The 576716-nt window shown below is 46.3% G+C and overlaps 3 protein-coding genes, 3 long non-coding RNA genes and 2 pseudogenes across 22 annotated transcripts; 4 read left to right on the top strand and 4 right to left on the bottom strand.

Annotated features, from left to right (window-relative positions):
- The first annotated feature begins 34959 nt into the window (after nucleotides 1-34959).
- Nucleotides 34960-157953, top strand: Mtcl1 (microtubule crosslinking factor 1). Of its 7 annotated transcripts, XM_087902437.1 has the most exons (17): nucleotides 34960-36056; nucleotides 45833-46057; nucleotides 48012-48170; nucleotides 102570-102629; nucleotides 103978-104055; nucleotides 108444-109748; nucleotides 110813-110968; nucleotides 118065-118187; nucleotides 121208-121438; nucleotides 122972-123169; nucleotides 131315-131482; nucleotides 134636-134890; nucleotides 144884-145162; nucleotides 147044-147075; nucleotides 149654-151193; nucleotides 154239-154295; nucleotides 156800-156937. In XM_087902437.1, the coding sequence occupies exons 1-16, from the start codon at nucleotides 35025-35027 to the stop codon at nucleotides 154275-154277; spliced, it is 5880 nt and encodes a 1959-aa protein (XP_087758563.1). In that variant the 5' UTR covers nucleotides 34960-35024; the 3' UTR covers nucleotides 154278-154295; nucleotides 156800-156937. The 7 variants fall into 7 exon arrangements, with proteins under 7 accessions (XP_087758563.1, XP_087758561.1, XP_087758560.1 ...); XM_087902435.1 differs by lacking the exon at nucleotides 154239-154295 and having other exon boundaries at nucleotides 103981-104055; nucleotides 156800-157953; XM_087902434.1 differs by lacking the exon at nucleotides 154239-154295 and having other exon boundaries at nucleotides 156800-157953.
- Nucleotides 59068-60418, bottom strand: LOC125401134 (ornithine decarboxylase pseudogene; annotated as a pseudogene).
- A 1094-nt stretch (nucleotides 157954-159047) lies between the features above and the next one.
- Nucleotides 159048-164754, bottom strand: LOC125401148 (uncharacterized). The gene is made up of 4 exons (XR_007232229.3): nucleotides 164693-164754; nucleotides 162577-162617; nucleotides 161324-161487; nucleotides 159048-159399 (listed from the first exon to the last, which is right to left on the bottom strand). It is a non-coding gene; the product is annotated as an uncharacterized LOC125401148 (long non-coding RNA).
- Nucleotides 164755-187693: 22939 nt separating this feature from the next.
- Nucleotides 187694-188002, top strand: LOC125401797 (small ribosomal subunit protein eS21 pseudogene; annotated as a pseudogene).
- An 81307-nt stretch (nucleotides 188003-269309) lies between these two features.
- Nucleotides 269310-282724, top strand: LOC148117617 (putative sperm motility kinase W). Its single transcript, XM_087902453.1, has 10 exons — nucleotides 269310-270802; nucleotides 270901-273047; nucleotides 273782-274105; nucleotides 276093-276219; nucleotides 276493-277332; nucleotides 277445-277584; nucleotides 279364-279459; nucleotides 280401-280516; nucleotides 280867-281036; nucleotides 282177-282724. The coding sequence occupies exon 1, from the start codon at nucleotides 269332-269334 to the stop codon at nucleotides 270736-270738; it is 1407 nt and encodes a 468-aa protein (XP_087758579.1). The 5' UTR covers nucleotides 269310-269331; the 3' UTR covers nucleotides 270739-270802; nucleotides 270901-273047; nucleotides 273782-274105; nucleotides 276093-276219; nucleotides 276493-277332; nucleotides 277445-277584; nucleotides 279364-279459; nucleotides 280401-280516; nucleotides 280867-281036; nucleotides 282177-282724.
- Nucleotides 270272-320041, bottom strand: LOC125401237 (uncharacterized). 7 transcript variants are annotated; one of them, XR_015736867.1, is made up of 7 exons: nucleotides 319805-320041; nucleotides 307941-308089; nucleotides 301951-302118; nucleotides 298709-299312; nucleotides 287368-288855; nucleotides 272827-273039; nucleotides 270272-270372 (listed from the first exon to the last, which is right to left on the bottom strand). It is a non-coding gene; the product is annotated as an uncharacterized LOC125401237 (long non-coding RNA). The 7 variants fall into 7 exon arrangements; XR_015736868.1 differs by lacking the exons at nucleotides 270272-270372; nucleotides 272827-273039 and adding an exon at nucleotides 283237-283448; XR_015736869.1 differs by lacking the exons at nucleotides 270272-270372; nucleotides 272827-273039; nucleotides 287368-288855 and adding an exon at nucleotides 289925-290309.
- A 28-nt stretch (nucleotides 320042-320069) lies between these two features.
- On the top strand, nucleotides 320070-325287 carry LOC125401230 (uncharacterized). Its single transcript, XR_007232275.3, has 3 exons — nucleotides 320070-320295; nucleotides 323468-323632; nucleotides 323816-325287. It is a non-coding gene; the product is annotated as an uncharacterized LOC125401230 (long non-coding RNA).
- An 8453-nt stretch (nucleotides 325288-333740) lies between these two features.
- Nucleotides 333741-506653, bottom strand: Arhgap28 (Rho GTPase activating protein 28). 5 transcript variants are annotated; one of them, XM_087902274.1, is made up of 18 exons: nucleotides 506434-506653; nucleotides 401754-401962; nucleotides 394921-395138; nucleotides 382110-382199; nucleotides 376066-376155; nucleotides 370858-370942; nucleotides 368526-368668; nucleotides 367536-367701; nucleotides 367338-367429; nucleotides 363508-363585; nucleotides 359032-359191; nucleotides 355276-355358; nucleotides 352182-352379; nucleotides 351022-351135; nucleotides 347399-347452; nucleotides 345135-345259; nucleotides 339619-339683; nucleotides 333741-336818 (listed from the first exon to the last, which is right to left on the bottom strand). In XM_087902274.1, the coding sequence occupies exons 1-18, from the start codon at nucleotides 506553-506555 to the stop codon at nucleotides 336724-336726; spliced, it is 2187 nt and encodes a 728-aa protein (XP_087758400.1). In that variant the 5' UTR covers nucleotides 506556-506653; the 3' UTR covers nucleotides 333741-336723. The 5 variants fall into 5 exon arrangements, with proteins under 5 accessions (XP_087758400.1, XP_087758399.1, XP_087758401.1 ...); XM_087902273.1 differs by having other exon boundaries at nucleotides 359032-359194; nucleotides 506434-506652; XM_087902275.1 differs by lacking the exon at nucleotides 506434-506653 and adding an exon at nucleotides 450794-450967 and having other exon boundaries at nucleotides 359032-359194.
- Between the last annotated feature and the right edge of the window lie 70063 nt (nucleotides 506654-576716).

The raw sequence follows: 576716 nt of genomic DNA, 5'->3' as shown, positions 1-576716 counted from the left end.
ATTTTTCTGTTTTATTTATCAGTTAAAAATTAACTCAGGGAGGCTGGCGATGGCTCACTGAGATGGCTCAGTGGTTAAGAGCACTGCTGCTCTCCCAGAGGTCCTGGGTTCAATTCCCAGCATCCGCATATCCACTTACAACTGTCTGTAACTCCTGTTCCAAGGGTTCTAACACCATCTCCATTGACTTTATAATCTTCCACCACCTGAACAAGCCCTGCCATCTGCCTGGTGCCTTTTAAACATACGGAGCCTTCTTAATCATCTGCACAGCATGCCCACACTCTGGGCTCCTGCTGTGTGAACACAAGCTTCAAAATGCGATGCTCAACTTTATCAAAAATACACATAGTGCAAAGCCTTTCTCAGCTTCTCCCCCACATAGCTGGGCCCCTGGCATTCTTTGCTGTGCTCTAGCACTAAGGCTTCACCTGATGTGACACAACCAAGTTCTCCTCTAATCTAACATAACCCAGGAGAAGGGATAGTGTGGGATGCACCTTGAACCATGCTGCAGTATTGCAACGGTTCCACTGGGTGGCAGCACAGCACCCATAATTGTATTGCAAGCTTGCTTTGGTGAACTCGTTTCTAAATTAGAATCTTGAATGTTTTGCACTGTATGTAAAGTGAATGCATAATTGAAATTCATTGTTGAGCGTTACATATAATCAATACGAAGAACGTGGGTTTTTCTGTTGTACCCTATATGTTAGCATTAATTTTTCTTAATAAATTCCATTTGAATGTAGGGAAGATTTCCTAATATAGGACAGATTTTTAGATACAAAAAAATTCTGTTTGAGGTCAGCCTGGGCGACACAGCAAGTTACAGGACAGCCAGGACTACATGGAGAAATCCTGTCTCAAGAGGAAAGGAAGAAATCCTACAAGTAAACTGTGTACAATAATCTTAAAGGTGATTCTTCGAGCAAGGTGTATTTTTTCCCCTAAGTACTGTTTAAGGAAGACAATTGTTTTTGTATGGTGTGAGTGTGTGTGTGTGTGTGTGTGTGTGTGTGTGTGTGTGTGTGTGTGTATGTGTGGTGTTTGCTTGTCTGTTTCCATGCAGGGTCTGGCTCCACACAACCCAGAATGGCTCAAACTTAGCTGCTCTTGCCTCAGCCTCCCAAGGGCAGGTAGACAAGTTTGCGTTGGACAGCACCCGGGTCAAACTGTATATTATTACTGAATGAACCTGGCATTTGCTTTTTCTTTCCTTCCTTTTCTATTTTCATATATATGTGTGATGCGTGTGCGGATGTGAAGTCATGGGGGATGCGCGCGCAGGTCGATGTGGGTGAATAAATGTTTGTGAAGGCTCAAGACTTATGTGGGGACCATTCTCGGCTCTTCCACCTTATTTAATGAGGCGGCGTCTCTCAACCAAACTCAAAACTCACCTAGAGTGCTGGCCTTGCTAGAGGACCCCACCCCCACCCCCCACCCCACCCCCGCCGTCTCTGCCTTTTGAGGCTGGAATTATAAGCCATGCCCCTCGACCGTCTACATAACTACCAGGGACCCCAGCTCAGTTCTCAGGCTTGCATTAAATGTTAAGGATCACACTTAGAGGTGACCGGCGACCAGAACAGACATCTCAGGAGCAGGGAAGGAAAAGATGAGCCAGCAACCAGTGTGATGGGCGGAAGGCTGACCCCAGAGGTCCATTCTACACAGCGGCAGCGGCGTGGGTTGTATTCCAGCATGTTCCTGAGAGGGAGAGAAAGGAGTGCGCGGGCATAGGAAACGGTGCCATCAGGTTCCATACGCGGAGGGAAGGGGGTGGGAATGGGAAAACTGAGAGATCGGATATGTCCTGTGAATTCTGGAAACGTGAAACCCGACCCAGAGCACTGAGGTAGGTAGAGTTAGGGTTCTGCTGACGTCAGCTAGCTGCAGAGAGTACTCTGGGGGCAAAGAAGAGAGTCTAAATTTGTCTCAGTTTCTCTTCTGGGAACTTGGAGTTAGGCAGAAAAAGGGCTAGGAGAAGCCCCAAGTTGGAGTGGGGGGCAAGCAGGAAGCAGGCACAATACAGGAGCTGGGCACACTAGCAGAGAGTTTCCTTGCCTCAGCCAACTGCTGTCTCCTGAGGCTCGGGCGGCCCTGGAAGTTCTCTGGTAATCTGTTCTGTTTGGGGAACTGACGGCGGAATCAGGCCCATTGTTTGTTTTTAAAGAGGACATAAACTATGAGTTATATAGCTTTTTTTTTTTCCTCAGTGACTATCTCTGAGCCCTCAAGAAGCAGACAGACCTCAGAGGTTGCCCCTTCAGCCTCTCCCAGACGAGTTCACTGGCTCTGCTCTTCACGCGGGTGAAACTTAACGTCTGTCAGGTTGCCGAAGCCACAGACCGTGTCCACTGTGCCAATAAGCCAGAGCCTCCCCTGCGCCACAGCAGAGGCGTACAGAGTTGATGTTCTGCTTCTTTCTGTGATGGCAGTGGGTTTGCCACAAAACTGACACGCGTTTCCCAGAACACAGTATATGAGTATACTGCCCATTCTGTATTTAAGTAGATTGTATGTAATGTTATTGAAATAATTATTCTGTAGCAAAAATAATGATCAACTAGATTAATAATTCGGTTATCTGAATATTTAAATTGGATCTCATAATATGATTTATTATGTAAATTAAAACAACTGTTTGATAATGAAATTAATATAATTATGAATTATATAGAATAATTTGTCAATTTGAAGCTGCTTCTCCTTTTAATTTTTCCCCATTCTGATCATCAGACAGTGGCATTTCACTGTGTTTTTTGTTGTTGCTGTTGTTTTTTGTGATCCTGGAACTTCGTGTAGGTTAAGCAAACCCTTTACTACTGAGCTATAACTCCCAGCCCTCACTGTGATGTTAACGTAGTTTTTCTATTTCTCTATTAGGTCCTTTGCTTTGCCTTGTTGATTTGTAGCAGCTCTTTACATATACGAGGTACTCTCCTGAAGTGTTTCTACTGAGCTATGAATGTCAGCGTGTGATTTGGGACGTGATGTCTCTCAGTAGATAGCGCCTTGAAGAAGATGAACCCGTACTTGGTGGCAGCTGGCAGTGACCTCGAGAGAGTAGCAGAGGTCAGCCTCATTGCTAAGGTCAATGTCAGGTAACCTGGGCATAAATTAACTCCATCCGAAAGATCTCAGACTCTCTATTTCACTGGACATTTGTGGCATCGTCCAAAAACATGTGGGAGAACGAATTACATTTCCTCAGATTTTGATCCTCATGGTTGATGGTCCTGAAAGAAATAAGTAAGTAAGTAAGTAAATAAATAAATCTCCTGTATGGTTGAGGACTTGCTGAAAACGAACTTCACCAGGGGGCTGGAGAGATGGCTCGGAGGTTAAGAGCATTGCCTGCTTTTCCAAAGGTCCTGAGTTCAATTCCCAGCAACCACATGGTGGCTCACAACCATCTGTAATGAGGCCTGGTGCCTCTTTCTGGACTGAAGAAAGAATACTGTATACATAATAAGCAAATAAATAAATATTTAAAAAAAAAAAAGAACTTCACCAGCAACTTGACTTTGTGTGGCTGTTTGGTCTTCATACTCATATGGATTTATAGAGAAAGGACTCTGAAGTAGGACTTTAAGCGTAGCCTGAGTGAAGTCGCTTTGTGAGGAGCGTTTCCCTGACTCACGCCTGTGTGTGCAGCCCCTGGGCAGCCATCCCAGAACTCCTCTCGTACAGGGAGAGCCAAGGACGGGGCAGTTTCTCCCTGAGAAGGGAGTTTCTCCCTCGAAGGCCCCTCTCCAGGTGGAGGGGAGAAGAGGTGAAAAGCAATGTCCTGGGTCCCACCGCGCCTTTGCAGCGCCCCAAACTAGCAGCTGCCGGCTCCAGAGAGAGTCAAACGATTCTCCGCATCCCTATCTGGCATCATCTGTGATGGCTCATTGCACCTGCCATTAAACCCGTGCTCACATTCCAGGAAAGGTCTGGTTTCATAGGGCAAACGCTCAGTGGAAAGAGCACAGAACCCCCAAGCACCCGGCAGACCTAGATATGAGACTATCAGGTGTCCTGCCTGCCCGGAGCAGCAGGCTGGGACTTCTCCCTTCTAACACAAGCCTGGCTTTGTTGAAGTCACTCCTTGCACTGCCGCAGACTTCCGGCAGAGGGCGCCCCCTGAGTCACCTTCCCTTCCTTTCTCTTCTTTGGCTCAAAGGAGCCAAGTGAGCAGAGCCTGTCTTAGACATAGCCTTTTAAAGTCACCGCGGTGTCATTGCCTCACCATCCTACAGCCTCGGTTTTAAGGTCCAGGAGCTGGTCCCCTTCGGGTGTTTGGAGTTGCTTTTCCTTATCTGTCACAGGAATGCCACTCAGACACAATTTAAACCTCACTCAGGTATTTGGGTCCTAGGTATAATCCTGAGTGTCCAGAGGATAGAGTTTCCTTTGTTGTTGTTTGTTTTTATTTGGTTTGGTTTTTTTTTTCAAGACAGGATTTCACTATGTAGCTCTGGCTGTCCTGGAACTCACTCTGTAGACCACACTGGCCTTGACTGGGAGATCTGCCTGCCTCTGCCTCTCGAGTGTTGGAATTAAAGGTGTGCATCATCGCTGCCAGAGAGAGGACGGAGATTTTTTTTTTAAGGTAAAAATTACATTCTGGCCGGGCGGTGGTGGTGCGCGCCTTTAATCCGAGCACTCGGGAGGCAGTGGCAGGTGGATCTCCGTGAGTTCGAGGCCTGCCTGGTCTACAAGTGCTAGTTCCAGGACAGGCACCAAAAACTACAGAGAAACCCTGTCTCGAAAATAAAAAAAATATAAAGTAAATAAATAAAAAACCTATATTCTGGCATCTCCCTGGACAGCTGCGGGTGGCTTCTCAGAACCAATCTTATCAGAAGATTAGTTAGTTGGGGCACCTGGAAGAGAGGTGGGAATATTCCACAGACTTCTCCATCAAGGAGATCAAATCCTAGTTAAACCGGAAACGGCCTCAGCAACAGCACAAGATGGAGGCGCCTCTGCGCTGCCTTGTCCTGCCCCGGTCATCATCACACTTGATGAGTTCACAATGTTTTCTTCATCATTTATTTATTTGTTTTTTGTTTGGTTTTTGTTGTTGTTGTTGTTGTTGTGATTTTTTTTTTGTTTTTCGTTTGGCTTTTTCAAGACAGGGTTTCTCTGTGTAGCCCTGGCTGTCCTGGAACTCACTCTGTAGACCAGGCTGGCCACAAACTCAGAGATCTGCCTGTCTTTGCCTCCCAAATGCTGGGATTAAAGGCAAGCACCACCAACCCCTGGCTTTCCTCCATTATTTAAAAAAATAAAAAATAAAAAAAAAAAGTTGCATAAGTCTTTCCTCTACCTCAAACTGCCTTCTGGCCTCCTGGTCTTTCTGCCTATCTCCTATCAGGTACCCATTCTATCTGCCCTAGAGCCTTAGCAAGTAGCGACCTGCCAGGTCAAGGCAATTCAGACAGTGCTGAGGAGCCTTGGGCAACGGTCCAGACAGCTGCCTCCCTTAGCCTCTCACAAACTTGGTCCTGGAAGGAGCCCAGCAGCCATCTCGTGCTCTCTCTGTTCTCATTTGTAACCAGCTGGGGGTTGATAAAGCGTCACAGCGTCTTTTCCCATTGGGGAACACAATCACTCTGTCCCCACAGTAGCTAAAATCAAGATTGGACATCTTCAAGAGAAAGGACTGTCTTCACTTAATCTTGGGGGTCTTCAAAGTAACTGGCTGTAGCAAGGGGAGAAGCACTCAAGAACTTCAAAGGGGGGGGGGCTGGAGAGATGGCTCAGCAGTTAAGAGCACTGCCTGCTCTTCCAAAGGTCCTGAGTTCAATTCCCAGCAACCACATGGTGGCTCACAACCATCTGTAATGAGGTATGGTGTCCTCTTCTGGCCTGCAGGCATACACGCAGACAGAATATTATATACATAATAAATAAATTAATTAATAAAAAAAGAATTTGGGGCTGGACTGACAGCCTGTGACTTTGTTGGATTGACACTAGAGTGTTGTCCACACCCTGAGTTCCCTAGAGAACAGCCTCACAGCCCTGGACGCGCATCTCCCAGCTTTACGCTAGGGGATCCTGACAAGGGCCACCAGGTGCTCCTGAGAGCCCTGGGTGGAGCTGTCACCAGTCCTGTGCCACAGAGGAGATAACAGAAGTTGACCACGGCTTGCCTGCCCAAGGCCACTTGGTAAGCTGCTCAGCTCCTGTTGCTAAAAACTGGCACAGGCCTTTAGGTGCAAGTTCACAAAATCTACAGTGCTTTTCCCCTCATTCATTCGTTCGTTCATTCATTCATTCATTCCCTTTCCTCATTGGTTTATTTGCAATGCTTGGCACTGAGCATAGAGCCTCACACACTCTGGAGCTTTCCTTATTTTACATCTTAGACTGAATTTAGATCTTTAAATCAGTAAGAAAAGACACTTGCTACCAATCCCAGCTACCTGAGTTCAGTCCTGGAACCCACTTGCTGAAGGAAGAGAATTAACTCCCATGGTTTGGTGTCTGGCCTCCCTGTGGAAGCTGTGTTAGCAGTGGGACCACACACACATGCAAATAAATAAACAAATAAATGTCAAATAGCGTTCAGTATTTCCTGCCCTTCACTTGGCTTAACTTAAGTCTGCAATTTCATCACGTTCTTAGCATTCTGTCTTGTTTAGCTATTTTCTGTGCTAGGGGATACAGCGCAGGGCCTCACGCTCACTAGGTAAGCACACTAAAGTAAGGTATACCTTCAGTCCTTTCAATGTCGGCTTTAAATAGGGCTCAGCTACCCTCCTGAGAGGCCACGGCCTCCCGCTTCCTCTACCACAAACTAGTTTTGCAGGTTTTTGTTTGGTTTTTTAAATAGCATGCAAACGGCTTGCCAGGCTTCCTACAGGGCTCCGGAACAGACGTCCTGTGGCTCTGCTGATGCGGCCTGCTCAGAGCCTAACCTTCTTGTAGACATTAATCAATACCAATATCTGGAGAAAAAAAAAGAAATAAGAATGGGACTGGAGAGATGGCTCAGTGGTTAAGAGCACTTATTGTTCTCTCAGAGGTCCTGAGTTCAATTCCCAGCCACCACATGGTGGCTCACAACCATCTGTAATGAGATCTGGCGCCCTCGGGCATACATGAAGTCAGAATGTTGTATACCTAATAAATAAATAAATATTTTTTTAAAAAATTTAAAAATGCTGGGCGGTGGTGGCATGCCCCTTTACTCCCAGCACTTGGGAGGGCAGAGACAGGCAAATCTATGTGAGTTCAAGGTAAGAGCGAGGACAGGCTCTAAAGCTACACAGAGAAACCCTGTCTCGGGAAATAAATAAATAAATAAATAAATAAGCTGCATTTGCAGCCGAGCATTGTGTAAGAACCGGGATCTGCCTAGGAGTGTCTTGTTCTTTAGTGGGGACTGTGGCACATTCAGGTTGGTGTCCTTGGCCCTGGCTTCTGTTTCTATATGGCTTCATAGATGATTCTCTTGAATATTGAAAATTCAGACCAGTGAAATTTACTAATCCTGGTTATTATAAAATATACTCTCCTTTGCTTTGCAACATAACTCATTATCGAGTTATAAAAATAACAACAGTGAACTGTATTTTATAATGTGTGGTGTGGTTGAATTGAACCAATTTCAGAGACATATTCGTGCCCATATCAAGGCATACTTTGTGTTTGAGTGGAAGCTTCACCTCAGCCCCTGGCATCCAGATATCCAGAGTCTGGGATGTTTGGGTGGAAGGTCCATCCCAAGCTCCCTCCCCTCGGAGTTGCCTCAGTCCTGACTCCGCCTCCGACGAGAAAGTCGGTCAAATGGTGACCCCTCCCCCAGAGATGCTCAAGACCACTCCCACAGGGTACCCCAGAGAACAAACACGTGTTTTCCGATCTTCCCTCCCTGGATCCTCTCTGGGGGCTGGAAAGCCATCCAGGTACATTGGTATCCATTAGACCTGGACTTTTCTAATTTGATTTGATTCGGATTATTGCGTCAGCAAAGGGGCTTATCCGGCTGCAGAAACTTTTTGCTTAGTTGGACCATAACTATGTATGAGAATTCATCTGTTTACTTATTTCTTTGTTTTGTTTGTTTGTTTTGAGACAGAGTCTCACTAGGTAGCTGGCCTAGAACTCCCAAGTTTCTCCTGCCTTTGCCTCCTGAGTATTGTACTTGTTCTTTCATTTAACAGTCCTGATTCAGCCCAAGAGAAGAAAGGCCTTTGTGAGCCAGGCTGTGTGGGCAGAGGTGGGACAGGAGTATTCCCATTAACGGGATTCCCCAGCCCCCTCAGTCTGGTGATTGGTGTGTGTCGCAATTGCCTCTTGGGCAGTCTCCCTAGTAGGTCAGGATGTGGTGGAAGGCAGGTGTGTTCTGAGGGTGCAAATGAGTGTCTGAGAGGGTGTTGACAGATGATCATGACCGCCAAGGAAGGGGGCAGGGACTTTGTTATAAGATAGCAACGCTGATTTTATCAGTGATGTCACCAAATGGGTACGTGGGTGAATACGGGGCCGTGGTTCAATCAACGACTTATTCCGTCTCTTTGGGAAACGCTGCTTTGCCGTAATTCAAAGAGAGAGAAAGCTAACTATTCACATATGCAAGCTTCAGTATCGTACTGTAACGAGCCTTTAACGTGAATTGCTCTACAGAAGCACGTTGCTCACATATGAAAAGACAAATTGCACAGTTGCCTTTTTACCTGTTAATACAAATTAAATAATAACGCAGTGACATTCAAACTCAGGGCGAATGTTTGGCACTGACTGGAAAGACTAGGAAACGGGAGGCTGGTCCCAGTAGCTGTGGATTATGATGGAAGGCCAGCCTGGACCAGTTCCACAGGGGACCTCGAGGCTGGGACACTCGTTAAAAATTTATCCTCTGGTTCCTGTGAATTTCACCAAGGAAAACAGCCCCCACCGTCACCCAGGAGACTGGCAGGCGGGGACTGGAAACCACGCCCTTTCTCATTGCACTTGGCAGCTGGGCGCTTGACCTCCCAGGACTGCAAGCTAATCGGATCTCATGATAAAGAGGGTGCTGGGGCCCTGGGACCATCAGCTATGCAATTACTGAACTCCCCAGGCCTCTACTGAGGCCTCTGCCTCTGGGAGGAGCCTGTTTAAGTCTTGAGGCACCCCCACCCTTTCTCCAGGAAAGAAGTGGAAAGTGCTTTTGTTTTGAAAGTCGTATGAAGAAGTCTTCCCCGAGGGGCCCTTAGGTTCGTGAAATGACAACCTCTGATTTTGATCACTTTCTTTTGTTCATATTCCCATAGGTCCTGCAGGTTAGCATGGAATTTGAGACAGACTTAAATGAAGACAAAGGCTTGGTCTCCCAGTTCAGCTTTGTTAACTAAAATTTAAAACAAGACTAGCGTGCAGCGGCAGAACAATAGGGGTCCCGGCCATTTGTGCTGGGCTAAATCTTTATTCTGAGGCTCCGGCAACAGCCGCGCCTTTGCCTTTCTTCGTCCCACTGAGCGCCAGTTGGCTCAGCGACTTCAGAGGGAGGGCTCCAGCTGTATGCAAAGTGGGGAGTCCTTGGGGGAGGCTGCCGGGAGTGGGTTTGGGAGGTGAGTGGGGGTGAGGGATGTGTGTATGCTGTGTGCAGCAGTGGATTTCCATATCAATGGCATCTACTCTTTTCCCTCCCCACTCAGGTTGGCCTCCACGCCCTAGCTATGGCTGACCTTGAACCTCCAACCTCCACCTCCCAAATGCTGAGATTAAAGGCTCCCGTCACCACTCCCCATTTTGGATGACCTTAAAAGGAATTTGTAAGAATGGCAGATCTGTTCTAGTGCTGTCTGAAGGAGGGACACCCTTGTCTAAGACATGGCTGCTGAAAAGCAGAGGGGGGGCGCTTCAGAGACTCCCATACAATGTTGGCATGGTTGGCACCCATACCCGCAGCCTGGTGCGAGCCCTGAGCAGGGAGAGAGCTGCTCTCAGACCGCGTGTCCACAGGCTGGCTAGATTGGCCTTCCTCTGCTCTTCAGTGGCTACTAAGCTCTCCTTTGTCATCTGCCCTCCAGCAGTAGGGGTCAGAGAGCTGATCCACCTTCCTTACCCTTTAGTCCTTGTCAGAGAAGTGAGGGTCATCCTATCCTGCATCCCCTGATGAAGGGCCAGTAGATAAGGAGGAGAAAGGCACAGAGAGGAGGACAGTGGCACCTAGGAGCCCCGAGGGCTGAAGTCTCTTTACCCCACAACCACTACCACAATTTAAAGACAAATTTGAAGTAAACTTTAAATAAATACTGGCCAGGTTGATGGATTCTGGCCAGGTCCATCCGTGCGTTCTCAGAACACCTTGCAGAGGCTTATTAAAGGCAAATCCATAAGGCCACCATATTTCCCATCAGAGCCAATCAGGGGCAAGCGTACATCTGATGTATTTCCTGCCCACATACCTCCCACCCACATGTGTAACAGCCCTAGCTGTCCTAGAACTAGCTCCAGTAGACCAGGCTGGCCTTGAACTCACAGAGATTCACCTGCCTCTGCCTCCCAAGTGCTGGGATTAAAGGTGTGAACCACCACTGCCCACTAGGAATGCATTTTTAACTGTCTTAATAGCAAACAGAACTCTTAACCTGCAAGGGGGTATTTCACCTGTTTCAGTCTCACAAGGGAGAGGAGCTTCCTCTGGAGAAGACTAACAAAGCGAGTTCTAGGACAGCCGGGGCTGTTGGTACACACAGAGAAACCCTATCTTGAAACAAACAAACAACAACAACAAAATAATGACACCCTCCCCAAGGGCTCATGTGTCTCAATGCGTGGTCCTCAGTTGGTGGAACTGTTTGGAAAGGATCAGGAGGTGTGGTTTTTGTTGAAGAAGGTCTATCACTGCGTACTCTCACTGCGGATGGGCTTTGAGGTTTCAAAAGACATGGCTGGCTTTCTCTGTGCCTCAGGATTGTGGATCAGTTTAAGTTCTTGGCTACTGTTCCAGGGCCGTGTCTGCCTGTCTGCTGCCTGTTCCCCAGCACCTCACCAGACATCGATGGTCAGGGATTCCAACTCCCTGGAACTGTGAAACCTCAGATTAAATTCTTTTTTATTTTATTTTATTTTATTTATCTATCTTAGTTTGGGTTTTTAATGCTGTAAAGAGACACCATGGCCATGACAACTCTTATAAAACACAACTTTAATTGAGGGGCTGGCTTACAGTTTCAGAGGTTCAGTCCCTTATCACCATGATGGGGAGCATGACAGACAGTGTGCGGGCAGACATGGTGCTGGAGCTGAGAGTGCTACGGCTTGCAGGAAACAGGAAGTTGACTAATACACCGGGTGATATTCTGAGCATAGGAAACTTCAAAGCCCGCCCCCACGGCGACACACTTCCTCCAACAATGCCACACCTCCTAACACTGCTGCTCCCTATGAGATTATGGGGGCCAATTGCATTCTAACTACCACATTATCTTCAATTGTTTGTTTGATTATTGGGTTTTTTTTCTTTATGGGACAGGGTTTCTCTGCGTAGCCCTGACTGTCCTGGAACTTGCTCTGGAGACCAGGATGGCCTCAAACTCAGAGATCCACCTGCCTCTGTCTCCCAAGTGCTAGGACTAAAGGTGTGTGCCTCCACTGCCCGGCTTCTTCTACTCTTTCTTTTGGTTGTGATGTTTTGTCACAGCTGTAGAAAAGTAACCGAAACAGGTGGTAAGCTGGACATTGGTGACAGTGCCAAGCCAGATCGAAAGGGGAAGATCAGAGGTTCCAGGTTCAAGGTCCCCATCCCCCACCCCGCCCCACCCCCATACACAGAGTTCAAAGCCAATCTGACAGACCTGAGACCCTGTCTCAAATAAACAACAAAAGTGACCTCTGGGCTGGAGAGGTGGCTCAGTGGGTAAGAACACTGGCTGCTCTTCCAGAGGATCTGGGTTCAACTTCCGGCAACCGTATGCAACTCCAATCCTAGTGGTCCTGGCACTTGCCCCTAGCACACATATGGTAAGCAGGCAAGCATGCAGGTAAAACACTCACATACAGTCTTTAAAAAGATGGCCTCTGCTCTCTGACAATCTTAGAAATACTGACAAGATTTATATGCAAGCAAGGATAAAGGGGAAGGAGAAAACGGTTTTGGGGGAAGAGAGGAGAGAAATCAAGGGAGCATGCTCAGACAAAGGCCAAGTTGAATGCGACTTCTGGACACCTCAAGTCGTTGTCTCTGCTGGGATTACAAACCTTTCTTTGTTCACAATTTGACATAAAACACATGTACTCGGGCATTTAGATTCCAGCCAGTGATGTGGGTTAGGCCCTTGGGATCAAGGTACAATCTCACATATCCACGATTTTTCTGTCACCTCTTTTGTAAAAAGAAAATCTTTAATGGAATGGTCACCCTTGTGCACAGTGTGAAGAACATGTGCTCTTCCCGGGTATCCTGCACCTCAGATCTGTGATGCCACCCGTTCTGTGAGGCAGAGGTGAGGCAGTAGCCGGGCAGCCTGGCACAATGTCACTCGCTCTGTGAGGTGAGGCAGAGGTGAGACAGTAGCCATACAGCCTGGTGTGATGCCACCCATTCTGTAAGGCAAAGGTGAGGCAGTAGCCAGGCAGCCTGGGAATACTCAGAGGCTGTCTAAATTCCAGCTGTGGATTCAGCCCCCAGGATCCAACCCCTCCCCCTTCAGACCTCAGTAGGGACCTAACCTCCAACCCTTGAGCCTCTTAAGCACTTGAGCAGAAAAGGAACAGATGCAGCAATAACAATGCAAGGAATGCAACACTGTTTCAGAGTGGCAACGGTGGAGCAGAAGTGTCTGGTGGCAGGAGGCAGGAGCAGCAGGTGAGATTGCACATCATCTTGAGCCTTAGGCAGGAGGCAGAGTGCATTGAGGATGGCAGGAGGCTTGAAGCCTGAAAGCCCTCCCCTCCCACCCTATGACACGCCTCCTCCCATAAGGCCATGCCCTCGAATCCTTCCCAATTAGTTCCAGCAACTGAGAACCAAGTATTCAAATACATGAGCGTATAGAGGCCATTCTCATTCAAACTACCACACATGTCTAAACCATAGCCCCATCAACCCGATGCTTCTTTCTGGTGGTTTTCCATCTGCTGACCACGCCCCCTATGCCTTTTGTCTTTCCCCACTTGCCCAGGCTGTATGTGGAGTGGAACCAAACCTCTCTCGCCACTGCTGGTCTATCACCATGGTTACCAATGAGGTCTTCCTTCTTGTGATTTAATATGAGTCACTGAATACTTTCTGTCTTTAACAGTCCCTCTTGTTAATCCCACTGGTCAAGAATAAGACCACTACCATAGTTTAAAGCCAAATTTGAAGCAAGCTTTAGTTAAATACTGGCCAGGCGGATGGGCTCTGACCAGGTCCATACCCAGGTTCCTGGAAAATGGCAAGGGCTTAAGAAGGAAACCCCGTTTCCCAGCAGGTCCAATCAGGGGCAAGCTTACATCCTGACTGTTTCCTACCTCCCTCCCACCCACACCTGCAGATAGGTCAAACAAACTTGTCTAGGGGAGCAAAAACGTGTGGCTTGTTATTTCCCATAAACAAACACCTCCAGCCTTTCAGGAACTATCAGCCTTGGGCAAGGGGCTTGCAGATCTGAGGAGTTTTTGTTTCATGGATCTCTAAGTCATAGGAATTAAAACTAAAAATATAACTTTGGCTCTCACACTCTGTGTCAGGAATCCACCATGTGATTTGTAATGTCCTCAGAGTCTTACACGTGTGGTCCCGTGCAAAGACCAAGGCAGAGTGACATATGACTGTCGCTGCCTCCCTTCCAGATGCTTCTCTAAGGAGGCTGGGCTGTCCATGGGCTCCTACTTCTTCCCCTTGGTTGAGCAGAGACAGACAATTGACCCAAGCTGGATCCATCGATTTTCCTGTCCTAAGAGTGTTGTAAAAGGAGCGGCGCTAGTTTACCCAAAATAATCACACGGAAACTATATTAATTTAAACACTGCCTGACCCATTGTCTCCAACCCCTTATTGGCTAACTCTCATATATTGATTCAACCCATTTCTAATAATCTGTATGTCACCTCGAGACTGCGGCTTACCGGGAGGAGTCTAACCTACGTCCATCTTGGAGAGTAGAGCCATGGTGTCTGCCTGACTCTGCTTTCTTTCTCCCAGCATTCTGTTCAATCTACTTCGCCTATCTAAGCTGCTGTCCTATCAAAAGGCCAAGGCAGTTTCTTTATTTGACCAATGAAAGTAACACATAGACAGAAGACCCTCCTATACCACTAAGAGTTTTGGGACATAGGGACTGGGAAAAGGAACCAGTGAGAGCTGCAATGTCCTATGTGTTTGTAGCTCAGACCTTTACTAAAGGTGGCCAAAGCCACTAACAGAAATGATAAAAAGCAAAGTCGGTGTGCAGACACTGTTTTCAGGGAGAAGTAGAGGCAATGGAGACACAAGATGGTCTGATTCCCAGTACAGGAGACCAGAAATATCTTCACCTCACAGAAGCCAGAGAACTCTTTATCCTCAGAACAACCATCTTTCAAATAATAGAAACTCAAGAGACCTTGTGTTCTGGTGTAAAAGATAATGTGACCTAAATCTAATCTGGTACAGAATGTAATTTAGTGAGATAGGAGTCCTACTGTTCTTCTGGGAAGAATTTAACTTCTTTTTGTTTCAGCCAGGGTCTCCTGTAGCAGGCCAAGGCCTCTAACTCCCTAGGCAGGGGAGGATGACCTTGAACTTCTGGTCTTTGCCTCCACCCTCCAAGTGCCACAATCACAGACCCGTGCTACCACACCCAGCCAAGCTGAGCAAGGTTGATGCGTAGCAAACCTGCTTCTCGGATTGCATCTGGCCTGTCACCTAATGACTGCTTTCTTTTCCTGTATAATGTCCTGTTAAGGGTAAACGCCATTGCTCTTCCAGACGCCTTTCTCTTCGGATGAAGAGTCAATTAAATCTCATGTTGAGATAGTCTGCAGTGGGCTGGAGAGATGGCTCCGTGGTTGCCTGCTCTTCCAAAGGTCCTGAGTTCAATTCCCGGCAACCACATGGTAGCTCACAATCATCTGAAATGAGGTCTGGTGCCCTCTTCTGGTCTGCAGACATACACACAGACAGAATATTGTATACATAATAAATAAATAAATATTTAAAAAAAAAGAAAAGAAAAAAGAAATGGTCTGCAGTAACGGCTTCAGCGAGCATGATGCTGTGAGGTTGCTGCACTGTGGGCTTCAGCAGCATACATCCCCCTTCCTAGAAGTGCACAGCCTTGTAGTTTACCCAGTCTCGCTGATTAGGAAGTGCACTGCTGCAGCAGTCTGGGTACCAGGTGATGCTGGCACGGGCAACGTAAGGATGCCTGTTTAGAGGATGCAGGAACTCACAAAGTATCTGATAAGAATAAGAACAGCTCCGCCGGCGCAAGAAGTCCAATTATCTCAAATCAAACCAAATCAAAATGCCCATCGTCTTATTAAGGATGACGTTCTCGGGAAGCCAAGCGCATGGCGGGAAACAGGTCAGCAGGGAGCCCGTGCAGACTCGAAAACCACGTGTTCCTCCTCTAGAAAGCCCCTTAAATACCCTGTGGGGTTTGCATTCTGGGATTTGGAGTCCACAGCAAAGCAACTCCCAGGCCAGGAGCTGGGGCTATGCCCCCAACTTAACAGTATCACTGAAGGGCTGTTGGAAGTCCAGGGGACACGTCTTGTCCACAATTTTCTTGCTTCAAAGTGGCATCGTTCTAATAAATTATCACGATGACCAGTTTAGACAGTGACCCGAAGAAAAGTTCATTTGTTTATTGTTTCCACACCAAACTGTAGAGTCTGGTTCAGAGAGCACAAACAGTCGCTGCTTACCCTGTATCCACCATAACCCCAGCTACTGACCAGCCCCAGCCTTCCCATTCCGGAAGAAGCTAATGGGGGCACTGATGAGAGTTTTCTTCAGAGGCGACATGTTCAAGCAAGTCAGCAAAATTTTGATTTGCTTGTGGTTTTCAACCATACAGGTCTCCCACCGTCAGAGTAAGCTAGAGACAAAGGCATGTTCCCAAAAGGAGATCTCAAGACTTGGAGAGATAGTAGGAGCTATTAGCGTCTTAGAGTGAGGAGCGGAAAGAAGTAATGGTCGCAGGGACACAACCGAGGAAAAGCCAGAACGGGTTGTCAGATGTTGAGCTCGGTCCTCGCTAGCCTTTCCTTTCCTGATCGAGAGAACACTAACTTCTGTCTCCCTTGCATTCAGAGCAGCGACCATCTTCCCTGATGTAATATTATAGCGATCCTTGCTTAGGATGGGCTCCTAACTGAGGTCCAGGGCTATGACTAGTCATCTTGGTATTTTCTGTTTGACAGAATTCATTTGCTAAAGACTTAGCACTCTGTGCGTGGCTGGGCGGTTACGTGGGAACTGACCAGCAGATAGATGTTCGTCACTGGTCACTGCAGATCCCTGTTACACACACACACACACACACACGCACACACCTTGATGGTGATTTTGTTACCAGGAATTTTTTTGTTTGGGGTTGGGGTTGGGGCTCCCATCTGGGTAAAGAGACATGTATCAGGGAAATGGGGGTTCCCTCTTGGGATTATTAGTCTCATTAATAAAATAATTTAAGAATGGTCCCAAATGGAAGCTCACAGACAATTTATTACAGTTTAGAAAAAAACACCCAGGGTTTACAAGCTGTAAATCTCTGCAGCTTCTCAGAGGAGGAGAATGGAGGAGAAATGAAAAAAAAAATGCAGAATTATGCCGTTGGCACCACTGGCATGGAAAGTCTGCTGCATCTCAGTGGGCAACCACTGGCAAGGAGAGGACTTTAGAGGAAGGGGAAGGAAGCCCATGTGTCAGAGAGAGGTTCTGGTCAGCGGCTGAAAGAAACAGAGTAAAAGAAAAAGAAAGAAAGAAAGATGCTGACAAACCTCATTGCAAACTTAGGGCAGCTTGCAGGAACTGTGTTAGGGGTAGGAATTCTGGAACAAGCACAGTGTCTCATTAAAGGGATAATTACCCTGCTTAACTCTTCAGCTTGGCTTAAGGTGAGCCAGCCTCCTTCCTGAGGGGTGGGGCCTTGGCCTGGGGACTGACCCACACAACTGGAAATGTTAGTTCCGTCTCCACCAGGGCTGGAGACTATCCTGTGGATGAGGAGTTTTCCTTTAATAGGCCCTTATGGCTGCTCTAATTTCAGGTAAATTAAATCCCTTTTAGTTTAGGAGTGTGATTCAGGGGCAGAGCACAGAACACATGCAGATCCACTCACCATGACAGGCACATACACACACACACACACACACACACACACACACACACACACACACACAACTCTTTCCATCTAAAAAGCTATGGTATCTATTTGGGGCAGTCGGTTCCACTAGGAATAGGCTCCCACAGCCTCCCCCGTTTAGGGTACCCCTTTTCCAGGAAGGTCACCTCATACTCACACGTGGGGTCACTTCTGAGCTCACTGATGGCAAAGAAAAATCTTGAACATCCAAACCGGTTTGTTGGTTCTCTTTAAGGCGGTTTGTGTGCGTTTTGGTTCTCCGTGAACGGTTTGCAGAGGCAATGGGAAAAGTCAACAGGAGGGAGGCGCAGTTTTCTTAAAGATGAGGCCGTCTGGGCTTAGGGACCCAGATCTGCATATAAACTGGGTGATTCCAAGAATAGCTGAGCTGCAGAACTGAAGTGCTATTTGGGAGCCTCTGTAATCTTTCTAGGCTGTTGGGAAGGAGAAAACTGAAACCCAGGGAGGTTCAGTGAGCTGCCCAAAGGGGTCACATGACCACCAGAAACTTGCTCTGGTTTTGAAAGTGCAAAGGATTTTCTATGCAATATCTCAGTTATTTGGTGGAGTTTTTGTTTTGAGACAGGGTCTCACTATGTAGCCCTGGCTAGCCTGGAGCTCACTGTGTAGATGAGAGTTCCTCCCCAGCATCTACCACCCAAGTGCTGGGGTTAAAGGGTGTGCACCATCATTCCTGGCACAACATCCCTTAATTCTCTCAAATAGCTTCGGGGAATTTCATTATCACTAAATTACTTATGAGAAGGAAAACTACCTAACCACACAGAGAAATTAAGTCCCAACTTGCCCTGATGTTAGTGACTGGCTTAGTCAGCTGAAGCAGTTTGAGAGTTGAGGTCACCCTGGTTCCAAGGGACATTAGAAGGTCTTGGCTCAGCCAGGCAGTGGTGGGGTGGTGACTCAGGCCTTTACCCAGCACTCCGGAGGCAGAGGCAGGCGGATTTCTTTGACTTTGAGGCCAATCTGGTCTACAGGAGCTAGTTCCAGGACAGGCTCCAAAGCTACAGAGAGACCTGGTCTCAAAAGATAAAACAAAAACAAAAACAAACAAACAAACAAACAAAAAAGAGCAGGTCTAGGCTCACAAGGTGATTTCTCCCACTCTTTTTCTCTCTCTCCCCCTTCTTCTCCCCTTTCTTTCTCCCTTCATAGCTCACTAAATAAACCCTATACCCCGGCTCTCTCTACATGGCTTATCTGTCTATCTCTCACACGCCGCAGTCTCCCATCCGCCAAGGGGACCCGCCACTGCCTCTCTTGGGGCCCCTGCTCCTTGTGGCACCAGGCTCAGGTCCCACATCTTTATCTATGATAACACGAGGTATGAATTCCCTCCTGAGGAATTCAGGTCCAATCCAAAAGTGGCTGGTTACCTCATGGCCTCCTTGCCATGGCTTTCCGTGTCTCATTGTGCCTCGGTTGTCCTATGCAGGGCTCACTACTGGGTAAAACCACTGGTGGCTCTTCTCTCCCCGTGGCCTGCACAGCACATTTCAGCAGAAACTAGCCAGCAGCGGGTGGTTTTCAGGTCAGGTTCCAGCTCAATATCTCAGTTCTGCAAACAAAGGATGCTGTGTCTTCCACAGCAGGGTCCTACTGCCTACCTATGGTGGGCAACCAAGAGCATGCTCACCTTTCTACGTGAGTATTGGGCATTCAAACTCATGGTCCTCATGCTTGTCCAGCAAGTGATCTGATTCCCTGAGCCATCTCCCCAGATCCACCATCCTTTCGAAGTGCTGGGATGGATCCTAAGAACTCACGAGTTGTAAGAAAGTGCCCTGCCACTGAGTGCGTTCCCAGCCTTGTATGTTCTCATTTTTAAATTGGCAAAGAACAGCTGCTGTGTGGTTCCCATTAGTAAACACTGATTTATTAATAAAGGCTAAAAAGGCTGTATTTCTTTTCCTTTTTAGACAGGATCTCCCTGTGTAGCCTTGGCTGGCCCTGAACTTGCTATGTAGACCAGGCTGGCCTCAGACTCACAGAGATCCTCCTGCCTCTGCCTTCAGAGTACTGGAATTAGAGGCATTTGCCACCACTGCCCTTAGAGGCTACATTTCTTAAACCAGAAAAAAAAATAGACATTGTATAAATTGTAATTAGCATTCTAGGTAGATACTGATCAGATAAACTATTATCAAAGTACTTGTATTGCATTCCCCATACACGCTGTCTAAATAGCAGTAAAAATGGTACTAATATTATGAGTTAAGAGTTTAAAAACGTACTAATGTCTTTTTTTCTCATTTTTTTTCATTTGAAATTTGTAGTGTGTGTAATAGTGATTGTTGTTGTATAGTTTGTCCTTAAAATTTTTTAAATGTGCACATTCAGGTGACATATCTGGAGGGGGTGGTTTTATTCTCACATGGCAAAATTATGTGTTTTTGTCCTTTATTTGAAAAAATTCTCACCCGGCAGTGGTGGCGCACACCTTAAATCCCAGCACTCAGGAGGCAGAGAGAGGCAGGCAGATCTCTGTGAGTTCGGGGCCAGCCTGGTCTACAATAGCTCTAGCTCCAGGATAGGATCCAAAGCTACAGAGAAACCCTGTCTCGACAAAAACTAAGAAAGAAAGAAAGAAAGAAAGAAAGAAAGAAAGAAAGAAAGAAAGAAAGAAAGAAAGAAAGAAAAAAAGAAAGAAGGGAGGGAGGAAGGGAGGGAGGGAGGGAAGGAGGGAAAGAAAGAAAGAAAGAAAGAAAGGAAGGAAGGAAGGAAGGAAGGAAGAAAGGAAGAAAGACAAACTTCTCAGCAACTGGCAATGCCGTTTCCAGATTTATCCTGAAGTTTGTATAGCCTTGCCTAAATTGTTTGGGCAGAATAAATACAGAAACTTGCACCGGCCTCACGAATCTTGGTGAGCCATTCGGTCTCAGAGCTTCTGGCTGATGACAGGAAAGTCGGTGTGGGTGGCCACCCAGAGCCTTCCAGAGAGCTTACCTAGAAGGACAAGGTGGATCGCAGTGGGGAGAATGGTCACGAGATCCTCGCTACTGTATGTCTGTGGCACATGGTGGACACTCAACGAAAGAAGGACAAGGATGACCCTTTGGAGGCTGGTGGCGAGTTGTAGGAAGGAAAGAACAGCATAGAGACAGGCCCTTTCTCCCCCACTCTGCAACAGGATCTCATGTGTAGCCCTGGTTGGACTGCAACTTCCTATGTAGACCAGGTTGTCTCAAACTCACAGAGATTCACCTGCTTCTGTCTCCCAAATGCTGGGATTGAAGGCAAGATCAGCCACGCCCAGCTGGGGCTTCTCCTGTGAAGCCTCGTTCTACTCTGCCCTCTGGATATGTCTTCCCCATAGAAATCACAGGATCCACCTGAGTTTAACCACCCATGTTCTTCCTGCAGTTAAGACACACGGAAACACCCAGGATGTTGTGACTATGTCCTGTCAGAAACCCAGATGAGCACACTTGTCAAAATTTATTTACTAGCAACAAGTTCACAAGCTGAAACTTACCAAGGAGTCGTCCCCTCGCTAACATTGTTGTTGGCCTCTGTCGCTTCGTTCTAATCACAGCTGACCCTCAGGTCACACATGCGTGTATTTATTTATAAAACGGAACGGCTGCAAGTGTTAAAGCGGCCGCCGAGTTCAAAGAGGACTCACTGGCGGCAGGAAGGTACTACCCCTGCAAAAGAGAGCCATCCAGGCAATCAGATATGACTGAGCCCAGCTGGAGCACTGCTGGAGGGCTCCACGGCACAGGACTGGGTACAGAGTAAGGGACAAGTGGATGGCGTGGTGACTGTTCCTGGGAGTTCCCTTGGCTGTAACCGGAATGAACTATAATCCGGAAATGGAGATCCAGATTTTGAGACTGGAAGACACATGCCTTTAATACAGACTCTGAGTCTAGAAGGCACACCTTTAATCTGGGCCACACCTTCTGTTGAAAGCCTTTATAAGGAAGGACAAGGAAAGAAGGAAGGCTTTGTTCTTTGCCTGCTTGCCCCTCTTAGTCAGCAGATCCATTCCTTCTCTGGGATCCAGCAGACCAGACACCCAGCCTTGTGGGACTGAGCAGCTACTAGATTCTTGGACTTTCCATTCATGTCTAGTCATTGTTAGATTGCAGCCTGTAAGTCATTCCAATAAATTCAAAATATATATAATATATTTTATATCCCATATAAATTTCCATACACACACACATTTCATAGATTCTATGACTCTAGAGAACTCTGATTATACAGATGGTGTCTTAGGATTTTCTATTGCTGTAATAAAACACCACAAGCCAGGCAGTGGTGGCCCAAGCCTTTAATCCCAGCAGGTGGATCTCTGTGAGTTCAAGGCCAGCCTGGTCTACAAAAGCTAGTTCCAGGACAGGCTCCAAAGCTACAGAGAAACCCTAGCTCAGAAAAACAAACAAAAACAAACAAACAACAAGATAAAACACCACGATCAAAAGCAATTTGGAGAGGAAAGGATTTATTTATATTACAACTCTCAGGTCACATTCATCATCAGTAGAGGAATTCAAGGCAGGAACCCAGAGGCAGGAGTTGAAAGCAGGAACCGTGGAGGAGTGCTGCTTACTGTCTTGCTCTCCATGGCTTGCTCATCCTGCTTTCTTACAGTGCCCAGGACCGCCTGTCCAGAGATGACACGCCCTCAGATATCTGGGCCCTTGAACACCAATCATTGATGAAGAGAATGCCCTAAGACTTGCCTCTAGCTATCTGACAGAGGGATTTCTCAACTGAGGTTTGTCTTTCCAGACGATTGGGCCTTGTATCAAACTGATGAAAAAAAAAAAAAGAAAAGAAAAAGAAAAGTCAACCAGGACAGATGATGCACCAAGCAATAGGGACAAAGTCAAGCAGAGGCGAACTGGGAGCTCCTGGCCTGTCATCCCTCGGTGCAGAGTCATACGGGGGATGGGCTGCAGTCACCACAGTATCCTTGTTTTGTTTTGTTTTGTTTTGGTTTTCAGGACAGGGTTTCTCTGTGTAACAGCCTTGGCTGTCCTAGAACTTGCTCTGTAGACTAGGCTGGCCTTGAACTCACAGAGCTCCGCCTGTTTCTGCCTCCTGAGTGCTGGGATTAAAAGCATGAGCCCCCACCACCCTGCATATATCCTCCTTTTTTATGAAGGTGTTTTATCCCTCACTGGTCTGGTGTGTTTGGACAGTTCACAGACTCAGCTTTCTGATATGGTTTTAATATGATTCATGTACTGGCCTGTTTCCAGAGTTCACTTGCGGTTATTTTTAATTACATGAATATGCTAGCGGTGTGTGCCTCACAGTCTGTGCTGGACAAGTGGTGTCTATATGTAAATAAGAGAGTCAGTTCTGCCTTCATATTTGTACTCAGAAGGGAGTCATGCAGGGCAAAGTTCAGCCAGCAAGCTGAACATGATATGGAGTAACATACAGGGCATAATTTACAACAGGCCACTGCAGTACAGCACAAGACAGTAACTTAAAACCAGTTACCGGGGAGACCTCAATCCCATCCAAACACAAACAGGAATGGGACATAGCTCGGTGATGGAACATATCCCGGCATGCACCAAACCTTGGATTTGATCCTTAGCACTATAAGACAAAATAGAACAAAGATAGGGCTGTGGCAACTCTCTTTGCTCATTAATGTGGGAGACTATCACAGCGGGTGGGGGGATATAGGGACCAAAAGGGCTTAAATATGTGAACTAAGCTATCGTACACACGCCCATCAAAGACATCATGAGCCCTGTGATGTGATTTTTGCATCTCTGATGTCATCACCACACACAGGGACTTTCCTAAGGTATCTCATTAAACTAGCATTTGATGGAATGACCCTGTCTCCACCAAGATCCAAGCTTTAGAAGGTGTGGGTCAAGTTGCACTTCTTGCCCACCCAAGGTTGTGTTCACACCACCCAAGGTTGCTCTCAGCGAGCTAGCCCCTGTCCGTCAAGGTTCTCCTCAAGGGCACAAAGGAACACTGGTGAAGCACAGAAGCACGGTTGGATGGAAGCTGGGAACTCACAGTGGTATTCTCGTCTCTCCTCGTGGTTTTGTTTCCCCAGGGTATCAGAACCCAACTGTCTTCCCCTTCCTGAGCCTCTTAAATGCCATTCTCTCAGGACCGAAGGGCCTGGAGAAAGCCGTTTCCAACATCTCGTGAGCAGCCTTTTGTGGACCACGTGTGGATGCTGCAACTCCGTACCCCACACTCCTATTCAGTTGTTTACGTTAGAAAATGGCTTCCATGCTTTTTCAACTTTTAATTCATATAGAACTCATCCTTCTTAAGTGACCACCCCCCCCTCCCGTACTCCTGGAAGGCCCAGAATATTTTTGGTTTTTTGGGGGGGTTGTTTTGTTTTGAGACAGAGTTTCTCTGTGTTCCCTGAATGTTCTGGAACTTTTTTCTACAAAGACCAGACTGGCTTCAAACTCACAGAGGTCTGCGTGCCTCTGCCTGCAGAGTGGAATTAAAGGCACGCACCACCATGCCTGGCTAAGACCCAGAATCTTGATCGACACACAGCCTCCTTTTCTAAGGTGTATTAATTCTAGAACCGCTCCTGGTTCCAGAGTTTAGCGCTAACCTTCCCACAAAGAAGCAAGACATCTCTGGGCGTCATCTGTCTGATACCCATCAGCTTCTCCCTCCAGTTGCCTGGTCAGCATCTGTCTCCTCTGTCACCTTGTGAAGCTGGCTCGCTACACCCGAGCAGAGACCTGTGGCAGTTCTGAGAGCTGGCTGCCGGAGAGCCTCGTGGGCAGGGATGAACCGTACCTGCGGGAAGACAGAGCAGAGCTGGGGAGAGTGCGGGGATACCTACACACTTCCGAGTTCACAGCCTGGCTCTGCCGCCTAATCACAGCCCCAAGTTGGTTTTCTACGGTCTTCTTGGTTCAAAATGACCTCGTTCTGAATTCATAAACAGTCCTGATGTCAGGGTCACAGACAGTGACCCAGAGAAGACTCATCTACGTGTAGATAGACTGACGAGCTCCGTTCAGGAAATGTGAACAATGGCTGCTTCCCCTGGGCTCGCGATAATTCAATTCTGTTGGAAGAGTAGCTATCTCTTCAGAAATATTTTTAAACTGCAGTCATGGACATTTGTGTGTGTGTGTGTGTGTGTGTGCACCTGGAAGTCAATCCTCTCCTTCCACCTTGTGAGTCCTGGGGATCAAATCAGGGTTGTCGGGATCCGGGAAAGTGCTGTTACCCACTGACTCATCTCCCCATCCCTAAAGTATCATTTTCCTTGTGCTGTGGCTTCTTCATCTGTGAAACTTAGAAAATAACACCCGCAAAGCCCAGGATTCCCTTTCCCTCCCGTAGACTCAATTGCTGCTTCTACCATAACAGCCGCTAAACCCAGTTACCTGCAGACTTGTTTTTTTTTTTTTTTCAACTTGCTAATCAAAATACCTTCCTTTTCCTGCTCAATGGGAAATGAAACCCTCAAACATCTTCTTTGCCTATACACATGTTCATACGGGAAGCTGATTTATTGGCAGGCGTTACTCAGAGAATCCGGTAGTGGGAACTCAGTGGGAACTACACAGCCTTCTCCACTGTCAAGAGATGATATTCGTTCATACCAGATGTTAATATGATTCTAAATGTTTATATATATATATATTAGAAGTCATGCAATAATCTTGAATTGGATATCAGTATCATTTTTTAAGCAAGAAAGTGGAGACACAGAGACCCTTATCCAATGATGCAGTAGGTGATGCTGGGGTCTACCCTGAGCCCCAACTTTCAGACGTGGTCTGTGTCAGAAGAACCTGTCGTGTGGGTTTCGTACTGCTTTAGCCACGAGGATATACAGACTGCTGTTTTCCCAAGTGTTTAGCCCACGATGCCCCATAGGATTCCTTTCTAAGCATAAAACCCATAGAATTTATGTTTAAAAAGGCTTATTTTTGCTGAATGTGGTGGCACACACCTTTAACCTCAACACTTGGAAGGCAGAAACAGGTGGGTATATAAGTCTGAGGCCAGCCTGAACTACGGAAGGAGTGTTCTGGGTCATTCAGGGCTACATAGAGAAACCATGTCTAAAACACACACACGCACACTCACACACACACACACACACACGCACACTCACAAAGGTAACTTTTATTAACAACTGCAGCTTGGGAGTCATTTTAGGGTTTACAGGAGACTTGATTATATATGGGATCCCAGGTCCAAGGAGAGATCCCCAGATTGTTCTCTGGACAGAGGAGAGGGTGCCTGAACCGGCCTTAGCCCATAACCATACTGATGAATAGTTTGCTTATCACCATAGAACCTTCATCTGGCGATGGATGGCGATACAGACGGAGACCCACATTGGAGCACTGGACTGAGCCCCCCAAGGTCCAAATGAGGAGCAGAAGGACGAAGAAAATGACGAAGGACTGCGAGAGATGCTATCACCCACTGATACAAGGGGACTGATCTAATGAGAGTTTACCAAGGCCAGTTGGACTGCGACTGAACGAGCACGTGATCCAACCAGATTCTCTGAATGTGGCTGGCCCGGGGTCTTTCTGAAAAGCCATTGACAATGACACTGGGACTTCTTTCCTCTGCATATACTGGATTTTGGGGATCCAGTCTGTTTGGATGCTCACCTTCCTGGACCTGGAGGGAGGGGGGAGGAACTTGAACTTCCCACAGGCAGGACACCCTGACTGCTCTTGGGACTGGAGAGGGGGGAGTAGGAGGGTATTGGGAGGAGGGGAGGAACTTGGACTTCCCATGGGGCAGGAAACCCTGACCGCCTTAGGGACGAAGAGGGAGGAGGAGATGGAGTGGGGGGAGTGGGAGGGTGTTGGGAAGAGGGGTGTAAATGGAAACTTTTATAATTTAATAAAATTACTTTCAAAAAAACCAAAGAACTGCAGCTTGTTTGGCACGAGTCAAAGGTGGATTGTAAGCAGGAATGACATGACAAGCGCGCCACTGTGACTCTCAATGGCTTCTTATAAAGTCACTATGCCACCCCCTAATCCTAACCACCACCCCTAGGAAACATTACCGTGAATCTGAGCAGCAAGCCTCCAACGCGAACTCTGGGGAGCTACAGTCACATTATACGTTGAGTTAGTTTACTGTCTTACTGTTACATGGGATTTGAAATTCGTAGCGCGCTCATCTCTGAACTTGTGATTTTTCTCAGTGCAGTCCTGAGGGACAACAGAACACGTGGGTAAGCTGAGCACGATGCAGCACCCAGGATCCATGTCCGTTGTTCTTGTGGCTTATTTTCACGCTGTGTGCATGGGACCCCCCGAGCACAGCCCTGCAGGAGACCCATGAGGCCGAGAGTTAGGAGAGAAGGATCAGTTGAATCTGTGAGTTGGGAAAGGCACTGGAAACTCTTACCCTGAAACAAGAAACTGCCTGACCACACTGATGAGAGTATGGTCACAAACCTTGCTACCTGGGCTGGAGAGATGGCTCAGTGGTTAAGAGCATTGCCTGCTCTTCCAAAGGTCCTGAGTTCAATTCCCAGCAACCGCGTGGTGGCTCACAACCAACTGTAATGGGGTCTGGTGCTCTCTTCTGGACTACAGGCATACACACAGACAGAATATTGTATACATAATAAATAAATAAATATTTAAAAAAAAAAACAAACCTTGCTACCTGCATTGCTACTCTGCATTACTTGCATTGCTACCTGTATCCTTATGGTGCAAATACTGGCGTGTAGGGAGAGATGGGGCCTCCCCATCCCGAGGTCCTCCTCCTTTCACCCCACGAAGCTGACAAGTGTCAGCAGGGCATGAGACTATCACAAAGCAAAATACAAACAGTTGAGTCGGCTTGGCCACTGTTCTGGCAACAACACACAGGGAAATGTAGAAAATTCAAAATGCAAACTGTAGTATCTATGGCTGACACATGAGCTCAATGTCTGCGCTTGTGTATTTAAAAATGAGTAACGTTCTTTTTTATATATATAATTTATTTAACTTTATTTCATGTGCATTGGTGTGAAGGTGCCAGATTCCCTGGGACTGGAGTTACAGACAGTCGTGAGCTGCCATGTGGGTGCTGGGAATTGAACCTGAATCCTCTGAAATAGGGACCAGTGCTCTTAACCTCTGAGCCATCTCTCTAGCCCCAATGAGTAACATTCTTACTCGCTGCTTAATGCCTTTTGATTCTCCCTTAAAGACAGAATAAACAAAATTTTAAAGCCAGGAAAAAAATGAATAACATTGTATGACATAAGATTCAAGATCTTGTTTAGTTCCTTGATCCAGCATGGTCCCAGAGTGGCCCTCTGTGATACTGAGACTCTGACATAGCTTACATTAGATGAAACATGGGGCCTAAAGAGCCAGGCAGGTTCCTGCCATCATGAAGGCCTGGATGCTGGTGGAGACCAGCTCTGGATGCAGGTGGAGACCAGCTCTGATTGCCAGTGGAGACAACCATCTCCGGATGCCAGTGGAGGCCAGCTCTGGATGCTGGTGGAGGCCAGTTCTGGATGCCGGTGGAGGCCAGTTCTGGATGCCGGTGGAGGCCAGCTCTGGATGCCGGTGGAGACAACCACCTCCGGATGCCCCAAAAGCAGATCCCAAGCTTTATGTTCTCCAGCCCCGCGACTCTTAATGTCTACATGAAATTTAGCGTCTTAGGCATTTGATAAACAATCTTCCAACGAAAGCGTGTACAAGCGAATGAGTGACTGACTAGCTTTTTCATGCCTTCCAGCCCAGGTCTATTGGAAAGAGTTAAAATGGAAAGTGATCATGTCTTCTCGGTGTGGGTGGACGTAAAGATGGGTCATCTTGAGACATTCTTACCTCGAGGAATGTGCGCTAATCATACGGGGACCACACAGCCTGAGCTGCCCAGGCCAGCCCTGGTTCTTGCCTGTTATCCCTGTAATTAAGGAATCATAAATGTCCCATGGTCTGGATGATAAATTGCATCACAGGGAAAACTGCTTCCATGCACTAACTGAAAAATGCCAGATATGGGATCCCCGAAACACAGGGGAACATGTCAGGACCGTAAACACTCTTTTTTAAAATATTTATTTATTTATTTATTATGTATACAATAGTCTGTCTTTGTGTGTGTCTGCAGGCCAGAAGAGGGCACAAGATCCCATTACAGATGGTTGTGAGCCACCATGTGGTTGCCGGGAATTGAACTCAGGACCTTTGGAAGAGCAGGCAATGCTCTAAATCACTGAGCCATCTCTCCAGCCCCGTAAACACTCTTTAAAATCCCTTTCTGGGGGGCTGGAGAGATGGCTCTTCCAAAGGTCCTGAGTTCAATTCCCGGCAACCACATGGTGGCTCACAACCATGTGTAATGGGATCTGGTACCCTCTTTGGCCTGCAGGCATACACACAGGCAGAATATTGTATACATAATAAACAAATAAATATTTTTAAAAAATCCCTTTCTGCTCCCCCATTCTAGGGAATGATATTTAAATGTGAGTTTATTCTAAAGTTATAGCTGAGTGTGTCAGCATAAAACTGTAATCTCAGCACTAAGGTGGCTGAGGCAGGAGGATAGTGATTATAAGGCCAGCCTGGATCCATAATGAGATTCTATCTCAACTGTCCACCCTACCCCCACAAGGAAAATTACATAAAACATGCTTAGCTCCCAATATACACATTCCATCGTATTAATTTTCTTCACTATATTGTCATCCATTACAATGTATTGATCACCTTATTTTTTATTTTTATTTACATATATGCATACGTGTCTTGTGCCTGTGTGTATGCCATGTGTCTAAGAAAGTTGGAAGAAGGAAACAGATCCCCAGAGTTGGAATCACAGGTGGTTATAAGCCTCTGGACCGAATTCAGGGGGTGGAACGCAGACGTGCAACTCCAGCCTCAGGTCGCTGTCTCCCGGTCTGATTTGTCTGGGAATGAACGGAAGTGACCTACAACTTACCATGGATAATTCTATATTGATAATTAGCACTTGCAAGCGCATCTCAACCTTTAGATCCACAAATACGGGAGGTATAAATTATTAAAGGTCAGTGTTTTAATTGCATAGGTGGAGTCTCTAACAGATAGGAAGACTCAGTTATTTTGTGAACAATTTTTCCACACCTAGAACTCATACCACCTTAATTTTTTTTAAAGATTTATTTATTATGTATACGGTGTTCTGTCTGCATGTGTGCCTACAGACCAGAAGAGGGCGCCAGATCTCATTATAGATGGTTGTGAGCCACCGTGTGGTTGTTGGGAATTGAACTCAGGACCTCTGGAAGAATAGTCAGTGCTCTTAACCTCTGAGCCATCTCTACAGCCCCCGCCTTAATTTTTTAATAGCAAAACTTGCCAGACAGTAATTTTATGTAGAAATAATAGTTAAAATGTATTTTTGTATGTGACCTCACAGTGCCTAATTTCCTGGCTCATCTGGAAGCTGATTACGTAGTATGATCTGCTCTGGGACTTTCTATTCATGTGTTTTTCTAATTTAGTTTTTTCATTTTTTTTCTTTTTTTTAAAAAATTTATGATTTATTTATCTTTTTATTTTATGTACATTGGTGTGAAGGTGTCAGGTTCCCTGGAACCGGATTTTCAGACAGTTGTGAGCTGCTATGTGGGTGCTGGGAATTGAACCCAGGTCCTCTGGAAGAGCAGTTAGTGCTCTTAACTGCTGAGCCATATCTCCAGCCCCCTAGTTTTTTTCATTTTTATATGTAAAAATAAGCAGGAAAGTGCGCCAGAGTGCGCGAAATGGTTACAGGAGTCTAGAGGGATGGCTCAGTGGTTAGACATGCTCACTGCTCTAGCAGAGAACCTCTGTTGGGTTCCAGCACCTACGCAAGGCAGCTTACAACTGCCTGTAACTTTTTCAGTTCCACGGGACTTGGTGCTCTCTGACCTCTGCATGTTCCTGTGTGCACGCGGTGACATAAACTCACGCAGGTGCACAAACATACACGTAATTTTTTTTTTTTTTTGAGACAGGCTTCTCTGTGTAGCCCTGGCTGTCGGAAAACTCACTCTGTAGACCAGGCTGGCCACAAACTCAGGGATCAGCCTGTCTCTGTCTCCAAAGTGCTGGACTTAAAAGCGTGTATCATGGTGGCCAGCTGTAACAATAAATCTTTTAAGACAAATAAATGAAAAAAAATGGTTGCTGGTATCTTCTTCATTTTTCTATTCTTGTGGTACTGGAGCTCAGGACCCCACGTGTGCTAGGCTACCCTAGCAAGTTACCCTTGAGTTGCATCCCCAATCCTCACACCTCTGTCTCCATTTTGAAGAGCTTGTAGCTCTGTAGAATTAGAAATAAGGACTGGCGAATTGCAACAAAAGCAGGCAAAAGGCAGCCTGTGGAACGTAGTGAAAACTGCAACATTCTAAATCAAGACTTGCAAGACAGCTCCACACAGCACTGACCAGGGAAGGAAGAGAGTTTCCATTACTTTTCCTTATTTAACAACGTGTTTTCTCTGTGTATCAAGTTTAGTGGCCCAGAACAGCGTTTAAATATAATTTTAAAAAATTTAGCACTTAGACTGCCAGAGGAAAGGCGTCCAAATTTTTAATTCCAACGTTGGCAAACATGCCGAAGTTTGTCTAAGGGAGTTCTTCAGCCTTTGATGAGAAGAAGCCTCTTAGGATCCCTTGGAAACTATTCTAAATTACACAGGGTTCCCTACTCCCAACCCCACCTAATTTCACTCCACTCCATCCCACCCCCACGTATTCACCTCGGGAAGAGGATGTCATCCCAACAACGACCACCGGGGGCGCCCCCCAACTGGGTTCAGTTGAAAAGAGGCTGCAGTTTTCAATCCTTTGCCCCAGGGTGTTTTTTTCTTCCTTACATGAAATGAAGATTATGTAAGTGTATTACTAGACATATATTTTTTAATACGATTTTTTCTTGTTTTTTTTTTTTTGTTTGTTTGTTTTTTTGTTTTTTGTTTTTTTTTGAGACAGGGTTTCTCTGTAGCTTTGGAGCCTGTCCTGGAACTAGCTCTTGTAGACCAGGCTGACCTCGAACTCACAGAGATCCGCCTGCCTCTGCCTCCCGAATGCTGGAATTAAAGTTGTGCGCCACCACCGCCCGGTTTTAATACATTTTTTTATTGATATTTATTGAGTTCTACATTTTTCTCTGCTCCCCTCCCTGCCTCTGGCTTCCCCCCTTCAGTCCTCCCCCAAGGTCCCCATGCTGCCTATTTACTCAGGAGATCTTGTCTTTTCATACTTTCTACTTCCCACGTAGATCTGTGTAAGTCTCTCTTAGTGTTCACATTGTTGTCTAACTTCTCTGGGATTGTGGTTTGTAGGCTGGGTTTCTTTTCTTTATGTTTAAAAACTATCTATGAGTGAGTACATGTGATAATTGTCTTTCTGTGTCTGAGTTGCCTCACTCAAAATAATGTTTTCTAGCTCCATCCATTTTCCTGCAAAATTCAAGATGTCGTTATTTTTTTCTGCTGTGTAGTACTCCACTGTGTAAATGTACCACATTTTCCTTATCCATTCTTCAATAGAGGGGCATTTGAGTTGTTTCCAGGTTCTGGCTATGACCAAAAATGCTGCTATGAACATAGTTGAGCACATGTCCTTGTGGCACGATTGAGCATCCTTTGGATATATACATACACACCCAAAAGTGGTATTACTGGGTCTTGAGGAAGGTTGTTTCCTAATTTTCTGAGAAATCTCCACACTGACATCCAAAGGGGTTGTACCAGCTTGCATTCCCACTAGCAATGCAGAAGTGTTCCCTTTCCCCCACAACCTCTGCCATAAGACGACCTTTAAGACTAAGGCGGAGGCAGGCTGGTCCAGCACTTTCTGGTAAGAGCTGAGTAAACGTAAACGTCTACATCCGAGGGCAGAGGAACCAAGCAGGCCCAGGCACATCCTGTTTTGTTGTTGTTCTACAGAATAGAGAGTTTAAGTTTCATTTAAATTACAAACTATTAATCTTTAGACTAATTTGATAACAGAAAACAAATTCTCACATTACAGTTGACTTGAAACATTTTGCCCACAGGCAGCAGAACCGCACGTGCTCATGTGCGTGCATGCGTGCGTGTGTGTTCAAGTACCCGCATACACTTCCCTGCGTGTGGGTGCGTGTATAGTGTGTATCCCAGAGTGTACTCATACAGTGGTCGTCTCTCTTTCTCTCTCTCCTTCACTCTCTCGAGACCCCAGAGCATATTTGTTTCTGCTAGACTGGTTGACCATTGAGCTTCCGGGATCTACTGGATCCATTCCTGCCAGTGCGCAGGTCACAAAAAGACGCTCTGCTCTTTACCTGGGGTGTGGTTGGAACTCCAGTCCACCTGCTTTCACCGAGCCATGCCATGCCCGCCAGCCATGTCACCAGCCCAACGACCACCGTTTTCTTTAAAGTCATTAACTCCCAGGAAGCAGTACAACAAAGCATTACCTAATACCCAGGCCGAGTGCAGTAGCATCACCATCACCCTAAGAAAGAGGAACTTTATCCTCTTTAAAGGAAAAGGAAGTTGGGTACCAGTCTCGTGGATGTTTTTGAAAGACAACTTTGTGAAACGCTTTTGGGTGGAATTTGCGTGACTGTGTATAGATTGAAGAGGTGACATGCTGTGCTTAGAGTCCTGGACATAATTCTTCAGGACTGTGAGGGTGTGGGAGTTCTAAGCCACCTGCAGGGGATTGGAGTCGCCGCTTTGGTTCTGAAGGGGGGCACTGGAGCGCCCTCTAGTGGACATGGTTAATCAAGCGTGGCTGCCGGCCTCTATTCTCTTTCCTTGCGTTCTTTCCCACTCCAAGCACTTCAAGGGACACGACTCGAAGGCTACTCAGGATGGATTATCTTTGGTGTATCTCACTTTCAAAAGATCTCCAGAAAAGCGATTCGCAAAGTCCAGGTCTATTAGTGCAAGTAGAGTGGAGGAGGTTTGGAGGAGGTTTCAATTGGGTCCGAATTTTAGTTTCAACAAGACACGGCATCTTCCAGGAGCATGACTTTCCGGATTTATACTTTATTTTTTTTTTTAAAAAAAGTCAGTTTTTCCTGCATCTTCGGACAGTTCCGGCTAAGTAAGGCTATTCTGTCGTTAAGATAAAAGATTTTGGGGTACAGTTTTTCTTTAACATTTCCAAGTCTGCCCTCTCCTCTCTACCGGATGCTTTATGCTGCAGCTTCTCCCACTACTCACCTCCCTCTGCCTCATCCTGCTGCTGGGGATCTTTCTCAGCAAAGATGACTCAGGCTCAGAGTCCTTCCCTCTGCCCTCCACAGACTTAGCTCTAAGCCCTGCCCTCCTTTCATTGGGCTGTGAACTAGCCTCTGCCCAAAGACCAGCACATCTTTCAGGAAAATAGAGTTCCCTTTGCTTCCCAACCGCCAAGGCTAGACAAAGGACAACTTAAGCTCCACTTCGGCGCATTTATTGCCCATCCAAAGCCTGGGTCATAAACCAGGCTCACTATCTGTCAAAAGCACTTTCCAGGTGATGGTGCGTCTTCCTATTTCCTCGTTTAATCAGAATACATTCAGAGTCGGTATTCTCTGAGTCCACAGGTGAGGAAGGAATCTGAGACTCGCAAGGCCAAGCGTCTTGCCCTCGGGGCTGAGACCGGACTCAGGCTCCCATTTGGCCGGGACTCCCGCGGACCTAGGTTTGAATCCCGGCTCAGCTACGGAGTTCAGACTTCACCTCCTCGCACCGCTGTCTCATTCTGAAGACAGCGTTTCCAATTCGGGACTGTTACTAGGACTTTAAAGCGTGCACCGGCAGCGCCTGACTCAAGACTGCAGGAACTATAAATGTGAGCTCCCTTTCAGACTCCAAGCTTGGCGAACTGCTTCTCCTATTTCTACAGCGGCTCCTCCCTCTCGGAGCTGCCCAGGCCACTGGGGGGTGCCAACTGTGGAGCGCTATGTTGGTCCTGACGCTGCATCCAGTACCAGTGATCCTTAAAGAAGCTCTGGGGTGAACGGTGGAGAGCGTACAGAAGAGGGGAGGTACGAGGGGGATAGAGGGGACTGGGCCAAAGGAGAGGAAGCTGGCACCCACTTCAGAGGGGCCCTCCATACCGCCCGCACCTTCAGTGTCCCCAAGTGGCCGATGCCCGTTCTCTTCCCTCCCTTCACCCCAGCGTTTTCTCTCCCTAGCCAGCTCAGGGTGGTGCCCCCAGTACATCCGAAGGCAAAGAGTGGTCCTTGGAGGAGAGGACCGCATGGGCGCGTGGGCACTCGGACTCCGCGTCCCCAGGAGCTCCGGCCCCGCCCTCCAGCCCGTCCCGCCCCTTCTTTCCCCTCCCCCTCCCCGGCAGGCTGGCAGGAGGCGGGGCGTGCGCGCCGGGTTCGGGGCGGAGGGGAGCGCGCGTGCAGCTTCTCTCCGCCGGAGCCGCCGGGCAGAAGCAGAAGCCGTGGCTGCCAGCCGGTCCCCGCGGACTAGCAGTGGGCGGGGAGCGGAACGCAGGAGCCAGGCGCGCGCCGCCAGACAAGTGTTTTTGTGCGAGGCCGCGGCTGCCTCCGAGCTCTGAACGCACGGTGCTGGGGATGCGAACGACCGCGGCGGCTGTGCCACGAGAACCCAAGCGCCGTTGACCTGAGCGAGGGGAGAAACTCCCCCGGGTGTGCCCAGAGAGGGGGGGGGGGGACGGCGGGAGCGCGGGGCGCACGCCGGGCGGGGCAGGGGGTCAGTGATGACCGGGCGCGCGGGGAGGCTGCACGCCGCCGCCACCGCCGCCCGGAGCATCTGCCGCCTGAGCTGCGGATCGCGGCCGCCGCCCGGGCCATGGAGACACTGAACGGCCCCGCGGGCGGCGGCGCCCCGGACACCAAGCCGCAACCAGCCGGCCAGCATCACCGCCACCACCACCTGCACCCGCTGGCCGAGAGGAGGCGGCTGCACCGCGTACCCTCGCCCGCCAGACCTTTCCTCAAGGATCTGCACACGCGACCCGCCACGGCCACCACCTCCTCTGCGGGCCGTGCCCCGACTCCTGCCGCTCCCCGCTCGCCCAGCCTCACTGGGAAGGCGCCGCCGTCGCCCGGGCCCCCGGCCGCACCCGGCCGCCTCTCCCGACGCAGCGGCGTAGTCCCCGGTGCGAAGGACAAGCCGCCGCCGGGCTCCGGAGCCAGGTCGGCTGGTGGCGCCAAGGCCGCCCCGGGAACCAGGAGGGCGGCGCGCTCGGGGCCGGCGGAACCATTGCCCCGGGTCGGGAGGCCAGCTGGGGCTGAGCCGCCGCCTGCCGTCGCGAAGGGCCGCAAAGTCAAGCGCAGCCCCGGGACGCCTCCCGCTCGCGCCGTCGGGCCCCCGGCTCCCGCCGCCCGGGTTCCCGCCGTGACCCTCTCGGTGACCTCGGTGGCCGGCTCGCGTATCAGCCACACGGACAGCAGCTCGGATCTCTCCGACTGCGCCTCCGAACCCTTGTCTGATGAGCAGCGCCTGCTCCCTGCCGCCAGCAGCGACGCCGAGTCGGGCACCGGCTCCAGTGACCGGGAACCCCTGCGCGGAGCACCCACCCAGAGCTCTGGAGCCCGCGGGCCGCCGCCGGGCAGCCCCGAGCCCCCCGCCCTGCTCACGGCGCCCCCTGTCGCCGGTGCCAGTTTCGGGGGCCGAAGCAGCCCAGGCGGGGTCCCCTCAGGGTCCCCGGGACCCGGTTCGCTGGAGGATGTTGGGGGCCGAACGCTACCGGAGCGGACGATTCTCGGGACCCCCAAGGAGCCTAACTTGGGCGAACAGCCCCGGCTCCTGGTGGTGGCCGAGGAGGAAGAGCTGCTGAGGGAGATGGAGGAACTGCGTTCGGAAAATGACTACCTCAAGGTGAGCGACCTCTGGGGTGGCAGGTGTTTCAGAGGCCGACCCCGGGTCCTCTGGCTGCCTGCGAACCCTGTTTCCTGGGGGAGCCTCATTACTCCTTACCTCTTCTGTTTTGCACCTCACTGCTCTCCAAATCTACTAGGTTCTAGTAACTGAACCCCCAAACTTGTGACCCGTAGGTCTGTTTTTCAGTCCTGTGCTCTCACTGTTTTTAGAAGTCTTGCGTGTTTTCGCCGATACCTTTTGGGAGGCTGTAAATCTTTTTGAATACATGGACACCCCCCCCCCCAGTGTCACCTGTTGCGGGTTATCTAAATGCCCAGCCGTGACCCTCCACGAGCACTTGTGTGCAGTATGGTTTCCAGGTGCCGGACTTGCCCGCAGGTCCTCCTGAGGGTTTAGAAAGCTGGGCCCGCATTCGGTCTCCTCCAAGCCTTTGTGGGTGTAGCAGAGGGGGCTGGTCCTTTTAGTCACAAACAAATGTGAAATTCAGAAGAAGCGCCTTGAACTTGCGGCCCGTGTTCAGGGACAGCAGTATTTGTGGGAGCAGCCCAGTGTAAGTGACCACAAGTAGGTTTTCAGAATCTGTGTCAGGGAAGGACTCTTTCGAAGGAACCGCAGCCTCCCACACTCTGAGTATTACCCAGTGGGGCCTGCCAGCCATGGTCTTGTCTCGTTAGCCCCGGGATGGATAATCGGACTCCATCTTCTTCTCTTTGGGGCTGGCCTGCAGAGCAGAGGGTTTAAACAATGTTGGGCGTTGAGTTAAACATTTGGGTTATACAGAGAAAACAGCGGGGGGTCTGGAGGGGGGTGGAGAGTTAGTGGCAGTTTGATAGGAGAAAACGGGGCACTTCGGGTGTGTGTGTGTGTGAAAGTGATCTAATTTTTGTAACCCTCAGGTTAGTAAATAACACCAGGAATGTAAATCTCTTCACACCTCTGTTTCCGTCCTGTTGAATGTCCTCCACAGAGCCAGGTTGCCCATGCTTTTCCCAGGGGATTGTGTGGTTTGTTTTGTTAGCAGGTGTTGGACCTGCCTGATTGAGGCCCTGTGCTGAGGCTGGGATGGAGCGGGGGTGGGGGTCAGGTCTTTAAGGTGATTGGTGAGCAATTCCAGCTGGAATGAAACACACTCTACTGTGGGTCCTCCGAACCCAAATCGTTTACCAGAAGTTACTCTTGAGTCCAGTAGTGAAGCAAGGCAGACGGAAGCGAGAACTGAACACTTCAGGAGGCTGCTGATAATGTATGTGCCTTTGCTGCTCGGTCTTATGTAATAGACAGCAGGGTACTTTTCAACGGTGTGGACAGAGAAGGCAGCTATGCTGTCTGTGTGTGGGTCTAATGAAAGTAACACTAGCGAACACAGCGTCCTGCGGGGTGAGAAAGGAAACCATGCGTTTGCAGCCCCATGGCCTGCAGTAGTCCTGATCAAATCCCAGGCCTCCAGATCCAAACTGCTGGGCAGCAGCAAATGGAGTTTTCTTTAAAGAAACTGTCACAGCATCCTCGATCTGAGAGCAGGCCGCCTAGACACCCTTTCTAAGCTATTTTTTGGATAACCGCTGTATTTGCCTTGCCTTCCTCTATTTTAAACCTTTGATTAACCCCCAGTGGATGGAAGCAGCTGTCTGACCTTGGAGTCTTATTTTGCCTATTTGACCTCTCATTGGACCTTTCCAATATGGTTTGGGATTTGCCTGCATCCTTCGCACTCCAGCATGGTAGGTGTAGGACCCAGGGCCGAGCACGCTAAGCAAGATCTGTGCTACCGGCCCTCACCTTCCAGACCCTGCTGCTGTTACGCCCATCCTAACTCTGATTCCTCAGACACTGGCATCTTGCTCAGAAGTGGTGCTCCCTTCCATTTGCCCTCTGCAGAGCCTCCTCCCAGGCTGCGCTCTGCCTGCCAGCCAGGCTGCCGTACTCCACCACACAATGCTTCAAGCTCTCTCTTGCTTTCCTAGGGGACCTGTTTTCTTCTCAGGTGAAAGGCCCATAATGAGTATGTCTCACTGACCTGTGAAAGGCTACAGAAATCCCACTGGTAGGGTTTGATTTGCCAGAAATGTTCAGTTGCTGCTTCCCGGGGACAAAGTGTCCTGGCTGTCTGTTTGCTGAGCCCTGGAGCCCATCCGTCAGCCTTTCCTTGGACAGCTGGAGAAAGAATTGGTTAGAAGGGGTCTGAAGGAGGAGCAGGAAGCCAGAATAATTGCCTCGTACATGTATGCCTTGTGTCTGCTGGGTCCTTCAGAAGCTCCTTATATATAGTAGTTCAGTTTTCAGAAGAACAAGGATCCTAACAGACTCTCCTACAGGTCAACGAGCCTGCCCTGACCTCATGAGGTGTGGGCCGTAGTCATCCCTTTTTTGCTTGTGGTAGCTAGAATGTGTAAGTTATAAACTTCATTTTGCCTTTTGCTTATTGATGCTGCACTGGGGTATCTTGCCCCCTCCCCCCCTTGGTAGAGGGATGCATGCTTCTTGTACAGAGCTCCTGAGATAACAGCATCTGCCTGCACCGGTGTTCTCTAAGAAGAGATTTTTGTCCAGAGGTTTTACGCTTACAGGTTCTGGATGTTGTGATTTCGCGAAGCATCATATTATTTTCTGAGAGAGAACTGTTACCATGGCCGTTCAGAACTTTCTGGTTTGACCAAAGCATCTGGAATAAGAAAATGAGGTCTGGGAGGATGTCTCACTGGTAAGGAAATTTAAAGGGCATCTTTTGGGTTCGTACACTTTCTCTTCTGTGAGGAGCATGTTGGGTCATCGCTAATTGTCCGTTCTTTCACCAAAGGGCACTAGATGATTAGATGAAAAGGGCAGAATGCTTCCGTTCCGATGGCTTGCCTCTGCTCGAAAGGACAAGTAGAAACACACTTGGAGTGTCCTTTGACCTCTGATGAACTCACAGAGAATACTCAGAAATTAAGGTATCCAGCGTAGGTATCCCATGCCTTTGGGTCTGTTCTAGACAAACCCAGACAAGTTTCTTATTGCTGAGGACCGAATTCACCAACCGCTCGCCTGGTTCCTCCCTGCCCGGCATTCTCGCTTGAGCGCCCTGGGACAATCGGACAAGTGGGGCTGCCCTCCGTTTCTGCGGGCTTTCTTCCGAGGTCAGCACTGAGTTCACTGGCAGGTTTCGAAAATGTCTTAGCAGTCTTTCACTCTTTACTGTGACGTGCTCACAGCGTGCCCCTGGACAGTGGACACCATCCGGATGTCCTGCGTGGTGGCCCAGTGCTAGGCTAGCAAGGGCTGTTTCTTTCTGCTCCGCCTTCTCGGTTATTTTCTAAGAATCACTTTTACTTAAAAAAAAAAAAAATGAGGCGGGAACATTGGCTTCTTGGGAGGAGTGATTTCTTAATCATTGAGCTTTTGTGGGAGGTCACGTGGATTGAACCCCATCGTCTGGATACTAAGCACAGACTTGGCACCCAGAACATCCTGAGGTTTTGAGGAGAGTTTTAGTTTTGGGCGAACAGGGTTTGTTCCATTTGGCTCACTGAAGGGCAGGTGCACAGCGTGGCCCGAGGGTGGGTGTTAGTACGGGACAAGCATTAGCATCTCAGCCTCTGGAGGGTCAGTTCCTCCCTCCTCCCCTCCCCCTTCCTTCGCCTTCCTTTTTCTTTGCGGGGGCGGGGAGGGGATGTTAACATGGATATTCTTTATTCTTCCCCGACATTCTGCTTCGCATAGGCATTCTTTATTTGGCCATGAAAGCACCAATATGCCAATCTTAGGTGGCAAGATGTTGTGGCCTGGGACAGTCGCCACTCAATGCTGGCTGGACTGTGACTTGGTAAACAATAGTAGCCATCCCTGGGCCTGCCCAGCTACAGCTGGTCCTCTGCACAGAGCATTTCCATTGTCCCAAAGGAAATGAGGCGGATTATTCCTATATGACAAAAGACAGTATTTTCTGCGGTAAACTCCCGGAGGAGGAGACTATTGCAACAGTAACCAAAGGACTGTCAGTGTTCCCGCTGGGTCTGTTTGCAAAGAATCATTAATATAGGAATAGTTACTGATCTTTTTTAACATTCAGGCACCAAGTGATGGATGGATTTTATTACGGCATTGTCACCCATATGTGCCGTTAATCTTTGGTGAAGAGAAATGACATTTGAATATCATCATTAGTGTGATCTAGAGTTTGGGTAGTTATACCAAGAAACCCTGGATTTTGTTTTTATGGATAGAATGTTGTTTTACTCTCCCGCACAGGTGGCACCCAACACCCTTCTGATTTGATGTCTGTTAAAAGGCTTGGTTCGTTATCTGTAGCAAAGGGGAGTCATTGGACAGCCTCACGCGACCTTAAGAATCCATTTTACATAAAATATCTTAAAAATGCAGTTAATGTGCAGGGAGGTGGCTTAGTGGGTAATCAAAGTTGTTGCCAAACCTGGGTTTGATGCCTGCCACATACCTGGTGGGAGGAGACAGAGCCAATTTCTGAAAGTTAATTCTCTTGGCTTCCTTAAGCATGTGGTGTGTAACCCCTCCCCCCAAGAATAAACACAATGTAATTTTTTTACAGATAAAAATATATCATAAATATGTAGTTTTTGAATGAGATAATGACCTAATATTTAAAATTATCCAAGCAGTCTAATGCTCAAAAGCACTATTGATTAAGGATAGTGCTTTTTTCCCCCTTATAAATTCTGCATTAAAAGGGCGTCGGAGCTGGAGAGATGGCTCAGCAGTTGAGGGCATTTGCTGCTCTTGCAGAGGACCTGGGTTCCGTTCCAGCACCCACCTGGAAGCTCACCACAGCTCTTAAGGATCCCATGCCTTCTGGCCTCAGAGGGCAACTGCCCACACACGGTTCACATAAATCCATGCAGGCACATACACGTAAATAAAAAAGTAATACTACATCTTAAAAAGAAAAGAAAGAAATTATATGTGTGTGGGGTGGAGACATCAGCATTTTCAGAAAAGAAAGAAATTATATGTGTGTGGGGTGGAGACATCAGCATTTTCTTTGACTTTATTTACTGTATCAAAATTCTATCTGCCAGAAACAATGCGTGTTCTGCTTTGTTTGATAGTCTTAAAAAATGACAAAAATGGCAGACGTCTCTCATGTTCAGGAACACACTGTCTTCTGAAATGTCGCATGTCCTCAGAAAGAACCATCACAATCCACCCTGACCCCTGTCCCAGTCATAGCGCCTTTTCGGGTTTCAAGTGGCTACTGCCGTCTTACATGGTCAATAATTAGCCTCTGGGGTAATCTAAAGACCACAATTTTCCAGGCCATAGAAAGAGTTGAAACGCCAGCCTCAGTTTACCTTTGAAACAGGCCTGCTGTGTCAGGAGAACATTTGAACTCTCAGGTTCCTGGCTTTTAAAATGAGAATCCTTGTCTCTTCCCCGTCTGCTGCAGTGATTTCTTGGGTACCAGTTGCTCTAACAGATGTGGATGTGTGCCATCCACTCTCAGTCTCTAAATGCCAGGCAACTTTCCTTAGCTTACATGGATGTTGGGCTTTTAAAAAGTACAATTGCAGGTTTGTTACTGTCTCGTCTGCCCTGCCTGTAACAGGCAATTTGTTGTATTTACTCGCGGCTGTAGTGTGGTAGCAGAGACAGCCGTGTTTGCAGTCAACTTTCCTTTCTTAGCTCTGAGACCTAGATTACAGGGTCTGGCCACTGTTTGGTTTCTTTGTCCCTGAAAATGGAGATTTATTTTAGGGTTAGTTCCGAGGTTAAAGTACATGATACAGGGTACTCTCTGTTTCAGAAATGGATGTAAAATACGAGGTTATGGAAACAGTGATTGACATGAAAATAATTCGGATCTTTTTCTAGCATCCAGTTCTACCAATGTGGGTGGCTATTTGTACCCAGAATAAAATTATCTGTCTACATATGGCCTGTTCAGTGGTTTGGGGGTGTCAGCAGAAAAATCACGGCTCTCATCTTAAAGAGAATAAGAAGTACTTTGTTCTGGAGCCATCTTGAGTGACCATGGCCCAGGAGCTCCGATTTAGGTTACTCCCAATTCCGACGTGAAAGCGGTTTCACAGGGCTTTTGTGGTTTTACGGAACAAAGAGAGCTATATATGTAAAGCAACCTAAAACACATTGGGGGTGGTGTAGCAGAGAGGTGGCTACAGCAACGGGGGAATTATAGGCCCAGGGTGCTTGGCTCTTGGCTTGGTGGGAGCTGTCGCTGTGTCAAGGGGAGACTTTGTTACCATGAGGTGTTTGTTCAGATCCAGAGTGGGACCAGGCGTGGCTGCTCCAAAAGGCTAACGCTCGCCTAAGATAAAGTAATTAGCTTCAGAGCCCACAAAATTCTAATCTTCCCACAGTACTGAAATTCCAGCCGGTCCCCAGTCTCCGCAGACACGGACTCCTTCAAGGGAGTCGGTTACAGCCAGACACTGCTTCTTTCCAGGGATATTTATTCACAGAGGTGAAGGTGCATCGGAAACTGCTTTTAGCTGCTAATAGCTGTTTAACTCATTGCTCAGGCACAGTCAGCAGTAGGGTGGACGAGCTTCCTCTATTGTAATGTGTGGAAACTAAGGAAAACAGAACAGATAATTCTAAGCATTAATACCTTGGCTTTTTTTTTTTTTTTTTGAGATTGGATCTCACTAGGTAGGCTAATGAGTGGTTGCCAGCCTTGCTGCGACCCCTTAATACAGTTCCTCATGTTGTGGTAACTCCAACCATACCATCATTTTTATTGCTACTTCTCAGTTGTCATTTTGCTCCGGTTATGAATCATAACTAAACATCTCTGTTTTCCGATGGCTTTAGGCAACCCCAAAGGGGTCATGACCTACAGGTTGAAAACCCCTGAGAGAAACTATGGCTCATCCACCTACCCGTGCTTTCCAGAGTGCTGCGATTAAAGGTGTGTGCACCACACCCAGAATAGATTTATTTTAGTCATATTTTCAATGTTAGCATAAAATATTCTATAAGAGGGTGAGGGTTTTTTTGAGCATTAGCGGGTGATGGTTTGTGTGTGTGTGTGTGTGTGTGTGTGTGTGTATACACGTGTGTGTACGCGTGCGCACACATGCGTCTATGCAAGCATACACGTGTATGTGTGCTCCTCTGGATGCCGGGAGTTGACAGTTGATCTTCATTTTATTATTAGTGTTTTGACAGAGTGTCCTATTGAATCCAGATCTCACCTATCGGGTTGGATTAGCTGGCCAGCAGCCCACAGGGATTCTGTTGATCAGGATAGTGGGCAGCTAGGAGGAAGCTACAAGCTGGGGTTGGGGGGATGGGCTCCCAGTTTGTGTTCTAGAATATTCTGTATAGCTGAGGTTAACTGGAGAGCATCTTCCTCCAGGCATGCCCACCAGGATTTCCACCTGTTTCTTTCACTTCACCTTTACCCAAGATAATCTCCCTTTCAGGACATTTCTTTCCGTTCGGGGTCTTGTCAGGCTGAGGCCCAGATGTTGGGAGCCAAGTCCTTTATTGTAAGTCAGCCCCCAGCTTTAAGAACAAATCAGGATTGGGGAGGGTGGTGAGAACCCTGAGAACCCTGGAACAAACCACATAGGAGGGCCAAAAAGGCTATTGAGGGCGTTCAAGTGTGGGTGAGAGTTTCTTCTTTTTCTAGGGCCTCAGTATTAATTGAACAAAATTAATAGGAATAATTGAGGCCTCTTATTCTGTAGGCATTTGTATCACCAAATATTAAACAAGTTTCGGAAATTCCTAGAGTGCTTTCCTTTAGTGTTTTTCCCTAGTTTCTTTTCCTTGAAATATTTTGAAATATTTCCTATTCAGCAGAATATATATTCATTCAGTATACGGCTCTACATTTGCAGGTTTGGGGGTTTCTTTACCAGTCCTCAAGACAGCAGCAAAGCAATGTTGCAGTTAAGTTTGAGTTCCATTGTCCTGATGATTTGGTCTTTTCTACGTGTTGATGTTTCTTGTTTTTGAGAGCCTGCTGTGAGCCTTATGCCACTCTGGGTAAGGGCCAGGGGACAAGGTCTCCAGCCTTCAGAGCTCACTTTTGAGTAGGTTGAGAAACTGGGGAAAAAAGAAAAAAACCAAAACACTTATATTACTAATTGGCGATAAGAGATGGGAAAAAAGAGGGAGACAGACAAACACCCTGGGACTGGTCAGAGGGCCTTAACCCATGTGCTTTACACATTATGAGAGGGTATTGGCCCCGGGGATCTAGGCAGAAACATTTCTTTGAGGGAAGAAAGGTAGCAGAGGGCTCCAGGCCCTGAGGAGCCCCAAGGCCCAGTGTGATGGGGAGGGGTGTTGGGCAGGAATTTGAGTAAGAAAAGAAATCCTGAATGCTTTGGTTTGTGGGCGGAGTCATAGAATTTACATACCAAAGGTTAACTCCACTGCCGTAGAGTAGACTCCCAAGGATCTGGAGGCCTGCTGGGAAGCTTGGAGCCTTCGAAGGGTTTCTTTATGTTTGGGATTGAGGCTCGAAACCTGAATTAGGATTGGAATTTGGGAGCCTGGGAGGAGAGTCACCCACTGAGAAAATAACACTTCCAGGAGTCTGGGCTGTAGGGTAGGAGGGAAGCCAGGGGGCTAAGCCTCAGGTAAGGAAACGGTTTTGTTGGCAATTCTGGAATCAAGCTCATCTGTTCCTTTGAATCCAGAGTTCCTTGGGCTACTGTTGATTTTCTAGGCAGACTGAAGACAGCAGAAGCAAACAGCAGGCTGGGTGCTTCACAGTGACCCTGCCTGTAAGGCAGGACCAGGGAGACGGGAACCAGAGGAACCAGAGGAAAAGAGCGTTCTTCTCGGGTTACCGCAGGTTACTCTGCTCCCGATGAAAGTACCAGGGAGTGTGTTACCATGGCATTGAGACTGGCCTGCTTGGGACATCCTGATTTTTCAGAAGGTCACATAACAACACAGTTTTGTTTGGTGGCATGGGAAACAGTATGGTTTTATTTTGACTGATCTGGGCAGAGACCTAAGGCCAGAGCTCAGTGCGGAGGAGTGGACTGTATCATTTTGTGCAATGTTTTTGCGTCCAGAGTGCCCGTCTTTATAGTAAAAATGGGAGGTTTGAGAAATGCAGGATAGATTGAAAAACAAAGCAAAACTAAACTCAGCGTGTATTTGAAGTAGTAGAAAATGTTTCTCATCAGAATCATTGAATGTTGACATTTGTATCTTAGAATAAAATTTTAGAAATGTCTTTGCAGGCTTTTCGTAATTCCACGGCAGTCAGCAGTTAGTATCCTGCTAAATTTTATATCCATTGAAGGTGGAAGGTCTGTCTGGTTCATCTTAGTGCGTAACTGGTGCCTTTGGCTCGCCTCTGAAGGCTTGGTTATTTGTAGAGGTGATTTCTCTTCTGGATATGTAAGGAGTCATGGGGACTGTTTTAGATCTTCAGTTCAGAAGAATACTTGGAGACTGGAGAGATGGCTCAGTGATTAAGAGCATTGCCTGCTCTTCCAAAGGTGCTGAGTTCAATACCGGCAACCATATGGTGGCTCATAACCATCTGTAATGAGGTCTGGTGCCCTTTTCTAGCCTGCAGACAAACATACAGACAAAATACTGTATACATAATAAATAAATAATTTAAAAGAAGAAGAAGAAGAAGAATACTTGGTGAGTTTACCGTCTCTTATGAGAATTTCCAGTGGTCCCTTGGTATGGCTACAAGCTGTTGGGTATGTGTGGGCATTCGACATTGGGTGTATTGGGTGGAGTGGGGTGGGCTCCCGGATGGAGAGAGGCTGCCTTCCTGCTAGGGCCTGGCTCACCCTTGGCGTCTGGCTCCCTAGGATGAACTCGATGAACTCCGCGCAGAGATGGAGGAGATGAGAGACAGCTACCTGGAAGAGGACGGCTACCAGCTGCAGGAGCTCCGGAGAGAGCTGGACCGCGCCAACAAGAACTGCAGGATCCTGCAGTACCGACTCAGGAAGGCTGAGCAGAAAAGCCTGAAGGTGGCAGAAACGGGGCAGGTGGACGGGGAGCTCATCAGAAGCCTGGAGCAGGATTTGAAGGTGAGTGCGCGCACGCGGCATCCAGCGGCTAGGATGCACCTACCTACCCACTCAATATGGATTCGATTCCCAGCATCCACATGGTATTTGCAAACATTTCCCATAATATAGATGTGCTCTTCCGGTCTCAGTAGGTACTAGGGATGCACGTGACATACAGACATGTAGGCAAATACCTTTACACATAAAATAAAATTTAAGGTTTTTTTTTTTTTTGGAGAGACAAGGTTTTTTCTGTCACTTTGGAAGTAGCGCTTGTAGACCAGGGTGGTCTCGAACTCACAGAGATCCGCCTGCCTCTGCCTCCCGGGTGCTGGGATTAAAGGCGTACGCCACCACCGCCCGACTGAAATTAAGTATCTTAAAGAGATGAGGAACGAATGAAAATCACTGGTTGAAAGTCAGACGGCAAAGCCGATGACCTCATCATCCAGTCATGGATCTGGATGTGGATTCTCCAGACTGCCTCAGGTTCTGAGACCGAAACCGCATCCGGCTTTCCCTAATAAGCCAGGAATAATCTTGGCTCCTATTGGTCCTCAGTCACTCATGCAGCGCCAGTCAGTGTGAGAAACGGTGATTTCTGGTTGTCTCGCTGTCGGACAGTAAAGGAGCTTTGGGCTGGAGAGAAGGCTCAGTGGTTAAGACCACTGGCTGCTCTGGCAAAGGACCTGGGCTCCATTCCCAGCGACCACATAGTGGCTCACAACCATCTACAACTCCAGTTCTGGGGGATCTACCACTATCTCCTAGCCTCCATGGGCACGGCATGCAAAACATGCAGGCAAAAACGCTCATGCACATGAAATAAATAAAATTAAAAAAGAAAGTAAAAGAGTTTAATTGCTTTGAGCACTGCAAGGTTTTAACCACAAAGAGCCGCAGAAAATGTCTTGAAAAACTTGACTCTGTGGATCATCTACGGCATACAGAATTTTTATTTTTTATTGCTTTTAGGGTTTTTTTTTTTCTTCTTTCAAGAAATGGTTTCTCTATGTAGCTTTGGAGCCTGTCCTGGCACTCACTCTGTAACCCAGGGTGACCTTGACCTCACAGAGATCAGCCTGCCTCTGCCTCCGAGTCCTAGGATTAAAGGTGTGCACCACCACTGTCTGGCTGTGCGCAACTACCAGCAAGCAGTTTTAGGTTTAGCATTGATTTGTTTGTCAGGAAGCATATGAGTGTGAGGAGAATTGGCATCAATGCTGATATTCCGTGAGAAGACAATCCTATCCAGGGCGGCTTAGTCGTTTTGAAAACCATTTTCTCCTTTACAATAGAGTTTCATATCTTAAATTAGACACCGAGTATCTGGGGTGCATAGTTTGCTGTCTACCCGACACGAGCTAGGCACATCTGAGAAGAGGGACTCTCGGCTGAGAAAATGCCTCCATAAGCCTGGCCTATAGGCAGCTCTGTAGGACCTTTTCTTAATTGATGATTGATGGGTGAGGGCCCAGCTCATTGCAGGTAGTGCCGTCCGTGGGCTGGTGGTTCTGGATGGTATAAGAAAACAGACTGAGCGAGCCATGGGGAACAAGCCAGTGAGCAGCTCCCCTCCATGCCCTCTACTTCAGCTCCTGCCACTACACCACCCCTGCCTTGAGGTTCTGCGCTGGATTGTGTGGGAGTGTAAGTGGAATAAACCCTTTCCTCCCCGAGTTGCTTTAGGTCACGGTGTTTTATCACAGCAATAGAAACAGTAAGTCTGTATTCGGTATTCAAAGAGCTTGTGTCTAAAGGGGTTCAGATCTTAGAGCATTTTAGAGGTTCGATTCCTGGATCAGGGATGCTCAGCATGCAGTACTTTCTTCGTTAAATGTAAGCCTGGCGCGTATTTCCCAAGTTCTTGCTATGACTAAGCTAATGGTTCTTCCTCTGAGGCTGTCCGAATGTTCCCTTAGCATCCACGCCCCACCCCCCTGGACTTCATATCCCTGTGTGTCAAATGCAGGTAGCCAAAGATGTGTCCGTCAGATTGCACCACGAGCTGGAGACTGTGGAGGAGAAGCGTGCTAAAGCTGAGGATGACAATGAGACTCTCCGGCAGCAGGTGATTGAGGTGGAGATATCCCGACAGGCCCTCCAGAACGAGCTGGAGAGATTTAAGGAGGTAAGGCGCACGCACGGCACAGGAGTTAGGGGCTCCTCACATCTCACTGTTATGCTGGATGGCAGGAGTCAAGAAGTAGTGCAAGGCTATTTGGCTCAGGAGAAAAGATATATATTATTTTTTTCATTGTAGATGAAAAATAAGTCACAGACACGCAGATGCTAAGGAAATTTTGCAACAAAGACTGTAGGTTGCTTACAAAGCCAAAAATACTTGCTATCTGCCCTTTTTACATAAAAGGCTTTGAAACTCTAGTTAAATTTATTTTCTATCATTTCTGTTCAAGTGAGCTGACCATTAATCCCTTCAGTGTGTCTAAGTGCAGTGTGTTATTACAGAATTAACCAGTAGCTCCCCCCACACTGCATTTTTTTTTCTTTTCATGTGAGCTGTGAGTAAATTATATTTGTCCATGAAAACTCTGTTATCAGCCAGTGGCTTACGCCTTTTAAGCCTTGCAGTTGGGAGGCTGAGGCAGGCAGAAATCAATGCGTTCAAGGCCAGCCTGATCTCCGTAGCCAGCTCCGGGCCATCCAAGGCTACATAGTAAGACCCTGTAACTATGCAACAACAAAGCTCTCTGTAAATAGATTCGTGCTGCACACATGTCTATGTATTATTCAGCCGATAGGATCCAACACAGACATCTATATCTAGGTACAGATATTCCCGAATGTTTCAGAGTGATTATTCTGACAAAGTAGTCTAGAAAAGCACTTCATTTGCATATGGCAATGTAAATCCTGACGGCATTCTTTTTGACTTTGTTACAAGACTGTAGCTGCGTGTTTTCTTGGAAAACACCCTGCATACCGATGAAGTAGGCAGCGCTGGGGGAGGCTGGTTCAAGCGGGCGCGTGACCTGCTGGTAGCCTCAGTAGCAGTTCACGTCTTCTGGGTCCATTTGTTTCATTTAGTCGTTCCCACCCAAATGCGCAGCACCCCACCTTATGCAGGCGGGGTCCCGAGTTCTGGGGCTGAAGACATGGAAGTACACTGTATAGTCCTTCAGGGTACCCAGGGATATTTGCAAAGCACAAACCACAGCAAAGCAATGCTGCCGCCACGTCTTGTGTCACCCCACGGCCTTTGCTTATGGTTTCTTGTTCTCTCATCTGTCCAGCTAATGCCCCGTATAATGTGAACTCCGTTGGAAGGGGCAGGGGCTTGTCTGTCTGGTTCACCGTGGAATCCTTGAGCCTGAATGTGGGCCTGAACACATGCCGGGTGAGGGAGTGAGCACAGATGGCCATCACGGCTTGCTAGGGGTGCTGCAAGGGGTGCGATGCTGCAAGGCTGGCTTCCATCATGAGTGCAGCGCAGCCCCTAATTGCTGCCTGGTTCATCCACAGGCTGGAGGAGTTTGCCCTCTACTCACGGATTTTTTTTTTCTTTTTTCGCCTCACTCACTATCACTGGTACCTTTTATTGTCTGCTTTTCCTTTGGTCTTGGTTTTCGGAAACTGTGTTGTTTTACAGGTCAATCCCTACCTGTGTGCACAGAAAATAATTCAGTAGTATATTTTATAAGATTGGTTTGGATAGGTGTTTTGGTATTAAAATTAACTACACACATACATACATACATACACACATATGTATTATGTATATAGTGTTACCAGGACCCCCGCAGATACTGAAGTCCAGAGATGTTCGAGTCTCTTACATAAACTGATAAGCCTTTCGATAGAACTTGAGCCCATCTGCATACTTTATTTATTTCTGTGCTATTTATTATGTCTAATACAATATCGTCACTTTATAAAGACTTGTTTTGTTAATGTCGTTTCGACGTGAATCCTAAAAATCAAGGCTACGAAATCAGGTTGGCCGCAATATTTTGGTGGACTGTTTTATACCCCTGGTTGGTTGAATTTATCTGTGTGGAGCACATGGATGCTGAAGACTGACTGCATAGATATTTTAAGCAAGGGAAGAGTCTGCATATGTTTAAGTGGATTTCGTGAGACTTGGGATTCCTTGGGAGGAAGAGATGCCTGCTGTTGTTTTCTACATGAGAAGTAAAGCAGGGTCATCTCGGAGCCCCATGCTGGCTCAGGTCGACGGGAGGAGGAGATCAGCCCCTCCCTGTGGGTTCAGTGATCCAGTGGGATAAAATGGCTCAGGAGAGGTGGGGTAAGTTTCACCACCGGAGTTGCCGTCAGCCCGGTGGGATGATATTTTTATACCAAACCGCTAAAGGATTGCATAACATACAGGAGTCTCAGGAGAGTTAGACGCTGGCCGAGGATGCTGGGTGAAGAGAATGATGGAGCCAGGGATGCAGGGTCCCAAGGTGGTGGAAGAGGGGTTGCTGGGAAACGCCAGCTGGGTCTCCATAGATGGACTGTTTTCACTAAAATTACGCAGATGAGTTTGGCCCTGATGAGCTTTGTTCTTCGTGGTTGACTTCTGACGTTTTGTAAAGTGATGCATAGTGACCTAAAAATGCACGGGTTTTTCTTGTTTCCCAATAACAGAGCCCTTCTTGCATGTAGGCGCCTGGTCTCAGAGGACCTGAGCAGCCCTGCTGTGGTCCTTCCGCCTCTCCTAGGGTCCTGTAGTCGCTAGGGCTCTTGGTGGTAACAGTCACTACCCTTCGCACCCATCTGCAGTGTTTGCCACCAGCTCTGGACTCTGTTCTGCTTTTTCAGTGATAATTGCCTTTGCAAAAATTTTTGTAATCAGGTGGCTTCCAGTAGTTATGGAATTGTAGCTATTATGGGTTTGGAATTGCCTTGGAAGTGATGCGTGTGTTTCAGGACCAAGCAGACAAGGTGGTGGTTTTATACCCCATATAAGTGTGCCAAGTGCTGTTGATTTATACCCTTGAAATGGTTGGTTTTGTTGCGTGAGTTTTTAACCTCTCTCTTTTTTTAAAATTATTTATTTGTATTTTATGTGTGTTGGTGTTCTGCCTGCATGTATGCCTGTGTGAGGCTGTCAGGTTTTGGAGTTACAGACAGTTGTGAGCTGCCATGTGGGTGCTGGGAATTGAACCCGGGTCCTCTGGAAGAGCAGTCAGTGCCCTTAACCACTGAGCCATCTCTCCAGCTCCCTTAAAATGATTTTCTTCTATCATACTTGAAGATGTGGGGTGATAGTGTGCATGGTGCCAAGTCCTTTTTCTCCTCTCCATCCTTCTGACAGTGCCCTTCGGTCTTCAACAGACTTGCTGAAGACTTGTCTGACTTCTGAACATGACACAGGGGACCATTACTCACTACTTTGCCTTCACTCTGTCTCCCTGCCCTCCTTCCCCCACCCAGGATGCAAACTGGAGCAGGGATAGGGCTGTCAAAGGGTGACAAAGGGCTTTCCTCTCCGGTCCTCTTTAAAGGTAAACAGGCGTGTCATGGGAAACTCACTTTCTCTGTTGATAGATGTGAAGGCAAGAGGGCTGACCTACTTGGCCGGGTCTCCTGGTCGCTCTCTGTGCTTGATTACTCACGGTCCCTGCGTCCAGGAACCAGGTCCTTGGCCCTCCCGCAGAGTTCAAGCCGTTTTGGTCCTGGACTGTTGTGTTGTTTCTTCACAGATCTCCCACAGAATCTCAGAAAGGGAGAGTGGGTGAGCTAGCTTAGCTTTCACTTTTTTTTTCTTTTTTTTTCTTTTTGAGACAGGGTTTCTCTGTGTAGCTTTAGAACCTGTCCTGGAACCTGCCCTGTAGACCAGGCTGGCCTCAAACTCACAGAGATCGCCTGCCTCTGCCTTTCGAGTGCTGGGATTAAAGGCGTGCGCCACCTGGCCTGGTTAGCTTTCACTTTTCAAAGATGGTCCCCCTTATGTTCTTTTACTCTACAATAACACCCTCCCCCAGCTTTTAAGCCAGTCATAAACTAGACACAAATAATAAGAAGCCAGATTAGTTGGCAGTTTCTAACAACAGAGATAACGCCACCCCAATGAATCAGTACCGTGGAAAGGAGTGTGCTGATATCAGATCCCATTGGTTGGTAGTTGTGATTTTGAGATTTAGGATGATTTCCATTTCATAAAATAGAATGAGACACCCCCCCACCCCCCGCACACTGGACCAGTGGTAGTGCAGTAGGTTTTGTGGCGTAGGAACAGGGAAAGAGAAGTCTGGTGGGTGGCGCTCAGGTTACTGTCCTGCGAGCGGTCACTCAGAGGGCACTGTCACATCAGTAGGGATGACTTGCTCGTGTTATTTGACTGTTCGGTCTCTCCTGGTCTCTGTCAGGCAGGCACGCCGTTGGAGTGAGGTGTGTGGAATTTAAGCCAGAGAATTTTATTGGGGTTCCCTTTGCTTCTCTAAACCTGTTACAGGAGCTCCTTTCAAACAAATGGGCTCGTATATTTTATCGGGGTTCCTTCTGGTTCTCTGAACCGGCTGTAGGAGCTCGGTTCAAACGGCCTCGTTTTCTTTAATAGGAACCGCAGGAGCCACCAGAAACCGGAGGCTTTTTGCGGGTCATCTTTTCCAGACCCTGGATGTGATGTCATTGTGCTTAATAACCAAGTAGCTGATGTTATGCGTCTGTGTGTACCAGAGACTTTGGCTGCTCCTAGTCTGGGTGGAGATTTTCATGTAATTCCATCAGAGCGAAGCTTTAAAGTTTCAGCAGTAACCCATGGCAGGGAGCATATTGTCTGTGTTCAGTGTACAGATGTGAAGGTTTGAGGAAGTCATATTCCTCTGTCTGTGGAGTCGTCTATATTTTCACTCTTCTTCCATTTGGTTTTAATTGATTTACAGCTCATTCCTTGTACTGCAGTTTGTAAAAGTGCATTCAATTCATTAATATGTTGTTCGAGTTTTCTGTGTACTTTATAATTTGGTCTTACTGTAATTCGGGCTGTGTCAAACCCTTGCTTTATGTATTTTGAAGCTATATTTTAAAATCCAAGTAGATTTCGAAGCTTTGGGGTAAATTATCCTAATCAGTTGGCAGTGACGTCTGTTCTACCGGCACTTGCCTGGGATAGCTTTTCTGTGGTTCCTTTAGCGTCTGATTTTCTTTTTCTTTTTTTTTTTAATTTATTTTTTATTATGTATACAGTGTTCTGTCTGTCTGGATGCCTGCAGGCCAGAAAGAGGGCACCAGACCTCATTACACATGGTTGTGAGCCACCATGTGGTTGCTGGGAATTGAACTCAGGACCTTTGGAAGTGCAGGCAATGCTCTTAACCTCTGAGCCATCTCTCCAGCCCCTAGGTTATTATTTTTTATGAACCAAAATTATCTATATTTTTTGAAATGATGTTTGAGAAGGACTTTTGAACCAATGGATTTAATTCATTTATGCCATCGTGGCTATTAATAAATATGTTGCTCTATTTTGATCATAGTATTTTATATTTCATATTTTCCATGCATTTTTTGATTGTTTTCTTAAATGTTGCCTTTTCTTTGTTTTTTTTTTTTGTTTTTTTTTTAATTCTCATGGTTTCTTTGTCATCTGGGACGCTGTACATTCCACAGTGTATTCTGCTGTTAATTTGACTCATTTCACATGCATGTTTGATGTGAAATTTAAAATTATTATACCTGCTTCTTGCCTGAGTAGTGCGCACAGCTTTAAAGAGCTAATCAACTCTGTTTCTTCCGGTTATCATTATTTATTGTTTCATCATTTAAAAATCTCCCCTTGGTTGATACATCTAATAGCAATGCTTATTTTCTTTGATTGACATGTTTGTCAGCTTGTTCCTTTTCTTTCTCTTTGTCTTATGTGTGTGTGCATAAGTGTGCATGTTTGTGTATGGATAGCCACATCTACATGTGTGCACACTAGCATGTGGAGGCCAGAAGCCGATGAGGGATGTCTTCTTCTCTCTCTTTCTACCTGATTTTCTGAGACAGGTTCTCTCACTGAGCCTGCTGTGGCTTTCAACCCCTTACTCATTTATGACACTGGAGACGTTTTAGCTTTTCTTCTTCCCCAAGTTCAACTAAGTAGAAATTTTTTATTTGTTGTGTTTTACTGAGTAGTTTGGCTGTATGTTGGGAAGGGTCACAGTAGCTTGACACACTGTGTTGCCTAAATTGAGTGTGGCCATGGGGTTCAGTGGGCTTTCTCGGAGCAGCAGCTTCCGAGCTTTGAGTGGCATTCTTGTGTCTCTGCTCACCACTTGGCTGTGGTCTGCATCCCCCCCTTCCCCATGGGTCTGCATCCCCCCCTTCCCCGTGGGTCTGCATCCCCCCTTCCCCGTGGTCTGCATCCCCCCCCTTCCCCGTGGGTCTGCATCCCTCCTTCCCCGTGGGTCTGCATCCTCCCTTCCCCGTGGGTCTGCATCCCCCCTTCCCTGTGGGTCTGCATCCTCCCTTTCCCGTGGGTCTGCATTCCCCCTTCCCCGTGGGTCTGCATCCTCCCTTCCCCTTCCCCTTCCCCATTGGTCTGCCTCCTCCTTCCCCATGGGTTTGCATCCCCCCCCTTCCCTGTTGGTCTGCATCCCCCTTCCCCTTCCCTGTGGTCTGCATCCCCCCTTCCCCGTGGTCTGCATCCTCCTTCCCCATGGGTCTGCATCCCTCCTTCCCCGTGGTCTGCATCCCTCTTTCCCCGTGGGTCTGCATCCCTCCTTCCCTTGATCTGCATCCCCCCTTCCCCGTGGGTCTGCATCCCTCCTTCCCTTGGTCTGCATCCCTCCTTCCCCGTGGGTCTGCATCCCTCCTTCCCTTGGTCTGCATCCCTCCTTCCCCGTGGGTCTGCATCCCCCCTTCCCCGTGGGTCTGCATCTTCCCTAGGACTTGTTTATATACTATTATATTCAGACTGTCTGACAGCCAGGGAGTCTGCAAGTGTAGATGCATAAAAACAATAAATAGCCATTGTCCTTCTACTACAGCACAGTAAAATATCATCACTGGTGTTTTCAGACTTTATGGTTCCCCTGGTAAGCAAGGATTTGCTTAGGGAAGGTGGTGAAATTCTCTGTAGGCAGATCTTACAGGGGGCGTGAGTACTCCTTAGGACACTGGTTGTGTTTTCGGTCAGAGCATCGTCTCCGGCTCAAAACCTGGCAAGTCCCAGTGCACCCATTGCGGACCAGTGAAGGAACCAAGCGGTCTCTGGTTTCACTCGCTAGCCATGGTATGCCTTCATGTGAGGCTGAGTGTGGCAGCGGGTGGTGGGAGACTCCAGCTGAGGTATAGGAAGGGTAAGAAATCTGGTGACTTAAGTGATAGCCCAGTTGTGTGCTCTGCTAAGTTAATAATGGAGTGGAATGGGATGGGGGAGGGGGAGAAGAATTAATGGTGTCTGGTTAAGTCTTTTGCCTAATACTGGAAGAGGCGGCCCATGGTGTCTGTCTGTCTCTGTGTCGCTGGCTCTGTGTGTGTGTGTGTGTGTGTGTGTGTGTGTGTCTGTCTGTCTGTCTGTCCGTCTGTGTGTCTGTCTGTCTCTCTCTTTGTCACTGCCTCTGTGTGTATGTGTGTCTGTGTCTGTCTGTGTCTTCTGTGTGTTTGTCTGTCTGTCTGTCTGTCTGTGTCTTCTGTGTGTATTTGTCTGTCTGTATCCTCTCTCTCTCTCTCTCTCTCTCTCTCTCTCTCTCTCTCTCTCTGTGTGTCTGTCTGTCTGTCTGTCTGTCTCTGTGTGTGTACTGTGTGGGTGGACAGTGTCTGAGGCCTGCAGGGAAGCCACCTTCATTCCCTCTGCTCCTGGGATCCACTTCTATCTTTTATCCATACAACAGCAGGTCAGGTGTCCCCAGCTGGGAAGTGCAGAGTCAGAGCCTCACAGAGAATTTTAACAGGCACCAGGCACAGAAAGACAAGTATAAATATTTTTGAATGCTTAAGCCGTAGCTGGCTGGCTGGAAGAGAGGGTGCCCTCAGTTCAGGAGCTGTAAATACACTAGTGGCTAATCACCACTGTGGAGGCTGAGAGTGGAGCACAGGTCACTGGGAAATGTTTCTTCTCTAAATCAAGACAAACTTGTATCAAAGTATTAAAGTTTCTGAGGCCAGGGAATGGCTTGCTTCTCCTCCTCAGTACTCTCCTGGGCTCCTCCCAGCACCCTTTCTCCTCCCCAGCACCCTCCCTCCTCCCCAGCACCCTCCCTCCTCCCCAACACCCTCCTTCCTCCCCACCACTCCCCTCCTCCCCAGCACTCTCCCTCTTCTCAGTACCATCCCTCCTCCCCAGCATCTCCCTCCTCCCCAACACCCTCCCTCCTCTCCAGCACCCCTCTCCTCCCCCAACACCCTCTCTCTTCTCAGTACCTTCCTTCCTCCCCAGCACCCTCTTCCTCCCCAGCACCCCCTTCCTCCCCAGTTCTCTCCTGGGTTCCTTCCAGCACCCTCCCACCTCCCTAGCACCCCCCTCCTCCCCAGCACCCTCCCTTCTCTCAGTACCATCTCTCCTACCCAGCATCCTTCCTCCTCTCAGTACCCTCCCTCCTCCCCAGTACCCTCCCTCCTTCCCATCATTCTCCCTCCTCCCCAGCACCCTCCATTCTCCCCATCACCCTCCCTCCTCCCCAGTACCCTCTCTTCTCCCCAGCACCCTCCCAGGCTTCTGCTGAGCCCTGTGCTGGGTGAGTTTATTTGCTTTTTCACAGGAACTATGTCAGAGATTCGCGAGGAAAGGTGACTGACCTGTTCAAGCATCTGGAATATTCTGGTTTCTTAGTTTATGTTTGTTCATTAAGCTTGGTTGTTAGAGATTGTACCCACACCGTGTTTGGTTTTCGTTATGATAGAGAAAGGACATGGTGGTGAGGAGAACGGGGGAAGTCAGAGGTGAGTGCAGACTGTGTGCTCGCTCTTGAAGGCTTGAGCTGTGTGTCTCATGTGTGTCTCATCTGTGTGCTGTGGCCTAAGGGATGGATCAGCTTCCTGTAACCCAATAAAACAAAACCAAACAAAACAAAAAAACAAAACCAACCAAACAAAAAAACCTTGAGATAATTGACGTATAAGAAGAAAGATTTCTCTTGGTTCGTGGATTCAGAGATTCATCCCATGGTCCTTGGAGGCCTATGATCAAGTGATGTAGAGGCGTGCAGGGCTGCCCCAGAGCTGTTTAGTCTACACTCTCTGCTGGCCTCTTCAAGGGCACACTCCGGTGACCTGAAGGCCCACCATTTGGCAGGAGCAGCACAGGCTCCCAAACACATCTTAAGCATGTTGGCTTTTACAGGGCTCTTGCAGTGTTGGGTCTGTTGAGGTCCTAGCCCCAAGGATCCCTAAGGAGTTGGGCCCACTCTCCCAGGGCAAAGCAGAAAAGCCTGGGGCTAGGCCTTCTGAATGGTCTCCAGGCATGCTGCAGCAAGGTGGAGGGACTCCCCTGAATCAGCCCTTCTCCTCTTCCTCCATATCTCCCTTGAGCATCTTCATTGTAGCCGGAAGAGGCTGGAGATGAGGTCAGGACCCCAGGAGAGGGCTCTGGAGCAGAGGCAGTGTCAAGGCAGGGAGAACAGTAGGAAGGCAGCTCGGGTCTGTCTTCAGGTAGTTGGAGAAAGGTACCTGTGCCTTCCTTTGACCCACTGATGCATCTCTGTGTAATTAATTTTTTTTAGAAGTGCTGAGTGTCATTTCATCTAATGAGAACACTGCAGGAGGAGGAAGGGAAGGTTCTCCTTCCTAGGGAGGGAGTGAATGTGGCCCCTACCCGCCTCAACGTCTTGCTCCACCCAGGGCCTTGGCGGCTTGTGCTCCTCTCTGACCATCCCTCTACCAGTCTTGTATGTTCTTTAAGATTCTCCCAGGAAGGCCAGCTCTCACAGACGCTGTCTGTGACATTCCAAACTCTGAACAGACGTTTCCGGGTGATGAAACCGCGACACGGTTATTGTGGAGAACGTGAGGAGTGAAGGAAGCTCTTTGCCTGGAACCGGAAATCTTGTATAGTTCTGTAGGGAATGAATAGAGGTGTATAGTTCTGTTAGGAATTGGGTAGTGTCATTTCACAAATCACGTGGTTTATCGTCATTCAAGAAGTGTTCCTCGGGCTGGAGAGATGGCTCAGTGGTTAAGAGCATTGCTTGCTCTTCCAAAGGTCCTGAGTTCAATTCCCGGCAACCACATGGTGGCTCACAACCATCTGTAATGAGGTCTGGTGCCCTCTTCTGGCCTGAAGGCATACACGCAAACAGAATATTGTATACATAATAAGTAAATAAATAAATAAATAAATTAAAAAAAAACAAACAAAAAAAAGAAGTGTTCCTTGTCCTTTGGCTTCCCAATAAAGAGGAGGAGACTAGGTAAACAAATCCCGTAGGGTGTGTGTTGGGGGGTCCACTGGAAAGATAGGGTACGTAAGCATCATGCTGAGTGTGTTCCAGAAGTGTCAAGGTCTCCTCAGTGAGGGCTTTTGAAAGTACAGTTGCTCATCCTGCCTTATCTGTGGCTCCACTTTCCATGTTTCCACTGTCATAGGCCAGCTGTGAAAGAAAATACAGAAGATGGAAACTCCAAAAATAGATAATGCCAGTGTTTTTATTCCAGCGTGTTGCCTCTTATTATTTTGTTAATCTCTTGCTGTGATTTATTTGTAAATCAAACTGTAATAGGTGTGATGTAGTCACATAGAATCTGAAGGAGATTTCTGAACGATCTGTTCTTAGCCTGTGCACATACATAGATACATCAGGTATCTTTTTTTTTTTTTTAATTTCAAGACAGTTTATTTCCAAAATGGGTCACAACATTAGCTTTTGATCCACTCCGCTACAAATGCTTGCTTAGCAGCTGAGGGGCACACGTTACTATCATGTCTGAAAAGTGATAAAAATCCATATCAAACAAATATTCCAAGTTTCCATAGGAACACAGGTAAGTGTGACCCATCTCCTAGCCTTCCACACTGCATCCGTGCCAACCCTGTTCTTACAAAGACATTCCAAAACTAGCAATAATTAAGTTAAGTGGGTCCCCCCAAATCCCTTAATTCAAGCTAAACTTGCAGCTAAGAGCTACAAGAATGGCATCTACACATTGATACTAGCGGAAACACAGGCTGCTGGGTGACGGTCCATCCCGCTCTCCTGGGCACAAGACATGAACTTCTGGTGGGAAGCCATGGCTCTGGATCCGCTTCATGAGTTGCCATACTGGCCTCGACATTACATAATAGATAGAAGGCCTCTGGAACCCGTTGAAAGTAGACACAGCAGCAACAGTGAATGCACCCCTGTTCTCAAAGAGCATCCTATCACCCACGTGCATGTCAGGCAGGTTACAGCGCTCTCGACATGTTGGTCCCCAGATGCTGGACTAGGAATACTTCTCGTCTTGGGTCTCTTCGGCAGCAGGGCCTCCACATGTGCGTAATCATAAAGAATGCAGTTAAATGATCCGTACACTCCGTCATTCACATAATATGTGAAGGCTTGCTCCTTTGACTCATCTTCATCATCCGAGCAGGTCTGTTCCTTCCATACCATTTTTTTTTTTTGGCAATGATATTGACTGCCAGGGTGAAAGCTGACGCAACATAGTATCTGCCTGGCTCGGCTATGATTCTCTCCCCAGAGTCTGGTGGGAAGTACTTGTCCAGAACTGGGTTGATCACACTGGTGATCTCTTCAGATTTAAGCTTGGAATCCTCAGATCCAGGAAAGCCACTACCAATATCAAGCAGATACATGCTGAATCCAACTTCTGTTCCCACCTCAGAGACACAGCAGGCATCCGACAGGGCCTGCATGAAGGTCTCAGGGTCAGCACATCCACTCCCCCATGGAAGCTGACACCAAGGACATCAATAATTAGCTCTTTTGCCTGTTCTGAGAGAAGTCTGCTGGTTTTGAGTGTGGCGCCAAACCTAACACTGAGGCGACAGACTGCCTTGGGATCATCGACGGCAATCCACAAAATCGACTCTGCCTGTGGATGTGCTCTGGTGACCTTCATCAGCTCAACCTCCCTGTCGAATGTCATCATCTGGACTCCATTGCTGGCAGCATCCTTGATCTGAGACACTTGTTTACAAGGGTTTGCATAGATAATTCTCTCTGGAGGCCCCTCCCCCTGAGCCCCTGCACCAACTGGATTTCAGTCTCGCTTTCACAGTCAAAACCTGTCCCAACAGGCAGCTAGGGTGTTCACTCTGGCTCCGCTGTCGTTACTATTGACAGCATGCATACAAGGGAGTGACGTGGGGAAGAGCATTTAGCCATCCTAGATGGTTCTTCAGAATGTCCCTAGGTCCACGACATAGAAAGCATCCTTGTCGTCAGAGGAAGAGACTTCATTAATATTTTGGTCCAGAATGTCCTTGGCTGTAAGGCCTTCGCCGGAAATATGGCAGTCAAACTCCTCCTTCGTAAAGCTGTTCATGGGGTCTCGATGTGCCTACCCAAAAGTACTAGAGATGGAATTAAATTATTGCTAGGTCCCCACCAGGCAAGCTATCCAGGAACTCTGAACTCTGTCTCCTTAGAGCGGGGGAAGCAGTCTCACAGCGCATGGACAGGGACTGACATCATCGGGCATATTTGCACAGACTAAGATGATGATGATGTTGTCATCATCATCCCTCCCTTGGGATCCAGTCGGTGACGGACCACATGCATACGGCTGTGCTCGCTTTCTTTGCACACTCCTTCCTAGTTCATCTTAATCTCAAGCCTGGAGACTCTCCCGTGGGTCGAGGGTGCTCGTGAGAGGACAGGACAGATGTTTGGGGTCCTCTGCGTGGTCTCAAGGCCATTGGCGAAGGAGACTGTAGGTCCTCTATTTTGGGGGAGCAAAGGCAAGGAAAGAGCTAAGGGTGTGGCCGTATGGAAAGCCTGCTTATCATGCAGGGCTCTCTTCCATTCTGATTTTGGAAGAAAAAGACAAGGTAAGCAAAGGTCAAGTTATCATCGATCGCCAATGTTATTACCAGCCATGCTTTTGCAGCAAAGCCTTCTGTGACTCCGAAAGCAGAGAGAGTGTGAGGCCACAGCAAGCTCCAAGTCCCCATACCCTCCCTGCTCCAGGCAGCTTTCCTAGCTGGTCATGCTTGATTTGCCTCTTTTTATAAAATGGTTAAAACACCAGTGAAATTATCCGTTTGTGATAGTAGCAAATGATTGGTGAGAATTTCGTATTTGAGCCAAGTTGGGCAGATGCTGTATGTAGGTAGCCTGGGACCTGACTTTCTCAGCTGGCATCTGAGGGTCAGGAAGTCTTACAGAGCTCAGAGGTCTCCGTCTGATGCTTTCTAGCTCAAGCATCAGCATTGAATTTATTATAGCACTCCTGCCTGGCCCCGCCTAGCCCCGCCTGACCCTGCCTGGCCCCGCCTGGCCCTGCCTGGTCTTGGATAATGGATCACGATCACTGTGAGAACACCTCACCCATTTGTCTTAGAAGTGGTCTACTTTGAGTTTGCATCCCAGGGCAAGGAAGGCAGCTGTGTCTTCCGTAGAGTTGGGTGCTAGTGTCTGTGGAAACATGAGGTTTTATTTCCCGGGGATAAACACCCGAGGTAACAAACGATTCCTGGGTCGTGTAGGAGTTGCATGTTGAACTGTGAAGAAAGTCCTCAGGGTGGCTGTCCCCACGCGGATGCTCGGGCATTCCAAGGTCTCCACACCCTCGACAATCATAGGCAACACCGTTTTTTGTTTTGGTTCGAGACTGTTTCACCTCGTAGCTCTGGCTGTCCTGGAACTCACTGTGTAGACCAGGCAGGCCTTGAACTCCCAGAGATCCTCCTGTCTCTGTCTCCCAAGTGCTGGGACTAAAGGACCCAGCAGGCATGGTTTTCAATAGTTCTGCTAGATGGTCAATGACGCCAGACATCTTTTCACATGCCGTTTCCCATCTGTATCTCGTTTGGAAAACTCTCTCCGTGTGTTTCTCTCATTGGATTTTGCAGTTAGATTCCCTATTTATTTTACTTTTGCGTTTTGAGAGTGCTCCTCCTGTTCCCGACACTGTCCTTTGGCAGACACACAATTCACAAACAGAGACTCCGTCTCTAGTTTGTCCTACCCTCTCCACGGGTCTTACTCAGCTCTTCATTTCGTTTCTGATGGAGACTCGTTTATAGATGTCCCCTTTTATGGTCACAGTTTTAAGAGCTTTAAGAGCTGAAGACCTAGCTTTAGACGGAATGTTTTCGGTGTCCCTCCTTCCCCCACTTTAAGATTTTATAGTTTCAGCAACTGAAGAAATGGCTCACTGGCTAGCTAAGGGCACTGGTTAAGGGCACTCACTGGCTGCTCTTCCAGAGGTCCCGAGTTCAATTCCCGGCAACCGCATGGTAACTCACAACTGTCAGTAACGGGATCTGATTTCCCCTTCTGCTATGTGTAAAGATGGAGCATTTTTATACATAAAATAAGTTAATATTAAAAACTCTTTTCAGTTTCACATTTAGGTCCACAATTCAGTTGGAGTTAACATTTTGTATGAGAGATGGATTAGATCTGGGCTTTGTCTATTTGCTTTGTTTTATACGTACCAGTGACGGGCCAGCCCCAGCACCACACTTGGGAATGATACCTTCTCTCCATTTGGATTTTTTTTTTTGTACTCTTGTAAAAATTAGTTGACATGGTTGTGGCACACACCTTTAATCCTAGCGCTCAGGTGGCAGAGGCAGGCAGAACCCTGTGAGTTGAAAGTTAGCCTCGTCTATATAGTGAGTTCCAGGCCAGCTAGAGCTACATAGTGAGCCTTTCTCAAAAAAACAAAACAAAACCACCCACCAAAAATTCGCTGGGCATATTTGTGTGGCTCTGTTTCCTCATTTTCTACGAAACTGCACAGGCTTGATTCTCCAACAGTGATGCTGATGCTGTCTGAGCTAGCCAGTGATGTGCTTATTTGTGCCCTCACAGGACTTTTGGGCTGTCAATCACATCTTCTTTTTGTGGTACATATGCTTGTAGCTCGCCCCTGCCTGTTGGGCACTCATTAAAAATTTGTTACTTTTGAGCTGGGCGGTGGTGGCGCACACTTTTAATCCCAGCACTCAGGAAGCAGAGGCAGGCGGATCCTTGTGAGCTTGAGGCCAGCCTGGTCTACAAGAATGAGTTCCAGGACAGCCAGAGGTACACAGAGAGACAACAACAACAACAAAAATTCTTTCTCTTGCTCAAGAAAGAGCCAGGTCATTGTTCAAAAATCTCTTCCTACGGGATTTCTGATTCTGAAAGTGATGACCTCAAGACAGTCAGTTAATGCGAGCCAGTAATTGTACTGTAGGTTAAGTTTGCTCTTTTGACAGTGGCTCTGAGTCACGAAAGCTTCATGTTTGTCCTGTGGTAAGCGGGGCTGCCCTTGACTGTAAGGTTCCTGAACATCCAGCCTCGCTCCACTCTGCTCATGCAGTGCCAAGTTGGCCCTGTGAGCCGGTAGCATCGGCTCACCCGCAGCATCGCGGTGCCCTGGAGGCCTCTCAAGGCAATGGCTGTGCCCTGTGGATTGGCTGCGTCAAAGCATCATGAGGTTTATACACCTTCCCCGGGATTTAGGTTCCAACCACTTCTTCCTTCCCAGCCCTCCAGCCCCCGTTGAATGAGAATCTCTGATTGCAGAAGGCAACATTTCAGCGTGTTACCTATTGATCCTTGAGCATCGGGATGGAACTTGAGGATTGTAGCAAAATAGACACGTTCCAGGTACTTTTAAAAAAGAGTGACTGAAGAAAGCTAGGGGTGTTCCTGTACACACTTAATCCCAGCTTTGGGGAGGCAGAAGCTGTGGGATTTTATGAATTCGAAGACAGTCTGTTCTATATATAAGAGTTTGAGGCTAGCCAGAGCTACACAGCGAGAACCTGTCTCAATATATTGACTTCTGACCTAGAGGTGGGCTTTGGGGAGAGGACAGCACGCTTCCTCCTCCTTAGTTTATACAGCTTGGTTAATTGTGTTAATGGAGGAATTCCATGGGGGCATGGGGACTCTTGGTTGTACTTACTGTGACCCACAGTGGTTTCATCAGGCTCAGAGAACATGGGAAGTATGAGGTGCCCATCAGATGCTTGGAAATCAGTATGCGGATACTTGGTATTCATCTCTGGGTGCTGGTGTGAGCGGGTTGTCGAGGCAAAACAATGTTGTTATTGAGCAGCTATTTCTGTTCAATTCAGTGTATCAAGGATACTCTGGGGTTTCTTGCCCATGGCATTTGGCCTCATCTCTCTTCCAATGGGAGGAGGGGAAGAGAGTGGACTAGAAAGGGCAACCAGGGTGTTTGGAGGAGCTTTGGGGGTGGGTGCTGCAACCTCGGTTGTGGAGACCAGGCTCTGGGAGATTTCCCTGTGCATGTGTGTAAGTTTGTGCTTATTTACACAAATGCCATCGCTGTTGTTTTCTCCTGCCTGAGAGGAACATGAACTAATTGCTGAAAAAGTCTTTCATGGATTAATCGTTTTAAAATATAAGAAGCATGAAAATTTAAAGGTGCAGCTGTATGCGGCAGGACCCTGTGACTTGGAGTGATGAAGAACACAGCCTCCCACCAACATCCCCGTGGGAGGAGAGTTGGAGGGATCCTTCTCCCCAGTGAGCCTGAATCATCACGGGGTGTGTGTGTGTGTGTGTGTGTGTGTGTGTGTGTGTCACCAGGGCTCTTTGCTTTTAGTTTTGAAGGCATGCCAAGCATTTCCTGTCTGTTTTCAGGGGTTTGAATGTAAACATTTTTGGGTCAAGGTTATTGGGCTTATTTGTAAACAAATGCTGTCTGTGTGATCGCTGAAACATTGAGGCCCACACATCACGGGAGCCCCCACGGAAACATGAGGGGGTGGTTGTAGGAGGAATTCATTCCCAGTATCTGCTCAGAACAGGCTTGCTCAGCCTCTGAGCGCGTGACATATTGGATGGGTAATTTCCTGTGGTAGGAGCTGTCCCCACGGGATGTCAAGACGCCCAACAGCATCTCTAGTCCTTCCCACTAGATGCTATCAGCGCTGCCACGGCTCCAAGCTTGGGACCGTCAAAAAGGTCCGCAGATACTTCTCAGTGTCTTAGGGCAGGGGTGGATCTTGGCTTGCCCTCTGTTGAGAACCGCTGACCTAGATGAGTGTGTGGGAAAGCCAAGTTGTCCAAGTGTGTTTGCCGTCCACAGGGGCTGCCGGTTCCTTCCTCTCGAAGGGCTTGATGGACATGATTGAGGTGGCGGAGCAGGGCTCTGTTTTGCGTTACAGAAGCATGTTCTTACTTTCAGGCTTCCATCTGGTCTCACATCTTGTTCCTCAGCTCTCCTGTGGAATCTGAAGTGTAGTCATTGTGCGTTTTCTCAGGGGTGGGCTGGCCTGTGTGCTTTCTTTTTGTTGTCGTTGTTTGTTTTGTTTTGTTTTGAATCAGCTAGATGAACAGCAGGTAGCAGCCACTTTTTCCTCTGCTCTCCCCTCTTGCAAAGCTTTGTAAGATGCCTGCGAAGTAACTGAGGTGATTCTTGGAGCTCTGTCTCTAGGGAGATCCTGAACAAGTTGCTTCTTTGTAGCAGGGGTTTCTGGGGTGGGGAAAGAGTGTCTATGACGATTGAGTCTTGGGCCCCATGCTGTTTGGCTCTGATTACACTACAGAGCCCCCAGGTATCTCTGAAGACTCTTGATACCCACACCACACCCAGGCCTAATTTAGGGTTCTTCGAGGTGGGACCAGGCTTCTGTGGTTGTCGCAACTCCTAGGTCAGTTGAGTTTAACAACGGTGTACAACTCCACAGTCGTATTGCTCCTTCTTTGTAGTTTTAAGTGTGTTTCACCCGAGGGGAAGTGCAGGGTTAGAGTCAAGAAGGGTAAAATACGTGTTGCCCCAAACCGGTGCTTTATGCGGTTGAGATTTTGTTTGGAGTGGCTTGTTTAGGCAAATGACCTCTTTGCATCAAAGTGGAGGCCCAGACAGACATCATAGCTACCGTGGGTAATTACTGTAGTTAGTTAGTAAAGTGCAGTCATGGGTTTTATATTTTTATGACTTCTGAAGTTGTAAAAGGACAATAACGCCATCTGTTTCCTTTCCATTAATTAGAAACCAGAGGCCATAATTCTAGTGTACAAGAAGAAGGTGACCTGTGTCAGAAGTTCATTGGAAAGCAACACTCATCATACTTGATTCTACCCCTCTCTGCCATTTTCTTGGCTTCTCCTTTTCTGTCCTTCCCCCTGGAGTCCTTCCTCCACTCTTCCTGGTTGCATGTGGTCCTGTCATTCCAAGTGCAATGTGACAGTACTGGAACCCATTACAAAGTAGCCAATCAGGTGCTGTTACCTCTGCCTTCTTCCTTTTCAACATCTCATCAGGTCAGACATGGTGCATGCCTTTAATACCAGCATTTGGGAGGCAGAGGCAGGCAGATCTCTGTAAGTTCTAGGTTAACCTGGTCTACAAAGTAAGTTGCAGGACAGCCAGGGCTATGTAGAAAGACCCCCACCTTTTCTTTTTTTCCCCCAAGACATGGTTTCTTTGTGTGTTCCTGGCTGTCCTAGAACTCACCGAAAGCCACCTGTCTCTTCCTTCCTAGTCCTGGGGTTAAAGAAGACTACTTCTGCCTAACCTGAGAGACTTGCTCTTTAAAAAAAAAAAAAAAAAAAAGAAAGCCTTAGGATCAGGGCAACAGGATGCATTTTGCCTTAGGAAGGGTTAAGAATGATTGACCAGCTTAGGTGGTCTAACTCTGCACATTTCTATGAACTCCAGTGGCCATGGGAGGGGCCAGACTTTCACCACCAGCTGCAACTTCCCGAGCTGGTAGGGTGTGGCTCTCTGTGACCTAAGTGCCGTCTTTTCCTTCTCAGCACAACCCAGTGATTTGGATGGGGCATGCTCACCCAACTTGGTGAGAAAGTTGAACCCCAGGGCAAGGAGGATCTAACTCCCTGGGCAGACAGTGTCAGTGGCAGGGTGGTCTATGCACAGCGAATAGCAGTGAGTCTAGGGGTCCGAGACACTTTCAAAAATCAGAATGTCTTCTCTCTTCCAGAGAGAAACCCGTAGAGAATGGGGATGTTACGTTTGAAGTGTGTACATGTGTCTACTGGCCTGTGTAAGACTGCGTGAATGCAAAATAAATAGAGAAAGATGAAGAATCCTACAATCCTGTTGGCTTGTTTTAAAAGTCCACGTCACAAGCAGCCTGGGAATGGCTACTGTCTGGAGACAAACTGGTTTTCACTGACTTGGCCAGAGATTAGAAGGTCTGTCATTAAAGTCAAGCCTGCAGCTAGTGAAACCATGCCAAGCCATTGGCCGTGACCTGATTTTAGAGATGTTCACATGTGAGCGTGCGCCTTGTGATGCCTGTATTGTGTGTGTGCTGCATGTATGCATGTATTATGGTTCCTTTGTATAGACAAACCCAGATATTTCCTGCGTTAGCAACTTGAAGGCATGAATGGCACCAAACATTCCCAGGACCCATGCTTGCTCCTTGTTCTCTTTGAAGAGACTGTAGCGTCCTGGAGCAGGACGTTCACATACATACATACATACATACATGCATACATACATACATAGGCATTTGACAAAGCAGACGGTAAAGCAACTAGTGTGCACTAAATGAGTTCATGCTCCATTTGAACATTTAGTAAAGGGCACGGGCAGAGGAACTGAAGGTTGTGTTGGGGTGGGTTTAGAGAAAGCAACAAGGCATTTCCCATAGGAGTGTCACCTCACACGTATATTCATTCAAGCTTTTGTTTTTTATTTATTTGAGACAGGGTCTTCCTTTTTAGGCCCGACTGTCCTGGAACTATATAGATCAGGCTGCCTTTGAACCCACGGAGACCTGTCCACTGTTTCTGCCTCCTGAGGGCTGGGATTAAAGGGGTGGGTCCTGCATCCAGCTTGTTCTGCTTTATTTTTCTGAATGTCTTTGTGCGCCCAGTTTACAAATTGAACTCGATCCTATGTGTATATAGGAGACAAGCATGTCTGTGAGTCCTCCTGGGAGTTCAGGCATCCGTGGGATACATAGCCCGGGATGACCTGAATGTGTCTCCTGAGGATTGTGGCTCAAGAGCTCTCAAGGTCAGGGGAACAAAAAGCCTTCTGGAGCCTGTTTGCAGCCTGGGACCCAGAAGGGAATCTGTGTGTTGTCTGTACAAAGGGCCACCATAAGATCGCTGTGGGGAAGATCGGAGTCACACTTCTTTGTCAGGGCAGTTAAAATACCACCGTTTTCTTGCTAAACAGTCACTGTCCCCTCCTGCCCATTCTGCAGGAGACAAGCCCTCTACTTCTAAAGAAGTAGCTGAAGGGCTGGAGAGCTGCTTCCTGGCTGAGGGTGCTTGCTGCTCTTCCATAGGAGCCAAATTTGGTTTCCAGCACCCATATCATGTGGCTCCCAAATGCCTGCAACTCCAACTCCAGGGGCTCTGATACCCTCTTCTGACCTCCTTTGGCTTGTATGCACATGTACACCTGCATACACAAGCACACACACACACACACGCACACCACATGCACGCACGCGCAAACACACACACACACACACACACACTAAAAATGAATCATAAAAATGAAATAGCTGTCTGTGTATTGTGCTTTAAACTCACATTTGTATGTTTTGGGTCCTTACTAAAATCAGTGTTTTGGTTTGTTCTTTTGTTTGTTTCCAGTCAGGGTCTCACTATTTAGCTCTGGCTGTTCTGGAACTCAACTGAGATGGGTTAGGCTCTGCCTCCCAAGTGCTGGAACTAAAGGTGTGTGCCCCCTTGCCCGCCTTTTTTTTTTGTTTTGTTTTTTAAGATAAGGCTTCTCTGTGCAGCCCTGAGTGTCCTGGAATTCTCTCTGTAGGAAGGACTAAGCTGGCTCCAAACTCTGAGATCCTCCTGCCTCTGCCTCCCCACCCCAACTGGCATGCACCACCATACCTGGCTCCAGTCTTTTTTTTTTCTTTTTTTAAAAACAAAGCAATATTTATTATTTAAATAATAATCATTTTTAAGCTTTGAGATCTCTATGCTTCTTATCTTGTATTCTTTTTTAAATTGGCATAATGTTTGCACATATTTATGGAGTGTAGTCTTAATGCATTTCATCAATGGGACAATTAGCATTTTCCTCTTTTTTTTAATTTTTTTGAGACAGGGTTTCTCTGTAACTTTGGAGCTTGTCCTGGAACTAGCTCTAATAGACCAGGCTGGCCTTGAACTCACGATCCGCCTGCCTCTGTCTCCCAAGTGCTGGGATTAAAGGCCTGCACCTCCACCAGCCTGCCCCATTTTTCTCTTCTTAAAAGCTGTCATTTCCCTGTGCTGGGAACTTTAAATGCTATTTGTATCTCTTTCAAAGCATTCAGCTCTTGAGAATCTGCTTAAGCTTGGAGAACTCCTTGAGAATGGGATAATGGCCCAGCATTGGCTTTATTTGCACTTAACAGCCCTGGGAGGCAGGCTGGCTGCTGATTGATTATTTTATTGCCATTATCAGGCAGATACCCCCAGGCCTGGGGAGATTAAGAGCTGGAATCTTGGGTAATTGATTTAGGAAGTGGGAGAACAGATTTCCTCAGGGCAGGCACTGTGGGCCTAGTCTGCCCTTATCTCCTCTTCATTGAATTCAAAGGGAACTGTAAACCAGATTTTTTTTCTTTTTGCCTCTTAGGGTTTCTCACCACGGATTTAAGTATTTCCAGAAACAACCCTAAACTCTTGTACAGAATTCTTCTTAACAAAATTAGTTAGCAGGCCCAAGATTTTCTAGCTAGAAAATTTTCTAGCTAGAGGAGAGTGTCCAGGGTCCGACACAGTGCAATGCTTGCAAAGATGGAGTTGTAGTAGACATTTTGAAGTGGGTGAGAGTAGGAGTTTGGAGTTGTCTGATGAAGTCAGAAGTGTGGTCTATGGGACCCTGGCTAATTACAGTGGTGTTAATTAACCCATAGTAATTGTGTCTGGCTGTTCCCTTCCCAACCTTCCAGGAAGAATTAATGAGGACACTGGGTTTAGTCATTCATCAGTGTCCTTTGTTTTGGCTTCTGCCTTTCCTGACTTCAAATAAATCGCTTAGAATAGCAAGTACCTTTGACTCCCATTGTTAGCACTCCAGATGTTTAAAAGATGGCTTTTTTTTTTTTTGGTTGGATTCATTAATAGAGGAGTTGGATGCTTCTCCAGGACAAAAATTATATGGATGGCAACAGCAAGCTGCAAGTAGGTAAAAGATTGTTGGATGGGGGAAAATAAATGGAAGAACAGCTGAAGAAAAACTACAACTGAGCGCCAGGCAACGCAGCACACAAGGCAGGGAGGATGAGAGGGAAAGACAACACCGAGAGTGACTTGCTTTGCTGCCAAAGCCATGGAGGCGCACGGACCAGTAATGGCTATGGTTAAATTATGATGTGCTTGCTGTTTGGGACTTTATTTCTCAGTGCACTTGGTGGCCGTCCAGGAACTCATCAAATCAAGTTAATGGAGAGTTAAATGGCTTTGGAAACAAGCTGGCTTGGGGCAGCCGGAAGCCAGGGCTGTGTGTTCTTGGCTTGGTGGAGCTCTGGCTTGGGCGTGCCCTGCAGGTGAGCTGTTCAGAGGAGAAGGCACAGTCGCAGGGAAGTTGCTGGGGTCTTCAGGGCAGTCCTGCTTCCCTTGACGTCTTCAGTTTGCCTGGGTTATTTGGGAATTCTGAAGTGCAGTGAAGAAATCCCTGCTACTGGGACCGAGTCGGCTTGTCCCCAGGGGCTGACCCCAGTGAAACAGGACCCACCTTCCCAGTTAATGGTTAGGGAGGTAGAAGTCTTTACACAAGTGGCAGCTCATTGGACTTCATTTTCTTTTATCGTAATCATAGACAATTATATGTATGTATAGCACTGGGGAGAACAGTACAATGAATCTGCAAGGACCTCCAGCCCAGTTGGTCATTATCTACAGTGATGTTCTTATCTCTTTCCTTTATCATTCTTCCTCCCTGTGTTTTGTTTTTTTTTTTTTTTTTGATTTTTGAGACAGGGTTTCTCTGTAGTTTTTGGTGCCTGTCCTGGAACTAGCTCTTGTAGACCAGGCTGGCCTCGAACTCACAGAGATCCGCCTGCCTCTGCCTCCCAAATGCTGGGATTAAAGGCGTGCACCACCACCGCCCGGCCCTCCCTGTGTTTTGACTTTCAGAAAGCAAATGCCGAATAGCCACACAAATGATAATTAGGACATTTGAATTCTTTATTTTTTTCCAACAGAAAAGGTGGAACATAAAAGAGCAAGCTGAAGGAGTCCAGAATAATGGAAGCGGTTTTCCCTAATGCAGCTCACATGTGTTTCCCTTTTGAGACTGCAAAGCCCTGGAGACACAGTGCAGCTATGTTTTATAGTAGACTTAGGGAGCCTTGTTGTATTTGGAAATGCGTGGGATTGAACCTTTACGTGTACTGGAGGCAAGGCAAGCGCTCCACTTGGGAGTTTATTGGTTTACTTCACTTGACATAACGTCCTCCATGTTCTGTCCACATGGCAGTATCAGAATAACGTCCTCCATGTTCTGTCCACATGGTAGTATCAGAATTATCATTCTTTCAGGAACTGCATAATGACCCATTGTGTGGTTCAGCCACATATTTGTGTCTCTGTCTGTTGACGGGCATGGGAATCACTCCTGTGTTTGTACTGATGTACAAGGAAGTCTGTCTAGAGATGGAATTGCTGGATTCTATGGTAGCTTTACTTTTATTTTTTTTTTTTTGAAGGAAATGTGATGTTTTCCACAGTGGCCGTGCTGTTTTACATTGTGACTACTGATGCACCAAGGTACTAATTTGCTCCAGAGCCCTGCCTAAACTTTATTCTATTTTAGTATTTTTGAGACAGGTCTCACTCCGTAACCCTTGTTGGATTGGAGCTCCACGTGCAGACCAGGCTGGCCTTGAATTTAGAGATGCTTCCTAAATTCTAGGATTAAAGCCTACGCTGCCTCCCCTCCCCCACATCGCCTCCCGCATCCGTGTCGTGTGTCGTCCCGTCCCCCCCCCTCCCCCCCCCGGGCTTACAGTTCTCTCATTTGATGATAGCCATCAATGTGACTGAATGTCTCTTGGTGGCTTTGCCTCACATCCTTGATGTCTAGTGATGTTTGCTTATTGACCATTTACTCATCTTTGAGGAAACGTCCATTTGGATTCTTTACGTGCGCTGTTTCCTTGGGTCATGACAAATGCTTTTCCACACTGATTGTAACAGTTGATTTTTATTTTGTGCATGTTTCAAGTCTTGAATGGTTAGACTTAACTTTGGCCTTCTGCCTAATACCACAGTGTATGCTTATGGCTTCAGTTTGCATTCTCCTGTTGGCGTCTGAAGTCAGAGAGCATCTTATGGTGTATGTGACATTACCTGGCGCGAGTGAGAAGGAGACGCGAAATACGCAACGTTAAACCCCCTTAGGAGTTTATTAGAGGAGGCATGTACAGGCCTGGGGAAGTCAGTGTGCAGAAAGAGAGGGCTGAAGATGGCGTGTCCAGTTTTTTTTGGTTTTTTTTGGTTTTTTTTTCGAGACAGGGTTTCTCTGTGTAGCTTTAGAGCCTGTCCTGGGACTAGCTCTTGCAGACCAGGCTGGCCTCGAACTCACAGAGATCCGCCTGCCTCTGTCTCCCGAGTGCTGAGATTAAAGACATGTGCCACCATTGCCTGGTGTGTGTCCAGCTTTTAAAGGCTGCATAGCGCATGCGCACAGGGGGATGACGTAGTTACGTCGTGCGCAGATGACGGAGCTCATGCATGTGCGCAAGGGCTGACGTAGCTACATCATATGTAGGTGGTGCAACCATGTAGCATGTGGGTTATGCAGGACCTTTTAAGGTCCCTGGGTGGCTAGGTATTTTCGTATGAAGGCTTGTCCGCACATGCGTGGCCCTGGAGTCTGGAAGCGCTAGCCAAAATCATAATAGTATGTGGCTTTTATTTATTGTGCTCTTGCTTGGTGGTTGTATTTGAGGCTGGGTCCCACTGTATAGCCTTGGCTGGCCCGAAACTTGATTATGTAGATCAGGCTGACTTCAGAATCACAGAGATTCTGCAGGAGTAAGGGCGCATGCCACCTCATCCAACTCTTATTTAATTTTGCCTAGTTGGGGTATCTTTATGAATATGGCCAAGGCATCCCTTGTATCAGTTACATATTCTTCCAGATTGGCCTCTTTTCGTCATTCGGTGCCTATTTTAAGAATAGAGATTTTTATTGTATTGTGCTTAAATTTATGAGCTTCATCCTTGTACTGTACGCTCTAAGCTTAAGAACCTATTCTAACGTAATTGAATGTTTGACTCACACAATTAAGTTCTTGAGTGAAATTGGATTTAGCTTCATGGTCAGTATGAACAGAGGGCCTGTCCTGTTTCTCTTATGTGGATGATCAGTTTTCTATGCTGTTTGCTAATTGTGTCTTATAGGAGTGTGCTGGGTCCTAGAGTTTTCAGAATATTTCTGCAGCATTACCTCACTGTGTCTAAGGGTGGGGATGAATTCACCACCCTTAGATGCATATAAGCATTGGGATTTTTTTTTTTTTAAGTAAGGTTGACCTCTCCAGGTTTCCTCTAGGAAAACTCTGACCTTTGGTGACTTTTAATGTAGTTTAGTGTAAATGCAAAAGCAATGGCTAGGTAGCGTGTGGAGTGGGTATTCTGTTCTTAGAGAAGAGACAGCAGCTAAATAAGGATCCTGGTCCCGCGGGGATCAGCTGCAACCTGCTCCAGAGTGGTCTCCTTAATGAAGGTCTTTAGGGGCCCCATTTCTGCGGGGAACAGGACAGTCAGTTGAAGACCAAGCCTGAGAACCGTGCTGACCAGTTCCTCTCTCCTCTTGCTGGTCTCTGTTGCCGGGGCCTGCTTTGGGCCATAGCAATCATTCTTCTGTAGTGTCCCATAGTGGCCCGGCCATCCTGATGGAAATCTGAGAGGACGGTCAGCCGTTGGACAGGCAGGTCGACGCCTTCCCTAGTTGGCTCTGTAGTCCTGGCTCTGTGACTTTCCTCAGGCTACTGGGACAACAGATTATAAGCTGGCGACTATAAACTCGACACTTATTATTTCATAGTTTGGGGTCTAGGGGCCCGAAATTGAGGTGGCGCTGACCCATACTCACTGAAGGCTCTCCTGACGAGGCTCTGCCCTTTGCTTCTGCTGGTGCCAGCCATCCTGGATGTCCTGTCATGGCCGCATCACTTTAGTGCCCCCCTCAGCTGAAACTTAGATTTCTCTGCATGTGTGTGTGTCATCCCATAGCTTCTCCGAGTGTGTGTTTCCATGTGTGTGTCCATGTCCTCCCATAGCCTTCTCCGAGTGTGTGTTTCTATGTGTGTCTGTGTTTTCCCATAGCCTTCTCTTTGTGTGTTTCCGTGTGTGTCCGTGTCATCGCATGCATAGCCTTCCCGAGTGTGTGTTTCTGTGTGTGTGTCCGTGTCACCGCATGCATAGCCTTGTCTGTGTGTTTCCGTGTCATCGCATGCATAACCTTCTCCGAGTGTGTGTTTCTGTGTGTGACCATGTCATTGCATGCATAGCCTTCCCGAGTGTGTCTTCTCTTCCCTCTACCATTGAGAATCTTAACAGCAGTGAATCAAACTCACTGTCTTCCTCCAGGTGCCCTCATTACAACTTGATCCATTGCCGAAACTTTTTCTGAATAACATTATCCTCGCTACTGTCAGAGCCAGGACTTGAGTATATCTTTGGGGTCAGCTCACAATGCTGAGGTAGGCAGATAAATTCAATTGTGCACCAGCCCTTATCCTCATGGGACCTGATATGGCACATAGCCCACGAGCACAGCATCAGAGTAGAGATCTGTGCTGTCCCTTTCTTTTTGACTTCTCTTGGTGCAAATTCATTTGCAGTGATTTCTACCCCCACCAACAATGACCTGAGCAGCGTGCTAGGTTCTCTGTTATTCCTGCCTTTTCATGTGCACTCTGTGCTGGAGGCCCCCCACCCCCGACCCCAGTGTGTTTGGAGGAGCTGAGCCATCTCGTTCGTCACAGCTGAGTTGTGCTGTCAGTGCTATTATTGGTTCTTCGACTCTAGATCTAGATCTTCAGGCCTAACCGTGGCCCCCTCTCCTTGGAGGATAACCCAGCCAGTCAGCCACTATACCGCGGTCATGTTTGTCTCTCTCTTCTCTCGGCCTCCATGAAGCTGAGGCTCCCAGGACTTCACTTCATGGTAGTCCCATGGCAGACCTCGGCCTCCGTGCCTCCCCTCCAGTAAGTCCTGCGCAAAGCTACATGTGAGCCTTCCGCAACCGTCCTCTCCTTCACCCCCTCCCCCCACCTCCCAGGTTCATGGGTAGGCTCAGTGACCTCTGGGAACTTACTTTCTTTCCTTTCCACCATTGTCCCTGCTGCTCCTAAGTACCCAGTGACTCACTTGGGTACTTGCTAGGGTACCCATGCTTTGCTGGGGTGTATCCCCCACATTGTTTGATTCATATGGTGTGTCTTCTTCCTTGTAGCCTCCTTAATTAAGCTCCCAGTCTCTTGAGGAACACAGCTGGGGGGCTCTCTTGTGGAAGCTCTTTTTGTTCTTATCTGAGTAGCAGCCCTGACCTCCCTCCTAGGTAGACACAGCTCTGCGCAGGGCAGAAGGCACTGTCTCGTTTTCCTCTCCGGTACAGTGACTTCTGATTTTAACTCCAGTAGAAATGTAGAAAGCATTTGCCGAGTGCGTGGACGCGTGCACGCGTGAATGAATGAGTGGCTGGATCGACTCATGCACTGAACAAGTGAATGACTGCCCGCATGGAAGCTAAGGAGCCGAATCCAGCCGTGAGGACACGGGCAGCATCTCCGAGCCAGCGAGCCAGGCTTTCTCCGCACAGCTCTGAAAGTAGGGCATTCACAGCATCGCCTGTGACTCGCTGTTGTGTCTGTCCCAGGAAGTGGGCCAAGGAGCCTTCTTTAGAATAGTAAACATTTCTACTTCAGTTTAGGAAAAAAAAAATCTCCCTTGATTTCTGCTTGATTTTTGTTGACAGTGAGGTATTTTATGAATCCCTAATTGTATAAAAATATTAAACAAAAGTCCCAACAGACTTAAAGCAAGCAACAGTTATTACTAAAAACACAAGAATAGTTAATGGAAATAGATTTATAAATAAGGATCACCAGGAAAAACAGGGCTGTAGCACGAATAATAAAAACTCAGAGACGGATGTTGGGGTTCAAGCTGAAGATCAGAAAAGCAAGGCAGCCAGCCACAAGAGAGTTCTCACCTCTACCGAGGCTCAGACAAAGGGCAATCCTGTCCTCAGCGCGAGGGCAGACTGCAGTACTCTCCACTAAACCTCAGGCTGAAGGCTGAGACTACACTGAACTCTCTCTAGTACTGGCTCTGTTTCTTTTTTAGACTGGTCCCCTCTTGTGTATTCCAGAGTGGCCTTGAGTCCCAGAATTAAAGGTGTATGCCTGGTCTGTAAGTCTGACCAGTGAAGTTGTTTTACTTTCTGATCTTCAGACAAGCTTTATTTATTAAAACACAAGTAAAATATCACTATATTTCCCCTTTTTGTCTAAAATAAAAAAGAAGGCTATAACTAATATAAGAAAAGTTACATATAATAAGTATAATAACTATATAATATATACAGGCCATAAGTATGTCAGCAGTGTCTAGTCTCTTTGCACTTGACAAATTCAGAGAAAATACTCCATTATCTATCCTGTCTTGGTGAGTCCAAAGTCTTGTACCTAATTTACTTTCTATCATAGCTTTCATTACCATCTCAAACTATCTTTTAATATTTCTCAACATTGTACACTTTACACTTCTTTAGTGAGTTTCCTTTTTGAGTCTCATAAAAAAGGAAAACTATAACTATCTAGTCTTCAACAACTCAGAGACCTGAGAAGGAAATCATATTAACTGAGTAAGCAGGAAGTGCAAACAAGAGACTTCCAAATAATGTGAGAAATGACAGAACCAACTGGCTGCCTAGACAGTTATCCAAAGTTCCTATGCAACATTGGGGGGAGGGGCTAGAATGTTCAACAGGCTTTTCTATGAAGCATGATTTCTAAAGGACTGTTCTGCCTTGTCTTGATAAGGTTTGGCAGTCACTCTCTTTTGTCCTGCTTGTCCAGTTAGGACAGCATACTGTCAGCTGAGGCAAGGACACTTTCTTGCCCAGTGGCTTACTTTTGCCACAAAGAAAACAAACTCCATGTGAAGTGTCTTTCATACCCATTATCTTCTCGGAAGTGGATTGGTGCTGCCAGGAGTAGACATGTCGCATTGTCACACACACAAAAAGAACCTATGTTATTAAAACATCTTAAAAGCCATATTCTGTAGATCACTGAAGTGTTTGTAGATGATCTGTCTACCTAAAAATAGATCTTTGTTTGACCTTGAGAACATACCTGATATGACTACAAGTTTAATTGTAATAGGTGATTAATTACTAACCTGCATTTTTTTTAGTATCCTAACCAGTTGGTAATAATAATTTTCAAGAACTAGAAATTTACATTACATTGTTAAATGAGCTGTATAGGTTCAATACCTTGAATAAAATTTCAAACGTACAGTATGTCTTAACAAAATTAATCTCAAGCTTGTATCACTATATAAAATTTGTATACATTATACTAAAGTCCAGTCCAGTGTAAGATACTCGAAACTGGTAGTTGCTTTTTAAAAGTAGATTCAATAATCTACCTTCTTATTTTATCATCTATATCGTTTTTTCTTTTCAGAGTATATTCAGTAATCTACCCCTTTCTCCTGTCATATTTGTATCCCCCATTTTTCTTTTCAGAACAAGAACTCTGAATCTAATCTCTTGTTCAACTTTCTTCCTGACCCTGACAACTTGTACCAACCCCCCACCCCCCAAACAATGACAGATACCCATAAAGAACTCTCTAGTGGCTTGGCTGCTTTACTTTTCTGATCTTGGTACACAGGACCATCACATTTAAAAATATTTTTTTATTTGTTTATGTAGTGTATGTGTCATGGTGCAGGTGTGGAGGTCAGAGGACAGGAGTCATGGGAGACGTTTCCCTCCTCTCCCACGTGGATCCTGGGCCTTGAACCCAGGTAGTCAGGCCCAGCAGTGAGCACTTTATCCACTAAGCCACCTCCCCAAAGCCTCTGATAGCAGAGAAGGAACAAGATGGCTGCGTGTGTCTGTGGGCAGTCCAGTGCAGGAGAGGGGCTATTGGTATGTTTCTGTATTCTGTCTTTTGCGTTGTTGGTGGGTCAAGGTGAGGATTCAGGGAAGGGAGCCTCTTGGTTAGTGAAATGATTGGCAGGGCATTCTTCTATCTTCTCACCAAGAGGTCGCAGCTGCACCTTCACTGTCATCCAAGAGTTAAATCTCTTCCGAGCAGTTTCTCTCATTTAAGGACAAATGCGGTCTTTTGATGGCATCAGCAGCTCGTGGTGACACGCACATCGTGTCCACCTTTACTTCTGTTATATAGAGACTCGGGACCTGTCCCAGAGGCCCTCGAGATGCATTTGGCTACTTACTGTATGCGTTTAGCAACTTTCGGCTACTCAGCGTCTTCAGCCCCTGGGGTGGTGGTCTTTGAGAAGCCTCTCCTCACTCATAGAGGATGACGTGGATGAGCAGACAAAATCAGGTGCACCTTAGCACACCTGGATCGCCTGGCTGCCTAGGGTCTCAGTAATACTGTTACAGGTCTGGAGAGACCTGCAGTCAGAAGGTAGGAAAGCCTCTGCTTTGGAGCTGTTAAAAACCATGTTCACTACAGCAAGGGATGCAGGATGCAGAAGAGTCAGAGGTGAGCCTGAGGGAGGCTTGCAGGCGAAGGGCAAGTCCTGTGGGCCTCATGTCCTGCTCGGGCTGTTGGATGCGTGTGAAAGGAATTGTAGAAGAGCATAGCACAGTCCTAGTGTCGTTTGGAGGAGAGTGGGCACTGGGACAGAACGCAGAGTGAGGTGTTTAGGAGGCTAGAGCGAAGATCTATGTAGGGAGAAAAAGCTTGAGGATAACAGGCTTCCACGGTCAGGAGAGAGTGTGGAGGGTGTGGTATTCCGTGGTCAGGAGAGAGTGTGGAGGGCGTGGCCTTTCGTGGTCAGGAAATAGATAGTGTGGAGGGCGTGGCCTTCTGTGGTCAGGAGATAGTGTGGAGGGCATGGTCTTCTGTGGTCAGGAGAAAGTGTGGAGGGCATGACCTTCTGTGGTCAGGAGATAGATAGTGTGGAGGGCATGGCCTTCCCTGGTCAGGAGATAGATAGTGTGGAGGGTGTGACCTTCCTTGGTCAGGAGATAGATAGTATGGAGGGTGTGGCCTTCCGTGGTCAGGAGATAGTGTGGAGGACATGGCCTTCTGTGGTCAGGAGATAGTGTGAAGGGCGTGGCCTTCCGTGGTCAGGAGATAGTATGGAGGGTGTGGCCTTCCGTGGTCAGGAGATAGTGTGGAGGACATGGCCTTTTGTGGTCAGGAGATACTGTGAAGGGCGTGGCCTTCCGTGGTCAGGATATAGATAGTGTGGAGGGCATGGCTGCCTGTTGGACACCTGAGTGGCCCCTTCCATTCAGATTGGTGCTGTGTCACAGTGAGCAGTGACCAGAAGGAGCATGAGCCCTGTGTTATTTGGACGTAAGTTCTGGTCTGCCGTTTAGCCGCGAGGTGTCTGTGGACAAGTAACTTGATGACCTGAACTTAGACATCTGCAGCTGCAGAGTAGGGATGCCAGCATCCCTTTCTGGGATGGTAAACTCTGTCTTGGTGGGCTTGAGCTTTGTTCTGAGTGATGCGACTGTACCAAGACAACCTAAGGTGGTACACGGAACTCGCTTCTCTGACTCCGTGGAAAGAGGGGTAAAGCCAGTGTTAGTTTGGTGACAGTGACATTTTATGACAGACATTTATTGGCTGCTAGAGCAAGGGTCCTGGAAAGAACCCAGCCCCAAGCCCACCTTATAAGGGTACACACATTCTTTTCTCTATGTCCCCAGCTTCTCAAAGAGAACTGGGTACCAAGGCAGTAGCTGTTTGTCAACTGGCTGGCTGAATGTGCAAAAGCAAGAAGAGTCGGCCTTTATATCAGATGGGGGCAGGGAGGAGGGATTGGCAACTGCGTACTCTTCCTCAAGGTTACCTACTCTGACCTTGAGAGCCTACCCCCAGAAGAAATGGGTCTTGAGGACGTTTTTTCTGGACCTGCAAGATTATTAGCATACTTTTAAGGCACTTAGTGACTCACCAGACTTCAGGGGGCTTGTCTTAGGAGAACCCCAATGAAAGAACAAGTTCCCCTCGGTAGTGACTGGAGGAGCCCCCTGGCTTTGCCGGAGCCTTGTTCCTCTTTGTTTATGTGTTGATGTAGTTGCTAGTGAACAGTGGAGCTCTGGGGTGGGGCAGACTCTATTACAGCTGCAGGCTGCCTGTGGCCAGGTCACTGTGCCAGGGTCACCGCTTCCTGCCCTCATGTGCCCTGAAGATGAAGAGGACTGGGTTGGCAGATGCCCTGGGCACAGGCTTGTGACCACACCTCTTCACCATCCTGGGACTGTTTCCATCAGTGCCGGATTCATGCCTGTCTGGATTTGGAGGAGAAGAAATTTATGCAGAAAAAGTAAGGTTCGGACTGTCGCTGACTCTACACTTTTTGCTTAAATGTTTAAATAGACTTTTGACGTGTTTGGACATAGCTCGTGTGTGCTCAGTCATAAAAGGCCCCAGAAGGGAATTGTGCCAAGTTACGGGTTCCATATTTTAAATTTTATAGGCATAGATAGAGGTCAAACATGCCTCTCCAGTGACCACCCAGGAGCATAACATGATATTTTTTATACATGCTTCTGGGGGGTGTAGCTAACGCTGCTACTGCTGTTCTGACCTATGCCCGAGAGTGGCCGTGTGTATTTTTCCCAAACGAATTCTCTGCTATGATTTTTGATTGGTATACTGTGTTTGGCATCCGTTTCCCGTATGCCTGTACCCTGAGAATAATTGCTGTATTCCTGGGGTCTCTAGCCTTATGCCTTCCTACCATAGAGGAAGCCTGAGGTGAACTCTGGCCAAACTGGAATCCCAGCGACCCAGTGCAGAACCAGACTTGTGGACAAATTGCACGATGTGATTGAAGTACGTTTGGCACAGTGTACGACGCCGAGGGCTTAAGTGTGCATCTCGGCGAAGTCATTTGTTGTCATTCATCACCGTCTAGATTAAAATAGAAATGCAAGTACCCAGAGTTGGACAGGCAGAGCCCACGTGGCCCCTTGTGAATGTATCTCACTAACTTGGGCATAGGGCTTAAGATCCACTTAGTCTCGAGAGTGGAGCAGAAGCCAGCACGATGGCATCCTGTAGGGAGTCTGTTCCTGGGTGTGTGAGCTGAAGGGAAGGGGAGCGGACTGTGGGACAGACAGACCTGCTGCTCTGCGGTGTCCTGAGAGCAGAGGCCAAGGGCATCAGTATGGGGAGAAGAGGTCTGGTGGCGTGCCACACTAAATATGAGGTAAGGTTAAACACTGTCGCAGTGCTGAGTAAGAGGATTCAACAGTTGATTGTTGAGTGAGATGCGTAAATATTGTGACTACCTATAAAAATCACCTTATACTAGAGGAGGCGTTTTGAGAAGTTTGTTAAAATCTTGTTTATTTAACATTTTTTCCCCACATACTGGTTGCGTGTAGACTTTGTTTTTGGTGCAAAGTCCAAGTAGAACTTTTTGCTGGTTTTGTTTAGCAGTTGTGAGTTGTTTCCATGTCTGATTTGAGGGAAAGCTTCAGAAAGGACTGGACTACCTCTGACTCAGAGGGAAGGCACTTGACAAAGGAATCTTATGAAGAGTAAAAATGTTGCCAGCCTTGGGGGCTGCAGAGATGTTTCAGTAGTTAAGAGCACTTAAGAGACCTGGGCTTCCAGCACCTATGTGGCAACTTCTAACTAACTGCCTCAAACTCCAGTTCCAAAGGCTTCAAAGCCCGCTTCCGGCCTCCATGGGGACCAGGCTCACATCACACGCACACGCTGCACATCTGTACACACAGGGAAAAGGTATTGCACGCATTAAAGAAGTAGTAATAGTTATTTTACAGTCACAGGTTCTTAGGGTAGCTATTCAGTAAAATTTCCTTGCTACCATCTCAACTGTTAACCCCAGCAGAAAGCTGCTGGAAATACGGACACAGATAAGAACCAGAAGGGATGTCGACTAAGATCCACCACTGGGATATTGGTACCCTACGCTGGGTGTGCAGCCTGCTCTGAAAACATGGAGAGGCTGAGTTTCGTGTAGCCGCAGATGCTGTAGGGAGGGCAGAAGTACAGTGCAGTGCCGTGGACAGCAGCGAGAAGGCAGCCGATGAGGTGGGCAAGCAGCCTGATCAGCCTTTCTAACGTCGCTCCCCAGAGCTTCTAGGGAAACTAAAATCGGGCCGATCTTTACTCCCAGTCCCAACTTTTACTGCTGACTGCAACAGAAGCCCAGGAACACTCTAGAGTGGATGAGAGTGGAATGAGTGAGCCAAACGTCTAGGCGGGCAGCGGGGATGCCTGGCTGGCTGGGCATGCTTTAGACAGAAGTCGTTCTGCACCCTTGTAACTGGGCATCAAGGGCACCACATGGGAAAGATGGGTTTCATAAAATGACAGTGCTTTTTAAAACGTCAGCTGCTGGATAGATCCTATTTAAAAGCATGTGGTTTTTTTGTTTTTGTTTTCGTTTCTGTTTTTTTTTGTTTTGTTTTGTTTTTTGAGACAGGATTTCTCTGTAGTTTTGGAGGCTGTCCTGGAAACTAGCTCTTGTACACCAGGCTGGCCTCGAACTCACAGAGGCCTGCCTCTGCCTCCCGAGTGCTGGGATTAAAGGCGTGCGCCACCGCCGCCCGGCAAGCATGTGGTTTTTAAATTTTGTTTTGTTTTTATAATCCAGTTGTTTTTTTTTAGATTCAATTGTAATGGCTAACTTTTATTTCAAAGATTTGTTTTCACTATTTTTATATACATATATATGTCTGTGTGTATGTGTGCATGCGTATGTATATGTGTGTGTGAATGTATGCCATATATGCACATGCCTATGGAGGCCAGAACACTGTCAGATCCCCTACAGCTGGAATTAGAAGCACTTGTAAGTGCTGGGGATTGGACCAAATCCTGTCCTCTGGGCGAGAGTGTGCACGCTCAACTGCTGAACCGTCTCTTCAACCCCCAAAGCCATTTTTAAAATTAGAATAAATCATTATTTAGAATCAAGTATTGGCATTTGGAATTAGATTTTAGGTTACTTGCAGCCTTAAAAGTGGGCTTGCTTCTTCTCTCTGGTTGCAGAAGTAGGTGTGAGACTTCTGAGTGAAGACAAAGGATTTTATCCCTCAGGATATACCAGGCAGCTCCCCTTCTATCTGGCCCAGGTGGACGCTGTCTGCAGTGGGTTGGTATCTCAGCTGGGAAGACTATTTTCTGCCAAGGGATGCTGCCTCATCCTTTGGGCTCATGCAAACCCTCCTGAGCAATGGTCCAAGTGAAGCCTGGTCCTAGCCTTGGGTTGTTCATGGCATGCACAGCAGAGTGTGTGAGCTGTACCGTACAGTGTAAAAGCATCTGGGAGTGTGTCATGAATTCGTGAATTGGGGCGAATACAAGGCCACCTCCCAGCACAGTATCTGGTTATCGTTTTTAAGTTTCTAACGTATGTTCATTTTTGTTCACGCTTTTACCTTTCCTGATGCTTACCTGTAGACTCTGGGACCTGCATCCAGCCCTTTCTCTCCCCACCTCTTCACGCTCCCTTAGTCAGTTGTCCTTATAAATCATACAGTGTATATAGTATATAGGCCTATGTATATACTCATAGCTGTTGTGAATATGGAAGGCACAAATGATTTGGTCCTTGACATTGGCTTTGTAACCTGAGGACAGTGAAACAGCCCAAGTGCCTTCTGATGAAACACCGGTGATGTCAGGGAGCAAAAAGGAACCCGATCTTCTCTTAGGGTTTCTATGGAGAATAGTTGCTCGCCTTTTCATATTTTTTGTATTTCTGTAACCACCCCCACCCGGGTTTCCAGGAGCCACAGTCCGCTCAGTGGTAACCTTCCGTATCTCTCTGTGTTGTGTTCTTTCCCGTTGTCTATTTCCTTGTCGGCTCAGTCTCTTTGAGGCTGGAAGGAAGTGGTTTGGAGGTGGACTACCCTCTAACCTCCGCTCTTACTCTTTGATGCATTCTGCAGGGCAGTATCAAAGAGGCCCCCTGGTGTGAGCAGGCTGCTCTCCTCTAGCTACTGGTGGGACGGTGGTGGGGGGGCTTAGTCACCACACACATTGCTTTGGAATCCCTGGGAAACCCGTTTGTGAAGATGGCCACATTAACTATAGAGCGTGATGTGGTATGGCCTTCCAAATGCTACCATACTGTGGATGCTCCTCAGCCCTCCGGAGTTAGGTGGCAGCTTTTCCATAAATCCTCTGATTTCACCAAAGGACCTGTTTGAAGTCACACAGGTGACACAGGGAGGTTCCAGAACCCAGCTTGCACTTGCTCTTTTGGACTTGCTCACTGCTGTTACTTTTGAGGAGAAAATAGCCACACAAGTACGGAACACTGGCATTTGCTCTTTGATCCCGCTCCTCTGTGGTGAGGAGGGCCTGGGAGGCCTCCTGACATTTGCTACTCTTTACGAAAGACAAATAGTATGGGCAGCTGTCCCTTCCTTCTGCCGAGAACACTTCAAGGACCATCACTTCCTTCTCTGCTCACTTTCCCTGGAACCGACCTTGCCCCAGAAAACCCTCGCGAGCCAGCATAGCTCTGAGCCTCTGGAACATCTCTCGGGGGCTCCAGGTTAACCCGACCCATTTTGTGACAGATACGACTATTTTTAATGTCTAAACCACCTTTTAAAGCCAACCCTCACCCTCCTTGAGAGTACACGGTCCTGCACCGAGCAGCCGTGCTTCTGGATGCTGTGAGGCGAGTTGTGACACATAGCTCTTACGTGACTGTCGTCATACATTCGTTAGGTTAGCGTGCAGAGTGAGAATTATCATACATGCAGTGGGACAGTGACTGTCTCCCACACAGCAGGCACCTGTGCTTTAGCACAGAATACTTGGGTGTTACCATTCATAACACGGGTCGACCTGAGGCCGGTCCCAGAAGTTGCCAGCGGCCGATGGTGTGAAGCCACATGGGAGCGCCCTGCAGAGAGAGCTTGGGTATAGAGTTTATTTAATGCGTGAGGGGATTATGGAGGAATGAGGTAAACAGAGGTGGGAGGAGGCAGTAGTTACTTCTTCAGAAGGGGGCTGGAGAGAAGTTGGGAGATTGGGACTGGGCAGGGCTTGTCTTTTAAAGGGGCAGGGTATCTAGGTGACAGGCCAGGCTAACAGATTACAGCACTGGGTCACTGGGGTCTCTTGGGGCAGGGTTGGCATTCATGGAGGGTGTAGTGGGGTAGTGGGATAGCCCTTCCCTCCTCCCATGTTTCTACTGCAGAACAGGTTGAGAACTTAATCTTAGGCATGAACAAAGAATGTTATTTATCAAAGGCAAGAGATTAAAATTTGTATGCAGGTATATTTTCAGCAACATTGAAGTATAGTAGCAAACTTTTTTGGGGAGAAAGGAAATATTTTGAGCCTTTGCAAGGGAGTAATAGAAACGAAAATTGAGAGTGTGTCTTGGCACATGAGATGGTGATAATTCTGCTTGTCCAGCATCCAGCTGTTGTCAGCTTCTAGCATCTGTGATGCAGTCTGAAATTCTGAGTATTTAAAAAAAAACCTTAATTCTGAAGAGCCACATATAGAATCCTAAGACATGTGAGGTGTATTCATACCTCAGAGACCTCCTTCTACATGAAGGTGCTTTTACCTGTTCCTAATGGCCGTGGTTGTCTAGTGCCCTGTCCTCTAACGACTTGAAGTTAACAGGGCACAAGGGAGGCACCTCTGACTCCCTGATAATGAGTCAGGGAGGAGAGTTAACACCATGGGAAAGTCAATCAGCAGCCCCCACAGTAGGGCCCTTGGGGACTGCCTTGGGGAGCCTCGGATACAAGGAAAAGGCAACCAATAGCCTATCAGTTCCACTAAAGATATGGAAAAAGAAAGAAGGAAAACAAAAGCAAATATCTGTGGTTTTTCTGGAAGAGTAGGTGGGTGTTAGAAATACGGGTTGAGCATTCATAATCCAAAAGTCAAACATGCACCATAATTCAAGGCTTTTTAAGTATCACAAAGGAAAAATTCCATACCCAAAACTATATTGTGTTCAAAATTATTTTAAAATAACGTGGAAATTTACCTTCCACAGATGTGTGTAATGTATACATGTATTTTGTATTTAGGTTTTGGTCCTTCAAGATATTTCATTTTATATGTGCTAAAATTCTAATATCTGGTGGTGGTGGTGGTGGTGGTGGGCCTTGAAATTTGAATACTGGTGATTCCAAGCATTTTGGGAAAAGTATTCTAGCTGCCTTGGTCCTGCCATGGGGCAACACAGACGACCTCAGCATACTTCCTCTCCCTGCCCGCGACTTCCAGGAGTCTAGAATGCCACATCCTTCTAGACCGGATGCGGTGGACTTTGTTTTCTATTGTTTTACATCTTAGTGTTTACAAAGGCAAGTTTAATGTCTCTCTCTTGAGGGTGCTGGGTCCGCGAATGATCCCAGTGGTCACCGACCCTGGCTTTGTAGTGATGACTGTCTTCTCATAAGAAAGGTCCCATGGAGAGGGTAGAAAGGGAGGAAAGAGGAAGGGAGGGGAGTGGAGAAAAATGTATAGCTCAATAAAAACAATAAAAAAAATAGAAAGGTCCCATAATGCAGAGTGCAGATCAGAAGCAAAAGTAGAGGTGGCTGGAGGCAAGAGGGCTGTGGAGGGCCAGAGAGAGACTGTTTTCTGCCGGTTGACCCTGGGTCAGAAGCCTTGAGGAAGCCGGGCTGCCGCAGAGAGGACTTTGAACAGGAAGGAGGTGTTATGTCTCTGCCTGACCTGGGTCCCTTTGCAGAAACACATCTGCCGCGTACTTCAGAAGCACAAACACGGAAGAGGCCACTTGCGGCATTTCTGAGGGATTTTTGTTTGCTTAGGAAGTGTCTCTTCTGATGGGATGGTCTGATAAAGATTCCTACATCTTGAGATGCAGTAGCATTTTGCGGTGGTAATAAAATATGCTCGTTGCTTTGAAGAAGATGAATCTTCTTCCTGTAACTGGCTTCCGAACCGTGGATGTGGATAAGGGGTTTTAAAAGCCAGCTTATTCGCTTTTTATGTGCAGGAGATAAAAGCTGTCGAGCTGCCCTTTGGGGAGAGTTTGTGGCAATGCCTGGCGAAGCTTCTCATTGGCTCCCCTCTCAGCACTGCGATGGTGGCCAGTGTACCACTGCGAGGTTTTTCCCGCTCACCCAACTGGCGTGGCTCACCTCATATTTCCTTAGAAAAATAATCTTAAATTTTCCGGTTCTGTAGATAATTTATAGATTGTTCCTTCAAGCCCAGAATTTGAGGTGATTGAAGACAATGGATTAAGCCTTTCAGATTGATCATGCTTCCGCGTTGATATTTTAAGTCATATGGCTTGTTAAATCTGTAAAGGGGTGGCTGAGCCCAGAGCTATGGCCTTTGGTGTTGCTGAGGCTTCCTGAAACTTGTCCATGCTTAGGCATATTGAGGTCATTGGGTGTTTGTGCTAGACAGTACATAATGGTAGTTGTTGGGAGCAGGGGGTTTGTATATTTTGCTGATACCCACAGAGCCAGACAACAGGTGTTCAAAGTGGAGTTGAGGAGCACAGATTATACCAGCCTTGTAAAAACCCCTCCCTTTCTCCTTCCAGGTTTACAGTCTGGGGCCAAGGAACAGAAAGGGAAAAGGGGAAAGGAGATGGGGGTTGGGATGTAGGGGAAAGTAGTGACCAGTTTTTAGGTTGTGAATCGAGACGATTTATAGGCGTCTGAGGCTTAGGGTCCACAAGTTAATGCTTGCTCTTCTCTACGCAGCATTGTCAAACATCTTTCCTGAGAGGCTTGGTCCATTCTGTGTTGATCCCTCAGCAGGTTTTTAGCCATATGGCACAGTCTGATTAAGGAGGCCTACGTGAAAACTCTGCTGATTGCAGATTAGGCCGGAACGCTGGCTCTTTGCGGTTGAGGAGTTGGTTTTCTCAGCTTCCTATGCCCGGGACCATATACACTTCAGCCTTTCTCTCCATCATTAATTCAGGGTGAGGGCACTTCTCCAAAGGGTACTCTGAGACTCCGCCTGTCGGGAAATCGAAGAGGCTCTCATTCGTTATCAGTAGAATGAAAACAGGCTCCGGAGAAGAAGACATTTCAAAAGGCAGAGTACCATAATGAGGCCCTTATTTAAGGGCAAGCTGCCTGCCTGCACGAGCAGGGGACCTTTGGAAAGGCATGTAATTGGCACACATTTTTAGAGAAAGTGTAATGGTCGTGAGTGGCTGATTGTTGTGAAAACAGGCTTCCTGTTTCTACCAGTGTCTCGGGAAACATTAGACCTTGGCAGGTGGCTGCTAGAACTGGGAGAAGGTGGGACACAGGAATGACTGACGGGAAGGTCACGAGCTTATGGATTCTAGGTCTCCTAAGGGGACTGACACGGCCCTGGGACCTTTATGGTGGAGCGGGTGGGGTGTTGAACCCGGGGTCCTTTCTTCCATCCTAGAACCCAGGTGACATGGGGCATCTCTGGTTGTATACGGAGTGCATAGATCCCAGCTCACCCTCTTCGGAGCCCCCCAAATGACCAAGTCACAGCATCATGCACTCATCGTCTCTGGAATCTGGGCAGACCTCAGTTGTTCATCCAGATCCTGAGTGCTGTCAGCACAGAGGTAGCCATCCCTTCAAGGTCTCGGGTTTGTCTTCCCCTAGAGTCCTCAGCTATGAGAGGCCGTGTGGGGATGTGGGGAGACTTGCGCTTCCAAGGCCTCAAAATCTGGCTGTGGGGCAGCAAGCTTCTTTCTGTACGTTGACATGAGAGTAATATCTACCTCCTGGATGTCAGGAGATACCTCAACTCTAAAAGAAGAAGTGACAGAATGGAAGCCACGTGTGTACCAACTTTCCTGCCATTCTGCGTGACAGTCCTTTGGTGTAAGTGCTGTCTGCTCTGCGGTTCCAACATTCTCGGTTAGTTTAGGGGGGCTAGTTAGTGGGGGACACACATGCTAGAACTGGGCCAAGAGGCGAAGATGAGACTCAGACCTTTTCCTGATTTAGGCCCCCGTTTTCTTACCCCCAATCTTTGCAGCTTCTTCTGGGCCTGCCGGTTTTCTCCCATATTTCCAGGAGACAGTGTTGTGTTTGCAAGCGTGTGTGCGTGCACATGTGAGTGTCTACATGTAAAACACCTGTAGGAGACACTGTGGTAGTTATTGTCTTTAATATAAAACATGTCTTTCCAATAGATCTTAAGATTTAATAACTCTGTGAAGGATCAAAATTTCTCCCACTAGTTTTTTTTTTTTTAAGTAAATTTTAGAAATCCCTTTTCATGACTGAGGGAGAAATTATTTACTTAGCAAGGAAGCGTCCTACAGTAGTGTATTAGAACAGACAGCCCTGAAGTATCAGTAGAGGAGGTGGAAGAAAATACAAATTATAAGAAGCATATTAACATTAAAAAAAGAAAGCCATTGGAGAAAACTCTTGCCGAAGCTTTGGTGTGTTTAAAAGCTGCCGTCACTACGTTTATAAACAGTGCGGGCCCGTTCCAGCGTGGGTTTTACAGATTGAAAACAGAGCTGGCTAATCTTAGCTGTGAGGCCATAAAAGGAGAGAAAAGGGACATATAACTTTGTGCAGGGGGCAAGCGCAGTACATCACGAGGGTCCACAGTGACACCGTGCGAGAATGGTGGGTGTGCCTCTCAAACTCTCACAGCAGACTAATCTGGCTCTAATTATATTTTTTACTATAGTAGATATACACAACGTATAAGTTACCATTTTAACTCTGAGTCAGCATGTAATTGAGTGGCTTTTCCCTCAATGGCAAGCAGCTATCACTGCTGTCTCCTGAACATTTTTACAATCCCAGAGAGGTGTTCCGCACCTCTTAAGCAATACCACTGGTTACCAGCCAGAGCCAACCCAGCTTTCTTCTTTGTCTCTGTGAATTTGTGTATTCTAGGTGTCGTGTCCTAGTGGAATCATGCAGTATTTGTGCCTGTTTCTGTCTCACAGCAGAATTGCTCTCTTCTTTCTGTCTGCTAAGTCCAGCATAGGTCTGAACCACACTGTGGCTACCCACCCATCTTTTGACAGACACGTGGAGATACTCACCAGTTGCTGCTGCAGTGTGATTGAAACACTGGTGTGTGATTATCTGTTTGAGTCCCTGATAATCAGTGCTTTGAAAAGTTTCCTGTGTGTTGTGATTTTTTAGGGAGAATGTGCAAGGACACATTGGTGACTGACAGAATGGGCACGTGGCATTGTGCTGCGCATTCCCCATAGGTAACATGCCCGTTTATCTGTCTGCAAGGCCTGCACAGCATGGAATGTGTGCCTCCAGCCAGAAAGGTAGCCGTATTGTAGGTGCAAAGGTGACATTAAAAGCAGACGCAGAGCAGAAGACTCATGGCTGCTAAAGGTCCCGAGAATAAGAAATGGCGAGTTCTCAGCCCAGAATCGCATTCGTACCTTCCCCACTAAGTCTTAGGAAGTATTATGGAAGAAGGAGGAGGAAGAACGCAAACGCTCAGAGAAGGGGAGAAAGGCTACCACGTGCCACCTTTTGGGGATGACACAGCCATTGTAGTCACACACAACAACAGCTACCCCGGACCTTTACACTAGTGCCCGTCAATAGTCAGTCATGGATGGGGGACATTGTTTGGGGCCCTCCTCTTCCCTGCTAGACTAGATTCTCGGAGAGTCTTCGGACTCCAGTGCGTAGTCAGAGATGGCCCCATTTAAACTCAGTGGCTTACAAAACAAAACAAAAAGATAGAACTATAGAGAAGAGGGTTGTAGGGAGGAGAGTAGGACTTGGTGGGCGTGAGAGTGATCGGAACGCATAGTACACATAAGCGAAGTTATCAGTGAGCAGATTTCGTTAATAATGAAAGTAAAGCCGATGGGAGGGAGCAGGGAGATGATGGTTCAGTGGGCAAGGGTACTTGTTTGTAGCACAATCACGATTCTCAATCAGGACACCAGACACCACCTCCTGGCCTCTGCCCATGCACACGGGTACCGACTCCCCTCCCCCCAAACCTCTGGATACATTAATACAAGAGTAAGGTGCCACTGTGGCCTCCCCAACCCACTGTATTATTCGACAGCTCAGGATTGATTGATGGATGCTCCTAGTGTGGAGGCTTTTTAGAAAGAGTCCAGATGATCAAGTCCCCCTCAGGCTGTGGAGAGAAGGACGGAAGGACGATGTGTGGTAGCTGGGCGCACACACGTGGAGGGGACAGAGAGAAGGGTCAGTGCTGATGGAGGATAGATGTCCTTGAGGTTGGAGAGTAGGCCTCCAGAGGTCCAAAAGTGGTGGAGAATTGAGCAGTAGTGACGGTGGCCATGTAGAAGGAAACATCACCCATAGGTGACAGAAAGCACAGTGTCTAGGATCTCCAGAGACAGCACAAGAAAGCAGAGATTGGAAGGCAGCCCCTCAGCCTTCTGCCCGTGTTTCAGCTTCCCCATTCTTTCTCTTCCTTCTCCGTTTTCTTAAATTTTTTTGGAGGCACCCAGAAAATCCATATGTTCTGCAGCCCGAAGAGACTTGGCAGGTATTCACAGAAATTCTCCACTCTGGAATACTAATCCACAGCTCCATTCGTTGTCTCTTCTGTTATTTAGAACAAAACAGGAGGTGCTCGGCCCGTGTGAAGGGGCAGCCTTGTGAAAGAGGCTGAGGTTCTCGGGTCTGGTTTTCAGTTTTGGAGGAGAAAAAAATGGAAACCCAGAAATGATCAGAGGATTGGAAAGGAAGGAATTGGTAAAAATGAGAGAGAGAGAGAGAGAGAGAGAGAGAGAGAGAGAGAGAGAGGCGGGGCCGTGGGAGGGATGCCTTGGAGGCAGAGGCAAGGCAAGCTGTCTGGGGCTGTCCCCTGGGGCCACCCCAGCCCAGAATCCCCACCAAGCTGATTAATTTAGAAGGTGCCCATCTTCCTGCTCATTTTATTTTAATATGTTGAAGAAGATCCAAGACTTTCCCATCCGATCGTTAGGAATTGGACAGGAGGGAGAGAACGTTGTTGTAACTTGTATTCTGGTGGTTTGACATCTCCCATAAATCGTGTGTGAAATCATTGCTCCCATTGGCTCGCGCCTGTACTTAGCAGCATTGTTCAAAGACTGACCTACTTACCTCCCGTGGTGGTGGAAGCGGACGCCTTCCTTGTTGTGGGAAAGTTCTACTGTTAAAATCTCTCCTGTGAGTATGAGCAGGCGATAATAGTAAGACATTTCTCCAACAAGACACCATGTGAACTGCCCCAGATCGCCCAGAAAGAACATACAGGAACCCACAGAGTTGAAATCTGTCCTCCAAGTATACATTTCTGTGCAAGATGGAGAACGCTTTTTTCTGAACATGGGTTTCTCCTAGAGAGAGGAAGTGAGAGTGACTCATAGTGGCTTTTTCTGTGCTTATTTTTTTTTTATGAACACTTAAAATTCTAACCAAGAAAAGACATAATTGGTTTTGCCCTAAGTCTTGCTTATTGTGGTTGTCATTTATTAAGCACATGACTGCTCCATCCCTACAAGAACTCTTTCTCTAAGGTGGTTATTGCTGTTATTTGCTTGTTCTTGTTTTTGAGAGAGCCTCACTGTCCCTGGCTGGTCTAGAACTCCGTATGTAGACCAGGCTAGCCTCAAACAGAGATACCTCTGTCTCTTCTTGTAGTGTGCTGGGATATTCACCGCCACACTCAGGGCCAGTCATGGCTGTTAGTCCCAATCATAAATAAGGAAGTCCCCATCAAAGTGGTGTGGAGGTTTGCATGAGAATGACTCCCATAGGCTCATGTATTTGAATACGTGGTCACCAGTGATGGAACTGTTTGGGAAGGATTAGGAGGTGTGGCCTTGTGAAAGGAGTTGTGGAAGGATGGGCTTTGAGTTTCAAAAGTCCATGCTATTTCTCAGTTCCCTCTGACATATGGTTGTTGTCTCAAGACATGCGCTCTGAGCGGCTGCTCCAACGCCATGCCTACCTGCTCGCTTCCCTCCTTCCCGCCACGTTGATCAAGGGCTCTAACCCCCCAGAACTGTAAGCTCCAATGGACTTTTCTATAGGTTGCCTTGATCGTGGCCTCACCACAGCAGTGGTGGAGCTAGTTATAGATTTGATGTCATTTAGAAGCCCCCAAGTAAAGAAAAGACATCTGCCCCCACCCCCATGGACATGCACACAGGCACAGCTCCCAAGCACCACAGCCCCGCATTTCAGCAGAAGTGCACACAGAACTGTGCCTGATGAGGCCACTTCTGTCACCGTTTGTGTGGTTTCTGCCTTGTGAGTCGGTCCACCTTGCTGCATTCTCAGCAAGACACCAGCTGTGGGAGCTTGCTCGGTGCTGCCAGGCTGCTGGAAGGATGCTTTCTGGGCTCTGTTGTGGTGCCATAGCATCTGAGACTGGAGCCCGGATTCCCCAAGTGGGGGTCCAGCAGAGAATGGTGGCTCAAATCATGGCTCTCTCGACTAGCTATTGAGGGGCCGCGTTGGAAACGTTTGATCCGGCAACTGACCATGCTTTCATGTTGTGAGATAGTCTGTCTCATGAAAATATAATACAGTAGCAGAAGTGATCGTGGTTTGGAGTATCAAGCCACCTACCCAGAACATTTTCTTGAATAAGGGCCCTCAGCCCCGGAGGTAATGAACCTGCCTTCTTTGATCTTTCACCACATAAAGCTGAGGTTGTCGTTTGCCTCCAAAGAAGGCTGTTCCTTGCAGTCCTCTCATAGCCCTCTCTCTCATCAAGGCATGCACACGACAGCTGAGGGCCAGCTGCTGCAGCCCCGCTATCTGTCCAGTCCCCTGCCCATCCTTAGCCCCCGGGGCAGCCCTTGCTTTGAAGCCCTTCGCTCCCAGGTTGCCTTTCACTGGGCACAGGTTTGTTCCTAGCTCTTACCAGGTCTGGGCAGCGCGTCCCCTGCATCACAGCTGCACCGTGGCCTCTTGGGGGCTTTGTGCACATCCTGCCCCTCCCCTGTAGTCCACTTACTGCCTTTGCGTAATTAAATCATTTGTAATTCTCAGACAACATGGAGGCATGGAGAACCGAGAAAGCTTCTGGTCCCTGAGAATCATAAATCCACGGGGCAAGCTCTCCCCACCCTCACCTCCCACACGTCATTTGGGATACGCCTTAGTAAATGCTCGGAGGCAAGGATCTAGGCAGCCACTGCCTGGAGACAAGAATGGCTGGAGGTTTGCCCTTAGAACTGGAATGGCTTTTCTGTACGGTGCCAGCCAGGCCAGTGTTTGAGCAGCATGGTGGATGATTAATGTAACCAGGCTGTGACTCTAGATAACAGGGATCCAGGCAGATTCAGGTCAGTAAGTCACATGGATGTTATCCTTCACCCAGTAAGCTGAGCCCAGGAAGGCGGTTAGAGACGGGGACTTCCGTTTTCTAGCCCCAAGTGCCCATTAGACCCTGTGGTGCCCTCTGCAAAGATGGCCCTGAGGGGCCCCAGGCACACAGAGCTAGCTAATCTTATCTGGAGGTTAATCCTGTTTAATTTCCTGTTGATTTCTGCGTGGTGTGAGGCTCAGGGCCCCTCAGTCTCACCCAGCCTTGGTGGGTGGGTGGACAGAGGCTTATTAATTAGGATGTTGAATGTTTGGTTAAACTATCCTTAAACCAGCAATCGTTCCTGATTTGAAAGGATGATACAGCTCATGCCTGACGAAAGGGCTTTGACTCAGGAGTTACCAGCTTTGCAGTGTTGCAGACACGGCATGAATTCAGGAGAAGCTGCTCTCGGACTTCTGGGTTTTGATCTTTTCTGGACCAGCAGTGTTGGATGCAGGTCCTGTCTTCTCGTCCTGTGCTGGACAACAGCTCCCAGTCAGCTGTGGGCATGAGTGTTGTGCTGCTCAGCTGTGCTGTTTGGTAGAGGGAAAAAAAAAGCATTTTTTTAAAAGTAAAATATTTTCTACCTACCATGTATTTATCAGGATATAATACCATTGTGCCTCGAAGAACATCTATGGATTTTGACTTTTTAATGGAATTTTTAAAAATCTATAGTCACTCATAATTCTGCTACTTGTTGACAAGTAGCTTTTAGCATTTTAATTTTTATTTTTCCTTTTTTTTTTTTTTTTGATTTTCAAGACAGGGTTTCTCCCTAGCTTTTGGTTCCTGTCCTGGAACTAGCTCTTGTAGGCCAGGCTGGCCTCGAACTCACCTGGATCTGCCTGCCTCTGCCTCCTGAGTGCTGGGATTAAAGGTGTGCGCCACCATTGCCCAGCAGCATTTTAATTTTTAAAAGATTTGTTTTATTGTTTTATGTACATGAGTGTTTACCCTGTCGGTCTGTCTGTACACCACCTGTGTGCCTGGTACCCCAAAGTTCAGAAGAGGGCGTCAGATACCCAGGGGAAGGATGGGAGTTACTGATGGTTGTGTGAAGCTATGTGCGTGCTAGGAATTGAACCAGGATCCTCTGGAAAAGCAACAAGTGTTCTTAAGTGCGGAGTCAACTTTCCAGGCCCCCGTGCTGGCATTTTACAAATGTATTAGCATAAAACATTTTCAAGACAAATGTATCTTTTTTTTTGGCTTTTATTTTACACTGAAAAGAGCAAGATTATATTAAAAAATTGTCATGTCTCTAAATATTTGTAATAATCATTTTAATGGTTTGCAGCATTATGCTAACCATTTTCAGTGACCTTAAAAACTTACACATCTAATGTTTTCCTCCTATTTTATCATGAATATTGTTTTTTTTTCTCCTTTTTCTTTTTTGCTTTGTGTTTTGAGACAGGGTTTCTCTGTATAACAGTCCTGGCTTTCCTGGAACTCTCTCTGTAAACCAGGCTGGCCTGGCCTTGAATTCTCAGAGATCCATCTGCCACTGCCTTCTTGAGTACTGGAATTAAAGGCATGTGCCACCACTGCCCAGCCATCATGAACATTTTCAAACATTTGGTAAACCTAACTTTATAGTTAACACCTTTATTCCCCTCACTTCCAGTGTGCATTGAGATTTTGGCACACTTGGTTTGTCTCATCTGTTGATTTGCTCTATCTATCTATCTATCTATCTATCTATCTATCTATCTATCTATCTATCTATTTATTTTTGGTGCACTTGAAAATAAATTACAGACTTCCCCCTAAATACACATTGTTAATTAGAGATGGTTTCCTTTACTGAAATGCACAGGTCTTGGATTATTTTACTCATTGAGTTCTAACAACAAATGTGATGGCTAGGGGTCTCATAGTGTACTCAGTTATCTTAGATGGCGAATATTGACTGTCAAGGTTTCAGAATATAGGCTCACCCATGGGACAAGCCCTGGACTCATCTGAGAGGGATTACTCAGATTACACAGCCTGTGGCCAGTCCTGTGAGGTTTATCTTGATTAGGCTAAGTGAAGCAGGAAGTCCCGCCCCAAAGGAAGGAGGTACCACCATTCATTCCTGCTGGCTTGGTCCTGGACTGCAGAAGCTAGCAACGCAGAGCTTTTCTCCTCCTCTGTTTCCAGACTGTAACAGTGTAACCACAATCACCTTCAGCCACTGGTGACCGTGACTTCTGTACCACGATGGAGTCAAAATAAACCCATGTGTCCTTAAACTGCTTTTTGTAAAGGATTTTTTTAAAATATTTATTCATTTATTATGCATTCAATATCTGCCTACATGTGTGCCTGCAGGCCAGAGGGGACACCAGATCTCATTACAGATGGTTGTGAGCCACCATATGGTTGCTGGGAATTGAACTCAAGACCTTTGGAAGAGCAGGCAATGCTCTTAACCACTGAGCCATCTCTCCAGACCCCTGTAAAGGATTTTTTTTATCATGGTAATAAGACACCAATTAAAACGATACCCTAAGTCAAATTAGAACATTGTGATAGATGGCTATAAAACACTACCAGGTGTCACTCACAACCTCATGTATCTTTGTGTTTGGAAACTAAGTGAAAACAGTAGTTTTTCTAGTCACAATGCATCTGAAGAAATGACCCATGAAGTCTCTCTGGGAAGGGCACAGTGTTTTAGTTATATTTGCTTATGTAATTTTTCAATTCTGCTTCATTTTTCAATGTGTTTTCCTTTTTATTTTATTATGCATGCTGACTGGGATGGTGATGAGAAGTTCCTTTATTGTACAGGATTGTTTTGGCTATTCTGGGTTTTTTGTTTTTCCATATGAAGTTGAGTATTGTTTTTTCAAGTTCCGTGAAGAATTGTGTTGGGATTATGATGGGGATTGCATTGAATCTGTAGATTGCTTTGGTAGGATTGTCATTTTTACTCTGTTGATACTCCCTATCCAAGAGCATGGGAGATCCTTCTATTTTCTGGTATCTCCTTCAGTTTCTTTCTTCAAAGACTTAACAAGTCTTTCACTTCTTTGGTTAGTGTTACCCCAAGATATTTTTATGTGATTTGTGGCTATTGTGAAGGGTGATGTTCCTCTGATTTCTTTCTCAGTTTCTTTATCATTTGTATATAGGAGGGCTACTGAGTTTTTTGAGTTGATCTTGTATCTTGCCACATTACTGAAAATGTTTATCAGCTGTGGTAGTTCCCTGCCAAATAATATAGTTTTGCCTGTCTTTGAACTGGGTTATTGCCCTGTGATAAACGAGGGAGGACAGAGGCAGAGGTGAAGGCAGAAGAGGCAGATTGCTTTTTTGTTTCTGTTTTTTTTTTTTTTTTTTTTTTTTTTAAGACTGTGTCTCTTTATGTAGTTCAGGCTGGCTTATACCTTGGTCCTCCTTCCTCAACCTTCTGAGTTGTGGGAGGATTAGCAAGTGCCACCACAGCCAACTCTTCCCAGAGACAAGTTGTGCTCAAAGATAGAGCTCTATCTTCAGACAGTTGGCATGATTTTCCAACTTTTATCACCAGGCAAGGGCTGCTTATCAGTTCTCTACTAAAGGAGTCAGTCAGGGCTTCTGAAAACCAGATTCTGATTGGCTATTTTGTACCATGCTCGGTGGTGACATTGATCCCCATGTGATTGTGTGCTCACGAAGAGTTGGTGTTCTTACAGTTTGGGGGCTACTTTGCTCTGCAGGAATCGTCCTTAAGATTTTAAAGTGACCATGGCTTCTCGTTTTTCTTCATGTGTAATTTACTGCTGTTACTTTCAGTTTGCTGGATATTATTTGGCAGTACATTTCCAAACAGTCTTCAATAAATTGGTTTCAAGACACTTGTCTATAGGGTGTGAAATGAATTATTCAACCAACTCGTATAGTACAGGGCATCGGTGGGTCCTGATCCTCAGGGTTGCATGTGCCCTGTCCTGCTATCCTTATCACTGAGTTTCCTGGGGGAAAGTCGTATTTAATAGGTTGGGTGTACTTACTGGGTGGTCCGTGTCCATCCATGGACCTTGTGAGGCCATTGTCCTTGCCTGTCCCTTCTCACCTCCTCAGGGTTTGGCCATTGGGAATCGGTTCCTGTCGTTGTACTTTTCATCAGCCCAGTGTGTCTTAATATAATTCCCCTCGATGACTTTGGGGTATTTTTGCCTGCTGATGACAGTTTTCTGACTGACTTTTCCAAATAAGGATGTGTGCTGTCTGCAGCTCAGATCTTTCAGAAGCCTCCAGAGTGCCGACAAGTGCGTTTTCATCGCTGTGCACGAGGCGCCTCGGCAGTGGGGTGGCTTCGCAGGACAGTTCTTTGGGCTTTTTGGGCGGAGGAAGGAAAGACTTTTTGGGGGAAAGGGTGAGAAAACATGCCAGTTAGAGGCTCAGAAAAGAAAACGAAAAAAAAAAAATAGCCAAACTCTGGGAGATTAAGGGACTGTATGATCCTTGGAAGGTGCTCTACCAGCAGAGACCCAGGACCAAGAACACAGGGTGATGTCCCAAACCTGGTGTCCCTAGTATGAGCGTGTCAACATCATCTGACTCTTCAGTTGGTCAGCGCTGATCCGTTCCCCTTCCTCTCTGTCATTCAGCTCCAGGTGGTAGTGTTAGCTTGGGCTGCTGTAACAAAATGTCCCAGGCTGGGTGGTGTACACCGGAGCTTCTTAAACTCGGGCTCACAACCCCATATCTGGCACGGCCCCCACTTGTCATCATGGGGCGTCACTGTTGCCCCATGCTGATCACCTACCATGTATGTGTACTTCCACAGTGCGTGTCCTCACGCTTCCTGACACCAGAGGACGCTGCCTCAGACTCCGTGGATCAGGTTGGGTTCTGAATTTCAGGTTTCTTTTCTTTCCTTTTTTTTTTCCTGGAAAAGAAAATCAGCTCTTATAAGAGCATAATGGTTTAGTTATAGAAGTAAAAATTTTATGTTTTCTTGCCATCATTCCTCAGCATATTAGTTCACGTTCGCATAATTTAGGATCATATTGTGTTAAAATGTTTTCTTTTTAAAGATTGTTGTCCAAGTTGCTGACTCGGGTTTTATTAAAAACAAACAAACAAAAAAACAACCTTTTTTTTTTTTGGATGAATTTGCCTTGAGATTAGGAGCGAATTTCCAGCCATTTCTGAAAAGACTCTAAATATACTTCTGCTTTTTTATTTTTACTACATATTCATGCCAAGTGGTGTTCTTAGCCTCGACAATCATGAAATCAAAATATTGATCAACTATGAAAAATGTTGAAGATGTTTTACATCCTGTACTGCCAACTACTCCGTCAAGATGTCGCTCATTATGAGAGGTAAACAAGCAAGGCACCGCAGTAGAATGCAGGTTTGCCTTAGTCTTTAATAGACGGGAAAATTCTGTGTCTAACAGAATTGTTTTTAGAGGCATTTCTTTATTGTTTATCACCGCTGAGTGTTTTACAGTCATATTCCGTATAGCTAGTGCTTGAAGGCACATGAAAATTTGTCAGGCACAAGCATACCAGGAATAGAAAAAGCCTCCATAAAGCCCTGACTAAACCGCAGATCTCTCAGTTTTGGAATCTGTGAGTCCAGGGTCAGAGTGTTAGCCTGGCTGAGCTTTACCCAAGGCTCCTTTGCGTCCTGCAGAGGCTGCGTCCTCGGAGGCTCATTCTAGAGCACACAGAAGCAGCACTGGTGTCTTTTTCTCTTAGGATGACATCAGTCCCCTTATGGTGGCTCCACCCCAAAGCTCACCAGACCCGGTTGTCTCCCAGAGACCTTCTTTCCTCACACCATCACACGGGATCTTAGGGCCTTCCACATAGGAGCTGGGAGGGGACAAGGATTTAGCCATGACAGATGTGTAATGGAGGACTTGGCGTGGTGCCCGATTTTAAGTGTCCAATGAAGGACGGTTGGTAAGATCATCCTTGTCCTTTTGAGAGGACTGAGGCAAGGGGAATTTTTCTTCGCTGCAGCTAAGAGGGGGTTGTATGTCCTGGGCCCCTGGACTTACTGTCTTCCATGCGGTGGTTTGGAAGAGAACGGTCTTCCATTAATTCATATATTTAAACACTTAGTCCTCAGTTGTTGATGCCGTGTGAGGGGGTAATGCTGGGGGAAGCGCATTACTGGGGACAGGCTGTGAGGGTTAATCACTCCACCCATTTCCTGTTCGCCCTCTCTGATTCCTCTGTAAATGGAACCATAACCAGCCAGGTTCCTGTTCCAGCCAGCATGCCTGGCCTTCCCCGCCATTGTGGACTCTAGCCCTCTGGAACTAGAGGCTAAAATAATTTTTTTTTTTTCTCTCCTCGAGACAGGGTTTCTCTGTAGTTTTGTTACCTGCCTTGGAGTTCACTCTGTAGACCAAACCTTGAACTCACAGAGATCCTCCTGTCCCTGCCTCCCAAGTGCTGGGGTTAAAGGCGTGCGCCACTACTGCCCAGCACAAAATAAGCTCTGTAAGTTGTTTCTGTCACAGCCACAGAGGAGTAACCAGTGCAGGTTAAGAGGTGGAAAAAGGCGACAGGGTCCAGCTGGGGCACACTGTGTGACGGACAGGCTAGCCACCACCTTCTTTCTACACCTCAGCCCTGGAACGAGAATTAATAGAATCTTTGTTCCTGTAACCCTGAGAGGAGCAGACACTTCTGTCTCCTTCTGTGATGGTTCGCTTTAGTTATCAACTCCACAAAACCCAGAATTACACGAGACAGTCCTCAGTGGGAGATGGTCCACATGGGGTTGGTTGTCCTAATTAAATTAGTTCGACCGTGCCTTTTCTAAAAACTCGAAAGGAAACCAAGCCAGTTCCTGTAGCTAGCATTTAGAGACTGTGCCTCAGCCCACTTGGCTAACCTTCATAGTATTTTTGTTACTGGTTTTCTTCTTCAGCCTCTTAGAGACTAAGACATAACTAGACTTAGATTTTTTTTTAAACCTAAAATCTCTACAGTAGCTGCAAGGCCTGGTACTCAGAGAGGGAGTAACTTCAAGTGGGAGCTGTGCTGAGTTAATGAAGTCAGCCAGTTAATGAAGACAGGCCAGGAGAACCCAGGAGGGTGCCCCACCCCCTGAGCTGAGCCCAGGAAGGGAGAGGACTGTCAGGAGACTCTAATGGTGCCAGGGATGCAAAGGCTGGCCAGCTGGGCTCCACCCCACACAGTCACTCGCTACAGCTTCTCTTAGAAGCAGGGAGAGGTCTCTTGTGATGTCACTAACTGGCCCTCATGGGATGTATTCACTGGGGCTCCAAATCCACGTGGTCAGCCAACTGCATATTAAAAATACTTGAAAACAAATTGTATGTGTATAGAACATGTATGTGTATAGAATATTTTTCTTATCACCACCTGAACAGTATAGTGTAGAATTGTTTATAGTATTTACATTATATTAGCCATTATAAATAATCTGGAGATGATTCAAAGTGTGCCAGGAGTTCATAGGCACATTTATTTAATAAAATGTGCACTGCAGCATTTTATTTAAGATGCTTGAGCTTCCATGGAATTTGGTCTCTCCAGATCCAGGAGATCCCATCCACAGACTGAGCGGTGACCGTATGGAATCTCGGCAGACGCATGAGCCAAGGCTACTTTATAATAATGACTTAAGAGCTTTATAGTATTCTTAAGGCGCTGCTTTACCGGTGTTAGGTTGTTAATAATATTGCAACCTAGATTCTGTCTTCTCCATAAGAGCCTCTGCTTTTTACTCCGACCATTGAGAACACAATAATTAATTTCGATAATAGTTAAAGTGTAATTAGGAAATAAGCCACATTCAGAACTACTGTGTATCTGTTTCTGAAACTTCCTGTGTTTGTCTTCCTGCCTTCTCTTCACTGTTAATTCATGGAAGCCGCCCACTTGGTGCGTTTAACAGACTAACCCAGGACTGCTCCCCAGCGACAGTAATTAGAACATCAACTACCTTGGTACTTCTGAGACTCGCCAAACACACACAACCTCATTTAAATGTCACGGAGAGGGATGTTGTTTTCTCTAGACTTGGGTAGCTTCGCCAGGAGGGACAAGTGCCGACCCCTCAGTAACAAAGCGATGCTTGCATCTTTTTCAGAGCTCCCTGAAGAGAAGAGGCAGCCGGGAAATGCACAAGGAGAAGAAAGCTGCTAGTCAGGTAAGCTGAGGTTTTCATCGCGGAGCGCTAACCCGCAGAAGGAAGCCACCCCATTCTGAAAATCCTCTTTGCCTTTAGGACACTAAAAGAAACATCTCCTGCCAGCTCACTGGATTTCGCTCACTCTTCTCAGGGTGAACATTTTCTCACCACACACATCCACAGCGCCGTCCTTCTGTCTCTCTCGCTCTGATAACCTGCAGGCTCTCGTTAGGAATGAGAACACACTGGCTTTGTGGGAAACCGTAGTGAGCGCAGTCCAGGGTCTGGCAGCTCCCCTAACTGCCGGAAAGCGGTGTGGCCTTCACAGCCATTCACATAGTGTCACGATGCAACCACTGGGTGGCTGGGTCATTTATATGTCATTATTTTGTGAGTGTGTGTGCTTTCAATGCCTTACGTGTACTGGAAAGTAAAGCATTCTAACAGGAAAACTGAGAAAGTTCGGCACTCTTTTATATCCAGGGTTTGTATTCTTCAAGGCTGTCTGGCTTTTTTGAAGTTGCCTCTGGATTCCTTTTCTCTTTCTAAAATTGCTTTTAGTATTAGGCGTTTGAAGAGAACAAAGGTGTTATTGCTATAGTTCCAGCAGACTCTAAAATAGCAGGCGGTAATTAGAGGGATACAGTGAGTCAGGCTTACTAAGAGGCTTCAAGGGCCCGTATACACCATCCTGGAAACTCCCCATTTCTGGTATTAGTTACATTTCCATTGCTGTGATAAGAACACTACAACCAAGGTGACTCGCGGTTCCAGAAGGACCAGAGTCCATCACCATCAAGGTAGTGGGAGCGTAGCAGCAGGCAGGCAGGCATGCTTGCTGGAGTAGCAAGCTGAGAGCTCACATCTTGAAGCTCAGGCAGGAAGTAGAGTTCAAACTTGGATGACTGAAGGCCTTTGCAGCCTGCCCCCGGTGATGCACTTCCTCCTACACCTCACCAAGCAGTGTTGCCAATTAGGGACCAAGTGTTCAAATACTGGAGACTATGGGGAACATTCAAACTACCATACCCTGGTTCCCGTGTCCCTAAGAGAATCAGAGTCACTGGAGCACTCAGCACAAGACTGATTTCTTTCATCCTCCCGCAAGTTCCCCCAAATGCCATTTGAGAATCTATTGATCACAGGAAAATTGAAGGCATTCCACTGCTGGGTGTCTCTAGTTCCCTGTCTCTTGCCCAGCAAAGGGCCTTTTCCTCCCAGTGCCGTTGCTGACCGATGAAGCGGTCGGGTATAACTTGACAGGCACAGGAATTGTAGATTCATGGGCGTGTGCACAAGCAACCCGTGCTGTGTGGAGTTGCCCCACGCAGTCTGCAGGGTGATTGAGAAAGGAGTTTCTATTCAGCAGAATGGTGGAATGGAACGCCCTGGGAACTGCAGGTCGGCAACCAAAACCCAAAGGAAGCCGGCACCAAGGCGTAAGGTAGGCACACGGGCAGCTGGCTGCTGGGGTGCGGGCTAGATGACAGACTTGCAAGCCAAAGAATATATACCAGCAGCGTTATATTTTTGTTGCTTGACAAGCCTTTCCGGCTGCTGGTGATGGTGCTGTTCCCCGTGTCTTTCAACCCCACGCCATGCTTGCCCCTTCTGCCCATAGTTGGAATAGTTTCCCTTGGAAAGATGGGTCTGGCGTGTGCTTTCATGCCGTGTCTGGAGCTAGCCATGGGCTCCTGAAACCCAAGCTTGTGACTCCCAGTTTAGGATTCTACCTAGATCCCTCCGCTAGAGTCTTGGCAGAGTTCCGGAGACGTCTCTGGTTACATGCTAATAACATAGCTGCCAGCTGTTTGGGCTGCGCCTCAGAGCAGTCTGAGCTCAGCTTCCCTTGGGTAGAGGGACCCCTCCTTCTTTCCTGGACCTCTCAGAGTAGTGTGGGTCCTGCTTCAGCTGCAGTGACATCGGGGAGGGCGACCAACTCCTTCACATCCTTCCTTCATTTATCAGGCTTCAGGGTTCTCTCTCCCTCCCCGCCCCCTGCTTTGGTTCTGGTGGCAGGTCCTGTAGTGTGCATGGGTGTTGGTAGAGTTGGCAGCATGCTTCATCGTTTTGCAGTGTGCCTGCTGTTTGTATAGTTTCTTTCTTCAAGGATAAGAAGACCAGACAGTGATGAATCTTCAGGTGGGCCGCAGACTGGACACCCTCCCAGCCCTTTGTGGAATCGCTGCCGTGACTGTCCCTTGGTCTAGGCTTAAGATGGGGCCGGTGGTGCTGGGGATGACGTGGAGGGGGAGGATGGAGAATAGTGTGAGGTCCAGGTTTTCTAGAAGGCAGGTGACTGCAGGGGTCAGGGACACTCTGCTTGCATAAGCAGATGATGGTCTCAGTCTCAGAACCTTAGTGGAGGATTCCCCTTCCCCGGTAACTTAGTTCACCTCTGCCCCAGGAGAGATTGCAGGCTCCTGATCCAGGCTCCTGTTTCAAGGCAATTGCTTCCAGAGCCAGGCAGGACCCTCCCTGGCCCTCTGATGCCAAGCCCTCACATGGTTACGGCAGATGACCCTGCACCTCTCTTGGTCTGGCCTCCTTGAGCTGCAGGCTGGAGGCAGGCAGAGGATGGGATGGTGTCTGTGCTTGATTGGCATTCTCAACAGTAGGGTTTGTCTGCGCGGATGGACATAGAAGCGGGGTCATCTGGGCGGTTCTGGCCAGCGGGCACACGCTGGTTACCCAGTTAAAGATAGACTGAGTACTTCAAGTTCCTGCATTTAACTCCTAAAAGAATGTGGTTACAAAGTATGTACAGCCTGTCTCCATGGATAAGTACTGTAGCTTCCTTTAAGCAGAGACCTGTCAGTGTGTTTGGAGTCGGTGTGCACCTTCGTCTAGCAGGAAGCTGGGAAACCGATTTTCATTGTTCTGCTTTAGAATGTTCTGAGAAATCCGGGCTGCTGAGAAGTGTATGCCAATCGCTGCTACTCAGCAGACGTTCAAGAGACCGTGAAGGAATGAGGGCGGGAAGGAGCAGGAGTGCTTCGTTCGTGTCAGGATCGAGTGTGTCCTTATGACGTGCATGAAGACCTGTCCGAGAAAGTCCTGTCCAATCCCGCAATCTATGAACCCATTTTTGCCTAGTGGTGAAAAGAGTAGAGCAGCCAGTCCTGGTGGTGCACGCCTTTAATCCCAGCAGTCAAGGGGCAGAGGCAGGTGGATCTCTGTGAGTTCAAGTCCAATCTGGTCTACATAGAGAGTTCTAAGAGAGCCAGGGCTACACAGAGAGACTCTGCCTCAGAAAATGAAATATGAAATCTGTCTCAAAAAACTAAAGAAATATGGCAGGTACTCTTACTTTAGTCTTGGAACCCTCTTTTTTTAAATTTAATTTTATTTAATTTATTTATTTTATTTTTTGTCTGCCTAACGAAGATTAAATCCTTGGGGTGGAAGTTCTCAGAGTTCGAAGACTGTGATGTGGATAGATCACCCTATCACCCTCCACAGTGCTCAGAGGGTGTGTGTTGGGGAAGAGGTCCCCGAGGACAGCCGTGGAGTGTATCACTCGTAGGGCATGCAAGGCCCCCAAGGGTTTCCGCACGTCGTGCCTTCTGCAGTTGGGCGCTAGGAGTTCTTCTGCATCTTCCAGGTCACTCAGGTCTCCTTCCATGAGTTTGGGGTCAGGGAGACATGGGCAAGCAGCAAGCTGGAGGCACCAAGAAAGCCGTTTCTATGTGTTTCTACCAGATGGCTTTGTGCTGGCAGGATGAGGCAGAGCAGCTGCACTTCTCTGAGCTCAAGAACGTCATTAAAGCCGGCCGTGGTGGCGCACGCCTTTAATCCCAGCACTTGGGAGGCAGAGGCAGGCGGATCTCTGTGAGTTCGAGGCCAGCCTGGTCTATAAGAGTTAGTTCCTGGACAGGCTCCAAAGCTACAGAGAAACCCTGTCTCGAAAAACAACCAACCAACCAAAAACCAAACAAACAAAAAGAATGTCATTAATCTTCCTGGATGGTGCAACAGGGCAATCAGTCACACATAGTGGGAGCACTGAAGCCAGTCAGGCATGGGGGGGAGCACAGCAGCCAGTCAGGTATGGGGGGAGCACTGCAGTCAGTCACACATGGTGGGAGCACTGTAGCCAGTCAGGCATGGGGGGGAGCACAGCAGCCAGTCAGGTATGGGGGGAGCACTGCAGTCAGTCACACATGGTGGGAGCACTGTAGCCAGTCAGGCATGGGGAGAGCACTGCAGTCAGTCACAAATGGTGGGAGCACTGCAGCCAGTCAGGCATGGGGGAAGTACTGCAGTCAGTCAGACATGGGGGGGGCACTGCAGTCAGTCACAAATGGTGGGAGCACTGCAACCAGTCAGGCATGGGGGAAGTACTGCAGTCAGTCAGGCATGGGGGAAGTAGTGCAGCCAGTCAGGCATGGGGGAAGTACTGCAGTCAGTCAGGCATGGGGGGAGCACAGCAGCCAGTCAGGCATGGGGGGAGCACAGCAGCCAGTCAGGCATGGGGGGAGCACAGCAGCCAGTCAGGCATGCAGAGAGCACAGCAGCCAGTCAGCCATGGGGGAAGTAGTGCAGCCAGTCAGGCATGGGGGGAGCACAGCAGTCAGTCACTCATGGAAGACTGACTTGTTCCATCACATGGGTGACAGCCTGGGCAGCAGCAAGTCTCAGAACTGGTGTCAGTACTTCTTCCACGTGATGAGGGAGCCCTTGCAGACATCACTCCTGCCCCCGTTGATCTTTGGGGATTTATGAGGCCAATCAAACAGGGCTGCTTTGTGAACTTCACTGTTGTTCTATTTACTGAACACAAAGAAGAAGAGAGTTTCTTAAGAACCAAGGTAGTACAGATTGCTTCAAGGCCTGGGGACCTCGGCTGAAAAGGCAGTTGACTTTCTTAACCTCTGCCAGACAAGGGCCACGAGTACCTGCCTTGGGAGCCTTCGGAATTCTCTGGTATTCTGCTGAGAACCACTTCCCAGATTTGCAAACCCTTAGCTTCTTTCTTTGGTCTCTGTGTTTAATTTCCTGTAGTTACAGCAACCAGAACAGAGGACGGAAGTAAAGGCTCTGAAGTGGTTCTTGTTCACTTGTGGGTGTTCTCAGTGTCCGTGTGTGTTCTTACGTAGGACCTCAGCTTTCCACGCTCTGTGATGCCCACTGTCTCCCTGTTCTGTCCTCGTGTCCCTCTGGGGGACTTGAGGAAGGAGGCATGCAAGGGGGAGGAGATGAGTTACCCCAGTTCATGCACCTCAGCTAGTCTGTGGAGAACCTCGGCTCCAGCATAGCACTTGTCCAACCTCCCTGTCCTGGTAGAAGATTCCAGTCAGACACATGAGAGTTTTATAGTGGCCGCAGGGTAGATGTATATAGTCCTAGAGTCCCATTAGCTCTGCCACCAGCTTGGATGAGCGATTTTGGTGATTTTTTTTTTCTGGGTCCTGATGGTTAACTATATTGGATCTCTACAGAGTTACCAGGGGCCACCATGTTACTGATACATGTTGGGCTTCATTTAACGTTCTCTTTCTTCACAAATATCTTGTGTGGCTTTTATGTTCATGGTTTCCCCCCAGAACTATCAGTTCAGTTTCTTGACAAAACAGCGAATCATGGGTCTTCCCAGGGCCCGATCTGCAAAGGTTCTGGGCTCACTGCTGCTTTGTCATGGCTCCTGTCTCTCCAGAAGCCAACAGCACCAACAGGAAGAATGACGTTTGTGAATGCGTGCGTGCTTGCCTGTGTACATGCATGCATGCATGCATGCGTGCGTGTGTGTGTTGGGGTTGAGGTGTGAGGGATCATAAGACACGCGTTTAATATTTTCAGATAACCCTCCCTCGGGCTGTTTTTGCCTGGCAGGATGACAGCGCCGATCTGAAGTGCCAGCTTCAGTTTGCCAAAGAGGAAGCCTCCCTGATGCGCAAGAAGATGGCCAAGCTAGGCCGGGAAAAGGACGAATTGGAGCAGGAACTGCAGAAGTACAAGTCCCTCTACGGTGACGTGGACAGCCCCCTCCCCACAGGGGAGGCGGGTGGGCCTCCCAGCACCCGGGAGGCAGAGCTGAAGCTGCGGCTGAAGCTGGTGGAGGAGGAAGCCAACATCTTGGGCCGGAAGATCGTGGAACTGGAGGTGGAAAACCGTGGCCTCAAAGCAGAGATGGAGGACATGCGGGTTCAGCACGAGCGGGAGGGGACAGGCAGGGACCACGTGCCAAGCATTCCTACCTCACCCTTCGGGGACTCGCTGGAATCCTCCACGGAGCTCCGCCGGCACCTGCAGTTTGTGGAGGAAGAAGCCGAGCTGCTGAGGAGGTCCATATCGGAGATCGAGGACCACAATCGGCAGCTGACCCACGAGCTGAGCAAGTTCAAGTTTGAGCCTCACCAGGAGTCGTTAGGGTGGCGTGGGGACGGTGTATCTAAGGGTCCCGGGTCCGGCGTTCCCCTGCAGGAGGAGCTGAAGTCAGCCAGGCTGCAGATCGATGAGCTGAGCGGGAAGGTGCTGAAGCTGCAGTTTGAGAACCGGCTGCTGCTGTCCAATGTCCAGCGGTGCGACCTTGCTGCACACCTGGGGCTGCGCGCACCGAGTCCTCGAGACAGTGACGCGGATAGCGATGCAGGCAAGAAGGAGAGTGACGGGGAGGAGGGCCGCTTGCCGCAGCCAAAGCGGGAAGGCCCTGTTGGTGGCGAGAGTGACTCCGAGGACATATGCGAGAAGACCTCAGGGTTTGGGAGTGGGAAGCCTTCAGAGGCGAGTGAGCCGTGCCCAGCAGAACTCTTAAGGGTCCGGGAAGACACCGAGTGCCTGGTGACCATAAAGCAGGAGGCCCAGCGGCTTGAGCGGACGGTGGAGCGCCTCATCACCGACACCGACGGTTTCATCCATGACTCAGGCCTGCGGGGCAGGGGGTTGGCCTCGCCTGGGGTCCAAGGTGAAGGTGAGGGCGGCCAGAACGAGCCCCACTTGTTGGAGACCATCAACGTGAAGATGAAGGCTTTCAGGAAGGAACTGCAAGCCTTCCTGGAGCAGATGACCCGGATGGTGGACGGTCTGTCGCCCTTATCCCACCTGACAGAGTCGTCCAGCTTCCTGTCCACTGTGACGTCTGTGTCCCGGGACTCCCCCATCGGGACCCTGGGGAAGGAGCTGGGCCCAGACTTGCAGGTAAGGGGGCTCACGACTTCGCCTCCCTGCTCAGTCCCGTTCTTCCTCCTCCTCGCTGGCATTGCTGCTCTGGTGTTCGCACTGCTCACGGCTGCTTGGTTTTGATTTCAGACCTGCATTGTACTAAAGCCTCGGCGTCAAACAAACCTCTCTTGGCTGGTTTCATTTTTTTTCCTTTCTTTTAATTTTGTTTTGTAAGTTCCTTTTTGTTTCCTTGTTCCTTCCCCTGTTCACTTTTAATTGCACTGCGATTCCCGGTTTAGAGGGCCTTCTGTGACCAGGCTAAGCCCAGTGGAGACGCTAGGGACCCGTGCAGCCTTCCATTGTTCCCTCCTTGGGGTTTCAACCTAACCAGCCACCCTGACGAAGAAGCTATGAGGAGTTTAAGACAAAACACAAGTCCGGTCACAGTCAGGACGCTTAGACTCAGTAACAAGCGCCCGGCTCCCTCTGGGTTTATTGCCAGAAGGACAAGTGCAGTTCTGAGAAGTCTCAGACATCCCAGCCCCACCTCCTCCCTCTGGAAGATAACCCAGGACGGGGAGAGAAACCCGTTCTGAAAAGGCTGGTTCTGATGGAAAACCCCCCGCTGCCACTTGCTCCTGCCACCCTCCCTCGCCGCCCAGGGTGAGAGCCAAGGGGAGCAGCCCTGCAAGGACCACTTTCCCAGGCTTCGCCTTGGGTGCATGGCCCAGCCGCCACCCTGGACTGTGGCTCTGGCTGCTCAGCAAGTAAGGAAGGCAGAGCCTCTTCCCCGTGTCCTTCATGGGTAGTGTGCGTGTGTCCTCATGGCATGTGTCTCAGAACCGCCCCCTTCACCCCGCTTTCCGTGTTAGTGCACCCCTTTGCTTGTGCTCCGTTTGGTGTTCTCCCCGTTCTCTCAAGTGTTTGAGCTGATCGTGTTCATTCATGCTTTACTCTGTCTGCTAGGTTTTTTTTCCCCCATCGTCTGCTGACTTTTGTTGTTACCCTCCACTCCTTAACCTTCCCCTTTGTCTTTCGTTTCTTTTTTAAAAACTCAAAACAAAACAAAATAAATCTCCTCCCCTTCGTGCACTTCACAGTCCAAATTGAGAGACCAGCTGGAATGGCAGGTCAGTCAGGATCCCGGGGATGAGAGAGAGGGCCTGCGCCTCCGAGCCACTCGGGAACTGCACCGGCGTGCTGATGGGGATCCCGGGAGCCTTGGGCTGGGAGGACAGAGCTGCCTCAGCCTAGAGGTAAGTGAGCTGCTGGGTTCCCTGAGTCTCCTGGCCTTCTGTTTTCCTCCCCCTTCTCACTGGGTGTCTCAATGTGAAATTTCCTACCCATGGCCACGCTCTGAGGTAATGTTACAGGAGGATGTGGAACCCCAGTAGACCTTTCTTGAATCAACATCTTTGCGTTGAATGACTAGGGAGTGTATGGAGTTGCGTGTGGCTAACTTGTGTAACACGAGTTCTAATTGGTCTGAATAATAAAAACTCGGAGTCAGCCGTAGGGGTGAAACAGCTGAAGGATCAAAGAAGCAGAGTGACCAGTCACTAGAGTTCTTACCTCTACCCATGCTCAGCCCAAAAAGGTGGTCCTCTCCCTGTGACTACTCAGACTGCATCCGCCTCTATGAATCCTTAGATTGCCTGAGCTCCTGGCCCTTCCCACCTTATATTCCTCTCTCCACCCAGCCGTATCACTCCCGTCTCTTTCCCAAGTGCTGGGATCACCTTTGTGTGAGCTCTGTTTCTCTTTAAGATTCAATCTTGTGTAGCTCAAGGTGGCCTTGAACTTGAGTGCTGGACTTAAAGGTGTGTGCCACCATTGCCCGGCCTCTATGGCTAACTTGTGGCTTCGCTCTGCCCTCTGATCCTTAGGCAAGCTTTGTTATTGCATAAACAAAATTACCACAGACTTGCAACTCTCCCGTCAGCTGGAGTGATGGCTAATTGCAGCATGACCCCCCCACCCCCACCAATAGACCCGTGGGTGCCTGGAGGTGTGATAAGACATATACGGCAGTCACAAGTGAACTTTTGGTGGCTTCCTGTCCTGCAGCAGAGAAAGCAGGGATGGAAACCAGGCAAGGTTTTTCCTGGTTCGGAGGAAGCGCCTTAGGATTTCTCTCTTAAGTACTTCACTGCTTGTGTTGTGTGAGCTGCCCTCATGGTGGCTGGAAAAATTCTTCCAGCCTATGGGCAGGATCAGGGATGTCTTCTTTCTACCTGCAGCTTCCTCAGGCTTCTCCAGCGCCATGGTAACCCAGTGTGCAGTGTTTAAGCTACCTGCACAGTTCCCATCCTGTTGAAAAGTGGACTACGCTCCCATACAGAAGGGGGCTTCTGAGTCACCAGTCACTCCTAGTACAGAAAGGGCTGGGGAGGGCGTCAGAGTGAGGTTGGAGGTCTAGAGCAACAGGTTCCCCACTGGAAAAGGACCAGAACTTCTGAGGCATTGAAGATTCTGTATGTCTTCATCTCTGCAAAGCCTGAGAGCAGCTCCCACGTGTCAGGGCTGAAGGAAAAGTTCAGATGGTAAAAGCTGAAAGCAAGCAAGCTCACTTGTGGAAAAGTTTGGCTGGGTAGGTTGGAAAAGAAGCCCATAGCTGGGCAAAGTGGCACAGTGTAATGAGGTAGGGGCCGCTTATGCCACCGCCAGAGGTGGTCACAGCCAGAAGAGACCAAACCTCTTTGGTTTGGGGATCTGTTTGCCCCAATACACACACACATACATACACACACACACACACACACCCCATATGAGAGAATGTATCACATCTTTACCCTTGTTGTGTGCATACACACACATGCACACACACACACACACAAACCCACCCACATACATACTCACATATATGCATGTATGCATACACACGTACATGTGAAAGAATGCATCACATCATTACCCTTTGGCTGGGCATGTGAAGGCATGTGTATCACCTCAAAAGCATAGAAATCAGAGAGTGTTAAGCATCCTGTTCATTCCCACTGCCCCTTGCTAACTTCAGATGCCAGGTCACCTGTGAAGGTGGTACCTAGGTTTAGGCCCTGAGGGAATTAAATGTTGCCTTCTGGGGGGTGTGACAGGAAAAGCCCCTCCTCTTGGAGAGCTGAGCATATACTGGTGCTAACTTACCAGAAGCAAGCAGGATCACGATACACCTGTGGGGAGAGCCCCTAGAGGCAGAGAGTGGCCGGGAGGGGGGGGGTTAAAGCAAACACGAAACCCTTTTTGTCGTGCTGGAGTTGAACCCAGGGCCTTGTGCACGCTAACCAGTTCCTCTACCATTGAGCCACACCCCGGTCCCAGTGTAGACACAGATCGGGAGTGAGGCCTGGCAGGCAGCTGGGATCTGCCCTGATGGCAATTGTCTCTGCCCCCTCTTGCACTGCCCTTTAAATAACCACAGAGCCTGTACTCGAGCCAACTTGTACCCGTGTGTAAGACTCCTTGAGCTCTCTGTCCTTGGGTTTTAGAGGTAGGAGGGGTTGGGGACGCCGGTGGGCAAGAACCCTGGCATTAAGAGAACATCTTTCCAAATTTAAATGGAAGTGTTTTTTAAAGGATAGGCTTCTCCAGTCCCAAATTTTGAGGCACCTTTTGTGGCTTTGGACTTGGGAGTTCTGTTGTCTATGCTGGAGGGCAAAGGACAAGTCAACACTTTGGGATATCTTTTTGTTGTTGTTGTTGTTTGGGTTATTTTTGGTTTTGTTCAGGTTTAAGCTGTGGTCACTACTAATGACGCTAGTGGCAGCATGGCTGACAGCAAGGAGGAAAAGGAAAGTTCACTCTCAGCAGATAGCAAACAGGTGTAATATAGATGGCCTGCTGTTCAGACGCCACACTTCACTAGGACAGGAAAGATGTGCCCGCGCCAGCGTGCTGTAAGGTAGAAGTCGGAACCCATCTCACCTGCTAACTCCCTGCTGCAAATGCACAGAAATTAGCGGCCAGGACTTATGGACAACCAGACTTAGAAGGATTGACATTCCTGTTGCCTGTTCTCCCCAGGATGCACTGACAGAGGGCTCCCTGTGGGCCCTGGACTCCTCCCTGACTTTGCCCCTGTGTTTCTCATTAAGCGTGCCAAGAGATTCACTCGTTAAGAGCACACATCGTGTAGGAAATTTCATGTGGAATGTGCAGGGCACCTTAAAAATAGTGTTGAGTGAGAAGTGGCCAAGCATGGGCACCGGTCGGGTTTCATACATAAATGAAACCAAGCCTGAGCCAGAGGATCGAGTTTCTGGGTCAGATCTCGCTCGCTCCTCCTCTTTATCCTTTAATCACGGAAGCACACAGCATCTGTGGTCCTTCATGCCTCAGCTGTGAAATACCAGTCCCGGGAAAACTGCGTGGTGGGGTCCGTGCCAAGTATTTGTACATGTGTGGACCTCATCTGCTGAGCTTGAAAGGGATGGTGGGAAAAGTGGCCAGGACAAAATGGAATTCACCAGAAGTGAAGTCATGGTCCTAGAGTGGTTGCGGGGTTCTACCGTATTAGCGGTTCCTGGGTGGTGGAGGGCCAGGGAGAAAGCATTCCCCCTTTGCTTATTGTGGTAGTGATGTCATCTTCTTAAGCCTGGGAGTAACTTATAAAGCTGCTTTATCTGGACCTGCTCAGAAAGTTAGCAGTGCGGGTGAGCGGGAGGGGCGTGGATGGTGGGTGTCAGAATGCTGACGGGAGGGAGGTTTGATGTCAAAGTTAGTGCCTTGGCAGCCTCGGAACAGGTACGTCTAGTGTTTAAATAGACCGACGTAATAGAAAAAAATTAGGGTGACGTCATGTGTGGTTATGCTCAAAATCGGTGAATGAGCAAAGGGCGGTTTTAAAATCCAAACCTTGCGGGACTTGGTGATAAAGTGTGTATTTTGCTGCAGGAAATTTGTGTTGTGTGCAAATGTTCCCTCCGTGTATGTGATTGTTGGCGGTTGTGTGGCAGTAGAACCACTCCAGAAGGAATTTTCAACACGGTATGTTTGTATTTCGTTCTTTGTAACACTGGAGTGACCACAAGTGTTCTAGTACTTCACTAGCAAAAGGAAACTTGGAAGAGCAGGCGTCTCCGTGGGCGTGGTCTACACAGCCGGTCCGGGTCCTCTAAGAAATTGCTGCCCCAGGTGAATGCCCTCAGATGGCCTCAAGGGCTCTCTCTGTGACCTTGCACAAGTGTGGCTCAGACAGCAAGGCATGCTGTCCGTCAGGTGTTGCTGAAGAATGAGGCTTAGCTCTTTATAATTATTTTAAATATTTATTAAGATTAAAACTGAAGTATGTAAGATTGAGGCTATCTGAACTGAACAACAAAATGTCCCAACGCCTGAAACTTTTGACTATCCACATAACTCCATAAATAGAAAACTCCATACCATGCAGCATCGCACACAAAATTATTAAAAATGTATAAAATTTTGTTAAGACTGTGTAAGGTGCATATAAAGCATAAGTGAATTTGTATTTAGTCTGGGTGCTGTTCCCAAGGTATCATATTATATGTTTTTCATAACAGTGAACTTGCTATCCGAGACACTGAAATCTAGAGTGTTCACATTTCAAATCCATAATGGGTAAACTAGAAAGTAAAGTTGGCAGGAAGCACCTAGGCCCCCTGAAACAACCCTGTAGAAAATACCTGAGCTGCAGAATCTTCCCTGTTGTGACCCCAGTGCTGTGGATGGTGCCCAGAATGGTAAATACCTGAATCCACTGCATAAAATGTGAAGCACACCAGGGCTGGAGAGATACCTCTGCAGTTCAGAGCACTTGCTCCTCTTCCAGAGAGCCAGAGTCTGGTTCCCAGTGCCCACACAGAGCAGTTCTCAGTCAAGTATAATGCTGCCTCCAGAGGCTCTGGCACCCTCTTCTGACCTCTGCAGCGTCTTCATATACAGGTGCACATAAATTCACACAGGCACATATACAAAAATACATTATCTACACACACACACACACACACACACACACACACACACATTATCTATTTCAATAGTGAGTTCTCAGGCATCTTCTAGAGCCAGAACTCACTCCAATTGGACAGAGAGCATATCCGGCCTTTAGACATGTGACTTTGGATAGTAGTTGCCAGGGGTGGTGACCATTGACTTTAGTAGTTCCAAGGGAACAGGAGACACGGTGTTGGCCCAAACCATTGGCAGAGAGTGACAACAGTGAGCAGGAAGAACATTTGCCTACAGGTTGGTAGGCAGAAGTGAGGCAAGAGGAACCTGTCCACCAGCAAAGGTGTGGGACTGAGAGGAAAAGGAACTATGGCTGGCCTTACCCGGGACCAAGATTTGAACTTAGGTTACCCGTTTGTTCTAAGAGTCACCAAGGATTATGTCTAAAATGATGCCTTTGGCAAGCACAAGTCAACTTGTAATCACTCCCACACTGTCAACCAAGTCGTATGCACGATCACTAAATAAATACCCACTGAGGATGAGCTCACAGTGCAGAACTTTAAACACACAGTTAGAAAAATGTCCACCAGCTAGAGCAGGCACATAAACCTGCAGCCACGTCCGTACAGACAATCCTAACTAAACTGCGTGGATTATATGAGAACAAAGACGATATGAACGTGGGAAGTGTGGGAAGAAGAGAAGGTGGGAGGGAATAGAGAGCAGGTGACAAATCAGAGCAAAAAGCATCATATACCTGTAGGAAACAGCCGAAGGGTTTTATTTATAAAGATACCAAACTTCAAAATGAAATAGAATACAAGGAAATGAAAGAGTAGGAGTAAGCGAACACCAGGATTCAGCCGAGATCTTCAGATAACAAAGGGATTATCAGATGGACAATAAACAGGGTGTTGAGCGCTGCTCCAGAAAGGTGTAAGGGAAGAGTAAGTTGTTGTTACACGATTCGGCACATAGTTTAAAAGAAATGAAGCCAGTAGCATTGGAGTTAGTCATCATGATAAATTCAAGGAAACCCCACAACACTGTGATCCCCATTCTTGTGTTTCATGAAGTTGGATGAGTTTTAAGTGTTTAATATTGGGAAGAACCCAGGGCCCCACACATGCTGGGCGAGTGCTCGGCCACTGAGTATACCCCATCTTCTGTTTTTGGAGACAGGGTTTCACTATGGAACCCTGACTATGCAAGAACTCACAATGTAAGTCAGAAAGAATGGCTTCAAACTGCCTCTGCCTCCCAAGTGTTGGGATTAAAGGCGCACACTACCATGTCCGGTGAGTTTAAATCTTCTGGAACTCTAAAGGTTACTGCAAAGTTGTCAAACACCCAGTGTCTGGCTTCCTCTGCCTTGGCGCTGCCTTTTGAGGTCTGTTTTCTCTGTCCTCGGCATGTGGTCTTCACCCAGTGACAAGCCGAGTAACACTAACATCCAGACCAGTTTTCTCAGTGAGAAGTAGAAATTAGTTAAAGGCAGACAAAAGGAGCTAGAGAGATAACATGTCTTTATTATTACAGTCCAAGTTTTTAAGACCACCTACCCAGCCAGGTGTAGTGGCATACTCCTTTGAGAGGCAGAAGAAGGATCTCTGTGAATTCAAGACTAGCCTGGACTACATAGCGAGCCTGTCCGGTTTTCGTTTTTTTAAATTGTCTGCCTTTAATTAGCACAAACTAACTGGGCAAACATTTTGCTTAAATTTCAATGGTGCCTGAGATTTTAATAAACTGTTCTTTCAAAAATCCTCACTAGCCTCTTTCATGGCCATTTGATTACAGCGTGTAAGCTTTTTCAATAAGAATAATAGTATAGATCCCTTGGCCTCTCCTTAGGTTGCAGTGCAGTAAGTATTGATGAGATCCTTGGGGTTCCTGGACACAGTGTGACACAGAGAGACTTAAGAGCAGATGTCTATCTTAGAAGGAGCCACAACCACTCTTGAGTGATCAGGGCCATGCTGTGGGGTAAAAGGCACCCTTGGGAAAATCCCCAATATGAAAACCTTTGGCCAGATTAGTTGGACCCCCTAGAAAGACCCCGTTGGCTCAGGGATGTGAATCCTGGAGACTGACTGTGTGATAGTGCCCATGTTGGATTGAGATGTCATCACCGAGTCCTACTTGAATGTTATGAGCCACCTAGAAGCCCCTGAGGGTAGCAGAGAGGCTTCTGGTACACCCTGGCTTTTTACCACAGCTAGTTTATGGGTGTCTCATACAGGGAAGTTCAGATAGCCACTGGGCCCAGAGCAGCAGGGCTCCCCTGTGAGAACCCCTGGGGAGGTTGGTGGTCACTCCACTGCTGCAGCCGCCGTGCTGTGTTCCCTGTGTGTGTCACCTCGTCCAGATGTATGTCCTGCGTCACCACCTGAGACAAGAGTTCTCACTTCCACTAAACCCTTCCTTTATCCCGCCAATCAGCTCAGGGGCTCCCCCGTTTTACCCGAGCAGAGTGTGTCGGTAGAAGAGCTACAGGGTCAGCTCGCCCAGGCGGCCAGACTGCATCAAGAGGAGACAGAGACATACACAAACAAGATCCGTAAGGTAAATATTTCATGAGGATCCCAGCACATCTGCTCCGAGTGCCTCAGGAGCAATGCCACGATGCATTTTAAAATAATGCTGTCTGTTGCATGCAGGTGCCAAAGACACACAGGCGTATAGACAGGTCATTTGGTGGGGACGCTCCCTCTTAGATGCATCAGTGACAACTGTCCACCTAGCGACTCTGAAGCACATGTTTCAGTAATGTTGACTCCCCTAACCCACGGAGAAGCCATGCTAGAACATTCCAGAGATGCCTGAAGCCACAGAGAGTACCAAAGCTCTTACCGGCTGTTTATTCCTGTATTGTTAACTTGTAGATCATGCACCGTGGAGATGAACAGCTAAACTATTATGGTGATATCCTGCATTAAACATTTAAGATGGATGAATCAACTATTTGGGGGAATTTCCTATTTAATATTTTTGGACTGCAATTAGCCCACCGGTGACAAACTACAGAAAGCAAAACCTCGGACAGGGAGAAATGTGGTTTCAGGAAAATCTTCAGGTGGGCAGTGATGCCCACTGGTAAACTAACATGAAACAAGGGCTTTAGATGTGACCAGTCCGTGTGTCTGTCACTGTAAAGGGAGCTGTCCACTAAAAACACCGACTCACCCTAAAGTGTTGTCTTCAGAAAGCAGCCACTAATTGAGCTATGACCTGATTAGCTTGTGGTTATTTTTAAAATTACGTATTACAGACTAATTATCCCTTTTATCCACTCGGGGCTTCCCAGATCCAGGTGCTCCTGCCCTGGGCCTCCAAGGATACTGCCCTTGCACCTAATTAAGTTGTGAACTGTGTCTAGGTGCAGAATTGCCACAGTTCTTCTCCCCTGTGCTTGTTCTTAGAAGAGAGCTGCAGCTTCGAAAGGAAGCAAAGCAGAGCCGTTGGCATCGAGTAATGTACCTTGATGCTCCAAAACACATATGCTGTGCAAAATGAGTCATTCGGTACATCCAAGGTTTGTTTTGGCTGGGAATGTGTGCTGTAGGCATATACCTCCATGGCGACTGGGCCGAGAGGCTCTAAACGGGTCTTGGGCCGACTAAGGGAGCGCCTGCTCTACCCTGCAGCTTAGAACGTTCAGAGTTGGATGCCAGACTCTTCAGTGTCTCCTCCTGCGTCTTCCCCAGCTGCACACTCCTTTCGGAACGCTTCCTGTAGAAGTAAAGTTTTGCATATCATTTCCAAAGAGAAAGGGTTGCATAAGAGGGACAGCTACCCCCCCACCCCCCATGCACACATATGCACTCACATGCAGCCGTTTCCATGGCCTCAAAAATGCTTTGAGAAGTAAGGTTGTCACTGGAGACGCTGGCGACACAGAAGCGGAGTCCCGTCCCGTTGTGTGTGCAGCATTTGGGCTTATGATAAAGGAGTAGGTTGGAAAGCCTTCAGGGAAGGAGGCTTTGCGTTCTCTTTTAGGTGCTGGAAAGGGAAAGGACAGAGGGCAAAAGGCCAGGCTCTGAGCTCTTCAGGCCCCCAGTGAACACACAAAAGAAAGCAGATGGGAGAGTATGGAGGGAGGTCCTCAGGTCTGCCAGGAGTCAGTGGAGCGCCTCAGAGGCCCAGCTCCCTGACCCTTGACCTTTCTGCAACAGCAGAAAAGTAGTCACTGTTGTCTTCACAGCCACTGGGGTCAGGGACAGAGCAGTGAGGAGCTGCAGGGCTGGGTTGCCAGTGCACCAGGCTGTCCCCCCATGGCACTGTGCCGTCATGTCCTTCTGGGCATAACCAGCATGGCCACTCCGAGGACTGTTGAGCGGGTGCTTCCTCTTCCAGCTCGCAATCCAGTGTAGAGCAAATGCGAGGTCCCTGCATAGCCATGCGGACCTTTTCAAGGGTATCAGCCCTCATTTAGCACATCGACCGTATTGCTGTCTCCACCAGACAGCCGTAGTTGTAATCCTGTGGTTCTTGAGGATTAATCTAGTACCTTATGAGGATAAACACACTTCCTTGGCTTTTGGTCTAAGCATTAAGTCAGACGGCAGTGGTAGGGCTGCCATCCTGACCCTCATTTTGCTCTGATTCAGAAGCCCTCGGTTTCCTGTATCACTTCCACAACAATAAAGGTTATCCCTGCGTCTTTATCTGCACAATAAGATTTTATTTGCACCTTTTGCTTGGTACTGACACAGGAATTGCTTCCTGCTTAGAAGAGCTCCGTATAGATATTTAAAAAAAGAAAAAGAAATAAAAAACCTTAGCCAGGTGTGGTGGCATATGTCTGTGGTTCAAGTGTTCCAGCTACGTTGTAGGGTGAAGCATGAGATTTGCTTTTAACCCAAGAGGGCAGTCTGAGGGCCGTAGTGAGACCCCGTCTTAAAAAAGAAAAAGCCGAGGAACCTAATACAGAGATGGAGATGGGTAATTCTTCAGTGAAGTTTTTGCTTCCCTGAGTGGTGAGCACATTTAATGAGCATGCTAAAGTCGGGAACGGGTCATCACGTTTGCCCAGCGGTGTACGCAGTTGAGTCCTGCGTTCTCAGGAAGAGTTCTTTCTGAGCCACCCACTCTAATTCTGCAGCGCATAGTGACCCTTCCGCTGTCTCAGCGTTCTCTACCAGGGCTCAAGAGGAGCCAGAAACCTCAGGAAGAGGTGGGTTTCTGATTCTTCCCTGCCATAGTAATGAGCCCTTGTGTGCCGAGCACAGGCATACAGGGGAGATGGGGTCTCCTTAAATGGCATCTGAGTCCATTGCAAGCCATGCATCCAAATAGCATTTTCCTGGTGGGGGTTGGAGATCATCTAAAAGCGTGGAGAGAGGCTGACAGTGAAGATGGCTGCAGTGCCTTCCTTTGAAATAGCACCTGCTTCTAAATCACAAAATTGATGGTTTTGTACATCTGGGTGTCACTAATCATCCTAACCTCATAAGGACTCTGGCGTTTCACGTCCCCTGTGCACCACTGAGGTTGGACATGGAGTGCCCTTGAGAACGTGGGTCAGGCTGGGATGGCGCATTGGCTCAGCCTCGTGTCACAGCTGCTTCTTGATTCTGTTCAAGATGGAGGAGGACCACCTCTACGCTTTGCGGTGGAAAGAGCTGGAGATGCACAGCCTGGCCTTGCAGAACACCCTGCACAAGCGCACCTGGAGTGACGAGAAGAATCTGCTGCAGCAGGAGCTCCGGTCCTTGAAGCAGAACATTTTCCTTTTCTACGTCAAGCTCAGGTGGCTGCTGAAGCACTGGCGCCAAGGGAAGCAGATGGAGGAGGGAGGAGAGGATTTCACGGAGGTAGGGCCGCCCACACGTGCAGCCCGTTTAATTTGCATCTGCTTTATTCCGGACACCCCCACATCACTGTCTCACCCATTGTGTCCTCTTGTTTTTACTTATCTTTTGCTATCAATCGAAGCCATGGAAACTGTGTCCTATCCAGGCATGCATGAAAACGAGCAAGTGCTGTACTTGGACGTGGCTCTAAGAGCTCTAAGGTCTTTAATTCTCCTCTGGAATGGGTTTGCTCACATCCCCTTGGCTGTGGGTGGATATAAATCTTTAAAGGCTATATAGTCATCGCCCCGAGGTCTTCACTGTCTCATTCGAACTCAGTGGTTTATAAAAGCGGGCGCACAAATGTGTCACGCCCTTGCACATTCCCACGTGCTGGAGCCCATCCCTCCAGCTTTGGAAGGCCCCTTCTGGGCTTCACCTGAGTCCCTTTGTCACCTCTGACGTTTGTGTATGTTGACCCCATTGTGTCTCAATTCCTAGATTTGAAGAGTAGGGTTTGCTGCTTTCTATTTAGTTTTGTTTGTTTGGTATATGAGTGTCTTGCCTGCCTGTATGTCTTACGCACCATGTGTGTGTCTGGTACCCGGGGCCTGCAGAACCCAGAAGGGAGTGTAAGATCTGCCTGGAACTGGAGTTATCGCTGATGGTGAGCTGTCATGTGGGTGCTGGGAACTAAACCCAGGTCCCTCTCTGTGCAAAGGCAGCCAATCTTCTTAGCCCCTGAGCCTCCTACCCCCTAGGTTTTTGGTTTTGAAACAGGATCTTCCTGTTGGCCTAGGCTGGCTTTGAACACAGAAGTTCCTGTACCTCAGCCTCCAGACTGCTGAGATAGCAGGTGTGGGCCACTGTACTTGTCACTGACCAACTCTTCACAGCACAAGTCAGACCTGCCTGTGACTGTGCATGTCCTGTTCCCAGCCTTGTTCTCTGTCAAAGTACGGTTACACACAGCATGGGCGACCAGTGTAGTCACACTAGCTACTAACACAGCTGCTCCTGTATTGTGAGCAGTTGGTGTGACATTTTAAGTTACCCCATGAATGGTAATTCTCTCTCCTGTGATTGAAGAACATCTTTACAAATTATTTCAACCAGGTTCCCAGGGTCTATGTTATCGAGCAACATGGTGAAGCAAAACCTAGATGTGGTTCTGAGGTTTCTTGTTGATAATACACTGGGATTCCTCCTCCTGACATCTATAAAACTGCCTCTGTGAGCAGTCATTGCTTACAAAGGATAAAACTGCATTAATCTTTTCTAATAAATTGAGCATCTTTGCTGTTTACGTGAAAGAAGTACAGTAAGTGAGACCAGCATCTTGGGGGAAAGTCTGGGGACCAGGTCACCTGCAGGTGAGCGCTTACCTGACAGGCCACACCGAGTTGCAGTGTGAGGGAGGAGGCTTGTGTGAGACCAGGGGTTTCACAGAGATTGGTCATGGCTACTCCCATAATGAGACTCTGTCTCAGGGGAAACGTCATTCTGTACAACAAAAGATTGTAAGCCAAGTTATGATCTGTGTGCTGCTTTCAGAGTGAACATCCAGAGAACGTGCCTGGGTTTGCTGAGCTCGGTGTCCAGGGCGGTCACCAGACAGATGGAACAGACCAAGACGATGCTGACCGAGGCTGTGGCCTTCCCGTGGGAGAGCATGCCCCGCGCTCTCCAGGACAGATCAGTGAACACGGATCACGGCTGCAGACTGCAGATGGGGGACCACTCAACAGGCAGGTGGGTGCCTAGCTCTAAGCCCAGCCTTCTGTGCACCGGAAGGAAACTACTAGGCTGTGTCTCTGTCATCTTATTCCAAATGTTGAAGTTCCTGGGTACAGAAAAGACCTCCATTGTCTTAACCACCTGTCTGTGTCGGGGGTAAGGTTGGGGTGGCTAGTATGTTTCTAGCTGTTGGATTGTTCATCCTTCCACTCCATTGTCAGCTCATCTATTCATTTAGTTAACCCCTAACTCAGGACCAGTGTAAGGTCAAACCCATTGAGAATGTGCCCCCTTGGATCCAGAAAATTGATCTCAGAAGGAAGCCATTCATTAGACAGACGTCTAAGAAGAGAGAATACTCATTTTTATCATAGCCAGGGAACAACCTTACAGGACTTGTTGGTTGGTGTTTAACCAGGTTGTCATTGCCAACAGGACTGTGTTGGTAGCATCGTTGATAAGGAAAAATAAAGAAGTATTTGTTCAAATTCCCATCATGTACAAAGTATTTAACATTTTTCTTTGACCACTTAAAACACGTGTCCAAATGAAAATACATGGTAATATTTTGGAAAAATAGCATTTGTGGAAAGAGGAGAGGGGTTTGAACATCGCTAGATGTTTGGTGTGAATACTGCAGACAAACCCTGAAAGCCTGTCCCCCCCAAACCCACTATTGGCAACATAAACCTTATTGTTTTTTATTTATTTATTTACTTTGCATTCCTATAACAAAGTGGCAGCTATATTTGATTTGGAGACTTGAGACCCTGAGGTAGCTCCCCAAGTACTTTCTCCGCCTACAGAAAGCCCGGGGTCCCCAGGCTGGCTGCCTGCTTGCTGGTGTAAGGGTGCAGGTTTGGCACTGGGCACAGCCCAGCCTTCCAGCCACAGCCATTCCGGATTCCTCGTGCAGTGTGCCCAGCAGCTGCTGCTTCTCCCCTGCCCCCTCTGCCCAGAGTGGTGTGGGTCAAGTGGGAGATGGCTGCCACCAGGCCTCAGCGCGGATTCCAATGAGAAAGCGATGCCTTTGTAGAGCGGCTAACGGGAGAGGACTTTCTCTTCATACACAAATCCAGAACAGTTGTCTGTACCCCACCCACCTTCGTTTTCCCTGAACAATGTGACTCAGGCTGGAGATAATAACTTTCAAAGGAGCCTCTCCTCAGAGTCATCAGGAAGTGCGTCAGCGCACCAGAATCCCTGGGGAGCGTTGAGGTCATGGAATAAGTTTTCCAGCAGTGATCTAGTTAGAAACTAGAACATTACAGATTGCGAATAAAGCTTTAAAATGTAGGCATTTTATTGTGTTGAAGCGAGGTACTGTCGGTTAGCCCTCTGCAGCGCCTGTGATTGGCTCCCGTCGGTAGACAGACCTGCCACAACTAAGATCCTGTCATGGGCATTTCCCAGGAGTGCATCCCAACACTTTGGAAAAGGGAAAAGACGTAACACGTCTGGTTTTCTAAACACTCATGGAAAATGTTCCCCCGGGGTGAAAAACACTGTAAAGGCCCTCAGCCGGAGCCACCTACCAGTGCCTGAATGTTTGTCTCCCCTTGCCTTCTGTGGTTATTCTTAAAAGTGGGACAGACATGTGAGATTCCACTGCATAAGGCCTGCTGGAGGATGGGCTGATGGGGGAATGCGCATGTCAGAACCAGGTCTGCAGCTCCCTGAATCTGCTAGCCCGCCGCAGTCATGAAAGCAAATGTGTGCACAGTGGCATTCAGAAGAGGACAGGAGATTAATGAGCCCTACTGTAAGCGACAGCTGGCTCACTGAGGGTGAACATTCTCCGCTAGAAGATTCGCCTCTCTGGGAGTGGTGCGATTGTTGGCTGGGCAGCCTGGATGCAGGAGCCGTTCCTTGTGTCTTAATGCACTTCTGAGCAGAACCGTGGCCCCCACAAAGCCCTGAGAACCTCAGGGAGTGATAAGTCGCATGGGAAACAAGGCCAATCGGCTTTCCCAAGGATGAACGAGCAAGTAATGAAATGTAACAAAACTTCTTGGGGCCCAGTCCTGGATTTGTATCTTATTGAGCATTCTCACAGTGCAGTGCTGTAGATGGCTACATTTATCATAGCCAGAGAAGTTAAAAAGTATCAACTGTACCAACCCACATTGAGTACAGATCAGAAGCAAAATTGGTCAGGTTGGTAAACTTTGGTAGTGCCTACGTTCTGGCCTCCTGGTCTTCAGTTACACAGTCCTATGGCGCCAACCTTAAGCACAGTCTGCGATTTCATTCTCTTAGCAGGGGAGAACTGGCTGTACAGTTCACATAGAGTTTGCCCGTGGCCATCTAAGGCCAGCATTCCTAAGGCTGGGTATGCATTTCCTACTCTTCTTAGTAATCCCTGAGGCCAAGGCCTAAAACAGAGGTGATTCATGTTGCCAGTCCTGGGACCCTGTGGCTAGAGACAAAACAGCTTGCTTTCCTGGCATTAGAGTAATTATTTAAATAAAGTTACTCTGACAATCAGAGGTGTGCCGGTTTATACCATGAATGTGGAGCTCCTAACATAAGATTCACAGCAATAGCCTAAGAAATGTGGTTTAACATTAGTCTCTAAGGCCTCATTCATCTGGTTCCCAGAGTCCTTGGTCCCCAGTCCAGCCACAGTGTTAAAACCTTAAGGGCCTTCTTCCCTCCACTGACAGGCTTTAACTAATCCTAGCCCTTGAAGCCTTGTGTTCTAGCTGTCCGTGCGGCCTCTCTATTTTCCCCCCAAGATAAAGAAACTTCTAGAAAGAGCACCTCTAATAGACGAGATTAGCATGTCAGAACTGCCGCTATGGACCACCAGTCTCATTAAGGAGGCGTCCCTTCCACAAGGGAGGTGCGGGGTTGCTTCAGTGGTCCTGAGTTTGAGCGCCGCCCTCGTTTCTCAGTTTGTGAGCTGGTAATTCTCTGTCTAATCTGCTTAACAAGAGCCTCTTTAAGAGGCCCCTCACCCACCTGATTTCATTCTTGGGGGACTCTTGGGTAGACACAGAATCCTCCTGGCCATGAGCCCCTAGGACATTCCCTGCTAGAAGGGAAATAAATGGCTTCTGCTTGAAAGCGAGCATCCTTCCTGAAAACCCCAGCCCTGGAGTACACTTTTCAAGGCCCGTCTTCAGGGGGGCCCATTATCTGCAGAAAGATAATGGTTTCAGAAAAGCATGTTGAATTTCTTTTCAGTGTGACAGTGAAGGCCGGAGTGACAAATGGTTTCATTAGGAAAATGTGGCTGATACGCAGATCTGTCATTTTAGGGTCTTGTTTGTGTTTCCTACCAATGGGAGGGTGCGGGGGGGGGGGGGGGGAGGACAGGACTGCCTGGAATTGATTTGTTTGCTTTTTTGAACACCACAAAAGCTTCCCTATCATCTTTGTCAAATGGAAACTGGCATGCATGGGTCAGGTAATCAGGGCAGCTCCCTCAGCATTGCAGAACCCCCCTGTGTTGTGAATTGCTGAAATAAATAGGAATATCTGGAAAAAATAAGAGGCCACCACCTCTGTTTTGTGACTGGCTTTTTGTGTTTCACCCCACAGTGGCAGGTCAGTATATTCCATCCACGTTTAGATTAAGCCCATTTCCAGAGGTAATGGATGACTCAGAGGTGAGCCGGGCTAAGTTCATGGCGGCTTCCTGTTCCCATACATACAATTTCATGTGATGCATACATCTCCGAAATCTCCGAGCCTGGAAAAGTGGCTGGCATTGCATCACACGTTTCTTGGTCTGTGACCTTATCTGTATCCCTACTTCATTTGCTCTGAATGTACCACAGGCTCACAAGGCAATCTGGGGGACCGAAGGGCAGCCTTGAACCTGTCATAAAGTGTGACCCGTGAGCACAGACCTTCATTTTGGATTTTTGAAGTGTCCCACTCGAGAGAAGATCTGTGAAGGACTGGAATGCCATTAATTAAAGGAACAGGAAATAGTAAAGCCGTTGGTATCAACCAGCCAGTTTGAAGATTTGGGAAATGGTGTGTTTTTGTTTTATTTAGGTTAAAACTTAACCTGTACTGATGGAGGAGGGTTATCTGTCTATTGTGTTATTTTCATTGGTCAATAAAGAGACTGCCTTGGCCCCTTGATAGGACAGAAAATTAGGTAGGCGGAGTAAACAGAACAGAATGCTGGGAAGAGGGCTATGAGGCAGACGCCATGGAGTCAGCCACCAGGTCAGACATGCTGAATCTTTTCCGGTAAGCCACCACCTCGTGGTGCTACACAGATTATTAGAAATGGGTTAATATCAAGATATGAGAGTTAGTCAGTAACTAACTCTCTAGAGATAATGGACCAGGTAGTGCTTAAATGAATACAATTTGTGTATTGTTATTTCTGAGACTAAGCTAGCCGTGCGGGAGCCGGGTGAGGCGAAAAGCAGGCCTGCCCGCAGCCCCTCACTACACTGTACTGAAATTTATAAACCAAAAAGTTACACAGCTAGGCTCCGGCATGAGAGGTTTTTAAAACAAAACAAAACAAAACAAAACAAAACTCCTGTGTCCAAATGACTTTAGATCAAGAAATCTTTATGGATCAGAGTCATCCCTATATAGCCCTGGGTGGCCTTGAACTCACAGACCCTCCTAGGATTGATCCATCGTCCCTTTACCTTGCTTTGGATCACCTTTTTACTCCAAAATCTGTCACAGCAAAAGGCATCAGAAAAGACATAACAATGGTGACTTTTTTGGTAGCTCAAATGTTATTATTTCTCTTAGTGAAGAAGACAACAGTTTCTTAGAGATAGGATGGCTCCCCCAACAAAATGAGAAGAAAATAACTGGGCACACTGTCATGAGACATTTTAAATGTTTCTGGCGTGGGTTGTCTGTCCATGGTGGAGACAAACCTAAGTTATAGCCTAGAGAGTGGGACCTTGGCATACCTGTTTGTCCTGAGCTTCAGTTCTTCCTGTATAAAATGCATCAAGAATGATAGGATATAAAAGTCATGTAGATGAATAAGTTAGCACACATCCTAGCCCACGAGAAATGGTAAGTAGGGACTAGAGAGATTGCTTAGCAGTTAAGAGCTACCCTGCTCCTCCAGAGAATTCAGGTCCAATTCCCAGTATCCACACGGTGGCTCACAACCATCTATTAACTATGCATGTGGTGCTTCAACATATATGTAAACATATATATGTAAAATAAACATACATGCATGTAAAATACATAAGATAAATAAGATGTCTAAAGAAAGAAATGCTAAGTAGCCGTGACTGTCACTACTAGATTTATGTGCCTGCATAAAAGACGTTTAGAAGACCCGTGCCCACCCATGGCATAAGTGTTGTGTGTTCATGGCAGAAGCTGTCCTGACTTCCTGCCACCCACACAGGGCTCTTGAGTGATTGCGATAACAAGGTTTGCTTGTTCTTGTGGCCACCTTCCCCCTGGAGTCATTTTGGAGCTCATTCTCTGGTAACAAACACTGCCCTGGGATCATAGGGTATTATGTTGGTGACTCGAACCCAAATGTGCATAGAAATATTTAGACTTAATTTTTATCCGATCCAATATCTGCTAATTCCAAAAAGTGCCCACTTTGATTCCAGAGAAAGCAAATTTTCAATCTGCAAAGAGGCTGCCAAGCTTCGATTTTTAAGATCCTTAGTGGTCACGTGACACAGGGGCTGAACCATCACATTTTTCTAATGTCATTAGTAGTCATGTGGTACAGGGGCTGAGCCATCACAGACCAAGCTGTTATATGATGTGGGGTTCATGGACAAGTGTTGACTCCATGTATTACATAGTTCACTGCAGTTTTCCCATGTGAATGGAATGACTGACTGCCCCAAAGACTAGATCAAAATTATTATGGTTATTTTCCGCTTATATTTTATTTGATTCAAAAGGTAGTGATTTTAAAAATATTTTTTACCTTTATGTGCATTTTGTATGAAGGTGTCTGATTCCCTGGAACTGGAAATAGAGACAGTTGCGAGCTGCCATGTGGGTGCTGGGAATTGAACCAGGTCCTTTGGAAGGATAGCTAGTGCTCTTAACCACTGAGCCATCTTTCCAGCCCAAAGGTTGTGATTTTATTTAAAGATTTAAAGGCAAAAATAAATCTCCCAGGAAATATAGTCTTTAGAAAATCCTATGTAAAAATGAGGGATTTTTTTTATGTCGATGAGTAATTTGCCTGTAAGTATATCTACACCATGTGCGTGTAGTACTCAGAGAAACCAGAAGAGGGTGCTGGATCCCTAGAACTGAAGTTACAGGTGGTTGTGAGGCACCCTGTGGTTGCTGGGGATCAAACCCTGCCTGGACCACTGGAAGAGGAAACAGTCCTCTCTACCCTGAGCCGTCCCGCATCCTTCCAAAGATGTGCATCTCTGAAAGGACCACTGCAGCGGCTCTTCTTACCCAGCTGCCCTCGTGTTTACACTTATGTCCTGTTGGTACCTTTGGAGTTTTTCCTGTTCGTGAGCCTCCATCTCCATGAGGACGGGGGAAGCATAGTCACATAGCTGGAGTGACTGTAGAACTGTAAGTTTCCTATCTGCCAAAGTTTTCAAACGTGCTCTTAAGCCTTTTGTCACAGGTAAATACTAGTGTTCAATCTCAGAAAATTAAAGAGAGAAAGAAGATAGCCCTTATACCACTCTGTCAAAATCATCTACAGAAACTTCTCCATAAGTTATGGGCACAGTTATGTACTTCCGGTTAGTTCAGTATGCTGTCTGTGATTGAATCCCCTTGTTCACTCTAAACATACACACGAAGTAGCGTACACCCATACACGAGTCTTTTCTGGTTAGTGAATTCTGAAGAGACACGACCTTGTCATCTACGACGTTTGCACCTGAGAATCACACAGCGGAGTTGTTTCCGGTGCGTTCCGGCGGTACTGTCCTTTGACAGACAGTTAAAGGCACATGACTTACAAGCGGGCTTGCCTGTAGATCCTGAGCTGAGGCCTGTGCACTTGCTAAGTGGGACAGTGCGGGAATTCGGTGTGAGCCGATGGCTCTGATGTCCCGGGTTGGAGCTTAAATACGCAAGGACGCGAGGCAGGATTTAGTTTTCTGTTCCCTGTGCTTCCCGAGTAAACCAATCCAGGAACAGCCAATCAAGAACTCGTGACCTCCGTGCTTTTTGTTTAGCTGGAAAGGACCCATCATGGCCGCCTGTTTTATCAAAGAGCCATAATTGACTTAGAGTATTTAATTCAGACAAGCTCCCCCCCCCCCCCTTCGGTTCCTAGGAGACAAGAGTCTCACTGTGTAGCCCAGGCTGGCCTGAAACTTGCAATCCTTCACTCTTACTCTCCCCACGCTGGGCTACAGGTGCTATGTGTGACAACGCCCATGCCAACACACACTAGAACGTAAATCAGAGTTTTGAAGTGTGCCTTCAAAGACTGGGCAGGGTCTGGAGGCTGACCGCTTTTATGTGGAGCACAGACAGTAATAAGGGCAGAGTTGCGTCTTGGAATCCACAAACGCTTGTGAGTAAGTTGAGCATTATTTCCCCTCCAGCTTTAATTAGGAACTCTCAGAGGCTCCCTCCCACCCTGTCTTGCTTGTCATTGTCCTGGTCTCTGAGAAACCAGAAGTCAAAGAGTGACCGCCCTGTGTCTCAAAGAGTTCCTAGGCCCTCATTGATTGCTTCTAGTTCAGTAGCTTGCACTGGAGCGATGGTGTACCACAGCAGCCAGCCCAATTCAGAGGGCAGGGCATCTGAAGTCCGGCAGACAGGCTTCAAGGGCTCCCAGTGGCCTTTGGCAATTTCTCCCCCCCCCCCCCCGATTATTGATAACGATCGATTGATTATCGCTATGGACACCAGGCGGGATTCGAACCCGTGTCCTCGGGCACTAGATAGAGCAGAGTGTTAGGCGCTCCTAGCCGCCGAGCCACGGCTCCAGCTGCTGTTGATTCTAAACTAACCCTCAGGCTTGAGGGCACCTGTACGTTAGGTGCCCACAACACCAATCCATGGTTCAGCCTCTGAACACACCTGCTCAGGGCCTTGGCCCCTGGAGGCCTCTAGCCAGGGTGGGGACCATCTTGCCCATTGCTCGGTGATTGTAGACCCCACCCACAGGTGCCTTCTGCAGGGAACCTGGGAGGCGCTGCAGCCCCGACTGAGACACTCTTAAGTGAGGTACCCTTGACTTTGTTCCCACAGGTGGCGGAAAATCAGCAGCTGTTCAGGGCCCTCAAGGCCCTGCTGGAGGACTTCCGCTCGGAGCTGCGGGAAGATGAGCATGCGCGGCTCCGTCTGCAGCAGCAGTATGCCAGCGACAAGGCTGCCTGGGATGTGGAGTGGGCTGTGCTTAAGTGCCGCCTGGAGCAGGTACCCGCCCCTTGGGCCGCCTCCCTCCCCTATCCAGCAATGCTGGTGGATCGGGTGGGGCAGAGAGAGAGGAGCGTGTCTTGAGGCTGTCCGTGAAGGACCTCACCTCCCAAGTCCCATTGTTCACAGCCGTCCCCCTCCCGAGGATGAATGCACCTTCACCAGTAGCATTTCCTTTTGCTGTCTGCTCCCTCCGTGCTAAACAAGAATGTCGAGATTTATCGAAGGACTGGCAGCATGAAGCTGTCTATTTTGGACCACAGGAAACCAGAGTAGAGGTTTTTCTTTTCTTTTCTTTTTGAGACAGGGTCTCACTGTGTAGCCCTGGCTGGATAGGAACTTGCTGTGTAGACCAGGCTGGACTGGAACTTGCTATGTAGACCAGGCTAGCCTCACCTGCTTCTCTGCTTCCCGAATGCTGAGATAAAAGGTGTGCGCCTTCGCACTGACTTCAGACTGCGGTTCTGTTCCCGCTGGAAAAAGACAACAGGTGGCTGCCCTTTAGAATTTTTGAAATACTGAAAAGAGCTTCCACTTATGGCTTGGAAACCTTGTCAAATCAAATGTCCCTCTTATATCAAAGAAAGTGAGGCCCAGAAGGGGCAGCGTGCTTCAAATCTGAGTCAGGGCTAGCATGGGGAGAGCCCAGGCGACCCACCTCCAGCGAGGATTTACAGTCAGCCTTGGGAGTGTGGCTCCGCCCATAGGGAGCAGCAGCCTTTGCTGAGCTGTTTCTCAGGGTGTCTCCCATACAGTGTCTGCTGCTCCAGGGTGCTGTCAGGTCAGAAGGCAGGAACAAGGCCTGTGTGTGGCGTGTATCTTCCAGCCTTTGTTGCGAGGCAAACTATAAAGTAATTAAAATTTTATACGGATTGGCTCAGTCATGAAAGGAAAACGTCCCCTAGGAAGGAGATGCCTTGTAAACAGCCTCAGTCATGATAAAAGATGAGAAGAGCCCGTCACTCCGAAGAAAATAGGTCTCCTAGGACTCCCCAAGTTCACTGCCACATGACCTCCAGGTACCCCTCAAGATCACTTGCACCACCACCTGACCCAGGATATCTCCCTAGTTTGCCTGCATTACCACTGACCCTGGGCACCCCTCAAGTTCGCCTGTTCGGTGTCATGACCTTAGGGACCTCCAGGTTCACCTGTACTGCCATCGACCCTGGGCACCCTGCTGTCGTCTGCCGCCAGATTTCACAAGCTCACCTGCTCTGTCTTCTGACTTCAGGTTTAAGATTCATAGTCCTTGAAGAGGCAGGAACAGAGTCAGGCCAAACCTATGAAATGATAGAACCGTGGCCCTGTTATGGTTCCCGGCTGCTCAGGCGAGGGCTTCTTACCAGATGCTCTGTTCATCCTGGTGTCCAGACTGCCAGGAGCCACAGGGGAGAAGCGTGTCAGGATGCTCTTCCACGAGGAGCCATTAAGTCCCTTCAGAAGTATGCAGGGGATCCATGTGGGTAAGAAGGAAGACATACATGTCCATGCCAGCCACTTTCAAGCATTGTATGTTTGTCTCAGAGGAGCCTGAAATCCACCAGTGTGTTGATTACAATTAAAGCCTCAGGGGAGAACAGAGCCTTCCTGCCAGGAAACTAGCTAGGACCTCAAGTTCAGAAGCTAGGTAGTACCACAACCGGTTCTTCTTCCGCCTCGCCTGCTCAGGACATTTCTTCAACATACTCATCCCAGGGTCAGCTTGGCCTGCTTAAATACAAATCAACAACCCAGATATTTTCAGTGGAGCCTAAATCTCTGGTTTTTTTTTTTTTCTCCCAAACTAAGACCTTGCTCTAAATACTGAGGATCCAGCAACTCATGGGACAGCATTTGCTTAGCATACCTGTAGAAAAACTGAGGCAGGGGGAATCCCAAGTCTGAGGTCATGCTTGGTAACAAACAGGAACCAATTTCAAACTAAAATCACTTGCCTTGCATGTGTGAGGCCCATGGCAGCATCTCGGTATAGCTGAAAACAAAGCAAGACATAGCACATTTATCCCATTTGCGTTTCTGCCTCAGCAGCTTAGAGATGCCCGTAGTTACCTGCCTCTCCTAGTTTCCGCGGAGAAGTCTTGTGTGATCCTTGAGTGCCATGTGCAGTGACCGATGGTTCCCAGAACCAAGAACACTTAGGAAAAGCAGGATGCTTCATGGGCGCCAGAGGAAGGAAGTCCTGCATGCACACCCTAATGCCCTTGCCCTTGCCTTTGCATAATACTGTTCCTCTCTGGTTTCTACCGGTTTCCTCTTTGGTAGTTCTCTGGTTTCTACATTTCACCCCTGGGTCTTCGAGAAACGTTTATTAAAGAATACTGGGTTCCATTGTTGTCCCACATCGGGGCCAAAGATACTGGACCAGGTGAGCATGGTAACACCTACAAATAACTGTAGAGGCAGAAGACAGAGCTGTAACATGAGGGCCGGCTTGTTGGGGTTTCTGTCCCGCCCGGTACCCCAACAAGTCAGCTGTAGAGGCAGAAGACAGAGTTGTAACATGAGGGGCCGGCTTGTTGGGGTTTCTGTCCCTCCTGGTACCCCAACAAGTCAGCAAGCCCCAAAGAAAATCACACACAGGACTCCATAAGATTATAAACTGATTGGCCCATTAGCTCAGGCTTCTTGTTAACTCTTATAGCTTATATTAACCCATTATTCTCATCTATGTTAGCTATATGGCTTGGTATCTTTTTCAGCCATCAGCTCACATGTTGCTTCTTTGGTGATCTGGGCAGGAAATGCAGGAATTTCTTCCTCCTTCCTGGAATACTCCTGTTCTCATTGCCCCGCCTCTACTTCCTGTCTGGTTGACCCACCTATACTTCCTGCCTGGCCAATCAGCGTTTTATTAAAATACATGATTGACAGAATACAGATAATTCTCCCACACCACAGAGTGACTGAGACTGGGAGGGAGGTAGACCCAAGGAGTCTGTCCAAGCTGTGTTCAACAATCTAGGAGATTTTATATCTGACATTCTAAATTCTGGCCTTAAAAATGAAATTTGCTTTGTTTTCCCATGAAATCAGACCCGCTTGGCTTAAGTAGTATGCATCCTGGGATCCTGTGCAGGTATTCTGAGCTTTCTTTCTGCCCCCAATGCTGGATTTCACAGAAGTGGCCCTGAGTCTTGTCTTCTTTGGCAGCTGGAAGAGAAGGCTGAGAAAAGCTTGGGAGAGCTCGACTCCTCTGCGGAGGGCAAAGGGGCCTTGAAGAAGGAGAGAGAGGTCCACCAGAAGCTGCTGGCCGACAGCCACGGCCTGGTCATGGACCTGCGCTGGCAGATCCATCACCGGGAGAAGAACTGGAACCGAGAGAAGGTGGAGCTGCTGGAGCGTCTGGACAGCGAGCGGCAGGAGTGGGGGCGACAGAGAGAGGAACTCCTGTGGCGGGTGGAGCAGGTAGGCGCGCCGCAGCCCCAGAGTGGGGGGCGGCTGCACCAGAGCCGGCAGGAGTGGGGGCGACAGAGAGAGGAGCTCCTGTGGCGGGCGGAGCAGGTAGGCGTGCGGCCGCCAGAGTCGGGGGCGCTGCACCAGAGCGGGCAGGAGTGGGGGCGACAGAGAGAGCAGCTCTTATGGCGGGTGGAGCAGGTAGGTGTGCGCAGCCCCAGAGTGGGCGGCGGCTGCACCAGAGCGGGCAGCACGCAGACAGCTCATGGCAGGGACACCTAGAGAAAGAAGCTTGCTGCTGTCACCTGCCTTCTGTTGAGGGCATCCAGGGGAAGAGTGAGGCATGCTAGGTTTCCTGTGGCCACGTCTCCCGTGCGCCACGTGTTAGTTACTTTGGTGCGCCAGAATACCCGTGAGAACAACTTAAAAGGCGTGGTTAGCATTGCGTCGGTCAGTGGTGTTTGGTGACTGGAGCACATGGTAGAGGAGCTCCTTCGTCTCGTGGTGGACGGGCAGCACAGAGAGCAGTACAGGAGGACTGGGCACGCTGTATCTCCAGGGGCACAGCCCCAGGGACCAGCTTCATCCAACTGTACCCCCATGGCCAGTCTGCTACCATCTTCCAGTAATGCCGTCACCTTTGAATTTGTCTAGGAATTTATTGATTTATTAGATCAGGATGTAGTGGCCACTGTAAACATACCCTGGTCCACATTACTAATCTAGACATTTCTCAACCCAGTGAAGTTGACAGTCGAGATGAATCATCACACTCTTACACGACACACACCTTTGTATTGCAGAGTTTGTAGGCGATCTGCCTTTGTACGCGCGTACAGGGACTGGGGAGGACTTTTTCTTTTTTCTTTTTTGGAGTTAACTTGAAAGGGGAGGTTATTTCAGGTTATCTTCAGTAAGTTCCGCTCCGGAGTAAGCTAATACTTAGGATGCCCCGGAAGCCCTGGTCAAGGCAATGGTTGCAGCCTGAGTGGAATCATCACCATTAGTGAAGTAATTCCCAAATTGAGTTAGAAGTCATTGTTTGCTGGCTGGGGACTGCGCCTGCTGTGGGTATTGCTGCGCTGTGATTAGATGGAAACAGAATCCAGGGAGGTGTCTGGTAGTTCATCATCTCCCGATAAACAAACGCTGATGGATGCGGGGGGAGCAGAGGAAGCTGTTTTCCTGCTGCCTGGATAATCCCTCCCTGCATTGCGTGCCCTTGGTGCGGTTTGTGTAACTGCAGCAGGCTCAGAGTGGTGTGGGGATTCAGAAAGCTTTTCACATCACGCTGAGAAGTGGGGTGTTGAATTCCTTCCTGGCTAGATTCCTACCCCTACAGATACCTTGCCTCTTCCAACCTGTCACTCTTACAAATGCCCAGAGCCTTAAGAACTGTCAGCTAGAAATGCTAAATAAAGTACAGCGTGGCTCCACTATTAATACTCACCTGGCCGGCGTTAGTGTGAGAGTCTATTGAGAATGAGGCTCTTCCAGCCATGTGTATGGGCACAGTTCTTGTGCTAAAAGTGAAGTCCAGATTTGCTTAGGGAGGGACTCAGAATGAACCACGTGATTTAAAAGTGACCCAGAGCCTCGGACTTAGGAACAGTAGAGAGGAAGAAAGCGCACAGAAGGAGCGGAGACTTTTCTGAGTTGAGTCACCTTGCTAATATTTGATATGGCTCCATTTCAAAATTCTCCAAATACTTCCAAGATGAAAGCCATCACTTCCTGTGTGGTTTGGAAATCCAGCCCTGTGAAGCATCTGCCAGACTGTGCCTAGCATCTGTACTCTGTTGAGGGGTCTGCCGCGCGGCAGAACTTCAGAGCTAACGGCATGTATTCTTATAAAATGATCGCCAATTTGTCACACCCAACTTGACTTTTTCTGAGGAGACGTGAACAGATGCCTCTGCCCCAGATGGAGTTCCGATTCAGACCAAAGGATGATTCCACCCAAATCTAGTTTAGTGAACCACCACGGAGGAAAGTTTTTTTCTGGAGCCTGGGTGGCTCCCAGGTGGAAACCTCACTGAAGAGCCCACCGTAGCGCAATGATTCACGGGAGCTGCATCTCCGGTGCACAAACTGCAGGCAGCTCAGCCCACTGGCAGCTCTTCCTCCACAACTGTTACTGCTTATGTAACCGTGTAGAGGACTCTTGGTGAATCCTCTTCTATTTTCTGGGCTTCTTGGGTTCTGTAAGTTGCACGAAGCTTTCTTCTCCCTCCAAGAGGCTGTGTTTTATCTCCTAGGAACTAATAGTTAAGCTGTGGTGATATGTTGTCTGTGCTTTAACAAATAAAGCTTGCCTGAAGAGCGGAGCTGGCCACTAGTTAACCATAGAGGTAGCATACAACTTTAATCCCAGCACCTCAAAGGCAGAGGCAGAGGGTTCTCTCTGAGTTTAAGGCTACCCTGGGCCACACTACATCAACCCAGCCTAAAAGAGAATCAGAGCCAGGCAGTGGAGGCTCACACCTTTGATCCCAGCACTAGGGAGGTGGAGACAGGAGTGATGTGGCTGGAGAAGAGAGGAGTATAAGACAGGAAGTGACGGGGCCACAGAGCACTCGGTCTGAGGACTTGCAAAGGCAGGATACCCCATTCGGTCTCAGAATTTCGCAGAATTAGGAACTAGCGGCTGGCTGCTCTGCTTCTCTGATCTTTCAGCTTTCACCCCTTATATCTGATTGGGTTTTTATTATTAAGACCTGGTAGAAGTCATACTACAACAAGCCATGGCAGCCTGGTACCAGGGAACCTTCACTCTTGGTCACTGCTTCTATTGCTTACCTGGAGTGTCCCTGCCACACCCTGTGAGGCCGTGGTGTCCCCTGTCATGGGCCTTTGGGGTCCCCTTTGCCTGGTCATTGCCGCTCATCCATCCTGTCCCTGACTTCTTCAGTTTTGAAAGTCGCACTTGCTGTCAATTAAAACAGGTATCTGAGGTCTTTGTTTTTCTTTGGGGAATGAGGAATTTCTAGCAAAGAAAAACTTGGTCAGACATGTGATAACCCTCAGTTTCTGAGGCAACAGTGACCCAGGGCTGAACTGCCACCTCACTTTGATACCGTTTGGGGCAATAAAAACAAGGACCAGGAGCTGAGCTTTACTGCTGTGACTTCAGCGTGGCCGCAGCCTGGTGTCTCAGGTGTGCGCCTGGTCCTCACACCTGTGCTGTAGATCTCTGTAGGATTCCCTGCTCATCAGACGGGTCCACAGGATGCTGAGTGCGTGCAGACGTGGCTTTGAGGACTCGGTCTAGCCTTTCCACTGGAGCAGTCAGCGTTGGAAAGGGCTTCTGAACACAGCACAGTAGCTGTCAGCATTTTCTGAAAGAGCAGGCTGGCTCAGATGCGCATGGAGAGGTCGGTACGAGGGGAAGCGCACACAGCTTTCACCAGTTGCTTGCTGCTCTAATGCCTAGCTGCAAATTCCATAGATGAGCAAGAAATATAACTGAGTGTTCTTCGCGGTGTCCACCTGATATCTGACCCCCAGAGAAGCTGTATAGCACTGTCTGTGAGAACTTGATACAGACAGTGAAGGAAGCAACAGTAAATCCATTTTCCACTCCCAGAACATGTGCTTCATACTTCCCCAGTGACAATAAACTCCCGCATAATTTCTACACCACACGAGGCGGTCTGTGTGACGAATGACCGTGGTAATGTGGCTAAGGTCACTTGGCGTGTCTCATCTCTCGTAGTAGAACTCTCATCTCAACCCATGTGTGATGGGGGGGGGTCAGTTACCTTTTATGGGGTCACAATGGATTTCTCCATAGGATTGGCCAGTGCCCGGGTCACTGTCACAGAATGTCTCTATATTTGTACTTAAGGGAGCTAAAAGAGGAACGATTGTGTTACCTGCTCTCCTCCCAGTTAATTTTCTCAAGTCAGCAGCCTTCAGAACCTGAACAGCCAGGAATCCTCTAAATCCTCTTCACAGGGCGACCTTTTTCTTTTCACCCTCTGTAAGGTGACGCTCTTGAGATTCTGTGGTGCTCAATTATTTGAAATACAAGCCTGTTCAATTTTCCATTTGCATTTAATGCATTCTGCTGCAAGATCGCAAGTACAGTAGGTGTGTGGCCCCGGGAAACCCTACCCGGTAAGGACCCATTAGACTGTCGCAGCAGCACACAGGCATCTCGGCCACAGGCACTGCCAGCTCTAGCTGCCTCAGCTGGGTTTTTTAGGAAACCTGACACTTAGCAGCCCCAGTGCAAACTGCTGCTGGCTGCCTGGGTTTATTTTTGAAACCCCACTCTACTGAGTTGGTTGTGTTTGTTCGTAGCTCTCTTTTGTCGTTCCTTCTCCCCCTTCACACACACCCTCAGTGCCCATTTACAGCTTCCAGTGTGATTCTTGCATTTTAATTCTTTGCCCAAAATACCCTGGGAGATGATCATGTGTTAAACTCAACTGCACTGACATGCGTTAGAGAAATATAATAAAAAGCTTTCCTTTTTATAGATTTTTTTTTAAAATAAAGCATTTAGCATCATTAAGGGAACTGCGAAGAAATGTGTCATTAGGAAGGGGGAGGAGAGAGTAGAGGGGACTGAACTCGAATCTGGAGTAATCTGTTCGTTCCCTGATTTAACATAGAGCCTGCCTCAGACTGGCATCTAAGATTTTGCTGCTGGCAAGGACCCCCATCTTCTCATGGACTAGCAATGATGCTCAGAGACATTTACTTAGAAAGCGAGTTGCAGATCCTTTTGTCCTGTTCAGCTTCCTCATGAGCATTCACAAGCCATGCTCCTGCAAGCTCATGGATGTAGACTCAAATTGGGTTTCAGAGTTATAACTGGTAAAGATGCTCTTTAAAAACCAGTCTGGGGAAGCTCCACCGGGAGCAGAAGCCAGGAGCAAATCCAGTCCCAGAAGCCAACCCAGTCCCGGCACTCTGGCAGATCAGGATTGAGCCGGAGACCTGACTCCGAGTCAGTGATCTCCACCAGAACCGGAGTGGGACAGAACCAGCTACCTAGGACAGAGAGTGAATAGCTCCAATGGGAGCAGAAGCCAGAAACAAATTCAGTTCTGGGAGCCAATTCAGTCCTGGGACACTGGCAGATCAGGATTGAGCTAGTGATGAGATCCAGAGTCAGCGATCTCCACCAGAACAGGCTCAACTCCAAGCCAGGGACTTCTACAGGAAGGGATCCAGACCAGGATTTACAGAAACAGGGCAAAGCTGGCAACCTAGGCTAAAGTAGGCCTGAGACAGCAAATTGCAAGGGAGCAGAGCAAGGCACAGGAGCACTGAGCTATCTCCAGGAACATGGAGTAACTAATGAATAACTAGAACTGCGGCACTGACTATACCACAAGGAACAACCATCTGAGCTTTGGATTCACTGGGACCCAGAAGATTATTCAACAGAATCTCCGGCAGCCCCAACCACACCTATTAGAGGAAAAGATGAGGAGAAAAGGTAAGATCACATGCTACACCACAAAGAACAACACAACACCAGTAAAACCTAAAGACCCTACAACAGCAAGACCTGAACAACCAAATATGGATGAACGAGAAAAAAATGACCTAAAAATAACTTCAGGAGAATGTTTGAAATTCTTAAAGATAAAATGAGAAATTTCATTAAAGAAATTGAGGAAAAGTCAAACAAAAAATTGGAAGATATCAACAAATCACTTAAAGAAAACCAAGAAAAAGAACTCAAGCATATAAAAGAAACTATTCAGGACTTGAAAACTGAAATAGAAACAATAAGGAAAACACAAGCTGAAAAAATTATATAAACAGAAATCATGAGAAAAAGAGCAGGAACCACAAAAGCAAGCATGAACAGCAGAATACAAGAGATGGAAGAGAGAATCTCAAGTGCTGAAGATACAATAGAGGAAGTAGACTCGTCAGTCAAAGAAAACATTAAATGTAACAAAAGCTTAACACAAAATATCCAGGAAATATGGGACATAATAAAAAGGCCAAATCTTAGGATAATATGTATAGACGGAGAAGAAGTTCAACTCAAAGGCACAGAAAACTTATTTAACAAAATCATAGAAGAAAACTTTCCCTACCTAAAGAAAGATATGCCTGTGAAGATACAAGAAGCTTACAGAACACCAAATAGACTGAATCAAAAAAAAAAGTCCTCTTGCCACATAATAACCAAAACACTAAACAGAGTAAAGAAAGAATATTGAGAGCTGCAAAGGGAAAAGGCCAAGTAATATAAAAGTAGACCTATCAGTATTACACCTGACTTCTCATTGGAAACAATGAAAGCCAGAAGGTCATGGTTAAACATTATGCAGACATTAAGAGACCACAAATGCCAGCCCAGACTACTATACCCAGCAAAACTGTCAATCACCATAGAAGGAAAAAACAAGATATTCCATGGCAAATCTAGATTTCACCAATACCTAGCCACAAACCCAGCCCTACACAAAATACTAGAAGGAAAACTCCAACTCAAGGAAAATGGCTACACCAACAGAAACACAGACAATTGATGATCTCAACAGCAAATTCCAAAGAAGAAAAAAAAACACACAAATTAACATCACCAAGGATGAAAACTAAATTAACAGGAGATAGCAATCACTGGTCATTAATATCCCTTAATGTAAATGGACTCAACTAACCTATAAAAAGGCACAGGCTAACATATTGGATACGAAAACAGAATCCATCCTTCTGCATACAAGAAACACATCTCAACTTCAAAGACAGACATCGTCTCAGAGTGAAGGGTTGAGAAAAAATATACCAATCAAATGGACCTAAGAAACAAGAGGGTGTAGCTATCCTAATATCTAACAAAATAGACTTCAAGCTAAAATCAGTCAAAAGAGACAAAGAAAGTCATTTCATATTAGTCACAGGAAAAATCTGTCAAGAGGAAATTTCAATACTGAACATCTATGCCCCAAATACAGGGACACCCTCAATGTAAAAGAAATACTTCTAAAGCTTAAATCATACATTAAACCATAAGTTATACCAAAAATTCTCCCAAGGAACCGCTACAACTCAAACACTTTCGGAAAATGTAGGATACATGATTAACTAAAAAAAAAAAATCTGTAGCCCTACTGTACACAGATGACAATAGGGCTGGGGAAGAAATCAGAGAATCAACACCCGTCACAATAGCCACAAATAGCATAAAATATCCCAGAGTAACTCTAACCAAACAAGTGTAAGACTTGTATGACAAGAACTTTAAATCTTTGAAGAAAGAAATTGAAGAAGACACCACAAAGTGGAAAGATCTCCCATGCTCTTGGGTAGGCAGAATTAACATAGTAAAAATGGCAATCTTACCCAAAGCAATCTACAGATTCAACACAATGCCCATCAGAATCCCAGTAAAATTCTTCAAAGACCTTGAAAGAACGGTACTCAACTTCATATGGAAAAGCAAAAACCCAGGATAGCCAAAACAATCCTGTACAATAAAAGAACTTCTGGAGGCATCACAATCCCTGACATCAAACTCTTCTACAGAGCTACAGTACTGAAAACAGCCTGGTATTGGCATAAGAACAGACAGGGGGACCAATGGAACTGAATAGAAGACCCGAATATCAATCCACACATCTTTGAACACCTGATTTTTGACAAAGTAGCAAAAATACCAAATGGAAAAAAGAAAGCATATTTAACAAGTGGTGCTGGCATAACTGGATATCAACATGTAGAAAAATGAAAATAGATTCATATCTATCACCATGCACAAAACTTAAATCCAGATGGATCAAAGACTTCAACATAAAGCCAGCCACACTGAACCTTATAGAAGAGAAAGTGGGAAATACACAAAGAACTCAAGAAATTGGACACTAAAAAAAAAAAACCCACATAATCCAATTTAAAAAAATGGAGTACAGACCTAAACAGAGAATCTCAACAGAGAAATCTAAAATGGCTGAAAGACACTTAAGGAAATGTTCAGCATCCTTAGTCATCAGAGAAATGCAAATTAAAACCACTCTGAGATTCCATCTTACTCCTGTAAGAATGGCCAAGATCAAAAACACCGATGACAACTTATGCTGGAGAGGTTGTGGGGAAAAGGGGAACACTCCTGCATTGCTGGTGGGAGTGCAAGCTGGTACAACCCCTTTGGATGTCAGTGTGGCGATTTCTCAGAAGATTAGGAAACAACCTTCCTCAAGACCCAGTAATACCACTTTTGGGTATAGATCCAAAAAATGCTCAATCATGCCACAAGGACATGTGCTCAACTATGTTCACAGCAGCTTTGTTTGTCATATCCAGAGCCTGGAAACAACCTAAATGCCCCTTGACCGAAGAATGGATAAGGAAAATGTGGTACATTTACACAATGGAGTACTACACAGCAGAAAAAAAATAACGACATCTTGAATTTTGCGTGAAAATGGTTGGAGCTAGAAAACATTATTTTGAGTGAAGTAACTCAGACCCAGAAAGACAATTATCACATGTACTCACTAGTAGGTGGTTTTTAAACATATATCAAAGAAAGCCATCCTACAAACCACAATCCCAGAGAACTTAGACAACAATGCGGACACTAAGAGAGACTTACATAGATCTAGTCTACATGGGAAGTAGAAAGCAGAAAACGGTAAGATCTCCTGAGTAAATTGGGAGCATGGGGACCTTGGGGGAGGGTTGAAGTACAGAGGGGAGAGGCAGGGAGGGGAGCAGAGAAAAATGTAGAGCTTAATAAATACCAAAAAAAAAAAATTTATAAGAAAATTAAAAACCAGTCTGGATTTGAGGGAATTTTCTTTTCTTTTTTTTTTTTTTTTAAAGAACTTCCTCCACCATCTCAGCACTTGAGAACTGGAAATCTTGAGTTGGGCACTCTTTCCAGTGAAATGCGAATATCATTCTTGTCGTTGGATAACTTACTTATTCAAGAGAACAGCCAGTCAAGGAGGGTGAGAGTAGGTTTAGGCCTGGATTGCGCTTTCTATAAGTCTTTAGAAAGAGGGAGGCAGTAAATAAGAGGGATGAAGCCCATGAGCCACATCTCTGGGACGTCCCATCCATCCTCTATGATTTCTATATAGCTGTTTGATAAAATACTCCACTCAAGATCTCCCACTGGAAGAAAGGTGCTTATTGGCTCAGTGAGCTGCACCTGCCAGGCACTTCTGCCTGCTCACCTGTTTCCACACCTGTCTGCACACCTGTCTGCACATCTCCACTGAGCTAGGCAAGGGCTGGGAAATCAGTTTTGCTTGCAAAGCAGCAAGCCACACCTCCGCAGATGCAGCCCTGCCTTCTTCAGTTGCTGGGAACCCGATCAGGGCCTTGCATGTGCTTGGCAAGTGCACCCCACCAACTGTATCCTCAGCCCCTTCATCGACACCCCAAGTGACCCATCTTTACCCGATACCTCTTCAGTTTACCAAGTCGGGCCGAAAAGTGTTCCAGGTCTTTAGTCAACTTTATAGCTGAGTTTTAACTCTCTCAAGTAAAGTTAGCGTTGTCTTGACACCATGTGACTACAATCCAGTTCAGTCACTTGGTTCTATATTGAATTTGTTATCTGCCTTGGGTCAGGTAGAAAAATGGGGTTCCCCTCAGGAGTTTGCCATCTGTGGCAGTATTCCATGGAACATCACTAAAGTTCTGGAGGTTACTGTAAAAGAAATATTAAACATGATGCTTGTTCCCATTAAACTTAAAAAACAAAATGTCTAATTTCTCATAAGCACAATAATTGATAAACAAATTATGTGACTACAACAGAAATGAAGAAGACAATAGCAAAACCCTCAAAACACAAATATTTGCATCAGGCAGATTCTGCAGTCCAGGTAAAGTAGGTTTCTCTTGAGGAAGCATTTGTGGTATGGTGCGACATTTTGAACCTGATGCCATGCTGTTAAGCACATTTGCTTCTAAAAAAGTCTTTTCAGGTAGACACATAATTCAACATAGTGTAGAGGGGATGGGCTTAGTAAAATTGTCACACTGGAAAGAGAGGCTTATTGTTTCCATTTTGACACTCAGTTGCAGAAAGAGAACAGCCCCCAGAGAAGCAGTAGCTTCCTCTGCAGTCGAAAGGAAGATGACACCCGCCCTTTTCCACACCAAGGAGACCTCCGTGCTCCCCGACCTGTGTCTGTGTGGCCCTGTGCAGACACTGATTCCATCCCATTTGAAGACCGGCCGCTTTCCAAACTGAAGGAGTCGGACAGGTGCTCGGCCAGCGAGAACCTGTACTTGGATGCTTTGTCCATGGATGATGAACCAGAGGATCCGCCACCCCTCAGGAACTGCCTTGCCAAGGTCAGCCTGGGTTTGTCCTCTGAGGTTACCAACAGCAGGAGGGAGCCAGCATTCGGTGCAGCCAGTGTTTGGCGGTTCCCTCCCGTCAAGTTAGTTCCCCTGACCACCTGTGAACTCTTGCCAATGGTAACAGTTTTGTTCGGTGGGCGTGACCCTACTCCTGTGGTCAGTTTAACGTAGCCATCTTGTTCTGGGTTCAGAAATGCTGGACTAGGGTCCCATGTAACATGAAAACTCTCAAGAACAAGTGTAGTCAACAAAACTCAGTAGACAAAGCAAATAGTTTCAACTTCTTTTGAAATCATTATGCATTTTCTGATTCTAGAAAACTCAGATGGCTGAGAAATAATTCTGTATTAAAGAATATCTTAATATTTAATAGATATCACTAAATGGGAACCACTATAAATATGTTATTCTGGACAAATGGAGAAAACATCCAACAAGTGGATGGACAAATGACTGAATTCAAGAGAGCCATCAAAATTTATGCGGCGCGATGCCACTTACTTCCCTCCGATGATTTTGTTTTCTAAAGCTACATTTTAAAAATTGGTATAAGAATAGTGAGACCCTGTCTCAATTAAACCCGATGATGGGGTGGGCACCCTGCTGTGGGCATCATTACATGTGAACCAGTTTACAGTGACTATACTGGCTACTGTTCTTCCAAATACTTCATACTTATGGGACTTGTTTCAGATAGTGCTGAAATATGGGAACACTGTGACAGTTGAATGTCCCTGGTTCAAAATGCTCAGACCATAGGGTTTCAGGTTTCCAACTATTATGGAGTTTGGGATATTTACGTGTTCATAAAAAGGTATCTTGGGGATAGGACTCAGTTCAAACACAGACATCATTTAAGTTCCATATTCATCTTATGCCTGTGACCTGAGGGCAATTTTATTCTCTATGTTTATTTTGTGTGTGCAACAAAGTCCAAAATTTTCAGATTTTGAAGTATTTCAGGTTATGGATTTTTGGAGTAAGGGATGCTCAACCACGTATGTCAGTCATGTCAGTGAAGTCAAATGCCGTACCCCCATCAGTGTGTATCAGGTCGGTAGGATGTCTGTTGGTTGGTCTGCCCCGTCCCAGATCTGCAGGTAATCTCTGTGATACAGCTTTGTACCAGAGAGAGCAAGATCCAAGGGAGACCCTTACTCCTCTGTGTGGTGGAAACAAAGGCTTGCTGTCTGTGAGGAAGGCACGCTTCAGTATGACTGTGCAAGGAATATGGTTCCATTACTGTAAAGAGATTGTTTCTTCTAAACCATGCCAGCATGCGAGTCTTTCTCAATAGCCAACCTTTGTCTCTGCCGCTGTTTGTTAGCACAGTCCCTGCTGCCCTGAAGGGGAAGTCACCGTTTTTCTACTTCTGATTCTAACCAGGAATGTTGAAAAACAAGCAGGAGTCCCTGCCCCAAAGATGCCACCCGTACCAACCTCCATAGCAAGATTTGAACCTGAAGACACTGGTCTCCCACCTCTCTGCCCACTGTCATCTTCCACTCCTACCCCAACACACACGCACCTGGACTTACTCAGGAGTGCCAGTTCTCTGAGCTCCGTACAGTGAGGGTGCAGGAGAACCAGGTACTCAGCAAGCTTTCTAGTCAGTGTTTCTCACTCGGGCGGGCCCCTGCCTCCCTGGGGAGACCTCAGAAGCTCCTACCCTCCCATGATGCTGTGGATGCAGCTTTTACTGGTCCACTTCAAAGGGCTCAGGGCAGTAGCCTAGGACTTGGCCTCAGTGAGCATTTTGAGCCACATCTAAGAGACCATAGCAAAACAAGTCACTTAGTGCAGGCGGGATTCCTAGGAAGCCAGAATCGACTGATTCTGACAGATTATTTGTTTGGTTGTTTGTTTTTACAGGACGAAGAAAGTCGCAAGGGAAATCTTCAAAGGTAAGTAAAATTGATTGCTAAATTCGAAACCTTTTGCTTTTAAGGATCCACTGTTTTGATGCAGTGTTTGTGGGTACTCTCCAAAATAATTTACAGTGAGTAGTAGCAGCTTTAAATTGTTTTGTAGATTAGTATTAGCAAAAAGGCAATGTGTGCTAGCTTGTGTCTTAGGATAAGAACTGTGTTTGCCATGTCCGGAGGAGCGCTTGAAAAAAAACCAGTCCTTCTAAGGTCTATGGAGACTTTCTTATGGGCGGTTAGAAAACCACTCTGTTTCTGAGGCGTCCTTCATGGCAAATGGGGGATTTGTTTTGTGGTTGCAGTCTTCCCTGTCTTCCCTGCTGTGAGTTCCAAAGGAAACAGACCTTAGCTGCGACCTTCGTGTTAGCTGCATCCAGCTTCCTGCTTCACAGCCTGTGCTCTCTGGCTTTGCCTTTCCTTCCCTCCGTAGACGGATGTGTGTTATCCCCATTGTGACCTGTGTCTCTGGTTGTTTGCCGCTGTCAGCTCCCCTCATCTCATTTTCCCGGTGATCTTGGAGGCTGTAAATGACTGTCTCCTTTGCAGCCTAGACCATCTGTTTCCACAGAACCCAGAGTTGCCCAGACGTGGTGCCCTTCTTTGTCTTCCCCAGGCAATGCAAGTATACTCATGGGTCTGGGCTCTGGTAGTGAACTGCATATGCCTCTTGCTGTGTTTCCGTGGATCAGGGACGTAAGTGCTTTGGGCCGAAGTTGCTTCATCTGTAAATAGAGGAGTCAGATTCTTTGAAAAATTTTGTTGTTGTTTTCTTTGTGGAGTTCACGAGTATGAACACACAGGAAGCCAGAGAAGCAGCGCACACGGTTTAGCTGTCGCTCCACCAACTGCTATGCCCCATCCACAACAGCAATCGCTCTGTGTCCAGATGAAGGCTCGCGTCGTTCGCTTTTGATACCCAGGCCTCCCATCTCCCTCTTCCTTTTTGCGCTGTAACTGAGTTTTCATCTTACTGGCTTCTACTGATTTCAGAAGTAGTCAGCATGGGGTTTGCAAATTTTAAGTAGCATCAAATGTCTGAGACAAAACAATGAAGGTGCTGGTCCCTTTTCAGGCCATGTGGCCCCTGACTTCTAGCCATGTTGGGGTCCTGCCTTATCTCTTGCACCAGGAGGCACCCGCCCATGCTTCCAGTGCATCCTAGTCTTGTTTCATCAATGTGGCCGTTTCTAAGGTCCACACCCCTCCATTCTTTGTCATCTCTGTGCTCCTCCATCCAGCTAGCCCCACAAAGCTCCCACCCGTGACTGCCACTAGTGGTTCAGTGTAGCAACCATTGAACATTTAGACTTGCTCACAGGACAGCCTCAGTCTGGCCTTCCTGTTACTACCAGGTTCTATAGAGAGTGATGTGGGTACCAGGCATGGGATCCCTTCTGGTGTGGCTAGGACTGAGTTAGAACCCTAGGTCGAGCTGAGAGGAAATGGATCTGGTAGATGGTAAGTGGGTGTCCGCCTTGCCTGCCACTTCTGCTGCAGCTGGAGCGATTCCGTCACCTGAGTTGGTGGGCACCCCCGACCCCCAGCCTCTGACCGTTTGTCTTCCCTGGTGGATAGGCAAGCCACATGAAGACCCCACCCACCTCCTGATGTGTCCAATTTGCCACCCCACCACCTCTGTGAAGACTGAAAGAAGGATGGAAAACATTCACCAAGTTTCTGTCAGATTGGAACATGAGAAGCTGAAATGCTGGCACTGAGGATCTGCCTTCACAGTCATACCCATTGGACCATGGCTACCCAAGTCCAGCTCTTGTCACCCACCTACCTTCCCCCTTTACCGTCGTTCATGTGCCTGAGGGAATGTTCCTCCTCTAGAGGACAGAAAGAGCTAAACACACACACACACACACAGAGAGACAGAGACAGAGACAGAGAGACACAGAGAGAGAGAAAGGGGGGGAGAGAGACCGACCGACCCCACTTGGCTATATAGAGGAAAGCTGAGAGAGAAGGCGAGGATGCCCCTTACTAAACTGGGTGGGTTTGATCATATTCTTGGTTGAAACAAGACTCAAAACTGATCAGGATTTCCACTTCCCTATTTCCTCCGACATCTTCCCAATGGCCTTTGGAGACTTCCACCCAGTGGAGGATGTGGCAGTTTGGATGAAAGAGATGAGAACCTGTAAATGTTTCACCAGGATCTCTCTTTCTCTGTGTGTACTATGGCTCATAGTAGCTAGAGAGTTTGGCGTGTTCATCTTCACAGGTTCATGGAAGCCAGCAGAGAGTGGTCCTCCATAGTGGCTTAAGTGGCCAGACCACGGTCTGGAATTAGCTATGTCGGTGGTTAAGATAATCCACGTCTGTGTGGCCATGGAGGAAGTAGCTCTATTCAATTCAGACCAAGGCAAGACTGCAGGCACAATTGCAGAGCTGTACAACTGTGGGCATTTATGGGATGAGCGTCACAACCATGCAGGAGATGGAGTGACTGGCTGTATTTTTAAGAGGCAGGTAAAGGTAGGCACCTCCGTGGGTACATTTTGTGTAGAGTACAGTCCAGGAGCTGACCCCTGTTCTGCTTTTTTCCCAGGGCTGTGTCTGTGTCCTGTATGTCTGAATTCCAGCGTCTGATGGACGTCTCCCCATTCCTGCCTGAGAAGGGCCTACCATCTGCCAGCAGCAAGGAGGATGTCACTCCACCCCTGTCTCCCGATGACCTGAAGTACATCGAGGAGTTCAACAGCAAAAACTGGGACTATACTTCCCCAAGGGCTGGGACCGATAGGCCTCCCGACCTCTGGGCAGACAGGACCGAGGTGGGGCGGGTAGGACATGACTCCACCACAGAGCCTTTCCCTGACTCCTCCTGGTACCTGACCACAAGTGTCACCATGACGACAGACACCATGACCAGCCCAGAGCACTGCCAGAAGCAGCCACTGCGGAGCCATGTCCTCACCGAGCAGTCTGGGGTGCATGTGTTGCACAGCCCCCCTGCTGTCCGCCGGGTTGACAGTATCGTGTCGGGTGGTGAGGGCAGGAGCCGAGTGGACCCCGAGGGCCCCTTTCCTATGAGCAGAGCAAGAGGGAACCTGGCAGATGCCAAGGGAGGTCATCCGGAACCTGTGCTCAACAGGTGGCCTTGCACCCCGCCCAGACACCCCCGAGACTATGTGGAGGGGTCTCTCCGCCCCCTAGAGAAACCTGTCTGCCCCTCACTAGGGTTCCCCTCCCCACTGCACAGCCTAGATATGTCTAAGAACATGAGTGACGACATGAAGGAGGTGGCCTTCTCTGTCAGGAACGCCATCTGCTCTGGTCCCGCTGAAACACAAGTCAGGGACATGGCCTGCCAGACCAACGGGTCCAGGACAGCAGGAACACAGACCGTCCAGACAATCAGTGTGGGCCTGCAGACTGAGGCCCTACGTGCCAGCGGCGTCACCAGCAGCCCCCACAAGTGTCTCACGCCAAAAGCCGGAGGTGGCACCACACCCGTGTCTTCTCCTTCCCGAAGCCTTAGGAACAGACAGGTGGCCCCTGCCATCGAGAAGGTGCAGGCCAAGTTTGAACGCACCTGCTGCTCCCCAAAGTATGGTTCTCCCAAGCTTCAGAGGAAGCCCCTGTCCAAAGCTGATCAGCCAAATAGCAGGACCTCGCCAGGCATGGCCCAGAAAGGGTTCAGTGAGTCAGCCTGGGCCCGCTCCACCACCACGAGGGAGAGCCCTGTGCACACCACCATCAACGATGGTCTCTCCAGCCTCTTCAACATCATTGACCACAGTCCTATTGGGATGCGAGCTGGGAGCCGTTCCCGCTCCGCAGAACCTCGACAGGAGCCGGGTCCAGGCCAGGAAACGGGCACCAGTTCCCGAGGAAGGTCCCCCAGCCCCCTAGGGGTGGGCTCAGAGGTGTGCAGGGAGGATGGGGGAGAGAACACACCAGTCAGACAGGACTTATCTGCTCCCCCTGGCTACACGCTCACTGAGAATGTAGCCCGGATCCTCAACAAAAAGTTGTTGGAGCATGCCTTAAAGGAGGAGAAGAAGCTAGCCGCCCATGGCCCCTCAGGTCTCACCAGCGACAGCCACAGCGGAGAAGCAGGACCAGCTGAACCAGGATCCATGGAGGTAAACTGGGTACCGCTCCATCTCCCATTAGCTCCGCCTTTAGCTGCCTAGCTTAGAAAGGCCAGGGTGGGTCCTTGGGCACTGGTTTCAGGAATCCTTGTAAGTTGGCAGGAATGCAGTGAACCGTGAAGTGGAACAGGTAGAAAGACACACCCTGAGTAACTTACAGAAGAGATTACTTTTACTGTCCTCAAAATCATGAGGATGTAGTTTGGTCCGACTGTCGTCTGGTCTGGGTTAGCCTTTCTCTCTGGGTCTAGGAGCTGTACCTGCAGCACACTGTCTTTCTCTCTGTGTGACTCGGTGCAAGGGTGAAAACTGAGTGCGTGAAAACCATGCGTGCACGTGTGTCTGTCTACCTGTCAGGACCTCCACGCTTTGTGTGGGCTTCATGAGGAGCGTGTTCTAGTGTATTTGAGCCACACAGACACAAAACCCTTCCGTTGGGAACTACAAGAATAGCTTTTGGGTTCTCGGGCCACCTCAGTAGAGACCGGCAGACTGTCATCTTATAAGCCACCCTTCTTCATTGGACTCAAGTCATGGATAGAGTAAAAACGGTGCCCCGACAGAATGTGACAATGGCGACACAAATCTGTCAGCACTGAATTCCATTCTTATGCATGTACCTATATATCCACTTGTGATCTTGCACTGGAAGATAAAAACAAAGCAAACAAATTAAAAACCACACAAGGAAACAAGGAAACCCACGGGTCTGGTGATACACAGCTTCGATCCTAGCACTCAGGAGACAGAGGCGGGTTTATTTCCAAGTTCTAGGCCATCCAAGGCTGCATAATGAGAGCCTATCTCAAAAGCAAGGAAGAAATCCTATGTCCACAGCAAAACGAAGCAGCGTGATATTGAGCGGTGACGGCAGTGGGGATTGGTGCCTCACTGTTAGTGCAGTGCTGACGGAGCAGAGCTGTCCAGTAAGCGATCCCGTGACGGCTGTCCCTGGGAGCCTGGATGTGCCTGTGTTCATGAGCATCATCCAAGCCCAGCCACTCCCACATAGAGCACTGGCAGGGGCAGACAACTGCAGGGTGTCAGGCTGCCCACTGCTTCCTTGTAGCTCTGGCTTCCTGGGTGACAGGAGGGGAAAGGTGTATTCCCTTTGCCACTTGCCACAAATTGCTCACAGGGGAGAAATGATTAGGTTCCCGGTCCAGCCCTCGGAGGAGGAATTAACTCAAAAGACAGAGTTCAAACCAGTAGGGCAGGCCTTGCTGATTTTGACTTTTGGCTGTAGAAATGGCAGGACCATGAGCTGCTCTTCCCAAGGTCTGAGTTCTAGGGACAGATTTCTTTTTCTTAAGAGTTTCATAATGTAATTATAATTCATTATTTAATAATTAATAATCAATTATTATCATAATTTAACTGGGGATTGTGTGCAGTTTCAGAGGTCTAGGCCAGTGTCATCATGGTGGGAAGCACGGCAGAATGCAGGCAGCCGTGGTGCTGGAGAAGGAGCCGACAGTTCTACATCGGGACCCACAGGCAGCAGGAAGAGAGGGACTCTGGGCCTGACTTCACATTTTGAAACCCACCTCCAGTGACACACTTCCTCCAACAAGGCCACACCTCCTAATCCTTCTCAAGTAGTGCTAGTCTGTGATGACTAAATATTAACATATATGAACCTATAGGGGGCCATTCTTATTCAGACCACCACAGCTCACTCCCTGGCCCCCATGGACTTGTAGCCAGATCATAATGCTAAATGCATTCAGCCCAGCTTCAGAAGGGACCGATTTCTTACGTGCTCTGAAAAGAAAGGATATTGCAGGATAAGAGTTTTCAGGTAGCAATGGTGTCTTCTCTGAGCTTTTTACCCCCAAACCTCAGGAGCCCTCAGTTGTGGCTTGGGAGGTAGGTCTCTTTGTAGATGAATATGTTGCCTTTGGTTAAAGCAGAACTGTTCTTCGAGCATTGTCAATTGGCTGTCTTGTGTTTCTACTCATCTTAGAGACCAAGTAGAAGTTAAGTTTGGGAACCAAGGGACCTTTGTATTCTTGACAGCGAATGAGAAAATGGGTGACACAGATTTGATAGAGATGACACGTGCTTTAATGGAGTCAAAGCCTAAGATGCAATACCCATGCTGTCACGGTGGTCACCCCGCACTGCCCTTATTTTCCAGAAACTATGTGTTTAGATTCTTATTTGTGCATGTGCATGTGAACACACACAGACAGACACGCATACATGCACACACACATGCCATTTTGACTACCAAACAAGCTGAGAGTCACGACAGGAGCACAGGTGGGTTCAGAGTCCAAGAACCCGCGGGGAGACTCACTGACAGCATTTCCAGGCCATGGGCTCATATCCCCCTTTTCTTAGCAGCTTGCTTGTTCTGGGTGCCAGCAGAATCCTGCTTGGTTGGACCCCACATAATGGGCGCGTTGGGAATCACGCCTTATCTCAGTGAATTTGTGGGGTTCTGGCTTTGACACTCAGCACAGAAGTGTCGCAGGTGTTCTCCCTGCCTGTGCCAAGCATCCTGTGTGGCATTGCCACTGGAATCTCAACACACGAGAGACAAGAAGTGTCCCTTCCTTGCTTCCCTCTCACCCCACAAGTGGCCTTGGCCTCTCTCCTGAAGCTTGGCAGCAAAGTGGAGATGTGCCAAGAGAATGCTCTGGCATTCTTCCCTCCCAGAGCCAAATGTAGGGTGGAGGGGACGTTTGAGCACGGGCAGCCATAGCTTGTGACTAGAACAAGCCAGGCTGTGTACCCGGCCGTGCCACTTTTACCCTTCCCTTGGTCCCATGAGTGCCATCAGAGAGCTAAGGGACCACTGCCCGTCCTTGGTTCTGCTCCCTTCTTCAGCCTGTTGCTACATGACAGAAGACAGTCTTGCCATGGCCGCCTCCTCCTGCCTCTACCCGGCCTGCCTCTGAGTGAACCCAGGGACCACGTTCTCTCTTGGAGGCCACCTTGGAGCAGGGACTATACTTGTACTGTTCTTCTGTTTGAAACGAACTTTCCAACCGACTTGGTTTTCTCTCCTTTTTCTGTCTGTCTGTCCAGAACCAAACTGTCTTACTAACTGCCCCATGGGGACTCTAGCCCTGCCTGCCTCACACTGTAAGTGCCTCCTTCCTCACTTCCCTCCGTCCAGAGAGTTGTGTGTGTAGCTGATGTACTCATAGTTGAATTCATCACCATCTGTGGAGATCCACGCTCATCCCCGGGAACAGACACTGAGTGCAGATACCCTGCTTTGAGTGCCTCTAGGGTCGAACACTTAGCATGTAGATTCTGCTGAGGTTTCTCCTCTCATGGAGTTTGCAGTTGAGAAGGGACATTGACTGGGGGGGGGGGGGGCGTCTCAGGCACAACTCAAGTCTTTGTGCCCAGCGTCTGTTGGTTCCGACCCACCCACCGCTGCTTACTGACCTTTCAGTTGCATCTGTGTGTTGCTGTGTGCTGGGCTGTGTTGAGCCTTCTCCATTTTTTTTTTATTTTTTCATACTACCATACCAGAAAGAATAAATCCAAATAGATCTTGTCTTTTCAAGTGAGTCTATTGGCCGAAAAGTAAGTTCTTGCTAAGGATTGGCTGAATGGATCATAGCAGGGACATCCCTGTTCCCTATATTTTTGAGAACTCTGGGATTGGCCTTCAGAGCCTGAACCGAGTGAGGCCAGTGAGAAAGCACATGTTTTGGGTTGAGTCAAGGATGTAGTCACCCTCCTAATCTACCAGAAGTTAAGAACTAACATAGAGCCACGCTGTACGTGGTGACGCGCACCTTTAATCCCAGCCCTGGGGAGGCAGAGACAGTGGATATTGGTGAGTTTGAGGCCAGCCAGGGCTACATAGTGAGATCCTGTCTTGGGGGTGTGGGAGACGTAGCCACCATCAGATAAAAGTCGTGTTCCCATGGCAGGAGGAGAGGGTGAATAGCCAAGGAAGTGATGGGAAGGACCATTTTTCCACACAGCCACCTCACTGGCTTATGGGTAAAGGCCAGCATCATTCGTTTATGTGTGCTGGTGTCTTGCTAAGGAAATGTTAGTTTCTGTGACATCATGGCTGCACATTTCTTCCTGCACAGACAGGTGATAGTAAGGAGTGTGTGATGATCTCTGAGCTGGTTCTGTTCAGCCTCAGTGGGAAGAAGGGGCAGGATGGGCCTGTAGCAGCAGCCACACCAACTGCAGCTAACATGCACATGCTCACTCCTACGGTGGTGGGAGCAGGGACATGGATTTCACAAACTGTATTCACCCTCCCTGGGTACTGTGAGGTGAGGTAACGAGACACGGATACAGTCCCACCTTGACGTCGTGTGTACCCACATGGCAGCTACGAGTACATCCTGGCTGTGGCTGCACCATTGGCATAAATGGCCCAGGGAAGATTCTCCTAGGTCAGGGAAGAGGCCTACCAAAAGGAGGCATCTGATGGAATGGTCTCAGTGTTTCCTTTTTTGCTGGCCCCGCAGGGATGAGGGAAAGACTGCTCCATTACTCCATCGCTCTTACAGAAGCCTGTGGCTCCCTTGCTGCTCTTGGGTCATGACATCCTCGCTGACCATCTCCGAGCGTCCTGTCATGTCTTCATCTTGTCCCCAAAGCCATCGCCTGCCCATTGGACATGGCGTCTGTCCCTTCCATCCCCTCTGTTCCTGATCTCTTCATTCTGGGTCCTTCATTGTCATGTTAAATCCTCCAGTTCATCTCTTGGTTTCCTTTGTGGGCCCTCATTCCGTGACACTGTGCGTGTGCCTTTCATTACTTAATATATCACCCCCTCCGGACCTGTGTGAGCGTCATCCACGGTTCACTGCGTGACACAGCCTTCCGCCCTTCTGTGTGTCCATAACTTCCATGTTTGGACATCCCTGTTCACTGACTGGCAGGCTAGGAACACGTAGGTCCACAGCCCTTTTAAACAAGCGAACAACTACAGATGGTTGCACCATGCCTGAGTGGTCAGCACTCAGCCTGTCACAGTGGCTGGAACACAAGCGTGTGAGCAGGGTCTAGTCCTAGTTCAGACTGCTACCGTGGTGGCGAGTCACTAAAGAAAACTAGACCTCAATTAAAATTTCTGCCTGCAGCATTTTTTTTTTCCACACTGTGGGCGTTTGTTTAGCCTTCTGCCAGTCAGCTTGGAATAAACAGTGCAGAGTTCTGTTTGGCTCTCTTTGCTAATACAGCTGGGTTCCCCACCAGGTCTCTATGGGCCGCAGTAGACTGAGATCTCGCTACACTAACTCAGTAGTTGAAGGGATCCTTCAAGGAGCTCAAGGACGGGACTGGCACAGGGTGACCCCATTGCTACCTCATCTTCTCTGTGTTCGAGCCCAGTTCTGGAGATGCCCTACAAGCAGAACCATGTCCCCGTGTTTTGTTGTATTTTGTCGCAGTGTAAAAGGTCACGTGTCCTGTGTCGCCAGTCATCCATGTGGAGTGTTTTACTGGTCACTTTAGGTTACTCTCCACGCATGTCGTAATCATTCAGATGCTGTAGCCTCCTGGGCTGTTCCATTCGACTTCAGCATGTGTGATGTATGTTGGGGCCATGGCCCACGTGACACTCCAGGTCTGAATAACGCTGTCTCCCTCTCTCGGTTCTGAAGGAACTACCTTGTTCTGCACTCGCGCCATCCCTAGAGCCCTGCTTCTCCAGGCCGGAGAGACCAGCCAACCGCCGCCTTCCGTCCCGTTGGGCCCCACCCTCCCCCACTGCCTCACCGTCTCAGTCACCCGGAGACCGAGTGTCCTTGGAGGAACACAGTGAGGAGGAGCCACCAGAGGAGAAGCCACACCTGTGACGTGATGCAAGCTTGCATGAATTATCACCAGAATAATTCACTGTAATTTGCACAACCCGACCATCACCATCCACCCACCTCTGCCCCAAAGGGAAGATGTAGCTTTCTCAAGGTGAATGGATGTCTTTAAACACACACGGCTGCTGAATGTTCAACCTGGTAAACTGAGATGTTTCGGCCATGAAACAGAAAAAAATGTGCCTGTAATAATTTTTTTCATAGCTCAGAAAACTATTTTTGCCTCCATCTTTTTTACACACAATATATTAAACAAAAAGGTAAATAAGGTATAAATAGATTTAAGAGTTTTAATATGTACATCGTTAGAGATTCCGAGCGACCTTGTTCCCAATCCTGACTGCCTCTGTTCAATTTGCACTGTTTATTATGCTTGGGGTTCTCACTATTGAGTTCAGAGCATTCTAAGTTAAATTTCATTTTGTTCAGTGTTAGGATTTTTTTAAGAGTCTTTTTTAATGCTTGAGACTGCCCAACTCAGTGAACTCTTTGTAGTGAAAAGGCCACGAGGCCAGAAGACAAGAGCGTCTGTCATCTGAAAGGATGCAGGTCAACAATTGTGAAAAGGTACGGAGTCCATCGGATGGACTTAAGACTCACTGTGTGACCCATAAACTCTGCCTACCGCACATCCTCAGGCACCCACCTGTACATACCCTGCTCCGTCCCTGCCCTCAGACCCACTGTGCGTTGTTGCAAAGGTCCTTGTACCGCACTGTTACTGTCGGTCCCCTGTACCAATGAGATGGCAGCACCATTTTTTAAGTTATTGTTAAAATGTTAACTGGCAGTGTACAAAGCTCACTCAACATTTCCTTGTTTAAGGAAAAGCACTACAAAAAAAAAAAACCCATGAGGATGCCAAATGGAGACAAATGATGGTGCCTCAGAGTCTGTCTGAGCCCATGATGATACAGAAATAAAGCCCTTACAAGGAAGAAGCAAGGTCTTGGGTGTCACACTTCACTGCCCCCCCTCCCCCCGTCATCTTCAGCTCTAAAGGGAAAGTTTCTCCAGGTTTTCTGTCGCTGGCAGAGTGTAGGGAAAGGGGATATAGAGGAGGGGGCTGGTCACACATCTGGGGCCGCACCCTTGCGACATGGTATTGTCGCTTTCAGGACGTTGAAAGTCCAAGAAAATAAGTGGCTTTGTTTTCACTCCAGACACTAGAGCAGAGGACGGACACGTCCAGGTGGCTACCAACAAGTATAGGTGGCCAGCATCTTCCCTTCTAATCAGGAAAGGGAATAGATCCCAGCTACGAAGATGCTGCTGAAGAGCCCAGGCCTATTTATAGAGGCCAGAGCTTCTGGCTTTGATGCTTCATTAGCCCAACGGTTCTCTTCTTCGAAAGAAAAGGAAATAAGGTCTCTTCCCAGGGTCACACAGTGCCTCCTTTCAATGGTTTTCAAAGGCAGGTGTTAGTGGGAAGATGGGGCGGTTGGAACCTTGACAGCATGTTGGTGAAGTTAGTGATGGAGCACCGTGGAAGACAGCATTACAGTTCCTTTAACCCTCACACAGAGTTACTGCCTAGCCAGCCATCCCACGGCAGGTACACGATGCTTGTAAGTGGAAACAAGACTCATTTAGATGCCTTTACACCGCTTTTTACAGCGGTGTTGTTGTAACAGCCAGAAAGCCAGAACTAGCACACGTGTCCACCCGCACGTGAGGGGAGAAGCAAAATGTGAATTGTAGTGGGAAATTAGCTCGCAGCAAGGAAGGAGGACGCTCTGGTACACTCTTCATTGTGAACCTTGTAAGTGAGGTAAGTCAGGCACAAGTTAGGGATGGGTTCCCACTCGTGCTATTTACTAATGCAGGCCTTCTTAGGGACAAAATAGTGGTCACTGAGGGACTGAAGGCAGGAGAGATGGGAGCTGGCATGAAACGGTGGCAGGGTTTCAGTACAGGATGAAGAAAAGATGCTGGAAGTCAGCAGTGATGATAACATTGTCCAACAGTGAGAATGCGCTTCATGCCAGTGAGTTAACACTTTAAAGAGCCAACACAGTAACTCTTGCGGTTTTACCACAGTAAAGCCTTTTTAATGCAGAAAATAGAAATGTCACAGAATCACATTAGATGTAGCCACAAACAACTCGTCGGCAAAGGTGGGTTTTTTGGGGTTGGGGTGTGGCTCCATGGGAGAGTGGTCCTAGCATGTTTGAAGCCTTGGGATCGATCTCTAGCTTCAGAGACAGAAAGAGACATCGATGGGTGCACAGGAGCATTGTTTCCGCTGGGACCAGCAACTTACTGAGGGTGACAGCGTCGGGATTGCTGTCTCCACCTGTGCACCCTCTGTATCTTCACCCTCAGACAAGTATCCCGAGTATTGGCGGTGATGACCCCAGCAGTCAGTCCTGTGATTTTGGGGGTCCCTAGAGAAAGAGTTTCCACAAAGCTCAGACCCAATGGTCCTTATAACAACACATCAAGGATGCTATTACAATGCCGCCTGAGCCAATCATGGTGACAGGCTGGCCCTGCAAAGGATTCTGGGAGCTGTTGGAATAAAGGAAGAGGGTACTGCTATGAGACACCCCAAAAGTACAGGAAGAGGCTCTCGTCACCAGGATTGTGCCACCTGGATGGAAGAGGTAAGCTTCCGAGGCACAGCAGGGCCTGGGTTGGTGCAAACAGTATTATCACCATTTCCTTGTGGATGAGGGAGAGGTGTGGGGAAGCTTTAGTAAGAACAGCCTTATCAGGGAGCTGGCTGCTTGCAGTCCTTCCATAAATAAAGCCATCTGAACCTCCAAATACTTAGGTCTACTATGGAGCCACTGAAACTTTAAGAGCCAAGACAGCAGGATGAGATCATTTCCCACTGGTCCGTCCAGATGGACGCCAAGGCAGTTCTGTGGGTTTGGGGTCGGCTACAGAGGCAGAGCAGCTGCCTGCAGGGAAGGGCCCATCTCCACCAGCCAGCCTTCCTGTGCCAGCTGTTTGCATGTACTAAAGAAAGATGTGGCAGATTCCTGAGGCCCAGGAAGCAAGACTCACCCACCAGCGTGCCCTACCAATGGGGGGTGGCAGCTCCCAACAGCCGGGAGACCCCGACAAGCACAATCAAGGAGTGGGAGCCGCACCCTGGGTCCGACGTTTTCGTTTCAGAAAATAACACGCTATGGTAAGGTTTTCAAATGATGGATCTGGTTTTTATATCTTTGTACGTAACTCTAATTGTTTTTCTTTACCCTTTTTTTTTAAAAAAAAATAAAATGACCTAAGAGGTTTGCAGATACTTAATGTCATTAATTTTTACCGAGTACATCTAATGTTTTGGTATGCACAGTGTGATGCTCACTGCATACTCACCCTCGTGGCGAGAGCCCCTGAAATGGAGGGAATCTGGGTTTTTCTTAAAGAGCCTTGAACTCAACCCTCCTGCTGTGGCTTTCCCAGTGCTATTACAGGCTGTGTGGCACCACATCCGGCTCCAGACTCCAATTCTTTCAGCAAAATTCCCAAACACAGCCCAGCGTCACTGCAGCCTTTGTATCAGGTATTGGAGCTCCAGGCTTTATCAGACTTGGTGGTCAGTGTTCAGTTCCTGTTTTCTAAAAGCCACTGGAGAGGCCAACTGCTCGTTTCTAGTTTCTAGCTTGTTGTTGTTAGGTTGTGGTAAAATATATGTTGTATAAATTTTACCATTTAAGCCCTTGTTTTTGTTTTATGCTTTTTGAGACAGGGTCACTACTCCCTGTGTAGACCAGACTAGCCTAGAACTCAAGAAATCTGCTTGCCTCTGCCTCCCAAGTGCTGGGATTGAAGGTGTGTGCCTCCACACGTGGGATTTAAACCATTTTAAAAGGTACTTTTCAGTGGTAGTAAATACACAGTGTTTTGCCAACCATTACCCCGTCTTGCAGACACCCCACAAAGCCCCAGAAGCATTAGCTGCCCCTTCCCTGCATGCATCAACTTGCTTTCATTCTTCAGGGTCTTGCTTACTTAAGAACTCTCTCGTAGGTGGGTATTCTATAGACTGTGTGGCCTTCTAGGTCTGGCTTTTTTCACTTAGCACAGAGGTTTCAGGGTTCCTCCATGTTGTACAAGTAACAGGACTTCATTGTTGTGTTGAAGACAGGTTTCTCTTAGTATTCCTGGCTGTCCTGGATCTCACTCTGTAGACCAGGCTGGTCTCTGCCTCTTCATTGCTGGGATTAAAGGTGTGGGTCACTACCTCCTAGTTGACTTCATTCATTTTTATGGTGTATAATAATGCATTGTATTTTATGTATCCATTTAATAGTTGGTAGTATGTGTCTATTTTAAAAACAAAAGAAAACTTTTGGTCACCTTTGAAGAGCTGAAGCATTCCCTCCAAAGGAGAGGATTCACAGTGAGCAGCCAGGACCAGGCACTTTGGAGTCCTTAAACTTCCTTGTTGCGAGAGGCCCCCATTCTTAATACATTCGTCATGATTGTCTTTGATTACATACTGGCCTTTCAGCAACTCTTCTCTGTGAACACAGTGTAAATCAGTATCATGTATAGCAAGAACACAGGCTGAGTCATAGACAAGCTATTTTCATAAAATTGAAGACACTGCATGTTTAAAATCACTTGGGGCCCTAGAATCCGTATGGCAGTAAGAGCCAAAGACCTGGGGCCAAGTCCTGGTTCAAACCCTTGCAGCACCAGGCCACCCTTGTAAGGCTCAGTTGAAAAGCAGCAGCCGTGATGCCTGCTTCACTAGGACAGTGTCAGGATTAAGGTCTGCAGTTGAACCTACTGTGTGCAAGATACCATGTGCGGGTTAGCCAGCCATGGGGCAAGTGGATTAGCCCCTCAGCCTTATGGAGCCTTTGTTCTGGTGATGCAGAGCAAACAGGAAGGCTTGCTTGGTGGAGAGGGCACCTGCTACCAAGTGGGGCCTATTTTGCCTGCCGCTTACTATGCCATCCCTGAAGTCAGCCTATGCATGAGCCAGCCAAAGAGACTGGGAAGTTCTTGGGCTTAACTCAGCCTTCCTAGGGTTGCAATGCAGAAACAGGTGGTCTGGGCTGGGAAGGATGGAAGGCTGGAGGTGAGGAAGATGAAGAAATCAGTGTACATGAACTTAATGCCGCTCCTTTGGGTAGGGGTGGATATTCAGGAAATGGCAGTTAGTGTGACTCAAGGGCGGAGCTTGTGGCCCACCATGCCAAGGTCATTCATCAGTCATGGGTTACAGGCCCACAAAAGGAATCGGTGGCTCCAACAATTTCTAGCTAAACAAGAAAAGCTATTTCCAAATCCCATAACGAAACAAATAAACAAAAAAAAATCACCAAGCAGTTGTGGCACACGCCTTTGATCCCAGCACTCAGGTAGGCAGAAGCAGGCGGATCTCTGTGAGTCCAAGACCAGCCTGGTCTACAGAGTGAGTTCCAGGATAGCTAGAGCTGCACAGAGAAACCCTGTCTCAAAACCCCCCAAACAAACAAAGCATTCTTCACCAAGCTGGCAGTGCATTAAGTGACGTCTGTGACCAGTGGCAAAGCAAGGGTCTGGAAGGAAGCGAGCCGAGGCTTTGAGGTCTTCTCTGGATTTCAACGGAAACCACTTACTGTCCAGGTTTCAGTTAGGAAAGGAGAATGACTCATGTCTCCTACAAAAGAAAAAGGTATAAATAAATCTCATCGTGAGGAACTGTTATGCGACCCCACATGACCCTGACCTCCCAGGAAGTTGCCATTTGCGCGTGCGCAAGGGTGGGAGCGTATCTATAACAAGAAAATGCAGTCACTAGGCAGGGAAGAACCTGGTCAAAGTCCAGTGGGGAGGGAGGGTGAGTTCCATGTTAAGGTCGCTATGGCTGGAGGAGTAAAGGACTCTGGAGAGGGACAGAGGAGAAATCGGGACATGGGGAGACCTTAGAGAGGGCGTCCACAGGGAAGGGTTAGGGTACCAGGCCTTTTCTTCTGGGCCACCGACCAGCCCCCATATCACGACACATAGAGATTTCTTACTAGTTTTCAATGCCTGGCCTAGCTTACGCTCAACCTGCTTTTCTTTACCTTTTGCCTCGGTGATTTTTACTTTTCTCTCCTCCTGCTATCTTACTTTCACTGCTTCTGTGGCTGGCTGGAGACTGCCTGGCTTCTTGCCCGGGTTTGCCCCTCATTTTCGCCTCCTCTCTTGTTCTTTCTCAGGCCCAGATTTCTTCCCCTCTTTATTCTCTCTTCCTGTCAGCCCTGCTATTCTTTCTCTGCCTAGTAATTACTGTTCAACTCTTTCCTCGACCAATCAGGTGCCTTAGGCAGATAAGGCAAAACAAATGCAACACATCTTTACATAATTAAACACCCATCCTTACATCAGTAACAAATGCAGTATACCAAATGTAATGCACCTTTACACAATTAAATATTCCACAGCATAAACAAATGTAACACATCTTTACATAGCTAAATATTCCGCAACAGGCTGGGGTTTCCTGACGGGAGAAGAAAGGCGCTGTCAGATAATAAGCAAAGGAGTTCCCGAATGTTGTAAGCAGCAGAAGAGGAGGAGGTGGAGGCTTTCAGGACCAGGGCTGTGGTACTTAGTCAGGGAGGAAGGCGGGGTGGTCTGGGCAGATTCTGCAGTTGCTACAGTCGGGTTCACAAAGGAACAGGGCAGTGGGGTCTGCTGCAGAGAACCCACACACTGCCTAGGAACCCAAGAGCCACACCTAGTTGCTCAGTTAAAACCATTATTTATTCTGCTACCTCTGAGACCTGTCAACCTTTTTAAGACCTTCTCCTCCTCTCTCAGCTCCTCCCTCCAGGCACTAACAGCTAGGTTCTCTTTTGTGTTCTGTTTCTTTAAGGTTAGGCACTTGTAAGAAATCATTCGACATTTGTAACCTAGCAAAAGTAAGTATCTATTTGTTTGCTTGTTTGTTCTGTTCTGTTTTGTTCTATAAGGGGATGACTGAGGTCCCTGTATGTAGGGGTGGCTGGAGAGAGCTACAGTGGCCCAGCTGTCAGTGCTGCAACACAGTCTGAATGAAATGGTACCAAAGGGATCCTGGCCTTATTTCCCTAGCCCAGCCTGTCTCATTGCAAAGATTGGTGTTCCCTGATCTCCTAGCAAGCTAGTAGCCATCAGGAAAGCCCTTGGAGAACACACAAACCCTCAAATCCTCATAGTGATCCTGGAATGAATTTACATTCATCAGTGGCCCTGGGTTCACAAGGCAAACCCAGCTCACCTTTGTCCCCTACAAATATCATTTCAGATTAATTATGAAAGCAAAGACTAAAATAAGAGCATATAATAGTAAGTTAGATGTACCTAGTAATGCCTATTTTAATTCTGAGTTCCACATTTCCAGAGAGAGAGAAAGGAATTTATCTCTACAATGCTATTTTTGTGTCTTGAGTCCTTTCACTCAGGGAGATATGCTCCCAGATAACCTCAGTGAGCTCAGAGTAATCTGTGAAATGGATCTGTATGGAGTCAAGCATGCAGTGAGATGTGGGGAAGGCTGCCCAAGTGATTAGTCAGTGTTCTCTAAAGGAACAGAATGATAGACAGAATGATAGACTAGATAGATTGATAGATAGATAGATAAATAGATAGATAGATAGATAGATATAAAATTTGTGTGTGTGTGTGTGTGTGTGTGTGTGTGTGTGTGTGTGTGTACTGTGTTCCAGGTAACCCAACAAAGACTCCCACTAGAAAGGATAAAAATACCGCAACTGTTCCATCCATGAGGCTGAATGTCTCAACTGGCCCAGACTACAGCTGGAGTCCTGGCGGTTTCCTAGGGAACTGCTAGTCTTCAGTCTGCATTGGAACCTGGAAGAATTAGGTCCTAATCCCTCCATGGAATGCCTCAGCAACAGGATAGAAGGGTTTACCATGCAAGGCTGAGGGCAAGCAGGTGAAAGAAGAAAGTTCCCTTCTTTCATGTCCTTGAAGGTGTGGTCCAGATCTAGGGTGGTTCTTGCCCACTCAAATAAGCAAATCAAGAAAATCCCTTACTTCATGCCCAGTTGCTTGGGTTTTAGTTAATTACAGATATCTACTTGACAACCAGGATTGGCTCTCACGGCAGCTACGTAAGCAGGCCTGTTCACTGATGCTAAGCCCTGGCCCAGGCCTTTGAGAATACTAAGCTCATGATGGCCTTTCTCTTTCCCCAAGGTTCCTGATCCAGCCAAGAGAGTTCCTCTATCTGGGTCAACTCCAGCCTCCGTGTTTTCTCCTGAACCGAAAATACCTGCTCCTCTGAGGCTAGGTGGCTCATGTGCCAAGTAGAAAGAGGAGGCATCCTGGACAGGTTACAAGGATTGGACTGAGTGATGCTGGCTAAACAGTAAGCACCATAGTGAGAACTATGTACATGGGTTAAATAAATGAGTAGACAAGAAGCAAGTTGTAGCACAACGTGAAGAGTGCTGTAATGGTGCAGGCAAGTGTAGAGTGAGCATGTAAGGGACTGGTCCTGTCTAGGAGGTGGTGTAGAAAGATCTCACACTGTTTGCAAGTGTAGAGTGAGCATGTAAGGGACTGGTCCTGTCTAGGAGGCGGCACACTGTTGGCAAGCATAGAGTGAGTGTGTAAGGGACTGGTCCTGTCTAGGAGGTGGTGTAGAAAGATCTCACACTGTTGGCAAGCATAGAGTGAGTGTGTAAGGGGACTGGTTCTGTCTAGGAGGCGGTTTAGAAAGATCTCACACTGTTTGCAAGTGTAGAGTGAGCATGTAAGGGGCTGGTTCTGTCTAGGAGGCTGTGTAGAAAGATCTCACACTGTCGGCAAGTGTAAAGTGAGCATGTAAGGGGCTGGTTCTGTCTAGGAGGCTGTGTAGAAAGATCTAACCCTGTCAACAAGTGTAGAGTGAGCATGTAAGGGACTGGTTCTGTCTAGGAGGTGGTGTAGAAAGATCTCACACTGTTTGCAAGTGTAGAGTGAGCGTGTAAGGGGCTGGTTCTGTCTAGGAGGTGGTGTAGAAAGATCTCACACTGTTTGCAAGTGTAGAGTGAGCGTGTAACAGGCTGGTCCTGTCTAGGAGATGGTGTAGAAAGATCTCACACTGTTTGCAAGTGTAGAGTGAGCGTGTAAGGGGCTGGTCCTGTCTAGGAGGCGGTGTAGAAAGATCTCACACTGTTGGCAAGAGTCTCGAAGAACACAGAAGACTTCTTCAGCCCAGAAGGAAGAGGGAAGAAAGAAAAAGTCCTCATGCCTCGCTGGGACTTCTTTCAAGATAGGAAAATTATTATCAGTGATTTTGATTGTTTGACAACTGTTTGGGTTTGTTGTTGCTTTAGTCAAATATGATCCTGTGTGAGGTTTGCTGTGAAGAAAACTGGAGTCGGGAAATGAAGGACACCATGATGACACTGGGACCTGCCATCCCTTAGGGTGGCTGGCCGTGTGCAGTGGTCCACAGACAGACACTTGTTTCCTCCCTCCTAGCACATGCTTGGTCTGGCTTTGTGTGGAAGGAGTCACTTTTCCTTGGCTCCCATGACAATATCCCTTGTCTCCATCAGTCTGTGCTAGCTTCAGCTCACTGCCAGTGGAGCTAGTGACCCAGGTAGTCACGCCCACAACCCACCGGGTCCTTGTGAGTTACACTCTGTGGACAGCTGCCAAGGCTCTAGGGACATGCTAACAAAAATCATATCTACATATTAATTTTGATGTGTCTGTCATGGCAGCTGTTCATAAGTACCCTCTTCCTCCCTCTGAGCCAGACTTTTGTCACCCTTCCTTTTAAGGTGGTACAGCTCTTGGCCAATGAGATGTGAGCAATACCGAGTGTCTCAATTTGCGCTGGACATTTTAAATCACTGTAGTTTTGACAATTTCATACATGTAGGGAATACACTGTGAACATATTTACCCCGTTACCCTCTCTTACCCCTCCCACTCTGACAGGCCCTCTCTCACTGTCGTGTCTTATTTCATGAGTGTGTAGATCTTGTGAGGGAAGCCGTAGCTGCTGTGCGTTCATGATTACATCAGCCATGCCGTGTCCAGGAGAAAGCATCTGATGGGATTCCCCCAGTGCTGGAACATGTAAGAGCCCACACTGAGTAGGTTCTTTATTCTGCCCAAACAATTATGTGAGCACCACACCAGCCTGGGTCCCCAGCTGCCTGCCCCCATCCCCAGATGCACCTTAAAATGGAACATGAGTTCCCATTACACCACTGAGATTTGGGGATTGTTCAACAGTGCAATATAACTGCCCTCTCACCAAAAATGGAAGGCAGAGTTGTCACAACACATGCACAAATGCCACTCGGTGTCATCAAAAGGGTAAGAGAGTTTAAAGTAGTGAAAAGAGTATTTTGGTGTGTGTGTGTTTTTTTTTTAAATCTGACTTTAATAAGGAAATTTTCAGATCCTTCAGTAAGAGGACAGATGACTGACTGTATGCTGACCTCATTATTGACGTAGCCAGCTGTGCGAATGCAGCAGGAGGCTTGCACCAACACTCTCGGGGGCTGTTCCTTGCCTGTCCTGCCTCCACCACCCACTTGTTGAGTCGGGGTGAATTTCTCCCTCCCGCTGGCAAATGGAGACAACACAGCACTCTTCCTAAGGAAGTACAAATGCAAGTCAGAAGGGCGCTAGGAACATCTTAGCAAAGCTCTCTCTCTCTCTCTCTCTCTCTCTCTCTCTCTCTCTCTCTCTCTCTCTGTTCTCTGACTGTCCTGGAACTCACTGTAGACCTGACTGGCCTCGAATTTACAGAGATCTGCCTGCCTCTGCCTCCCTGAATGCTGAGATTAAAGGCGCGCGCCACCACCCAGCGAGCAAAGCCTTTGTTTTATACACAGACTCAATGATGGCAAAGGCTCCACTACCTCCTTGGGCTCTCTTCATTATCACAGCACAACCATGGCTCTACTGGACTTAAGGACCACACGATATAACCCAGAAGCTCCTGAGTGGGACCACTGCCATCTTGGAAATGTTTCCCTTGGTGATTCGAAGAAACAGTGGGTTGAGACCCAACATTAATGGAGATCTCTTAAGCCTGGGGGTCCCCAACTGTCTGTACCTCAGACCTTCAGATGTAACTGATTCTGGTGACATCTCAGTATTGGAAATTGAAGAACAAAACCTTCAGATAATTTTGTTTTCAGCATGTTTGGTAGCTCTGTTCGTAAACAGGTTCAATGGGCCAAAGTCTGACAGACATGGGTATAAGTCCACATCACAATAGAGTTCTTTAGGCTCTCTAGCATTCTCTTTTCCCTGTCTGCAAAAGGGGGAAGTGACGTCACAAGATGACTGTCCTGATTACCTCCTAGTAACATTTCATTTAATTCTCTCAATTGCCACATTAAAAAAAAAAATCTTATGTGTACGTGGTGAGCCTGAGTGTATGTATGCACCATGTTTGTGCCTAGTGCCTGAGGAGATCAGAAAATGACATCAGATCTCCTGGAACTGGACTCTTCTACGGTTATAAGCCATTATGTGGGTATAGGAATCCCACTTGGATCCTCAGTAAGAGCGATAAGTGCTCTTATCCACTGAGTCATCTCTCCAGCCCTCAATTACCTTGTGGATCAAGGCGATTTTTTTCTAATTTCTTAGCTGAAGGAACTGAGGGTCAGAAAGGCTTCTGGCTGTCTCAGGGTAACCCAGTGTTCTGGTTAGGGTCACTGTAGTTGTGCTGGAACACCGTGACTAAAGTGACCCAGTGGAGGAAAGGGTTTGTTTGGCTCACACTTCCACGCTGTTCTCCATCATTGATGGGAGTCAAAACTCAAACAGGGCAGGAACCTGGCTGCAAGAGCTAATGCAGAGGCCACGGAGGGGTTACTAGCTTACTGACTTTGCTCCCTGTAGCTTGCTCAACCTGCTTTCTCAGACAACCCAGGACCACCAGCCCAGGGATGGTACTACCCACAACAGGCTGGGCCCTCCTCCATTGATCACTAATTAACAAAATGCCCTACAGGCTTGCCTCCATCCTGATCTTATGGAGGCATTTTCTCAATTAAGGATTCTTCCCCTCTAGATTGTATCAAATTGACATAAAACTAGCCAGCACACCCAGTGATAATTCCGTTCTCTCTAGCTTGTGTCAGATAAATTAGCCAGCACACCCAGTTATAATCGACAGAGCCAGTTTACACTAACACACTTAGTTTGTACTAACCACTGAGATGTTTCTGAGTCTCGCAAACTAACCCTTTTTCCTCCAAGAAGGAACAACCAATGCCCCCACATTCCTTGTAGTTGAAATGGCCCCACTGTGGGATGCATTTAAGCTGCTGTGTGGGTCTGGGGTCTTCCTGGCTCTCCTGCAGCTGAATGCACTAAGACCTGTCTTGAATCTTGTTGACTTCAATTTATCCCTTGTCAAGGTGGCAAAAAAAAAAGTCTTAAATGGCCTATTTGACCACATCCTTTTTCTCTCTTTCCCAGATAAACAATATCTACAGATGACTGTTTCTTTAATTGCCGTGGGGCCCATGTCTCAAGGGATCATAGCCTGTTAAATCCTAGAATAGTTAATGGAGAAGGGCGCGCACACTCAGCTTCAATATTACAGAATTTACATCTGCTGACCCAGTGATGGACAGGGGATTGCCTAAGGCACTTCTGCTCTGTCAGCTTTTGTCGCAGACGGAAATGCCCAAGGTAGTCAGAGCACACAGAAGAAAGGTTTACTTGACTCACGAGTTCAGAGATTCTAGTCCATGATTGGCCTCATCACTTGGTGCCTGTGGCTGCACACTGTATCATGGCAAGAGTGTGCAGCAGAGCTTCACCTGCAATGTGGCTTGTAGGAAGGCACCAGGTCCTGTAACTCCTTCCAGAGTCCAGTCCCAGTGCCCTAACTTCCCACTGAGTCACGCCTTCTCTGACTAGTGCCACTTGCTGGCAGTGACCCTCCAGCGTCTTGAAACCCTGACTTTGGGAAGGAGAACACAACTGAGTTTGGCTAGGTGGGCTGCGCCCATGAAACCAAGTGTAGAACCCATTGCTTCTCATCCCGCATCTCCTGTATTTGGGTCTGCATGTTTGCTTTTTGCTGCTGTGTAAAGTGAGACAAGCATTTCTTTTCAGGACTTCCATAACCCCTCTTCGATTAGAATGAATCCCCTGAACAGTTTCCATTGAGAAATTCTGGAGCTCTCACCTCCTTGCTGAGGCAGAAATCCCCCAGTAGGGATCACAGTGAGGGTGCCGGGCTGGAAAGCTCCCCAGGGGCGCTGGCAATTCTGATGCCTCAGAGGACATGGAGGGATTGGATTTCTGCCCAGGCAGTGTTTCCAAATCACCATGCAAGGGACCGCATCAGCCACTTCTCGCCTTTTTGACACCACTGAGAACTTGAAGATCATTCCCAGACCGTAGCTAGTTAACACGAGAGCTCAAAATGACAAGGTGGGAATATCTTCCCATGAGAATTTTACATCCTTTACAGTCAATTCCAATTTGAACTGAATTCTTAGAGCCTCGAAAGATCTGGTCTAAAATTACCCTGACCCACTTAGGGGAGGCGTCAGAAACAAGCAGATCATTGGGAGATGAAATTCAGTCCCCCATCCTGAGGAAATACAGTGGCCCATAAAGTAGCCAAGGACCAGTTTCAAGATTCTATCCAGATTAAATCTCCTGCCCATGAGATCAGATAGGCAGCTGAGGGCATCCCTGTTGGTCAAGGCAGGACAGCGAGCAGGAGGCTCCTCAGCACAGCGTTCGTGCCAAGGATGCTGCTGGCAGGGAAGTCAGTGATGCTCTGAGACACCCAGTGACGCACAGGAAATGGAACATCTTGTTGCCTAGCAGCACAGATGTGGACTCCACTCTTGCGAGCATCAGCAGCGGCAAACTGATTATCACATTGGTTTGGCATTTCAGCAAAGGTAAAATGGGGTTTAAATCCTGCCTTAACTGGGAGATAAACTGCAGCGACGGTGCATGTGCGTCAGAACCCCTACCTTGGCTTCAGCGTCCAAAAATGAGAGATCAACTCTCCGCTGGGCGGAAGTGCCGGGTGCATGTCAGGGCAGGTGGCGGCCCCAGCAGGCACACTGGCTAGTTGAGGTCAGTTTCTATTTCCAGCTTCCACCAGCATAATGCCGTGTCTCAGGCAGGGACTGGGAGGCGAGGTGTTTTACCAGCCACTCGGGAACCGTGAATTGATGAGCCATGTCTCTGCAGGCCCACTGATCTCTGAGTCCTTAAGGCGTAGAGTGTTCTATGAACCAAACAGAGCTCCTACAACTGCAACAGAGCCTCCCCTAAGCTGTCAGATGTGCCCAGCACTTTTGTTTCTAATGTTGTTTGCAGCATGGGGGAGTGCATTGGAAGGTAAGGAAGATGTAAAGGAAGGAGATCCTATCTCCTTTGACAACATAGATTAACTTGGGCGACCTCACACTAAGCGAAGAGTAGACAGGCACAGAAAGACAAACCGCAGGATCTGCCTCAGACACGGGTCATCACACATTACAGAAGCTGAGATACACAGAATGGTGGTTACCGAAGGCTGGGGAAGGAGGGCAGCAGGGTGGAGGCGAGTACTCTGGGGGTTCAGGGATGACATCTTGTGACGAGACATTGAATCCTGTTTTGTCATCCTGTTTATGTGATGTTGCCTAAGGGTTCATGGCTGGAGTCCAAAGGAACTGATACCTCCTTCCATTCTAAAGAGAGGAAGTCTCCACCAGGGGCTTCAGTGGCCCTGTAATCAACATTCAGCCAATACTTCAGCTCCATCCTGTGCTGGGTGGTGTGCTGTGGCCTAGGCACATGGTAGAAATCAGAAGAAAGCAAGATCTTGTTCTTCTGTAGCTTACAACTTTGTCACCAACCCCCAAACCGCACCACCTGTCATTTGGTATGGCATCCACTCTCAATGGGAGCGTTGGTGATATAATTTGCAAATGTCAGCACACATGCGGTTGCTAGCTCTGTTGGCGTGGCCTTGGACTGTGCTCAGCACTATAGTGGATCTGCAAAGACAGACACCTAGCCGGGGTCTGCAGTGGTTTTTGTTGTGCGGTATCCACCAGAGAAGAGCGAGCATTCAGACACTGGTTCAAACCATTCGAAAGTCTTTATGAGACCTAAGACCTCAGGGACCAGGGGGCCAGGACCATTCATGAAGGAGTCCCTCTGGCCAACTGGATTTCCCATGCTAATCAGCTGTGGCTAGCTTCCATCTCCTGCCAAGATGGGTCCAAGTGTGGTAGCACCAAGATCTCCAGGGAAGGAGCCGTATCACTTCTTTTATACGCTCTGTCTCATGTGCACTTAGTGTAAGAGAGTGGACCACAAGAGCAGGCCACGTGAACTCTAGTAGCATCTTATTAGGGAAGACATGATCAACCCGGAACCCATACTCAGCAATAGTCCACTTCCCTTCCATCTTCTGACCACAGTCACTGACTTTTCCTGAGAATCTTGCATCCACTCCACACCTGTGTAACCTCTTTCCTTCTATCATTCCCATTTAACTCTATTGTTATAGAGCCAGTTTTAAGTGTGCAGTCCAGAGTCAAGATTCTTTCATGTAGTCCATCAACAAGTACTTGCTAAAGTCTATCGCATTGTGGTATAAAGGATAAAGGGATGGTTGTGTTTCTGTCTTGAAGAATTCTGGAGTCCCATGGGAGAGAAGGCCTAAGTCCCTATGGTGGTTGGAAAGAAAATGGCCCCCAAAGGGAGTGGCACTATGAGGGATGTGGCCTTGTTGGAGGAAGTGTCAGTGTGGGGGTGGGCTTTGAGGTCCCTCTTGTTCAAACTTGCCCCAATGTGACTGTCAGTCAAGTTCCTGTTATCTGTAAGCTGTAGGACTCTCAGCGATTCTTCCAGTATTGTGTTTGCCGGCAGCCGCCAGGCTCTCCGTCATGATGATAATGGACTGAACCTCTGAAACTATAAGCAAGCTGCCCCAATTAAATGTTTTCTTTATAAGAATCACGGTGGTCGTGATGTCTCTTCACAGCAATGAAACCCCCAACTGAGACAGTTCCCTTTGTTACATCTCAGAGTGTCAGAAAACGGACAAAGGTGAATCCAGCAAGATGACATTTTCTCAGGGATGTTATTAACTAGTTTGGCTCAATCTGGGAAGACATGCTTGACTCCTAGAGGTCTGCCCTTCTCATCAATTTTTTCTATAGCTGGTCCTTCGTGCTGAACTTTATGATGATACCAAGACCATCTGTGGAGATTTGTTGGGCTTACATCAGAATTAAAGAGCCCTGTAGATCAGCATCCATACCAGAACCGATAAATGATTGGCACACTGGTCCTGCTTGTAGGGAGGTGGCACTGCTTCCTGGCTGGGGTGACTGGGGCAGAGCGAGCCCAGGAGTCCATTGCTTCCTCTGCAATGCCCTGCTTGTATTGTCGACTCTGACCCACCCATCCTTCTGCTAGCGCAACCCCTAAAAGACCCTCCTTTGTCCACGGACCTCTTTGTCCAGTGAGCATCCCTTCTGAGACTCTGCACACAGCTGCAGCTCCTTCTTTGAGCTGAGGGCTTTGCTCGCTTCCTCAACTCTTCCTTCAGTCAGCAATCCTGGCAGATTGATCCTCTGGGTTGTGACTGTGGTGGAGACAGAAGCGATGCCTCCCCTGGGGATCCCGTCTGCAAATGTTCCTTCACACACAGACATAGGACAGGGCAGCGGAGCAGTTTCTGGGTACCCTGGGGAGCTCTGAGTCACTTCATAGTGAGTGTTGCAGGGCCTTTGGAGGCTGGGCAAAGAGGGAAACCGTACCCAGAGAAAATCGGAAAAACTCAGACTTGAGGTCCAAAGGCAATGATGCACAATTAATGGGGAAAGGAAATTCAGCATGGGGTGAGGCTGTAAATATTGGGGCCGAGATTGCCTGCATGGGCAGAAAACCTGAAGATCTGATGAGTCTTCAATATAGCAGATTTCTCCCTCATCAAAACTTAAGGATGCAGGGCTGTTACAGAGCTTTTTGAGCAGAAGAAACCCACGTTCCCTTTGTACTGGAGCTACCAGCCTCAATCAGAGCTTCTAGCTCACGGCTCACCACACCTTTATTCCACCCCGCAGACAGGAAGGAGAAAAATGCTGAAGTTCCGTGAGGAAAGCTCTCACAGGTCACGAGGCTCTTCTGCTTGTGTCTCTCGGGGCTAAAAGTCAGTCACAGCTCGGCGTGGCGTGGAGCGGAAGCTGGAAATTTCCAGTCATTCCCGCTCAAGTGTAGACGTCCCTCTCGCTTCTGAACGTAAGCTAAGTCAGTTATCCAAGTTTAAGATCCCAGAGATGGAACACCTTCAGGGCGATGAAGCCGTGGCTTTATGACAGACAACAGACAGACAGTTGGAAGGCTGCACGCGTGACGGCCACCGGCACACTGACGTGAAGGGACAATAAGGCTCATCTGTGGGGTCAATATAAACAACAAAGAAGAGGGACACTCAAAGGTTGACCGAAGGGTCGGGATGACAGGAAGACTCCAAGGTGACCAAAGCTGTAGACCTGTAAGCCACAATTTAACCACAAACTCAGGTTTATTCTATCATTATTTCAGCTGTAGGAATCAGAAAACGGGGCATGGTGTCCAGTACTTAGGAGGCTGAGGCAAGAGACTCACAAGAACCATGAGTCCAAGGCTTCCATAGTTGTAGAGTAAGACTCTGCCTCAAAACCAACAGAGACAGAGGCAGCGGTGGGGGTTGAGCAAGGAGTGTGGCTAGAAAGGGGAGGGGAAGGGGAGAAAGACAGAAGTCAGAAACCTCTGCTTTTGACCCTCCCACACTAGGAATACATGGAAGAAGTCAGTGTTGAGAGACCAAGTCAGAAATAGTCCCTTGGTCACTAAAGAAGTCCTTGCTGACTCAGCACGAGGAAATTGCCAAATCTTCCCTGTTGTGTTGTAATATGCTGGTCACCTGCCCAAATTAAGTGGGCTCTGGGCTCTGTTTGAAAGGCTCTACTTTTAAAGACTGAACACACACACACACACACACACACACACACACACATATATATATATATGCACTAAGGAAGCGGCCCATGTGCTGCTTGGCTACAAGGGGCTGGCTACTGAGAACAGAGAAGGGCAGGAACAGAGGAAGGGTCCAGCAAACTCAGAAGGCATCCATCTAAGTCATCCTGAAGAACTGAGGGTCACTGCTGGCTGCTACCCTAGCAGGAACAGAAGGCGGTAGAAACCTGGCCTGGGATGGCATCCGGGCAAGGGTCTTTCTTTGCATCCATGCAGTGCCGCTCTGCATCCGTGCAGTGTGCATCTGCAGGGTAACTCCCTAGCTGCCCCTTTCCTGAAGCCATGGTTTAGAAAGCCCTGTTCTCTCTTCGTGGATGTCTGATAAGAGTAAACGTGTCACCGTGGCCTTGCTCCTACAGGGCACACTCCAGCACTCCAGATACACCTGCAACTTCAGACACTGTTAACAGCAGTGTGGCGTGCTTTATCCTAGGCACATCTTCATTTGTCAAGCACAGGAGGAGATGAAGAATAGTAAATATAAAATAGTTGTAGTAGCTGTACAGTTCTACTGTGATCAAGGTTTAAAACTTCTGAGTCGTTTACTTCTGGAATTTTCCACCTAATAATTTTAGACTGCCATTGACCAAAACTAATTGAAATCATGTAAAATCAAAACGGATGATCCTTGGCACTAATGAGTGTTGCAGTATTATCCAGAGCAGAGTAGCAAGGAGTTCTTAAGATCTCTAGAGTTCAAAACAAATTTTGATTCCTTTTGTCTTCAAAAATACATATACATAGCAACACAATAATATACTTATCTATGCACTAGTGAGAATGAATAGTTAACACTTATATACCAGTTAAATTTGATTCTCATTAACTGTGATACTTACATTCAGTAGTATTGTTACAAAACTGGGAGCCTCTGGTGCATATGGCCATGAACAGGGTGTCATATGACCGTCTTAGCCACTGTCCTATTGCTGTGAAGGAAAAACATGACCAAAGCAACTTCTGAAAAAAAAAAAAAAAACATTTAACTGGAGGCTTGCTCACAGCTCAGATGGTAAGACAGAGAGACTAGGTCTGGTGTGAACTTTTGAAACCTCAAAGCCCACCCCGCCACAACAAATGACCCACAAGGCCTGCTAATCCTTCCCAAAACTTTTCCACCAACTGGAGACCAAGCATTCAAACACATGAGCCATTTCATTCAGAGTACCACAGTGGCTCTCTGTGACCAACACTAACAGTGTCAGCCTGCTCTGACCTTGAAATCTACAGACCTGGTTCATTCCCTGAAGCATCAACTCAGCAGTTCTGACTCAGCAGCGATCTCTCACCAAGGGGTTCAGGCACTTCCCGCGGAAAGAAATTCTTCATCCTATTCCAGGACACTCATTTAAACAAGTCTGGTCACGTTGCTCCTGGGTAAAATGGGATATGGTAACAGAAAATAATCAGAAACCCTGTCGTATTACATCCCTGTCACATAAACGACATCTTGTCGATGTCTGTGACATCTCTTATCCATGTAATGGGCACTGTCATATGCACCGTTTTCATGTCTTTGGCCCTTGCAAGTACTGATAGTTTTGCCAAATAAGATGATCCTCTCTGTGCTTTTCTGACACCTTCTGAGAAAGCCTTGGACACCCACTTAAATGTCATCTTCAGGGGTAGATTTACTGCAAGGACAATGAGATTTTAGCTTCATGTTTTCCCTTGCACATGCTCACCCTCTCCTAAGACCACAGGCAAGGTATTAGTGATGCATTCACAGGACCGTCTGTTGTTTGCAAAGGTGCTATAGGATCAAGGTCTCTTGTTTCTTGGTTCTTTGTTTGCTTGTTTGTGTTTGTTGTTCATTAAGAGGCTGTGCGACTCACACCGTCTCCTATCCTGGATCTGCCCCAGACGCCACCCTTGTGAAGCTCTCCATGATGTTCTGGGAGAGCAGTCTCTCAGATTCCTAAGCATTTTCTCCTCCCAAATAATATTTAACATGCTGCACTGTGACTTACGAGACTTTCTCCAGCTTTTCCACAGTCCGTGTGAAGGTTAATCTTGACTGTCAGGTTGGCTGGGTTGAATTTGTAAAGGTGTGCCCATGGGAACATTTTCAGAAACAGCTGATAGTGGGGGCTCTGGCCCAATCCACGCTTTAATCCACTGATGGACCGATGGGTTCAAAATTTGAATACATTGAAACTTTGGAAGTTGGCGGAAGTGTGGAAGATGAGGTGTGGTTAAAGGGAGAAGCAGGTCATTGGGGCATGTCACTACTGCCTTGTCCAGGTTCCTGCCTATATTGCTTCCCCGTTACTGCCCCTTTCTGCTCCTGTCTGCCATGAAGTGAACAGCCTCCTCCTTACATTCCACCGCCACAATATTCTATCTCACTGTGGAGGCAGAATCAAGAGAACAAGAGAAGCAAGGGCTGTGGATGGAAATCCATGATCCGAAAATATCATTTCTCTAAGTTGTTCTGCCAGACGTTTTTGTCATAGTGACAAGCAACGTAATTAGTACAATCGGGATCCGGCCAACAGTCATTCAATGTGCACTGCCGACAGAGATACGCGCCAAGCTTTGTGCGTTCGCTTGCTAATGGTTGCTCTATTTTCAGACCCCATCTGAGAGCTCCTTCTAATGGCTCACTGCATTCTATCAGGCGTAGCACGAATAATACAAACCCAGACAGAGATATTGGGGTTCAAGCTGGAAGATCAGAGAAGCAAAGCAGCCAACCACTAGAGAACTTTTACCCCTACGAAATCTTCAGACTGAAAAGAGAGCGAGTTGCTGTCTCATCCCGCCTTATATTCCTCTTTAGTGCTGGCATTAAAGGCGTGCACCACGACTGCCTGGCCCCTATGGCTAACTAGTGTGGCTGCTGGGATTAAAGGTGTGTGCCTGTATGACTGAGTAGTGTGGCTAGGCTTGCACTCTGATCTTCGGACAAGCTTTATTTATTAAAACACAAATGAAATAATCACTGTAAATGGGTGAGAGGAGAACAGGGAAGTGAGGTGTTTGTATTCGGGAGGGCTGTGGGAAGAAACGTGAGACAACATTGTAAAGGAAACGGAATTCCGGCAGAAACACCCCAGGAGTTAAATAAAGAAGGAATCGGTCACAGGGACCCATAATCCAAGGGTCCATTCCTTGATGGTGGCTTGGCTCTACTTCATAATAAAGAAAAATTACAGGAAATCTAAAGAATGTAGCTATTTAGTTAAAATTGGGTCGTTGAAATTAGAGGCACCAGTTAATCCCCACACCACTGTGTTCTGTCTCTGTGGGAAAGTCTTACATTTCAGCTGTGACACATCTCTCAGAGACAGTTCCATCGTGACCTCTCTGCAAGGTCATCCTGAGGCTGCTGCCCGGATGTTCCAGACTTCACTTCTCTTTAGTTCTGCAACCAAAACTACAAACGTCTCTGCAAGTGTCTGCTGTGTTATTTATTTGGACAGTAGGGTCATTACTGAACTGTGCACATGCAAACTCTCCTATTTTTATCCGACAGCCCTGATGTTCCCACACTTAACTGATGGAAAACTGTAGAGTTTTCGATTTCAAGGCAGCTTTTTATCCTGTGTACCCCAAATTGCTCTGGGAAAAAAAAGGTGAGACTGTTCTGCTGTGAGAGGCAAGGACGCAGGCAAAAGCAGGAGACAGGGGGATCCAGTCTGTTTGGATACTCACCTTCCTGGACCTGGAGGGAGGGGGAGGAGCTTGAACTTCCCACAGGGCAGGAAACCCTGACTGCCCTTAGTGATGAAGAGGGAGGAGGAGAGGGAGTGGGGGGGAGTGGGAGGGTGTTGGGAGGAGGGGCGGAAATGGAAACTTTTATAATTTAATAAAATTACTTTCTAAAAAAAAAAAAAAAAAAGCAGGAGACAGGCCCCAAATGCGTTTGAAAGCACTTCCCGGGGGAAAGGATGTCACATTTGCAAACCATCCTTGTTTCCTCAGAGAAAGAGGAAGCTATGTGCTCTGTAAATTTACAGTTAAAGCCAGCGTTGCAAAGCCAGCAATTCCTTAGCCTCCGGTTGTAGGTTTTACTAAGTCCGAGGCAGGAACGAATAGAATCTGAGATCATTCAAAATTTAAAGACGGAAAGCCGCAATCAAAATGTCACTGGATTGGCGGAATGAATTAATAATTCAGCTCATGAAAAGTTAACATTTAGAGAGGCCTGAACTTGAAGATTCCGGGAGGCGGTGACTGCCTGGAATGAGGCGGCTCCCACTATCCTGTTAAAATACAATAGCCGGAGAGTCTGTGTGACCCTCACAGACGCCTGACTTTTTTGGCAGGTGTATGTTCAGACATGAAGGACAGTAGCCACAGAGTGTCTCAGCATCTGTTACAGTAGGGGGTACAGGAACCCTACTCAGTTCAGTTCGTCCATCTCTTCCTGCGCTCCTCCCAAGAAGGGGTGCCACACAGGGATGAGAAGTGAGGGCTTGGGATGTTAGATGATCCAGCCATCCAGCTCTTGAGAAGCAAGCAAGTCCCATGAGTACGTAAGACAGCTGCGACAATAAGAATGGGAACAGGGAGGTCCACTTGCCTACGCTTGTGTTTGTAGGGAGAACGGTCTGGTAGAAAATGTAGCTAACTGTGACAGTCAATTACCATAGCTTGATTGAATTAAGATGCGCCTGGGAGATTAGTGATACCTCTGGTGTGTCCGTGAAGATGTTGCCAGAGATAGTTTTAATGTGGAAGCTCTGGCTTAATCAAGAGATTAAATACCTGATGGATTCATAATAATATGATGACATCATAGAGAAGTGCACAGAGTAGAAGACCCGGCCGAGTAGGAGCAAGTACTTACCTGGGGATGTGTCCTTGGGGCTGGATCTCGCAGGACCCGTCCTACAATCCTGTTTCTGCTTCCTATTGGCCAAGATGATAGCTGTCGTGTTACACCTTCTCCCACACATCTGAAGCTATGAGCCAAAGTGAGTCGTTCCTCCCTAAAGTTGCTTCTGCAAGGAATTTGCAGAAACGGTCGTCAAACATAAGTGATACACAGGCATGCATCCTAGTGAGACCTTCAAGGTCAGAAAACCCCAGCAGTAAGCAGAAATTTGGGGCTCAGGGCCAGCATCCCCTGAAGATCTCCTCTCATATCACTGACTAGAAGGGAGGCATCCTATCTACCTGCGTGTGCTTACCTTCACTATCCACCCAGACAGGTCCGTTCCTCTCGGGATATTAGCCCCAGCTCTGCTTCCCAGGGCAAGCCTTCATGGCTGCCCCAGACAGATTTGGTGCCTGGCTCTCTGAGAAAGCCTGCTGTGATGGCTCCTCCTCAGAGTCAATCCATACTCAGGCAGCAGAGAACAAAAGCCGTGGTTTATGGGCTTATGGTCTTCTGGTCTTCTCTCTTGGCACAGAGCTGTCAAGCAAGGCATTCATCAGGTGTGTGTGAGAGGGGAGGCAGTGTGTGATCTGCTTTGCTCAGCAAGAGAACATGGCTTCTGCCCTAACAACAAAAGCCTAGCACTTCAGTAGCTGGGGAGGTGGCTCATTGGCTAAGGGAGAATACTGGTCTTACAGAGAACTGGAGATGGGTTCCCAGCACCCCTGTCAGGAGGCTCACAGCTGTAACTCCAGTTTCAGAAGAATCTGATACCCTCTTCTGGCCGCTCCAATCCTAAAGAATGTGAAGCTTTTTTGACCCATCTGAAGGGTAAGGCCATGAGACGATGAAGTTTCAGAATGGTGAGCTCCTCCAGTGCGGAAGAAGGGGCTCATTTAAGGGTCAGTAGAGGTAGAGGAAGGCATGGCTGTCCCCCAAAAAAATATGAAAAGAAGAAGACAGCTATGATTTTAAAGACTTTGTACACATAGCCAAAACACAATGATTTGGTCTGGAAGCTTCAAGCATGAGAGGAGGGAGAGGATCCTCCCAAGCATGCTCGCCTTTCTCTGCGGGAGCCTCCTAAGAAGACTGTCACCATCACGAGACCTTATGAGATGACAAGTTAAGACAGGAAAAGTGGCAGGAACACCTGTATGTCTTTGTCCCACTGCAAGCCAGACACAGAATAACCAAGAAAGAGGCCTCTCCATTGTAGGCCTGTCTTGATGACTCTATAGAGACACATTAGTGGGAGTGCCCTAGAGGAGTCAAGCTGCATGCTAGAGGCGATAAAATTCCCACAGCACCCAGAGGGTTCCTAGCTAAAACTGTTTTCACTAGGTTTCTACTGCTGTGATACGACCATAGCCAAACATGCAGTGACTGTCAATCATGCAGGGAGATCAGGGCAGGGACTCAAGGCAGGAGCTGGGCAGAGGCCATGGAGGAGCTCTGCTTACTAACTTACTCCCCATGTTTCGCTCATCCTGCTTCCTATGGCATCCGGGACCAGGTACCTGCCTAGAGGTGGCACCGTCCACAGCGGGCTGAACCACAAAATAACGCGAAGGCACCTCTAAAACATGCTGAGTGAAAAAAAAGAAAAAACATACCAAACACTGGTCTGCCAGTGTAACACTGAAATTCTAGAATCTGGATGGATATATGAAAAAGAGAAGTTAGCTGTCAAAGAAAATTGATCTATAACAATGCAGATCAGAGCAGTGGTGCGTGAGAGGAGGGGAGGTGGATGGAATTAACTGAGAAAGGATGTAAGGGAACTCACTGAAAAGTAAGAATCTGTACTTTGATAGGGGTTTGAACCGTGTGGATATAGGCAGATATAAAAACAAACACATCCTTAAGGATTTGAGCATTTTTTTATTTTTAAATTTTTCCTCAAAGAAAATAAATAACTGGCTCCCAATAATTAAATGTGCCCAGGTATGAAGTTGCACCAGGATTCAGGAGAGGAAGGCAGGGGATCTGGTCCCTGTGGGTCCCTCTCTGAGTTCTCTGGCCCATTCTCATGTCCTTCTTGCCAGTCAGTTTCAATTCTCTACCGCAGTTTTGTTGCTGTTGTTTTCCTTTTGTTGTTGCTGCTCTGAGATATGATCTCCTGTAGCCCAGGCTGGCCTTGGACTCATGGGCCTCCTGTTTCTGTCTCCCAGTGCTAGGACCACAGGTAATAAATGACATCATGCTTGGCTTCTCCATCCCTCTTGGAGAAGATGATCTGAGAGTCTCAGCGATGCTGGACCGGGAATAAAGCAGACTAGCCCACATCTCCCATGCCCCTTGCCTTTTTCTCGTTGCCAAGGCTAGCCACAGGAAGACCCTGAGTAGGAGAGGAGTTTATGGCCATTTCAGGCAAAGGTGTTTTTAGAGTTTGCTTGAAGGAGTCAGGAAAGGACAGAAAGGACTGTAACCTTCTAAAGAATTCAGTAGCAGTTGGCAAGTCTTCAAGTTCTAATGCCGGGGATGATAAATTATTCAAATGAAATAATCTTGGCCTCCGCTCCCTGTAGCACCAGGAGAATCGATTCTCCCATTACTAACCCGCAGAGACCTTCTGTGTGAGAACGCTAATGTGAGGTGGAGATGTTTAGGCACTGAGAGTTCCTTTGATTCTTTCTTTATCTTTTTCTTCCGTTGAAGGCTTCCTTCTGGGATGGCCCGCTTTTCCAGGCAGGTCCGACAGCATCATGAAGACCCATTATCCACACATGCTGTCTGAGTTGCTTGGGGCGTTATTGCCAAGGACTGATTCAGAAGTCCTGTCCATACACAAGGCCATCCTCTGACCTTTGGGCTGGTGTTGTTCAGAGCTACGATGTGCATAGGAACCGCCCAGGACATTGTTAAATGCAGGGTCTGACTCCACTAAAGCGGATGCACTGGGTTCTCCACCTCTCTGACTAGGTGAGTTCCCAGGTGGTGACAAGGGTCTTCTCTGGGTCACTCTTCAGGTGCCAGGAGACAGCTGTGAAAACCAGCCCCTGCCCCCCAATAAAAATAAAAACAAGACTAGCTGGGTTTGGAGGTGCGTTCCTGTAATCCCAGCACTCAGGAGGTAGAAGCAATAGTTTGAAGCCAGTTGGAGATCCGTGCGAAATTTATCTGAAAGCAAACAGCAGGCTCCCCCAAGAAGGTGAGGCTCTCACCTCTTCAATGTCCCTCAGCTGCTTCCTAGTAAAGGCCACACGGTTGGGCACACACTGGTTCTTCCTTCTTCCTCGTTCCCCCCCCCCCCCATGCTTTTCTTCCTTGTCACCCTTGTATCTCAGCCACACTGAGACATCTGCTGCTTCCCAGCCACATTGCCACTCCGCACCCTTTGGTCCCATGGTTTCCTCTACCTGGAATGTTCTTGGCTCAAGCCTTCCAGATTTGAGCTCTAGCCTGCCTCTCCTATGATTCCTATTTCTTCCCACCACCATCTTCCTTCCTTCCTCAGCCTTTTGTTTTGAGAGAGTCGATGAAGATCATGCTTGCTGTGGACTCGAGATCCTCCTGAGGGCTTTACAGGTGAGAGCAGTTATACCTGGCCTTTCTCTTGAACTTCAAAGTCATTGTGCCTGGTTCCTTAAAGACTTTGTCACTATCTGTCTTAGACTATAACTTCATTAGAGGAACAGAACTGATAGAATGTATCACTCCTCTTTCTCCCTCTCTATATATGTATATGTATGTATGTGTATATATGTATATAGGGTTTATTAGAGTGGCTTACAGGCTGTGGTCCAGCTAATCCAGCAATGGCTGTCTCCTGACAGAAAGGCCAAAAGTCTGGTCGTTGTTCAGTCCACGAGGCTGGGTGTCTTATTTGGTTGTTAGTCTACATGGGAATCCTGAAGCCGTAGGCTCTCATACCAGCAAATGAATGCAGCAGTAAAGACAGAGCTTGCCAGCAAGAGTGACAGCAAGCAGGCAAAGAGCGAAGGCTTCCTTCTTCGTGTCCTTTGATGTGGGCTGCCATCAGAAGGTGTAGCTCAGACTTAGGGTGGGTCTTCTGAACTTAGATGATGCAATAAAATAAATGTCTCAGAGATGGGTATCTGCTTAGGTTTTAGTTAAGACGGTTGTAGTCAAACTGGTAGCCAGTATTAGCCACCACAGTGACTTAGGGTCAAGGGTTTCATTTTGTTTGCCTGTACTGTTTGTATGTCTCAGAATCTGTAGGGGATCTGTTCCATAGCCTTTCTGTAGATTCCAGAATCCATGAGGGACCAAGTCCTTTCTATAAAACAGTGTTGCATTTGCACACGGCCTATATGCATACTTAGATGCTTTAACCCATGTCTGAATTACTTGTAATACTTATTACGATGTAAACACAATGTAAACACAGTTGGGGAGAAATTGACAAAGATAAAATCTGCAACATCCAGTACAGATGCATTTTTCCTGAATATTTATGGTCTGTAATAATTATGGAGTGCTGCACCCACAGACACAGAGAAACAAGTATACATAGCAGTGATGTGTGTGTGTGTGTGTGTGTGTGTGTGTGTGTGCATGCTAGCTAATTTTGGGTGTGTAATTAAAATCAGTAAGTTATAGGCTGGAGTGATGGCTCAGTGGTACTGACTGCTCTTCTAGAGGGCCTGGGTTCAATTCCCAGCACCCACATAGCAACTCACAGATGTCTGTAACTCCTGTTCCAGGGGATCTGAGGCCTTCATACAGACATACCCGCAGGCAAAACACCAATGTACATAAAATAAAAATTTAAAAAATCAGGAAGTTGCATAGCTGCTGAGTTGTATGGTCCATGTAGTTTTTGTACTGAGTGTTGAGCCTAGGGCCTTCATGTGTGCCCAGCACACGCCGCCACAGAACAACCTTCTTTTTACTTCTCATCATAAGACAAGAGCTTCCTGAGCTGCCCAGGCTGGCCTTGAACTCACAGTGTAGCTCCGCCTACCATCCAGTTTGTGATTGGCCGGCCTCAGTCTCCCAGGTTGCTTGGATTACAGGCTTCTGTCAACAAGCCCGGCAAAATGCATAAAGCCTTGATGGTTTGTGTGAAACCAGGTTTCTCTCTGCAGCCCTGACTGTTCTGGAACTGTGTAGCCCAGGCCAGCCCTTCAACTCAGAGATCGGCCTGCCCCTGCCGCCCAAGCGCTAGGATTAAAGGTGTGGATCACCTGATAGATTTTCATGCAATTTTGCACCCAGGCAACCACTACCCAATCACGATAAAAAACAAAACAAAACAAAACAAAACAAAACAAAATAAAAAACCAGTACCAACACTTCAGCACTCTCCACTGTCTTCTCCTGCCAACCAGCTCACCTCCTGAGGAGAAAACAGCCCATCCGACTTCTACCACTAATGACTTGTTTTGTCTCCTTTGAAGCTTTCCGTATGTGAAGTCATACAGAACGCACTCCCTTGTTGACGCTGCCTCGACAGAGTTTCTGTTGCATTAGGTGCTGCAACACCTAATTCACTGACGGGCCGTCAGACAGGCTGGGAACTCCCCCGATGTCTGAGCTACTTTTCTGCTGCTGTGAAAAGACACAGACCGAGGCAACTTAAAGGGAGAAGAGCTATTGGGGCATAGCACTTCAGAGGGCGGAGTCCATGACCACCATAGCAGGGGGCATGGCAGGGGCAGGCGAGCATGGCCCCCACAGCTGTAGTTGGGAGCTTCCATCAGACTCCTCAGGTAGGAGGCTCAAAGCCAACCCCCAGTGGGACACCTCCTCCAACAAATTCACATTTCCTAATTCTTGCCAAACAGTTCTGCCAACTGGGGACCAAGTATTCAAACATCTGAGTCTATGTGGGACAATTCTCATTCAAACTACCACACCACAGCAGCTTGGGCTGTGTGGTGGTTTGAATGAGAATGACCCTCAGAGGCTCATGGATTTAACTGTTTGATTCCCAGTTGGTGGATTGTTAAGGGAGGATTGGGAAGTGTACCCTTGTTGGAGTGTGTGTGGCCTTGTGGGAGAGATGGGGCTTTGCTTGAAGGGTGTGGTCTTATAGGAGGGAGTGTAACCTTGTGGGAGGGGCGTGGCCTTGTGGGAAGGTGTAAGGCCTTGCTAGAAAGGGCGTGGCCTTGTGGAAGGGGATGTAGCCTCGTCTGGAAGGGGCTGCGTCATTAGAGGTAGGAACAGAAGGAGGCCCAGACCAGGGACATGCTAAATTACTCAGAAAATGTAATTTATTTAATGTAACTGAGCCTCCTAATACTAGGTGTGTGAGCAGGTTTGTGACCAGACACCACCACCTGTAATGAATTCTTACCTTCTTCAGGGAAGAAATAGGAATCCAGTCAGTGCCAGGTCACATGGGCAGTTCTCAGTCCCACCACCTCTCTTCGTTTTCTTTGTAGGCAGGCTGGCCTCAGAGTTGTGAACTTCGCACACGGCCCTCCTGCTCAGCTCACTTTGCCTCTTTGCAATGTCATTTTCCAAATGCTCCTTCAAAACTGCCCAGGAAATGACCTCATTATTATTGCTTTGCCAAGCTACAGCCCAAAGAGGGTGATGGATATCCTGCGGTTGAATCGTAGATGGCGGGACTTGGGTTTATGCAACCGGCTCTGGCTGTTTGGTACTCTGACGCCCAGCCTTTGCGGCTGGCTCCTTAAAGGTGATCTCATACATCTCATCACAGCGTTTAGAGCGCTGACCACAAAGCACTTAGGAGAGGAGCCAGGCAGGAGGTGGTCCCCCTCCCCCGGTACCAGTGGAGGACTCTGTCTGGCTTTGTTGCCCTCCTTGCCTGCATTGACCGTGGATGGGCTTATTTGCAAAGTTAACAGGGCCTATTGCATTGGTTTGCTAGGAATGCTGGAAGCAAGAATCAAAGACTTGGCAGATTTTTCAGTTCTGCAAACTGGAAGTCAAGATTAAGGTTCCTTCTGCTGCTGGTGGCCCCTTCCTTCCTGTGTCCTCATGCCCCGGTCATACTGAACTCTGGTTTATATCATTTTCATTTAACTGACACTTGCAATACACTTGTAGTCTCATCCTGAAGTGCTAGAGGTTAAAACCTCACTCAACGCATGACTCGTGGGAACTCAGTGCAATCAGTACCACCTCCCAGGACAGCTCCGTGACTTCAGATTCCTATAGCTGGTCCTCTGGGTTCATTAAGGAACAAACATCTAATATAAGGGAAGACATAGGGAGTCATTATCTCCTATTAACATTGTGGCCATTTTGCCTTATGAATTACACAGAGCAGAGCCAAGCCTGCTGGGATGGTTCCAGGGCAAATTAAGGAATAAATGATGGTTTAGGATCAACCCAAGCATGGGACTAAAAGTGGCCAGAGCCTTCCTGAGTAGGGTGTGGGGGGACAAACAGTGCCGAAAGCGCCAAGCCAGAGTCACATGAGGATTTTGTCGGACACTTGTTTAGAAGTTTGTTAAGAATATGAGAGTCTTGGAACTAAGGAGGACCTGGCCTGCTGCCTGCTTTAGTATGGTGTTTGAGTATGTCCCCCAAAGGTTCACACTGTGCAGACACTGACTTGGTGAAACTTTAAGGGGTGCAGTGGAGGATGCTTGGGTCATAGGGACACTGAACTGGGAAGGAATAAATGTAACTCTTGAGGGAACCCAGTTAGCTGTTGAAAGCGAGTTGCTCTGAAAAAACCTGGCACCTCCCACGAACCTCGTTTCCTGTCCTGTTGTAAAATCTTCTGATTCAGGGAGTTAACTGTACAGTACCCACTGGCTTTTGTGACCCCGGATACTGGCTTAACCTGTTGGCATCTTTGGCTCTATTTCTGCAAGTGGGTGATTTTAATGCCTCTCCTCCAGGGATAGAGCAGAGAAGTCATATTCCAGCGTATAGGGAAAGTATTTAACACGATATCACCGCCCAGTGTTCCACAAATGACACCCTAAAGATATTCAAATACTGCCTTTCTGCGCTCCCGCGGCCTAGCGAGCAGGCAGGACCGCGACATGCAGAACGACGCCGGCGAGTTCGTGGACCTGTATGTGCCGCGGAAATGCTCTGCGAGCAACCGCGTCATTGGTGCCAAGGACCATGCGTCCGTCCAGATGAACGTGACCGAGGTTGACAGGGTCACAGGTCGGTTTAATGGCCAGTTTAAAACCTATGCTATCTGCGGGGCCATTCGCAGGATGGGCGAGTCAGATGATTCTATTCTCCGATTGGCTAAAGCTGATAGAATTGTCTCCAAGAACTTTTGACCAGAAGAGATCGGGGGAAATCTATCATAAATAAAAGTGAGAAAAAGTAAAAAAATAAAATAAAATAAAAAGATATTCAAATACTCCATCAGGAGGATGCTAGAGAGGGAAGGTGATGTCCTGACTGAAGCCTCAGTGAATGAGAGTCTCTTTATTCATCTCTGGTTTGGGCCTTCCTACTAGCTCTTTAAGTGGACAGTATGTGTATCATAGAACCAGGAAAAATTTATAATCTCTCAGTGAGGAAAATGCCGTGGCTCGTTTTGTTTGGTTTGGCTAACTGCCATAAAGATAGAGTATGGGAAATCTCTTCTAAGTTACCTGAGCTGGGAAATTTAAGAAAATGGCAGAGGAGGGTTAATCATCCACTAGGTGTGTGACCAAAAAACACTCTTCTTCCCTGGGATGTCAAACACAGCACTTAACTGGTGTACATACTTTCGGTAAGTCAAGGAAAAGGGCAATTCAAACCAGTGACACGCTTGTCAGAGTCTCGAAATGAGTCACCTCAAGAAGAGAGATGGACTTCAGGTTCACACATGAAAAATCTAAACTTCTAAAATAAATCCAGAAGTTACACTTAAAAGTTACTCTCTCACATGAGCTCTTGTAGTCAAGGCCAGACTAGGAAGCAGATTCAGAACACAAGCTCCCCAGGGCCTAATCTTGCTCTCCAGCACCTGAGGTGGAAGCAGGTAACACACACAGTCAGAACATGGCAGGCACATCCATAGCCTGAGCCCCAGAGTCCGCCATTTACACACAAGCTTCAAAAGCCAATGGCGCACAAACTATAGACTGTAGAATGTCCAAAATCCAAATTCCTGGGCAGGCTAGGGAGAGCTAGGGCAAGACTGATTCTGGTCCAGCATGAAAACTATCTATAACGCTGCGTGTGGCTCCAAGTGGAACCACATACATGCCCCCAAATAGAACGGTTTGTATTGGAAGAGCAAAAACATGAGGCCCTATGTCCATTACGCATCTTGTGTGCTTCGTACCTGGAAGTGAGCAGGACAGAGCCCTGGGGGGTACCCACTTTGTAAACACCTTGCCATCCAAACAGGATGATGCTGCTAAAACTCGTATTTTGCATATTCATGGCCCCCTTAAGTGCAGGCCAGTCTTTGCATCTGATGCTCAACTCGGGAAGAAACAAACACATCTAGTGATGCTGATTGGCTCACTAAGTGGCGTCAGTCAAGTAATTTTGGAGTGATTAAAGGGACTATAAAGGGCAATTTGACTGTGTGCACAGCTTTACCATATGGCCTGAACCTGCAACTTAAATCCCCCAAAAATCTACTGTGCATTTGGTTCCTGTGCATCCCCTGGGGAGAGTCAGATCCTAAAGGATAAAGCAGGTTAAGCTCCAAGGCAGACCGATTAATTCAACCTTGAACTGTGTATGTGCTGAAGGGTCTGAGGAAACAAAACCTGTCAGAGTCAAAACAGAAGAGAGAGGGTAGTCCAGGACTTGAGCACCAAGGGCAGGGGTTTAGGGTCCCAGGTAGAATATTCCCTATTTCAGTGGGAAACTGGGAGATGAGACATCTGTGAGCAAGTCCTACCCAGGGCAGCCAGATGAGCAGCACCGAAGACATTTGTCGGGAAGTAGTCTCCAGGCCTGAAGTCTGGATAATGAGTTAGCCAGAGTAATAATCAGGCCATGTCCTGGGCACAGCCAGCCAGCCAGGAGCCTTCGACTTAAACTGAGACAAGGGTGAGAGTAAGATGTGGCCAGAGCAGTTGAATCCCACAAGACGGGACCATCATTACTCAACTCACTCAGCCTGAGGTTGGCGCTCAGATCAAAGAAGCGTAGGCTATAGATTGCTCTATCATTGCAGAGCAACGCCAGACTGGGAGCCGCTGGGCTCCTGGTACAGCATCATGGCCTCTCCTGCATTAGTTACTTTTGTGTCCCGATGACAAAATTCCTGATGGAAGCAACACATGACCACCTCCATGTCTAGTCACTCAGAGGCCTCTAGGGGAGGGTCTACACCTGGAGAAGAAAAGATGGCAGGTGTGGTGGTTTGAATGAAAATGTCCCCATAGGCTCATGTGTTTGAATGTTTAGTTACCAGGGAGTGGAACGCTTTGATAGGATTAGAAGGGTTAGGAGGTGTGGTCTTGTTGGAGGAAATATGATGTCATCCTCATGCCTGGCCCAGTCTCTCTCTCTCTCTCTCTCTCTCTCTCTCTCTCTCTCTCTCTCTCTCTGCCTACAGTTGGGGATACAGCTCTTAGCTACTTCTCCAGCACCATGTCTACCTGCATGCCACCGTGCCCCCCACCATGATGACAATGGACTACACCTCTGAAACTACAAGCGAGCCCCCAATTCAATATTTACCTATATAAGAGTTGCCTTGGTCATTCATGGTGTCTCCTCACTGCAATGGAACACTGACTAAGACAGCAGGAAATGGTCAGAGAGCTCCCAGAAGGCTGGGGTTCAGAAGCCTGGAGGAGATGTCCCCTGGAGTTCATACACTGGAAATTTAGTTCTAAAGTTACACGTCCATCAAGATTAGATGAGTTCATGTGTTTGTGCCCCCAAGAGGATGGTCAACAGCACTGTAAGCAAATCAAGCCAGGATGCTTGCTCTGTCTTGGTGTGATGTTCTTCACCTTGCTATGATGCAGCAAGGAAGCTCTCACCAGGTGCTGGCTCACTGCTCTTGGACATCCCAGCCTCCCACATCATGAGCTTAGCTTACTTTATGATGAAAGCATTCTTTTTATTTTATTTTTTTATTTTATTTTATTTAAGATTTATTTATTTATTATGTATACAACATTCCTTTCATGTATGCTTGCATGCCAGAAGAGGGCGCCAAATCTCATTATAGATGGCTATGAGCCACCATGTGGTTGCTGGGAATTGAACTCAGGACCTCTGGAAGAACAGTCAGTGCTCTTAACCTCTGAGCCATCTCTCCAGCCCTGAAAGCATTCTTGCAAACATTTTCATAGCAACAGAAAACAGGCTGAGACAGGTCGCATGACAAGGCGGATAATGACCATGATGATGATGATGATGAGGGGACAAAGTCACACATAGGAGCAATACAGCAGCATAGAACATCTTCGCCCAGGCTCAGAATGACACTCAGCACCAGGGTCTGCACAGAGGAGCAGCATAGCCAGGAGGAGGGCTCAGGCCAGCTTGCAGGATCTCAGCCACAGTGACAAGACTCCTCCCTCCGCCCTCTGCTCCTAGGTTTGTGTTTGAATCCCTAATTCTACCGGGACTCAAGACTGGTGACAGAACTTAGTGAGGACTGAAGCAGCCACATCCCTGGGGCTGAAGGTGACAGGAAACCCCTGTTCCAGAAGCGACAGGGAAGACAGAGGACACAGGACGTGTAGCCCTGGCTGGCCCGGAACTCACTATGTAGATACGGCTCTTTTCAAACTTTGGTACAGCTGCCTCACTTCTGGAGTGCGAAGACTGTACATGTGTGTCAATGCATCTGATTGAATAGATGCTTTTCTATTGGCCCAATTCCAACAAGCCTTCATCTCCTGCACCTCAGGGCTGTTTTTCCACGGAGGCTGCCTGATAGCAAATTGTCAGCCTCAACCCCTTTCCCGAGTTCATTCCTTCGTCAGCTTCTGGGTCTCTGCCCAGTGAAAAGCTAGTCTCGGAGGGCTCTTAGCCTGGCTCTTCGCTGGGAGTCTGTCTGTCTCTATTCTTGTCTCAGCGCCCTTCTCGTAGGCCATTCAGGAAGGGGCTCAGTCTGCATCCTGTCTGGAGATCGATGATGTTAATGGTCTCTGGTCCATTAGAGGCAGGAGGCTAGTCAGCAATGAATCACTTATCAGGTTGGCCAGGCTGGGTGTGGTGGAAATAAAAACCTCGTCATAGTCCCACACCAGAGCCCTGTCCTTCCTCTCCCTAAGGGCATACCCCCATGGAGTCACCCCAAGAAGCTGTAGCATAGCTGTCCCCAGGAAATGCCAGATGAGGCATTCTGGCAGATGAGGGTCCTGCCCCAGAGAATGCTGGTTAATCTGATTTATTTACACAGAACACTATATGCCAGACCACTCTGAGGATCAAGACTTGAAGGAGGCCCATAGGTGTTTCCACATCTTGTGCTGTGGTACCTGCATCTGTCTTCTCAGGGCTATTCAAACATTCTGGCTCTTGGGAGTCTCAGAAAGGATGTCTTATTCTGGAAAATTAGCTCCATGAACAGCAGTGGTCACCTTTGTTCTTGTGTCTGATTCCCAGTGTGTAACATGATGGGGGCCGGCTTGTTGGGGTATCTGTCCCACCTCGTACTCCACAGCCGGCAAGTCCCAAAGAAAATCACACACAGGACTCCATAAGATTATAAGCTGATTGGCCCATTAGGTCAGGCTTCTTGTTAACTCTTATAACTTATATTAACCCATTATTCTCATCTATGTTAGCCATAATGGCTCCATACCTTTCTCAGCTGGGCAAGTTACATGCTGCCTCTTCGGTGGTCTGCACAGGAGTGGCTGAGGAACCTTTCTCCTCCCTAGCCTTCTCCTATTCTCATTACTCCGCCTCTACTTCCTGTCTGGTTGACCCACCTATACTTCCTGCCTGGCCAATCAGCGTTTTATTAAAATACATGATTGACAGAATACAGATAATTCTCCCACACCACCACTGGACGAAAGCATGTCCCAGGACCTGGGTCATTTCCATAGCGAGCTCCAGTGCCTGGGCACAGCTTCACTGAGGGTCACATCATAGTCCCCAGGTAGCAAGGTCCTATTTGTTACATCATTTCTAGGGATGTAGTCCGTGGTAGAACACTCGCCTAGCAGGTGTCAGGTCCTGGATTTGATGCCCAGCACTGGAAAATAAGACCACCAAACAGGCACATAGGTAAAATACATTGCTGTGTTAGCCAGTGCCCACGTTTTAGCAGCAGGAATTTATGCAAACTTCCATTGTTAATGGCACGAGAATCCAGTGTCTCAGCTGTGGACAGTGGCTGGAATCTCTGTACCCCAGAAGCTGCAACTTTGGGAACAATGACAGAATAAAAGGGGAGGACAATATTCCAGGAATGTCTTACAGTCACGGGTGGCTAAGCCCTGGCTGGCTTGGATGTGCTACCAGGCCAGAACCATGGTCCATCTGTCAGGTGTTATCATGGGCTGTGATGGCTTGATTATAGTTCTAAGATTACAAACCAGCACAAGACTATGCTGAATTAAGTCATGGCCACCACAAAGGGATTGTTCTCCTTCCTCTAAACCAAAGCAGTTGTAGATCTGCCTAAGGTGATTTCTACCCACCCATTGCTTGCTAAAAGGGAACCAACCCTTTTATTGTTTGGTATATAACTGTCTTGTCTTTAATGGCCTTCTAACCTCTAAAAACTCAACTCAGTGTGTCATTTAAATTTGTTGTAAATATTGTATTTCTGTCCAAAATGATCCAGATTTTTGAGTATAGAGTAATGACAATCACTCCCAACCCACCACTTTCTGTACTAACTAAACAGAACACACACACACACACACACACACACACATACACACACACACAGGTTCTTGAGCACACTTGTGTTTGACCTGCATATCTGTGCATCACTTGTGTGCCTAGTGCACAAAGAGGTCAGAAGAAGGTGTCAGATCTCTTGGAACTGGAGTTCCGGTCAGTTGTGAGCCACCCTCCATGTGGGTGTGGGGAACTGAACCTGGGTCCTCTGGAAGATCAGTCGGTGTTCTTAACCATTGAGCTATCCCTCCAAGACCTCGGCTGTAATTTTGATGTGGTAGCTGGATGACTGGATTTCTGTAAGGAGTGTTGCTGTCCAATAACATGAGTCTCCTGTTGTCAAGTACGAGGTGTCTAAATTCATCCAAGCATTTAATTGGGGCCTTGCTTACAGTTTCAGAGGCTTAGTCCAGTATAATTAACACACAAAGCATGGTGGCAAACAGCAGGCATTGTGCTAGAGGGGTACCTGAGAGTTCTACATCTGGATCTGAAGGCACGCGAAATCTCAAAGCCCACCTCCAGGGGTGCTCTTCTCCCAACACGGTCACTTCTACTCCAGCAAGGCCAAAGCTCCTAATCCTTCTCAAGTACTGCCGCTTCCTGATGACCAAACATCCAAATACAGGAGCCGGTGGGGCTGCTCTCCTTCAGATCATCCTGGCTCTTCTCCCTGAGGGTTGCGAATTTCTCTCCTTTCTTTTAGCTTCTGGTATGTGTGTTGGCTTTGCACACACCAAGGTGCAAATCCTCCTGTTCCGTTAATTAAGTTTTAGGCCTCTTACTTGCTGTGGCAGTTTGAGTGAGAACAGCCCCCAATGTATCACTGCAGGGAGGCTCTCAGGCTTTGAAAGACTTGTGGTGTTCCCCATGTGCTTTCTCTGCTTCTTGTTTGTGCGCCGTGATGTGAGTTCTTAGCAACTGCTCCAGTGACATCCTGTCTGCCTGCCAGCCGCTAAGCTCCCTGCCCCCACCATAATGGTGCTGGGTTTCTAATCCCTATTGAACTGTAGCACCCCCCCCCCATCCTTCTTTCTATAAGTTGCCTTGGTCATAGCGTTTTGTTTTGTTTGTTTGTTTGTTTGTTTGTTTTTAATGTTATTTGGTTTTTGGAGACAGGGTTTCTCTGTGTAGCCTTGACTGTCCAAGAACTCGCTGTGTAGACCAGGTTGCCCTTGAACTCACAGAAATCTGCCTGCCTCTGCCTCCAGAGTGCTGGGATTAAAGGTATGTACCACTATTGGCCTGTGTTTTATCTTAGCTCTAGAAAAGTAACTGAGACACCAGGTGTGGTGACACACTTGGGAGGTAAACATAGGAGGATCCATAGTTCAACATCATCCTGGGATACACAGCAAATTCTGGGCACCTGCATCTGTAAGGGAACTTCTGAAAACAAACAAAAAATTCAAAACGTTTTATACCTCTTTTGTTAAATTCATTCCTATGTGTTTTACTCATTTATTTTTAAAACTATTTTTATGTGTATGCGTTTTTTGTTTTTTTTTTTTTGCCTGCTTGTATATATGGAAGTGTACCATCTGTGTGCCTGGTGTCTGAATTGGCCAGAGGAAGCATCAGATACCCTGAGCTGGAGTTATAGACAGCTGTGAGCTGCCATGTGGTGGAGAAGCAAACCCAGATCCTCTGTGAGAGCCGTGAGTGCTCCTCTCCCCTGACCATACCTCCTCCCTTTATTTCCAGTGCTGTCACAATGGGGACTTTTTTGCTCCTTTGTTGGAATGAGAAGCCCTTCCTGCACAGTTCTGCCTTACACAGGTATTTCAGTCACCTGAAGAGTCCAGGTGGGGTGGTGGGGTAAGTCCCAGCTGCCTCACAGCTCACCACCCAGACAACGGCATAATGGACAGCTCTCTCCACTCTGTTCCAGCAGGGCGGAAGGAGTTAAATCTGTCCCCCCACAGGGAATGTCTCTCCCGCTCTGCTTCACCAGGGCTAAACGAATTAAGTTTCTCCTTTCCAAGGGCTTATTATTTTTGAACACGCATCCTTTTTAATTCTGCGTTTTAGCTCAAATGCAGTTAACAGGAAAACAAAATGCGGCTCACCATGCTCTCCTCAAATCTATGTTAAATAACCTTATTTAAAGAAAAATAAGGCAGGAATGGTTCCCCAGCTGCCTTCCCTGGGAATAATTCTCTTCCGTGGGCCGTTTCTGCAAGCCCTTTTGGCGATGGTTTTCAGCTCAACACATGTGAATTTCAAGCTGCTTCTTTCTTGGGAATAACTAGAAAAAGCACGAAACAGAGCTCAGAAATAGAAATAAAGATGCTAGAAAGGAAGAGCTGGGGCTGGAAGGAGGCGATACTTGTGGTCCAAGTGGGGGGGATGGAGGTGATGCTTGTGGTCCAAGTGGGGGGGGGGTGGAGGTGATGCTTGTGGTCCAAGTGCCTGGGGTGGGAAATGGAGGTGATGCTTGTGGTCCAAGTGCCTGGGGGGGGGATGGAGGTGATGCTTGTGGTCCAAGTGTCTGGGGGGGGGTGGAGGTGATGCTTGTGGTCCAAGTGCCTGGGGTGGGGGGAGAATGGAGGTGATGCATGTGGTCCAAGTGTCTGGGGGGGATGGAGGTGATGCTTGTGGTCCAAGTGCCTGGTGGGGGGAGGATGGAGGTGATGCTTGTGGTCCAAGTGCCTGGGAGGCGGGGAGGATGGAGGTGATGCTTGTGGTCCAAGTGCCGGGGTGGGAGGGGAGGATGGAGGTGATGCTTGTGGTCCAAGTGCCTGGGGGCTGGATGGAGGTGATGCATGTGGTTCAAGTGCTGGGGGGAAGGGGGGAATGGAGGTCATGCTTGTGGTCCAAGTGCCTGGGGGGCTGGAAGGAGGCGATGCTTGTGGTCCAAGTGCCTTGGGGGGGAGATGGAGGTGATGCTTGTTGTCCAAGTGCCTGGGGGGGGAGATGGAGGTGATGTATGTGGTCCAAGTGCCGGGGGGTGGGAGGGGAGGATGGAGGTGATGCTTGTGGTCCAAGTGCCTGGGGGGCTGGAAGGAGGCGATGCATGTGGTCCAAGTGCCTTGGGGGGGAGATGGAGGTGATGCTTGTGGTCCAAGTGCCTGGGGGAGGAGATGGAGGTGATGCATGTGGTCCAAGTGCCTGGGGGGGGAATGGAGGTGATTCTTGTGGTCCAAGTGCCTGGGGGGGGTTGAGGTGATGCTTGTGGTCCAAGTGCCTGGGGGGGGAGATGGAGGTGATGCTTGTGGTCCAAGTGCCTGGGGGGGAGATGGAGGTGATGCATGTGGTCCAAGTGCCTGGGGGGGGAATGGAGGTGATGCTTGTGGTCCAAGTGCCTGGGGGGGGGTTGAGGTGATGCTTGCGGTCCAAGTGCCTGGGGGGGGAGATGGAGGTGATGCATGTGGTCCAAGTGCCTGGGGGGGGGGGAATGGAGGTGATGCTTGTGGTCCAAGTGCCTGGGGGGGGAGGATGGAGGCGATGCTTGTGGTCCAAGTGCCTGGGGGGGGGATGGAGGTGATGCTTGTGGTCCAAGTGCCTGGGGGGGATGGAGGTGATGCTTGTGGTCCAAGTGCCTGGTGGGGGGAGGATGGAGGTGATGCTTGTGGTCCAAGTGCCTGGGGGGGAGTTGGAGGTGATGCTTGTGGTCCAAGTGCCTGGGGGAGGGGGAGGATGGAGGTGATGCTTGTGGTCCAAGTGCCTGGAGGCTGGATGGAGGCGATGCTTGTGGTCTAAGTGCCTGGGGGAAGGTGGAGGCAGCAGATCAGGAGTTCAAAGTCATCCTCTGCTGCAGGGGGAGTTTGAAGCTTTGAGAAGAGGGGAGAGAGAGGAGCTGTGTGGGCAGCACCATGTTGCTGAGATTAGCAGAGGGACCCTGGCACCCAGTCGGGTGTGTCTGGCAGTAGCTGTATCAGTAAGTTCATGAAGGAATCAAGGTGGGCTCTGTTTTTGAATTGAAAAAAAAATGAAAACACAGAATAAAAATGAATGCGTGTATTTGGTAATAAATATGATGGCGTCTACTCTTGGGGGATGCAGGTCCCTGTGGCTATACGCAGTGCAGTATCTGCTGTTCTTTGCTGCTGGGAGTTGATAGTGGCGAGCACAGTACAACCCCAGACAACGTCTTCTTCCACCTTTGGCTTTGAATTTATAGGACAAGAATGTATTTGTCCTCCATCTTTTCCAGATTTTGTGTTTCATTCTACCATAGGAAAGTGAATATTCAAATGTATAGTATCCATCATTACCAATGTAATATATAGTCAATATTTTCATACATACTGCTTTATTAGGTGGATATTTTGTATAAATAAAAACTTTAAATGACCTTAAGTCCTTTCTGGAGCAGAGTGAGAAATAACATCAATTTTTCATGGGTTCATTTATACTCATTATATGTTCCAGCTTTATTCTTCCCATTAAATACATCACAGGCCGTTGTCTAAATGCCCATCAGGGGCGGTGGTGGTGGTGGTGGCACATGCCTTTAATTTCAGCACTCTGAAAGCAGAGGCAGGCAGATCTCTGAGTTTGAGGCCATCCTAGGCTACAGAGAGAGAGAAAGAGAGAGAGAGAGAGAGAGAGAGAGAGAGAGAGAGAGAGAGAGAAATCCAGGACAGCCAGGGATATGCAGAGAACCCCTATCTTGAAAAACAAAATTTAAATGATCATATTTGGGGTTGGAGAGATGGCTCAGTGCTTGAGAGCACTGTCTGCTCTTCTCGAGGACCCGGATTCAGTTCCCAGCACCCACATGGCAGCTCAAGACTGTCTGTAACTCCAGTTCCAGGGCTCTGACACCCTCACACAGGCATACACGCAGGCAGAACATCAATACACATAAAAGAAGAATAGCAAGTTACTACAAGCCCATCAGTCATCCCTACTTGATTAGAAACTTTATGAAGCCCAGGGACCCAATGGTCTCACTCTCTGTCTCCAGCACATGGAACATGATTTATACTAGATATATACTAGATAGATATATAATGCATCAAAATACCTTTTCAAACAAATAAGTACACACACCATAAGTAAGCCCACTGAATTTCCAGCTGAAGAACAAATTCTATAGGCTTGGAAAGCCTTGGACACTTTGGGTAGCAATATAAACGAATGGAGCCGCTATGGACATCAGCTCATCAGAAAACTGGAAATAGAACTGCCATCTGACCCAGCCAGACCCCTGCTAGGCATTTACTGGAAGGAATCTAAGTCAGCACATACCAGACATCTGCACACCCTTGTGTACTGCAGCTGGATTTGCAGTCATCAAGTTGTGGAAGCAGCCTAGGTATCCGCCAGTAGGTGAATGGATAAAGAAAATGTGTTCTATGTACAGTGGCATTTTATTCTGCCATCAAGATGTAATTAAAATGTAATTGTCAGGCTGGAGAGATGGCTCAGAGGTTAAGAGCATTGCCTGCTCTTCCAAAGGTCCTGAGTTCAATTCCCAGCAACCACATGGTGGCTCACAACCATCTGTAATGGGGTCTGGTGCCCTCTTCTGGCCTGCAGGCATACACACAGACAGAATACTGTATACATAATAAATAAATAAATATTAAAAAAATGTAATTGTCATTTTCTGGTACATAGATGGAATACAAGGTCATCAGATTAAAAGAAATTCGTCCAACCAGTAAGACATGTAGGGCCCATGGGTCTACCCCTCCTCCTGGGGTTCATCTTGAGGACAATTTCTGGCCAAACATCTTGTTGCAATTCCAGGCTAAACATCCTGTTTGCTCCCTCTGCCTCCCCTGATGGTTAGGTATAGGGCCACTGTTTACTTCATCTTGGGCCTAGTAATTTTCTACCTGTATGGGGGGGGGGGAGATTTCCATTGTGCAGCAGCTAGGTATATAAGGTTTTTCCTAAGTTTGAATAAAGGGCATTTGTCATTCTCTCCTCACGAATGACCCATGTCTCTTGTGTGTTCCTTTAATCTCCAGGCCCTTGCCCAGCTTGCAAACGGTACAGTAGTGTGAACTGTACCATAGAGAGTAACACAGGTGTTCCAAGACAAATAATGCATCCTGTAATGTAGCATTAAAACAAAAAAGACAAAATCAGAGGGGGGCAGAGTTTGGGAAAAGGAAGGGGACTGGAGCAGGAGAATTGTCTGTATTCTGTCAATCAAGCTTTAAATAAATGTTGATTGGCCATTACCCAGGCAGGATGTATAGGTGGGACAACCAGACAGGAAGTAGTGGAAGCAGAAAGCTCGCTCAGTCCTGCCCAGATCACAGAAGAAGCAGGATGTGACCTGCCCCACTAAAAAAGGTACTGAGCCATGTGGCTAACATAGATAAGAACAATGGGTTAATATAAGTTACAAGAGCTAATACGAAGCCTGAGCTAATGGGCCAGTCACTTTATTATTAATACAGACTCTCTGTGTGATTTTCAGCAGGCCCTCATGTTACAGGGGACCATTGTGGAGAGCGTAAGAGATGATAGTGGGATGAGGAGAATAACAACAAATTATGATATACATACATGAGAATGTCATAGTGAAGCCAATCATTTGGTATGATAATAAAAAATGCTACCCAAAAAACCACATATGTGCACAAAAATCCATGAGGAAAGCCATGACTATTTAATCTTAATGACCACATAAAGAAATCATAAATAGTTGGTGGACATGCCAGCTACCCTGGTCAGATTATTAGACATTGTTCATGAACTGCGGTATCATGCTGTACTCCAGAGACAAGGATAAATATTGCGCACCAATTTCAAATATTAGTAGGAAGAGTACTGGGTTTCCGTTACACACTGCAGTAATTAAAGGTAAGACTAGCAACAGCAACTAGAAGAAAGGACCATGGAGGAAAAGTAGCTAAGAAATAATAAATGTTGCAAAAGATAGGGATTTTCAGCCTGATTTGAACATTGCAGAATGTATATACGTATTAGGCATTCCGTGCTACCCTGTAAATGTGTACAATTTTGGGTGTAATTTAAAAATAAAAGAATTTAGATTTGAAGGGATATAAAAATTAAGATGGAAAGACAAGGTCTTGATTCTGCTTTTGAGGAAATGGAGCTGCTGAGTTAGCTCTCCCAGGTAGCGTCTCTGGGCATGCAGAAACACATGCGTCCTCCGTGCTGCATTTTAACCTATAAGAACCTTAAGTGTGAGGTTTACTCCGTTGCTCTTTGTCCAGGTGGAACTGCCCAGTACCAACATGATTCCTCCTTAGAGTTGATGCCAAAGGGCCAGATTCTGCCAACACAGCATCCGGGTAACTTTGACCGGATCAGGATGGACAGCAAGTGGACACTGAGGAAGGCATGTGTCCAACCCATTCAGATACCTAAAACCCTCCCACTGGAGAGGAGACTGCTATTGTGATATAGCATTTGTGTTTTAATCAATAAAGCTGGCCTGAAGATCAGAGTGCAAAGCAACCACACTAGTTAGCCGTATAGGCTGGGTGGTGGTGCACACCTTTAATCCCAGCAGTTGTACTAGTTAGCCATCTAGGTCAGACAGTGGACACGCACACTTTTAATCCCAGCAGCCATACTAGTAAATCACAGAGGTCGGGCAGTGGTGATGCACGCCTTTAATCCCCGCACTAGAGAGGAATATAAAATGGGAGGAGACAAGTCTCAGCTCAGTCTCAGGCTGAGGATTCCTGGAGGCAGGAGCAACTGTTTTGGCTATTGATTGGCTGTTTTGCGTTTCTGACCTTCAGCTTGAACTCCAGTATCTGTCTCTGGGTTTTTATTATTCACGCCAAAGACTGCGGGAGCTGCAGCTGGCTGTGCTGTTTCCAATGCAGCAATCATTTCCGCTGGATTCTGAACGTATAGAACACACAGCACACAGTGTATTGAGAACTCTTCTGTTAGCTCTTCTCCAGCGCTGGCGTAAAGTACAGATGCTCTTCGGCTTACAATGGACTGTGTTCCAGTTCAACCAGTCTCAGACGGGAAATACCCTGTGTTGAGCACAGGACACTGTAGTGTCGTTGCTTCCTCCCAAATTGTGTGGCCCTTTGGAGTGGGAGCTTACAGAGCCACAGATACTGCCCACCTCTCTCACAGTTGTATTTGGGTCTCAGCTCTAACTGAAAATTGGTTTTTAAGCCAAGTTCCACAAGACTTCTAGATACGTTAAATGTTCAATAAAAATTTACTACTAATTTGGGGTACAGATCATCGAAGTACTGTGTGATGGCCACGTGTACACAGATCAGCAGGAAACACTAGGAAGCTTAGAAATGAGCCATGCTACATTAGGAATTAGCATATGATATGGCCGACAGTCCAACTCGTAGAAGAAAAATGATTTAGGGAGAGCTCCCTAGAGAAAACCCTGATTGAATGAACTTCTCCATACTTGAATTACAGTAAATTCCAGATGGGTAGGAAACATATATGTTGGAAGAGGTGTGGAATCAGTGCTTCAGGTGCTGGAGGGACACACTGCCAATGGTGTTAGGTAAGGGAAGAACTTTGCATGTATGAGATTAAATCTAGTGTCTTTTTCCTGGTAATGAACGATGCTGCAGGCTTTGGGGGCAGTGGTTGTTCTTCCAGAGGACTCGGGTTCAATTCCCCGCACCTAAATGCAGTTTCAGGGCATGTGACACCCTCTTCTGACCTCCATGGGCACCAGGCATGTACCCACCGCCCATGCAGACATCGTCAGGCATGTACCCACTGCCATGTAGACATCCAGGTTCACTCACACATATGAAAGTAAATAAATATTTAAAAAAGAGTACTGCTTTCTGGAAGGTACCCTTGAAACCTTGGACTTTCCTGGGTAACAAGAATGTCTTTGTTACTGCTTGTGATTACTGATAGTTTACACTGTTAGGTGACCTATGACAGGCTTCTGTGTGGTTTATTCTAAGGCATGATTCCCAGTGGGAGAAAGCGCCACAGAAGCACCAGCCATGTAATAGCAGCTTGTCTGCCTCTTGAGTTCTCGGATTACTGGGGGCTGTCCTACCTGCCTGGCTTTTACATGGGTTTGGGGGTTCCAGTGCTTTATCCCCAGCCCCCTCTGTACTAATTTCTAAAGGACTAATAATTTGATAATGCTAAACTCTACATTTTAGAAGCAGAGTCCTAGACGCAGTGTCTAAAGGCTATTAGAAACTGGGCGAAATATTTGCAAACACTATCATAGAAAAGGACTATTTGCCGTAGCGAGAGATCTCTGGAATGATGTTATTGCAACACCTGCCTGTGGCAAGGGCTGCATCAGACACACATGCTGGACAAAGCTCCTTGCCTCACCAGCTGGGAGACAGAGACCACCACCAAGGGCGCCAGGACTCCACTCTAAGGCACGTCCCTATATGTTTGGAAGACTGCTAACTATTTCCTACCCCTTAAAGATTCTTCTGCTTCCTCTTACTGCCACAGGGTAGGGACCAAGCTTCCAGCACACAAACCTTTAGGGAACACTTGATAGAACTTATCAGGACTTTCTTAGAAGCTGACTAATTTTGGAACTTCAGATTGCACATAGCAATTACTGTGGACCCTCTCTGTTGCTGCAGGCACTAGTCCTCACAGTGTCTCAGGACAGCAACTGCTGGACAGGATCCATTGCAATGGAAACCAAGCGCGGGAAGCCAAGGCTTCGCAAGACGTATGCTCTTTAGTCTGAAAATATGCATACAGACATTTATCTGTTTTCAAAATTCGGTTGTCTGTGACGACAGCGTCTCCCCATCCCTACTTCCCGGCATAGGATAATGTATTTGTACCTGGCAGGAACGGTACAGATAGTAAAGACTGTGGGACAATGAGGTATGTACAAAGTATGCATAATGACACATAGCTTTGCATTGGGCTTAGCTTAAATAATGTGTGCTTTGTTGCCACAGTTTCCCAATGCTTCCCGAGAAGCTGAAGAGTGTAGAGTACACGGACAGCAGCCCTGTAACATGGCTCCAGGGCATTTGGGGGATAATCAACGTTACTAGCAAAATGGTGCGATTGTTTTGCGCTATGTATTTGCAAAATGCTCCCCCACGTAGCTCATTTATTCCTTGCAGTGACTCTTTGATGCACAAATCTTGACTCATATTTTATAGAGGAAAACTATGAAGCAATGTTGTTGCCAAAAAGCTCGCATCAGCCCTGAGACCTCATGCTATTTCAAGTCCACTTGAATCATATTGGTATCTAGAAATAATCAGTAAGTTAGAGAAACTGGACATCTTTAAATTGGCCAGTGGTTCTTCTCTATACCAAGAAAATGTGACTCGGGGACCAAACACGGAGTCAAGTAGCTCACAAGAGAGGACAGGAACTCTGCTGTAACGCTGAGCACCTATCGACTGAGTGGTTATAGTGAGAACTTCTATACATAGGCATTTTCACACGGCTCATCTCCTTCCGCCATGGGGAATATGTAGAATACTTCTTCTTATCCGAAGATCCTAAAGAAACTTTATATCATTCCAGCATAATATTTTTATTGGTTATTTGGGAATTTCACATAATGCACCCCATCACATTCACTTCCTAGTTTTCTTCCACTCCCATTGGCCTCCCTCAATGAAGAAGAAGTAGAAGAAGAAGAGGAAGAAGAAGAGGAAGAGGAAGAAGAAGAGGAAGAAGAAGAAGAGGAAGAAGAAGAAGAAGAAGAAGAAGGAAGAAGAAGAAGAAGGAAGAAGAAGAAGAAAAAGAAGAAGAAGAAGAAGAAGAAGAAGAAAAAGAAGAAGAAGAAGAAGAAGAAGAAGAAGAAGAAGAAGAAGAAGAAGAAGAAGAAGAAGAAGAAGAAGAAGAAGAAGAAGAAGAAGAAAAAGGAAGAAAGGTCCAGTTTGTGTTATCCATACCCTCTCTGGAGTATGGCCACACTTCCAGTGGCCAGCCCCTTAAAGAAGACTGACTCCTTCCCCATCACCCCCACCAACTCTCCCATCAACTATGGAGATCAACTTCAGCATCCTTATCACAGTTTTCAAGAGTTCTCTTGATTGGTTTCCTGCCTAGACTGTTTCTTTGGGGGAGGATGGAGGAGGTACAGAGGTTGCCATAGAAGCCTTCTTTGTCCCCCTTCCTCAACTGTGAGTCTGCAGCCATCAACACCACTGCAGAAGAAGCTTCCTTGCCCTTAACAGTCAGCAGGAGCATGGGTCATGGACTTCCACGTGGTTTCTGGCTCAGCGCAGACAGCAGATATGTGCCTGGCCTCCAGCATCAGCACAGATGAGCCCTCAGCCGCCGCATGAACCCCTGACATCCACATGGTCCTCAGTGGCAGCACAGGCCGCCAGCATCTACATGTTCCAGACAACTGCACAGATCATGAACATACATCCCCATGGCCTCTGGTCACAACAGGGGCCACAGAATCCACGCGCCACCGCTCCCTGCCCCACCAAGAAACTTTATTTTCATACTATGTCCTTAATAATATAAAGCCCATGTTAGTTTCTATTTCCGAATACTTCGATACATTTACAGATGACGTAAAAGTCCTACAATGCCGAAAAGCAAAGTTTAGACAGAACTCCGAAGGCAAAAGAGTAACTGGATACAGTCTTCTCCTCCAAGTAAGTGCTCCGTGATAGAAGTCAGGACAGCTGATCTCCAAGGTCTCACCCCTCTCTCGCCGCACAGTGCACAGGAAAGATTTGAAGACAGAGACGATTTACTCCTCCATGTTGGTTCCAGTGAGAAGATCTGATTGCTACTGTAGCAGTAGCAATTCCCTTGAGTTGCCTATGGTGAGAGGTGAGTCAGGAAACAACCTAAGCAAACTAGCTGTGCTCTGGTCTGAGTCAGTTGCTGGCTCCCATCTTTTCTCTAGGAAGACCTGTGCAGATCAAATCTCAGCCCCAGCAGAAGGGACCCCTGGTGGTTTGAATAAGAATGGCCTTCTTGGCTCACATAGTTGAAGGCTTAGTCACCAGGGTGTGGAGCCGTTTGAAAGGATTAGAAAGATTAGAAGGTGTGGCCTTGTTGGAAGAAGTACAGCACTCAAGGCGGGCTTTGAGGCTGTAAAATTCCAGGCCCAGTTTCTGTCTGTCTATCTGTCTGTCCATATGCCCCGCCCCTGACCTATAGGTTGTAACTCTTAGCTACCTCTCCTCCACATCTTCCTGACACCATGCTCTCTCACCATGCTGTCAGCCACCACACTCCCAGCAAAGATGGTAATGGACTGACTCCCTAAAACTCCCTAAAACAAGTCCCCAATCAAATGCTTTCTTTTATAGGAGTTGCCTGGTCCTGGTGTGATGGAGGAGGGTTATCTGTCTATTGTGTTATTTTCATTGGTCAATAAAGAGACTGCCTTGGCCCCTTGATAGGACAGAAAATTAGGTAGGCGGAGTAAACAGAACAGAATGCTGGGAAGAGGGCTATGAGGCAGACGCCATGGAGCCAGCCACCAGGTCAGACATACTGAATCTTTTCCGGTAAGCCACTACCTCGTGGTGCTACCACGAGATTATTAGAAATGGGTTAATATCAAGATATGAGAGTTAGTCAGTAACTAACTCTCTAGAGATAATGGGCCAGGCAGTGTTTAAATGAATATAACTTGTGTGTTATTATTTCTGGGGCTAAGCTAGCTGTGCGGGAGCTGGGCAGGATGAAAAGCAGGCCTGCCCGCAGCCCCTCACTACACTGGTGTCCCCTCACAGCAACGGAACAGTGACTAAGACAGGATCCTAGAGAACACCTGTTTGTATGTTCTTGCATTCTGTGCAGAAAAGTCACGGTTGATATTCACCCCTATGTCACCCGAATATAAGAAAATGGAGTTTTAATATGGTAACTATATATTTGTGCTCACGTTTGGGTCCTAAAACCATTCCATTTGTAGTCTATGATGAAGATAGCATTGTAGCGATTCATTTTACAATGATATTGATGAGTTTATTTGCTGCTGAGGGAGTCTGAAAGCTTTACCGGCAATTAATTATTCAGTCTAGTTTTAAACACATAAATGATGGATGACATCATTACACGATGAGGTGGTGAGATGACAGGGAGGGCATCTCCAGTCTGTCTTGCCCTGTGTGACCTGTGTGAGCCTGAGAAATGATATCACCTCTCTGTGCCTCAGCTTTCTCATCAGTAAGATGGTGCTTAGCCATCTACTCTAGTGGGGTTGTCATGGTGATCAGTGTAAGATGGTGCTTAGCTATCTACTCCAGTGGAGTTGTCATGGTGATCAGTGTGTAAGATGGTGTTTAGTGATCTCCTCCAGTGTAGTTGTCATGGTGATCAGTGTAAGATGGTGCTTAGCCATCTACTCCACTGGGGTTGTCATGGTGATCAGTGTAAGATGGTGCTTAGTCATCTGCTCCAGTGGGGTTGTCATGGTGATCAGTGTAAGATGGTGCTTAGTCATCTACTCCACTGGGGTTGTCATGGTGATCAGGGTAAGATGGTGCTTAGTTATCTACTCCAGTGGGGTTGTCATGGTGATCAGTGTAAGATGGTGCTTAGTCATCTACTCCACTGGGGTTGTCTTGGTGATCAGTGTAAGATGGTGCTTAGCCATCTACTGCAGTGGGGTTGTCATGGTGATCAGTGTAAGATGGTGCTTAGTCATCTGCTCCAGTGCGGTTGTCATGGTGATCAGTGTAAGATGGTGCTTAGCCATCTACTGCAGTGGGGTTGTCATGGTGATCAGTGTAAGATGGTGCTTAGTCATCTGCTCCAGTGCGGTTGTCATGGTGATCAGTGTAAGATGGTGCTTAGCCATCTACTGCAGTGGGGCTATCATAGAGGTCATGCAAATGTCCTTTCTCCTCTCATGTATCAAAGCATTGTCCAGTGAGCCACCTGAGGTGAGCTAACTATAAAAAGCAAAGGGCTTTATTAGCTCACAGTTCTGAAGATTAAAGGGCACGACGCTCACATCAGTTTGTGAAGACCACATGGAATTGGGTCAAGGTAGGGGCAGGAGGCCGGATATAGCTCAGTGGTAGAGTACTTGCCTGGCGTGTGATATGCTGGATTTGACTCCCAACATTGCCCCCCCCAACCTTCTGTAGATTGTCATGTGCTGCGGAAACGTACGGAATTATTAAAACGTTATTCAGATTGGATCCAGGGTCTCAAACTTAATTCTTAAGGTATTCAGAAACCATGGGGATATTATCAAAACATTACAAATCCCAGAACGACCTAGCTTTTCTCATCTTCACACCCGGGACAGCAATCACACCTTTGTTTTGTATTGAACACAGGTGTTGCCTTGTGATCACACAGATGAGTGTTCGTAACTGACGCTGTATGGCCAGAAGGCTGAAGAAATATGGGGCATAATTTATAGAAGACATTTAAGTAAGCAGTCCTCTGTATTGCTTAGTGGACACTCAAAAGCATAGAAGTTATCAAAAGCATAATGCGGCACACGTGGGGCTCTGGCTCCCCTGGGGAACTGGGAAGGTTAAATGTTAGGGGAGATTAGACTAGACCTCAATATTTCTGTTTCTTTTCCATGAGAGATTAGAGGCAATTGTAGCAATCTATCAGGATCAGTTCATGACCAGTGGCATCTCAATGAGTGCTCTATTTTCTTTAGTGTCTTTATAACGTAAATAGCTTTAAGTGTCACAAAAATGTAGACAAAGAACTGCAGGCCAGTAAGGGTGCTGTGAATGACAGAGACAGTTTTCCCAGGTCTGAGCCCCCTAATTGGCTAATACCATGAAGAGGAGGCCATGAATGTGAGAGGGAGCAAGGGCAGAGGGGCTGTGGGAGGGGCTAGAAGGAGGAAAGTTAAGGGGAAAATGATATAATTTTAATTTTTTTAAAGGGAGAAGCTGGGTATAATGGCACAAGTCTTTAGCCCTAGCACTTGGGAGGTAGAGACATGCGGATCTCTGCGAGTTTGAAGCCAGTGTGGTCTACACAATGAGTCACAGACCAGCCAGGGATGTATAGTGAACACCTATGGGGAAAAAAATTGAACTAAGAATAAAAAATATTAAAAAAATAAGAATGGAAAGCAAAGAAAATAAAAGCGCACGTATGAGTTTGTCCTCCAGGGTGTGCGCTGTTTCCCAAGGACAATGACGTAAGCTCGCTAACCGCTCAGCAGAAGGATTTGGGTCGCTCTCACTGAGGAGCACTCATAAGCCCTTGTGTGGTAACAGAAACTTCCGCCAAGAGCAGAGCGGGTAAACGGTGGTCTGACCAAGCAGAGGAACACTACGAGCCAGCGAAAACGATGAGGGACAGTTCCACTGGATCCTTTTCCTATACTGTTGACGGATGCAGAAAGCCAAACCTCAGAGAGTGCGTATGATCTTCTTATGTTGGGACAAACCCAACTGAGAGCGTTAGAGTTGTAGCCAGCTGCAACCTGAGTGGGGCCAGGAGAGGTCGCTGTGGACTGCAAAGGTTCATGGGAGCCGTAGGGAGTTGGAGGCAACCGTATCTGGAGACTACGTTAAAGATGCAGAGATATTCAGTTAGGATTTGTGACTTTAGGGACTGGAGAGAAGGCTTGGCTGTTAAGAATTTCTTCTCTGTACCCAAAGCAGCCACAGCACAAAAGACAGTGAGAGAGGCTACCTCATCCCTAGATTGGCTGGCAGTGTCCCATTGCTCTCTCTCTCTCAGCGCTAGGCAGGTCTGTTCCCCTGAAGCCTTTCCACCGCTGAGGCTCAGGTTTTCATGCCTGAGAACAGGGGACAGGGTTGTCAACGGAGAAGGCCTGCTCAGCTTCAGTCTTTGTGCCGACTTCCTGTCGTCTGTCACAAGACAGAAAAAAAAATTCCAATTGCAGACTTAGCCCAGTCCTACATCCTGCTACAGAGACACTTGTTCATCCATGTTCATTGCTGTTCTACTAATAATAGACAGCAATTGGGAACAGCCTTGAAATCCAACAACAGATGAATAGATAAGGAAGTTGTTATACATTTATACAATGGAATGTTATTCAGCTGTTTAAAAAAAATGAAATCATGAATTCACAGGTAAATGGATTGAGCTAGAAAAAAAAATTGCTCCAAGTAAGTTAATTCAGACCTAAAGACAAGTACAGTATGTAGTCTCTTATTTATGGATGATAGTTTTTTAAGTCTTCAATAGGAATGATCCCAGCTGTATAAAGTGGTTAGGTATCGAGTGAAACCTAGTGGGTGGGGGGAGGATCTCTGAGGAAGGAGAAATAGAATGTATAGTTACGGAGAGACATGGGGGAGACTGGAACGAGAGGATGAAACATGGAACCGAAAGGAAGAGGAGGTGAAGGAGCACGAGGAGGGACAAGGAACACTAAGGGCCATTTTTAGCGGTCAGATGGGGATCTACAACCATAGAATCTTTGCAAAGCATACGCATCTACAAAAGAAATCTAAATGGAAGCACAGTGCCAAGAATGGGTTTCATCGAAGGGAGCTGTTGGCCAAAGGAGCCCCCTTGGCACTCCCAAACTTCTCAGGCTATTACCAGTTGCTGTCCACAAACTGAATGTAAGACCCTGTTGCTGAAGACAACACATACGTATCTTGCTAAAAAACAAAGAAGTTGAGCTGGTGCCTTCACCTCTACTGACTATTGTTCATGATACTGGAAGGCACTCTGCATGCAACTGAAGGGAAAAGGTAAACACCAACTCGGATAGGAACACTGCAATCTACATGGTGACCTGCCTGTATGATATGCCGGTACAACAGTGGCACCAACACTGTAGGAGTAACCAACCACTGTCTGATTAGGTTTAAGGCCCACTCTAAACCACAGGACCCATGCTTGATGCCTGACACTGTCAGGATGGCCAAGAACCTGGAAACCAAATAGGCCACGGGCCTTGGGGAAAACCAGATACTATTGTTCTGTTTAAGGAACACAGCAATAAAATGACTTCTAATGACATTTTTGCTTTACTCATACACCAGGGAGTATCTCTTTAAGCCATTATCAGAGAAAGTTCTTCTTTCAGTAGACAGGAACTAGTACAGAGCCCCACAATTGGACAATGTATAGAGTGAGAGACTTGAACACCAGTCCTAGACGGGATGTTTCCATGAAACCTCGGAACACTCAGTCCTAGATGGGATATCTTCATCAGACCTCTCCCCTCAGAGAGCTATGCAGGAAAGGAGGTGGGAAGAGTATAAGAAGCAGATAGGATGATAATAAGGAGCTATTGTTTCCCAGACCAACAGGGACTGTGGCAGCTTGACCAGGACCTGTGCCGGTTCAAGCCAGATGAGGTCCCAGCACTGAGAGGGGGAACTGGTCATGATCTCCCATCCCTACCCAAGAAGCTGTATCTGCTTGGCAACCACTTACAAAGAAAAAGTCAGTTTTCTCCAAAAGAGTTTTCCGGGTATATAAACCACACTGAAGAGAGATCCAATACCAGCAGTAGATGGCCAACATAGAACAAACTCAATGGTGCCTTGTAGTTTTATAATTTTTGTCTTATGTTTTGTGGTTTGAGGTTTTTTGTTTTGTTTTATTTTCCTTTCTGGCCTTCTGCTTGTTTATTATGATTTCTGATTTTATGTTTTTATGGAATTTGTGTGTGTGTGTATGTGTGTGTATGTTTCTTGTGCCTTTTTAAAAATTTTTGGTTTGTTTGTTTGTTTGCCTGTTTATTTTCTAAAGACACACAGAGAGAGAAGGTGTGGAATCAGATAAGTGGTTAGGCCAGGAGAAAATGTGAGGAGATCAAAGAGGGGAACCATGATCAGAACACAGTATTTGAATTTCCACTCTAAAATAAAATTAAATAAAAATATGCATCAAGAGTTTAGTCAAAAGAAAATGCAGTTCAGATTTAAAGGAAGGAAGGAAGGAAGTCAGGAAGGGAGGAAGAAAAGAAGGAAGGGAAGGAAGAGAAGGAGGAAGGGAGGGGGACAGGAAATCAGGCTCCTGATTGCAGAGATAAGGCTTCTATATTTCACTAACTCCCTTTACCAATTAATAGCATGACTGGTTGGCTTGAACTTGATACTTTAGGGTCTGGATGATCCCCGTGACAACTCCCAGGGATCTGGAATTGGGAACCGTGTGATGTCCTGGGGAAGAGAAACTCCCCAAGGCAGAGAAACAGGAGGGCAGATGCCCATAGTATCAGAGGAGGGCAGGGCAGAGGTGTGGGAAGTTTTCAGCCCTCTGTGTCGTAATTGGTAAAGTCAGCTGTGCAGGGGTAAGCTGTAGAAGCCGCAGCCTCTCCTGAGCATCTAGACTTCAAGTATGATCAATTTTAGTAGCTAGGGCCTGCGTATCTATCAAAGTCAGATAGGGACATTAACAAAGACATCACCGCAACATTAAAGGGCAAGCGGGCACTAGAGATGAACTGGCCAGGAGGTGAGGAAATCCTTCCTTAGACTCAACACTTCTTAGTAAAAAGATGAAAGATCTTCGGAGCACATCTGAGTTTACTGTGCAAATTCAGGTCTCATCACACAAGTTGGGTAAGCCTGACCCAGCTCTTGGCCTCTGTAGCCTAGCTTTTCCATCTACACTTTGGGAATATTGGTACCCAAGGCAGAGTTGTGTAGGGAGGAATCCTAGGACATAAGTGGTAGATAGTCTCCTGCCCTGGCACCAACTCACTAGACTATGAGAAAACTATTCTTTTTCAGTTTGTGTATCTGGCAGTGACCACAGTTATAGGTGTGTGGCATGGGCTCAGATGTTCCTTGCTGAATGAATGTGTCCTGCAGATGAAGATTAAGATGTTAAGCCCAGGGCATCTGGACCAGCAGACAGAATGACCTCAGCTCTAAGAGTTCCTGTTGCCTGACTTCTGGGAACATTCTCTGACTCTCACAGACCTGTGATGGGTACAGGAGCTGCTAATCAGCACAAACCCCAGATTGGATGCTATGGGCTGTGCTGCCCAAGAGGGTCCTGTCACGAAGGCTGTCAGATGTTAAAGGCACAAGGACGCTGGCCATCTGCTGCTGGATCTTGAACAGCTGCCTGGCACGGAGATACGGCATGCCATGACTCCACCGAGAGCCTTCCGGGGACACTTTGGGTCTAAGAAATGATGGGGCCAAAGCCGGGCAGGAAGCAGCAGTGGGGATTTGCTTAATTAATGGAAACAACTGATGCTCCCGCGCCTTCGCTCTGCATCTGGCTGTGGGCCAGACTTTCCATGTAGCGTCAACACGTCTGCAAGTCAGCCTTCCAAAGAAGACACCCTTTGGGTCCCAATTTATACCTGAGGAGCTGAAAGTGATTTTCCCAGTGACACAGTGCTAGAAAGTGGCGGTCAAAGGTCTCTAGACACTCTAACTTGTATGCTGGAAGATAGGACCGTGCAGCCTCAAAGATAAAGAATGGCTGAGCTGATTCCAACACCAGGAAGGCTCATTCCACCCCAGAGCTGTTTTGAACACTCCCTACTCCTTGGGTGTCTCTTAGGCATTTACAAAATATCCATGTTGGTCAGCTTGTTTTTCCTCTTTTGGCCTGCTATTTGTAATAGAGGTCTCTTTCCACTAATGGCTGATAAGGATACCACCTGCCACCCGCCAGCTCCTCAGGGACCTCGCACTGGGCACCATCCCGTGCTCCACCTTTCTCATTAGAAAAGCCAATGCTACCAACTCACTTCTCACCTCCAAACATGTCTGGTTAGGCTATGGAGGGTTTGGGGAGGGAGTGGATGCTCAGTTTGCAGCCCCGAGTCCCCTGGAGAGGGGATGTTGACAACAATACATGTCGGTAGTTTGAACATAGTGACCCCAACCCTAAGGAGCTAAATTCTTGCCAAGTTGTAATCTGTTTTATTTTATTTTTTAACAGAGAGATGAGAATGTCAACACTTGGTAACTTCTACAAACTTCCAGGACAATGACTAATAATCCACACATTATTAGGGTTAGTGTGAAGGGTGTCAGGGAGACACTCTTCCCCACTGACCACAGGGCGGATCTCATTCACAAGCACAGAGACGCCGTCTCCATCGTCAGCGCCTTCGCAGCCCCTGGACAGCACCTGTCTGATGGTCGGCAGGGATGTGCCAGCTGCTCTGCCATCCCTACTTGAGCGGTGAGGACAGCCTTCCCCAGTTCCTCCTCCTCCCAGCCCTACCCTTCCCCCAGTACTCACAGATCTGGGTGACAAATGAACAGTCGATTTAGTTTCCCTACACACCAGATGGAAGGCCACAGAAAGCAGGCGTGCCTTCTGCAGGGTAGAAGGGGGATGGGGCGGGTGGGGGCCGTCACCATAACAACTGGAAAAGCATGGCGGCCGTCTATTTTGGAGCTAACACTAATTACTATGAATGCTTCATTCGACCCCATGATCAGCCATCCCCAAAGCAGCCGGTACCAGCAGATGGCTTGTTTGCCACTCTGTGAAGTTACCCAAAGCTACAATCGTGTTTGGTTGTTTCGTTTTTCTTTAAAAAAAAAAAAAACCCACCGGCACAGTTAATAGTGTTTTGTTTTATATTTTACTGTAGAACTCAGATGCCTCTAGACTGCCTCCAAACAAACACTACTTTGGGAAATAAGAGGCAGGCCCAGTAGAATTACCTAATTTAGTGTCCAAACATAGAAATACAAAGCCACGCAGGCACTCGAGATGAGCCGCACTTGACAGGGCCTCTCTCACGGCACAGCTGACACGCAGATCGCTCTGAGGTTATTTGGGGAAACGTGGCTTTCGCTATTTATATAGCGAAAGTTTAACTCAGTAAGAGTCATCCTAGGAAAGCTTACGGTCACCATGAAGCCAGCTTTCAAGATGGCACAGGGTTGGGTTTGCCTGGCGGAGCTCTGGGTGGGCCACAGAAATGGGACCAGGTTGCGACAAGAAGGACAACTCAATCTGCTTTTTTAAAAAATCGTTTAAGTTAACTGTGTTGCTGCTTAACCAAAGCTGTATAATATAACAATTACGTGAAAAAAAATCCATGTCAGGAAAACAGTGGGAAGCAAGGCCATTCTAGTGGGAATAACAGAAATAAACACTGGGCCCAGAGAGCAGGTCTAGGAGGCCTCATGGAGCCTTACCAAGGTGACATGAAAAAGCCAAGGTGGGAGGGGCAAGACTGGAACATCCCACTCAACACCAAGTTAAGAACAATTGGGTCCTGGCACAGGCGCAGAGGAACTCCAGAGCGTCTGAAGGGAACCCCCAGCTCGTTATACGACCAAGACATACTCTTGGATACAAGCTTAATATGTTAATGAAACCGGGACACAAACGTTGTATGCATAATTACATGTAACAGTACTTTGAAGAGCTTGACAGTACAAATGCACCCCAAAATCCCTGGCTATGCAGATGCCCCTAAAAGCCTGTGTCATATGACTTAAATACTCTGTGTGTGTGTGGTGGGGATTATTTGAACCACTGACCTCTCCGCTCCAACCACTCCCTTCCTCAGGCGTGTACCTTATTAAGTTTACCTTCCCTTAATAACCTCTTTGTCCTGTAGCTGTGTGTCTCTGGGCAATTCTTTGCTCCCAGACACAGACCCTGGAACTCCGCTGGGATGTTCTATGCACCCCCTTATCAGTGGATACCAAGGAGTTCTTCACACGAGGAGGATAAACAGCCATCACCCCGTGGGATATTCGTTTCTCTCTGTGCATAGCAGATGCAGAGGGAGGTACAGCTTTCCCTGAATCTGAGTCCTGGGACATCGTAGCAGGTTCAGGCCGATCTGCATCTGGAATTGGCACCAGCAGCAGCAGGAGTGCAGGCACATCTCCGGGCTGCTAGTCATAGTGGTCTGAGGAGCCCTTCTGTCGTTCGGACACCTCCACAGGTAAAGCCAGTCCCTTGACTGGGACACACAGAAAAGAATTTCTGACTGAGGAAGTACAACATAGCTTCTGAGTGTTTCCCAGGTTTTAAAATGGTGTTACTAGAAACAGAGGCACTCGGGAAGAAAGTGAGACACACCTGAGATTGAGTGTGGGCCTCTCAAAGACAGAACTGTGACTGAGGTTTTTTCTTTGGTTTTATTTTTGTTTTTACAATAGCCATGTATACCGGATTTGGTGGCTTCTGACGCAATCCCTCAAATGACTGCTAAGAACCTGAGTGAGGTCACGGGGTTGCTCTCATGGATGGAATAGGATTATAGTTAATCAGGTAAAACATTAGGTAACAAGGATTGGAGGGGATTTACCGAGTTTTTACCGTCTTGTTTTTGAGATTGCCAGATACAATCTTGGAAGGGAGCAAGGCCATATAGAAGGTCACCTTACAAAGCAAATCGCTGTGGTCCATTTTCAGGATGAGGTGTACTTCGAGTTCATCAGAGTTGCAGATAAACAAGAGGCACCCTCTCCCCCTAGCTGGCAGCTGGTGCCCACTTGCCTCAGAAATCTGAGAGTTGAAAAGCTGCAGGTAGCCTGTTCCAGGACCGAGCCCACACTCAGAAAAGGGGGCAGTCTCGAGGCCTTCGTTATTAACTAGATAAGGCTTTATGTTCTAAATGATTGAAATGGGGGGTTGGGGAAGGGGCAAAGCACAGTCTGTATATCAAGTTGGGTCACAGTTCACTAAGTATGGGGAGACTTCCTTTTCCTGTTTTTTTTTTTATTGTGTTTATTGAGCTATATATTTTTCTCTGCTCTGTATGAGGAAGGAGGCTCTTAGACCAAATTCCATCCTCGCCTGAATTAGCTCCATTAGGCCAAACTAAATTCAATTTAACAGAAGCACATGGATTTGATTCAAAGGATGTGGACTGGAGTGCACTGAGGTGGACTGCTGGCTGGAGGATGTGAGGAGCAAAGATAACATCCTTCCTCACAGAAGTCCTAGCTGTCACTCACCACAAAAGGCAGAGTCACAAGAGGGAAAATATGTTATTTACCGAGCTTTGGTTTTAACAGGGGACTGAAGCTGTAAAGACATAAATGCCCAGGAAAAAGTGTGTGTTTTGCTTCATTTCCTGTTTGAAACATGGCCCCTGGAACCAGCAGAATTGTACATATTCAGGAGTCGCCATGTGATGCCACAATGCATGTGTATGTTGTATGATGCTTAAATCAAATTATGTATAATTTTATTATATCGCCAAGCATTTATTAATCCCTGATGGTAAAAGAAACTCAAAATCACAGGACCAGTGAGGTATTTGCCTTGCAATCAAGAGGAACCTGAGTTCAAATCCCCAGAACCCACGTAAAATAGTGTTCGGTGTGATGGCTCATATCTGTAATCCAGGGACAGAGACAGGCTTATCCCTGGAGTCTTGGGGGACAAGCTCAAGCATTCTGGTGGTGTTCCAGGCCAATAAGAGACCCTGCCTCAAGAAAAGGTGAATGACCTCTCAGGACCATCACTAGTCAAAACAAGAGGTTGGCTTCTAAGCTCTGCATGTATGCATTTGTATACACACACACACACACACACACAAAGACACGAGAAGAATGGGGGGTATATGAGCACACACATATTTAAAATCATTTCTTCGAGCTAAAATGTATACTTTCATACTGAGAGTCAAGGAGGAGTGAACAATCATTTGGAAATGTGGTTGATGATGCTAGAGAGGAAGTGGGGAAAAGGGAACATTCCTGCACTGCTGGTGTGAATTAGTAGAGCCCCTTTGGATACCAGTGTGGTCATTTCTCAGAAAATTAGGAAACAACCTTCCTCAAGACCCAGCAATACCACTTTTGGGTATACACCCAAAGGTGCTCAATCGTACCACAAGGACATGTGCTCAACTATGTTCATAGCAGCATTGCTTGTCATAGCCAGAACCTGGAAGCAACCTAAATGTCCATCGACCAAAGAATGGATAAGGAAAATGTGGTACATTTACATAATGGAATACTACACAGCCGAAAAAAAATGACATCTTGAAATTTGCAGGCAAATGGATGGAGCTAGAAAACGTCATATTGAATGAGGTAACTCAGACCCAGAAAGACAAATATCATATGTACTCACTCATAAGTGGATTTTAGACATAAAGCAAAGAAAATAGCCTACAATTCACAATTCCAGAGAACCTAGACAACAATGAGGACCCTAAGAGAGACACACATAGATCTAATCTACATGGAAAGTAGTAAAAGCCAAGATCTCCTGAGTAAATTGGAAGCACGGGGACCATGGGAGAGGGTTGAATGGGAGGGAAGAGGAAAGAGGGGAGCAGAGAAAAATGTAGAGCTCAATAAAAACAATAATAAAAGGAAAATCTAGAAATGTGGTTGGACTGAAAGGGGCCTTGGCCTCAGGGGAAGTTAGGGACACAAGGCAAGACCTGTTTGCTCAAAATTGTCCTTGGCTTCCCCGGGCCTTCATTTATTCCCTTCTAACACAGGGCAGAGCACCGGCTGGACACAGACTTAATAACCCACCTTCAGGTAGGGGAGTCCAGAGAATTCCCATTGCCTCCATGGGCACAGAACATGATGTGGGGGGTGGGGTCAGAGGTCATTTTCAGAAGAGGCTGTTAGATCCCCTGGCACTAGAGTTAAAGATGGTCGTGAGCCTCCTTGTGGGTGCTGTAGATGAAAGCTAGACCCTCTGGGAGAGCAACCAGTGCTCTTAACCACCGAGCATCTCTCCAGCTCCCTAATTTCACTCTTGAATTCAACCCTATTCCAAAAAACAAAACCCCAAAACCAGTCTGTGAGCAGGGACCTGAACAGTCACTTGCATATCCGTCTTCATTGCAAGAATATTCACACAACCTTCCCCACCATCAGCAATGTCAATGGATGGAGATAGGAACTGGAATTTTAAAGAGTCGAAGTTTGAAAAGGTGAAACCTATTTTTAAATTCACAGCACAAGGTCTCGACTCCATGGAGATGCCCTATAAATGTCTGAAGAGTTGAACATGTGCGTGCAACTACCCAGGATTCTGAGTCCTGTTCAAATGTCACCTCCGTGGGGACACTGCCCTCTCCCAACCTGCCTCTGGGCTCCACGGTACGACTGCATTTGTCTGAACAAAGTGTGTATTATGGGAACACTGCTCACTGCAGAGCCCCGTGCATGGGGTAGAGTCCTGTCCTTGCTCTGCCGTAAGCTGTGTGCCTTGGGACAAGCTACTTCACCTTCTGAACTCCCTCATTTGGAAGGCAGAGTGACTATGCTGTGAGCGCAGACCCTCTATGACGTTATTATCATGGCCGTGACAGTCATGAGCTATGTCCAGCGAGCACAGAACCTCCATGATGTTATTATCATGGCTGTGACAGTCATGAGCTGTATCCAGCGAGCACAGAATCTGCATGGCGTTATTATCATGGCCGTGACAGTCATGAGCTATGTCCAGCGAGCACAGAACCTCCATGATGTTATTATCATGGCTGTGACAGTCATGATCTGTATCCAGCGAGCACAGAATCTGTATGGCGTTATTATCATGGCTGTGACAGTCATGAGCTGAATACAGTGAGCACAGAATGTCTCTGAAGTTATCATGATGGCCGTGGCAGTCATGAGATGTGTCCAGTGAGCACAGGACGTCTCTGAAGTTATTGTCATGGCCGTGAGAACCCCGTCTCCCTCCTAAGTGAATCCTCTGGAGAAGGAATCACATCCCTCCCCTCACCCAGGACAAACAGCTCCTTGTCCCCGGCAGAGGGCAGGTGAATGGATGAGAGAATAAATGAATGAGTAGACATTGAATCACTTGCTATCCAGAGGGCCCTTCAAGAGAGGAGACTACAGCTTGGGTACACCGCTGTGGTATCAACCATGGGTGCTCAAAGCAGATACCTTTTTAGACAGCATCCTTCCCAGTCAGACCTGGGGACATCAAGGTGTGGAAACCTCCAAAGCTGCCTCTTGGCCACCTGCCAGAAAGGACGTCTCTTGGTGTCTATCTTTGTTTCAGTGACGTTCATTTTTTCCTAAAATATTTACACCCTTTAGAACATCTGGAGTGTGGTCTTGCCAGCAGGTTTGCCCAGGCCCTCTACTTTTGGGGAAATACTAAAATAACAAGCTATTCATTGTGTAGCCACAAAAATCGGCCAACCCAATGCCGATAAGACAGTGAATCCTCAAGCAGGCAATGGGTGGGTGGATGATTTGGTTCCACGTGGGTAATTAGCAACATCATGAGACAGTTTGGCTCTTGTGACTTTAAGCCAGGCAGGTGAGCCATAGTGCTGCAAGTGTGGAGTGGAGAAGGTTAGAGAGTTTCCAAACTCCCTGCGGTGCTGAGATGGCCTCACAGAGAAGAAAATTATCGGACTGAAAATGGCACCAGAGTGGCAGCGGGGCAGCAAGCTCGAGGCCACCATGAGCGACACCGGGGAACCAACGCGAGCAGCTACGCAAACCAGCCTACATCACCAGAGCAGAGGCAAGCCAAGTCTTGCTTCTCAGTCCCATGTCCAGAAACATTGAGCAAGGTGGTGGTGGCACACACTTTTAATCCAGCACTCGAGAGGCAGAGGCATGGATCTCTGTGAGTTCAAGACCAAGCTGGTCTACAAGAGCTAGTTCCAGGACAGGCTTCAAAGCTACCGAGAAACCCTGTCTCGAACCGCGCCCCCCCCCCCCAAAAAAAGGAAAGAAACGTGGTCTCACCTGGGTATTTAGGTCAGAGGAAGCTTCTGCGTGCACACAGCCAACCTGGGGCTTGTTAGAATGCCAATCCTGCAGGTGTGAGTGAAGCGTAACCTCTTGATCTTTCTAACAAGCGCTCAGGTAGGCCAGATGGTAGGCTAGCTTATGGGTACACTTTGAGCAGCAAAGGTCAGAAAGGATGTGTTGCTTTATCATGAAGTAAGGAAGCCAAGTGCATCAAGTGGCCGAGTTACAGTCTCGCTGACCTCTCGACCTGAGGAAAATAGCCTTTGAAGTCCTGCAAACATCGTAATTCACCGGCCTCAGAACCAGACCAGAATGCTGACGCTTCCTGTCTGCGCAGAGACGTGGGTGAGAAGGGCGCTATTGAGACGGTAGACGTACAGGAAGGATGAGGGGGAAGCAGGTGAAGTGTCCTCTTGGAGGGAGAGCAGGTGACGGGCCTGCCTGGGAAGTCCCACTCCTATGCACTGAGTGGGAACGTGCATCTAGAGACAGAAGCAAGATGGGGCTGAGGGACAATGGCACAGCTTCCTCAGGAGATAAGAGTGGGTCTTCTCTGGAGGGCTACCCTGAAATGGGGGGACAATGTTGAGACCCAGTTGTGAGTCTGATTGTTCAGAGCTTTACTGGGAACCGTAGGAGTCTACAAGAGTCTCCCTGAAAAGACTGGGATGGGGTGGGGGACAGCAGACCAGAGCCCTGACGGAGACCAGACCTTAGTTTCACTTCACTAGAATGGGTCAGAGCTGAGCCAGCAGGTCTCATGGAAACCACAACTTATGGGTGACTATCAGCATGCACCCCTACAAGCCCTTCTGCTCGATTAGCAGGCCCCCAAAGCCCCTCTGCTAGCCCAGCAGACTCTCCCCAGACTTCTGGAGGCTAAAGAGAGCTTTCCCTACCTTGCTGCTGGACGGTCCCTAACCACTAGGACCTCCATCAATTCATCCCCATACTAATCTTCCCTCCACCAATCAGATTAATCCTTCCTCTCTGGAATTCCCCTAACTTGACTTAAAAGGAGCTTGTGACCTTCTTTGGGGGTCACCAAGTGCCACCCAAACATTGGGAAATAATGAAAGCGTTCTTGTTACTGCATACATGGCTGTTGGTCTACTTTGGGGCTTCTCCCAGAGCTAACCCTTCCTAGTGACACGGAACCAGCTAGAGAGCAAAGCATGAAGACACCTTGGCCTTCACACCCTCTCCCTGTAATTTCCTTTAACCCAGAAACTTCTGGAAAATAACTTCAATCCTGTATTGAGGCTAAAATGATCAGAAATCCAGTTTAGCATGATTCTTTTTGGGGGGCGGGGGAGTGTTCGAGACAGGGTTTCTCTGTAGCTTTGGAGCCTGTCCTGGAACTAGCTCTTGTAGGCCAGGCTGGCCTCGAACTCACAGAGATCCGCCTGCCTCTGCCTCCCGAGTGCTGGGATTAAAGGCGTGCGCCACCACCGCCGGCCTTGCACTATTCTTGTTTGTTTTCATGAGACTGTAACCCAAGAAATCTAGAGTTTGCGCCCGCGTGCGTAGTCCAGGCTGACCCTGAACTCTCACAATCCGCCTGCCTCTGTCTTGGGTGCTAAGGTTATGGGTCTGCGCCTCCACATCCAGTTTTATTTGCCATTCTGGAATGGAGCAGCAATCCGGACTCTAAATGGCTCAGATGGTTTCCCCATCGCCATGTAGGCAGGCTATATTTACAGCCAGGGAAAAAGGAAGTGAAAGAACGGAAGTGAGCTGACTGATTAAAGCTTACGTCTTTCTTATTTGAATATGATTTGAACAATGGGCCAGTACCCAGTAGACTGAGGTGCAGCTGAAGAAACAGGTTAGTTTATGTGTCGAGCCAGGTCACAGTTCCCATGTATGGAGAAGCCTTTAGGTGACATCGGTGACCAGGGTATGGAGGCAGCTGTAGATAAACCCAGCTGTTTGGCAGCCCCTGCCCCAATTTGGTTATGGATACCACTGTATCGTTGTGCATAGACTTAGTTAGCTAAAGACACCTTAGGAAAACAGGGCAGCGGTGAGTTTTGCAAGATATGAAAAAAGAAACAAAACCAGTCAACCCTGAACTATTTTTTTTTTAATGAGTTAAAGCAAAGGGAATTTATGGATGACACTGACTCATGAAACTTCCTGTCTTCGGGGGAACACAGGTCTGCGTGGCGGTCTGTTTACTTCCTTGTGTTTCAGTCAGATCAGTCCTATTCGGCACGAGGGGCCCCTTTAGATTTGTTCTTGTGTTCTGGGTCAAAGCACAGGGCTCTGTCTAAAACAATGGCCTCCCATACATAGGAGGTGGTCAGTCTCTCGGGGTGAATAGCTGGCGTTCTCCATCCAGCCCAGCAGAGGTCAGAGCAGAAGCCACACCCAGGACCGGCACACACAGTGGACAGTCCAAGCCCCTGCAAAGAGAGCTATTTCAGAGGAGCAAAGAGCACTCTGTGTTTCCTTTATATTTGTTTGGGTTTCTTTCCATTTCTAAGAAGAGCAACTATGTTACTTTCAAGTGCAAGCGATGACTTGGGCCCAGCTAACAATAACAGGCTTGCCGCCTACGTGAAGAATCTGCTTTATGTTGTTGTATAGCTGGAAACGATGTACAGTTAGCACGGTTAGTCATGGGTAGAAGAATGGTTCTGTGGTACACGGAAATAGCTTCCTATCTAGTAAAGACATCTCATTCCACAATCCCCCCAGTGTTTGCTTAAGCACTCGGTCGCCCCCCCCCCCAACTTAAAGACAATCTCTACTCATTGCTCTGAGATCAGAGCTTACAGCACATTAGTGAAATACAAGGTGACGGATTTTCTCACGTTGCTAAAGACAGTTAACTGATGATAGAGACCAGTGTAATGCAAATAAAATTTCCCTTTTAGCCCCTGAGAATTTCTTGATTTGAGTCTGACAGCAGACAAATTAACAGGAGCAAATTATGTAACTTCATTATGTGCATCCACATGGGAGACTCACAAAAATGAGACTTAAAGAAGGGCCAGATGGTTGAGATTCACATACCGTCCTCAGCTGCAGAGGCTGGGATTTTCTGGGGTGGGATGTGAAAACAGGTTAAGAGAGAGAGAATGCAGAGGAAACCAGGGCAGACAGCGTCTCTCTGAAATCAGGCCTAGAAGGGTACGTTAAGAGCTGTACATGTACATGAGATACCTCAGTGGGTAAGCATGTTTTCTGTGCTTCCAGGCAACCTGAGCTCGGTTCCCAGCTCCCGTATTGGGCAGTTCCCAGCCTCCTGCAACTCCAGTCACAGAGCTCCTGAAGTTCCCCCTCCTCAGGCATCAACAGGCATGCACACAGATGCATGTACTAACACACAAATACTAGTAAATCTTTCTTTTCAAGGTTGTACACCTTAGTGTTCCATTATTGACGCCAACTCATAAGATAATTTTAAAGATACTAGATGTGCTGGCTCTCAGCCTCGGATGTTCTTGCTCACTATCAGCTGCTCCTCCCAGCACAGAGGCTCCTGCCCACCATCCGTTGCTCCTCCCAGGACAGAGGCTCCTGCCCACCATCAGCTGCTCCTCCTGGAACAGAGGCTCCTGCTCACCATCCGCTGCTCCTCCCAGGACAGAGGCTCCTACTCCCCATCAGCTGCTCCTCCCGGGAGAGAGACTCCTGCCCACCATCAGCTGCTCCTTCCAGGACAGAGGTGCCTGCTCCCCGTCAGCTGCTCCTCCCAAGACAGAGGCTCCTGCTCACCATCAGCTGCTCCTCCTGGGAGAGAGACTCCTGCCCACCATCAGCTGCTCCTTCCAGGACAGAGGTGCCTGCTCACCATCAGCTGCTTCTCCTGGGACAGAGACTCCTGCTCACCATCAGTTGCTCCTCCCAATACAGAGGCTCCTGCTCACCATCAGCTGCTCCTCCTGGGACAGAGACTCCTGCTCACCATCAGTTGCTCCTCCCAACACAGAGGCTCCTGCTCACCTTCAGCTGCTCCTCCTGGGACAGAGACTCCTGCTCACCATCAGTTGCTCCTCCCAACACAGAGGCTCCTGCTCACCTTCAGCTGCTCCTCCTGGGACAGAGACTCCTGCTCACCATCAGTTGCTCCTCCCGGGACAGAGGCTCCTGCTCACCATCCGCTGCTCCTCCCAGGACAGAGGCTCCTACTCCCCATCAGCTGCTCCTCCCGGGAGAGAGACTCCTGCCCACCATCAGCTGCTCCTTCCAGGACAGAGGTGCCTGCTCCCCGTCAGCTGCTCCTCCCGAGACAGAGGCTCCTGCTCACCATCAGCTGCTCCTCCTGGGAGAGAGACTCCTGCCCACCATCAGCTGCTCCTTCCAGGACAGAGGTGCCTGCTCACCATCAGCTGCTTCTCCTGGGACAGAGACTCCTGCTCACCATCAGTTGCTCCTCCCAATACAGAGGCTCCTGCTCACCATCAGCTGCTCCTCCTGGGACAGAGACTCCTGCTCACCATCAGTTGCTCCTCCCAACACAGAGGCTCCTGCTCACCTTCAGCTGCTCCTCCTGGGACAGAGACTCCTGCTCACCATCAGTTGCTCCTCCCAACACAGAGGCTCCTGCTCACCTTCAGCTGCTCCTCCTGGGACAGAGACTCCTGCTCACCATCAGTTGCTCCTCCCGGGACAGAGGCTCCTGCTCACCATCAGCTGCTCCTCCTAGGATAGAGACTCCTGCCCACCATCAGTTGCTCCTTCCAGGACAGAGGTGCCTGCTCACCATCAGCTGCTCCTTCCAGGACAGAGGCTCCTGCTCACCATCAGTTGCTCCTCCCAACACAGAGGCTCCTGCTCACCTTTAGCTGCTCCTCCCAGGGCAGCATATAATGATGGGAACACAAGGCAGGACAAAGCTGATCCCTTTGCAGAGTGTTAAAGAGAGAGAGAGAGAGAGAGAGAGAGAGAGAGAGAGAGAGAGAGAGAGCATGCGCACTGACAATGCCTCCTGCTGGGCCCCACTTAAAGGGTCCCACCAGCTCTCCATGGCCTCACCCTGGGAAACAAACCTTTAGCAGTGGGCCTTTGGCTAGCATCGAGATCTAAAACTGCAGCCCTGTGCAAGCAGCACGGTCGACACCAATGCCTCAGTTCCTTTCTTTGGTTTCCTCGACAGTCTGGCTGCTGTAAACACAAACTTGCTTCTTTTATTTCAATCCTAAATTACTGGTATTAATTCAGGTAATACATTACACAGTAAATATATCTTCATATATGTGTAAGTTACCAAATGACTGTAAAAGGTTAAAGAGGCTGCAACAGAATTCCGTGAGTTTCAAAGAGACGTGAAAGGCCGAGAATCTCCATTAAGAGTAAGATACAGAACCAGGCTGTGGGAGTCAGGATGCCAGAGTCAGGATGGATGCCGTGGTCAGGATGCAGGAGTCAGGATGCAGGAGTCAGGTTGAGCTGCAGAAGGCAATTGCAATGGAATCTGTAGAGAGAGGGACAAGACCACATCCAAGTGAACAAATGGGTGGACATATTGATGGCAGATCCGACAAGATAGTGGATGGATGGGAAACAATTTGACTAGGCCATATCAACAATGAGGGCCAAGCCCAGTCTAAGGTCTGGGGCAGCCAAGAGTTTTCAGTCAATCCCTTGATGTTCCTATCAGGTGGTCAGATGACATTGACAGCGTTAGGTCTTTTCCTTTTCCTGGGGTCCAGGGGAGGGAGAGTTGCCCCATTTCCTCAGTCTGGCATGTCCAACAAATTCTCAAGCTAGTTTTCCCTATATGTTTTTAGTACAACCATGTGTTCTTTGGTCCCAACTTACTCCGACAAATTTAGAGGGTGGCATCCTTTCTGCTCTCAGGAACAACGTATCCCTCAGTCTGGGCCTCGTGGATGATTCCAGGCAGATGGTGCCATTAACACGTCTCTCAAGGTTCGCAGGCATCCTCCACCTCCAAAATGGAGTCAAATGCTGCTTGGAAGATGGAGTCCTTCAGGAAAGGTAGGGAAGCCCACCGATGTACACAGTGCAGAGAAACTTTGGGCAGAGCATAGCGCCATCTCAACACAGAACGCTTTTAGCGGGGATACGAAATCTACATTGGTGAAGTTATGTCTGTTCACAGTGTGGCTAAAAGCGGTACTGAAAAAACATCATGAGATTAAATCATTTCAATAACTTGCCAGCTTAAACATGCAAGATCATTTTTTATTTGGGCACATCCAGGAAGAGAAAGAGCTGGGCCCTCAGAGTTATAATAGGTAAGTGTGCTTATACTGATGAGGAGGTGTAATGTTCTAAAATATATATCGTGGGTTTCATCCATAGCTCCCAGGTCCCAGCTCTTATAGCCTTCATAATCTCCCAAGAGTCTAGAGTTTAGTCCCCGAAAGAGTTAGCGAGCCAGAGGTGAGAGACGGTCTCTTTACAAGGGGCCCATTTCAGCTACACCTGAGTTCACTTTAATGAGGCTATTTGTATAAAGCCCCTAGATAACCATGGGATTGGATTCTGTCCGGTTGCCAGGGCAACCAAGTATGTGCTCAGAGGTTGAAACCCTTTTCCTGCCTCTCCCCAAGCTGCCTTGGTGGGCAGAAGCTCAAGCTGGACAGCAGCGGGCAATGGTCTGCTCAATTCTAGCTGTATGGTAAGCTTCTGCGAACACCACAAAGCTGGCCTTGGGCAGCTGCAGAAGGGCCCAGTGTCTGCAGTATGGCGTTCCCGGGAGAGCACAGAGGTAACATCCCCTCCCAGGCACACCACCCTATACATTTCTTCCTACCCTTCAAAATAGGCTTAGAAATGCATGCAGATATTTCCAACTTCTGTGAGCCTTTCTAGCACATTCGTCCACCACAGCGGGGGAGGATTAGGAACTCTGATTACAGGCAACTGGTCAGGTGGTGGCCCAGGGCTTGCGACTGGCACCCAGAATGGGAGCTTCCTTCTGGGACCAGGGTTTTGACCGATGGGATGTGACACTCTCCAGCTAAGCTGTGTCAGACGTCTCTGAATATGTTAGGAGACATCCTGCTATGATTCCAAGGGCTGTCCATTTCAGGATTGTAGGGTACACTGAGAACCCCCCCCCATGCACATTTAACCACGGATGCCTTTTGTTTTGGGAGAGATCGCTTCCTGCTCAGGGTGTACCAGAATGAGGAGGTCTGAGGGACACTGGAAATCCCGACTTCTGCTGAACAGTCCATCAACCCTCTTGCTCACACTGACGAGCAGGGTCTCATTGAGATCACTATTCTCCATGATGAGTGTCTTTAGGATGCAGAGCATTTTAAGCTGAAGAACTGAGAGAGCCCAGAAGCGGGAAGGTCACCTTATCGCCTAAAGCGGATCATTAGAGAATCTCCCCTGGCTCACTTTAGCAGGCTCCGGCCCTCTACTCAGAGGCCAAGAGAAAGGCACACACAGACCTTGCTGAGAGTTCTTGCAGTGTGTGCCTCACAGCAGCATGGCTTGTCCTCCTCCGGTCACTTCTGCATGACTGCTCCTAAAAACACATTGTTTTCCTGGGACTTCTCACGCCCCATCAAACTCCTATTAAAATTCATCACCCTTTATTCATTGCTAATTCACCTATTATAACATTTATTATAAGAATTTCAGACCTGAATCTTGAAATAGGTGAAGAATTTTTTTTTCTCCTTTTCAGGCATTCATTCTGGAAAAGACATTCACCAAAATAAGATGGACAATTATTTCTATATTTCTCCCTTCGTCGGCTGTCAGAGTTCAAGTCAGGAGCTTGTCCCTAACCTCCCGGAGTTGGAGCTGGAGCTTCTCTGAAAGTCTGGGCAGATCTGGCTGGCTGGGGCCAGCACTCTGGACGTTGTGGCCAGATTTCTGAGCACAGCTACCACAATGACAGCATCCCTGCTCTAGCCTCTGCCAGGGACGGTCCAAACACCCTGGATGTGGCTAGATTAATTTACCAAAAGTTCTGTTTGTGCTCCTTATCCTTTGGCAGGGTTATCGGGAACATGAGATCATTCTGGTATCCAGACTCCTATCAAAACTAAAACTAGACTAAGATTTCCCAGGCGGAGCATGGAGACTTGTGTTTTCTTATCACATGGATGCTGTGGGATTGGCTCCTGCAGATACTAAGATCCAAGGCTGCTTAGTCCCCCTGTATCAGATGATGTGGTCTTTCATGTTCCAGCCTCCTGTGGACTCGGGTCATCTCTAGACTTACAATAGTGGAACAATGCAAGCCCTCTGCACAGACCTGATCTACAGCATTGTTAAGAGATGCCGAGCAGGGGAGCTGTGCATTTGGCACAGATGCAGACGTTTTCATGTTTCTGATCCCCGACTGAGTACACCTGTGGATGCAGACTTTGCAGACATGAAGTTCACACTGAATACCCACCTACTCACTGAGGTCTGATATGCCTGTCTATCTGTAAATAAAGAACCGTACGACTCTTTAACTGGCTTTACTCATTTGCAGTCGCTGGTTGACTCCCACGGATTTCATGTTTTCGGTCCCTGCTGCAACCTAATAGAAGAAAATGTTTCCCAAATTCAACACACCACATTGACTGGTCAGCCAAACACAAACAGGGATGTCACCTGGTGCATGAACCCAACAACAAACAAATCCCAATCCAATGGTTTTGAGGCAACCTGTGCAGTGTAGACACAGATTGAGGTCTAACAGGCATTAAAAGAGAATTGTGGGTTTTTTAAGTGTGATAGTGAGAGTCATGTGATGTGTTACAAGCATTCATATGTCAAACATACATGATGAAATATTTACATATGAAAAAGGTCTGGTGCCTGAAAGCTGCTGCAGGATATTCAGAAGAAAGTATAATTTTGACACTTTTCTATATAGATTAAAAAATCAGTGTGTCTACCACATTCTAAGAACCCACAAGCCCCCTGCAAAGGAACAGGTGGTTACTGGTAGAGTTTGCTTCTTGCTGTGGTTGCTGCTTCTCAGTATTGCTAGAGAGCAGCCTGCCCACAACATGATGAACGACCCCTTTTATTCTACACTACCTCTTGTCAGTAGCCTGGTCTATTTGATTATTTAGTTTAGCTGGGTAGTATTTTTATTTTCAAGTTTTGTTTTAAAGTCGTGTATTTATGAATAACACGTGTCTATGTTAGTGTGAGGTACATTAAATTGTAACCTGAGACCAGTTTAGAAAGGATCTTTGTTTTACAGTGAGCTATAGATTGTTGTCCAGGTATTGGGTCTCCACCTGGGAAGGTCAGCAGAGGCAGTGGTGATGTGACTGGCATGGGCATGCTCCTGAAGGAACCGCAGGTCCTGAGGGCTTCATCTGGGACACCTTTGCTCTTCTCTGAGACCCACAGCAAAGGCTCACTTGGTAACGCAGCTCACTCAGGACTCCACTCCCCGAGGGACATAGAGGGGGACTCAGATTTGATGTGGGATTCCTTTCTGTTGGCTGGAATATGTTTTCTTACCATTGGTTAATACAGAAGCTGCTTTGGCCTATGGCAGGGCAGAATATACACAGGTGGGAAAACTAAACTGATTGCAGGGAGAAAGAAGACAGAGTAAGGCAGACACCATGCAGCTGCCAAAGGAAAAAAAGCCATAACCTTACCTGTAAGCCACAGCCTCATAGCGATACATAGATTAATAGAAATTGGTTAATTTAAGATGTAAGAGTTATCTAGAAATATGCCTGAGTCATTGGCCAAACGATTTTGTAATTAATATACAAAATTAATTATACCTGTGTGATTATTCAAGTATGGGTGGCCGGGAAATGAACACTCAGTCTCTGTTTACATAGATTTTCAATACAGTCTTTCCTTCCTTCCTTCCTTCCTTCTTTCCTCCCTCCCTCCCTCCCTCCCTCCCTCCCTCCCTCCTTCCCTCTCTTCCTCTCTTTTTCTTTCTTGGCACAGGTTCTCACTATGTAGCCCAGGCTGTCCTGGAACTCACTATGCAGCCCAGGCTGTCCTGGAACTCACAGAGTTGCTCTCTAGTGTTAGGAGTAAAAGGCATTCACCTCTACACTGGGCAAATATCTTTCAGTTAGTTTAATTCCAGACAAGTTGTCTTGACAATTCTTTGCAGTTAAGAAGAATTCCTTTCCATGTCTACAATTCTTCTCCTCTGTTCCCATGCCTGACTCAGTTGCCTTCTTAAGAGGCATGTGCACCCAATGCTTTTGTACTGACCACTCAAGACTAGAGAAAAATAACTTGAACCAGTTGTCTGTAAGAGTTCACGCACGCACTGGCCAAGGGAATGGGTCTTTCACATCCCTGGGGCCATATGATCAACCACGGTCTGAAACCTCTAAATGTATAAAGGGCTCTTGGCCTTGGCCCATGGGTTCCAGAAGGTGGTACTGTTTGTGCCACAGGCACATCCAGGTGAATGTGAAGGGTGGAGAACATAGCACACTACTGGCTAGAAGTCTCAGGCCGATGATTCCCAGTTGTGTAAACCGGGGCTGCATTAGCTGCCTTTGCATCGCTGCCGTGAAAAGACCCGACAGGAACAAGGCAAGAAACCCCTGCTCCGGTGTGTGGGTTCAGAGGATTCTGTCTGTCACAGTAGGCAAGGCATGGGGGAACCGTTTGTCTGTGGAGGTGGGAATGGAAAGAGGGAGCTAGGAATCTGGGAAAGTGGCAGGAAGGAAGGAGAACCAGGGGACAGCCATCAGCAGTCCACCCCCAGTGACTACTACTGCCAGCTAGGCCTTACCTACCAAAGGTCTCACAGCCTCACCCCAACCCCAAACAGCACCACCAGTCAGGGAACAGTGCCCGCGGGGGGAATCTTAGACGCAAACTGTGACAAAGCCAGATCATATTTAAAGCAAAAAGGACCCAGAGTCTGCAGCAGCCAACCCCGGAACACCATGCCGCTTGTTATCAACAGCAACCAGCCCAGGAAACCAAACATGCTTCAGGCAAGTCAGACGTACAGGAAACCATACTACGATCTCTAGCAAATGGCTGTCCAAGGTTCAACACTTGAGCAGTAACTGGCATGGTTTCTGATTTTTGTACCTGTTTCCAATTATTGCCATGCAGAAAATGTGGCATAAGGCCTTCCGACCAATCACACGGGATGCCCTGTATTTAGCTAATCCACACGCTTACTCACGGCACCAGGCCCTAGTCGGAGCATACCTGAAGACTCCCGACACCCACTGCATGGCTCGTCTGATTTTCTGCCCATGGTTGAGTCTCCACCGTCGTGCATGTGGTGGTGGCTGGCACCCTTGCAAGCTCTGACTAAACAGTCTTGTTTGTTCTTGTTTAATTGGTTTTCATTTACTTTTACTTGGACCTAATGTTTTTGATTGCTACCAAAATTTACATTCGCTCCGCAAATATTTACTGAGAAGCTAACTAATGCTACTGTGTTAGGTGCCAGAGATCTGGGCTGAGTTTCCAGACTAGTAGAGGAGAGTACCATTAATCAAATAACTGCTCCTACAGATACAGTGTCACAACTATCAGGAGAAGCAGTGTGTCATGCTATGAGAACATAAAGCACTTGGCCCAGACAAGGAGGCCAGAGCCAATTTCTCTGAAGAATTAGCAATTACCCTGAGATTTGGAGAATGGCGATACTTGAGATTGTATCAGGTAAACGGAAAGAAAGACTATGAAGCCCCAAGTCAAGTCATGGATGGAAAGAAACATGAACATCACCAAAGCCCTGAGAAAGGTGAGCCTGGTCGAAGTCCGCAGAGCTAGGGGACACTGCCAGAGGATGTGTGATTGAGAGCTATGCCCGGTCACATTGGGTCTCATGGACATCGCTAAGGAATTTTGTCTCGATCAAAGGCAACAACAATATAGTAACCAACAATGATTGAAAGCTAATTGTATCAGCATGCTTCTAATGGCTTCACAGACCAATGATATAGTTACTGGACATCTGTTGATTATTACGAGTTTTTAAAAACTAATTAGAGAGGGGCTGGAGAGATGGCTCAGAGGTTAAGAGCGTTGCCTGCTCTTCCAAAGGTCCTGAGTTCAATTCCCAGTAACCACATGGTGGCTCACAACCATCTGAAATTGGGTCTGGAGCCCTCTTCTGGCCTGTAGGCATACACACAAACAGAATATTGTATACCTAATAAATAAATAAATAAATAAATATTTATAAAAAAAACTAATTAGAGACGGATAAGCTTTGTGGATGTGGAAGAAAATAGGTAAGTGCAAATTTTCATAGGTATAAAACAGAGGACTTGGGGCCAAGGAAACGGTTCAGTAGGGGAAGTTCTTGTTGAGTAAGTCTGAGAACCTGAGTTTGCTCCTCCAGCTCCCGAGTGTTCTGGTTTGCTTCCTTTTGCCGTGATAAACACTGTAATAAAAAGCAACTTGGTGAGGAATGGGCTGACTCCATTCAGCTTACCGTCTATCACGAAGAGAAATCGGGGCAGGGACCTGGAAGCTGGTACTGAAGCAGAGGCCATAGAGACAGATTGCTGACTGGCTTGCTGAACTGGCATTCCGCCCAGTGGTGGCACCTCCCCCAGTGCCTCCCATATTAACCATTAATCAAGAAAAAGCCCCCTATACTAACCAACAGCCCAATCTCATGGAGACATTCTTTTAGTTGAATTTCCCTCTTCCAAGATGACTCTAGTGTGTGTCAAGTTGACAAAAACACTAACCAACATACCAAGTAAATGACGTGTTGGTGTGGCAGGCTGCCCATAGTCCCCACACGCAGAGGTGGAGATGGGATCCTGGGAGTAAGTTGGCTAGCTAGACCAGTTGAATCAGTGAGTTCTGAGTTCAAGGGAGAGACCCTGTCTTGATAAACAACGTGAAGAAAGATTGGCACCAGATATCAACCTGTGACCACACACACATAAGAACACCTACATGTGCACCCACACATATGTAAACACACACATGAGGTGGTTGTAGGCAGAATGGTCACATTCAGATTTCTAGACCCCATGTGTTACCTAACATGGACTTGGAAATATGATTAAACTTAGGAGTCTTGAAGGATATCCCAGGTTCTTTCAATGGGCCTTATGTAATCATCTAAGCCCTTAAAAGCAGAGAGATGTACCTAAATGTGAGGCAAAAGCAAAAGTCACCTAAGAAAGTGTTAATTCCAAAGATTGGAGGAAAAAGACCACCAACCCAAATCATGGCCAAATTAATTAAAGCAAGCAATTAATTAAGGCAAGCTTTTAAATTCACACACATGGGCTGCCTCCCTTAAGGTAGGGGCTCGAGAGGTCAGTGTTGGATATGAGGAAGACAAAGTTTTTATAGCACAGGGTAGAGGGTTTCCAAATGGGGAAAAAATAGGTGGATTATGGGTGCAGAACACAACAGGTAGGGATAATCATAAAGTAATCACAGGGGTCATATATAATGTTTTGAAACAAAGGTGTGATTGTCATCCCAGGAACAGGCAGTAGTGAACCATTTGTAGTTAAGGTTACAGGTGGGGCACAGCTCAATCCTTGAAAAACAGAGGCTTATACATACACAGGAATGGACTTAGTTTGTCTTTACAAGATGGCTTGAAGCCTAGGATGGAGGCATGCTGGTCCTTCAAAAGAACAGGTTAAATTGACTGAACGATTAAAATAGAGCCCTATTCTGAAAATGAAGGGACAACGAGAGAAGATGCTTTGAAATCATGAACCCAACAAGGGCCTCCCATCATCAATATACAGAAAAACTCTTAACAGTGGTAAAAACCAAAACTCTAATTAGGAGCAAGGCAAGGCCTAGAGTGGCTTTGTTCTAAAGAAGAGAGAGAGTAAACGTGGGAAAGATGCGCAGAGTTATTAGGGGCTGCAGAACTATAAATTAAAACCATAATGATGAACCATTTTACTACCACAGGGAGATGCCCCTGGAGTGCACATCCTTTAAAGAAGTAAGTAAAGCAAGCTTTGACATGGTGGAGAAATTGAAACCTTCGCACGCTGTTGGTAGGAATGAAAACTGAGGCCTCCTCAGTGGAGACAGTTTGACAGCCCCTCAAGAAGCCGAACACATTCATAAGTGTGTATTCAGAACTATGCACACCTGTTCACATAAAACTCTACGCACTACTCACCAGAGCTAAAGGTGAGTCCATCAGCTGATGAGAAAGCAAAAGATGGTGCCCACACAGTGAAGCCTCATGGAGCTATAAAAAGGAATGAGATATGGATTCATACCGGACATATTCTATTGAGGGAAAGAAGACAGACATAGACAATTTCCTAATTCATGATTCCAACTATAGGAAATGTTGAAAATAAACAAATCTATAGAGACAGAAAAAAAGTAATAATTGCCAGGAGACAGGGAAAGAAGACAATGGGCAGGTACTTGGTTCCCTTATAGGGTGGAGGAATTGTTCTAGAATGACATAGTAATGACAGTATCATGACTTATGAATATGCAAACCCACGAGATCATACACTTAATAGGAATGAAGTTTATTGTATGTATGAATGCCAACTGAGCCAACCCACACTGTCTTGCAGAGACAACCACCGGATGGCCAGTATGTTAGGAAAGGAGGCGGTTGACGACATGTCTGTCCATGGTACTCAGGGAAAGACCCAGACCCAGGAAAACAGAAAGCGTTTCTCACATTTAGTGATCCCAGCAGGGCAGTCAGACAAAACCAAAATAACACATTCACAGAATTGTGGAGTTTGAAGACGGGATGCACACCAGGCAAGGAAGGCAGCAAGTGTAGTGAGCATGCCGAGAAATTTGGCTGTATCAAGATGGGAGGACGTGCGGTGGCCAGTAGGAGGTGGAGGATGAGCGAACGAACAGTGAAAGTGTTTTCCCCCTTCCTTTCTCTTGGTTTGGATTGTTTGGATTTCCAGATATTGAAAACCTTCAGAAGAACCAACTGAATACGAAACGTAAGGGCATAATTTACTGGGGGATGGGTTGAGGAGGATCCCCAGCCTCCGGATCCTGAGAAGGCAGAAAAGGTGGGGTGGGGTCCTTTGAGGAAGAGGAGGCGGAGATGAGGCAGGAGCGAGCTAGAGCTATTCCAGCTGGTGAGCTCCGTTTTTCCTGTAAAGTAGGATGCACAGTCATCTGCCAAAAGGGAGAGGGAGGTGTGGGCAGCTGAGACCAAGGGGAGGTGGCTTTAGCAAGACTCATCTGAGAGTTTGTGGGTGAAGGGACCAGAGAGACAAAGAGCATAAGGCTGTGTTAGGCTCCGAGGAAGCTTGATGATAGCAAGTATGGCAGGACCAATGGGAGCTTCCCATTAGCAGAAGAAAGTATGGCAGGACCAATGGGAGCTTCCCATTAGCAGAAGAAAGTATAGCAGGACCAATGGGAGCTTCCCATTAGCAGAAGAAAGAACGCATAATATGTATGCATGTGTATACACAAACATCATGTATATATACACACATATATCTGTATATAGACATATGCATGTAGATATGCAAATGCATATAAATATCCAGACATTAAATATACATACTTATATACTGACATATGTAGATAGGTACATATGAATATTTAGACACAAATATGTGTGCATTGTGTGTCTGTATTCTTTGCCTTCCTTAAGATTGGGATGTTGTCAGAAAACAAAGTGAAAAGTGAGCTAGAGAGTTTATCCTGCAAAGTCTACCTAGTTAAGAATACAGGAAAGAATGGAAAAGGGACAGGTGAGAGAAGTGAGGCGGGGGACCTTACAGAGCCCTCGGGAGACAAAGTCATGCTCAGAGTGCTCCCGCTGACCTCGAGATGTGCTATAGTTTGATTGGCTCCTACGTCCTTGGCCCTGCAATGCATTCAAAGATAACCCCAGAGCAAGTCCTAAATGTAATGTCATGTTAAGAGCCTCGCTGTGAAGCCACAAAACCTAAGCTTTGGGGTCCTTCATCTGCAGGCCCCAAGAAGAATCCTCACAACTTTTGTCTTTGTTATATTTTGCAAGCTTAGATATGCCCACGGTTGCTTCCCAGGGCTGTGGATGCAGAACATAAATGGCAGAATCTGGAGTTGAAGCTCCCTTAGCAGCACACTCCGTTCCTTTCTGTTATCAAACTGCAATGAAAGAAGTGACCTCGGAGACGCTGGCCCTCCCTCCCCGAGGCTTCAGGGATGTTCATTCGCAAAGACTTTCAGCTCTGGACAAGTCAATGGAGGGCTGGAGATGGGGTGTGAGAACTGCCCTGTGTTAGACGGCAGGGGAACCGCACTTAGCCACCTGCTCCCGTAAGCTGACTGGGAGCCCACCGGAGTGGCTGATGTGGGAGCCAGCGGCTTGTTCATTGCTCACCTCAAAACCCTCACCTCCTTGCGTGCGCCGCTTTAGACCTGTTGTGTCTGAACATTGCCTGTTGTCATCCCATGTCATGTGCTATAAGACACACCTTTCAATCACCCAGGCCCCGACACATTCTCCATGTTTGAGATACCGCCAAGACTCTGACACTGTGGTGTTCTTCTGACCACTGCATATCTAAAACGCTTAGTTTTGCTTGGTCCATAGGCTTTCCCGGTGGCCTCTTTGGAGACATAATCATAAACCCAGATGAGACATGGGCAATGCGGCTGTAGAATCAATATAGCATATGACACGCTCTCCACTATGATGTTTATCCACCCTCTTCACCTGTGATGTGTTGGACCCAGATCAGCTCCTACCTTGTTCTTTTCTTGACAGAGACAAGGCAGGACATACTTAAAAAACTTGGCATCCATCTGAGATTGAATCTACTCTGGCTCTTTGCGGTTTAGGAAATAGTTACCGCCTCATGTGAGAGAGTAAACATGGATCTGACTAACAGTTCTGTCCCCTGGGGGATTCTAGTTGACCCTACTCTATTCGTTTTATGGACGCACTATATACTCTGCATGTATTCAGTTGGTTGAATTTCACAGTGGTCACTCACGGTTGACTCCGCACTGACTTTACAGTCTGCAGTGAATGTGTTAGAGATATCCAGAATATCTACCACACTGGAGCTGTCTGAGCACTCAGAGCAAAGACCCACTTTGATGGGATTGTCCTTTTTAATGGGGGCTGACTTTGGCCTCATTGCTGGACTCCTCATTGACCAAGTTGGTCATTAGTGAAGCATTGCAGTTTGGCCAACAAGCTGGGCACATGTTTGGAAAGGATGTGTTTGTTGTTGTTATTCACGATCATGTTTTTAAATGACTTCTTAGGGACCTAAAATATCTTCATAGCATAATAGGTTTTAAAAATAAGCAGTCATAACTTCTCACGCATCTTCTGTGTCAAATACAAATCCTGCACTAATATATGCGAATTATGCACAAACCCTGCTTCCTACCCCATATCTATATCTTCCCTAAATTCAAGGACCCCTCAAGCGTTCACAAATCCACTTATAAAATCCCTGTAGCATGTGTCAGACACTGCCGAGCCAGGGTCACGGGGACAGTCAAGTTGCTTTCTTGGTGGTCCACTGTGTCTCTAAAGAGCTGCTCAAGACTGGAAGAAGGCAAATGTCTAGTTTGGGTCCATTTTATTGAAAGTGACAGGAGCGGTCTAGAACTCCAGCACCAGCTTGTGTTAGCTGTATAGTTCTAAATAATTGACAGGGTTTTTCAATGTTTGTTTGTTTTGGAGATATCATCTCTCTATGTAGCCCAGACTTTCCTGAAACTCCTTACTATGAGCTCCGGTTGGCCTGGAACTCATGGTCTGCAGGCTTCTACCTCCTGAATTTTGAGCTTACAGACATGCATAACCATGCTGAACCTTTTTTAAAATTACTTTTTCTTTTTGGTTAAATTAGTAAACTGATGAAGCAAAACAGCCTGAATCTGACAAAAAAGAAAAAAGTCACAGTTGCAGTCCATGAGATTCCATCTTTGAGCAGGATGTCAGGCAAGTCAAGGTAGCTAGAGCAATGGCGGCAGCAAAGCAAAGCCCTGACCTTGTGGCGGCACTGGTGTCCTTGGAACTGGGTGTGGAGTCCTCTAAACTCTCCCTCCTCCAGGCAGTTGCTGATAGTTCACCCCTTAAGATCTCTTTGTCCTTGAAAGGATGCTCTGGCAGGCCATGTGGCGAAGAGCAAGCCTCCCAAGAAACAGGCCCTGTTGATATTAAATGTTTTATTTGCTTCCACCACCTGCTTTTTGTTACCTTCCAAAGCCCAGAGAACCAAGGGCATCCTTTCTGCTGCTCTGAGAATTATTTTGCCTGAATATTTGATCACACATATGAACACGTGCCAAATGGAGTACAGCATGCCAGGTGTCCATCCAGGCAAGAGGAAGTTAGGCAGAACACCACATCTCCTTATTTAAATGATCCCAACCCTCTCCCTAATCCCTGGTGGGATTAACTCCCCTGGCTCCTCGGTCACAGACCTCTAGAGTGCAGATCAAACCTGGAAATCCTCAGGATCATTGTGCTTACTCTTCAGGCTGAGATCAGAATGCCTGAGTCCCAGACAAGTTAAATGCTGTCCTGCATCAACCAAGCAGCTCATGGCTGCTTGGGTTCTAGAAGGATCTGGAGGGATCCAGTGTCTCCATGTACAGACTGCAAGAAGAAAAAGTGCCTGTTTGTTGTTAATACAGGGCCTAAGAAGGAACGATTTCACTTTACAAATTGTGACCCAGTCCCAGCCACGTTCATAGGTAATACTGAGGCTTCGACCAGCTCAATCTATTACAGAAAAATATATGACATTTATCAAAGTCAGGAGCAGGAAGGTTATTAATGCTCATCAGACTATAGCTTCTCACCCCGAGAAGCTAGTAGAGACTAGAGTCACACTTTTTATAGTTGTATAACATAGAACTGGTTGTTCAAATTCTGTCTGAATATTGATTAGCTTGAAGGAGGCTAATTGTATGAGCAGGCTTTCATAACCAAGTAATCCCCACCCACCCCAGGCTTTTATAAGCAAACTACTTGGAGATCGGGGACTTTTTACTGTGAAAGCCTACCAACTGTAGCGTGCGAAACTCTGAGCAAGCCATCAAAACCCGCTGGACTACGAAGTCAGATAGTGCTGGCCCTTACAGGCCTTGTCTAAACACAGAAGGCCACTACTGTCGAGGCAGTGAGGGCCAGAAAAAAGGATACCATCAAGGAAATAGAATGCAGCCTTCAATTTGTGCTAAACACTCTTCCGTTACTGTGAACTGGATGTTTGTGTCTTCCCAATTTAAATGCTGACTTCCTGGCTCCTCACTGACAGTCCTAGAAGGTAGAGATTTGAGGAATTATGCCATGATTACGCTGTGGAATGGCCCCTGAACGAGATTAGTGACTGCCATAGTTCGGGCCTGGAATAGAAAAGGTCCATGAGTCTCCAACGGAACCCTAAACACAGAGTTCAGCCAGGTTTTAGGAAAGAAAAATATCCGATCAAACGGGTCTACCCATCAGTGGCCACCATCTTCCAAAGCATCTGGACAGGGCGTATATCATTGGAGGATACCAGTGTGAGTCTCGGCTGAGTTGAACTTCAGGTGTGAAAATAAAATCAATGGGCAGTCAGCAAAATCAACACCATCGTGATGAGCAGAGTCCTTGGAACCCACAAAATCGTCAGCCAGGGCGCTCTTGGGTTTCGGATCGCCCTTTCCTCAAGCACAGCTGTGGTTTCCAGGGCACAGAGGTGGAGCACAGCGCTGGAGCACAGCAGACACAGAGGATGGCTGCTGTGTGCGGTAGGATAAGCTGTCATCCTTACATTTGCATAATAGGATCTGTTAATCCATCCCCCCTGTGCGCTCATTCCTCACCTTTCAGAAGAGTTTACCTATGCATGGTCAATCTCAAGCCACTAGTTTTACCTGGAGATGGGATGTCTTCTGACTTTGAAGGCCATGAATATACTTGGCCGTGTGTCTGTATTTGCTACCTGGCCTAGAACTGTAATTAGTGCAGGCTGATTGCATGAAGGAATGAGTGGCCGAGATGTCAAAATCTGATCAGTGCTACTAGGGCCCGCCTCTAGCTCTCCTGTCCTCTAAGCACACAAAAGTCTCAATGTCACATCTCCCTGCCACCAAAAGATCACGAGAAGTAGAAATGGCAGGAACCAACAGGCCTGAGCTCTTAATGCAGGCTCTTGCCTGGCCTAGGCCACTAGACATCTGTAGGTGGCAAATCTGGGTTCCCGGGTGACCATGTGAGCAGATTACACCCTTGCCCTGCTGACCTGTGCTGGATAAATTCCATGGGCAAGAAATATACCTTGGCTGAAAGATTCCAAAGTCTTTTTTGTTCTGTTACATATCTTAGCTTGTCCTGACTAACACAGCCCAAGGCCACTTTGAGAAGAAAGCAAAGGGTATACACATATTTTTAAATAAAATTCTTATGTGCTCTTGAGGTATTTTCTTATCTAAATTTTAGGGTTTGAGTACACTACCCCTATCTTTCAGGAAAGATCTAAAATTCGAAAGCCACCTCATCCTGCTAAGATGACGTATTTCTGTGGTCTCAGCTTCTTAGGAAGCTAAGCAAGAGGATCACTTGACCTCACAGTACATAAAAACCAACCTCAGTGAATAGAATACTTGCCATGCAAGCATGAAGACATGAGTTTGAACCCCCAGAACCCATGTAAGGTCAAATACGGTAATGCAAGTCTGTCATCCCAGTGTGTCTGTCTCTCTTGCATGCCTGTGGGGGGATGGGCAGTAGGGACAGAAGAGTCCCAAGAGGTTAGAGAGTCAGCAAGCTTGGCGTCTGGCGAGAGAGACTCTAGGGAAGGTGAGACCAGGAGGAGGGTGAGGGCTATTACTCAAGGTTGTCCTTTGACCTCTGCAGGCATACCGTAGCTTACACCCCTCTTATAAAATAAAATAAAACAATTTCATCTAAGGAAAAGCACTCAATCTGCAGAGTTTCATTGGTGACAGTGAGCTGATCCCTGCCACCAATACCACTTCAATAAGAAAACACTCTGAGTCCCTCTTTATGACATTACACCCCTGTGCGTGAACCCACACTCTCTTTTGATTTGGGCATAAATGTTTAAAAATGCACTCCGTTTCATTTTTAGGTTTGAAATATGGAGTGACATTTGTAGGAATGAGAACCATATGTGCCTTGTCATGTCTTCTCAGTAGGGCCAGCTTGGCCTCACTGTAGGGTGCCATCTCCCCCGTGACCTCCTGGGAAATCTCACTTCTCACCTTGCAGAGTATTTGGCCAGAGACTGGGAGCAGTGGGGGCAGGGATGGAAGCATCCACTCATTCCCATTATTTCCACACCCACCTTATCCAGAATCCTGACTTGTTTTGGTTCTGGTGAGGGCTGGGAATTGGGCAAGGATGGGTACCATATGGTCTAGTGCTTCAGCAACCATGCCAGTTCCTAGTGCTGAATTTGTCTCTGCAATACAAGAAAGATCACTCCCCAAATCCCAGTATGTTAGGATACAAGCTGAGTATATTAGACAGGCTCTCACCTGGAAGCAATGGGAGAAGTCACACTGAGTGCCTCTACCTCAGGTTTTGGTGGAAACAATTTCGCTTTCTCATAGCAATGCACACACGATAAACTTTAATTCTGCCCCAGGAAATTCTGGGCAAAGGTACCAGTTTCCGAACATGATGTAATGGATGATGTAATGGTGGCATCCTTTATTTGAAAGGACTTTGAGGTCCAGCTGACTCTTATTTTGCTTCTTTGTTTTATGTTTAAAGACAGGATTTCTCTGTGTAACAGCACCGGCTATCCTGGAACTCACTCTGTAGAGCAGGCTGGCCTTGAACTCACAGCAATCCAAATGACCCTCCCTCCTGATAGCTAGAATTAAAGCCGTGTGCCACCATCACCCAGCCAGCTGACTTTTTTTTTTTAAAGATTCATTTATTTCTCATGTATACAGTGTTCTGCCTGCATGAAGGCCTGAACATCAGAAGAGGGCACCAGATCTCATAGACAGTTTGCCAGTCAACATGTGGGTGCTGGGAACTGAACCCAGGTTCTGGAAGAGCATCCAGTGCTCTTAACCTCTGAGCCACCTCTCCAGCCCCCACCAGCTTACTCTTAATCACAGTCATTCATGGGTTTGTGACCAACACTTCAAACATGTGATGATCACTTGGCCCCTGAGCTGTTTCACCAAAAATGAATGTCATGCCTGTTTCCATGTTGACTGGACATAGCCACTGTTTGGGGAAGATTATTCTGTCTACTGTACCCCAGGAAGAGTAGGCAGTGGGGCTCAGAGTGACACCTAATATACACAATTAAGGCCACTCCTTCCAAGGTCCAAGTGTTCAAAGAGCTGCCATTGAAGATTCATCCTTCGTGTGCACTTTGATTGGTGAAGTCATTTCTGAGAATAGAACCTCTAGACTTGGCATAAGGGTCACTCTGAAAGCAGCTGCACTTTGCCACGTCTCCCAGGAAAGATGAGTGTGGCTGGGAAGGTGGCTTAGCAAAGGCCTCACACTGAAGCCTCACAGCCAGGCTGAAATGGGTGTAAGGAGTCTTTCCAATGGGAAATTCAGAGAGCTCTATCTAAAAGTCAGGTGCCATGGAATCTTAACAAAGCGGAAAACTCACTGCAGATCCATTGGGATGGCTGTGGTTGAAAAAAGGTAACTGGGGGGCTAGAGAGATGGCTCAGAGGTTAAGAGCACTGCCTGTTCTTCCAAAGGTCCTGAGTTCAATTCCCAGCAACCACATGGTGACTCACAACCATCTGTAGTGGGGGTCTGGTGCCCTCTTCTGGCCTGCAGGTATACACACGGACAGAATATTGTATACATAATAAATAAATAAATATTAAAAAAAATAAAAATAAAAAAGGTAACTGGTCCCCAGACCTTAGCAGAACTGATGCTGTGTTAGAGACACCGTGTAAACCCCACTGCCTGTCAAATGGGAACAAAGACCTAATCCATCATTCCAGGAAAGTCCCTTCATGTACTAACCTTGCTCTTTAGCTTCTGCAGTTCTGCTTCTTGCTAAGTGAAGTTTGCCAACCAGGATGTCGTTTTTGTGCCTAAGAGACAAAGGACTGTGAGGCTTGGGATGCATGATTTGGACAAGTTCCCTATGCAGACGCTGACCAGCAATAAAGACTTTCTCTTCAGCTTTAAGAGTAGCCATGTGATGGTCTCTGGTGGGTTTGCCTCCCAACAGTAACGTGTTGGTGAGGATGTGGGCAAACTGGAATCCTCATACACCAATGGGGAAGTTAAAATGGCCCCATCACCATGGAAATAGAATAACATTATTCTATTCATGTAATAAAATGTTATTACAGTTTTAAACACAGGCTGGCAAGAAGGCTCATCGGGTAGAGTTGCTTGCACATGGGTCTGATAACACAAGTATGACTTCCAGATTCTACAAAGTGGCAGGGGAGCACTGAGAGCTGTCTTCTGATCGCCACACATGTGCCACAGCACACACACACCTACCTTTGCTCAGACAAAAATAAGTAAAGATACTAAACCTAAAATTACCATGTGATCTAGATCTATCCAAGAGAGTTAAAACAGGGTCTCAACCACGTAATTGTGCCTTCTTGACTGCAACAATATCATTCAAAAGGGTCAACAGGAGGAGCAGTGCGTGTCTCCCAACAGATAATGGAATCATGTGTGCCAACATGGGACATTGGACTACAATGTTGTCACCTGCAAAGTTCATACTTGAAACCTGCACAATCAAGTAACACACATGCACATACACACAAACTCACACACATAAAATAATCTTATACTGTATTCACAACTAGCTTTTCTTGCATACTGCCCATGCCCTACAGGTTGTACACACCTGGAAAGATGGAGTATGTGCACACCATACAGTACAATTCAGCACTAAAAGAATAGGGAACTCCGGTACATACACAGCATAGTAGATAGGTTCCGGCATGATAGCAAGTGAAATACCCTGTCTAAGAGGGCAAATGCTATATAATTCCCCTTAGATGAGGAAGCTACCGTAGTCAGACTCACAAGGCAGGAGTAGCATGCTCATTGCCAGGGGCTGGGTCCAGTGGGGAGTTACTGTTTAATGGCCTAAGAGTTTCTATTTGGAAAGACAAAAAAAAAAAATGCTCCTTACTTGGACAGTGGCGATGCCTATACAGTAGTATAAAAGCCCTTAAAGCCCATTAGCTACACTCACGAACTTGGAATGGTCAGTTGTATAACATGTATATTCTTTTTCTTCCTTATAAAGGAAACCATTAAATGGAGTGGCTTACAGTTCAAAGGTTTAGTTCATTATCGTCATGGTGGGGCATGGCAGCATGCAGGTAAACTTGGTGCTGAAGAGGGAGCTAAGAATTTTACATCTTCATCCGAAAGGAGCAGGAAGTGAACTGAGATACGAGGAGTGACTTGAGCATATATGAGACCTGAAAGCCCACCTCCCCAGTCACACACTTCCTCCAACAAAGCCACACCTCCTAACAGTGCCACCCCCTATGAGCTTATACCATGTATATTCTACCACAGTTTTGAAAAAGAAAACCTGGCCAGAGGGATCGCTCAGAGGGTAGAGGACTTGCATGTGCGGGCGACCACCTGAGTCTGATCCCTGGATCCCACAGATGTCAGGAGAGAACCATTTCCTGAATTCTCCTCTGACCCCCACACGAATGTTGTACCTGCAGATAGATACACACACACACACACACACAGACACACACACACACAGACACACACACACAATAAATAAATAAATAAATAAATAAATAAATAAATAAATAAATAAATAAATGGAAAACTAAAAAGACCAGGGATTCAGACACAGTTTTCAACTCTCTTTTTTATAATATGAACACAAAACACTTCTCCCACAATATGTTGTTCTGTTACATGGTCATGAAGCGGGCAAGGTTGAGAGGCTTTTGGAAAAGTCAGTACATTAACACAAGTGAGCTGGTGGGAGAACCGGGAAGTTTGAAGCCATAATAGAAATGTGTAAGGTTGCGCTAAGAGTGGAAGTTACCTGGACCACACTTCACAGGTTCAAACTGCCCAACACTTCAGCTCCCCTCTCTAGATTTATCCTTTACAACGCACTTAAGAAATGGAGACGGCGCGACGGCGGAACAGCAGATGCGTGTAAGCATTTACCGGCCCAACAGTAAAAGCACAGGGATTATTTATGCATGAGAGTCTGGTACGAGAAAAGCTAAACCATTTTAGTTCATCATAAGGCTCCAGAAGCAGATACAAATTTCTCCCTGTGGTCGCTGCATATTGACTTTCTCCATCTCATGTGTGTTCAAGAAATAATCTTATTATCTAGCCCCTAAACATCAAAACAGATTCCTACTGACTGGAGAAAGCAAATGGTTCAGTGGAAACCCAGTGCATTCTGCTTTTCATGCATCAAATATTTATGGAGAAATTGGCAGGGAGCGCACTTCTATAACCCCAGCACTTGGGAAGTGGGCAGGGAAGATCAGAATTTCAAAGTCATCCCTCTGCCCCGCTACAAAGAAATTTTCCAGCCCGGGCTGTATCACACAGTAGCTAAAAAATAAAGCAAAACAAAAAACCCCCCACAAAAATGCACACACACACACATACATATATGTGCATATATATATGTGTGTGTGTGTTGTTGTGTGTACATACATACACATTTATACACAGCAGAGAGAGAAAGAGAGAGAGAGAGAGAGAAAGAGAGAGAGAGAGAACTGCTGTTGTGCCTGGCAGGGGCTTTGTTAACTTAGGGTTTGTGACTGACAGTCACACAAAGTTCCTACCCTCATGATATTCCTTTACCTGCCCTCAGATAAATACGCAGGGCAGTGACCTAAGGAGAGGTCAAAGAGATGCAGGACCACGGTGGGAGTTTCAGGGTAGTGTCAAAAATGTTGTAAAGGTCAGGGAAGTTCGAGAAGCCAAGAGAGCAATTAGGGTGGCTTATAAGGTTTATAAGAGACACTGGGGATGAGATGGGAAGGTCAAAAGGTAGGGACGTGGGTGTGCAGGTGCATGAGTAGATAGGAGGTGGACAAATAGAAGGGAGGAAGAATGACTTTCACAGATCTTAACACTGCCTGGTGTCCCAGGGTGGGGTGGGTCATCTTACTCCATCCCAAAAGTGACTCGGTGCGTGGCTACCGAGCAGGGCACACTCTAGGGGGCAGGACTCACAAGCCAATCACCCATTCTGGGAACTTTTGCCTATTTGGTGGCTATTTCTTTTTTACCCTGGACATTTTCAAATGCTTGCTCTGTGCAAGGCTCTTAGTCCAGTGCTTACGCAGACTTTCTTGATTAATCCCCACATAATTTCTGCAGAAAACACTATTACAATCCCCGAGGACCGGGCCCCTGTGCGGTCATTTGAGGTCATGCAGCAGAGCCAGGCAGCCTTTAAATGTAACCCAGACCACCGGAGCTGGGAAAGCACAGCCAGGCTGAGGTGTGCTGGACAAGGGGGAGGAGCTTCCTTCACCCAAAGGTGCTGGGTATGTCCAGAAGGGTGAGCTCAAGGTGCCTTTGATGTAAACGTTTAATAAAGCAGAGATACGGGGGGAACACAGGAGGTGAATTCTCTGAAGGAGAAACAGTTGCACTCTTGCGAAAGAATGGAGCCCTATTATGGTGTTTAGGGGACTTTACCTGGCTTCCCCTCCTGGGCCTTCCCTCGAAGGCCATTTGAGTGTGCGGGGGGGTGGGGGGGTGGGGGTGGTGGAGGAGAGGTCTTGTTTGAAAAGAGGCGAGGTGGGCAGCTCCCTATCTTGTACTCAACCTCATTCTTCCTCCCTCAGGCACTAGGGCGTTGGAGTTTAGGCTCTGACTGTATTAGGCACCACAAGTCCCTGGGGCAGGCTCTAAGCAGTTAGGGTCTGATTGATAGAAAGGGGAGAAGTCTGCTTTTATTTTTGACCTTTTGTCTCAATAGTTATGCCTGGTGCATCCTGCTAACTTAAAAGAGAAGGTTAGATACAGGCTTAGTCAAAACTGCTGAAGGGCTGGGGCATGGACCAGTGGATAAAGAGCTTGCTGCACAAGCATGAAGCCTGAGTTTGGATCCTCAGCACTCATAAAATCCAGGCAGGCAAGTCCCCCACTCCTGTGATTTAAGCACTTATGAGATGGGGGAGCTGGCTGGCTAGACTAGCCAAATCTGTAAGTTTTGGAATCGGTGAGTGATCCCTGCCTCAGTAAACAGAGTGAAGAGTAATTACATGTATGCAATTTACATACATGTGCATGTGTGTACCCACACATAAGTAAACACACTTACATGTACATACAACATACATAACTACATTCAGTCATGCAGGAAGGAAGAGAGGGCAGGAAAGAAGGAAGGAAGGCATGCAGGAAGGAAGACAGGAAGGAAGGCAGAAAGGAAAGGCTTTACAAGGTGGGGTCTAAAAAGTAGCATTTAATTGTCTAAGGAGAGAGCTGTAAAGTCTTCTTTGGAACAGACCATCCTTCTGATTTTTGTCACAAGAGTGTTGTCATCAAACATGTGCAACAGGGAAGTGCAGGTAAAACCGAGAGGCTCAAGGCAGACAGACGGTAAGTGTGGATGTACCTACGGACTGGGGACATTCGTGTGTATGTGCGTGTGCATGTCTTGGTACTGGGCACCCAAGCTAGAATCCCAAGGATGATAAGCATACAGGTGCCCATCTGAGCTACGCCACCATCCTGGGGACTGTCTGGACCATGCTGGCATCCGCTCTCCTCTGCTCAGTGTCTGACTACCTGTTGAGGGAGCCGGGACTGGTGGGGAACATGCATTCTGTCAGTGTTTCACAGCATGACTGTCCCTGAGGAAAGCCTAGTGTGACAGAGACCCACAGGCCACTTGGGCGTGATTCCTTCCCACAGCCATTCTGCAACTTCTCTGAGAAAAACCTGAAAGAGGAAACTGCTCAGTTGTTACAAACCTCAGGAATACTTCAGAGAAACTCTCCACAAAAATCTTCAGAGGACACACACACACACACACACACACACGTCACAAGACAGAATTTAGGGGAAGAAAGAATTATCATAGGAGCAGGAGACAGCAGCTTGGAGGGTAGGTACCCATGACAGAAGCTGCAGAATGGCTGAGGTTCCGAGACAAAAGTGAGGAAAAAGGCACACAAGGCAGAAGCAGCTTCTGCGAGTCAGCCTCACCCGACATGGTGGCTAGCAGGCTGAATAAAGAGTCAAAGCCCAGTGCAAAACTGGGTATAGTAGTCACGAGTGAAACCCCAGCACAGGGGAGGCGTCTGGGGTCGTGTGCAATTCCACTGCAGTAAGCAAACAAACACACGCATCAGGTTTGCACGGCCCCTTGTCTTATCAGCTCTCAGAACACAAGCCCTCTGTGGAGTTAGGATTAGGGTTTCAGTTTTATAACCAAAGGAACAAACAAGGGGACTCCAAAGCTGGATCCTCCATGCTTCTCCCCACAGAACTAAAGGGCGTCCTTCTCCTGTCACACTGATGTGTTCAGTGACACTGGAGGTGACAGCTAAGAGACCCCAAAGTTTTGCTGAGGTTTCAATATTTAGCACAAATGATCAAATCATTGGCTATATGAAAACCTAGTCTCTGGTGTGCCTCCCAGAGTGGGGGAGGATGACTGTTATTGGGGGCCTCAAAGCACTATTGTCTAATCACACTCCATTCCTCCATTATGATGCCCCTTACTTTCTTAGCATGACGGCGTCACCATGTCACTCAGGAAAATCTGACTTAGTACACTGTGTTCTAGGTAAGCGAGGGAAAAACCAAGTCCGTCTCAGTACAGCGCCATGATCACATCTACGGAACGTTTTCTAACACGGTGGTAAGCACTTTAGACACATCTCATTTAACCTTCAAGGTAATCCATACGTGCATTGCAGTCTCATGACAAAGCCAAGGTGAAGAAAGAATACTGTGCTCGAATCCACACAGATGGCAAATAATAGCACGGATTCGAATTCATATCCATGACCTGCATGTTGACATCCCTCTAGAATCAGCTCAGAGGGAGAAACCCCGATGTGGATTATGTTTGCCATCAAAGAACAGTCTAGACAGAACTCAGGGACCTGGAGCTACTTAGGATCCTGGAGAAGGGTCTAGGTTCGGCTCTGGGAGGCATTCTGTCTGGGGCTAGGGGTGTAACTGTGGCAGAGCTTCCCCAGCAACAGGGAGGAAACCAACAACCAACAGAGGTCAGTGCTCAGAATCAGAAGTGCAGCCTCCTAATTTGACTCTCTGTGTTAGCAACTGAGTGGTGTTAGAAGGGCAGGAAAAAGACAGGGATCTGATGTAGAAAATCCTCATGAATCTCACAGATGTAGTTGAATTTTTCTTTGCACTGCGAGCTCACAAATAATGACACGAAGACTTATTAATTATGAAAGTTCAACCTTAGTTTAGGCTTGTTCCACTAGCTCTTATAACTTAAATGAACCCATTTCTTTTAATCTATGTTCTGTCATGTGGCTTGCTACCTCATCTCTCTGTACTGCTCAGGCTGCTTCCTGAGTCTGGCTAGCGGCTCTGCCTTCTTCCCAGAGTTCTCTCTCTGCCAGGAAGTCCCGCCTCTATCTCCTGCCTAGCTATTGGACATTCAGCTCTTTATTACACCAATCACAGCAACACAATTTCACACAGGGTACAGGTATCTCACAACACATAGAGATTTTACTTCACAGACTTTGTCTGAGGACTAAAGGAGATAATTTGTTTGAGATAAACAAACGAATATAAAGCCACTTTCCTCTCTTTTCACCAGGTCTGCTTTGATCTTAGGTTTCCAGCACTCCTCTCTCTCTCTGTTTTTTTTTTTAATATTTACTTATTTATTATGTATACAATATTCTGTCTGTATGTCTGCAGGCCAGAAGAGGGCACCAGACCTCATTACAGGTGGTTGTGAGTCACCATGTGGTTGCTGGGAATTGAACTCAGGACCTTTGGAAGAGCAGGCAATGCTCTTAACCACTGAGCCATCTCTCCAGCCCCCAGCACTCCTCTCTTATCTACTAGTTTTTCCTCTTGTCTGGGTGATCCCTCAAGCCTCTGATGGCTTTGCATTGTACTCTTGTTCTTTTGGTTCAACTATTTTTTTTATACTGTTTACACGGACCATTACTTTAACTCCAGGAAATGCTAACTTTGCAAGGGATTTATTAAGTACCTAAGTGTGCATGCCACAGCATTTGAAACCTAGCCAAAGGAAGCCAGGTCCTCAGGAAGGCGGGGTGACAGATTGGGAAAGGTCGGATCAGGCATGGCCTCAGAAGAACTGAGTTCTAGGCCCTATTCTGCCTCAACTGCATTGTTACATTGGAAAGGCCACACACGTCCCTGAATCTTAGATGAGTGAGTTGTGAAATATCAACAGTTTCTGGGATCGCATCCCAAACTCCTAAGCTGCTCGTGGCTGTTATGAGAAACTGTGTGGGAAAGATTTTGGTGCAAACAATATGAATAGAGCAGATAATTACACCCACGGAAGCAACAGAGTGTTCCACATAGGAGTCTCGCAGTATCATTGGAGCATTGGAGCTGCAATGGGCAATGTTGGGTTCGTCTTGAACACATCTTGCACATCTCACTGGCTTTGCTTCTTTTCCTGTTAAATGCAACGAATACCTCCCTCAACAGGTCACCGTGGAACGACAGGAGATTCCTGGGTGCTCAAACTGACACCCACGAAGCTGCCACCACCCCTGGTATGCCTGAGCTTTGGCCTCAGGAGCCCCCACACTCGGAAAGAGACAGTAGTGTTGTGATTTCTCGAGAGTTCTGATCTCTTCTGTCGGTGCCACGGAGACTAACTGTGCTTTTTACAAAGAGCAAAGGCGTTCAGATCCAGGGCAGTCGAAAAAGCTTTTCAAAGCAAGTGTCCTTGGGATGGAAAAAAAGAGAGTTCACTCTCAGTTCTCTCACGAACAGGCAGCAGTTGCTGATGGAGGAGCGAGAGGAGAGATGAGACAGAGAAAGAGCACAGGGGGGCCCCGGGCAAGAGCAGGAGGGGGGTCCACAGGGGATGGGAATGTTGAGAAGCAAAGCAAAAAGAATCCATTGACTTTCTGATTGCACTTCCCATGCACTTCCCAGGACAAGCTCCGTAATGGTTTGTTTGAACAAAACGCCTCATATAGGCCAAGTCCACCCAATAAGCTCAAGCTGCAGGACAGCGGACATACCCGGGGGAGCCTGCGGCCAGGCCAAGGGCCTGCTGAGGTTCATATTCTTCACACTGAATACTGAAGATATGAGCTAGAAACAGAAGAAAATGAGGACATAACCTTTCATGTTTGTTCTGCAGTGGTAGAGAAAACTCTGTCTCCATGGCCCTGAATGCTGCAGGCGTGATAGTTTGGATCTGGAGCCAATGATGGCATTTGGGGGTGGTGAAGCTTTAATGGGACTCGTTCGAATTCTCGGCTAGCCTTGCTTCTTCCCTTCCTTTCTTACATCCCAGCCACTGGGCAAGCAGCTTTGTTCCACCGTGTGCTCCCTGACCACTGTGCTCCTTCACACAGGCGCATAAAGCAGGGACTGAAGCCTCTAAAACGGTGAAGCCGAAACAAACTTTCTTCTTGAAAGTTGATTCTCTGAAGCCTTTTGTTACAGAAACAGAAACATTACTGACCAGCAGGCCCATCCACGCTTCCCAGAGCTCTCCTTGGTGCAGGCTCGCCTGACTTCCCGCTTTCCCAGCTATTTAGCTGGACACTTGCATGTTTTTGCTGCTTTGCATACCGGCTCACATTACACAAATATCACAAGATACAAATTGATCAGGCACTAACAGAGACATGCATTTCCATTTGCGTGATACAGTCTTAACATAGACCTTTTAAAGCTTGCTTTGGCAAGTCCGAAAGCAGGAAAGGATGAGACAAATAAGCCACCATGCGCTAGTGCTGAAGAGAGCTATTTGATGCAGGCGCGAACTCAATGGGTGCCCCATGAAGACACAATGAAAGATTTCTTGTGCTGGTAGCCCCGAGACAACAGCTCTACCCGGCTTGGTCTATGAGTCTGGATGCCATATAGCTCCAAACAGCTTCATGGTTCACATTAGCGGCGCTCAGTCACCCCAAAACCAATTATCAGTAAGAAGCTACAGTCATCCCACTAGCCTGGGCAAGTTGATTTGAGGTTCAGAGATGACAGTGGTCTCCCATCTGGGGATGGTGCTTGGAGGGCTTGTCTCTGCAGACAGAGCTGATTAAGAGAATCATAAGTCAGGCAGGGATGGCACACGCCTTTAATCCCAGCACTCGAGAATCAGAGACAGGTGAATCTCTATGAGTTTGAGGCCATCCTGGTCTACAAGAGTGAGTTCCGGGACAGGCTCCAAAGCTACATAGAAATCCTGTCAACAAAACAAAACAAAAATCAAAACCCCTTAAAAAACTAACAACAAAACAAAAACAAAAAAGAAAACAAACAAAAAAGAATATCATGCAGACTGAACAGAGATGGAGTCAACCATTGTATAACAGTTTCCTAAAACACAAATGTACCCAGACACTGAAACTGAAGGCCTGTCCTCTAGTAGCTACAGTCTGGTCTTTACCCTGTCCCGATGCTAACATGCGGCTCTGCTTTGTTCAAGTGGTTTCTTCCCCTTCGCTCTCCCTCCCTCCCTCTCTTCTTCTCTCCCTCCTTCTTTAACTCTCCCATGAAGGATGTGCACATTGACATGCTAACTTTGCAGTTGAAGAATGTACACACAGACATGCTAACTCCCCAATGAAGGATGTGCACATTGACATGCTAACTTTGCAGTTGAAGGATGTACACACAGACATGCTAACTCCCCACTGAAGGATGTACACACAGACATGCTAACTCCCCACTGAAGAATGTACACACAGACATGCTAACTCTCCACTGAAGGATGTACACACAGACATGCTAACTCCCCACTGAAGGATGTACACACAGACATGGCTCAGACTTTCTCTCCCCCGCAGTGCCACATATTTGGCAGTGTGTCTGAGTTAACTGTTTCTTGCACGTGGAGCCCCGTGAGTTAATACAGATGGTGCCACGATCCCAGGAACCATCTTCTCACTGTTACAAGCTGGCTGGGACCCGTCTCTCTTTCCCCTGCACAGGTAGATGCAGTTATTTCCCTGCTCTGGAGAGCACGGTACAAGAAGCACAGGCCACTTGTCCATCTGCTACGTTCCCTGAGTGCCAGCTACGCAACTGTCTGTCACCCTTTATAGTGTACGGCCAGAAGCCCAGAGGGATTAAACAACCTGGCTGAGGTCACTCTGACTATTGCATCTTAGATTAAACCAGGGCTGTGTGATGGCTAAGCCGTACTCCTGGATTGAACAACTGGATTGCTTCCCTCTACCCAGGTCAAGAATAATCCCAGCAGCCACGAAATACATTTAGGCGACTGAGTTTTACAGGGTTACTTGGGAGTCTTAAAAGAGCTTCTTAACAGACAGACAAGTCTCAAGCATGACAGCATAGCATGTGTGTAATACAGAACCTCTGGTATTTCTGTAACCTTTCTGTGCATTCCCTGAGACAGGCCAGCCTGTCGGGAAGTAACTGAAAACAGAAAGGCGGGAAGGGACAAGCAACAACAAAAATGGTGTGTGGGGTGTCTTTTGGGGTGTCTGTTGGTTGGGAAAAACAGCTTAGAATAAGTAAGTAGAGCAGGCCCAGAGCTGCAAAAATGGTGGGCAGGCATATTGTCAGTGATCTAGCATGCTTCTTTCGCCATCTAGTGGTAGGGGAAGGAAATGCATCTTTCTGGGAAAATCTATTTTCCTCTGGTTTGCTCGCCTCCACGTGGTAGCATGAGACCACAGGTTACAGACTACCCTTCCCACTGTGCTAACCAACATTTTTTTTAAGAGCGCAACCTTTTTTTTTTTCGTGGTATCTGTTTCAAAGACCTACATTTAAAGAGAAATTCTTTAAAAAGACATTACTGAAGACCAGCGCCATTTATCTTAGTCTAAAAGATGTATTGCTGTTTTAGGAGCTCATCCCCCGTAAGAATAATGCCTGACTTATCTAAGTTCCCGACACTAGCATGGTCACTCCATATGCCGTGTGAATATTCCACACTGGCTTTGGGGACAGAGGTCAAATGCCTCCGGGCACCACGAAGCTGGCAAACCCACACGTCCCACACATGTCCCATTGACACCAGACCAGGTCTGAGGATTGTATATATTCTTCACAGCAGTCCTATAAGGCTCATGCGGTGGCTCCCATCTAACAGCAGGAACTGACACAGCGAGGTTGTAGCTGAAGGCAGTGGGCGAATCTTGGTGAATGCACAGCCAGAATAGGTGCAGTCCAGAGGGGAAATGCAGAGGAAAGTCTGGTGACCTGCAGCAGGCAAGAGCTGTACAGGGGTCACGAGGGGAGTCACCCACAAAACAGCGCTCTCCAAAAGAGGAAGCAGGGAATCCTATTTAGAGAGCCCACGCATATCTGTGTAGGGCTTGGCCCACTCCTAAGTTTGCCCACAAAGGCACCCCCTCCTGAGCATGCTTAGTTACAGATCATAAAGCTCATGTGTAAAATATTAAAGTAAGCATGAATGCCTTCGGGGTACGCTAGCTGGCACCACACAATTTCTGATGAAAGTAGATGAACGGCCACTTTGAAGGTGCATTCCGATGGGAGTTTTGCAAAGGTGCCTGCTTCATTCTGTGGTGGAAAAGATCATCTGGATTCATTCCCCGTCAGTTCCATTTTCCAAACTCCCTTGATGATCCCCAACGTGGCATCTCTACTCCCAGTATTCATGAGATGTTTTCCCCTCTCTTTAGACTGTATTTTCTTTCTCTAAAGGGAGACACTCCAACTCTACAAGGGGTCATTCTGTTCCATGTCGTCTTTATCTGTGTAGATTCTCACACGGATTCCTTATGCATTCAAGTTGTAAAACTACAGCGGCTTCAGTTCCCAAGGGGGTTCGTTCTATGTCAGCGTTTCTCAAGATGGAACCGGGGTTCCCCAGGGTCCCAAAGAAACCTGGATGTTAAATATCTGCAAACAAATGTGTTTCCCCATGGAAGAGCGCAGCTAACAGGACCCTGCCAGAGAATGAGGCCAGCCTCGAACTGCCCATCAAGAAGGAGCTGGAGTCTGACCTGATGTGAGCAACAGTACAGCTGCTTAGGATTCGTGGCGAACATATCACCAGGCAGCTGATAAGGGTGGGCGGCTTCTCCTGGGAGGAGGTAAGGATCAGGGTGAACAGTCACTGCATTACTGACCCCCCCCCAAAGCCAGCAGGATTCCGGTGGTGACAGAAGTGGCAGGCCGTTGTAGTTTCACACTTTCCCCATGCACCTCACTCATATCTGACGCCTTGGTAGGCACTGAGCATGTCGGATCTTAGTAGGACAGGGACAGGAAGAACGGTGTGAGCATGGGGAAAAGCAAGGTACAGGGTCTGAGGAAAGGGACTATTTGAGGGGTTTATGGGATAAATGGGGTACCCCCAAGAAGAGTTGGACAGAAATTGGTTAATAAAGAGTGGGTAGATGGTGTGGGAGAATTGTTTGTCTTCTGTCAATTATATTTTAAATAAATGCTGATTGGCTGATAGCCAGGCAGGAAGTATAGGCGGGAAAACCAGACAGGAAGTAGAGGTGGGGCAATAAGAACAGGGGTATTCTGGAAAGAAGGAAGCTCTCTCGCAGTCCTGCCCAGATCACTGAAGAAGCAGAATGTGATCTGCCCCACTGAAAAAGGTACTGAGCCATGTGACTAACATAGATAAGAATAATGGGCTATATAAGTTATGAGTTAATAAGAAGCCTGAGCCAATGGGCCAATCAGTTTATATCTAATGTAGACTTCTGTGTGATTCTTTGGGACCTATCAGCTGTGGGAACTGGGCAGGATAGAAACCCCAACAAGCAGGCCCCTCATGTTACAGGTAGATAAAAAGAAAGGAAATATAAGATTTGCACAAAAGTTCCCAAGATTAAACAACCACAGGGGATGAACATGGACCAGATAAGACAGATGGGTCTTGGCTGGACCTTGGGGACGGTGGGGACAGGGTTTCAGGCTCCGGTTACCCAGCACAATGGAGCAGATGAAGACATCGACAGCTCTGCTCACACAGTGCACCAGGTAAACGTACTGAATCTAGGAAAGAGAGGCAAGGGACCCGCGTTTTTAATGAAAGGGCACAGCAGAGTCAATGACAAAAGGACAGCGGCACAGCAGTGAGGTGCAGTCTGTCATTTCGGCTCAGGCTGGCTGGCTGCACAGATCTGAGTCCACAACAGTTGTCACTCCGACCCTCCTGCTGGGAAAGGCAGGGCTGGCACCAACCTCCCGGCCAGCTGGCTGAGAAGCCGCCCAAGTGTCCAGGGAGGAGGAGTTGCTGGTTGGCTGGGCCGGGGCCAGAGTGAGGAGCCTCACGGCCTGACCATGTTACCACGTGTGCCCGCTCACCGGGCTGAAGCTCACTGGTGGCTCTTCTGCCTTTTGGAAAAAGCCCAAGTCCCTGGCGGCTGAGAAGGAATAGATGTCTCTGGGCTGCTCAGAACGCAAACCTCTGGTCTCACCGCCCACGCCATCGTCTTGACGGGGGTCCAGTCGTGTGGCTTTCTCTCGGGATCCTGTGCCCATATCTTGTGTGGGGGAGGAGATGTGAATGTTTCCAGGAACTACTCCTCCACCTCTACAGGACCCACAGAGCTGCATAATCCCCGCCTTGGAGTCTTCCAGGGGTCATGGATTTCCTATTCAACAGTGGTCCCCATATCTTAAGTGCATGTTGGTGTCTGTTTCTCATTATTCCCCGTGCTTGGGAGTTCATCTTGCATCACAGTGGTACTTGGAGCTCTCTTCCCACATGTGCTTGACCACCACTAATTGGGAAAAGGTATTTTTAGTATTTGCTCTTCTTTCTATCTTTGAAGATCTGCCCTATTCAGAGTGAAAAAGGCTTTGTTCTTTTTCTTCTTTCTTTTGTCTAAAAAAGAACAGTCTGGGACTTTTTAGAAGCATGCTAGGTGTGCTTTTAAACTTCTGCAAGCAACTTTTTCACGTTCACTGTAGAGGTCAGAAAGAAAATCGGAGGCTTATGGGATTAACAACCCTTGCTGCCTGCTTGGGACTAGCGCGGCGGTGGGCATCCTTTTAAAACTGAGTTCATACACATCAGCTCAATTCCTCAAAACAGATGTATTCCAAGGACCTCAATACAGAGTCTGAAGGCCCTTTCAACCCATGGGGCGCTGTGTCTAAAGCCCGCGGAGGGCATGGGAATAGCTGAGCTGGCAAAGTGCTTGCCACCCATGCGTGACGACTTGATTTAAAAAGAGAAAAAGGTTGGTCACGGTGGTGAACACCTGTGAGCCCAGTGCTCGGGAGGTGGGGATGGGATGGTCCTGGGGCTCGCTGGTGGGCCAGTGCGGCTGAGTTGTGGAGTTCAGGTTCAGTGGGAGACCATGTCCAGCAGACAAGATGGTGAGTGATGGGGGAAGACAGCATCTACCTCTGGCCTCTGCGTGCATGATGCATCAGCTGCGTTCTGCTGCCGTGATGGAATTCTACAGCCCGGGCCACTTGCAGAGGGAAGGGCTTGTTTGAGCTCACCGTTCCCGAGGGACAGGGGTCCGTCAATGGCAGGGAAGCCGGGCAGCAGGTGGCAGACATGATGGCGGGAACACGTGAGCGCGGCAGGAACACGTGAGCGCGGCGGGAACACGTGAGCACTCACATTGAGGACGCAGAGCAGGAAGCCAAGAAAGCGAACTGGAAAAGGCCTTTGGTTCTGAAACCGCAAAGGCTGCATCCACTAATATACTGCCCCCCAGCAGGGCTACACTTCTTAAACCTACCCAAACACGGCCACCACCTGGGGATCAGCATTCTCATTCAATCCATCACATGTGTACACAGAAACCTGCACAATATGAACACCCCCCCACACACACACACATACACACACACAATGCAAAGTGAAAAGTATTTCCCTAGGAGAATGCCCCTGCGCTTGCCTTTAATATTTACTGTTATTTTATTTTTTTGTATGTGCTTTATGTATGTGTGTGTGTATGGGGGGAGGGTCTGCAGACTTGTCTGTGAAGCCTGTGCCTTCTCCTCAGAAGGCCAGAAGAGGATGTCGGATCCCTTGGAACCAGAGTGAGAAACAACTGTGAACCACTATGATGGTTGTTGGGAACTGAACCTGGGTCCTCTGGAAGAATAGTCAGTACTCTTAACCACTGACCCATCTCTCCAGCCTGATATTTACTATTTGAGTTTATCCTCGGTGTGGTGAGCTTACATCCCCTTACATATTTCTGTCTAATGGAAAAGAGTCTCTCACAGGTTATGATCCCGTGGTCTCTAAAGACGTACAGTTTTGCATTAATGTCACCATCTAATTCAGGCGTCCTTTTAAATTTTCTCGTGGGCACTCAGTTCCTCGAAATGCTTTCTGAAGCAGTTTTTACCATTTCAATAGCCGAATCATTAGGGAATAAACAGTCGACATGTGCTGATTTCATGGTCACATGAGGGCCATGTTTCTCCCTTTTTGAGCTTTGACAGATGTAGCAGCTGGCTCTGCTCTGCACTCTCATGCCTTCAGACTGACAGCTACAGTGTTTGTGAAGCCGAACTCGACTGTTTCCACGGAGCCTCTTTCATACCCGGGAATTAATAAAGTGTCAACATCTCAAGCCCGTGCAGATACCTTACAGGGACGCGACTTCTGGGAGACCTGGGGACTGAGTATATTTTGTATTTGGGAGAAATAAAAATAATTCGTGGTTATTGGCAAGTTGGGGTAGTTTTATAACTGTCTACAGTACTGTTGGTTGTCCTGTGTTCTGTGGGACCTTGTCCCTGCCTATCACGTGTGAGTTGAACTTAGTGACCTGTTTCTAATGAATGGAATGTGGCACAGTTAAGTCATCTGAGGGTAGTCTGAGAAGACAACGTGGCTCCCGTCTTACTCTTGGATCACTCACTAAGTCTCCTACAATGTCCTAGTGACGTGCAAGTGGTCTACAAATATACCCCTGCAGCCAAGCCAAGGCCTCCTGCCAATAGGCATTGAGGTATTGAGGCATCTGGCCACAAGGGTCTACCATCTTGGCGACAGATGTCCCAGCAAGCATTGGGGCTTCTGGTGGTCGCAATCCAGCTCATGTCTTGTCCATTTACAAATTCCTCCAATGTTATAATGCAGACTCACTGTTCTAACTAATTAAGTTTGGAGAAGTCTGGAACACAGCAATAGATTACTACCACAGCTGGCTAGCAGGTCACATGTACTTTAAGGATTTTCAAGTACATATATAAATTATAGGAGTTAATAAGAAGCCTGAGCTACCAGGCCGATCAGTTTATAACTAATGTAGACCTCTGTGTGATTTCTTTGAGACTTAATGACTGCGGGAACTGGGTAGGACAGAGAACTCAGTCAACAGTTATATGTAATTATGCAATGCAGAACAGCATTTTAATACGTGTGCACAATGTGTAGTTGGTTTTAATCAGACTATTTAAGGACAACAATCCGGAGAGAAGGTAAATAAAGTTGACGCTGGAGACCTGGGGTAAAGCGAGGACTTAGTCACTAACAGTCACTACAGCGGCCGTCAGTCATATTGCTCTTTGTGGCAGGACGGTCGAGCAGCACAGGCTGATTTCCATCCAGGACAGTAGGGAACCATCTCTCTCTCCAGGGCTTTTGTGGAAAGAACTGACCTCAAAATAAAGCTTGAGGGCACCGACAATCAACACAGTTTGTGTTTGCGTCTAAGCTCATCCACAAGACTGCTGCCACTCCCAGACACAACCTTTAATGCTGTCGTTAACAGCTCTCCACCTAAAAGGATATTTCTTGAGCTTAGTAAGTAAGCCATCCAGCTTCCCAGTCTAAATGAACCCTTTCCAGTTAGAGTTCTTTAAAACTCTAACTTAAACTCTTAAGTTAAAAAAACGTAAACTCTTTCCTCAGAAGGTGTTTGTGCACACGTGCCCACCGTGGTGTTTGTTCACACGTGTTCACGGCAGTGTTTGTGCACACATGCCCATGCCCGTGTACACGTGCTCGTGGTGGTGTTCGTTCACATGTGCTCACAACGGTGTGTGTGTACAAGTGCCCACCGTGGTGTTTGTTCACACGTGCTCACAACAGTGTTCATGTCCATGTGCCCATGGTGGTGTCCGTATACACATGCCCAAGGCAGTGTTTGTGTTCACCGCTTACAGCGGTGTTCATGTCCATGTGCTCACGGCACTGTTGTTCACACGTGCTCACAGTAGTGTTGTTTAAATGTGCTCACAATGACCTTGTCACAGTAGCCATGGGAAGCAGAAGCATGTCACGTGTCCATCGATACATGAAGAAACAAAATGTAGAAACACACACACACACACACACACACACACACACACACACACACACACTACATTTTGCCTCCCTAAAAGGAAGGAAATTTGATACATAACACAGAGAACTTTAGAGACACGATGTTTGATGTCAGGCCCATAACAAATAGATAGCGTGTGGCTCTGTGTCATCCTTTCATAGAGATTCTTTGAGTAAATGTCTATCCTAGGGTCAAAAGTAAAATGGCGCTTAACTACAGGAGTGGGAAGTGGAGGGAGAGCTATTGTTCAGTCGCTGAAGAGTTTCCGTTCACCAAAACGATTAGGTCTGGTGGCCAAAACAGTGAATGTTCCTAATGCAACAGAACTGTCTATGTAAAGCTTGCTAAAAGGGCAAATTCTATGCTATAAACATTTTGCTCTGATAAAAATGAGGTAAGCTAGAACATAATATAGATTACATGAGCATGTTTCCAGTGTAGAAATTTACACATCCCGTACTTAAAACTGTTAGTTCTTTCCTGTATACTTGCTCTGCTCCAATAAAAGAGTAAGTCATGTACCGAGAGAGGACAGTGGTCCCACAAGGCTGTCCTCCCGTGTGAGGGACTAGGATGTTGACGGGATGATGTAGCCACGCAGGGATGCATTGCTTAGCAACTACCCTGATTGTCAGATGTGTGGACATGATAAAAGGTAGAATAGGACACTTCTGAATGCGTTGCCTGTAAAACGGCTAAACATTGTTCTGTGAAACTTTTGTTTCATCAGGGGTGTGTGTGTGTGTGTGTGTGTGTGTGTGTGTGTGCGCGCGCTGAATCAAGATGACAACTGTTATTTGGGTTTTGTATTTTTAGAAAAAGGGGGAAAGTTGGGGGCAGTGGCACATGCCTTTAGTGACTACTCAGTAGGCTGATACAGGACAATCACTTAAGATCATGTGTTCAAGACCAACCTGAGCAACGTAATGAGACCCTGCCTCTAACAGGAGAAAGGTTCCGGGAGATGGGGGGAGGCAGAAGGGAGGCAGGGGAGGAGGAAGGAGGGGGAACTGTTGCTGAGGCTCGCCTCCATCCCAGCTTCTTCTTTCTTCCTGGATTTGATGCCCTTTTCCCAGTGGACATGGCTTTAGTTTGCCCCTCATTTACTCAGGCAGAAGATCCCTTCCCCTGGGGCTTGTTCACGGTAAGCAGTGTTCTCCACATGACTGCTCACGGTGACCAGCTTCTACATGCCTGGTTAGCCCAGACAGTTCTTGTCCTGCTCCAAGAAAACAATGGCTGTGTTGTGATGAGAGACAGATACGGGCTTCAAGCGTCAACTCAAGAAAAGCTGGCTCTGTTAGGCCAAAGTGTTTGGATCGTCAAAGTCTCCGGTGATTATGACGTCTGTCGTAGTTAGTGTCTATGGCTGCAGTGAAACACCATGGCCACAGCAACTTGGAGAGGAAAGGGTTTCTTTGGCCTCCACTTTCACACCAGGAAGCCAAGCAGTGCAGAAACCTGGAGGCAGGAGCTGATGCAGAGGCCATGGAGGGTGCTGCTTCCTGGCTTGATCATTGTGGTTTCCAACTGTGATCCCCACGACCCAGGACAACCTGGCCTAGACTCTTCCCTAAGCTCACCTGACTCTTGCCAGAGAAACAACAGTACCTGCCATGCTCAAGCCAGAAACTGTGCCAGAAGCAAGAGCCAAAGTTGCCTGCCAGCCAGGGCCCTGCCACATAACTGTTATCACCCTCATTGGCATGGGGTCTTACTTAGGAGACTGATGTTAAAACAAGAGTTATTTTTTTATAGTAAATATGTCTGTGGTCCATTTGGGTGTAGTGTCCATGGACGCCAGAAGAGGGCGCTGAATCCTCTGGAACTGGATTTACAGATGGCTGTAAACCACCAGGAAGTCCTCTGGAAGAGTAGCCAGTGGCCTAACTCCTGACCCATCTCTCCAGTCCTCCAATATAGTCTTAATGAGTGACCTCACTGGAGTTAGAGACTGTTAGTCACCATGTGGTTACAGGAAACCAAACCAGGTCCTCTGCAATGCAATGAGAGCTCTTACCCATGGGGTCTCTCCAGCTCCCAAAGTTTAATAAAAGATTTTGTGTATGTATACATGTTGACTGTTTTCCTCCTTGTATATCACTATTGTAATGGTTAAAATCTAGTTCCATTTTAAACTGAATTTTCTTTTTTATTAATTTTTTGAAAAACGATCTTTTCTGATTTTATATACTAATCCAAGTTTCCACTCCCTCCCCTCCTCCCACTCCCTCCGCACACTCCCTATCCACTCCTCAGAGAGAGTAAGGCTTCCCATGGGAAGTCAACAAAGTGTTGCACAAGGCTCTCCCCACTATATCGAGGCTGGGTAAGGCTTCCCTCCAAAGAGAATGTGCTCCAAAAAGCCAGTACAAGCAATAGGGATAAATCCTGGCACCATTGTTAGTGGCCCCACAGTCTGCCCCAGCCATACAACTCTCACCCACATTCAGAGGACCTAGTTTGATCTTATGTTGGTTCCCCCGCTGTTTGTCCAGAGTCATTGAGCTCCCTTAACTATTTCAGTGAGTGTTCCCATCATGGTCTCGACGCCTTTGGTCATATCATTGCTCTTCCCTCTCTTTGACTGGACTTAGGGTAAACTGATTTGTAAACTAAGTTACTGAGTAAAAAACAAACAAGAAAAGCCCTAGGAGTTAGTAGGGCCCATGCTTAGCCTAAGGATTATTAACCACAGGATGAGTGGGCCACACCCAAATGTCATTCTCATCAGCGGCTGAGTCTTGACAGCAATCTAAAGGGCTGACTGGTCTCAGAGCCCCAGGCTCATCTCCCAAAATGTTCCCCTCTCTTGTTTTATAATTTTATCCCAAAATACTAACCAAGCACTCATTCTGTTTCTGTGATCTCACTTAAATGCTATTTGCTAAGAAAAACAAAACAAACAAACAAAACCCATGACAATGCCTCACATAGGAAACCATCCCCAGAACTAAGACAGTTGTGCGCTGTGCCTTTAGAAACTGCAGCCCGCATCTTTCCCTCGTGCACCAGCCCCAGCTTGGCAGAGGAGTGCGGCAGCAACACTGTAGTCTTTTCAATTTAAAGTTTGTGGTGTTCTTTCTCTGGCAGCCTCCAACTACAACACTCTATCTACACTCCTTTTCCTCCCTGTGGTCCCCACTGTCTCCACAGTGTTACTTCAGCACTGTGCCATGTATGTAGAGCTTTGGTGTACGTATATAGGATCCAGGACTGCAGTTGGCTTAATCACGTAATGGGATCATTCTCAGTTGGGTTCACTCTCCTGAAAACGGCATACTTCTAATCCCATCTTGTATGGACAGCACCTTTTCTTTGTCTAAGCCTCTGTCCAGGGCTATCTTGTTTCCTAATTGGCTTTTGTACTTAGTGCTGCAGTGACTACAGGTGTGAAGACCTCTGTGGTACGTTGGGGTCCTCTGCGTGAATATCCTGGAGGAGCATAGCTGGGTCATATGGATGATTTATTTCCAATGTGTTTTGTTTTGAGAAACGTGTACAAACTCTCACAGTGGCCACACTAGTTTACAGTCCCATTAGCACTGTGTAAGGGCCCCTGTTGTCCACATCCTTGCCAGTATTAGCTGCTTTCTCTTCTTTTAAAATATAATTTTAATTCTCTGAGAATTTCAGATGATGTATTTTGACCATATTCATCACCCTCTCCACCAAATACTCCCATTGTGATGACGAACATTATGTTTAAAAGTTTAAACTCCTTGTGCTTGAGAGACAAAAGGCAATGATGCCGTTAGGATGCAAGCACCCTAGTAGTTTCAATAAACTACTCTTGAAATCGGCTGACCTTGTACATTTCACTGCTGTTGCCAGGTAATGGATGAGAAGGCCAACTGCTATTTCTGCTTTGTAGACAAGCTTGCGTCCGGCTCAACAGGCTGCCAGGACATCTGCAGGACATAGATGTTAAGATTCCCTACATTCAGACGGGTGAACGGTGCCTGAAAGACCCCAGACATCACCACCACTTCCCCTCCCATAACCACTCTGTCTATCCTCCCATGCCTTTCCACCTCTTGGTGACTAATCCGTTCCCTGGAAGATGCAACATCCATGGCTCCTCACCCCAGATAGGAAGCCTGCGAGGGACCAAATACAGATGCCACCACGTCCAGCTTGGTGAGCCAATGAGCTTTATGGGCATTGTTTCCAGGAATATGGGTGAGAGGTGACGTACAGGTGCATCAGTGATTCAAAGACAGCTGCACCACCAAAGGCCGCCCCAGGTTCGGTGACAAGCTCGCAAGAGCTGGGAATGTGGAGCACACTGCACAGCCTGCCACAGCTCCCCAGGTAGAAGAGTGTCCTTTGAGTCCTAGCTGGTCTAAGCCTCTTCCAAGCAGCAAGGCTGTTTTCTGCTTCTACCAGGTAGCTGGTCTGGTCTCAGAGTCATCTTTGTAGCTTGTCTTGTCTGAGAGGAACTCAGAGAAACTTGGCTTGTTTACATCTTGAGGAGGAGAGACAGAATTTGGTCAGTTTCAGAGAGTTCCTTCCTGAAGCTGTTTTGAATTGCTAACCTTCCTGTTTAAAGAGCTTCCCTGCAGGCTTGAATGTTCCAGTCTCTGAGGAGGAAAGGAATACACAACTGTTGGGAGCTGTGGGCAGCCTCCCCACCCCCAGATCCTGAATTTCTGGTAAACAACTTGTAATGCTTGCAGTTGCTCTGAGACCCTCAGAAATTCCTGATGGCAGGGGAGTGGTTTCTGGTGGGTTTGACTGGGGAGTGGCTATCAGTTAAGGATCCCTCTATAAGCTGCCCTGGACCACAATAAAGGGGACATTCTGGCATCAAGGATGACTTATGTTTGTCTATGAGTCTTTGTGTGTTTCAATCTCCAGCCCCTTGCCCCATTCACGAACTGTATGGTAGCGCATGGAGCGCCAACGGGTATGGTGGGCTACACACAACACTGATACTGGACAATACAAACTCTTGCTTTCATAAGATCAGTAAGCAGCACATGTGTGGGCCAAGGCCAAGGCTCCCACACCTCAGAGCTGTCATTGACTTCTCCAGCAAGTGCTGGCATTGCTTCGTGTCCATCAGGGCCTCCACCTGCAAAAACATTTGGAGGAAGAAGCAACAGAGTGCAATCTACAAAGCCGTTAGAATGAATTTATAGGGTTTTCCTGCAATCTCCACATGCTAAAGATAGCACATTCGTGCTGTACACACAGACAGATGGACCTGAGAGACAGGCAGAGAGGGGGGACAGAGAAATAAATGAGGCAATGATGATTTTAAGAGTTTGACAAGGTGACCTTGGCTCTCAGAGCTCAACCATCTGTCTGAAATAGGCTAAGATTTGTAGGCAACATACTTACCAACATGGAGCTGATACTGACTGACTGCTACGTCCAGGCTAGCATAGGCTAGTGGTAGGGATGTGGACTGGAGTCTCTAACCGTTCAGGAAAGATGGGTGTCACAACTTGACATGAGCCAGACAGAGCTGGAAAGAGGAGAAAGGATTGACCTGAAGGCAGCACGGTCTGGTGGGAAATAATCTAAGTCTAGGAAGCATCGGGCCAGGACACAGTGGGGACAGCCCAGTGATGTCTACTGACCACAGACAAAGTCAGTTATTCTGGGGGAGAGGAGAGGGGAAGGGAGGACATGCTGCTGGGTGTCCACTTTGAACCAGGGAAAGCCAGGAGGCTGAAGTCTCTGGCCATGGAACTGATAGTTTTCAGTGCTGGGAGCTGGGGTGTTCACTGGGGTGGGAGAATGGTGGAACTGAGAGTGACCTGGGACTCCAGTCCGCATGGAGGAATCATCTAGAAAAGGCTCACCTGTGAGCCTTTCTGATTATATTAATTGATATGGAGAGTCCCAACTCTTTTTTATACATTTTTATTGATATTTATTGAACTCCACATTTTTCTCTGCTCCCCTCCCTGCCTCTCCCCTCCCTTCAATCCTCCCCCAAGGTCCCCATGCTTCGAATTTACTCAGGAGATCTTGTCTTTTTCTACTTTCTACTTCCCATGTATATTAGATCTATGTAAGTCTCTCTTAGTGTCCTCTTTGTTGTCTAAATTCTCTGGGATTATGGTTTGTAGGCTGGCTTTGTTTTATGTTTAAAAATCACCTATGAGTGAGTACATGTGATAATTGTCTATGTCTGGCTTACCTCACTCAATGTTTTCTAGCTCCATCCATTTTCCTGCAATATTTAAGCTGTCATTTTTTTCTGCTGTGTAGTACTCCATTGTGTAAATGTGCCACATTTTCTTTATCCGTTCTTCGATCTAGGGGCATTTAGGTTTCCAGATTCTGGCTATGACAAACAAAGCTGCCATGAACATAGATGATCACATGTCCTTGTGGCATAATTGAGCATCCTTTGGATATATACCCAAAAGTAGTATTACTGGGTCTTGAGGAAGGTTGTTTCCTAATTTTCTGAGAAATCGCCACACTGACATCAAAGTTGTGCCAGCTTGCATTCCCACCAGCAATGCAGAAGTGTTCCCTTTTCCCCACAACCTCTCCAGCGGGCAGGGCTGTTCTCCAGGCTTTGGTCCTAGACTGCATAGGAGGGGGAACTCTAGTGGAGCACAAGCAAGCTTAAATGCATGCACTTATTTCTCTCTACTCTTGACCGTGGATATGGATGAGTGACCGCTTTGCATTTGTCCCTTGACTTCACTCTGATAACTCAGTGTAACCCGGAAGTGTAAGTGTCATCTGCACAATGGCAAAGAAAGTAGAAGAGCTTTGTTCCGGATCATCCACTGACACCCAGGGGTAACAGGTGACAGACGTCTGATGGTTCTCTTAGTCTGACAGTATCTTTAAGCTTTGACTCCCAACTGGTGCGCTGTGGCACCCAGGGTACACGGCCTAAGGAGTTCTGAACCCCCAGATCCTGATTTTCTGGTAAACAACTTGTAATGCTTGCAGCTGCTCTGAGCACAAGACCCTCAGGAGTTCCTGATGGGAGGGGAGTGGTTTCTGGTGGGTTTGGCTGGGTCGTGGCTATCAGTTAAGGATCCCTATATAAGCTGTCCCTGGACAATAAAGGGGGACATTCTGGCATCAAGGATGACCCATGTCTCTGTGTGTCTTTGTGTATTTCAATCTCCAGCCCCTTGCCCAGTTCACGAACTGTATGGTAGCGCATGGAGCGCAGATGGACGTGGTGTGCCGCACTGAGGGATGTCTGTCAGCGCATGGCACGTGTCAGGTGACAGCAAGGAGGAGCTTTCAGAGGCCCTGAGCCTCCTCCAGGAGTGACCTTCCAAGGAGAAGCAGTTATGAAAGGAAAACCTGCAAGCCTCTTCCGGCTGCTCTCACCGCCATTCCACTGAGGGAACTTGTTCCCAGCCCCCTTGATCCTGGAGCCACCAACTTCTTAGAGTCCCTGTCACTTCTCAGTATGCAGAACAGGAAGGAAGTAGTCTCTGACAAAGCAGGCAGGAGTACTGGTTTGCTGCAGCCAGCGCAGCCTGGATAGCCAAGACTGGAGAGGGGTGCCAGGACTGGGACACAGAGGCTTCTTTTCAGGTGGAAGAACAGCAACCTTTATTCTGCCCAGCAACCTTTTATACCTCTACTGCTTCTGTGGAGACCCACCGGCCAGAAGGAACACAAACATCCTTGTCCATTACAGACCACAAGGAAGTTCCCCTGCCGGTCAGGGGGAGTGAGGGCAGCTGGATCACAACACTGGTTGGTTCTGCCAACCTGACACAAGTGAGACACAGAGGGAGGGGAAACTCGATAAGAAATTGCCTCCATCACTTTGTCCTGTGATCATGTCCATGGACTACTTCCTTCATCACTGATGAGGCTCTACCAGCCCGCTGTTGGGGGGAGGGGCAGCCCTGAGAGGTGGTCCTATTTCATATGAGAAAGCAAGCTGAGCAAGCTACCTTTACCCCAGGGCTCTTGCCTCTGCCCTGCTTGAGTCCTTACCCTGACTTTCTTCAGTGGTGGGCCTTGATTGGGATATACAAGCTAAATAAACCCTTTCCTCCCTAAGATGCTGTTGGTCATGGTGGGGGACAGCAAGCACATGAATGCTGGTCCCACTGCCATGGAGTGCCCTAGTCCCTTCCTTCAGGAGGAGGAGGTGTGCTCACGATTGGGAGGATGAGTCAGGACAGAGTGGACATTTTACTTTGGTCTCTCAGTTCCCACCACTCCTTATGAACTAGTTGATGTTTGTCTCAAAGACAGCAAGAGATTAAAATCTGGTTCAGAGGCAAGATCCCGTCCCCAAAATAGAGACTCTCAAGAACATGAGATAGGATTGACTGGAGATGGTTCGAGAAGCAGATGAGAGGGAGCAACCGTGGTCTACAGCTGCCCTGATAGTCCCTGGTCAATCAACACTCAGGATCACAAGAGAATCAGATTTCCTCTCTATAAGGAGCTGAGTCACCACAGTGGTTGCCCAGGGCGCCATGAGATGAACAGGTACAAAAACAGCCTAGAGCCCTCTTTTTCCAGCTACCACTGCTTCCTAAAGAAGAAAATAACTCCACGCCCAAGAGACCCCAGGGGGGCTGCCTTCTATTTTCTGGACATTCACACTTAAAGTTCCTTGTTCCATCACACCGGAAGCAAGCCCCTGGGCCAGGACTAGGACTAACAAGTTCAGGATAGTGACCAAGAGCTCCCCATGCCCGTGCCCTTTATTCCCCCAAGAATAGAAGACTGAAAACATGGCCTTCACAGAATCTGCTAATGACTCTGTCCCTTGTAGGATACCTGTTCAAACTGCACCTCATCCTTAAAGGGCCAGACACAGTTTGAGGTCCTCAGGATGCAGTTACAAAGGCCACTGCCACTGTGCTGGTTGGAATCTCTAAACGAGTAAGCATCTGCCTGTCTCTTTGATCCACTGAAGCAGAAGCTGGAGGACGCCAGTTGCATTTTCATAAGTAGGGGAAAGCTGCCTGTGGCCCAACATGGAGACAATCGCTGTAGGCTACCGCCTGCTGCGATTGGTCCATTTCTTGCTCTGACCTCACAAACAGCCACTGAGATGGAAGAATGAGTGGCCTGCATATAAGGCTGTAGCCTGGGCTGCATCTCTGTCCCAACAGACCAGGGAGCTGATTTCGGTGACCTGTGGGACTCCTTCATTGGTATCTTAATTGGAGTTGTTAATTTGATCTTTGGCACAACCTTTCTGGACAGGAGGCCAGCAAACACCAAGCCTCATGGCCCGCCTCCCCCGAAACGGGGGCCTAAACAGGCAATACAAAATGCTGTACACCATCGGCAAGGGTGGATTTGGCTCTGTACAACTGGCCCTCCATCGCCTCACAGGTATGCCCGTCGCAATTAAGGTTGTAGAAAATCTGAAGAAACACCTGCACCTCGTAATATCAGAGATAGCAGCACTGGAAACCGTGCAACATCCACACATCATTCGCCTCTTCCAGGTTTTAACGACCACAAAATACTGCTACATAATTACTGAATATGCATCGGAAGGCAATCTGTACGAACTGGTCAAAGAAGAAGGCAGGCTGCAGGAGGACCGGGCACAGATAATATTCGGGCAGCTCGTGTCAGCCATAAAGTGCTGCCATGACCATGATATCGTCCACCGAGACCTGAAGCCCCACAACATCCTGCTGGATGCACAGAGAAATGTGAAGCTGGGAGACTTTGGCCTGGCTATCAGATGCAGAGCTGGCGCTGTGCTGCAGGGGCGCTGTGGGACCAAGAGCTACAATGCCCCGGAACTGGTTCTGGGGGAAGGTTACGATGGGAGGAAGGCAGACATGTGGAGTCTGGGTGTGTTGCTCTATTTTATCACCACTGGGCACCACCCCTTCAGAGGAAGCACCCTGGAAGAGACCGAAAAGAACATCACCAGTGGCGTGTATGACATCCCAGCTCACATCTCTGGGCAACTTGAAAATCTCATACACCAAATTTTAACAGTTGCCCCAGAGAAGAGGCCCTCCATTGAAGACCTTCAGAATCATCCATGGGTCGAGAACCCTAAAGAAAAAATCTCTAGTGACCGCTACCCAGATCCTAAAATTATTGACAAGCTGTTTGACCATGGGTTTGCTGCCAACGAGATCTTTGATTCACTGCAGAAGCGGAAATATGATGAGATAATGGGGACATACCTGATACTAGAAGAACAGCTACACCAGGGGCTTGACTCCCCCTCAGTCACTATGGTAGACCCTGACCCTGCACCTCCACCATCTCCGGTACTTCCTTTAACATCTGGACATTACCTAAAAAGAAGAGCCAGTGAGCCCACCTTTGGCCTTTTCCACACCAAGCCTTCACAGCAGCACCTGCCTGATGTCCCGACACTATCAGGGCAGAAGATGACCAGAAGTGCCTCCATGCCTCTGTGCTGTCCCCAGAAAAGCCCCATTTCTAGCTCTGCCTCACTGACCAAGGCTGCATCTGCCCCATGTTCCTGCAGCAGCAGGTTAGAAGAAGAAATGCCCCTCCCACCTGGACCTGACTCTAACATGGAGAAATCATGCCCCCCTCAGAACATCGGGTGCTTCAGGGGACTGTGCAGGAGAATCAGAGCTTGCCTCTCAAGGTTGTGTTGCTTCCCAAGGGCTTCAAATTCACAAACCCAATGAGTGTTCAACACAAAGTGGCTCCCTTGAAAGAGTCAGGAGGCAGATGCAGTGAGGAATTGGTCAAGTAAGTAAGAGATGATGCATATGTATTTTATATTTAATTTTCACCATGTATTTTTCCTTTGAAAAATCAAAACTGTGTATGTTTGTGGTATCCCACAGGTTGTTCAGATGTCTACACAATCTGGATTGAAACCTGGAACTTAGCATACCTCCTCAGGAAAAAAATCCTCCAGGTGGTATCTGATGCAGCTGAACTAGCAGTAGGCAGCAAAACTGGGATCAGTAATGGGACAGGGAATGTGGATCTGTTGTCCATAGGGAACAGATGTCCAGACTGGAAGACTCTGCTTAGGGATCCAGTGACTGGCAAAGTGACAATGGTCAATCCACAAAGGGGCCAATCCAATGTCTCCCTACAGTTCCTCTGCACAGGCAGAGAGAGTGTGCTGAGCTCACAAGGCCTGACATCACAGTGTCAAGGCCAACATGGTGGGGGGACGAGCTGGATACTCAGTTCCTGTGTGCCCTGCAAGCCCAGTCTAGAGCAAATGTTTGCAGGGCCAGAGACCTCTCCACAGCAGCATTCTGGGAGCATGCCCTTAAGAGACAGAGTTACCTACTAAGCATTTATCCCTTTTCCAACCCTAAGTCTTCCAAATCTGAGAAGTCTGGATGAGGGATTTGTCAGAAGGGTCATGACCTATGTCCCTGCGGTATCATGGATTTATTTCCTAGTTGTTAGGTCTCCAATTACAAAAAAAAAAAAAAGTGGATTATTGTAGATGAAGCTCATGCATGACTGTAACAGAACTCAGCCGGAAGCACGAAGTAAAATTTCCTGACCTGAGCAAGGGATGGAGAAGGGAGAGGATGCTGTTGTGCGTGGGGAACAAATGTCAACATGGAATCTAATGTGATGATCTGGTGCCTGGCAGACGGACTGTGGTCAAGGCTAAAGGGGTCACTTCGAGGTCTCCCAGCAGTTCAGATAAACAGATGGAGGTGCTTATAGCTAAGAGTGGGGCGTCAGGCAGGTCTGGACAGCAACATCTGAGGATGAGAGTTTGGATGCTTAGTATCTCAGGCAGCATGCCCAGTCTATGGACACCGACCAACACAGGAAGGTGATAGATTGCAGTGCCACAGGACTCTTCATGGGGAACTAATTCCATTTTCCAGTACAGAGGGTGCTGTGATAGCCATCCTAAGCCCCTGATGAACAGGAAGACGGTCTGCGAGAATGACTTCAAGCCCTCCATCCAAAGACCATAACAATAGTCTTCTCATAGGACACCAATGGAGCCCTTTTTTCTCTCCCTTCTTTCATGCATTGTCCATAAGACAATTCCTCCCCATGGTCAACTAACCCTCTTCCAGATGATGGGAGAACCAGTTAGAGAGGGGATCGGGGCATCTCTGTCCTCGTATGTCTGCATGAACGATCAGGATGTGGGCAGTCTCTGGAGGGCCTTGCCATTGAAGGATGACCTGAGCTGGGGCGTTGTCACCTTCTAACACAGAAGACCTTGTGTCTACACACAGTGTTGTTGACAAAGCTATTCTGTTCTTTGAGATGAAATGCTGATTCACCTGGCTCCACGTAAACACACCCCAGTCTGCCCTTCCGGGTTCTACTGTCACTATGGTGACACTAAGACAAGAAAGATTTGACAGTAGGAAGTTGGAAGGGAAGACATTGTGAGGCGCAGCTGCAATGGAGAAGAAGACAGTGAAAACACTAATCCCCTCTTCAGACCCGCGTTCTTCACTGGTGTCCTCGTAGTGACAGCTCTGTCACCAAGAAGGTGACATCTTATTCCCTGAACTCCTTCAGCTTTCGTTCCTCGTCTTCTAGACCTGAAGAGCCTGCAGGAGGTCCTCTCCAGACTCTTTAGTGCATGGCCCTATGACCACTGTCCCTGCATGACCTTGGGATTTTGTTCCAGGTGTGGGATGTCAGACAGAGCTGAGCTCATAATTCTAGCCATGCAGCCTGTTCCTCACTCCCTGGGCTGTGCTTGCTCCAGGCCTCCTGGAGCATCTTGGTATCAATCCTCCCCTCCATGGGCCCGACTCCATTCTTACCTCCAAGCAGTAAGAGTGAAGATCATGTGACCACAGCTTCTGGCTGCCTTCGTGCAATGGCGTGAGCTGTTCTTTTGTCAGCTGACATTCAGTAAACATGGCGGTGTGTCAGGCCCTCAGAAGGGGCTGGATGCCAGGATCATTAGTCTGATGGTCAAGCTGCACCAAGGAGCTGGGATGCTGGCAGGGTCCAGGATCATCAGGAAGACCAAGCTGGTGAGGTAAGTGCACATGAATACAGTTAAATAGAGTAAGGGACCTGAGAGGGTTCAGGGTAGTACAGGGTGCAGGAAAAGACTGTCTTGGGTGAAGGTCACAGCTGGGAAGACCCAGGGAGGAAAGAAGGGATGAGATGGATGGTCTTCAGAACAGCCATGTGACGGGCTGCCAGCACTGATGCCTGCTCCTTATGTCTCTCTGTGATAGTGAAGTGTCTGTGGACTTTGAATGCAAATTTCTCATTAACTTTTGACTAAATGGTATTTTCAAGTCTCTCTTGGCTCCCAGGCCCCGAGAGTGTTGATAATTCCAACATGGCCATTGGCCTACACTATGCCCTCCTCTTCTGCTGCTGGTGAGAAAGGCAGAGGAGGGGGCAGAACTGTGGGAAAGATAGGAGCTAGAATCCAGCCTGAGAGGGTGTCAATGGTGGACTCTCAGCACTAAGGGGCCATGTTCCTGCTATGAGGTCCCACCATTCTTCACGTATACCTGTAGGAGTTTCAGATTCAGGGATTCTTCCAGGTCAAATGTGTCACCTGGCAGTCCTCCTAGAACTGGGTCATCCTCAGCCCCTGATTCTTTCTGTCCCACCCAGACACTCAGTCACCTCGAGAAGACCTGTCACTATCCAGGATTCTTCTTTTTAATCTGAAAGTAAGACTCTGAGTAGGGCAGTTGGATGCGCACCCTAAATCCTCTCTACCCTGACCTTCTGTCACGGTCTTCTTTGTAGATGTCACCATCTGTGGGTCTGAACTTCAGCAAAGGAGGCAGACACTGTGAGGCTGCCCTGATGGGGACATTCTGGGCTGGAGTCACATCAAAGAATTGTGCACCAAGGTCCCTATTCCTGGCTGCCAAGGGCAGAATGAACACAAAGTCACACTGTGTCTGTATGCTGTGTGTCAGGACCAATGTCCTGGAACTCCCTAAAATCGTTGCTGTTGCTCCTGCTGCCAAAAGCTTGGTCATGTACTTAAAAACATGAGTTTTCCAGCTTCAAATGAGGAAATTTCTGTCAGAGAAGACAGTGCCTAGAGTTGACATGGAAGACCAGGTGAGGGAGATGGGAAGGTCCCATGAAGTGTACTTACCCCAAATCCCCAGGTTCCTTCTGGCCCTGCCCCAAACTAATGGTAGTTCTTGGAAAAAGAAGACCCCCCCCCCCGGTACTGACTGGGATCCCTGAGTCCCTGAGTGGCATGTCTCCTGCAGGGACCTTTCAGATCCCTCTGGTTGGACCTGTTCTTCATTCTTTGAACATGGGGGTGTGTTTGCGGTGTGGGGTCATGAACTCTTCAACCTGAAGCCTCCCACACTCATCCTCAGTTTGCAGAGCTGCCTTCCTCTTCATTAAAGTGATCCCTGCAGTGTTTAACTTGCAGGTCCCGGCTGCCTTCTCCATAGATGTTTTGTGTGGGAAACAGGGAACCCACTGATACAGTGCATTGAGCAGCCGGACGTCCCTGATGCCAAGAACCTGCACCAGACAGGGCACCTGGATCTCTCTGTCTCTCACCAGTGAAGACCTCGTGATCATCCATTAGCTTAGAGGACACAGTGTTCTCTGCTTCCATCTTCAGTTACCTTGTCTTCTCTGAACGGCCATTGCCTGCACTCTGTCCGCCGTGACTCCCTGTGTGGATAATCCCTCCCTTTGTCTGGGCCCTCATTTTCTTTCAGGATCTATCTGTTCATTGTCAGGGCTTCAGAAAGGTGTGGGCTTGCTTATGTCCAGGGTTCTTGGGAATCACCGTCCTTCTCATCCTGTGGTTTTCCATCTTCTCACTTCTCCCTCACACTTCCTGGTGCACGTGGCCCCCTGGCAGGCCATGGTCTCTGTGTGCAGGACAGGAGGCCATCATGGCTAAGTCAAATACCCTCATTCTCATCAGCAGCACCATCTCTAGTATAGAGGTAAACATGTGCCGGCCTCTCTCTCCCTCGGCCTGCACTGAGCAGAGTGACATAGGCCATTTCTTTCAATGCCCAGACCTAGAATCCCTCTGAAGATGGGACTTGGCAAAGGGCCACTTGGGCAGACGTCCTGTCTTTTCAGATCACTGGCTATTTTTTAAGTGGGAGAAATCTGGGGATCCGTGCTCTTCACCCGTGCTTCAGTCAGGGTGCTGGGGACAAGTTCCCTCAGTGGAATGGCGGGGAGAGCAGCAAGAAGAGGCTCACGGGCTTTCCTCTCATAACTGCTTCTCCTTGGAAGGTCACTCCTGGAGGAGGCTCAGGGCCTCTGAAAGCTCCTCCTTGCTTTGCGCCATGCACTGACAGGCATCCCTTAGCTCTTGTCGGAACACCTTAGGCAGTGTACCCTGGGTACAAAAGACCACCAGTGGGGAGCCAAGCTCAAAGAAGATATTGTTGAGCTAAGAAAACCATCAGATCTGTCACCTGGTATCCCTGGGATGCCAGTGTGATGATCTAGAACAAAACTGTTCTATGGTCATTTGCACTATGTTCACTATGTAACTTCCAGGTTCCACTGCGTTATCACAGTGAAGTCAAAGGGACATATACAAAGCGGCTACTCATCCATGTCCATGGTCAAGAGCAGAGAGAAATAAATGCATGCATTTAAGCTTGCTTGCATTCTACTAGAGTTCTTCCCTCCTATGCAGTCTAGGACCGAAGCCTACAGAATGGCATCGCCCTAAAGAGTTGGGTCTCTCCATATTAGTTATGATAATCAAATACCTCTGCAGGCATGCTCACTGGTGAGCCTTTTCGCGATGATCCCTCAGTGCAGTCACTCTTAGCTGCACCATTGCTCCCAGTGAGCACCCCGGCTCCCAGCACTGAAAACCATCAGTTCCATGGCCAGAGGTTTCAGCCTCCTGGCTTTCCCTGGATCAAAGGACCCAGCAGCATGTCCTCCCTTCCCTTCTCCTCTCCCCCAGAATAACTGACTTTGTCTGTGGTCAGCAGACATCACTGGGCTGTCCCCACTGTGTCCTGGCCCGATGCTTCCTAGACTTAGATTATTTCCCACCAGACCGTGCTGCCTTCAGGTCAATCCTTTCTCCTCTTTCCAGCTCTGTCTGGCTCATGTCAAGTTGTGACACCCATCTTTCCTGAACAGTTAGTGACTCCAGTCCACATTCCTACCACTAGCCTATGCTAGCCTGGACGTAGCAGTCAGTCAATATCAGCTCCATGTTGGTAAGTATGTTGCCTACCAACCTTAGCCTATTTCAGACAGATGGTTGAGCTCTGAGAGCCCAGGACACCTTGTCAAACTCTTAAAATCATCATTGCCTCACTTATTTCTCTGTCCCCCGTCTCTGCCTGTCTCTCAGGTCCATCTGTCTGTGTGTGCAGCACCTCTGTGCTATCTGTAGCATGTGGAGGTTGCAGGATAGCCGTATAAACCCATTCTCCCCAACTGCTCTGTACATTGAACTCTGTTGCTTCTTCCTCCAAATGTTTTTGCAGGTGGAGGCCCTGATGGACACGAAGCAATGCCAGCACTTGCTGGAGAAGTCAATGATGGATCTGAGGAGTGGGAGCCTTGGCCCCCAGATGTGCTGCTCTCCTTCCCTGGATGCCAGTCAGGACAACGAGACCATCTCTGTCCCTCAGAATTGTCTTGGTTGTTGTTTTGGGGAACCCTCAACCTCTTGGCTTACTTCTCTGACTTTAGATCTTATTGAATCTTAGTGTCCTAGTCCACTTACCCTTTTCTTTAAGCCTAGTTTATTTTACCAGAACTTTCTCTAGCTGTAACTGTAAGTATGTAACATTTTAGAACTCTGCTAGTCACATTAGCATACTCAGAGCCCTTGCCCCAGGGTGCTCTTGCTCACATGTGAGGAGAGCAAGCCAGGAACTTTAACCCTTACTCAGGGATGAGAATAAACGAGAGCTCAGAGCATGACTTCCACAGTGTGGTCCCTGAGCCCGGAAGCTCCTGACTCCACTGTCTAAGCTCCTTGGTTTATTCTGTATTTGGACCTTTTCCACTCCTTGCTTGGCAGTGTCAACTGACGCTTCAACAAAAACTGCAGTCCTGACAGGCAGGAGCAGGGTTTCCAGTGGGATCTTGACCCATCTTGGTTCTCCTGCCTTTCATTCCTGCCTTCACCAATACATACATGACATCACTCCATAGGTCTCGTCTGTTCCTATGCCCTGCACTCAGTGAGGAGTTTTGAAACAATTATAAAATAAGGAAATACAGGGTCTGGAATCTATGAGAAAGCCTGAATCAGACCCATGAGGCACCGGGAAAACAACAACCTGCTCAGTTCTAAGACTGTGAAGAGATGAAGACAGGTAGAAAGGGGGCTCACCGCAGGAAGTGGGTCAGAGGTCTACCCCCTGTTTGAAGGAATTTTCTGTTTAAAGGGAACACTAACAAATTTTCCTCATTACTGTCTTCTGGAAGACAGGCCAAGGAGCCGCTGTCAGAAAGGCTGGTGGTATGAGCACTCAGATATTCACTCTGGAAAGGAAAGTCAAGCCACGGATTGCCCATCCAAGAGTCTTTTCTCAGAAGATCACCAAGGACATCATTTTTAGATGCAGGTAAGATGGCCAACTTAGAGGCCCTTAGCTTCTGATGCTAATGCACTGGGGCTCTGAATAGCTATGAGGGGAGAGGGCTGAGACTGCAGCTCAGTATGGAGCATGTGCCTCTAAGTGAGGCCCTGGCTCTGTTCTCAGGAGTCACTGTGGGAAAATGTCTATATTCTGGAATAGGGAAGTTCCCCAAGCAGTGTCAGCTCTCAGAAAATGTAGCAGGAGCTTAGTTTGCACAGAAACCCTACCCTTTCCTGAATAGAAACTGAAGAGGGGTTGATTATGGCTGGGAATAGATGCGGTTCATGAAGGAAGGGGCTGAGAGAAGGGAAAATGTGGCCCTGATGTAAAATAAATTAATTTTACACTGCATCTTAAAAATACCCTAAAAGAAGTATCCAGCAGGACCCTTTCCACTAAGGGTGCTGTGATGGAGATGTTGAGAAATGCTTTCTTTGCATATACCTAAGCAGATGGAGAGACCCCAGTTTCTCATCAGACCTCTCTGCTTCCCTTCTGCAGCCTTTCCAGGACCCACTTAGGGATTGTGATCCCAGGTCCACTGGTTAGGGCTAGGAGGGTGGAAAATGGCTGCATATACACAACCCCAACCCTCTTGCTGGAGCTGTCATTTAGTATGGTCACCATGGTCCTTTCTCATCTAGTGCCATCCTGCTGTGGGATAAACATCTCACTAGAATCAAAGGACAATGTTTCTAAACTCTCCCTATTGGAAGGACAGGGTACTTAGTGTGTTCTGGGAAAGGGGTATTGGTGCAAGGAAGAAATCGGATCAACAGGTGGATTGCACTCAAGAACACAGCCCCCATTAGACATACCTACTTCGTTATCTCACTGCCAGCACCTTGGCTTATGGTCCAGACCTCAGTCACTTCTCAGACCTCTCTCCCTCGTGGAACACATCCAGACAGTCACCACGACCAGTGTCCCACCCAATACAGCTCTAAGTGAGTCAGCACTCGCTACACAGGTAGGGTGGGAAGCTTTCCTTTGTAGCCTTGCAGCCATTCTTGGTCTCTTCCGTACACTTTCCTGGTAAACTCAGACCTAGGGGATGTTATCCCAGGATTTCCCTCCCTTGTCAGTCCTCACAGCTTCCAGCACGATGTCCTTTGCATTTTCAGGTGAGCCTACGCACCAGCTCCACCCATCAAACAGAGCAGCTAAACCACACTGCGTTTGTTTCCTGAACTGGTCCATGGCTCACCTCTGCGCTGCTCAGGAGACTTAATGCATCTCTCAATCTTCTGGGGTTCCCTTGGTGAGATGACACTTGGAAGGGGAGCAGAGGTGGAAGGCCCTCTCTTGAGCACCCTAAGGGAGCTTAGCTGTTGATGCACACATGGAGGGAGACCATATCGGGAACTGGCCTTCGTGGAGCCCAATATCTTCTAGGAATGTAAAATGGTAAGACTGGGGTTCCTCCAAAGTGGCTGTATCCCATGTTTTCTCACAGCAGAGAGAGTGTCTTTCTAGATTTTACATGGGAGTTTGCCTTCTCCTATAGTCCTGAGCTGGCTGTCTTACAGCATATGCTGGGAGATGGGAGTGTTCAACAGAAAGCAGCCCACTCCTTCTGGCCCAACAGGGAACCACTGACCGCCTGACTGCCGATTCTTTCTGTTGCCTGGAGATCCCAGATACTTTTGAGTTTATTGGGTGGGGAGCACGTGGGCTAGAGGGCAGCTGAGGTGTCTGAGGCAGAAGTGCCGCCACTTCCTGCTCATCCTGCCCTCCTCCTACCCCTGCTCTCTGCCTTCACAGAATGCTGTGCTGTTCTTCAAGCTTTCCCGGTCTCCCTGGAGAACTCAATCTGCCTGGTCATTAAAACCTCCTGCAGAGCATATGACCTGGACACATGTGAGCTTCCATTATTATCCCTGCATGCTTTTAGTGTTCTGATTGGGTATATGCAAACATTTATGAAGTTCAAGTTCAAACTATGCAGACAAGACACTTTCAGAAAACTGCCAACTCTCTTGTCCCTTGCCATTACGGTCCACTGAGCACCTCTGACAACTTATCTTGTTCCCACGCTTTCCTCCACCTTTCTGGTCTTTGTCAGTTGCTCCTGACACATGTGGACTGGTCGTCCTTTTCCTGTCTCCTGGCAATGACCTGGTTGCGTTTAGTGGGCTGCACACATCATTCTCCTTGGTGCTTGTTAGGAAGACCATTCCACCAGTCCTGTCTGTCTGATGGGCAAGTAGCATTGGCAAGTGACTTGTGAGAAGAGTCCTTGCCCATATGCCATTCCACCAGTCCTGTCTGTCTGATGGGCAAGTAGCACTGGCAAGTGACTTGTGAGAAGAGTCCTTGCCCATATGCAAAGTGGTAGTTATGGGCTGAATCTTCAGGGAAACTCTCAGACCTGGGCCTGAGGGTTTTAAGAGAAACACGGTAAGTTGTTACATGCTAGGGAATTCCCACCTTGTTGTATGCTACTGTGATGTGTTCAAAAATCTGAAGTTCTGGGGCAACTTAAATTTTGAAGTACTCATTTGGTACTGAGAAGCCTGGATACTTTTCCATAGAAGGCTGAATTTAGGACTGGCCAGGCAGAGTTCAAAGAATTCCACGTTCAGGTTTCACACATACCCAGGGCTGAAAGACAAATCTAAAATCCTTGACATTCCCACAGACTGTTAAAACAAGCTACCAGCACTAGATCTCATGAATGGTCATTCACTTGTAGCTAACTTTTCATCAACCTTTCCTTCTAGCGTCCTTTTTGTCTCATGTGCTTGCTACCTCCTGGCAGATGCCATGCTCCCCTCTGCTGATCCCTTGCTCTCCACCAGGTTCTGGGACAGAAGGAAGCCTGGATGCTGCTGCCATGAGCTGTCAGCTGGCATATACGCTGGATAGAAGCGGACTGGTTTGTGGGCTTTTCCTGACATCAAGGTGTCTGTGCATGGTGAGACAGGCCAGGTTCCCACAGTCCTGAATCAGTAGTCATGATGTACCACACTGTTCTACCGTGGAAGGAATGGGATAAGGAAAAGGAGAGCAAGCCTGGTCCAGAGCTGGCTTACTTCTCACTACAGTCTCAGGGCTTCTCAACTCTGCACCATGTTTGCTGTGGTCATAAATGCAGCACAGGTTCACTGTGTTATGAGTGACTGTTCCTGGGCCGGTTGATGAGTTGGGATTGTCCTCACTGGATGCTATTTGTAGACCAATCTGTACTCTATTTTCATACCTGCCTTCAGTCTGACCAATCATATGATTCCTTCCAGATCACATTTCTCCTTTTGTCATCTTCAGTAAACTCATCAACCAGATGCTGGAATTCATGTGCCATCTCTGAGCCCTCATGCCCAGTCCTGACCCACGTGGAGCTCTGTCATCATTGGAGGAATGGGTCCAGGCTGATTCAAGACAAACATCATCTATGCAACTTTATCAAGATGTATTAAGATGATCTCAGCACTTTGGTAAGTAAGTCTAAAAAGTGTTCCTTGCTACTCTTATTGGTTGAAGACGGGGAGAAATCTTCTGAAGTCCTTTTAGGATCTTGGGTACATGTCTCACAGGACATCTCTGGACAGTGGCATGTCTGCAGTGTCTCACCGTTTCTTCATGATGCTCAGGATCATACTGGGACTTGAAGAGGACACAGTACAGGAACACTGTAATCTCTGGTGTATGAATCTGGCATGTACACAGCAGAGCAGGCACTCATGTGAAATAGCATTTGGACATGTTTTCCACTAGGTGGAAGAGGCATTTGTCCACTGTCCTCATCCCTGGATGAATTGACACATGGGTCTCTACCCTTGTGGTTTTCTCTGCCCTTGTGGTTTTGAGCCCCAAGGATGGCAACTTCTGATGCAGGTAGCTCCAGGACCTGCCTGAGTGCTCTTTGCCTGTCTTCTGCAGATGGATAACGCAGGTGATGTTCTCTGTACATGATCCCTGCAATGGCAGCGTGTCACTTCCTCTCCTGGGAGCACCAGGGTTCCTTACATAATCTGCTCACTTACCCCAGTCCTGAAGCACTTCCACTACATGATTACACGCTTACTTAGACTTTACGTGTGTCCATGGGAACAGCCCTGGCTGGATATTTCAATTCTCAGCTCCATTTTACATGCAGTGTAAAAATTCCAGGCCCTCAACACCAGAAACACTCAGGGCTAGGAACCTCTGACTTCACACAAAGTCACCCAGTATGACTCTGGATAGGCAGTATGGCAGAAGTCAACTCTGACATAAAAAGCCTGTTTGACATAGGATACAGAGAAAGAGAGGGGGGAGGAAGCCCACAGTTCCTCTGTCTCAGTGGCCTTCTCTTTTCTGTTTGTCTCTTTGACCAACACTTGAAAGAACCTCTGATTATTCATGCTTTAAAGGGTGGGGGGGTGATCTCAGACTGGAAGGACCACCAAAAAGCTCAAAGATCAGGCTACAGGAACAAGTATAGCAATGATGGTTTTTTTTGTGTGTGTGTGTGTGGATTGGTGGTCCACCACACGGCCTATAGCAAGGACAGGTCGGTCTGTGCTAGGAACAAATCTTGTGCAAGGAATGTTGCTCCCCTCACCTTATACAAGCTCCTATATATTGTTCTGCAGATTCAGCTCTGACACCGAACATCTTAGCCTCAATGATGTCCCCAGGTTAGCATATGGATGGCAGCTGAGAGGCCTGGCTAATGTAAGGATGGATCACATCTTTAGGAAGCATTTGAATAGCGTCTTCAAGGAGGAGAAAGGTGCAAGGAGAAAGGCTCATCAAGTTGCAAGAATAAAGGATCATCAGGCATTCCAGGGTACAGACAGCCTGACTGCCTGCAGTCAGAGGTTACCTCAGACTCCTAGAAGAGGCAGAGAGCTCCTCTCCATAAAGGAGAAGAGCCGGAAGTAGCCCCTTGTTGAAGCTATAGCCTTCCAGGGCTATGACGGCGAAACTTTTAACTCTGTGGACACAAGATTCAGAAGTATTTGTCCAGCCATATACAGTCCTTCTCATATCTCACGTGGCATAACTGCCAGTTAGACCTCGCAAGTGTCGTGTGCTGAGAGTGTCCCACGTGACACACCAGCAAAGGGGGACTTTCTGTCCTTTACAGGGTCTGGAAATAGGCTGGACACACACTCTACATTAAAGCTGCAGTTCTGTACTTTGTGGTTATTTTCCTGGTTCACACTGGTTTCACTGAGAACAAGGAACGGAGCCTGATGTTCCAGAACTCAGTACTGTGAAACTCAGAATTCCACGGCTCAAAACAGCACAGACATCATTATGGGGTGAATCCAAGGACATGTGAGGTGGGAATTATGCAGATCTACAGATCCAGGATGGAGGAACACTTAACCTACAGAGAATCCTGCAGGGATTCCAACATTGTGGTGGCATTAAAGAAAAGGAGCCACACCAGCCTCAGCTGGCCATGTCGTGGACCCTGGGTCATGGTGCTGCCATTGCCATCCTCTCCGGCATCCTCCCCATATGGAGACCAGCAGTGCAGGGTTGCTGAGCAGTCCCAGTGGCTCTAGGGAGGTGTAGTGGGTGGTTCCAGGAGGACGGCCCTCATTCCATTCTCTGGGTTTAGTATGAAATTGAGAAAGTGTGAGGGCTGAGGGAGGGTGAGGGAGAAAAAAATCCAGGCCCAAGTCCAGCTTAGGTCTCACCTTACCATGCTGGAAAGCCTCAACCACCTCTGCATGGAAGGTGGCCAGGTCAGGATGCACCACGGTCACAGCAGCCAGTGCTGGGGTTGACACACTGCACCTGAAGTCTACTGGGATGACGTGGACGGGATGGAAGGACACACTGACTTGAGGTCTACTGGGATGACAGGACAGAAGGACACACTGACCTGAGGTCTACTGGGATGACAGCACCTGGACAAGATAGCACACCATCAGGAACTTACACAGGTCTGGCACAGATGGATTCTCTGGAAGATTGGTTGGCTATACAGGACTGACAGCCCAGGGGAGGTGCAGACCGCACACTGAGGCCATAGAGCAGGCAGCATGACTTGTGTGGACACAACACATCTGGGTGGTAATGGGGATCTCCAGATAGGGGCCCCTTCCACTCTCTGGTGTCACTCCTTCCATTCTAAATCCTGCCCCTGAGAAAGTCCGCCAAAAGTCAGTCCCTACCTGAGGCTGCTCAAGACCACACCTGCAGGCTTTATAAGACCTGGTGGCTATATTTGCCACTGGGATTCCTCTCCTGCCCTCCTTAGGGTCGTCCAGGAGTTTTGTTCTTTTCATTAAACCTGGATTTAATACTTCGGTTTGATTGGCTTATTATTTCAGTGGCAGATATCCAATAATCAGGGATTCAAACCTTATGTACCCAGGTGAGTCAAGTCTTCCAGGGACCATGCAGTGTGGGTGTGTGAAGCTGCCCCTCCTCTATTCCCTCGCTACACTGGACCAAGTTTTGGCTTGGGAAATTACCCATTTCCAAATCAATTGTCTATAAGACCTCTTCTGAAACCCAGGATTCCCTGAAAAGCTGGGGCTTGCTATGGCAGGCCTGACCTGTTTCCAAAGCAAAGATCGTCTTTGGTCTGTGAGTGAAGAGACCTCTTCTCAAAACGCTACCCCCCACTGTCCCTGCTCGATCTCGTTATTTTGTGGGATGCCTCACCCTAGTCTTTGGTCTCTCGCACAGACTTAGAATTGGGCAAAGTTGAGTCAGAAACTGGATCCTCAACCACGGAAAAATTCATCCAAATTGGGGCTGTAAGCCTTAACCAGGATCGGAAACTGAGCTTCACGTTCCTGCCTCCCCCCCCTCTTCTCTTGCTATTTGCTGTCTGTGTCTCTGCCAACCCCACATGTTCCCTGCTCACCCGCTTGCTCATGTCTAACCTCTGTGATTGCCTTTAGCTTTCTCCCTGTCCCCAACGAAGCTATCCCTTCCCTCTGCCTGTTCTCCCACAGTACCATGCTGCAATTCTACCTGCCTGCTCCATCCATACAGAATCTGTTCTTGTTTGATCCTGCTGCTCTCCAAGTGGGCAGGTGCACTTTTGGCTAAGGTCAGAGATGGAGGTCAAAACACTGTCATCATTAGTGAAGGTTACAACGTGAACTGATCCCACAAGGAGACATCAGGTGGGTAAGATAGATTTCTGTATGCTAAATTCTTTCCTGTCCTATAAACAAGGTTTACAAAAGGCAAGATTGAAATCATTGCTGATTTACTGAGATATTAAAGTTGCATCTCTACATTCATGTACAGGGATGTATCTTGCTGAACAGCCAGAGGTTGTAACATAAAAATATTCCCTTGATAACTATTTTAGAAAGATTAAACTGATTACAATGTCACAAACTTGGTTTTGCTTTCTCCAGATTAAGATTATACTCCATGTCTTAAGATCACAGTTAAACACCAGAGACTGAGTTATTCCTATCTGACAACATCTAAACAGTCTGAACATATAAATGCTCTTAATTCTGAGCCTAAACAACATTTGTCCGATTTAGGAATACTTAATGGGCCTTGTTCCCCTGAACCTCAAGCAGCTTTAGAAACCTGAGAATATGGCATTTAATAAAACGCTTTTTATGCTAGAGATGCCAGCGCCTGGCAGCATCCTGCATCTCCTCCAGGAAGATGGGTGGCCACTGCCACCTGGAGGCCTGCCTTAAACGTGGAAATGCCAGCCACAGAGCAAAAAACTGCATTTCGCTTTAACTGCTGCCACGACCCTATCCAGCCTGAACAAGCAAACCAGCAGGGTGTGGACTGTCTGGCCCTGCCATGACAGGTAAGCCAATCTCCCCAAATTCCTGCTCCAAGGAAAAGTCTGTCAGGCCTCCTGGGTTTATCAGTTAATGGCAGGTAATGCTTCTGGGGTTTCTGTCACTAAAGACCATGGAGAGACCTGGGATTGCTACCTAGACAGCTGGAAATGGTCTCACTTCTGCTCATTTACTTGTCCTCAGATCTGATGGTGTTTGAGGACCACCGTAATAACCGACTGGCTAGATTAACAGCTCTCCCAATTCCGAGGCTACAAGCACCTTGGCAGCTCATTGGTATGTTTCCTGTTAAAGGTGACAAGTGTGTCAGACAAGTGTGTCTCATTCACAGACCCGATGGTACAGGATAAACTGGTTTCAGATGTAACTTTGGAGTATTAAAGTTTTAAGGTGGATAAAGTTCTAATAGACTGAAGAGCACCAACTTCAAACACTTTTCAGGAGTCCTTAAGTTTCTGTGGATTTTTTTAACCCAAAGCCGTAGTCTTTTCCTATGAGACCAAGATGTAAATCTGGCTCAGTTGTTTTACAGACACCTATGGATCCTGCACAAGTCCACCCCTCCTGCCTGACTCGTGCCAATGCCAACCCGCAGAGGGTCCTACAGATATGCCAGCCCCTGCAACAGACAAGGACATCAGGCGGGCTCCATTATCTCCTCCCTCTTATTGACACCTTCACGATGGATGTACTTCCAACATCCAGGAAAACAGCAGGTAACATGACTCCAGTATTCTCAGAAATGATCATGCCTAGATTTGGCATGCCATTTTCCCAAGCTCCTGGGACATCAGTGCTGATGCCACCTGTCCAGACTCTAGGGCATGTCGGCTCTTTTGTCTGGCTCATGTACCCTTGCCTCTTCTGTACCACCGGGGCACATCTCTGTTTTGTACTTTTTCCCATGGCTAGCCCCGCTCATAGGACAGGCATTAATCCGTTTTTCCTTTCTACTAAAAACACGCCTTTTCTGCCTCCTTAAGGAAGCAATGCCAGAGGTCTCCAGAATGACAGTTACCAAATATTCCTTAACCCACTTTTCCCCCGAGGGTGACCCCCGACTCCCCATTCCCCTTCTCCATGTCACCCCATGCCTGCGGGAAGTAGCCAGACTGGAATCTGTGCCCCCCACCCAAGAAGTCTGGAATGTTTAGGTGGCAGCAGTACCGCTGTCCATATATACCCCCAAAAGGTTGGTGTGCTGGAGATCTGCAGCTAAGTGCCCCGTTTCATGCTCTGGTCTCACTCCTTCCATGCCCTGAGAAAGCCTGCCAAAGTCAGCCTCTACCCGAGGCTGCTCAAGATCACACCTACAGGCTTTGTCTCACAAAAGGGCAGAGAGCTGCAGCTTGCACAGCCTCCTGAAGCCAAGCAGAAAGCTGAAGCTGAGCCAGGCACTAGGGGGAAGGATCAGTCTCAGGGAATGTGGTGCCTGAGACTGAGGTCCCAGGCCATGTTTTTTCAGGATGAACTGGATTTGTCCTGGTGGCTTTTCTATGTAAGTCACATACTGGAATCCACTGCCTCAGGAAGGCTGGTGCAGACTTCACAGTCTGCATATGCATTTGGCCATGTTGGGTCAAACAAAAAGGTCAGGTCAAGAAGAGAGAATAAAAGAGGAGCCTATCCCAGACATTGGGGTCACTTTGCTCAATGAAACTGCAGGGAGAGAAAGGGCATGAGGAGTCCCATCTGAGGCTGGGGATGTCTGGGGCACAGGGAACAAAGCTAACCTTCCGCATAGCAGTAAAGGCAGGGCCAAAGGTGGCTATGACCTCCACACGGTCTCGTGTCCAGACTGGCAGCTTCGCCAGGACAGGAGGGCAGGCACAATGCTGGCAATGTCCTTCTGATGCACAATGGCCCTGCCTGGGTAGACACACATGCTGGGGCCCTTGAGTTCAACTTGTCTACCAATACTGCATTCCACTGGGGTCCCCTCCCTTGTTTGCTCCTCAGATGGACAGTACAGCAGTCAAATCCCTCCTTCCTCGCCCCCATCCATCTGCCCCAGTAGCAACTCCAGCCTTACCTATGGATTGGTTCACAGCCTTCATACACAGATTCTCCACCAACACCTTCCCTGGGGGCGGAGGTGTGCTGATCTTTGACCTAGGCTAAGAAAAAAAAAAAACAGAAAACAAGATCAGAATCTATTCTTGCCTGCTTGGTACCCAAGTCTTCATTTGGAACAAGGTCAGGTTTCATGGGTCTGAGCCAACACTTTCTGCTACAGAATATTATATAGAGAAGATCAAGGGGTCCAGAGATGTAAATACTCCAGAGCCTCTGAGGAGGAACAGAAACCTCTGTACAATGTGTGGTCACATTGCAGGTCTTTGCCATCCAGTCTTTTTGTTTCTTTCTGGAGTGGAGGTGTCAGGTTCTTCGGAGGCACTAGGGAATAGTTGATCACAGAGTTCTGGGCACCTTCTAGGAGTCTCTTGTGAACCTCACTCCTTCCCACCCTAAGGGGCTCCAAGACCCCCACTGTCACAAGGTCCAGTCTCTGAAGATTCTGCAGGAGCCTCCAGGAATCTTTCCCTAGCTGACGCGACCGCTTTGAACCAGCAATGACGACGCGACAACGGAGCTCTTCTTGTGCGCAGTTTATTCAGGACCTTGAACAGTTGTTTCTCTCTCGCTTCTGTCCCGTTTCTGTGTGTCAGGGCAGACCTCTCCCAGCCCTTATATAGCCTATGGTAGCCTATCCCGGAGTGCCACGTGGACATCGCCCATAGGCTCAAGCATACGCAAGCGACACACGATCATAGCAGGTCACGGGCCATCACCATAAAAGGAGTTGTTTATCACAGAGAGCACTCGCTTTCAGGCTCGCGGAGGGCGGCAGCTGGTGCCATCTTAAAGGCGCAGCTCCACGCAGCCCTCTACAGTTCCCCCTTTTTTGTTTTCACACAAGCAACAGGTAAGAGTAGAGGTCTGATCTCTGTCAAAAAATTAGGAGCAATATACTGATGTCTAGCCAGGTGCTGTCCACCCAGAGAAACGCCAGATCCACCCGGTGCCTTTTGCGCAGAGGTGGGAGATCAGGCACCAACCCACATGCAATCAGACTTGCTCTTCTTGAGACCAACATTACAAGCTCTCAAGTGCAGTGCAAAAGCCTCGCAACCTGTGTCAACAATCTTTTAACGTAGCTAGCCATATTTGGGGAGACTGTCCTACTTCAATGGCCATAAAAGCCTGGATGATCATAGCTGCGTTGCGATGCTGTGAGGTTCATATACGACATATGTACCACAGACACACCAAGGAGGCAAGCACCATTAGACCTGTCAGGGCTCCTATTCCCGCCCACTCCTTAAAGTAACTAAAAGTTCATCTCAGCATGTTAAGAAAAGCATCAGCAGTAGGTAACTCCAGCCGTGTGGCATTCAGGGAAATGATCTGGTTGTTCAAGGTGTCTGTCAGGTTCTCAAACTCCTTGCTCCATTTTCCCTGGAGGTATGCGCTCAGCTGCCGGCTCAGGGTACCGTTCTTTGTAAAATTCTCAGCCAATCTGGAAGTAATACATAAAGACGAGAGGGAATGAATACATCCTACACTGGTTAAGGTTGCTAAATCATCCACTTGCTCTTGTAAGAGATCTACTCTTTGATTTACTGTCAAAATGCCAGCTTTTAAATGACCATCAATGGATTTCAGAGTGGTCATTGTGGAGGCTGTTCTCTCCACAATTTCATTAACTGTCTCTGCAATCTGAGTTGCTGCAGCCATGGCAACAGCAGCTGTCATGGCAGCTGCAGCAGATACAGCAATTGCGGAGACTAGGGCTGCTGTTATCCCAAAGTCTCGTTTTGTTCTGAGTAACTGAGTGAGGTACCGGTATCAACTCTGACTGGGATGGGAGCATATGTGGGAACTCTCATCACCACAGCTGTGTTATAAGTACCATTCCAGCACTGACTTGCGAGGCAAGTTGCCTTAGAGGAATTACAATAGATCACATCCTCTGTGGCATTGGTAATATTAGTCAGCAAAAAGAAGAAAGGTGTCTTTAAGCACACTGGACTGGCAGAAACGGTAACATTGTTCATCATTTTATTTATAGTGACATTTGAAAGAACTCCCTTCGTATCTGGGCTGGCAGAGATGTTAAGTAGCCGAACAGTCAAATTACGAAGGGCAGCAAAAGGCTCTAGGGATGAAAAGGCCCCTCTTTCATTAGAAAGAATCCATTGAAACCAGGGCCAAGTATTTTTCTTATTAGTTTTCTGATTAGTTCGATTAGCAAGATTAAAGGAATATCTTCCTAAAGGAGGGGTAAATTCAAAACCTGGTGCAATCTGCTTTGACTTATGATCTGGGCTTTGACATGGTGTCCAATGAGGAGGGTACCCTAAATTAGGGGCAGAATAAGGTAATACTTGTCAAGTGGTGGAATTCCCTAATCCTAAGCGTGAACTTGAAGGCTGAAGCTCTTCCATCAACATTAATAAGGTAGTAATACTAGTGGCATCACCACCGTTTTTACCGCTGCCTGTGCCTGAGGAAGCTCCCGTATTTATTGTTCACAGTGCTTCCGCAAGCATAGCGAGAGGAACATGATTATCGGTCAACAGGTCAAGCCAATTACCCACCGAGCTATTTTTCAACCATATACATGGGTTAGAATTATTTTCAAGAGAAAAACATCAGGCTCCTTGAAGAGGAACATCAGCTGCATTATGCATAGCCATGCTAGGGTCTAAATTTACACAGGGTAAGCCTAATTCACAACTAGTGGAAAAAAAGACAGGTAAAACTTTTGACGTAGAATGAACAGGTATAGGAATTGGCCATGCTTTTGCTATGGCCCACGAGATTTGTTCATTGGCCTGGATCAACAACGGGGACATCAGGTCCGTCCCCATCAGTAGGATCACAGTCTGAGGCTTCATCTTGCTTGTCGTTCCTCTGCACTTGTACTTTTCTCGCCAAGCGTTCCGGTACCCAAATAGGGTCCAAATGATCCTGTGGAAAAACACAGACAGAGCCTTGTGCCCATGCCAGCACGGGATCAGGGCCATACCAGACCCCTGTCAGAATGTCCTTCCACTTCACTAGACCTTGAGGTTGGCTATTTGGACAGGCATGTCTGTCCACTGAAGACTGGTTGGAATTATCCAAATTTTAAAAATTCAAGATAAGTAAGGCCAAAGAAAGTCTATTCTTGGGGGTCTGTTGATGACCTATTCCCCCTTTTTGTTTTTGAAGCATTTCTTGTAAGGCACGCTCCACAATGCCTTGGCCTTGTGGATTATAAGGCAGTCCATGTACAAGGTGAACACCCATATGCTGGCAAAACGATGTAAACTGTTTACCAGTATAGGCAGGGCCATTATCTGTTTTTAGCTGTTGGGGCTTGCCCCATGCTGCCCATGCTTCTAAACAGTTGGCAATCACATTGTTTGCCTTTTCCCCTGTCATAGGAGTGGCATGCATGATACCAGAATAAGTATCTACAGAAACATGAACATACTTCAGTTTGCCAAATTCTGAAATATGAGTGACAACCATTTGCCACAGTTTAAGGGGGAGCAGTCCACACGGGTTGACCCCCAAAGTTTGAGGATGATGATCTATGACACATTGTGGACAATCCACAACCACCTTGCGTGCGTCGGCACGGGAAATGGCAAATTTTTGTTGTAGGGTTTTGGCGTTAACATGAAACTCTTTATGAAAATCATGAGCCCTCTGCAGGGCAGAGGCAAAAAACATCCATTCTTGTCTGGTACACTGATCAACCTTGTCATTGCCAGCAGCTAGAGGGCCTGGCAAACCTGTATGTGCTCGAATATGTTGCACAAAAGAGGGATGCTTTCTCTGCCATAAAAGGCACTGTAGTTGGACAAATAATGCATGTACTGAACTTGATGCTTTTAAAGGTCCAGCACATTCAAGATGTTTTAAAGCATTAACTACATAAGCCAAATCAGAAATCAAATTAAATGCAAAGGAACAGGCCTTAAAGACCTCTATTACTATAGCTAATTCCACATGTTGGGGGGTTCCTGGGGAAAACTGGTGTGTAACAGGCTCTGCAGAATCCACCACATAGACTCCACAACCGTTTTTGGATCCGTCTGTAAATATAACACTGGCCCCTGGTATAGGCTGCGTAGCAGTTATTTTAGGGAAAATTACAGGGTGTTCTTTATTTCTTTCTTTCTTTATTTATTATGTATACAATATTTTGTCTGTGTGTCTGTCTGCAGGCCAGAAGAGGGCATCAGATATCAGTTCAGATGGTTGTGAGCCACCATGTGGTTGCTGGGAATTGAACTCAGGACCCTTGGAAGAGCAGGCAATGCTCTTAACCTCTGAGCCATCTCTCCAGCCCCCAGGGTGTTCTTTAAAGAATGACAGGAGAGGATGCTTAGGAAAATGACAATCAATGTATCCGGAATAAGAGCAACGCAAGATGGCCCAATCATAGATGGCCTGTTTGGCCACAAGCAAAGCAGGCTCCTGAATTCTCTCTGCCTTTTCCTAATTTCAAGACAGCAGCCGCTAAGCCCGCATTTGTCAAAGGACCTCCAACCTCTCTGCATGCTTTCATCCAATACTCTAGCCCTCTGCTCCTATGCGGGTTAATTGCAGCCCTACATTCCTTATTGCACTGCTCATACACTAATTGCTTAACAAAGGGCATAGCAGTATCAGGATCCCCAAATATTTTACCTGCTGCCTCCATAATTCTGGCTACAAAATCAGAGAAAGGCTCTACGGGTCCCTGTGTGATCTTAGTTAAATTACCAATAACTTCCCCTTTATTGGGCAGAGATTTCCATGCGCGAGTGGCAAGAGTATTAATTTGATCGTACACCTGGGGGGGGATATCCATTTTTGTTGAGCAGCAAATCTGCCCTGCCCCAATAGCATATCTGCATCCCAAGCTGCTTGAGCATCCCCAGCAGCTAAATTCCTTGCTGCCTGAACACTGACAAATTCAATGAAAAATGCTTTCCAATCTAGATATTGACCAGGGGGAAGACAAGCCCTTGCAAGGTTCGTCCAATCTGCTGGAGTCATCGCATATCTGTGTAAGGCTTCCACTTGAGCCACTGTAAAGGCAGCGGAAATGCCGTAAGTCCGAACGGACTCTGCTAAGGCCTTAACAGTTTTGAAATCTAATGGCTCATGATATCTATTACCTTGCTGGTCTTGAAATACTGGAAAAGCTGTCAACATCCCTGTCCTTACTTCCCTCCACACTTCCGGGTTGAAAGTCATTCCTCCTTCAGTGCCAACCACTTCCGGATATGGAGGTGGAGCCGAAGTGGATAAGCTTCGCCTTCCTTCTTTATTTTGTCCTGAATTTTGTTTCTCCCTGGCCTTTTTCCTGATCTTCATCTGATACATAGACTGTTGAAGAGATTTTTGGGGAGTCATACCCTCTTCTTCCTCCTCATCTTCTTCTGACTCCATTGAGATCTTGGTATCTGAATCCTCTAACTCTGACAGACTAGGGTATAGTCTTGCCTGTTCTTTCTTGGGTGCCTTTCCCATTTCCTTCTTGTCTGACCCCGTATCTGACTTAGCTTTTTCTGATGTCGCTTGCTCAGATCACTCTTCCTGTAATTTTTCTAAAGCAGCCTGACCATGCTCCATAGCTTTACTACACCTTTGGTCTTCCAGGCACCCTCATACCATTCTCCAAATCGGCCTAACCCCCTTTTTTTAGCGTACCCTGTTCTGCAGCAAAATCAAGATCACGTCCCAGTTTTTCCCAAGGCGCTACACTAAGATTGCCTGAGACTGCAAACCAGGGAACCACTGTATCACATTCATTTAAAAACCTGTCCAACGTGCCTTTTCTTATTTTCAGACTCTTAGATCTAAGTAGCTCATTAAGAGCCAGAAAAATTGGGTGCAAAGAGGCAGCGCCCATAATCGTACTATCTCCCTTCTTTTCTTCTCTTTCGATTCGTCTACCTGCGGACTCGCTACTCTCAGTTTGACAGGACAGCTTGCGAAACCGCCTCAGTCTGACAGCTCGAAACCACTTCAGTCTGACAGCTCGCAAAGCCGCTTGTTGGCTTGACAGCTCTCGGCAGCGCTCTTACAGCCTGCGGCGCTGCTTTTGCCTTTGATTCCCTACCTAGACTATCCACTTTTGTGCGGAACTTCAACCCCGTTCTTGACACGGTCACTAAACCCTGCTTTGGTCGCAGTCACTAAACCCTGCTTTGGTTGCAGATCCCCAATCTTACCTTGAGGACTTTATTTGTGCACCCCTGACTGCTGCAAGTTCTGGGCTCCAGGGAGAGGAAGTGGCTTCTTCCCCGTACAGACCACCACTTGTCACGACCGCCTCAAACCAGCAATGACGACGCAACAACGGAGCTCTTCTTGTGCGCAGTTTATTCAGGACCTTGAACAGTTGTTTCTCTCTTGCTTCTCTCCCATTTCTGTGTGTCAGGGCAGACCTCTCCCAGCCCTTATATAGCCTATGGTCGCCTATCCCAGAGTGCCACCTGGACATCGTCCATAGGCTCAAGCATACGCAAGCGACACAGGATCATGGCAGGTCATGGGCCATCACCATAAAAGGAGTTGTTTACTACAGAGAGTGCTCGTTTTTGGGCTCGCGGAGGGCAGCAGTTGGCACCATCTTAAAGGCGCGGCACCATGCAGCTCTCTACACCTAGCCTCAGCCAGAAGCTGAGAAGTAATTGACACTTGATAGCTGACAGAAGGGAAAGTCTGTTTCTTCATGTCAACCACTGGTAGGTCAACCATATCCCAAGTCCGTTTCACTACCAAGATTAGTTGTGTAACCCAAAAAGGAGGAGGAGGAGATGGAGGAGGAGGAGGAGGAGATGGAGGAAGAAATAGGATAAAGAGGACAAGGTGGTGGTAGAGGAGGGAGACCCACTATTCACTCATTCATTCATTCATTCATCATTCATTCAATCATTCAGTTTTTCCAAAGTAGGGTTTCTCTGTGTACCCCTGGCAGGGCTGGAAGTCACGCCATAGACCAGGCTGGTCTAGAACTCACAGAGTTTGTGTTGTCCAGTATCAGTATTGTGCATTTCTTTCCTCAGAGACTGGAACATTCAAGCCTGCAGGGAAGTTCCTTAAACAGGAAGGTCAGCAATTCAAAACAGCTTCAGGAAGGAACTCTCTGAAACTGACCAAATTCTGTCTCTTCTCCCCAAGATGTAAACAAGCCAAGCTTCTCCGAGTTCCTCTCAGACAAGACAAGCTACAAAGATGACTCTGAGACCAGACCAGCTACCTGGTAGAAGCAGAAAACAGCCTTGCTGCTTGGAAGAGGCTTAGACCAGCTAGGACTCAAAGGACACTCTTCTACCTGGGGAGCTGTGGCAGGCTGTGCAGTGTGCTCCACATTCCCAGCTCTTGCGAGCTTGTCACCGAACCTGGGGCGGCCTTTGGTGGTGCAGCTGTCTTTGAATCACTGATGCACCTGTACGTCACCTCTCACCCATATTCCTGGAAACAATGCCCATAAAGCTCATTGGCTCACCAAGCTGGACGCGGTGGCATCTGTATTTGGTCCCTCGCAGGCTTCCTATCTGGGGTGAGGAGCAGTGTATGTTACATCTTCTGGAAAACAGAGTAGTCACACAACAGGTGGGAAGGCATGGGAGGATAGACAGGGTGGTTATGGGAGGGGAAGTGGTGGTGATGTCTGGGGTCTTTCAGGCACCGTTCACCTGTCTGAGTGTAAGGAATCTTAACATCTATGTCCTGCAGATGTCCTGGCAGCCTGTTGAGCTGGACGCAAGCTTGACTACTAAGCAGAAACAGCAGTTTGGCCTTCTCATCTGTTATCTTGCAACAACAGTGAAATGGACAAGACCTGCAGATTTCAAGAGTAGTTTAGTGAAGCGTGCTGCTAGGGTACAGCTTGTACAACCTATGGGCTTGCATCCTAACGGCATCTTTGCCTTTTGTCTCTAAAGCACAAGGAGTTTAAACTTTAAACATAATGTTCATCATCACAATGGAAATATTTGGTGGAGAGGGTGATGAATATGGTCAAAATACATCATCTGAAATTTTAGAGGATTAAAATTAGCCTTTAAAAGAAGAGAAAGCAGCTAATACTGGCAAGGATGTGGACAACAGGGGCCCTTACACAGTGCTAATGGGACTGTAAACTAGAGTGACCACTGTGAGAGTTTGTACACGTTTCTCAAAACAAAACACATTGGAAATAAATCATCCATATGACCCAGCCATGCTCCTCCAGGATATTCACGCAGAGGACCCCAATGTCCACAGAGGTCTTCACACCTGTGGTCACTGCAGCACTAAGTACAAAAGGAAACAAGATAGCCCTGGACAGAGGTTTAGACAAAGAAAAGGTGCTGTCCATAAAGATGGGATTAGAAGTATGTTGTTTTCAGGAGAGTGAACCCAACTGAGAAAGATCCCATTACGTGATTAAACCAGCTGCAGTCCTAGAGTCTATATACATACGTGAAAGCTCTACATACATGACACGGCACTGAAGTACTGGCTTTTTGAAACATACTCTCTTTGGAGGAAAACCTTGCCCAGCCTAGATATAGTGGAGAGAGCCTTGGTACTACCCCAAAGCAATGTGCAATACTCTGTTGACTCCCCATGGGAAGTCTTACCCTCTCTGAGGAGTATCGGATGGAGAGTGTGCTAGGGGCTAAAGTAGAGGGAGTGGGAGGAGGGGGAGGGAGCAGAAACTGGGATTAGTATGTACAATGAGAAAAGATAGTTTTTAAAAATTTCAGTTTAAAATGGAACTAGATTTAACCATTATGATAGTGAGATACAAGAAGGAAAACAGTCAACATAGATACATACACAAAATCTTTTATTAAACTTTGGGAACTGGAGAGATGACCCCATGGGTAAGAACCCTCGCTGCATTGCAGAGGACTGTGGTGTAGGAGGTTCTTCTGTTCATGTGTAGCTTTCATTGGTTAACGAATAAAGAAACTGCTTTGGGCCTGATAGGGCAGAACTTAGGTAGGTGGAGAAGACAGAACTGAATGCTGGGAAGAAGGGCAGAGAGGGAGACTGCATGGATCTTCTGCCCGAGATGGATGCTGATTAGAATCTTGCCAGTAAGCCACAGTCATGGCAATACACAGATTAATAGAAATGCGTTAAATTAAGATGTAAGAGTTAGCCAATAAGAAACTAGAGCTAATGGGCCATTTATCCCTGTAACAGACCTGGTTTGGTTCCCTGTAACCACAAGGTGACTAACCGTCTCTAACTTCAGTGAGGTCACTCATTAAGACTACATTGGAGGACTGGAGAGATGGGTCAGGAGTTAGGACACTGGCTACTCTTCCAGAGGACCCCCTGGTGGTTTACAGCCATCTGTAAATACAGTTCCAGGGGATCCAGCGCCCTCTTCTGGCATCCATGGACACTACACCCAAATGGACCACAGACATATTTACTATAAAAAAATAACTCTTGTTTTAACATCAGTCTCCTAAGTAAGACCCCATGCCAATGAGGGTGATAACTGTTATGTAGGATGGTGAGGCAGAGCCCTGGCTGACAGGCAACTTTGGCTCTTACTCCTGGCACAGTGTCTGTCTTGAACATGGTAGGTACTGTTGTTTCTCTGGCAAGAGTCGGGTGAGCTTAGAGTGTAGGCCAGGCTGTCCTGGGACATGGAGATCACAGTTGTCTCCCATGGTCCTGGATTCTCAGTCCTAACGTTCAGGAATAAACCCCTTGGCCACAGGAGAAATTCTGTGAGCTGTCATACAAGGATGACCAGTGCTGTGATGGATGGAAATTCGCACATGCTCAGAACAGGTGGTCGGGACCCATGCCTGCCTCCCTGCCCTCCTTTCGTCTCACTTCCCTTAGCCCACTCTGCTCTGTACATGAGAGAGTTCATTTCCTGGAAACCGACCACTTCCCCATCTTAGCGCCGTTTCCAAGAACAGCGTCTCTTCCTGGAAGGCTTCCTGCCGTCTTCCCATGTAAAGATCTACTCTGTTCAGTCAGAACCCAAAGAGTTCTGCTCGAGAAGAACTTCTGACACAGCCCTCCCCTCAGCCAACAGCAGTTCAAAAATAGCCACTCCTGAAGTAGAGGGGGGCGGCGTGTGTGTGTGTGTGCTGATCCAGAGATAGAGCTTAGTGGGTAAGAGCATGGAGTGTTCATGCAGACTGGATCCTATCCGTCAGTCTAGGGACTCATAGTCACCTGTAACAGCTCGTTGGTGTTCCAGCACCCTCTTCTGCATCCACATGTGGGGGAGATTTGGGCATGGGGGCACACAAACGCAGGCACCCTCACATACAGAGAGACACACAGAGAGGTAAAAGTAACACATTTAAAGACAAAAATAATAAATGGACATTTCCAGAAATAAACACTCAAGATTCATATTTTAAATTTTATGCCAATCTGAATAGCACAGTGAGAACTCAGGCTTCCCATGTCCTTCCCTGGGGATCACTAGGGGCTACCATTTTTATCAGCTGGATGCACTCTTGGCCACAATGCAGGGAAATAATAATCAAAATGCCATCAGACAGCCCACAAGTTAACACCGCATTAGGGATTAGCCTTAGATCATACACATGTTGGCACATGTATATGCAAGACAGTTGTTGTGCCCAGATCATGACCCCCAAAGAGAGACCACCAGAGAGGCCCAGACTGTAACAAGCAAGGTTTAATCAGCATAATACAAACATGTTTGGAACTCATCTCCATCCCCGTTACAAGGTAGAGAGGAGTTGTGTCTCCTCTGTGGGGTAAGCTTTTAAAGACATAACTACAAAGAGAATCTTTGAAGATGCTTTGGCATGGGTACAAGGACTTTTGCTCCCTCACATTTTGTTAAGTCAGCTTTTTTTCTTGTTTTTAGAGCAAGGCCACTGTTCTTGAGTTAGGCCATCTTTATCAGCCTGTACCAGGTGGCTGGCTGGGTTGAACTAAGTGGCCTTGTACTCAGAATATCCCGGGTGGGAGAGGGGAAGGCCACTATCTTCCTGGGAAAACATTCTGCTAGGAAATTTCTTCTTGCCCCTTTGAGAATAAGGAGTGAGGGAGGGTCCCACACAGTGCCGTGGTTTAGCTCATTTGCAGAGACCCAGGTTTGATTGCCAGCTCCCGCATGGTAGCTCACAACCCCTTGAAACTTCAGTTATGGGGGTTCCAGTAACCTCTTCTAGCTTCCTCAGTAACCAGGCACTGGGGTGGTACACAGACATCCATGCTGGCAAAACACCTGTAAACCCCAAATAAATCCCATGTGTGCCTCACAGGGCAGCTGTAAAAAATACACTGACGAACAAGAGAAGAACATAACTTAACCATATGCCTGTTCTGGAGGACTCTTGTCCTGTGCTCCCCTTCTTCTTGTCCCTGTTCATTCTTACCTGCAGAAAAATCAAAAGCAAGAAGGAGCATCCAGTTCCTGAACAGCCTGCTGAGTAGACCGGCTTCTTCTCAGCGGCCCACTGGGGGCATCGTATGGTGACTCAGGTCTGTTGTGATCCAGCTGCCCTCACTCCCCCTGACCGAGAGCGGAACTTCCTTGTGGTCTGTAATTGACAAGGATGTTTGTGTTCTTTCTGGCTGGTGGGGCTCCACAAAAGGAACAGAGGTATAAAAGGTTGCTGGGCAAAATAAAGCTTGCTGTTCTTCCACGGGTCTCAACCCCGGCACCCCCTCCCAGTCTTGGCTATCCAGGCTGCGCTGGCTGCAGCAAGGTCCTTGGGAACTCCTGGACTGCCCTGGATCTTAAAATCCTCTGCAGCCAGCACCATGATCCTCTCTCCTGCCCCGTGCTGCCATCTAGTGAACAATGGTCCCCCTGCTCGTTGGCGAATCTGCTTCAGAGGATGTGATGACCTGGGGCTGGGAGCTGAGTTCTTGTCATTTGAGATGGGAGTTCTAACAATCTGCAAGCTTCCTTACCATTGCGACCATTGCGAATGCAGTCAGTGAAGCTGACCTGGGTCCCCATCATCTTTGCTGAACCTGAAGGGAAACACAAGCAGCGTTTAGAGGTAACATCTCTTCCTGGCGATAATTTAAAATTTATAATTGATTAAGGTCTTTTCTCTCTTTGATTCTGTCTTTATTACTAACTCCACAAATCTTTCATGAAATCTTTACATATTCTCGTGTGGGTTTTAAGGCAAAACCCGATCCTGGACCTATGTGCTTCATAGGTTCCTCGACTGTGGAAGGGACTTGGTGGATCCAGACATCAGTGGGTGGGCTGTGACCAGCACTCAGAACAGACAGGTGGGAAGAAAAGAAATGATCTAGTTTAATGCCCTACCTTATTCTGTTTCCCATTGTATGATCCCAATGACATGTGGTTGGAAATAGTAAACCCACAAAGAGAAGCAGAGAAAGAATGAGGCCAGAGCCTGTGGGAAGGGGAGATGGGGAACACTCACTATGAAGTCCCAGTTAGGCAAGACAAGTATCCTAGTCAGTATTGTTCTTTTAAAAGAATATGATGATGGAATGCCCCGGGCGGCTCGCGGAGTCCGATAAGGATGGCCGTGAGTCCCTGCAGCGCCATGCGGCCGGGGAGTCAGGCGGGCAGTTACGGCAGCGGTGGGAGGAGGGTCCAAAAGTGGCTGGGATGGGCGTGGTTAGTTCTTAAAATGTCCCAATGGAATAACAGTCAGGGTCACTGTTGCCGTGATGAAACACCATGGCCAAAGGCAAGTTGAAGAGAAATGGGTTTATTTGGCTTACACTTCCACAACTGAAGGAAGTCAGGACAGGAACTCAAACAGGTATAGCGGGCGTGGTCGATTGATAATTAAAAATCAGCAAGATTAGCTTAATACAAAAGATACAGCTTTAATAAACAGAAGGAAGATTACATCAGAGTCCCAATGGTCCATCCAGAATGCAGGGGTCAAGAGAGAGCGGGGAAGTGCACCCTCCAGGTTTATAGGTAAATTTTTGCCTTAGGGCAACACGCCCCACGGACAGAATGCGATTAGCTGAACTCCTCTATCCTCTCCCCCTTTTGTCTAAAATAAAACAGAACAAAACCAAATACAACTATATACAATAGAGGCAAATAATAAATATAAAATTACAAACAACAAACAATATTAAGCAGGAAACATATAACAAAAGTTTTACTAAACATTCTATCTCAGGGAGTCTAAATAATGTAGAGGGTAACTACAACTGTCTAATCTTCAACTCCATCAAAGATCTGAGAAGGGAAATAATTTTACTCAAGCAGCCCGGAAGTAAAAGCGGGAAACTTCCGAAATGTGCAACGAATGGAAGAGACAACTGAATACCTGGGCAATCACCCGAAGTCTCGTTTGCAATGTTGAGTCAACCAACTTTGGCTAAGGCCTGATATAACTGACATGTCATTTTCAAAGGCAAGGAAACTTTTGGAACTCTCTTACCCTGTCTTGGCAAGATAAGACAATCCTGTTTTTATCCATTTACGGATTTTCTGTAATTCTGTCAGAGGTCGAGGTCATCACCATAAAATAGTAAGTATGTAAGCTAATACATATATTTTCATTAAATCCATTTTATCATTTCACATTATACATTCTAAGTATGTACAATTTTTATTGTTCAACAAAATGTTTAAATTTTGGGGCTGAAGAGGTGGCTCAGCAGTTAAGAGCACTGCCTGCTCTTCCAGAGGTCCTGAGTTCAATTCCCAGCAACCACCAGTAGTAAGATCTGGTGCCCTCTTCTGGCCTGTGGGCATAAATGCAGGCAGAACACAGTATACATAATAAATACATAAATCTTTTTTAAAAAGTGATTAAATTTTTAAAACTGGATTCAGGCTGGCCTTGACCTCACAGAAATCACCCTGCCTCTAACCCTGAGTGCTGAGATTAGAGCTATGTGCCATCATGCAACAGCCCAAATTCACTGGATTCTAAAATATCAGTAAATAAAATCAGCAGAGGTAGGATTTGCTAGATGCTTGCAAAGTGAGTATTTAAGACTTAAGCATTTTTATAGAAAGTCCATTTGTATTGGTGATCTGATGTTTCAAATATGCTTTACAAAAACTTCAACACGGGTGAAGAGATGGTTAACTATTGCTAGGGACTGGAGAGATGGCTGAGCAGTTCAGAGCACTGGTTGTTCTTCCAAAGGTCCTGAGTTAATTTCCCAACAACCACATGGTGGTTTAACTCAAGCCTTTAATCTTGGCTATGAGGGAGGCAGAGCCAGGATAGTTCTGGGGTTTGCTGGATGCCAGCTTAGCAAAGACAAGTTCCAGGTTTAGGGAGATACCATACCCTCAAAGGAGGAGGCAGACTGACAGAGGAAGACAGTCATGCTGACCTCTTCTGTCCCGTGTGTACACTCTGGCACATGTGCATACCAGTGCACATTCTCTTAGACACACAACCTCATACACAAACAGACTAATCCTCAAAAGAAGAAAAAATCTGCAATAAAATTTTTATATTACTATATAAGACAAAGAAACAAATTTAGCAAAAGTCAGTTAACTGATACTTACCTTGTTTTGCTATTACTAGCTACAATTATTATTTCTTTTTAAACAAAATCTATCTCTTCTAGTTCATTAAGGCTCTGAAAGCAAAGAGCCTGCACTATTAACTACTCCGTGAAGACACATGAAGCTGCATACCTCTTTTAGCTCTGGCCAGTCGATAAGATGCAGCTTGGTTGGAGGTCCAGAAATGAGGTGCACACGAATAAAGTCAGAAAACTCTCACCAAGTAAAACAAAGATCCTTATGTCCAGGAGGACCTGGGATGAATCTGATGCCTCGTACAGTTATACTCTGTGTGCTGGCCTAGTGAAGAAAAGCAGTGAGAAAACACAGGCTGCTGTTGCTTAGTTTTTTTTAAGCTGCATCATTCACCTACTGCTATTCCTCTTATGTCAGTGGCAAAGATCTAAAACACTGGGGATACAACTCTTTTTTACCTTATCTTCTCATAATTTCCCCATTTCCTGTACAGGTTATCTTTTGATCAAAATGCTTAAAACCAAATATTTCAAATTTGGAGTTCTCTAAATTTGTTTGTTTGTTTGAGATAGAATCTATGTAGCTCTGGTCTGGAACTTTACTATTTAGACCAAGTTAGCATTGACTACAAAGAGATTCTCAGGTATGCCTCGAATTTAAACAGATTTGCCTATCTATGCATGCTCCCTGGTGCTGGGACTGAAGGCATGTGCCACTATGCTACACCCAGTCTGGCCTGAGCTCTCTGAATTTCATAATATTTGCATGGATTGGTTAAGATTCCTAATGTATCCAGGCACTGGTGGTGGCAGACAGACCTCCATGAGTTCAAGGCCAGCCTGGTCTACAGAGTGAGTTCCAGGACAGCCAGCACTACACAGAGAAACTTTGTCTTGCACCCCTGCAAATGCCCCCCCAAAAGATTCTAATCTATAAATATGAGATACTCCAAAACCCAGCAATGTTTGAGTGCCATTTTAATAGTCAAAATTCTTTGGATTTCAGAACATTTCAAATTTTCTATTAGGGATCCTCAATCTGTATTTGTGCTTTTCTTTAAAGCAAGCACTTGGCTCTTGTGTTTGCGCCTGAGTTTGTAATTTTTTCCCATATGGCTTTTCTTCAGATATTTCTATAGATGATATCTTAATTTAACAACAATGGCCTTTTCTGAACACCCTACATAGTAAAATACTGTTATCTTTACTAGTTTTTTGCCTGCTCTTCCCTTGGTCAAGGTGATATTCGCACTGACTTGTAGATGGACTAGGGCTTTTGCTGCTGCTTACCAATTATTCACAACAATGGTTACCACAGCCCACTGAGTCACTGAAACTAGCTAATAACCTTTGCACTATGACTAAACTGGTTCTAGACCAGAAAGAACACAAAAGTACTCACATTCGAATAGTGGCTGTTAATGATCCCATGTCCTAAATTGCTAGGGACAGAGATACGCAGTGAGAGTTCAGCATGCACTTCAGGGGTCAGCCCATCAGAGATGCTCATCTCATGGAGGACGGACTCACTTAGCAAGGCGATGAGGAATACTGTCACCAGAGATGCACATCACCAGAGATGCACATCTGATGGCGATCCCTTATTTAGGAGTGTGCTAGCTGTCCTCACTGCAGACTGCTGTGTGAAGAGCTCTTTCCCTCACATTACAGCTCAGGGGTTTTCCCCACAGCACTATAGTGTGTTAATTGTTTACTGGGCCCAATTTCCCCTATGCACTGGTGTACTAATGACTTTTCCCAACAGGACATGATTCTGGCAAGAAAGTAATCACAGTCAATACCCTGACTCTCTTAACGAGGTCCTTGAATAAACTTAGAAATCTGCCCCCTGCAATTATCTTTCTTGGCAGACAGTTGGCCAGTGCTAGTGTCCAGGCAAAGAGACTGCTGTTGAGATGCTCACAGATGCCCAAGGACAAGAATTACGGCCTGTCTGAAGTTGTTGAGCCATAGCTCTCAGAGAGACAGAGAAGACCTATTTAATTTTTATGTGCGTGGGTGCCTATGCACCACTTGTGTGTCAAAGGGAACTTTTTAAGATGAGCCATACTACAAGCATGTTTATGTGCTGATGCAAGTGATCTAATGGCCTGGGAGTACTCAAAAGTATACAACAGCAGGTTACATTTCAGGACCAATGAGATCAAAGACGAGAGGACCCCGAGCCCATGGGTCCACAGGGTGACAAGAAGCAGACGGCCTACTCATAGCAACAGCAGTCGGGCATTCACCCTCTCATCTCAGCAGCACACAGAACTGAAGGGAGATGACAGGGTGCTCTGAGGTCGGGAAGAGCAGACTTCACACAAACACAACAGCCTAAGAGAAAAGGCAGAGACCAGTGAGGAAAGGCAGCAAAGGAGGCTATTCTCATGGTTATCCTGCCAAGTAAAAAGCATACTGCAGTTGACGAATCAAATTCTGTACATCTGGGAGAACTCCTTTTTCTAACCTACACTTCTGGCGTGTTTCTTCAGGACCTAATTCCAGAACGTTCTTTTATCTGATGCTGGCTTTGTCCTTCTTAGGAAGAGTGCTGTATGCTTGTTTTAAGTTCCAAGAATTCTACCAGGGCCTTTGCTTTTCAAGCTAGATTGAATTAACAGCACAGGGCAAAGTCATACAGTGAGTTTTCTTCTCAGTATCCTGTTTTAATGCAGGGAGTAAGCGCCTAACTGAAAATCTGCATATTGTGCACACACAGGTCGGCATGTGTGTATGTATGTAAACACTCACAGTGAACACTGTAACAACGACAACTTGTGCACACACAGGTCAGCACGTGTGTATGTAAACACTCACACTGAACACTGTAACAATGACAACTTGCTCCAAAGGGAAATGTCAATGGGAACATGATGATGGCTGAAAGTGACGATGGGATGAGAGGAAACATCTGCTATTCTGGCTACTTTTGCTTGTCAAGGTAAAAATTAATTTTGTTTTGAAAGCTCTGGGCCTCACAAATGCTACCCCTACAATTTTTTAAATAACAGTTTTAATTTCTATGAAGAATTTAGATACAAGGTCAAGGCTAATAAGATGATTCATCAGGTAACAAAGGAACTGGCAGCTAAGTCCGAGTTCAGTATTTGGGATGCCCACAGCTCTCCTTTGATCGCCACATGTGCGCTATGTCAAGCGTTTAGCCATGTGTAGTAATACAAACATACACAGATAAAACACTGTTTTGAAAAATGAAAAATAGTATTATGTAAAGTCACTTTTATCTTTTCCATTTTTCTCCAGTTTTTGTCAAATACAAAACCAGTTTTATACGGTAGTTTATAAGGTAGTTTATAAGGTAGTTTATAAGGTAGTTTTATAAGGTAGTTTTATAAGGTAGTTTATAAGGTAGTTTTATACGGTAGTTTATAAGGTAGTTTTACCCCCAGAGTGGTTTTCAAGTTAGAGTTATCAAGTCCAACTCCAGCAATTGACAAAGCAGATAAGAGCTGAAAATTCTAAAATCTCATTTCCATACTGATCTGCGACTGTAATGACTTAAAAAATAAAAAAGCTTTAAGCTAAAATCCTTTTTAAGATAGAGCTTATACATAAAATATACTTTGAAGCTTTAATTTACTGTCATACATAGATAATTGACGGTTATACTTATTTCTCTTACAATCACTAAACTTGTATTACCTGTGCAGGAATGTCTAAATACTGCTATTAACCAAGTGACTTTATTTTCTGAGATACATCACTGTTAATACTATTCTTATTTGTGAGGTGCTAGGGACTGACGACCAACCTGCATACAGGGCAGATATGCTCAACAAATGAGTTACATCCCAACGATTCAATAGTGATGTAAGAGGTCCTTCTGTATTTCTCTTACTTTCATTGGTTAATTAATAAAGAATCTGCTTGGCCTGATAGGTCAGAACATAAGTGGGTGGAGAAGACAGAACAGAATGCTGGGAGAAAGAAAGCAGAGTCAGGCAGATGCCATGATTCCCCTTCCCGAGACAGACACTGGCTAGACTCATGCTGGTAAGCCACGACCTCATGGTGGCTTACAGATTATTAGATATAGGTTAGTCAAGATGTAAGAGTTAGCCAATAAAAGGCTAGAACTAATGGGCCAGGCAGTGTTTAAATGAATACAGTTTCCATGTAATTATTTCAGGTAAAGCGAGCCGGACAGCGGAAAGGGGCCTGCTGCTCCTTTTACAGATGGCATCAACGTGTGGACAACTGTATCCACATAAAGCCTGAGACAGCTTGGGAAGTAATTCTAGAACAAAATAACAACATTATGCATGGTTTCTTGGTAGCAGCAATTTCTCGGTTCTGCTCTGCTTGATAGAGGCAAGCAAGTGCTCTCATCTAAGAGAGGCTTCCTGACTCAGCTTTAGTCGCAAAACCCTGCAGCTCTTTAAAGAGGTCCTACCACAAAACACTTAAATAGTGTTGATAAAAAGCTGACTGCATGCTTTTTGGTTTGTAGCAGGAAAAAAGCTGCGCCGTTTTAAAATGCTGGCTTTCTGGGCCATCCTGCCAGGGCAAACTCTGACTCTTTCAGGCAGGCAGTCCAACTGAGTGTGGTATATGAGCAGAATGCTGCAGCCTGCTTGCTGTCAAGGACATTAAAACACCGTAGAGTTGTGACAATAAAAATGGCTACAGCCAGTACCTCTGCCATGAGGCTGGAAAGCTAAGGAATGGGTTGGATCTAGCTTTAAACGCCATGGCTTTAGTCCTACCGATATTGCTTGGTATATTAAAGACTCATGTGGTCAGAAAAAGAGAGATATACAGTAAAGAGAGATTCAAAGACAAAGAAAACCTATAAATGGTTTACAGTGTGTTAAAAATATATGCAGGCTTGAAAAAAAACAGGGTTAAATTCCTTAAAAATAAAAAAGAAAGAGAGTAGTTTGGTGTGGTGGTACACACCTTTAATCCTAAAGCTTGGGAGGCAGAGGCAGATAGACCTCTGTGAGTTCAAGGTGTGGTAGCACACACCTTTATTCCCAGCACTGGGGAGGCAGAGAAAGATGGATCTTTGTGAGTTCAAGGACAGCCTGGTCTGCAGAGTTATTCCAGGACAATGGACAAAGATATACAGAGAACCTGTCTCAAAAAGTAAAAGTAAAAATAAAAGACATAGAGAGTAAAGTAAAGCAACATAAAGATGGAAAATACACAGAGAATCTGGATACTGTATGCTATTATACTCTCTTTGAATTGTTTGAATGCTGAGGAAGGAGCAACAGCTGCTAAAAGGTATTTGTTTATAAATGCTGCTGAATTAACCCAAGATAGGTATTCTGAAAATACCTTGACTTCAAAATTAAAGTCAAAAGGAATGTTACTTTGGAGAAGAGATTCTGCTTTTGTTTCCACAGGAAATGAGAGGCTGTGGATTCATTCTGACATAAGAAAAATCCAGTTTGATCAAGGAAGACCACCTGAGAAATCTCCAGCAGGAATAGATGACCCAGATGTCTGAGTTCTTCATCCAGAACAGATTCAAGACTGCTGCCTGAGATGATCAAGACTCACAGGATACTCCAGTCAGGACTTGATTATAATTAAATTTTCTTTAGGTCCCCATAAGATTATCAGCGCCCCCAACCAGCAGGAAGTAGCCTGGAAAACTACGCCCACATCCCCCCCAAAATGGACTATGGATATTTTCCTTTGTTTAAAAAAAAAAAAAAAGAAGGGGAAGTGGTGTGGAAGAATTGTCTCTATTCTGTCAACCATGTATTTTAATAAAACGCTGATTGGCCAGGCAGGAAGTATAGGCGGGTCAACCAGACAGGAAGCAGAGGTGGGGCGATGAGAACAGGAGAAGGCTAGGAAGGAGGAAGCCAATTCCTCCCATTCCTGCCCTGACCACCGAGAAGCAAGATGTAACCTGCCCAGCTGTGAAAGGTACCTAGCTATGTGGCTAGCATAGATAAGAATAATGGCTGAATATAAGCTACAAGAGCTAATAAGTAGCCTGAGCTAATGGGCTAATCAGTTTTATAACTTATAGAGATCTCTGTGTAATTTTCTTTGGGATCTTGCTGGCTGTGTTGTACCGGGTGGGACAGAAATCCCCACAGCTGGCCCCCATGTTACAAATGGTGCCCAATATGGGGCATCTCAAAGCATAAGTTCACAAACCTGATTGTAAATGCACTTTCCAGAGACACATGGTCATCTTGGAAAGAAACCTGACAGTAGCTCACATCTTTCACAGATGTTGGTACTTGTACACCAGGAAGCAAACCTTGTAGCAAATGTTCTCTGTTAACCTCAGGAGTCCAGTTAACCTAGGAGAGAACACACATAAGACAAAGCTGAGAGGCTTCGCACAAAGTCTTCTCATAACCACTATTTTCTAAAGACTAAAACAGCCTGTTCCAGGTAGAACAGGCTGCCCCCAAATTTATGTCTTTTAGGATGGACACAAACTCATGATCCTCCACCTCCAAACTGCTTGGATTCTAGAAATGCACCACCATACCTGTTATTCTCCTGGGGAACTACATTTGCCAGGAGGCTCCTGTGCACAGGTGCAGAGTACAGCATCGTCTGCCTGACTCGGAAGACTTCATTTCCCAGAAACACATGCACCCACAATGCAAAGCAAAAGCCCCCGCGCAGACGCAAAACTCAGCATCTGATGTGCATATGCTGGGGTGGCCTTTAAAAGGCAAAGCGTGGTACTTTTGCTCTCTCTTTCCTTCCTGTTTCCCGCTTGCACGGTCCACCACGCCTTTTCTTGTAATAAAGTTACACATGGGTTCCTTTACCTCGTGGTTTCTTTCATATTCCGCAGAAAGAACATCACTGGTGCCGCGACTCGACCCCGAGCCGAAGTCGGATCTCAGGCTTCAGGAGCCGCCTGGGCCTCCGACTTCCTCCTGGGACATGAACAGAACCGAGGACCTCCTCTACAATGACCCACGTGTTCCATCTGCCTGGGCGAGCTCCTACTAACAACACCGGCTTCTAATCGTGAGTGTCCCCTTCCGGCCAGCTTAACCAACTCTTTTAACCCGGGAATTGACCGGTACTCCTGGTGTTTCTAGGGTTGGGGGGACTTTCCCCAACCGCGGGCCTTCAGGGCCTGGAGTCCCTTCGCTGGCATTCATTCCCAGCTTGTGCCCTTTGCTAAGCCTGTGCCTGGGACGGCTTGGCTTAGCCAGTCCCCATCTGCATCTCGCCTTAATGGGGAGTCGCTCTCACTGTAGGCTTTAGGTGCCACGGGGTTTTTTTGCGAGTGTTTTCATGGCCTTAGTTTTGGGAGGCAAATTGTCTAAAACTATCACTCCAAACTCCCTGCTAGGACGTCTTTTGGATGCCATGCAGCCTCACACTTTGATACCTTCCCTACAGATTTCCACACTCATCTGTCTCTGCTCCAAAAAATGGCCCCGGTATACCTTAGAGGAAAACTGCAAACGGCCGTCTAACGGCACCTTTGACTCCGACATTTTACGGGAGTCATCAAATTATTGCAATCGTACAGGCAGATGGAAAGAACTCTCCTATGTCTCTGCTTTCTTCTATATGGCCCTTAAGACTGACCCCTCTGTCCTTGCTCACTGTTCACCTGCTTACTCTCACTCTACCCGGACAAACACAACCTCACATAAACTTTCCAGTACTAGGTCTCAGGAAGTCCCACATAGATCTTCTTCCAGGTCCAGTCATAAGAAAACCTCACTTAACCTTTCTCCTTCTAGGTCCCCAAAAACCTCACACAAATCCTATTCAAAATCTAAAAAAGCCTCACCTAAGCACCATTTTCCCTCTCCTGTCAGCAGGTCTCCGTTCAGCTCCTCCGGTTACACTTCCTCTCACTCCCCCTCTTCTTGTTGCAGGTCACGTAGATCGCCAGAAGCCTCTTCGGATTCATCCTCCCCATCTCCCTCCTGCTCCCACATTACTCTGCCTCCTCGGTCTTCCAAAGCCCTGCTGAGTTCCCCTTTCTCTCGTGCCAGCCGCCTTGCTCTGGCACCTTCCTTCACTCCTCCGTTCACACGTTTGCGTGCCACCATGGAGCCTAATCCTGACCAAGCCAAGCCTGCTGCCATCCTGCCATTGAGGGAAGTGGCTGGCGTTGACGGATTGGTTAGGGCTCATGTTCCATTCTCCCTTTCGGAACTCTCCCATATAGCCAAATTACTTGGGTCCTATACGTCTAATCCTACCACTTTCATAAAAGAATTTCAATATATCACTGAATCCTATAATCTCACTTTCCATGACATCTTTATGATCCTGTCCAATAACTTACTTCCCGAGGAGCGCAGGCTGGTCTGGGAGCAGGCCAGACAGCACGCAGATGAAGTTCACCAGACTCTTGCCTCCCACCCTCCTGGGGCAGAGGCAGTCCCAGACCAAGAACCACACTGGGATTATAACACTCCAGGTGGGATCTTGGCCAGAGACCGATTTTTAACTTGTCTCCTAACAGGCCTCTGGAAGGCTGCCCTCAAGGCAGTAAATTATTCTAAACTCTCAGAAATTATTCAGGACACAAAGGAAAATCCTTCTGCAGTTTTGGAATGCCTTACAAAAGCTCTATTACAGTTTATGAAGCTGGACCCAGAGTCCCCTGAGGGCAGACAGCTATTAATGACTCACTTTTTAAATCAATGTTATTGAGACATCAAGGCCAAGCTCAGGCGTTTGGAGAAAGGCCCCTTAACCCCACAGGCGGAAGTCCTGGAGACGGCTTTTAAGGTGTACCATGCAAGGAATGACAAAGCTCGCAACCACTGCCGTTGCCACGTGGTAGCCATGGCCGCTCTGCCAGTCGAGGCGACAGACTACTCGACCCACTCTGTTCATGCTGCCCCCCTGCCTCCCGGGGTGTGCGAGCCACCAGGTCCATGTTTCAAGTACGGTAAGACGGGCCACTGGGCCTGAGGATGCCCTAATCCCCATCGTAATCCCAGGGGACCTTGTCCAAGGTGTCACAGGGAAGGTCACTGGTCTGTAGATTGTCCTCGTGTGCATGGTGGCATGGGGGCATCGAACCCAGAGACTTCACCTGGACAAACCCTGACACTAATTTTTCCACACAGCTCACCAGGACCGTTCTCCCCCAGGGCTTCCGAGATAGCCCACACCTCTTCGGCCAAGTCTTGGCCTCTGTTCTGCTCTTACTGTCTCTCCCTAAATCCAAGCTCATAACAATACGTGGATGACATTTTACTTTGTAGCCCATCATTGGAGACAGATGCTGTTGCCCTTTTAAATTTCTTATCTAGAGTCTCACCTTCTAAGGTTCAATTATCTACCACTCAGTTCCTTCTGCCAAAGAAGAAGTTTTATTGTTCCTGGGAGTGGCCGGCTTCCTGCGTTCCTGGATCCCCTCCTTTTCTCTCCTCGCCCGCCCCCTATATGAAGCAGCTCTCTGCTCTCTGCATGAGCCCCTTCTCCATCCGGTTACCAAACCCTTCCAAAGACTCCAATGGGCCTTTCTCCAGGCTCCAGCTCTTCATCTTCCGGATCTAACTCACCCTTTTTCTCTTTATGTAGCAGGAAAGGAGGGATATGCCCTTGGGGTCTTAGGACATCAACTGGGACCTTCTTTTGCACCTGTAGCATACCTGTCAAAGAAGATGGACCTCACCACTCCTGGACACCCTGCATACGTGCTTTGGCGGCTGCTGAACTTCTGATTCCTGCCAAGCTCACACCCGTCACATCTTAAACCGTTTACTCCTTCAGCTCAAGACAATCCCTCATACATGGTAACTCAGACAGGACCTTGCTCTCTTAAGTTCCAGAGGACACAAGAAAAATAGAGTTCCTACCCTTCACTCAACTCTCTTATGCCAACATATTTTCCTTTCTTCTCTTTTTCTTATATGTAACTTCTCCAAATACCTCCAATGTCATGTTTAAATTTCCAAATAACCACTCAGCTGCTCTTACAGGAATCATCAAACACGGAGCCAAAGATTATAAGCCCAAGTGGTGAGCAAAACCTAAACGGGTCCCTTGACATGACAGATTTGACACTGACTGCAGCAGTGTCCCCTGGATGTTGAGGCAATGCCCAAGATAAAATATTTATTTCCTTTAAGACATTTTCTTTAAGCTCCAGGGAGCCAGCTTGACCCACTTAAATGGACCAGACTCAAAACTGAATAAGTATCATTTAATTTTATTTTATTCCCCCCACCTCAAATTTTCCCTTTAATTTTTTTCCTCTTCTAACATGACTTGTTTCCCAGCTTCTCAAGACCCAGAGTGTGGGAGAATTATCTGTATTCTGTCAATTATGTATTTTAATAAAACGCTGATTGGCCAGGCAGGAAGTATAGGTGGGTCAACCAGACAGGAAGTAGAGGCAAGGCGATGAGAACAGGAATATTCTGGAAAGCAGGAAGCTCCCTCTGCCACTCCTGCGCAGACCACCAGAGAAGCAACATGTAACCTGCCCAGCTGAAAAAGGTACCAAGCCATATGGCTAACAGATCAGAATAATGGGTTAATATAAGCTGTGAGAGTTAACAAGAAGCCTGACCAAATGGGCCAATCAGCTTTATAACTTATAGAGATCTCTGTGTGATTGATTTTCCTTGGGACTTGCCGGCTGTGGGGTACCGGACGGGACAGAAACCCCAACAAGCCGGCCCTCATGTTACACTAGAGAGATGCGGTTTCAATCAGATATCACAGGACACCAGCGGACAGGACACGATCACCAGGATGCATCGGATACCCCGAACCCCTCAACGCCCATAAAGTCAGTAGGAAGCAGTTATGAGACACCGGGCTACGCCCCCATTCCCTACTCATTAAGACCCTCAACCCCCCAAATTTTTAGCAAATCAAAAAGCGTGGAATGTTATTCTCCTGGGGAACTACATTTCCCAGGAGGCCCCTGTGCACAGGCGCAGAGTACAGCATCGTCTGCCTGACTTGGAAGACTTCATTTCCCAGAAACACATGCACCCACAATGCAAAGCAAAAGCCCCCCCCCCCCCCCGCGCAGATGCAAACACAGCTTCTGATGCGTGTACGCTGGGGTGGCCTTTAAAAGGCAAAGCGTGGTACTTTTGCTCTCTCTTTCCTTCCTGTTTCCCACTTGCATGGTCCACCACACCTTTCCCTGTAATAAAGTTACACGTGGGTTCCTTTATACCTCGTGGTTTCTTTCATATTCCACAGAAAGAACATCAATACCCCAATTACTAAAGATGCTTAAACCTAAATTATAACCTCCCAACCCCAAATACCCACCAAGGAAAGACTTTTTCTACTGTTTTTTTCTTGAGACAGATTCTGTGCAGCCTTAACTGTACTGAATACTCAATGTAGATCAGGTTGCCCTCAAAATCAGAGATCTAGCTCCTCTGTCACCCAAGTCTTGGGATTAAAGGCACACACTACCATGTCCAGTCAGGAAGTCACTTTATGATCAGAACCAACATTATATCACATAATAAAAAAGCATCCTTGTGTTTGTTGCAGATCTTCAGAGTAAAAATTGAAAAGCATTAAGACAAATATTTTCAGAGCCTTGTTACAAGCTGTCAATGTGGCTATTATAGTTTAAAGTGGAGATCGGCCAGACCTGATGGCACTTCCAGGAGTCTGAGGTGGATGATTCCTGGTTGGAAGACTAAATGGGCTAAATATCAGGACCTTGTTCTTTGAAGAAACACAATCAAAAAACCAAAAAGACCAGTAGTATATGCAAGCAAACCTAGTGGTGGGGAGATACAGGCAAGATTGTTAGCAGTTACAGGCCAGCTTGGCCTACACGAGACACGTATCTAAAAAACTAACATCACTGAGTGTGAGTGCCCAAAAAGAAAGCAACACGATGTGTATTTCTGCCATCACTGAGGGGTCTGGGCAGGGCTCTGAATGTGATCCCTGTGGACTGTACTCTGCGAGGAGAGGAAAGGGAGTCCCACTGCTGTTTTACCTGTCTGGCTATCTTTGGGGCTAAACCTTTCTAGAGATTTCTATCTTAAATTTTTCATCCTTTGAATTACATGTGTCAATGTGATAGTTAATCCATTCTTTTAAATTACCGTACTACATCCTACTTTTATATTTGATTTCTATTGAAGGATTTTTAGCTCGGGGCTGAAGAGATGGTTCAGTGTTTAAGAGCACTGGCTACTCTTCCAGAGGACACAGGTTCAATTCCCAGTACCCACATGGAAGTTCGTTTCAGGGGATCTGACACTTTCACTGTCATACAAGTAGGCAAAATAGGCTGGGGGTGGTGGTGTACGCCTTTAATCCCTCACTCGGGAGGCAGAGGCAGGTGGATGTCTGTGAGTTCAAGGCCAGCCTGGTCTACAAGCATTAGTTCTAGGACAGGTTCCAAAGTTACAGAGAAACATTGTCTCAAAAAACCCCAAAACCACATGAAATAAAAATAAATAAATCATTAAAAAGAGAGAGAGGCTGGAGGATAGAAAATTCTGGCTTATTTTGGGCTACATAGTCAGACCCTATCACAATAAATAAAGAACAAAGATCTCATTTTTTAAAAAATGGAATTTTTAGCTCAACTTGCTGTTTTTAGCTTCTGATTGGGAGCTCAATAATCATTGATACTGTTTTCTACTTTATGTTGTTCAAATGACAGAGGACAAGAAAGAAGTATATAAGACAAAGGTTGTGTCCTGCCCACCCTAATGCTACAAAATGGGAGGCCTGACTTCCCACAACCATTAAGTCTCTGAAGACACACAACCACCTCAAAGACTACAGGTCTGAGAAAGAAAAGAAAAAAGACATCTGTACATTTTTCTTAACACGACTAAAAAATATTTTGGTAAGAAAAAAAGGTTTACTGTTGCGGGAATTCATTCAGCCAATAGTCTTTTAGGAACCAGTCCATTAGGGTGTGGTCTGAGGTATTATAAGCACAGACAAAAGCATGCTCAGGCCTTTTTTCCTTTCACCTGGTTGGTAATCTGTGGCCAGTTCACTCCAGTGCCCACACAGCAGAGGACACAGTGGCTCTTTTATTTCAAGTGATCCCCAATACACATTTGTTATCCTTTGTTATGTGTTCTTGTGGGCCTTCCTTTAATCATGCAACATTCTCCATCCACTGTGGCCAGATCACAGCTCCCACTACTCCCTGCCTCCCTGCCACCTGTCCTCATGCCTGTGGCTCAGCTCCCCTCCACTTCCCACCCCTGCGTGCTCTCCTGTGGCTGCCTCACTGCTCAAGTGCAGCTTTGTTATATATTTTACTATTAAAGTTAAAACCTTCCTTTTTATTTACACAGAAAAGGGGGAATGATGTGGGATGTCCTTCTACATATGTGTTGCTCTTATTGGCTAATGAAATAGAGCTGTTTTGGCCAATGGCTTAGCAGAGTAAAACCAGGTGGGAAATCAAAGCCAAGAAACAGAGAAAAAGAAGACGAAATCAGGTCAGACACCTGTCAGACACCAAGGAAACAAGACACATAGAAAATGAGATAAAGCCACAGCCACGTGGCAAAACATAAACTAATAGAAATGGTTAATTTAAGATATAAGAGCAAGCTAGAAATACATGTGAGCCATCGGTCAAACAGTGTTATAATTAATGTAGTTTCTGTGTGATTATTCAGGTCTGGGCAGTCAGGAAACAAAAGTGCAGTCCCATCTATAATTTGGCCCAGCCCATCTCCCCTTCTCCCCTGAAGAAAAGGAGGCAGCTCAGGAACCAGGTCCTTGGCACAAGTGTTCCTAATACTTCAATGTGTGGGTGAGAGAGGTGATGGTTTGTTTCTCTTGCAAGTAGAATCTCAGACCTACTTCTCTTTTAACTCTTCCTCCCTTTGCAATGGAGGAAGGCTCGGAGCTATACTGGGGTCCTGAACACCCAGTGCAGTTGCTAGCCAGCTAATAAAGATTTTATTTTGACTTAAACTCATGTCTGAGTAGCCTTCTCTAGTGGGTACTTCACAAACTTCCTGGAGGCCCCAGGGAGATCCCCGGATACCAGATCCCGACAGTGGAGGTCTCAGAGGCCATCAGAGTGGGGAAAGAGTTCAGGGGTCAAAGAGCTCCTAGGGGGTGTGCAACCCCGGTTCCAGGACTCCCTCTGATCAATTGCTGCCTAATGCTTTGAGGATTCTGACACCTCTGCAAGTAAGTCTGGTCAAAGCGTCTTCTGGGGGAGGTGTCAGACTGCCCAGAAGAATTAGGAACACGAAGAGAAGCTAGATGCAACCATTGGTCCAGTGTCCTGGATGCGTGTAAGACCTCAGTGGACTCCCCTGCTCTTTTCAGGTATATGAATGTATAGTGGCTTACCCTAGCTATTGTCTCTGTGTTTCTGTCAGTTCTCTTGGTTGGAGAAACAGGTATAAAATGTATAAAATGGAAGTGGGAATGAGCCATCCCAGAACTAAAGTCACCCAATGCTGCCCCTAGAACAAATTACCACAAGTCACAAACAGCGCTGCACCATGCCCTCCAACCTCCCCACCCCCGCTTCTGACAGGCTGAAAAAAGACTGCCCCATCTAATAATGGGTGTCACTGCCCAGAGACAGGAACCTATAAAGAAGTCAGTGGCCAATCTGTCCAAAAAACTTGATCCTGATTCTTCTGACTTGTTTCTAGCTGACTTGTTTGTGGATAGTTGCCATTACAACCATGTTAAAAAAATATATAAAAAATAGACTCTGGGTCAGGAACCATTCCTAAGCTCCCCATACTCCGGAGTGGTCTTCCTGAGGAGAACCCCTGAGACTTTGATGTCCAACATCCAAATGATGATCAGGACTTCTGGAGCAACCCTGTATTGGACTTTGTAAAACTTCAGTCATTAACCCTAGCCAGCCTGCTGCCTTACACACAGCAGTAAGAGAGCATGAGCAGGGCTCCGGGAGGCCTCCAGGAGGGGAGGGGCTTCTCGCAGAATCCCCCACGCCACGCCCCTGGAGGGCGGGACTTACGTGTCCCACGCCCCTGGGGACAGGTGACAGCAGGAAGACAGCTTCCATTGCCTAGGAGGCCCTAACCACAGCAGGCCAAGGAAGCAGGCCCAGGGCCACCTGACGAGTTTATGGCAGTGACCCACCCAGACTTCAGGCCCCCACCTCCTAGCAAGCATCCCTCCCGTGCCCGGCGTGTACCTGACACGCTGAAGCGTGGAACCCGCATAGCCTGCGCGGTTGGAGACCTGCAGTGCGCGCTCCCCGAGCTCAGCCGCCTTCCCGCGCAGTCAAACAAGTACACGGTCCTGCAGCCGTCGACGCCTCCTTCCCTCCCAGACCCCTCCAAGAGGCCTCCGGGATCGCTGGCGCCCGTCACTGCCATATTGCGGTGAGCACCCCACGGCCCTCCCTAGGGAGCACTTCGCGGCGTCGCCCACTCCGCGCGTGCCCTCGGCTCCAGCTGCAGTGACTAGGGGTCTAGGCCGGCCGCGCAGCACCTCCTCGGCTGCGGCCTGGAAGCTACCCGGGAACCGATTCAAACGCTCTCTTGGCCGGGGTGCCACGCGTCACTTCCGCGACCCGCGGAGGCAGGGATGCTCAGCTCGCGCCTCGGAGTTTGCAGGCTGGGTCCTCCACCACCCACGAGAGCCTGGCTTCCTGACCCGAGGGCAGGCCGCCACGGCGCAGGATGAAGACAGAGATGGGCGTGGCTGGCGAGTCCCGCAGGCCACGGGGCGGGGCGGGGCGGGGCGGGGCGGGGTTCCCCGCGGTTCCCCAGGCTATGGGAGTCCCCTCCGCCCTGGGGTGGGGGTGGGGGGACCATTGACAGCGGGAAGCCTCCTCCCAGCGCCTCTAGGCTTCTGACCACCTACTCCCACAACTGGCTCTATTGTGCTGTCCTTGGGTTCTCTCACCTTTCTTAGTCAACGCACTAGTGGAAGTTTTAGCCTAGCAACTAGGTAAGAGAAAGAAAGGCCACATAAATAGAAAAAGTCACATTACCTGTTTTGTAAAATAAGTAAATAAAGACTACTAAATGTGATAAATTCAGTAATGTTGCAGGGTATAAAACTAACGTGTAAACATCAGTAGCATTTTTCATTACAGTAACAAAAATTAAGAGTAATTGTGAAAATAATCCAATTCACAGTAACTGCGAAGAAAAGAGAGAGGGAGGGAGAGAAATGGGGAGTGAAGGACGGAAGGGGAAGAAAGGAGAGAGCAGTGGGGAAGAGAGGAGAATCTAAAAGTCTAGGCGTAAGTTTAACTGAAGACGTGCAGTACAAATTAACACGCGTGGAAGAAACTGAAGGAGGCAGGTACACAGAAACCTACACAGAGTTCCCTCATGTAGAAGAATTTATATCGATTTTTTTTTAAAAAAAACCTGTATTACTCAAAGTAATTTTGTTTTAATGCAACCCCATTAAAGTACCAAGGACATTGTTCATAGAACTAGAGGAAAAAATTCTGAACGGCATATTGAAGCACAAGAGTTGCCCAAGCAATATTTTTTTTAAGAATTTTCTTTTCACTGATGTGTGTTCGTGTCTGTGGGTGCCTGAATTGAGCAGAAGAAGGTACTAGGTCCCAGGAGCTGGAATTACAGGTTATTCAGAGTCCTGAGATGTGGGTAGCAGAAACTGAACTCAGGTACTCTGCAAGTATCCCGGCCAGCGGGATGCAAACGGGGGTCCCTGATAAACCTAGTGGAGAGGAAAGAAAGGAGACAAGAGACACGAGAAATGACGGCAAGACAGGATTTCTGATCAAGCCGTCTCAGTTTATTTCCTTAGAAGCTGTTATATAGCAAACGGGCAAAAGGGGGAAGGGAAGGGTGTCAGGAAACTCAGGTCTGCTGGAATTCAGGTCCGGAGGCATCCCCAGCTGATAGGTGAATACTGAGGGTCTGTGATTATTGACTAACAAAGGAAAATGCTAATGAGTTTCCAGAACCTGGTTCCTGCAGGTCTCTGCTGGGAGATAAGACACCAGGTTGATTTTCTAGACCCTGCGGCGGGAGGGGGGGAGGGGGAGAGGTAAATATTTTTCTTAACCTGTGAGCTTAAGATGGCTGTAAACAAAATGCAGGTCTCAAAAATACAGGTCTTTGCTTCCGGCATGCAGGAGCAGCAAGAATGTTTAACTGTGGAGCCATCTCTCCGGGCCTGTGAGCTCCAGAAAAGGGTGAAACTTGAAGTCATTATAACGCCTCATTTTGAGCAGTGCTAAGATCTGTAGCCACAAAGCAGCGGGACACTGACATTAAAAAAAAAAAAAAGTTCCCCAAAATAAATCTAACCATCTATAGCCAAACATTTCTTGATAAAAGGCACCAAAAACCTATATGGGAAAAATAACCATCTTCAATAAACAGTGCTAACAAAACTGGATATCCATGAGAAAAACGGAACTTTGACCCTTATCTGTAAGGCTGTGCAAAAATCAATGTGGGCCAAATATCTAAACGCAAGGCTTAAAACATGGGCGAGATACTTCAAGATACTGGCACAGACAATGGATTAAAGTGTGGCCTGAAATGTACGGGAAGCAAAAGTGAAGGCGTGATTATAGGAAATCAAAAAAGCATCCCAAAGCAGACAGACAGATGGGAAGAAATGTCTGCCAATCACTCACAGGATCAATGATAATATAAGCTCCTCAAACAAAACAAAAATAACCCAAGGTAAAACAACAAGGGGAGGGCAAATGATCTGAATAGACACGTTTCAAAATAAATGCAAATGGTCAGAAAATCTATTTTACAGTGATTAGTGCCACTAGCAACCAGGAGAAAGTGAATACAAACTGCAATACGAGATGTCAGTCCAGTTACAATACCTAGAACACCTCCCCAAATTAGTTACAGAAAAATCAGTGCTTCCAATGAAGTGGAGAAAATAGGAATTCCATACATTGTTGGCGAATATACAGATTTGCATAGCCAGTAAGGACCCGTGGAGCAAGATCCCTTTTCAGCTTCCTCCACCCAACACTACAATCCAACCCACCCATCACTAGCCTGGTATCTCCCTCACTGGCCTTCCCTGTCTTGACTCCGCACTTCTCAGTTATAGCCCCGCCCCAAGCAGAGTTGGAGAAGTGGTAAGCATACCTGTCTGTTGACCTCGCCTCCACAGGTTGGCTCTGCTCACCCCACCCTGTAGGCTGGTTGGATGCTCAAGCCTGGCTTGCTCAAGTGGGTGTGGCCTATGGAAATTAGGACGGAGTCTACCGATAGGGAAGTGGATCTGGAAGCAGGGAGCACACAGAGGGGGCAGGTCGGTCTGGGGGCGGGCGTAGCAATGGGAGTAAGGGACAGCGTGAGGGGCGGGTCTGGAGCTGGCTTCCCCCTCCCCCCCACCACCATACCTTTCAGTGGCGGTTGGATAGGGGCAGTCTTCTCTAGACGTTGTCCATGTAGAAGCTCTTGATTTCCTGGAGACAGGGATGCTGGGAACTCGGCGGTTATGGCGGTTGAGAAGCCTGGGGACTGGACTCCTGACCGGGGAGTTTGGGTTCCAGGATGAAAGATGGATGGAAGGTGGATGGAAGGACCAGGACGGCCTCCTGAATTTCAGTGAGGATCTGAGCTACTGGACCATGGTAACCCCATTCCTGGTACCAACAGCCACTTGCCAGGAAGGCTGGAGCTAATGGTTAATTCCCTCCCCTTAGATTTCCACATTTTGTTGAGAATAGTTTCCCTGTTACCGTATCAGTAACGGAGGAGGCTGAAATTGATAGCAGCGTGCACAAACGCTTTGACCAGTAAGGGCGATAATGAATTTGCTCTCGGCCCAGGGCGAATGGGGAGAAATCCATGTGAAATTTCGTTTGATCTAACTGCCTCACCAACTCTTTGAGGGAAGTATTAGTTTTCACTGTGCGGGTGAAAAGATGAGGGCTTAGGGAAGCAGCTTCCCCACCGCTCTGCAGGAGGAGCCGAACCAAACCATGCGCTCAGGGTTTGTAGAGAAGACTTGGTGGTTAAGAACACAGTTCCCAGCAGCTCCTAACTATAACTCCAGTTCCAAGGGACCTGATGCCTTCTTCTTGCTTCCCCGGACACCAGGCAGGCAACACACACACACACACACACACACACACACACACACACGTCTTGAAAAACGTCTTAAGGTAAGCTGAAGCCATAATGCCGCTCCCAAACCCAGTGTTTTCTTCTTAAAATTCTACAGAGCCAGCTCCCAATTTTAGCAATATGCCAAGTTTTATTTTTTTAAGCCCAATACGGACTGACTGATTTCAGTAATCAGTTTCACTGTTGGGCCTTCCACTAGTATAGATTAATTTCTCTGATTCTTAAGTGATATTTTCAATCTACAAGAAAGATGGTATCCCTTAAAAGGTCAAGGGGAGCTGGTTAGTAACCAACACAGACAAAACTCCCCAAATAGAAGGTGGATTGGGGGTGAATTGTATGAGACGTTCAACAACTTACCTTTTCAACTAAGACTTCTCCGATTGTCCGTGGTAAAGCCTTGCTTTTACCTTCCTATCTGCTGTAGATTAATAATTTTGCAAAATATTCTAAAAATGTAGGCTTTCATGCCTGGAACTTTTTTCTCCCCAGATCAGTAACAGAGTACCTGGGAATTCTGATTATAGGCAAAACTCTAGATACCCACTCTAATGAAGTACAAAAGTTATCATCAATGCTACAGGTTTATAATGCAGTATATTTTAAGCCCTTGGGTTGTTCAGAGGTAATGCAGTCTCCTTTCTAGTTGTGTCTTGGTAGCCCCAGTCCTGACTACAAGTCCCAAACTAGCCCCTTAGTTAGAATTAATGCTGGCACACATCCCTTCCGATGACTAAAGGAGCAGTCAGTGTGGGTGTGATGCTAGAACGTAGCCTTTGCTTTGCAACAGCTGTCTGCTCTGATAGATACTGACAGACACTTGCCTGGGAAGTTAATATCAAAGCGTATTGACTCAGGTACTGGCACCATGCACACCCTACTCCCCACCCCCTTCCAGTCTCCGTCCTGGGGATCAGGCTGCCTGCAGGCTTGTGCTGTTAACCTCGCCCCATCCTCTGGAGTTTGAGACTCTGACTCTGCAGACACTGCATGCAGTTTTGTCTCTGGGACTCTCCTCGGAGCCCCTGGAATGCTGTGAACAATATAAAATGGCCTTAGTGTCTAGGAACCCTCAGTGTCACCTTGACCCCCCTCTCCTCCCAGCCAAACCCCAACAGCTTGCAAAAACCAGCAGGTGGTGAACAAAAAAGCAATGATTATGTGGTTTTGGCCCGTGTCTGGGACTTCAGCTCCCGCAAAGAGCCATTTTCCTTGTTTTCTGGAGTGCCCAGGAAGACAGTGAAGGTCTCCAGGCACTGGCATTACCTTCCCCCATCAGAAATGACATCTCCCGTGGAGTGTCACAGGATTGATCTTGAAGACACGCCCTTTGTTTAGTAGCATCTGGGATGTTTTGTGGTAGATGCTCGCTTTGAAAGTGAAAGGCCGTTTCTTTGACATTTATCCACAGCACAGTGTGGCAGTCTGGGGCGAGATTGTCTCAGGTGCACAGAGACCAGGTCATGCTGGGTTGCTGGTCTTTCTCAGCACCTGCATTTGCCTGAGTCCACAGCATGGGCCTTGACAGAGGTTGTGACAGTTTCCCTAGGCCTGGTGATGAAGGCCATATGAAGGACATGGGCAGAAGGGTTTCAGGTGGAGGGACGAGAATTTGCAGACCTTCTCCAGGGCTGTACTGTTTAGATTCTGTCAAACGGACACAAACTCGAGTCACCTGGGAAGTTGGAACTTCAGTTGAGGAATTGCCTCCATCAGACTGGTCTGTGGGCATGTCTGTCAGGCATTTTCTTGGTTAATGATGGATGAGAAAGAGCCCAGCTCACTGTCGTTCCTGGGGAGGTGGTTCTGGGTTGTATAAGAAAGCAGGCTGAGCAAGCCATGGGGAGCAAGCCAGTGAGCAGCATCCCTCCATGGCCCCCTTCTTCAGGTCTCTCTTTGGTTTCCTGGCCTGCTTGAGTTCCTTGCTTCCTCCGATGGTAAACTGTAACCTGTAAGCCAAAGCAACCACTTCTTTTTAGGGTTGTTTTTTTGGTCATGGTGTTTATCACTGGAACATAAACTCAATTTGTTCAATTAGTTTTTTTGTTTTTTCTTCTTCTTTCTTTTAGAAAGCCTCTGTTCCCTTGGGCATGCGTTTATTTCATCATAAGTTGGAATTTCTGCTTCTGGCAAATGCATTTCTATTGTGGCATCCCGAGTGAGCCAGGCATAGCAGAAGGTTGAGGCTCTGTAACATGAGGGCCGGCTTGTTGGGGTATCTGTCCTGCCCAGTCCCCCACAGTTGGCAAATCCCAAAGAGAAATCACACACAGGACTCCATAAGGTTATAAACTGATTGGCCCATTAGGTCAGGCTAATTATTAGCTCTTATAACTTATGCTACCCATTATCTTTATCTACATTAGCACATGGCTCAGTACCTTTTCCAGTGGGGCAGCTTACATCTTTCCTCTCCAATGGTCTGCGCAGGACTGGCTGAGGGAGCTTTCTCCTCCCTAGCCTTATCCTATTCTCATTGCCCCGCCTCTACTTCCTGTCTGGTTGACCCGCCTATACTTCCTGCCTGGCCAATCAGCGTTTTATTAAAATACATGATTGACAGAATACAAACAATTCTCCCACATCAAGGCTCCCTTGAACACAGCTCACTGGTACTTTTGTTTCTTTGTGTGTCTGTTGCTACTTGACTTTATTTACATCTTCAATGATCTGCAGGACATTTTCCTGGACACCTAAGGAGGCCGCTACCACACCTCCTCTGTGAAAGCATGGTCCGCTTTGGAGAGCTCAGTCTTCTTGCGTCTGCGAGGCTTGCCAGAGTGGGAAGGCAGACGATCTCCCAGAAGAATTTGAGCAGCTTCTGAAATGCCTTCTGATTTGGTGAGTCTTGAGTCTCATGTGTTAAGAGACACTCAGGCCACAGAGGGCACTGACTGCAGGCCTCTCAGCAGTGCTAACCTTTGCCAAACAGAAGCCACTTTATACAGGAAGAATGTAGAACACAAACTGAAAGGCTCTCTCCTCGCATATCCCCACTCTGATTTTCTGCTTTTGTTTTTTTAGGGAAGTATTTTCCTGGAACTTGCCCTCGTGGGAGTGAACCCTGGCATGCTTAAAGATCATCTGATTTTCTGACTCACTCTCCCAGTGGCCTTTACCAAGGCTCCACTGAACACTCAATACGCACAGGAGCAGACCGTGGCTTGGCTTGCTCTGTCTTTATAACGGTAACATGATTTCCTGTTGATTGTAAGGCACCTCTCCAGCGTCACCACCCACCTGGGAAGGTATCTTGAGAATCACATTCATAGAAGTAGTCAGACGTCCTTCTCCAGCCGTGTGAAGTTTCAGTTCTCTCACAGGCTGACCACTTCCTGTCTTCTTACACTGTTCTTCCGGTTATATCATGTAAGGGTTTTTCTGGGCTTCAAAATTCATTCTTGTCTTAGGTGATTTATGGCTGGCAGTCATGAGTTCCTTCTTAGAGTATGTTGAAGGTGTGATTTTAGATACATTTAGAGACTACATAAGGGACATTGGCCAAAAAATGTGTGATGTCCTATTTTTTTTCCAAATGCCTTAATAGGTTGTGTATCCAGGAGGGAAATATAATCATTCTAAATTCATTCACATTGTCACTACCTATAATATGACACTTGGAATCCCAAATGTTATATACTGCATGTTGTTGGAACACTGTCACAGAAGCATGCTCCCCTTTGAACCTTTTCTGAAGTCTTCAGCTGGAGAATTTGAGGCCTGCCTGACACACGGGGAAGGGGCTCAGAAAGCTGCGACTTCTTCAGCAGTTACACTGGACACTTCCATTTCCATTGCTAGGAAATACTTTTGTCTGTGTGTCTCTGTGTGCACACATGCTCACATGTGTGTTGTCGCCTTAGGCCAGAGGTTGACATTAGGCGTCTTCCACATTTTAAATCTTTTTTGACAAGTTCTTCTGTGTTTCATTAAACCTGGTACTCACTGATTGGCTAGGTCAGCTAGCCAGTGAGTTCTGATGACCCACTCGTATCTTCCTACTGCCAACTCCAGGGTCACAGGGCTGTAGGAGCACACTCATTGTCAGGCAGGTGCTAGGACTCACACTCAGGTGGTTCCACACTCACCCATCTCGAGCCTCAGAAACTATCGACTGTCCTTCATGACAGTCGTCTATGGAGCTTCATGTTTACTGAGCAGTTTTTTTCCCAAGCTCATTGAGACTCGGGAACTTAAAGGGATACCGGGTTAGACCCAGGAAGTAGCACAGAAGTCTTGGGAAGCTCCTGAAATTGACCAGCCACACAGAGTTCTCCCTTTCTGAGCTCTTATGACTGTGGGCAACTCACACAAGCCCAAGGTGCCTTAGACAGACTCTGGCCTGGAGACACCTGCAAGTCATAGAGAAAGCTTCAAGGTTCCAGCTTTAGTGAACCCCCAGCCATACTGGGGTGGGCTTTCAGTGACATCCCCACTCCTGTAACTTATTCCCCATACTCAAGCATGGAACCCTAATACACTAATTCATCCATCAAGTCTGGTGTATGTTTGTTGAATATCGTTCAAATTCCCTTCCTCCCAGTAGGGGTGTGTCCAGTGTTCAAGAAGGAAGGATGGGCCCTGGCTGGGCCTCTTCTCCATTGGCTCTCCATTCTTGAATGCCCTGCCTTGAATCAGCTCCAGTCTGATCCTCACTGGTTGAGCATCGGTGAGAAGTTAAAGGCCACCATGCATGGAAGGACACATCACAGTGCTTTCTTTTCCTTTTTCTTTTTTTTTTTAACAATCCTAAGTAATTATTTATTGACGTGTACCTAATATAGCAAGACTGTTTCCAAAGTTGGATAAAAAACTTACAGAAATGGTGTCTTTTTTGCCTGATAGAATTGAATATAATTTTCTTTCTTCTTTAAAAAGTAAACAAACTATCTGTTTTCATTTTGCATACCAATCCCAGTTCCCACTCCCTCCCCTCCTTCCATTCCCTCCACCTATCCCAGCACCCCACTCCCCATCCCAGTACTTCCTTTTGGTTAGCACCAGACAGACTATTGGTGCTGAAAGCACGGGGTACAGGGTTCTTAAAGATCAAAGACCACACAGACCACAGTGCCATCAGGTATAGAAAAGGGACAGAGGAACCTTGTAGCATCTATTTTAGCAGGACATAATTTCAGACACAACATGACAATTTATTATTTACACCATTTCTGCTTATTTTTATGTTGGGTTTGCATAAACAGTTATTTTGGTTAGTACATCTGGACAGGGTCTTAGGCAATCCCAGGTGAGTTGCCAAGGTATACGTGCAGGGCTGAGGACAGGGTTGAGGAGTTTCTAAGCAGACACATAATGGAGTCAGTACAAGATGACATCACCTTGGTCACTTTAGCTTCCCCATCCTCCCACACGTGTGGGGCTCTGCACGCCTGGCCACTTCACCCCTTGTCTGAGTCCAGGGTTTCTGTCCTGAGTTTTGGAACTCAAGGTCTGTCGAGTTTCCCTTGGCCCAGGACCGCCACTAGCCTGACTTTTTATGAACTGGTGGTCTCTGTGCCCTTGCCCGGCCTGGGCAAAGAGGGTGGGCGTGTGGCACTGTTGCGAAGGAGTGCAGGACAAGCCACTGCTGCCTCCAGCTGGACCTGGGATTCCGGCAGGTGGGCCCCGAGGAAATCAGTTTGATGGTAACTTAGTTTCGAATCAACAGCCTCTGCTGCCCCCTCGTGACAGATGCTGGGAAGCACAACATCGTTAAAAAGTTGCTAAATATAAAGCAAGTTGGTGTCTAAGGACACAAATCTGGTAAAAAGCTGGTCTCAGAACTCTAGAAGAGAGGTGTGGCTACCAATAGGCCTGGAAAATGAGGGAAGGACTTGTGAGGTTGGTCTACGGGTACAGGAAGAATTAGGAGGAATTAAGTTAATGATGCAGGTTTCGAAATGGCTAGAATTGAGCTTGAAAGCTGTAACCCAAAGAAATTTGTGTTTTGGCTGATAAATATGTTAATTATTCTGATCACACAATGTACACGAATGTACATGAATTTAAACATCTCGTGTCAACTGGAAATGAAGTAAAAGCAAAGGATCAAAATAAATCCAGTGTACCCTGTTCTTGCTACTCCTATACTGTAGCCGCTGTGGCCAAACTTACCTGAAACTTACCAGTTCTCCAGGGGACTCCAAGAACCGACTTGCACTAAAAACATAAAGTAGCTATAAGAGAAGGTGATTTTTCAATGTCACTGAAATGGATTTTTGGTATAGAGATATAAACATCATTTCAAACATGCCAACTGTGGGGCCTTTTAAGAGGGAATCCATCTGCTAAGCTGGCCATCCCACGGTGTCACCGAGTGTAAAAAGGTGAGCTATCAGTAAGATGGACTGGACATGTATTCATTGGGTCGACCCGGAGACAAGGGAGACAGACAGCTCTCCAATTGGAAAATTTAGATCTGAGATTCTGGGTCTACAGACCAAGGGAGGACCTAGGATAACTCTTAACCCCCTCTGTGGGCATCGCTTCTCCTGGCTCCTGCGTGAGCACGAGCCACGCATGATATCCCTGCATGATAATCTCATGCACACCCAGAAAATGATTAAGACCCTCTCTGTGGCACTGTGCTGGAGCAGACACTGGAAGTCTGAACATTTCTAAACTTCTTCAGATAAGGGTCCTGAGACCCTCTTCACTTGTGAAACTGGCACATGGCACAGACTCTACATGAACTGGACTGGAACCTGGGGTAGTGAGGACTCCATGTGACCGGACTGGGGTAGCGGGGACTCCATGTGACCGGACTGGGGTAGCGGGGACTCCATGTGACCGGACTGGGGTAGCGGGGACTCCATGTGACCGGACTGGGGTAGCGGGGACTCCATGTGACCGGACTGGGGTAGCGGGGACTCCATGTGACCGGACTGGGGTAGCGGGGACTCCATGTGACCGGACTGGGGTAGCGGGGACTCCATGTGACCGGACTGGGGTAGCGGGGACTCCATGTGACTGGACTGGGGTAGCGGGGACTCCATGTGACTGGAACCTGGGGTAGCGGGGACTCCATGTGACCAGACTGGGGTAGCGGGGACTCCATGTGACCAGACTGGGATAGCGGGGACTCCATGTGACCGGACTGGGGTAGCGGGGACTCCATGTGACCGGACTGGGGTAGCGGGGACTCCATGTGACCGGACTGGGGTAGCGGGGACTCCATGTGATTGGATCCTGGGGTAGTGGGGAGTGCTATGTGTTGAGAGATACTCACGGAGGACAGACAGGCTGCTGCCGTCTAGAGACATGGATTACACCCCAGGGCAGGTTGCACACACTGTAAAAATGCTACAAGGTGGCAGAGCCATCACTGAGAATGAACAAATGTCAAGTTCAAGTTCCCGAACACAGTGAAACAATGCTAGTTAAAACACCGAGCAAAAGGCAGTTTCAAAATTCTATTTACCCTGTCAGCATTGGGAGTAGGACTGAACATTCATTCTCCTGTAATGGTTACGTTTGGACTGGCACCTACCTATCTGTCTGTCTTCTATCACATCTATCTAACAACTTTTAAAATACATTGTAAAAGCCTTGCTAACACCAGTACATGTCCCCTAGGTTTCAACCCCTCTGGTTGAAAAGTTACGTTTTTGCAGATTCCTCCCCCCCCCCCCCCCCCCCCCCCGAGAGGTAATATTTACAAGGAAAGGAAATGCATAGATCTTGATCTTAAGATCACCAAATGTTGAAGCGGCACACATCCCCAGAACACTGTACCCTCTTGGGCTTCTGTTAATGCCCGGAGTTCCGGTTCCACCCTTAGCATGAGGAGGAGCCTTCAGTTCGGGCTGTTTCAGTGCATAAGCAGTCAGGCAGCTTGTCTGGCTTTCCTTTCCCCAATGATTCACCATGTTTAATTTCTTTCATGTGTTTTATTTATTTCGTGATAATTTGTATATCTTCTTTCCGAAGTGAGATGCTATTTTAATTTGAAAATCTGTTGTTGCATATGCTAACTACAGGGGTCTCACTGGACACGCCCATGCATGCTTGCCCTGCAGGGGTCTCACTGGACACGCCCACGCATGCTTGCCCTGCAGGGGTCTCACTGGACACGCCCACGCATGCTTGCCCTGCAGGGGTCTCACTGGACACGCCCATGCATGCTTGCCCTGCAGGGGTCTCACTGGACACGCCCATGCATGCTTGCCCTGCAGGGGTCTCACCGGACACGCCCACGCATGCTTGCAGTGGGATTTGATCATATCCACCCCACGTTTGCAATAGCCCCCCTCCTGCTGGTCCATCTTGTAGGTTCACGCCACTCTGTAGTATTAGGAAAGCGTATGACACCTGTGACCGTGGGACTGGCCACCTAGAACCATCTCCAGTCCTATCATTTTCCTGCAGATGACACTTTCACTGCTGTGACCAGATTAAACACCATCGTATATGTGAGCCATATCTTTATGCATTCTCCGGTCACTGGATACCCAGGCTGATTCTGACTTGGCTGTTATGAATATTGCTGGGATAAACAGGACTGTGCAGGCATCTCCATAGCAAGTTGACTTCGATTCTCCCAGGCACAAGCCCAGAAGTGGAAGGGTTGGATCAGACGGAAACTGGCTTCTACAGTGCTGACCTAGCTGATGATTTTACCAAGAACACAATGGTGTCGTCTACTGCTGCCTCCTCGCCAGAACAGAACTGGTTTGCTGACCAGGACACGGCAGAGTCATCTGAATGTAGTATTTGTTTGCATTTCCCTAATAGATAAAGTCATTGAGAATTTTCTGTGGATTGGCATTGGTGGTTTGAATGAGATGCCCCGCCCCCCCGCCGGGCTCATATGTTTGATCACATGGTCTCCAGTGGTGTATTGGTGGGGTGCAGCCTTCCTGGGTGAGTTGACACCCTGCTGTTGGGAACTTTGAAAGATTCCTGCTATTCCGCACGCTCTCAGCTGTCCCTGCCACCATGCCTTTGCTCCGCCCCCATGGACACTAACCCTCTGGAACCGTACACCCAAGTAATAGTTCCCTTTATAAGCTGCCTTGGTCACGATGCCTTTGTCACCCCAGCAGAAAAGGAACGAATATGCTGACCGTGTATCCTTCATCGTTTGGAAAGTGTCTGCTCAATTCCTTTGCCCTTTGTCCCATTGAAATGTCGGCTTGTTGATTTTTTCAATTCTTGACATATTATAGACTAAGTCTTCTATGACTCAGCGGACTGCTCTCATTGTGGGGACTATTGAGGTGATGCCACCCCCCTCCCCATGCCTGCCTTTCCGAGCTACTGCAGTTCTCAGGACCTACCTGTCAGCGTGTATTCAAAGATTTACCTATGTTTAGTTCCGGTGTTTTCACGGTTTCATGCCATACACTAAGGTCTTTGGTCCGTTTTTAGTTTTAGCTGATTTTTTTTCTTTTTCGTAAACAAGATAAGAGTTCAGGACACAGCTTCATTTCTCTCCAGGCGGGTATCCAATTTTCTTTGCTTTCGTTGGTGGAGAAGCCATTTTTTTCTCCAAGGTACATTTCTGTCATCTTTGTTGAAACTCAGGCAGCTATTACTGCGTGGGTTTATTCCTGGATCTGCGAGTGCACCCTGCAGCTCTAGGTGTCTGTTTTGGTGCGGGGAGCATGGTGTTGCTGTACATTCACTTGAGTTCCATTGCATGGTTTGAAATTGGTTTTGCGGTACTGTCAGCATTGCTCATTCTGCACAAGATTGCTTCAGCTATTTCAAGTCCTTTTGTTTCCATGGGAACTTTAGACTTGTTTTCCTAATTTTGTGGACACCGGCATTGGAGTTTGGACGAAGGTGCCTAGAATTTGTTTGGGTGTTACTTTTCATAAACTTTGTGTCTCTTTGGGTATGTCAAAGTCTTGAGCCCATATTAAGAAATTAGCTTGTCTCTTACCAAGTTCTTTTAAAACTGTATTGCCTTTATTTAGCTGTGTATGTGGTGTGTGTGTGGTGTGTCTGTGTATATGGTGTGTGTGTGTGGTGTGTATGTGTGTGTCTGTATGAATGTGTATGTGTGGTGTGTGTGCCTGTGTATGTATGTGTGTGGTGTGTGTGTATGTGGAGTGTATGTGTGTGTGCCTGTGTGAATGTGTATGTATGTGTATGGTGTATGTGAATGTGTATGTATGTGTGTGTCTGTGTATATGCATGTATGTGTGTGTCTGAATGTGTGTGTATATGTATGCATGTGTGTCTGTGTGTCTGTGTGTGTTGTGTGTGTGAATATGTATGTATGTGTGTGTGTATGTCTGTGTGTGTGTGGTGTGTCTATGTGAATGTGTATGTGTGTGTATGTCTCTGTGTGTGTGGTGTGTCTGTGTGAATGCGTATGTGTGTGTGTATAAGTCGTGTATGTGTGGTGTGTCTGTGTGAATGTGTATGTGTGTGTGTATATGTCTGTGTGTGTGTGGTGTGTCTGTGTGAATGTGTATGTGGTGTGTCTGTGTGAATGTGTATTGTGTGTGTATATGTCTGTGTGTGTGTGGTGTGTCTGTGTGAATGTGTATGTGGTGTGTCTGTGTGAATGTGTATGTGTGTGTGTATATGTCTGTGTGTGTGTGGTGTGTCTGTGTGAATGTGTATGTGTGTGTGTGGTGTGTCTGTGTGAATGTGTATGTGTGTGAGTATATGTCTGTGTGTGTGTGTGTGTGGTGTGCCATAGTGCACTTGTGGTTCACTCCTTCCACCACATGGGTCCTTTACCCATGAGCTCCTTTACCCACTGAGTGATCTCACGCCAACTGCTGCACGCTTCTTGAGTACTAGTCCTTTGCCAAACAAAATTTTCAGATGTATTTTTTTCTCCCAAGCTGTAGTGTGCCCTGACTTCTTAATATTCTCTTGGGTTAAGCAATCCTTTACAATTGTGTTTCTCCTAAGGAACCTTTAATGAGAAAACTACCCTGTGTATTTGTGATTTTGAAATGGTTTTGCTATGGGTTTCAGGCTCTCATCTGATACCCAGGGTCTTCCGCCTTAGTTCCTGAGGGCTGGCATCTCAGAATTCTCTCTCCACATGGTTTTTCTCTGAAAGCCTCAGGGCTGAGTTTCGTTTCATTAACTCTGTCAACCACCTGCGCAAATTCTGCTCTATAACGCCAGGAGGTCCAGTTTGACTTTTTCTGTTCCTTTTTGATTAATCCATGTTGATACCCACTTGCTCCAGTGTTAACCAATGTCCACGTGGCTGTGAAGACCCAGGAAGTGGCATACCAGTGCCACCCTCCTGGCCTGTTACCTAAAATGCTTAATTTCACTTTTCAGCAAACTTTCTTGGAAGTTAAAGTTTTATAGTAAGCAATAAATTCATTCATTCAAGTCCCCTTTCTTCTTATTTGATTATATATTCTAGATCTTTGGCATTAATGTATAAATCTTGTAACTAATTTGTCAATTTCTACCAGGAATCCTATTGGGATATTATTGGGATAATATTGAATTGCAGGCATATTTGTGAGGAATTCATATTTCTCATTTGTCTTTCATTCTCAAACATGACACAATCTATATTTTTATATTTTAACTTCTATAGAAACAGCTTTGATATATATTATGCTAAAACTACTCAAAAAGGATTTTACTGGCTGCTGCTGTAGTAAAAGGTTTTAAAACCTTATTCTCTATTTCTTGCGGCAAATAAAAAATTAATTAATTTTATGCAACAATCAATATGCCATGACTTTGCTGAATAATTAGAATCCTCTATCAGTAGTCAAATAAATTGCAAAGAGATCATTTTACTTTTTCTGAAGACTGAGCCCTGGGTTTCACTTGTGCTAGGCAGGAAGGTGTGTTTCTGCTGGTATCTACATCCTCGATTTCCTAGCCCTGGTTTTCTGCAGCTTCCAGTGTGTGTGCATGTGCATGTGCGTGGTGTGTGCATTTGTGTGTGTGGTGTGTCTGCATGTGTGTACATGTGCATGTGTGTGATGTGTGTGCGTATGCATTTGTGTGTGTGGTGAGTGTGCATGTGTATTTGTGTGTGGTGTGTGAATGTGTACATGTGCATGTGTGTGCATTTGTGTGTATGGTGTGTGTGCATGTGCGTACACGTGCATATGTGTGGTGTGTGCATTTGTGTGTATGGTGTGTGTGCGTGTGCATTTGTGTGTGTGGTGTGTGTGCATTTGTGTGTATGGTGTGTGTGCATGTGTGTACATGTGCATGTGTGTGATGAGTATGCGTGTGCATTTGTGTGTGTGGCGAGTGTACATGTGTATTTGTGTGTGGTGTGTGCATGTGCGCGTGTGCATGTGCCTGTGTGGTGCTGTGCCAGCTTTCCCGAGGTGCTGGGTATACAGACTCCAGTCCACAGCTTGGACAGCAGGCACTTTAATCTCTGAGCCCTTGCTCTACTCCTTTTTACTTTTGTTTATTTTGCTTTTGCAAGGTTGAAACTTTTTGAAAAGAGCATTTATTGAACTTTGTCAAAATAGGTTTTGTACTTATGGGAAGTTTCATACATATGTAAAAGATGTCTTCTTATATGTAACTAGAGTTCTGCCTAGGCCAGACCTAGCAGAAGCAAAGTTATGAGAGGGTCAGTGCTATCTGCTCCCTCCAGTCACCCTTCACTATGATGACAGGGGCTTCACAGGGCTGGGCTGGGACGCGGGCCCCTAAACTCCTGTTCTTCTCCCTGCACCGCTGTGCACCCGGATGCACGACGTCTTGCAGTAGTCATTTCAGTGTTTGTTTCTTCATTTTTATGGATAAAAGTGGTGTCTGCATCCTAGTTAATGAGAGGGCTGATGGGACGAAAAGACTCAGCATCCAACTCTGAGGTGAAAACACACAGGATTGGGATTTCCACGGATATATGATTTTCCCTAACTAAATCACTAAGTTAGGAAGACAAGAAATTCTTGGAAGGTGGTGTTTACAAATGAGATGAGGGCGTGCAAAACAGTGACGTGTGTGCAAAACAGTGACGTGTGTGAAAGGAACACTTTTAGTCTATGTCGTATTACTTTTTATTAAGTGACATATTTATGGAAAATAGTTGAAAATGCCTGTCAAGGGGAGTATTATACCCCCTAATGTACAGTCTTTTCAGGCAAGTCAGACACACACATAAAGAGAATCAACATATTTGCTCAGAAGAGGGACATTTCATCCCCTCTCCTTTTCAGTCAAAGGAAATGCACAGACAGGAGCGGGATCTCTGCCAGAAAAATGAACACCAGTTCCCGAGATCGTGTCCCCACATGGTTAGCAACACAAGACAGTCACGGAGGACACACGAGGACTCCCTCAGGGCACACCGCAGGCCATACTTCCGGCGTATTTTTGTCCTAACGCTTTTGCTAAAGCCATTTCATGGCGTGAATGGCATATTATCAAAAACATACACTGAGAGATAGCTGCAGCAACCTAAGTAAGACCCAGGGACAGTTGAACAACAACAACAACAAAATGTTAAAAGTCCATTTGATTCTCTTTCCCGAAAAAGGCTGGTGAGGTAGTTTATACGGCACATACACACTGTAAGGAATCGGTATTCCAGTTTGTCCAAAGGCCACTGGCTGGAAGAACCATTTCCCAGCCGAGCTGCAGGGCAAAGGACCCTCCTAGGGAGAATGGAGGGGAACAAGGCAGCTGTAGACATCTTCCTGAATATATGTTCCTCCAAGTCATTTCCTTTGCTACTTTCCCGAATGAAATTATTTCCCTACTTGTGTATCCAGAGCAGTTGATGGGTGAGAAGCCAGTACGAATGAACTTTAGTAGCAATGTATCTGGCCTCTTTTGTTGGCGAACATCCCATTTAGTCTAACAGGCTGGCTACTGGACTTTTGAAAACCAACTCTCATTAAGGTCAAAGTTCTTTCAGTACTCAGATGGCAGGTATTTTCAATTTGATCGGAAGGTTATTCTTTCAGAATAAAAATCCGTGAAAGAAACTCGTTGAACACACGGACACCAGTTTGCATGCTGACTAAACCTTCTCTAGTTGATTAACTGTGTGACGAGAAACAAAAAGCATTGCCCCTGATTCTGACATTGCCCTCCACACAATACAGTTATTTGAAAGTTGTCACATTCCTGAATAAGCTGAAGTGATTAATTCCAAGTTACCGATTCAGCCAAGACTTTGCATCTGAAGCCGCACAAAAGTCGGCAGGAAATGCAGAACCTTGCCGCGCGCTACCTGCCATCCACTAGGGCTGACTGAAGCCTGGCCACTAAAGCTAAGGCACAGATTCTAATGTGTTCTCATTTCATCTGAAATGGAAAAGAAATGAACATAGCTGTGCACTTTCTATATAAATACAACAGCATTGGATGCTTCTCCTGCCAAGAAATACAGGAATATGTTCACGTATTTACAGAAACATAGTGGTGCTCTGGAAGGATGCCTGGCTTCCATGCGTAGGCAGGGACTCCTCCAGCGACAGTCCTGGAATCCGGCAGCTCGACAGTGGCATGCTCAGTCCCTGCTCGCCCTGCGGGATGATGATGGCTCACCGCACACACTCATGGGTGCACCGGGCAGCCCGGAAACCGATCAAGCACTGGGACACACACACACCTTAGCAGTACGTACTTGGCTTTTAGTGGCTTTTCAGAGAAAGGAAATAGAAATTCATAAATAAACCCAACAAACTGGTTTTTGTGTTTCTAGAAAAGTAGAGCAAACTCCCGAGGGACAGAAAGACAAGGATCTGCATGCTGAATGCACAGCGTGTTCTGTTTCTACAAGGAGATGACCTGACTGTTGGAGATGGGTGTTTTGTTTCAGTATCAGCCATGACACCAATGGGAGAGCTCTTCTGCACCCGCCTTTACAGTACCCTCATTATCTCCGGACATGGGCTATGCAGGGAAGGAGACAGTCCTTTTGCATTTGTGGGTGAGTTTTGCTTGTACTGGCACTTGGGTCTTAAATGCTGTAACTGCTCTAAGTCCATCAAACTCTTGGTCTGTGGAAGATTACCACACCTGGGATAAACGGGGATGCTCTCTGCAGCCTCTGGAAGGAAGGCAGAGCTGTCCTGTCCCTCGGTACATTTTAGATCTGTTTCTCTTAGAAACACGAGGACTAAGTGTTCACCACTGCAGATCTAGACAAGAGTTGTGCAAGATGTGGCCCAGACAGTGGTCTCCAGCTTCCACGGCCCAGTGCTAGTCCACAGTGACTGGCCACGTGTCTGGTTAACATTAGATCGAAGAACACAATGTACTTTTGCAACTTATCAATTCTGGGTCCAGTGACCTTTTCGGCACTTGTGGGCAAACGCATTTCTGTATTTTTGGTGTTAGGGTTGCAGAAGTGGCTACAGCCGTGAAATGTTGTAAACAAAGAGTGTTTGATCTGCAAAGGACATTCATGCTAACCCATAAGAGGCGATCTATTCACCCGAGCACCACAACTGTGAGAAGAGGGAAAAGATGCCATGACTGTGGACCACACAGGACAAACTAGAAGCACAGGACGCCCTTGCCAAACTGGGATTTGTAATGAGGACCTGTGCGCACGAGACAAGGAACCGTAAAATACCATCTCAACTCTCAACGGAAAGTTCCTTTGCACCAGGGCGCTACCAAATCCTTTCTGAGCGTGATGCATAGAATGACATGGGGCACAGCTGTCTTTAGACGGAAGGCCCTTCAATCTAGGAGCATAAATAGTGTATGTTTCACATCAGAAGTGCAGCCTATTCCCAGGCACAGGGCCAAGTTTATTTCTGCTACGTAGCTCCACAGTGAGTAACGTTGGCCTTTCTTCTGGGTCATATCTTCTTACCAAGGGACTGTGATAAGAAAGTTCAGTTCAATGTGAACCAGCTCCTTCTCTGCAGTTCATATTGACAGAGCTGGTGACTCTTTCAGGAGAACCAGGATTACAGGAGCTAATACCTCAGGGCAGTGTGGTTTTTCCCACAAATGCAGGAACTTCTTGGCATATAATACAAGGCAAGAGCCATCTTCGGCATATTTTAAAGGCTTGGTGAGGGCTTAATCACCCATTCTGCATGAGGATTAACATGATACACATCCAATATATACGCATCAGGATCCAAACAGTGTTGTCCTAAAAGAAAGAAAACCAAAAATCTCAAACCAGTGAAGTGGTTGCCTTATAAGCATAGGACATGAGTTCTATCCCCAGAATCTGCATTCAAAGGAAGAAAGAAAGAGCAAGGTGTGGAAGTGTGGTAGTATGCCCTTGTAGTCCAAAATAAACGATCTCAGCAAATAAGTAAGGGATATGAGAAAGAATTTAAAAACACAGGAAAGGAACAATTGGGAAATGTGTGATACTGTGAAAATAAAAACAACAAAATTGTGACTTACAGGTATAGAGAGGAATAAGTATAGAGGAAAGAAAATAGGAAACTGTATTATTAAAACACAAAATACCACTGGAATGCAAATAGCAACACCAAAAAATCAAAACACCATTGATGACTGCAAACAACAGCTAGGATGGAATGATAACTCTAAGGGTGCAGTAATGGCACACACCTCTTAGCCGTAACCAATGACTCTCTGCTCAGTAAGAGGTAAAGTATTTCTGGTACTAGAAATCTAGCCAACTCCCTAGAGAGCTAGTTAAATCATGGATCATGAAGGAGAAGCTACAACTACCACTTGACTAAACCGACACAATCCCTAACTTCATTCAATATTTATTTTTATAACCACAGGTAGGTAAGTGTAGTCCTCACCCTCACTGAGGAAATCTCTCTTTGCAACAGATTGAGGCCATTACAGAAAACACTGTAGAGCCTTTACTTACCTACCACCCTACACTCCCACACCTAATGCTCAGGGAATATTGTGGAGGACAGGGCAGAAAGTTTCTAAGAGCCAGGGAATCATGGAGTCTCATGTGAGACTGTGCCTCCTGGTAATGCCCGAAGCCATATCCATAAAGTCTCGACAACGTGACTGCCTAATCATGAGCTAAACACAGACAACAAAAGAGGTATGTAAAATTCATGGTGGAAAGAACACAAGGCCTCAGCACAACTACAGGCAGCCATGAAATGCTGATATTGAGAGTGAGATCTTACCAAGTGGATATCCCAAACCTAACGGGAAGCCCTGGAAATGTACATACAAGTGACACTATGCAGATTGAGCAGGGTATATTTAGGTATATATCTTTATATACATAAATTCATATAACAATAATTAGTGAAAAGAGGCCATGAATTTGAAAGAGGATAGGGAGAAGTGTTATGGAAGGGTTTGGAGGGAGGAAAGGAACGGGGAAATGATGTAATTACAATCTCAAAAAAGTTTAAAGGGAACAAGAACGGACTTTTTTTTTTTTGCTTTCTATTGAAGTAACAGGCACAATTCTAGTGTCAAAAATTTCCCCTGTGGATATTTAGATAGTAAGCAAATATGTGCAAAATAAAATAAGTCTTAACAATAGGAATATTAGGAGAAAACAAAGAAAGGAGGTTGCATAATGTTGGAAGGCATCACCAAGAGGGTGGCATGGAGAGTCAAGTAGGAGATGAGGGCATCTGGAGCAAGAGCATTCTAGAAGTCAGCCAGTGGCACGCCCAGCAGTGTGCCAGGTGACTGGGTGCATAAGTGCAGGACCCAGAGGGTAGACTGGGAGGCAGGCAGGTGGAGAGAAAGCAATGAGAGAACTGAGTTAATCTAGGAAGGTGTGTGTACACACCCAGACTTCCAAGGACTATGCTCACAAGAGCCAAGAAGCAGCCGAGACTCCGAGACGCAGGAAGAAGCTCAGAAACTCATCTGTCCTCAGCAGCGAACAGAGACAAGTGTTTTCAGACAGGAAAGCCCAAGTCAGGCAATTACTAAGACACAAACAGTGACGGCATTTCAGTGTGTGCTCTCCAGGGTCCTGGGTGAGAGGGCGACTTTGGTGAGGTGTTGAGGGGGACCCTTGGGTAGAGTGCTTTCAAGAGAGAAGAAACTGGAAGAAGGAATGTAAAACAGACAGCTGACTGAAGGTGTGTTGTGAAGTGGAAGGAGGTGGAGAAAAAAAAGTGGGAGTAACCTGAAGGTGTCAGGAGTTTTCTAGAGAGGACAGGAATAGGGTTTGTGTGTGTGTGTGTATCTGAGATACAAGCTCACTGTATGTCCCAAGGTGTTCTGAAACTCATCATCCTTCAGAGTTCTAACTGCTGCACTGCTGAGATTGCTAGCTTAGCTATATGGCGCATGAGGTGAGAGGTGCTGTTGGCATGGCTACCTGCTTAATCCCGCCCTGTCATTGGCCACAAGTCTCTCCCCTTAAGAGAAGCCAGGTTTCGTTTCTGTGTTGTGAGAATTGAATGCATTCCCTCTTCAGCCCGGGTTAAGTACGAAGGTTTCTTGGTCCTTTGAGAACCATTTTAGGTGGGATTGATGCTGATGGGAGGGAAAAGGTTACGGTGCAGGGGTAAACTGAGGTACAGGTAGAGCAAGGCTCTGATTGGGCGGCACAGGACATCCCTGAGAAGGTCAGAGAAACACTGTCCACGGATAAAACAGAATGCAGGAACACGTCAGCCACAGAAGATGCAGATGGAGGCACGAGGAATGGCCTTTGACCTCATCAGGCAACAGAATGACCTTGTGCTAAGAGCCAGCACAGGGCGTCATGTTCTCTAGGTTCTCAACTCTGTTCGGTTCTGTGAGCCCAGCAAGAGGCGGTTTCTAACTTTAAGAGTCACACTGCAAAGGACCCAAAGTCTTTATCTCACTTCAATTTTGAGAATATTGGAGAAAAAAAAATCATGAAACTGCTTTTACGTGGAACTATAAAACCCCCAGCCATTGTTGATTTTCATTTTTATCTATAAAACGTGTGGGAAAAAACACACCCCTACAACAATAGCAACGTATCATGGAATGATGCTTACCTATGTTTCCTCCAACTTCATATAACCTCTGGTTCTGCATCTTTATACATTCAGATGAACCATGACTAAAAACAGAGAAGGCAACAGTTGAGGTTCCTTTAGGGTCCACAGTGAATATCGACAAGTCATCCTATCTTGACGAAACATACGCCACACACTTTATTATGACCAAAGTCACGACAGCAGCAGCAAGAACTTTCGTCTATGGGGGCTGAGACGGTTCCTGGTCATAGGATGCTCAGTGGCCATGGCAACAGAGAACACACACATTCTAGCTGAGAACGTCAGCACCGCCGGAGAGCAGTGGTGACATCAGCACGGTGGCTGGCTGTTTAACGCTGCCCCATCTCCGGCCACAGTTCTCTCCATTCAAAAGAAGCCACGTGAATTTCCGTGTTTGCCGAGGCTGCATGCATTCCCTCTTCAGACTGGGTTACACCTCTAGACTTCCTAAGTGCTTTAAAAAAATACCTTAAAAATCACCTCAGTTACCTAAAGGTGATTTCTTTCCCAGTCTGTCACACAATAAAAAGTCAGAGAAAGCAATCATCGCCCAAGTCAACTTTTCTATCCCAAGTTTAGAAGACTGGGATAAGAGAATTCAAAAGGTCTGTGCCAATCAACGATTCAAGACCAGTCTTAACTCTGTTGAGGAGAGGAGGGAGCTTGCCCCTCCGCCATTCTTAGTACTTTTTATTTGTAGTAAGACAGTCTTGAGGTAATTGTGGACTGGACATCATTTTTAGGAATAGCACATGTGGACCCTATGTATCCTTCAGAGTTCCTACTATGAAGTGGAACTACTAATAGCAGCACCTTGGGAAACTGGAATGGAATTCCAGGGAGAGAATGTTGAGACCGATTCAGGCAAAACACCCACTTCTCTATCACCCAGGACACCCACTGCTGCCCTCTTCTGGCAGGCTTTACCGTTCTGTCCTTACTACATCTGAGCCTGATTCCCCATCCTGGGATCCGGCATGGTCTAGATTCCCCATCCTGGGATCCGGCATGGTCTAGTCACTTATTCCTTGAAAGGCATCTAGGGCTTATCTGGCTTTGTTTCAACAAAGCCGCTCTGGGCTGTGTTGATGTCTTCAAATCTGGGGGACAATGTCCAGGAGTAGGGATGCCATGTCATACTGTTATTTAGTTTGTTATTAACAAACTGCCAAACTACCCCATCTTGCCCACACAGATAATGGGTGATTGCCACAACTTCTCTATGTCTTTGCAGTATTTGGTACTGCTAGGCATGGCTTGAGAATCCTCATGGGTATACCATGACAAGCCACTGTGTTTTTAATTTACATTTCCTTAGTGGCTAATGATGGACATCTTTCCATGCATGTATTTTTCGACCATCTTTCTCCTGTGGTCTAATCTATACGCTGGGTTTGGAGTGTCCCACAAAGGTCCATGTGTGTGAGGCTTGTATACCCCTCAGAGGGGTGGTGCCTAGCGTGAGCATTGAGATCCTGGAGGCGTGCTCTCAGAAGAGAATGTGTGACTTCCTCTTTTCCCTTTAAGGCCAGTAGAAGAGCAGTTCTGCTCCACTGAACATCTCCACTGGGATGGGCTGCCTTGCCGCAGGTCAAAGGGCACCAGGATCAACTGATTATGAACTGAGCACTCCGCAGCGGAATCGAAGGAGACCTGTGCTCTTTCAGACATTGTGACGGGGCAGAGGCTGCCTTTGGCAAAACGCCTGCTCCTGCTCCCCCCCCCCCCAGCTGCATGGGTTGGCCCTTCCTGTGAGGAGCAAGTGCCTCAGTTGTCTACTTTTAGCTGTTTTCTCGCCCTATTCACAGGTCCTCTTATTCCACCAGCTTTCAGTTTGCTGAGGTCTAACTCATCAGTTCTATCTCATACGCTGCTGGGGTTAAGCCTGGGGAACTCATCACTTGTCCGGTCATAAAGATCGTCTCCTTTTATCAAAGCTTTTACGTTTCTCATTATACATTTAGGTCCCTGGCCCATTCTGAATTAGTTTTTAAATAATGAGATTAAGATTAAAATTATTTTTCTTCCTGGCCCATGGAGCTCCAGCCACTGTAGCATCCTTTATTGTAAAGTTATTCTTTCTCCACTGACTGCTTTGATATTTTTGAAGCAATTTGCTTCAAAAACAGACAAATTCACGGTACAAGAGTCTAGCAGCCGACAGGGCACCTTTAACTACAACTCACAATGTTTACAGTTGTTTACCGGTGTGTGATTTATGCGTGTGGACTCGCATGTGCCACGGCCTGTGTAGGAAAGGGGTTCTTTCCTTCCACCGTGTGTGTGCTGGTGTCTGAATTCGGCTGCCAGGCTTGGTGGCAAGCCCTTGTGCCTCCTGAGCCCTTTCGTCCCCTCCAGATTACAGCTTTTAAACTGCGGTACTCACAGGTCTAAGTGAGAGGCTGGGCAGCTTGAATCTACTGAAGTTGTGTCTACAACTTTGAGTCTACAGTCACCAGACCTAACCTATGTTGATTAGGAATACTGTCTGTATAAACTATTACGTTTCCTCATTTGTGGAAAGGCTGCGTGTGCCACGGTGTGTGACAGGGAGTCAGATGACAATTTGTGGGCCCTTCCTACCATGTGTGTCCTGGGTATCGAACTCAGGTCGTCAACCTTGGCAGCAAACATCTGTAGCCCACTAAGCCATCTCACTGGACCAGAGCATTTTCTTTCTACAAAGGTCCAATTGAGGATTTTGTAACCTATTAAATAACATAAGAATTAACCAGCTGCCAACATCCTTGCAATAAGATGTCAAGTTTATATATAGCCACCTACCTATGATAACTACGGTATTTTAAGATGCCTGGTACAGCAATAGAGTTACATGGCTTTCCTTTCTAATGCAATTTTTTTTGAAGAAAACTTTTTAACATTGTATCTATGTACAGAAAACTTAGCAGTGTACGTTTAACTCAGTTCAGTGACGAGTCCTTTGCCCTTTGCCTTTTCCAGCTTGGCAATGTGAGCCACAGATTTAGGACCCAGGACGTTGCCTCCTCAGTGGCGGCGAATCTCATCATATCTGTCATGGTAATTGGTCCTAACAGCTTCCACCAGTTTGGCCAGAGCATCCTTGTCTTCTGAGCTAACCTCTGTGAAGGAAGCAGTGGTGGACGTCTTCCTGTGGACAAGCCACCCCAGCCTGGCCTTTCCCTTGATGATGCAGCAGGGGATGCCCCACCTTCTGACACAGGGCAGGCAGGAAGATCACCAGCTCAATGGGGCCTCTGTCATGGGCAATCGTCACCAGCTGAGTCTTTCTGTTCTCCATGAAGGTGGTGACTGTATTGACCCCGCTTGAAGGAGAGGTGGTCTCTTAGTCAGGGCATCCCCTTTGCCAACAGTTTTCTTCTCAGAACGGGCAGCAGTCTTTGCTTCTTCTCCTGCTTCTTCTCTGGCCTGTCCTTGCGGGCATGTTCAAGCAGCTGGGGAGCTGTTTGCCGGTCTAGGGCCTGGGCGAACTGGTTAATGGCAGGAGGTACTTTGAGTCGCTTATAGAGGGTGGCCCTTTATATAGTTGATATAGCTAGCCCCTCGATGAAGTGTGTGAGATCTCTTTTGGACTGATGTCCTATCCAATGCCAAAGTTCCTAGGCCTTGTCTCAAAAGGAGGATTCACCACCTTTTTGACCTCCTGTTTCTTTACAAGGGTAGGGGGCAGGGACTGGAGCTATCTTTTCCCCTTTGGCTTTCTCTCCTTTGGGCATCTAACTTAGCTGGAGTTTAATGCATTTTTTTAAGTGTATGTGTATGTGTGTGTGTGTATTCGTGTGTGCACACACCTACATATAAAGCTTATGAATCACAAGTTTGTAACTTGAAGGATGTGCAAAATGAACACACAGATGACCAGCCCTCATGGTTAATAAAATAACTCACTAGTAGCCAATGGCATGCTTTTCCATCCCAATGTCTCCTACTTCCCCAAAACCTGAAAATTCAGCCTGATGTCTACCATTATAGCCTGCTTCTGGCTTCTGCTGTTTCTATCGTCATTGAAGTAATTAGAGCTTTACAGATAGTTGTGAAAGATAATAGGAGTTCTTTGTGCCCATTTGACCTGTGGCAACATTTTGCAAAACTATAATATCATGCCCCAATCAGGATCTCAAAATCTATCTGGCATATTGAGACACAGTGATACTCATGCTCACAGTGCACTAAGTTCAACATCCTGCCAGAGGGGCCTGCGAACCCAGCCCAGCCCAGTCAAGGTGCAGGACCAGAGTTCTACCACTGTAGGCATCCTTCAGGTGCTCCTTTATAACCACGCCCATCTTCCCAACCAGTATCACTAACTCACCCTCCACTGATAACATCTGTCATTCCAAAGCTGTTAGTGAGTGAAATTATGCAGCATGCACACTCTCACAGAGAGCTCTCTTGACTAAACAGGGCTACTGCTGTTGAATTTGCTCCAAATGCTTAAGGAAGTACATGAGTTTCACTAAGAGGTGTCTCTATCGAGTATGCACTCCTGTAAGGATGGCTAACGCCCTTTTATGGTCACCTCTGGAGACACATGATGAAAGCTGGGAGTGACTGCTCGCAGGCTTTAAAAGGGGCAGTGATGGTGTCCGGGGAGCCTACCCGATACTTCCGGAAACTGATCAAGATACTGACAAAACTAACTGTCAAATTTTTATCCTAATAAAAGATGAAATTCATTGATCAAATAACCTATCACAAGAAGAATCACAGGGGCTAGAGAGGACGCAGCCATTAGGAAGGCTTGCCCATCTTTCAGTAAATTGAGTTCAATTCCCAGCACCCACATTAGACGGCTCAGTGATGTGGGAGAGTTGTCTGTATTCTGTCAATCACATTTTAATAAAACGCTGATTGGCCAGGCAGGCAGTATAGGCGGGAAAGCAGACAGGGAGTAGAGGTGAAGCAAAGAGATTGGGAGAATTCTGGGAAGCAGGAAGCTCCCTCCGTCACTCCTGCGCAGACCACCGAAGAGGCAGGATGCAACCTGCCCAGCTGAGAAAGGTACTTAGCCGTGTGGCTAACGTAGATAAGGATAATGGGGTAACATAAGTTATAAGAGCTAATAAGTAGCCTGACCTAATGGGCCAATCAGTTTATAATCTTATGGAGTCCTGTGTGTTATTTTCCTTGGGACTTGCCGGCTGTGGGGTACTGGGTGGGACAGAAACCCCAACAAGCCAGCCCTCATGCTACAGCTCACAACTGCCTGTAACTTCAGCCCCAAGGGACCCAACAGGGCCTCTACGGGCACTTCATACATGGTAGATACATATATGCATGAATAAAAGTTGAAAATACATCTTAATAAGAGAATCCTATGTGTACCAAGTCCTTTAGAAGCTGGTCTGTCGGTGATAATCCTGTTGTGTAACTAGCCACAGCTTTTAACGCCTGTAATCTCTTTGTCAAATCCAAAGCAAGAGCTGCATTGTTCAGAAGCCACAGCGGCAGGGGTGCAGCGGCCCACCTGGGAAGCGCATCTTCGCACGGTACCTTCAGCTTGGCGCACTCACCTGTTCTCGTACTGAAATTTCGCCAGGATGTCTTTGGCTTTGGTCTGACTGTTGAGCTGAATGGCCATCGACACTTTGGACAGAAGTGGAGCGTGGACCCTGATGACGCCTTCTGGCACATCAGACTGCCAGGGAGGAAAGACCAAAGCACTGTCAAAGGAGGGCTCAATCATCACATGCGAGAGATGAAAACCAGAGACATTCAGAAGAGGAAAACACATATGTATGACCAGCACTCAACCAGAGTGGAGCATGTCATCCCTGATTTGCCAGGAGACTGACCCATCTGTCCCGGGAGTCTACTCTCTTTACACCTAGGCCTCACTCAAGTGCTCTGGCATCATAGAGAAGAAAATGTGGATTCTGATAAATAATCATATCTATCAGCATCTTTATTGAACAATATCCTAAAAACCTTACTTTCATTAATATACATATATGTATACACACATGCATATACAGTGAAATATATATCATTATCTTCAATGAACAATATATGTGTGTATATGTATATATAATCTAATGATATTTATCAGTGTCTATATATATATCAGTATCCTTATTGAAGAACATCCTAAAAATCCTCCTTTAATTAATTAATATACATGTATATATATACATACACACGTATCTAGTGAAATATATATATGTATATATATATATATCCCTGCATCGTCAATGAATATATGTGTGTGTATGTACACATATAAAAATCAGTAATATCTTTGTTGAACAATATCCTAAAAACCTTACTTTAAGATGTATACATACATACACACATATCATATGGTCTAGAACACTATGTTAATTGGTCTCTTGAAGTAATATATTGAAGTATTAACCCACAAAAGCCCAGAATGTCCCTTATTTCAAAATAAGGTCAAGAGTAGAGTAATAAGTAAAGTTGGAGATAAACCAAACTATCTTACTCTGGTGAGAACCGTGTCCTAAGGAGAAGAGAAGAGACCCATGACACAAGGAAAAACACCCTTGGAAGACATCTATGGAGACTGAGGACATACAGTGAGATACCACAGGAGGACGGGGTGGAGACGGAAGGGACACAGTGAGACACCACAGGAAGACGGTGTGGAGACGGAAGGGACACAGTGAGACACCACAGGAAGATGGTGTGGAGACAGGAGATACACAGTGAGACATCACAGAAGACAACACAGACTAGAGAGATACATCTGCCAAGGACTGCTGGCATCACCAAAGGCTAACAGAGGAGCCGGAATAGATCTTTTCCTCACTGTGCTCAACAGAAACCCACTCTCCTGACATTTTACATTGAATTTTAAGCTCCAAAATCAGAAGACTATTTATTTCTATTGTCTCAGCAATCTCACTTATGGTGAAGCTATGGTAGTCCTCGGAACCTGGAGCAGAGTATTTTTAAACTGAGTCAGTTTTTATATTATACCCTAATATCACCATCAAGAACCATGCCAGGGAATCAACATGGAGGGCTTTGGAGTTGGGGGAGCATAGCTAAAGACCATAGCCTGCTGCAGCCAAGACCGCATTCCTAAAACACCCTTTCCAACATCTCAAGACCCTTTCCCTTTGAGCTCTCCAGATGACTCTGTCAGACCAGTTCTTACTCTGGTATTACTGCGCCTCTTAATAGAACGGACTCACGTTCCTCCTAACCTTGGTGACCTTTGTACCCATCCAACCACCTGAGTCATCAGCTAAAGTTCCTGTATCATTGCTCCATTTGCAAACTAAAAGGGCAAGCCTGAAGGACAGACTGAGGCCCAATAATGTAGTGGAAGCTGTCACGGAGTACTACATATGGGCAGGACATGGTGGCACATGCCTCTAGTTAGTGTATTCAGGTCATGGGAGCAAGAGGCTCTAGTTTAAGGCCAGCCTTGGGTACACGGTGATACCATTTCAGAGATGAAAAGGAACAGGAGTGAGAGAAGGTTTCTTGCTTCACACACACATGCACATACACTCACACACATGCACATATACTCACACACATGCACATACACTCACACACATACACATACACTCACACATATACACATACACTCACACACACATGCACATACACTCACACACATGCACATACATATATGCATACATGCACATACACTCACACAAACATGCACATACACTCACACATACATGCGCATACAGTCTCACACACACATGCACATACACTCACGCATACATGCACATACACTCACACACATGCACATACACACACACAACACTCTATTAGCTATAAAGAAAAAAAAAGTTCTTACCATTCTTCTTGAAGGTGATTTTTGTGGTACCTTTGAGGTCTTGGGACTTGAAACCTAAAGAAAACATTCCATCTTTCAGATTAGCCCCGAGAACATAAGTGCATGCTGCCTCTGGCCCGATGTAATCCTTGTGGAAAGTATCTGGGTACCTATCAGATTAAGAAGTACATACGCTCTTTGACCCCCCAATTCCTCATCTACAAATTCAACTTCAAACATATTTCAATGGTGAAAACAATGATGTATATACCAGTTTACTCACTAAAGCTCAAATCATGAAGAAAGGAACGGAATGCCATCTGGGGTTCACCAGTCTGGGCGGTCTAAACAAGCTACTGTACACCCATAGAAGAATCCACAAAAGAAGCAAGGCGGGTGGGCGCACTGCTATGGGACACGTGCCACTGTTTATTAAGCTGCTACAGCAGGACCCGGGACAGTGTTCCCGGTATGCTGCAGTCACATAGAGAGGAGGGACGCATGTAGTCATCATTGGGATCCACAGAGCATGGGTTCCGCAAACCCACACCAAAGGCCACTGATCCTCAGGCACCCTACAGAAAATGGCACAGGTACATGTCATCCCAAAATACTTCACGTCATTCCTAGCTGGCTTATTGTACCTACCAGACTATAACTGCTAGGGAAATAAGCTGCCATGTATGTAAATGTATGTAAAAAGGTCTGTACATGTTTAGAACCAGTGGAACGCGGATTTATGGAGTAGTTTCCATCTTCACGTGCAGAGCCTGCGGCTGCAGAGGATTGAGAAGGCATGCATTTATTTCTGTTGCATAAGCACAGAGCATCTGGGGTGGACACACTTGTGTGTTTCTGTGGACGCACATCCTGCCCCTGGTGTTCATTTTCTCCAAGGGTAGAAGTCAGCAGTGACTAAATTTTATTCTATATCCTTTTCACATTTTTTATTTCATTCATTTATTTCCTTCCCGACTGACTGGTTGATCGCGGATGTGTTTGTGGGGGTTGGAGGACAGCCTGTGGGAATCAGTTCTCTCCCTTCACTGTGTGTGTTCCCAGGATTGAACTCAGGTCTTCAGGGTTACTGGCTGAGACACCCCACTAGCTCTTCCCAATGATTCTAATTTGTAACCTGTTAGTTAATTCTTTATTCCAACTGACATGAAGCATTTAAGCATGGCCTGCTGCAACGGAATTAAAGTGTTCTGTCTTTCGGCGCTTGCTTCTGCGGACCATTTTGAGGCAGGGTCTCAGAATGCAGTCAACCTTGAACTCAGCAAGTAGCTCACCGTGACCTTCAACTCACAACCCTCCCATCGCCACCAAGTCCGGGTTTAGTGGCATTTTCACTTCTGCCTTTCCCACCCGTTCCTCAGCTCAGTCGACGGGAGACTACCAACCTACACCTGTACTGTCTGTCACTGCCTGCATCCTGGATGTAGGTACAAAAGGATGTGCCTCACTCACCAAGAATCCCAACTACTTGTGACTTACCTGGGGGCTTGCATGGCCTGCCTAAACGATACCTGTCTTGGAACTTGTCAGAGCTGTGGGCACAAGTGTTGTGTGTCAGGTTATCGGCTGCCATAGATAAAAGCTGGGGAAATAGGACGGAACTGAAAAGGCTGGGGCTTAGGTGTTCCTAGGATTTAGACAGCCGTGTGCACACCCAGAACTGGGCATACGAGGAGGCACACAAGCTGGAGGGGAGAGGCTCTGTTGTTCTGTCGTGCGTATGTGCATACATGAGTGTGAGTGTGTGTGCGGGTGTGCATGTGTGTGTGAGTGTGTGCACATGCACACAAGCGCTGGTTCTGGAGATTAAACAAAGCCCTCATGCATAAGAGGTAGGCTCTCTGCCAGTGAGCTCTGGCCTGAACCCTGTGGATCTGATTTGTAAAAATACCATAATACTCAGAGTGTCTAGTCTTAACAAAAGGTATTACACAGTCAAAAAAGACCAGCCAAACTACTAAATAAGGCTGTTTCAAGAGTTTCTAAAGGTTTCTTCTAGAGGACATCATTTTTTTTAATGTAATCAATGAGAGTAATATAGACATTGTGACTGTGGGTATATCAGTTAATCGCGGTCTCTTGCCTCCCCACAGTGGTGAGCGCTATGCCGCGTCCCCATCATCCCTGACACCCGTTCTCTCTCCCGTTAGTGCTGTCCTCTTCAAGATGGAGCTTAGAACCCACCTCACTCACTGTTACCCACAACACCTACACTGGAACCCGCATCCTTATCATTTTTGTATCAGTGGTCCTGGCTCACTGTCAGTATAGCTGATTGGGCTAGGGCATGCTTCTGTGTGTTCATGGCTCTTAGATTCCTTTATCCTCTATATTTCTGTACCTTTTTTTTTTTTTAGTGCAAAATGAGTTTCAAGTTTTTGCATCATCCGAGTTGAATAAAACCAATGCCTGGAATGCACTGCTATCTCCACATAACTAACTGTATTAACACAAAATCTCTGGGAATGCTATGTAATTTTTTTAAAAAAAAATTGACAATGATCTATTCCACGTGTCAAAAGAAATGTCTTTTTCTACTTACTTGATACACTGTCATAGGTATGTCCTAGATGCTGCAAAAAAAATACCCTGACTAAGTCAGCTTGAGGGAGAAAGGGCTTACGTTGGCTATAGTTCCAGAGGTGTACACCCATCCTGGCAGAGAAAGCAGGGGAGCAGCAGGAAGCTGAGAGTGAAGAGGAAGGGGGACTGAGCAATAAGCTCTGGGGTGACCCACTTCCTCCAGTGAGGCCCCACCTCCTACAAGTCACAACATTCCCAGACAGTGCCAGGGGACACTGCACGTTCAAACCATGACAACTTGATCGTCTTTAAATCACTGAGAGGGCGAAAATGCTGACTTTCAACTTTTGTAAGGTCTTTTCAGTCATTCTAATGAGTCAGATAGCAAACACTCTTCGAGAGATAGACATTCCAAGAACTTTAACCCCAAAGCATGTAATTTAACACAAAAGATAGATACTGTCACTCTGTTATGGAGACTTTCCATAGTATCTTTTGGTGTTTTAATAACTCCATTCTTCCTTTGAGAGAGAAAGCCTAGATTGTGGACTTCCATGGCCCTGCTGTGGTCCACCCTTGGCCCTGCTGTGGTCCACCCTTGGCCCTGCTGTGGTCCATCCTTGGCCCTGCTGTGGTCCACCCTTGGCCCTGCTGTGGTCCATCCTTGGCCCTGCTGTGGTCTATCCTTGGCCCTGCTGTGGTCCATCCTTGGCCCTGCTGTGGTCCACCCTTGGTCCTGCTGTGGTCTATCCTTGGCCCTGCTGTGGTCCACCCTTGGTCCTGCTGTGGTCCACCCTTGGCCCTGCTGTGGTCTACCCTTGGCCCTGCTGTGGTCCATTCTTGGCCCTGCTGTGGTCCATCCTTGGTCCTGCTGGGATCCATCCTTGGCCCTGTTGTGGCCCATCCGTGGCCCTGCTGTGGTTCACCCTTGGTCCTGCTGTGATCCATCCTTGGCCCTGCTGTAGTTTACCCTTGGTCTGCTGTGGTCCACCCTTGGCCCTGCTGTGGTTTACCCTTGGCCCTGCTGTGGTCCACCCTTGGCCCTGCTGTGGTCCACCCTTGGCCCTGCTGTGGTCTACCCCTGGCCTCATTGATGCTCTCACCTCCCGCTCTAGGGTTTTCCTCCTAAGCAGTTTCTTCACACTCGGAAGCTGCTTCTTTAACAGCATGGTGGCTTCATTCATCCTTCTTACTTGGGTGATCAAGAACGATGGCACCTGCAGAAGAAAAGGGCTTGACTAGAAAGGAACATCTCAGCAAAAGCATCCTGGTCGACTGAACCTTCCGTTCTGGAAGCTACTCTTAACTCTTCATTATCTTGGAGCCAGGAGATGTGACATCTGTCTTTGAGATTAGAAAGGTGACAAGGATTTCCATTCAGTTTAGAAAACATACTTAGAACATATTTAAAGAATGTCCTGTTGTCTCCAAGGGGAGGTGGTTCTAGGAACCCCTTAGGTTCTGAAATCCTTGGATGCAGGGAGCCCCTTGTTTGTCCAGGCCACCCAGAACCAAAATAATCACACAAAACTGTATTAACTAAATCACTGCTTGGCCCATTAGCTCTAGCTTCTTATTGGCTAATTCTTACATCTTAATTTAACCCATTTCTATATCTTAATTTAACCCATTAATCTCTATATCACCGCAAGGTTGTGATATATCTATCTCTGGCACATCTATCTCTGGCGGTGGATCCATGGCGTCTCCCTGACTCTGCCTTCTTCCTCCCAGCATTCAGTTCATGGTACAGTGTTTGCACATAGCCTGCACAAATCCTCCTCTACCCTGCAAATCAGCTATGATTCACAATACCTAACCAATGCACACACTGTGTAAGGCACTGTTTGCTTTAGTGTATTATTTAGGGCCTAATGATCGAACAGCTCAGGATGGCCGCAAAACTTTGGGAAGACAGCTGGAGTTATGGTTGGTTAAATCCTGAGCTCGAGAGCCTGTGGATAGGGAAGGCTGATGGTGTATGGATACCATGAGCTCGAGAGCCTGTGGCTAGGGAAGGCTGATGGTGTATGGATACCATGAGCTCGAGAGCCTGTGGCTAGGGAAGGCTGATGGTGTATGGATATCATGAGCTCGAGAGCCTGTGGATAGGGAAGGCTGATGGTGTATGGATACCATGAGCCACTATGAACTGTTTTCTCTTCCTTTTGTGTCTTGGGTTGTTTGATCCTGGCTCACTCACATCTCCCGGCCCCTGGTATAGCTCGTAGGGACACTGGACAGCCACAGAGCGGTCACTCACCTTCCACAGAATTTTCTGGTACCTCAGCATCAGGCGGATGATGTGGGCTGCGGTGTTGGCTAGCAGCAGCTCTTCATAGTCGGAGTGCTTGCTTCTGCTGAAGAACAAGTTTGGCGCCATCACCGTAGAAATGTTCCACAGGCTCATGCGGTTCTTTGACTCATTGGCAATGACTTTATTGAAGAATGTCATCAGCGCCTAACAAGAGGCGGGAGAACCATGTCATGCCACTGCGAACCACTGACAGGCTTCCCAGATGGCGACCACTCCTTCCCACATCCCTGCACTGTGTTGCTGGGAATGCGTCAGGAGGCAAGTGTGACCAAATGTGTCCTATGTCCCCTTAAGATGCTTGGAAGAAAAAAGCGAGCAGTTAACTCAACTGTCTGCTGCATAAAGTAGTCCCCTTCTTAGGGGCTTACTACCATGGAGTCTACAGATAATAGACTTACTTTTTTTTTTATCCTAAACAAGCTTGACAAATATTAAAATTAAGTACCAACCAGGGAGAGAAAACATTGCAGCTCAAATAAAATGAAATGCAGTTTTGTTGTGAAGGAAGAAAAATAATTCTCTAAGCAAAACCCCCTTAACGGAAAGTCCTAGTGCCGGTACCCGGTTAGTGTTTCCCTGAGAGATGAGAAATGGTTTGAACAACAGGAGCCTCTTCACACTCCTCGCAGATGCAAACGCAGCTCCAAGTTTTAAACGAGTACTTTAGACATAACCTCTTTCTGCTGTTTCTCATGAGCTTGCTTTGCTGCTCATACCGGCCTCCAACTTGTGATCCCCCTGCCTCAGCTTCCCGAGGGCTGGCATTATGTGCATGCAGCACTGTGCCTGGCTCTTTGGACTGCATTTTAAGTGTGGAATCTTCCCCTGGCACAGCAAGTGTCTGAACGCAGCTTTTGTAAGCATTAGAAAAAATAAGAGACGCTCGGTGAGTTTTAAAGTGTACGAAACCACCAAGATGCAGGCACTTACGAGAACCTTCAGCCCTTATCAAGAGGATGGGAAGCCCAGAGGGAAGCACTTTGCTCTCTCAAGTCTGGATTCTAGCACACGTGTGTGTGTGTGTGTGTGTGTGTGTGTGTGTGTGTATGTGCGTGCACACACGTGTGTGTTTGTGCGTGTGTGCATGCATTAGCTTGTGTGTATACAGACATGCATGTACCACGGCACACATGTGGAGGTCAGAGAACAACCCTTGAGAGGCTGGCCTCTCCTGTCTGTGTCTGTGGGATCTGAGGACTGACTTCCAGCGCATTTATTTCTCTCCCCGAAGCTGAAGCCTTCTTAGTCAGCTAGCCTGGTTGGCTGGAAGCCTCTGGAATGTTCCTGTCTCTTCCTCCCCAGTGATGGGATGACAGATGCATGCTGCTACAGTGGCTTCCCCTTTAGTGGCTGGGGATCCAGATTCAGGTTCCCATGATTTCAGCAGGAGCTGTTCATTGACTGAGCCATACCCACAGCCCTATGGCAGTCTTTTTGATCAGGAAATGTTTAGCATATAACAGTACTAGCTAACACTTATTTGAGTGTTTATTATAACTCAGACATTATCTTCAGTGATTCATACTTATTTTCCTCCGCTCACTATCTGTCTAGGGTCTATTAGGCAGAATCTATTGTAACTGTTGGAAAGGTAGGACATCAGCATGGGGGAAGGACCGAAGAGCTCCGTCCAGCACCAGTCAGCGAAATGGTGACACCAAGGACCTGAACTAAGGAAACCCATCCTCTGGCTCTGCTTCTACCTTCTCTACAGCATCCTTTCCTCCAGGCACAGCAGAACAGAAAGAAAGAGACTATGCTCGCGTGTGTATGTACGCCTGGGTCGCTCCACGGGCTTTGTCTGAGACCTTGCGTTAGAAGCGTGTTGAACTATCTGCTAACTGTTACATCCTCAGGTATATGAGAAGGCCGATGGCATTTTCACTAAGACATCTGATGGCAGATGGAGTTTCGTGATAAAACAACACTGCTTAGGCAGCGCCCCAAAACAAGTAAAAATTTGTAACCCTTGGAAAAATATTGACTGATATTAAAAACTGGCATCTTAAGCTTTGCTGACCCTACCCTTGCAATGAGGATGTAAGACATAAAACCTGTGTTTTATGATGTGGGGACAGGCTAGATAAAACCACAGGGGCCTGGAATTACCAACAATCCCCTTGCCTCAGATTCCAAGGACTAGCTAGGGTTACAGACATGTGCCATGTGTTTTGAAATCGACAGAAAAGTTTCCACCCTGTGGGAAAAGGGATCTATCCCCTCTCCTGTCCCAAGCCATGCAGACAGAAAGCAATCTGACGTCTTCGTTTTCTGCATTCTGTTGACTGGCCATAAAATCAAGGGCTCATCTTACTTCAGCCTCAATTCAAAGGTTTCAAGCATCTGTTCTGCACACACCAACTTTCTAAGACACACACACTCGTCCCTAAAACTGCAGAGAAATGCTCACATTACTAACACATGGCAAAGAAATGGACTGGAGAGGAAGGGAAGTTGGGGATCGGGAACTGCGGATGCCAGTCCACCAGTCACCCTGCCACCTGTCAGCAGGTGAGTCCCTTCTCCGGAATTTCTTTTTCCAATCCGGAAAATGACCAGACTCTACCAGGTGACATCTAAACTCCTAAAACCTAGAACGATTTAAATTATGCTGTGTGTCTATGTTCTAAAGTAGGTACTTCAGAAATCTCATAGAGCAGAGATCTCAGATGCCCTCCTCGAGGGCTGATCAGTACTCTCCCACCAGGCCGGAAGGAATCACAGGACTGGACAGGAGCTAACCGCTCTCACGGGATCCAGATGTGGGGCCATGTAGCCTCTCATCTTTATCTCTCCCACTCTCCACACTTAATCCTGGCATCTGCTTAGACGCTGGTCATGCTCCAACTGAACAGAGGGAACTGAATATTAATGTTCAAAGAGAGTCCTAGAACTTCCCTTCTTTGTGCCTTCCTCAGCGTAACAATACCGGGAGCACGCGAGGCAGTGGAACTGCATCTCGCAGGGGCTCTGTGAGCCACCGTATTCCTATTTTCCCCAGGTGAGCCCCGTGACAGATCCTGAGGTCGATGTCACTTACCTGGGCTGTGTCCCTGTTGGCATCAGGCAGGGCCATGACCATGAGGTGCAAGGCTTGAAACTGCACTTTGATGTGAGGCCCTCCTAACGAGAAGACAGAAACGATCACACGCTTGAAGTCACACTGATGGGCACTGACAGCAGCCGCGCTGACATCTGGAGGCGCAGGAGGGCGCTGACAGCTATGGGGAAGGACTCGGGTTTGGAGCTCAACAATGTTAATTTGTTCATTTGGACAGGAGCCCCGGTCTGTCACCCCCTTGCAATCTCATGATGCCTATTTACAGGCAGGTAGCCAAGAAGGTCCTCTAAATAATTCTAGACTTACATGACAGCTTCATTTTCAACGAGCATACATAGACCTTGCCTTACTTCGCGAATAGAAGACAAAGCCCAGTTCAAGAGCAAATAAACACTGCACACAAGGACACAGCAGCATATGAGGGTGGAGGATGCATGCTCTAGACCCGTTCTCCAACCCTGCATTCAGTACTACGTCATTTAACCCCTTTGCTTCCATTTTGCCGTCTATAAAACCTTGTTAGCTCATAGGGCTGGCCTGAGGACTAAGTGAGCCAATGTGTGCACAGGGTTCATGCCAGTCCCTAGAAACAGTCGTCTCCTGTGTGGGCACATTGGTTTGATGACTAATGCTACATATGCCTTATCTCACATAGGCATTTAAGGGAGGCGACTAGCTAGTTTTCGAGTGTTGAGACTTTTATTCCCTAACAACACCAGATGGCACCAGAGGGCTGGCAGCTATGCTGAAAATGAAGCGTCCATTGAAGCTTTCCTTCACTGCTCACTTCAAAACGGTCTGCTGGGGCAGAGTGTCTGCAGAAGGCGAGATGCTCTGGGGTCCTGGGGAGTTCTCAAGCTGAAGGGCACCCTTGCAATCAATTCACCGTCTGTGGCTGGAGGCCGGCAGACGCTCGCCGAAGCATTGAGCATCATAGCAATGCAACCGTCAAGTGGGAACCTACTGTGCCAGTGGGGAGCTGGTGACAAGTGTGCACCTGCTGTGTGGGAGGGTGGGGCACCCACAGATCTGACTACACCGACTCCGAGTCATCCACTTGGGTTTTAGGCAACCACGCTCAGTTTTTAGGCCTGGAGGAATACTGAAATGTACATTGAAGTGAACATACATAAGTAGCAGGGCCTATGAAGCGTGTGTCCAGTGCCAGGCCCAGATGAGACGCTATTTTATGCAGAGAGCCTTCTCCTCGGAGGTGATCAATCCCAGAACACCCCAGGGAAAGGCATCAGGTGCAAGCGCAGGCGGGGCAGTCCTTCTTTCCACTGCAGAGAATTACAAGGTTTCCTTTACAATTGTTAAGTCTGATTCGGCAAATTTTCCGTTTCCGTTTTCATTTTGCTGACGGAACTTGTCTGGACACGGTCTGGTTAACCGTTTGTGGGTAAATTCATTTAATGCCTCTTAGCATGGAGCTTGCTTTCTCCCAAAGTTGTTATTTTCCCAGGAAGTCATGATGCTTTTCATGGAAGTACCTAAGTCTGGCTGAAGAACTAGTTAGTCCTTCACTGAACCAGCCATGTGGAGGCCAAGGCTGAGCCACTAACTGCATGAATGGTAAACAATATGTGCTTTCTGAACTCCGTCTGAGTATGAAGAAGGTAGTTCCAACACAGACACGTGTGTACATACGCACACACGCACATACATATGTCATGGCTTCCTCATCATAAATCTCATTGCACCATGTCCTTCCTTCAGGTGGCAAAAGGGGCAATTATTTCCCCTGATCATGGGCCAGAGCTCTGAGCTCCCTGCAGAGTTGGCTGGAATCAGATCAATCACCGGCAAAGAAGTACTTTCCCTCGCAAAGTTCTACAGAGACGTGCGTGCACGCTCTGTGAACTCTCTCGGGGTATTTTTTTTTCAGTCTCCCTTGTAGAGAAGTGCACTGGCTGCTGTGGATGGAGAATGACGGGCGGTAGGGAGCTCACACTCCCGTGTGTTGGTGTCTGTGTGTGCTTGTACATGTGTGCCTCTGTGTGTGCATGTGCACGTGCGTGCATCCATATGTGGAGGTTGGAGGCCAACCTTCAGTGTTGCCTCTCAGCTGCCCTCCACCATTCATTGAGACGGGGTCTTTAATTAGCCTGGAACTTTACCAGGTAAGTTAGACTATCTGGCCAGTGTGCTCTGAGGGGCCCGCCCATCTCTACCCCCATCTTCCCGTCACTGGCATTGCAAGTATGCACTACCATGCCAGGGTTCTTTACACTGACTCTGGGATTGAACTCAAGTCCTTACGCTTACAAAGCAAACGCCTTCCTTCCGGAGCCCTCTGCCCAACAGCTCTGAGTAGCTCTGGCGTGGGAGGCGTGGGTCCCCCATCTGTAAATTCACACTGCCGGGCCACACAGATCTGCTAGGTCAGCTCATTTCAGCAAAGTTGTTTGGTGTACGTCAACACAGAGTAAGGAGCAAACTGTTTTCCTCATTGAGAACCAGTGTTCTGAATGTTTGACCTAAAACAGGGAAATCTGGTGTGGTACTGTATGAGTCTGGCCGATGGGCGGTCCTACAGGTGTTACTGGCAGTCTCTGAAAAGCACCCACAGTCACATAGAGCGACAGAGAGGAAACAAGAGTGGGCAGACTGGAGAGGCCGGCAAACTCAGGGCAGGGACGTGTGAGATGCCCACAAAGACTCAAAGATAAACAGAGAATCCTGCACTGTCTGCCCTGAAACTGGGACAGGGTCCGAGGCAACTGGACCCTGGAATGTTACGGGGGAACGAGATACAGAGAGGTGAGGCTTTAGCTCCGGAGCAAGCCATACCGAATCTTAGGCCAACCCACAAGCACACATGTATGAGGTGGCAAGACAGAGGGTGACGGATGAACTGGAAGTCTTGCTCACTGGGTAACGGACTAGCTATGCAAACACGAGGACCTAAGTTTGGATCCCCTGCACCTACATAGAGAGCTCGGTTTGATGGGAAATACCTATAACCTTAATGCTAGGGACAGAAACAGGCAGGTCGTGGGGGCTCGCTGGCCAGCCAGTGTAGACATAAGGTGAGCTTTAGGTTCACGTAGCGATCCTGTGTCAGAAGAAGCAAGAAATAAAGAGTGGAGCGTGGCAGAGGAGGATACTTGAAGTCAACCCCGGGCTTCTGTGTGTGTACACACAAAAGAACGCAAACGCGCGTGCACGCGCGCGCACACACACACACACACACACACACACACACACACACACACACACGACAGGTGGCAGCTTTGGTCCCACCTAGCAAATGACTTATTTAAGCACAGCAGCCCAACACAACACCCAGAACAGAATCGAAATTAACTGCACACACAGAGAAGTGTATGTACCCATTCTAGAAGAAGACCGGGATCATGAGATAAGCCAGGGGCTGGCACTAGCAGATGAGATTTTTAAGTGGCTCTCAGAAATATGCAAACAGTGTGAAAGAAAACATGCTTACAGTGAATGAAAAAAACCCAAACAAAACACGGCCTGTCAACATGCAAATTAAAATATTTAAAATAAGCATCAACTGCAAATTCCAGAACTGATTTAAAAAGAAAAAACTATAGTATCTTTAAAATTTGAAAGTTTCTTTCTCAGCAAACTAAAACAATCAGGGACAATTATCAGTTTAAGGTGTGCAAGCCCAGGAGAGTCACACTTCACTGTGTGGGACTCAGCCGCTCACTGGCTGCATCAACCTCCTACTGTCTCAGTTCCACCGCATTTCATTTCTTCACTTACTTTCCATCAGCGTGATGAAGGCGGGGATGTACTCGACGGGGAAGAGGGAGGTGGGGAGTTCTCTGAAGAACGCTTTCAGCATCACTGCCGCTTCCCGGTGACACATTTTGTCCCACTTGAACTTGTCAGCATTGAACCTGGCATCCAGTTCTTCACGGTACTGCTGCAAAGCCAGGGAGATGATCAGTCCTCGAGGGTGCCGAACGCCAGGTCCTCTGTACCCACTATCATGACACAGGCTGTGCTTTGGCAATTAGACGGCTAAGCAACTGCTAACACTAACCCTCCCATGTGACTAAGACCTGAAATACCTGCTTGTGAATTCACTTTTAAAAAGCCCTTTCAGAGGTAGCCTGAAAATAGTAGTAATCTTGAAACAGGTTGCTAATTCTGCACAACTCTAAAAGTTATTAACTGAGTCTGTAGCTTCACTTTTGTGGTTTTGGCGGGAAACCACAGTCCCCACATGATAAACGCTTTGTTCAACTCTGACAGAACCACCATTTTATTTTTGTCATAATCCTTCTGCTGCCCACACTTTTGCTTCTAAGTCAGACCAGGAACGCGTGTGTGCAGAGAAACGTCCTAATAAAGTAACTCTGACTTCACTGTGGCGTGTAGAATAATGACCTCTTCCTGGAACGGGTACAGCAGATCTCTGCCAACACACATACACGCACACACATGTCTTCCATATGTTAGCACGCCTGCCCAATCCTTGCTATGGTCTGCTGCACTGTGCAAGCAGCTTGTGTTAAAACAATGGGTCGCCGTAAGTTCCACTCACATTAAGTTCTACTCAGAAAAGTCTGCATTACTGCTTCATCTGCTTCTCGGTGCAAACCAGATTTCATGGCTCTTTACCAAAGTCATCCTCACTTTCTACCAGTCCCTTGAACACCTGGGTTACCTCAAACACTAGGCAGCTGGAGTCGTTTCCCTGACTGATGTAGGTGGGTCTTATTTCTATGTGTGGCTTTCATTGGTTAATTAATAAAGAAACCGCTTGGCCTGATAGATCAGAACATAGGTAGGTGAAGTAGACAGAACAGAATGCTGGGAAGAAGGCAATGAGGCAGACGCCATGATTCTCCGACCTGAAATGGACGTGGGTTAAAATCTTCCCGGTAAGCCACAACCTTGTGGTGATATACAGATTATTAGAAATGGGTTAATTAAGATGTGAGAGTTAGCCAAGAAGAGGCTAGAACTAATGGGCCAGGCAGTGTTTAAAAGAATACAGTTTCCGTGTAATTATTTCGGATGTAAGCTAGCTGGGATCTGGGCGGCGCGAACGCAGCCCACCGCTCCTTTTGCAACACCTGACTGATGCCAACTGCTTGCTTTAAAGAGGATACTTAGACAGGACTCAGGTAACCTTCTGCTTTTTACAGACTCCGCTCCATTCTCATGGGAACCTACTTCTAGCCTTAGACAGAGTCAGCCACAGACATTCTGTTCATCTCACCCTCTCCTCTCAGGACCAGCTCACCAACATGCCGGATGCAAATGCTTCCATGGCTCCCAGAGCCTGCCAAACTGAGATTTATGTTAAGCTTGCTGAGAGATGTGTCATTCTGATCTACCCTTTCAAAAGCAGGGAGCACTTAGGCAGGGAACTAATAAGTATGCATCCATCCTGGGTTAAATGGTGAGATTCTGTCTCAAAAATCCAACCAAGCAAGCAAGCAACCAGCTAACCAACCAACCAACCAGCCAGCCAGCCAGCCAAACAGCTAACCAATCAATCAGCTAATCTATCAGTCAATAAAAACCCATTTTTTGTTTACCATTTAGGAGAACACGGGCATAGTCAAAGTCATGTCTTTGGATCTCCTTGTAGCGCAAACATAACTATACCACTTTTTGAAGCATTTTCACAAAAATGCAAACAGCTAGCCTGAAGCCACCAGCTCTGGGAGAGAAACCAACACACAAGGTAATGTAACTGGGGAAGAGAAAATCTTATGTGTCAAACCGTCTGCCTTCTTGCCTAAAACACATCCCAGTGTTTGGCTCAAATTTCTCCGATGTTTTGAAAAGAAAGTCATTGAACATTCCAAAGCATCAAATTGGTTCCAAATGATCTGTGGGCCTTAGATTTGGGAACTGGCTTTGCAGTAATGTCCTTGTTTGGCTCCAGCTGAGAGCAGCTTCCTCTCAGGCCTGAGTCCCTGTCTGTCTCAGGAATCATCTAGAATGGGAAGCCATGGCTGGACCAATCAATGCCAGCATCCCCAAATGGTTGATGTCGTTTACTTGGCACAGATCAGGAATGATTGTAACAGATTTTAAAAAAACTGTCTTTCCCCAAGCTTGTTCCATAGGACGTGTAGTGCAGAGGGTGACATTATAGAAACCAAACCCAAGTGAACACAGGTACTGAAGGTTTGAATAAAGGAGAGACATAAAGGCCCCGGCAGGATATCGCGTCTGTCTCTCCTAACCTCATTTCCTTGTTTCTACTCACTGGCCCAGATGTCTTCCACGCTCACTTTCCTACAACCAGAACTATGAAACATCTGAACTGAATTTTTTTGGCTTAACAAGCAGCAGAATAAATCGACCGACTCAACATCAAACCCATTAAAGGAAAAGACGTGGCCCCAAACGCGGTTTGGGAATGTGTGTATCTAAGGACACGCGGAAAGGGCAGTCAGCCTTTGCTCAGCAGTTTTTACACAGAGGGTTATCTGAAGAAAAGTAACTCTGCTCTCATGTTAAACTTGGGGCACGTAAGAACGTTTTCTTTTGATTGTGGAGCTGTGCAGAGAGAGGGTTAGGGGAACGGGGTCTGATTCTGGTTTGGAAGCCCGATTCTTTGGCTTTCTTGGGGGCTCTGACTCCGCTGATCACCTAAGATAGTGGAAGAGGTCCTAGTTTCCCTGCTCGCTAGTGCACGCATTTCCCCGGGAAACATGCAAGGAAGGAAAATGATAGGAATCAGGACAGAAACGCTGCAAGAGCCACTGGGAAGTGACCTGCCTTCCAAATGAAATCCTGTCCGTGTTTGCTCAACTCCTCACTGAAGGGAGTCATGATTTCCAACCTGCCCTGCTTCAGATCTTCCTTCCAATGAGAACTCGCCTCACTCTTTCACAAGAGGTTCAGGCAGCTGCCTCTCTCAGCTGGCCACTCCTCAGCACCTGCCGCAGCCCGCTCTTTGAAGCAGACCTAGCCTGTGGCTGAGCAGGCAGATGGTCCAGGCCTGCTTCATTCCGCCCAGTGCTGGAGGAAACGGACAGGCTCGTACCACAGCCCATGCGCGACTGGTTCTCTTCCACTGCCAATCCATGTCTCTCTGGAGGACCCAACAGACACAGCCCACTTGTTATCCTCCCATCTAGAAAATATCCTGTTAGGGTCCTGCATTTCTACCCTGACAACGCTCATAGCAATAGACCCCACGCAATGTGTACTAAAATGAAGTAAAGAAGGGATGCCTTTCTGCCTCTGTGTGCTTCCTTTTGTGGGTCTATCACAATTAGCATATTCTCATAACCACATGAATATTCTTCCCAGGGCTCATCACTGTGTCCACAGATTGGGGTGACCAAAGATTGGGGTGACCAAAGGGTGGGCACGAATGCTTCACTGTGTGTGCCCCTTGGGAAGCACAAAGGGATATTTTACTAGGAATTTGTCAAAAATGATTCTCTTCAAGGGCCATTAACAGCTCTGTAGAGCTTGCCTCTGTAAGGGTGTGAGAAGGCAGGGCTAGCAGAGCCACACTGCTGTGCTGGTGTTAGACGTAAACGCTGGACGTTACCATAAATGGAATTGGGGTTTGAAACAGCTGAGTGAGGATTCCTGTGGTTATGCTCATATTGCCACAAATTCTTAGAAGAAATCCCACCAAATGGAGAGCCAAAGAACGTGTCTCTGCTGAGCTCAATTGGTAACGGAAGAAAATAGGCTCAATGACTTCAAAGTTCAGAGAAACTTTGCAAACCAAAGTGGTTAATTCCCCAAACAGGGATGGGTGTTTTAAACTTCAAAATGAAGACACAGCAGTTTGGATGGTGACTTCGTGTAATGTTTCCTTATTCTAGGTTTGATGAATTGCAGCATGGGAGAAAATAGACTCAGAGATACTGAAGAACATTAAGGCGAGCCATGGGGTACTAACAAAGGAATAATGACAGTCAGAAAGATTAGCTCAATGGAACTGGTTGTGGTGGTCTGAGTAAGAATGTCCCCACAGGTTCATATATATGGATGCTTAGTCATCAGGGAGAAGGACTGGGAGGTGTGGCCTTACTGAAGTAGTTGTGGCCTTGACGGAGGAATTGCGTCACTGGCATGGGCTTTGAGTTTTCAAAAGCCCAGGCTATGCCCAATCTTTCTCCCTCTCTCTACCTGCCGATCATGATGGAGCTCTTAGCTACTGCTCCAGCACCATGAGCACCACGGAAGTACAACACTGGCTAAGATTGGCTTATGTCTTTGTCTACGAAGGCAGAGAACATTGAGTACCTTGACTTTGGCAGTACATCCAGAAAGTCGAAAAATTCCTTCCGATTCCAGGCCCGATTCCTCGACTTTCTGAAAAAACTAGAAATTGACAATACATTACAAAAATTGAGTACCTCTGCATGACTGCAAACATTCTAAATAATGAGGGCAACAACCAGTAGACTGCTAAGTACGTATATATACCGGATATATGAATGATTTCTGAAATGCTAATGACCTCTCAACAAGGTCAATGTTCCCTCCAATTGGCCAATGAGTGGATTCTCCGTGTAGATCTATGCCATAGCTTCTCAACATTCCCTCTGAAACAAAGCACTGACTCTACAGGGCATGTTCTCTTATCTACTATGATATTCTGCCAACTTGGCTCTTTCAAATCTGATCACTATTTCTCTTCTGCAGACCAACCAATAGGAAAAAATCGTAAATCAACTATATCTACAGCCATACTACCCTGGATGCACTCAATCCCTTCTAAATCTACTCTCATTAGTTACAAAGACCCTGATTAAGACCTTGAAGAACTCTACAAGACTAACCAAGGACTTGGAAATGTAAGAGTTAACTGCTCTCTTAGATTTTCATGGTGGTGATGATGGTGATGGTGCTGTGACAATAGCAGCAGTGTTGATGGTGGTGATGATGTTGGTGGTGATGATGTGATGGTGGTGATGATGTTGATGGTGGTGATGATGTGATGGTGGTGATGATGTTGATGGTGATGATGTGATGGTGGTGATAATGTTGATGGTGGTGATGATGGGAGGGTAGAGATGATGTTGATGGTGGTGATGATGTTGATGGTGGTGATGATGTGATGGTGGTGATGATGTTGATGGTGGTGATGATGTTGATGGTGGTGATGATGTGATGGTGGTGATGATGTTGATGGTGGTGATGATGTGATGGTGGTGATGATGTGATGGTGGTGATGATGTTGATGGTGGTGATGATGTGATGGTGGTGATGATGTTGATGGTGGTGATGATGTTGATGGTGGTGATGATGTTGGTGGTGGTGATGATGTTGGTGGTGGTGATGATGTTGGTGGTGGTGATGATGTTGGTGGTGGTGATGATGTTGGTGGTGATGATGTGATGGTGGTGATGATGTGATGGTGGTGATGATGTGATGGTGGTGATGATGTTGATGGTGATGATGTGATGGTGGTGATAATGTTGATGGTGGTGATGATGGATGAGAGGGTAGAGATGATGTTGATGGTGGTGATGATGTTGATGGTGGTGATGATGTGATGGTGGTGATGATGTTGATGGTGATGTTGGTGATGATGGTAAGAGTGGTGATGGTAGTGATGATTTTGATGGTGATGGTTATAGTGGTAGTGTAGGTGGTGATGATGATGATTTTGATGATAGTGGTGGTAGAGGTGGTGATGGAGGTTGTAGTGGTGTTAGTAGTGATAGTGATGGTGGTACTGCTGTTGGCGGTAATGACGGTAATGATGGTGTTGGTGAGGATAGTGGTGGTGGTGATGAACTTTAATAGGAAGTTTCACTTCCACTGTACTTCTTGAAGGTCAAACCCTGTTCTCAGGGCTTTGTACACAGTCACTCATTCAACCCCGACCTCCAGAATTATTATTCCCCTGCTGAGGAGGCTGAGGTATGTGGAGGATAAGAAACTTTTCTATGTTCATAAGGTGAGAGGAGGCTGCAACAGCACACTGCAGTGCTTGGGTTGCAATATTCTTTCAGGGATGGAGAAGGAGGCGTATATGTGTCTTAGAAAAGCCTCTCATAGCAGGCGAGGGACTGTCTCAAATTGCCTTAAATGAGACACACAACATAAGCAATCAGAATGGCTGCCTTTCACTGAGTGGAGAATGTGATATAAACCTACAGCTCGCTTAGCATTTAGTGAGTTACTTCATAGTTAATGTTAGTTGCTAAATTCTATGCTGGATTTTTACACCTATGTTATATAAACTTATGCTGAATTCTTGTTATGGGTTTTTAGAGACTGTTTTCTTCAGAACCCATCCTCTACACACAGGAGAAAGCACACCATGTGTGCTTTAACTTCAGAGGAGGAAGAACAGCCCAGCACCAGGACCCTGGACTTGGCACATGCTGTGCTTCGCTCTTGTCCCACTCTTAAGTCGTCTCATCTCCTGTGCCCCAGGTGCCTTGTTACCAAGGAGATAAGAGGGCCCCTTGGGCTGCTCCCCGCTGACTCTACAGGATACGACATCACTGGCACAGCCCTTCCCTGGGGAGACTCCCCACGGATGACCCCTGTGCACAGAGATGACACCAGCCTCTTCTGGCTGTCACTGCCCCCCTCCCCGCTCTATCACTGGCCAATTAATCACTACACTGGAGGCAGCAGCTCAGTATGAGGCACTGAGAGCCAAATGCAGGAAGCAAGAAGAGAGTGGGTGTGAAATTGTTAGGGTAGTGAAGCAACGGGGTCTCCTCAGTCAGGGTTTTTATGTATTTGTATCATTTTCAATTTAAAATCCAGCAAAGTCTGGGGGAAAGGCTGGGATTTTAATTGTGCCACCAGATGTCACTGTTGAGTAAGTGTCTTCTGAAGTGTGCACGTTTCATTCAGCTGCTGCCTGTGGGGCTGGAGGGACAGCTCAGTGGTTCAGAGTACACTTTGCTTGTATGGAGGGCCTGAGCTCAATTCCCAGCATCCCTGATAGGAAGGCTTACCACTGCTTGTAACTCAGGTCCAGGAGATCTAATGCCATCTTCCTATCCCAGGCACACACACATATGTTGTGCATGCACACATAAATTAAAGCAGATAATTAGCAATCATAGAGATATCTGGACACAGCAGTTGAGATATTATAAAGTGAAAAAAATCCTTTCGCAAATGTTTCTTCCCTGACTGTATGTAGTGGATATAGTTACACTTGAAATCCTAGGAGAAGAAAGCCAACTTTTGACTTTCTTAACTTGATTTTTTAGTCCAAAAAGTCCAGAAAATGAATGATTGTGCATGCACACTCACACGCGCGCACACGCACACACTTGATCTTGAACAATTTAACTTTTGATACATCTCAGAAAGCACTAGTGTGTTCATCAAATAGGCCATTAATAATCACGTCTTTAAAAAGAAAAATCAAAATTACAGGCAAACAGCCAGGCATCTTTAATCCCAGCACTCAGGAAGCAGAGGCAGGAGGATCTCTGTGAGTTCCAGGCCAGTCTGGTGTACACAGTGAGTTCCAGGTCAGTCAGGAAAAAAAGTCCATGCAAACACACGCACACACGCAAGGCACACCTGAAGAAAGCTGAAGGCGGAGCCCTCCTGTCTTCCCTGACATCTTACGACCACACCACGTAAGGAGTTACGCATTGTTCCGCAAACACTCCTGCGTGGGAAGTAACTCCTCTCTCAAGAGTCATGTGTCTGACACATGCGCCTCTGAGGTAGTGCAACCGTAGGACTTTAAGAGATGGGCCCACGGGGAGCCTTTCCTGTACCCTTCTCATTCCCTGACTTCCGATCTGACAATGTGAACTCTCTCTCACACATGGTCCTTGCACTGAGCTGCCATCCACTATGAGGTGGTATGGCCAAGGTGGCTTTCACTGAGTGACACTATGCCGTTCAGAATCTCCGCCTTCCTACTTGTCATCTAAATCACTCCTGTTCTCGTGAGTACCGTATCAGGCATTTTATTAGAGTAATAAAAAAATGGATTAATTAGAAAGGACAGATGATCTACATTGTCTGTAGATAAGCGGGCGTATGCTGGGGCTAATGCTGCAAGGGCTCCACGGCCCTCAAGAGGAAGCACCCAGTGAGCTCGAGTTCATTCTCTCCCCACTCTTTAGCACGGGACTCACTTTTTGTAACACCAGGGGAACTTTCACTTCAGGGTCCTTCTTCCGGTCATTGTCCAGGAGGACTGTAAGCGGCACTCCGAAAATTCCACTGTCTGCAGTGAAAACGGCCAAGAGAGGAAGAAAACGCAAATGTCAGACCATGTCCTTGTGTTCCAGGGCCAGCGTTGAGGCCGGCAGCCCGGCTGGCTCACTAGTTACCTCGGCCTTTCCCCCTCTCCGTCTTGTTTCTTTTCAGTGGTATCCCGAAAGCATCAAAGAAGGCCGTCAATTCAATCAGAGAGAGATGGCGGATTTTCTTCATGTCTTCGGCAGACAGGTCTCCTGTTTCGGTCAACCCAAATCTGGTTTTCTGAACAATAAATTTCTGAAACACACAGGGAAGATATTTATTTTTGAAATCAAATGAAACCAGGACGTTCTAAATTTACATGATAAAACCTAGCGGAGTGGGGGGGAATACAACTCCGAGGAGCACCCTGGACCACAGGAACTGTGAGTGGGGGGTTAAGAACACAGGAAGACCAAAGCCAAACAGTGGCCCGAAGGGTAGGACAGCATGACTGTGAGGGCCCTGGCACTGCCAACACTGCAGCTGTGGCTGCAGCCTACCGCTTCCCTCTTTCTGCGTTGGTGTGCATGTGCGCATTTATATGTGTGAGTGTGGGCATGCACGTCACAGCAGGCAGCGGCAGGTCAGAAGACAGTCTCAGCCCACAGTCCTTGCCTTTCACCCTCCTTGAGATGAGCTTTCTAACCGCAGGCTGTCAAGAAGGCCACACTAGGTGGCCTAGAAACTTCGGGGCATTCACGGGGCTCCACCTCTTGTCTCACCATCGGAGCTCTGAGATCGCACATGAACTCCGCTTTGCCCATCATTACATGGGTAATGGAGGTTCAGACTCGGGTCATCATGTTTGCACGGCAAGTGCTTCTAACCACTGAGCCACCCCCCCCCCAACCCAGCAACTGCCGTCTCAGGAGGCCTGTACATACCACTGTCCTGTAATCTGAGTTACATGTGGTACCTACACGCACAACACATCTAGGCATATCCCAGGAGACACAGGGTGCTGGTGCCTGGCATCCCCAATTCCCTTATGCATAAACAGAGATGAAAAGCAATCCTCACATTGGCACAGGGAGCCTTCTCGGGAAGTTATTAGACTGACCGTAGAAGGTCTAACTTACAGTTAAGGCATAGTCTTCTTTTTTAATGTCTGACTTCTTCCATTTATTTCTGTTTGGGGCCTCGGTCACCATTTCTGAGTAAGACACCTCAAAAGACAGCTCTTCAGCCTCTGGTGGAATGTTCTTTTCTAGATAATCATCATCTAAAACAAAACAAGACAAAAAAACAAGAGACAAGAAATAAAATATAGCGTGGAACCAGTCTATGGCACTAGCCGCACAACAAATTACCAGTACTTACAAGGTAGCCCACGGGCATGCTGGAGGGCCGAAATCTGGGGAACAGAGCCTGGTGACATGGTGTCACTGACCTCTATGGACACATTTCTACCAGCATCCAAAACAACTGTCCAGTCTAACTTTTAAAGCTTTGAACTCTGACATGTTATGAACGTTTTTGAGGATTAGCGGCAATGGCCCCAAGAGTGCATTTCTCTCTATGCATGTGATACTGAAAGTAACATCTAGACCCGGCATTACTTACTGGGAGCCCAGAAGTTTAAAGAGCGAAAAATCAGGGAATCTCCCTAGAACTCCCCTCTACTCTCATAAACACAAACCTTCTCCTTTTAAACATTTATCCAGAGTGGACCTCACTGCTGCGTATGCAGGGTTATTCTAGATTTCTGTAATTCCATAGTGGTCTAACCTTGCAGGATGGACATTAAAAAGTACCCGACTGGGTGACGGTGTCAGGAATGTCCCACAGAGGTGCTTTTCTCTAGCTAGGCTGCAAATTAAGGCAAATCATTCCTTGGCCTAGACCAACACTAAGATTTTTGACACGACACCTTGTTTCTCTGCCTGGCAAATGTTTTCATGTGCAAAGTAGAGAATTGTCTGACTACAAACAGGACACCTTTCCTTCTGCTTTCTTCTTAGGACCCCGACTCAAGGTCAAGGAGATCAAAACGACGGAGTTAATCAGTAAGACTAACAAGAGACCCTCTTCCTTTGAAGTGCAAAGCTGGGTGGCCAGCTTACCAGTGAGCGTACTGCAGTTCTGGATATGAACACTAGCTGAGCCACCGCAGTACAGCCAAGGGCTGCAGGGTGGACTTGGGAAAGGGTAGAGGGAGGGTCGTGCAATTTCACTTCTGCGGAGGCAGGCTTACGCTCAGGACAGAGGGAAGGGGTTAAACAGTGCTCGGACTTTTGCGGATCTAGGATGGAGTCTTTGGAAAGTAACAACCAAGTGGGCAGATTCTCCAAGACCCTGGGCCACTGCGTGTGGGCGCCTGTCTCGGGTGGCATGGTTGCAACTAGGCCACAGGCAGTAAACGAACTGATGGGAAAGGACTTCTGGCAGGTCTCTCCTCTCGTTTATTTTATTTTTAGCATCCACATTATTGAAAAACAGTTCTCATGTCGGGCAATTCATCATTTGATGTTTGAAGTCGATGGCTTTTCCTGTCACAGCTGGACAGCTAGAACCATGATCAATTCTAGAGCACTTCCATCAATTCCTCCCTGCATCTGGATGCAAATGGTCAAGATATAGGCTGTGTATCCCTAAGTTGAGAAGGGCATTTCTCAAAAAAATAGGAATCACAAAGACGTGGCCTCGAGGCTGACCTTGGAGCAGGAGGATCACATTCTTAGTGTCTCAAGTAGCTGAAGCTCAGATGAGAGTCAGCTCTTAAGCTTGGCTGTCAGAAGCAGCTCAGGGTTAATGTACACTTCCTCAGGAACTGGGAGCCTTGATGGAGGCTGCTTCTTGGCCTCCTTGGAACATCTGGTTATAGCGTGGCGCTTATAGGGAGGCCTAACTCAAAGCCACTGTCTGAGTGAGAAACTCCTACTTCACGTGCCAACATGCGAAGAAAAACTTTGTGTCTCATTTAGCTGGGCTAACATTGTCTGCTGTAACAAAATGGGCCATTTGGAGGCGAGGCAGGGAGTGCTGGAAGCAAAAGAATCATAGCACATATATTGTTGGGCAGAGGCAAGGATGGGGTGAGATATACTGACGAGCAGGTGGGCACAGTGGGGTAAGACTACAAAGTTCCGAGTTACTCTTGCCAAGCATGGTGACTGGGATGAGAATAATATCTTGCATGTTTCAGAAACCGGTGAGAAAGGAACTGGGAAGCTTTTGCCGCGAAGAAATGATATGTGTTTGAGAGCTAGAGAAGTTCAGCCTGATACAGACATTATCCAATGGGTGCGTGCATGGAAACAGAGGTACCTCACCAATAAGTCCCGTGCATACTGATGGTGTTACACAGTCAATGCACTAAATAACGAAAAAGAAACTCACGACTAACTGCATTGACGCCAGACCCCAAAGGAGTAGGGACAGCATATGCTCACCAGGGGACAGGCCACTCACCACTCAAGGCGCTCAGGACTGGCGGCTCAGCGTCTGCAGATCCATTGGTGTGAACGGGAATATCTGGGATAGCCTCTAGTATTGACTGCCAAGCCAGGAAAGAGAGACAAAAGACATTTTACCACAAACACAGTGAGGCTTCATCTCTTACAGTTTTGGTTATAAGCCTAGTTTTTAAGAGCTGAGCCATCTCTCTAGCTTGACCCTTCCTCTCAATCGGATTTGTGTTCGGTGATATATGAATACTTTTCACAAAGAGACATCGAGGTCTCGTAGATGGTCGGCAGTGACCACAGTTGTTTCCACCATTAGTTCAGATGGAGGCCGCTTACCCAAGCTCCTCAGAGAACTATGCTGGAGTACTCATAACTAACCCTTCCTTCTTTGCTCATATATTTACCTGCTTCTGCTAAGATGTAAAAACTAGAATGATTGATGACATATTTGATAAATGGCCCCTGCTAATCTGGATACATTCTATCTTAGTTACATCAGTTATATTGCTAAAATTAATATATCAACTCTCTCATTGTGAAATACAGAGTAATAGCAACTAACAAAAAAGTGAACCATCTTCCCAGATGTGGTGGGTACCTGACTGCAATCCCAGCTCTCGCGAGGCAAGGCGGGGGCAGTGGCGGTAGTGAATTTACAGGCCAGTCTGATCTACATAGTGGATTGTAGGCCAGCCTGGTCTACATAGTGGGTTCCAGGTTAGCCTGATTTACACAGTAAGATCTTGTCTCAAAACAAATACACAAACAACAATGACAATAATAAAGCTCTAAAACAATAAATTATCTTTTATAATCCTATTTCTTTTCTTAGTGTGGCTCCTTCCTCACAAGGAAATCCTGCCACTGCTCTGCACCCCACTTGTGCCATCAGAAGCTGAGTGTCTCTCTTTATAGAGTCCTGCAAAGTGAGCTTCTGCTCATGTCTGGAAGGGTACCAGCAAAGCACATACCGGTACCAGCAAAACACACACACACACACACACACACACACACACACACAAAACAAAAAAAAACCCTACAAAAAACATAGAAAATCTACCAAAAATTTACATGCAAGCTATATATTTTATATAAATTCTAATGTGGAGTTATTATTTGTGAACATGTGTGACTTCATGAAACTGCCATTCTATCAAGAACCTTTTACATGCTATCCACACATAAAATCCATCCTTTTCCCCAAAGACCGTGATGCTGAGTCTTTTATTCTCCTACTTATTTAGCAATCACTGAACACCTGCTTCATGAAAGCCCCTTTATCACATGCTGCAGACTGCAGAAGGGAGCCTCAAATTCTCAGCCCCGTGCTGTCTTTTGATTCCTGTTTTTATTTCAAGTGAGATTTTTAAATCTCTTAATTGCATAAAACACATGCAAATCGATGGCCAACTGTTGAAATGCAGATGCCTGTACGCTGCAAATCCTAGGTGAAAGGACAGAGGTCGAGGGTCACGGAGTTCAGGATCAGTCATACTTCTGGTGGCTCTAACACCTAACACTGCAGCATGTACACCCATGGCTAGTTTTGATATGACCTATCTTCCAAATGCCCAGGTCTGATCTTCCACTTAGCGTTCTTGGCAAGTGCTGGACACTTTAACGAATGGAGTCTAGTGGGACACTAGGACACTAGTCACTGGGGACATACGCTCAAGGGAGACTGTGGAACAGAACAAAGCAAAGTGACCGTCTCCTATGACAGCAGGGAAATCAGAGCGAGACCAATGTAACTCCAGTGCCCACCACTTAGGCAAGGACTGGCTCCTGAGATGTCGGCAGGTATCAAAGGTGACAGATTATCCTTCTTATAACACAGGATGGCATTTGCATCTGGCTTATGCACACCTTCCTGACCACTTTAGAGCATCCCACATTGTGCACAGCAACTCATAGTGTGACTGCTTATAGGAATAGCCATTATACTATACTGCTGAGAAAAGTATGGCAAGAAGAAACATCTGACCAGGCAGTGGTAGTGCACGCCTTTAGTCCTGGCACTTGGGAGGAAGAGACAGGTGGATCTCTGTAAGTATAAGGCCAGCCTAGTCTACAGAGAGAGTTCCAGGACAGGCTCCAATGCTACACAGAGAAACCCTGTTTTGAAAAACAAAACAAAATAAGACAAAATAACATCTGTATGTGTTTACTACAGATACAGTCAAAATGTCGTCCATCTGTAGTTGGTGAGTCTGTGGTTGAAGAGATTCATTTCAATAAATACTGGATGATCATTTGATGTAATTCAACTTACAGTCCACAATAATGCAATTATGAGACTAGAAATCCAGAACCACGGTCTGCATAATCATGAAAGATGAGAATAAAAGTCCCAATGAGCTTTTTAAGAGTAAGGTATAACCTTTCTCTGAGCTCATCTGGAAAAGAACAACTCAGAAGAAAAAGGAAGACTTGCATGTGAACTTCAGTCTAGTGGATTTCAAAGAGAGACCATTAAAATATGGGGAATAACTTGTGGTCACTTCAAATACAAAACACAATAAATATTTGGGTGAAAGGGTGCTGCATGAGAGAAGACCATTCTCTCAGAAAAAAGGCAGACCACCTTATACGACTCCGCAAAGTAAAGTCTAAGGGGCAAGTTGTCGAGGTATTTCCTGGGACAAAATTTTGGGGTCTTGGGGCATGAAACAGAAACATTCAAGACTTCGAGCTGCAGTGGATTCGCCTCTGGAAAGTCAGAGACCTCCACTCTCTCTCACTCACGTGACAGAAGCCCCACCCTAGAGAGACTTCAGCTGGTGACCCCCCAGTTCCTTATAGCAAAGAGCCACGAGACTTAGGATGTAGTCACCTCGCGGTGAAAGCTGGAGAACACTTTCAATGCAGGTACAGTAATGGTTGAGTTGGCATCCTGGGGGAACCCCGGCAACTCCCATTTTAATGAAGATTTCCAAGGGAAAAAAACCTCTGAATAGCAACCCAAAGTAAGAGAATTTGGAGACTGCTGCCAGCAAGGTTGTTTCTAGACCCAGTATTGCTTTATTTATGCCACTATCGATTTTATTTTCAGGGGGAAAAAAAGAACCTTGAGTGATTAATTGATCCCGCACAGCTCCCCAATCGCCATGCGGGAGCGGGTCCTTTCTCTCACATCATCACCCTACTCATCTCTTCTTCCTTTTGAGAGTCTTTGCGCAGACCATATGTGGTCGCTAAGATTTCTCTGACCCAATGCCTGGAAAGAATCGCTGCTGTGAAAAGCTAGCAGCAAAGAAGGAAGAAGTGGGAAATGCATCACCCTGACTGGCGACTGCGTTAGGTATCCAACTTCACCTTCAGCTGGGTGTGCCCTTCATCGAGTCCGCACGGGGCACTGGAGGCGGGGTTAGGGCTGGCTAGATGCAGTGACGGGATTATGTACTATGTTGGGTGCTCTCCTGTAAACTAGAAAGTCTCAGGGAGCCCTACTAGAGCTTTAAACAAGACTTGCCCTTGGGTCCATGAAGCGCAGCTGTGGGAATGGTGGATCACGAAGAGGATAAGGCTAATGTCTGGGAGGTTACTCGGTGGTTACTTAGGAACGAAGATGACCGCGAGTGTCTGTACCAAAGAAGAGACTACACTAAAGGACACAGCAACAAACAGTCTACGACCATTCACATGCTAGCACCTCTGGGCCTCAGAGATGGGTACGAAGAGAGGAGAGGCAGAAGCAGTTGAGGCTGATACATGGCCTGGGCACATGGGTACCACCAGGGGAAACAGTCAATAGAGGATGCTAGCTAAGGGCTGATTGGCATCATTGTGGAAGCCTTGTTGCAGGTAACCCCTTCTTGTAGACATCTAAATTTCCAAAGGAGATCCCCTTATAACTGGGATGGATTTCAGGCGATCTCAAGTTACAGACAATGTTACTGCACATATGTTCATATATATGTGAGTAACAACACCGCTTTTCAAAACAATGGACAACTCTCAGGAGTGGGTGATATATGAACGTAAGTTATCGCGTTCCTCAAAATAGATGATGACGAAGAAACCGCTGCCCCGTGGGAATCTCTCCAGAGCATATACTGGGCTAACATCTGCCTTCCATCAATTTGGCATCAGAGAACCAGGACCTCATCCAGAAAAGCAGCTCAGAGACACTTGCGTGTGGACTCGCACTGGTGGAAGCACAGGGAAAATGGCAAGTATTTTGGCTGTTGCTCAAGGTGGAGGGGCAGGAGAATCTATGCAAAGAGAAAGTTGTGTGTGGGAGTCCTCAGGGGTAAGGCCGGGAATGGAGTTCAGGCAACGTCTCCTGCCTTCAGTGTTCCGCAGGAAACAAAGGTACTTGTAGGTTACTGTGGGGAGCAGAAGCCAACCCAGGGAGCTGCTGGAGACTATCTGGGGGAACTCTGTGAGGAGGGGTGAAAGTTCACAACTCCCTCCACACTCGATGCTGTAGAGTTCACTTTGATTTCCAGAAACAATTGTGTTAATTAGCAGAGCCCCCTTTAAACTTAGATTATTTGCTGCTGCTTTTGTGATGCTGGAGTTTGAGCCTAGGGTCTCATGGTTGCTAGGCAAGCAAGTGTTCTTCTGAGCTAGACTCTAACCTTCTTTTTACCAGTTAATATTCATTATTGTTGTGGGTATGTGTATGTGAGGGCATGCGAGTCTGTTCATGGATATATATAAACATGAGGTCAGCCTTGGCTAGCTGCTCCTCAGGAGTCGTTCACCTGAGATCAGATCTCTTACTGGGACCTGGGGCCCACAAATAGGCTAAACTAGCGGCCAGTGAGAACAGACATCTGCCTGTCTCTGACTCCCTGGTTCTGGGAAGAGAAGCCAGAGCCACCACACCTAGGTCCTTATGTGGGCACTGGGTACTGAACTTCAGTCTTCATGGTCACACAGCCAACTCTTTCTACACCTCCTCAGCTCCCCTTCTAAAAATTTTTGGCATAGGGTCTCACTAGCCTGGAATTTGTTAACCCCCTGCCTTAGCCTTTCCTGCAGTTGAGAATACAAGCCTGTCCTGCCAGGCTTGGCAGAAGGAAGATGTATTCATTCCTTAGTTCGAAGCATCCTTCTTAGTTGTAAGACGGTTGGTGGGTTGGTAGTAGCTGTTGATTTTGCAATCTTCATTCAAGTTTTCTTAATTGGTCTTAAAAAACAATCGCTATTCTTACTTTCCAACATTGTTATCTAACATGCAATTGCTCTGACATCAAAGACTTACCACGGAGCCACTCTGGAGGTCCACAAAACTACCTTCCTCATCCCGGGTACCGTTGGATAGGGTGGTACTGCTGAGAGAAGTAGCATCTGGCTAAACGGAGAAACAAAACAGTCACAGTTACTCAGAATTACTTCCAGTGTGTCTGTGCATTCCGCTGGCTACAGGGATGTGTGACAGATGTGAGGTTATGACTGTCTGGGTCTGGACAGCTGTGTACAGCCATTACTGCTGCCCTACTGTGAGACCCTGAATACCAAGCCCTCTGCTAGATGCTGGCTTCTGCAATAGACACTCCACCACCTGCCCCGTACTCTGCCATAACACTCTCTTGGCTTATTTCTAGGGTGCTAGGTATTAAATAAAACACTTCATTTTCAGGCTCAAGTGACGCTAAGGGATTGTATGGCAAATGCGGGCAACAAGGCATAAGTAAGTGTAATCTTACTCAAAGAGTTTCTGGTAAAACTAAGGTCTTCCTTAGTGGTGGTGTAAGGTTATAACCCAGCACGCATGAGACTGAGTCAGGATGATTGTGAATTGTACAACAGCCTGGGCCGCAAAGGAAGATGGGTTCTAAAAGTCAAACTAGATTTATGTAACCCCAATCTGCCTGTGACAAGACCACAGGTGACAGCATGGGGCTGCCAAGTTCTGTGTCCAGTAAGAATGGTGGGTAAAGTAACACAGATGTAAGGGTGGCAGACACTGAGAACCAAATCTGGCCATGTCCACGTGTCTCGTGTGTCTGTACTATCAGACCTAAACTTCTCATGTTAAGTCTGAAAGTAAATGAAAACCATTTCATTTACATTGGTTTTGTTTTTGATTTGTTTTGAAATTATATCACTTTTTTGTAGGATTCATCAGCAACGGCACACATATAGTTTTCACTATATAGTTTCACTATAAAGCTAGAGAAAAAGAGATTTGAAGTTTCTTTGATGTAGTGTGCAATAACTACTGAAGATGTGACGTGTTCTTGACTAAAGAAAAGATATAAAAAATTGAATATATTTGAGAATTAAAAAAACAGAATATTTTGTCTTTTGAAATTCTATTCTTGATCATATTTCCTCCATATAACCTAAATTCTTTACAAATGAACAAGAGGTAGGTGTGGCAGTATATTCAGGGGGCCCAAGCACTCAGTGGGTGGGGGCAGAAGGATGAAGAGTTCAAGTTCAACCTCAGCTACTTATAGCTTGAAGCCAGCCTGGGCTACATGAGACCTTGCTGCTCATAAATAAGTAAGTAAATTAGATGATAGATAGAAATGTAGATATATATCACCTATCTAACCGTCATCTTTCTATTGTATTTATCTATTTATCTATCTTTCATCTATCTATCTATCTATCTATCTATCTATCTATCTATCTATCATCTATCTATCTATCTATCTATCTATCTATCTATCTATCTATCTATCCATCCATCCATCCACCCATCCATTCACTTCCCTCTGTCCTGAGTGTAAGCCTGCCTCCGTGGAGGGGAAATAGCACGACCCTCCCTCTGCCAGTTCCCAAGTCCACTCTGCAGCCCTTCATACTGTTTCAGTGTCTCGGCTAGCGTTGATATTCAGAACTGTAGAGTGCTCATTTGCAAGCAGGTTAGCTTACTAATCTTACTGATTAATTTTGCCTTTGTCATTTTGATCTCCTTAACCTTTAGTCAGGGTGCGAAGAAGAAAGCAGAAGAAACTGTGTCTTTGTAATCACACAATTCGTTACTATTTTAAAGAAACAAATGGAATACAAGAACTGGCTGAACAAAGTTAATCAAGGTGCCAAATAACAGCCATCAACCTCTCCCCTCCTCCAAATCACTACAAATGGCAGATTTTTACAGGAAACCAATTTTGGACAGCCCTGGAATTCAGCCAAGAATTCCACAATAGGACAACAGACAGCAATTACTAGATAAAAAGCAAACAGTAAGAGAAACAAGAGGGATGGGAAGATGGATTAGTAGTTAAGAGCATTGGCGGCTCATCCAGAGGACTGGGGTTCGGTTCCCAGCAACCACGTGGTGGCTCGCAAACATCTGTCACTCCAGTCCTAAGGAATCTGATGCCCTCTTTTGGACTCCCGAGCCACCAGTCGCACATGTGGTACACAAACATACATTGCAGGCAAGCATCCAGACAAACAAAATAAAATTAAAAAAATAATTAAGTAGCATAAGACAGAATTCCTAGGAAAAGACAAGAAAAACAAGCTCATAATAAAGGATAAACAAAGCAGGGGTGGATGCAGGCAAATATTTAAACATGGGTGAAAACACAGACACTAGGCTGATTTCTCACTTAAATATGAACAGCTCTTAAATGTAACCCTAGGAAACCAGAAAGCATACTGAGTCTAAATAAAATAGACTCAGTACCATAGGGCTACTTGCACAAGAGAGGTGTCGCAGACGGCACAGGGAAAGACACTTGAGAGAGAAACAGTGACCCAGCTTTTTGGGAAATAGGACAGCATCTTCCTCGCTCTGATTCTGTACTGGGGAGAGGGCTTGCCTGCTCCACCTACCCCCTCTACACACCTGAAAGCTAAGTGCTACGAGCACAAACAATTCTGCCTCTTGGAGAAACTAAATCTACAGAGGAAACATACGACAATTTCCTACATGAATCAAATGAAAAAAAAAATCAGTTCTACAGGAGACCTTACGGAAGCAGTTCACCGCCATGAGGGCTGAGATCTCCCTAGGGGGAGGTGTGTGGCGGCTTCCCTTTGTTTAGCGGAGGCCTTTGGTTCACAGTGCTGAGGAGAGTGGGCTGGAGATGTGGGGGTCTGGGAAGCAGACAGAAAGACACCCTAGGACCGCACACGTGACCAGAGGCGCTCCAATCACTGGAAGCTCAACCCCAGGACTCTAGCTGCCACCCAGTGGGAGTGCTCCACTTCCCTCAGCAGAGGGTGCTCATCCAGGGGTAAATCTTTTTCTGTTTGCGCCACTGAACAAGCCACTCCATCAAAGTTAATATGTTCTCCACACAAAATATTTACCTCTGGAAAATTCGGGGAAAACATTAAATATGTATATCTTAGAAGACACTTAGGATGCTGAAGAAACGTTTACATTGAGGTCAGTAATTTTGTTTTCTCATGTGAGCTCACCCACAAACACCAAGAGCTGGCTGACAGCATCCTCCACACAGGTTATGTACACACACACACAAATCTATTCTGGTTGTTATTTCTGACTGTAGTATTTTTGAAGATAGGATTTCACTCTCCTGGATTTACCTACAAAATTATTCCCTGCCGAGAGCAGCAATGTGTGCTGATATTGTGTGTGGTTGGTGCTTGGCAACCATTGGAACTGTGTGGGCTCTTGACTCAAGAGAAACACGGATGCACACCCTTTAAGTAATGTTGTTGTGGCGTATTGCTCATAGCAGCCTGAACTGTAAGCAAACCACACATCTATAGACAGGTGAACAGATACGGCAACAGGGGGCACAATTATAAAATGGACTCTGACCTGCCAGAAGACTCTAAGTACACATTTGTAGGTCTTATAAATTATAGTTCTGAGAAAAGGCAAATGCTAAAGCAGTCTTGTGCTTAACATTCTATGTAAATGGAGATGGAGACAAGCAAAGGTGTTAATCACAGCACGGTTTGCCTCTGAAGGAAAGAAGGGCTGTCCGCTGACAAGGACGGGGAGGCGTTCCGCGGACAGGGAGGCGTTCCGCGGACAGGGAGGCATTCCGCGGTGAGGGCCATTTTCTATGATTTCGGTGACTGTCATTTTCTGGGAAGCACGTTTGTTAAAACTAGTTGAAAGACGCGCCTAACGTGTGGTGTGTTATTTGTAAATTATGCCCCAGCTTCAAGAAGGCATAAAAAGAACCTGTATCCTCAAAGCTTTAAATCGTTGCTTTGGCTCAGAACGTATCGCTGTAACACTGGGCATATGAATTTAAAAAGAAGTTTGTCGTTGGGAATAAGCGTATGTTTTCTGAAATGCACACAGAGTTGGGAAGTTAAATAATCACACACTTATAGCCCAGAAAAAAATGGCAATAATTTGAAACCCAGTGTTGAAGAAGTTTAGAATACGCGGCAAAGAGACTGACGCAAAATTTAGCCAAGAGTGAAATATGATTCAAGCAAAGCAACAACCATGTAACTGTGTGTTAGGAGATGGACTACAAGGATAGAGAAGAAAAGTTAACTCAGGATACAATGGAAGAAAATCTCCCGAAACTGAACAGAGGCGGGAAAGACTCACAAAGGCTGATCAGAATGAATGCAATAGAACCAAGGTCTTTGTCAAAGTTCAGAATCCAGAAAAAAATGAAAAATTCATAATATTCAAGAAATAAAGCAAAAAGTTTAAATAAGAAACCCAGATAACTTATTTTTAAGGGAATAGAGTCTAAGCAAGTACAGGGGGAAAAAAATCCTTATAACCTAGTAAGGGTGTCACAGGCTGACCGCGGAAAGTAAGGAAAATTCCTCTGTGCAGATAGGTTTTCTAGGGAAAGTGAGGCTTTCTGTTGAATACAGATAGCCAGGAGGCTGATGCTCCCGGGGAAACATCAGCTTGGTTTCCTAACCATAGGGCTGGGGCAGGGACTCAACCTACCAGTTAAGGAGCATCATGGAGAGGAAGTCAGTTAGTCCCTGGGCTAAACTCACCATTGTGCTGTTTGTAACTGCACCAGCTTTGATTCTTTTCATCATCAGCCTCCTAATCTGTGATTAAAACAAACTCCTACTTGTTTAAATCAAGGTTCCTGAGATTTCCGTTCCTAGGAGACACACACAGATGCAACCGATGCCTCTCGACAGATGGCACGATTGGATTTTGCCATGAATTATAAAACAATGGCAAGTGTTGAGTTTGATTTTCCACTTAAAACATTGGTGGTAAACTAGATTGACTGCTTTGCCATTTAAATAAACTAGCATCTCCAATGAATATTTCATCTCTGTCGACCAAATACAAGAAAAATACCTTCATTTATCTTTATGGGACGTGCCTTGTAGACTAGGATTTTGATGATAGCAGTTGGATTGTAAATCCTTTGAAGAACCAAATTTAGTGCCATTTGTCACTCAGAGTCAAAGATCAGCCAAGTGCAAGCCACGAACAGTCATTCATGCATGCACTGTAAGCAACGTGCTGCAGAGCAAATATCTGTGCTAGTACTGAGACGGCAAGACTTCCTATGCACTTTATTTTAACCAGTTTATTGAGATACAGCTGATTTATAAAGACCTACATAACTAAACTCAAATATAGAATATGTACCTAGCATATAATTTGATAAAATTAATTTAATAAATTTTGATCAAAACTTAGATCCTATGGGATTAGTCATTACTACAGTCAAGATGATAAATGCCACCAGCATCCCAAAATATGCTCATCCCCTTTATGGAATCTATATCCCCAGGAAAATCTATCTTTCCCTCCTTTCCTTTATCTCATCTCCCCAGGAAATCACCAATGACTTCCCTAGGAAGTCTCTGTCACTGTGGGTTAGCTTATATTTTTGTATTTTTTACATAAATTGAATGTTTTGCCTGGCTCCTTTCACGTGGTATTAGTTGGAGAGCCATCCATGCTGTGGATGAATGGCAAGTAGAAACAGATGTGAGAAAAGATCAGAAAGCCAGCAATGGGGGCACAGTTCTCTGCTTCCCAGTCATGGAGCCCTGGTTACTGCCCAAGTCTGACTCGACTCCTCCCTCTTGGGTGTGAGGGGAGAGCAGAAGGGATTGCAGGAGATGGTGGAGAACAGGAAATGGAGGGGAATGAGAAAACCAAAAGAAAATTCAATCACCGAGTTCCTGAGTTATGTGTCTGTTTTATCGAACACACAGTCAGTTACATGTTTACCTATTAAACTTGGTTCATATGCTGCTGAATATTTTTCCTAGGAACTGATGAAAAGTAGTCAGGTGTGCTAACAGATGTGGCTGTCCAACCACCTCAGTCACACGGCACTAGTCTAATGTTTAGCATGACTGTCGTGAAGAAATGGCTTCATCCTAATCCCCATGCATTCTTCCATTACTCACCAGAGGGCCACTTGTTTTGGTAACTCCTGGCGGTTCTTTTTCTTCCTTGGTGCCGTCCAACTGAGTAGCACGGTCACAAGAATCACTAGACTAAGGAAGACAAAGAAATTCATTTTCCTTCAGCTCCTCACTGCAAACATGGCCATGTATGTCACTATGCATTACAACAGAGCTCATATACATATGTATGATTTATAAGGTTACACAAAGACACACAGAGTTCATGGCTGCTTGTGTGTTGATACAGCACTTACCAATTCATCGACAATCATAATACACACCTTGGGCTATAACAGAATTTGTTTCACAGCCAGACACAGCTAGCTGCCTGCCTACTTCCTCTTTTCTTCCTTGAGTGTATGAACGTCATGATTTGCTCTATGGTCCTACATGGCCACCTAAGACTCTGTGTTACCGGCAATGATTACACATAGCAGGAAGAATACTCTGGGGACATGGATGTGTTCCTGGGGTGCCACACATCCTATGAATACCATGTAATCATCTCAATGCTGAGGAGAGCAGAACAGAAAGATGAAAGTTGGCAGATTCATGCCTGTCTGTCATAGCACCACTGGTCTTTCAACCATGAGCCTCTCATGCAAAGGGTAAGCCTTTCCCCCTTTCCACCCTTTTTTTTAAAAATTTTTAATACAATCTTTTCTCATTTTACATAGTGATCCCTGTTCCTACTCCCTCCCCTCCTCTTTCTTCCTCCATCCTCTCCTTCCGCCATCCCATCCACACCTCAGAAAGGGTAAGACTTCCCATGGGGAGTCAACAAAGTCTGACACTTCACTTACAGCACCCCCCCCCATATCTAGGCTGAGCAAGGCATCCCTCCAAAGAGAATGTGCTCCTAGATGCCAGTTCAAGCACTAAGGATAAATCCTGCTCCTACTGCAGTGGCCTCCCAGGCTGTCCAAGCCTCACAACTGTCCCCCACATTCAGTGGGCCTAGTTTGGTCCTATACAGGTTCCCCAGGTATCAGTCCAGAGTCAGTGAGCTCTCACTAGCTCAGGTCAGCTGTTTCTGTGGGTATCACCATTATGGTCATGACCCTTTTGCTCATATTATCGCTCCTCCCTCTCTTGGGCTGGTCTCAGGTAGCTCAGCCCAGTGCTTCACCGTAGATCTCTGCATCTGCTTCCACCAGTTGCTGACTGAAGGTTCTATGATGCCAATTAAGGTACTCATCAGTCTGATTACAGGGGAAGGCCAATTTAGGCGTCCTCTCCACTGTTGCTTAGAATCTTAGCTGAGGTCATCCTTGAGGATTCCTGGAATTTTCCCTGGTGCTAGGTTTCCTGATAGTATTTTAATGGCTCCCTCAATATCTCATGGTGTATAACAGTTTATACTCCATGATCCCAGAGAAGCTCCATAACAAGAACCCTAAGAGAGATATGCATGGATACCCCTGGGAAGGGGAAACACACAGGACCTCCTCAGAAAATTGGTGGGGGGGGGGAAGAGGAGAGGAGAGGAGAAGGGGAGGGAGGAGGAGAACATGAGGGAATGGGAAGCTCAAAAAGGGGGAAGGACAGTGAAGGGGGGAAAGGAAAGAGGTATCTTGATTGGGGGAGCCATTAAAGCCTTACTCTTTAAGGAGGCAGCTGACTGATAAAAACACACTGCTTTCAAACTGGGCTTACAGAAAATGTGTGATATTTGTCTTTTTGAGTCTGGACTATTTCACAGCACAGCACAATCTTCATCTTCCATCTATTTCCTGTGAAGGACACAATTTTCTGTCTTTATGGCTGAATAAAACCTCATGTATATAGTAATAAGCAAAGAGATAACTGGACTTGTGTCTGCATTCCACAACGGTTATATGGTCATGTCAAAGAGGTCAGTCTTTTTCTTATATACAAATAAGAAATCAGTATTAGACTGAGGACTTCATAAACTCATAGTACTAAGCCAAATATTCTATCCCCACCCACCAGATACTGGAAACTCTCCAGTTTCCATGACGTCTGAAGTACTGGGAGCCAGGTGTTCTGTTTGGGTTGGACAGAGCCACAGGCCTCACATATACATACGGTCTAAGACTCAGAAGCATTTCCCTTAAGGACACCAAATGCTGATTCTATGGTTGAGCAGGCTTTCTGAAACATCAAACATACTAGACATTATAGAAATCTTAAGCCATTCTGTTGAATCTTAGGAAATGCCATTTTTCGTAAGCCTTCTCCAAAGCATATACAGTAGGTGCATAACAAAAGCACCGGTTTGTAAATGGCAGCTGCTGAAGAGGCAGCACAGGGAGCTCTGGTCAGGGTGAAGCGTGAGCATACACACACACATACACACCACACACATACACACATACACACATATACATATTCACACGCCACACACATACACATACATACACATAACACAACACACACATACACACATATACATATTCACATGCCACACACACATACACACATACACATACATACACATAACAAAACACACATACAACACACATACACACATACATATAACACAACGCAATACATACACATAACACAACACACATACATAACACACACATACATACACACATACACATAACACACACAACGCGCACATACACACACATTACACACATATACACATACACACAACACACATACATACACATATACATTCATGCCACACCTGGTCACTGGTAATAAGATACTCTCATGAACACAAATCTAAGTTGGACATGAGGCAGGGGGATCAGGAGCTCAAGGCCACCATTGGTGAGTCTGAGGCCACCCTGGGCTTTGGGAAACCCTGCCTCCAAAACAAAAGAACAGAACCCAAACGGCACTGGGATCATCACAGTGCTCCACCAACACTCAGAAATGGGTAGAAATTCCTGGGAAACGACTTGGTAATGGTACAGGCATGCTGAGCCGAAGAATAACATAACACAACATTGCTTTCAAGCAAACGAGAAATCCATAAAAATCAAACAACGAAACAAGCCCAGAGTAAAGGGCAACCGGGCACTCACAGGGCGATTGACAGCACACGCGTTTTCTCAGCAGAGAGGCCACCTCGTAACCTGCCGCCAGCCCTGAGGTGCGAGCGGCAGCCCATGGCTACGTGCAGTCCGAGAGGCACCCAAGTCAAGCGTGCTGACTCCTTTGGTGGCTCGGGGAAGGTGTCCCTGCTAAGGACCGAGCAGATAGCACTATCAGGTCACTCTAGAATTCTAAGAAAAAACGTGAACGGGAGACTAAAAGCAAAATACTAGTTTATGTGGGATGGGAAGAAATTAAATCATTTTCTCCTCCCGTTCAGCACAACTGTCCCATGGTTGGCCAACTCTCTCAAAGAGCATTTGTTGGGACTTAGTCCCCAACACAGTCGTATTCAAAAAGCTGTGCAGGGCCTTGACTCTCTTATTCCGGGAGGGAGACTGGTACTCTGAGAGTGGGTTCCTCAAGCAAGGAGGCATGTGTCCTCTGCGGCTTCTCCTGTCTCACTTCCCTACCACGAACGACACAGAATGAACGTCTACACCAGCTGCCTGGCCGGTCCCTCAACTTCGCGGCCCTTCAGCTTTGGTAATGCTCCACCCTCAAAAGCTGGGAGAAATAAATCTCTGTTCTAGACACATGGCCCAGGGTGTGGGCATTCCTTTCTAACAATACAAAATGGTAAAAATTGAAGAAAATATGGTTACCAGTTCTGACGAAAACAGAATGAGAGAAAAACAGTTGATGAGGATTTAGTAATTTCTGAGAGATTCGGAGGCAGCCTCACGTTCGGAGCCATCACCACAAATGAATAAACAGAAATCAGTAAAACTTGAGGTACCATTTTGAGTTAACAGTGTGACTGGTAATTTTTAAAATCAGCATGAACAGGGAAAATCTTTTTTTTTTTTTTTTTTCCAACAAGTGACACCAGGTATATCAGCCACATTCCAGGGAAGGCCCATGCTCAAGAGGAGCTGGGCAACACAAGCCAGACTACGTGTTTTTAGTGACTTTTTCTTGTGCTTGTGTTTTTGCTTTTGAGAGAGAAAAAGAACGAGTTAGGTCTGGGGAAGTCTGAGAAGAGCTGGTGGGAAGGAAAGAATACGATAAAAGGTATAAAATTCATCAAAGAATAAATAAAATACAAACAAACCCATGGGTGCTATAATCATTCATTGCAAAAACTGGAATTAGGGAAGCAAATGATAGAGATGTAATCTACTAGCATGCAAGACAAACATAAGGGCACTGGAAGTACAAGACATAATTCAAGAAAAATGTAATTTTGATCCAAGTGCAGAAAAGGAGAAATAATGAGAATGTTTAGAATTCACAGAAATCTTTTGCAAAAACTCAAAGCTGACTATTGACAGAGTGAAAACGATAATTTAATGTCCCAGCAATAAATACAAACTTCTGAAGCTTATAGAACCATATAAATGGCAGTGGGACATAAATAATGGAATAAAATGTAGTGGGCCATAAAATTCCCGAAATTTAAATTGAGTGCCAATCCACAGATTCCTGCAGGATATAAATTATAGCACTTTCATAATCATTGGCTGGGGGAGGAGACCTGGTCAGTCGTCCTCCTCAGCTTGGACCATGAAAGCCAATATGGACAAGTTCAACAGAACCGCCTTTACGGGCTGCCATGCATGCCTCAGCATCGCCAGGGCAGAAATTTCATTCTTTGATTTTTCAAGACAGTGATGGGTTTGAAGCAATGGAGCCAGGAGGGCCTGCGGTGGGAGAGTGGAAAAGTGGGGCCAGTGCCTCCCTTAGTCCTGCTTCAGCGCTTTGGCCTGAGGGGACTGGAGTGTCCAGCTGGAGAGCTACTGGAAGGAACTTGATCTGGAATCACTTCCTTCCACTAACGTTATATAGTAAAAAAAATAAAAGAAGAAGAAAGAAATGAGCATAGTTTAGGGGAGTCAGAGCAGGAAGAGCAGAGAAGGTAAACACCAGAGTGCTAATGTCCTTCTTGGGCTGACACACTCACGTCCCAGTCGGTCTACTCGACGGACAGTGGCTACCATCCAGCTACTGGGAAAAACTGAAGTGCCTGGGGCCAGCAAAGAGGACTTGGGTGTCCTGGCTGGGTGTGGGCTGTGGAAGACTTCCCACACAGAGGGCGTAATAGAGAGCTTGCTGCCAACCTGACTGACTTATAGTAGGAAGGGCTTGATACATTTGTGAGCAATGTAATCAGAGTGGGAAAAATTAGGGACCATTTTACAAAACAGTACTGTTTCCAGAACCAGCTGACTGCACTGCCCTCCAGCCCTCAGCTGACAAATGAATTCAGAGCAGCCAGAACCCAGCTGGGCACGTGCAGACCACACAACAGAACACTCGATGGGACCAAGAGCCAGTCACAAGTCAGTGCCAGATGTACCAGCTCTTATCAAATAGAGGCTGCACCACAGCAGGACCTACAGATCCCCCCCCCCCCACACACACCATCAGTCTTCAGAGGACCAAGGCGGGGTAGGCCTAAGAGAAAAGAGTCATCCGCCTGTGTCAGGAAGGGGTGGAGAGCAGACAGACAGACATGAGAGCAGACAGACAGACATGAGAACAGACAGACAGATGTGCTCTGCAGTCAGTATCGCAGTGGGCGGAGAGCAGACAGACAGACATGCTTCCTAGCCTGCCTGATGGCCTTTAAAAAATTACTTCTTCAAACCTCCTGACACTAATCCCCCTTACCTTACCCATGGACCATTTTTCCCCACCTGGGGACCACTGATATCATTGCTTTACCCATATTTGCACCCCAAACTTTTTTACAAAAATGAATCGGTATACGGCAAAAATCATTTGGATACTAAGAAAACGAAAGTGCATTTTAGCACAGAAATGAGCTCTCGCTTCAAACTGTGCGTCCATCGTGGGTCATGCATTTCATCTGAGTACTCACAGAGACTGAGGGAGACAGTGATGGCTATGAATACATATATACTCAGTACTGCATTAAGCCTTGTGCCCATCAACACTGAGATCAGATTAAATTCTAGGGATGAAAATGTGCATTTTTCTTTGTAGAAGGCACCGTCAACTATGTTCCTATCCCCAGCCTGCTGTCTTCATTAACAATATCTTGATCCCCCACCCCCAGGGAGTTCTATGCCTAACAAAACTCAAAACATGAGCATCTTTGAAGCTAAGGATGATGTGGTCCTGAGCCACGGGGTAGCGGGAACTCTCCCAAGAAGGATTTCCAGGAAAGTGAGTCTGGAATGATAGGGTCATTAATGCCATTCCAGAAACCGCCAGAACGTGAATATGGTGCCTGCAGTGGCCTGTCGGACTCGTCAGTAAATCGATGAGGCTGTATGTGGATGACAACACAGGAACGCAAAAGGAAGCTGGGTTCCTGGCAAGAAAGGTTCATCTACTTGAGCTCTGCCTTCAAAGAGGAAAAACTCCTATTAGTACAACCCGCCATTTCCTGTGCTTCTGTTCTGTGCAGTCAGGGGTATACATAAATTATACACAACACAATACATAAAAGCACACCGCATGACTATATCTGCCCAGTCAGTTATCAGTGAGGTACACCTTTAGCTAAACTCTTACCAATTAGGAAACCGGGTGTTAATTAGATTGGTTGTTCCCCCAATTAAATGTGTTGTGAAATGAATATTTACTCATGTCTTCCAAGCCCTGGAGCGATGCCTTTGGGTACAGACCATGTGTTAAGCACCCTGACCCTGACTTAGCACTTTTGACTTAGCATACCATGGCTAATGCAAGATCCAAACACTCTGCTCCCTCACTACCGGACACCACTGGAAAACTAATTCACAGGTTATCTAAGTGAAATCATAAAATGTATTTGGGTTCATAAAAATAGTTATTCTTCAGCTTGACTGACCATATTTTCTGTTTCCAGCAAAGATTATATATTTCCTTGAAAACGAGGAGGGGGAAAAAGCACATTAATTTAGAAGGAGCTAGTTAATCCGGACAAGAAAATTCGATCAAGTGAACAAAATGCACTCACTACTGTCTCCCTCTCCTACCAATCAAACCGAGCGACAGAAGATACAGCATCATTTAAAAGGCTTAGCTCTGGAAGGCACTCAACATTTTACTAGCAGAAAAGAAGTTATAGGGAGTTCCTGGAAGATTAAAACCTAAAAAATGGTTTGGTAAGGCCTCGGCCTGGGAAAAGGCACAAAAGAAAACCGAGGAGTTAAATGCTTAGTCCCCGAGCCACAAAAATGGCTCAATGGTGCAGAAAAATCGTCAGCCTGGGAAAAGGTACGAGGGACAATAAGCAGGAGTTAAGTGCTTGGTCCCCAAGCCTCCACATTCAGAGAGAAATAGAAAAGTTTGGAACGCAGCCCAGCTCAAAAAAGTGACCAGCAGTTGAACAACATTTTTCTTGGTAAAAGGGCAAGGCGAAGTCTTTCCTTGATTGGACGCTGAAGGACAGACTCCCGGTGCCATGGTGACCTTCACTAGCTGCTTGGTGGCTGTTCGGAGGAGGAAGTAGTGGTCTGGGACTGCAGGGCACCTCAGGGACTTTTGCATGATAAGGACAGGAGTAGGAAAGGGGAAGTTTGCTTCGCCTGGAAAGGAAACAGAGTTTTTGGGGAATCTTGTCGCTCAGTCATCAACTGTCACATGTCTTAAAGCAAAATGTGACAGGTGAGACACACTTGTCTACCCACAGAGCCCAAATCCTTTCCAAAGCAGACTTTTGGTGCTGGAGCGGGTCCATACAACTGCACGAGAAGCACACAGTCACTAACTAATCACAAGCAATCAATCTAGTCTCCCCTGAAGAAACATACATCAACAGCCAGGGATGAAAAATCAATTTAACAATAACAATGGGAAGAGAAAACAATGCCGCTAAAAATAAGTCCATCACCGGAAGGAAACCGCTCACAGAAAGGGGCAGGCGGTGGGAGGACAGGCTTGCGCTACTGTCTTCAGAGTGCGAGATGGTGTTTGCAGCCAAGAGGCAAGAATAGTGCAGCTGGCACAGAGAGCAGGGGTAGGATGCTTCCCTGACATGTCTGAGCCCTGGGTTTAATCCCTGTGCACGAAATCAACAAGACCAAAGGACAAATTATTAGAATAAAAGAGAAATCAAAGGAAGGGAAATAGCCATAAACTGGTAAGTATTAAATTCTGAAAATTAGCCCAAGTACAAATTCAACCATGGCCAAATTACTGACATTCACAAATTGTGGTTCAAGGGATTTTTCAAGACCCTAAAGCAAACACATACAAATGAAGCAAAACAAAACGAAAACCAAAACAAAACCCTGGAAATTAAAAGGGAAGGGTCAAGAGTCACAGAGACCAGTCTGAGCCCAAGGACCACTCAACAGGGGCTCAGGAGACCATGCACCACAGAAAGGAATTTATAATAATTTAAATATTTGCTAGTGTTCAAAGTCTTCATTTAGTACAGACACGATGAATTTTGCCAAAAGGTCAAGCTGGTACAGTTTCAAACCCCAAGAATATAAACGACAATCAAAACACTTCGACTTTTAGTGGATAAAGGAGCAGGCCTGCCCTAACATAGGCATGACACCCCACAGTGACTACTCAGGACGGATGGCTGGAGATTCCTTTGCAGTTCTGAGGGAAGGGGGATTTAAGCTGAAATTCTATGAGGGAAAAAAAAGTTTCGGAAAACTAACATAATTTGAGCATCTGTACATCAAACTGTTGAATTAATGTTGTCACCTGTTGAGTACACGGGTAAAATTATGCATTTAAGATGAATACAGAATCTTCTTGTGAAACTGAGAGGTTTAGGGACAGTAAGATGGCTTAGCAGGCGAGGGTGCCTGATGCCAAGCCTGAGGGCCCAAATGGTAGGAGTAAAATCAGGCAAGTTGTCCTCTGACCTCTTCAAGTACAGCACACTGCAGTTTCCATGTGCGTGCACACACACACACACACATACACACACATGCACACATGCATGTGCATGCACGCACACACACGGGATTATATAATTAAAAAAGAAACGGCAAATGACAACCAAAGAAAGATAATGATAAGAGAGAAAAGAGGGAGAAAGGACTAAAGCAAGAAAAGAAAGGAGGAAGAAGAGATGAGAGAGGGGGGATGCACAATCAATGGCAGCAGAGGGAGGAAGGAAGGGAGGCAGAGAAAGAGGGGGAGGCAAACCGGGACAGATATGGAGCAAGGAGAGAGGAGAATTGGTGTTTACGTTGTTAAGCTAGGACAGGAAGTTTAAAAGGCCCAGGGCATTCCTCACAAGGTATTCACAACAGATGCTGAAATCTTTAGGGAAAAGATTTATATAAAAAGATTTTATATAACGGAAACCCGAGGTGCTTTTTCAAAGGCTAGTTTTACGTGGTTTTTACATGCCTGACAAGGAACACACACAAGGCTTTTTGGTTCTTCCTTTTGCCTGCAGCTACCTACCTCTTACCTTAACCCTCATTCCTACTTCACTGTGAAACTGGGCTGTAACTGAAGACGGAAGGCAAAGGCAGAGAGAAAGAATGGTTCTGACATCATTATCTCTTAACTGTCTGGTGTGTGTGCGTGCGTGTGTGCACGTGTGCATACGCTGAGCTGTATCCACTGTCCTGCCTGGAAGCAGCAGTTCATAGCTGATTGCACCCAAGAAAAACTTCAGTTTTTACACTTAAAGACCAAGGTACAAGTGGTCTCTTCATCTGTCACTTCAGAGAGGGTCAGAATCAAAGAAGGGGTCGGCCACAAACGACCCCATACCTTACTGGTTTGTATTGTTATAGAAATGCAATGTCCCAAGGGTACTGGTGACTTTGATGTCTACAACCACAGCCTAACAGAAACAATTTAAAAGAGAAATCCTGATATGTCCTCATGGTTTCAGTCCATCGTGGAATGAAAGGCATTATGGGATAGCTCAGCTATGGTGGTAGGAACATTCACGGAGTCTGTTTAGTTCTTGGCAAACCAGGAAGGGGTGGGTATAACCTTCAAAGGCATGTCCCTAGTGACCTACTCCTACCAGCCAGGCCCTACTCCCGAAAGGTCCCTCAGACTCCCAACAGACTATACCAGGTGAAGAACAAGCTGATGTAGGAGGTTCTTCTGTCTATGTGTTGCTTTCATTGGTTGAATAAAGAAACTGCCTTGGCCTTTTGATAGGGCAGCCCTTAGGTGGGCAGAGTAGACAGAACAGAATGCTGTGAAGAAGGCAGTGTGGCAGATGCCATGAATCTCCTGCCTGAGATGGACGTAGGTTAGAATCTTGCCAATAAGCCACAGTCATGTGGTGATACACAGATTTAATAGAAATGGGTTAATCAAGATGTGAGAGTTAGCCAATAAGAGGCTAGAGCTAATGAGCCAGGCAATGGTTTAATTAATACAATTTCTGTGTGGTTATTTCGGGAGGTGTAAGCTAGCTGGGACGAAACAAGCAGCCCACTCCTCCTACTATAAGAAACAGTCTAATAGGAACCAATGGAAAGCACTTCAGACACAGGATTCAGGGCAAGCACATAGACCCTTTCTAACTCAGCTCACTGAAGGAGGGCCCAATCCTTTGCCTGAAGTAGCTGGAAAGAGATTTGGCCAAGAAAGTGGGTAGGCACAGTTTTCAAGACTGTTGTACGATGGCCCTGGAAACAGTAGAAAGGCAAGTTCCAGGGAACTGAATCTATCAGGACGAACTTTTCACTGGCGGGCATCTCAGCCAAGACATATGTGGCTGAACTCTTGGCTGCAAGGTGCCGAAGCCATCTTCCCTCCATTATTGCTAGAGAGAAACAGTAATCCTTCCACCCAGAAAGACACGGACTTCAACGAAGGAGAAAATTCAAATGTCATGGAACTCACGATGCTCAGCAAGTCATAGTATAATAGGCAACATGATATTCTGCTGTTCAACACACGCTCCAAGTCGCATGCGACTGTTTAGATTTAGACTGATTAAGATCATACAAAATACCAAATCCAGTTAACCTGCTTGTTGCAGATATGATGGAGGCTGTCATATTAGAATAGAAGCAAACCATTGCTATTATCTAGAAAGTTCTGAATGGTGGCATTATTCTATATTATCACAGATGCATAGGTTAATTAGGTATATGCAAATTCCCTGGTAATACCCTTAATGACGACCATATATAAGAAAAAAATACAAACAACTTGAAAAGACTGAAATTGGAGACATCATCCATGATCACTATCTGTGGTGGTTTGAATAAGAACGTCCCCCATCGGTTCATATATTTGAACACTTAGTTGCCAGGGAGTGGCACTGTTTAAGAAGAATTAGAGTGTGTTTTTGTTGGAGTGGGTGTGACCTTGTTGGAGAAAATGTGTAGCTGAGAGTGGGTTTGAAGTTTCAATCCCCAAACTAGACCCACAAATCTCTCTCACCCTTGGTATAGATGAAAGTTTCTGTCCCGCCCAGTCCCGTAGCTGTTCAGCCCCAAATAAACACACAAAGGCTTATATTAATTATAAACTGTTTGGTCTATTGTTCAGGCTTAATACTAACTATCTCTTATGACTTAAATTAATTCTTATCTATATTTAGCCATGTGGCTTGGTACCTTTTCTCAGTAAGGCATTCTCATCTTGCTCCCTCGACTTCTGGATGACAACCAACTTTCTGCCTTTCCTCTTCCCAGAATTCTCTTAGTCTGGCCTCCCTACCCATACTTCCCTCCGGGATACTGGCCAATCAGCATTTTATTAAACCAATATGAGTGACAAATCTTTACAGTGTACAAGAGCATTATCCACAGCACTTGGCCTGCAGATCAGTATATAGCTCTCATCCACTGCTCCAGGGCCAAGCAGGTATCATGTTATCTGCCATGATGACAATGGACTAAACCTCTGAAATTGTCAGTGAGCCCCCAATTGAAAGCTTTCTTTTGTAAGAGTTGCCTGGTCATGGCGTCTTTTCACAGCAAGAGAAACTAAGGAACTAGCTGACATCCTGGGTATCTTCAATTATATCATGACAGAAGCTGCACTGGAACAGAAGAGAAACCTAAATCAGATGGATGGAATCGCCCCGCAGGCAGAATAGCACAGTACCAAATTTCTTTTATGCTGTGTAACCATCAACCCAGAGGCCCATGAATCCTCTCTGGATAGCATCAGGGAAGGGATCGTGCACACGGAACCCATTCAGTAAGTACCCGCTGTGCCTAGCCACACTGCCAGGCAGCTGTTAAATGGCTCAGCGAGAGGAGGAAGAAGCACACTGGAAGAACACCTTCGGTCCAGCTGACGTAGGTGGGGTGGGCGTGACTAATGGTGCCAGGAGGGAAACCGTGGCAACACAACTACTGTGGACAAGGTGGAACTCCAATCAGCCACTTCTCACAAGACCCGCGATACTTCCCTCTACTTGCAACCACTCATTTCATTGGTTCCTATGTCTTCTAGTTTTATCAAAGTAAATTTTCTGAATCTAAAGGCTCTTCTGCTCATTTCCCATTTAAAACGATCCACTTGGACTTTCTTACAAGACCTCAGGTATGTCCCTGGGGCCCCTGTGCCTTCCACAGAATTTACATTCAAGGCTTAGCTACAGGTAAGGCCCTGAGCCTCCTAACTCTAACGGTTCACTTCACTATCAAGGAAGTCACAGAGTAACCTCAACAGAGAAGGGAGTAACCTTGGTGTGCAGGGAAATGCAGCCATGGAAGAGATGACTGATTGCCCAGGCACTGGTCTACAGGATGCAGCCTTGCTCTTGGCTCTGGCTCCCTCTGAGAGTTAGGATGAACCAGCCTCTTCTGAGATGTTTCGCCATCTCTGTCACACCCAACCTGAGATCAAAGCAAACTCCTTTGGAATCAACCTTGCTACATACGGGAGGTTGGCTGACTCCAAAGACATCTCGAACATCCCGGACGGGTTGCTTGTTCTTCTTCCTCAGCGTCTGGGTATACGTGTTGTATCTCTTCTTCACGGCAGCTGCTTGGGTCCGAGTCAGCGTCGACAGGAGGGCTTTGCCATCTTCCTCTTCATTCCCAGAGATCAGGGTTGACAATCCCACATCTTGTAACCACTCCGCTTCAAGTTCTCCTTCTGGAAACAGCATAAGCAAGGGGAGGTTAGGGTCATTTCTAGAGGGCTATTGGTGCATGCAGCTCATTTCTGGATAAACCAGACACTCAGGAGCATCCGGAAACTATATAGTTATCTTTCTGTTGTTACTCTGAGACAAGGTCTTTAACTCATGATCTTCCTGCCTCTACCTTCAAATGCTGGGATTGCAGCAGGTGCCGCCATGGCCAGCTAAGGGTGTCTTTTCTTCTGCAGCAATTATGAAAGAATAAATGAAAAGTTTATGTTCTTTCTCTTTACATAAGTAAAATCATAAAATGCTGCCTGTAGAATAAGGTTATGTGGCAACTATGAAAGGCAGTTTTCCTTGCTAGAAGGTTAAATATAAACCATGTTGGGACTTCCAATTTAAAAATAATAGCTAAAATATGAAGTTATTTTACTAAAATCCTAACGGAAAAAGCATGGCTTAGCAAGACACAAACAGCTTCTTAGTCACTCAAATGCAGCTTCAAACCCACTAGCAGTTGACTGACATTGAAAAATGTTGCCTTGAGCCCTCAATCTCCCCTCAGCAAATGAGCACCAAGCATTTCCCTTCTCTTATGCGGCTCCAGCACCCATTCTGAACACAGGATGAACTTGCTCCCACCAGAAGTGGGGCTCAGTCATCGCTGACAGAGTTTCAATTTTCTCTGTCTTTCCAAAGCCTCAATGTGGTTCCCACACCATCTTCTGTTGATCAAGCCATGCAGGATGATTAGAGGCATCCTACTAGACCATCCTTACAGATTGTACAGACAAGACTTCCGGGCTCACCTCTGTCATACCCTCACTCCACAAGGTGAAAACTCGCTTGCTCTAAACCCACTAAGTTGAATCCTGGACCCCAGTTAGGGCTTTGTCCCACAGGTACCATAATCCCACCCTCTAGATTTCTATCTACTGCTGAGTATAAGGGTCTGGATGTCTTCTCTTCCCTTTGACGCTGGAAGATATTCTGAACTTTTCTTGCTGGGATCTAAAGATAATAAGTAATTTCGGTTAATCCATGTGTCTGTGGTATTGTTGCCTCTCTGCGTTCCCTGACCGACAAGCTGGACATAAGTCAATCCTGAGCGCAAGGCAATCTGCTAATGGAAGCAAGCATTTGTGTGATTGGCTCTGGACACTTAGCCACTGAGTCACCCACCAAGACGAAGGACACCGTGGAAGGCACAGCAATGACATCCACCCCCACCCACGACCACCATCAGGGCAGGGCCACGGTGTATAGCCACCATCCTCAGAGAGAACACATATACCACAACAGGGACAGCAATAAAAACAGAATGCAGCCATGAGGATACTCTTTTTGAGAAACTATTTATGAATCTGGCAAAGAACCTAGAGTAAAATATTTAATAGCTGTTCATTTTCCTGATATTCTGAACATGTGACAATCTGTCTATTTTTTTTTTCAGAAGGCAATTCAAAACCCAAGGCTCATCTGTGAGCATTAATTAGTATGGTAAACAAAACGGATCAAAGTTAAAAAGAGTAACATATCCTGTGCAGAAAATCCGCCGCGCACACTTCCCTGGGAACCGCTAGTAGGCTTATCGCCAGCGAGGGCTGTTTGATGAGCAGATTAGGCTGCCGTGTAAACATGCTTCGGAGCCCCAGCCTGAGCGCCCTCAACCCTGCTTACGCTCTTGCATAATCTGTATAAACAGACACGCGGAGCGCGCTTTCGGAGGCCCATTTCCTAACTTGGCAAAGACTTTATTGACTACTGTGCTTTTCTAACTTGGCTGCTCTGTAAACTGTCCCTTTAAAAGAAATGAAATACCAGCTTCGATGTGAGACGATATTATCTGGACCAGACTGAGGACAAACCTGGGAGGACCTGGAAGGCCTTCTTCTACTTAAGCCTTGGGTAAGGCTATCACGTCTCAAGACGAAGTCAGAAATACGAATGGACATTAACGCTTTAAAACATTGGATTGTCTCTCTCACCGTGACTTACGTGAGGAAAAATGAAAGAAGGGCAGAAACAGACAACAGAGACAACATAAACCATGGGAACTGATGGTTTACAACCTCAGACCTTTCCTTAGGGCAAGACATAGCTAGAATGCTTTTCTAGGTGAGACATGTCCATTGCAGACACCGGTGTGATTCACGTTTGCTGAATTAGGAAGAATCAAGTCTCGTGGTCTCTCCTCAGCTGTCACGCCTATGTCGGCAATCCAGAACACCCCATCCATTTCAGCCCCTGCATCCAACTCAGTATCAGTTTCACTCTATCAATCATGCTGCATTCAACACACTCAAGCCTGGGTTCATAGTCTCCATCCCCTACCCTGGTCCTCAATCACTTGTCCACATTTCAATACGCAAAGCCCGCTACCAACTAATGAGGCAAAGGAGGGGCCCCGGAGGCATCAACTCCAGCACATTGCCAATGCTTTTTATATTATTTCCTTATTACATCTCAAGAGTCTCCAACCTCCTTACTTCATTTTGCTTTGTATAGTCTAGGCTAACTTTGAACTCACCAACCTCCTGTCTCAGCCTTTTGAGTACTGTATCACAGGGTTGTGCTACCGGTAGCCCAGCCTCCTGGGCCTCCATTTATCTGTTCTTCCATGGCCTTTGTCAAAGCCACCATCTCTCACCTTGACTTCCACAACAGACTTCCAACAGCTCTTCCTAGACTCTCCAGGCCCCTCCAAACTGCTTCCACAGTGTCACTAAATTAGTCCTTGTAAATGTAAACACCATTTTTTCCTCTGGCTTTAATGTGTTCTGTAAGATGTGTTTACGCAATGTCTCCTCACCTCTTTCCCAGGCTACTGTGGGGCCCTTGAAGACTCCATGTCACATCTGGACAGGCCAGTTGTTGTTGGCTTTGTCACTACTGGCCATCTTTCTGATCTCAGCTTCTCTCTCAATGAAGTCTTTCCCCTGAGTCCAGGAGACAAGGTAAGGCCTTAACGCTATCAGCCTCAATTCTGCGATTTCTTTTTCCTTCAATTTTCCCTCAAGTAGGTCTTGATCTCATTTCATTAACAACCCCCCCCATCATCATCAAATTTTCTGTTACATCAAATTCATGGGGAAAAGGATGCTTCTGGCTTCTACTTGTAACTCTAACACTGTGGAGTGCCTAGCTGAGGGAAGGTGCACCTACTTGTTGAATTAATTAGTCAATAAGTAAGCTTCAAATGAAAAATATAATTATGGATGCTATCTTATCGAGTCATAAAACATGAATACTAACTTCTAAGAACAAGCCTACCTATCCTGTTCAGCATCTCACTCAGGAAGTCTGACTCCTCAGAAAGAGTGTTGGAGACATTAAAAACGGGACTCCCATCTCCCATGGGAATCAGTGTAACTTTTAGCAAAACAGCACTGCATTATAAGTTTGAAATAAAACACATGAAATAATTACATATATACACTGGAGAAGAGCCAAACAAGGGCAGGAACTGGAGGGAAATAAAAATTCCAAATTTCTGTTAGATAATGTACTAGTATGATTTGAATTTACACTGTCTTTTGGCTAAGAGCAGTTTTCAAGACCTGCAATACAAGGTGAGGGCAAACATACTAGAAAACTAATTTAGGAAGTTAAGGGAATATAAGGTCAAGATTAAAAACAACAACTATATTTCTACATATCTGAAGCAAAGTGATAAGAGCAGACCAATTAAAGAATCTCATTAAGAAGATAAATAGAAGCTGGAGAAAAGGCTCAGTGGTTAAGAGCACTGGCTGCTCTCCCAGGGGCTCTGGGTTAGGCTCCCAGCACCCACACTGTAGTTCACAACCTCCTGTAGCAGCAATTCCAGAGGGTTCCACAACCTTTTTGGCCTAACAGGCACCAGTCACACATGCAGTTCACACACATACATGGAGGTAAGCACTTACATAAAATAAAAGTAAGTAAATCTTTCTAAAAAAGAATATGAATAGTTAAGTCATAGAAACTTTTGCAATGTATGCATATATACATATCTTGAATGCATTAATAATTCCTACAAGTCAGTAATAAAAGGACAATGCTCTTAAATACTTGAAAGATTCCACAAAGTACAGGAAGGAACAATAAAGACAGGGAACACACTTGTCATCAATGCCATGTAATCAGGACTAATGTAAGGTAATTCTACATATCTAGAATCACTCCTATTAAGAAAACAGACAATACCAAACTTTGAAAAGATGTAGAAAAAAAGATTTCTGTCTTAACCTACAGGGAAGGGTGCAAAATGGTACAACTTCCAGAAAAATCCCCACAGTTTCTTATAATTAATTAAATTTAATAAAAAGCCGTGCATCTGAGAGAAATAAAAATGCATGTCTGCAAATAATTTCTATTTCAAATTTCTATTTCAAAGATTTTTCAAATCACCCATCTTAAGTGCTTGAACTATAAACAAAGAAAACGCATACTGCCATTAGCAGGTCAGGAAGACATGATGTACTCATTCCATGGACTGAACACACGAAGAGCTGAACCACCCCGACATCTGCTGAAACCGCACCCCTCAGCGCCGTGAGTGGAGCTTTGCTTACATATAAATTATGGGTTGAGTGTGTTCATTAAAACATGTAGATCATAAAAATGTTCAATTTCAGTCTACTTGTCATACTTCACTAAAGATACAAATTAAAAACAAAAGAAAGGACAGCTCCTAAAACACACATATAACAATGGAGGTGCAGGCTGTGCAGGCTGGGAGTAGCTCAGCGGCAGAGAGAGCACTTGCACAGCCAAGCATGGCAAAGCAAAACCCCAAACAAACCCCTAGCCAAACCAAATTATAGTGAGGCTATACTGGAATAGCGCGAGCCCTTTAATTCATTACAGCTGGCACCTTTGAAGAGAAAGACACAGAGCAAACACCTGGAGGAGTCTGGGGCAGAGAATGACACAGTGTGCTGCCTGTGAGCCAAGGGCACCGATGGCCGCCAGCTTCAACCCCAGCCAGGAAGACAGCAGCGGCAGGATTCTCCTGATGGCTTCAGATAGCAAGACCTTACTGGCCTTCTTGTTCTACCTTCCAAAACGGTGATGCATACATTTATGTCGTGAAGCCCACCCATTTTTGTGGCACTTTGTTAATGCATCCCTAGAAAGAAATGCCAACTACCTAGAACCAAAAAGCAATGACGTACCGACATGCTAGCTAAATCTTCTAAGTACTGAGCATGGTGACACAATCCCTCTGACCCACAAACATGGGAACCGTGGCTACCTTTGGCCCTAGACAGTGTCATTCGGAGGTGTGACAGACAAGAATGAAGCAGGAAGTCTCCTGGTTGAATGGAATCCACCCCCGCCCTGCGGCCACATTTCTCTGGGTGATAAGGTCTTACTACACAGCCCAGGTTGGTCTCAAACTAGTAATCCTCCTGTCTCAGCCTCCTGTGTGTTGGAATTATAGACATGCATGACTCAACCTGACCAAATGAATCTTGATCCACGTTGGTTTAGAGAAGGGCATGCCTTTGCCTCCATCAGAGGCCATGGATTGTGCACCTAGGATCCTTGCGTCTTTACAAGTCCTTCCAAAGAGACGCCTGCAAGTGAATATTAACTCTAGCTAGGAAACCTGTATTTTGTAGCAGTTTAGGCTAGCAGAAAATATTTTCCATGGCCCTTGGGCTTGAACAAATGGTAAATGTATGGCCGGAGTAAGAGCCTGGTTTCTCGTCACGTAAGGGAGTTACTTATAAGGAGAGAATGCCAGTAAACCCCTACGCCTCAGGTAGAACTGGAGGTTACTGGGTTGCAAGCAAAAAGAAAAAAAAAAAAAGAAAAAAAGGAAGAAAAGCAGGGATATGGGACAAGAGGCATTTGTCTTCAAACATCTGTCTGAAAAACTGAAGGAAGGATGTGAGCAGTGGGAATAAGCATACACTTCGCTGGGAAGACTATTTCCTAGAACAGATGCTCACAGATGCTCATGAACTATTTGTGAGGGTTTCTTGTTCGTGTGCTATAGGGTTCTAACTGATCATAGGAGTGATCTTATCTTGGTGTAGGGAAACACTAAGACAAGAGAATGAAGGATGAGAAGGCTTTTCAAGTTGGTCGTTAAGTACTAATTAATGAAAAAAATTCTTGGACATTTTATACACCCACAAGGTCAAGCCAGGCAAGATGACTTTCAGCCCAGGATCCTGGTCTCTGGGACCCACAAACTACGATGCTCTTTTTGGTTTGTCTGCTGTTGTTTTCTGTGTTTACTTACTTTTGGCTTTGTCTCCACCCTCAATGCTTAATATAGTTTTTATTTTGCGGAGTACCAAGCAGTTTAATATGTTACTACTAACAAACGTTCCAAAGTAATTTCCCTCTAAAATCGGTAAGGCAAATCTTTCACCTCCCCTCTCCCTCCCGGCTCTCTCGCTACCCTAAATGTCAAGAGCATCGGCGTGCCCAGTATGTTTGGTGAAAAGGAGACCACCCCAAGGAAATAGCACCCCCAAAGCAGGGATCCTTAAGGACTCTTGTCTGGATGACACTATGGCCTGCCCTCCCTCACTGCCGGCAGCAGGTACCCCATCTCTATTGAGGATAGACTTGATGGGCTGACTTCTTCCCTGACACGAAACCCACAGGGCAGGTCCAGCCCTTACCATCCACAGGCTTGGCCTCGGGGGTGGGCGGCTGCTCCTCCTGTGCTCCCACACTGCTCTCTTTGATACTCCCGATTTCTGGCCAGAACTCCTCCACCGATGTGCTGCTGTCCACAGAGGCTTGGGAGTTGGAGCGACTGAAGGCAGGCGGATGCAGGGACTCATTGGAGAGCATCCTGTTAATTCTTCGGCAGCGAGGAATGGATTTTCTGGGGAAAGAAAAACAACTACATCAAACCACGCGCCTGTGCAAAGTCACCGAAGAAACAGAATCTAGTTGTCAACAGAGCTGTTAGTGCTACCGGGAGGGACTTGCCCAAACGAGCACCATTTGGTGGGGACTATTTCTGCCCCCATACTTCATCCCAACTCTGTATAACTATATGAACATTAACAGGAATTTTAAAAATAAGGATCATTTAAACAGGAAGTTACAACTCTCAGTAGAAATGTGTACACCTAAAGCTTGTTTCTGTAAAGGGCCTTAGATGATGGCAAAGAGGTAGAAAGTCAGCTGATGGCACACTTGGAGGTAGGAAGTGCTGGTGAGGTTGCGGAGAGGCTGGAAGCTCTGTGTACAGTTGGTGGACAACACCAGATGGTTCGGTCTCTTTGGAAAACTACTACAGTCCCTCAAAAATAATTTTTAAAATAGGTATTACCACATAATCCAGCAATTCCACTTCTGGAATACACCCCAAACTAACTGAAAATGGGTACTCAAAGGGGCATCTGTACGCTCATAGCAGGTAGTCCTCAGTGGGCAAATGGACAAGGTGTGGTAGACCATGGAGTGGTACTTTGCATATTGTGGCTCAGTGCTAGAGCCCTTACCTAGCGTGTGCGAGGCTCTGGGTTCAATGCCCATCAGTGGGGAGTGTACTAGAAAGGGAATTTGGAATCATGTTTCCACATGGCTAGAACTTCAAGGCACCGTGTTAAGTGAAATGAGCCAGTCTCAAAGGATACCGTGCGATTGCATTTTTGTGAGTACTGAGAGTAGTCAAATTCACAGAGACAGAAAGTGGTTGCCAGGAGTGAGGGGTAGGCAGTTAAGGTCTCAGTTTTGCAATATGCAAAGAGATCTATGATGGTGATGGCTGCATATTAGGACTGTGTTTAATGACACTGGACTAACAAATGCTTAAGATGGTAAGTATTATTGCTACATTTTTTAATTGTAATATTATAATTATTATTTATAATAATTTTATAAAATTAGCTACGGAGATTATGAGCAGTGAATACAAATAATGTGGAACCCCTGGTAGGATGAGGAAGTGGGCAAAGAGCCAGAGCTCAGGGACCCTCGGCAAAAGGGAGAGAAGCAAATCCCCACTAAGTGTGGATCCAGTGGTTGAGGAGGGCAGTCTGGCGCCTCCCGTGGTCTTCACTACCAGGCAGCACCCCGGCCAAGGTAAGAGAGCAGCAGCTGAGGCCAAGCCCTGCGTGGCTTCATGGGGTTGGCTGCACATGTAAAACACCCAGAACATAACAACAGTCGAAGGAAGCTTGCTTTGAAAAGAGACACAGTAAGCTACAGAGATGTCAACATGTGGTCAGCAATTACACAAAACAGACCTTTTACTTTTCAGGTACATAACTGACAAATACTACATTTCCTGAGAGCAGATTGGTTATCTGGAACACCTTGGTCCCCAACAATGAAGCCTGAAATTCTTTTTTTTATGCAATAAAATCTTGTGTTCTTATTTGCTATAGTTTGGCTCTTAAACCATCCCTGAAAGCCCTTGTGGTGACAGTCTGCACCTCAGCTGGGATGCTAAAGAGAGGTCGCGGTACCTCTATGTAGTCTAGTCAGGGTTGTCAGTGGGAGCAAACCCTGGAAAGGGAGATTGTCAACCTGGCCCCTTCTCACTCTTTGCTTCCTGGCCATCATGTGTGAACACACCACATACACACACACACACACACACTACAAACAGAACACATCCACACCCACCACACATACAAATACAAACACACACATCACAAACCACACTCACCTACCACACATATAAATATACACACACACACACATCCCACACACCCCACAAATGGAACCCACCCACACCCACCACACATACAAATACACACACACACACCACAAACCACACCCACCCACCACACATAAACATATACACCACACCACCACTCTGGAAAGGGTTAATCAGAGTAAAGGCACAGTGGTATCCAACTCTGGCCATTAGGTCCCCCTATGACATTTGATAAGCAGGAGGGCAGTGGTCTGTCATCAACCTTAGCCATGGCCTGCAGCATCAGTAAAGCTCACTGGTCCATGCGCATGAGATTACCCAAGAGAAGCAAGCATACTGTTCTACTAACTTCCATCTCTCCACACTGTCTAGACCCGAACCATCGTTATAAGAAGACTGCCCCTGTGTCGCTGACCTTCTCCCGAAGTCTGTTCCTAAATGAATTCTGACATTAACTGGCAGCAGAAAATTTGCTTTTCAAATCTCAAAACATTTTTAGAAAAAAATATGAAATACTCACCTCTAAAAAATGTGTTGAGCAATAAAAAAGAATTTGGGGGCAGCCTTGTTTGATAAACTGTTGATAAACTGTTCTGTGAATTCCTTACACTTGGAATTCCTTACACTCGTGCAGCTGAGCCTCAAATTGTGACCAGAGCTCCCCTTACAGTTCGGGTGGCTGCTGTGTTTTTCTTTTATAACAAGACTATTTCTGAACACCACTAACAAATTCACAAGGTATTGGTAAATCAACACAGGTTTCTTGTAACCAGGAAACCAGCACCGTTACTTACTGCCCATTGTCCTCCGAGTAGCCTATTCAGATAAAAGCATATGGCTATCCAGAAAGTTGTACAATTGTGGATTTTATGGTTTAACTTCTTTAAAAAAATACACACACACCACACATAAACATAGGAGTGGCCTGATGGAAGAGCACAGCACAACATGTATAGATACTGGGTTTAATCTCTAGAACCAGATTGTGTGTGCGCGTGCATGTGTATGTGTGCACACATGCATGCATGTATATCTGACTTAGAAAAATTATAGTTTTACAGTTAACATAGACTAAGTTTTAAGAATTATAACAATATAGTCTAAGTATAAATTTAAGATCAATAATTATATAAAATGAAATGGAGGCTCTTTCCCCATCTGAATGATATTAATATCATTCATTTAATTTTTTTATTATTATTTACTCTATGTGTGTGGGTATTTTGTCCTACCTGCATGGTACCTTCAGAGTCCAGAAGAGGTAATCAGATCTAGAACTGGAATTATAGATGGTTCTGAGCCCATGTGGGTGCTGGAAACTGAACCTGGGTCCTCTGTAAGAGCCGCCAGTGCTCTTAACCATTGAGTCATCCCTTTGGCCCCCATAACAGTGCTTGTTTTTCTTACTCAAAAAAATATGCCAGATACTTTTTTTTTTATTTTGCATGTTATGTCAATGACTTCAGACAGTAGAAAAACCAAACCTTTGAACCTAAGGAAATAGGAAATGTACCCAAGAACTGAAGAAGTTTGAAATCACATCCTTGTAAAATAACAAGAAACCCACAGGGAAGATAGGCTTAGGGCTAAGAACCGTGAGCTCGGTTACAGGAGAGTTCCCTACCCATCGATGGAATCTCAAGGAGACCGTCGAGAGACTGCTGACAGCAGGGACAGCAGGTGTGTGTGTGTGTGTGTGTGTGACACTGGTCTCGAGCAGCTGACAGAGACAGTCATCCGAAGAATCCCTTAGCTGTGGTAGCAGCTATTATTTTTGGCAGGGAAGCCAAACAGCACTTTTGGGACAAAAGGCCTAGGAAGAGCCTTTGTGTTTGTGGGAAGGGCTGCAGAGAGTTCATCTTCATCCTGGTACAGATCACAACCTCCCCTCTTGACGCACTGCATAATGCTGGTCCCCAGGCCATTCAACGACTACACGAGGCGTGGCCTACAGCTTCATACCTCACCATATTAGGACAGACTCATGCTTAGGTTTCATCAGATGTTTGTATTTTTTTTTTCTTCCTTTAGACCAAAACAATGCCGGGAAAATCTTACACGAAAACCAGACTGCATTGTGCCACGCAGCAACTTTGGCTAGGAAAACACTACAAGGCTCAAAATGGATCTTAAGGGTATGTGAATAGCTATATGTTCAAAGTGAAATTTTTATTTCTCCGGAAATCATTTTTTTTTCTCCAGAGAAAGATGTCTTCCATCCACTGCCTTCCAGTCATGTCCATATAGTCTGCTGGCAGTGTCTGCCGCCACGGATGTTCTGCTGGCCACTCTCTGTGCTCAGCTACTACACAAGTCAGGCTCCCGGCCTCCTGCCATCTCCCTGCAAGGACACAGGGGTCACAGACACACACCACTGCTCTGAGCTGTATTTTTGCTTTATTTTACTTTATTTTTTTTCTGTACGACTCTCTCTTCTCTTTCAAAGGCGCAGCTGTTAGACCAATTAATGCTATCCCAAATTTCCTCCCTGATATTCTTTGCTTTATGCCCCCAGCTTTTTCCATGCTCATTTAAGGATGTTTTTCTTCTCTAGTACATTTTTTTTTCTTGCTAACCTGCTGTCTGTCCATCCAACAAATGTTTCAGTTCACACTGTATCTTTCATATCAAGTTTTCGCCTCTTTTCTAAAGATTCTATTTCTTTGTTGACATTATCCCTAATTCCATGTTTTAATATTTGCCATCTTTTCATCTAATTTTGCCAAAACGTTTATCGTTATTTGAGAATGGTTACCTCTTAAGGCCAACCATCTGCATGCTGACACGCTGCTAACATAGACTGGGAACAGTCAGTTCTTATGGAGTCATTCTTTCCGCTCTCCAAACGTGCTCTTGCGTGGATGGCTGTCTTTAAAAGCTTCCCGGGAAGCTGAAACAAATGAGGCTTTACCTAGAGAAGGCCCTCTTCTTCTCTCCGAGAGCTGGACTGAGGGAAAGATTCCTTCAGCCTCATCAAGGTTATATGAGACTACGGCCAAGTAGAACTTGTCTTCGTTTTAAACTTTTCTCTGGTTTCAAATACATGAAGGGGAAATTTGTGGGCACTTCAGGCTTCCCCTGCTCAGAGGGCTTTAGGGCTCTATTGCTCTTGCTCGCTCTCTTCCTCCCCCTCTTTCTCTCCCTTTGTCCTTCTGCCCTCCCTCCCCCTTTCCCTTCCTCCCTCCCTCTTCCCTCTCTATAGTTTGGCCACATTCTATTCTGTTGTTGAAGTGTCAGCAAAATTACCCACAAAGAGATCCCCAGAGACTTCAATCTGTCACAACAGGGCAGCCAGCCAGCCATAGCTTCAGTGCTGTCTCTAGGCCAGGAAAGATCCTTGACTTAAGCAGAGGTGACTTTCTGTCTAGTAGGACACAGACTCAGGGGAACACATGACCAAGAAGGGCAGTGACCACTGGGTTCGGCTCACGGAAGACGAGTGTCCTTTGCTTTGGAACTTGGCTCCCATCCATGCCTTTGGATCCTTGGTTCTTGGGTGCACTTTTTAAAAAGCAGGGTTTTTACATTCGTCCTCATTAGCAATTACCATGGAAATTACAGCTCATCTCTACCTAGTCTGTATACCAACTGGAGCACACTGTAAACCCACCGGGCTTTGAGACGGGCTACATTGGGGCTGTGGAGATGGTCCAGTGAGTAAAAAGGTCTTCCAAGCAGACAGGAGCACCAGAGTACACCTGAGAGAAGCCGTGTGAAGCAAACTGGCTGCAGTCGTTCACACTTGTAACCCCAGTGCTGGGGAGGCAGCAACAGGCACATTCTGGGGGCTCACTGGCCAGTCACCCTAAGCCATTGGATGAGTTCTAAGCCAGTAAGAAGATTCCAGTCTCTAACAAAGAAAAAATGGTGGACAGGTGGATGGCATCTGAGGGATACTATGGCCAGGGTTGTCCTCGGGCCAACACACAAAGTGCACACATGCACAATGTGTGTGCACAAATACCTACACACATGTGCCTGGGCATACATGAACACACATACAGGTTGTGTTTGTCTATGCATGGCATGCGTTTTTTAAACCAACTTGTAGAATAAAATTTTTTAAAAATTAAGGATTTTAAAAAATATTCTCACATATAATATTTTGCGAGCCTTTATAGTCTCTCATTTTCTAGCAAATTTTTCCATATGAACATCTACTCTCACACAGGATCCCGTTTGATCTTCACATCAGCCACCTGAAGTCATCAATGCCAGGATAACACATCTCATTGCTTGATGAGGGTGCCACCAAGAGTCACGTGACACAGAAATTTCTGCTGCAGTTATAATGAGTATGAATTCTTATCTAGACTTCAAGGCCAGTGAGTTCTTTCCTCAGATTCGGGACCCACCTTCCATCACTCCTCTCCGACACTGACACATGACACAATAATGTTTCCTAGATTCTCGGGAAAGCCATGTTCTCTCTTCCCAGGGAACACATGCTCCCTCAATGACAACGGGGCAGGGGCATCAGTCCTGACCTTTGAATCCCCCTCAAAGCAATTTTTTTTTAATCCCAGAAGTTCCTTGAGATAACTGCAGATCCACGTGTGACAATGCATATTTTTGTATCAATGAATGAATGGCATACAGTGACTTACAGAAGGGCTCTAAAATCAGCTGGTCCAGCATCGAATGCAGACTCTATGGCCTCCTAGCCCTGTTTGGACTCCAGGACCACTAAACGCTATCTTCTCTATTCTGTGAAATAGGGACTTAACCACATAGTCTCTTTGACATTGTTGTAAGGCCTGAGTCAAGTTAGGATAAAGATGGGGTGAAATGTCCAGCAAACTGAGCCCACACGGTGGTGATTATCATAATGTAATAATTTGCTAACCCGCATGGAGCTAGATTTGAAGGCAGACAACAGCATGTGCTGAAATCTCAGTGTTCTAACATATCATTAGAAATGAGGACACCCCACTGTATAAATATACCACATTTTCCTCATTCATTCTTCAGTCAAGGGGCATTAAGGTTGTTTTCATGTTCTGTCTATGACAAACAATGCTGCTATGAACATAGTTGAACACATGTCCTTGTGGTACGATTGAGCATCCTTTGGGTATAAACCCAACAGCCATATTGCTGGGTCATGAGGTAGGTTGTTTCCTAATTTTCTGAGAAATCACCATACTGATATCCAAAAGGGCTGTACCAGCTTGCACTCCCACCAGCAATGGAAGAGTGTTCCCTTTACCCCCACGTCCTCTCCAGCATAAGCTGTCATCAGTGTTTTTGATCTTGGCCATTCTTACAGGTGTAAGATGGAATCTCAGAGATGTTTTGTTTTGTATTTCTCTGATAGCTAAGGATGTTGAGCATTTCCTTAAGTGTCTTTCAGCCATCAGTACTACACAGCAGAAAAAAAATAAGGACATCTTGAAATTTGCAGGCAAATGGATGGATCTAGAAAACATCATATTAAGTGAGGTAACTCAAACCCAGGAAGAAAAATATATGTACTCATTCATAAGTGGCTTTTAGACATAAAGCAAAGAAAATCAGCCTACAATTCACATCCCAGAGAACCTAGACAACAATGAGGACACTAAGAGAGACATACATAGATCTAATCTATATGGAGCATGGGGACCATGGGAAAGGGTAGAAGGGGAGAGGAGAGGAAGGGAGGGGAGTGAAGAAAAATATATAGGTTAATAAAAACAATTTAGAAAAAGAAAGGAAGTGAGAATACCTAGATGCATTTGTCAAAGTATCCCAAACCTGAGTTTGTTCCCTAATTTCCTTAAAGCAGACCTGCCCTCTGACCCAGTTCTGGCCCAAATCACATAAGAATAGTCCTCTTCTGGGATTAATTGAAATGTGCTATTGTTCTGGCATAAGGGCTACCCCTTCTCCTCTGCCCTCTTCCTACTTAGGATGTGGACAAGAAGACCAGCGCTTTAGCGGCCACTCAGCCAGCACTGTGGGTGAAAGCTTAGACATTTTACTGACGGGCACTGACACAGTGTCTCAGAAGCAACACCAGATGTTACCAATCTATGGATTTCCAGAAATGTGATGGGAGGCACTTATTTTTAAAAGCGGCTTTATTTTTGTTATTGTTATTTGTAGCCAACCTTTTTCCAGTTTCTGTAATTGGAAAGCATACTTGAACAAGCCATTTGGGGTAGGGCAAGATGAGACTCACCCCACCCCACTATGGGGGAATGCCTAAGTAATAATAGACTACCTTCTAAGCAAAGAAAGTTCTGGGAGTATTACGGATGGAAGGGATACCCAGCGGCTGGGCTTACCTTGGCCTGGACTTGTCCAGCAGAACCCCAAGGCACATCTCATCTCTAAGTGGACAGGAACCACCAAATCCACATTGTCCTCAACCCATGCAACTCACAAGTTTTCAAAAGATGGGACCAGAACCACACATTTCTCCTTCCCCAGGAAAAGGAGGGTGGGGTACAGCCAGGACATGTTGAGGGGTCTTTGAGTGACATAGGAGAAGTACAGCGTGGACACCAGAAGTCACCTGGGACACCATTCCCAGCAGGGCTGTTGTGGGGCAATTCGGATGTCTGGGACAGACCCTGGGCACAGCTGCAGAGACATGGTCGTGTGCCCTCTGCACTTCCTCAGTAGGCCATGCAGATAATTATAACTACACATGTATCTGTAAGTTTATGCAGATACTCCCCAACTCCTGATGGATCCATTTAATGATCTTTTAAGTTTACTATGATACAAATGCAAGATGCAGTCAGTAAGCAAGGTGTGGTGATGTATGGGTGTGTGTGGTGGTGTGAGCTTGAAGCCCTAGTAGTTGGAAGGCAGAGGCAGGAGAATCAGAGGCAGTCATTCTCAGTTATGTGGGGAGTTCACATGGCTATGTGAGACCATGACTCAATAAAAATATCAACAACCCTTCCCCCCAACAGAACAACAACAACAACTACACACCATTGGTACAGTCAGTAGGAACTGTGCTTTAGACTTGAAATAACAACAACAGCAACACACAGTGGGTACAGTCAGTAGGAACTGTGCCTTAGACTTGAAACAACAACACATAGTAGGTACAGTCAGTAGAAACCATTCTTTAGACTAGGTTTTTGCCGAGGCTAACTCATCCTCTTGCTGGGCTGGACCAACACTGTGACCATGAGAACAACAAGCAACACTCTGCAGTGTATATAAATACAGAGAAGGAGACGTTAGGTATATTCAATGCACTTTCAACTATTTGCAATGTGCAATGGCTTTGCCCAGACTTCATGGTAAGCTGAAGAGCATCTGTAAAAATATAATGCATACTGTACAGTATACAAATACGTTCCTCAGCTCACAGTGGGTTATATAGCACCTTTCAGAAGCCCAGATTATCTCAAAGAGGGCCACAGTTGGGTAAGATTATCCAAAAGAAAGGCATTTGCAACAAGATATTGGCTTTCTCCTGTGATATATGTGAAAATGGAACCGCCATGTGGGAATGCTTTCATGCCTCTGTAGAGTAAGACTAAAGGCTTTGGTCAAAACAAACTGTGTTGAGTGGGAGTCCCCTCTGTGTGCTGTGATTACCATTAATGAATAAAGAAACTGCTTTGAACAGGGCAGAACTTAGCTAGGCAGGGAAAACTAAGCTGAATGCTGGGAAAAAGAAGAGAGAGTCAGAGAGAAGCCATGGAGCAGTTGGAGACAGATGCTGGGAACTTTAGCCAGAAAGCCACAGCCATGTGGCGATATATAGATGCATAGAAATGGGTTAAATTGATATAAGAGTTAGCCAATAAGAAGCTAGAACTAATGGGTCAAGCAGTGGTTTAATTAATACAGTTTCTGTGTGATTATTTCCGTTCCAGGCGGCCGGGACGAACAAGCAGCTCACCCCAACATTGTGTATTCACTATGATGTGTTTCTTAAAATGCTCTTATTCTGGCTAAAAGTTGGGAAGAGAGAATGACTGTTACTGACTACAAAGGCGCTGAAGGAATACAGAGTAAATATTCAACTTCACCAACACTGCACTCAATAAAAACAAAAAAATTACCTCTACTTTAATTTCTTTGAACTTTGATAACTAAAATGCTTTAATATTTCAGGTATTTTTGAAAACAGAAGGAGAGAAAAGGAGGAAGCTGACACTAAAAAGAAAAGGAAAGAAGGGAGGGAGGAGGAAGGGAGGGAGGAGGAAAGGAGGGAGGAGGGAAGAGGAAGGAAGGAAGGAAGGAAGGAAGGAAGGAAGGAAGGAAGGAAGGAAACAAGCAGGCCATTTCTACAACAAGCTATGGCTCACTGCTCTCAGCAAAGGCCAGTGGTCACAGAGGGCAAATGGTTCCCCTCCCTGTTCAGTTAATTCATCTAAATCATGGAGGACCAGATGCCTGCTTTTTAGGCAAAGTAAATCATCAACTGTGAACACTTTATGTTCTGCCTATGTTCAAACTAACATAAAATGAGGCTCAGTCAATCTCACAAGTGATTGTTATCATAGTATCCTGTAAGATACAGTAAAGCTATGTGTACAGAATCATTTTGGTGAAATCAGTTCATTTTCTCCAGAATTGCATTACTTATCCAATTAGGAGATGATCAGGAAAGAATCCATGAGACAGAATGTGGGCATAAAAAAAGAGTTCTCTCGCCCTTTAAACCACTCCTTGCTTTCAATGGTATCTGAGTCTTGGTCATCTATGCTTTTGGTTTCTGAAATAATATTGCACTATGTAATCTAGACAAATGATTTTTTTAAAATATTGACTTTTATTGCAAACATTCATATTTGATTTTTTAGGTTTGAGTGTGTATGTGCGTGTGTGAGTATTTATCTGCCACTTGTATGCAGATGTGGGTAAAAGTAAAAAATGTGTGTTGATCCTGGGGAGATGGTGCTACACATGGCCCACATGTGTATTGGGAACCACACTTGGTTCCTCTAGACTAATAGTTCTCAAACTTTGGGTTGCAACTCCTTTGGGGGTAACATATCAAATATCCTGCATATAAGATATTTACATTATGACTCATAACAGTAGCAAAACTACAGTTATGAAATAACAAAAAATAGTTTTATGGCTGGGGGTCACCAGAACCCGAGGAACCATTTTAAAGGGTTGCAGCATTAGGAAGGTGGAGAACTCCGGGCTAGACCATCATCAGCATGCACTATCTACCGCGGAGCCATACCGCCAGGCTAGACCATCATCTGCACTGTTTACCGCGGAGCCATACTGCCAGGCTAGACCATCATCTATCTGCACTGTCTACTGTGGAGCCATTTCTGCAGTCCATCTTTTCCTTTCATGTGAGCAGCTTGCTTTCCCTGCAGCCTTAGAGCAAACCGTGATGTACATTTTTACAATGTGGTTTTGTGGGGTCTGGTGCGGCTCGCACCGATGGCTCTGAAGTAATTCTGGCACAGCTAGAGGGTTTACCGCAACTTTCAAGCTCCTCCCCCACCCCCACCACTGTCTCTGTGGTACTGGGATGTAGTTGATGAAAGCCAATCACTTTCAACACATGTGTGGTCTACGTTTATAACCATTGTCACCACCATTAATGCTCAATGAATTGTGAAAAACACGCTCAGGTGGACCCTGGTTTCCCCCGTTCTGTGTGACTGTGTTTCTACTTCAGCTCCAGAAACTCAACCATGACAGGATCGCATCACAAAAAAGATTACCAGGATCATTATGCAGTCGTTTTGCCCACCTTTCACATGGGTATTCATAGATAGAGGATGAACTCGGGGTCCAAACGAACTTTCCCTGTGTGGGAATGGTCCTCCTGCAAACTACATCAACTCAGTTTCAAACTAGAGGATGTAGGAGAGCGTATTTACCGCTGGCACCAGTGAGCAGGCTTAGGATGGCAATATCAACCTTCCTTGATGTTCCTTCTTTCATGGTATCCTTTTTCCATACACAGACTCCAGGATGGTCTTATTTCTGGACTGTTCCCTGGGGTGATAACCATCTGCGTTCCCTGGCACCCATACAGCCTGAAACTGGAACACCATAAGCAGGGTTCCTGATGGAACTGTGATCCTAGAATTAGCCACAGAAAAGGAAGTTTGAACGTTTTCACATATGCCAGTACATTTTATAGAAAAGGGGGATAAAGCCCTTGGAGTGTAAAAAGCGAGTTCAAGGTTGCACGGTTATGCTTTGAGAATTGAGACCACGCGGTGGTCTCTTGATGGCTCGACCGTTTCCCCTGGTTGTCTGTCCCTTGATCTGTCTTGATTTACAGTTGTCACCCATTTTCCAAAAGCGTAACAGTTTGACATCTGCACATTAGGGATGATGCCCTTTGTTCCCTTAATATGTTCCTGAAAAAGCACATAGCAAAATAAAGTTATAGCTTTATCATAAAATGATTAGAGTTATGTCCTTCATGAAAATATGTAATAGGAAGAAATCGGAGCTATATCCTAAAATTTTGTGGTGGTTTGAATGAGCAATGTCACATATAGGTTCGTGTGTTTGAACACTTGGTCCCCAAATGGTGGCACTACTTGGGAAGGTTGTGCAACCTTTAGAAGGTAGAGCCTTGTTAGAGAAGGAAGTAGTCACTGGAGGCAGATTTGAGGTTCTATAGCCTCACCCTGCTTCCTGTTTCCTCTCTCTACTTTCTGTATTCATATGAAATGACATGATCAGTCTGCTGTACACCTGCACCTCCCCACACCTGCACCTCCCCACACCTGCGCCTCCCCACACCTGCGCCTCCCCACACCTGTGCCTTCCCACACCTGCACCTTCCCACACCTGTGCCTTCCCACACCTGTGTCTCCCTAGATCTGCACCTCTCCACACCTGCATCTCCCCACACCTGCACCTTCCCACACCTGCACCTCCCCACACCTGTGTCTTCCCTGCCATGATGAACTGTGTCTCCTCTGGAGCTATGAGCCAAGATAAACACTTTCTTCTGTAAGCTGCTTTTGTCACAGTGTCTAATCACAGCAACAGAAAACTAAGACAGGGTCACATAAGATAAATACAATTTTAAATGAATTACTTGAAATTGTTTTTAAACTATTCAGATTTTTATCAAAGAAAAACAAGAATTGGCTCTGACATTATAAAAGTAATCTAATACTAGGGCAAATTAGCCTGCCAAATACCCCAGACATGTAAGTGATACATAAAACACAGATAACTCTAAAACATCTTAAAAACAATGTCTGCTTATGTAATCTAAGGGGAACAATTAGTGCTATTCCCTGCAAACATTAATGATGCCAACAGTCCGATGTTACCAATGCCAGCCACACAACTGAGGCCATTTGGAATCCATGCCCCTTCTCCAGCTCATTCAAATGATCGATGAACACTGATGAATCTCACATATTTCCACAGCAAACCGTGAGAGCATTTCTCGTAATAGGTTCTCATTATGCCTCTTGGGGCAAGACAAACGAAGCCACAGGCCAGCACACTCCCCATCCGTGACTGGTGTGGATTTTGTAAAGCAAGGAGTTCCTTCTGAGTTCCATCAGAAGACAGTGGTGTAAGTGTAAGTGGTTTCCTGCTGGCTGACACTGAGCTCTTGTCTCGAGAATGCCCAAGGCTCCGCACACCGGGATGGACAGTTTGGATGGCTGGCTCAGTGTCATGTAGCTCCTGACAGTAGACAGGAAACTGCAAATCCCCGATTGATTAGTCATGCATGGACGACAAAGAGCTATTTCTTCCCTGAGATCTCGGTTGAAGCCTTTCTTTCAGAGAAGTAACCCATCCCAGAAGACTTCCTTCCTCTACAGCTCCCCGTCCACTAATTTTCTAACAACGTCATCATCATTCTTTACCGCTGTCAAGAGTTCCTTCTGAGGATCAATGACTTCTGAATGGACCCTGCACGGCCGATCTGCTGAGCTTCAACACTTTCAAAAGCATAAATGATTAAACATTTCATCACATCTACTTTCAATTATATGAAAAATGGCTGCCATTTAATTGTTTGACGTTGATGAATGATCCAGAGATATTGCAAGGCTTGCCACTTCTGCTTTCACTTTCTATTCTAATGCTCTCTTCAAACCAAAATTTGCCTATATTTTGTCTAACAAAAAAATCTACCAGAATTATAATAGGAAATCCTACCAGGACCCTTGCTTGCTTGCACAGCATCTTTGCTGTGTTTGTTTTCTAGAAACACGGCGGGTCATTTTTTAAAGATTTTATTTTTTATTTGTTTGTTTGTTTAGTGTGTGTATGTGTGAATGTGCACACACGTGTCTGTGTGTGTGTGTGCGCGCGCACCCAGGTGTCAATGGAAACCAGAAGAGGGCACTGGATCCCTGGGAACAGGGAAGGTGTGGCTAAGGGAACAAGGATGAATCTCAGATCCCTTCGTCCTTTCAGTCACTAAGCAATCTATACTGTGGTATTCACAGACCCGGAATTCTCCTAAATGACCCACAGAAGCCAAAGGAGTAGCATGTGCCCATAATGAAAGCATTCAGGAGGCCATGGCAGAAAAATGGCATACTCATCCGCAGCCTAGACTCCACAGTGAGAACTCACCTTCACAAGACGTATCAATGACTAATCATTTCCATTCATTTTTACTACAGAATTGTAGAACAATATTTGTCTCTAGCAAAATTGTTAACATCATGTGCTTTTTTTGGGGGGGGGGAACAGTCACATTCCTCATGTTCAGTAAATGTAGATAATAATTCATTGATTCAAAATTACTACTCATTGGAGAAGCTGTGAATATTAGTTCTGTCTATTGGAGAAATCCTTGAAGAAATTAGCTCTTTCATTAATTCTTTCCAAAATTTTTATTACCCTAGAGCCCTCAGAGATGGGTTAGGGTACTACTCTTGCAGAGGACCTGTAAATCTAGCTCCAGGAGACACCTCCTTCTGGCCTTCACAGGCACCTACGCTCACGTACACATGCACACATGGGTGAGTATGCACACATGCATGAACGATTTAAAATCAAACGTAAACATTCTTATTACCCGCACAGAAAAAATGTAAAACATACTAATGTAACGAAAAAGAACAGATGTTAAGAACTCTAGGGAAAAAGGTAGACAAATGTTTCCAGACACACACCTACCCTTGCACCCCTGGGACACAGGGACCCTTGAGATGGGTGCTCTTGTACTTGGATGCTGTAGAAAGTCTCATAGCTAGTGGTTACCCGCTACTGGACTACTGGGGCGTGGCCTCTTATATTATATATGCCGATGTAGAGCATGCGTCTGGCCTCTTTTCCAGCTTAGCTGTTCCGGTTGTGGGATTCGTTTTCTGATCTCCATTCAAACAGAGGATTCTGATTTGTGAGTCTACCCCTAAATAAATAGCCATCTATTTCTCAATTCTGAGCTAGTGTGGGATTTCTTTTACGCGTCCACCCACACTTGGGAACCTATTTGTACATACTCTACAGACACACAGCAAATGACATCAACATCGCGATCCCTAGGATGTGTGCACTGAACAAAGGGAGGCGGCTTTGGAAGGGAAGGCCAGCTAGGTCCACCTCCCCTGTTGGGGACATCTGGGTGACAACCAGCAATGACAATTGCTGGCTCAGTGATGGCTTCTACGCTTCCCCTTCAGTCTTTTCTTCCTTCATCTCTCTAATCAGCAGCTAACAATGTCCATGCCAGTAGCATTGCAAATGATTTATTTAGTTCACCAACAAACATCTGTTACAGTAATACAAGTTTTGTAGTCACACGGTAAAAGCTGGGCCTGGTTGAAGCAGCAAGAAGACTCAGCATCTAGGGACATCCTGAGACGCTGTGGACAGTTTGGCGGTGCTGCGGGACTAGAATTCTCACGCTGTACTTGATCCAGCTGCCTCAAAACTCTCCTCGAGTGAGTCATGATATATATTTTGCTACAAACTTTCCTGGGGAGTTTTCGGAGCCTTTGAGCCCTATCGACTGAAATTTCAATGCAGAAAATTCAAAGAGAACATGTGTTTTTTTTTAACAACACTTCCTCGCCCCTTTCCAGCTTCCTCAAGACACTGCTTGTCCTCTGGTCCACTGCTCGCTAGGAGGACAGAGCAACTTCAGTGCCTGCTGTCTGTGAGTCGCCGGAGAAGCAGATCTGTCTCCTACCACAAGCGTTCTGCCTGGGAGGTGCAGCACACTCCTCCGCCTACTTTCTGAATTCTCCCTTTCTTAATAATGTGCTGTTGCCCCTTACACTTGTACCTTTGGCACCGGCTCGCTCTGATGCCCGTGGAGCTCAGCTGTAACCTATGTGCTGGTGCCTCCCACAAGCAGGATAGTTCTATCAGTCCCCCCATCAATCGGGAACTAGGCTCCAGTTTCAGGTTCAGAGACTCACTATCACTCCTATGGATGTTGCAATGAGGTTTCAGGACAATAGTCCATTGTTCTTCAACCCCACACCCTAGAGAGAGGCCTGGCGGCCTTCCTTCTTGAGAACATTCCTATATTGGGATGCAATCCTCCCTCCCACTCTGGGACTTAAGATGAATTTAGGTTGGTCTGTACAGAAGGAAAGGATGCTTCGTGCTCCCCCACATTCCTCTAAATGTGACTGAATGGGGGACACTCTTGTCTTTAATTTTAGATTTATTTACTCTATGTGTACGAGTGCATTGCCTGTATGTAAGTATGTATGTGTAACACATGCATTCCTGGTGTCTGTGGAGGTCACAAGAGGGAGTCAGATCCCCTGGGACTGTCATTGGGGATGATTGAGAGCTATCATTTAGGCAGTGGAAACTAAACCAGTCTTCTCTGCAAAAACAAATACTCTTAACCACTGAGCCATCTCTCCAGTCCCGTGGTTGAAAATTTGAAAATATTCCTAGCAATAAATTTAACAGTATTTCATGAAAGACAAAAATAAATAAATAAATGAATAAATAAACCTTCTATGTGAATTCTTTAAAATTTATGCAAAGATACTCTGTAGCTCCAACTTTCCCAGCAAGCACCCTAGACTCAGCCTTCATAGCAGAAAAGAGAAAAAGAACGCGATTTCTGCTGAGTCTTTGTAGCAAAGGATTTTCTCTGAGGGTAACATGTAAGTGAAGGTGACCTGCAGACCGGATGCAAAGAGAAGACAAAATGTCTCAGAAGAAATCGCTGACTACAGGATGGTGCTGATAGTTAACAAACATTTCCTTATGAAATATGTATTTATGGATGCTTGTGAATGCTGGGTACAAGTTTGGCGACATCACACACTGCCTGAGATGTTGCAAAGACACATCTGAGAGAGAGGGTTTGGGCACCCCTGCACTGTCATTTCAAAGGGCAGACAGAACTGAAATAATAAAATGAAGATTGTCACTTGGGCAGATGAGTGTTGCTTAAAAAATGACCAAGTGAGTTTGTGCTTCTAATCACGGCAAAGACACAGAATCCAAGACTGCCCTCTCAAACCCACACTGCGGAGGGCTAGGAAAAGGCCAAATGAAGAAACCAATCATTAAAACAATGATCATGGAATATGGGGCTACAATGGCACGGAGCAGAGCAAAGCCCTAGAGTGAGCCTCATAGACTGAGCCTCCAGTGGGTGTGGCTCTCTGCTCCTAGGCAGTTCACGAGTACAGCACACAGCAAGGCATCCTGTCCAGAGCACAGCCATCTAAACAGGTGAGGGCACAGAGAAGATCTCGGAAAGCTAAACCAGCAAGAATTGGCAGGCCAGAGCACCTTGGGGGCACTCTAGAATAGCAAAAGGAACAGTCTGGAATTAGCAGATGGGCCGACTGGAAACCAGTGGAAGTGCGTGAATCACATGCTCCCAGACCAGGCCAAAGGAAACTTATCATCGGAAGAGACAGAGGATAATAAATAATTCTCTAGAGCTCTTATTGCAGGCCTAAAGACATACAGGGACACTGGTGTGACTATGACAATACTGGTGTATGTATATATTACCATGTGAGTATATATATTGCCTTATTGGTGTACATAATACCATATTAGTGTGTAAATCAGCATACTGGCATACATAATATAAAATTGGCGCATATATTAACATATCACTGTATTGTTACAATTGCAATATATTACAAAATTGGTGTATATATTGCCATATTGGTGTATATATTATAATACACCAGGTACTATAGGTTTCTGCTTTCCTCCATGACTATATCATGAACCTCGCACCGACTACTGTAAAGAGATGTGATCCAACACCCAGAACACACAGAGGGAACATGGAAGGTCACATGTATTAGAAAATCCGTAAGTGATTACTTGTGAAAATGCAGTTGCATGCTCTTTAAGGAAATATCACAAACCCAACCCTCAAACACATGAAATCCCTGAGTTTCGAAGCCCAATGACGATAGCGACAGAGCAACAAGAAAGTGGAACCTACACCCAGAGGGAAGTTGGTCAGGAGAAAAGACACAGGGATGGTGGGGATGGCAGAAGTGTTCAAAGAGCTATAGTTAAAACACCCCAAATACCTATGGGCTTAAAATACAGCATGAACATGGGAAGGAAAAATGAGAAGTTATAAAAGACGAAATTACCGTATGTAAAAATGTAATAGGAAGTAGAACATTGACTGGGTATACTCAACAAAGATCAGTGAACCCGTGGACATAGTAATAGAAACATCATACAGAGGCGCACCAGAAAAAACAGCGACAAACACAGATGGAAGCCCTGTGACCAACAGGACAATGCTAGGTTGCTAGGTGGCATAATTTATGTGTCGATTTCTACCACAGATGGAGAGTTGGGATGATCTCCACCTCCTCACACACACACACACCAACACCACCACCACCACCACCACCACCACCACCACCACCACCACCACCACCACCCTCTCCCTCCCTCCCTCTCCCCTGCCACACAAACACCGCCACCACCTTGCTTCCTCCCTCTCCCTCTCTCTCACTACTACCCCACCCACCACCCTCTCCTTCTCCCTTTTTCCTTCCCTCTCTCTCTCTCTCTCTCTCTCTCTCTCTCTCTCTCTCTCTCACACACACACACACACACACACACACACATACACACACACACACACTACTACCACCACCACCACCACCACCTCCCTCCCCCCTCTCTCACTACACCACCACCCTCTCCCTCCCTCCCCCCTCGCACACCACAAATTCATAAAGTGATTCTTAAGCTACTGAATATCAGGAAACTACAAACAGTAAGCTCTCAGAGACAGGAAACAAGAAAGAGCCCCGCAATGACCTCAGCTCACCATGGAGAGAAAGCAGCAGCTCACACTACAGGAGCAGAGACCCCAGCTAAGCCTGCTGTGGGACCTGAGTTTAGAAGATGGGGCTAGGTGCCAGGAAAGCACTAAGTGATCACACCAAGGAGGAAGGGAGCAGAGACCCCCAAACTGGCTCTGGTGATACTAAGGGGGTAACCCCTCACCTGAAAGCTCCAGCTAAGAATAGTCTTGACACCAAGAAGGGAAATGACAAGGAAAAAAAATATGCCTTTTTATTAAAATATAAAAAGATAACATGAGTGCAGGACAACAGATTCTCCCTATAAAAATATTAATGAAAGTTCTTCAATAAAAAGAAAAATGTGGCTATACAAAGGGAAAAAGGCAGCTGTGGGTTAAACAGAAATTGTTTTCTTGTTTAAACATCTTAAAGCTGATTGATCATTAAAAACGAATAGTAATAAAGTGTGAGAATAGCAGGAAGGCCTGCAAGGGAGATAGAGAAGCATTCTATTGTAGGATTTTATGAGAATTTTTTCAATTACTTTAGTATTGTAATGTACAGAGTAATTGTACATACTTTTAGGGCTAGAGTTTGCTTGCTTGTTGTTTGTTCTGAGGGAGGGTCTTGCTATTTTTCCCAAGTTGCTTCCATACTACTATACTATAATCCTCCTGCCTCAGCCTTCTGAATATCTGGGACTATAGGCTTACCTATAGTAGCTAGCACAGAGCACAGTGTTTGATAGACATGTTCAGTATTTATTGATCACATCAGAGTAATTATTATATGAATCACATCAAGCATTCATAATTTTTGTGTTGGGAGCATTCACAATTCTTTCTTCTAGCTTCTTAGACACAGACAGCCACCTCATTGTGTTATAGGGCACTAGAACTTAATCCACAGATTCTATAAGTTTTTTAAATTAAAGTAAAAAATTATAGACATCTTTATGCCAGGAAGTTCAACAATTTAGGCATAAGTAATAAAGATCAAACCTAGCAGGAGAAGAAATGGATAATTCGAAAGGTGTTTCACCTAATAGAAAAACAAAAATGTATGAGGCACACACATACAAATATGCACACACATACACAGACACACATGTATGTGTATGAGGCACACACATGCAAATATGCACACATATACACAGATACACACACAAGCACATGAACAAGGTAAGAAAGGGCACTAACAATGTAAACTAAAATCTTTTCAAACTTCCAAGCTGGGCCAGGTGGAACACGTTATTAATTTCCACAATCAAGAGGCCGAGGCATAAGGAGCTAGGATTCTAGGCTAGCCTGGGCTACAGAGTGAGATCCTGTCAACAACAGAAACCTATGAGAAAACAAAATCTCTGTGACCTTGGAAGCAAAGATTTCAAAAATGTGGTAAGATAGAACATTCACTAAATGGATTTTTACTATTTCTGTTCTTCTGAGTACACCGAGAAAAAAGATTAAAAAACATTATCATCACAAGATGAAAATGTGCTGTGTCCAAATGCAGAAGGAACTCCCCAAGCTCAGTGAAAAAGGGAGAGGCTGCATTTTCCCAGAAGCAGTCAAAGGAGAAAACTGTCTACAGTTTAGAGAGCAGAACGCGGTGGATGGTGCAGCCTGAGACCCATGGTAAGCACAGCATTTAGAATGACCGGTCGCTGGTGTCCCACGCATTCCGAAGACAGAGTTCACCTAAGTATTTGAACTATTTGAAATGATGAAGTCATTACAACAGTGATCGTGACTCTTTTGGGGGTTGAGTGACCCTTTCACAAGGGTCTCCTAAGGGGTCAGAAAACACAGATATTTACATTACAAATAACAGTAGCAAAATTACAGTTATAAAGCACAACAAAATAATTTTATGGTTGGGGACAGCACAACATTAGGAAGGTTGAGAACCAGTGCATGAGATTAACTTTGCCCTCCCTTGGTCTAGCTCAGTATTAGTGCCAGATACAGTAAACTTAAGATTCTTCAGGTAAGAAAGTTTTTTTAGAAGACAAAGTCGCACTTTGTAGCTCCATGCCCTAGAATGTATGACCCTCCTACCTTCAATGTACAAAGATTTCAGATGGGCACCACCACAGCCAGAAGATGAATAAATACTAAATACATGCCCGCAGCAGAATTGTAGTTATGTACAGAAATGTGTTCAAGAATGGATGTTATGATGAAGAAACATTTTCAGAAAATTATTTAATACATCTGCTTAGTTTATCATGAGTCCCTGAGATGTCTAAAATTTTGCATTCATTAAACAAAATAAAGACCCATTTTCTTCCTCTTTCCAAACTTAATCTTATTCCTTTAAAGTTTCATGAAAAGAAAACAAGTTGTTTTTGAAAACTTAACTAAAGCTGGCCACTCTTCTCTAGTTTTCCTGCTCTCGGGAGCCTCTGGGTTACGGAACTCTGTTCCAGGCAGGGCCAGCTCCAAACAGATAAGAAAGCTCTGCCGTGATGGAAGGAACGGGAAAGCGGAAAACTGTGGGGAGGCGGGAGTGGGCACAGAATGAAATCCAGAATCCTGCATGCGTAAGCATTGCCCCAAAGACAACTGCCAGGCGTTCTGGTCTCAGACACCAGCTAGGAGGAAAGCAGGTGGGCTGGCTGGGGAGAAGCACACCATGTTACAGTCCCATGGCGGTCCCACACCGACAGGAATCAACTTTAAAGAGCATCACAGGTTCTAGGATGTCCTCTGTTTTTGAGATCTTGCTTCAGGTGAGGTATTACTGACACCGAAGAATGAAGCAAGGCTCTCTTCCACACAGCAGGACAGAGCTCAAAGTTGGCTACCCTTCACCACAAAAAGCCAGCCCATGTCACACCCAGAGTGATAAACAAGGAGTGAACAACTGGGCCCCTTCAGCCCACCTATCCTTAGTAAGTATTTCCTGGCCAGATGTATACACATGTCCCACGTACCCTGAGCTGCACCATCCTCCTAGATTAACCTGTCTTACTGCATGCTTCAGGTATGTAGCCCTCCACAAGCCTGGCTTGGGTTCTCATTTTTCCATTCTCAATCATCCTTGTTCAGCGTGCAGTCTTAGAGTGTGTGTGTGTGTGTGTGTGTGTGTGTGTGTGTGTGTGTGTGTGTATGTCTGTGTATATGAGTGTGACTGTATGTGTATTTTATGTATTTGTATGCGTCTGCACGTGTGTACCTTTGCATGTGACCACTTGCCTAGAGAGAAAAATGAGCCGCGATCCACTTTTGGATTGAGAAAGCCAGTCTTTAAACCAACAAAATACCCAAGAAAACACCCGGGGAAAGTCCGTGAAGATAAAAGTCTGGTAGCTCTGCGCATTTATCCAGAAATCCATGTAAGCCTGTTTAGCCTTTGTGTGCTGAAGGAAATTTCCAATTGAAGAATTAAGTTGAACACGTGATTTTAGACTTCAGAGGCTCAAGTTCTGCTACACAAAAGGAAAACAAGGTCTGGATAAATCCTTCAAACCCTTAGAACAAATCTAAAAGCATTCACAAGGAAATCTGAAAACTAGTGGGGATTTCTCACACCACAAGTCACAGACAGTCCACGGTCCACTCTAACCCCAACGACTGAGGCTGACTTCTGTCCACAAGGACACGTAGGGGGAATGGTGGGGACCCTCTCCCCATTTTCCTGTTAGAGGCTACGGAACCAATCTTCCCAATTCATGATTTCTCTTGCGTTCTGAAACTGACAGAAACACACATCAAGGCTCACTGTAACGTGCAGCTATGAAGGAAAACAACAGACAACAAAGACCAAGATGGGGTGGGGTGGGGGAAATAAATTTGCCCATCTGTAAAGAAGAGACTCCTCATGCTCAATGAGTTCCATAGGCAACCCAAAGAAACTTGGTTGTGTTGTGGACATTATCAATTCCCCAGGTAGTATATACATGTTTTTTACATATACACACATAGGTGTGTATAGAGAGAATAAAGCACTATATAATGTATATGTATAATTATATAGTATATCTAGTTTTGATCTTTTACTGGAAAGACAGTTTAGCATTATTTGGTACTAATAATTTCTCTTGTTAAAAATGAGAAAAAATAGACTTTATCACTATAAAGAACTCACAAAGCACAGCCATTTACCCCTGAATGCACTGAGGAGCCATGGCTGGGAAATCCTCCCATATTGACGTGTCTGAATGTAAATATGTCTGCCTGTGGCCTGGGGAGCTGTTTCAGTCTGTAAGTGCAGTACTGTGGAGAAGGAGATGGAAAGATCCCTGGGGGGGTCACTGCCCCGATAGTCAGAAGATGGCAGAGGTCAGTCTCAGGGCTCCCTGCACATGCTCACATGCATGTACAGACAGGTGGGCAGGCAGACAGACGGAGCGATGGAGGGATGGACTAAGATGGAGGGACAAGGGGACACACACACACACACACTCACACACACACTTCCATCCATACTGTGGCTTTCCAAAAATCTTGGGCTATGAGTCAAAATCCGTGAGTCCCTCTGTATGAAAACAAGTCTACTAAATAGAATGCTCAGCATATTGGAAGCTACTCCACACTCCTGGCTGATGAGAACAGGAAGAAGGTCTTGGCCTTCTGTCTTTCAAATGTCACTGCAGTGAAATTGTTCATCATCCAGGACTTGACGTTTAGGGAGAGCAGCAGTAAGACATTTCCAGCGCCTAGAAAGCGGGGCGCAGTTCTGTCCTCTCTTCCAGTCAGAACATCAGACCCCCATGGTTATCTTCCGCACCACAGATCTGCCCGTTCCTCTTGACTATGCCAGAGCAGAATGGAAACACCAAACCAACAACCCAAGTGAGGTGTGTGGATGTAAGCAGGGCATCTATGGCAGGAACTCTAAACAACAGTTTACAGCCCGCACAGCCAGGCGTGGGGGACCGCACCTTTAGTCCCAGCAGAAACAGATGGATCTCTCTGAGTTCCAGGCCAGCCTGGTCTACATAGAGAGTTCTGGGACAGCCAGGACTACATAGAGAGATCTTGTCTCAAGCAACAATCACAAAAACTGTGAGCATAGATGTTTCTCATTTTCCTTTACTACAGGCAAAGTCAACCTTGACACCCCTGTCCACCACACACGGTGTGGGCCTCAGCAATGATGACCTAACATAACACACCCTCCCTTCCACACTCAGTATGGGCCGCAGCAATGATGTCCTAACGTAACACACCCTCCCTTCCACACTCAGTGTGGGTCGCAGCCATGACGGATTCACATGCCCTCTCTTCCACACTCAGGGTGGGCCGCAGCAATGATGGACCTTATAGTTGCAGCATTTTAGAGTTTTTTATTTATCATGTCTCATAAATATGTTAATTAGGAAAGAACTGAAGTCCAAGTCCCAGAAAGAACTTTGGAAAGGAAATGTGAAAAGTTTTCACACATAATACAATCTTTATATGTATATGTGTGGGTGTGTATATAAATATATATGTGTGTGTGTGTATGTATGTATTTTCACACATTATATATATTATATGCTCCTCAACAACCCAGGAGAGAGAAGGGGTTTCTTTCACGGTCCCTGTTATCATGTTCTTTAGAAGACGAGTTTGAGCCAGGCGGATATAAGCAAGGACTGACAGGATTAGGGGAGGACTTCATCCACGGTGCGTTGGTGACTGGAAGAAGTGAGAGCAATGCCAAGAGGCATGTTAGTAGAGGATAGCCCAAGAGGCATGGCACCGTGCCTGAGCAGAGAAGTTAGTCAAGGATAGCCCAAGAGGCATGGCACTTTGTCTGAGCAATAGAAGTTAGTCGAGGATAGCCCAAGAGGCATGGCACCATGCCTGAGTAGAAGTTGTTAGTCGAGGATAGTCCTGCAAAGGGAAGGATCAGAGCCAATGATAAAGACCCAGTGGAAGTCCGTGACTCCAGAATTCCAGAGGTCACCCCACACTGTTCTATCCCCCCATATCTTGGGTGACTGTGGAATTCCAGAGGTCACCCCACACTGTCCTTCCACCACATCTTGGGTGACTGTGGAATTCCAGAGGTCACCCCACACTGTCCTTCCCCCATGTCTTAGGTGGCCAGAATGTCAGAGATAGAGAATTAAGGAGGAACCTTTTAAGGAGTGACCTCACACTTCTCCTCTGAACCATCATCACTCCTCAGGGAGTGTTCTGGAATGCAGGAGGGAATTTTCTGCATGCTTCAGCGAGGATTTAACAGTAGGATGAGTAACCGTGGACAATCTGCGCAGGAAACAAGTCCCATAGTCACACTTGATTTTCAAATTCTTGCTGGACTTGACAACAGGTGAAAACTTGTACAGAACTATTAAAACCCACAGCTTTACGTGTGTGTTCCCGCGCGTGAGCACATGCATGCTACTCATGTACGTGCATGCAGATGAGTGTGAGTCCACACAGAGGCCAGAATCAAAGGCGGGTGCCTTCTTCGATTCTCCATCTTAGTTTCTGACGCGATCCCTCACTGAAACTGGAGCATTCAGCGAGTCTCACCTGCTATTAAGCCCCGGCATCCTCCAGTGTCTCCTCCACAGTGCTAGCATCACGGGGCATGTGCATCACAGCTGGGTTTGTACGTGGGCTCCAGGGATCCGAACTCAGGTCCTCGTGCTTGGGGAGCAAGCCCCTTACTAGCTGAGCTATTTCTTCAGGCCTTTGATTTCGGTTTTAGACCCAAGTCCAAAGTGTTCCACTGTTTTGTTTCCTCGGACTTTTCCAGTAGGCTCATAGTCACTGCCTTAGTTAGAATCTCCATTGCTGCGATGAAGCACCATGGCCAAGGAGCAGGTTGGGGAGGAAAGGGTTTATGTGGCTTGCGCTTCCACATCACTGTTCATCAATGAAGGAAGTCAGGACAGGAACTCAAGCAGGACAGGAGCCTGGAGGCAGGAGCTGATGCAGAGGCCATGGAGGGGTGCCGCTTACTGGTTTGCTCAGCCTTCAAAGCTGGATGATTCCATTGGTCTTCTGTATATGCTGGAATGCTGAAGACGTAGGCTCTAAGGCCAGTGAAGGAATGGACTTGCTACCAAGGAGAGAGCAGGCAGGAGAGGAGTAAAAGCTCCCTTCTCCCAGGTCCTTGTATAGGCTTCCAGGGGGTGTGGCTCACATCAAAGGTATATCTTACTAACTCAAAGACCCAGATCAAAGCGTAGGTCTTTTTACCTCAAAGGTCCGGATTAGAAGTGGATTTACTCACTTCAAATCAAGCAAAAACAAACAAACAAACAAACAAACAAACCCTCACAGGTGTGCCCTCCATTTCTGGTTTATAGTTCATTCCAGATGTGGTCAAGTCAACAACCAAGCTGTCATCATTCTGGAAACGCCGATCATTGACAGCACAGCTCACAAGGACCATCTCCATTGTCAGTGGCCCCATGTGGTGATTTTCCCACCCGATTCCTTCAAAATCAGTACCTTCAAAATCAGTACCATCGCCTCTGAGAGTTTACACACTGAAATACTCATCATGTCGCACATTCTTCTTCTGACTGTCCCTTTGTATTACATGAGACCAACGGTGGCATTCAATGATAATTTAGGAGGTCATGCAATGCATACATTTTATTTCGGGATGTTATATAACCTACAAATCTCCTTTCAGGGTGACGGAAGAGGACAATGGGGCAGACAGGGCTGAGAACGGGGGTGCCTAGCGCTCAGTCTTTATGAAGGAGCCTCTCACCAGGGTCACTCCTTGGTCTATCTCACCAGCTGCCCTGCATGCAGCACAGGACGCAGCGTTTCCCAGGACTCTCAAGCCTCACTTCTTACCCGTGCCTCTCCTCCGCCACCAGCCAGGAGTCTGCAGAGCACCAAGTGCACAAGCCACTCTCAGATCTCGACCCCGACTTTCCGGCCTCCTGCTCCCACAGCACGTTCCTTGCTTACTGGGTGCTGCCTGGGCTTTGAGGAGGCTCGTGTTTCAACCCAGCAAGAGCACGGCAGAGCCATTTTTCCATGCAGAATCTGGGCTGGGGAGGTTCTGTTTTCCTTGGTTTGTGGTAATGCCACTTCTCAAGTCGTCGGAACGACAAAACTAGAGTCACTTTGGTTAATTTAGTACTTTTGATTCTCCCAAAGCAAAAGTTTACCATGTCCATCTAAATTACCCCTAACTCTAAATCTTGCCAAAAATCTAAAGCATATGCTTGGTCATTTCCTGAACTGTAATTCAATAGTAAATAGCATAAATAGTGCTATGTTCTTAACGTCAAGTTGACTTAACTCATCAATTTTACTTGACTATTTAACATGGGGAAATAATTTTAAGCAATTGCACAGAAATGCAGTAACTATAAAATTATTTTTAAAACTTAGAAATAACTAAGGGAACATTTGACAGTTTTATTCTGCCTGCATGTAAAAATGACGTTGAAGTCACTAAAGTTATACTAAAAGAATTATTATTATAAAAAAAATGCAGGCAGAGACAGGTGGCTCTCTGTGAGTTCAAGGCCAACTTGATCTACAGAGTGAGTTCCAGGACAGGTTCCAAAAGCTACAGAGAAACCCTGTCTTGAAAAACAAAACAAACAAAAAAAAAAAAAAACCAAGCAAACAAAAAGAAATGCATTTCATAGTGTTAAATTAAAATCTGGGGACTATGGAGATGGTTCGGTGGTTAAAGTACTTCCCACTCAGGTATAAGGACTGGAGTTTAGATCCCCAAAACCCACATATGTCAGGTGGGCACAGTGGCCACCTGTAATTCCAGCCTTGGAAGGTGGAGATAGGGTCCCCAGAGAAAGCTCACTAATAAGGCACAAACGAGCTCTGAGACTCCGCATGCACGTTTTCAGTGAAAGCCACAAGAACACTAGCAAATCCATGAGAATGCTAACAAAGTTACTGAAACACTAGCAAACCATGAAAAACACTAGCAAAGCTACAAGAATAGTAGCAAAGCCATGAGAACACTAGCAAAGCCACAAGAATACTAGTAAAGTCACAAGAGCACTAGCAAAGTCATGAAAGCTACCAAAGCCACGAGAGCACTAGCAAAGTCATGAAAGCTACCAAAGCCACAAGAACACTAGCAAAGTCATGAGAACGCTAGCAGAGCCACCAGAATGCTAGCAGAGTCACCAGAACGCTAGCAAAGCCACGAGAATGCTAGCCAGCACCTGAAATTCATTTCTGCTCCAAAGCCAGGAGGAACTGAAGCCGTGAAACAGTTTCTGAGTGACAAAAATCAGAATGATCCAGAACTCCAGGACATAAGCAGAGCTCTGGTGCGGGAGAATTGTCTGTATTCTGTCAATCATGTTTTAAAGAAACGCTGATTGGTCAGGCAGGAAGTATAGGTGAGAAAACCAGACAGGAAGTAGAGGTGGCACCATGAGAACAGGGGAATTCTGGGAAGAAGGAAGCTCTTTCCCCAGTCCTGTTCTAACACTGAAGAAGCAGGATTTGACCTGCCCCGCTGAAAAAGGTGAGCCATGACTAACACAGATAAGAATAATGGGTTAATATAAGTTATAAGAGCTAATAAGAAGCCTGAGCTAATGGGCCAGTTATAAGTTAGTAACTTATGGAGACCTCTGTGTGATTTTCTTTGGAGCTAAATGGCTGCAGGAACTGGGCAGGACAGAAACCCCAACAAGCAGCCTGCTTCTCCTGTTACAGAGTTCCTCAAACCAGCTCAAGAGGGAAGACAGGGCTGCTGAGCAACCACAGGTAACAGCTCAAGAGGGAAGACAGGGCTGCTGAGCAACCATAGGTAGCAGTCATAAGAGATCATGAGCTTTATACTAAGAAACATTTGCCTATTTACTTAAAACATTGAAGTCATTAGGAAACATGCAAATATTCTTAATAAGCAATTAGGACTTGGGATTATGATTTGGTGAGAGAGCTCTTAGTTGACATAAATGAGACTTTGGGTCTGGTTCTCAGCACTGAAGAAATATATCAGACCCTTGGTTCAAACCGTTTTTGAATAATCCAACAAAAGGCCTGTGAAAATACCTAACGGAAGCCACCAGCTTAACAGCCAAGGCCCCAAAGCTTTGACTGGACATCAAAACCTGTGGAATAATCTTTTAGTGCACTGTGAAGATGTGTCACTCAATTGGTCTAATAAAAAGCTGAACAGCCAATAGCTGAGCACGATTTCTGGGGCAGCACGAAGGCTGGGAAGAAGGGCGGGGTCAAGCACAGATGTGGAAGAAGCAGCAGGGGCAGCACACAGACAGGGTAAAGGAGCTTCTGAGCAGCACTGGGATGAATAGCAATGGGTTAACTTAAATTATAAGAATAAGTTAGTCACAAGCCCAAGCTACCAGATAAGCTTTCATAATTAATAATAAGTCTTCGTGTGTATTTAGGAGCTGACAGGCAGGACAAAAAAATCTGCCAACAAAAACTCTTAAAACATTGATTTTAAAATCTGCCTGACTCACACCCTGGAGGAGCTGCATGGAATGCCAAGGGGTGGGTCCCAGTGCCATGAACTGTAAAGGGAGTCCCCTTTGCCATGCAGACCCGTGAACAGTTATCCCGCATGTAGATCACATCCCCAAAGAAGACTCTCATTTTTATTTTCATTGACAGTCAGGCTGGAAAAGAAAAAGGTGTAAACATAATGAAAAATCAATGAGAACCGTGAAGTATTCTCTTAACCCGAGGGCTGTCATTTAGTTGATTTTGTTTTTATTCTCAAAGAGGAATTTCAATACACAACAAAAGTCTTCAGCCAAAAGTAAAAAAAAAAACTAGAATTCACAACATTGAATGCTACGAAATTGATCTCCAAGGAGAGAGTTTGCTTGTTGTAAGTTATTTTTTCCCAGGTAATGAATCAATCAGTGTCCCTAACAAATGTCTGGAAAGATTATGAGCAGCAGCTCTTGATACGGGGAGAGCTGGCGTCCATCCCTGAACTCCGATTTTAAGTCGTCTCTAGAACAATGAGGCCAGGGTACCCCAAGATGGTTTGGCTGTGGAGACGGAGTTGGGAGACGAAGCGGCTACGGTGAGCTGAATCAGCTTTCCCTCATGTTTAACTTCCTACTGACAACAGCTTATTCTAACCTGGATGTACATACATTCCTTTTGGGCTCTATCATAGGGAAGAAAATTCTCTGAAACCATTCCTTAAGTATATGTCATAATATTTAAAAATCTGTGTGCAAACAAAACAAATAATCAAAAGTCTAACGCAAGAGGGAAAATAAAACAGAACAAGGCCGAGGAAGAAGGATTGTAACCTGGACAGAGTAAGTTGACGATAACCTGGGCTACACAGTAAGTTGGAGGTCAACTCTCAAAACAAGGCAGAGGAAAAAAAGAAAGTGGAAAAAATTATAATATAAAAGTTGTAGATCAACAGTGGCTTCTGTGAAATCCAGATGGTAAAAATGAATTGATCTTAGAAATTATTACCTTAGCCATTTGACATCAAAATACTGTTTTGCTCAACTAACCCGTACATCTAAAGACCTCTGCTTCTAGACTGGGTTTCTCTGCATAGTTTTGGAGCCTGTACCAGGTTGGCCTTGAACCCACAGAGATCTGCCTGCCTCTGTCTCCCTAGTGCTGGGATTAAAGGTGTGTGCCACCACCACCCAGCACTGCTATGGCTCAGTGGTAGGGCACTGGACTGCTTTCTTTTATCAAAACAAAATTTTCTCCTCGTTCCAAATAGTTTCTATTTCCTAGAGAATTGTTATTTTTTTCTTAAGAAAAAAAAATCTTCAGTATGTACCAATTATAAATAACACACACACACACAGAGAGAGAGAGAGAGAGAGAAAGAGAGAGAGAGAGAGAGAGAGAGAGAGAGAGAGAGAGCAGTAACAGATATCATGATTGTGAGAAATAAGCTTCTATAATAATCTTGTCATGTGCACTGTTCTTTGACCTGGACCCTATTCTATTCCATTTTCCCCTCATGTAAACAGAGGATGATGAAATCACTCTTGTGAGCTGGGTTGAGTTCAAGCACCAGAAAAGGTATTCAGGCTGCCAACACCCCTCACTCGGCCCCGGGTCACATCTGCATACAGATTCATCCCTTTTTTCTCTCTGCTTTGGAGTCCCCAGGCCTACAGGTTTGTGAGTACATTTTTCACACCTGGATTACAGCATGCCAGAAATTTTAGAATCAGGCCACCATGAGGGTACAGACTCCCGAAAATGTGTACAGAAGTCAGCCTGAGGTCCAGCTGCCTCTAAACACAGAGAGCAGAGAGGAGGAAGCAACCTGAGTTAGCGTGAGGAAGCTTGAGGCCAAGGAAGGAAGAGCTGGACAGAGAGGGAGGAAGGATGGCCAAAGTTCAAGAATCCACAAGAGGCAGACACATCTCGGGTACGAGGAGGAGGATAGGGTTAAATTACGAGCCGCATGTCTGGTCTAAATGAATGAATGAGGGAAAGAACGGGTGAATGAATACAGTTTGTTACTCATGGTCCTACCCCAACGTTTCTTTCAAAACATATTAGTGATATCAATGACCCTTCCTTCATCTCTGTTTGGAGAACTTGGAATCTGAGCAATTTTATTTATGTGACTGACACAGGGACCCGAAGAGGAGTGTGGTCTGCAGGTACTGAAAGACGGAGCCTAATCAGGAACTCACGTGCGCACCCTCCTAACAGGAGATTTAAAAGATTTAGCAAGGATTGAAGTCAGTATCAGAAATAGCTGATGAGGCTGCCATTTGCTTTTAACTTCTCTTGAGAATCTCCTTGAACGGAAGCAGGCATTGTACTTCTCTGGGCTTGCCTACTACCAGCACCTCTTTCTGCTGTTACCTTCTGACACACAGCTTTGCCTCCATGACTGCTAGACACCCTGGCTCAGACACTGCTGTTCGTCAAAATCAGCATTAGAAAAACACTTAGATCTTGGACCATGCTTCAAGCTCCAATTAAGATTTTCAAACGGGACCACACTTTGGGTTTTACCGAGAGACTGTCCGACTTCCATCAAGCAGTAACTCTGGCCTTTGTCCCCACACCTGCCTACCATGGACCTCCTCGGATGTTGAAAATGACGGTGGCACTTGACCTCACCTGTAAAGAGCAGGCCTGTGTCTCTCTGTTCTTCTTCACCTTTAACACTTTAAGCCGTGCAGAGTTCGGCGTGGATTCAATAAGCTTACGGAAATGATACAGAAGTCTAGAAGGGACCTGAGCCTGATTTCCAGGTAGAGGATAAGGAAGAGATTGGAGGCAGAAAAGGTGAAACAAGAGATGTTTCCCAGAGACATCCCAGTGAGCAGCTCCTGTCTCCCGATACTCCAGCTAGGGGGCTGGTGCCAAGCTGCACCCTCTCCTCAGCCTGGGAATCCTGATGCACACTCTGAGCCACGATTCTAAGGCATGACGGGAGACTCCAGATTTCTGACAACACTCCCAGAATGCCGTGCAGCCCAGGCACAGCAGCAGCAGCAGCAGCAGCAGCTAGGCTGCCCAGCGAACTGTGCTCCACACATCTGTAACTGCATGGACTCCTTCCTGAGTCCTGAGGGGAAGCAAACAGCAACTCTGGCTGGATAATGGAGACCTTCCTAGGAGGCTCACTTGGCTATTTTCAAAATGTGGTCTGAAAGAAAGCCAATGAGAAAATAACAAAGGATCATAAAATCAAAAACTGGGGGGCTGGGTGGAATCAATGATGGAGACCAGGAAGATCATACAACTGAGAACTGGAGGGTTGGGGGGAACAGGATGGAGACAGCGAGGCGGGGGTGTCAATGACAGGGACCAGCTAACATGAGCAGCAGAACCAAAGAACTTTGAGGCTGGAGCAGAGGCAGTAGGCCCAGTGATGGAAAGGCAATGGTGAGGGACATCTTGGGTAGAGGCCCTGCCTATAGCAGGCCCTTCCACCTAACTAGAAACCACAGGGGCAAAGGGGGAGAAGAACAAAGGGAGCTGACAAGGGAGGAACTTCAGCCTCAGGGAGCAATTTATTATTTCCTGGGATTAAAGGTAAACATCTTTCAAACTGAGAGGAGTTGGACTGGTTCAAAGGGCAGCGCGTGGAAGGAGTCAAGCCTGGGTCCATTTAGGCAGGCAGTGTTTAGGGTATCAGGACCCTCCAGGGGCTGGTGAGTAAGGTCAGCTCTAAAGATAAAAGAACACACTGACTGCCCCCAGGCAAAGGCATAAAGGAAGTTCTGGGAAGCCATTAGCAGCCCAGCACCAGAAGGTAACACACAGCCTCCCTTGAATGTTCTGGAGAAACAGGACGGGCAGGTTTGCCTGAGCCAGTCATGGAAAGCAGGGGTCACTCTGCACTCAGAGGCATCCCTGTGGAAGCCTCTAGGAGCTTTGTTTGTTTGTTTAAAAAATTTAGTTGCAATCACTGGTGGAACTTCAAGATGGGTGACCCAAGGGAAATACAAGCAGCAAGCACTATGGCTAAGCAGACAGATGCCAACCCAGAAACCTGCCCGAGCAGTACTGTTTGGAGGAGACGCGCCCTGGAAAGCTCCTACCCTGTCATGACCACATGGATGCCCACTCACCACACTCAGAGGTCAGCTGGATCATAAGGGTTGTCACCTCACCAATGGCATCACCAATTCACTAGTTCACCAAATGGGTTATTAGGAAGTGGGCCAGTCGCTGGGTGGGGAAAGGTGTCTGTCCCCAGACCGTGTCCTGCCACTTGGCTCATTGACTACCAGGAGGTGAATGGCTTGTCATACACCCCTCCACCTTGACATTGCCCCTACCACAGTCCCATAGCAATCAAATCAGTCAACTATGGTCTGGGGCCTTTGAAACCCTCAGAATAAATGTCCTTCTTTAAGTGGTGCGTCTCCGACCTTTGATCACAGGGATGAAAAAAGAACAAAATGTCATATTCGTACATATCTAATGAATATATACACATATACCCAATTATATGTGTAGAAGTTCTACAAACATACACATTTAATTAAATATCAGAAAATGCATGTAAATATGGGTAGTTAACACATACCTACCATGAAGGTTGCTGGTTCCAGGTTCTTCTGTGGCTATAAAAACTCTATAGCGCTCAAGGCCTCCATACTAAATGACCCAGTATGTCCATTGAATCTTTGCATACTTTAAATCGTCTTTGGATTCTAACTACTGTCTACTACAATGTTAATGCAGTGTGGATAGTTGTTCGACTATATTGTTTGGGGGAAGGGTAATGACGAGACAAAAAGTAAACTGTATTCAGAATAGGTCCATATTTTCCAAGCATTTTCAGTATCAGGGGGTTGAATGAAAGGATGGAGAATCCACAGATCTGTAGGTCCCACTGACATCTGCTTGCATGAACACACACATTCCCATATTGGCTACTTACACACATGCATAATCGAAGGAACTTCCTTATCGATTCTCTAATCGAAATCCTTATGAATACATTAAACACGGGACATAGCAGGCTGCCCACACCTGTAGTGCTAGTCACACATGAGGAAAGATCACCCGAGCCTGAGAACTTGAAATCGGCGTGGGCAACAGGGCAAGATCTCATCTCAAGGAAAACAACAACAGCAGAAGTAATAGAAGAAAGGAAAGGACTTGCTTGTTTTTTTCAAAAGCAAAACACATTATTAAAAAGTTACCGCTATTTAACAGCTAGAAAACAAGACTCCCCAGCCACTGCGGGAGAGCCTTGCCCAGGGAACTAGGAAAGGCTTTTTTTCCTTCCTTCCTTCCTTCCTTTCTTCCTTCCTTCCTTCCTTCCTTCCTTCCTTCCTTCCTTCCTTCCTTCCTTCCTTCCTTCTTTCCTTTATTTGTTTGTTTGTTTTACATCCTGGCCACAGCTTCCTCTCCCCCCACTCCTCCCAGTCCCTCCTCCCCAGCCCACCTCCATTCCATTCCCACCCCCAATCCGCTTCTCCTTCCTTTCTGTCCAGGAAAGGGCAGGTCTCCCGTGGATACAAACGAAACATGGAAGAGCAAGTTGCAATAAGACTAAGCACCTCCCCAAGTATTAAGGCTGTACAAGGTGACACAGTATCAGGAGGCGTAGGGTCACAAAAGTCAGGAAAGCAGTCAGAGACAGCCCCTGTTCCCACTGTTAGGAGTCCCACAAGAAGACCAAGGGACACGACTGTAACACATATGCAGAGTGCCTAGGGCAGGCCCATGCAGGCTCCCTGGTTGTCAGTTCAGTCTCTGTGAGCCCAGGTGAGCCCAGATGAGTTGATTCTGTGGGTTTTCTTGTGATGTCCTTGATCCCTCTGGCTCATATAATCCTTTCTCCCCCTCTTCAGCATGATTCCCCTAACTCCACCTGTGTTTGGCTGTGGGTCTCTGCATCTGTTTCTATCAGTGGCTGGAGGAAGCCTCTCCGATGGCAATGAGGCTAGGCACCAATCCCAGTACATCCCACAGGCAGGACGGACGGTAGGTTGAAGGTTATATGCCTGGGCTGGGGTCCCAGTCCCTCCACTTGAAGTGCTGGTCACAGGAGATGGCCAGTTCAGGCTGCATACCCGCTATTGCTAGAAGTGTTAGCTAGGGTCATCCTTGTAGTCTCTGACAGATTCTGCCCTTTGCCCATTCCCAACCTGGTCGCTCTTGCTCATGGTCCCATCCCCGCCTGCCCATAGTCCACTCCCAAGATCTCTTCTATTTCCCCTTCCAGGGAGATCCGGGCATCCTGGGGAAGGTTTTTAAGCCCCTGAGAATTCTGAGAAGTGAGAAAACTCTCAAGAGTCGATGAGTCAGATTAGGGACTGGCTGCCAGGATAGATTCATCCTTCACGGGGAGTCTCTAAACCCACATTCTAAGAGATGGGAGATGGCTGGTTCACCCCTTGCCTCAGAAAGAATTATTGGGAGTAATGCATTAAATAAATAGATAATAAATAAATAATGAGCAGAGAATCCAAATCTAAATTCTTAGCTGTAGTTGAAATGCACGATGAAAAAACAGTGTTGAGAAGAGATTCGAAGATCAGGAGAGCAAGTTTTTAGATCCCTTCCTCCCACAAATCTGAGAAGAAGAAAGATCTGCGGAGGAACAACTAGAGTGTGTACTTAGTGTTTTACATCCAGCTGACATCTGGGGGTCCTGGGTCCCCTCAGGGCTCAGGGGAATCCGGGAAGACATGTGCTGGCCGCATCCCTTTTTTACCATGAGGGTTTGTGACCTCAGTGACACATGATATGAGAAGAATGGGTAGAGGACAGCTTGAGTTAAGGAGGTGGGCCCCAGGGTTCTACTCATTGCCTAAAGAAAGGCTGATGGGAGGGAGGGAGAGAAGGAGGGAGGAAGGGAAGGAGGGAGGGAGGGAGGGAGGGGCTCAGAATTGAGAGTCAGGCGGAAGTAGAGTCTGGGCCACACACCCCATTTCTGTCCCAAGGACACTGCATCCAACCCCACTAGGTCAGGACTCAGAGAGGTCAGTGAGGAGGTGGAGAAGGACAGACCACCCTAGCAACAATCAAGAGAAGAGAGGAGGGCACAGTCGGTGAAACTGCTAATATTCCCGAGTTTTATCCAGAAGCTATGTCAAAAGTGCTAAATTGGATAAAACCGACTGCTACGGCTGAGACTATATTAAATTTTTCCACAATCTGCCTGAGAGGGGGTTTGGAACTGGAATATAAATTATATCACAGGAAATAAAGAAAGTCATAGTCTGTGACTGTGAAATTCATGTGCATTACAAGACCGATTGATTTTTCTCAGCCTGAACTGCTTCAATGGTGTCAGTGAGTATTTGGTTAAGGTCAAACTCTCTCCAGGGGCAGCGGTCTCGGTGATCTGGCTTTTGAATAGGACTCACTAATTTTGGTCACCTGTCTGGACTTTGTCCGTGGTCTTACCTGATCTCCGACTTAGTGCTAAGATGGCCTCACAGCTTTATAAAGCTGCAGCCCTGCCTAGAAGCACATGGACCCCTGGCTGAGAGGTAAGAGGGGCACATTCAGCTAGCTACCTGTTGTAGGGACAGAAAGCATGCTTCATTCTGTTCTTCCCCTCTTCAGTGTCATACTGCAATTGTCTGTCTGTCTGTCCGTCCATCTATCCAACCATCTGTCTAAATATATGTGTAGTTACAATGTCGAGGACTGAATCTAGGGCCTCGTAGATGCCAACCAAACAATCTAGCATCAACCAAAAATTCCTCTACATAAGCTAAGCACCCTGAGCTTCAATGTTAATGACATTTTGAGTTATTCTGTATTTAATTTTTTAAAACAAGGATGGCTAGATTTCTGCAGAAAGAATGATACACACAGGTCAGAGTAATTTTGAAGCCATAAAAAATAGTCAGAAGTCTGTATAAGACTTGACTAACTGATTTTAACTATTACCTCACAGATTTTATGGTTCTGAGGAAGAGATTCAAAGCACTGTAGAAGGGCAGAAAGATGTTTTTGCTGTCCTTACAACTGGCAAGCAATGGGAATGGCCTACATTCCAGAGTGAGAACAGACATCCTCAACGGGCTACTGAGGAAATTGCAGCATACCTCTACTTGGGAGTCAAATACCAAAAAAATTAATTCTGGAAAACAAACAAGATACAAAGTCTATTTATCTGGTGAAAAAACTAGCAGACATAATAACAAGGCCTTGTAAATCCATTAGCATAGTCTCCCAAATCCATTAGAGCAATCTACTGTGATACTTCAATATTCCTTAGTTACAAGGGGGGGGGGGACAAGATAGCTCAATTGGTAAAATGTTTGCTCTGCAAACAAGAGGACCTGAGTCTCATTCCCAGAAACATATGAAAAAGACAGGCAATGTGGTATCCACCCTCATAATCCCAGCCTTGGGGGAGTGGAGGCAAATGCATCTCTGGCTAATTGGTCTACCTGGGAAGCTCCAGGCCATGAAAGACTATCTCCAAAACGAAAGTGGAGAGCAACTAAGGTTTGACACCCTAGGTTGATCTCTGGTCTCCACATGTCCACATGCACGCATACAAGGCAGGCACACACACACACACACACACACACACACACACACACACACACACAGAGCTATTATGCATAGAGTGCCATCTAATTAGGATCTGTACTAGATTCAGTAAAGTCACATAAGACCTTCCCAGCACTCCCTATGTACCGAACAGAATAAAAGGGAGAAGCCGACTACAGCCAGGGTGCATTTGTATTCAGTAGTTGTCTATAACCTCTCTAGTGTACTGTAAAGGGTTAGCACCTCCTGAATATCAACAGTCCCCTGAGAAATCCTGTAGGTACTACTGTAGTTTATTTTATAGAAAGAAAAACAAAGGAAGTTTGCCAGCAGCCTAAACACATGTTACCAGATAAGGGGAAACTGCAATCTGGAAGCAGGGTTCTGCCACACTTGGGCCATTTTCCCCCTGACTACGGCAGTCACTTTACTTTCCATGCCACGATGATTGCCAACGATCCGCTTATGAATGAACAATGCAAGCACTTTCTTCCTACGGGCAGCGGGCACCACCTTACAATCATGGGGCTTGCAGGTTTTAAAGACACAGGGAGTGGAATGTCCAGGACACTTCACAAGAAACCTGGAGCCCGTTAATGGGCTGGCTATCGATCCATGGGAATTTCATCACTGCAGGAGGAACTTCCTTCAAAACAACAACAAAGGTAACACGTCAACATTCGAGAAAAGAAACTCCAAAGACCGGCTGAGGCATCTACATAAAAACAAGACGGATGCAGGGGGCTGGCTGCTCCTCTCTCCAGACCGCATGAGCACTTAGCCAACTGACAAAGCCCAAAGCATCCCCCCTCTTCTGATGCTGACAGCAGAAACAGAACTCAAGTGCTAAGGCATGTGTGCTATTCAAATCCACTTTACATACTTGAAATAACGTTGCTGAAGGTTTGGAGGGCATCGACAGCCAGAGACCTCCTCGTGCACGGCCCTACAGCCGTGCAAAAGAGAGTCTCTACCTCAGAACTGGTGCCTTTGTTACTGCGTTTCGCTCGTCTGCGTCCTCTTGCGTCCTTTCTCCTTGCAGCTCCTCCTACGGCATTCTCCGGACTGATCATCAGACTGTGGGCTGTCTAAGCTGTGGGCTCATCACACTGAGCGCCATCAGCGTGCCAACCTGCTTTCTGCTTCCTCTGAAACCCAATGCAGCACGTGCCACGTCCATAACGCAAATGGGTGATACGTAGCATCCGGAGTCAGTCAACTACTAACTACGGGTCATTCAGAGCGCCTAGCTGTCTCGAATCCCGCAGAACTAAAATTCCACGCCGGGAAACACACTTAAGGGAGAATATCAACAGGACTAACGCACTCATCAGAGGGAGACTGAGGAAGCCAGGGCCACCTGGAAAGAAGCTGAAAATGCCAGAGAAAATTGGATGCTCCAGGGAAGCACCAAGGGTCCTGAAGAAAAATCTGTGGAGGTAGTAAGGAGAAAGACCTCACGGAAGATACAGGGAGACAGCAGATGAAGGTCAGTCTTTTCTACATCGTGAAGGTGAGCAGGCTAGCCTTGGGTGCAGAAGATTGCCCTGAGGAAGAGAGCCTGCAGAGCAGGAGAGCCAGCACCACAGTCTTCAGGACGCTAACAAAGGATGCCTTGGCCAAGGAAGCACGGGTGGAATGTGGGCTGGACTCTGAGGTAGGGATAAGCAGATAAACCCGAGGAGGTCAAACAGCAGTCAGAGGGGTAACTCTTCAGTAAACAGGAGAACTGTAAGCAGCTCAGTGAAAATGGGCAGACAGCCCACTCAGGAGCTAAGCACAGACAGTTCTCTGCAGCACATCACTGCTTCGAATCGCAATTTCTCTGCTGGTCTCTCTCCCAGTCCTGTTCCTACACATGTACGCCTCCCCTTGCAGGCAGGATAGACACCATCTTGCCCTTCGGGAGAGCCGTGTGGAAAAAGAACTGAATGATTTTTAGGTGTCTTTCAGTTAAGTTGGGGATCACTATGGGCCCCACAGTCAGACCCTACCTCAAAATACAAAATGAAATAAGGAACAAATAGACTGGGGCTTGGGCGTGGCTCAGCAGGGCTCCACAGCCCTGAAAACTAAGGAGAGAAAATGGAGCCCTCATTGATGCAGGAAAGTGGCCCCAGTGGAGAATTCAAAGTCTTGTAGCTATTATCATCACAACCCGAGTCTTTCTACTTCTGCCCGGCAGAACACAGAGAACACACCGGACCATCCATTCATTCAGTTTGGTGTGGGGAAGGGCACCCAGACCCCAGCATCAAATTCTGGTTCTCCTTGATCTGGTGCTAGAAATTAAACGAACTTGAGCCAGACCCTTACCCGCTCGGGTTCCTCGCCTGTAAGCCTGCTCCAGGGGCATGTATGAAGATTAATGAAGCCATGTGTGTACAAACACCTGTGACACATCCCCGGCACACCTAGAGGGGGGGCGTTAGGAACTGGCCCCCACAGGAATTGATTCTTGGGGATCAGAAGCAGGACGGAGCCAAGCACTCAGCTGGCAAGGAGAGTCCACAGTGTGCTGACAGAGGTGTTTGCTCAGGACTTGTTTACCTTAGTGGGAATATTTATTTATTTTCAAATAGCAATCTGGGAAGAAGCTGGGAGTTAAAGCAAAGAACACACAGAGGGCGCTGGCTCTGGGGGAGATTTGGGAAGAGTACAGAGACTCAGATTCTTCCCCTCTTTCTAGCCTCCCCTCTTCACCCCCAAGTCAGCACCTGCCAGAGCCAAGTCTGTAAATCCCGTATCACACTGCAGGGCAGGGTGGTGCATGCCTGACCCGGCCATTCTGGGTATCTTAAGCTCCTAGCAAGCCTAGACTACTAGCAAAATCTGAAAAAATGAAATAAACAGAGCAAAATGAAATGGGTCACAAAAACCTGTACCAAGTTTTCTGTCTCAAAGTTCCCTTCTCTTGATAGCATCTAGACCTACCCCTACCACTACCATAAATCCCCACATATTTCCAAAATCTAACATTTTGGACACCCTTAATACTTAGGAAGTTATGCCATTTCTTAAAACAATCTACCGTGGGTTTGCCTAATGCTGGTTCTGCTTGCTTCTGTTCTGCGGACTTGAATGAAATTTTGAATAAATAAGAAGTTCCTATTGGCATGAGACAGCCACAGAATGACTTAAAAGGGTTTTCTTTCTTTAAAGAAACTCGCAGAGAGGAGTTACAGGACCAAGCCCGTGATGCTTTCATACTGCATACAAGCAGACTCATCCCTATTGAATTATTCATAGTTAGCAAAACTTGAAATGGAAGGATGGGTGGCATGTGTTTACTACTATAAAAGAAGGTCTAGGCTAGGCAGAGTGGTGTGCGCCTGTGACCCTGGCATTTGTAGGGTGAAACAGGAGGATGGCCAGTTTAAGGCCAACTTGGGTTACATGGCAAGACCCTACTGTAAAAGGGAAGGAAAGAAGGAAAAGGGGAAGAAAGGAGAAAGAAGAGAAGAGAGAAAAAAATGCATAAAAAGAACACTGAAATAAATGGCAAATAAACACACAGGTACACTCACAGATGGACACCCATTTCCACCGTATCTGTGGGGTCTCCCCACATTGCTTCCTAGACTAATCTCAGGTCACTGTGCATTCTCTCCACATGGCAGCAGGATCTGGGAACCTGGTGTACGGGAAAAGCAAAAGCCGTTTTGCTGCAGCCCCAGTTTTCCTTCACCAGGTGATAAGAATGTGGCTTGGCAGGAGTTCCGGCCACAGAGGAGCAGCAAAAAAACCAAGATCGAGACATCTGCAGCGTCCACTTACCTGGGACTCAGAGAGCTGCATACCACTATGATGAACAAAGCCACCGGAATATACTCAACAGCAGCTTTCCTGGTGCACAAACCAAGGGACTGCCTATGTTCCAAATCACCATTCACTCACTCACTCACTCACTCACTCATTCATTCATTCATTGGAAGGTTAGATTTTTGGAAAGTCAGCGCTGGTGTGATCTGGATGGAGCCAAGCAGTAACTATGCTTACCTGGTGAGCCCCAATTTTGCCATGAGCATCCATAAGGGCCTGTATTCACCAAACACATCTGGCAAGGGAAGGGGCCTTGGGCTCATCTTCCCAGCCCACAGGCCCAGGTTTGCTGGCTCGCTGTTAGGCAAATGAAGTTTTCCAAGCCTGTCATTTATTTGCCACTAAAGTCATTTAACAATGAGTGTCTACCAAATCAGCTGGTGCGCGGCCAAACATTCCTCTCCAGAGTGTGAGTTTTCCTTTCTTTCTCCTAAGTACTCTCCAGGCTTTTGTGTCCCTGAGAAACACCTCTCACTTCTCCTCCCTTCTGTTTACATAAGCACTGGGACATTGTTCTGCTACAGTCCTGCATCTCTGGCTGGTCTTCTCACCCAGCACCAACAAACCACAGAGCTCCCAGTTCTGGCTGGGGGCTCCGGCCACAGAGCTCCCAGTTCTGGCTGGGGGCTCCGGCTCTGCGCCCACAACACTGTCCTTCTAGGTTGAACTGTTATCACCCTCAACTTTCGGAAGGTTTCCAGGCAGGGGTCTGTTTGAGGCAGCCAAGCCACCTCTAGGTTTAAGCAGCATAAACTAGGCCAGCAGTAGCTCAACTACAGCCTTCCAGTGGGGCCTGACTTAGTCCCGCTTCTTCCTGTTGAGAGCTATTGATTCCTTTCGGCTCATCTTGTCTCGAGGTAGTGGCGGGAGGGCGGTGGCGGTGATATACAGAACTCCGGCTATCAGAAAGAAACCACGGAATGCACAGGCTGAAACAAACTATGGCTTAAAGGCTTAAGGACGGACCCGTGTTTGGGGACGGACATCAGAGCACCAGTTTAGTCATTATTTTAAAAGAAGAGAGAGAGAGAGAGACGCTAATGTCCCATCCTAAGTACCACAATGGAATTGCTTACGGTATTCTGGGCCTGCAGTTGGCAGCTGCTTTTGTCTAGGACCGAAATCCAAGTTTTACCGCCCACCAATGTGACGTATCCTACCCGCCACACGGTCCACAAGCAAGCAACATCTCGTCAAGGTGGGCTTCCTGTTGCACTCTGGGAGACTCCAGAAAGAAGGTGCCGTGGGGTCCAAGTGGTCTTTACTTTTAGATCACAAAATGCTCTAGTTAGACCAGTCTTAAAACAAAATAACTGTGGGTGCAGACTGAAAGATACAAGGATCGTATATTTAAGTTAAAAAATATAATACGCAATCAGAGGATTCCGATATGATTTAAAGGAAATAAAACTGAAATGTGCAGCCGCTCTGCTTCCTCTTGTCCTGTGCCCTCCTGCACACGAGGCAGACAGGAGAGAGGGAGGTGCACAGATGAAGCAGGAGGAGAGCTTCATCAACACTGTGGAAGCCTTACTGAGAGCAGCCTGCGTTTGTAAGGCTCCTGCAATTGAGCTCATTAGGTCTGGGCTTCAGCACATACTAATCATGGGTGCTAATCAACCCACAGCAGTCTGCACAGAAAGCAAAGGGAAAACCTGTACACAGAGGTCAGGGAAAGGGCAAATGCCAAGGACAGATGGGAATCAGCCAAACCCCAAACCCCGGAGCAGAAGTCTGTCCTTCGGAGCGGCACAGAATGAAGGTCCTACTCGCCAAGGCCACTCCTGGCTCGTGGTGTCCTTTGTCTCAGAACAAAAACCAAGCTGGCAAGGCTTTGTTACCCTGACTAGAGATGGAAGTAATTCCACTCAAAGGTGGAACAGCTGGCAGAGTGAGTTTACTGGAGTAAATGTTACTAAACTTAGAGAACTAGCTAGGAAGACTGGATTAGACTGTTTCAAGCCACTCACCTCAAACTAGGAACTAGAACCAAGAGCCTTTAAGCCACGCATTCTTAAGGCCAATGCATTAAGGCATTTTAAAACCAGGCTTTTACATCAGTAATAAGATTTACTTTGTTTCTTTCTCTATCACGTGTTAGAAGCTCATATCCATAACCATCACGAGACACAACCTCCCGTAAAGGGCTAAAACGACCACAATTTACTATTGTCACACGATGTACCTATAAACCACCAAGATGCTTATCACCAGCGCCACCAAAGCGGCCACTGGAAACTGGATTTTACAAACAGCTCTTGCGGCCAATTTTGCTCCCTTCTTTTAGATAAATGGGAGACGCGGCCTCAGAAAGGAGCCCAGAGCTTGCGATGCTGCTGACGGGAGCATCTGGAGACTTACCGACCAGCAGGACAAAAGTCTCAGAGACGAGAGACACAGAACAGCTCTGTCACGGGGTGCCCTCATGGCCTGGAGGCAGGGACGCCATCTCCGGCCAGCCTTCTCAACCTCACACCACTGAGCGCTGCCTTGTCCTCCCACAGGACAAGCAGGGTTGGGCCCCGCGGCCAAGGAAGAAAGGGCAGTGGAGTCCGCGTGGCTCTGTGGAGAGCAGATTCCCTCTGCCCTTCAGCTGTGTAAAGAGCTGCTGCCTGCCGGACAGCCGTCGCCTTGCCGCCTTCCTGTTTGTGTCTCAGCTCAGACTTCCATCCATTTCCCCAAGGAAGACTTACTTTGGAAGTGCAATTAGCAGTCAGGAGGCTGATCTGGAAAAGCTTGGCAGTGACTGAGATCTAGAAACACGCTTCCCCTAAGGAGATGCAGGCTCCATTAAGAGTACCGTAAGAGTCAGAGGCAAAAAGTGGATCTCTTGTGATATAGAGGGTTTCTAGTCTTCAGACTTTTAATGTGAAATGTAGAAAGGAAAGAATTTGGGGCTGATTAATCCAATATGTGTCGAGCCATAGCACAGACACAAACCGTGACTTATGGTCAGAAGGTAAAAGTATGACTGCAGAGGGCTTCACCACAGATAACTTTCTACCATCTTGACCAAATTCGGTCCCTTATAGACCTCAACCTTTTCATGTGGATGAATGGGACTAGTAACATGGACTTTGCAGACCCACTGTGAGCTGCAAAAGATGAACATGAAAGACCAACCCCAAGTTTAGGGTTCTATGTAGTTCAGAGCCGTGGAAAACTAGGCACAATGTGCACAAGGCTGTGTCCCATCCCCAGTAATACACACTCACACACACACACGTGCCACACATACACAAAACACACACACACACCACATGATCATACTGTTATTACAGCACAATATTTAACTTCCTGGCTATTGTTACACACTTATCAGTCAGCAGTAGTCGGATTTTTAAAAGCTAACCTATTTCCTCTCAAAAATTGCAGGCTGGGGCTGTCGCTCGCTGAGAGAGCACTTGTCTAGCTTGCTCCAGGAGTTCTAGGACTTGAGTTCGATCCCCAACTCAAGACAAAAATTACTCTAATTAAAGACTGAATTTTTGTTTACATACTACGGACTGCCCCATGAACACGAAGGTATAAAGAAAGGCAGCAAACTCACTTGCCGCCTGGTTTATTACTTCCAGTGACAATAACTGCTCTTGGTGCACGTTAACATACAATACATGTCAGCAAATAGTAAGTACATACCTGTTTAGTGACTGAAAGAATGAATGTGTAATTTCTGCAAAGGCAGACACAATGTTCTACTCAGAGTCAGCCTGGTGTGAATGCAGCCTAGCATTCATCTGTTTTTTTGTTTGTTTGTTTGTTTTTTGGTTTTTCGAAACAGGGTATCTCTGTACCTTTGGAGCCTGTCCTGGAATTCACTCTGTGACCAAGCTGGCCTCAAACTCACAAAGATCTGCCTACCTCTGCCTCCAGAGTGCTGGGATTAAAGGCGTGTGCCACCACCGCCTGGCCAACCTAACATCTATCTGAAAACTCCATGCTGGAAAGGCTCCAAAATTTGAAACTTTTTGAGTGCCCTTCGAGTCTGGATTTTCAGTTTCAGATTTTCAGTTCAGGGATGTACAAATGCTCCAAAGCCTTAAAAAACAAAAATCATAGCTCCAAAATCTTAGAACAGATCTCAAGGGTCCGGGTATGGTTATGTGGCATGCACACACGGCCTCTTCCGTGGAGAACAATCCAGAGGAAATGAGATGAAAAAGCTCTTGAAAAATCACTGAAGGATCAGAACTACATATTCATTTCTATTTTCATTATCTAAACTAGTATAAGATTTAGATATCACTGTGATTTTGAACGAAGTGCACCTTAGTGACCCTCCCTCCACCACCTCTCCCCCACCCCCTCTACCTCTGGTCCTCCCTTATAATCCATCCCCAGTCTCCTTTCCTTTGTGTTCCACTTGTTCCACCTCCTTTTTCCAGCACGCACTACTGCCCGGTCTCAGTAGTCTTCCTAGCTGCTTTCCACAGCTTTCCACACACGCATACACATCATGTGTACATGTGCACACAGCACAGACGTCTGCGCCTGAGTGAAAACACAGTTTCCGTCTCTCTGGGTTGGAGGCATCTTGCGTATCCTGACTTTCCAGGTCCATCCGTTTCGGGACTGTGGAGTTGAGGGATGAATGCACAGAGGCACCCCGTAGGTGCAACAGGCAAAATGAGTTAACCCACTGAAGGAAGCTTCACCTTAGAGTGGGGTACATTTCTCAACTTGCTTCTCTTAAGCCCAAAGGCTGTTCTCTGCTGCCCTTTATACCCTGGAGATGGTGACACTGGGGTCCGCGGATCTTTATTTATTTATTTATTTATTTTTTAAAGAGCATGACCTCACATGAAGAATAAAGACTCAGCTTCCCTTGTGGATTTCATGATCCGCTTACTATTTTATTTGAAACAAGCGTGCTGGGGGAGAAGAGAGAACGTGAAACCATACAAGTTTGGGCTTTCTCTTACTGCCTGAATCTAGCTCAAGCTGCCCGAGAGAGCAGACACTGCTTGATGGTTGTTCATGAGTCCACATGCCAGGAAGAATGTGATTTTATTAGGTATTTGCCCATTTAATGTCGTTACCAAGAGGTCAGATCTGTCCACATGAGAAGATCGTCTGAACACAATGCTCTCCTAATTTTCAGGAATCTCTTGTTCTGCTTCGGAGAGAGAACGCTCCCTGTCTCACTTCTTTTCCCTGTACCTTCCAGGCTCTCACTTCCTAACGTGAGAGGAGACATGTCCCACTCCAGATGTCCTCGTAAGCAGTAATAAAAGAAAATAAATATTTATAAATGCTAACTCTGAATGTCATCAATCTTGTTCCCAAATAAAAAGAATCTCTTGTATCTCATACATGTGCTACAGATTTAGGCCAATACACCTCCAAAGAACACAGGGTGGTGAGATAAACTCAGTACAGAGACAAGCCAGCAACTGCTGCCTATAAGGGCCTGTTCCCCTGTTTCTCTGAGCTTCTAATTTCAGAGACGGAAAAATCCCACCCATCTCCCTCCGCCCGCTTCTCCTCTTGCTCGGAGCTTCAAACGCTGGAGGTGTTTTTTTTTTAATTGACTAATTAGAGATTTTTCAGGAGCTCTGAAATGGATTCTTAACAGCTTCTGGCTCCCGCACCTTATATTTACACTCTGGCCCGACAAATGCCAGTCTGCACAGACTTGTGAATCTAGCTGCAGAAGGCTTCCAGATGCGGTACCAACTCTGCCTTCCAGCACAGGTACCACTTCAGCCTGGAGTTGGGAAAGGGAAAGCTGATGATGCCCCGAAAAGCACCCAGAAGCTCTGACATCCTCCCTGGGGATGCTGACAGGCGGCCAACCAGGATGCTGTAGAAAGTGCTTTACCCTGTTCTGACAAATGTGATCAAGACCCGTACTGTATTTGATCAGCAAATAAAAATAGAAGTTCAAGGAACTGGCCAGGGGCTCTGCTTGTGGCATTGCACATGTCTTACCTTAACGCGATTTATCAATAACTGCTGAACATCTAGCGTTGGTATTATTAAATAAGTGTTTTCGACAGGATAGAACATGTAAACTCTGTCTTGTCAGAGAAGAGAAATTATGTCTGACACAAAGCAACAAATATCGCAGAACACAGTTCCCTCCAGTTTGCAGGTACTGGATGTGTATGCTTCACAACACAACAGAAATAAAGAGATGCTGTGTCCCTTGTTCACAGCTGTTGTCTTCTAGGCAGTCACTTTCCAATACTAGCTGACTCCAGAAACTAAACTCTGTAGGGACAAAGGCAGGTCAAACGAAGTCACACGGACAGATGTAGTTTTGATATTTAATTACATTATTGACATTAATTACTTAATTACATTAATTCCAAGCACTTAGGGCTGTTTCTTTTTTAAGGTGACTAACAAAAGCGATGGCACTTCCTGGCTCCGCGGGGCTAGGAAGACACAGATTTGTAACTACAACCTTCAGAGTCTCAACTGATTCAAATGCCAAGGAGACAAACAGAAGCCACCAGCAGCACAAAGGTAGCCTGTGATAAGGGAGGGGCATGCGGCCTGATATCAAACATGCCATGCAAACGGGATGTAGCTCAGTCGGTACAGTTCTTGCCTAGTGGTTATGAAGCCCTGGGTTCCATCCTCAGCACCATTTAAAATTGGGCCCTTCTGGTACATGTCTGTAACAACTGCACTTGGGAGAAAGATGCAAGGGTACCAGAAGTTCAGGATCATCCTCAGTTATACAGCGAACCAGAGGCCAGCCTGGGATACAGGAGACTTTGTCTCAAAAACAGAATGCCAAGTACAAAGTGAGAAGGGCATAGGTTCAAATCCTGGCTGTACTACTTGCAATTATATAATCTTGGGTAAATTTCTCCATCTCTCTGAACTGCGCTTTCTTCAGGAGTGAAAGCAGGCACAGACATGCTAGCATCCGCCTTAGCCAGGTCATGGTGATAGTAAGTAAATTGTAAATGCCAAGCCCTAAAGAGAGTGCTTTTAGAAAGCACTCAATCAACAGCTCTGATACAGAAGAAGAAAATGCAAAGGAAGTGCCACAAACATTTGAACGGAGGAGGATATCTCAGGCCATACGTGAAACATGAGATTTAGAGTCTCCAGCCCGAGAGTCCTTCTTACACCTGGGAGAGTTCGAATGCATGAGCTGTCCCCGACCCACATACCTGTTACACAAGAAGACTTTGGAAAAGGTCTCAGAAAGAGTGGGAGTCCCAGGTCACCCCTTTCCTCTCAACTGTCATAGCCCCTACCTGTCCGGATGTGCCACCACAGTCTTGGGTCCAAGCTCGGTGCAAGCCGATCCTGCACACAGTGATCTCCAGGACTCTTCTGTTGACAGACTCAACGGGTGCCTGAATGTCTAGGAGACACTCACAATGTCCTCATAAACCGGACTAGATTGGCCCGTCGACTATAAACAACCAGGGAACTAGATTAACTCTGAGAGACTGTTTACAGATATTAGGCAAAGGAAGGACCGGCTGTGGTCCAAGAAAGGAGGGAAGAGGTGAGGTGAGTCTTTCTGAATGCTGAGTCCAGCTTGCTTTCTGTCTGGTAGGGAGCTCCAACGGCAGTCCCTAGAGGACAGACTCGGGAACGCCGTGGTCTCCTCCAGTGAGGGGAACACAGAACAGCATTCTGGAAGGCTCAGGCCGAAAGAATCTGTGAGGGAAAAAGGTCCAAGTGCCAGACAGGAAGGAGCTAGGCAGACAAAGAAATCCATACGGCATTTCATTGGGGTTGGGGCTGAAGATCAAGTCGCAATGTGCAGGGTCCGCTTTACGGAGTCTGACAAAAAACAAATGAGTTTCTATAAATTAAACAATCCCCTGAGCTCCCTTGGCTGGCTGACATGTGAGTCCTGTCCAGTTGGAATAGAAAGTCTTTGTTGGAGGGTCTGGGCCTTGAGGTCGTGACCTCAGAAGTCTACTTCCGTGAAGCTTGGTCACCTCTACTCTGGGGTCTGCCCTAACCATTTTAATGGAAATACAACAAAACATTCACTGATCTTACACTAAACAATAACAAGAAGAAAACAAGCCCAGCATTCAATTCAACACAACTCCCATGCAGGGGAAGAAGGGGACACACACAGGAATCCAGACGCAGCAGGATGTAAGACCTCACAGGCCAGGCAATGAAAGCCGAGTGTAAACATGCTCAGATGACTGAAAACTCTAAAAGGAATCACATGAGAGGAAAACAGAAGACAGGAAAGCTCGCGACCCTCTGGAGATGAAAGGCATGTCTGACGTGAAGAACACGTAAGATGAGCTTACCGGCCATTAATTAGCCACAAAATAAGAGTTCGATACATTTGAAGACTAAACAATCTGAAAAATATCCACACTGGAACAGACAAAATTGGGGAGGAATTGGAAAAACTGAAGAGCTTCCTAGTGACCCCTGGGACGAGGGACAATCGTACCAGACCTGCTGCTGAAGTTCTAGATAGGACCAGAGGGCAGGAAGCCAATCTTAAAATATGGCTGCTACGTTTTCACCCAGTCCCCAAATCTGTTGACGTCACAGCTTGAAGAAATTCCACGAACCCCAAGGAAAGACAACACAAAGAAACCCACGGGCCCGTGTGTTGTGATATCATCAGTGAGAAAACAGGGACCAAACAAGCAGCAGCAGAGGAGAAAGACAGAGAGAGCACGGACAAACGGGCAAAGCAAAGAGGGACATCAAGTTCCATAAGAAAAGGCACCAGCAAAAGCCAGAAGGGTGTCTCAAAAGGGCTGAAAGGAAAAACGAAAACACTCAGCCTCTCACTCTGCGTCTCATGGAGTCAGTCTTTAAGAGTAAAGACTGAATAAATAGTGTCTTAGACTTCCGCGAAGGTGCAGAGGACGCACAGTGGCCGAGCTGCACTTCGAAGCATGTTAGTTTCTCAGGTGGTGACAAAATAATTCTCAATGAAAACTTGGCATCACACCAGAGAACCAACGCGATGGGAGCGGCAGGTATGTGCAGACACAAAGAAACCTTTTTTTTTGTCTTTTTATTTCTTTCAAGCATGACTGACGATTAAAACAAACACTCGGAAAGATGAATTTTGGAGTGCGTGGTGGATGTGGTGAGAGCAAGGAGAACAGGAGCCAGGGGTTCAGGACGGAGAAAGAGAGATCACAAAGCCATCAGGGGCTTACACTGTATCCGAAGTCATAGTGAGAACTGGGATCGAGGGGTGTGAAGTACAAAAGTATTGATCAGAGTGATGCATCATGAGAGAGAAGATGAAACAGAATAAGAAAATTTCTCAAGTAATCCAAAAGAAGGCCAGAAAAATGGAGGGGGGGGGGCGGTAAAAGAGAAAACATCTTGGGGAAACAGGAAACACAGCAAGATAGGAGACTCCTGCTTGTAGACGTATGCGGTCCACAAGAAACACAGCGTGATTACAAGACACAGGCACCACACAGCACCACACCGCGGAAGTCGAAGTGTAGGCTCAGCTAATCATGAACATGTGGGAGTGAGCTCAGTAAGACATGGTGGACTTTTGTGTCAGGCTGGGTCGTGCACGCAGCAGGTGACACAGGGCCAAAGGATCTTGTCTATAAAATAGCATGGAAGAGTAAGCGACACCAGGATAAGATCAGAGAGGATTCGCAAAGCAATGACCGAAGAGGAAAGGATGACCACAGCAGGAAGAGTATTATGGCTTGAAAAGGAAATGCTTGCTGCCGCGTTGTAGGTTGACGGTTGACGTCTTGATAGTGCTATTTGGAAGCATGCTGGAAACTTTAGGAATGGAAGTAGGTCACTAGGGATGTCCTCGGGTCTTATATTCTCCGGCCCCTTTCTGGACGCCTCTGTCAGCCCCAGGACCACCATGATGGTAAGAGCTTTGCTCAGTCACTACTTCTTCCATGATGCTCTTTTCACAGACCGAGGCGCACGCAGGCGAGGTGACCACGACCTAACACGTGTAGAACTTTGAGCCAAAGCAAAGCTTCCTCTGCTCACGTTGTTTTCTCAGATACCTAACACGGAGTCCCAAACTGCAGTACAGGTCCCCAGGGTTGCCCCGCCCCCTTTCCCCCCCATTATCAGACAGCCCCATGGGCAGAGCCTAGCATAAAAAAGCTGTACTGGGCAGACAAACAGTAGCTCTAAGATCATGCTGGGAACAGTCATGAGCTTGATCAAAACAAAACGAAACAAAAAAAACCAAAATAACAGAGAAGAGACAAAAATGATCAATGTCAGGAAAGAAAGATGGTATCTAGAAAATAGATGATCGTGACAAAACATCAACAGGTTCCCAGTTTCTGCCAAGAAAGCCCAGTTTCTATGAGAGAGATACATTCCTTGGTAGATGAATTACCAGAACTGACAGGAAGAAACAGAATCTACTCATGTTTTTAAGCATGTAGAACCTGATAATGTAAGACATTCCCACAGGGAAAACTCCAGCCCGATGGCCTTACTGATAGACTACCGGACACCTGAGTGACATGCAATACCTGCACCGACACACTTCCCAGCACCCGAGTAACATGCAAATACCAACACTGATACACTACTCAACCACAGCGCAACACGAAATACCAACATTGATACACTACCCAACAACTGAGTGACGCACAATACCAACTCTGATAGACAATGAACAGACTCGGTAACACACAATACCAACACTGTTACACTACCCAACAACTAAATGACACACAATACCAACACTGAGAGATTATGTACAGACTGAGTAACATGACATACCAATGGTGGTACACTACCCACTGACTGAGTTACACACACTGCCAACACTACCCAATGACTGAGCAACAGCTAGTACCAACCCACACAGAAAACACTGGGTACAGAAACTCCTTCATTGCATAAAACCAGGTTTACCTCAATAACCACACGAAGTGGTTATGAGAACGAAAACCCATTCATAAACATGCAGGCACTAGTCAACAGACCCGGTGCCAGTTGATACTGATAACACTGGCCCTGACGGCTACAGTCTGGCCAGCATCAGCAACAACGTTGAGCTAGAAGCTAGAGGCTTTTGGTTTTTTTTTTGTTGTTGTTGTTGTTTGTTTTTTATTTTTTCTTGATACTGTGACTTGCCTGTTGAAAACACCTTGCATTTGTATTGGTCATGAGGCTTAAAGTCTTCTGAGCAGAAGACTCAGCAAAACATCTGGTATCCAACAAACACTTAAATTTCTGTTTTATAAATAAAAGTCTTTTACATGCATTCCTTTATGTCTTTTTATCGGGGCGAGTGGCCAAGCTTGCCACGGTGCACCTGTGGAGGTCAGAGGGCAGATGTGAGTCAGTGTCTCCTTGTACTGCGTGGGTTACAAGGACTGAATTCAGGATACCAGCCCTGGGAGCAAGCACCTTTATCCTTGAGCTACCTTAAGTCTACTTAAAACTGTTAATACTCAGCCCTTTCTTGAGTTGTGGGTCAGCGTGTACTATGGCAAGTCCAATACCTGTCTTCAGACTTGAGTTGATTAGACACAGAGATTGGATGCAGAAGTAACTGTTGATTTGAACTCTAAGGCAAGCTTCCAAACAGAATCGGACTTAGCTCGCTCTCTGCCAACATAAAGTCATTCCCCATTTCTAAATAAAATAAAGTCATTTCTGCCTTGCAGAATCCAATGGGCTAGAGGTCATGAAGGCAGGAAACTCAATGTCTGGGCTAAGTTAGTCCCTGTCAAGAATTATTTTCCTGTGAATTCTTAATAGTATTTGAAGCCTCTCTTCAATGTGTTTATTATTATAACTAAACACAGTGGGCTCGTGTGCTGATAAGCATACAACCAAACTCAGTACAGTCAAGAGGTAAGAGTAGTAGATGGTTAACTCCCTGCAGCGGTTACTACCAAAGTAGTGTCCTCGGGAACTCAGGAGACATGGGGGCTTTAGTCAAGGGATCTGGACATACTCTATAGGGGGTGGCTCTTTCCTGAGTTTGCTTAGTTAAGTAGTTCCTTCCTGAGCATGCTCAGTGTAATCTCTCTCTCTCTCTCTCTCTCTCTCTCTCTCTCTCTCTCTCTCTCTCACACACACACACACACACACACACACACACACACAGAGAGAGAGAGAGAGAGAGAGAGAGAGAGCACTGTACTCTGTTTCTTCTCTTCTTAGCAGGTTCCTAGCAGGAAAACAGCTTCCTGGTTTTTCCCTCTTCTGTTTAGTGGGTTTTCTTCAGGCGCATTTTGAAGATTTATCCAAATGTTCAGATTATCTGGGCTAGAAATGTTTTCCCAGACTGATGGCTTTTACGGCTTGCCACTTCCCTCTTATCCTAACCCACCACCTTCTCTCTCTTATCCTAACCCACCACCTTCTCTCTCTTATCCTAACCCACCACCTTCTCTCTCTTATCCTAACCCACTGCCTTCTCAGATTGCACTCAACTCTGCCTTTCACCGCACAAAAAGGCCACTGAAATGACAAAGGCATCACTTTATCAAAACCAAATCCACAGTGGGCACATGTGTGTCATACAACATGAAATCTGAATCTCTAGTTCTCCACCCCACTCCTTTCCCTCTAAGTATGTCACTTCTCCTTCCCCTCAATCCTGAACACGAATCATGAAAGTTTCTGGATGCTCAAACGGCAGAATAAAAATTACATAAAGCCAGTTTGGAATTCTAGTCACAGATTAGGAGTCCCCCTTAAGCTCCGTGGCACCCCACTCACCATCACCAACACACAAGTGACAGTATGCTTGAGTGTCTATGACCACAGTTCAAAGAACCACCGACAAGTAACTAAGCCTAAATCTGACTTTCTATGTAACAAGTACAGTAAAAGAAAGGGCCTGATAGCATTAAATAACACAGTGGAAAGCAGTCACCATCTCGACTATTTGTATACATGAACTAGATGTCCTTATGCAAATGTGAAGTCTACAAGGGCAGGGATTCAGAGAGTGGCAATTGAATAAACAGACTCATCTTTGGAGACAATTTCCACATTGTGGAAGGTCTGATCTCAATATCAAAGTAACACACTTATCTTGTACAATAAAGCAAAGGTCCAGACAGTTGCAAAGGCACAAAAAAAATGAGTCTTAATATCTACAAAATGTCTTTCTTCTGAAAGAGAGGAGGCAAGAAAATAGAGAAATCAGGTCACCCTGTAGCCGGGCTCAGTATTAATATCCAGTGATAATCTGATTTTGATATTCGCTTACTCACTCGGCTTCTGCAGCTGCATAACCAATTAACCGTGGCAATTATTCAGTAAGCTGGATGTGACCTGGCTAGGAAGATGGGGCACAGAGGTGAAGAGAAACCGGATGGCGAGTTGGCTCGCCTCACAGCAGGACATCTGTAGCATGTAGGACATTTCTTCTTGTTCCAGCCCAGGCTGAGATCTAAGAAATTACTCCTTCCCTCAACTGTCTTTGAGTGTCTGATCATCCTGGGCCCTGTGTTAGAGACACGAAGCAGTGAGCTGCCAAGATGCATGCATTCTCTGCCTTCATCCAGATGACTGTTTAGACGGTGACAAGTGTTAGCAAAGACGAAGGGGAAACAGCATCCTTGCTGTTGGGGGCACTGTAAATTAGCATAGTCTCTATGCAAGACAGTGTGGAGACTGTTCAAAACATTAAAAATAGAACTGACATATGACCCCCCCTCAAAATAATCCCACTCCTGGGCACACAGCCAGAGGAAGTGAAATCAGTATGCAAAGAGATATGACCCCCGTGTTTATTACAACTCCACTCAGAAGAGCCAAAAGACAAAGAAAACCAAAGAGTCAACCGAGTGATGAGTAGATTCAGCAAAGGCGGCGTCCATACACAATGAGCCACAACACAGCTTCCAGAAAGAAGGAAGAGGTTTTTATTCTGAAACAGCATCCCGGGAAATGGATTGTGTGAAAGGAGCCAGTTACAGAAAGAGAAACAAACGCCGCATGATCTCTCTGAACCTGGAGCTCACTGATTTGCTCAGCCTGGCCAGCTAGCGAGCACTGGGGATCAAGTTCTGTCTGCCTTGCCAGCACCTCATTATGAACATGTCATACCCTGATTTACCGCGGGTGCTAGGGATCCAAACACGCAGCAATCGCCTTACCCCACCCACCACAGACAGGGTTCAAGTAGGTTGTGACACCAGCATCAGAGAGCTTTTCTGTAGTGAAGATGTCTGGAAGTGAAGCTCTGGCTTCCGGGACAGCTTGAGCAGTCCCAGAATGACTACTGGGAAGGAAGCCAGCAGAAGCGATGGCGAGGAGGGATTGTGCCCTGAGTGCGGGCTGGCAAGGAGCGTGAGTTTTCAGAGAGCAGTGAAGAGCCAGTCTGGCTCCTGGTTGCTCCCCGCCAAGGATTAGCATGAAGTCTCAGGACGACAGCTGCTTTTACCCCCTATTTCTAGGAAGGCCTCATTTTATTGCCTCCTTTCTACAGCTTATACAGCGAGCAACTGTCCTTGATAATTGTTCTGCTGAAACGAACAATGACAAGGACAGGTATGGACTTCATCATAAAATCACGTCCACATCCACACATGAACAAGGAGTAAGCCAAGCATGGCTACAAGATAAGCAAGTTCCTTAAATCACCCAACAGACTATGATGCTTGGTGATGTTGACAATTAGTGGCCATTCATAAACAAGACCATTTTCGTTTTCATGGACGGTTTATGCTTTGTATACTAAGAAGCCCAAGTGTTGTCTGTATTTCCGTACTGAGACATGTAAACAGTCAAGGTGCCCTGGGCTGGGTCTGGAGCTCCGTTGGCAAAGGCTAGTGTGCTTGCCTCCCTGGGTTCTACACCGGCACTACACACATCAGGTGTGGTGGCACACACTTGTATTCTAACATTAAGGATGTGGATATCAACCTTTACTAAAGAAACGGTTCCAGGCCAGCTGAGCATATTAGACAGCATCCTTAATTAAAAATAAAAAATAAAAAAGGAAAAGGAAATAAAGAATAGTTCTTCCTCTTGAATAATAGCATAGTGGTCAGATTTTCCTCCGTACAGAAACCTGACACACATTTAGGAGGAGGGAGGGTTTATGGCAGTAAGCCTTTCAGAGGGTTCAGCTCATCGTTGCTTAGCCCCACACATTATGTCAGGACACTGTCAGTGGGAACATGGCAAAGAGGCGCTTCACCTCATGGTGGACAGGAAACAAAGAAAGAAAAGGCCAGGACAAGACATGCTCTTCAAAGCCATGTCCCCTATGAGCTACTTTTGCAACTAGGCTCCATCTCCCAAAATAATGCAACAGCTAGGAACTGCACATCTCACAAATGAGACAGAGGGTAAAATTCATCGTCAAACCACCAGCCCTCGTCAGGCACTGTTCTAAGTGCTTTTACATGGCAGGAGTGTAGCTTCTCTTAGTCTTCTCCTTCTGAGAATATCTTATATCCATATCGTGATGTTTGTGTTCTTGACTATTCAGGAATAATTAGAGACGCAAAGCAATGCCATGGTTCTTCTGCAAGTGTTTCATCAGCAGGTCATCCTGTCAGATGAAGTCTTACCAGTAATACAAAAAAAAAAAAAAAAAAGCATGCTTCAAGGATACAGGCAGGTTTGCAAACACCATAGAGACAGCATCGTGAGGTAGGTGACAAAAAGCAAGGCAGGCTTGGGTCCAACACAGACACCCAGCTTTTCCTCACCAGAGAGAAAAGAAGTTCATTTGACTTTAAAAATAATCACACACACACACACACACACACACACACACACACACACACACACAGAGAGAGAGAGAGAGAGAGAGAGAGAGAGAGAAGTAAGAAAATGATGCTGTATTCATATGTAAAACCTTGGCCTTTAAGCCCATTTCATATGGCAAGAAAAATCACACCTGCTAAAGAACTATCTTTAAACAGACCTGCAAGGAAAATCATCGCTAAAGATATTTTTGTGACCAAAAGGGGAAATTGAGTATTGATTAAACATCCACACTGAGCCAAGCACTGAGCCATGATGTTTCTATGCCAAGTTATTATGTCTTGACAACGCACCCACGAGACATCATCCTCCCATTCTCTGAGGATGTGATAATGAAGAGGTGATAGAAGGCACTTGGGAGAAGTCAGGAGCATGACTTCAGGCCTGCCGGACTCCACAGCCTGTCTCACGGTGGGCCTTGATCTCGCACTCACCTTGCAGGGGTCGTCTTCATAAGAGCTGAGCTAGCTCCTTTGAGAGGCTTGACTGGTGACCCTAGGGTGAAATTCCCTGGGTCTGAAGCCCAGCTATGCTGATGACTCACTATGCAACTCAGACAAGTTCCTTAACTTTGCTGAGTCTCGGCTTCCCAAGGCATGAATAATGATGCCTACTTCGTGGTAATGCTGTGCACATTAAATAGCCCGATAAGTACAATGAGACTCTATAACACCCTTAGTATATAATGTTCAATATATGTTCTTGCTTATTATTTTTAAGCAGCATACAATATAGGTGGGCACTTGGCCAGTTTGCACTTTCAAGGATGTTAAACTCTCCTGAAATGTAAGACTGTGAAGGCATGTTTCAATCCCACAGTCCTTGATGGCAGAACACTTCCTGAGATGTGTAGGTAGCTGATTCTACCGCTGTGCAAACATAGTATACCCACACACTCTGAGACAGCTGTGACATCGCTAGAAGATGCGGTCTTGTAGGAAGACTGTCACACGTGTGTCTGTCACAGACAGAGACACTGTGAAGTGCATGACTGTCACACATGTGTCCATCACAGATAGAGACACTGTGAAGTGCATGACTGTCACACGTGTGTCCATCACAGACAGAGACACTGTGAAGTGCATGACTGTCACATGTGTGTCCATCACGGACAGAGAGACACTGTGAAGTGGATGACTGTCACACGTGTGTCCGTCACGGACAGAGACACTGTGAAGTGCATGACTGTCACATGTGTGTCCATCATGGACAGAGAGACACTGTGAAGTGGATGACTGTCACATGTGTGTCCATCATGGACAGAGAGACACTGTGAAGTGGATGACTGTCACACGTGTGTCCGTCACGGACAGAGACACTGTGAAGTGCATGACTGTCACATGTGTGTCCATCATGGACAGAGAGACACTGTGAAGTGGATGACTGTCACACATGTGTCTGTCACGGACAGAGACACTGTGAAGTGCATGACTATCACACACGCTGTCCGTCGTGGACAGAGATGCTGTGAAGTATGGACCTACTGCATGGTAGGCACGTTTAGAGGCCTGTAGTGTCCTTGGCGCTTTACAGAGTTCCTGACACAAAAGAAGCAGTCAGCACAGCATGGGAGGCAAGCACTCAAGGAACTGGAAATGACTGGAAACAGCTCCGTGGTAAAGCACATGCCTAGCAAGCAGGAACTGCAAGGGGCTGGGAACAGCTTCACAGTAGAGCGTGTTCCTCAGTGGTAGAGTGTGCTCCTATCATATACGAGGTACATGGGGCAGGAAACTGCTCAGTGGCAGAGTGTGTTCTTAGCATGTATGAAGTACATGGGACTGGGAACAGTTCAGTGATAGAGTGTGTTCCTAGCACGTATGAAGTACATGGGACTGGGAACAGCTCAGTGATAGAGAGTGTTCCTAGCATGTATGAAGTACATGGGGCTGGGAACAGTTCAGTGATAGAGTGTGTTCCTAGCATGTATGAAGTACATGGGGCTGGGAACAGTTCAGTGATAGAGTATGTTCTTAGCATGTATGAAGTACACGGGGCTGGGAACAGCTCAATGGCAGAATGTATTCCTAGCATGTATGAAGAGTGTAGGGCTGGGAACAGTTCTGTGGTAGAGCATGTTCCTAGCATGTATGAATTGCATGGGACTGGGCACCGCTCAATAGTAGAGCATGTTCCTAGCACGTATGAGGCCTATATTCATTTTCCAGCACAAAGGATGGGGGGCATGCACATCCCTGCAGCATCTGACCCACCACTACCTCCCCCATATCTTCTCCTATCCTGCCGTGTTGTACCCATTCCCAAGACACCATCTCCGTCCCTCCAGGCAAAACACAAATGGCCTTTCTGGGGCGAATCCCTCCGTAATATTCTGTTTTAAACTGTAACAGTCCTTCATCTAGCACTCCGACACCCCAGATTCCCTCATTCCCTGCCTTATTTTAATCCAACGTGCTATGACAATGCATAACATACTAATTAAACACTTGCTCCTTTGACCATCTGCTTCTATAGGATATCAACATTACAATCTGTCCCCTTCGCTTTGTGCAGTGCTGTATCTTTGGCACTGTGCAGAGGGTGTGGCAATTAGTAAAAGGTTTCATAAGCATCTGCTAAAACATTAATTTATTAGGGATCATGACTTCAATTTCGTGTGGGTTAGTTTAAGGAAATACACGGCACACACACCAAGGAAACACAAGAGAATTGATATCTGGACAAGGTGAGCGTGAGACACTCTAAATTGCTTCTCTAAGAAGCTACTAAATTTGGATAGAAATTAAACTAGAAATTCCGTTCTTCTGTTGCACATGTACTTGTGGAAAGTAGGGCAAGTCGTTCTGGGTTTTAGGAAATGGAAAGGTACTGTCCTTTGCCAAGTTCATGCTGGCGAGCTTTCGTTTTAATAGAAACACGTTGCCCTAGTCAAGTGCTCTTCATGTCCAAAGCAAAGCAACAACAGTCGGAGACACTTTGCTTCTCTGACCTAACTTCCTAGCCAGTACCCACCAACGTCCTGTGCCCTGACAGGGACACCAAAAGTCCATTTAGCAATGGTATACAGAGAGAGGTGCACACTTCCACCCTCCTGGGAAAAGGGTTGAATTCTGCTTCTCTCCTCTGACATTGCTATTTTATTAATGCAGATATATAAATATTAAGGTAGTATATACCTCGTTAATGGAATGAATAATTATAGTTGTTTCTACATAGAAAACAGACCCAAGTATGTATGTCTCCACAGTGTGGCAGTTCATACACTTAGGAACTACATGGGGCATGATGTACACTTCTCTATAAAAACTGAATTTAAAATCTATAATTTTCTAATAATTTTACTTTTTAAAAATATCTCAGGGGTTGGGATGTCATTCATGGTAAGAATGCATGGTTTTCATGGTCAAGGGTGTAGAGTCAACCTTCAATATGCATATATCATCCTCTCTCTCTCTCTCTCTCTCTCTCTCTCTCTCTCTCTCTCTCTCTCTCTCCCATTCCCTCTGGATCCTTTTTCTAGTCTCATCATATGTGTGTGAGTTCACATGAGCACACACACATACTCACACACATCATTTTTTTTTTTTTTGAGACTGGGTTTCTCTGTGGCTTTGGAGCCTGTCCTGGCACTAGCTCTTGTAGACCAGGCTGGCCTTGAACTCACAAAGATCTGCCAGCCTCTGCCTCCCGAGTGCTGGGATTAAAGGTGTGCGCCACCACCACCTGGCCACACATCACTTTTTTTTAATGCATTTGACTTACTTTGTTTTACTTCTGAGACAGGGTCTCATGTATTCTAAGACTAGCCCTGAACTCACTAGGCAACCGAACATGACCTTGAATTCCACCAACCAAAGATGGGATTACAGGCATGTGCCACACACCCAGCTCATGTGGTTATGGGGATAGAGCCCAGGGCTTTGTGCGTGCCAGGCAAGCACTGTGCCAACCGAGCTGCATCTGCAGGCTCTACTTCATTTGAATCCAGGCTCTGCACACAAGAAAGCAAATGGTGTTTGTCTTTCCATCTACCTTATTCCAGTAAACATGATTTCCCTGCGGATGTCATGATTAATTTTCTTTAAGGCTGAACAAAATTCCACTGTATATACCACATTTTCTCTATCTGTTGATGAACATCTGGGATGATTTCATTACCTGGCTACTGTCAGTAGAGAACCAACAATCATGAATGAAGAACTATCTACATGGTGAACAGACCTAAGAACCCCTGGCATATATACCCAAGGGTGAGCATTGCTGGTCACAGGGTAGCTCATTCGCTCTATATCTTCCAAACAGCCATTTTTCGTAGTGGCTGTACAAATTTTACATTCCTATTAAGAGTATGTAAGACTTCCTCTTTCCCAACATTCTTGCCAGCGTTTGATGTCATCTTTTCTCGTTCTCATTAAGATGGACTTTGTGTTTCTTCTTCTGTGCGCATCTACTTGTCTCATTACCACCCTTAGTGAGTGAAGCATTTGTTTCAGGGGCTTGAGTTTTGCAGTTTCTCATGGTTCTGGGCACTAAAGAGCAGCAGTGCCTTATAGGTCCGGATGCCAATCCTCTGCCTGATGCGCAGCTGACAGATGCCCTTGCACCTTAGAGGCTGCCTTGTACTTCCTCGGCTGTGTTGAGCTTCTTAACCGCATGCGATCCCATCCGTCAGTTCTCGGGACTCATTCCTGTACAACGGGGTCCTCTTCAGAAAGCCCTCGCCTAGGCCCATAATCTCGAAGACTCTGGCTTACGTTTCTCTAGCAGCTTTTAGAGTTTCAAGTTTTACACTAAGGTCTTTGATAAATCTGAAATTGATTATGATGTAGGATCTGGCTTTATTCTTATACATGTGGAAATCCAGCTTTTTCAGCATCATTCAATAGCCTCTGTTTGTTCTAATAGACATCTTTGACATGTTTGTCAAACTTTAGGTCGTTGTAGCTATGTGGGTTTATTCGTAGGCGCTCTATTTTATTCTACTTGTCTACACGTCTGTTTTATTTGCCAGGGCCATGCAGTTTTTGTTACTATGGATTTGTGATATAATTTGAGAGTGGATATTATAACTCTGGCATTGCTCTGTCTCCCAAAGACTACTGTAGCAGTTAACTTTTTCTCATGTCTAATAAATAACGACTTAAGGAAGGAAGGACTTATTTTTGGGACACAGTAGGAGGGCTCAAATCTACATGTATCATGGCCAAGCCCAACTTTCCTTGGGTCCTGGAACACAGAAATGAGATAATGCACCAAAATCCAGGAACCTTGGATTATCATTGAGTACCTAGGGAATCCTAGAAGCCAAGCTGCCCACATTGTTTGTCTCCAAAGCATCAACCCATTCAGGAACTGGACCTACTCACGGAAGCCATCCCATCTCATTCCTTAGCATGGGTCCTTCCATGGACAACTTAAGTTAAAAGGTGCTGGACTGAACTGCACCCGTCATGCCCCCAGACCTCTGAGGCTTTCAAGTTATGTTACATCAGGACAGACAAGAGAGGGCCAATCTGACTGCTAGGATTCGGCCGGTGTATCTCTTGATGATTATGTCTCTGCTTTAATTTGTTCTCACTCTAATATCATGTTATACTGAAACATGGGGGACCAGGGGATCAGGAGTGTGAGGATCAGAGCTGCCGTGCTCCCCTGAAAGTCCTGGCTGTACTTCTCCCTCACGTCCCCCACTGCAGGGCCTTGCACCCCTGCCTCAGCCCTGGAGTCAAAACATCAGCAGTATTTGTAGACAGCATGTGCTAGGAACCAGCAGACAGGTGAGAGGAAATAAAATCCACTGGTAGACTTTGCCCATGGGGCTCAGAGACTGGCCAGGAAGAAAATGAAAAAGGACTCAGTAAAGTCAGTTGATGGACACGGCTGGCTGCTCTGAAGCCAAGCTCCGGTGTAAGAACGGTCTATCCTGACAGATGCGACTCTAGACAGGGCGATGGCGGTCCTCTGTTCGTGATGATGTGCTGGGAATGCTTCTTCCCTTCAGTTTTAGAGTCAGTGGACTTAGAATGGAAGAATCGCCTCCGTTATAAAAATGTGTGGGAAAAAAAAATGTGTGAATCAAACAGGATGGCGTGAAGGTTGAGAACAGGCACTCAGGAAGGCACTTGACTTAACTCAGTGTGGGCTCTAGGGGAAAATGCCTTCCGAGTTCAGTTCTGAATAACGAAAGTGAATTCACCACGGCGTGTCAGTGCCGGTGTCTCAAAGGGGCTTAGGCTTAGATGCCCGTCTCATACAACCAGAAAGATCACAGACTGAGTAGCTTAAGCTATAACTTCTTTTTTAAGCTCAGAAGAGCTGGAATTCGAAGATGAAGGTATAGAGTTGGTCTCGCTCACGCTTCCTTCCTTGGTTGACAAGAAGCTATCGTCTTGTGTCTCCATATGCCCTTCCTCCTGTGCATCAGTGTGTCTAGTGTGTCTTAAGAACACTGACACATTGGACCAGATCTCACTAGCTCTCCAAAGGCCCTATCTTTAAATATAGTCAGCCTACTGGGGTTCTGGGGATCACAGTCTCAACACATGAACGCTGTGAGGATTCCATGTATCCGTCACACAGGGAAGGCAGGGAACGTCACAAAGAAAGGACTGTGTCTGACAGAAGAAACGCATGTGTAGCTTTTCATGGGTCAACACGATGGCACAGCATGTAGAAACTGAACATCATTAAACTCCTTTCCAATGCACACACAGGACAAGTTGAAGGCAGAGAGGGCAGTGAAAGCAAACAGGCCCTGAAAGTCTGTAAGGACAGGATAAAATGGTTAGCAGTTGTTGTTACCCTAAGGGAAACGGGAAACCATTGTAGAATTTCAAGCAGAATGAATGTGTGGCATGATTAAATCCAAATTTTAGAAAAGTCCTTGTGGGCCTGACAAGAAGTTGGTGGAGCAAGACGAGCATCCGGGACACACGTGACATGAGATGAGCCGACAGAGCGGACAGCTTCAGCTGTGTCATGGAGGTGCATGACAGCCATGTGCCTTGAAAAGTTAAGCAGTGGACACAATGACAATGGATCCAGGGACAGGGTGGGGTTTTGGGAGTGGCTCTTATGCCACTGGAACACAGGTAGATCTGGGGAGGGAAGGTGATCAGCGCAAAACTTGGCACCATGCATTTGAGGAACCATGGAAGCACCAGGACGCCACAGCAACCTGAAAGTCTCTGGGCTTGTAAAATGCTTCCTGTTGTGAGAACACACAGAAGCACACACGCAAAAGCGCACACACAGAAGCGCACACACACAGAAACACGTGAACACACAGAAACACGCGAACACACAGAAATGTGCGGGCACAGAGAAATGTGCACACGCAGAAGCGCACACACAGAACCGCGCACATGCAGAAACATGTACATACAGAGAAGTGCACACACAGAAAGGCACACACACACAGAAACATGCACATACAGAAGTGCACATGAAGAAACGCGCACACGCTGAAGCACACACACAGAAACACGCAAATGCAGAAGCACACACGCAGAAGTGCACCCAAAAGCATGCATGCACAAATACTGGTGTGCAGATTTTCACCATAGGGAAGGTGAGCCTTCTGAAATAATACAGCTTGGTCAAAAAAATTTCAACAAAATTTTCTAATTGCAGAGCCCAAGCTAAAAGCCATAACCATTTTGGCAGGGAACTTAAAAAGGAGGAGAATGCAGGTACATATTTGGGGGTCATTAGATCACACAACCTCGCAATCCACTCACTGGCTTCACTTCCAACTCACCACGGACAACTGGCCCAGCCTATCTCTCTTTGAGCCCCAACTACACATATTAGCAGATTATGACAACGCTGGCAGGTTGCTGGCTGAGCCAGGGCCTAGGACCCCAGTTTGATGCTGCGGCTAAGGACAGTGACAGCTCTGTCAGGCCCAGCACCTCCTCTCGCTCCCAGAACCCAGCACCCGGGGTAGATGTGTGCACTGAAGCAATGCCTCCAACTCACAGCTGAGTGAGGATCCAGGACACGCATGACACACCAGTTACTAACGTGCGTGCCTTGAAAACATCACTGTAGTCCAGTGCACATCACGGAAGTGAACAGGCTAGACGGAGGGCTAGGTGCGGAGCACACCTAAGACTCCACACTGAAACCAAGACCAACTGCTAAAGTTCTCCATGTCCTCTGCACACGCTAAGATAATCTGTCCCTTTCCACCACCACCCTCCTCCCTCTAGAACAACACAGCCTGACCTGTGATATCATGGAATAGCTTTGTCTACTGTTTTACAGTAAATGGAACTGTTGAGTGTGTGGACTCTTCCCATGCGTGTTGTGTCTCCAGGCACTTCAGAGTCCAAACCACAGCTGGGAAAATACAAAGGTTGCTGTAGATGGGGCGTAAGCATAATCCCACGGTGTCAGTGCCCACGGTGTCAGTGCCCTATCCTCTAAGGACCCCTCGTGTGACATCGCGTCCCCGAACGCTCATATTCCGAATTACACCGCACAGCCATCAGTGATGGGAAAGGAATCTGGGGGAAGGCTGGGGCCCATCTCTGCGCAGTGTTCTTGAGAGCTTGGGTCACCTACCAGAGCGGCTGTAACAAATCCCTCCTATGAACTACAGATTGGAGGGCACAGGGCAGCAGCTGCGGTGGGGGACACTGGAAGTCTGTTCGGTCGCAGTAGCTGCGCTGAGATAAGAAAGCTGCTAATGATGAATTTGAAATCACTAACTAACTTTTATCAAAGTAATCCCTTTCCCAGGAAGCAAGCCCTTCCACGTTGAAGGACTAGTAATTTCTTTAGAAAATGACTTTAGAAAGCACTTTTAATATGTCGTTTAAAAAAGCAATAGAAAAACTGTTTTCTAAAAGCAAAATAAAACAAAAAGTCACAGATATCATACATCTAACAGCCTTCAGCATTTTACTGGCTTGGGCTGTTTTTCTTTTTCTTTTTTCTTTTTAATTCAATGTAGAAACCTAATTTCACACAGTACTTCTGAATTCTGAGTTTCTTCCTTCCCTGAGCCTAAGGATTCCTTGGTGGGCAGGAAAGGAGGGCAGAGGGGAGGGCCGAGGAAGGCTTAACTAGCTCTCTCATCTTAGGCCCCATCTGACTTTTGTTTTCAACCGCAGCATGACATCTCAAGCTTGGAACTTTGGACAATAGAAACAAATACATTTGCCAACTGTCTGCCAGGGGACTTTAGAGCTTCCCAGAGTCTCTGAAGGGGAAAGCATCCATTCCCATTGATGCTGTCAAACGTGTGGTCCTTGTACTGTGTGAGTTTAGTGTAAGTTTACCTAGGTGAGCAGTGCTGGCAAGATCCCCCTGGGAGGTCCTTGTGGGACACGCCTCCTTTGAGCACTGGTGCCAGGAATTCCTTTGAAACCTCTAGAATTCTTGATTCCATCTTGATGCCCCTTGACCAAGAAGATCACCCACAATCAGTATGACCTTCTCCCACCAAACAAAGTTCTGATCCTGGTCTTAACAAATTGCCTATTCAGAGAAGAATGAACCACCTGTGTCCACGGCATTGCCGGCAGTCACTGCCTTGAAGCACGGTGGGAAGTCGACACAGACAACCAGGGTGAAACCTGAAATCAGGTTGTATAAGCAGAACTCTGCAGATCCAGAGACGTTTTCTTTATCCCTTAACTTGCTTTTTTCAAGATAAAACAGTGTATGGAAGTGCTCAGATTTTGGCTTCCTTTCATCCGTTGTTTGCAACTGTAATTCCTCTATTTACAGCCTACTCTGTTGAGTTTATATTATGCAATTTATTTTATTTGCTCAAACTGTTATGCTAAGAACATTTCTTTTTATTTAAAATCCCGAAAATGTCAAGGTACTGAGCTCAAGTGCTAACATAATTTATTTGTCTGTTGGTATGTTTTTAAATCACCTAACTGGGAAGAAGTGATGGCTCAGTAGTTATGAGCTCCGACTGCTCTTCCAGAGGATTGAGGTTCCAATCCCAGCACCCACTTGGTGGCTCACAACCATCTAGAACCCCAGCCCCTTGGGATCTGACGCCCTCTTCTGGCCTCCATGGGCACTGCACGCATGTGGTGCACATACATATAGACAAAACATCCATGCACATAAAAATAAAGGTTAAACAAATTTTTAAATCAAGAGATCACGCTTTGTAGAGTATGGTAAACTTGTAAAAGTAAGTTAGTGAGTTACAGAAACAAAAATGTTACCCCAACTTTAGATGCAGTATAGAGAAATGACAAATGTACTGTCCACACTGAATCTGTACTTGACCAGCAATTGGGTGTTCTAAATGGAAAACAGAGTTTCCTCACTTATTTTTAAGCCTTTCTTTCTAAAAAGCTCAATTATAGTCTACCTAACAACTCCTCCATCAAGGTTCTGACCACAAATAGCCATCTAGGAGAATCTGAGGGCCTGAGGAGATGGCTCAGCCAGAGTGCTTGCTGGGCAAGTCTAAGGACCCAACCACATACACCTGGAACCCACACTGTGGGGACCCAACCACATACACCTGTAACCCACACTGTGGGGACCCAACCACATACACCTGGAACCCACACTGTGGGGACTCAACCACATATACCTGGAAGAACCCACACTTGGGGGCCCAACCACATATACCTGGAACCCACACTGTGGGGACCCAACCACATATACCTGGAACCCACACTGTGGGGACCCAACCACATACACCTGGAAGAACCCACACTTGGGGGCCCAACCACATATACCTGGAACCCACACAGTGGGGCACAAAGACAGGAGAATCACTAGGAATTGCTGGCTAACAGGCTCACTCCGGGCTCAGTGAGAAAGTCTGAATATGACAAAAAGTCAAAGAGTAGGACACCTTCTGTCCTCCTCGGCTTGTTGTGTGCACAGACTTACATATGTGTATGAACCCACACCCACAAACAACACAGAAACAGACAGAGAGAGAGAGCATTTGAGAAAAACTGAATCCTGCCAATGGATCAACTCTACCCCCCTGCAAATGACTGTAAGTTGTCATAGATGAAGCAAAGGGACAAGAAGACAGTCAACTTGTAAAGTGAAAGCTTGTTCAACACATGCCCAGTATCAAATGTAGCTGCTTTAAACCAAATAGTTTACTAAAACATACTTCTTGTTGTGTTGTGTTTGACGTGAGTATAACAGAAGTTCCATTAATAAAAACGCACCTAACGGAGCAACAGAAATTCCCATAGTTTTAAAACAACACTGTCCCTACCTATCACAGAATAACTCTCAACCTTATATTCAGCCTTAGATTGTCCCTGACCGAGAACCACGTCTCTAAAACAGTAAATGGATATAGGAGAGAAAAGAGTGCTCATGCTGTAAAAACTTGCGGTCAGGTTGTCAGTTCACACCAACCTTTGGGTCTGTCTGTAACTAGACCACCTGGGCCAGAGGACAATGGACTGGGAGCCGGAGCAGCGCCCTAATCGAAGAAGGGAAGAGCTAGCCAAGCATCCCTGGGGATTTGAAGCCTCTGCTTTCTTTCACTTGAATCTTTCATTGGGCTGTGTTTGCATTAGGAAGTGTTTACCCAGCATCTCTAAAGTTTCTAGCAGACTCGTAATTCCTTGGTGATCACTGGTTTTCACAAACCGTCCCCAATAAGCGTGTAAGGGAGGTATGACTTGGGGCATGTATAAAATGGTGTTCAAGCCAAATAGATTGCTCAGGTACAGAACCTCATGGAAGCCCATGAAGATGCCCCCCAGGGTCCCTAGGTTAGACTGAAAGCATTTGCTGTCTTCTGGGCAGAGTCTGTGAGAGTACCGATCCTCATCCTGCTGATATGGTTCAGAAAGCCCCACTTCTACTCACCCCAGCAAGACATATCTATCATTAATGAACTGAACATGAAACTGGATAACCTCTGTGCCTCTGAGCTCATGGTGCCCACTGATATGGGAATGACAGTGAGACGGACAGAGAGACAGGAGAGGTCCTAGCACTTTGGAAAGTTCTCCCAACAACATCCTGTCGACTTCTTACCTAAGGGGATGGGGAGTCAGAAGATGAAGTACCATCTGAGTGCTCTTTTGCCAGATCTGTGGGAATTTTGTTTTCCTATACTTCAGCAATCTCACACTCATTGCAAACCCAAGTTTTGTCTGAATTATCCAAATATTGTCCATAATGCACCAGTCAAACTTGTTCCAACACGTAACACTGGCCATGACTCTGTCATTATTTACCTCTGCCTTAGATATGCTTTTCCGGACACGTTTTTGCTTCCGTTGGTTCTCCTTCAATTCCCTTCCTGTCTTGAAACTCTACCTCCCAAGCCATCTGCATCTTGAAGGACGATGAGCAGAACTCTCTTCTCCTAAAGAAGAATGACTTATTCCCGTGGTTGGCTCCTTCACTTGAAAAGCCATGCTGTTTCCCAACTGTGGACACTATTAAGCAGGCCACGCTCTCTGCAAAGAGCTGGAGAGTGTTTTCTGGGCAGTCTCTGGGTGACCTGCTCTCAGTACAGCACCTTAAGGTGGGGCGTGTGGGGAGAAAGGAAGGAGGACAGAAAGCAAAGGGCAGAAACTGCACAAGAAGAAGGTCGGTGCTTTCTGAGAATGTCCTTAGAAGGGTAGCTAATTCTCATGCACATCTTGTTCCCAGGGCTTCCGACTCCTGTTTCTAACAAATCTGAGAAGAACAGGGTTACTTCTCAAGAGGAAACAGAGGCACTGATGGAGTGATAGCTCCTCCAAAGCCTCCAGTTGATGGAAGAGCTCATCTGTTTCCTTCAAATCTAATAGTATGGGTGAGGCTGAAAGTGAAATTAACAGGGGCTTATCACGCCAGCGCTCAGACTTGTTAGGGGTCCTACATAGGACTTTGTGATTGAGATACAGACTGGCGTTTTGATGTTTCTTGATACATATGGAAAATGTTTAAGTGCTGTTCAAGAATGATACTGATTTTTGGGAAGGTGAAATATATTTTACAATGTAGGGACTTCAGAAATTTGATAACCATATATTAGAAAATTCACTTCTCCAGAACTCCAAGCATATTTGTCTATGGTACGTCCTCTCTCCTATAAAGTGTCCCATTTTGAACAACTGTTGTACAGCAGTTTCTCCCCAGATAAACCTCTGCCTTGTTGAGGGAAGCTGATTAAGACGGGGGCAGGGGGTGTCACAGGTAGACTAAAAAGGAGGGTGTTCTAAGAGGAGGGTGAAACATTCCACTCTGCAGAAAAGCTGATCAAAATCAGGAACTAAGCAACTCAACAGCTTCAGGAAGTTCCTGAAACTGACCAGACTCACTGAGCCCATCCATCCCCAAGTACATATGAACGGTAAAGACTGCTGAAAGATACTGTAGAATAAGTAAGCCTGAGCTGCCTGGAAAGTAACACTCTTCAAGGTGTGGGGCTTCCTGAAGGCTGTGTAGTGAGCCTTCCAGGCTGCATGAGCTGCCATCTGTGCTGGGGGCACCTTGACACAGCTGTTTTCTGGTCATTCCTTCTCTTGTGAGTCAAGAAGACTCATTGGTTCCCCAAGTTGGATCTTGGTGGTGTCCTTACTTCGGTCTGCTATTGGTTCCCTATCTCCAGTGAGTCTAACATGTTCACGTCTCCCCAAGAGTAGTGTCACACAGCAGCAACACATACAGTTATCTTATTTATGCACAAACATCACTAATTGTGCAAGTCAAACTGTACAAGACAGCAGTTTCTACGCCAAGAACTGATAGCTGCTCTCCATCCAACAATTCTTGTGTAAATGTGTATGTGTATGTGTGTGTTATGTTTATACGTGTGTGTTTTTACATGTGTATATATGAGTGTGTGTGCATGTACACATATATGTATAAACATTTTGTTGTGTGTATCTGTGGGTGTATGTGGTATGTGGTTATATGCATGTGTTGGTATTTATGCATATGTACATATATGCATGTACATACACATGTGTGTATGTGTGTCTGTACATGTTTGTGGTATATGTGTGCATGTATATGCATATTCAAAAGCATGTGGCCCCATTCTCCATTTTTTTTCTACCTGTGAAGACCTTTTTACTTCATTTTTCCTACCTATAGAATTCATCAGGGACACTAATTATAATACTTCTAAAAGTGAAACTTGAAATCAAAGACTCTTCCTTCTCAAAACACAACAAGATGCTTCCTGTGCTTAATTTATATAACTTACTTCCATAGGTGTTGGCTTTACTCCTGTGTACTCATTAAAAAAGTCTTGTATTCATCATTCATTCTTTACATTTTGCTAAATTTGGTACATGACCATGAGAATCTTAAATTACTTTTTAAAAGGTTTACACTTTTTACATTTATTTATTGAAGGGGAGTTCACATGTCACATGGTGTGTATGAGGGATCAGAGGATGACTCATAGAAGATGGTTCTCTCCTTCCACTATGAGGGTCCCAGGGACCAACCTCAGGTCCCCGGGCTGGTGATAAACCTTCACCTTGCTCCATCATATCACTGGCCCTTAAAAACACTTTTTCTTCATCTTAGAATCGTGGCCTGTATAAAGGTGATAGCAGCTGCAGTTGGTTTTAATAAGGGTTTGGACTTTTATTTTTAATCTTTCACGAATAACAAAAACCCAGAGTCAGATATTGGGGTTCAAGTTGAAGATCAGAAAATTTAAACAGCCACAAGCCACTAGAGAAGTCTCACCTCTACCAAGGCTGGGCGACTACAGACTGAGTCCTGAGCCTCTGTCTCCTCTTGTCTTATATTCCCCTTCAGTGCTGGGATTAAAGAAGTATGACTCCCGAGTACTGGGAATAAAGGTGGGAGCCACCACCACCTGGATCTCTTTCTGCATTGATCTTGTGTAGCCCAGGATGGCCTTGAACTCACAGAGATCCATCTGCCTCTGTCTCCCAAATTCTGGGATTAAAGGTGTGTGTCACCACTACCTGGTCTCTCTAATGGCTTAGCTTTACCCTCTGATCGTCTAGCAAGCTTTATTTATTAAAACATAAATAGAATATCACTAAATCAGTGTGGCAGCTTGAATGGAATTGGCACCTATAATCTCAGGAAGTGGCACTATTAGGAGGGGTGGCCTTGTTGCAGGAAGTGTGTTGCTGTGGAGCAGGGCTTTGAGGTCTCCCATGCTCAAGACACCACCCAGGGTCAACAGCTTTCTGCTGTTCTGAGTCGAGAGGTAGGGCTCTCAGAATCATTTCTGCCTGCTTTCCACCATGCCGACAATGAACTGAACCTCTGAAGCCAAAAGTGAACCACCACAATTAAATGTTCCCTTTATAAGAGTTGTCATGGTCACGGTGTCTCTTCACAGCAATAGAAACCCCAACTAAGACAGCCAGTTCTAGAGCCACTTGCTAGACTATTATGAACTACGTGGTTCCTTTCCCCACTTCTCATTACTGTGTCATTTCCTGACTTCAAATACCTCATTTCTCAGTCATCCCTGTGCCTTCTCCTCTAATACTCTGTAGTCTATAATCACCTAACAAAGCATTTAACCTTATCCTGATTTTCATACCTGATAAAGAATGCCCTTCGTCATTCTCTTCTCTTCCTGCATGCTTGAAGGTTCCACTGTGCCTTCTTGGAAATGAGTTTCCTAGCATATCAGGCCTCTCCCATCCTGCACCTGCCTTCAAAGGCCTCAACTTTCATGTCTCTCTTAATTTCTGAAAAACTGCCTTCTTTGGGCCCTTTTACTCAAACCCGTAGGCTCTCCATCCTCGGGTGAAACAGTCATTCAGATATATCGTCTACCTGGGAAGTCAGCTAGCAAATTAAGTTCCCCAATCACTAAGCCTCACTCACCAAAGTTGCTTATGAAGGTCGGTGGGAAACTGGCCTGCAGTAGAAAGGGAGGAAATTCCTGCTGCGTGTGTCTGTGTCAGGAAAGATCACAGGTGTCCTGGAGCAGATCACATGACACTGTTCTGTCCCCATGACAAAGTTAGAGCTGCTGGAGGACAAGGTTAACAGTGGATTCCAGTGTGTGTGCAGTGGGTTCCAGTGTGTGTGCAGTGGGTTCCAGTGAATGGGCAGTGGGTTCCAGTGTGGGTGCAGTGGGTTCCAGTGAATGGGCAGTGGGTTCCAGTGTGGGTGCAGTGGGTTCCAGTGAATGGGCAGTGGGTTCCAGTGTGTGTGCAGTGGGTTCCAGTGAATGGGCAGTGGGTTCCAGTGTGGGTGCAGTGGGTTCCAGTGAATGGGAAGTGGGTTCCAGTGAGGGGCAGTGAATTCCAGTGTGGATGCAGTGAGTTCCAGTGAGGAGGTGGTGGGTTCCAGTGAATGGGCGGTGGGTTCCAGTGAGGGGCAGTGGATTCCAGTGTGGGTGCAGTGGGTTCCAGTGAATGGGCGGTGGGTTCCAGTGAGGAGGGGGTAGGTTCCAGTGAATGAACAGTGGGTTCCAGTGATGGGGACAGTGGGTTCCAGTGAGGGGGCAGAGGGTTCCAGTGAATGGGCAGTGGGTTCCAGTAAGGGGGCAGTGGGTTCCAGTGAATGGGCAGTGGGTTCCAGTGAGGAGGCAGTGGGTTCCAGTAAGGGGGCAGTGGGTTCCATTGAGGGGCAGTACTTTCTAGTGTGGGGCAGTGAATTCCAGCGAGGGGGACAACCTACCTCTCTGCTCAGCTTAGTGAGATGCATCAGGACAACACTTCCTTTCCCAGCCAGGATCTTGGCATTTACCTTATCCTGATTTTGACAGCTGATCAAGAATGGTAGTCATCATGAGTTTCTCTTCTTGAACTATGATTTAGTGACACTACAGGATTCCCCAACGACAGGTTTAAAATCACTGTGATAATGACCCTTCACTGTAGGGCTCTCTCTAAAAGGCCCCCCGGATATATGCGGAACTGTAACAAGCACTAACTATAACAAGTGAATGTCACTAAAGATTAAGAGAAGTAATTACAGCTTCAGAGTCACGTGAGCAAGAATAACTGGCACTCTGTGGAAGTGTTTTTAAATCATTTCTTCCCAGTTACTGGCCATCTTGTTTCTTCACACAAATGATCATATCTGAATTAAACAGACATGGAGAACAGAGACAGTCATTGAAACCAGGGAACCTACTGTGTCATGTAGTTCAGAATCATTAAGGTAGCCTTAAGGCAAATCCACTAATATGGGCAGAAATTGGCCAAATCCAAGTCACAAAAGGGAGATCAGGTTCAAGGTTAGACACAACCTCCTTCATCTTCTACGCCACAGACCGTATCTATTAAGTCACTATCTACTAATACTACAGCAATTATGTGTGGGGTTGAAATGTTTGATGGGCGTTCAGAAACATACACACACAGTGCCCACTGAAAGAAAAACCACAGAACCCAAATATTTAAAATATGAGTTAAAACAAGATGTCCCAACCAATCCAATCTCATTTCTTCAAATATTTTCCCTTAGAAAAATTAAAAAGTACCTACTTTCTGGGCCAAGTTGCACATACCAGTAATCCTAGCATTTGGGAAGCTGAGGCAGGAGAACTGAGCATTTAAAGCCAGCACTGACTATAGAGCAAGACTGTGTCTTTAAAAGGAGGGACTGGGGGAATAGGATAACACACAAAATATCCACTTTTTTTTTTAGTATTTTTTTATAAATATTTATTTATTTATTTATTTTGTATACAATATTTTGTCTGTGTGTATGCCTGCAGGGTAGAAGAGGGCACCAGACCCCATTACAGATGGTTGTGAGCCACCATGTGGTTGCTGGGAATTGAACTCAGGACCTTTGGAAGAGCAGGCAGTGCTCTTAACCTCTGAGTCATCTCTCCAGCCTCCCCCTCCCCTTTTTTTTAGTTTTTTGAGACAGGGTTTCTCTGTGTAACCGCTCTGACTGCCCAAAAACTCTCTTTGTATACCAGACTGGCCCCGAACACACAGAAATTCGCCTGCCTCTGCCTCTGCCTCCCAAGCGCTGGGATTAAAGGCATGCACTACCATGCCCAGCATGAATAATTTTTCAAGAGCAGTCTTAAGTAAACTTCAGACTATCCGAAGCTATAGAAGCCATTTTCTTCAAATGGTGTCCTGCCACAGAACACCCTTAAATCGCTGTATTGTGTGCAGTCATGGCAAGGTTGTAGCATGAATCATAAATTCACACACACACCCTGGAAGAACACAGAGTTGCTATCGATGTTGCCTCACGACACCCTGTTCTTGCTTTTGCTGTGCTCTGGATGAAACGGGAAGACCAAAATGATCGACAGGCACCAGATCTAACACATATTTTGAAGGGCCAATTTTATGGAATGTATTTTTAGGCGAGAACAAGGGCCCTCCTCTCTCACTCACGGTCTTCTTTAAGACTTTATGGTGGTGATATTACATACGAAGTCAGCAGAAACATTTATGGTCTCTTTCAAGGATTCTTTAACACTTCAAACTGGGTATCAAGATATGACAAGCTCCCTTATTTCTCTGGTCTGTTTCCCAGTAACTATCTGCAGGCAGAACACTGATGAAGTGGCATTTCTATAAGGCATCAAAGGGATGACCTGTTAGGAAAGATTTGACAGTCTATTTTTCACACTGTCTGAAACCTTTGCAAATATTGCTTATAACATAGAAAAACATAATCATAGTAACACGGCTGCTAGGCATAGTGGACACGTCTTTAATCTTGGCGCTGAAGAGGTAAAGGGTGGCATTCTGTGTGAGGACAGTCTGGTCTACATATTGAATTCCAGGCCAGTCCACAGCGTTACATGGTGAGACCCTATCTTAAAACAAACAAATGAAAACAGCATTGTTAATGCACCCCAAACTAAATAAATAGAATGATTATGAGCAAATAAAGCTTTTTTTTTTTAACATCACCTGGCCCTATGACACTGACCTAATTTCTCCGAGGCCTACCTTCTGCATTCCTGAACTGTGACTATGGTGGAGTGCTGAGAGGAACAGGGACTTCATTGTTATGTGTCTACACCCCGGCCGAGAGGAGGAAAATCCTGTCGCGTCACCACATTGTAACTCCCGTCTAAGAACTGATCTGGAGAAATTTCTAGATCCGATCCTATTTCTAGAATCCTCTTTCCATGATCCTCCTCATCTGGAGGCGGATGTGGGTTTAGCAATTGGTACTTTTGCTGAGCCTGGGATTTCTGCAACATGGCCTGAGGCTCGGTTGTCCGAAGGGCACAAATGACATCCAGTGTAGACAATACAACCTTAAGGGACCGGGCCTGAGACAGACAGGACAGGAAATAGTTGGTAAGCAACACAACAGGGAAGTTAAGCATGTCGTCTGTTGACTCTGAGATGGTCGTGAGGGAATCTGCAGGACAGGGGGCTAGCTGTCTCTTCCTTAGCTGCTTGGATGTGGCTCTGATGACCCAGGATTTCACAGTGGCCTCACATCCTGCTGAAGCAATCACATAAATTGTGAACCTGTAACTCCAAGGAGAGACTCCCATCTGGCTATCCTCAAGGTCTTCCTCTAAGAGAAGTAATGAGGATTAATACAAACCATGGCTGGGTACAAATGTTATTAGTCTACTAAGGGTGAATGGCATTGGCCAATTTGTAGAGCAAACTAAAATTAAATTCTTAATATAATCTCACGTCAATGAAAGGCACATAATAAAGAATGGTCACCCTGAAAATTAATCTGTTTAATTCTTAAATATAATTAAATTGGTCTGTACTCCAAATGTAGTTCTCCTTCGTTTCTAATTAAACACTCGTTTCTGAAGTTGGATTTTCCAGATGCCTGGAATGTTCTTTTTTTAACTTTGTAGGCAAGAATTCAAAAGTGGAAGGGGTTTGCTATTTCTTATAATAAGAAAATTGGCTCCTTGTCTTTGCAATTGCCATTATGTTCCTAACGTTAGGAAACATCAGGGACAGACCATCAAACTAACGTCAGAGAAGAAAATTATAGGGTAAATGTTGTGACTTGCAGGATGACAAAGAGTCGGTGCTACTGTGTTTTGATTTAAGATGTTGCCAGGGGTGGGCAACAAGAGTTGTCGGGGGCAGGGAATAGAGTTCCTTCAGCGGATACAACACTCAGAGAACCCGTCTGTGCGTGTCCAGGAACAGAAGGACGTTTCTCCCTGACTCGGCTGGTACAGGCCCGGGTGCTTTTCTCTGCTCTGGACTTAACAACTTCAATTTTTGTGCATATTTCTGTAGCTGTAACTTTCCAGTCTTTAAAATGGCATTGTCTGATTTTTCTCTGAATCGCCCAAAATCTCCAAGCTGTCAACCATCAGAGGCTGCACTTCGGCAGGACCAGCTCACTGTGAAGCGACCCTAACGCCACTGGCAGTCTCAGAAACAAAAGTCTTTTTTCCTTTCTCTTTCACATCCTAGGGATTTTTCTTTTCTTTTATAAGAGACAAAAATCTGACAAAGTAAAAATATAATCAGCTGGCTGAGAGGAGCCAGATCCTGGATTAGCATTTGAATATATTTCTTTAGTGTCTCAAAACTCTGCTTCTCAGTGTAAAATTAATTTTAAAAAGTTTCATAAGATAACTTTTAATCAGAGCCAATTATATTGTTCCCCAGTGTTGGAAAAGAAAAGTCATACACAGCCTCCCTCCCTTGGTTCCAGAAACAATGGGCCTGTTGCTAGGTACAGAGATCAGGAGGATAAGCCTCAGCGCCTGCTCTCAGGGGCTGCGGTCCAGCTCAGGCAGGACCATCTACAGAAAGGTCCCATCACAGGTGTCAATGTACACTTGGGGCTCCAGTAAGTTGGGTTCACTAGCAACATAAAGACCAACTGAGCCATACTGGAAGACAGAAGCAGAAGGTATTAGAGCAGGCTTCTGGACCACAATAATCTGGAGCCTAAACCTGTAGCAAGGGGGCTTCAGCAGGTGAAGACCAAGTAGGATAGACAGAGGAGTGACCCGTCACAAAGGCTAAGGGTGCAAGTTCTGTCATGGTGTGAGCACTGTGGCGACAGGTTTCAAGAGCTAATGCTTAGCATTGTGAGTTTCGGAATGAGGACACTGTGCTTTCGCTGGATAAATCGCCCTCTGTGTCCCAGTTGCCCATTCTATGAAAGAAGATACAAAGTAGCATCTACCTTCCAGAACAAATCCCTTGTTTTGTTGTGACCATAACATAACGGTTCCATGTGACCGTAACACATGGAGACACATTCAATTTTTAGACACTGCCACACAGCCTCATCTGCAAGAGTGACCAAATCAAGTTACAAAATAAGAAAACAAACAAACAAAAGCAAAGCAAACAAGCAAAAACCCTAGCCATGTTTTAAGTACGTTTACAACTTCATTTTGCGCAAATTCATAGCTACGTTTAGATGTAGTCCATAAGCCCGAAGTATGTCCAGCTGTGCCTGGGCAGCCTAGGCACTCAGACAGAACCAGCCATCATTAATACATACACAGACCAAGGAGAGAGAGAGGGAGGGAAGGAGAGAGGGAGGGAGGGAGGGAGAGAGAGAGGGAGGGAGGGAGGGAGAGAGCGAGGGAAGGAGGGAGGGAGAGAACCTTGGAAGGCATGGTGTGTATACTCTGCCTTTATCAAAAGGGCAAGTCCAGTAGATAAAAAAAGGACCCCAGAGGAGAGGACTGAGGGGTGTCCATCAGGACTGACACTGTGAAGCCCCTCTATTTCAGGAGTCTTCGCTGATGGGATATCCCTGAAGTCGCTCACACTCTCACCCCTATCTGAGGATTATCAATCCGTGAAAAACAACTGTGTCTCCATGCTTACGTTTTAAAATAAATGTGTAGTACTGGGGACTGGACCAAGCAAGTCTGAACCACTACTCCACATCTGCAGCCCCAAGCTTTCTAAAACAGGACCCAAACTCTTGATGCCCCCCCCAGTCCCAGGCCCGCAGCAACATGTATGACTATGCCTTAACTTTTAACTTACAATTCTTTCCATCAATTGCCCCTTTTCAGAGGGCAGACTGATGATACTTTTGTAAATGTACCAACACTCCCCACACCTGAGAAGGGAGGACCTAAGTCCACACACCCACACGAGAACCTCCGGGGTTACACACGAGCCACCAGCCACTCGATAATACAGACACTATAAAACATAGTATGGACGGAGAAATACACTCAGCTGCCACGTGGCATACGGGACGGAATGAGGACCACGTGATGAAGCGTGATGAGAAGTCCTCTCCATTAAAAAAAATAAAATGTTGTATCTTGTATCTGAACTGTCTCCATAAGATCTAAGTGCTCAAGAGTTGACCCTTAACCTGGATCTAGGGGAAGTGACAAAATCTTTGAGATGAAGTCTAGCAGGGTCTTTAGGTTCTTGGGAACTTGCCCTGAAGGCGGACTACAGGACAATAGCCTTTCTCTTTTCCTTACCACATCCTGGCCCCATAGCAGCTTGGTTCCGCCTTGCACACCCAGCCAAGCTGTGCTGACTCAGCAGAGGCCCAAGTGTTGGTGCCAACTGATCACGGGCGGAAACCTCCCACGCTGGGAGACAAAGTAAACCTTGCGCATTCATGTGGTGAACGTCTCAGCTATCTGTTTGGCTGACAGAAAAGTAACTCACAGAGAAACGTTCCATTATTAGAGCCTTGGGCTGCTTATAGCTTAAGTCACCTCATTTGGAAAGGGAGGCTGTATACTGTCTAAGGGTTCTTCTGGCCCACGTGTCCTGTAAACAGACAGGTGGAAAGGCCTGGGGGAGATGCATGTCCTAAGCCCAGGAACTTGTTGGATAGTATTTTTATGGGATGATTATGGGAAGGAGTGGTATCTGGCTTGTATGTTTCTTACTTTTCTGATCAAATATGCTTCTTTACTTACTCGTGACATTAAATAACCATCAACCAATATGTTCAGTGCTCTATGGCTTATTACACACAGACAGCTGGCCAATGAGCCACACCACTCACTTATGAGCTCTAATTCAGTTTTTGGCTCAATGCTTCTGTTCTAAGTTGTCATAACAGGGCAGATAGGTGCTCTACGGTATGTACTCTCAGATCTCAGAAATGCTTCATTTGCACACACACACACATACATACACACACACACACACACAGGCACACAAGATGGAGGCAGGTGATCTCGTTCAGACTCATACTAGCCTGGATATCCTAGAGAAGCAGTGGAAACACTAAGCAAACATCTATTTAAGAATGGGCCCTGGGGCACGGATGAGGCAGTCCAACAGGCACTGCTTTCCCTTGTCCTTCTACGAGACAACAAACGAGAGATTGCCTGACGTATGTGTGAGATCCAGAACACCTCCGTGGAATAGAAGCATGCCACCTATACAGGAGCATGCCACCTATACGGGGCATACATCTATACAGGGCATACCAACTATACAGGGGCACACCATCTATACAGGGGCACACCATCTATACAGGGGCACACCATCTATACAGGGGCACACCATCTATACAGGGGCACACCATCTATACAGGGGCATACCATCTATACAGGGCACACCATTTACACAGGGGCATACCATCTATACAGGGCCATACCATCTATACAGGTGCATACCATCTATACAAAGGCATACCATCTATACAGAAGCACACCATCTATACAGAAGCATACCATCTACACGGAAGTATACCATCTACACAGGGGCATATCATCTATACAAAGGCATACCATCTATACAGGGGCACACCATCTATACAGGGGCATACCATCTATACAAAAGCATACCATCTACACAGGGGCACATCATCTATACAGGTGCGTACCATCTATACGGAAATATACCATCTATACGGGGGCATACCATCTATACAGGGGCACACCATCTATACAGGTGCATACCATCTATACGGAAATGTACCATCTATACGGGGGCATACCATCTATACAGGGGCACACCATTTATACAGGGGCATACCATCTATACAAAAGCATACCATCTACACAGGGGCACATCATCTATACAGGTGCATACCATCTATACGGAAATATACCATCTATACGGGGGCATACCATCTATATAGGGGCACACCATCTATTCAGGGATTACTCTGCACACCCAGGGCCCTCCAGGCCTTTGTCCTACCAGCTTTTTCGCACCCCAGAGTAATGCCCCGTCACAGAAGTCATTCCTTAAGGTCACACTGCCCAGAAACACTCTGATTATAGGAGAAAGCATTTAAAGCAGCCTCCAGCCAATCCCTGTTTTAGCTACACACTATTTTTACACCGAACTTGTCTGTCACTTGTTAAAAGTTAATCTCTAGGCACTAAATAGAAGCACTCTTAATACTGGAAGAGGTCTCTCTGGGTACAGAATATGGACATGGTATCTATAAATATAAACATATACCAGATGTTAAATATGTTTCTCAAAATAGGTAGTGAGGTGATTAAAAAAAGCCCACGTGACTGGACACTGGCAGAAATTAAAGTCCAATCATGTTCTGGAAACGGGGAAATCCTCGGCTGGGGTGGCATAATTCCAGGAATGCAGAAAATCTCTAACTGAATCGCTTTCGCCAGTTGACTAGAGCAAGTAAGAGGGCATTCCATAACACAGCTAGCGCTACGCTAAACTGCGCATAACCGGTCTGAGATAACCGCTGTAGTCGCCTCTGCCTTTGTGGCCAAATGCTCAGGAGAGATCATGACTGCATTAGACTCTGATTGCCTGACTTTTTTTGTTTGTATGTTTGTTAGTTTGGATTTTTTTTTCCATCAGAAAACTCTGCTAAACACAAGACCCAGCTGGGTCACTCAACCACAAGCCAAGCTAAACTCAGAGATGACATGACTCACTGGGGCAGGAGTCACGCTGTGTCTGCGGAATATGAAGCTGGGACACGGGGGCTTCGGGTAAACCACTAAGATTCCTCTGTGTGTTTGTGACTAGCTAAGAACATAGTTGCCAATCCTGTGACTCCAATGATTTGGATTGGGGTGTGGGGGTGGATAAATTCTTCAAAGGTTCTAAAAGAATGAAAGTCTTGCTCAACTCTGATTTTTTTTCCAAAACAAAGGATATGCATGAGGAATTGAAGACATCCTCCCTAAAGAGGAGGGATTAACTTATTTAATTATTTTTGGATATTTAGCTGAAATCTCTCTGATAATTTGTCCATTTTGCCCATCCCATCCTGCACTTAATTAAAGATTTTGCTAAACAGATCCACAGAATCTCCCGTGGTGTCCCACACTGTTTCCTTTAATATATCTGAATGCAATACCTGAGCTACTGAATATAATACCTGAACTACTGACCCTTCACCCTGCCCTCCACCCTCACTGTTTCCCTGAATATATCTGAATATAATACCTGAGCTACTGGCCCTCCACCCTGCCCTCCACCCTATCTACACACTTAGAGGCACATACATGTCACATGTCAGGTCACCCATGCCACTGAATGCCACATTCTCCTAAATCGAAGATGCTTTCTCTCTGGAAACTACAGTATCCAAAAGGACGTCACTCACAGTCCTCTGGACCACACTGATGCCCTGTCCCAAGGGCGGCATCTCTCTGAGATTGCATCTTTTGTCATTCTCAAAGAAGACAGCTCATGAATGTTTGCTGAAACAAACTACAAAATAGAATGGACAAATGAAGTGAGTATCAGAGAATCTAGAAGTCTCCTTTCTTAACAAATAATTTAGTGTTTGTTCTTCTCATCCATCTATCATACTAAGACAAGGGTCTAGGTAAAGTGATTAATACAGTGGGTTTTTCTCACGTGCTCTGGCTAAAAGCCAACTGTCATCCTTGGTTGATCCTTGGTTACATTCCAAATGCCACTGCCCGAATCTCTACATCTCTTTCTCTTGTGTCTTGTTTTTCTCTGTTTTTATTTTAAAATGCATGAGGAGAAGCATTCCTTCCGTGGTCAATCTGACGTGTCTGTGTTAATGTGACTTGTCAGTCACAAGGACAAAGAACACAATCGCTGAGGAGACACCTCTCCTGCTGACTTTGGGTAAGCGTGTTGCTACTGCTGCTCCAGTCAGTGTTTAACCCTGAAATAAGCTGGAATGGGCAGGAGGGCAAGATGGCGCAGCAAGTAAGGGTGGCTGCTGCTTGGATAGATGACCTGAGTAAAGATGGCCGCTGCCTGGCTAGACGACCTGAGTAAAGATGGCTGCTTCATGGCTAGCCGACCTTGGTAAAGATGACCACTGCCTGAGTTTGACCTCTGGGAGAAACACACATGGTGGAGGAGAAAACAAACTCTAGAAAGTTGTCCTCTGCCCTCCACACACGTGCTGGGGCATTCAAGCACACACACACACACACACACACACACACACACACACGCACATGTACACTTGCATGGGTGTGCACACATACATGCACACACACATACACTTGATGATAATGATGATGTTGCAGTAACAAAAAAATGGGTTTACTTTTTTATAAAAAGGGAAGGTGGGTATCAGCTCAGGATCCATTCAGCCTTCCTTTTTTTCTAGAGAATAATTCTCTGTACTTTCCACAACTGGCTTCCCACTCAAGCTTTATGAGTAAGCCCTGCAGGAAGCAGCCTAAATCTCACCAATCCAGACCAAACAGCAGCTTTCTTGGTGGTGGGGGTGGGGGCAACCACTATTTAACACAGGGCTTCATTTCGGCAGCTCACCACAACCTAAAACTCACTGACTCACTATGTGACCTGAGCTGGCCTAGAACTCACAGCGATCTGCCTCCCTCAGCCTCCCGCCATGCTGGGATTATAGGTGTGAATCGCCATGCCCTGCTCACCTTTTAAAACCATGGGTCACAAATCCATATGGGTTCTCATAACCAAACTCAGGATCACAAAACACTTGGTAATGATAAACGACTTCTGAATTCAGGCTTGATTCTGAATACACAAGACAATGCTACGGGTGTTATTAATACACGAATTCCAGGGAACACTGCTAGGAACCCCTCACTGCGGGAGGTACGGACTGCATGACTTTACCGCACACACAGTACTTCCTGATCTTGTAGAAACAGAAGGTTTGATTATGGAAAACAGAGTTTTTAAAAAATGTCTTCCGACCACCATTCTGCTGCATGTAAGTATTAATTTAGTGTATGTCTGCGGTCATAAAACATGCAGTCTCATAAAAATTGTTATGTGGACCTTGGCTTATGATGAGGACAGGATTTCCAACAATTTCTAAAATGGCCCCAAACATACTTCTGCCATTGTTACCACATTTTTACGCAACATAGTGTTCTCAGCATTGATAATTACAAATTCAAAATAGCAAGCCACTCTGAAATATACCAAAGATACTCTATGTCCTGCAGGTGACCGCAGAAAGCAAATCTCACGATCCGGCATCTTGAAAGGAGAGTGAGCTCAATTTTCTGGTGCTGGTCTAAACCTGCTTCCTTGCCGACCGCCCCCTTAACTGGATGACATTGGGAACAATAATTGAATAAAAGCAGCAAATCGTTTCTGACATTGCTACCAGGTTCAGCCTGTGATGCAGCACTGTGTTCATGTCTCAAAGACTGTGGCAATGGATAAAGGGAGCCAGACACAAAGTAACGCTGTCTGCAACAGTCTACATGCAAGCTCCAAGAACAGGGCACGTCAATCCACAGTGACAGACGGCAGGAGCAGGCTGTCTGGTGAGGGGTGGGGGTGGGAAGAGGGGACAGGAGTGGAAACGGTCTGCGTTTTGATTTGGATGGTGATCTCATAGGCCCCAAATCATCAGATTGTACTTCATCACATACTGAGGCCCCCGCCCTTTCTCAAAGGGAGAATCCAGAAGTTAAAGGCTAAGAAAGAGGTGGAAACGACCTAAATACAGAGTATAAAAGTACCACAAAAGTCAATAAAGTTTTCCAAAGAGGGTGGTGACGCAACTAAACAAAAGATTTCATTTCCAGGTATTATTTCAAAAGCCCCGGAGGTGCTGTGATCATTAGTAAATGATTTCCTCTGTCCAGATTAGAAGAGAAAATGGAGAAGGGGACATGACTTAGGGAGTGGGCTTCCTTTCAAGTCTCTGTATATATTGCCTTCAGAGGCATATTCTTATAGTTTTATCAAGTATCCAATACCAAGACCCAATATATAGGGAGGGCGGTGAGCAGAAAATGAGGGGAAAGTAAAAGGAATTTCTTTCATAAATTGCATTTGCATGTGTTTTATTAGAATGTTAAGAAAATAACTGAACAGTATTCTTTTAGTTCTTAGACATCCCTGTGTAAATTACATTAAATTCATTCTACTCTTCTACCAAAATAGGATACAAATTAAATCATATTAACTAGATTAAATATAATTAAATTATACTTTATAAAGTATTGAGATTACTACATGTAATATTAATATACTTTATCTTTCTAAAAGGAGGTTATTAGTGAGCCCTCTCCTTAACCTTGTGCAATAATAATAATCATGTATTATGCCATTAAGCCATACCCAGCACTCCTATTAATTAAGATCTCAATGTATAATAATCTTCTAAATCAGACTCAGTCCTGCTTCTTGGATAGGTTGTGTTTTGAGGGAGCAGCTTGTAAACATACATCTTTCCAAGCCAGCACCCCAACTTCAGCTCCTTAGGTGAAGTCACCTGAACTCCATTAGCATAATGGAGCGCAATAAACAACCTGCCGTAGATGCTGGTAAGAGAGCCCAAAAGGCCAATCACATAAGCTAATTGGCAGAGTTAAACTGGAGATAGAACCATGCTATTGTAAAATCAGTGCGGGTCTAAAATCATGCTCTGGTTAAAATTCTAGAATCACCTAATTATCCTAATTTCCAACCTGATCATAAGGAAACAGGATTTAGGGTTTGTGAAGTGCTGGAGGTCAGCTAATGGAACCCCTCGCTACCCAGTGAGGACACCAGGACCGCTGCCGACCTTTGTGTGACCTGTTTTCCCCAAAGTGCACAGTAAATTCCCCCTGCCCTCCCTCCCTCAGATCACAGGTTAACTGCCTCAGGCCCTCCGGCCCTTGTCTCAGATCACAGAGACCAGCATTCCGAGCCACCGCGGCTATGTGCACCAGTAGGACCCTGTTCTTAAGGCGTCTGCCAGTGTTCTTCCTACTCAAAACTCTCCCCCATAGTCATCTCGGGCTTTACTGTGGTGTCCGCATCTGAGGAACTCTCCCTCCCTCAAGCCCCCCGCACCAACTAAGCGCAGAGAATCGGCTGCATCTGCCCCTCCAGAGCAGCTCACACATTTTCCTCACTCAGCCAATTGTTCTGATAGTGACTGCGCACTCAGGGCCTCTAAGAATGAACACTTAGGATACTGAAAAGAAAGATACGCTCTACCCACCCCACGCCTAGCTCCAACGTTGGATGCCATAGTCATTGGCCCTGAACGCACTCATCAGTTCTCACTGACAGACAGTTATAACCATTATGTGTAGCACCAGCATTCAATACCTTAATATGACGTACAGAAGCTTAGAGATAGCCAATCATGGTGACATAACCATCCACAATGCAGTCTGTCTTGTGGGTCAGGGTACAATGATGACAACTGTCACCAATTTGGATTTTTATCATTATTCTTCAGTAGACAGCATTTTCTCAACACCTTCTGTCATCCTATAGATTAAGGGAATATAGAGACTATCAGGAAACTCTCCACAAAGAAAGACACACTCTGAATTTAAACATGCCCGAGAGTGTCCCGGGAAGAGGCTGATTCTATGCTTCAGTTTCCACTGCGTTCACCAAGCAGCCAACTGTTAAGGACCCCAGCAAGTCACAGACTCTTGGATGCTGGAGGAGGAGACAGTTAAGGATTCAGAAATGGAAGATTATGAACGGCGGCGTTGGTGCTAACAACAGCTTCATCCTAAGAGCGAAAATGCATTCTCCTAGTCTCTTTTGTGTTGCTAAGATCGGTTTTGTAGCTTTGTAGCAGGGGATGACTTTGGACGTCTGACCTCCCTGCCTCAACTTCCCAAGTTCCAGGGATGACGATAAACGTGTGTCACCGTGCTCGGCTTCACTTAGAGCTGGGGACCAGATTCAGAGTGTCACACACGTTAGCACGCTACCAACTGAGCTACATCTTCAGAAAGTAGCTGTTTGATTGGCTCATGCTTCTGGTGAACGGGAAGTCCAGATCGCAAGGAGCCAGTATCCTGGTGTGGGCTTACTGGCTGCGTCTCAACACGGCCACAACAAGAGAAAGAAGTGACTGCACCCAGAAGGGGCCAAGCACACAGGACAGCCCTGCTCTGGATAGCAGTTTGTGCTCCAGAGGCGTAGAAGTCCTTGGAGAATGACATCAATCCTCCTGAGAATGCTATATCAATAACTTCAATGTCTTCTCTAGACCACGCCGCTAAAATACCCACCTCTTTGCACTGTCGTGAGGATAACCACGAGGGACCAGGCCTCCAACATGTGAAGACGTGCACACACCTAAATCACTTGTGTCAGCAAAGGGTGTTAAAGAGTAGGGGAGAAACATATTTTAGAAATATGCTAGGAAATGCTATATTTCCTTCTTGGCTTTCATCAGACTTTCAGCCTTTTTCCTTTAAGGATAGTGAAGAGCACAGGGGAACAGAAAGGAGAGTAGCGGAAGTTGAAATGTAGACAAGATCAATGCAGGATAAGTGGATAAAAATACCACAGTGATGGATGAATACCATCCGTATGTGTGATTCAAAGGTACTAACAGTGATGGAGTGAAAGTAAAACTGTTAATAAATAAAGAGTGACGAGAAACAAATGAACAACTGAAAACGTTCCCTTCGCTTGACCACTTCTCTCCTGCTTCCTTCTCAGATTCTTTGCAGGATCCACCTTCCCTTTTCAACCTGCAGCAAACTGGCTTCCACCTCCACTGCTCTGGAAACCCCAGCATCCAGGACCCTCACACTAGAAACATCCCATGAATCAGTTTCCATTTTCCTCATTATTGGCTATTTCACCACTGTTGATATCATTATGTGACAGTTATAATGTTTTGATTTCCATGTGTTCCTGCCCTCGAGGTCACTGTCATGGGCTCCCAGACCCAGGCCACCTCCTCCCATTCCCCTAGCTAGCAAAACTCTTCAGGTTCGATCTTCCTCCCACTGCTATCTCTAGGCCTCTTCTCTCTCTCACCAAGTCTTGTCTAGTTCAGATGTTACCAACCCTGATGCTGAAGTTTCCCATGAACAAAAACTTTCCGAAACAACGCTGCTCAGCTGACTGTCTGATAGGCATGCGCACTTCCCAGACTCCCCAGCTACAAGACAGACCACCACCTGGGACACCCTGTGCTGCCTGAACCATTTGTTCAACACCCCAATTTCTAATCTTAGTAAGTAACTCCCAGGCAGAAGCCGTTTTTCCTAATGGTCACTGCGCCGTCTCCAAACTGCACAAATGTCCTCGCTGAAGACCCTGCTTGGCTCATATCTGCGCATGCTGCTGTCCTCTGCACCTGGACGGCTGCATTAACCAGCCACACTCTTTGTCTACCCAAGATCCACCTCAACATCATGCTTTATGTCCAGGGGAATGAATGCACTGAGAGGCCACTGGGATGCAAGAAGCGAGGCAGTGATTACAATTTGAGTTTTACGAATTTTTAACCCAATTGCTCTTAAACCGGATTAAGAGAGCAATGAGTGAGTTTGTTTGGGCAGGGCGTGGGGGAGACAGAAGGGAGCACAGCCTGGGGTAGGATCTGGTTAACTGAAGAGGGTTTCTTTTTTAAATTCACCAGTAAGTCCCCCGTGAGCAGCAAAACATTCTCCTGAACTCTTAGGAGAACTGGGCCTTGCAGCTAAAACTTGCACAGTAAGACCTTTCTGAGCCATTGGCATTCTGGGAGTATCTCATTTGTTTAGGACTGGCCTAATCAAAGTCGGCCACAGTGGGGCTTCTGAGAAGCAATGACTCGGGTTGTTTTAGCTGGCACTGACTCACGGCCTCACAAAGCATGACACAGCTTCAAACACAGAGGCCAAGGCAGCTTCTTCCAATGACCCGCTGCCAGCAGCTGGCCGAGTGGGAGTCCTCCAGTGTGGGGCTTTCTGCAACTAAGCACAATGTGGATTGGATCTGAGGGGAAAGAGTTGCCAAGAAGGCCTTGTAATTCCAGAGATGTATAAATGAAGAGGGAACGGAGTTTACGTTAAAAATTCCAGAGCCAGGCATCCGTGCTTAGCGTTTCAAAACAGCATGTGTGGAAATTTTCAGTCAGCTCTTTTCCTCATTAATTGCTTGCTCGCTCTGTTGAGGTCAGTGCGTGTTTTTCTTTCGGATGCCAGCGAAAAGTCACTGCAAGTCTGTTTTCCGACTCAGGGTTGCACCGGAGGAGATAACGCACACGGGTTGTCGTCCAGCATTGGAGAGGAAACTAAGGAAATGACATCGTCGCTGATACCACCTCATTCTAAACCTTGGTGTTTCCCAGGAGGGAGTCCATGACCACCCCACCCCCCCACTGTGACTTGCTCTAGGCTTGACTGAGCCCTATAAACTATGTATGTCATGCACCCGAACACCTGCTATGGGGATGGGACCGGCTGACTAGCAGTCAGATGAAGGACACTCGGAGCCTGGTTAGGAAGCTGATACTTCCCAGAAGCCTCAGCGAGGACGTGTCTTGCTGCTTTGCCTCTCTGTTAAGCTATACAGGCTCTTCCTTGCACTCCCCGGTCACTGGCTCGTCACTGGCTGCTTAGGCCCTGTCATCAAGACACTCTAAGTGCAGGGAAGGCCACCTCCTGGGGCCTGGCACTTAGCCCGGAAGCCCATACCACTGTTTACATGCAACTAACAAAACTGTCCAATCAGAGGAGCTCTGCTGTCATTAGAACGAAAGTTTATCAAAGCTGATGCCTTGGAAAATAAACACAGGCAAGCAGAGCTTGGAGGTGGATCTGATGCCCGCCTGTCCTGAGGATTCAGGCTTGACCAGGACTGTTAGGACTAGTTTTCTAAATGGGAGGGTCTGAAGCCCATCTTAGGTCGGCATCCTCAGCCGTCTAAGGGTCACAGATGAATAATGATGTACTTAAGCTTACAGTCAGGGGAGGTTCAGGAAAATGCTGCTGTAAGCTCCCCTTCCACGGCAGTTGTTAAACCAGATATTCTTGGGGTGCCTGGGCTGCCCTCAAACTCCCGGGCTCTGGTGATGTTTCCACATCAGCTTCCTGGGTATCCGGAACGACAGGCATTCTCTCGCAGCCACACTCGACGTCCGTAAGGACCAGGGACATGAGAGAGCGCCACAAAGTCAGAGCCTAGGACTCAATTCTCAAACTATATGGGGTCAAATAACGGAATGTGGAAGAAGTCAGCAACTGTAAAACTCTCTGGAGGCACTATAACCGATAATGAAGTACAAGTCAAACAGCAGCCATTGTAGGTGTTTCTAGCAGGAGCGTCTCTACGGGGTCACAGGGTGTCTCTGCTGCATGTTGCACTGCTTATGCTGGCAAGCTACCTGGTGCCAGCAACCACCGACTAAAACACCTTGGTTCAGATCAGAAACTCGGGCTCGGAACTGTAGGACTTTTACTGTGCACATAAACTTCTCTGCTCATGCAGAAACATAATGACTTAGGCAGGGAAAACTTATATTTTCCTACTGCCATTCCCTGCATGAATCAAATCATTGGCCTGTATTATGCTAGAATGTTTGATTTTAAAAATTGTTCTTCGGATCCTGAATCATAAAAGAACTGCTGCATCCCTGATCTCAAATTGTATGGCAGAGCTATAGTAAGAAAACCATGGTAACAGCATAAAAAGAGACACGTTGATCAATGGAATCTATTGAAGACCCAGAAATAAATCCACACAGCTATGTATCATATATGTGTATTTCATATATATAAATAAATGTGTATATATAATGTGTATATAAATGTGTATAAATGTGTGTGTTTACACATATATATATGAAAATAATCTAAATGGAATCACCAAATAACTAAATATATCACTGAATATGAAAAAGTGGAGCTGGGACCCAACTAGTTCCTTCACCCCCTAGTGAGTAGTGTTCGTGGTACTGGAAGATACTTTGTATGCTACCAGAGAAAGCTAAACCCCTCAGTCTACAATGCTGGTGGTACTGGAAGATACTTTGTATGCTACCAGAGAAAGCTAAACCCCTCAGTCTACAATGCTGGTGGTACAATAGTGGCGTAGAAGTTGTGGGAGTAACCAACCACTCTCTGACTGCACTTAAGGCCCACTCCACGGGATGGAACCCGTGCCTGACACTGCTCAAGTGGCTAAGGCTCTGAGACTAGATAGACTAGACAGGCATGGTTGGGGAGGGGTGGGAGCAGACCAATTATTACTGTTCTGCTAAAGGAGCACAACAATAAAATGCCTCCTAAAGACATCCTGATACACCTATAGATCAGTGTCTCACTCGGCCATCATCAAAGAAGCGTTCTCCTATAGTAGATGGGAATTAATAGAGACCTAAAATTGGACAATGTGCAGAGAGTGAGAGACCTTGGGAAACTCAGCCTTCAATGAGATGTCTCCATCAAATCTGTTCCTTCAGGGCTCAGGGAACTCTGCAGAAGCCAAACAAGATGGAAGATACCAAAGAAACAAGACCTTGTGGCACAGCAGGACTGACATACACATGAGCTCACAGAGACTGTGGCAGTATGCACAAGGCTTGCATAGATCCAAACTAGATGAGATGGGGAAGTAGACACAAGCTCTTGTCCCCAACCCAGATGCTAACCCCAACTAACAACTACTCTCAAAGGAAAGTCTCACTGTCATGCAAACCACACTTCATGGCAAGCCCCATGCCCAGCAGAAGCGGACAAAACAGAATTAACTCAAGGGTATTTCTGCAAATTTTTTGTCTATATTTCTTCATCTGGGCATTTTTTTTTTTAACCTTACTGATCTTTTGCTTGTATATTATGGTTACGAATTTTGAGTTTTTATGGGTTTTGTTTTTCCGCGTGTATGTGTTTCTCATTTTTAATTTTTTTTTTAAAAATTTATTTCTCTTTTCTTCTTTCTGTTTGTTAGTTTGCTCATTTTGTTTTGTCCTGTTTTTTGTTTGTTCTCATTAGCCTTTTTCTTTCTTTTTGGTTTTTCAAGACAGGATTTCTCTGTGTAGTGGTACTCGCTCTGTAGACCAGGCTGGCCTCGAACTCACAGAGATCCCATGTGCTGGGATTAAAAGCGTGCGCCACTACTTGGCAGCTGTTTGCTTTCTTAAGAGAGACAGGAGGAGGACATGGAGTTGTGGTGATGAGGAAGTGGGGGTGATCTGGGAGAAGACGAGAAGGAAAAATCATGATCAGGATGCATTATATAAAACAACTTTTCTGTTGTTAAAAAATTAAATATTAATAAAATTGCTGTCTGAATTAGACATTTAAATTTTATTTAAAAATTAGTAAATAATTTCTGTGTTAAACAAAATTTCTAACAAATTCTGAAATAGTGAAGCATAGTTATGCCATATTTTACTATATACTTATGAAAAGAGATATTCTCAGAATTAAGTTTATAAAATCAAAGTTTCATTTGACCCTGAAATACAATGCTTTATATCCTGCAGTATCAATTACTCAGCCAAAATTCGATTATTTATGTAAAAATGAATAAGCAATCCACCTCAGTAGTGTGCACACTTGCTTTTGATTTTAATAAATGGTAATAGTTATATGCCAAAATTGTTTTAAAATAATTTTATGATTCATTATTAGTTAATGTTTGATTGGTATGTCTATTTTATCTATCAATATCAGAGCTGCATAAAAAGTTTTGAGGAAAAGAGGTTATGAGAGAAAAAAATCTTAAGAAGCCCTGGTGGAGGGTCTGATGGGGATCTGGTGGGGGATCTGGTGAAGGGTCTGGTGGGGGATCTGGTGAAGGGTCTGGTGGGGGATCTGGTGGAGGGTCTGGTGGGAGATCTGGGGGGGATCTGGTGGGGGATCTGGTGAGGGTCTGGTGGAGAGTCTGGTGGGGGATCTGGTGGGGGATCTGATGGAGAGTCTGGTGGGGGATCCGGTGAGGGATCAGGTGGAGGGTCTGGTGGGGGATCTGGTGGGGAATATGGTGGGGGATCTGGTGGAAGGTCTGGTGGGGGATCTGGTGAAGGGTCTGGTGGGGGTATGGTGGGGATCTGGTGAGAGTCTGGTGGAGAGTCTGGTGGGGGATCTGGTGGGGATCTATGATGGAGAGGCTAGCGAAGGTTTCTTGACAGCCTCAGGTCAGACAAGGTGAGAACCCGACCGAATACCAGAAGGAGTACATCGCAGAGAGTGGCTTGTACTTATCAAGACTTCTTGTAAGACTTAATGAAAGAGTACGTGAAAAACTTGTTTTAATTTTAGCCTCACGACTTCATATTAGTAATTATAACAGTTAACACAACGAAAATGAAGCACCTAGACCTCAGGTCTATGAGCACACACCTAAGGACTAAAGACTCACTCTCCTTCCATCAGGGAAAGAGGGCTGGGAGAATCAACGAGATCCCATGTTACTGATTGTTTAATTCCCTTTTTCTTGGTCAGTGTTCAGATGACTTCTACAGAGAAACTTGCCTAAATATTGCTACCTAAATATTGCTATACTAAGGCCAACAATCTAGCTTTTAACAGGGATGAGGTAGATCTTGTTACTGAACTTCGTGACAACAAAATTTTCCAAATAAATTCTTTATATCCATCCACACCTAACTAACTGCATGCTTATTGCATTAAAACAGGGGCTGGGCAGATTGCTCCATAGTAAAGTGCTGCCATACAATCATGAAAATTAAAGGTCAGATTGCCATGGAAAATTGGAATATGTGTGTGTGAGTGTGTATGTGGGTGTGTGTGGTGACTGTGTTTTGTGTGAGTGTATGAATGTGTGTGGATGTCTGTGTGCAAGTGTGTGTGTGTGTGAGAGAGAGAGTATGTCTGTGTATGACTGTGTATTCTGTATGTATAAGTGTGTGTGGGGGTGTGACTGTATTTTGAGTGCATGTGTATATGCGTGCATGACTGTGTTTTGTGAGTATGAAAGTGTGTGTACGTGTTTGGGGGTGATTGTGTATTTTCTGTGAGTGTATATGCATATAAGACTGTGTTTTGTATGAGTATGTGTGTCTGTGGGTGTGTCTGTGTATATTAACCCACCTATAATCCCAAGGCTCAGGAAACAGAGGTACAAGCTGGCTAGCTGGTCAAATTATCAAGCTTAGGATTCAAGTAACATAGCCTCAACATATAAGGTGCAGAATCACCAAGTAAGAAACCTAACATTCATTTGTGGGACTTGCACCATATACATTGTCCACACTCAACCAAACATGCACGCACGTGTGCACGTATGCACACGCGCGCGCGCACACACACACACACACACACACTAATATAAATGCAAAATGAAAGATTAAACCAAATCTGAACATTTATAACATCTTCCATTTAAAAGTTGCTCTCAATGAATCAGTCATCAAATGTGACAGTAAATGACATGTGAATAATACACTGATCAGCGTCACTGGATGGCAGTGACACATTGACGCCAGCTCCCAGCGCCTTGCTGTGTGTGTGGTCTTCAGGGACTCCCCTGTGTCTCAGCTGCTGGGTCACAGGACTTTCATGCCAAGCTCTTAGTTCAGCGTTCGCCCCACAGTACGCGCTCAGTAAGCTAAGACGCTGGTGTGTGACTAATTGCCGACTGCTCATTAGAGCGGCAGGTGATAGCTGCGGTAAGGAAACTTCCAGAAAATAAGTTTAGCTTTATTTCTCTAACTGAAGGTGCACTCTTTCCTTTGCATTTATTGCTACTTAAATACAGCTTTAACGCCATCCACTAACTTAGGAGCTTGGCCTACCCTGTAATATTTGAACTTTGAAAGCATAGCAGTGAAGGGAGGCTGTGTTACTCCTGCATTGCCCTTTGTTTACAGAGGGTCTCACTGTGTGGCCACGACTTGCCTGGACTTGCTTGGTACAACAGGCTGGTCTTGAACTCACAGAGATCCCCTTGCCTCCACCTCCAGAGTGCCGGGATTAAAGGTGTGCACCACCGTACTGGCATATTATCAGCATTTTTTAATTTGGTATTTTTCTAGCACCTGTCAGATTTCTCACAGGGTGACATAAGCCGGCAATCCTAGCGACAGTGAGGACAAGGCGGGAGGCTTGTGGTTGAAGAGGAGGAGTTGGGGGAGAAGGAAGAGGAGGAGGAGAAGCAGGACAATGAAGGAAACCACATAACTGCACCCATGGCTTTGTATGAACACGTATACACCGGTGTTTGTTTAAAGGGAAGTGCACTCATCAGTGCTTTCTGTGTTGGCTCTCATAGATGAGTGGTGATCAACGTCAAAGGAACTTTCGTCCCCATCCATTACCAATGTTTCAAAAGATTCCTGCCCTTCTCCACAAAGTTAGTTCATGGCAGACAGAAAGATTTAACTTTCTATATAAAAAGCAATTTGTACCACAACCCAGAAAGGACGAACACAGCTTGGATAAGTCAGCTTACAAATTCCTCCAAGCTTCTTTATCTCTGGCTCACAGTTCCTCCTTCCCGTCCTTCAACCTTCAAGCTGTTTGTGTGCAGTCATTGTCCAGTCATTAGCGGGATCACAGAGTGCACGGACCCACCCAGTCAGTTTTCCAGAGTAACACGACACCCCAGCTGTTCCTCCGAAGGAGGCTTAGCATGCATTCCCCAGCCTTGGAATAACCTGGCACTTGACACCTGTTAGATAGTTTATCTGGGGCAGTCATTCACTGACGTGTGACAGGACACATGCGGGACTCAAAGGATGCCCTCCAGCCACCTCCCTTTATGCTTTTTAGTCAGCGTACAAAGTAATGGGCTTCCTTGCAGCGTTCTCAGAGATACTCGGTTTTGGTTGACTCTCCAGCTCTCCCTGACTGGGGCTCTCCACTAGCTCCCTGTCCCAGCTCTCCCCTTTCCCCTTAAAGACCACAGCATTCTGTCCACCCCCCTCGCCTAAAGCCACTTTCCTTTTTCCCATCTCATGGGCCCCTTTCTAGTTTTCTAACCTCTAACCACGCTTCCACAAGCAAACACACACACACACACACACACACACGTGGATCTGCACGAAAAGAAACCCGTGCCGTCGCCTTTCCTAGCCTGGGTTACCGCACTGAACGCAGTATTTTCTAGCTTTATCCGTTTCCCTGAACGTTATGGATGTTCACTTTTCTTTGCAACTGAACAAAATTCCACTGTGGCTTTTCATGTTCCACATCTTCAGTATCTGCTGACGGCCATGTAGGCTGGGTCCGTGGCCTTGCTATTGGGATAGAATCAGTCACAGAGTCCTTTGGTGCATGCCCAGGAGCAACACAGACACATATCACAGGGTGGTTCTACGCACTGCCTTTGGAGAAGCCTCCAGGTTGATTCCCAGGTGGCTGAGCTCTTCCCATGCCCACCAAGAGGGGACATCCCTCCCCAGTATTTGTCATCCTTGGTCTCCTTGATCCCAGCCATTGAATGGGAGTGAGATGGACTCTGAAGGTGCTTTCGGTTTTCATCCCCACGATAGCTAAGGATCTTAAATACTCTTTAAAATAGTTATTGGCCGTTTGTGTTTCTTTTACTGAGGACCTGTCAATATATTAGCTCATTGACCCATTTGTTGACTGTGAGTTTGGTTGTTTAATTTTTGCGGATCTTTATGTAGTCTAGAGATTAACCCAGGTCTGGGGCAGAGCTGGCAAAAGTTTGCTCCAATTCTTCAGGCTGTCTGTTCATTCTGTTGATGGTTTCTTCTCATATGCAGAAGCTTTTAAATGGCACACACTATATTTATCAATCCATGCGGCCATTTTCTGTGCTGCTGGGGGTCCGAATGTGTTTGCTCTGCTCTATGCTTTCCTGTAACAAGTTCAGTGGTTCTAGTTTGGATTAAGGGTTTTAATCCTGTCTGAATAGATTATTGTGCAGGGTGTGAGATGTGGATCAAATGTCACTCTTCAGCAAGTTGGAAAATTAACAACAATAAATAATACTTTAAGCCTGGAGTGGTGGTCCATGCATCTAATTCCAGCAAATGGCGAAGAGCACAAGTTCAAAACCAGCCTGGGCTGTACAGAGAGTTCGGGCCAGCCAAAGCTGCAGAGCAAGACACCATCTTTTTTTTTATTGATATTTATTGAGCTCTACATTTTTTTCTGCTCCCCTCCCTGCCTCTCCCCTCCCGCCTTCAACCCTCCCCCAAGGTCCCCATGCTCCCAATTTACTCAGGAGATCTGTCTTTTTCTACTTTCTACTTCCCATGTAGATTATATCTTTGTAAGTCTCTCTTAGTGTCCGCATCGTTGGCAAGACACCATCTTAAAGAATAATTATTATCATTATTAAAATTATAGAAAAAATAAAACAATATACAAATATGGGTTACTTACTCTTTCATAACTTACACATCTTACTAATAGATGTTCACTAAATTGTGATTCACACATCATTTATTTACGTACTTATGTTTATATTTTAATGTGTGTGTGTATACATGCAAGCCCATGTATACATTCGTGTCCCACTGCATGCATACAGAGGTCAGAGGACAACTTATAGGAGTCTTTTCTCTCCTTTCCTGTGAGGCTCCTGGGGACTGAATGCGGGTCATCAACCTTGGCAAAAAGCACCTTTACCCTCTGGGCCTTCTCTTTGGTCCTCATGCTGTATTTTTTAAAAATTTTTTTATATCACGAAAAGTTTCATTTCTACACTGATTAGGGATGATGTAGCCGACTTTGAATTTCCATATAGAGTACAAAGTCAACTACTTAAAGTCCCCAAATTTCCTTCTAAGAAATATTCTGATGTGGGATTCCCCTCTGTATGCTATGAATATGTTTTATTACTGTTGGTTAATAAAAAAGCTACTTTGGCCTATAGCAGGGCAGCATATAGGCAGACAGGAAAACTGAACTGAATGCAGGGAGAAAGAAGGCAGAGTCAGGCAGACACCATGTAGCTGCCAAAGAAGAAAGACACCAGAACCTTACTAGTAGGACTCAGCCTCATGGTGATAATACAGATTAACAGAAATGGGTTAATTTAAGATGCAAGAGCTAGCCAGCAATATGTCTGAGCCATTGGTCAAATGGGGTTGGAATTCATAGTTTTTGTGTGATTATTCAGGTCTGGGTGGCCAGGAGACCAAAGTGCAGTCTCAGTTTATAAAATTCCATTCACCTCTTTTGATTCGGTCCCTAACATTTTCCTCTTATTCTCAGCTGAAGCTGGTATCTAGAGACCATTTGATTGAGAAGTAAGAATGTGACAATTACTCCAGCAGTGACAGTGTAAGGTTTGATGTTGTAGGAAGAAATCTGACTATATGCACATTGGAATGCTTCCGTGGGTTAGCATACATATGCAGGGCACCCTCCTCAGACTTGCCCAGTGAGTCTAGGCTCACTCTCTTCCTGGGCCCATGTTCTGCCACTTCCCTCCTCCTGGGGGCCTGCTGGGCAGGGCCATGGGAATGCCTATTATGGCCTAATTGGGATTTTATCCAAAGCATGAATAAAACAAGTGACTTTTAGAAAAATATACATATGCGAACACTCAGGTAACACCCCAGGATAGCTCAGATGTCAAGATGTCAAGACACTTCTAACAAATAAGAAAGATGAAATATAAACACAGAACATTTAATGTAGCAACTTGCTGATTTTTTTCTCTTAAAGTTTCAATAAAAATTTCTCTTCCAAAAAAATAAAGGAGCTTTAAAAAATAGGAAATGTGTCTTCAAGGTTTCCACAAAGTCAAACCAGGTAAACTAAGTCATTTTATCACAAGGCCACTGGTGACAACTTACATTGGGATCACTTTGCAGACGTGATGGACGTTAAAGTAATAAAGTTGGAAAGGATGATGAACTGATTATTTCATGGTACATAAATGAAGTCAAACTGAGATGAAATGATAGCAAAATCATCATCACAACACCACAGTGATAAATTTTGCTGCCATGATCCATAGACAGAGGCTACAATCAGAACAGGATAGTCAGGGAAGAGAAGATATAGGCATGAAGTATTTCCAGGAGGACAATAATTAATTGCAAAGTGGAAAATGGTGACTCTGTGGTATAGAAAGTTAGCAATGCCATCTTAGCCAGGTGACCAACGTCTACCTCATTATAACATCCTAGAGTCATGGACCTGACAAGATGGCCCATCCTCAGTTCCACAGAATGTTCTCAAACTCTCACCGATGTCATAAGCACACACTGGACTAACTCAGTTTGAGTGGCTTCCTCTAAAATCACCAACGAGCTCTCAACAAGCGCCAGGGTCACAAAAGACAGATTATCACAACTGAGGGGAGCCTCAAGGTGCCTGCTTAGGATCACCATGGGATCCTGGATTCAACTATGTAACAGGAAAATTAACGATAGTGAGACAACTAGTAAAATAAAAACACAGTCTATAGTTTAGTTAACTGTAGTATGCCATGGTTAATTTATGCAATTTTGACCATTGTGATGCTGGTTTTGCAACACAGTAACATCTAAGGAATCTGGGTGAAGGTTATTGTTGAAAAATTTTTCTGTACGCCTTGAAAATTAAAGGTTAAAGGGAGAAGGTGCTTCTAGATCACTCCAAACTTCCTGTGTCTTTGGGCTTACATTAGGGGTTGGTGGTCAGGGAGAACTGAGCAGGTTAAAAATGGACAGAGCAACTGGCCAAATGTTTAGCCAAATGACAGGATCAAAGGCAATATACCAGATGTTTGGCAGCAGCTCTCCAGATGGAGGCACCTCCGCTCGGCAGGGAGTACACAGGAAACCAGAGACACAGGCTCTGCTTTCAAGCACAACATAAAAAACGGCCTATAAATAACTGTCCTTTTCAAATAATTCCACTTCCATCACTATGTCTGAACCTTCCAGAGCAAGGAGCCCACCATCCCTTAGAATTTGCCAACCTCTGTACAGGCATAAGCTCACACAGGCCTACATAAATGTTTAATTTTAGCAAATGTTGACCTGTCAAAAGACACACCTTTGAAGCTGAATTTCAACCCGGAAAAGTATCCCCCAACAGAGATCATCGCCAAAAGTTGCTGCTTAGTTTTACTCAAAGTATTTACTTCCTAATCCTCATCAAATCTGTTGTATCAAAGTGTTATCATTATTAAATAAATGGTTGTGATGTTAATGAAGATCCCAAGAGACTTCAGAAAAGTGGGGGGAGGGTTGCAGAGGACACCTGCATGGTGGCTCTACCTGCTTTTCAGGAAGCTCTGCTTGCTTTCTTTCTCTTTTTTGTCATTTCTCAGGACGTCTACTGCACACCTAGAAGTAATCATGGCCATTTTAGATCAGGCTCTCCCCGCCAAACGTCTGCAACTTTATTTCATATAACCAAGAAAATGCCTGGAAGGAATCAGGCAATTAGCATCATCTTTGGCTAATCCTCACTTTATACGTGGCAGTATTTTGGGTATTTGTTAACATTCTCAGGCTTCCGTGTACAAGCCTGACCTTTCTAAAAGGCATGGCTCTGAAGGTAATTCCAACAATTTATTTTCACAGGTGGAAACACTCGCAGAATCTCATCTATTAGTCCCATAAAAAAAGACGACGACTCAATGTTATAGGCATGAATGCAAGTTTGCCTCCTGAGAAGTCAGAGCAAAGAAAGATTGTAGAGCCTTTCAAATCAATTCCTAAGAAAACCTTAAGAGACAAAAGTTACGTGAAGAAATTACTGTAAGAATTAACAACCAAGACTTTGCACAGTGTGCTCTATTATAAGGAATATGATGGCAGAGACCATAGAAAACAAAAGAGAATTCTGAAAGAAACACAGAAAGGCTCAGAAGGAAATACAGTGATATTTTAAATGCCCCAACTCCCCAGGCAAATTCCAAGAAGGAACATGTCTTATTTAGAGTACACCGTTTACACTTCACATACTGACCTTCTTAGAAATAAAAAGACTAAGGATAATCCATATATCAAGTATTACAATACTGTTTATCCACATTAAATATTGATTTTTTTAAAAAAAAATTGAAACCTGGAGAAGACATATTGTCAACTAACCCCAGTGGATAGTCTTTTAGATACCCAGTGCGTGGATGTCTGAGATTTGAGATGGTTTCATTCATTACCTCCCATGTATAGCAGCAAGCCATCAATCAAACAAGGCTGTTGTGATCTAGCTGCCCTCACTTCCCCTGACCCACAGGGGAACTTCCTTGTCGTCTGTAATTGACAAGATGTTGGTGTTCTTTCTGGCCAGTGGTTTTCCACAGAAGCAGTAGAGGTATAAAAGGCTTTAGCTTGGGGCAAAATAAAGGTTGCTGTTCTTCCACCTGAAAAGAAGCCTCCATGTCTCAATCCTGGCACCCTCTCCTCTGCCAGTCTCAGCATCCAGGCCACACCAGCAGTGCGGCGAAGACAAGAGCAAGCCATTCCCTGAACTCTTCCAGATTCTGAGGAGGAAGCTGTAAAATTCAGATATTTAAATGGATCCAGTATGATCCAATATGATCCAAACATATCCATATTGTTAGAATCTGTTTAGTTTTCCACTAATCAGAAACCACAAATAAGGAACCAAGTCCCGAGAATGTCTAATTTCCATCAAGGGCATCATCCACATTTGCCACCATGTCCTTTTTGAGTTGTTCAGTGCTTCAAGTACTTCAAGGAACCTACTCAGAACAGAGTTGCCATTAACGCAGGCGACAGTCAAGGTTTGGGGCAATCTTACCCCAAGCGTGACGGGTACATTTTCCTGGTTAATTACTCTAACAAAACTAAATAAGAAGATGGCAGGCCCCGAAGGAATTTAAGTGGACAGAGGATTTCAATGAAATTGCAGAAGAAAGAGTGCGTGGCAAACAGAGGCTCCAAGGCCAGCTTAATGAGCAGACATTACTACTCCTCAGCCTCAGCCAGTGTTGGCAGGCAGCGGAGTGGACCCCAGTTCCTGTGCCCTGTGGTCTTAACCGGAAGTTGGAAATCCAGTTATAAGTGAAACTTCTCCTACCAGAAATTTTACCACTACTTTACTTCCAAAAGTTCTTTTGTTTCATCTTTCTGATAAAAATTCCATTGGTCTGCCCACGATCTTGAGGCAGGAAGAACAGCCCATTTATCTTAGTGTGTTCAATACCTACATAGCTACTATGTTACTATGTAGGAACTATGCTACTATGTAGCTTGTGCAAAGAGGCTGCGTTTGACTCTGAAAAATCCTGTGGTTTTATCTCAGCCATTTCATAATCTTAGAACTCATTAATATCCTCAAGAAATATGTAGTTGACTATTACAATATACCAGATACTTCTCTGTTATTTGAATTAAATGAACAAAACATAGGGATAGGAGATATATTATATTTTGGTGGGAAAAATAAGACCCCAGATTTGAAACTGGATAAACGAGGTGTAGTAGAGGCCTGAGGAGGAAGGAAGAAAGATGAGCCTTGATTTCCACCTATGCTAGCAAGAGCTAGAGAATGACGGTCCTCGGGAGGTCAGAGCTCGTGATCACCCGACTTCCCGGGGCTCCAAATACATCAGCCATTTTTAGGAAAGCGTGTTCCTGAAAGAGAGAGTGCTTTCTTCCCAAGTAGAACAATACCATCTTGCTTCTTGGCTTGAAAGGAAGTATTGATGAGTAGCTAGTAAGTCAAAGGTTAATAACTGGGTCTGATCATTTCTGTTATCAGAACATGATTAATGATGTGGTCTCCTCTGGCTCCTGGTAAACACAGGAACCTCTATTTTCAATGCTTTCACTGAGGACCAAGGAGTTAAGCTATTCTCCTAGGGTTCTGCTGTTCGAAAGCTGGAAGAATGTGGGGGTGCACGACTCCATCCCCTGCCTCAGGGGACTGAAAAACGGGGAGAGGATCCTCTAGAATGCAAGGCAACCATCCAAATGACAAATTTGGACCTGATTGGTTTGTGGCAAAAGATGGACTCCCCCACTTTGATGCAATGTCATTCCCGAAGACCACATGCTGGGCTAATAAAGCATCTCCCTCCCAGTCACTTTTGGCTCTCTGGCGGTGCCCACAGACAGCTGCGAAGGCTTATAAACAGACAGTTACACCCAAGCCATTCAAGACTGCACAAAATTAGCCCTCGCTTTGCATCAAATCACATCTCTTTAGCCACTCATGGTATAAATCATAACAGTCAAATACGATGTTTTTGTTTTGCTTTGTTCTTAATGAACTGCCCACTAAATACAAAGGAGAGTCTGTATCTTCAAGCGGCCTTTAAATGATGTGCATGACTCCTGCGGCTGGAGCAAACTGGTCCATTTCTCCCTGTCTACATAAAAAAATGAGATTTGACTCAACACGCTCTCTTTGGAAGAAACAAGAATTTCTTTGTTAGCGAAGCCCAGTGTCGTCCCTAAGCCAGCGTGGTTGGCTCATCTCATGGATACCTTCCAAGGCATTGTCTGTGATATAATCAAATCAACTAAACTGGGAAACAGAAGTAATTTCATAAAGGTAAAGGTGTGAGGAAAAACAAGTCATTGAAAATAACCGTGCTATAAAATGCCATAAGGAGAGAAACCAAGACACACCAAAGTGTAAGCTTCAAAATAAGTAAAGCATCCGCTGAGATACTCATAGCGGACGGCAGCATTAAGCAAAGGCACTGCCCCTGATTATGCCAGAGAGCAAACTGTCTCACATTCGGAATATTTTGTTCACCCATCCTTGGTGTACTTAGTGAGGCTCGAGGCTCTAACTGACTTTGATCCTTTGTAGAACAGATGGACACAGTCAGAGCAATGTAATCCAGCTCCCTGGATGACTAAATGCACGTGGTGAGGGGGTTACACACTTCTTCCCACCCAAAGAAATAAACAGGAATTGCATTTGCTGCATAGAATCGACACCAGAAGTCAACAAATAATGACATCACTGTATTTACACAACTGAGAGTATTTACATTAGAAGTGAACTTGTTATGCCAGAGGTTTCTTTTTGAGAGAAACTTTAGTTCCAAAAAGTTAATCTCAGTGTTTAAGAGAACTTTTTTTTTCCTCTGTCTTGTCTTTGGGTTTTAAGAATATTTTTAAAACACTCCAGTACCTAGTGAGAGCCTTCCACAGAAAAGATGCATGTGTCCAATTTATCCAATTTATCATAAAAGTTTCAAGACTGCAAGTCCTCATCCCGTGTGTGCTCCCCACTAGCCCCCCCCCCCCCCCAGTTTCAGTCAGCCACACATAGACTTTTGCCCAGGCCATTTCTCATTCCCATACAAACAGCAGGTTCAGTTAATCAACTCCACAAAAACTTGCCAAAGCGCTGCCGCCCCTTTCTCCCCTCCCCCCGCCCCGCCCGGGCGGATGAGCGGCCCTCGGAGCGGCTCCGTACCTGCTGAGCGGGTGACTGGCGGCGGCCCGGGGCGCGCAGCGCGGCTCTGAGCCCTGCGGTTGCGAGCGCGCGTGCGAGTGGTAGGCGGTCAGCACCACGCCGCCCGAGTCTTCCACCTCCATCCTCAGCCGTGCATGTCCCCGCGCCGACCCAGAACAAAGACCCGGACCAGCGTGGACCAGCTCCGGGAGCGGGTCAGCGGCCCTGAGCGTCCGGCGCCCCACGGCTCCGCGGCTAGGGCGGCCCCGTCCGCTCGGGGACCACGCCCACACAGTACAGCGGACAAATTAGCATACACTGAGGATCACGCCCACAGAGTACAGTGAACTGATTAGCATACACGGAGAGCCACGCCCAGAGGACAGCGGACGGATTAGCATACACTGAGGGCCACGCCCACAGAGTACCGCGCACAGATTAGCATACACCGAGGGTCACGCCCACAGAGGACCGCGCATAGATTAGCATACACTAAAGGTCACGCCCACAGATTACAGTGAAAGATTAGCACAGAACGCGGGCGGATTAGCATACATTGAGAGCCACGCCCACAGGTCCCGGCTTCTAGGAAACTGGAAGCCTGCCTGAAACTTGCCGCTCCTGCCAGCTGCTCTAGTAAAGTTTGTGTTTTTCTTCCTTTGTTTCTCTTTTCCTCTTCTCAACCTCCTGCTCGCCCCCTTCAAACGGGAGGCTTATCCCATGGCTAGGAACATTTCCTGCCTGGCAATCAAAAGTGAGACAGGAACCATGCCTTAGGCAAGGGGTGGGGGGAGAGGCTAGGTCTGGAATGGGTGCTCTGGGGAAGAAAGAGAGAAAAATATGACACTCTCGCTTAAGCATCCAAACCAAAAATTGAAGAATTGGGTTGCATTTCTGTTTGCTGGTCTAGTTACAATAAACCTGATTTCCCTTCTGTCCAGGCAATCCCTCTGTAAATGCAAGACAGCACTTCCTTCCTATACCCTCAAGACTGCTGCAGCCAGACCCTTACCTCATTCTTAACATCCCTTTCCTCCACCCAGGCCTGATCACACTGACAGATACTGTTTCCAGACTGTCTAAAAGCTAGTCCTGATTGCCATGGGCTCTATGGATGGTATTTTCAGGAGGCCTTTTAAGGGGGGTATAAATACACACACACACACACACACACACACACACACACACACACACACACACACAGAGCATTCCCAAAAGTGCAATATAGTCTTCCCCCAATCATGTTTCTGGCTGGAACTCTGTTAAAAAATTCTCTCTCCTGCCCCCTGTGAAACCTCTTAGTGACCGCCAATCAAAGCCCTCTTCCCACCTCCTACTCCCCCTGCCACTTTCTAGAAATTGCTCTTGCTTTTGTTACAGGAATAATTTCATTCTGCCCTGTAATTAAAGCTTTCTGCCCAGACCATGCCCTGTGTGCGTGCATCTTTGCTCCAGCATCCACTTGAGTGATTGCTAATGGATCACGGTCTCCTCACCGCCCCCGCCCCCCGCCCCCTGCCAGGCCAGATGGAACCAGGAAGCTCTTAGAATGAAACACCAAGGAACTAGAAAGCTCTGAGGGGGAAAATCCATTGCTAACTCAAGATCAGATTACTATTTTCCAGCAAGCTGGTGCTTTCTCCTAAGCTGCGAGCTTCCGGAAGGGCTACCGTCATTTCTTGCTTTTATGCCCCAGAACCTCCTTCCTGTTTTGTGTAGCAGACGTGCCTGAGAGATGTCCTGGATACTTGTATGCCAATTTGACACAAGCTAAAGTCATCTGAGAGAAGGGAGTCTCAATTAAGAGCATGCCTTTGTAAGATGGGGCTGTAAGCAAGCCTGCAGGGCATTTTCTTAATTAGTGATGGATGGGGGAGGCCAGCCATTGTGGGCGGTGCTATCCCTAGGTTCTATAAGAAAGCAGACTGAGCAAGCCAGGGGAAGCAAGCCAGTGAGCAGCCCACCTCCATGGCCTCTGTATTAGCTCCTGCCTCCCGATTCCTGCCCCGTTTGAGTTCCTGTCCTCACAGCTTTTGCTACACGGAACTGTGAATAAAATAAGCGCCACCCTTTCCAATTTGCTTTCAGTCATGATAGCACACTATGGATCAGCAATAGTAACCCTAACTAAGACAGAAGGCTTGGTGGGTGAGTGAATGGGTGGATTGTGTGTGAATTGGTGAAGGAAATAACACTCTCCAGGGTAGTAGTTCTTATCCTTCAGGCTAGCCAAGACATTTTTATAAATCACTCGTAGACCTTCATAGCACCACACCAAAACAACAAACAGAAACGAGTTCTGTATGTAGTACCCTTTCCTAAATGTTTGTGTGTGCTGCTAACTCAGTTAGATACAACTCTTGTCAGCATCCGTGAGTTTTCAGGTTTTGGAAAGATGCTAGAATACACGTATCGTGTAGTAAAATGTGTTATTCAAGCTGCTTCCATTAACCCTTCAGATGAGCCAACCTGATGTTACTTATAGTCTTTCTCTCGGGGCTGGAGCACCGGGTTAAGTCCTCTGTGACCAAAGGAGAACCCAACAGGAAATCTAGAGGGGCGGGAGGCAAGGTTGTCCTCGGGCTTACTTGATGCAACTGGGAGGACTGTGCCTCCACCTGAAGCTGTGATCCTGATGATAGCTTTCCGTGCTGTTGTCTCGGTTGTCTGGCAACAGCTACCTCCTTGGTAAGCAGATCTAGGTGTGGGGATGCCTGCGTATGCTTAAATCTTGCCACACTTCTTCTTTTGCTCCTGAAACATTTTATAGACAGGCCTTCTTTTACTAAGCTGTCGTCATCATCTGAGCTATGTGTTCCATCCCCTTCTGTCAAGACACTGAAAGACATATTAGCAAAACTACTAATGTAGCTGTAGTGGTATAATTGTGCTTACAAGGAAAGATTAAAAAAAATATTGTCTGTGCAGGTGTTTTGTCTGTGAATGATTTCCAGCCTTAAAAAAAAGAACACCTTGATGTGTGGGCTTTGACGTAGCTACACAGTGGGACCCTTGTCTGCCATGCTCACTACCCTGGCTTTGATACTGACTGATCTCCAGGACTGAAGGAAAAGACGAGGCAGGGTCTGGCTGAAGACTGAAGACTTTTGGGCTTGAGAGTCTTTGGGTTTCAGAATATACAGCTGATATCGTGATTCTAATAGACTCCATTAGCATATTGACATTCTCAGAACTGTAGGAAATCACTGGCTAGGAATGACAGCACAAGGCAGGGACAGCTGAGCTGCCTGGATGGTAGAACAAGTAGGCATAAGGACATTTGGAAAGATAAAGTTACCTGGGCAGTGGGCGATGGCATTTACTCTGAAATGGCACTTTCTGTTTGTTGGCGTAAGGGCAAATAGAAGCAAGTCTGCATTTCCTGTGGCAAGCACTGGGCCAAGAGTCAGCAGACATGGGTGTCACCACAGTCAGACACCAGCGGAGCATGGAGCCCTAAGCAAGATGTCGTTCATAGACCCACATCTGTACATGTAAAAGAAAGGAGAACCTTGTGCCAGGTTCTGTTCTGTTCTAGATGTCAACACATAGCACACATCAGATGCTTCAGCAGATGAAATAAATACCACTGTTAAAAGGACCAAGTCACATCTGGACTACAGCTGTTTGCCCATGGAGACCAGGCCAGGATGGGGCAAGGCTGGAACTCATACCAGGCTGTCTACAGCCTGAAACCAGGCTCTCAAGTGTTACATACCAGGTTTCCTAAGTTATAAAATGCATTCTTATTTATTTAATATAATAAAGTGAGCAGGGCTTGATTTATGTTTATTCATGTAACTTTTCGTACACCTATTTAGCATGTTAAAAGTTAAATACCACCAGCATAGAAACAGTAAATGAAGTATCAATTACATGTATTTTCAGTTCTTCTTTATATGTGTGTGTAGCCTACTCTCGTTATGTGTTCTTAGAACTTGTTGAAGACTAACTCGGTCTGTTGTAGATCTGTCAGTAGATCTTTTGTAGATGGTTAGCATGTCTGTCTGCAGGTGGACCTGAGGGGCCCCGGAGAGCAGTAGGCTGTGGTGACTGTGACCGTGGCAAAGAGTCTACTTTCTCAGTGAACTGGTGAGGCAGAATGGCTAAAAAGCCAGAGAACCGAGTCAAGATCCGCATTACAGATTTGCCGCTTACTGCCTAATCTTCTCTCCTTTCCCAGATTGAAATCCAGGGGGCTGGCCAAATATCTTCCCAAGATTGGTGGGAAAGCAACAAGCCTATCTTCAAAAAGTCTATTACACTGCTAAACGTATCTCTGCCAGCTAGTTTTATGTCCACTTGACACAAGCTAGAGTTATCTGCAAGGAGGGGGCCTCCCTTGAGAAAATGCCTCCGTAAGACATTTTCTTAATGATTTATGGGGGCAGGCCCAATCCATTGTGGGTTGTTCCATCCCTGGGAGGTGGTCCTGAGCTCTATAAGAAAGCAGGCTGAGGGCTGGAGAGGTGGCTCAGAGGATAAAAGCACTGACTGCTCTTCCAGTAGTCCTGAGTTCAATTCCCAGCAACCATATGGTCGCTCACAACCATCTGTAATAAGATCTGGTGCCCTCTGCTGGCCTATACGATATATGTAGACAGAATATTGTATACATAATAAACAAACAAACAAACAAATCTTTAAAAAAAAAAAGCAGGCTGAGTAAGCCAATTAACAGCGCCCCTCCATGGCCTCTGCATCAGCTCCTGCCTCCAGGATCCTGCTCTGCTTGAGTTCTCTTCCCGACTTCCTTCAGTGATGAACAGTGATGTGGAAGTATAAGCTGAATAAACCCTTTCCTCCCCAACTTTCTCTTTGGTCATGGTGTTTTAGCACAGCAATAGAAGAAGCCCTAAAACAATTCCATCCACGCTTGATGAATGCTGGCTCCCTCTTCTCTTTTTCATTCCTCCAGCCTCCTGGCCTGCCTTTCTGCCCTTTCAGAAAGCTCCTTGCAGGTCAGTCCTCAGGGGTAAACAACGCAGATGTGGAGACTCCTGAGACTTTTCACAACCTCTACTGAGAGATGAAACGTCCTGGACAAGTCTCACTGGACACCAGGGCGCCCCAGCTCTGGGGGTTCTGAAGTATGGAGATAACCCAGCATGCCCAATCCTATCAGTAAATGCAACAAAACAGCACACAGATGTAAACCCTTCACGTGGACAAAAGCAAAAAGCTCCTCTTGTGGCCCTCCTGCTTATCTGGCACAAGTGCTGCTTGGGTAATCGTGGCGTTCCAGGACTGGGAAACAGCTGCTGCGGCTGGAGGAACCCCCACAGCCACAGGCTGAGCTCTCTCAGCAAGAGGACTGGAGGTCACAGGGTCTCCCACCCTGATACTGGAAATGAAGGCACAGTTGTAATGCAGCAAGAGGGTCCTGGCAATGATGCTCGCATCACCTCACCGCGCCCCCAAGTCTTCTGGAAAGAAAGAAAAAATGAGAAGAATGAATCCCCCAATTAACTTTAGATGGAGAAGAACTATTTTAATAAAGCAAATTTTGGAGGGGTTCCTTGTTTATTTTGGGTTTTGAGGCAGTATCTCATGTATCCTAGGCTGACTTTGTTGAGCTTTTAATGTAGCTAAGTAAGCCTTAACTTCTCTAGTGGCACCTCCAGAGTGCCCGGATCACAGGTATGAACACATATGCTCAGGCGTGGTGCTGGGGATCAAACCCACAGTTTCATGGCCACTCAGCCAGCACGCCACCACCTAAGCTGCCTCCCCAGCCCCAAACAAGGGTTTCTTAAAGTGTCTGCAAAGGTGTTGTGCAAATCCTTCATCTTCTCTTAGGCTAATGAATCTTAAGCGGTGCCTCTTAAACATTTTTAAAGACTTATCAGCACACTACTCAAATTGTAGACATTTTTCTAAGTGTTCTGACAAGGACACGGAGTTTCCAGACCACGCTGACTTTTTCTATTGCTTCCTCCGCGTTTGTTTTTTAAAGAGAAATTGGAGCAATTTTTCTTCATTAGGCATGCTGGGCTCTATGGTCAATCTGGTAATTGGGTTAAGCAGATTATATCACCATGAGAGGCAGTCAGCTGGGTCACAACGAGTTATTTATGTGATGGGCATAACCGAGTCACATAAGAGATCGCTGCAAAGAAATTGAATCATTATTGATTGGAAATAAATCACTGCTAATAGACCCAGGCAGGGTGGGGGAGGGGACAGCAGCCAGCCACAGGCCTTGCTAGAGAAATAGCTCATCCAAGAACATACTTCCCAAGGCTGGGGACGTGGTGCAGTAGATAAGGGGATGGCCACACAAACAGGTGAGACTGAATTTGTATTCCCAGTTTACATGTGAAAAGCCGGGTGTGGTGGCACACATCCTTCATTCAAATTCTGAGGAGACAGAGACAGGAAGATCCCAGGAACTCAGCGGCCTGTTAACTTCACTAAATTGATGAGCTCCAGGTTCAGTTGAGAGGCCCTATCTCAAAGGGATGGAAACAAAGTGGAGAGAAATTGAAGAGACCTGGCACTGACCTCTGCACATATGTACACACGTACACGCATGCACACACGCATATGTGCATACAATGCACACACACATATGTGCATACACACACACACACACACACACACACATACACACACACTGCTACTCAGGCAAAACGCCCTAGCACAAAAAAAATAAAATAAAACAAACCTCTAAGGAATGATCTTCCGGTGTAGGCGAGGGCAATTGCTTTGTCACCTGTGAGCCACCAGCCTGTGGCTCTCTTATCTGGTCTGTTCCACACTGACACTCCGGGCTCCGGGTGTGATGTTCTGCTGAAAACTACAGCAAAGCTGTAATCTCAAACCTAGAGTGGCTGGCAGGTGGGATCTCAAAACATGCACCTACAAATGTCTAATGAGTGAATCAGGAGTGAGTGCATTTTGTACGTTTTCACGCTCACTACTTTCACCAGGGAAATGGCAGCTGGAGAGGTTAACTCACCCAAATGCACAGCCCTAGAAAGAAATTTGGATGGAATTCAACTCAGATTGTCTGACACCAGGATCTAGAAACTTAATGACTCTGCATATATATATATTTCCTCTCGACCCCGACACTGTAAGCTGATAGGAAACTATTTAGGGTGGGTTTTCCATTCGATGGCTCCATCCGCAAACTCCACCCAGGAGAACCCCACCCAGCACCACCAGGCGCAGTTCTGCTTATCAGAACCCAGAGGAGCAAGCTGTTGAAGAAGAGCGAAGTGTCCAGACTGCATCCTATCTGCAGAGGATAGAACCAGCCGAGGATGGTGTGGTGGCATAGATCTATAATCACTGCATTCGGGAAGCTGAGGCAGGGGGATTTTGAGTTGGAGGTTGGCCTGGGCTAGATAGCAAGACCTTGTCAAGGAAGGAGGGGAGGGAGGAGATGAGAGAGGAAGGGAGGGAGGGAGGAAGGAAGGGAGGGAGGGAAGGAGGGAGAGAGAGACAGAGGGAAGAAAGAAAGAAGAACCGGAAAGAAAAGAAAAACAAACAGCTGCAGGAAAATATGTAAGAGAAGGCTCTAGAAAACTGCCAGTAAATTGCCACCTTTACAGCCCTGTTTCCTGTGGACTAGATTTGCAATCTGCAGGTAACAGGTTTTCCTCTCATTGGAAGTGCACCCTTTGTCCCACCAGCTGCGGAGCTGACTCCAGAACAAAGGGATGTCGAGTTCTCTGAAGCGCTGCTGTGAAAGGTGTCATGATTCTTCCTTCAATAGCTCATCATCTTAAGCCTCTTTGCAATCACTTTAGAGAATTAAAAAAAAACCAAACCAGCCAGATCTCAAGTGACCATTGATTCCTACAAGTGATAGAGGCAGAGACACATCTGAGTCATCAAATTAAGGGGAAAAAAAAAGAACCTGTCACACTCAGGGACCAAGCTGTCATGATTTTTAATAATCATCTTTCATCCAGACTTTCAGAGCAGTTTGTAAATACAAACTCCCTTATTCCCACAGAGTTAGAATAGAAGGAACTAGGATAAAACACCATAATTACAAATACTGTAATCACTGCTATATACTGAGTACATCACTGGACACAATGTGGTATCACATTTCTTACGCCGAAGGTTCCGAAGTGTTTGAGGGGTTATCCTGAATGATTAGGAGTTCATGGTGCAGAGTCATTAAGTTCCTAGATCCTGGTGTCAGACAATCTGAGTTGAATTCCACCCAAGTTTCTTTCTAGGGCTGTGCATTTGGATGCGTTAACCTCTCCAGCGGCCGTTTCCCCGGTGAACGTCGTGAGCATGAAAATAATGGTACACAGGAGGCCCTGCCTCTTCCTGAGGTCCTAGAGCCTGGTAAGGAACTGCTGCAGAGGGGGCTAACATCTCTTCATTATGGAGCTATTTGTGGACTGATAGGGAAGCTGTGCTTTGGAGAACAGGAAGTGGGAAGCAGAGGGTGTCGAGAGTGCATGTAACCACATCACAATCTACATGTGCATGAAACTATCCAAAAATGGAAGGATGGGACCCACCTCACTCTGACGGTTAGTTTCAATAGCTAATTTGATGAAACCTAAAATCACCTAGGCTTGGGTCTCTGGGCACACCTGTGAGCCTGTGGGGGAGTTATTGTGATCAGGTTAACTGGGGTGGGAAAACTTACCCCCTGTGAGAGTTCCCTGGGCTAGAACCCTGGCAGACATAAAAGGCAAAGTGAGCTGAGAACATTCCTTCATTGCTCTCTGCTTGACCATGGCAACAGTGTCTCAAGCTCCTGCTTCTTAACTTCACTACGGTGAAGGAGGGCAGCCTTTGAACCCTGAGCCCAAACAAGCCCTCTCTCCCTTAAGTTGCCCTTGTCGGTGTTTTCTCACAACGACAGAAAAGGCAGCAAAGGAACCAAGACACAGCCTTCAAACTGTGTGAGCATTTGCTAGCAGAAACCTCCTCGCCATCTAGCTGGGTTTCTTCTCACCCTCGAGTCGCAGCAAGCAGATTCTGTGATTGCCACGTGGCTCTTCGTCATCCCTGTCTACACTTTCCGTGTAGAGAAGAAGAAGTCATTTTAGTGTGGAGATCTGACAGAGGTCCCAGGAATGTAGCCCCATGTTGGTCAGATTCTCACCCCTAAACCCAGGCAATGAGCCAGTCTCCTTGTGGGAATGTAATACATCCTGAGGCCGGAGGCCTGGGTTTGCCCAGTTGGAGCCACATGGCTTAGGAAGAGTCCTGTCTACAGGCACTTGGGATAGAGCCCCAAAGGAACCAGAGAGCAACCAAGCGCAGCCATGAACCTGTGAGCGGCAGAGGACGGAACAAGACGGCAGCTGTCTTCCCTCTGCCCTGTAAATTTCACTGCAGCTGCTGCTTCAGGAGTGGGAAGACCCCCTCCAAAGCCACTGTAACGGGCTGTGTGCACAGTCCCACGGGGGCCATTTGAGCAGCGTTGTCGTCTGTAGCCACGATGCCCATGGGCACCACTGTCCTAAGACTTTCTAGGACTCCTTATGCTTTAGAAAACCACAGTAGCCGGGCAGTGGTGATGCACACCTTTAATCCCAGCACAAAGGAGGCAGAACCAGGCAGATCTCTGTGAGTTCGAGGCTAGCCTGGTCTTCAGAGCGAGTTCCAGTTCAGGTTCCAAAGCTACAGAGAAAGCCTGCCTTGAAAAAAAAGAAAGAAAGAAAGGAAGGAAGGAAGGAAGGAAAGAAGGAAGGAAGGAAGAAAGAAAGGAAGAAAGAAAGGAAGGAAGGAAGGAAGGAAGGAAGAAAGAAAGAAAGAAAGAAAGAAAGAAAGAAAGAAAGAAAGAAAGGGGAACAAAGAAAACCACAGTAAAGCAGAAGTCCTATCATTTTTTTAAGGCAGGATGTCATGCTACCCAAGCTGTCCTTGAACTCACGATGTAGCCCAGGATGAACTTGAACTTCTGACCCAGGCGCTGGGATGACTGGAGCACACTGCTGCTTCTAGTCTTACACAGTTCTTCAGGTAGAGTCCAGGCCTCTGTGCAAGCTAGATGAACACTCTACAAACTGAACCACACCCCTGACCCCACTGCTTGCTTGTGCAGAGATTACATTGTCCTGCTTACATTTTTCATATAGGAGCAGAGACTGATAGATGTAATTGGTGGAGTGAACTCAGGGCTCAAACCTCATACAAATGCCGCGATTGCTAGGCAGGGATCTACATGTGGAAGCAAACGTTCCCCACTCACCTAGACTGCCACTGTCCCTAGATTACGTTCATGCTTAGCATTTGTCTTCTGGGGCCGGCACTTGAGGGACATTCCAGAAAGAACAGTCATGAAAACTAGGCTTTCGGTGACCATAGTTAGGACTTGGAAGGTCCCTATATCCTAAAGTCTTCCTATTAGTGTCTATCTCCAACATTTAAAGACAGAGTGGACAGCTCACTTTAAGCTGCCACTAGAGGGCTTTCAGGTGATGGGGTAAAGAGGGTGGTACCCCTTTCCCCAGAGGGAGCTTGGGAGAGATTGATGGAGAGAGGTCTGTCTTGTTCACGTGGGCCTAACTGAACGAAAGAGTAACTATTGCGTTTATCTTGTCCTTGGCTGTAGAGTAAGATGAGCAACAGGTCTGAGGGCCAGAGGATGGGCAAGCTTGCTGCCATCCCCACCTAAGCTCCTGGGCTGGGGCAGTCCTCTGGTGAACCCACACATCTGACTTCCTTTAAAATCCATCGTGGGGTCTGGCTTTCTGTGCTCCCGAGCCAGAATTGATCGATGGGTCCTCAGAGGAAGCAGCATTGCCTCAGGTGAGAGGGCTTTACAGAACCGTATAACTCCAGAGCGTCTTGGAGTTGACTGCCCAAGATGAGAGTGGGCCCAGAGTCAGCCGCCTGAAAGACTTCTGGAGAATGCGCTGAGTGGTGTGGCGTGCAGCGGCTCCCAAGAGACAATCTTCACGCTGCCGTTAGTGGGAGAAGCGCGCAAAGAACCCTCCTTGCGCGCGGGTGAAAGCGTAACTAAGTTTAGTGAGCACCATAATTTCCCGCAGTGTTCGCTGAGTATAGACACGGTCTCAAACCATAAAGAGAGCTGGGAACTTTGAGGGGCTGTGCTTAGGTTCTAAATTGAGGGATTTCCTGAAAAGGGGCTACTTCAGAGTAGGAAAGACTTCATGTTTTTAAAGTGTCAGGAGTAGGCCTAGGTTGTTGAGGGGTGAAAGAATTATATAACTGAAGTGTAAAACGCATGAGGTGATGAATGAGGCAAAGTCACTGCTTTGAGAAGCGTGTGACCTTGAAGTGTGTTGCCCACTGAAGCGTGGGAACCCGGAAGCTTCTACCTCACGACTTTACATCTGGCTGATCAAGTTTGGATCCCCACAACCCACGTAAAAAGCTAGGCTATGGTGTAAGCCTGTACCTACAGTACCAACGGTGGGCAGGGCGGAGACACAGGTTGGCTCTAGGGCTCCTTCCTGCCCAGCCAAAATGGTGAGCTCCAGGCTCCTCGAGACTGTCTCAAAATGCAAGTTAAAAGCTATTTAGGAAGAGACCTAGTGCCAGACTCTGCCTTTCACACATACTTTCAAGGTGAGCACACCAGTACACGCACATGCACAATGTAATCCTCCCCTCCCTCTCACTGTCTACCCCCTCCCCCTACATACTGTATTTAAAAATCAACAACGAGGCCCACACTGTAACTATTATCAATCAGTCTTAACATAATTTAAATGTATAACGTAATATATCTTGCTTGTGTTGCCCAGAGAGGAGAACTGGGGATATTTTTGCATGATAATAGGAATGATGACAAAAATAAACCTTTTAAACGGCCTCAATCTATCAAGACTAAGACTAAGAGCTATCAGTGGACATCTCAGGACACAGTGGATTGAGTCGTGGTAGCAGAGCAGGCAGGGTGCTGGAGCTGGGAAGGTCATTGAGTCACACGGGATAAAGCACCGTCATCAATTCCCCCGTCAGAACCAGGCACCTACATGAAACACTCTCTGAATCCTTTACAGCTAATTTCCCGGGTTCTCAGGCACGCACAGATCTTATTACAGAGTACAGGTTTGGAAGTTCTGGACACGGACTTTTGATGCTTCCATTAAAATTCAAGTTAAATATCACTCTCGGTATGCATTCTGCCTGGTTATTAAAATGAAGGTTCTGGCTAAGGAGTTCTTGCAGAGTGTTTGCTGATTATGCTGCCTAGGCTATACTTACTGGTTCCTGGGAAGCTGCTGTCTGCCATCGTCTCTGCAAGCATACAATCTCAGGGTGGTTTGGACTTCATGTCTGTCATAGCTTGGCCTGGGGAATGGGATCCTCATTTGTCAGTCAGCAAGCGAACTCCCTGTACTGACAGCCAATCCTATCCAGGTACTGGTTTGTACTGGTTCCCAAGAACCAACTATGAAGTTTCCAGTTGTGAACTAGGCATTAAGCATAACCGTTACTAGAAAGTGAAAAGTATCAAGTTGTGTCTACATAAGCTCAAAGCAATTATGATGGTTTGAATGAGAAAGGCCCCCATAGAATTGTATGCTTGAATTCTTGGTCTCAAGTGGACAGAACTGTTTGGGAAAGATTAGGAAGTGTGGCCCTGCTAGAAGAGGTGTACAGTGGGGGCAGGTTTGAGGTTACCAAAGCTGCCTGTCATTTGAAATCCACTGTGCTCTCTGCCTCCCATGGGTTTTGTTGTAGAAGATGCTCAGAGTGATTAATTTAATAAAGGATTTACTAATAGGTTTGCTTAGGAGCTATTATGATAGATATATGTGGAATTCATCTTAAGAAGTACTGCCTCCAAAATGTAGTAGGCTAACTAGACCTGTTAGAAATAGGGGAAATTTAGGATGCTAAGATGTAAATGTTTATTCAACAGCCATTAGGCCCTGTTCCCGTAACAAAGATACATTTCTAAGGGGCGGGTCAAGAGAGGCAATGCAGGTCACAACCACCATCAAGTCCTGGTCTCCCATTAAGTCCTCTGTGCTTTTACAGGAAAAACGTAATTCTGCCAGGGAGACGAGATGACCCTGGGTAACAGCTATTCTAAAAAGAATGACACTGGTGTACTTAAATGAATTCTGCCAATATGTATTATCTTTGCTGTGTAAATCTTCTGTTTGCTAAAGTGGCCAGACCGGTAGTCTCCTGTCTCTGTTTAAGCTGTTTGAAGTGTCGCTGAGGCCGGGACCTGAAAGAGATGGAAGGGTGGCAGTGTTTGTGGGATGCGCGAGCCTCCGATGTATGGCACCTTCTGTCCCAGGTCAGATCTTCCTTGGGCCAAGAGCACGCTATTAAAGGGCCTTCCGTTCATTGGTAAGTGTGTGAGATGACTTCTCACTGGGAAGGTATGGTGGTTCTATGACAGGGAAATGAGCTCTCAGCTGGCTTTGGCCAGCCTGCCTTTGCTCTGCCCTCCTGGACTGTCTAACCCTCTGGAAACACAGACCCAGTTAAACCTGCTCTCTTGTACGCTGCCTTGGTCATGGTGTTTTACCACAGCAATAGGGAAATAATTAAACCTGGAAGAAATGCTCCCTAGTCACGTCAAACCTGCTATTTCTTATGCCTTCAAGGATACATGTGCCTGTTCATGGATGACAGAGATATGATACGGTGATCATCTCTGATATGATATGATACTGCCTCTGTTCACATCTCCGCAGGTATGTTCAGGGATAGACACCAAGCTTGAGATCAGCCTTGATGAGGACATCGACACAAGAGAAACCAGCAGGCTACTCACCATCACTGAGTCTTGATTGCATTGCTGACTATTCATTTGCTAAAATGGGAGTGTGTCTGTAGTTATTATACTGGAACTAGCACAGATAAAAAGAGGAAATAGTGTTCCACTATTTAGATCAAATTTATGACTCAGTAATGCGACTTACGTTGTCTAGGGTGATGTCCTCCATATGCCTCCATTATTTCGCTGTGGATGCTAACGTGTTCACAGACATAAATGCAAAACAGCATCCGTGAGGGGCCCACACTGTTGCTGTAGGTGAGTTGCAGTGCCAAAGGCTCAGCAAAAACCAAGAGCCATTGTGGGACTCAGCTTTGGTGTAGAGTTCACAAAGATGGGTGTGGTGTATTTTTGCTTCTTTTGTGTGCATACGTGATGGGTCAGGGGGTGCACAGGGGTTCATGTCCATGTGGAGGTCAGAGGTCAACATCAAGTGTCCTCTTCTGTAATCCACCTTGTGGGTTTGAGGCAGGGTCTCTTGGCAAACGCCATCATCACTGATTGGCAGGACTAGCTGATCAGCCCACTGAGCCCCTGAGGTCCCCATCACCTCAGCCACTGCAGCACTAGGACTATTGGCACAATTCCACACCTGATATTTTTATGTGGGTACAGTGATCCAGACTCAAGTCTTCATGCGTCTATGATAAGCCTATTATTAACAATCTCCCTGAACTCTCTTTTTATTTTTAAATTTTGTAGTGTGCAGCTTATATATAGTAAACATATGTAACACATACATTTTCCCCCAGAGAGTCAGTGGTTACACATTAGTTGGCACTCACCTGCTTGGAAAATCTTTTGGGGATGGGTTCTTTACATTTGATTTGGGGCTTTGGATTTTGTTTTTTTTTTCTCCTGGAGAAGACTTTATCTTTCTTTTCTTTCTTTCTTTCTTTCTTTCTTTCTTTCTTTCTTTCTTTCTTTCTTTCTCTTTCTTTTCTTTTCTTTTCTTTTTTTTTTTTTGAAGAAATGCCCAGTTTCAGATCTTTATAGACTGCTTCTTTGTTCTTTCTACAGGTATAAAAACTAGCTTGGCTTAGCATCCCTGGCAAGGAACATGAAGGCAGTTATCTTTTATTTCCTCCACAATTAAGTGGTTTTGTTTAGGGACAACAATCATCATGCTATATTGTCTGTGCTAATCCAGAGGGTTTATATGGGAATATTACGGTGTCTTCGAGCACAGAGGAGGCTTTCTTGGCTCCTGCGTGGGCTTAGCTCAGAAGTTAGGGGCCAGACACACCGTCGCATAAAACTTTCTCTCCGTCAGTGAATTTTAGATTCTTGTCTCAAGAATTTGAGGAATGAAACTCATGAATCACAGAGGGTGAGTTTCAGAAAGGGGGATTTTATTATAGGGGCTTCTGAGGAAGAGTAGGGGCCGAGTCTGTGTGGCAAGAGGGGTTTGGGAGTGGGGTACTATTGATCTGTGAGACTGGGGCCTTCTGTAAGGGTTTTGACAGAGACGGGGGTGAAATACGGGAGCAGGAGCTCGTCAGTTCAGTTGGCTAGCCAGGTGTCCAGGCGTCTCTTCTGTTCCTTTCATGTAGTCCCAGCCTTCAGGCAGGGTTCTCACTGAACAGAAGAAGCAGGAAGAAATCAGCGAGCAGAGCTCTCTTCCGGCATTGCCGGCCTCTAGTGAGGAGCCACTGCTGTGGGTCTGCCCGACCCGGCCAGTTCCTATCTCCCGTGCTCATCGGACTCACTGTGTTTGTCCAAAACTTGTTTGTGGTGGCTTTAAATTACTTTAATGTTTGAGTCTATTTACTTTGTGATATTTGAAGGGAAATGAAAGCAACAGCTTTTCATGGACTGTAATTAAACTTTAAAAACCACAATTGTTGTGTTTGTAGATATGCGTGATGTATGTGCGCCTGCGTTAGTTTGGGAGGGCGCATTCTTGCCATTGTCCATGGAGGTCGGAGGACCTGTACATGGGGCGTGGAAGTCAGAGGACAACCTCAGCTGTCAATCTTCACCTTTCCCCTTGTGTGACGTCAGAGCTGTCTGGTTGTCACCTGCTTTTTTTGAGGCATCCCTCGGTATTCTGAAGCTTGCCAAGTGGCTACATTGGGTAGGAGCGAGTCCCAGGAATCTTGCTGTCTCCACATCTAAGCACTGGGATTAAATGTGCACACAGCACTTTCTCCAGCTTTTTATGTGACTTCTGGGATCAAACTCGAGCCTCTAGCCACTTTTAAAATTAGAAATAGTTTCTTGTGTAGGACGCTTCTGAGGAAAACAAGTCCTATTAGGATGAGAAACTAACTTTGGGCTGGTTTTCAGTTCACTGAGCTGCCTCACCTAGTAGCCTCCCAGACAATGATGTTAACATCATTCTCTTGTTTGTACCTCACCTCCATTAAACCTGGTCCCCATCATCACAGGCCTTGGCGCGGCAGCAGGGGATGAGATCTAAACTCACAAAAACAGTAGAAAGTTGAGAAAGAGATCCTTTTCAAATCCTTTCGTCCTGGTCGCAGGGCTGTGAAGCCACAACTGTGTTAGTACAAAACTTTATTTGTTGAAAATAGTAAGGGCTGAAAAGACCAGAGGGACCCAGGTCACAGAGTGAGGAGTGGCAGGGGTGGGGGGTGGGGGATGCAAACACATTTTATCCCTGACTCCTTTCTGACAAATCAAACAAAGAAGAATAAAATCATGCAAACGGCCAAGGTATTCGTCTGTATGTTTTGAAAACAGTACCTCATGATACTTGAGAACATACTGGAAAATTTCGCTTAGTATTGACATGAAAATTTTATCCAGTTGAAAGGTAGTTTGCCTTCTAACCGTGTTCTCTATTGCGATCCTGCTTTGAAAATCATCTCCCAGTCCGCGGTGTATTCTAAAAATAAAGATGCCGTTATATGTCGGTTGACTAAACTACTCGTGTGAAAGTCGGTCACTGTGAAAGCATCATTGGCTCCTATATGAAAACAATCACCATTTTTTCATTTTACATCGTTGCTTTATGGATGAAGCATTAGAATGTATTATCTTCACGATAAAACTAGTTTTAATGTAACCGTTACTTTTGGGATGTTGACAGAGATGATGAAGAACGAGATTCATGCTCAGATGGATGGGTTGTTTGAAATCCATACACACCATTAATAATTGCGTGGCCTGCTACAAAAATGAAGACACCCTGACCCGACCGAACTTCTCTGTTCTGTGACAAGAGCCACAGTAAAGACTCCGTGGTAGGCACCATGGTGTCTCTGAGAGACTGAAGTGGGGACATTGCTAGAGTCCAAGATTTGGGACAGCGCGGGCAGCATAGAAAGACTTCTCTTGCAAAAGAAAAGAAAAGAAAAGCAGAAAATTATTTTTAAAAGAAAAAAAAAGAAATCTTCAGATGATCCCTGTGTCCTAAACGGCTGAACTCTGGAGTCTGAAGAGTATTTTGATTGTCACCTGTCAATCAAATATAGCCACCACAGTTCATCAAGCAGTTCCACCTGCTGTCCCTTCCCTCTGATCTTGTTCAATGGATTTAATATGTGGTGTCTGAACAACCAACAACTCTGAGCACCGGTGTCCTGCATTACTAGGTAGGCTTCTAAAGTCAGAGTCCCTGGCGTAGGGTGAAACGCACTCATGGCTGGATAAAGATTATTGTATACATTTCTGGAAGACTTATCGTTCCCTGCTCCCTATTGGCCAAGGTGAAATGAAATTGTTAGTCCTTTACAATTCCTATAGTTTATGGGTTTTTTTTTCAATATAAAAAGTCAAGGTTTTTCTGATCCAAAATCCAGTCTCTCGCTTAGGTAAAATGACAGAGTGGCAGCAGACATGTTAGACCCACAACTTCCATCCTTCTGTGACATCTACCGTTGGTAAAATGTCGCACTTACAGTCCTGAACTGATCTCAAAGCTGTAAGTCCGGTCCCATCCCCCCATAAGTCATTGGCTTGACTCTGTGTTGTAGCATGAATAATAAAATCCCAGAGACAGATATTGTGGCTCAACCTGAAGATCAGAAAGGCAAAGCAGCCAAGCCACCAGAGAGCTCTTTTCTCGACGAAATCTTCAGATTGAAAAGAGAGCGAGTTCCTGTCTCATCCTGCCTTGTATTCCTCTTAGTGCTGGGATTAAAGGCATGCACCACCACCGCCCCGTCTCTATGGCTAACGAGTGTGGCTGCTAGGATTAAAGATGTGTGCCACCACTGCCTGGCCTGCATGGCTGACTAGTGTGGCCGTTTTGTGTTCTGATCTTCAGATAAGCTTTATTTATTAAAATGCAAATGAAATATCACTACGCTGTGTCCTGGACTCTCATGCATTCCTAGGCTGCCTTTTAATTATAAGTTCCCTTTCCACAAACCTCAACCAAAAGACAACTTCTTTGGTCATCCAGCCAATTTTAACTCCTTGTTCAAAGTCTTTCTCTCTCTCTCTCTCTCTCTCTCTCTCTCTCTCTGTAGTTATACAATAAAATGTAGGTTTGAAAAACTGGTTTCTCAGTTCTATTTACTGGGTATCTTGTCTATTCCGGGTTACTCGGCACTAGCAGGATGGAATGGAGGAACCTCAATGAAAAAGACATTAAAAGCCCTTAGGACCGACTGGAGAAAAATTAGTTAAAATGTAGACACAAGACTAAGAGCAAACAAGAACAACATGGCTTCTGCCTAGCAGCAGAAAAGGATGAGTTAGGGAAACGGGCCCTACCACCCCTCCCCCCTCCACGTTGAAGTCAGAGTTGCTGAGAAAAAGTCTGGGAGAATCATTGTGGTGAAAACGGATTTTGAACTTGACGGTGAAGGACAGCATAATTTCAGTAGAGGGCAGGGAAAGAACAAGACGATCCCCTCAACACCATCGCCTTAGCTTGTCTTCTCTTCAAAAGCACATTTGTGTGCGAGGGCTCCTGTAACAAAGAGCCACAACTCTCTGCGGTGTTTGGTACATCCCAGCAAGCCCTGGTGATTCTTCAAATCATACTTGGTACCAGATGTTGAAGTCTGCATAGCACAGAAATCATTTTATTGTTAGACAATCTCCACTTATAAAAGGGTTTTTGCAGTAACGCTGCCCTTAGTACGTTGTGCAGGCTTCTTCCTGCACGGTGCACACATACCCATAACACAGTACGATTATGAATTAGGCATGCTAAGTTATTAACACAATTATCATATATCATATCATATCATATGATAACACAAATATCATATCACATAACAGCTACTCCAGCTCACGCACTGCAGTGTCTTTAGTGTCTTGAGAACCGAGACCGTTCTAAGCACCAACAGGTGGGTAGCATATTCAGCATAGAAACACTGTGCAAAAGGATGATTCTCCTCCCCAGTGAAGTGGAACAAAACTTCGCTGAATTCGCAATTGAAAATCTATCCATCCTTTTACTTCTGGAATCTCTCCCTCTCATGAGGTTTTCAGACCAGTTAGTCACAGGCCGTTAAAATTGTCGAAGACGAAATCTTGAGAAGAAGGAACGGCTGTGCCACAGATTAATTTGCTGAAACAAGAGAAAAATCCGGCTTTATATTATTTTACGAAGTCTAAGTCTATATTCAAGTTTCCAACATAGCTGGTTACTTCTGCTATCTATAATGGTGACTCCGCTCAAGTCTATCACTTAGATTCTAGTAGTCTGGGGCAAGAGCCACTCTTCCTCTGTGCCTTTGCTGTCTTCTGCCCCTTGTGTGCAATTCAATCTCTAAATAACCCCCTTGCATCCAGTGCCAGTGATGCTGGAGAGGGGCCGCCCTCTGGCTTTCATTTTTCTTAGATTTTCTCTGTTAATGAGCACATCTTTAAAGAGGGCATCTTTCTGAGGTTCTGAGCCTCAGACTTGTGGGAAATGAGGGCCACATTGACCTGTCATAAGAGGACACTGAAAATGTGTTACAGACATACTAATTATATTCTCAGTTAACACTGTGAAATGATATGCTTACATTCGTTAGTAGGTCATGCATGTAGTAGCACAAAATTCATAATGAGCACATTATGAATAATACATAAATATATAGATAACAATAATCTTTACTGGCTACTTACTATGGGCTGATTGTTTTCCCATCTTATTTGATTTATTCCACAATGCCTCCTATGGGAAAGTCAGTCTAATTACCTGTGTGTTCGTCACACAGTGGCAGACTGTAAGCTTCAGGCTCATTCGATCTCTATACCGTGTCCTGTAACAACTGCATATGTACAAAACTAGTGGCATATGAACTCACACATAGACCACTGTGAAGTAACAAAGGAGTCTCCTGCATGCATGACAATCATTGTATGCTTACTCTATGTAGTATGTCATAAATCTTGTGAAAAAGGCCTGTGCTCCACGGGTATTTTCATATCCACAGCTTTCTGTCAGGCAGCATATTAGCCACCTCAAATCCCGCAGCACCGTAAACATCTCAAGTTTCATGTTTTTGGATTCTCTGTCTCTAGCCAGAAAGGAGGGTGCATTTTACATTCAGGGGGTCCAAGGTCACAAACAAGCTGCTTTCTTCCCACGAAAGGTAAATGACAAAGGTAACAGATCTGAGTGTTTACATGAGGGAGGCTGGTTCCTGAGCAGGCGATAAGGTCTAAGGCCATCTACTCTTGCTGGAAGAATCCTTGGGAGGACACAAGGTTTCCCAGGAGGAAAACAAAACAAGGGTGTTTTGTCTTTCCATTAAGGTAATGGGAGTTGTGCTCGGAGGCTCCACACTGGCGCTGACGGCTCAGATTTTCACCATGTTTGTAGTGTGTTCACGTATCAATGGTAGCAATCCTGTCGGTGGGGAAATGAGCGGCATGATCCTCCGTTTCACAGAGAAGGATGCTGAGCCAGCGGAGCTGAAGTGGCCCTCTGATGTTAGCCAGCTAATAAATAATTAGAAACGCAAACACTGGATTCGTGATCTTCAAGAGTGGCATTTTCTTGGCATTTGGGAATACCAGCTTTTACAAACAGCGTGTAGCTCTCAGTGTCAAAACTGACTTAGGGAACTTTTGACCCTCGAATTTGTTGCAAAAGTTTGTTTTTTAAAGAAGTCGTTTGGGGGGAAGCTGCTTTAGGCCCATCGCAACATTAGAAGTTCCAGTGGTATCATACCTGTGGTGGTTTGAAGAAGAATGTCCCCATAGGCTGTGGTATTTGAATAATTGGTCCCCAGTGGGGAGTGCTAGCCGGGGAAGCTCAGGAGGTGTGATCTTGCTGGAGGAAGCACATCCCTGGTCACAGACTTGGAGATTTCGATGCCACATTTCAGTCCCCATTTGCTCTCTCTGCTTCCTGCTTGCGGACGTGAGTTCCTGCCGCCATACCAGTCCGCTGCCACCCTGCCACCCCTGTGGTAGTGATGAGCTCTTATCCCTCTGGAAGCATAAACCCACTTAAGTCCTTCCTTCCGTAAGTGGCCTTGGCCATGATGTCTTGTCATAGCAAGAGAAGTATAACTGCTATAGACCCATATACCTCCTACTCTTAAGCAGGCTCAGCTCTCTGTTATCAGCACAGGCTGCTGGAGCGGCGTGGTACCTTAGCTGACGCTGATGAGTCTACACTGCTCATCACTGTCTCTCGAGGTCCGCGGTTGACCCTCAGGTCTCCTTGACGTACATTTTACAGGTTTAGGTGATGGACTTGACTTGTATCCACCATTATGGTGTCCTACAGAATAGTTTTGCTATTCCAGGTACCTTCTGTGCCCCACGTATTCACCTGCCTCGTAGGTCTGGAAACCATTTTACCGTCTCTACGGTTGTACTTTCCCACAGTGTCACCAAGTTGGAATTCTAGGGCCTGCAGCCTCTGCAGATCAGTTTCTTTCACTTAGCGACACGCTTGTAAGGATTCGCCGCACCTGTTCTCGGCCTGAGAGCTCACTCTTTTGTTAATGAATAACATCCCACTGTCTGGATGTGCCTCAGTTTGCCTGCTTTACTGGCAGCGGCCACCTGGGTTGGCCCGGCGTGTTTCCGCGGAGTTGTTTCCAGCTCTTTGCCGGGGATTGCACAGGAGTCTGACCACCACATCACGGAACCACGTAACTGTCACCCACAGGCGAGTGCTCCCGTTGCTCTGCGTGCACATAGGCATTTGGTGCTGTCAGTGGTTTGGGTTTTGCCCATTTTACAGGCGTGTCGTGGCCGCTCATGTTACCTTACCAGCTAGGTCTCCTCTCACCCAACTTCTCCTACTCCGTTATTTACTTCCTTATTATGACAATATGTTCACAAAGCAAACAATTTCAATTTTAATAAAGCTCGGTGTGTCAGTTCTTTCCTGGATTGCAAATTTGGACACTCGGTCTGCAATGTCACTGCTCGCCTGAGCTCATGAGGGCTTTCCACTGGGCTCTCCTTCAGGAATTTCATAGTCTTGTGCCTTATCTTCAATTGGTCTGTGGTCAATTTCAAGTTGCTTTTAGGGAAGGGTGTAAGGTCTTTGTCTAGACTGATGTACTTGTAAGTAGATGACCAGTTGTCCCAGCCTCATTCTCAGGCATCTTTTTTAAACCTCTGGTTTATAGATACTAGTCAAGACGTTTCTGATACAACTTGGTGATGCAGAGAATCGATGGGTGGCAGGGATCTATGTAATAAACAGTGAACTACAGACATAATAAAAATGACACAGGACTATGGCAGCCTTCCAAGGTGCCAAAAGGCAGCATGCATTCACTCAGGAAATGTAAACTTGTTAGGCAATGGACATTTGGTAGACACTAGAGTCCCGGGGATAAACACAGCAGATACCGCAGCGGAACACAGCGGAGTGACAGGGTCTTTGCGGACTTACTGGATGCCACGCGTGCAGTGTGTATATGGGGGGCGGAGAATCAAAAATACAGTTGGGAAATGTGTGGCAGGAGACCTCTTCCAAGATGACAGATCGGAAGACTCAGAAAAGTCCTTTCTGATTAAATGATATGAGAGCTACGATCCAAAGTATCTGGATGACCTAGCCAAGGCCAGATGTGTGCCGGGGAGGGGTTAGTGCATGGTTCTAGGCAGGGAGACTAGCGAGCACAAGAGTCTCCTGCTGAGATGAAGTGCAGCCTGTCTTTACAGTGGGATGAATTGTTTGAAATGGCCACCTTCATTTCTTCACTTGTTTTCTTTGATACTCTTTAGTTGAGTTTATACCTCTGCCACTGCAGTATTTTCTATTTATTTATTTTATGTATTATGTATGCATTTATCTTGTTTTTTTTTTTTAAGACGGGGTTTCTCAGTAGCTTTGGAGGCTATCCTGGAACTCTCCCTGTAGACCAGGCTGGCCTTGAACTCACAGAGATCCTCCTGCCTCTGCCTCTTGAGTGCTGGGAATAAAGGTATACACCACCACTGCCAGACTTTTTCTTTTCTTTTTTTATGTTTTTATCTTTTATTTTTTGAAACAGGGTCTCTCTGTGTAGCTTTGGACTCCGCCCCTGAACTCACTCTTTACACCAGACTGACCTCCAACTCACAGACTTGCCTGCCTCTGCCACCTGAGCGCTGGGATTAAAGGCTTTTACCGCCACCACCTGGCTAAAGTTGCTTTTAAGGTCACATGGCCATCAGATGATGTAGAAGGTCATCTGTCTATGTGTTACTTTCATTGGTTAATAAAGAAACTGCCTTGGCTTTTGACAGGACAGCAGCTTAGATGGGTGGAGTAGACAGAACAGAATTGTGGGAGAAAGAAAGCAGAGTCAGGCAGACGCCATGGCTCTCCTCTCCGAGATGGATGTGGGTTAGAATCTTCCCGGTAAGCCACGACCTCGTGGTGATATACAGATTATTAGAAATGGGTTAATTAATATGTGAGAGTTAGCCAATAAGAGGCTGGAGATAACGGGCCAGGCAGTGTTTGAAAGAATACAGTTTCTATGTAATTACTTAGGGTAAAGCTAGCCGGAAGCGGGGTGGTGGGAACAGGGTGGTGGTGGGAACAGGGTGGTGGTGGGAACAGGGTGGTGGTGGGAACAGGGTGGTGGTGGGAACAGGGTGGTGGTGGGAACAGGGTGGTGGTGGGAACAGGGTGGTGGTGGGAACAGGGTGGTGGTGGGAACAGGGTGGTGGTGGGAACAGGGTGGTGGTGGGAACAGGGTGGTGGGACACAGCCCACCGCTCCTTTTGCAACAATCAGACTCTCCAAATCTCGCCCAGCCTCACACCAGCACTCAAACCCCTCACCCTCCCTCAGCTCTGGAAGAAGCTGCGATCGACCATTGGCTTAGCTTTCCTTCCTGCTCTTCTTTCATCCAATTTCATGATATGAGAGCCCAGGGTTCAAATCCAGAGCCCTTGCTGTTCTCCATCTACCTTTCAGGAGCTGTCGGTTGTGCCCTGGAGACATCACCCCATGCTGGGATGTGTGGGAAAGTGAAACCCTTGTCCCTAGACATGACCCTCCCCTGAGGCACAGACTTACTTGTCGGTGAAATACACAGTGACTATTCGTCTCTATAAAAGAATTTATTGTGCAATAGAAAGTCAGAACTTACTTCTATATAAATGCAGCTTACACCAGCCAATCTCCCTCCCCATTTCCCAGCCACTGATTCCTAGCCTTCTTTCAGTTTCCTTAACGTCAGTTCCGAGATTCCACATAAGGGAGCCATGCAGCACTTGCTTCCTAAGCCTGGCTCTTTCCATTTAACAGAGTGATCACTGGTCCATCCATATCGTCTCAACCTAACTTCTATCTTTTCACGGCTGAGTTGTATTCCATCCTGTGCATGTAGCACATTTTCTTTCTTCCTTCAGCAATCAATGGGAACCTGGGTATTTCTATTCCTTGACTGTTCCCAATAGTGTGGCAGTGATCATGGACATGCCAATATTTCCCTGACAGATGACTTCAAATGGGAAATAAATCTTGTTGTAATTAGTTTACTACCGAAAAAGCACAGTTCAATGGTAGAGTATGTGATTAGCATGCAGTGTGCCCTGGACTCAGTCAATAATTCAACAAACAAACAAATAAACAAAAACAACAAGAAGAAAAAAAAAACCTTCAGAAAACCCCACTTCAAGGCCTATGCTACAAAATGGCAGCCACATTCAGGCACCTGCCTCAATGGAATGGACTCACCTGGAATCTCCTAAGGTTCTTAGCATAGAACCTGTAGATGAGGTGTGCTCCCTAGACCCTTGTATGCAGTTCTTGAAGCCCAGTCTATTTCACGGTTGTCTCATGGTCACATGTCACTCCGTTTTCTGGTAGGGAAGCCTTTCAAGGAATGCATGTTAGGTGACACCCCCATAACCAGCCACTACCGGTGGCGTGAATTGAAAATCCCATACAACGTGAAAGATCTGGCCAGTTACAGCTACCAACTCCAGACTTAGACATAACCCAAGCTTTAGCAGCGATCAAATCCTTGTTCATCACACGGAAGGGGACATGAAGCAGTAGGAAATGCATGACAGGCAGAGGAAAGGGCTTCAAAGTCAAAGCTGATGAGGCCACAGGGCTGAGCACTCAGATCTGGGAACCTGATTTGCGAGGCAATTTGAACCTTCAGTGACAGCCTTGAACGGACCACACAGTCCATAACAATGGTACTGTCAGCCTTCGACATTTCTGAGCACCTCTGAAACTTCAGAGAAAGAAGGCCTCCTCAGATTCTGACTTTCCAGTGACCTATAATCTAGATAAGAAAAAAATAGCATAATTTAAAAAGTAGTGTTTTAATGACAAAGTAATATAATCTTATCAAATGGTACTAAATTTAAAAGAATATTCTGCAAATTAAGAAAGTATAGCTGTGATCTTCCTATTAGGTCAAATGATTTTCTGTAAGCAAAGCTGTTTGTCATATAAATGCATTAAACTGTGTTCAGTTACTGGCTCCACAGAGTGACGTTTAAATTTGTAACAATTCTGTATATGGATTAAGTCTTCAGTAAGCAGGCTATAATCCATGTAACTATAGAGGTTAGGTTTAGAGTAAGGGACTAGCAGAGAGGGATGGACCTCCCAAGGAAAGGGGAATAAAATATATAGTTAGAAACAGGGGAGATGAAGTGGGAGGAAGCAGGAAGGTGGAATCAAGATTTGGGGTTTTGGCAGGTAGGACTGTATCCTGGAAACACTCTGGTAAGTTTGTTGTCTCTCAGAAGCTTACCAAGTCTTCATGCTCATCGGAATTTGAGTGCGAACAGATTCCTGTACGTTATATTCAGATCTGTTCAGCTCTTTCTGCGCAGTTCCACTTGAGAACGCAATACGAGGTTGAGGAAGTCATGCCACAACACATATTTTGACATCTGGGAGATCCTTTCACCTTGTCACATCACAAACATTATCAGATATCCTTGGCAAAGAGACAGGAACTGCGGGACTGGATGGATGACTCTGCTTTGAAAACACAGCAGCCAAGAGGCTGGGCAATTTATCACTCGCTGCTCTGCAGAGTCAGTGTGGCATTGGGGTAGAAAGTACGCCACAGGAGCCGGTGATCAGAGGCTGTTCATACAAGGGAAACATTATACCAAGTCCACAAGGTCTCCCAGAAGATGAGGACTGTCACTGCGTTCTGCCTCTCAGGTTAAACATTATCCAGATTTGATGGATGTGAAAGGAGAGAGCTGAACGTGGAAAGACTGAGAAAGGCAGGATGATGTACTTCAGGAGGGAGAGCCTCACCGTTCACCATGCAGACAGAGATAAACAAATGCACAACCACGGCTTGCTGCCAGGAAGGCAGACGTAGTTTGAGCGGCATGATGGAGTAGGGATCCTGGCGTTGCCACTCTCTGGTAGACAAGATGGTTCTAGCCTATTCAATAAGAATGATCACGGTTGCGCCAGTCACTTTTCTTTACTGACAAAAAGCCTGAAAAAAAAAAACAGTCTTGAAGGAGAAAAGACTGGTCCTGCTTTTTTCTTTCAGAGGTTCTAATGCACAGCCTGCAGGCTCCTGCTGAGAGATAACACTCTCGTACACTATAAAGATTTGTAACTCGTATTGGTTTAGTAAAACACTGGTTGGCCAGTAGACAGGCAGCAAGTATTAGTGGGGTGATGAGACTAAGAGAATTCTGGTCAGGGGAGGGGAAAAGCAGAGAGTCAGTCACCAGCCAGATGCAGAGGAAGCAAGATGAGAATGCCTAACTGAGAAAAGGTACCAAACAGTGTGGCTAAGCATAGACAAGAATTATGGATGAATTTAAATCGTAAGAGCTAGTTAGTAATAAGACTGAGCTAGTAGGCCAAACAGTTTATATTTAATATAAGTCTCTATATTTATTTGGGACTGACCAGCTGCGGAATCTGGTGGACAAAAACTTTGTAATACAAATGGTACCCAAATGTATGGCAAGAATTTCTACCTAAAGCCTGAGAAAGCTTTAAAAAGGGGATTCTAGGCAGACAAGAGCAGAGTCAAGCAGAGCTTCTTGGTAATCACATTTACTCAGGTAGGCTCTGTTTTCTGGTAGCAAGCAGAGGCATGGCTCCTTTAAGAAAGGCTTCCTGATTCAGCACTATCAGCAAAAACCCCTTGGCTGCTCCTTTAAGAGGCCCTGCCACCAAATGATTAAATGATGTTTATGAGCAGCCAGTGGCATGCTTCTTTGTGGTGACATGGATCTAGAAACTCCACAGAGTTATGGCAATAAATGTGGCTCCTGCTAATACTTCCGCCATGAATCTAGACTCTTAAGACGCCAAGAAATGGGTGGAATCAGCCGCCAAAATCACTGCTTTAATCCTAGCCATGGCATTTAGAAGATTAAAAACTCACGTGGTCAGAAAAAGATAGAGATGGTACAGTAAAGACAGACTTAGACCAAAAAACAAACAAACAAACAAACAAACAAAAACAAAAAACCCTCTCTAAACAGTTTACAGTGTGTTTGAAAATATACATAGGTTTGGGAGAAAAAAAAGAATAGAAAAAGGTCCTTTAAAAATAGTAGAGTAAAAAGAAAAGCCACGTAAAAATGGGAAATATACAGAGATTCTGGATGCTGTATGCCATTGTGTTGTTTTTGAGTTGTTTGACTTCTGAGGAAAGAGATCAACAGCTGCTAAAAGACATTTGATCATAAATGCTGCTGGATTAATCCAACCTATATATTTTGAAAATGCTTCAAATTTTAAGTCAAAGAACATGTTACTTTGGAGAAGAGGTTTTGCTTCTGTTTCTGCAGGAAATGAGAGGCTGTGGATTCATTCTGGGTTAAGAAAAATAAGGTCGGATCAAAGAAGATCCCCTGAAAAGACTCCAATAAGAATGAATGGCCAGATGATCCCATGTTTCAGAGCACCTCGATTGCAGCCTGCTCTGAGTTCCATATTTATAACAGCCTCAAGGCTGCTGGCTGAGATGATCCCTCAGAATACTCCAGTCAGGACTTGACAATAATCTTAAATTTTCTTTGGGTCCCCATAAGATTATCATTAATCCCAATCAGCGGGAAGTAGCTTAGAAAACTATGCCCACATTCCTCAAAAAAATGGGTAGTGAATTTTTTTATTTGTTTAGAGTGTTGGTTACAAGTTGTTACGATAATGGTCAGGAAAAAAGCTAAACAAAGGAGATTAGCTTCAGGGTTTTGGTTTTGAAAAGAAAAATGAGAAGTGTTGTGGAATATTTTCCTTTGTCACTTGATTGGTTTAATAAAATGCTGATTGGCCAGTAGCCAGGCAGGAAGTGTGTTCGAATCAGCCAGATTAAGAGAATTCTAGGAAGAGGAAAGACAGAGAGCCAATCACCAGCCAGAGGCAGAGGAAGCAACACGATAATGCCTTCCTGAGAAAAGGTACCAAGCCGTGTGGCTAAACATAGATAAGAATTATGGGTGAATTTAAATAGTAAGAGCTAGTTAGTAATAAGACTGAGCTAGAAGGCCAAACAGTTTATAATTAGTATAAGCCTTTGTGTATTTCTTTGAAACTGAATGATTGCGGGACTGAATGGGATAGAAACTTTGTGATACTGATTCCATTTTTGTTCGTGGCAAAGAAGAAACAGTGCAGAAAGACACAAAGGAAAACAGCTCAACTCCTCATGGTAGCTAGGAAGGAGTGAGGAGAAAGAACCAAGGACAATTTGTATCCTTCAGAGGCACAGCCCAAGGAACATGGTTTATCCATCTGAGCCTCATAGCCCAATCCCCTCCACACCCCATGACAACATCAGATTATGAACTAGGTCATGAATGAATCAAACTGTTTATTAGGTTAGATCATTTCTCGAAAGACCAACTTCTGAACGTTGGATTGGAGCTTAAGCCTTTACAAATGAATGGAGGGGCAGTTCATATCTGAAGCATAACAATAAAAGTGCCATGAGGAGTAAACAGGGACTTTCATACAAAGTTCTTACCATGGAGCTGGGCGTACAACACATGTTCAAAAAGGAATTTACTTAGAATGGTTAGGGTAAGCCCCCGGGAATGGGGTTCTAGAGCTGGTCCATTGTGGTGACATTTTGTTTGTGCTATAACAAATAAAGCTTTCATGAGGATCCAAGTGCAGAGTGAGTCACTAATTAGCCATAGAGGCCAGGTAGTGGTGGCACACACCTTTAATTCCAGCATTTGGGAGGCAGAGGCAGACAGATCTCTGTGAATTCAAGGTCACCCTGGACTATATGAGATTGATCCAGTCTGAAAGAGAGACAGAGCCAGGCAGTGATGGCGCAGGTTTTTAATCCCAGCACTAGGGAGGTGGAGACAGGAAGGGTTATGGCTGGGCGGAGAGAGAAATATCAGGCGGGAGGAGATAGGAGCTCAAAGCGTTCAGTCTGAGGACTTGTAGAGACAGGATACCCCATTCGGCTTAGGATTTCGTAGAGGTAAGAATTGGTGTCTGGCTGCTCTGCTTCTCTGATCTCTCAGCTTTCACCCCCTCATATCTGACTCGGGGTTTTTATTATCAAGACCAATTAGAATTCACGCTGCAGTTCATCCACAAATGCTAACTAAGCTGTGCTTAGCTGAGCTCTGTGAAAGGAACATGGTCGTCACCCAGACACGTTCTTTAAGAGAAGCAGAGGTGACTGCAAATGGCTGACTACTAGACACCAAAGGGGGATGTGCTGAGCATGATCTCAGACACAAGTCCAGGTGGGAAATTGGAACAGGTTAGCTGACTCCCTGTGGGAAGGAATGCTAGTTGCACGTGATCTTTCTTCATTTACAAGCTAGTTGTCGTAGAGCAGAGCACGGAGAATATCATCAAGAAATGTCCTTTCCTAAGCTCCACGCCATCCTTTAGCTTGGTTGACTTAGGTGTGTCATGAGCTTTCTGCCTTCTCTGCTGACAGAAGATCACAGGATTCCGACCGTCTGTTACATTTATCCTGGAAGTATTTGGAAGGAATTGTATTGGAGAGAAATAAGATGAGGACTGGACTTCTAAAGTTTGATGTCAGTGATTGCATTGTGTTGAACCTTTGTGTTAATGGCATTGGTTCAGAGCTATAGGTTAGGCATGGTGGCATACACGTGGAATCCCAGAAAGACCAACCGGGAGTACCTTGACTATGAGGCCAGCGCAGGCTGTACAGTGAGACTCTGTCTGAAAAATATAGAACATATACTAAAATCCAACAAAACCATCTCACAGATCCACATGACCAGCAGGCATCAGGACTTACAGAACCAGGACTCTGCATTTGGAAGATGCGCTGGGTTCCAGTCCAAGGTCTGTCCTGGTGACTTTAAACAAGCTGGGTTCATTCTACTCTCCTTTTTCTCATCGGAAAAACACAGACAGTAAAACCCTAACAGCGTTGTTTTGGAAAGCAAGCTTTCCTGCGTGACCAGTGTCATGGCCTCCACTGTGGTTCTCCTGTTAGGAGCCGGTATAAGGGAGACTGTAATATGAGCCATCTTCCTTCTTCATGCTCATTATTTGGAACTAATTTTCCTCCCCTGGAGATATCTTCAGCTTTACCCTGTGCCGGCTTCTACTTCTCTCCGTGTGGCTCTTTTGTCACAAGCAGCCCGATGAACTCATTCCTTTCACATCAGAAGCTACTCTGCTTTTTTTCGGAAACACGTCTGGGTAAAAAAAAAATGAGGGGCATGACAGTAACTATAATGGGTTAGTGCTGTACCAACCTGACATAGAAGGCCTTTCAACGGTTCCCGGATGATTAATGACAGAGTCTCAATTCAGCTTCAGAGAGAGTTGCAGCGACTTAGCGTATCTGTCACTGTCTTCAAAAGAAAGCCCTTTCTTTATTTACAGGGCTGATTATGCCCATTACTATAACTGATAATGTAGGGCTAAAGTTTTTTCTATAAGGAGATAAGTTTTTCTGAACCAGAAGCCATGAGTTTGATATATTCTTGCAGCTGCACATTGTAGTAAACAACACACACACACTCCTGTCATTTAGAGACAGTAATGCTCTACAGCTCTAAAGTTACTGCTTTATTTCGAGAATTTAAATGAATATTTATTTCTCCATTTTATTATGCACCTTCCACGCTAGTGAAATGCTTTTATATAGTTTTCAGTCCTAACTACAGAGGGACTATTTTCGAATTTGTCTCAAATCCTTCAACATCATTTACTAGAATTGTCCAGCTTCCTTATAAAGGTCTCCTTAAGGGCTCACCAGCTTCTCTTCTCGGTTTGTATTTGCAAAGGGATTTGAACTCTCTTCTCTAAGGAAAAAAGCATTGGTAGGCAGACGGTGAAGTACACTTGAGATGGAGATGAAGGTAGGTTCTGAAGAGATCTTAGGGCGTCATTTCCGGTGTCCACGTTCCCATCACACCGGTGTCAATCATTTCCTCTGAATATTTTAGCAAGCAGCCAGGCAAAGCACAGCATGGGCTAGTCATTGGAGGAAATGTTTGCGTGTGTAGGATCACCTGGGGCTGAGGCTGGAATGGTCGCTCAGCCACACTCCCCATTCTAGGCATGGCTTTCTGTAGAGTTCACACTAGACTCAGCCAAGGATTGGGACAGACCAGCCATATGCCTCACACTGCTGCAGACACTGCTTTCTGTAGAGTTCACACCTATAACGCGCGTGTTCATCCCAAGAGTATTTATGTCTCGTGAGTGGAGCATCTCCTTCACAGGGATGGGAGCGCTCGTCTCGTCTCCCTAGAGGTAGAAACTGTCACTCCACGTTGGAAACAACCACCTCAAACATGGCTCCTGCTCCCAGGAAATATCCCCTCAGCCTGTCACCTTTCGGTCCAAGGAAAAAAATGACACATTAGACTACCCACCTACAGTCCACATGGATTCTTTCGCCAAACCCAGGAAGGTCAGGCCTGTGGCATCTAAGATGAGGAAAATTCAGCTCGTTCCCCAAAAGCCTACCAAGAAGATTTGGTACCTAGAAGATTTCTTTTTAACACGTCTTAGTTTCATACTCTTAATGGAACATTTTCGTTTTCATCTTGGAAAGTAATCCACTGCTTGCCATTCCTCCCAGGAAAGGGATTTAAAATGTGGCTTAAGGTTTGCACACAACTTTGTTCAAACCATCACTAATCTTTTAAATATTTTTAATATCAAGTCAGTCTTCGTGTCTTGCTGAAGCGGGGTACACTGTGATTTCCTTTGTTACACAGGAGGCTTTGAAGGATATGCTGGGAGGCCCCCTACACAGTGTTAAGTGACACAAGAAAGAAAGCAGGAAACTACACCTATATCATTTAACACACACACACACACACACACACACACACACACACACACACACACTCCATACACTTGGCTCTTTGGCAAACAGTGGAAATATGATATTCCATGGTGCTGACAGTCATTTTTCTGCAGGTGCTGAGGTTGTAGGAAGATGTTTTCTTACTTACGTGCATCCCCTTACATTTTGCAGAGTCTCTGCAATGGTCCTGTGTTGATTTTCGTAGTCAGAATTAAAAGCTTTTGGTATCAGAATTAAAAGCTATTATAAAGAACCTGAAGATTTCTAAAAAGTGTGATGGAAACTTAATTGCATCCCATACATTGTCTTTCTAGAACGTGCATTTCCTTCTTTTCTGTGCACAAAGTGTGACTCATAGTCTGTAGACATAGAGCTTGCTAATCTCTGACTGACATCACTGGCTGCATCCAGCAATGTGAGATTGAAATGAGAGCCAGGAGCCTGCAAACCCTTCAGCCTACTGAGACTCTTTAGGCTGCTGGGCATCACTTTAGAGTTTAAGGACAAGATAGGTTGTGTTGGTATTTTAGTTCAGCAGAGCCTCTAAGCAGAAGGTGTATGTGTGTTGCTGGGGATTGAACCTGGAGACTCATGTGAAGCAAATTCTCTTCCAGGTATCAGTAGGAGTCCCCAGGTATTCCTGTTCTGTGCTTTCTCCAGCCCCAAGACTGAAGGCATTTCTGTGCACACGGCCTCCAGGAAGTAGCCATATCACTCCCATCTCCACTTCTATCATTCAGGCTTAGGCTATGACTGACAGTTTAGCCTCCTCATAAGGACTCTTCCTCCACGGTGGTCTTACTACACAATCCATGCTAATCTACCATCTCTACGTAGTCAGCTTCTCCCAGGTGGAGAAACTTCTCACTGATATTAGAGGTCAGGATGTGGATGTGTTGGGAAGCCACTATTCTGTCCTCTACAGTGACTGATCATCCATTTATGCTAAGCAGAAACCCTTCTTGGTAGCATATAAAAGATTTATCTTCTGCAGCTGAAGACAGAAAACAACTGAGGATTAAGCCCTGCAGTGATTAGAAAACTCTGAACCCTCCAAGCAAGGCTGATTTCTCAGCCTGTCAGAACTCCCAGCCTAGGTGGGACTTCAGCTGAGAAGGCACGGGACACACTGTAGGGATTCCTGAGTTCATACATTTGATTGTCTGAAATCCTAGGTTCCTTTGAGGCCTCTGAAACTGCATAAGTAGCAGATCTTCTCTGTTGAAGGCCAGCACCGTCCCTTTACCAGATAAAAGCTCAGTAAGATGGAACAATTCCACCACCGGCACCGGCACCAACACCACCAGCACCACCAGCACCACCAGCACCACCAGCACCACCAGCACCACCAGCACCAACACCACCAGCACCAGCACCAACACCACCAGCACCACCAGCACCATCACCAGCACCAACACCACCAGCAGCACCAGCAGCACCAGCACCACCAGCACCAGCACCATCAGCACCAACACCACCAGCACCACCAGCACCACCAGCACTAATAGCAGCAGCAGCAGCAGCAGCAGCAGCACCAGCACCAACACCACTACCAGCACCACCACCATCAGCACCAATAACAGGAGCACCAACATCACCAGCACCAGCACCACTAGCACCAGCAGCAGCAGCACCATCACCATCACCATCACCAGCAGCAGCAGCAACAGCAGCACCAGCATCACCACCACCACCACCAGCAGCAGCAGCAGCACCACCAGCAGCACCAGGTCCACAGCACTAATAGCAGCAGCAGCAGCAGCAGCAGCAGCAGCAGCAGCACCAGCACCAGCACCAACACCACTACCAGCACCACCACCATCAGCACCAATAGCACCACCAGCACCAATAACAGGAGCACCAACATCACCAGCGCCAGCACCACTAGCACCAGCAGCAGCAGCACCATCACCATCACCATCACCAGCAGCAGCAGCAGCACCAGCACCAGCAGCACCAGCAGCACCAGCATCACCACCACCAGCAGCAGCAGCAGCAGCACCAGCAGCACCAGCATCACCACCACCAGCAGCAGCAGCAGCAGCACCAGCATCACCAGCACCAGCACCAACAGCAGCAGCAACAGCAGCACCATAAACTAGCACCACTAGCAGCAGCAGCAGCAGCAGCAGCAGCCCCCTCATGCCTGACCTCATCCTCCTGGCTGACCTCCAGTGACCTGATCACAGTGGGACCCACTGGGCAGAAGTTACATCTGTGAAAAGAGAGCAAGAACACCCAAGGAAATCGCAGCACATAGTCAAGCTGACTTGTTTGCAGCCACAAAAATCCAAATGACTGCATCATGAGGGTATTAGTAAAGGCCCTCCTGAGTCTCACCATGGGCAGGTAAGCAGCTGTCTATCCAGTACAGTCAGAGACTGCTCGTTCATTTCCCAGCTGCCCAGACCCAATATAATCATACTGAAACTATAGTAATTGTAGCACTGCTTGGCCAATGACTCTAGTATATTAATGGCTAGTTAGCTCGTACATCTTAAATTAACCCATTTCTATTAATTTGTGTATCGCCGCATGGTTGTGGCCTACTGGTCAGATTCCCTTCAGTGTCTGGCGTCTGTCTCTTGCAACAGCTACTGGCTCCGACTGACTCTGCCTACTCTCTCCTCCTCTCTCTGCTTGGAATTCCTGCCTTGCCCTATTCTGCGCTGCAACAGGCCCAAAGCAGCTTCTTTCTTAACCAATGGTATTTGCAGCCTCCAGAGGGGAATCCCACCTCAATCCAGAGCTGTCACTACAGCTGGATCACTCTGCTAGAGCAGTGCTTGACAGCTTCGGGGAAGCCATGTCTGCATTGAATGAACTAGAGAGATTGGCCAGCAGGCGGAAGAGAACAGACTTTTAGACTGTGAAGCTACCTACAAACTGTGCAGCGTTCCAGGCATTCCGCTCCCTTAGGCTGCCACCTGGGGTGGGCTTTCCAGGGTTGCAACTGCTTTTGAGTCTTCCTGCTCCTGTGAGTGACCCTTCACCCATCCTCTGCATCCTGCCCCTGTGAGAAACCCTTCACCATACTCCTCATCCTGCCCCTGTGAGAAACCCTTCACCATACTCCTCATCCTGCCCCTGTGAGGAACCTTCAGTGTACTCCTCATCCTGCTCCTGGGAGGAACCCTTCACCACACTCCCTATGATACCCTGCTAAAACCTTTTTGCTTTACCATATTGATTACTGGTATATTCTGGTTAATTGTGGGCTCCTATTCTGGGGTGAGTAGACTTGTATGTCTTTTGTGTTGAACTTCCCCAGGAAGCCTGAAATCTGTTACATTAACACCATCACACACCAGGACTCACACAAACACACATACACATTCCAAAAACAGGAATAAACATCTCTGGTTGATCATTCTTGATGTATGGGGGCTGTATGGTCCAGCCCATTATAGTGGAAGTGTCAGGTGAGGTGGAGGAAACATGACCGCATTCATTGTCAAGATGTGTAGAAAGAGAGAGACAGTGGTTGGGATCCCATAATCCCCTCCAAGGGCACATTTCCAGGGACCTAAAAACTCCCATGAGACCCCAACTCTTACAAGCTCTAACCCCTCTGAGCAGTTGTAAGCTGTTGGCTTTAGTGCACGGGCCTTTGTGAGACCCCAGATCTAAACCACAGCACCCCTCCAACTATGGGTTAACTTCTCCAGGCCTAATGTCAACACCGTATAGTGTCTCCAGAAATCATTAGAGTTGGCTGACATACAAAATTAAAACACCTCAGAAATGTAGTCTATTGGTCTTACAGGAAGCCAGTGTGACTTGCCATCCCCTTCTGAACAGAAAGGCAAGTTAATTCCCTCCTGGGCGGTCAGTTTCCTAACATGTCACAATGTAACTGAAGATGCCATCTTGACAGAGGAATGGGTTATGTTAGCTGATGGCTTCAGTGCTTGTAGTCCAAAGTCAGCTGGCTTCTGTGAGAAAGATTGTTGTCACGGTGGGGTAGATGGTGATGACCACCTCAAGGTGTTCAGGAGGACATGGAAGAGAAAGGGAGGGAGTGGTAGGAGGAGGCCCAGGAGACAGGATGCTATCCTCAGCAGCATGCGGCCCCTCCCCCCTACAACTGGGCCCCATCTCCAAATAACCCAGTAGGGTGTGGGATCTTGATTGATTAACCCATTAGTGAGTTGAGTACTAAGATCTCCCAGCAATGCCACACGCTGGTGAATAAATCACTGACATATGAGCCCCAGAAGGAGGCACTTACTCTTCAAATATTACCTCATCAGTTTAATCGACTTTTACCCAGAAAATATTTCTTGAAGCTATTTTCAATTCCACTTGGAGAGGTCAACCACATCTACATTCTAGAAAAGTCTGTCAACCAGCTGTGGAAAGGGAAGTGATAAAAGATACAAAGCCAGACAATGCAACGATGCAAGGTTGTAAGAAATACAGGGAAGAGAAAATGATCCCTAAGACTTCAATGAAAACAATCCTCCTTCAATTTCATCTTCTTTGGACAAACCCTCAGGAATCCCCATAGGGAGCTGATATACTCTACAGAGATCTATGGCGGTTTCCTTCCTGGCTGTGCTGGGCACAGGGTGGTGGTTCTGGGTTCTGTGTTCTGTGTTATCATATCTTTCGCTGTGGAGTCAGAGACGGCACTATGAACCTTAGTCTCTCCTGCGTATGTAGTTACCATACACCGGGTGAGACACATACACACTCCGTGTGCTTCTCCATCTTCTCTTGTTAAATATGGGGCTGGCACATCCTCCAGCCTGCCTCTCGGGGTCCATCCAGCAGATGAGGCAGCAATTAGGAACACCAAGCGGATTGTGTGTTCACAGTAGGGAGGTGTTCAACAGAGGCAGTCACAGGGGGTAAATCTAGCCCCATGAAAATGGTTATCTGGAATGAGAGTGCCAGTCCAACTGTTCTTTTGGCTAAATGCAGCACCTCGAACTTTTCTTTGTAATTATTCCAAATTATAATCATAAAATTCTTACATAATTATGTAAAATTCTTACACAGTAATTACAGAAATAAAAGGTCTTTGTAATTATTTCAAAAAAGAACACATCATTACTTTTTGTCTTTGCAAGAAAGTTTCAGAGAATAGCTTCCTGGTACAGGGTTGTGTGCAGCTTTGTGAGAAGAGCCAGGATTTCCGGCCGAACAAAGTTGCGGAGCACAAACATCAGAGATCTTCCATGTCGATCCACTGCATGCACTTCAACGCTGCCAATAAAGATGCCACGGAACACTTTTCACTTTAGATCTGGCATGTTTCAGCTTTGTGTGCTTGATCACTGCACCCCTAGGAAGTAGGTTTTGAAAGTGTGCTGTTTAGCTCCTAGCAGATGGAAGTGATATTTCTACTTATGCAGAATTTTATAAAGATGTTTTTAGTGCTTTGAGACTCCTGCCTGGCTGGGCTTGGTTGCGAACAGCTTTAAGCCCAGCGCTTGGGAGGCAGAGGCGGAGGCAGGCTGATCTCTGTCAGTTCTAGGCCAGTCTGATCTACACAGAGAGTTTCATTCAGGACAACCAGAGTTGGTACACGGAGAAACCTAAAAAACAAGCAAACAGCAAACAAATTCCTACTTGAAGACCGAATGATGAATTAACAAAGCAATGGAAAAAGAAAACATAGCAAGAATGAATCCCAGGAGACACAGGTGTGACCTGGAAAACCCCAGGTCAAGCAAGCATATTATGGTTCTGTGGATCCTTTTTATTCCCTGTGGAGGCATTGTCTGATTCATTGGGGCAGGAGGTTGATCTTGGTAATCTTGTCAGCCATTTGTGGGGATGGACGGTCTGCGAGACTCATCTAGCACCCTCTTAGGTTTGCTATTCGGTACTAAATAAAGCCATCAAACGAGGGACTTCATTTTCCCAGGGCAGAAGGGAGAGGGCGGCACTGCACTGAAGGGCAGTGATCTCCACTAGGCCCCACACAAATCCCTGCTGACGCAAGGAAGAGAAGAACCATCAACAGCCTTTCAGCAACACCAGCAAATACTCCCATGATGCGATCTGCGTGCATGGGGACCCCTTGCCCCCTCTTCCCCTTGAAACCCTCTGCAGTGAGTCTCTCGTGTCGTCGTGTCCCCCCCACCCCCCCTCCATGGAGACACACTGCTTACTCACACAGCCATTCTGAACTCACCCGAGGTGGCTGGATCACTTCCGTGGTAAGCAAGGACCCCGTTTGCCCATTGATTTTGTGCCTGTTTCTCGGAAGCTCAGTAATTCTTGCATTTCTATAGCAGCCTGAGATTCATCTCTGGCATTCATTTCCTTCCCAGTGCCGCTCTGAGCTAATCAGCACAATTGTGCCAATGTGTGCTGGTAGCGGAAAGCCTCCACTCCCGGCTTCAAAAACACTCAGAGATCTTAGAAACATTTTCCTTAGATTGTTGTTGGTCTATATTTTTTAAAACAAGTAAAACCAAGCAAGACAAATTCTTGATTTATTTTTCATAACATGATGTCCTAGAAAAAAACCAGCTTCCTTCAGTAGAGAAAAAGTCTAGCTACCAACAATAGCATGATTAATTTAAATATAATCCTTTTAAACTATGGATGTATGTGTTTGGGTGGGAGAGAAGATTACTCGAAGCTGCCGCTGTGTGCCTGAACTGTGTCACATGAATGCATTTCTTCTTCCCACAATCAGTATCATGGAATGCACGAGAAGAAGCAAGATTTACATGGACAGAAAGAAACCGGTTTCTCAGGGGACAGTGATGAGGGAGCAGACACTTTTCTTGGGGTGAACACACAAACACATATTCCCCACTTAGGGAAGGGTTTATTACCATTGTCACTCAGATCAGAGACAAGAGTCAAAACATGTCCATTCTGCTTTGCAGGAGCAAAAGGAACTCGCTGCATCGGCACGCCCAAGGTCTTCCAACCTGCTTGAGGAGTTTCTTCAGTTCCATGTAAGATGAGAAGTCAGACCTGCAAAGGGACAAGAATGTGCACCAGGGTATCCTTGTGAAAATGACAAATTCTAGAAAGCATTCATCTTATTTTCGAGACAGAATCTCACTCTGTAGCCAGGATGATCTTGAACTTTCATATCTCTGCCTCAGCATCCTGACCACTGGGATGACAGACATGCAACACTACACTTCGCTGATTTAAAAATCTCCCCGGTACAAATGTACTTCAACAAACTAAGCTGGTTACATGCTAGCATACAGGTATTCCTTGGCTTTAAATTGGGTTGTGTCCTATGTCATCTTAAAGTTGGCCACTCAGTCACGGCACCCAACCTGACAAAATCACAGCTTGGCCGTGCACACCTTAAACATGCTCACACCTACGTCAACCTAATAATATCACCTAAGACAAAGTCCATTTCCCAAGAAAGTGTTGAGAAGGCCATCTACTGTATTGCACTGTACCAAAAGTGAAAACCAGAATCGTTGCGCGGGTGTGCTTTGATACCATCCTAAGCTGTGTGTGCGTGGTGAGGAGTATACACACCCACATATATATGAGCGGGTACAGCATGCAGGGGGCCGAGGAGGACATGGGTTTCCTCTGTTGCTCCCCATCTTAAGTTCTGAGATGGAGTCAAAACTCCCACTGAACGTGAGACACACCATTTGGGGCCGCTGACTGGCCTGTGAGCACCTCGAATCTGTTATCTCACCCCGGCAGCAGCAGAGTCTCTGCATACACAACCGTGTCTGACTTTTATGTGGGTGCTGGGGATTTGGGTTTAGGGCCCTGCTTTCACAGCGAACATTTCACCTATTGAGCCATGCCTTCAGCCTCTTGTCTTTAAATGCCAATTTAAAAAACATCATTAAATTGAATCACCCTAAGCCTGGCTCAGACATCTGTACTCTGTAGCTCTCTGAAAGATCAAGGGAGAAAGGTTTGTATTTCATAATGATTTAAGAACAGATTATGAAATAGCATGTATTCTATTGTCTAAATGTGCATGTTTCTGTATAGGTAAGAACTCAGAGAGATGCCCCTGCCCCTACATTCTCAAGAAGGCTCACGTTAAATGGTCAGATTATGATCGACTTCCAGGAGTAACTTTACACATTGTTTTGTGATGCAGATTCAATCGACATTAATCTGTTGAGAATTTCCCATATTGCCTGAATTAAGCACACGCTGTATTGAAATACAAAATTATCCTTACTTTAGACAAGAATTATGTGGTCGTTTGAACAAGGTCGTTTTGTTTCCAATGGATCAACTGGGCTGGAGAGTAAGGTAGAGAACTCCATGGGAAGTGTAGCCTTCAGTGAGAGCCATGCACACTGTCTCGTTTTCCCTGAAATAACTGACTCAGATTTTGATTTGTCTGTTTCTGCCAAAAGTTCCAAAACTCGCATTAGCTATAGAAACTAAATGTGAGTGCAGCTAGCTTTCCATCCCCCGGCATTTTCTATACTACAGACACAGCCGGAGTGGGGTTGGGACGTGCAAGCGCTTGGACGTCTTGTCCTCTTGCTGTTTCTCAGCGCTATCTGGGAGACTGCCAGGCACATGCTCGGCAAACGCTTTGGACTGGAAATGTTTTGCCATAATCACAAGCGGCTTGCACAACTGTGCTGGTCCAAGTGCCTTTGTCTCTGCCCCAGTGTTTTGCTCATTAGCTGGAAATGTGTGCTTTGCTTTCTAGCTAACATCAGGTTCATACGTGTTGAAAAATGAAGAGCTGTCTATTTTTGTAGGCACATTGTTATAACGTGAGTCTGTAAACAATTATTGCAATAAGTTAATGATCATCTGGCCCAGAGTGAGGGGAAAGCTATATACGGGCTATGTTTTCATAGCAAAAACATTTGATTTTGGTCAAATCCATGTCAAAGAAGAATTGGAATACATTTCAACCCTGGAATGCCTGGGATACAGGCAGCCAGATTACCCTAATTGAAAACACATTTCACATTCAGAAATCCTCTCAGACCCCAAGTTTCTATTTCAAATACTATAGTCTCAAACAGCTAATGTCTCATTTACCTGAAAAACCTCATCTCTCTGATCCTGATGATCACAGTGGAAAGAGGCTCCTGAACCCGGAAATACAGGTCCTAAACCCATGGCTCACCGTTCCTTCCTGTAGAAGTCTATGTTGGATCAGGGGCCACACTTGCAGAAAGACTCTTAACCGTTGAGCTGCACACAGAACTATGGAGCAGGCATCGCCAGCAAGAGCACTGATGTCTGAGGCTCTTTCGAGTAAGATCAGCGTGCTCTTTACACATAGAAGTGCTGATTACACAATAATGCATGATGATTTTTGTTCTCCACAAACACACATTGCTGCCGCACTCACGGTGGTCCAGCAGGTCACCCTGGCTGGCCACTCAGCAATCTATGGACCCTGATGCTAAACGGAAGACTCCTTGAGAGCCAGCGAGATGGCTTAGTGGAGAAAAAGCTTGCTGACCAAGTCTGGTGGTCCAGGTTCAGATTCTCAGATCCCACATGACACGTGGAACAGAAGCGCAGGTGTCTGTGATCCCAGCGTGCCTCCACTGGGAAACAGGAATCTTGGGAAGCTGGCAGGCCACTGAGCCTGGCATGGAGGGGAGAATGTGAGAGAATCCATCTGCACCAAGGTGGAAGTTAAGGGCTAAAACCGAAGGTTGTTCTCTGACCTTCACGTGTACACCATTGCACACATGCATACACACACACACACACACACACACACACACACACAGAGCAAGGAAGGGGGGATCAAGAATATGGTAATTTACCAGTGTTTATTCTGGTGCTGGTCTCACTGCTGGGTTTTTATATGAACCTATAAGATGCAAATATCATGAATACAATTTAAGCCCACAATGATTAAAAGGGAACACCCGGCTCAATCAGCTTCAGGCTAGCTGTGCTTTGTCAGAAACACCCAGGACTGTAAGCATTATAGATTCCAGAGTGCTTTGATTATGAAATGGCCACATATATGTGGTGAGATATTTGGGGTATGAAGTCCAAGTCTAAACACAGTCTGAGTTCATTCATGTTTTATATACACCACATACACACGGTCAGTGCCCGCATGCCTTTGAAAGTGAACTATCCCTCCCACGAGGTCAGATGTGGAATTTTCCACTCTTGCCTTCAGGTCCTAGAGACTTTTTAGAGTCTGGAGCGTACGAGTTTCTCATTGTCAATTCTGCCTGAAGTGTTTGCTTATTTATATCGTGAGACATTTCAAGGTGCACTTAGGGAAGAGAATTTGATCTAGCTTGATTTTAAATGTAGCTCACAAAGGAGTCCGTCATCTGTGTGCTCTCTCCCGGGTTCCACCGAAGGGAAGCACACTGGGATGTGGTTGCTTTCTAGCCGACAACGGTAGAAAAGAGACCAGAAGATGAAGCAGGAGTCTAGTTTGGACTTTGAAAAGAAGGTTTCCCGGTATGAATGCTAGATGAAGGTACAATCTCAGGCACTTCGCTGTGAATGTGCCATTGCTGCTGAAGAGTTTCCGCACCCAGATAAGCCCCCAGACCGATGCAATAATCCGAATCGGACCAAATCAAACCGAACTAGAAAAAGCCCAGGTTTAATGGATACCAACGCTCTCAGATGGCTTTTCAGGACCCCAGAGAGGAGATGAGGAAGGAAGACCAGAAAACCATGTGTTCGTTCTCTGGGTGGGGGGCAGTTTAAATATCCTCTGGGAGTGTTCTTGAGTATCTCTGGGGAGGGATTGTCGTTTGACCGGCTTTCTCGGGGGTGGAGTCTGGACTGAGGCAACTTCCAGGGCAGAGGGCTTGGGATGGAACTTCCACCCGAACATTCCAGACTCTTTGGAAATATGGGTGCCAGGGGCTGGAGTGAAGCCTGAACCCAAACAGCTGTCTTTGGCTTTTACATCCCCCACAATAGCAAAGCAGAAGCCCACTGGAATCAGTAAAGAAACTTAAAATTAGCCAGTACTCATCAGAGACACTTGTCCTTGAGGTGCTTTTAAAGATAAAAGTTTTTTTTTTTTAAAATCTTTTGCAGGAAAAAAGTATCATAAATTTAAGTTAGAATGTATCTGTAAATTTGAGATTTTATTACAGGAACATCCAGTACCTATGGCTTTCTTCTGCTGCTTCAAAGGAGAAGACTGGAAACACATCTTCCTTACAGCAACTTATTTCTCATTCTCTGTGACTCTGGGTCACCCTGGATTCAACCAAGTCACCAGGTGACCCGTCTTGCTAAGAGGGGAGCCATGGGCGCCACAAACCTGAGGCTGTGTTTCTAGGACCATGCTGGAGTTTGCAAGGCCTTGAGGTTGTGTTTGCATTGTTAACGTCGTCTTGGATGGACACAGGTCACTCGGAAGTTGGAGACATTTCTCAAGCAGGCCGCAGCACGAGGCATACAAACTGCAGCTGAGTGCCGAGTAAGAGTTTCGGACCATAGAGTGTGCTAGAGGAAAGCTAGAGTGTACCTTCTCTCTCCTTTCCCTTCTCCAGCAGCTTCATCTCCCCAGAGAGCCGGCACCAAGGCAGTTAGATGCTGAGAACACAGAGAGGTTTAAAGTAGACATTTAGTCCCTGTCTGAATTCCTCCTCTGGGGACCAGGCAGGCGGAACACAGAGGCCAGGAGTAGTAGAAACGATTGAAGGTCACAGGAGGACGCTGTGTCTCTGAGCACTCAGAAGGGTAGCCACTCAGAGTAATGACGTCAAACCATGGGTCTGCAGCAAAGCTCCTCTTAAAAATTCTTGATGTTTTAAATTCATTCCAAATTCAATAAGCACACATTTGCAAATGTTATTTCTACTATATTATCGAGTTTACTGCTTCCTGTTTCAGGAGTCAAGGAAACATTAGTTAATACTTGAGATATTTTCCTGGATTAAATATTTTTAGCTTAGGTTTCTAAGAAACAATTAGCCTCGCCTGAACATACATCCCCAACCACCCTTCCTCTTCCTCCTTCTCCCTCCTTCTCTTTCTCTGAGTCTTCCTGCCTAAGTCTCCTACTTCCTCCGTGTCTGGGTTTGGAATTCACCAGTGTGTCCCCTTAGCAATCTGTTCATCTCATATGAGCCCAAATACACTGTGGGAATGCATTGCCCACAGATCTGGATTTGATTCGACACCATAAGAGCAGCAAGCTGAGAAGTGTAGGCAAAGACTTAGAAAGAATAAAGTGCTCTTAGGGGTCATGCTATGAGCCAAGTATAACCCTGAGGCTATCACACATGCTAACTCATCCCATTGAGCTCTGGCCATTGTAGAAACCATGGTCTTTACCACAATATAATGGCACCTCTTAAGTTTATCAGCAGAGCAAAGCCGGCCACATACCAGCTTTTTAATTATTCACCCTGGGTGGACATCAAGTTTCTCATCTGAAAAGTGGGGATAAACAACGGTATTTACTTCAAGGAATTTACAGGGGTCGGCGAGACCATGGACCTGGTGGAATATCTATCTGCGTGGCCTCGTCCTTGCTGTCCAGTAACTGCCCCTAAGCTTCATGTGTCATGGCTTGGGTTACTATTCTCCCCATTCCCCTCCTCCCCCTCCTCCTTCTCCTTTTCCTAGCCTTCCTTCGTCTTCTTCTTGCCTTTCAGAAATGTGCTCGAAGCTCATAGTCGATAGCTGACATTCACTGGCTGTCAGTAAACATCGCATGAACAAAGAAGTGAAGGAAAGGATGAATGTGTGAATGAAGGCATGAATGAATGAATGAATGAATGAGTGTGACAACAAACAGATTTCTCTTCAGGTGATTGGCATCAGTTTGTGACTGCCATCTTTCCTGTGCCATAGCTAATTCTTTTCCCTCAGCACATTGACTTCTAGTGGCCTGGCTGGGGCAGTTGTATCCCAGGCTAGGGATCGGCCTGTGAGGCGCACGATTGTAACTTTCCTCCCTTACAAAAGCATGCACCATTGGAAAGCAAAGTATCCCTAGATTAGAATCCTGCGCCTTGGTTGAGCTGCCAGGCCGCCATGCTCAATCAACAGACAGTGTGAGAACCCAAGATCCACCTGAACAAGCTCCGGATGCTATGACACCAAGAAGTACTATTTAACTCCCAATTTTAAACTAGCTGTTTAGAGATTTTTATTTATTTATTTATTTTAAAAATGAGTCCTTTTATATCAACAAAACTGACGATAGTTGGTTTCATTTTGCTCTTTGCTCTTTGGGGGCCTGCCACTCTGTTCCCAAATAAATAGACAGAGGCTTATTCTTACTTATGAATTCCTGGCCTTAACTTGGCTTGTTTCTAGCCAGTTTTTCTTAAATTATCTTCTCTACCCTTTGCCTCTGGGCTTTTACCTTTTTCTATTTCTGTATATCTTTTCTTTCCTTCTTGTTCCATGTCTGGCTGTGTTGCTGGGTGGCTGGCCCCTGGAATCCTCCTCTCCTCCTTGTCTCCCTCCTCTCCCTTCTTTCCTGAGCCCATATTTCTCCTCCCATTTATTCTCTCTGCCTAGCAGTCCCGACTATCCTGCTCTCCTGCCTAGCTACTGGCTGCTCAGCTCTATATTAGAGCAGTCAGGTGTTTTAGATGGGCAAAGTAACACAGTTTTACAGAGTTAAACAAATGCAACATATAGAGTTAAAGAATGTAACACATCTTTGTATAATTAAACAAATATTTCACAGCATAAATGATTGTAACACATCTTAAACTAATATTTCACAACAATTGACACTAAGGACATTTCAAAGTTTTACTGAATTCGGCTAATATAAGCATCCACAAGGCCATCGCTATTGCATTATATTCCTGGATGATAATTTTCAAAAATCATAATATAGTTATTGTAATAGTTGCTTGAATTATACAAATCTCTATTATTTTGGGTTTAATGGTTCCAAAAGCATGTCAATATTTTTAAATTACCAGATTTTGGGGGGTGAACTGAGTAGCAGAAAGCTTTTGCTGAGCACACCCAATAGTTAAACATAAGCCAGAAACCAACACCAAATGCAACTCAAGCATTCCTGAACCAAACACCTTAGGGAAGGAAACGATAACATCTCAGGTCTGCTAATTTTTGGCAAACACTTCTCCATTTTCTTCCTGATAGGTGCTTCTAGGGAGAATTCCTGCAGAGTAGGAATCCCCTGCACCTGTGGGGGGCATTCATAAATACTTATGAATATGTTCAAAAACGATAAAATGACACAAGTAAACCCCAGTGAAGTCTGTGAAAACACAAATGAACAGTGGAATGAAGTAATGAAAGCAGTTTGAGACATGAAAACAGAAGCAGAATCACTAAAGAAAATCCCAACTGAGACAAAACTGGAAATGAAAATTTTAGAAAGCCACACACAAGCCTCAGAAGTAAGCCCCACTAAAACACGGAAGAGAGAAACCCAGGCAATGAAGAAGAGGTGGGAGAAGTGGATACTTCAGTCAAATAAAATGTTAAACCTAAAAATATTCAGGTACAAAACATCCAGGAAATATGGGAGCTATGAAAATACAAAAATCTATAAATAGGAGAGTTAGGGGAAGGACAGGAAACCCAGGTCAAAGACACACAAAAGATTTTCAGCAAAATCATAGAGGAAGACTTCCCCAATCCAAAGAAGGGGGGAGCTATCAAGACATGAGAAGTCGGTGGGACATCAAATAGACAGGACCAGGACAGAAAGTCCCCACAACACATGATAATCTCTAAAGATATAGAACAAAGAGAAATATTAAAAGCTGCAAAGGAAAAAGATCAACTAACATATAAAGGCCGACCATTAAAATAAAATATGATTTCTCAATGGAGACTCTAAAAGCCAGAAGGGCCTGGATAAATGTTATACAGACTCTAATGGACCACAGATGCCAGCCCAGACTACTATATCCAGCAATGCTATCATCACAATAGACAGAGAAAGAAAATATTCCACAATAAAACTAAAGGAATAATATCTAATAATCAAGGTCTTCAGCAGGCACCAGAAAAAAAACTTCAGTTTGAAGACAGTAAACATAGCTAAGAAAGAGCAAAGAATAAATAATTCCAGACCAGGAAATCAAAATGGGTGGACCTACACTATAACAACAGAATAGCATGAATCAATAAATACTGATCTCGGATAACTCTCAACATTAATGGTCTGAATTCTGAAATAAAAAGACACAGACTGGATTAGAAAACAGGATTCTTTATTCTGCTGCATCCGAGAAACACACCTCTCCATCAAGGATAGACATCACTTCAGGATAAAAGGATGGCAAAAGATATTCCAAGCAAATGGACCTAATAAGCACGCTGTGGTAGTTATTTTAATATCTGACAAAATAGACTTCAAACCAAAACTAATCAGAAGAAACATGGAAGGGCACAACATACCTAAACCTATGAGACATAACAAAGACAGTTATAAGCAACAAGTTCATAGCTCTAAGTGCCTACATGAAAAGAAATTGAGCAATTTCATATTACCAACTTAACAACATGAAAGCTCTAGAACAAAAATAAGAAAACAGCCAAAAAGAGTAGACAGCAAGAAACAATAGCTAAGGACTAAAATCAATAAAACAGAAGCAATCAAAAATACAAAGAATCAATGAAACAGGTTTTTGAGAAATCAATAAGATTGGTAAACCATTAGCCAAATTAACTAAAAGATTGAGTAAGAATTTCCAAATTAATAAAATTAGACATGAAAACAGTAATATCAAACAGATACTGAGGAAATCCACAGAACCATAAAGGCATACATAAAAATTTGGTACTCTACCAAATTGAAAAACCTGAGATAAATGGATACATTTCTACCAAAGTTAAATCAAGGTCAGATTAACAATTTAAATCGACCTATAACCCTTAGTAAAATAGAGCAGTTATTACATGTCTCCCAAACAAAAAAATCACAAGACAAGATGGGTTTAGCATAGAATTCTACCAAACTTTCAAAGAAGAATTAATGCCAATACTCCTCTAATTATTCTACAAAATAGAAACAGAAGGAATATTACCAAGTTCATTTTATGAGGCCACGGTTACCCTGGTGCCCAAACCACATAAAATCCAAAAAAGAAAGAGAATTATAGATCAAATTTCCTTATGAACATAGACATAAAAATACTCAATAAAATGATTGCAAATGGAATCCATGAACAAATCAAAAAGATCATCCATGTTGATCAAGTAGGCTTCATTCAAGAAATGTAGGAATGCTTCAATATGCAAAATCAATAAATATAATCCTCCATATAAATAGATTAAAAAAAACATGATCATTTCATCAGATGCAGAAAAGGCCTTTGACAAAATCCAACCCTGTAACATGAGGGTCTGCTTGTTGGGGTTTCTGTCCTGCCCAGTTCCTACAGCTGTTAGGTCCCAAAGAATCACACAGAGGTCTACATAAGTTATAAACTGATTGTCCCATTACAACCCTTCATGATAAAAGTCCTGAAGAGATTAGAGATACAAGGAACATATCTAATCAAACAAAAGACAATTTATAGCAAGCCTATAGACAACATCAAATTAAGTGGAAGGAAACTCAATTCCACTGAAATCAGGGACAAGATTGTCTACTCTCTCCATATCTAATATAGTACTTGAAGTCTTAGCTAGAGACAGCTTAAAGACAGCTGAAAGAGATCAAGGAGATACAAATTGGAAAGGGAGAAGTTAAAGTATTGTTATTGACAGATCATATGATAGTATACATTGGTGACCCTAAAGATTGCACCTGGTACCTCCAACAATTGATAAACCCTTCCAGCAAAGTAGTTGGGTAAAAGATTAACTTTAAAAAATCAGTATTCATCCAATATACAAATGACAAATGGGCTGAGAAAGAAAACAGGGAAACAACATCCTTTACAATAGCCTCAAGTAATATAAAATATCTGGAGGTAACTCTAACCAAGTAAGTGAAGTACTTGTATGATAGATACTTCAAGTGTTTGAAGAAAGAAAATCAAATAAGAGCTGGGCCGTGGTGGCACATGCCTTTAATCCCAGCACTCGGGAGGCAGAGGCAGGCAGATCTCTGTGAATTTGAGAACTGCCTGATCTGCAGAGAGAGTTCCAGGACAGGCTACCAAACTATACAAAGAAACCCTGCCTCAAGAAAACAAAATAAACAAACAAAAGAAGAAATAGAAAAAGATAACAGAAGATGGAAAGAACTCCCATGGTTATGGGTTGGTAGGATTACCATTGTAAAACTGGCCATTCTACTAAAAGCAAGCCACAGAATCAATGCAATCCCTACCAAAATTTCAATATGAGTATTTATAGACCTTGAGAGGATAATTTCCAACTTTATATGGAAAAATAAAAACCCAGAATAGCAGAAACAATCCTGAACAATAAAAATCAAAACAAAACAAAACTGGAGCTCTCTCCATTCCTGATTTTAAGGTGTACTACAGAGCTACAATAATAAAAACCACATAATATTGGCATAAACGCAAACACATTGATCAGTTGAGTGAAAGAGACAGACATAAATCCACAACCTTTGGACGCCTGATTTTTTATAAAGAAGACAGAAATACACACCAGAGAAAAGGCAGAATCTTCAATAAATGGTGCTGGCCAAACTGGATGTTCGAAGGTAGAATGAAAATAGATCTCTATTTATCACTGTGCACAAAACTTAAGTCCAAGTGGATCAAAGACCTCAACATAAAACTAAATACACTGAACTTGATAGAAGAAAAAATGGGGAATCGTTGTGAATGCATTGGCACAGGAGACCACTTTCTGAGTAGAACATCATTAGCACAGGCACTAGGATCACCAATTAATAAATGGGACATCATGAAACTGAAAAGCTTCTGTGAGGCAAAGGACGCTGTCAATAAGACAAAGTAGCAGCCTACACAATGGAGAATACTTTTACCAACTCAATACATGGAATTATATATACATATAAACATAAATATACACATGTATATGTATATATAATATCTAACTAATACCCAAAATAAACAAAGAACTTAAGAAACTAGAAATCAAAGAACTGAATAACCCTATTAAAAATGGGGAACAGATTTAAACAGAGAATTCTCAATATAGGAAACTCAAATGGCCAAGAAACACTAAGAAATTTTCCATATCCTTAGCCATTAGGGATGCAAATCAAAACTACGTTGAGATTCTATTTTACACCTGTCGGAATAGTTAAGATCAATAACACAAGTGAGAGTTTATGTTGGAAAGGTTGTAGAGCAAGGAGAGCATGCCTCCATTGCTGGAGGGAATGCAAACTTGTATAGCTGCTATGGAAATCAATATGGCAGTTCCGAGAGTTGGGAATCAATCTACATCATAACCCAGCTATACCACTCTTGGGTGTATACCCAAAGGATACTCCACCCTACCACAAGAATATTCCTCAGCTACGTTCACGGAGGCTTTATTCATATTAGTCAGAACCTGGAAACAACCTAGATGTCCCTCAACAGAAGAATAGATAAAAGAAATGTGGTATATTTATTTACACAATGGAGTATACTTCAGCTATTAAAAAAATTACATCATGAAATTTGCAGGCAAATGGATGGAAGTAGAAAAAAATCATTCAGAGTGAGGTAACCAGACCCAGAAAGATAAATATGGTAATATTTGCTTATAAGATGGTATTAGACATTAAGTAAATGATAACCAAATCACAATCTGTAGACCCAGAGTGGTTAGGTAGAAGGGAGGAAGATGGGGGGGGGGGCACATGAATCCCCTGGGAAGAGGAAATAGAATAGCTTTTATGGGCAGCATGCTGGTGACTGCTGGAGATGGGATCAGGGACTTGGATAAGTTTGGTAGAGGAGTGAGGTGGCATGTTTAGACAATGGATTATTATTCAGTTTTTAAATGAAATATTGAAATCCACAGTAAATGGGTGAAACTAGAAAGAATCATCCAGGGTGAGGTAACCTAGACCCAAAAAAGGCAAATATGATATATATCCGTGTGTGTGTGTGTGTGTGTGTGTGTGTGTTAGTTTTTTCAGTCTTCTACTGACTTGCTGCAACCTATGTAACCACACCATTTAGGTATAGGGGAGGGGTTCAGGAGGGAGGGGAGGGTCTCCCAAGGAAAAGGAAATGCGGTATATTGTTATGAAGATATGTGGGGAGACTGGCGTGGGAGGATTAGGAGAGTGACTGGGAAGAGGTGGGTAAGTGTGGAAATATGGAGAAGTACAATGAACACTAAGGATCATTTAAGCGGTCGTATGGAAATCTTCTACAATAGAAGCTTCTTAAATTACACACATATATGAAAGAACTCCAAGTGGAATCACCAAATAACAGAAGAGACAAAACCCTAACTAGGCATCTTACATCACCAAGAGAAACTTCCAGTGCCTGTAATGGGTTACATCTTATTGATTTGTTGACCAAAGAAGCCCCATGGAAACCCCCAAATAGCTGAGGCTTTTGCCAAGGCTATTGATTGCTCTCCATAAACTGAAAGTAAGGCCCCCTTACTAAAATAACACTTTTTATATAATTAAACACAAAGAATTCTAGTAGGTGCCTAAGTAGAGTCTTCATCCCTACTAACTAGTGTCATGGAGGGTACTCTGTGCACTACCAGAGAAGAAAGATAACACCAACCCTTGATATATAACAGTAACCTGCCGGCACAAGATGTCCAATAGTGGCGCAGACATTGTGGGAGTCACCAACCACTCTCTGCTTGAATCTAAGACCCACATCACCAGACAGAACCCATGCCTGTCTGCTCCAGTGGTCAAGAACCTAAGACCAGATAGGTCATGTGCCTAGGGGAAAACCAAATGCTATCATTCTGCTAAAGGAACATAGTATTAAGACGAGATTTAGCAACATTCATCTGTGCCTACAAATTAGCGTCTTGCTCAGCCATCACCAGAAGTTTTCTTCTGCAGCGGATGGGAACAAATACAGAGACCAATGGCTGGATAACGTGCAGAGAGTGAGAGAAGCTGGAACCTTAGCCCTGAGTGGGATGTCTTGATCAACCCCCTCCCCTCGGGTCTCAGGGAGCTGTGTGGATGAGGTGGCGAGAAGATGGTTAAGAGCCAGAGTGGACGGATGACACTAAGCAAGCAGTGTCTTCCCGACACACCCCAACAGGAGTGACACACAGAGGAACTCACAAAGACTGGCAGCACACACAGGGCCTGCGAGTATTCAAGCCACAAGTAGTCCCAGTGCTGAGGGGGAGAAGTGGACGCGAGCTCCCATCCCCAACCGAGAAGCTATCTCCAATGGACAACTGCTTGTAGAGGAAAATTTAGCTCTGTTTTCTCCAGTGGAGTCTCACTGGATATAGCATTCAAGTGTAGGCCTGCAGCCAGCGGCAGATGGCCAACACAAAACAATCTCAATGGTATTTGTGTATGGTTTGTCCTTTATTGCTTTGTTTGGTCATTCTTTAATCATACTGGTCTTCATTGTATGTTACAGCTTCCGATTTCATATTTGCATGAATTTTGTTTCTGTGCATATGTTTCTTTGCTTTTTCTTTTTCCTTTTTCTTCCTTCCTTCCTTCCTTCCTGCATGTTTGTTTAATATTTACTCATTTCTTTTCTAAGGAGAGAGAGAGAGAGAGAGAGAGAGAGAGAGAGAGAGAGAGAGAGAGAGAGAAGTGGAGTTAGATGGGTTGGGGTAGAAAATCTGGGAGGAGAGAGATGGGAAGGAGAGACTACAATCAGGATATATAATAGTTAAACATTATTTTAAATTTAAAAAGGGTGGAAAGTTTATGAGAATCAGCTTTAAACATATCAAGTTTATGGAAATTTCTGTTTACTTATTTTTAACCTGTAGAGGGTTGTAGCGGGATTATTGCAGTTCTTACAGGTTGGTAAATAAGTTACTAGAACTTTGGATTTCCTAATGAAATGTCTAAAATGACAAGAGCCTCTGTAAAAATGCAGAAATTTAAGCTACTTATCTCTTTATTTATAGAAAACAAAAATCTGACTAATTAAGTGGATCCGAATAGATGACTTACATTTTAATAGTTGCATCTTTATATGGAATTACAAGAGCTTGAAAGGAACCAATGTAGTTTTCAGTCAGTCAAGGGAAAGCCAGCATATCTAGATGATGGACTATTATTCAGTGATAGAAGTCAGTTCTTAAGCCACAGAACCAGGAGTTGAGTTAAATGTTTATTTCTAGATGAAAAAAAATGGCCGATCTGAAAAGGGGACTTACTTCAGGGCTCCAATTACATCACAGTTTTTTGTTTGTTTGTTTGTGCCGCTGGACCTTGAGCCTAGGACCTCAAACACGCTAAGTCTGTCTACCTCTTAGTTATACCGTCTGTACTACAAGACACAGATAGATCTGCGGAGAAAGGAGAAGATCAGTGGTTACATAGATGAGGAAGCACGTCGGAATTTAAGGCACTAAAAACACTCCTGAGGGCTATTATACAGGTAGACACATGTCATTACAATCTGTGGGGTGCATTTACATCTAGAGTGGGCCCTTACGTAAGCTGTAAACTGTGGGTAGTAGCACCATGTCCATGGCGTTCATAAATGTTGACTCATGCAACCCTTTCATGGGAAAAGTTGATAACGGGAGAAGCTCTGCATATGTGGCAGCAAGCTCACACAGATAATTACAGATAATGCCACAGCCATGACGGAATGTGTACAGTGTACCCGAGGGGAGGTGTGTTTTCCAAGGCAAGAAGCAATGTGCTGGTAAGGTGGGACCTCTAGAGAGGTCAGTTTGGATTTGTAGCTGCCTTAGTGTTTCCAGTGCTGTGATAAAACACCATGATCAAAAACAACTTGGGGAGGAAAGTCTATTTCACATCACAATCACAATCACATCACATCACATCACTCCACATCACAATCAGTCACTGAAGGAAGTCGGAGCAGGAACCCAGAGCAAGATCTGATGCAGAGGCCATGGAGGAGTGCTGCCCACTGGCTTGCTCCTCATAGCTTTCTCAGCCTGCTTTCTTATATAACAAGCCCAGGGGTGGGTGGCACCATGCACAGTGATCCAGGGCCCTCCTACATCAATCATTAATCAAGAAAATGTCCCTACAGTCTTACCCACAGTCCAAACTGGTGGGTGCATTTTCTCAGCTGAGGTTCCCTGTTCACAAATGACTGTAGCTTGTGTCAAGTTGACAAATGAGCAAACAACACACAAGCAAAACCCAATCTAGCAATAGCATCTGGTCTTGTTACTTAGTGAGGAGTGGGCTCTCTCTACCAAAGCCTCCTCAAATGACTGTTGAAGAACCCAGTAGACTTATCTGATCCACCCCCGCCACTATTTGCCATTTTGTGCTCTAAGTTTCTTGAGGTAATATTTTTATTCTATTTTTTACCACAATTCTTTTTCTTTTCTTCATCCTCCTCTTGTCAATTATCCACCATATGATGTGGGATTCCCCTCTGTATGCTGTCAATGCCATTGGTTAATAAAGAAGCTGTTTTGGGCCTATTACAGGGCAGAGTAGGGCAAAGTGGGAGTTCCAAACAGGTAGAGGATGAGAGAGTAGGCAGAGCCAGAGAGAAGCCAGGTAGTTGCCGGAGGAGACAGACATCCACGAACTTTATCTGTAAACCACGAGCCTCATGATAAAATATTAAAATAATAGAAATGGGTTAATTTAAGATATAAGAGCTAACCAATAAGTAGTGTGAGCTAATAGGCCAAGGAGTGTTGTAATAATATAGTTTCAGTGTGATTATTTTGGGTCTGGGAGGCCAGACAAACGAATGAGCAGCCTCCAATTACACCCCATCTCTTAAATAATATTTTAGAGATGCTGGCAATATAGTACACTAATAAAATATTTGCTTAGCACACATGGAGCCTGAAGTGCAGCCTCCAGAACAGGAAAAGAAATATTTCAGAAACATAGCATTATAAATTATGTATTCCCAAATATATTCTAATATATACACTTTAGATTCTGAACAGACAGCCTCCATTGATTTGTGAACACATGCACACACACACACACACACACACACACACCCAGAGGCAGGCTATCCCTGCTAAGCTTACATAGTAAGTAGCAGATCCAGAATTTGGCCCTGGTCCTTGTTTGTAGAGACCATATGTGCTTTATTATTACTAACATCATCATCATCATCATCATCATAATCATCTTTGCCTTATAGCACAAGGTTAGATTTTTTGTTTTTGTGGAGTTCTGAGGTAAGGTTGTACTTTGTAATCCAGGCTGCCCTGAAACTCATTCTGTGGCTTAGGGTACCCTCAGTTTTGTGCAAACTCATTCTGTGGCTTAGGGTACCCTCAGTTTTGTGCAAAATCTTCATGCCCTACTCCCCCAAGTACTGGGATTCCAGGTCTTGCTCTTCATGGGCATTGCTTCTGTGTCCTGAAGGTTCTGGCTTAGAGATCTCTTTCGGTTTTGATGTGTTTTTTTTTTTTTCTCTCTCTCTCACTTCCATCTGGAATTTTAGCTTTTGCAAAGTAATAGCCAAGTGCGGAACGTGTAGAATGCTGAGTTTTATTAATCTTGGCAGAGACAAACAACCCTGAACTCCAAACACAAGTCATTTGAGGAAGCAGGAGATGCCGTCCTCCAGTCCAAGTGGGGCACTTGGCCTCATTGCTCTCGTTTCTTCAAAATCCTTGCCCTGGTTCTCAGGGTGAGAAAGAGAAAGTAAAGTTTGCAAAATGTTAATCTATTGGCTGAATTTGACCTGAATAAATTTTGCACTTCCTTCTAAATTGGCAAAAGATACTTAAATTAGTATCTTAATTTCCAAATGAAGACTTTTCACCTAAAATGTTAGATTTCTGTATCTTAAATGTAGGACCCAGTCATGACAAGCTCATTAGAGGCCTGAGACTCAGTAGTTTACCCTAAGGTATATACCTGGTTTCAAGAAAGACCACAAACTGAGACCACCTAAGCACCACCCAGGAACAGACCATCCAAAGGAAATTCTTAACATTACAACCATTGTAGATAGAGTCACCTGCCAGCACACACCCATTGCTTTTCACCAGGACATCCCTAGACAAATGTCAGCCAATTAGGGGGTCCTGAATTTTAGAAGTCCCTCATCCCTGCCTTTACTACTATAAAAACCCCACCCCAATTGATCTCGGGGCTCTCTGATTGTGCCAATGCATTGGACACATGGAGAGTTTGAGTTGACAACTTGTGTATGAATAAAGGCCCTTTGCTTTTACATACAGGACTCGGTCTCCTAGTTGGTTTTCGGGGGAACTCCGTGATCTGGGTATAACACTGAACAGGTGGAAATAACAGCGCTGGGATCTGGCTCCTCCTGTGACGTTGGGCAGGAGGCTTCAAGAACTCGTCCTCCCTAAGCCCAGTAGGGTCGAGCATCAGCGCTTTTCTTTCTCTGTAGTCTTCCTCCTTGTTGTTGCCCCACCCCCCTGAGTCTAGTAGGGAGAGCCCTGGTTTCTCTGGTGACATCTTGAGCTTGGATATGGCTGCTGAGGGGCACAAAGCATGGAGGGAATGACAGAGGGGTCAAGAAAGATAGGAGCTTTGGAAAGGAGGTCAGGACAATCAAAGGTCTAAAGGAACAGCTTGCTCCTGTCCAGGGTGAATTCCTGAAAGGAGTCAAGTCAGAACACAAACAAGGGAACTACTAATAATTATCTTGAAAATGGATGTCCAGGGCAACAAATTGTGATCCTGGTGACCCAACCCCAGGTTTAGGAACTCAGCCAGACCACATACCCAACTCCCCATGTGTCTATGGGACATTATCAAGAACAGGATAAAAGGCAATACCCACAGGTGTGACCCAGACATTCAACCTCCAAGGACTGAAGCAGGTAAAAAAAACCCAGGAGCCCAGGAACGAGCCCCAGGCCCACTCCACCTGGAATACCCCCACACTTTGACCTTGGGACTCAGAAATGAATTGTTTAGGGCATGCTGGTTTTATATGCAGCCTAGCCCTGATTAACACAGGAGGCAAATGAAAGTCAAGTTCAAAATGGATGTAGTACCTAGTTCCTGGCAGCAGAAATAATTGCTAATAGGTGCATCTATGCCACTAAAGGAAAGGGAATTGAAACTGGAGATGTTCGTACTCAATGGGCCAGGCCACCTGCGTTTCTGGTTCCAGCTCCCTGCTGAATTACAAATGAAAAGCTGCAAAGTATTTAGGAAATCTTTTACACAAAATTGCTCCCTGCAGCTGTGTTTTCCCTGTCCAAGTGGAGAAGAACACATAACTGGGAAGCCCATCTGTTTGGGGACTGTTAATGTGTCTCTAGGCTCCTGGGGACACATACCTGTGGAAGGAGGTGGAGAGGCTGGGAGCCTGGGAAGGAATCCAGCTTCAGAGCGGTTGGAGACGTAGTAGGATGCATTGTTCTAAGTTAGAGCTCTTTGTTGCTCTTGTGGCTTTAATAGCATTGCAATGGCAGGAACTTGAATCTGTATTTGCATTAGCTTTAAACCAGCCACACGCTCTAAACACCCCGTTTTCTCCTTGTCCATAAAGATTTACAGTGTCCACGTTCTCCAGTGTACATTTTCAAGGGTTCAGTCATTTCTTGGGATAATTAGGAACAAAGGACGAAATGGTTTAATAACTAGCTCATTTTAGATGTTATTCTCTACTTGTTCTGATGTTATTTGCCTTCTAGCAATTTAATATAGACTACTTAGTGTTTTTATTTTCTGTGTACTTGCCCCAGACAAGAAGGTTTGTTCCTCAATGACTCCAATTGCCAATTGAGACTGGGTTTGGGGCCCAAGAAAGGTGGAGTGTCTTGGGGGTGTCTGACTCTATCTCAGTGGCTTGCGACAGGAGTAAAGGGGAGCCCTACCGTTCCACGTTCTTGAAGTCCCCTACTTTACATTGTGCACAGGCTTCGCCATGCAGCCCTTTCTTCTAGGCTGGTCCTGAGCAGAGCCATCTTCCTCCAGGATAGCTGTGTTCACTCTCAGGAGACCTCCGGAGAGCAGGTATATCAACATTCTTTCCTGGATCGGGGAAGTGCGGAGGTGCAGGGCTCACAGGACTCTGGAAGCTCTGGAGGCCCGTCCCCTCCCATGGGGAGGAAAACTCCTCCTCAGTGTAGCCACCTCCTGCTGTCCAGAGGATGCTCGGGAGCTATGGTTTCTCCTGAATCACTTCTCTGTGGTTGGTACTCTTGAGTGTATGGCCGACCTCAGGCCTGCCCAGTAAACTCCTCTGCTCACTGTATTTGATTTGGGTAGAACCCTTTCCTTGATCTGTTGGGAGCCTCTGTATTGGGGATGAATAGAGGTCTCTCTACATCTCCCCAGGTAAAGTCAGCATGCTTCTTTGAATAAAATGGAACAATGAAAAAGAAAAGACATACAACAAAAGTTTGATAAAGGAGAAATAATCAAAGCCAAAAGAAAGCATTTTTTATAATAGATTGGTAATGATTTCTACCAAAAATCAAATTTGGCCCTGACTTCGTGCACTGAGACCTAAGGAGACACAGCAAGCCACTCTTCTCCCTTGGGACACCGAATCTTGATGCACATTTTAGTACGTTTGGATCTAGAGTGTCATCATGAGATAATGCTACAATTTCCTTTAGTACAATTCTGTCAAAACCCCAAACAACCAAGCGAGCAGAACTTCCTGAGGCGTAGGTGTAACGGCCACTCAGTGAAGGTGATTTGGGGAAGGAAATGCCAGATGCTCCTGTTGCCGCCAACTTTCCCAAGACAAACCTGCTAACACACACCACGGCCCCACTGCTCTCTTCCACGGTATCGGAAGAAGCATGAGCCACGTCAAAAGCCCATGGTCAGAATGCCCATGGTCTCACAATTTTTTATGTAATTGGAGGAAGATTTTTTTATGTAATTGCAAGGCTCAGGGAAGAGCAGGCTATGTTAGGGGCTAAAAAATGCCTGTCTAGAGACCCGAGAAGCAATGCACTGGAAATGACAGGGAATTTAAACATTTAGTTACCATAGATTTTATTTTGAAAAGTCTTGCTAGAGGCCAGCCGCTCAGTGATGGCTCCATGGCAACAGCATTGTCTTGGGTCACGTGTCAGGAACCACAGGGAGGAAGCATTACTGCCAGAGGGCACAGTGGACATAGAGGAGCCAGCCTGGCCTTTTAGCTCCAGGGCTCAAGGGCACATTGGAAGTCTTTCTAGATTTCTTAGAGATCCAGCAACTACTTCCTGGGTTCTTAAGCATGGTGAAAAACTAGCCATCCTTTTACTGAAGTCTTGCTGTGGTCTGGTTACGGGGCACTTTTTGGACAGTGTTCCACAGACCAGTGTTTGTAATACCGCTAAGGTTTTGATATTGTCAAGGCTTCTGGACGTGTGAAATCTGAAATCTTGTCCAGAGGGGACAATGGCTAAGATGAGGAGATAGAGGAACAAGCTATAGCATGAAGTGACAAGTTCAGGGTCACCGTGCAGAATGGTCTATGTGTGACGGTTTGTTTTACCACATCTGATTTCTGAGGCCGTGCTCATGACATCTACTTTATAATGTCTCCTTACCAAAATAGTTAGGGCTACAAGGCAGGAAGAGTGACTTAGAAAGGCTGCTTACGAGTACATTGGCTCACAGTAGCGTTTGTATTTCCTAATAGCCAGTTTAGGGAACATCAAAAGGTGAGGAGACAGACCTGTCACACTACTGTTGAAATTTGGCCCCCATTATAAAATAGTAAGATGGCAGGAACATTGTGATTATGGTAATTGGAAGTAGGCCCTTTGGGGCTATAGGTAAGTCAAAATGAAGCCAGGAGGACGTGTCCACAAGGACGAGACCTGAGCTAAGGTGGTTGCACTTAGTAGCAGGGCAAAGCAGAGAGAAGGTCCAGGGCAGCCTTGCTCAGGGACTAAAAATTAAAACTAGGAGCAAACATGGTTGACTGGTGGTATCTCATGGTGGCATACTCGTGAAGAATGTGCTCAGTGGCTTTCTCCTGCTTGCTTCCTTCCGTAGTACTTCTCACGAGAGCAATCTAGGCATTGTCTTTCTCTGAGATTCTCAACCTGCAGGTCAGGACAGCCTTGGGGATGAAGAACCCTTTTACAGTGATTGCCTGAGACCTTTGGAAAACACGGTTATTTACGTTATGATTCAGAGCAGTAGCAAAGTGACAGGTATAAAGTAGCAAGGAAGATACCTTTGTGGTTGGGGGTCATCACAACAGGAGCAATTGTATTAGAAGGTCACAGCGCTGGGAAGGTTGAGAACCACTGGTCTAGATCCCGTCCATCACTGACCTACTACTTCCTTCTGCCTCATCAGCTCCAGATACCAATTTCCTTCCACAAGCAGTCTTGTCCTAGAGTCCTTTTTTAGCTCTGTGTTTAACATTTGTGTTTTTGTGGGGTTCACATTGCTGTCAACGGGCAATCTTGGGTCTTGGACTCTGCCAACCACATGATTGACAGGACCTCTAGTTTGTTCTTCTTCATACTATGCTCGCTGGCCTTAAGGTTCCATGGATTCTTCTGTTTCTACTGCTCATTTTGGCACAAGAACACTGGAATTATGTCACACACTACTGAGCCTGGCTTGAGGCGGGTGCTTGGGGTTTGAACTCATGTCCTCCTGTAAATGTGGTAAGTACTTTACCTGCAGAGCTGACTCCACAGCTCTACTCCACAATCCTACATTTTCTATAGTAAAATGACATGCCTACTCCTTGTAGGTCTGTCTCCGTTCAACAACACTGAGCCCTTTGAGGCAAAGGCTCTCCTGCACTCAGACCTGCCCTGAACCTTGCTTGGTTCAAACTAGAATGGGCAACAAGCTGAGTGGTTTGAGCTGTAGAAATCCTCTTATAGGAATTCTTCACAAAGAGCCACACAGCTAAGGGAGAAGTGAAAACTACTTAAATAACCCCATGGAATTAAGGGCATGCAAGTTCAGATATGGGCTTACTTCCAAACAGAAACTGAATTTATCCTATGATATGGTTTTGGGTCTCGCTGAAACATTAAGTCAGGGCTAACAGAAGAACCTAGTCCTCAGGTAACCCGCGTCCAACCTCTTCTCTGTGGCCACCGTGGCTTTGTCACACCCTTCTGGGAAACACACCCGCCATCATGCTCCCTACGTGGCTCCCAGTCGCTCCCACACTGCGATTTTCCTGTGTTTAACCTTGAAATACAGTCATGTTGTCGGCTGTTCTTATATTTTTCTCTAAGAGTCTATGAGCTCTTGCGCAAATCTCCAATTTAATTGCATTTCTTTCCATGAAATTACTTTTAGCAAAACATCTGAGTGAGCTGTATCACCCAAGGAGACCCTCACCCTCTGTTCTCAGATTGGAGTTTATTGCAACATTTCTTGGCCCCAACTCATTCTGAGTCACTATCTGTTGTAGTCTCAGAGCCTGAGACTACCTGAGATTGTCACCAATTCCCTGCTTCTCTGGGATTCTGTTTCCTTGGTGTCTGTTAGAGTTGCCGGTGTCCCCACGGCAGCTGTCTTGCTTCTCAAACTTCTTAAAGCCCTTGTCTCATTTTCCCTCTGGTTTTTTATTCTTATGAATATATCTGCTTCTGCAAGAATTCTGAGGAACAGTTTTTGCATGTTTCAGGGACCTTTTGGCCGTGACCACCAACTCCCAACATCTTTTTCAGCCTTCATTCCGTTAAACACTCTTCACAGGTGGTGTGACACACCTATGCAACGTTCACAGTGTGCAGTTTAGGAAGAACTAGCAACGCTTTTAAACAAACTGAGTTACTTTCTTAGGTGTGATTTTATATTTTGTCCCCAAACAAGTTTGTGTAAGAATGAGAGAATGTAGTTTGTGGATGAAGATTTTTCTTTGCAAGAAAGTGTCAAAACAAAACAAAAAACAAAAGACAAAAACAAAGCCACAACTCTCCTACCACCTGGAGTAAGGCATGGTCAGGCAAGGAACTTCTGGATGGGGCAACTCCTTTAGTGAAGGTTCTCCAGACCTTGGAAGTCAGAGCTGTGCTCAGGGTCAGAGCTCTGCACCAGAGCACACTCCTAAGGGAGGAGAATGAGGAAGTGGAAGACATTCCCGGGAGGGTCATTGCTCAATAGGCCAGGCTTCTCACTGAGACGGTTGCTTATGCTGTCATAAGGGAATCAGCCAAAATGAGGTTGGAAGGAATCTCATCACTGGGGAGAATGAAAGCATGCATCCTAGAGACAGGTTTCCCCCCAGCATCTGCTTAGGGAAAACTAAGTCAAGAAGGTCCAATTGCTCTGTAGGTCCGGGATGTAAATACAGAACCTCGGGGAGCTGAGAGGACCAGCTCCTCCAGGGATCCAGGCAAGGCAGAGTCTGCTGCTGGAGCGACTGTGGCTCTTACTCCTTTCAAAAGAACTGCAGCCAAGCTCCTGCCTCAGCTTGTGCGGTAGTTTGAATAAGAAGAGTCCCATGACCCCATAGATTCACGTATTTTAATGCTTAGTCATCAGCAAGTGGCCTAACTTAGAAGGATTAGGAGGTGTAAGCCTTAATGGTGTGGCCTTGTTGGAGGAAGTGCGTCACTGAGGGGTGGGCTTGGAGGTTTCAGAAGCCTAAACCAGACCTAGTGGCTCAGCCACTCTTCCTGCTGTCTCTGGACCCAGGTGTAGAACTCTCAGCTACTGGTCCAGTACCTTGTCTGCCACCATGCCACCATGCTCCTCACCATGGTGACAATTGACTAAATCCCTGGAACTGTGAGTCCCAACTAAATTTCTTCTTTTATGAGAGTTTGCTTTGGTCATGGTGTCTCCTTGCAGCAATAGAACAGTGACCAAGACACCTGAGTCCTCACATCCCTCCGGCCTATAAAGATCACCGGGTCAGAACGGAGGTCAATGGAGGGGCATCCTGGTGCTTTAGAAATGGGGCCAACATGAACTGTTGCAGGGAAAAAGTAGGACCCGGCTGCTTCTCCGGTGAAGATCCAGAAAGAACAGTGATTCCAGGCAGACAGGGGAGCAGGTGTAAGGGAGGCCTGACACATGACGAGAACAAGATGGAAGTACCACTGCTGCTTTGCAATGTCCCTTTAGCCCTAGAAGTCTGTTTCACCTCTTTGCATAACTGAGATCTGTGAGCTCTCGGTAGGTGAAACCCTGACACTGAAGAAGCGGTGTGAGAAGATCTCTTAGGATTCCAGAGCTGGAAGAACCTACTACAGTTCGGTCTGCACCCTCACTCATGTGGGAAACTGCAAGAAAGGTTCAGGGCTTCTTTTCCACAGGAGACACAGTCCAAGAGAGATCCATTGCAGATTCTCCCAGGTGTTGATTATAGGAACCAATCTATGATAAAGTTTGACCTAAGAATTTGGCACAGTTACAGGGCACCAATAAAAATTAATAGTAAGACTGATTTATTACATAATTAGAGTATAATAATTAGAGTAAAATAAAATAATACTTTGGATTATTATTAAGCAAAATAAGAGTTACGTGAACAGAGGCACTGTGACATACAACAGTCCAATAGTCATCAAATAGCCATGGTGGCTACTAGTGATGGTTGGAGAGCAGATAGAGTGGATACTTTGGACAAAGGATGTTCATTCCTGAATCAGGCAGTGCAAGATTTCACGGTGCTCTTCAGAATGCGTACGGTTGCAAACTTACAAATTATTTATTTCTGGAAATTCCCATTTTATGTTTTTCAATATTGACTGACCTCATGTAATTGAACCTGGAAAATGAACCATGGCTAAGAGGCCACTGACAGATCTTACATTCCGGTGACACTTATGACTGCCGAGGAACTCTCACGATGTCGCCTCCCTTGGTCTATAGGGCAGTGCTCTAGGAAATTTGACAGACGTCACTTTCGGTGTCTGACTGTACGGAAAATGGACTCTGTGTCTGAACTCCAAATGACAAGCTTTTTAGTACATCTTCTGTCATATTTTCTCATGTCCCTGTCAGCCCGGTATAGCTTGACTTTCTGAGGCACAATTGTCACCCGTCATCTGGTGTCTGAAAAAACAGTGGCCTCCTTTCTTCAAGCTCACCCCAGGGTCAGTGGCCCGTGAACGCTATGTGCTTCAGGAGTATGGAGAATGTGCCTGTTTGGTGTTTCCTGGCAGGTGGTCAGTGAAGTAGACATGGGTGGTATTAGTTGTACGAGCCCTGTTGTGACAGGCAGAACTAACCTGTTACAACTGTTGGCAAAGTTACAAACCATAGATATTGACTGAGTCTATGCCTGAGTGCCAGGATCTGATTAGGAGAATCCTTTTGTGTCCATGTGCAGTCTTGAAGGCAGCGGAACAGAGGTAGATTTTAGAGATTGGCAGAGGCAGGCTTCAGGGAGGGAGAGCAATCTGGGTGCGGCGCCAACACGATGAGGCAGTGGTAGATTGCTAGGTGGTAGATTACCACTCCGGAGTGCACAGCATGGCTGAGTGGAGTCAGTTCAGAGATCCAGCCACAGGGTGTGCCTTATGCTACTCGGAGAGAATTTCTGAGTGTGGTAATTATTTTCCCCGTGCTTACTTGGGGTTCAGCGTCGAAGGTTCAGTCCTTACAGTGATTGCATCACACAAAGGAAGATAAACTGTGCAGACATCTTGCCAAGATAGCGTGAGGAAAACACGGAGGAGCACTGACTGTCAACTGTTAAAGGAAAGGCAGGCTGCTTCCCGCCGCCCGCCCAGCTAGCTTTACCCGAAATAATTACATGGAAACTGTATTCTTTTAAACACTGCCTAGCCCATTACCTCCAGCCTCTTATTGGCTAACTCTCACATATTGATTCAACCCATTTTTAATAATCTGTATCTCACCACGAGGTCGTGGCTTACTGGGAAAGATTCAGCATGTCTGACCTGGCAGCTTCATGGCGGGCAGCTCTCTTGACCCTGCTTTCTTTCTCCCACAATTCTGCTCTGTCTTCCCTGCCTACCTATGTTCTGACCTATCAGGCCAAGCAATTTTCTTTATTAATTAACCAATGGAAGCAACAGATAGATAGAAGACCCTCCTACATCAGTCAGCAACACACTCTCATGACCTAGAGGTTCAACAGTTCTGAGCTTGTGATACACAACCGTGGGCTTTGGTAGAGAACATTCTGGAAGCTTTCCTGGGGGTCCACAGAGCAGATCTGATATGCATGGTGCAGACAGAGAAACGCCTCAGAAGATGCCAGGAAGAGGTCTGGACAAGGAGAGAGAGTTTTCCCATCAGTCCTAGAAGTAAGTAGGTGTTACACATTCCCATTTAAGATCATCTCAATGGGCTTTCCTTTCAAAGGCAGTACTAACTTTAAAAATACATTTAGTTCAGTAAGTAGCCAACCACACCACTGAGCTAGTCCCGCTCTGTCCACTTGCTATGGTTTTGGGATGAAGAGCTAGTCATTAGTTAATAGATGAGTAAACATAAAAGTCCAATGTTTTTTTGCAATGTGAAACATTGATGCTTACATGGATTTTGAATTAGACACATCTGAGTTCAAATTTCAAATTTATTTGCTTTCCAGTGTGTCACCCTGGGCAAATTACTTCAAGATTCATGAATCTTGGTTTTTCATCCACAATATAGGAACAATAACATCTATATATTGTATTGAAGTGGGATTTAAATAAAACTGTATAACAGAGTTCTTAGTAGACAGACAACATACTGGAAACCTAACTGTTGTTACCACCTGACCGTTTAGCAAATGAGACACCTATCATCATACATACAATGATGTTCTGGGAGGGTATCTATTACCAACGGGGCTTCCACAATAATTCTAAGTGGGACTATACCCTTGTCCTGTTATGCTCAATCAAACTTGACATAGAAACAAACATTGCCTCTATTTGGTTCATGCTGTGAATGTTAGTTTGGGGACATAATAGGTTTCTCCTTTTTACAATAACCAACCCAATTTAGCCTAGACCATGCAAGGTAATTTTAAATCCATGTTTCTTTCTTTCTTTCTTTCTTTCTTTTTTTTTTTTACTGAAGTCTCTGACATTTCTAAAATTGCTCTTGAAAAGCTTAAATGAGAATGTCAGGCTCCGAGTGCAAGCTTGTATTGTGTCTCAGGGGAAGCAAGCCTTTGCATGTGTGCCTGTGGATGCACGTGTGAATACATATGCGTGGTTTGGGTGAATAGATCTAAGACATGTCTGAAAATAATTAGACCTGCTGAGTGTTCTGATTTCTAGCCCTATGGTCCCTAAGCATGCATTCATCTCAGGGCAACTGTTTTGGTTTCCCCACGCCCTTAGGAAAGACTTACTCTTTTGCTCTCTTCCCTACCCACCAGACTTTTCTCCGAACACATCATCTCTACCCACAAAGCCAAAGGAGCCTCATGGTAATTTCAACCAGAAACTGTGAAACTATTGATTTTTATAAAATGGTGTTAGGTTTCAATCAGAAGACTACAGGGAATTGCCCACAAAACCTACAGTTTTTAATCGAGTGTTCTTAGCCCTCTTCCATGAAAAGAACACGAGAAAATGCCAGCGTATAAAACTAAGCAGAACTGAAGAGGACGTCAGATACAGCGTGAAGCACGTAGCTCCCAGCCCCTCGGAAGGAAGTGTCTCGTAGATTACTTGGCTCTGACTGGACATCAAGGAACAGAAAACGTCAAAAGGAACTCCTCGAAGAAGCCTGGCTTCTTAAACAGCTTGCTGAACACCAAGGATGAAGTCTGAGGGTCTGTGACTGCGCCAGGCACGGACCACCTAGTTAGCATCATGCCTGCCTTTGATTAGCGTGCCTGGGAGAAATAACCTCCTGAGCCCCGAGTAGATGTGGCAGACAGAAATCTAAACATCATCCGAAGCAGCGAAGTCCTGGGCATTAACCTTCCACAAATATTTATCGACGATCTGGCAGCCTAGACGAGCTCTTTCCAGGAGGAGCCGGCGGAGGAGGAGGGGGGGTGTGTACGGCCGCAGTTTATTTTCTCAAGCTGGATGTGGAAGAACAAAGAGCAAGAGGCAGGCTTTGTTTTTCAGTAGACTCTGGCTTGGAGTCCTTTGGAAGAACTCGAAGGAGTGATGGCATTCAAAGGAGGCTTAGGAAGTAATGGAAGTCAGAGGCGGAGAGCACAGAGCAGGACGAGCAGGAGAAAACCACAGCCATGGCAGCGTGGATGGAGCATCAGCTGTGGAGGCAGCAAGCTGGTGTGAAGGCTAAAAAGTGACATTGGGGTCCTATTTTGTATGCCTGTCCACACACTTGGGCTTTATTCTATAAGTGTAATAAAATCACTGAGGCATCCGTTCAAAGAACCTACTATGTGCTAAGCGTGCATCAACCTCTGAAGACTAAAAGTAAAAACAAACCAGCCTTCCCTGAGGGGCATCACAGTCTAGTGGGGTGAAAGACAAGAAAAAAGCGGGGCTTACTAGAGAGAAACTCTGACGTCTAACGTGAGAGCCCTCAGGGATTGAGAGATGGCTCTGAACAAAGTGTTCACCATGTCAGCCTCAGGACCTGAACTCAAGTCCGTAACATCCATGGAAAAGCCAGGCATAGCAGAGTGTGCCTGTACCTGCAGCAGTGGGCACAGCAGTGTGTGCCTGTACCTGCAGCAGTGGGCACAGCAGTGTGTGCCTGTACCTGCACAGTGGGCATAGCAGTGTGTGCCTACAACTCCAGCAGTGGGCACAGCAGTGTGTGCCTATAACTCCAGCAGTGGTGGCAGGGTGGTCAGAGAGGGGAGGATCCCAGGGCTCACTAGTCAACCAGTCCAGCCCAAACAATGAGCTCCAGGCTCAGTACAGGATGCTGCCCAAAGAATAACACAGAGATGCTATTTGAGGAAGACATTTTGATGTCAACCTTGGTCTCCACAAGTACTTGCATGGAGGAGTACACAATGCACATGTGCAGACATATCACATGCACATTCATATTATACCACATGCACAACACATAAACATATGATGCATACATATGTGTCACAGTGCATATACATATAATACATATACCTATAATGTGTATGTTAATGCATATAACACAATACATACAACAAGCATGCAAAGCATATAATACATGTACATGTTTATAATATGTACATACATATAATAGACATACACATATTTTTAAGTTAAAATTTTAAAAATGAGAGCATCCAATACAGAGCCCCGCAGGAAACGGCATCCTTGGCCCTGCTCTTTCTCCTAACTGGCCTTGACTGGTTTTGGCTGAAGGACTAGGCGATGATAATAGAGAGAGCTGTCAGTAGTACAGGACACTTGGACACCGAAATGTCTTGAACATTAGATGAAATCAAGGGCCAAGGGAGCGAATCGAGGCATGGAGTGGGCATGAGACAGTTAATGGAGAGAGAGAGAGAGAGAGAGAGAGAGAGAGAGAGAGAGAGAGAGGGCTGAATTAAGCTCCCATCTTGGAGAAGCTCCCAATGTCTCTGCTTATGGTATGAATCCTTCTCAGCTACTGTGAGGCCTCTAAAAGCAAAACGTGTCCACAAAAGCCTCACACATATACACACATGCACACACATACATTCATACAAACGCACACACTGGAATGAGGAAGAATGAAATTATGTCATTGACAGGAAGGTAGGAACTGGAGGACTCAGTACAGTCTGGCATCTCCTCTCATCTGTAATGTCCGGGTTGGGGCATGAAGACAACCAAGGGGTCATCAGGATTGTGAAAGAGTAGAGGGTGGGCAAGGGGGACATAAAGAAGGTGCGAATTCGATCCCCATGTAGTTCGTGTGTGTGTAGAATTGTCATAATGGAACTCTGCACAATTAACACACACTAATACAAGGTAAGAAGTTAATCTCACTTGTGCTTGTATAACCTCATAGCTCTGCATCCAAGCGTGCACAGACAATAGAAAGAAACATAGGACTGGTGTGATGGATCACGGGGTAATCCATCTATGTGCTTGCTGGGGACCTGAGTTTATTCCTGGAGTCCACATTGTGTAAGGAGGAAACAGAGTGTACTCTGGTCTCTACAGACATGCTGTGGTGTGTGTGTATGCGCGTGCCCATGCATGTACATGCACACACTCTCACACACAAGCATGTATACCATACTAAGTAAGTAAATGTAATTTTAAAAAATGAAAACATGTCCACGCAAAGTCTTGAACACCAAGTTTCCTAGCATCCGCAAGCTGGAGTCAGCAGTGAGTCTATGAGTGGTCCATGATGTCGCATGCCACAGGAGATTAATGAACAACTTGCAGTCTGACCACACAGACCGACATCCCTCAGCACTGAGGAGGACTGAACTGCTGCCGTGTGCAAGAGTGGGTGAATCTCAAAAGTTAAAGTCCACTACAGCAGCAACAAACAAACAAAACCCCAGACAGAAAAACAAAAAAATAAAACTAACAACAGAGGATAAGAAAACATAAACCAGTACACATCGTGTAAGTTCGTGCCTATGGCAGTGTGGAAAAGCAAAGAATCTCTGGGGTGAAGATGAGAGAGTATAGGCGAGCTGTTTCAATCGGCCAGGGGTGGAGCGGACCTCGGGGAAGGGACCTGAGAGTGACAGGGAAGTTCTAACTTTAGCTGTGGGGTGACTTGCATAAAGAGTCATCAGGATTCACTCTGGTGGGGATGTTAAGCTTTGCTAACCACACTCGGATGAAGTTGGTTTTCTAAGAGCACATCAGGATGACCTCTGTAACAGACACCCACTTACCCCCAAGTGCCCTGGCTGCGAGCAGGGCAGGACCACAGGAGCCTTGCGGGTAACTCCTGAGCTTGGCAGTGTGTGTTAGGACTGGAATCACCTCCTCCCTCAAACTGTCCACTGAAGCCCTCAGCTCTAATATCTCAGCAGGGGGCTGTGTCTGGTCCCAAAGTCTTTAAGAAGGTACTTTGTTACAAGAATACCTGACACATACTGCCCTCAGCCTATTTGACGGACGTCTTGGAAAGATGTTAGGACACAAGGTGACACCAGAGATGAGTGTACAGAAGGCAGGTCATACAGGCACACAAGGAGGACATATACAAAATAGGGATGAGGTCTCAGACAAAGCCTACCGTACCTGTACCTGAATCTTGAACTTTGGCCTCTGTAACTGTGGAAATGATTTCTGTTGTTTAAGCCACCTGATCTGTGTCTCATTAGGGCATCCTTCATAAATGAATGTGGTGTGGTTGAGAGCAGTTAACAGGCCAGATG

The sequence above is a fragment of the Myodes glareolus genome, chromosome 27, assembly GCF_982192425.1.
Source record: "Myodes glareolus chromosome 27, mMyoGla1.1, whole genome shotgun sequence".
Taxonomy (NCBI): Eukaryota; Metazoa; Chordata; class Mammalia; order Rodentia; family Cricetidae; genus Myodes; species Myodes glareolus.
This window is presented reverse-complemented; position numbering and strand designations above follow the sequence as displayed.

What these genes read in the sequence shown, in the direction of transcription:
- Arhgap28 (XM_087902273.1), bottom strand. Translation starts at nt 506,555, where the DNA reads ATGGAGGTGGAAGACTCGGGCGGCGTGGTGCTGACCGCCTACCACTCG. An exon ending in ACCAGAAAATTCTGTGGAAG is followed by an intron (nt 351,136 to 352,181) that starts GTGAGTGACCGC and finishes TTTCTTCTGCAG; the next exon opens with GTGCCATCGTTCTTGATCAC. An exon ending in TGAAGTTGGAGGAAACATAG is followed by an intron (nt 336,819 to 339,618) that starts GTAAGCATCATT and finishes TCTTTCTTTTAG; the next exon opens with GACAACACTGTTTGGATCCT.
- Mtcl1 (XM_087902434.1), top strand. Translation starts at nt 35,025, where the DNA reads ATGGAGACACTGAACGGCCCCGCGGGCGGCGGCGCCCCGGACACCAAG. An exon ending in GCCTGGAGCAGGATTTGAAG is followed by an intron (nt 46,058 to 48,011) that starts GTGAGTGCGCGC and finishes TGTCAAATGCAG; the next exon opens with GTAGCCAAAGATGTGTCCGT. An exon ending in TCCTGTGGCGGGTGGAGCAG is followed by an intron (nt 134,891 to 144,883) that starts GTAGGCGCGCCG and finishes TTTGACACTCAG; the next exon opens with TTGCAGAAAGAGAACAGCCC.
- LOC148117617 (XM_087902453.1), top strand. Translation starts at nt 269,332, where the DNA reads ATGGCCCGCCTCCCCCGAAACGGGGGCCTAAACAGGCAATACAAAATG.